Source organism: Pinus tabuliformis, chromosome X (genome assembly GCF_031772625.1).
Source record: "Pinus tabuliformis cultivar Carrire ecotype Pingquan chromosome X, CPIR1, whole genome shotgun sequence".
NCBI lineage: Eukaryota > Viridiplantae > Streptophyta > Pinopsida > Pinales > Pinaceae > Pinus > Pinus tabuliformis.
Window position 1 is genome coordinate 408398310 of NC_142308.1, and position 576716 is coordinate 408975025.

The window sequence follows — 576716 nt, forward strand, 5'->3', positions numbered from 1 at the left end:
TCGCCTTAAGCAACATTTTAACATGATTTTCTGCAAACATATCTACTGGGAAAGGAACCATACAACAGATCAACTCTCAGAGGTCGGCTCTGCACTAACTTTGGGCACATGGAAGATCAACGAGAAAATAAATGGTTTTACAATAGAATATTATCCTCACCTTTTCATCGATGGAATTTAGTAGATGATCTATTACTTTTGGTACCACTAGCTCTCTCAGGTTTTTTATTATTTTTTGCAGATTTTTGATGACACAATTTGGGGACATGTGTATATCATCTTTATATTTGGGACTATTTTGAACATCATTATATGGGTAGGTTATGATGTAATTTTTTACTATCAAGAATGACATGCACTCAATCACTTTTTATCCCCATTTTCAACCATGGAACATCACAAGACCACCGATGAGTGAACTCTCTAAGTGCGTAATGCACAAGTAGAATGTAATTTTGTTATATTAATAAAATTATGGTTTTTTCTTCGGAAATAATAATAATAATAATTATTTCTGTTGTTGAAATATTTAAATAATTTAGTATCATTATAATAATTAATGATAATATACTTAATATTAATTATATATTAACTATAAATAATTTTTTTAAATAGAAATGAGTAGAAATTGTATAAAATCTGCGGCCAATCGCAACAAATACACAGGAGATTCAGTGCATTGCATCTTCTTTCATAAGGTCCTCCAAGGAGGCACTATCTAAGGTACCAAAATGATCGTGATGGAAACATACTACAATAGCAAATTGACATGCATAGATCTTACAAAATTGTTCTAGCAGAAGGATGCCATTAATAAAGGAGAAAGAAAGCCTCATCTGGAGGCTTGTTTAGATCTAATTGCATAATTCCTTTGGGAGGGCTTGAAGCAGGGTTGAAAATATCCTGGTTGGTTGGTGCTTGAGGCGTTTGTTATAGATCCTTGATCTATTGCCGAAGTGCACCAACTTGCCATCCTGATGGGATATTTTGACCTTCAAGGTTTGAATTTCCTTCGTGAGAGATTAGAGAATTTGTCTATTGATGAATTTTCCATTTGATATACATTTTCTCTCTTTGAACGACGTCAATGGAATCATTACAAGTGTTGGTGCTTCCAATAGAATTAAGGTTTCCTTTCCTAGTTAACATCATTAGTGATGTGGAAGGGGGGACTAGGCATTAGAGTAGACCAAGATCAGGGAATACGAATAGGATAGGATAGGGTTTTCAAATGGAGTGCAAGAGATACTAGTGGGCGCATATCTTACATAAATTATACAGACTAGAAGAGCTACGTCAAGGGAGGCTAGCTTGAGTTCAAAGCATTTACAAGAATTCGTAGGGTTGGAGATTGGCCAAATTGAGCAAGCGAGAGGCGGGATGAGATTCTCTAAAGAGAAATCCAACAACCAAAGGTGATGAATTTCTAGGGGAATAGAAGAATTTAACCTAATGAATAGAGGAAACCATTTAGTAACAAAGCTCTAGAAAATAAAACCAACCTGGGAATTTCACCCACTGTCTTCAATGTCTAGAGTACTGAGACTTCCATAGACCAAGAAACTACCATTGTGCTGCACACGTAGATTAATCTCATGAACCCTTAAGTGGAGGTAGCACCAATCCCCCTTGTCGCAGGGATGGGAGAGTCTAACACATAACTTGCAGGCACACATAGAACAAACATTCACAAATAAACAAGTACATATCTCACTGTCTCCATGAGTAGCAACCCAAACAATGCTTTCAAAATGGAATTACACTGAAGATGCTTGCGGGCAATTTGTAAGTTGTTTCCACTATAGTTATCCCTCACACTTCTATGAAGGAAACAGACACAGTCCATAGATTTATTACGGGAGACCTTGGCCTCACACGGAAAATCCATCAAATCACCATTACTATTAATGATGCCCACCTTCATAAAAATCATCGTTGATTGAAGTTCCTGGTCAGGTCTGTTAGCGCTTGAAATTTCACCTCAGGCTGAGAAAGGTAAACCTCAAGGCAACATCAAACCACTTCGCCTCGTAGCTAGCCCTACGGGGCAGGAGAGGGCTCTCTCTGGTCTATCTCGGTAAAGATATTCAATGGATGAGATGACCAATAGGGTAACACTGATTTTAGGCTAGTAAACTGATCAAAAAGGTTGATTTGGGGTTTTTAGGGTTTTTGGTGGCAAATTGAGGGGATGGCAATTTTGGGTGCGGGGATTGGACACAGTTTCTGCAGGGGGTTCTTTGGGGCGAGGTAGGAGACAGTATTGATGCTTTTGATTGAGGTGGATGGTCAGGAATGACAAATGAGGATCTAAGGAGAGCAAACAATAACTTTGAATTCTCCTTAAACAGTAGAAAACATTGAAATTAAACAAACTTAAAAGCAGAGCATGACAGTCATGAATTCTTACTTTAACACTTCGTTTGTTTAATGTGCAGAAGGAAAAGAAAGGAAATGATTCACATAACACACTTACAGGTACATAGAGAAACACACCATCAATACATGTAACCACAAGAATCCCAAAAAGGACTGCAAAACCCTGGTCTTCCTTAGCCAAAAATTGCAGAGATACAGTGAATAATACAATGATAGCTTCTCCCTCAAGAGTCCAACCATGAAAATGAGCAAGAAAGTACATAATATAGATTATCTAACCTCTTTCCCTGCCTCCATGGGTCGAGCTCACTATCCTAGGATTTGTTTCAACCACTTCTAAACTAACCACTACAAACTAGGCAGTCAAAACAACTTGCCTCTATAAGCTAGGAAACCAATTCATTCATTTAATATTTACCCTTTTCATGAATGAATCTTCTAGAAGTGTTACATAAGAGTAAAAGTGTCTTAAATTTACAATAATTACATCAAATAGAATCATAATTCACCCCAAAAAGTCAAACTGAGTCAAACTGCGCTTTTCTGAGCTGTACAGTGCATTTTGGAAAAATCTGCCTGACGGGTCGCGCGCCCCTGCTTGACGGGTTGCGCGCCTTTGGAGCCACTTTTGGGGCACTTCCAGGTGTCCAAATTGGGCAAGAGTAGGCTTGTTCGAAAGGTTTGTGAGTCTACTTTCCAACCCAACTGGAATTTTTGAATTTGGAGTTCATTTGCCCTGTCAAACATCAAATCTCCCAAGACTGCTTTCTGCAATTCAAAAAAGTGGCAGAAAGTCATTTTTTGCTAGTTTTTTGACTTTCTGGAGGCCCAAAACTTCACCAAATCTCAAGTCCATCCATGAGCATGTGTAACTTTGCATGAAAAATCTGGAAATGCTGAGTTTTTGTCAAATGGAGTTGCCATGATGAAGGGTCGCGCGGGGGGTGAGACCCGTTAATGGAAAAAACCTGCAAATTGCCTGAAAATGCCAAAATTCACCCAAAATTCTCAAAATTTCTTGGGATTTGTGCTGTGGCTAGGCTATTTAGTGCCTTGATCCTTGAGTGAAGCCTCAGCCAAGATACGAAGGGGATTGGGTCTCTTTCTCCATTTTAGTGCCTCGGTCAACCGCCTTTTAAGCACCTTTATTTTTGCTTTGCACACGTGCATCCATGCCCAATAATGGTTTTTCATGTTTCTCAGCAACTTTTTATCTTGGTTGGCCTTAGCCAACAACCTCTCCAAGTGTGCATTGACCCGGATGAGCATGGTCTCCCGCTCCATTGGCACTAGATCACCGGGCCTTCTTCGGTTCAAGATTCGGTCACTACGAATCCTCCACAACTCATCAAGAGTTTTCTCATCCTCCAACTGTTTGTTGCGCTGCTCCAGGTATGAGATTTTCCATTGTGCACCTTCTAGTCTCTTTTGCAATACCTCATCTTCAGCTCTAAGGTGTTGAATGATCTCCTTTGCCTCTTGGCTCGGAGAACTGGCCTCAAGATGAACAAGCTCAATATCTGGAACTCCTGATGGCCCCTCATCAATCATGGGCTGCTTGCCCCTCTGTGCTGCCTGTGCTGCTGAAGAGAGCGAGGCCCCTTCCACCTGATGTGGAGATAACACTCGTTGATCTGATGATGAAGGCGAGACCCCTTCCACCTGCTGTGGAGATAGTACTCGCCGAGCTGCTGCAAATAAGGCCCTCGGGCCTTTCTGATAGGTAACCAAAGGTGAGGAGCTGACATGTCTAGTGACAGGGATGTCATGCTGCTGTGATGGTCCTCCCTCCTCGTGAACAACCTCAGGATGTGGCGAGGGTGGTGTTGTGAAAAACTCACGAGAGATGAACTCCTCTCATGAGATGCCCTGCTGAGCCAACTGATGCAATACTACAAGCTGAATCAAACCATAATGGTACAGGCTCCTATGCTGTTGTGCCGGGCTCTTCCTCTCCAACATGGACACCATCCTCTGAATGTTCTGATAGAAGAAAACAGGGATGTTCATCATCCGTACCCGTGTGAAGTGCATCAATAGGCGAATATGGTACGAATATATCTGTGAAAATCTGCCCTCACAGGTAAAATAGTGCATGATGAGCCTCATCATGGGAGCATACTCGCTCCTGAGAAATCTGAAGGGAAACACACCTGTCAAGTGTCTCATGGATGCTGGTCTAACAAAAGGCTCAAAGTGAACACTATCCAACACCTTGCGTTTATTCCACACCTCCCCAACATTAGGTATCCCTGTGGCATGTGAGATCACCTCGGGTGTCAATGTAAAGTTCACCCCTGCAAGGTTGACATGTCCATCATGCAAGTGTAAAACAAATAGGCGAGCCAACTCTCTGTGGTGTTGAATCCGAGAGATCCTCTCACAAAACTCATAGCAAGACATATACTGGAAACATGTGACTACCATAGGACAAGCCTGTAAATCTGCTAAAGAGGTGGGCTCCTATCGCCTATGATGACCACCCTTTCCACCCTTATGAGGCCTCTTCTGTACCTCAATCTCTGAAGCTGATGACTGGTCATCACTTTGCTCATAGGTTTCGGTTTCTGACATTGTTTAAGGAGCAAAGTGGACAAACTGTGCTGTTGTTTCTGCCTGTAAAAAGCTGATTTATATGTTGTTTCAAGGGGACAAGGAACATGAGGGAAATGTTAGGGGAGGGACATTTTTACAAGGAAAATGGGAATACATGTATACAACAGGGAATTTAGGGAAAAACACTGCAAACATCACTGCACATGCATCATCAAATTCATGTGTTTACATGGGCATATAGAGAAGTAGGGTTAGGGTTTGATTTTTTTTTTTAGTGTTTAGGGAGAGGGGTAGGGTTTGTATTTATTTTACAATTTAGCAAGGGGAAATTACATGGAAATACAAGGGAAGTGAAAAGGGGAAAAAGGAAAATAATTACAAGGGAAAAAATATGAACAGCAATAAACCCTAGCACATTTTAATAATCAAACATTGCAGCCGTATGGAGCCTCTTCCTCTTGCACAATTTGATCTTTAAACACATTCATGATGTCTTTTAAACATAACCAGCAACCATTTCCAAGTTTGGGGAACCTACCTCAAGCAATTTGATGATTTGGAGGGTGCTTGAACGAATTTGCAATGAGTTTGGAAGGGAGGTCGCTGACGGGTCGCGCGCGCCTGACGGGTCGCGCCCGTTATGAAATTACACTGCGGGTTGAGCTCTGACGGGTCGCGCGCCTGGCCTGACGGGTCGCGCGCCTATCCTGCTCCCAATTTCAACCATTTTTCACTCAAAATCGCTTGGATGCTCACCCAATCTCTCTTGCAAGTGTCTTGGATGCACAATGAGAGTAAAAGGAGGGAGATTGGGTCTTTATAAGCTTCATTTGAATAAATTTCATGCTCAAACCCACTTTCTAATGTTTCTCTTTGACACTTTATAAAACTGACTTTTTGGTTTCCTTTGTCCTGAAATTGACTCATTTAGTGCTTTGGCTTGATTCTTTTTGCAGGGAGATCATCTGAGGGATCTTGGCAAGGGGACCAGGGTTACATGCTGTCCGCTGAAGTCTTTTGAAATTTCATCACTTTTTACAAAAATTTGAAAAATGACCTTGGCTTTAAAAACAGAGTTTTTAAATCCAAGGTGAAAATTAACTGTACAAGATAAAAAAATTCGAAGAAACATCTTTACAATCATCCCTCTGGCTTGCTGAGCACTTATTGACCTTCAGAAACATGACCTTGTAAACATACTTGACCAAAACCCTAGACCTAGGAATTTGACCTCAAGACAAGACAAGACAAGCTTGAAAGAGCTTAATGACTGAAATGACCTGATCCAGCAATGCCAAGAGGGGTACAAATACACCAGCTCCTCCATCAGGGTTATGGCATGCCTAATGGGATGCAAAAATTGACACTGATGAGACAACTACCTATGCAAATGCAAAGAGTTTTGATCGCTGATGGAGGGCTCAAGACCGACTCTAACAAGGTCAAGGTAGGTGATTTTTTCCAAACTCCAACGATGGAGAGCGTGGGTTTAATGGGGTGGCCTCCCATGCATGGTCCACTCACTCGGCAGTAGCCATGACATCCAAATACAAATGTTTGTTCATATGTTTATCCAACCTTAAATTTTCATTTATATTGCCACCTTGTATGAGTTGCGGTGAGGTTGGTGTATTACTATTGTACATCATTCTTATATCTAAGGTATATTTCTCCATAAATTGGACCCATTTATTTTCGTGTGACCCACATTGAGAAGGCATGCCAAATTTGCTTGATTATCTGCTTCTATATTTTTCCCTCTTAGAATATGATATAAAGACTCTGAGAGAAAGTGTTCCAAAGCACATTGAATTCATTGGAGGAGAAGCTTAAGGTGGTTGTCTTTAAGACATGATCCATTGTTCAAATGTTGTATAGTGAACAAAGAGTCTCCCAAGATTAAAATCTTGGGAATTCCCATATCTTGAGCCAATATTGATTAATTTTCTAGCTATGGTTTGTCTTAATAATTTATATTTTAGCCCTTGTAATGTATAAATAATTTGTAAGACATGTTCTTCATGTCATCTTGATTATTTAGCCATTAAAAGAATTATTGTAAGACATGTTCTTCATGTCAGATTTAAAAGAGAAAATTTCAAAATTTGAATTTTGAATTTTTGTCTCCAAGATGGTCAAGTTGGCCCTCTCTCAAATCAAGTTCACCCTAGTGAAGAGACACACCCATTAACGAAGTTAGAACACTATATAAAGGCATTCGACCTCCTCCACAAAGACACCATTCAACCACACACAAGAAAGACACTTTTTGGGAATCCAAGGGAAGGACAAGAAGAAAGATGAAGATCTCTCTCTCTCTCCACCTCGCACTTGTAATTTTTTTGGGTAGTAGTTTATGGGCAGGTTTGATTTCTGGGAAATTTCTAAACAAGCACAAGATGGAATTCTAGATAGTTGTAGGGCCAAAGTTGCAGGGCTGAAGATGTACAGACGAGTTGCAAGAACGAGTTGCATAACATTTTGAAGGTTTGATTTGAGGGATGTGGACTAGATTTTACCATAAGCTTTGTTGGTTAGTTTGAGCTCATAGTTGATTATCTGCATTACATGTATCTCTTGTTGAACTAAAAAATTTCTCTAAGAAGAGGCTTGTTGGGTTTTTCCCCCAAGTGGGTTTTCCCATGGTAAAGCTTGTGTTCTCTTTGTGCATTATGATCTCTTATGTCTTAATGTTTTATGGTTGAATTTCTAAAGTGTAATTGCTTAATGATTAGTTGGAATTGTAAAATAAGGTATATATCATTAGAAGTAATTATCAATATGTCAGACATTTTTTGCTTGTATCTATTAGATTTGAAATATCAACAAATATTATGCCTAATAATAGACCATACATGTATGCTTGATTGTTGTCCTTCTTGCCTAAACCCTTGGAGTACTTAACAACTAAGTTTCCTTGAGGATTAATTATAAGCCCCCCTCCTACCACCCCTAGATTCTTCTCTGAGGCATTGTCGAAACGGAGAACCTAGAAATTCCTCTTCTTTTTCCAATCTTTCAAGGCACCATCTAAGAGGCACAACTTCCAGGTCAATTCTGAAGAGCGAGGACCAATTGTGGGAGTGGGGAGACATTTCAAGGGGTCCATTGAATAATCCATCCATTGTTGCTCATGGTGGTCTAAGGAGGGATCAAGGGCACTTAAACTGGGTGTCATGAATTCCATACAGAATGAGAGGGCCTTTAATGCAGCAAATCTCGCGGGAAAATTAATATTTTTAAATGTGGTGTTATTTCAAGATAGGGAGATCTTCCAACATAAGTATTTGGGGAGAGAGACCCAAAGCCCTTTGAAGTCAGGTTTCCCAATGAGCAACCCTTAATAGTGTTTATTATAAGATTAAATGAAGACATGAATGTCAAAGGGCCACCATGTGCGAGGAAACAAAGGACTAAGGTTGCACACCAAACTTACATTGTGTATGGACATGAGAAGAAGATATGGGTTATTGACTCTTCTTGTTGCTCACATAAGGGGTAGCAGGAGGGGCCTTAAATACCTTTCTACCTATCATTCTCAAAGGTCAAGATTTTTTTGTGGGATAGGAACCAACAAAAGGTATTCACTTTTGGGAGATCATTAGTTTTCCATAGCATTTTCCACACAAAAGACTTTGGGGGGATTTGTGAAGATAATGGAAGTTATTTATAACCATCATTGATTATATAAGCATAATACTTCCAACTAAAATTATCATCAACATGTTGGCTCTAAAGAGCACACCCCATTAGAATTTCCTTTAATATGTTTGCAAGGGGCAGGAGGTTGTTAGGGAAGTCATCTATATTCCCACCTATCCATTGACTTAAGTCATCCCACCAACATATATGAGCAATAGTAACCTTCCCATGTGTGCGCATAAAGGATTTCAAGGGGCGTAAACCATCCATTTCTTGAAGTGGTGGGTGATTCATTATAAAATCAGTCCAGGGATAAACTTTTGATCCATTTCTTGGAATGTAGCTGAGATGTTCATTTATTAGATTGGATGCAGTGGGCATAAGATTCCGCATTGGGGATTCATTCTACAAAGGTTGAATTCAGTCTATTCTTCTTTCATTAACTTGTTGGGAGTATTTTTCTTTGAGGACCTCAGCCCACAAAGTCTTCGTGTGTGATTTATGTTTCCAAGCTAGCTTGGCTCCAATCGCCTGGTTCATTAGAGAAGGATCCTCGATACCTAGTCCACCATGCAGTTTTGGGGCACACACACTAGCCAATTTGATCAAGTGGAACTTTTTGGTACAATATTTTCCACCTTCCCATAGCAACTTTATGATATAGACACCAAGGTGACGAAGAATATATTCAGGAGCTAAGAGGGCCATATAGCAGAAAGGACCTCCTTTATGAGAACAGTGTACCTCGCAATGTATAGGCATCAAGCTCCCCAAGAGTCAAGTTTGCATTTTATTTTCGAAATAATGTTCATCCAAGCCTGAGAAGAATGGTGTCTAAGGCTGATGAGGATGCCCAAATACTTGAATTATTTCTAGATTTCAGCAAGGTTAAAGCCAAAAAAATGTCCAAATTGCTTTTATTTAACCCCCAAAGCAGATAAAAAGTTGTCCACGACAAGTTTGAATCTTCGGGCTATAACCAAAGAAGCTCCTTCAAGAAAGATAGTGTCATCCATAAATTGACAATGATTAGCACTTTTTGTATTTTGCGTGAATCAGAGACCAAGGAGGTGGCCATTACTTTGTTTGAATTCCAGTTGGCGGCTTAGAGTATCTGCCATGATATTGTATAAAAAGGGGGACAATGGGGAGCCTTGCATAAGACCCCGAGAGGATTTGAAGAAACTAGATATTCTATCATTCACTAGGGGAGCTATCTAGGGGTAATTTATGGATAGATTTATCCATTAGATAAAATCAGACTCAAACCCCATTTTTTTCATTACATTAAAGAGAAAGTTGTGTCTCACTATATCAAAAGCAATAGCCATATCAATCTTAATGAGCATTCCTTGATCCCCCCTTGCCCGACTGGAACCTATAACCTCCTGCACAAAGATAATATTGTCAATGATTCGCTTCCCAAGGAAGAATCATCCTTGGTTTTATGAAATGAATTGAAGGAAGATACATTTTTAGCCTTTCTGCCAAAAACTTGGATATGCTTTTATATAATACATTTCAAAGAGAGATTTGGTGGAATCTGGAGAAAGAGGAGGGGTTGGTTTCCTTTAAGATCAAGGCCATAAAAGATGAGTTAATTCCCCCTCCTATAAAGTTTTGTTTCAAGGATTACACAACCATTCTACAAAGGCCTTGCTTAATAATATTGCATAAGTGCTAATAGAAGTGAGTTGGGAATCCATCCAACCCAAGGGCTTTATCCAGATTGAATGAAAAGAGCACCTTACTTATTACTTCTTCTATTTCAAATTCTCTATTTTTAACTTCCTGCACCATAATTTATTGAATATTGTTTTTCCTTTCCTAATTTTTAGCTTTCTTATGGAAGAATTTGGTGTTCCTTTTGCCCACTTGGAGCTAGATGCTACAGGATTTTAGCCTCTAATAATCATCTTCCTCTTTTAATAGAGAGTGGTATTTTGTAAAGAAATCATTTTCTTGGAGTAAGATTTCCTCTGTAACTGGATCATTTTCCATAGAGGATTGGATTTTCACAATTATCTGCTCCATGTCCTATATATATGCTTGACGATAAGACTTAAATCCATCTAACCATGATTGGATGCTCACTTTAATTCTTCTAATCTTTTTCTCCTAAATCTGGATCAGACTTCCCTCTACCCAGGGGAGTCATGATGAAGCAACTAATTCTTGAAAGTTTGGAGTTATATTCAAAGGAAAAGTATCTAAAAGGAATTGGGCCATAATTGAGGGGAGGGTAAATTCAAACTTGACAGGGCAATGTTCAAAGAAATTCCATGGGAGGATAAAGGAACAAAGGTTAAGATTAAGGCTCAGGAAGTCATATGAGGACAAGAAGCGGTTCAATTTGGAAGCAATATGGCCCATACCAGATCTTTTATTGTTCCAAGTGTAATGAAGACCCACAAGTTTGATATCCATTAATTGGAGGTGGATTATGAAGTCCTCCATGTGCTCTTAGAAGGGGTCTCTAATCAGGGAACCACCTTCTTTCTCTCGGATGTTAAGGGTGGTGTTGAAGTCCCCTTCGAAGATACAATTTTCTCCAAATTCAGTTTCCTTAAGACTCATAAGGGAATTCCAACATTCTTGTTTTCCTCTTATGTGAATAGGCATACATATATTGATGATAGCACATACCTAGTTAATGGAGAAATTCCAGAAGGAGGTGGTCATCCAATACATCGTCTTGAGAGAGTTTAGAATTTGGAGTTGACGAGGATCCCACAAAGTGCATAAGCCACTTGAAGCTCCCCTAGAGCTGACAACAGAGGTCATTATTCTTCCACAACTCATGTTTCCTTGAGAGAATATCCTGCTCCTCCATTTTCACCTCTTGGAGAAGGGTCACTGAAGGCTTCTTTTTTAATGAAAGATTTAACTTCTGCCATTCTCTTTTCAGACTTAAGGTCCGCACAATTCCAGAATACAGTGATCATTGCTTAATTTTGGAATGGGTTTTCCCCTTAGAGGGGGGTTCTCCAGTACTTTCTTACTTCCTTTGTTTCCCATTTCTTCCAATTGACAAAGTAGGGTGGGTTGATGGCATTTTTCATTTTCATTTTCTTCAATTTGAACTTCTATATTAGTATTCCCATTCTGTGTGAATGACGATCAAACTCTTTAGTTTTCACTACTTCAGATTTTTCATTAGCTGAGCTTACAAATGCTAATGTGGCGACAATCTCTCTTGATGAGAGAAAATCATTTTCATCTTTGTAAAGGTCCTTTTGGATGGAGACTTGGTTTGCCTTAGGTCTAGACTCATCAATTGGTTTTGCGGTTGACTCTTGTAAGGGAGGTTGTTTAGGTTGCCGATTTAATCCAGGAAGGAATTGTTGTGGGATTTCCCCTTCCTCTTCTTCAATGACTAGGGCTTCAAATTTGTTCCCATCCCCTCGAAGATTCATTAATTTTCTCGTCCCTTCCCTATTACCAATGGATTTATTTTTTGGGGAGGTGGATCCTTTGCCTTTCTAGCTTTCTTATTCTTGCTGGTTCATGAGGGGGTTACTGTCTACTGGATCAACGTCGCTTCTTTGCTTGTTGTCATTGTTCTCCTATATCTCCCTACTTTTCCTAGCCCTTTGGATTTTTAGGGCAATTTTTAGCAAAGTTCCCATAATCATGGCAAATTTTACATTTAAAGGGGAGTTGGTCATAGTTGACTTCCTAAATATGGGACTACTTCTCAAGGAAAAGATTGATTCTAGCAAGGAGGCCCTTATTCATATCTATATTAACACAAATGTGAGCACAGGAGAGAAGGCCTTCTCAAGGCTCCGCATAGTCAATGTATTTACCCAATGTATTGTCGACACTTATGAAGGTAGCATCATTCCAACAATGGAGAGGGAGAAAGGGGATTTTGACCGAGATTGGTTTTAATGCGGGGACATCACAATTAGGGTTGAATTTGGTCTAGATAGATATCTTGAGCACCCATGAAATATGGCCCACTTCAGAAGATCAGATCCCCATTCGACTTATTTTCAATGAAAAAGGTGGCAACCCTTTCCCATGGAAGAAGGAGGCAATTTTTCCTTGGATCAATGGGTTCCATTTTTTCTCAATCCATAAATGGATAGATCAAGGAGAGGGCCATAATCCCATGAACTGACCCATAAGAACCCTCTCAGCTAACTGGAGCACATGCAATCTAGCCTGAGGAGCAAAAACTTCAACATTCGGGATCTCATCGAGTTTCTTAAGAAATCGGGATGGGGGGCTTTCTTGAACTTGGTCCCATTGGTCACCGAGGCATTTAAAGAAATAATTTTTTGGGTCATAGGAGGCTAAGAGGCCAGATTAGTCATGGTTGATTGCCTCGCTGGAATAATCTGTTGCAACTGCAATAATCAGGGGATCAAAGTCAATATCCTAATATGCCAATCAATAGAAGGGGCGAAACATTTATCTGTTGGGATTACCAATAAGAAATAGGAGCTTGGAGATGCCACGAACACAAAGGAACAAAGATGTTACAAAAAAGATAGGTCGTCAAGGGGAAGAAGCACTCAGGGCCGCTAAGCATAGCAACAGAGCCCATCCTTAGATTGAGTTCGTGTTTTTTATTATTTTAATAAATTAATCACTAGATATCTCTAGAATTAAGGAGATATTTATTACTCACTATTTCACAATCTATGATTTGTAATTGGTTAGTTCACATGCCATCGAGTCAATCTATGATCAACTAGTCTCGATGGCTTATAGGCTAGTCTTGATGGAGGAAGCAAATTAGCGAGAAAGGGTGTGGATATTGAAAGGGTAGCCACCCTATCTATAACCAACTAGTATATATCCCATCAAGACTAGTTAGTCATAGATAGGCTCGATATCATGAGAGCTAAGCTATAACAATCATATATATATATATATATATATATATTACCCCAAGGAAAAATCAGAATTTTCAATAAAGAGGGTGAAAATTACATACTACAAATTCACAAATGTGCATTCAAAAAGGGTTGTTTATTATGATAACCATCGTGCAAAAACATTTAGCCATATGTATTGGCCTATAGAAGCCTATTACAGATCAGCATCTAAAAATGGAAGCATGAGAAGTGCGTTGTTCATATATTACAACCATCCATCAAAAAATATATACAAACAGTGATAGGCCTAAAACCTTTCCAGATCATCATCAAAGTTTTAACAAAATATCATATAATCATAACTATTAACCAAACAAAAATGACCTCCCTTCAACTTAGAGAGAAAATATGTCAATCATGTGTCATATAACGTGCACAAAAAAGATGATGTCCTCAACCTTGTGCATTTTCCATCTGCAAACCTTCTATGAATGGTCTGTGGTAGAACTCATAATGTCCATTACCAATCTGCTCTAATATCTTCCATGTGCTCAGTTCTTGTTGTGCGCCCGCCTTGGATAGTTCATCAACAATGGTATTTCTCTCCATGTAAATATGATAGCAAGAGATATGATCAAAATTCCTTTTTAATAATAGAACCTCCTATGGGATGGGACTTAGTGTGTGCGTGTCACACCTAGATGCTTCATTAAACCAGTTGATAACTATAAGAGAATTACTAAAGATTTGTAGTTGCATACACCCCTTTTCTATAACAAATAAAAGCAAAAACTTAAGACTTAAGAGTTCTGCGTAATTATTTGAGCCACTACCCAAACCACTTTAAAGCTTATAGGAGTGCTTTTCATTTAAGTATAGAATTGCTCCTCCCCCATGCTCACCCCTAGTTTGGGAGGCGCCATCAAAATATGGCCACGAGCTCGACTTATCCACTTGTTCAATTGTTATAATTTGAGACCTGTGACTAAAATCATCATCTGGAATGAGCTCATAAATAGCCACAGACTTACCTACCAATAATATGTATAATATGTTATTAATATAATATACTAATAATATATATAATCATAGGAGTTGTCTATAGTGCGACTTTTTGGAGTTTTCGGTGCCGGAATCCGGTGGAAAAATTGGAGGTGAAACCTTGATTTGTATTATCTAAACTAGTTTTTTGACTATATATATGGATTCAACAACATGAAAAAGCCCTAGGGCACTTCTATTATGTAGGATTTACCCATCAATCTTGTGATTTCAATGAATTTCGACCAGATTTTAGAGAAATTAAACCGGAAAATTCCACCGGAAAAGCTTCCAAAAAGTCACACTAAAGACAACTTCATTATCATAATATATATTGTAATATTATATTGTAATAATATAATAGATTTATACTATGCATAGATACGCTTCCTAATATCAACTTAGAACCACAATGGTGTGTGTGTGTGTGTGTGTGTATATATATATAATCATATTAGGATACTAAGTATATTATTACCTCATGTATATATGTATATATGTATGTGGGTAACTGAAGATGCTAATGTCCACATCTTATTAATTAATGAATATTATATATATTATGATTGTTATATTATTTTTAAATATTAAATAATAGTAGAATATTTTGTTATTATTGCTATAATAATATGATAGCTTATAATTATGGTTATTTATTAGATAGCTTGTATTTATGGTTATTTATTAATTATATTATATATAGTATAATGCATAAATATTAATCAATTAGTGTTTTTATGTTTATTGTGGATTAATGTCTATTTAGATTTTACCAACCATTTAATTACCACGTAAGGTGGTTTTTTTAGATGAACTCCCTCCTGTCTTCGTTGTCTTCCTTATGCTCATATAATTTGATGTTAGATGATTCAAATGTTTTCCACTGCATGTGAACTACTACTTGACTCCTTCTTTTATGTAGCCTTAACTAACTATGTCATTATTTTTTTGCTTCTATCGTCAGATCCCACTGCCTGAACTATGAGCAGACTCCTTGATCACACTGCCTGAACTGACTCACTCATCAAATTCAGCTTGCTCATGGAGTATTTCAGCTTTGGAAGTTTGTACAACGTTGGAGCCATGGAGTATTTCAACTCTAGAAGTTTGTACAACATTGGCACATTGAAGTTATAGTGCGAAGAGGAAGACTAAGTTGTCGAAGCAAGAGAATTAACAAATTCTAATCTAGAAAATTGGCACCCTTTTACTGTGGGTTGTTCACAAACATCACAACCAGTTATGGACAATATTATTTCATAGTGTGAGTATTTATGGGTTCATTAATTTGTTTATGATATTATATCTGAATGAGACTCCTGCATGTTGTTTTGCAGGCTATCAAACAAGCCAAACACAGAGAAATCATGGCGCGTTAAAGCTGAAAAGAAGGGCAAGAAAGAAGTCAAGTACCATGCTCAGAATGTTAAGGTACATGTTGCCATGTCAGTGGGAGGAGTTGTCATTGCAACGACGTGTTGTCAAGACGATGGTGGATAGTCGAAGAAGGGCATGGTCGTCTCATCGGTTGTTGCCCTCGTTGCAACACAATGCATTGAGAAGGTAGTTTCCATGGGAGATGATCAATAGTAACTGGCATCTCTCCTTATATTTGTGTTAATGTCAAGACGTCTGGAGATATCACTTTGACAGCAGGAGTAGCCACATGTACTGCAACTGGTCCATGGTTCAAAATTTTCTTATTCAATTTTCCCCTCAACTTTTTTTTGTTGTGCTAGTATAGACTTTTCTATCTAAAATATTTTGACAAACCTTCTCTTCATTAATTTATATGAACAAATCTACGTGGAGCGGAAGCTCTAAAATCCAGAGTTGTGAAGGAGGTGCACAATAACGTAACAATATTCCATGTGAAAAAAAGCATGTTAATCCAACAGTTGGATTGCATGGAGAGTTGCTTTTGGTTGATTCAAAACTTTATACTTTGGACTTACTAGCAAGAGGATTTGAGCTTCTCAAACAAACGTGAAATGACTAGGTAAGCAAGTCATTGTTCTATCCCAACAAAGATGCAAGTTATGTTTTTAATCAAATAACAAAAAAGGGATAAATGAACTTTGATCATGATTGGGCTCTATGCATATTGAGATCATCTGTAAAGGACATCAAGTGCTACTCTTTGTTTCTCTGCAACATGTTTGGGATGTTATATGGTTTTCCAACTTGAAACTAAAACAAGGAAGTGACCCTGCGGAAAGGATGAAGACACAAATTGCTAATGCTCCTTCGCTCTTTTGCCAACATGTGATGATTTTGAATTATCAAAGAAGTCCCAACTTTACAACCGTTGTTTAAATGTATTTTCTTGAAAGCATATGTTGTGGTTTTTCATGAATGAAGTGGTGTTCGTTGGGAATATTAATAGAATGTCAATAGTATTATCGTCCTTTTAACGTTGCCTTTGCATGCACGTCTCTATTGGGCTCACACTCGACCATTACACATGGTAAACCATTACACACCAAACCCCAATATTTTGTTCAAATGTGCAAATATTTTGTTGACTCAGAGCAATTATTTGTGGCTTATGTTGTTACACACGTAAAGTTGTGTGCTTTTTTTAATCATTCAAAAAAAAATTATACGCGGAACATTTCTATAGGTCTTCTCTGGCATGTGTCGAATTCTAGGTTTATCTAACTTTTCAATTTTCAAAAAGTTATCTACTTTTTCATGACTGAAAATTTTAGTGTCATTTCTTTCTTTTGAATCAATAAAATTAGATTTTAAAAGTTTGGCCTCCAGTGTATAAAAGTACGATTTTTTTTAATTTAGTTATTATTTTATTTAAAAAAAAAATTTAAAAAATTGATCAATTTGTTTTCAGATTTGTGAGGATGTTATATATATATAGTTGTTTTTCTATTAACATATCACTTTTGTATGTATATATAGTATTATTATGATGACACTCATTGTAAAATATAATACATATATAGTATTATTTTGATACTCATTGTTAAATATATTAATATTCAAGAAATATAATAAAACGAAAAGAAGCAATAACAAATTACAATTATCGAAATCAAATTGATATGGAAAAAAAAATCAACCATTTAAAATTTATATGAGAATAATTAGAGAATATATATGTTACAAATACTTAAATATAATATTTTTTTGAAAATTTAAAAATGTTTACTGTCATTTAAAAAAGGAGTTGTCTATAACGCGACTTTTTGAAAGCCTTTCCGGCGGATTTTTCCGGTCGAAATCCGGCAAGAATTATTGGAATCGCAAGTTTGATAGCTAGTTTCTGCACAATGAAAGCGTCCCAGGGGTTTTTCAGGGTGCTGAATCCAAATATGCAGTTAAAAAACCATTTTAACTGCAAGAAATCAAGATTTGACCTCAATTTCTTCGCCGGATTCCGTCACCGGAATCTTCAAAAAGTCGCATTATAGACAACTCCTTTAAAAAACTCAAAGAAAAATCATTAAATATTTTCTTCACAAAGATACTTCTATTTACTCAATTCCAACATCAAGCTCTCGTGTTTAAGATTTTAGATAGATTCCTCCCAGTTAAGATGGTCTATAAATAATGAAGGATAAACTGCATTAAATTTGACAGTATTACATTTTGAGAAAACATGTAAAAGTAAAATCCAATAATATTAGTAAAGGCTCACAACTGGAGTGCATTGTAGAGAATGAGAGGTTGGATATTAAATGTAGGCTTCAAGTGATCTCAACATAAGGGAAATCAAGAAGGGTAAAGATGAAAGTATGCAAGCATACTTCTTAAGAATCACCGAGATCAAGAACGATCTCCTATCTATTGGGGAAACCATTACTGACAGAGAAATGGCACTCACAACTCTCGGAGGATTACCATCTGAATGGTATGTGTTCAGGACTATTCTTCTGAACAATAGTTTAATTCCTAGTTTCGAGGAATTAATGGCTAGATGCATTCAAGAACAAACAAGGGTAGAAGAGCAGGAAATGCCCTTGCCTAAAGGTCCTCCTGCTGCTTTTTCTTCTCATGCTAAGAAAAGAAATAATTCTGGGTCTAAATCAAAAAGAAAGGCTGGATTTAAAGGTGGAAGAAAAGGACGATGTTTCATTTGCAATAAAGCAGGTCACAATGCAAGGGAATGCCCTGATAGAAAGGATTCTCACCGTGACGACGATCAAAATCCCTCTAATGGCAAATCAAACGAATGACAAATTCAACAGCAAAAGTAAGAGGAGAGCTGGGGATCGAGGAAGAGGACAACCATTCAAGAAGGCTAGAAAGTCCAGGATGTATTAAATGCACCTGACCTCAAAAAGAACCTAGTGTCCATCTCGACAATGGAAGACAAAGGCTACAAGGTAACCTTAAGCAATGGCAAGGTATGTATATGGAAATGAATTTACTCTTGGGTTTAGTGTTGATTCATCATATCAGGTCGATGGAAGTCCGCTAGGTGTCATGTCTTGTGACACAACTCTTCAGTCCGAACTTTGGCATCAGAGGTTTGCCCACCTTCATTACAAAGCTCTACTTGGTGTAAAACAAATGGTGACAGGGATGCCCGAATTCCAAGTAGAGAAAGAAGGTGTATGTCCGGGATGTGTCGAAGGAAAGCTCAAAAGGGGACTGTTCCCCTCAAGCCAAATCAAGACCTCCGATGTATTACAGTTGGTTCACTCAGGCATATCTGAGGCTGGCATTAAGAGGGAGACTACTACACCACATACTCTTGAGCAGAATGGTGTGGCAGGAAGGAAGAACCACACGATGATGGAAGTTGTCCGGGCCATGCTACATGATCAAAGACTTCCAAAGTTTCTATGGGCTGAAACTACAATCACCGTCGTATATGTACAAAATTGATGCCCTCATCAAGCATTGGGTTCCTAAACTCCTGAAGAAATGTTCACCATCGGTCAAAGGGAAGTCGTGATTAGTCATGATGTCACCTTTGACAAAGATATGGCTCTCAGCACGGTGGACAATCTACTGACTTTGAGTAGCTCTTAAGAAGCTGACACCAGGGAACCGAAAGAAAAGGATGATGAATCAATGTCTGATGTAGAAGAACCCATGGATCCGATTGATCCTCATTCACATGAGCCTTCCTCTTCTAGGAAGAGGCCTTCATGGCTTAGGGGGATACTTGATGATGCTGAAGGACATGCTGCACCCTGAGGAACCTTCCATCAAAGTAAGAAACTTAACAGGTATCAGGGATACCTGACCATCATGAGCACGATCATACAAAATGAACCTTCATCATTCTCAGATGTCATCAAGCATTAACTATGGAAGGATGCTATGACCATAGAATATGAGTCTATTATGGAGAATGATGTCTGGGAAGTAGTTCCCAGACCCTGGACAAGACAATTGTTACTTCAAAATGGCTTTACAAGATAAAGCATGCAGCAAATAGAAGTATGGAAAAGTATAAGGTTCATTTTGTTGCTCGTGGTTTATCCCAGAAGGGAGGTATAGACTATGATATTTGCACCTGTTGCCAGATATACGACCATGCGCTTGATCTTAGCCCATGTGGCTTCACAAGGATGGAACCTACATCAGATGGATGTTAAGACTGAGTTCTTGCATGGTTCTATCAAAGAAGAGGTCTATGTGGAGCAACCTGAAGGATTTGAGATTTATGATTGAAAATCTCATGTATGCAGGTTGAAGAAGGCTCTCTATAGGCTGAAGCAAGCACCCCAAGCATGGTATGAGAGGATCGATAGCTACTTGATGAAGCTGGGATTCACTAGGAGTGAAGCTGATCCTAACCTTTACTTTAAGGTTGAAGATGAAAAGCCTCTCATACTGGTGTTGTATGTGGATGACCTATTTCTAACAGGTGCAAACCCTCTCATCACAAGTGTTAGAGGGAGATGGCTTTTGAATTTGAAATGAAGGACCAAGGACTTGAAGTGTGGCAGAAGCCAAGGGAAATTTTCTTATCTCAAGGAAAATATGTGGTAAATATATTGGAAAGATTCGGTATGATGGAATACAAGCCTGTGACTACCTCGAGGATCTTAACTTTTAGAAGTTATATGGTAGTGATGTCGGACCAGACTTGGGAAATGCCTCTGAGTTTCAAAAACTCATTCGCATTGATGTTCTTGGTGAACCTCCGTCCGAACATATGTTTTGCAGTTAGCATTGTGAGCTCATATTTGGTTGAGCCTCACTGGATTGATGCTAAGAATCTTCTGAGATGTCTTCAGGACACAATCTCTCATGGATTAAGATACACTGCCGAAGATGTGAGACTACTTGGATATACTGATGTTGATTGGGCAGGCAGTGTGGTGGACTGTAAGAGCACTTCTGGGTACTGTTTCACCTTGGGATCTTCTTCGATATCCTGGATGAGAAGGAAGCAGAAGTCGGTAGCTTTGAGCACCGCCGAAGCAGGATATATTGTTGCTAGCATAACCTCGTGTGAGGCAGTCTGGTTGTGAAAGCTCTTCAGTGAGCTGTTTGGATTTACATTGGATACCACTGTGATTCTCTGTAACAACCAGAGGTGGGATTCGATTATTGAGGAATCCTGTATTCGTCAATTGCTCTAGCAGATAGACATCATCTGGGATATGGTAAGTTGATGAGCAAGGAAGCTCCATCACATTAAGATGATGTACAGGTTGATACACCTTGTCAAAGCCCCGAGGAAAGATCTAATCTGTGATTTTCCAAAACGACTTGGAGTCGGCAAGAAACCTTTGTACAAGGGTCCTGCATGTTGCATACATTGAGCTCTGGGAGCTCTAAGGGCTTGCAGTTCCTACTAGAGCAACATATGACCACATGGTGACTCACCCTCCCCTGGTGGTGTACACTGGAACAAGATGATTCGCTCTCTTGTGGGACAAGATGATTCGCTCTCTTGTGGAACAGGATGATTCGCTCTCCTGTGTAGCAGGATGATTAGTTCTCCTGTGAGGCCTGGATTGATGTGTTCTCCATGGAAGCCTGGATTGATGTGTTCTCCACGGTGATTGTAGCAGGATTGACGTGTTCTCCTGTGAGGCCTGGATTGATGTGTTCTCCACGGCAATTGTAGCAGGATTGATGTGTTCTCCTGTGAGGCCTGGATTGATGTGTTCTCCATGGCAATTGTAGCAGGATTGATGTGTTCTCTTGTGAGGCCTGGATTGATGTGTTCTCCATGGCAATTGTAGCAGGATTGATGTGTTCTCCTGTGAGGACAGGATTGCTTAGTTCTCCTGTCGAGGCATCCTACCCATGTAGTCTGGGACTCATGGGAAGTACCTCTCATCTGATCAATGAGCAGGGAAATGAAGTTAGGGACCATAGTAGTATCGATGGACACATCGTTGTAACTACCGTACTCCGTACGCTAGGATGACCTCCATTGATCTGGGATCAATGACACTGGTCTGGGACCAGTGGTAGGAGTTGTACCATACTATGACGCTGACTTCGGGTCGGTTGAGACTGGTCTGGGATCAGTGGTACATACTCTGAGACTGACTTTGAGTTAGTGGAGGATGATATTGGTCTAGGACCATTGGAGTTGTACTCACTATGACGCTGACTTTGGGTTGGTTGAGACTGGTCTGGGACCAGTGGTACATACTCTTAGACTGACTTTCAGTCAGTATGATACATCCTCGATCATTTCTTCTTCTTCATAATTCAGACAAAAGCATAGCAGAACAGAACAATGCAAGAGCAGAGCAGAACAGAGCAAAACAGTACAGATCAGTGCAGGAAGAACAAGACAAAGCAGAACAGGCAGAATAGAGCAGAGCAGGGCAAGGGTCAGGCTGTACAGGGCAGTGCATTTGATGGATGAATAGTAACGACCAATAGACAGATTGCAGATGAAGTTCTCCATGGTTGAGAGGGAGTGTTAAAATTGGCAACCAGGGCAAAACTTCATGTGGGTCATCTTATTCATGGCTGATAATATTTTTATTAGATTCCTCTCGTCGAGAGGTGTAGGATTGATATAAATATCATCCAATTCCGATAAGTATTCATGGAGATATGAATTTATTTTGATTATGGAATTATTATCAAGCCGACCTACAACTCATGTAGGCTCAGAAGCCCAACAGTCGCATCTATTCACCCACCAACGTTGTGTATAAATATAAGAGGACTTTTCCTCATTTAGACTCACTCATCTCATCACATCTCTCTCTCTCTACTGCGCAGATATGAGTCTCTTCTCTACTGCGCTGAAATGGGTCTCTCTCTCTCTCACACATGTGAAGCCGGAAGCTGTTGAATTTGAAGCTGCAACTGCAGAAGTAAAGATTGACTTGCGTGGCCTAGAATATCTCCTCTTTGGAACTGCACTATAGGTTCATCTGAATCTCCTTTGAAAGCCGCAACTTTTGGTGGTGGAATGAAGTCAATCCGACGAACGGTTTGCAAGATATCGACTGCCCTAGTTTGAAGCCGGAAACTGCTCAAACTGAAGCTGCAACTGCAGAAGTAAATATTGACTTGCGTGGCCTAGAAGATCTCCTCATCTGAACTGCGTTGTAGGTTCATCTAAACCTCCTCTGGAAGCCGAAACTTTTGGTGGTGGAATGAAGTCAATCCGACGGTCGGTTTGTGAGATATCGTCTGCCCTAGTTTGATAATGAAGCCGCTAATGTTGATGCTGTTGATCTAGGGTTTGCTACTGCTGATATGAATCAGATTTATTGTACTATTTCTCTCTGCTGAATTATTGAAGATAAAAGAAGATTTGATCAAAGGGTTTCCCCACACATTGTGGGGTTTGTCCCTGGCTAGCCGCCACATCTTGTGTCTCTTGTCTTGGCTTGTTTTCTGTCGATCGTTTAATGTTCTATCTGCACTTTACTTTATGTACATGTGATTTCTAATCGGTGAAATTTAATAAGAAAAAGAAGTAAACTGTTATAAGCATAGAACATACCATAACTTAACAAAAATTATAAAAATCCTACCAAACAAAACGGACTTATTGCTTGCTCACTAGATTGTTAGTATTTGATCATTTTCCATATTGCCTATACTGCAGTATACATTGACCACCTTTCACTTTTATAAGGATACAATACTATTTCGTGTGTTTATAGAGCTTGCATGCCAGTTAGGATTTATTTCCATATCCCATATATGAATGGACATGAGATTGTTACTTAGCTATCTCTTACTGACACATATGTTAAATATGGTCATGCTTCAACCATGCCTACAAAATCCAATTTGCAGGAAGGTACTCAAATCAAAACAGTGAGGATGGAAGGATGACAACATACCTATGTTGAATCAGACAATTTGGTTGATGTAATTTGATGCCAGCCTAAGCCAACAATACCCACATTATGCAAATAAAAATTGCATGTCAATGGTCCGAGGCCTTAATCACCTGATCCATGGAGAAAACCTTCACAAATAAAGGTTTAAGGCTTCTTTATTAACTTCATGTGGAAATGTTTCATTTGACTATTCAATAGTCTGCCCCTTAATTAACTTTTGAGTGGAACTTTATTCAACCCTCCTTAACCTTGGTTAATTCTTAACATCTGCTCATTTTAACCATACCATGGTTAGACTTTGTTCAATCTAACTTAAACCCTTTTAATTCAACTTTATTCATATTATAACCTCATATAATATAAATATAGCCTAGACCCACTTAACCTTACCTTTCCGCCTTTCCACGGTCCTTGCACATTTTCTGAGGCTCACCTTTTTGCGTTCACCCTCCACCATTGATTTCAATCCATCAGATCAATAGTTGTCGCGTCGTATCACAACTTAAACCCATTCATCCGCTGGAACTCAAATAACTTTAACTCGTGTCCATAACCATATCAGGTCCGATTAGCGAATTAACCTGCGCACACCCTCTCCGCGCGATATCCGTTCGATCAGTCCACCAATGGACGGTCCTGATCAGCGGATCTCAACGAAACCTTAACCCCATTGTGTAAACTCTTATCGAGTCCGTTTTTCAAAGATTCCTTTGTACTTGCTTAGCATGCGATCGTCCGATCATGGATTTAATGGACAGTCCGATCTCCTTCGGATTTCAAATCAATTAAGATATGGTTCATGCCTTCATCGGGTCTGTTTTCTGGGAACCACTTATGGTTTTGATGTCGCGCGAAAACCACTTCTGCCTAAGGAAACCGCTCTCCTCTTCCGCTAACTCTTAGGTTTAATCTTTGTTGTTCATTTCTTTTACTTTATGTTGCGCGACTTAATCTTGATCGCCCATCGCCTTCAGCCTCGTTCGTTGATCTCATAGATCCAACGACTCCTATGCATCGTCACTCCATTTCTTTGTCCTTCTATTTACCTCGTTTTAAGGCCATTTCTCAGTGTTTCTGTGGTTTCAGGTTTCTTCAGGGTTTCAGTATTTAGTTGTCCTGCAACACAACTCCCTCTTGATTTAACTCTGCATGCTCTTAACACAGTCACTCTTGAATCTCGACTGTGATCCTTTGAATGGATTCAAGCGATCCAATATGATCCTTCATATCACTTCTTCTCTGTGTTCTGCTTGAACTCCACCTGCAACCTCTGTTACACAGAATTTACTCTAGTTCACACACAGATTATAACTAAATTACTCCATACACACACATAAACTCAGAATCGAGTTGTTTGTATTAATAAACAGGTATTTACACAGGAACTCTCTCCTTGGCCTAATCTTTTGTATCAGTGGCCTCTGTTTTCCTAACTGCCCGTAAGCTTACAATCAAACCCCTAACTCACAACCTCTAACTAGTTAACCAGCTAACTACCTAATTTGACTAACTATCTAACCCCTTTATATGCCTTTTAGGCTTATATTTATACAAAAGGAGTCTATAACCAATTTATGGTTTAGATCCATAAACTTCTCAAAAAAATCCTAAATCTCTTCTTTATCCTTAAAGATCCTCTTTAATCCACAAATCATGAAACCAGCTCCTAATCTAAGATTTACAACTGATTCCCAACCTTTCAACTATCCTAAATCTCTCATGTTCTCCAACATTTGAGAACATTTACAAATATGCCTCAGAATACTTAATTAATTCATATTCTCATTAAAATCACTCAAAAGCCTAAATAATTACATTAATTTAACACTTAGGAAACCAACTTTCTTAAAACACAAGACCCCTTATGTCTACTAAAATACAATGATTTTTTTAAGCTGGATGCTCCTACATCAGACTCCCAAGGTAGAAAACATTCATGATCTCCTAATCATGTGTCTTCATATGTTGATAGAAAACCTCCAAGGTCCCAAACTTTAGTTTGTAGTTGTCTGAAAACCCTGCACCTTTGTTGTTGTTGTATGTTAATTGTCTTCTGTTTCATCTTCCTCTCCTTGTCAATCAGTTTCAAATTCTAACTGATCATCCTTCCTACTGTCATTTTCCTCAATCTGGATTGTTTCATCATCAACTACCATAGTTCTTCAATCTCCATTTCCATCACATCCTTGGGCTGGTCCATACTCTGCCATCTTTTGCTATCTCTTCCTCTCTTCTTTAGGTTGTTGTTGTTGTCCTCTAACTCTTCAAACTGTTGTTTCTTACCTTCTCTTTGAAGTTGTCGGATTCTTACTACCGCCCTTTCATCCTTACACTCTTTCATGATTATCTCTTTCTGCATTGAGTCATGACTTTCTAGCAATTGAACATCTATGTTCCATGGATTAAATTCTTCCACATAATCTTCCTCTTTCATTTTTATTTGGCTGCTCATCTGTGCCAAATTTTCTCTAGCATCTGCAACTAAACTTGCACTCACAAAACAATTGTTAAAATAAAAATCATAAGGCCTCAGTGCCTCTTTTTCCTTTGGCAACACATCAGTATGTTGCTCTGATTTCTCCTCCTTTATCGGCACATTAGTATGCTGATTTAAATTCTCAAAAGTATTCATGAGACTGTTAGCTAGTCTGTCCTCCACACCATCTGCTTCAATGGATTCTTCCTGCTCTTGTTCACTGTAGTGAACTCCTTCCTCTGCAATCACATTGTCATACTCTGAATTTGCTAGCAAATACTCCAGCAATTCAAGTTCCTTGTGACACTTCATGAGTACTTCATAATTACTTATAACTATTGCATTTATACTTAAATTATCAACTTGAAAATTACAGAGTTTTACAGTCTCAAATGTTGCTTCACATATTAGTTCTTTAGACTGAATTTCAAGTCCTTCTTTCACAATAAATTATTTTGGTCTTGTAATAGCTTCAAACATCAATGTTTTACTAAAGTCTTTCTGCTGTTCCAAGTCCTTTACATGAATCATAAATATTTCGATAGCCTACTCTTCAGCCTCTTCAAGCCCTCCACTTGGTTGCTTAATATCCTTTTCCACTTCTTCTTTCAGAACATAATTTAGATTATGACTATCTTCTTCCTCCCTTATGACAATATCAACAAATTGTCCTTCTTCACATGTTTCACCTGCAAACATACATAAATCATCATATTTAAAATCATGTGAACTTTTGGTCTCACTTGAAGTTTCAGTCTTCAAGTCTTCATCTTCACCTTCACCCAGAACCTCACCCTGTTCTGGTTCACAAATGGACACTTCCATTTCCAACTCAGCTTCTCTGAGTTCTTCCATCAGCCACTTCACTTGCCTCTGTTGTAGCCTTCTCTGTAACTTAGACCACTTCACTCGCTTTTTCTTCAAGACCCAACCTAGTCTTTGGTTTTCCTTAAGTATCATCCTTAATACATTGAGTTGTTCTTTCACCTCAGCAATCTCTTTGTCAATTTCCTCTTGACTCATTCTCTTGCCATTTGTCTTGGCATTCTCTTTCTTCACTTTTATCCTGTTGTGGCCTTCCTTAGAACCTCTACTATGACTATCAATAGTCATCTTCTTCTCCATCTCTATGAGTTCCTCACTCACTCACTATGAGATATACAAGTCTCTGCAACAACAAGTTCTCCCTGTTGCATGATACCTCACTAAGCTTCTCTCCTTTGAGCTCAGTCTTTTGGCATCTCTCTGGTTCTCTCCTCTGGAACTATATGAGCACTCTAGGCTCTAGAATTCAACTCATCTGCACTTTTGAGAACACAACTGTCCTCTGGTATTTCAAACACAATTGAAATACTAGGTTCTGCCACTCTCTCTCATAAACCTTTATTGGCTTCCTTCATCACTACTGTTCGTGTTGTGATCTTCTTTTTGAGATGCTTCATTAATTACTATTACCTGCATATCAATGATAATTAAATCAAAGATCATTTCCAACTCTCAAAAGCTTTTTGTTCAGTTTCCTTCTGAGAACACTCTTGTCCTCTCTGCCTAACCTTCAATCGAATTCTTCAGGTTCACTGCCACCTGTTTTTCCAGTCTTTCATTCACTTTGTTCTTTAGAACATATACAGCTTTCCTTGTCTGTCTACTTATATCAATATTTACTCTGTCTTTAACCTGCAAAACTCAAACCAGAGTTAAATAAAACAATACCTGTATGACTTCATAAGCAGTCTCCATCCACTCTTCACATTGAGTGAATCTCCATTTTCCTCAAGAAAACAAACATCAATGTGCTTTCTTTATACTTCTGCAATCCGTTCTTAAGAGTATCACTTACTCTCATCTTATGTCATACCTTCTACTTATCAAATTCAAGTAACCTGATCTTCCATTTCCTTCATATACATTTTTAAAACATAACACATAATTTCCTTATTCTGTTCTAATATCAATTGTTTCGACCACAATTCTGCTATGATACCAAAATGATGCTAGCCTAAGTCGACAATACCCACATTACGAAAATAAAAATTGCATGTCATTGGTCCCAAGCTTTAATCCCCTGATCCATGGAGAAAACCTTCACAAATAAAGGTTTAAGACTTCTTTATTAACTTCATGCGGAAATGTTTCATTTGACTATTCAATAGTTGGCCCCTTAATTAACCTTTTGAGTGTAACTTTATTCAACCCTCCTTAACCTTGGTTAATTCTTAACATCCGCTCATTTTAACCATACCATGGTTAGACTTTGTTCAACCTGACTTAAATCCTTTTACTTCAACTTTATTCCTATTATAACCTCATATAATAGAAATATAGCCTAGACCCACTTAACCTTACCTTTCTGCCTTTCCACTACCCTTGCACATTTTCCGAGGCTCACCTTTTCGCGTTCACCCTCCACCATTGGTTTCACTCCATCAGATCAACGGTTGTCGTGTCGTATCACAACTTAAACCCATTCATCCGTCAGAACTCAAATAACTTTAACTTGCGTCCATAACCATATTAGGTCTGATTAGAGAATTAACCTGTGCACACCTTCTCCACGCGATATCCGTCTGATCATTCCATCGCTTACAAGCAAACCCCTAACTCACAACCTCTAACTAGCTAACCAACTAACTATCTAACCCCTTTCTATGCCTTTTAGGCTTATATTTATACAAAAGGAGTCTATAACCAATTTCTAGTTTAGATCCATAAACTTCTCAACAAAATCCTAAAATCTCTTCTTTATCCCTAAGGATCCTCTTTAATCCACAAATCATGAAACCAACTCCTAATCTAAGATTTACAACTGATTCCCAACCTTTCAACTATCCTAAATCTCTCATGTTCTCCAACATTCAAGAACATTTACAAATATGCCTCATAATAATTAATTCCTATTCTCATTAAAATCACTCAAAAGCATAAATAATTACATTAATTTAACACTTAGGAAACCAACTTCCTTAAAACTCAAGACCCCCTATGTCTACTAAAATGCAATGATTTTTTTGAGCTGGATGCTCCTGCATCATAATCCTTTAGCATTTAGAGAAGGCATCAACAACTTGCAATTTATTACTTGATAACTTCTTAAGAATTAGCAATGTAGCAAAAATTTGATGATGGGCAATATTATGTGAACTTTGTATTATTTTATTTCCATGGCAGCAGACCCTTATTATGGCTAAGAAGTTTGTTTCTGATGTTGAGTTTCACTTGATGTTGATTTTTTATTTTCAAACAAATGTGTATATCATTGTCATAAATTTAGATTAAAGTTTTATGTCATTCCCTTTCTCATAATGAGCTCAAAGTTTCAAGTTTGGCTCAATTTCATTTTTTTACAAATTTCATATGAAAAAGGTTTTGATAATCTAAAAGTTGGATTGGATTGCATGGAGAAAATGGGATTAGATTGCAAGGAGAGTTGCTTTTGATTGATTCATAACTTTTTAGCCTAGATTTAAGTAAGAGGATTTGAGCTTCTGAAACGAACATAAAACAATTTATAATCAGAGTGGTTGTGTTTACATTAGGGAACGAATTTTCCTCCAGCTCTGACTAATGCCTCCCTTGGCCATGCCCAATTGTTAGTTGTATAGTAGGTGATCTACATTGGAAACTGGCTTTTGTGTACATGAAAAATGACTAGGTAAGCAAGTCATTGTTCTCTAAGAAATTCCTACATTTATTTTATGCATATGTAAATAGTTTCTTGATGCTTTGTAGGTGGTGCTAAGACTGAAGAGTAAGCACATTGGTTGTATTCTTACAAAGAGGAAAAAGTGTAGGCAAACATGTTTTTATGCAATTTTTTTTTTTAATTGCTCTTTAAAAGTATCAAGCTTGGTGATATGGCATCCCATGTGCACGATCTTTACTAAGATTTGAACGCTTGGCTGGGCAGAGAGTCATTGGCAATATCAGGAATAAAACAAAGATGTTACTTGAGGCTTGAGACTGTAGGTGGATTAATACAATTAAAATGCATGAAGAAGATTGTTCATAGAATATGCATATAAGGGGTTGCACAATATCTTTTTTTCGCACAAAGTGAGATATTCAGACTCATGATCCCCTCATCTCGACATTAGCTTATTTCTAAATTTGTCTAAAGCTATATGCCCCCTAATTAATGCAATGTGTTATAGATAAATCGAATGTTATTGTTCATTTTATATTCAAAACCATGTCCATAGTCCAACAAGAGTCAAATGCACCACCACATCTTAAATTTCGTCAGAACTCTGAAACTTGTATTTGAAGGTAATTTTTTGACACCAAGAACTTTTAATGTGTAAACTGGGGTTGTGTTCATCAGGAAGATAGTGGAGATACTATTTTGAACTTGAAACTGTAGGTGGAGTAATACAATTTGAATGCATGAATAAGATTGTTCATAAAAAAAATCATAGAATAGGATTTTCATTCATCAAGAAAATAATAGAGATGTTACTTTGGGCTTGATACTATAGGTGGAGTAATACATTTTGAATGTATGAACAACATTGTTCATAAATATGCATAAAATGGGTTGCACAGTTCCTTTCTTTAGCATAAAGCGAGATATTCAAACTCACGATCTCCTCATCTTGACATCAATTAGTTTCTAAATTTCTTTAAAGCTATATGGCCATCGATTAATGTAATGTGTTATGTGTTATACATAAACTCAAAATTATTATTCATTTTTCTATTCAAAACCATGTAGACAGTCCAACAAGATTAAAATGCACCAACACATCTTAAATTTCATCAAAATTGAAAAACTTGTGTTTGAAGATAATTGTTTAACACCAAGAGTCAAGTCCTACTAACACAACCAGTTGAGGATGGGCCTCATCATCAAGGTGACCAAGGATGAAACCTCATGGGGGGTGGCTGTGCCATGTGCAAGGGAGAGGAGAGATACTAAAAAATTCAGTTAGCTAGGGGTTGGTGTGGCCCAGGCCGGGTGCGATCCTTGGGTGACTTTGACGGCTTAGATGCGTATGGGTCATGACTCCTTAAGCCATAGGTCAAGCCTGGAGGGTCACAGACAACTTGACAAACAACAAACAAAAAATGTTTAACACCAAGAATTTTATAATATATAGATTGCATTTGCATTAATCTTTAAGGTTATGCTTAAATTGAGCCTACTAATAATTTGAGAGTAAAAGTGTCAATGAAAGAGAGGCGGTGAGCACCAAAACAATTACAGTAATAACAATCTAACACAACACACTTCCTTTACTTGAATGTGTAACAAGTACATTATTAAGAATCTCAACTAACGTAATTCTGATAAATGAATAAGTGTTTTACAATGAGTTATGTTGTATGTTTTTATAAGGATCTATAAGACTTTTACCCTACAATTCCTTTTATAATAAGTTATGTCAAATTCTAATGAGAACCATTAAGATTTATCTTTCCTTATCAATTTGATGTCTAAATTCAAATTTAAACCAAGCATTATTGGTTTCCCATGTTGGAATTGCATGTTGCATATTTGTCATTTATTAAAATTAATGCTAACATTAAATTAATTTTGCATGATCATGAACATCTTGTGAGGATCATTATTGGTAGACACATATAATAAGATAACACACTTTATATGAGCAATAAATCCCTAATCTTCTTAAACAAAGGTTTTCCCTCACCTTCCTATTGTCAGGTGATTTTCCCCGGTGGCGTTATCATAGTTTGTAAAATGTTAATTCAGAGTGATTTCTTTTAATTAATACATATTTTTAAAAATTGTTTTAATGTCAAATGTGTATAATAATGATATGGTAGTTGTATAGTTCCAAGAAGCATGGTTTCATGTGATACAAAAAGTGTTTTAAAAATCTTCCTTATACATTGGCCACTTACTCAACACTTAGAAGTGCTAGGCTTTTTTTTTTTAACTTTATATATTTATAAAATGTATATGGATCATATCGTTGATCCTTTCTAAGTGAGAATATAACTCCTACTTGCAAAAGTAATTCCATAAACATGAGGGGAGGAATAAACCCTTGATAATTTGTCCTTATGTTTTTAAAAGTAGAGTAATGTTTTTAAATTAATATAAGAAACTTTTTTGAATTCAAGTTTGGAGATTAATTTAACAATAACATAAGTTAACATTTGCATTTCCAATTTCCCATCTTTCAGGCATCTAAAATTTTTAATTCTTCATTTAAATCTTCATGTGATAAAGGAAAGAAAGATATCTCAATGATAAAAGGTTACGGAGTGGCAACAACATTTAAGATTTCTCTTTTACTCAAATTGGCCTACGTTTAGATCGCATAACATATCACATCATTCTTCATTCGTGATCTTTTTTCATATGTACCGACTTATGACGTTTCCTTTGAAAAAATTGGTGCAATTGCTAGTTCATATGGCTACACTAGTAGTATACACAACCAAAAGTTGAGATTTATCTCCAAAGTAGTTATGTTATTTTTGGCGTTTTAATTAAATTCACCAACCAAAAGATTGTCATATGAAGTGAGATATCGTTTTTTGGGCAGCTCGTATTGATAAGTCATGTTTTTTTAAATCTATATATATGTTTAACTTATATACTAATTCTTTTTTACAATAAAGGATAATAATAATTTAAAATAAAGTTATAATTTAATTATTTTTTATGGTTTTTTTTTTTAATATTAACAATGTGAGATGTATAATGAAGTAAATGTTTTGATGTTTATTATGGATTGATGTCTATGTTTATCAACCATTAATTTATATAGTTGTGCTAGTTATTGATAATTAAATTAAATCTATGGGAACCTATTCCAAAATAGACATGTTTATCTATCTATCGACGTAATTAGTAAACTTAACATGTATATTAATTAGCCAAATACTAAACAACATTCATAGTTTGTTTAGTAAACTTAATATGCATGTTAATTAGCCAAATACTAACAATATTGGTAATTTGTATAACTTATTTATTTTATTGAATTAAACTTAGTTACCCACTTAATCCATTTATTTATTTATCTTAAAAAAAATTGTAATTCCATTCATAGATATGAGCGAAAATTACATTTCTTAGATACACAATCAATGTGTATTCAGATATCCAAAGGGACCAAAAAGAAGAAGCACTTGTGTGAGCTCAAAATATGGACAAAATGTTGGAAATATGTTGTCATTGATGGCAACTACAAAGGATTGATGATGGTGATGGCAAAGGAGGACACAAGTGTTCATGATTAGGCACAAGAAGAAGAATGAAGATCAACATTAGTGGAAAATGGTGCAAAGACTTTGAAGGCATTTCTAGTGTGACAGATCAACTTAGGAGCATATGGATAGCTATTTCATAGTTAAGTTTGTCGCACAATAAAAAACAATGGAGTCTTTGGTGGAGCCACTATCCAAAGAAGGACATGTGGAAGTAGAGCATTGGTCGAAGATGGAGCCCAATGACAACTCATCCCGCAAGACTGATCTCGAAAGTTAAAAGAACGTGCATAATTGAAGTGTCGTGATGAAACAGGTGGGCTACGTGGTAGCATGTGAATGGTCGTTGATGACGTCAGTAAAGGGCCAATCAAATGTGGACAAGTGAGATGCAAATTAGAGGTTTTTAGGTACTCAAGTGGGTCATTTCTGGATGACACATGTCACCACTCTAGAGGCGGTAAGTGTCCCTAATGACGACAACATGACGTCATCTCGTAGGCAGGACCCCAAAAGGTTTTGGGCAGCACACAGAGGAACTGACAAGAAGACTAGGCATCAGACGCATGTAGCAGTGGTCAGAGCCATCTTGCCTCAAAAACATTGTGATTGACCCATGGTTGTAGTGGACAGACCCAACGTCACAGCTCATCCTGTAGGATTTACCTCGGAAGGAAAAGAAGGCAACAGAACGTAAGTGTCAGGATACAAGCATCGGAAAACAAAGGCGATACGGTTGGCAGATCAATGACTAATTGGAGAAGTGGAAGGGCGGACCCTCTAGGACAACTCACCCCGCAAGCTAGACCTCAAAAGGTAATACAAAGGCGCATAAAGGTTTGTGGCAGGGATTTATGGCAAGTGACAGAGTGAGAGATGAAAAAATTCTCGTCAAGTGATGATTCCATCAAGTAACGAAAAGCACACTCTAACACGTGGTTTTGTTGCGGCATGAAGACCAAACATAATAGAGGTGGTTGTGTTATAAAATAAGTGTTTGGGGCTTATTGCAAAACCGAGTCTACAATGTTGATTTTTATCTTGTAGTGGAGCCTTGTCATTTAGCGAAGTGCTAAAAGACAAATTAACAAAATGGTCACAAATTTACAAATATGGTAGTGTATTATAAATAAAAAGTAAACGGCCCGCGACTATATGATTGGCAACATTTTAATGGAAAGCCTTAAGGCTTTGGCATGAATGAGTCGACAACTTGAACTTTGGCAGGTAGAAAAAACATAACAGCAGAGAACTAAAAGCTCTAAAACTGGCATTAATATATCAATGGTAGTGTATTTGGCAGCATGGACAATTAAAGAGGTTGTTTTAGTAGAAATACTAAGTTTGGAGATTCAACAAAAATAGAAAACCTAGATAAATCATGTAACAAATTCCATATCAACAAATTTGGGCAATTTACCTCATAATTTCTTGAAGTAACAAGTGAGGAGTAAAAGAAGACTTGAAGAGTATTTTCAGAAGACTCGGCTAAATAGGATAAAGGAAAAAATAATGGATTCGTGCAAAGATCAAAGAACAAGTTAACTAAAGCTCCAATTCGAAAAATGTCAGTCCAAAATTCTTTAAAATTAGAATTCGAGCAACCTAATGAGAAGTTGTTGGTGCAATGAGATGCATGGTGTTGGTATGCATCAAGGGTGAATCAGTGATTGGATTTGATATTTGAAAGGTGTTTTAGAAATGCAAAGAGTGCATTGGTTATTGGTGAAAGGATTGATGTTTCGGGTATAGTTTGGTGTGTTCAATAATGAGAAATTGTTGAAGGTGATTTTAATAGTAATCAAGGATTATTGAAGGTGTTTGTAAGGTGGTTTTGGTGAGCAGTTGCGGTGAGAAAATTTGTTTGTTTATGAGGTAAGTGGTCTAGTGGTTTTAGTTTGAAAATGGATGAAACAAGAGGGCCAACAAGTGGTAGCTTGCAAATCAAGGGTTGTATCTCATTCCAGTAGGTGTTGGTAAATGTGCAGGGGCAAGAGTCCCTTTTAGTACTGACTGATAAATGAGCAGAAGCAAGAATCCCTCTCAGAAAAGGCTAATAAATGAGCAAGGGCAGTAGTCCCTTTTAGTAAAGACTGATAAATGAGTAGGGATAGAAGTTCCTTTCAGTCACAACTGATAAACCTAAAAGTAGTAGCTTGTGGGGCAATAATGTAATCAAGTTGAAGCTTGTAATAAAAAGAAGATTGGTGTCTTGTGTATATGTTGCTCATGTGCTTGATGATGATCATGATGTTATGATTTACATAGTTGTGTTATCAATTCATGAATGATTGTTAAATTGATTGAAAAGTATAATTTGTGAAGAATTGTATAATTTGGTGACACTACTCATTCACCCCCCCTTTCAGTGGTGTCTCAGTTTCCATTGTTTCTAAATTTTGGTGTCAGAGCTAAAGGTCTCGAGTTCTATACACACCCAGCTCGCGCTGAGAGGATATTGTTGAACTTTGGATAAATAAGCTCTCCCCACATTGTTCACGACATGTGCTTAACTGCCTCTCAAGGATTTGTTAACCCTGGCGATGTGCCCATTTACTAACACCTACAATTTTTGGTTTAATCGTGATTCCCAACAAGTGGTATCATAGCTAGTTTCCTCTAGGACTAGTTTAACAACTGGAAGGAAGATCAAGGATCGTGGAGAACCAGGATTGGATTACCTCATATGGAGTTCTATTGTTGGATGGCTCAAACTATACAACTTGGAAGGTAAGGATGAGAATCTACTTGCAAGCACTTGATTTGGATGTATGGTTATCTGTGGAGAATGGAGCAATAGATGAGAAGTTTGATAAACAAGTCAGGGAGGAAATCATGAGAGGGTTGTCCAAGTCAGATATTGAAAAAGTGTTATGTTTTAAGACTGTCAAAGGGATATGGATGAGTTGTAGTCCATCATGATATAGACATACAAGTTGCATGTGATGTCAAGAGGCTTTCCTTGGAGGATGGAGTGGTCAATGATTTAAAGAGTATTGAATCATAAATCAAAAGATGATTCTTTTGTATCAATAGGCTAAGTTGTTGATCAACACTCATAGGATTAAAAGGAGATATGATTTACAAGTAAGTTGTTATTATGTTGTTATTGTAGAATAATAGGTCATTTGTCTTCAAATTTCTTTACTGCAAGTATTGGTGAAAATGAGAGTTGCTCATCTAGTTGTAGTGAAGAAGGAGCTAATTTAATAGCAATAACAAATCTGTACATTGGTCGAGAAGAATATGGGTCCACCTCTGGTGAAGAGGAAGAAAGGACATCTTATGTGTCAACAGAAGAATCACTAGAGACATCAAGGGAACAAACTCTTGAACAAAATGTGAGTGAAATTGACACTTGTTGTGAATCTAGTTGCTCCTCTATTGACTTGGAAGATCTTGAAGAAAATATATATTTAAAGAGGAAACTCATATCAGCTCTTGAGGAGATCAATAAATTCAAAGCCATCAATATGGAGTTGGAAGAAGAGAACAGAACATTAAATTAGCAGTTGTTAAATCTTCGGAAGCATGCAGAGAATTCTGAAGCATTTGAAGAAATTCAAACCAGGAATTGTTCCTCTCAGGGCAAGACAACTGTAACAGCCCTGGTGAAAATTCCATGTAATAAAAGCTAATAAAGGCAAAATAATAACCATGGTTGATGGGACACTTATTCCAAGCTGAATGTTGGGCAAGACATCCTTGTGTGGGTGTTCATTTGGTTATTAATGGCTAAGGAAATTGGCAAAGACAATGGCTAAGGCTTTGGACTAGTTGGATTCATAAAAAGGCTTATGAGGATCAATTGGTAACCTTTTGTCAGTTCAGTGTTGGAGCTCTCTCATTATTTTTTCTCTCTCTCATACCCTTGGATACTTAGAGTTTTCTTGGAGCACTCTTGGAGGGTCTGGCATACTTGGATTTTTGGAGCAAGAAGGCAAAGAAAGGGTAGGAAAGCGGAAGAGGACATCGGGATCAACAACTACAATGAGATTTTCTTGAAGGTACCGAGTTGCATGTATGTTTTCCTCACTAGTTTTGGCATGCATGACATATGCATGTGGATGTTTGGTCATGATATGTCATTGGCATGGAGGATTTCCTAGATTGACAGTGGATTACCTAGCCTTGCCATTTCCTGGATAGCCATGGAGATTGTGGGTTTATTTCATTATTTTGTTTTGGTTGGTTTTCATGTTTCCTTAGCTTGGGTTGAGTTATTAGTTCCTGAAAGCCCTAGTTAGATAAACACTCTGCAAACCCTATAACAACTTGGGTTGAGTTACTAGTCCTGGAAGCCTTGGTTGGACAAACACTCTGGAAGCCCTTGGTAGGTTGAGTTACTAGCCTTGGAAGCCTTAGTTGGAAAAATTCTCAGGAAGCTCAACGAAAGTTGTGGGTTGAGTTACTAGTCCTGGAAGCCCTATAAGGCTTAGATAGAAACCAATTTGATGATGGTTTTGTGATGTCCGACCGTGAGGTGGAATCACTATTTGATGAGTTGAGGTGGATGGAATCTAGAAGCCTTGGATGGTTTTGGATTGATGTGTTCTATGAGATACCACATTCATGCTTGGAATATGGCACGGGGGTGAATAGATGAAGAAAGATTTGGCTCAGCCATTCTACGGTCGAGTGGAACGTCGAACTCCCATCCCGAATTTGGATTTTACCTCATCAATATGAGGTTATTTATCCTTGTATTTATATGAGTATTGTAATGGTTTATATGTGGATCATGTGGCTGTGATTTCATTGGTATTTATGTTGCTATTACGCAGGTTATATATATGTTTTATGACAGTAGCTATGTATGCCTCTCATCATGTTTTTACTTGTAAATGATTGAACAATGTATCTATGACCTAATGGATGAAATGGTAACCAATTTGTTGAGGCATCAATGTCTCTTAGCGATTCTCAGCTAAGTATGAGAACCCTATGCTCATATTTGTTATTTACACATGTAGATTACATGTTTGTGATATGTTTGACAAAATGCATGTCATGGCTAGTAGGGGTCCCGTTAAGGTCTTATTCAAGTAATTGATTTTGCACTGTCATTTCTCTATTATCTTACTGTTATGAAGATGTCATTTTATTTAGGGAAGTGACCTGGGCTCTGGGCCTAAAAAAAGTGGCTAAAATCCCAGAGACGTTAGCACAACACTATTCAAAAAAGTCCTTGGACATCAGCTTGTAGGCCTGTGAGAGCATCCAGAGGTCCTTGGATGCTCGCATGCTGATAACATGAGAGTGTCCAAAGGTCAAGTGGTCCAAAAGCTCAGTGGGACCCAGGGGATGGTTGGCAGAATGGTTGGATTGGTTCCTAGGGGTCCTAATGCTGATTTTGAATGTCTGTATGGTGTGTTTTTTCTAGTTTCACTTCCTTAACATGACTTAGGAGGTCAAATCATATCATAGTGGCCTCTCGTCGCATGTTTATCCCAACTACCCGGTTGCTTGGGTAAATGTGGGAGGAGGGTGTTACAACAACATTAGAAGATAACAACGACTCACAACATCATTAAAAGGACCCACCAACTTTGAAAAAGAAAGATCCAACAACATTAAAATAGTAGATAAAAGTAGGCAACATCAAGGACATAAAAGGACTTCTAGGGATCAATATAAAAGTATGTAGCCCCTCTTATGTTTTTATTGTAGTAACATATGACACTTTGCTTCCGAGTGTCCATAGAGAAAAAATAAGGTGTGACAATAGAGATGGAATGCTCCATTTCAACAACAGCCACAAATTTCCCAAAAGAAAAGTTTGAATAGACATGCACAAGGAGCCTTTTCCCCTCAAAGGCAATATTATCAGTGGACTAACAACATCAAGAGAGTGAGTATCAGTACAAGAAATTGGATAGACAAAAGCTTTGGTGAGGAGAATGATTCCCTTGCCCTTTTCTTGAATAAAGTTTAATATGTTGGGAATAACAATTGTCGTTACACCAAAACCCGCAAGTGTTAGTCAACAATCGCTTCGTCAAAGATAAGGATCCACGAGAGCTGGTTAGTCCATGTCACGAAATACATGGGGAGAGTTGGTTTATCCAATGTCCAACAATCCCCCCCCCAACACGAGTCGGGTGTATCGAACTCGTGACCTACGCTCGGATACCACTTGTTGGGAATCACGATTGTCGTTACACTAAAACCCGCAGGTGTTAGTCAACAATCGCATCACCAGAGATAAAGATCCATGAGAGGCGATTAGTCCATGTCATGAAAAACATGGGGAACGTTGGTTTATCCAATGTCAAACACAATACCACAAGTGTAAGAAGTATGTGCATAAAGCAGCTGCATGCAAATCTGACAAGAAAACCTCTTTTCAAAACACTGAAAACAAAGGTATGGATCATAATGAGATCCAAAAAGAATAATTGCGCGGGACTAATTTCAACACTCATAAGGAAGGTTGATCGAATGGTGCATGGAGGCAACATAGACCAGTGCATGGATTTCAATAATATTAGCAACATATTGGCATATTAGAGTCTGCAATTTGTATGGTTCATCTCTCTTATATAACTTGCAACAAGTAGAGACTCTAATTTGACAAAAGGAGAAGTGGCTCATCTAGTTCTTCATTGCAGTACATGAAGAAAGAACACACATATAGCAAGAAAGAAGAGTAAGAGGTAAATTGCAAATTGGATTTAATTGGTGCTAACAAAAGGAATGATCAGTGGTTTGTATGCTTAGGCAATGGCAGAAAGTCACGCAGTTAGGTAGACCAACACAAGAAATCCACTCATGGTGTTGACTAAGCTTAACATATCCAGTTGTGGAAGAAAAAGGGAGATAATCTACTTGGGGGGGGGGGTAGATCCCTTGCTTCTCTTCATTAAAAAGAAGAGGTTGGCTTCAAGGGAAGCCAAAGAGGTCAGATTCAATAAGCATAAAGGAACATGTCTATTCTTGCATATGGAGGATAAAGGCAAGTACGCCAATTTGTTGTTGAGTAGTGTGACTAAATGCTATTGTCAAATAAGATTAGTAGTTCGGGTATGTAGATGGTGATGATTTGTTTACTATCAAAGTTTTCTTGTCCCCTTTTTAAGTTTGTTAATTCCTAATGCAAAGAGGGAGCATAGCCATAGGGGGAGTGATACTCAAGTCATTTGAATATCAAATTATTCATTTACAATTGGTACAGTGGTTTACTGCAAGACAAAGGCTAATGGTGTTTGCTACATGTTATCAAAATTCTTGAGTTGCAGATATGATGAATGGAGTGACTATTGTGATGCTTTCAAACTATTGTAATTGGTAATTGGCATCAGGCATAAACTTTGTGGGGAAAGGAGCATGACCAATGGATGAAAACAATCAGTTATAAAGTGCTTAACAATTGGCATCGATTCAGTAATTGATATCATTTATCTCAAAGGTATTATCAATTAGTATAAACTATCATTAGATTCTTGTCAGAGTATGGTGTTCATGTCGTTGATATGAGATTGTCAGTATAAGTATTTGTGAAAGAGTCCTTATTTAAATGCTGCTAATGTATCTTGGTGAGTCTGCTGTCATTAGAAGTTTGTCAAGTCGAGTATGAGTTGATGGTTTAAGCATGCATTGGTGAAAGCCCTTCTATGTTTATCGAGTAAGCACTTCTAAGTGTTGTACTTTGTTGTACATCAATTGACAAATTGATGGTGTCATGCATATGAAAGGTTGTTCTTGTTGCTAGAGGTCACGTGTATGTTTTAGAAAAGCATTTTTATCAATGTAATCCTAGTTGAGACTCAAACTAGTAGGAGTTATTTTTCTCATGGCTTAGTTGCACAAGCATGTGTTGTTTTATCAAGAGATCCCTCTTGGCTACTTAAGGTAGAGATTGGGAGTAATTTTTCCTCACCTTTTAACTCAATCTTCTTCATAGGATAGAGAGGAAGTTGTTTGGATCAGATCAAAAGTACTTGAGGTTTTCAGCATGAGAAAAAGCAGTTGGAAGATCCAAGCAATCATAAAGTCAAAGGGAGATTGTTGACAGTGGGAGTTAAGTTGAAAAGGGGGTCCATTAGCGCCTTTTCCATTGATGTTAAAGGGGGAGATGTCTTGGTGATAAAATAGAAGAAAGAAGAGTCTTGGAGCAGTCATGGTGCAAAATATTAGCAACAACATCACAATGACAATACAACACAAGAGAAGTGCATCCTAGGGAGAATATGCATCCAAAGGAAAAATTTGAGACAATCATAGTTGATATGTCTTCATGAGGATGTTTTGATTGGTCATGGTGTTGCCATCAATGCCAAAGGGGAATATTATTGGAAATATGTTGTCATTCATGGAAACTACAAAGAATTAATGATGGTGATGTGAAAATGGCAAAGGATAACACAGGTGTTTATGATTAGGCACAAAAATAATAATGAATATCAACATTAGTGGAGAATGGTGTAGAGACTTTGAAGGCATTTCTAATACCACTAATCAACTTAGGAGCAGATGGATAGAAATTTGAAAGAAATTTCTAGTGGTATGTGGGACACTGAAAATGGCCTCTTGGATTGAAAGTTAGAGCCTGTCAAAGTTGAGGATCCCAAATTCAAAGTGATAGAAGCTAAAGTGGTTGGAGACCCTTTTTGCGCATAGTTAAGTTTGGCGCATAGCCAAACGCAACAGTGTCTTTGGTAGATTTGTTATCCAAAGCACTAGGCAGATGTGGAGCAGACGATGCAGCAGTGGGGAGCATGTTGATTGCTCCAAGGCAGAGCCCACACAACAACTTAGCCCAATGGAGGTAGCCTGGTGGGTGTCCCCCGAAAAAACCTTAAGGAGCGCTTAAGGAAACTAGCAGGATGACGTTAAACGAGTGGAGGTGGCCCGACAACTACGATGACATGCTTAATAATTGGTGGAATACTTAAAGCGGGAGGTCCCCACTTACAACTAAGCCCAAAAAGGGGTTCAAAGGGTGCACAAAGAATACGGTTCGGGCAATATGGCGAGGCAGTGCAGTGTTAGAGAAAATGGGTAGGACCCATAAATTTTAAAAAAGGAAAGACAATGAAAAATAAAGGATCTAGGACCCTTTCTCTTTCCTCTGAAAGAAGGACACATGACAGTAGAGTATTAATCGAAGGTGGAGCATAGTGACATCTCATCCCACACGACCAATCCTGGAAGTTAAAAGAACGTGAAAAAGTTAAGAGTCACGATGAAACAAGCAAGCTACATGGCAACATGTGAATGGTTGATGATGACATAAACACATGACCAAACAAATGTGGACGCATCTCATGTATATTTGAGGTTCTCAGGTACCCAAGTGGGCTGTTTCTTGGTGACACGTGTCACCACTCTAGAGGCACCAGGTGTCCTGATGACGGCAACATGATGTCATCTTGTACGCAGGACTTCGAAAGGTTTTGGGTAGCGCACGGGCTGATTGGGTGTTGAGCGCATGTGGCAGTTTTCAGGGCCAGATTTCCCCGACAACATTGTGATTGTCTCATGGTTGCAGCGAACAGACCCCATGGGACAACTCATTCTGTAGGATTGACCTCAGAAGGAAAATAAGGTAGCAGAGCGGAAGCGTCGGGATACAAGTGCTAGGACACACAGGCAGTACAATTGGCAGAGAAAAGACCAATGGGAGAAATGGAAAGGCGAACCCACTGGTATAACTGACCCATAAGCTAAATGCTAGAGGTAATACAAAGGTGCACAAAGGTTTATGACCAAGATTTATGGCAAGTGAGAGAGCGAGAGATGAAAATATTCCTACAAGTGATGATTCCATCCGGAAACAAAAAGCGCACTCCAACACGTGGTTTTGTTGCAACATGAAGACCAAGAACAATAGAGGTGATTGCGTTACAAAATACGTAATTGGGGTTTATTGCAAAACCGAGTCGACAATCTTGATTTTTGTCTTGTAGTGGAGCCTTGTCGTTTAGTGGAACACTAAAAGAGAAATTAATGAAAGGGTCGCGAAATTACAAATATGGAAGCGTATTATAAATAAAAAGCAAATGGCATGCGACTATATGATTGGCAACATTTTTAACGGAAAGCCTTTGGGCTTTGGCATGAATGAGTTGAAAACTTGAACTTTGGGAGTTAGGCCAAACATAATAGTAGAGAACTAAAAGTTCTAAATTGGCATGAACATATTAGTGGCAGTGTATTTGGCAACATGGACAATTAAAGAGGTAGTTTTGGCAAAAACACTAAGTTTAGAGATTCGTCAGAAATAGAAAAGCCCATCTAAATCTTGTAATAAATTCCAGATCAACAAATTTGAGCAGTGTAACTCATAATTTCTTGAAGTGACTAGTGAGGAGTAAAAGAAGATTTGAAGAGCAGTTTTAGAAGACACAGTTGAACATGACAAAGGAAAAAACAATGGATTCATGCAAAGATCAAAGAACAAGTCAACTAAAGCTCCAATTCCAAAACTATCACTCCATAATTCTTTAAAAGCAGAATTCGAGCAACCTAATGAGAGGTTGTTGGTGCAACAAGATGCATAGTGTTGGTATGCATCAAGGGTGAATCAATGATCAGATTTGATATTTGAAAGGTGTTTTAGAAATGCAAAGAGTTCATAAGTGATTGGTGAAAGGATTGATGTTGCTAGTATAGTTTGGTGTGTTAAGTAATGAGAATTTGCTGAAGGTGATTTTGATGATGATTTTATTAGTGATCAAGGATTGCTGAAAGTGTTTGTGAGGTGGTTTTGGTGAGTAGTTGTAGTGAGTCAATTTGTTTGTTTATGAGGTAAGTGGTCTATTGGTTCTAGTTTGAAAATGGGTGAATGATGAATCAAGAAGGCCAACAAGTGGTAGCTTGCAGATAAGGGGTTGTAACTCCTTCAAAAGGTGTTGGTAAATCTGCAAGGGCAAGAGTCCCTTTTAGTAGTGACTGATAAACAAGCAGGGGCAAGAGTCCCTTTCAGCAGAGGCTGATAAACGAGTAGGGGCAGTAGTCCCTTTTAGTGAAGACTGATAAACAAGCCATGATATAAGTTCCTTTCTTTCAGTAGCAACTGATAAACCTACAAGTTGTAGCTTTTTGTAATCAAGTTGAAGCTTGTAATAAAAAGAACATTGGTGTCTTGTGCATATGTTGCTCATGTGCGTGATGATGATCATGATGTTATGATTTACATAGTTGTGCTATTGATCCATGAATGATTGCTAAAGTGATTGAAAAGTATAATTTGTGAAGAATTGTATAATTTGGTCACACTACCGAGTCACCCTCTCTCTCAGTAGTGTCATGGTTTCCACTGTTTCTAACAAATAGTTCCTGAGAGTCTAAATACATGTTCATACATAAAAAAATGTTTGTTGAGAGATATTACATAATAAACATAATTTTTGGGCTTCCAAAAACCAAGTTGCCCTAGAAAAACATGAAGAAATAAAGCAACATCCATAGAAAATTGAATGGTGAAAAGGGAAAAGAGGACAAAAAAACTCGGATTATACTGTTGCTAGTCACTAGAAGATGTCCCCACAGGATTGACAATGAAATTCAAAAATTTGACCATCCCTTTGTTCTACAATACTCCATAAGCCTTGTTCTAGATTGAGCCCTTCTTTTGACAACCTGTCCACCATTCTGTTTCCTTCCCTGTACATAAGGTTGCATGTGAATTGAGAAAAAAAAATCAATAATACACATGATTTCCTTCAATATTGGCATAAGAATGATATTTTTGCAGACTTGAGATGTGTTTAAACAATTTATAGTAAGTTTTGAGTCCCCAAATATTTGGATCAAAGTGCAACCGTCCTCTGAGGCAAACAATAGTAAAAATTTGTAGGCTAGGAATTATGCCTGGTTGTTGGTCCCACTGCCGAAGCCAAATTTAACCTAATAGTGATGTGCTTTCAATAGGGAGAGGACGAATCCTCCTTCGCTTTAGTGTCCCATGCATGATGAGGCACCATCGAAAAAAGCCAATGGTCGTGATTTGTCTATGAGTTTTGGCCTCAGAACTTGAGGAGGAGAGGGAATTTTTCCTTAGGGATGTGACTTAAAATGGGTAGCATTTCTGTAGCAGAATGGTTGGGATTGATAACAGCTCCTAAAAGATGGCCTTGTTTCAGGTAACCAAACCCCCCAACAAGTAATTAATGGTAGAGCTTTGATAGGATGACAACTAGGGTTGGAGTATTAAGTCCTCCATGCTTCTTCGAGATCTTGCCTTCCATAAAACAAGATGACCAAGGGCAGTGCGAACATGCTGTCCACACATGCTGAAAAAAGAAGTAAGAAATGAACAAGTGCGAAACAGTTTCATCACAATTTTTGCAAAGTGGGCATTATTCCAAATCAATTCTTAATCCATTTATCATAAGATAATTAATTTTAATATATTTTTAATCATAATAAAATAATTGCCTCTAATCTCAATTTGATATATGATTTTTTTTTTTTTGAATTTGCGTATATGGGAATTTAACCATTAATATACACTGCAACTGATTTAGAAGGTAAAAACTTAACATCTCCTAACATAGTGAATTAATCTCTTCAAGTAACCATTATTCAATAAAAAAATAATAAAAATAACGTATTTGCCCATTTCCTTCCGAGTAATAGACCTGGCAATGTTTTACCGATATACAATGAAGCAATCGTCTTTGTTTTCGCACAGGCATACGTGAAACCTTTATTCGATAATATTTCCACAATTTCGAGCCCTGCCCACTAACAATACTGTAGTTATCAGCTACCATATTAAACCCCAAGCCATGGCTATCTGTAGATATGTTTGTCACTGCGTGACACCGATAGCAAAACTCGGAAGAAATGTGTCGTGGACCCGCTGAAACTGTGGAGGGAGCAGAGTGTCAAGGATTTCTACATTGGATGAAGTCTAGTTTCTATACATAATCATGGCAGGGAGTTTATACCAGTGTCTGATACACTCAAGCGTGTTTAAAAATACAGAGATTAGTTCAGCATTTGGGCATTATCACATGATGGCGGCATTCAATTCGCCCCCTTCATTGGTTGGTACCCAAAAAACCAGACACGTGATAAGAGGTGATAGGAGGAGTACCAACATGAGTTGGGTCATTCCTACAATGTCTTCTAGAGGGCAGTTTCCCTCTTGCTTTGTGGGCTTCGCCAGAAGCAGAGAGAAGCCTGTAAGGTCAGTTGAGGTCCGGACAGGTTCTGATTCAATGCTTGGATTGGTAACGAGAACCGCCATAATTTCCAAGTGGGCGCTAGCAGTCTTGGTGTCAATTTCATGTGCTTCGTTGGTGTGGAGATGCAGAGCAGCTTATGCAGTGGAAACTGTTCCAGCATTGGTACCTCAGCTGTCAGTGAAAGTGAAGGCTCTGTGGGGGCTCCTCTGGCCTAAAATTTTGCAGGTTTTAAGTGTTTTTAGAGATCAAGGATTGCTTATATCTCTTCTCTTGGCTCTTTCAGCATTCTTTTCTATGGCCGAGACTTCCATCATGACACTGTGGCCCTGGAAGGTAATGTGATAATTTTGCTCTTCACCGCTATATTTCTAGTTTTGAAGACAATTTCAACAATCAGCTTGTCATTTTTCTTGTTTTGGTTACTCAGAGAATTAACAGCCTACAAACTTAAAGTCTTTCCTTTAGGTCTTTCGAGGCCCAAGGGGAGACGTATAGGCCGGACAAATATGGAGGAGAGCCTCATAGTCGAATCGCAAGCCACCAGTCAGCAGGGTTAACATACAATAACAAAACTGACCCTTCTAAAAACCATAATACACGCAACAAACAAAAATGGGAGAGAATTGCCGAATTCAAGATCATAGTTAGGTTCCCTTTCCCTTCCAATCCTTTTTGCAACATACCCAAACTGTGGTCCAATATAATGACAACCACCAGCCATCCTCATGGCATGATATACTGTTTCATTTTCCACAACTTACTGTCAAGTGGACATAAATTTGGCAGAATTACGGCATCAATCAATATACATTTCTTGTCGATGGTAGTTATTCTGGACACACTTATATCCATGTGAATCTTTCCCTACAAATTGGAGGTGTCAAAATGATCAGCACACATCCTTCAAACGAATGTGGGCACCCAATGGTTACTTTATGTGGTTTTGGTGTTTAATGCAGTCTTCCGTGCTATCTTGAGCAAGTTCTGAATCCATTATTACAGTTAGAATATCTTGTATCCTCATCTTGTTTCTCTGCCTGTATAAAAATTCGGGTAGGGGAGTCTTCTCTCCTATAGTGACCCAGTGCCTGGTTCCATGTGAAACTTTAGTGAGAGCAAATCTTGTTTTCCTCAGGTTATGAAAGTAATAAAAATATAGGTTTATCCAGTCACACAGTCAAACAGACAAAATTGCTTTAAGGCTCCTTTAGAAGTTTTCTTTAACAGATGTTGTTGTCTGTTTGCACTGTACAGAAATGCAATTCTCTCCATGCCTATTTGTAATCTGGCTTAGGTGATTTCATGTATCCCAATTGCTTATCCATATGTCAAACCAGAAGACTGCCATTGACCACCCTTGTACGGCATCTTAGCAGCTCAAAATTTGCTCTTTTGGTTGCACAGTGTTTGCAGATGTGGTTTTGTAATATCCAAGCAGTTATGCAGCAGAGTTTGGTAGCACTGGTAAAATGTGAAAGGTGGTGATCCTAACATTTTTCAGTGACATTTCTTTGACATAGCCATAAGGCATTTTTTTTTTCTAGATGATAGCAACATTTAGTGTAATGAAGACAGGATATGTTTAGCAGGTGAGGTTGAGAGGACGGAGTTGATTTTATCTTACTGCAGCTAGAAAATGATGTCATTGTAGAGGGAAATCTTGCCTCGGAAGAAATGGATTTTGAACGGTGAGGTTGAATTATGGAAACATGGCTCGGAAATGTTGAACGAATAGATTTTATAGAATTGGTTGAGCATCAATATAGGCAATTTGTGATTAACTTTTCTAAAACGAAATTGTGAGCCAACACTATTAACCCTATTATTGTTCAAATGGAGCAAGATGGTGGATGCTACAGCCTACAACTGAGGTTCCACAAGAAAAAAATACTCAGACACAAATACTTCCTAAAGAAAGGAGTAACTTGTTTACAAGAATGAGGATAAATGAATATTATTTATAGTAAAATGAATGCTCATGGAGAAATGTCACCTTATAAAAACTAAACGGACACTTCAGATGATTCAAAGAATATCAACAAATTATAGTGACTAACACTAAGTGCTAGTGTGAAATGTTAAGTAACATAAAATACAATATGAACAACTCAACGTAAAATACAGCAAGGATGCATACAACTAATTGTATGATATAACCTAAGTTACCAGGAAATGGATATGGATACAGATTTGGATCTGCCAGATTTTTGAAAAACCAAGATCTAGATATGGTGGGGAAATGTTGGAAAATATGGTTGCCATGGTCGGTATTTTCATCTTGAAAAAGAAATAGAAATTTTAATTTTTAAATTTGCCTCCAAATTTATTAGGTCGGCTGGGCCCCTAATCTTGAAGAAAATGTAACTAGGTTTGGTCTTCATAAATGTAATTTTGATCTTTGTACTTGTAAAAGAAAATAATTATTAATTTTGTCATTATAAAAAATGGGTTTGTTGCCCATTTGATAGGTCAAGCACATGTTTAAGTGCTTCTAGGAAAGTCAAAAAGTCAATGTAATTATTGAACACCCATGTGGGCATGTTACACTATGTAAACTATGTTATTATGTCAAAGATATATGTCAAAAGTGATCTTCCAAAGCACAAGGACAAGTCTCTTCTTCAAGTCCGCTCAAAGAATGGATTTTGGTGCACTTGAAGTCAAGTCGGCCTCACTAGCTCAAGTCGGCCTAATAGGAGGGACAGACTCCTATATATAGGGCCATTTGACCTCATCAAAGGGACAAGTAAGCTATCTCTTAAGTAAGCAAAAAAAGAGTCAAGAAAGAGGTGCGAAGAAGAGCAAGAGGTTGCTTCTAAGCCAGCACAGAAGAGAAGGAAGAAATCCTAAGTTTTGGGATTGTTTTAGGGCTCCTCTCTGTCACACGTGCGGAGGAAAAGGAGGACATTTAGCTATTTGGTATTTATGATGTATTAATGAATCTAGAAACTCTCTTCTCTCATAATGAAGAACTTTTTCCGGGTTTCCCCTTGTGGGTTTTGCCCTAGTTGTGTGCTTAATTTTTTGTGTCTATTGTCTCTGTTTCATGGTTACTTAACTATTAATTGATGTTTTTCTTCTGTATAACTGCCTAAATGATATTGAATTTAATGCTATGTGAAATTAATGTTTAAATTGATAATTGAAGTAGTTATCAAGTGAAGAAAAACATAATTCTAGCAGGTGCCCTAGAATATCAACACAGTATCAAAGCTATGGATTGAATTATGAAGCTAAAAGATCACTCTGTTGACATCTGGATCAAAGTTTCATGCATCCTGTGGCTTAACTCGGGTTTTTCCTAGGTTTGCATTACAGTGATACACACTCTTACAATGGTGGCATGCATTTAAAGCTCATCAAGTTTGTACGGTAGCATTTTTTGTTATCCGAATGGCACTCTCCTTAAAGGACTTGTATGACATTTGTGGAAAGCTCTCATTTGTTTAAGAAATCAACTCCTTGTGGTTTCCGCAAATTCCAATGGATAGAGATATGAGCTCTGGGCTTGCTCTATTGATCGTATGAATCTTGTAATTAAATCTCTGTGACCACAGTTGTTGATGTCGCCTAAGACACACACCTAAGTTAGTGTTGGAAAAGTCTAACCCCACAAGGTGTAACGTGGTGGCAAACTAAGATATGAGGCTTTCACCTATTCCCAACTCTCTTCGTTAAAGCTCTCTCCTAGGTAAGCTAAGGGGGGTGGTCCCTATTGAAAAGTTAGATGAGACGTGAGTTTTCTAGGAGAATAAGGTTAGAAGAAGGCTTATAAAAAATAACTTGTTTCCAAAGACATAAGCAAGTAAATAAACATACATGAGCAATGTTCAAAGATTTCACTGATAAATGACATAGACCAGTGCTTGAAATAAATAGTTGCTCAAGATAAATGACAATAATACTTGATCAAGATGGAAACTTAAAAGATGATGACAAGAAATCCTACAAAACAAAGCAATGTTAGATAAAAAATGATATCAATTTCAAGACACAAATTCCACTTTAAAGAGATGCTTAAATAAAGATGCTATCATTCATAATCATAAACATGTATAGTAGCAATTTGAAAGAAAACGACTTGCAAAATATGAAATTAGATGAATCCCAAATATCACTTGCAAAATAAAAAATTGTACTTGGTAAATGAGATACTTCAACAACAAAAATGATTTAATCAATGAGACATGAGATCATTCATCAAGTACATGAAATGAATAAACTTGCAAGTAAATTGGAAAATGCTTTAAAAGTAAATGAGTTAGAATGATGTGCACTTAGCTAAGGCGAGAAGCAATTATCTTGGTAAGTTTTTAAACTAAATGCCTATTCTAGGTGAAGGATTCTCCCTTCAACCTCTTGTCAAAGGGTAAAGATTGGGGTGACTGCAAGGAAGAGGCGCTGAGGAAACACTTGTCTTTGTTAACGATACCCTTTCTTACAAGCCATGTGTGTTTTCGTTCCTACAAGGGGACAAAACGACCTTCATAACTACAGGGTCACACACTTTACCTTACTCCGTACTAATTGGAATAATTTTTAAGGAAAATCTTGGCCTTATGATTTTTATACAACCAAGTTTATGCTTGAAGGTAAAATTAATTAGAAGTGCAAGTTATGCTAATATGCCTAACTGAAATGCATGTAAGTTTTCCCCAAAAGAAATGTTGATTGCAATGCTTCAAAATAAGAACAATAAGATAGTGCTCAACATAAATTGCAATAATGATTTAAATTGGAGAAATAAAATGGAAATTAGCTCACAAGTGTTGCATGTGCTTCACCAATTGATTGAAACTTGAAAGTAGACAAGTTAAATGAAATGAGACAAGTAAATTGCTTAAGGTAAAATTGCTTCAAGTGAAATGTAATGCTCCAATAATCATCAAAACATGTAGCATAAGTTGACACAATAATGAAGCATATATCCAAATAATTATGAAACAATTAAACAAGTTGAGTGCAAATGGAATAAATCAAAGCTTGTCAACAAAAGTAAAGTGCTTGCACATAAATGAAATTGCTCAAGAAGCAAATTGTCAATCTTGAAACTTAGGCATGCAAGAACTTAAATAGCAAACTTAATTAGCAAATGAAATGTGATGTGAGGTTGTGTTAATTCCCAATTAAGCATGCATGTAAGTTAAAAGAAAACTATCAAGAGAATCAATCCACCCAACCAAAGTCCTCCCTCTAAATGAGGAGGAGGGATGCCATTGGGTAAATTCCCAAGTTCCCACAAGAAAATAGGAATTTTATTAAATGTTACAATGAGGAGAAGGCCTTTAGAAGGCTGCCCAAACGGTGAAGGAGAAACCTTTACAAAGTCGGAAATATAGAAGCTAGAGTCTCCTTGTGAAACTTGACAACTACAATGGCCAATGGAAAATTCTCAGAATTTGAAATTTACAAGAAAGAAATCAGCCTCAAAGGACCCATAGCCTAGCTATTTTGCAGCTGCCCTCAAGTGTTCATGGGCTCCTTGAAATTGATCTCCAAACGTGTGAGAAGTCCTGCAAACACTAGTTAGAAGTTTCAAGAATTCTCTCCTCAAGACTTGTCACAAGATGAGTTGCCAAAACCTGCAACTATGGTCTGCAAAACCAAGAGGATTGTTGGTGGAGAGAGGATGCAAAAAAAACAAAATATAGTACATACTAATATACAAGAAACCAAACCAAGTGATGGGAGTGAACCCCCATACTTGTCTAGTTTATAAAATTGCTCTTAATTAGCTTATGTAATCTTGAAAGCTCTAGATCGAAAGAAACATGTAATTAAAATTTATAAATGATTCAAGTAGATAATGGGAAAGGGAAAATCCCCTCTTGCTCCCCTTTAGATGAAAGCCTTGATGTAAAAACTGATAGGTTTTGAGCAACCTTGAATCCGGGAGTGAATTGATCTATGTGAGACTTCTCCCATGCCCAAATGGATTCCTACCCACAATTCAAATAGATTTTTCCTACACACTTGAATTCAAATATTATCTTACAAAGGAATTAGAGCAACGCAATGGGTGAAATAGACCAAATATTCCTCCAAAAATAAATTGGGAATTTAACTCCTGTAATACTACTCTAAATCAAAGATATGTGCAAAATTGATGGCAAATGGAAGCTAGCAACATACAAATATGCAATAAGAAGCACAATAATAATAGTATGGAAATGAATCACCTCAAAGTGTTAAGAGAACACCACCAAAATTGCCCCAAAGTCTTTGTTTTATTAACAAAATGCAAGTGTACAAAATGACAGCTTCCTCAAGCTCAATAACTTATAATATGAATACATAGTGAGAGCCTAATGCTCACTTAAATAGAAATTTGGGAGCAATTCCCAATGAGAGAGCCAAGTGATAAGTGGTGTTGGAGAAGATCCTAAGAAGAAAAGTCGAATTCCAAGTGGAGAGATGAGATGGCATGTGTGGAGCTTCAACCAAATCGAACTCCTTGAGTTGGCCATCAAATTCCTCATCAAGCAAATCGAATATCCAAGTGGAGAGCCAAAGAATGCCTTATGTGTAACAAGAGGGAGTTATCTCCCAACCATCAAGCCAAGAAGTGCCACATCGAATTAATGTTTTCAATGTGCCATACATTGGAGCTCCTTGAGGAAATGTGTGAGCCTTCATTGCGTTGATCCATGGAGGTGCCAAGTGTAGAGGTAGTGAAATTATATTGGAGACAAGTCTCCACTAAAATCTCAATAAAAAATCCAGCCAAATATCCCCTCATGTGCATTTACTTCAACCAATTCGATTTTCTCAGTTAGCAAATCAAATTCTCTTTTTGTAGCAAGAAAATCGATTTTCCCATGTGATAAATGCTTTGATGATGTCAGGTGCCAAATCATCTTCCACTTGTCCTTTGACTTAACTCTTGACTTGAGATAATTTCCAAGTCATTTCCATGTCATTTTCTCACATAGATTTATTTATTTCTCTCTATTTATTTAATTTGGTTAATTTATTCCCACATTTTCCACTAAACTTAGGAAAAGTGGGTTTTGAGGGTCTAGAACTTATTTTTTACCCCTCAAAGTGTGTCATAGTAGAAAGTTGAGGGTGAGAGGTGTAATTTTGAGCACACATACCCCATACAACTTCTCTAGACATCACTTATTACATTTTACATTCAGAATTTATTCAAATTTCTGCCCTGCGGGAAATTTAAAAAATTAAAAAACTAACCCTTAGACCTATTCAAATTCCATGAAATTTTACGAATGATCTAGTATGGTAATATACAATGACTCTAGACACTAGGACTCACCTAAGGCCTCACCATCAAGCCACACTCCGGCTTTGGGGTTATGTTTGGAGAAAAAAACTCAATTAATTATTAAGTTTTCGAAAGAACCTGATAATTAACCAAGTAAAAAAAATATCCCAAAGTAAACTCACTTAATGACAAGGTTCCAAGTTAGCTAGGCTTGTTACATGATTCAACTCATCACACTAACATCACTTTACATCATCCTTGCAGGACTTGTGGAATCTGAGTACAACACGAGAAGAAGATGAGAAGAAAAATTAGAGTTAAAAGACTCTGATGATATAGTGAATTCTGATGCTACATGAAGCCTCTGACACATCCTCGGGCATGGAGTTTTCAAATTTTTTTAGGTACACTTCAATGGTCAACAACAAGGATCACAACATAACTAAGAAACAAATGTGTACAAAAGATCTCGGTGATAGCTCGCATGGCTCGTGGTTTTCTGTATCACTCGCATTTGTTATTTCATAGGTTCCTGAGACTCGTATTTACGACGGCTTGCAATGTCTTGGAGGATCGCATAACGCGATATGTGGCTTTGGCATCATTGGTTTAATCACACTCTCCTGTGTTAGTTTTTGTAGCATTGAATGGTGTTCTAGTCCCAACAGTTGTCAGAGAGGCTAAGAAACACTAGGACTTTATAACCCAACAATCATTTATGGAAATTCCACCTAGAGATGTCTCAATTAAATTAATTAACTAACATTCAATTTTTCCTAAGTCTAACCTAGGAAAAATGGTTAATTAATAGTAATTAATTGAGAAAGGTGTGAATTCTCTGGAAACTCACACAGATCGACTTAGAGATGATCTCAACGTTGATTAAGATTTAATCTTGGCTGTTGGAGTCCCAACTGGAGATTATAAGGTGTCGATGGGTAGATGGAGAATAGATTTTGCAGACACTCAGTGATCTAGACGACTCGAGAGATCGAGTTAGAGATTGAGTAGCAAATCTTAGAGGGGTAAATAATGATTCGGAGAAGGATTTCTAGTTTCAGAGAGGCAACAACAAGTGACTCAAGTATTTCCACAACGAAGCTAGCCCAGGACAACTGCAAGGGTCGCGTAGAATTTTTTGATGGGTTGCAGTTAGGGTCGCACGGGTATTCCCAATACAGCCATGAGTATCGCGTGGGTTTTCCCAGCACAATCGCGCAAATTGTCAGAAGCAGAATCGTCCTATGCAGGGATTGGACGACCAGTTTTTCGAGGCCAGGGGTTTGCTTGTGGAGGGAGAGAATCCTCTCTCCAAATATTTTTGTCAGATTCTTGCTGTTTGGAGAGCCAACGGGGCTTCTAAAGATTGTACTGAGATTTCACTACTGCATAAGGAAATAAACCCTCAACTGCTGCATTGGTTTTTTCTGCAGTATTCTTTTTTTTGGTGAATAAATTGTAATGTGATTAATTTGGTATTAATCAGAAAATTAATAAATTGTTAATCAATTAGGAGAATTAATTTCCATAATTTTCACATGGTATCAGAGGAAATTTGGCAGACAGGAGGCTCAGAGACGGAAAGGAGAAATTTGCAGTTTAGAGGGAGTTGCAGGGCAATTTTTTTAGACGACCGCGTGGGTTAGCTTAGAAGAACTGCAAGAGACGCGTGAGATTTTCTATACAATCGCGAGGATTGCGCAAGTTTAGATTGAAAAATGCGTGAATACAAAAAAGCCGTGAGTGCAGCGCAAGCAGGAGTAGCAACGACTCAGATTTTCGCAGAGCAAATTCTTGTCTGGGGATAGAGGGTTTGCAGTAGTTTGCTAGAGCATATTCAGTGCCTGGTGGAAGAGAAAGTTCGCACACAGAGGGAATTTCTCTCAGAGGGTTTCTAGTTCAGAAATCCAGATTTCCAGTTGTAGTCGGCAGCAGCTGCAAGCTTTTTTTCTCACTCTAGAAGGGAGTGCAAATAATAGATTCAACAACCGAGAAGGTGAAAGAGGGAGTTTTCTATTTCAGTTTCAGAGATGGCCACAATTGGGCTTTTAGAGATTAGGATAGGTTGGAGGAGCCTCCAACTATGTCATTTGGAAGGCCAGGATGCCCTTCTTGCTAGATGAATTTGGCCTGAAGACCTATGCAGATAATGTTGTGGCAGTACCCACTAATGCAGATCAACTGAAGGAGTATAGGAAAAAGATGGCAAAGGCGAAGTGGATGATCTTGAATGGCGTTCGGGACCATATAGTCTTGCATATATCGACCAAGAATGCGATCAAGGAGATGTGGGAGGCTCTCGCTCAGCGATATCATAAGCCTTTCGAGCAGCGGAAGATGTTCCTGCAAGAGAAGCTGAGAAACATCATGATGTAGAAGGGTGAAGGCATGGATCCCTTCCTCACCAGAATTTAGGAAATCCAGGATCAACTTGCAACCGTTGTGGCAACACCTCAACCTACAGAGCTCGTGCATTTGGCCCTACACAGTGTCTCAGAGGAATGGCAAGTCTTTGTCCAGAGGGTTTTGGACGAGACACATTACCAGGGTGGGACAAGATGTGGTTAGACTTGCAGTAGGAGGAGATGAGGCGAGCTCTAGTAAAGAGCTACATCAGCGGAAGCAACAATAAGGATTCAAAGTGTGAGAAGGAAGAGGAGAATGTGGCCCTTGCATCAAAGGGTCCTAGTAAGGGATAGGGGGAGAAGAAGAAGAAGAAGAAGGACCTATCTAAGGTCAAATGCTTTAGGTGTGGTGAGTTTGGCCACTACATTACCCAGTGTCCTCTTAGGAAGAAGGACAAGTAGGACCAGGCGACTCAAATGCTTTAGGTGTGGCGAGTTTGGCCACTACAGTACCCAGTGTCCTCTTAGGAAGAAGGACAAGCAGGACTAGGCGACAACGTCCGCAGAGATAGACAAGTTGTCCTCCAGGCTGGAGGAAGATTTTGCCATGTTTGCAGCTATACCTCCAGGAGTGAGGTGGGGCGATATGGAGCTATAGTCCCAAAGTTGTGCAAAGGTTGGGCAGGGTCCATTGAGGTGTCTTCCTCATGGATCATTACCTTGCTACAGGGGCCCACAATATTCAGTAGCAGGATGGATCAGTGTCAGTGATGCAGTTATATTCCAAAGTGACAGTTGCAGACTCGCTGCAGTTAGGTACTGAGGAGCGCAGTGTAGTGTTGACAACAGAGCATGAGGCTCAGTAGTAGAGTCAGCGACAGCGGAGATTCCCAATGGACAGTGCAGGCGCTAGTATTAGTCAGATTCTCCAAAGACAGATGAAACATAGAGGCACAATTGATTCAATATTTCAGATGCTTCTCAGTTGTAGTAGTTGCAGTGCAGATGCAAAGTTGCAATAATATAGCAGTGTCAGTAGCAACACAAATGCAACATCAGAGTTGTGCAAAAGTTGGTGGGTAGTGGCAGGTAGTCACAGTGGCCAGACATCAACAACGTGGTTGGATGATGATGTAGTAACAGGGTGTTGTAGTAGTGCAGCACTAGAACACCTTCCTCTTTAAGAGGGAGTGTTAGTTTTTGTAGCATCGAGTGGTGTTCTAGTCTCGATAGTTGTTAGAGAGGCTAAGAAAAGACAGGACTCCATAACCCAAAAATCGTTTCTAGAAATTCCACCTAGAGATGTCTCAATTAAATTAATTAACTAACATTTAATTTTTCCCAAGTCTAACTTAGGAAAAATGTTTAATTAATAGTAATTAATTAAGAAATGTGTGAATTCTCTAGAGACTCACACGGATCGACTTAGAGATGATCTCAACCATTGATTAAGATTTAATCTTGGTCGTTGGAGTCCCAACTGGAGATTATAAGGAGTCAATGGGTAGATGGAGAATAGATTTTGCAGACACCTAGTGATCTAGACAACTCGAGAGATCAAGTCAAAGATCGAGTAGCAAATCTCAGATGGGCAAAGACAGTGATTCGGAGGAGGATTTCCAGTTTCAGAGAGCAACAACAAGTGACTGAAGTATTCCACAATGAAGCTAGCCCAGGACAGCCACAAGGGTCGTGTGAAATTTTCTGAGGGGTTGCAGTTAGGGTTGCGCTGGTTTTTCCAGTACAACCACAAGTATTGTGCGGGTTTTCCTAGCACAACCACACATATTGTCAGAAGCAGAATTGGTTTATGCAGGGGTTGGACCACCAATTTTCAGAGGCCAGGGGTTTGCTTATGGAGGGAGAGAATCCTCTCTCCAAATATTTTTGTTAGATTCTTGCTGTTTGGATAGCTAGCGGGGCTTCCAAAGATTGTACTAAGATTTCACTGCTGCATAATAAAATAAATCCTCAGTTGCTGCACCAATTTTCCAACATTGGTTTTTTCTTGTGATGCTTGTCCAAAAATAACTGTGCCATTTTATGCGTGTGTGCTAGTATTTCTTAGTTCCTATTTTTGCCTTCGTTGTATTTATTTATTTTCGGTGAAGAAATTGTAGTGTGATTAACTAAGTATTAATCAGAAAATTAATAAATTGTTAATCAGTTAGGAGAATTAATTTCTAGTTGCTGCATTTCAAGGAATTTTCACTTCCTATAGTCCTATGGAGCACGTATACTATGGGTGAAAATGTTTCAGAAAGCAATTTGAAATTCGCATAAAGATTCTGAGATGTCTCGTTGTACTGTGACTGGCTTGTAATCATATATGACAAAGGTTTGGATGTCACTATGATTGTAATAAGCAGTAGTTCACTGTGGTTCAGGAATATACAGTGGGCGTGTTATACAAGGGGCTTAAATCATGTTCTATGGCTCGATAATTAACACCAGTTGCTCACGTCACACAATACATAGTGACATAACACTGCGTTTCACTCTATATATGATATTCGAATGGCTCACTATGAATAGTGGCATTGTTATACCTCATTGCAATGGCATCTTAATTATGGCTAACACGTAGTGTCTCGACTTACATAAGCTTGCATATACTGGTCCGCATTTGTATACAGTAGGATACTCTGTGGTTCGTTTAATGGTTCACAATGTCTCAATGATCTCGATACATTCACAGTGTGAATCACATTTTGGATCTCTGTACCTTGCATCTTTCTTGTGGTTAGAATCGACATACTTGTAGCTTGTATCTTTTATGAAGCTCGCTACAGTGAAACAATGAGACCGTAATCTATATAGTAACCTTATAGCTATGACATGGGACAATTAAACAACGTACAGTGGCTCACATTCCTTGTGACTTGTATGGGTAGCATATGGATAAACAACATACGGTGACTGGCACCTTCCATAACTCAGATAACTAGATCATATGTGTGGTTATGCCCTTGACGAAAGACAATAACGTGCATTCTGGTCAAGTTGACGGTAACCCTTTATATGACCATAACCATGATGCATATGATGAAAATTGAATGGCTGGAAACAACACTCTACAGGACCCTTGATATAGTTATATGACAAAAGTACATATGACAATTGACTCAATGAGAAGCGGTCATCAATGAGGCTGACTTGAAAGAATTGTTTTTTTGGATTAAGGAAGGGACTAGAATCATGAGTACGAGATCCTAGAAAACTATGACAAAGGACTTTGCAAAACATCTCAAGGCACCTGTGTTGAAAGATATGCATTTGTTGAAGGATGAGTGATTCCGACAAAGAAGGTAAAATTTGTTGAGGTGTGTTTGTTGAATGCATCTCATATATGTCAAGTTTTCTAGCTCAGGATGGTCATTTAAAAAACAAATGGTTTGTTGAAATATTAGAAAGGGTTTGAAAAGTTTCTAGGGTTTTGTAGTTAGCAATATGGTTTTGCAACTCCTTATAACCATGAAGTCTCTAGGGTTTATAAGTCTTGAAGACTCTTGGTACTTAGGGTTTCTAAACCCTAAGTTTAGATTGATTTAACTCTAGAAGTGAAAACCCTTACCCTATTGGTTGTTCCCTCTAAAGAAACCCTAGCTCTTGGAAAATAATATCAAGGGTTTGCAATTTTGAAAGGGTAATCTGGGGTATATGATAAAACCCTAGTAAGGGTGTTGGAAATAATACTGAGAGGGGGGGTGAATCAGTACTATCAAGTTCTTTTAACAAATCTTCCTTATTTATACTTTGAATTATTTTTGCATATCAGTACCATAAAATAATGAGCATGAACAAGAAAAACAGATAGTCACACCAAAGAACACCAGATATAAGGTGGAAACCCAATGTGGGTGAAAACCACCTGCTGCAATATGTCTCTATCTTCTTTCAAATTAGAAACTCCTTTTACAATGGTTTTGTACTGGTGCAGTCCTTTACCAGTACGTAGGCTGCAACCTGCAGAAAGCTACAACTCTCTCTCGTTTTCCAGTCTCTCCTGGAAGGGAGCTACAACCCCCTACTTCCTTTCTTACAAGGACCACTTTTCATAAATTTTCAAACTGGATCCATAAACATCAAATGATCATCAAGTATAAGAAAATCACCCAGTCAACTGTAGTAACCAGATCAACAATAATAGAACTAAACCCAGAACACCTTATCAATAGAAAAGTACAGCCAAACAAAAGGTCTTAAGACAGATATGCAGTTTTTCTTTCTCTGGTCTGCGTGCGTATGCACTTCACCTTCTGCTCCCCTGCGTATACCCGTAGAGACCCTTCTGCCGCACTGCGTGTCCACGCACTGTTTCTTCAACCGCGCTGCGTACTGTTACTGTAGGTACGCACCCAGAGACACTATCGCGCCGCGTACTGTTACTGTAGGTACGCACCCAGAAATACTATCGCGTCGCGTACCATTACTGAAACCACGCACTCAAGGATACTATCGCGCCGCGCACTTTAGCTGTGTGTACGCACCTGAACCTCTGTCTCTCTGCGTACCCACGCAGTTCTCCTTCTTCTGCTCTGCGTACCCACGCAGCTCTCCTGTTTCTGCCCTGCGTACCCACGCAGCTCTCCTGTTTCTGCCCTGCGTACCCACGCAGCTGTACCGTCAAACACCTGCGTACTTCGGATTAGGGCCGAATTGGCAGTCCACCAGTGTGGCACAGTTAGTCGGATGCCCAGATCTGATCATGTGCTCGAGAGATCACCCTTCACAGATTCGCTTTCCACTTCTCTTACATATAGATCAAGCTTTTAATCCAATATTTCAGATCTTAAGATATTCAATTGCAAAAGATGCTTAGCCAAGTGATCTCCTTTGCTTTATATAGGCAAGCTCCTCCTAAAATCATGGATCAATACCACGAGCCAAAACCATAATAACACAAATACCGTCGGCTAAATACCAAGGGTTAAACATAAGAAACCCCTCGTGTGCTTTTCTCTGCCTTGAAGTGAGTGCACTGGGGGTACGCACCTCCTGAACGGCTGACCTGCGAGTCTGGCCGCGGTCCCTTCACGGTGTACCTGCGGGTACGCATCTTCTGAACTGTTCTCCTGCGTACTTCTTAATTTTCAACAAATTGAGAGCCTTGCCACGGGTGTTGCCATCAAGTACAAAATCTGTAACATATAGCCATACCAGAAACATTAATGCCAACAAAGGGTTGGTTTGGATAAAGCCTAGGACGTATGGACTCAAAGATTGTTGCCGCTATTGAAAGAAGTAACCCTAGATAGAATTGGTAGCATGATGCAAGAAGGCAATGACATTTACATATGTTGAGAATCTGAGTGTTTGTAAACCTGAAAAGATATCAGGGTTTGATGCTATAACCCTAGTTGTTTGAATTGCAAAACCCTTGCCAATAGCTGTTAACCCTACATCGATATAAAAGGTTGAGTAAATGTCGGGCTAATTTGCAGGTTGGATTTTAAAAGGACTCAAGACCAAGAGGGAGTTGTCTTGATCTCAAAAGCTAAGTATCTTGTGTTTCTCTTATCGTTTCAATTAGAATTGGCATTGCACTATCTATGATTTGTAAAACTCTAGGTTGGGTTTGGAGAAGAAAATCTAAGTCTAATGAACCTAACCTTAATTCCTTGTTGATAATATGGACTCGTTGATAATGATGTGGTTTTGTTGATGATGTGGACTCATTAATGATATAAACTTCTTAAAGACGTGGATGATGAACTCTTTGATGCTGATATGGACTTCTTGATGATGTGGATGATGATATGGACTCCTTGAGGATGTTGATGTGGACTCCTTAATGATGAATGATGCGTACTCTATGATGTTGACAATGTGTACTCCTTGTTGATGATGATAAGTACTCCTTGCTGACAATGATTGATGACATGGATGATGTGATTAGACTCCTTGATGGTGATCTGAACTCCTTGATGCTTACTCTTTGATGATGATGAAGTGGACTCCTTGATGATGATGTGGATTGAACTCCTTGAATGAATTTCTCAATGATGATATGGATGAGGTCAACTTCTTGATGATAACATGGACTCCGTGATGATATGATGATGATGATTCCTTAACGATGTGGACTACTTGATGATAATGAAGATATGGATTCATTAATAATGTAGACTCTTTGATGATGATGAAGATATGGACTTGGTGATAATGTGGACTCCCTGATGATGATAATGATGTGGACTCGTTGATGACGTAGAATCCTTGATGATGATGATGATATGAACTCCTTGATGTTTGGACTCCGTGAACTTGTTGTTGATGATGATAACTCTTTGATGATGGTATGGACTCCTTGATAATGTGATGCGATTGACTCGATATGAGAAGGCTAAGGTCAAGAGGGACTTGACACACTCTCAAATGATAAGTATTATCTTGATCGTTTCATTATGAGTATCTTGGCTTGCTTGGTTGTTCTTGTTCTTCCATAGTCTCCTCGTGAGGATTGCAGACACATAATGAAGACTACCAAGGTGTGGCAAATCATTGGAAATGATGGAAGAACAATGTGACAAAAAGACTCATGATAGGCTCTGTACTCAGAGGGAGCAAACAAGATTAGCCTGATTGAAGCACGTTTCTATGAAGATGACTAGAAGTTTTGAGGACCGATGTTAATCTAAATATGCTAAAGATAAGTTCGTGATTTTTCTGCTATATAGAGGACTTTTGTGGAAGAGGGAGTTGCTTTTGTAAAGGCATAAGCCTGTATCTTTGGCACAATGGACTGCGTGTCCATTGACATCTCCTCGATGAATGATTTGAAGAAGTTGCAAGATTTTGATATTGACTTGGTTGATTCTCTGATTGGTTCGTTGATCTATCTGACGATGTTTATTTCTGCCGAAGTTTATTGTTATCTACTCGATTTGATTATGGTTTGCTGGATTCTACTATGGTTGTTGATGTCTACTTTTGAGAGAAGCCATTTATTATCTGCTGGATTTGACTATGGATATTGATATTCACTTCAGTGGTTGTCGATGACTGCTTATGTGAGAAGCCATTGCTAAAATCTATTATTGTTTGTTGATAGCTATTGATGTTTGCTTCTGAGATGAAGCCCCCGCTGAAGCTGGATGAACAACTAAATGTTGTTGTTTGCTGAAATATTTGAGATCCACCATGGCTACATTTCTTATGATGGATTGGTTGCTGATGTTTATGTGAAGAAACTGGAATGACTGAGAATCCCCTTGAAAAAGGAGCACTAATTACATAGTATCATATTATGGACCATCTCCTGTAGGCTATGTGTCGTGAGACCTTGTGGCCCAGGAGATGTATTGTTGATCCCTTCTGTAAGTTGTGTGCTGTGAGACCTTGTGGTTTGGGAGATGTATTGTTGATTCCTCTTGTAGGCTATTTGTCGTGAGACTTTGTGGTCCGGGAGATATATTGTTGATTCCTCCTTTAGGCTGTTTGCCGTGAGACCTTGTGGTCCGAGAGATGTATTGTTGATTCCTCCTGTAGGCTGTGTGCCGTGAAACCTTATGGTCTGGGAGATGTATTGTTGGTTCCTCCCTTAGGCTGTGTGTTGTGAGACCTCATGGTTGGGGAGATGATTTGAGATGGATGCTATGTATCTTTCCTTATGATGAGACTGATGATCTCTCCCTTAGGCTGTGGGTTGTGAGACCTATGATTGGTTGGGGAGATTGATCCTGACAGAGAGATATTTGTATTTGTGATCTCTTCCTTAGGCTGTGAGCTGTGAGACCTATGATTGGTTGGGAAGATTGATCTTGAGAGAGAGAATGAAAAGTACCTCCCTGGCTAAGAGGGAGTGTTGGAAAATATGGTAGCCATGGTCGATATTTTCATCTTGAAAAAGAAATGGAAATTTGAATTTTTAAATTTGCCTCCAAATTTATTAGGTCGGCTGGGCCCCTAAGAGGCACCCATTCGACCCCCACTTGAAGGCTATATAAAGGAGATAATTTCTCCTCATTTGGACACATCAATTAGTACATCTCTGATCTAACGAAATTACAGAAGGGCCGAAATTTTAGGAGGACTAAATTCTAGGAGGGCCGAAATTTTAGGGACTTGGATTTTGACATGGCACTTGATCATGATTTTGGTTACTGGTTTGGCTATTATTCTGCTATTTGGTATTTATGATGTATTAATGAATCTGGAAACTCTCTCTCCCATAAGGAAGAACTTTTTTGGGTTTTCCCCTAGATGTGTGCCTAATTTTTTGTCTCTTGTCTCTCGTTTCATGGTTAATTTACTATTAGTTGATGTTTTTCTTCTGTATAACTACCTAAATGATATTGAATTTAATGCCATGTGAAACTAAAGTTTAAATTGATCATTGAAGTAGTTATCAGGTGAATAAAAACTTAATTCTAGCAGGTGCCCTAGAATATCAACAAGAAATGCCACGTATAAGAAATAAAATAAGGTTGTTTTAATTTAAAAAAACATATTCAACTTAAAAAATCAAAACGATTCATGAATCACAACATTATGTTAAATTTCCATTAAACTCTGCAACTACTTAGATGGATAATTGAAAACTGAAACCTAGTTTACTTTCACCAAGATACAAAATCTCTTAACAATTCATAAGCAGCAGAATAAAAACAAAGAGATAAAAGCACGTCACACAAATTGACACACTTATTTTTCTCAGGCAAACTAACAGGGAAAACCTGCTTGCTTGATGCGGTATTTTATTGATTGTCTTGGAGCAATTGAATCTATTACAAAGCAATCTGTCTCTCTCGAGAAAGCATTTTGCTTCTCTCATAAATCTCAGTTGATATGGTTGATCTTGGCCTGCCATGATCACTGCTTGATCTTGGCCCTCTAGCTCATAACCAATCCTCTGTTGCCTCCTTGACTTGCTCTACAAACCTTGCTTCCTTGCTCAATTCTGCTCCTCCTTCCTTGCACACTTGGCAGCCCTATTCTCTTGCGCAAATTCCCTATTTCCTAGTGCACTTCAGGTCCTATTTTCTAGCGCACTTGTGCCCTATTTCTTTGCAAACTTTCTGCCTCCTATTCTTTAGGACGAAACTCCTTAACACTGCGCACAATCACCTCCTAAATTCTTGTGCACTTGTTCCTCCTATTTCTTCAGAAACAATTCTTGCACTCTCCACAATCAAGGCTCCTCTCACAAACTCATGAGTTGTCTTGTCACACAAACCTTTGTGCACAAAACTTATGAATTATTTATGCTTTCGTCCTCTTTATAGGCCCAATTCGCACATGCAAGGAGGCCCAGTTCAAATTTAGAACTCGAGTTCTGATTGATGAGTTAACTAAGAGTGTCACTCTTTCTCTCTCTAATCAACACTGGAGTTCTTAACTCGTCCTTCCTTCAATCAAGACTGAAGACTAACTTGTTCTAACTAAACTTGTAACTGCCACTTTGTTCTATAGTCAAATTGATGAAGACTCCTCTTTAATTGAAGCTCCAACTCTATGCATGCTAACTTGATTATTCCAGTAAACTGGAAATAACTAATCCTAACTGAAGTCTAACTAATGAGGACAATTCGAGATCTTCACTAGCTAAGGCACAAGCCAAAAGACCGTGCTCTCTACGTTTTCAATACATTAGAACTGAAATCATTAGATGGTTTATAAATTTGAAGACTGAAATCATAATGCATCATGCCTTATACAAAAAGGATAACTGTAAGTACAAAATTGAGTGTCTCATCAATGATCACTCTATTGATATGATGATGTAGAGTAAGTCTAATTACATATCTAGAAATGGGTCTACATCCTTATCATCTCAATATTTCAACTCTACATCATAATTGATCTGTCATCTTCCTTGAAATCTGCCATAAAATCTAAAAATTCCCCGCTAGTTATGATGTAATTGAACACCATACACTGTTTGCAAACATGCTACAATCTATGTATCATATTGTTCTAAGAGGAGTCTTCACCTAGAGTTGGATGGGATTGATCTAATTAAATTATTAATGGCACAGCCATCCTTGTACACAAAGAAAACTGAAAATTAAGTATATAATATATACTATTATCTATCTATTGTCTCAAAGTTTTCCTAGAACTTTCCCTTAGCATTTTCAAAATTGAAAATTAAAATTTTAATGTCTTAGACCTTTCATGCTAGCATTATCATGTGCTGTACAGCCTACAGGTTATGGGTAATAAATAACTTACTTAGACAGCTATATAGACTACAATTTAATAATAAGTAATCTAATTAAAAGTCTAAATAGAATAAATAGAATATTTGCTTTTTAGGGTTTTAAACAAGTGGCAAATTTCCTTAAAAAACCTAAAACTCTAATGTTATTTGCTTGGGATCCAGTGTGTGAGGGCTACCTAACACAGGATTCATTTCAGCAGGCTGGAATCTGTTTGTGGGTTTGAAGGATCCATTTACTTGGTGGATCCTACGTGGATCTAGGTGGAGCTGTATTCGTGTCCGGATCTGAAACATGGATCCGTCGATCCAGCCTCAAGACCTCACGGTCTGGTAACATAGGATAGAATGTGAAAGTATTATATAATTCCTTCACAATTAAGAGGAAATTGTCCCCAAATTTTATAGTGAAGAGGGAAATTATCATTCAAAATTCACTGAGATATCCACCTGGTTTGGTTAGATGATCTTTTTTTATTTATTGATTAGGTAGTGGTGGTTTGCTTTCTCCTCGTTGTTACAAATCTGCATAAGATTTCAATGCAAAATAGAGATCTCATTAAATATGCTAAAGGCACAGCCATATTGCTCATCAGATGACAGCCATATTGAGTGTGAATGATAGGCATACTCTGCATTAAGTATAGGATGTACCAGGTATACAGCTATACTATAATTGCGCTGAGAGGCGCTCTCCAGCCCAATATGGTAGAGATGCTGTAGTGTAATGTAATGTAAAATTTTTAACTTGTTCAAAATAAAATAAAAAATAAAAATGAAAATAAAAATAACCCTATAAAAATAAAATAACAATAAAAATAAAAATAACCCATGGTATTCATGTGGAATATAGCCTATTTAAAGGGGGAAATTAAACTAGCCTAGATCCATCTTAACTCTGGATCTACCAAGCACCGAGAGGTATCAAATCTCTTGAGATGCAAACCTCTTTTAGAGTGAAAAGAGATTTGATCCCTCTCGGCGCTTGGTAGATCCGGAGTTAAGATAGATCTAAGCTGGTAGTAGCTACACTAGTACTACGTATCTATAGCAAGCTCCAGTATTCATAATGACACCCATACTATCATAAATGCAGGTTATACTACAATCTAATTGTAGGCCGTACCTCATGATGGTTTGCACTAACTGCAAGCAGTTGCCCTACATTGATTTTATGGGCCAACCTTGGAAAAAATGCACATGGACTATTATAAATATAGATAAGGTGGACCATTTCCTTCCATCAATTGCTCAATGATCTCTCTTCATTAAATGTGAACTTTCCTTTATAATTGCAATAAATAAATTAATTCCCATGTTAGATGTACAGAATATTCTTTAGTAAATGTCAATAGCAAATAGTGCAACATTGTCACAATAATTGCTGCAGTTATAGTCTTGGATATTGCTATTTCCTGATTTTACGGCATTAGCAGGTCAATTAAAGTACTAATTTACTGATTTCCTCGTTGTACTTCTGTTTTGCTACACAGTTGCTGTAACAACTTGTTTTCTTTGGTTGAGCATTGTATTATTCCTCTTTTAAAGGTTGCTACCATCATTTCTGAAGAGGAATTCAGCTCTGTTGCAGATAATGAGTTAACTGAAATGCAAAGCAATACGAACTAAAGTTATGTGTGTATATATTGTGCTTATTCATAACTCATGATTCCCGTGTTTTCTTTGTCATAGATTGCAACTTATATCAGGAATCAGAACTGCATCATGAGCTTTAATTTGGGTGTAGAATAGGTGATTATAAAGCTATAAACTTATACTGTCTCTACCTCTGCACTACATAATACTAAAAGAGTATGGACGGTTACATACAAGTATTGGCATATTTTTTGTTTACAGGAATAGGCAACTTTATATTGATATATAAAATGCTGTGGCCGAGCTGGTCAGTGAATTGTTACAAAATGTCTGGAAGAGTAATAAAAAGATGGCAAAGCTTCCAACTCTGTTAACACTGCTTTTGAAGGCTGGATTTTACATTTACTACCAGCATGCTGTCTTTAAGCTTGGCAACTATAAATTCTAATGAACCGACCACACAAAAAGATCGGCTTACAAAACATGGAAAACCTGAGGTAGATAAGAATGTCCTGGCTTACTGTGAGCTTCTTGTTTGTCTTCATCTTCCTGTTTCTGCCTTTCATGAACAGGCTGTATTGTGACTTCCTTTTCAAATTCCCCAAGATGCTTATGGACAGTGACATATCCCATGGTGTCTTCTATCATTGAATCTATAAAAACTAAAGTTGATACTCTGTTTTCCACTCTATACTCCTGTCCCGTTGAGTGTTTAAATGATTATTCATGCTCTGTATTAAGAGTGAGAATATCACCTGATGTATATTCATCAATATAGCTAGGAGCTTCAAGGTATGCACAGCTCATAGCCTCCCCACCGATCATGCTCACCAACAGGCTTACTTTTTTCCATACTGCTATCAATGAACAGGCAGGCCAAAAGGGTTAAGAAACCATTCCAACAAACCATGTAAGCACCCAGTGACATTCTAAATAAACCCCAGTCACCAACCATCAAGAAGCTGCCCAGCTGACTGTCATTGATTTTGTTTTCCAGAATTTCACAAGACTATTTCAATGAACCCCGCAAAAACCCTTTTCCTAGCGGTGTATCAGCTCCACAAACATTATCAATGGCTTCCTCATAGCATTGGTTTGACCGCGGCCACCCCAACATACCGTACAGTATCACAAAACCAAACAATGATCCATCCATTGTTGCCAAAGGATGAAAAACCCCTATAATAAAACCCTGCAACACTTCACTTACACCATAGTTCTTTATTGAATCAATGGTACACTTCCATTGCAACAGTAAAATCTCAATCTTGCGATGAGAATGAAGGGAAGTACCATTTTAATGACTTGTTCCTCTTTGATCCTCTCTTTATGCAGTTTTCAGTGCAAAACCAGTACTCATCTTCCTAATAGTTATCAAGGAATCGAGTATGTTGAGGGGACATCCCATTTTTAACCAGTGCCCCTTTATCTAACAAAACTGCTTCACTTGCCATGCTGTCTGCTTAGATGTTACTCGAATGAAGAATGTGAAGAAAATCTATGATCTTGAAGCTAGAGACCATTCCTTTGACTCTAGCAATGAAATTGGAAATGGAGGAAGGATTTCCAGAGTCTATCTTTTGTTTGCACTTGACCGATTATGAGAGAGGAATCACCAAAAATAAAATCATTATTGATTTCCAAAGCCTTCAGGAGGATCATTACTCGGAACAAGGCAAGGGCTTTTACTTGATTATTTGTTGTTACTCCCGACCCCTGTGCAAAAGTTAATTCTTGCTTTCCTTCAGGATTATAAATAACCCTCCAGCACCTGTGGCCTCAGAGTATTGGCATATTGAGCCATATGAATGATGGTAGATTTTGTTGCCTTTTTGAAATTTGTACATGTGCTTTTTTGCTCACGTGTTGTTTGGAGCACTTGATGAGTTTTTTGATTCGTTTTGCTTGAGGGGTGAGTCATGTGTTTCTTGGAGCATTCTTGTTGATCATTGATAGGTTTTTGCCTTTTAGAGCCTTTGCATTGATCTAAAGAAAAGATGCATTCGTTCTACAAAATAAAGATTTGTTTGTAAGGAATTAAATAAGATTTATTTCATTTAATAGGGGTCAACCTATGACAATTGGTAGACTTTGTTACATAGATGTTATGTCATCGTTCGTATAATTGATTTAGGTTGCCCTCATCCCCTATTGGCTTGACCTTACACCAAGGGTATGTGGATGAGTATTCATGAATATCAAAGGCTGCAATTTCGCTTATCATTTCAATGCACTTCTTTGTTAATTCAAGTGCTCTGTCCATGAATAGCAACAAAGCTACAAATGCAATTTCCTCCTTTAAGGGACTATCCCTCAGATTTAGCCAAGCAACTAGGGTTCTATTTGAAGTTTCTTTCCTTCGACCTTGGATGGTGGGAGAGCAGGGCTTCCTCGCCTATACTCCCCCCTTAGGATCATACAGTCAGATCCCCTCATGCTTTCAGACGAGTTTGGTAGTGAGTTGTTATCCCTCCCATCTTCGATTATCTGAATCAGGGGACCTTGATTTCATCTCTATCTCCATTTCTCTCACTGGCTCACCGCTGGGATCTCCAAATTTCCAGTTTGGTCTCTCCCACTGTATCTTTGCATCTATACCATTGATGTCCCAGTTGCATATATCTTTTGGTTATAGTTAGAGCTAGAAGTTTGCTGGGCAAGATGGTTATTTATGCTGCACTTTTTTTTTTTCCTTTCTTTCTCTTGTTTTTCAGCATTATACAGGACTTTCTATGGCACTCCCACTTTTTAATTCACACTGCATGTATTTTTAGTCCCATCGACTTAACTTTGTGGTTATTTTTTGGACACTAATAAAATTATCTTATCTTAGCTGCTAAAACAACTTTTACATTTTGACATCATCACTACATTAACGTTGTTCTACCCATTTGAAGTGTGATTTGGTAGCACTATCTTCATCATGGAGGTATTTTAACATTAGTTTCTCCTTAATTTATGTATAGAATGGTCACCTCTCTCTCTCACATTAATGAATGACATCATCATGAGACAGCCTGAGAATTGCATTGCTATGTATACATTTCATGATTCCAGGGCAGCTAATGTAACTTCAGAAATCTCATCTCACAAGGAGGTTTCCTAGATCTTAACCTTGTGAGATATCAGCCTGAAGGCTTTTCAAGTTTTCTGAAATATAATTTACAGCAGCAAACAATGGAGAATATTTTCACTCCTTCTCAACCCTAATCAACAAGGAAATCCAAGAAAAAAGATAGCAGACTAATGCCAAAGAGTTTCAGCCTTCTAGGGCAGTCTTATCAAACATAAACCAGATCTGATTTGTAATTTATGACAGCAGTAATGACAGCATAAAATCTGCCCTATCTTCTTCAAGATCAATGTGGAAACCCTTAACCATTTCATCCTTTACTTATGTCAAATGAGCAAGATATACAAGTGCTGGGAATGCCCAAATTATGAAGACATTGATAGCTGAAAATCAAATCTGCAATAAGACAATTTTGGACAGCTGAAAAAGTTTACACACACACAAAAGAGATGAACTTCAAGTACATTCTCGTAGCTTATCACAAGTTGGTACAACCTTCCAAGCTCTCCAAGGCCCTAGCTACGGAAAACAAAGAAAATTCTAGCTCCATTGAAGATTCTCCACAATCTAGCATCAACACTAGCAAGCGTCCTTTGTAAGACCTCTTTTCTTCAACTGTTCTTCAACAAGTACAACTCTAGGTTTTATCACCAAATCCAAAATCTTTGCCTCCATAACTGTAGTCTGTAGAGATGAGTGCTAGTCTCCTTACATATGTAACACAAGATGATGATGATGCTTGTGAAAGGACTCTCTCTTTCATCTATATATATGAGAAGTAAGGTAAATCAATATACGAGTGTGGGCCTAAAACCTTATAAGTAGTGTGATCCAAACACAAGTAGGATTACACATGTGAAGTGCTACACTTGAAGGGTACACATGTCAAGCTCCAAGGTGATGTTGTACACAAGCAGGGCTTCCATGCAAGGGCGTTCCATGAGATGTGTCAAATGCTTCGTTAACAATCCTCCAAGGACTCCAATGCTTCTCCTAAGCCATGTGCTCCACGAAGTGCACTTTACTTGCATGAACATTGTCACAACCTAGACGTCCTTGAGTCAGCTCGATGCCTCCATGCAAGCATTTGAGCTAGCTAACGTTGTCTACGGCTCAATGTCCTTTGTTGAAATGCCAAATACTCCTCTTCCAATGTAGGACATCCTCAAGCAAGCAACCAATCTACATGTGGCCATCAAAAAGAATGTCCCAAGTTGTTTGAAGGTCTCCAATGCTCCAAGGAAGAATTTTGTGTAAGTATGCAACTAAGGTCAAGCAACTATTGAGTAAGCCACCTCTAATATGTGAGTCCATCATAGACCATCCAAGGACTAATCGTACATCATGTGCCCCAAACTTTAGGAGATATCCCCAAACAAATAAGCTTAAAGCTAACGTGTACGTTATTTGCCTTACCTCCATGTTCATTGTTTCACTTTTCGGTGCTTCTTTCCACCTTTGGGAGCTATTCTTCACATTCTAGTGCTCTCTTCCACAGTGGGGTCCTATTTTTCCACCTTCAAGTGTTATTCTTTCACTAGGAGTTGTTTTCCACCTTTGGGTGCTATTTTTCATCTCAGGGTGCCCTTTTCACCTTTAGTTGTTGTTTTTCCAAGGAAATAATCTCGTGAGGAAACACAAGTGATGCTTCCTTTGACAACAACTAGTTGAGCTAATCCCTTGGGCTCTTAGGTGTTGTTATTTACTTTTCTTCACCATCATCTAAACAGTGGGTGACAATGGCCATGCCAAGGGAGTGAAGCCATGTAGTAATGAGCTAGGTTTGTGTGTGACTTTTGTTGCATGGTTCAAGACAATGTAACTTAATTGGTGTTGACCATGTGTACCACTTGAATTTAACCTCTAAGATGGATGTGTCACTAATTATGGCATAGAAAACAAAAACAAAAATTGAAATCATGAACCTCATCCATCTGACGCTTTTCCATTCTTTTCCTTATCCTCCTAGGTTGCTTTCTCTTTGATCTTTAGTTGGAGAGGAATTGAATAGCATGGGGGTTGAGGATACCTAGGAAGAGTCTGAAATAGAAAAGTGAGGCTAAGTGGTATGGATCAAGCCCATATTCAGAATGCTGAGATGAGTAGCCATCCTTTGAAGAAGTGCTTAATAGAGTCAACTTGAAGGGAATTATCCTCGTTGAGATGAACACCCATGAAAGCATCGACTCCTTTCTACTAGTTCCTTAGGTCTACAACATGTCTTGTTGTATCAATTGTACATGTCTCTAATAGAGCTCATATATCGGATTTTCTTTTTCAAGTTTGCTTGCCAACATTCCCATTTGATGTGGGCATTAATAGCACCACAATGCGCCTCTCCTTCCTTCTTCATGCAATACTTAACCCCTTTCTTTAGGTCTTTAATTTCATAGGCCATACTTACTACACATACAATGTTCCATTCAATGCCAATTGTTGGCTTTAGCTAAAGGATTGACTTTTCTTGGCCATTGTGTGTAGAATTCAAACACAAAATGCATAGCTCTAATGCCATTGGTGCGCATAATACAGTCTAAACCTCACACTATGTGCAATCCAATCGTATCATTATGAAGATACAAATTACAAGTATTTTAAATAAATCACATACACATATTGCGGGAAATGTAGCATACAAACATCATAAAGAATTCTTTGTGTGAACATAATTGGAAAGATTGCCAATGAAGCATTCACCATCCAACTGTAGACATCCATTACTCTACTTCCATCCTCAAGCTAGGGATATGAGATGATAAGTGCTTTGGGGATTTTTTCAAGATAATTTACTCTAAATCTCAATAGTCATGCTTAGTAATTCATTTAGCCTACTCATTTAGCACGAGAGATTCATACCAACTTCAGACATTAGTAGAAGGCAAATTGCAACAATTAGATAGGAAATCTTGCTAGCTTACTTGCTAGCACAAGGATTCTTTGCTAGCCTTCATGATGGTAGAAAGATCCGTAATCCTTGCTAGCAAACTCGCTAAAACATAGATGCCATTACATAACTCTTGCTTTAAACTATTATTTCCATTCTCATAAGGGAAGTAGTATGATTAGTCAATCACGCATAAAAACACTCTACTAATTGAAGTAGTGAAAACTAGTGGACCAAACTAAAACTGGTGGGTTTGTATAGGTTCACAAAAGGATGACCTTGAATTGGAGTGAAAGACTAGTTTTCTTTTGAATTGTCCATTTCAACCTAGTTTTGTGTTGAATTATTGCCATTGAATAATACCAATATCGATTCTCAGGTGAAAACCAAAAAGAGGGGACAAAAGAAAAAAAGGCCCCCCCTCAAAGTCTAAATTGTTGTTTTATAATTAATCGATCTATGGTTTTGGATGATGATGACATGGGGTGGATTGGCTTAAATCCATAATTAGCACCAAGCACTAGTATTGATATCCTTGGAGGATTGAGGTAGATGCCAAGGGAGGAGGTAGAGGGTGCTACCAATGATGAGGATCTCTATATAGTGGATGATTTGGACAGGTAGTTATTTGTTGTAGCACGATGTTTTTAGACTTTAGAAGGCCATTTAGAGTCTTGATGTTTATGTATTTTGATTACTATATGTATTGCACTTGGTGCTATTTTGTCATATCGACCCTACATGTTATATGAATGAGCAAACTTTGCATAATTGGTGTCAAATGGTTTGGATTTACATTGATACATGTGAAATCTATACCTGTCTATGCACGCACACACACACATATATATCTATCATTATGTGTGTGTATCAAGCATATTTTAGTAAATTAGTTCTTTGGTCGGCTCTTCTTAGGTCCTATGTTGACTTTGACTAGTTCTAGCTTTCACTACTTTGCTATTAACCCCTACTGCATGCTAAATCTCATATGCTTAGCATGACATGGGTGAATAACTTCCAACAATGTGATTTCTTTGGTACTCTTCTCAACTTGAGTTCTACATGAGGGTGGTGTGCATAACAACTTTCCCATGGACACCAAAAAAATAGAAGATAAAATAGAGAAGTAACCTTCTCAAACCTAAGGTTGGAGCTTATGGATGGAGGAAAGTTGGTGAGCATTGATGAACATGTAGACAAGGTGTTAGATTATTCTCTAGACCTTTTGTGCTCATGCCATTTCTCTACTCTCAAAAGTTAGATAAATGGGAATCACTTATCACATCAAATACCACTTCCACCCCCTTCCCAGCAACACCATTCTGCTCTAATGACATCCATCACTTTTTATTTTATATTGATTTCACATTTTTGAAGCTTACATCATGTTTACGTTACCGCTCAACTTTAAGAAAAAATGATGTTAGTAGAACTAGATTGGAATTGACCAAATCAATATTAGAGATAAAAACAATACGAGCGAAATAATGATAAATATCATACATACACATCAACAACAAATATAAACCATGCACACCATGATTTTACACTGGAAAATCCTAACCAGGGGAAAACCAACCAATAATAGATCTTCTATTATCATATGGCTTGAACGTCGCCATACCTCAACTTAAAAGTAGCCAAGTTGACCAACATCTTGGCTTGGCCAAGTGAACTCTCCACTCAACTCACACACATTACAATGGAGAATCCCCAAGCCTTTTAAAGGCTTCATCACATGTAATTCATGGGATCTAATACCACGGGCCACCAACACCATGTGCCTGAAACCACCACTGTGGACGTAACAACTTTGACTCTTTTCACCAAATCAGGCTTACCCTAACATTCCCCCCTTTAAACTCGATTGGTGAAATCCACATGCTCTCCTCCCCTATCACCTAGGTCTGCTCCAAAACTTTACCAACAAGGGTACGCATGCCTAACTAGGTCTTATAGTTGTATGCCCATACACATGTAATTTACAAATTTCGTCTCCAAGGTAATTTTTGTTTTTGTTTTTGTTGTTTGGAATTTATGTCACCATGCTCTCATGTTTGCACACCTACTCACACCAGATGCTCTCCCTTCTCACATTTGTGGCTACATCTCACCCTACTGGACCTCTGTTTCTTCTTAGGCAATCTTTATGTATGCTGCTCAAATCCTAATCGGGCTTATCTATGTTCACTTCAGCCTCAACATGGAACATGCTAGCATTTGCAACATCACCTCCTTCTATAGGCCATGATCCCTTGGCTCCGATATCACAATTAGAAATAAAGACAATGTGAGACAAAATAATTATAGCAACAATAAATCATAAAACATAGAGATTTTAATATGGAAAACCCATACTAAGGAAAACCTACTAATAGATCTACTATTGTCTTATGGCCGAAACACAACCATGCCTTGACTTAAAATCTACTGTTATGAACATAATAGTAATGATAAACAATAGTAAATAATGATAAGTTAATTAATGAAAAGATGTGTCTTATCAAAAAGACATGTCCCTTATTATGAAAAGGCACCTCACTTAGGTATATATAACAGGGGCACCTCATTATATTCATCATTCTTATTCATTCTATCAATCAATATATTTTTATTATAAAATAATTTTGTCTAGACTCTACACATACAAACAAGAACTGCTTGTTACATTGGTATCAGAGCCAAGTTTTGGCTACCATTATGTTTTTAGATCCTGAAATTAAGGAAACCAAGACTCTTTTCAATGAATTAAGGGAAATCAATGAATCACAAAAATAGTTGCTATAGGAAATCAAAGTTTTAATTACAAAATGGCTCAAGCATCCTAAAATATTGGATCCAACACTTGAAATCAAAATTGCCATCGAAGAAAGGGAGTATTCAAGGAGTTCAAGGTAAAGATATTGTAGGTGCAGGTTTGAATGCTGCTAGCAAGGGCCATGCAGACCACTTCACCAAAGATTGGGTTGCAACAATGAATACAATGGGAGGTATTTTAGAGAAGAAAAACATTAAACAAAAAGTTGAGGAATTTAGTAATGACTTGGAAGTAGAGACAAGGGAGGACAGTGATGAAAATGATGAGCGTGTATTTTCCTTCACTCCAATTGATGAAAACGGCCACAAATGACCACTAGCAACATCATATAAATCCTGTGGATATCCACCATGTTACAAGGCACGTTTTAATGTTTTGTGTTTCAAGGATTTAGCCCAAATATCAATCATGGAAGATGGCCATGAGAATGGGTGCAAAAGGAAAGAGGTGGATATCTTGGAAGCATTGGCTTCTTCTTCTTTTGATCGTGTAATTAATCTCAAGAAGAGAAAATTAGAAGGATCCACCATTTCAACAAATTCTTCTCCTGATGCTGTGACAATAGGAACCACTGATACCAAAAGAAACATGAAGAAACTTGTCCAAGCTATAAAAAATTATTGTGAAAGTAGTTCTACACTAGACAATGTTGTGGAAGCCATTTAAGCACTCAAGGAAATTCTTGGTAATAAGGAGCACCTAAAAACGAGGGTTGAAGAGGGAGTTGTTTCTTTTATAATTCATCATCTCAAAATAGCTTGTGTTTCTGATACTCTTCCAGAGGGTGTCGAGATTATGGACAAATGTGCTGTGGCTTGTTGATTTTCTAGGAGAAATCTGATCTTCTATTCTGATAATTACTTTCCAATGATTTCTTTAATCAAGTTCACTTATGTCGTATACATCATTAAACAATTATACATAGAAAATATCAATAGTAATGCAATAATGATAGTAGGATCATAAAGAGACAACTAAACACAAGAGTCAAAACTTTTACTTAGGAAAACCCTAACTAAGGAAAAACCCAACAATCTTTTCTTAGGAGAAATTGTTCAATTCAACAATAGTACAATCTGATTTTCCTAGTCAAATTTGGTCAAACAAGACCAACAAACTAACACAGGTCAAACTTAGTCAAATTGCCCAAATTAGTCTTAGTTAACCTGCATTCAAACTACCTAGAAACATGTCGAATTTTGGCCTCTTTAAGTTGCCCAGAAATCTCGGTCTGCTGCCCATAATATTCAGTCAGCCAGTCAAACCTGTGGCCCACATGTGTGAGGTCAATGTTGGTCAAAGTGATGATCTGCTACAAAAATTTGCTTCTTGAGAAATTCGGCTCTTTCCTTGGACTTCTTCTCTCCCCTTCGCATGTGTGAATAAAAGAATAGATGCTTATGAGTTGATCCGAATTGGTATCAAAGTGATGAGGTCGATTGGAAATATATAGTGGTTTAGGGGTGCCCCAAAAGGTGTGTCTCCTTAGTTGGGCCGACTTGAATAGTTGGACCCGACATGACTTTTGGATGCAAAATAAATTCAAATTTAAATTTTCAATTTCCTCCTTTTTATTTTTCTTGAAGGGCTGACTTGAATAATGATTGCAGTTATTGAAATTCAACACACCCTCTTAGATAGGGAAAATTCACCTTGACTTCCTCAGATGTACATTTTGTTGAAAAATTTCTCCATCGCAAGAAAAGATTGGATGAGCTAGCTTTGTTGATGTATCCATCCACTTCATGTGGAAAGCATCCGGCATCAGCATCATGCAAAGGATCTAGCCATCTAAGCAGTCAAATCCCCTTTGCAAATGGATCTAGTCGCCCACTAGCCAAAACCCTTTGGTGATATGGTCAGAACCTTTTAACCGGGGTCAATAAGACTAGTCCTGGGTCAACATCTCAACAAGTCGTCACTTGGAGCAAGGTCAATACCTTTGAACAAAAATGGTGAAACCTGGGTCAATTACCATTCCTAAATGCTAATTGAATGGTAAAACACTTGCCCGATGCTAAAGGCACTCACTCTACCTACTAGCTAAGTACCTCTGGGCAATATGGTCTGAACCTTCTAATCGAGGGAGCACTCTCGGCCTTGATGCTCTCTAGACCATTCTCCCTAGCCACATTACATGGTCCCTAGTCAATACCCTTGACTTGTCAATATCTTGACCTAGGGAGGGTGTCTACCCTTGATGCTACAACATCAACAATCCCTCTAACTGAGGGAAGCATTCTCAACCACTCCAAGCTTGTCCCTGAAGTAAACAAATGTTGGGTCCCTATAATACTAGTGATTACCCCATTACTATTGTAGTTATACCCCTTATTTATATTGTTGTGCCCCTATTACCCCCATTTGTTATTTCTGTGCCCCATAGAATCCCTCTATTGTTATTTTTGTGGCTTTATATTATTATTGTTAGGTCGGCTGGATTATATTGTGACTCCTTAGACTCCTATATATAGAAAGGAGGTTTTGTCATTTGTATCATCCAAGAATTGTTCATTTATGTAATGTAAAGGAGGTTGCCCCCTCGAAGAGGCTGAATTCTAAGGCGTTGATCTATCTTTTCTATCTTTTTTTGAGCTGGTTTCATAACATTTGGTATCAGAGCTTTGGATTCTAGGGTTTCGCTGCTCCAAACAGGTCATCGTGGCATTTTCGCTATAACTTTTTTCTGTGACGTTTCAGAAGTTGCAAAAAAAAACCCATTTGAGAAGAAATCACGCTGAACCTTGGGTCTGAATTTTAGAGCTTTTCGCGCGATATTTGCGGAGATATGATCTGAGGAAGTTGGTCTTTTTGCAGACTCCTGAATTACATTCAAAACAGGTGACCTGGGGAAAATCGTCATAACTTTCTCTCTGGGGATCGGATTGAAATTTCGTAAGAAGGTACAGAAAGAGGACGGACTGTAGTTTCTTGTGTGTGTGTTTCAGATTCAAAGGTTGAAACAGTGACTCGTGGCACGTCGTACAAGTTCGCTCTACTGAACCAGTCTAAAAGCAAGTCACTGTGGGAGATTTCACATAACTCTTCCTTGGAGAATCCAATTTGGCTCAGACTTGTGGCATTGGAAAGAGGACGCAGAAGGCTACTACAGGTAGCAATTTCAGAATTGGATGATCCGAAATTACAGAGATACATCAGATTCAATATCAGGCTTCTATAAAGTGAAAAAAGGTGTGTAGTTTTTTTTTAAATTTTTGTGTAAGCTTGGTTTAACGGAATTCAAAGGGCATAGTAAAGCATTATTATCGGTAACTGATGCCCCGAGGAAAGAAAATGCAAACACCTAGTAAGGAACCTGAAAGCTCTAGCATGACTCATGAAGAAGAGGAAGAAATGCTACATGATATATCAAAATTACAAGAACAAGTGCAACAAATGTCACGCTCACAAAAGCTAACAGAAGCTAAGATAAGTGGCGTGGAATCTAAGGTAAATGGTGTGGAATCTAAGATAAAGGGCATGGAAGCTAAGATGGATGATTTGAAGATAGATTTGAAGACAGACATGGAAGAATTGAAGAAGTTGCTACAAGAAAGGGTCACTAATGGTGAAAAGGTAGTAAAGGAAACTCATGATGAGAACAAAAGAAATGTTAATCATGATTCCATAGACGCTAATGTTGGATCGAAGAATCACCATATTCCAAAAATCGATATGAGGAAGTTTGATGGCAAGGATCCCGCCACATGGATATTACAGATGGAGCAATTCTTCGATCTCAATAATGTGCAAAACACACAAAAGGTACGTATGGCAACTGTATATTTAGAACCAAATCAGTTTGTATGGTATCAATGGCTTTGCTCTCGTAAACAATTTATCACTTGGGCAATTTTTACGGAAGAATTGATAGCACATTATGAAGATACAAAAAGCAACACTTTTTTTAGCCAATTGATAAGTCTCAAACAAAAGGGTTCAATAATGGAGCACATTGAGGAGTTCCAAAAATTGAACATAAGGGTAAAAGATATTCCAGAGGAGCATAGGATTGATGTGTTCATAGGGTCTTTAAAGGATAATATCCAACATGATGTTCGCCTTTGGGAACCTGATTCATTAGAGAAGGCATTCAGGTTAGCAAGAAAAATGGAAAGCAAAATTATGGCAACCAGGAAGCATACCACTCACAACTATAAAGACGGAAGTGTTGTTGCCCCTAGTCTTCCACAACCTATAAGGTTGACACCACAACAATTGGAAGAAAAAAGAGCAAAAGGGCTTTGTTACAGTTGTGATAGCAAATACACTAAAGGTCATAAGTGTGCTGAGAAGAAATTATTCTACATAGATTGTGAAGAGGAAGAAGAAAAGGAGCAAGAAAGGTCAAAAGAAGAAGATATACTCCAGGAACAAAGCCTAGATGAAGAACAAATAAATCCGACCATATCTTGTAATGCATTGGCGGGAATTACCACTCCTCAAACCATCAAGATAGAAGGACAAATCAAGAAGAAAAAGGTAATAGTGTTGATTGATTCAGGAAGCACCCACAATTTTATTCATTGTAGGGTAGCAAAAGAATTGAATTGCTTCCTATATCCAGCACCAGAGTGTCAAGTGATGATTGCAAATGGAGGAACAATAAATTGCTCTGGAAAGTGCCATAATATCAAGCTATCCATGGGAGAATATGTATTGACTAGCCCAATGCTTTCCATTCCAATGGGAGGTGCTGATGTTGTACTAGGAGTCCAATGGCTACAATCCTTGGGTACAATAGCTTTTAATTTTCAAGAACTTTTCATCAAATTTTCTACGGAAGGAAAGGAAGTTGAATTAAGGGGTATTGCAGGGAAACCAGGAAAGATAATCAGCTCTAATGGCATGACAAAGCTTCTAAAAAAGGAGCAAAGAGGTGTAATTGCACAATTATGTTCGCTAGATGTTTCCACATTGGAATCATCTATTTCTCCAGATCTCCAAAAAGTCCTGGACAATCATTCCAAGGTATTTGAGACTCCAAAAGGTCTCCCACCTATGCGTGATCATGATCATGCTATTCATCTGATTCCAGGAAGTGTTCCTCCAAACATCAGGCCGTACAGATATCCCTATGTCCAAAAAAGTGAAATTGAACGTATGGTTGCAGAAATGCTAGAGGCTGGTATAATTCAACCGAGTCAAAGTTCTTTCTCAGCTCCAGTAGTATTGGTGCACAAGAAGGATGGATCATGGCGCATGTGTCCGGATTATAGGGAGCTCAACAAGCTCACTATTAAAGATAAGTTCCCCATTCCTGTTATTGATGAATTACTGGATGAATTGCATGGATCAATTTACTTCACCAAGTTGGATCTTCGTTCGGGATATCATCAAATCAGAATGAAGATTGAAGACATTCCGAAAACGACATTTAGAACTCATGAGGGTCATTATGAATTTTTGGTCATGCCTTTTGGCCTTACCAATGCACCTTCAACATTTCAAGGTTTGATGAATTCAATTTTCAAACCATTCCTTAGAAAATTTGTGTTAGTATTTTTTGATGATATACTAATCTACAACAAGTCTTGGAAGGATCATGTTGAACATGTTGACAGGGTGCTACAACTATTGGAGGAGAAACAATTATATGCAAAAAGATCCAAATGTTTCTTTGGAGTCCAGGAGGTGGAATATTTGGGTCATATTGTATCTCATGAAGGAGTTAAGGTAGACCCTAGCAAAATTAAAGCCATTAAGGAATGGAAAATCCCCACATCCATAAAGCATCTGCGAGGATTTCTTGGGTTGACAGGGTATTATCGCAAGTTTGTTAAGAATTATGGGAGAATAGCAGCACCTCTAACAACATTATTGAAGAAAGATGCATTTTCATGGACTCCGAAAGCAACAAAGGCCTTTGAACATCTTAAAGAGGCAATGTGCCAAGCACCGGTCTTAGCTACACCGGACTTCACAAAAACCTTTATTGTGGAATGTGATGCTTCAGGAAATGGAATTGGTGCTGTTCTAATGCAAGATGAAAGACCCATTGCTTTTGAAAGTCGTCCAATCAAGGGAAAGTTTTTAAGCAAAGCTATTTATGAGAAGGAAATGTTGGCAATACTCCATGCACTTAAGAAATGGCGACCCTACCTAATGGGAAGACACTTCAAGGTAAAAACGGATCATGATAGCCTTAAATACTTTTTAGAACAAAGATTATCCTCTGAAGAGCAACAAAAGTGGGTCACAAAGATGTTGGGTTATGACTTTGAAATCATCTACAAAAAAGGGAAGCAAAATGTGGTGGCAGATGCACTCTCAAGAAAGGATGAGGATGTGGAAGCATTGTTGTGTGCCATTTCTATTATCCAACCAGATTGGATAAACGAAGCAAGGGAGGAATGGAAGAATGACGAAGAAGTGTGGGCACTTATTCGAAAGCTACAACAAGATTCCAGTACTTCTGATACATTTAGCTGGCAAAATGATTCGTTATGGTACAAAGATCGCTTATACCTCTGTAAGAATTCCCAGCTAAAACAAAAGATTCTTATGGAATTGCACACTTCTCCCTTAGGAGGGCACTCAGGATTTTTAAAAACTTACCACAGGGTTAAGAAGGAATTTTTTTGGGATGGCCTTAAATCAGATATTCAAAAGTTTGTGGCGGAATGTTTGGTTTGCCAGCAAAATAAAGTTGAAACAATTAAGACACCAGGTCTATTACAACCTTTATCCATTCCAAGCCAACGTTGGGAGGAGGTTTCAATGGATTTTATCACAGGTTTACCCAAGTCTGAGGGAAAGAGTGTCATCATGGTGGTAGTTGACAGACTTACCAAGTATGCACACTTTTGTGCATTATCACATCCATTTAAAGCCAGTACAGTTTCTACTGCATTTATGGAAACAGTTCAAAAGCTACATGGAAACCCAAAGATTATTGTAAGTGACAGAGATCCCATTTTCACTGGAAATTTTTGGACAGAATTATTTTCTTGTCTTGGTACTCAGTTAGCTCATAGCTCATCTTATCATCCTCAATCTGATGGGCAAACTGAGATAGTAAACAAATGTTTGGAAGGATATCTTCGTTGCTTTGTATCTGATAAACAGACACAATGGGTCAAATGGTTGCCTCTGGCTGAATGGTGGTATAACACTTCCTTCCATACAGCAACAAAAATGACCCCATTTATGGCACTTTATGGGTATCAACCACCATCCATCACATCATATTTAAGAGAAAATTCTAAGGTTCAGGCAGTGGAACATCACATCAAACATCAACAAGTCCTCCAACTCTTAAAGGATAACCTCGTGTTGGCACAAAATAGAATGAAACAACAGGCAGATCAACATCGCAGTGAAAGAAGTTTTGATGTAGGTGATTGGGTATTCCTACGGCTACAACCATATAAGCAAATGTCCCTAAAGCAAGCTAAGAAGGATAATAAATTATCACCAAAGTATTATGGTCCGTACAAGGTGTTGCAAAAGATTGGTACTATGGCATACAAATTGGAGCTTCCTGCAGCTTCTCGATTGCACCCAGTTTTCCATGTTTCATGTTTAAAGAAGGTTATAGGTGACAAGCTCCCAATTCAAACAATATTGCCAGAACTTGACGAGGAAGGAAAAATTATATTGGAACCAGAAGCAGTCACAGAAACAAGAACTCGACAGCTACGAAATCGATCAATTTCAGAGTATCTTATCAAGTGGAAGAACTTATCCGCTGAAGATTCCACATGGGAGGATGAAAATTTTATGCAGAAGTATCCAGAACTACTCAAGCGTTGAGGAAAACACTTTTTTGAAGGAGAGGGGCATGTTGGGTCCCTATAATACTAGTGATTACCCCATTACTATTGTAGTTATACCCCTTATTTATATTGTTGTGCCCCTATTACCCCCATATTGTTATTTCTGTGCCCCATAGAATCCCTCTATTGTTATTTTTGTGGCTTTATATTATTATTGTTAGGTCGGCTGGATTATATTGTGACTCCTTAGACTCCTATATATAGAAAGGAGGTTTTGTCATTTGTATCATCCAAGAATTGTTCATTTATGTAATGTAAAGGAGGTTTCCCCCTCGAAGAGGCTGAATTCTAAGGCGTTGATCTATCTTTTCTATCTTTTCTTGAGTTGGTTTCATAACAGCAAACTTCATCCCGGGACAAAGGCTTTGTGAGAATGTTAGCAACCTTCTCGTTTGTAGAAATGTACTGGAGCCATACTGCTCTCTTTTGTACCATGTCTCTGTACTTGATCTCAATGTGCTATGACGAATGTCTGGGCTCAACCATAAATATATGGGCTTCCTTTACTAGATCCATTCCCATAGCTGCTCTTCAGTCACCCTGACTAGGTGCTCCCTTTGACACTAAAACAATTCTTGCCGTGGCAATCCTGGCTGATCCCTCTGCCACTGCTGCTTCCTAGTCACTAAAGCATATTTGCTCTCTAGCATGGTCCACTCATAGAAGGCATACTATTCTTAGAGTCCTCCCGTCTCTAAGCATCTAGTCTGATAATCTTGCAGCTCATCATCTGAAGGATCTCAATAGTATACTTCTCTTGATTAACGAAGTAATGCATCAAATCTAGATCCTTCATCTTAAACTTAGAGGTCAACTGCCTTTGACATTGAAGCAGGGTTGACTGCTCCCGCTATCACAGAAGCAAACCCTCCTGCCATTGCTGCTCCTTTTGTCACGTGAGTCCTTCTGCTCCAGTTAGAGCTAGATCAACCAAGACTCATCAGATATCCATGCCCATGTCTGTACAAAGCTTTCTTTAGTCTGCAGACATGAGACTCCTCCTCATGTACCTCAAAGCGCTGAGGTAGTTCTATGTACACTTCTTCCTCTATTATGCCATCGAGGAAAGTGGTCTTTACATCCATCTAATGTAACCTCCAACAAAAGCAATAGAAATAATAGTTCTAATAGAAGTGTACTTGACAACTAGAGAAAATGTCTTCTCATAGTCCTCTCCCTCTTTCTGGGAGAACTCTCACAAATCTTGCTTTGTACTTCTCTATGTTACCATTTACCACATGCTTGATCTTGTATATCCACTTGGAAGTCACTATGGCATTCTTTAAACTTGTTGGCCTACCTAATCTGAACTAGGAGCTCTTCCGGCCATCTAGGACGGTTCTAGATGTTAGTACAATTTCTCCCTCTTGAATACAAATCATTCTAGCTAAGTTTATGCTCAATCTTGGGAGAGTCCTCTTGCCACAAACTTTGCTTCGTTCTTCCCGATGCTTCTATTTATTGCCAGAGTCGTGGTAGTCTTCATAATGTATCTGCAATCCTCATTAGGAGGTCATGGAAGGAACGATTATAACCAAGAAAAAGATACAAAGGCAAGAGGTTGGCCAAAAATAAAACAATAATAATCAAGGAAGAAAGATATAGAGTACTTATCTTTTGATCTGAGGATTGTAGGGAATTGTCAACTCCCTCTTGATCCTTGCCTTCTGCAAACTCATCAAGCTAGAAATGCTCATCCTCGTCATCAACTACTAATGCATGTAGCTTTCCTTTCCTTCCTTGCATGAATTGCATGAACTAGGGTTTCTTCATTCAACGGATTCATCGATTTTAGGTCTAGCTCTAGGGTTTTGTTCACAAACCCTAGGGCTCTCTAAATTACAACTTGCAAGTCTTTTATAGGGTTTACAAACCCTAGGTCTATTAGCTCTTCCAAGAAGGGCTCATACTTTAGCACAAGAGTTATGACTTTTCTTGCTTTATATGAAAAATCCTTTCTCCTTAGCTCCCTTTGGCTATTTTGAAACTTTCAATATGATCTAGAAAAACCCTAGCAACATATCTCAACCAATACAATTTTTAACTTCAACAACATATACAAGGTTTCTCTTACACATACTTGTCAAGGACCACATTTCCACAATAGTACAAGATTTATGATAACATTCTTCTTTCAGGTCTTATCTCGCCTCGGATTAGACCTCATACAAGATTCAACATCGTCCTTTGAAGCTGCCCAAATAGGCCTAAATGCGAGCCCTTCATCTAGGCTTAAACTTGGCCTTTGCACTCAACTTACCAGAGTTCAATTCAACCCCATACTTAGTCGCGGTTCCTTCTTAACTGTAAAATTTTTGAATGTCCTTGACTTGTTCAAACATACAAGGTTCACCTTGCAAATTTTCAAATTTTGAGAGAATGGTTTTACACCCATCAATAGATATGAAGATGCCAAATGACAAAGAGAAGTCATATTGAGATCAAAACTTTTGTTGAAGCCTTACAATGGTAAGAAACAATTTGAGAACTAGGAACTAAAGATTTGCTCCCTCTGGTTATAACTTCCTGGGGAAATAGTCTTGCTCTTGACTTTAATTTACAAAATCATCATTAGTAAATTCTGTCCACCATTGCTGGCCTTTTGAGGCATCTCGGCCCCACTTCCCAAGGTTTGAGATATCTCAGGCCTATCTCCCAGGTCTTTGAGGCCTTTCGACCTTGCCTTTTTGTTTGCAACCTCTATCTTCCTGCTCTTGGTCCTGAGGCCTTTCGACCTGTCTCCAGTAGACTTCTAGGGCTTCGACCCTTCTTCAAGAAGCAAACAGTACTTTGACTCTTCGTTAGTTGCAAGTAGGTCACAAATTAAGTAGCGTAACTTCCTTGTTAGCAAATGGGTAGCTTGTCTTTCTTCTAGGGAAAATCCCTCTCCCAATAGAAATCAGACCTTATAATTTGATTGTCTGTAGATTCTCTTTTGTACAACTGTTCATGAATTTTGTTCATAGAGTAGGGATTTAGCCCTCTTCTAGGGCACAAACAGAGTCTCAGTAAAAAAATACTTCTTAATTCGACAGTCCTTCTAGGGTACAAAACAATCTTCCTTGAGTTGATCTTATATAATCAACTCGGTTCCTAAGACAAAATCAAAACCATCTTTAACTTAACCTTTCTTGCTGATATGCCTTGAGCTAGGGTTAAAGAACTAGGACTAGGACTTTGGTCCTTTTTAATTTCAACATGACTCAGATGAGGGCTTTAAATAGAGTTCGGACCAGGGCTTTCAATCTCAACCAAAACTTTATTAGGGTTGGATTGTGAACAACTATGAGAGAACAAACCCTAGAGGAGTAACTTGAAACAAGCTAGGTTCAAACTTGGCTGTTCTTTCACCTAGGCTCTAATACCATGTTGATTTTCTAGGAGAAATCTGATCTTCTATTTTGATAATTACTTTCCAATGATTTCTTTAATCAAGTTCACTTATGTCATACATCATTAAGCTATCATACTTAAAAAATGTCAACAATAATGCAATAATGATAGTAGGACCATAAAGAGACAACCAAACACAAGAGACAAAATTTTTACATAGGAAAACCCTAACGAGGGAAAAACCAACAATCTTTTCTTAGGAAAAATTGTTCAATTTAACAATAGTACAATCTAATTTTCCTAGTAAAATTTGGTCAAGCAAGACCAACAAACAAACACGCGTCAAACCTGGTCAAACTACCCAAATTAGTCTCAGTCAACCTGCAGTGAAACTACCTAGAAATAGGCCGAATTTCGGCCTCCTAAAGTTGCCTGGAAATCTCGGTTTGCTGCTTAGAAAGATGCCTACGATATTCGGTCAACCAGTCAAACCATGCGGCCCACATGTGTGAGGACAATCCTAGTCAAAGTGATGATCTGCTACAGAAATTTGGTCCTTGAGAAATTCGGCTCCTTACTTAGACTCCTCTCTCCTTCGCACGTGCGAATAGAAGAATAGATGCTTATGAGTTTATCTGAATTGTTCTTAAAGTGATGAGGTCAAATGCAGTGAAACAGGACTTTGCGATCACTCGCGAGTCTGACTCGAATTGACTTGCAAATGATCAGAGCCAAATTTGGGTGAGTCAAACTCACGTTGATCGAGTTTGATTTGCGGTCAACGTGAGTTTGACCCATGACTTAAAGATTAATCACGACTTTGGTGACTTTGACGATTTTTAGAGCTCGACTCAACAACCACAATTTTTAGGTTAAACAGGTTGTTGCGTGGTGGTTTATTTCACCGCGTGGTTTATTTCATGGGCTGACTTAGGTTAAAGAAACAAACTCCATGCATTTAGTCTGAGTCTGCTCCATTTCACATAGATACACCGCCTGGAGTCTATGCCATTTCACATAGATATGCCATATGGAGTCTAGAGTGTCCGCCATCGAGTCTAGACACCATAGGTATTTTTTTGACCAAATTCTTCCTATTCAAGCAATCTACAACTCTTTCTAGGCTCTAAATAACTTTCTCATGCCATCCCTATCAACAAGCACAAATCATCCTAACACAGTCCAATTTTGATGATGAAAATGTGTCAATTTTGGTGAAACGAAGCAAGAATTCATATCTAGATAAGTAGTGTGAACTAGGTTTTACATGTACTCTTATGACTTCAAAAACAGTGAAGGATAGACATGGTTCTAATTCCTCCCATTCTTTATACCACCCAGCTATTCTCGTACCTTGTGCTCTTAATCTCTCCCAATGCAAATCAAGACAATACTACAATGCTTTGTGTATTCAACAATGGAGCCTAAATTTGTGCCTTTCAATAGCTCATTAAAGGTAATTCGTACAAAAACTAACATATTTAGTTCTTAGTCTTACATTCATCAACATTCTATTTAATGAACAAGAAACACACTAGATAATTGAGTGCAATGAAAATAAAACTACAAAAACACTATAGGCAATACACCCTTTAATTTTAAGTGGTTGCAACTACATAATAATCTATTTTGGCTCTTGTTGACCACTACGTGTCAACGACCCATAGCAGTACACCCCCTTTTTTTCCGCAAAAGGGATAACGCTTGATCGACGTGTCCGTGCCATTTGACTATCATCATCAGCTTGATCATGTTATTTTGTAAACCCAGTCTGCATGTGTAAATTGTAAATAATCCTAGCAGATCTGTGTCATGTATGTAATTGCCTAGGTAAACCTAATTTTCTAGTGATGATCTACGTTCCGGAAGGTTTTTTGTCTCACCGATCCATGATCGGCAGAGTTTTCCTTCAGCCTAACCCCAAAGCCGGAATGGATTTTGTCATTAGAATCTTAGGGGAATCCTAGTGTGCTAGGTCAAGTCTATGTAAAAGTAATTTGGAAATAATCCTAACTATTTGGTTAGGTTATTACAAATTGCTTGATCTGCTAGATTATATTTGTGTCGCAGAACTGGGTGGTCTATGAGGGTCTATGTCAAATGGGTTTTCCCCCCTTGAGATGTAAAAATGTAAAAAATCATGATGTAAAGTGTCTTGAGGGTTAGAAAATGTTTTATCCCCTCATAAGTCCTAGGTCCTAGGTGATTTTTCCAAAGGCTAAGTTCGAGGGTCCAATATAAAAAAATAAAAATAAAAAATAAAATAAAAAAATAAATAATTTTTTTCAAAGTTTTGAGGAAATAAATGCAAAATTTTAATTTTTAATATATTAAAATGCATTTAAAATTTCGACGGATGAGATTAAAAGAGATTTTGATCCTCATCGACGGTCGAGATCACTTTGACATGGATCACTCGAACTAGCCGTTGGGAAATTTTCCTTTAAATAGGGTGTCAGGGGTCATTTGAGATCATTCGATCTGGGAGTCTTGTGTTAAAGAAAGCTCTCTTGTAGTCGCTTTTCATGTGCAATAAAGAAAGACTTTGGGGTTGAAATCTTGCTAGTGTTACTCTTCTGGAAATGCTGTAAGATGTTTTATTTCTGTGCATGATTTTTAATTTCAACCATTGATGATAGCTTTATGAAGAGTGATTTTAAACACAGGTATCTTGTTTGATCGCTAGGGTTTGAATGGTAGCTAAATTCCTGAATATGATGGCAGGTATCTCCATTAGATCTGGATTTTAGTATCGTTTTCTCCTTTTTTGTTAATGGTTGAAGTAAGCTGTGCAGGAAAATCTTGATTTCGAAGATCAACAGGCGTTTGGGGAAGTTCTCGACTGAACCAGCCAACACCCGAAAAGGGCATTTTCTAAAGAGCCTAGCCAGTTTTGATTTCGGGCTTATCATTTGAAATTTTTCTTGTGAATGCATGAAGGGTTTTCTGAAGCATCTCATGTTAAATTTAAAATTCTGAAAATATATGTGTGGCATACTGACAAATCTGGCTATTTAAGAGCCTGCAGCCTGTGAATATTGTAATTATTTAGCTAGGGTTTTTTAAGGTTTCATTATTATTTTGTTTCTGGGCATTTTGCTTCTATCATTGCAGGTACAGATTTTGAAAATTCTTTAGGGTTTTCCATCAGGCAATCTGATCTTCAAGGTTTCCATTAGGCAATCTGAAGCAGGAAGGGTTTAAAATTTTAATTAAGTTTCTGGACTACCAGTCCGTTACCTCTGGTTTCAGTTTCTCTGCTGCCCAAGGTCGATTTTTATTTTTTGACAGAAAATCTCAATTTTTTTTATGCTGTCCGGATCTGCAAACCCTTCCGCTGCTCTGCCTGCGTCTATTCCTCTGCCTATGCAGTCTGCCATTCATTGATCTACCATCCCTGCGTTTTCTTCCATTTACGCTGCCTTCTCCAAAAATCTCCTCACGCTGTTCCATTCTTTCCCCCACGCAGTCTCCTTCCCCATGCGTGGCTCCTTCATCGATCTCCACGCAATCAACACTCAATGCATCATTCCCTTACCCTCTCTGCGTATTCATTCTAGCTCACCCTCGCTCACTCTTCTACGCTCAGCTCCAACGTCCTCTGCTCCCTTACCTCTCTAAGCTCCTCGCTTTTCTCCACTGCAGCCTGGCTCACTACCTCTCCACGCCATCCATCTCTCCTATGCAGCCTCTGTCCACCATCGAGTTGCACGTACTGCCTCCCTGCAAGCAAAATTGTCAAAAAACCTTCTAGCTTCACACTGCCATTTCAAGCTGCAAGCCAAACCCAATCCCATCGCTCTCCTCGGCCATCCCACACATAGCTCTCGAAATCCTTAGTTGCATCCTTCTTTGCAACATATCGTTTCATCATCTCTCAGACTTCCAGCGATGCCATCAAACTCTTCTGCGCCATACCGCCGTCAGAACCTGCAAACGCAATAAAACTCAAAGCATTTTGTCATATATTTGGTGAGGCTTCTATTTAGATTAAAGTTAGGGTTAGCATAGTCTGTTTCATTTCTTTTGATATATGCGTTTTAGTTTTTCTTTTCATTTTATTTAATTTTCATTTCATTTAAGTTTATAGTTAGTTTAGCTTCCGGTTAATATATTTAGATTTTATAATTTATGTATATGTGCTAGTTAAGTTAGCGTACTTTTTTTCTTTTTTGTATTTAGATCTTAAAGTTCTAGAATTAGATTATTGTTAGTTTTAGATATATTTGATTTTAGTTTTGTTTTATTTTTATTCTAAATTTTGATCTTTATAAAAAAAGATAAAAATCATAAAAGGTTTTGGTTTGGTCTCATTTTAGAATTTCATTTTATGATTTTGATTTTAATCATTTAAAAAATAAAAAATAATAAAAATATTAAAAAATAAAAAAAAAACTTTTGAAAAAAGACTAATTAAAAATTGAAAATTCCTTTGATGTTTTTGTTTTGTTTTGTTTTTTTTTTTCTTTTTTTCTTTGTGGGATTAATATTTGTCAGTTTTATATAGTTAAATGCGCTTAAATTTTATCTGAAGACTAGCTATCTGAAAATGACGAATCATTTTATGAATTGGTTAGCATTTAAATTCTATGGTTATTTAAAGCATTTGATCTTCTGAAGTTTAATTGCTAAAATTTTGTGCATCTGGTGAATATCTCGCATCTATCTTTCGTTATTGCTTGATTAATGCTTATCGTATGCTAAACACTTCAGTAAGTATTTTCAAGCTATTGTTAAAGGGTTTGTTTCCATTTCTATTTTCTAAGCAGCAAACCAATCAATCAGTTTTCACTTCATCTAGCAAAGGCACTGGTCTTAAGTATTTAAAGGGCTAATCAATTTTTTAAATCAATCAAGTGCTTGTTTGCCTCGTTGTGTCTCCCAACCCAGCTGGTTCCCAGTTGGTCCTCTTTTATCCCAAAGGGTCTACCCCCCTTAGCTTAGGGAGACGACTTAAACGGAGAGATCGGGGATCAGGGTGACAACCCCCGGTCTGAGCGTTGTCGCGGTGCCTAGACACTCTGTGCGACAACAACTCTCGCTGTTTATTTTGAGGGTCTAATTATATATATACAAGATCAGTTACAAAATTACAATGATTACAAAAAAGTATAAAACTAACATCATTTCCAATTCCAAATATTTGTTTTGACTCCTCCTATCTGTTCTCTTGTATTCTTTTATGTTAGGATGATTTAACCTATATCTGCATTTTTCTTTTGTCTTTTACAAGAGTCACAAATTAAACAAAAGCCACGACTCCAAATCTTAACAGAAGCCACAAATTAAACACAAGTCCAAAACAACAACAATGCTGAGGGAGAGGGACTTTTCTTGGGCTTATTGCGGCAAGATTCGTAGAGACCCAAGCTCCTCTGTAAATTTTGCAAAGGGAAATGTAGTGGAGGCATTTATAGATTCAAGTACCACCTTGCACAGATACCTGACCATGATATAGGTCTCTGCAAAAATGTTGACCAAGATGTCAAACACCAAGCAATCTTGGCCCTTGAAATGTTGAATGAGCAAAAACCAAGAAAGCAAAGCAAAGTGTAGAAGTAGGAACTCTTGGAGCTGGCCATTCTTCTTCCAATACCCCCTTGTCATCTCCCTCTGTTGAATCCTCAATGTCGAGCCCAAGTTTCCCACACATGCCTCAAAGTCCAAGTCAAACTCAAGGCCAAATGAATCCTCCTACATTCAACATTGGAGGTGGAAACATAAACACTTTTTTTGCTCCCCACACAAACCCTAGTTCCCAACCTACCTTGGATGCCACTGGTTGGGAAAAAATGTCCATAGTCAAGCAAGGAAGGCCATTGCTAACTTTTGGTACTATTTTGACATACCTTTCCACTGTGCTAGAAGTCCTTATTGGCAAGCTATGATTGATGCAGTTGCTATTGCAGGTCCAGGGTTCAAAGCCCCATCATTAGAGAGCTTTAGGACAAATTTGTTGTTAGAGAGTGTTGAAGATGTCATGCTTGTGCTATCTGAGTTTTGTTCATCATGGGTAAAAATAGGGTGCACCATCATGAGCGATGGATGGTCAGATCAGAGGAATAGAACTTTAATAAATTTCTTTGTATCTTGTCCAACAAGCACAATGTTTATCAAATCAGTGGATTCTTGAGACAAGGTTAAGACTGCCCAACTTATTTGTGCAATGATGGAGGAAGTTGTTCAAGAAGTGGGTGAAGAACATGTTGTACAAATTGTCATAGACAATGCAACCAATTGTATGGTTGCTGGTAGACTTTTTGAGATTAGGCGCCGTACTATTTTCTAGACCTCTTGCAGGGCATTGGTAAACTTCCTTGGATACATGAGGTTGTGCAGAAGGCAAAATCCAAAACCACATAACTGTACAATCACACTATGTCCAAAACACCATGAGAAAATACACAGAAGGTAAAGATATCGTTCGACATGCAATGATCAGATTTGAAACAAATTTCATATCTTCGCAATCTGTGGTTGAGCAAAAGATAAATTTGAAGAGGATGATCTTGAAACCTGAGTGGATGACATCTAAACATTCCAAGGCCCTGGCAGGGATTGAAATTATTGCACTTGTGTTTAATGATAGTTTCTAGAAAGATGTCGAAGAGTTTATTGCTGTGACAGAGTCCCTTGTCAGAGTTCTCAGGTACGTCAAGTCTTTTAACTTTTTTTTTTCATTTTGAAAATTTCATTTCAAGCTTCATTTCATTTTCAAATTTTCATATTTTATTGAATTTGAAAGCTTGAACTTCCAGGATGGTTGATGGTGACAAACCCACTATGGATTACATTTATGAGGTGATGGATCTCACAAAGGAGGCCATTAAAAGAAGATATGGGGATGAGGAGGCCAAGTATATGCCTCTTTTGTTAGAAAATCAAAAGGGCAGAAAGATTCTCTTATATTGATAATTACTTGTGATATTCTTGTAGTCTTATTATCTTATTTTTATGTTCTTCATTTGTCTTTGTTTCATCAAACAATCATCAAATAAAAAACATGAAGATCAACTACACTAGATGTAGGCACTCACCTAGGGCTAAAATCCCTCTTTAGGGGAAAACCCAGTCGAACTCTTCCACTCATCAAATTGAGATAAACCAAGACCTTAGACCTGCCCAAAAGACCTTCCTCCTCCACCAAGTCAGCGTTCCAATATGATTCAACAAACTTCAGTAGTTTCTTCTTGTCTAGCAACTACAACACAACAACAATCTAGAAATTTGACCCCTAGCTTCAGAATTTCGGCTTCCAGCTACAGAATTTTGGATCTGTTACCCACTATTTTGTGGGTAATATCCCTAGGAGAATTTTTTCTCCAAGATGGTCCTCAACCGGCAGCCAACAACCCCTTGCCACCACCAACTAACTCATTGTGCCATTTCTTCGCCACCTGAGCCAGTCATCTGGTCCCTCACCCATCTGCCATGATTGTATGTTTGAAGGTGGGCCTCCCGAACCTAAAGGCATACCTTGTCATTTGGAAATTGCGTATTGTAGTTTGCTTATCATGGACACTTCTGGGCATGGATTAATGGAGGGATTTGGCGGAAAGAATTGGCTAGGTTTGTGCTCTTGTCCGCTAGACCCCTTTTAGGTATTGACCTTGGATTCTAGTCTCGTGGGATCTCTTTTACTGACCATTTGGCTCTAGGGATGGTATTTCATGGGAAACCTCGATTTTGGTTGCGTGGTCCTGCTCCCTTATTTGCTTATATTACCCTCTTTCCATTCATTATTTCTCCTACTTGGGTCCACATTCCTCTATTGGGTCCACATAGGGTTAGCATGCCCCTTCCCCTTGCCCACACCTTGGGTCATGGTCTGGAATGAAGCTGAAGGTTGATGCAGCTAAAAAGAAAGATAAAAGCATATATGGCCACATTCAACAAGAAAATGTACCACAAAACGCAAAAGATGGCTGGGACAAATACATTTAGTACGTGGGCAAAAGCCAATACATGAGCTCTACCCCATTATCATGGCCATCACCCTGGTTCCTATGGGTTCTATGAACCTCTTTCATCATATAGGAACCCATGATTGACCCAACCTCTGGTGGACAATGAACTGCCCCATCTTAAAAGGGGGTATTCACTGCTATATTTTATACATCATGCTGTTCCCCTTTGAGCCCTGAGCAGTTAATAAAAGAAAATCATTAAAGGGCAAAAGGCATATAAATAAGGGAAGAAAAATCAAGGCCGGGGCACCTCATGTACCACGATTGCTCCCTCTTATACATTATAAACCCAAGTGTGGGCTTCCCTCTTATTAGCTACCCTTGTACCCCAACATGTGACCCAAGGCTGCCCCTTCTCATCCCCTACTTCATTCACCTATCTGTCACATGCCACCACCTTTTGAAGGATGTACCTTGACTATATTATCCCCTTTAGAAGTAGAAACCACTTAATAGGATTATTGGTTAACCCCATTTGGAGTTTAGGAGACATTGGCACATTCCGAAGCCCATTATGGAAGGGCAAGCCATTATGAAGTCCCCACCTGTGGTCCATGATTTAGTAAGCTCATTTATTCGATTTCTTTAATGACTTGTTGTACTGCAAAGCTAGGGGATGCATTGGATCTTATGCAGGATTGCAGATGGTCTCCACTTTGGGTTTGGTCTCCCTATATAGGGTCTTAATCCTTCAAAAGGTTACATTGGCACTTGTAAGGTGTGCGTTAAGAGCCATGGGCCTCCATAGCAACAGACAACACTCCATTCGATCCCCACAACCATTCAGAGATTGCTCGTGTTTCACTTATTGGACGAGGAAGATGCACCTGATCCATCATGCCCAACTAGCCCTAGACTTACACTATACACTTGGCAGATGATCCAAGACTTGCACGATGCTGTGGCATCACCTACACCATCATCCTAGCCCTTGCAAGCGATCTACAGGCATCTTTGATTTGTTTGGAGACCCATGAGGACACTTGTGTGCCCCCACATGCCTTTTGGAGCACCATAGGTTATTACAAGGGGCCAACCCCTTGTCCGCTGCTTTTGAGGGTCCTATTCTTCATTTGGCACCCATGGACCTCATTAGGCCTCTTAGAGGGCCCTACGACATGCATAGATTATTATTTGACCTTTGGAGAGGCTTACTTTTTCATTTATGAGCTAGTTTGGTGGGCTTCACCAAAAGTTGAATTATTAGAATATTATTTTATTTTTGAGGCTTATGTAGGCCAAGGAGGCTAATTCGAACTCCTAAGTTGTGTATAAATAGAAGTGAGATAAGCTTATTTACTCATCATCACTTTGGATTGGATCTCTCTCTTCTTTAGAGAATTTCGCACTTTTTCTGGAGGATGAATTGGAGCTTTATGGATGAATTTTGATGTGTGGATATTGATCTATCTTCTCTTGGAGCTTCTCTCTTGTCAATTGTGAATGGTTGGATATATTCTGTTACATGTAAGTACATGCTTCTAATGTTTTTCTTGTTTTACTTTGTCATATACATTGGATTGAGATTTTCGCTGTTCCAGGGCTAATTGCTACATGCATTTACTATTTAAAATTGTGGAATTTTGTCTTTATTATAGCATCTCTCAATGTATGGACCATGTAATATGAACAAAATCTCTTAGGGGTAATTCTATCAAAAAATTTGACCTTGTTAAGCCATTTACTTTGCACATTGAAGTATAAAAGCTGCAAGATTGCTTCTCCTTGACCTAGAAGGCTAGCGAAGTGGTCTTGACTCTTGAGGCCTCCTTCATTGGGAATCAAGAAATCCTATTCATATTCGTCATAGACTCCATTCTCCCAAAGAGTAAGGCACTGGTTTACCAAAAGGTACCAAAAATCACATTCTTTCACCTTCTTCCAGGTCTAGCCAAGTTGGGGCACATAGGGCATCAATATTTCGACAAGCTAGCCCTCCAAAACATTTGATCTCCTAGGGTCTCTTGCGCTGGTGTTTCCTTAAGGTATCCTCCAATTTTGAAGCCATTCTGACGATGGAGTTGGGAGAAAAGTCAAGCCCTAACTTCGGGATCAAACTTTGCCTTAGCATCCCCAAGGCTAGTGCCTAGTAGGATCAAATCAACACCTTCTAGTGAAAATTCTTTCTTTGATCCTTTCCCCAACTTGTCCAAGGTAAGAACACCATTGGTTTCTATACTCATTCCTCCTATCTTAGACCAGATCCACTTGGTCCCATGTGGTTCCATTCCTTTGAAAAGACAACTCTTCAAGAACCATACAAGATATCAATTACAATAAGGATTTTAGGGATTGGGAGGTCACTTCATAAGTCATATCCCATAAACCTAACCATTAAATCCTCCTTTCCTTTCCCTAGAAGACATTGCATTTTGCTTAGAAGGCAAGCAAGCCTTATCTTTCTAACTCTTCCAGGAAAGGGATTGTTTGGGTCACTCCACATCATTTCATTGACTTATTCTTCATCGGTGACTACATAATATACTGGGTCTCCTCCCATCGGTAAAAGTCCGTAAATAGAAGGGAGCCTTAGCTGAAGTGACAATGGGCTAAGTCTCCATTTGTTGCCCTTGGCCTAGCATTTTCCCTTTAGGTCCCCTGCTAGTTTGAGCGGTAACAGGCCCTACTGCAACCCTGTAACTTCAACCTCCTCAACATCTTTAGAATTTTGCACGTGTGAGTCAAAGAGAGAGAAAAACAACTTCTTCTTGCTTGACAAATGTCTCCTTCTACTTCCCTAGGGTTTTCTCTTCCTTCTTGGGAATTTCGGTCTCTTTTTTTGCCTCCAGCTATTACAGATCGAACTTGTTGTGGATGTGCTCCAAATGAGTTGAGTTGCTTCCCTTTTATAGTGGATTTTTGCCTCCCTAATTAGGTCGACTTGGTGGAGGCCTTGAATATCAATGTTTTTTTTTTGTTTCTTTTTTAAATTCAATATATGTGTATATCTTTATTTATTGAATTCACGGATTTTTTCCTTATCCAATTAAAGATATTCGCTCTTTTGACTCTCCGATTTCGAGTCTGGTAACATTGGTCGAATGGCAATATATAATGGTTTAGGGGTGCCCCAAAAGGTGTGTCTCCTTGGTTGGGTCGACTTGACTTTTGGAGGCAAAATAAATTCAAATTTAAATTTTCAGTTCCCTCCTTTTTATTTTCCTTTAAGGGATGACTTTAATAACGACCACAACTACCAAAATTCAACATGGATCTCTTGAAATTTGTTGTGAAACACAACGATTCGATTAGAAGAACCATCATAGACGAAGAAGTGATCTCTCATCTACTTTTCTTGATAAGACGATGACATCTTCATGTCGACAATGAGTTGATTCTTGGCATCCAACTCGTCGGTCTTGAAGTTTTCCGAGTGTTGTTGCTGTGTTCGGGCGAGAAGCGATGCACTCTCTCCTCACTCTGGACGACAATGACATGGATTTCATAAAATGGCACCTCATAATGGGTCTCTTGCTATTGTTGGCTATATGTCAAGTACCTATGGAGCATGCCACTACTGAGAATTTAATGTTCCATGGATTGTAAGCAACTAGATATATTGAAGGATTCTTGCTCCTATTGTAGATTGCACCGTGACGTGTGAGGTTGGGTGCAAACAATCCTGGAACAGGGAGTGTGTTCCTACTTGTGACCAGTGTTATGAACAGTTGTGTCACACCTGGTCAGAGTGATTGTTGAAAAGTTTGTGTCTCCTGCTATATGGACATGATTATGACATTGAGGACGAAGTGACCTTAACCTTTGTCATTGCTGTGTGTCCGGTGATTACCACTCATTGTAGAGAACAGGGAAAAGACCATGTTAATGGCCATTATCAAATCCAAAGAGTGGGGGCTTATCAAGCATTGCAATTTTTAGGGTTCAATATTGACCCACAAATATCAATGTTAGAGAATTATAATTAGGCTAAGAATTATATTAATAACAGTTAGATTAATATAATTCATAAATGCAACATATCGTCGAATAAATTGGAGCATTATATTTGGAGTTAGAACTTACTCTTGGAAAAGGTAAACATGAAGTTGAAGTTAGTGGCGACTTAAAGTTTTATAAAGTCAATCAAGTTAATTTCTTTTTTCAAGGAAAGAGATTAACACCTAAGTCCATAAGAGGACTCATCATGGGAAGTAAAATGTTTTTTCCTACGATATTCCTCATTACCCTTGCTTTGAGGACAAAGCAATTTTTAAGGGGATGACAATGTTATGAACATAATAGTGATAATAAATAATAGTAAATAATGTTATTTTAATTAATGAAAAGATGTGTCTCATCAAAAAGACATGTCCTTTAGTAGGAAAAGGGTTCACGCATAAGTATATATAATAGGGGCCCCTCACTGTAATATTCATCATTTTATCAATCAATATATTTTTATTATAAAATAATTTTGTCTACACACATACAAACAATAACTATTTGTTACAGTAGCCAATCTGGCCAACATCCTGCCCTAGCCAAGTGAGTCCTCCGCTCAAATTGGGCACATTACAATGGAGAATCCCCAAGCCTTTTAGAGGCTTCATCTCTTGTAATCAATGGGCTTTAATACCACGGACCATTAAAACCATGTGCCTGAAACCACCATTGTGGACGTAATAACTTTCTCTTTTGCTAAGTCAAGATTACCCTAAAAATCAGCCAATCACATTGGTTTTTGGGGGTTTTTGCATTGAAATGACCGATAACACTGAAAATAACTAGTTCCATACAACCGCGTGTGGGCACACCAAATTCACTTTAAAAACAAAAATCAAATAAAAACTAGAACCTAAAATACTAAACCTAATTTTCAACCCTTGCTTGCTATAAACATGATAATACTTTGCATATTCATATTTAATCGTAATGGTTTGGATTCATATTGATGTGCATATATATATATATTTTACTATCAAAATTTGAATGTTATATATAATTTCTAGGCAGTCAATTTCTGTGTCTAGCTTTATATTGATTCCAAATTGGTTTTGCTTTCTTGGATCGACTAGTTCGATAACTAGTCTAGTATTGATCAGTTATAACACGACTATCAAAATTTGTATATTTTATATATTTTCTAGTCAGTGAATTTTTGTTTCTAGCTTTTTATTGGTTCCAAACTGGTTTTGCTTTCTTGGATCGAATGGTTCGATAACTAATCTAGTATTGATTAGTTATAACACGGAAAAAACACAATATTGCTAAGTGACTTTCATATTTAGTAGTGAGGCCTTGTTCTTGGTCTCTCTACTAGGATTTTTCACATCATGTAGAATCTTAACATTTTAATTGCACCGAGAGGTGCTCTCCAACCCAGTATGGAAGAGATGTCTTGTCTTGTTATGTTATGTAAATATTTTGACTTTGTCAAAGTACATAAAAATAAAAACAAAAATAAAATAAAATAATATATATATATATATATATGTATATATATATATATCGGATGAACTTAGCAACTCGCTTAACACGTAACTACTAGTAAACCTTTGGGGGTCTATGGCCTATCCTCTCCGTAAACGGGGTCACAACTGGGGATTTGAACATTGGATCCGTCTGTTTTCACAGATTTCACATTACTTCGATCACCAATTGAGCTGCCCTCCTGGGACAAAATAAAATAAAATAATAAAATAAAACAAAAAATCAAATTAATAATTTAAATAGAATTGAGGTAAAATAGTCAATTTATCTTTTGTGGTTTCTTAGCTCCAGGTTTTGATAACCCATGGTTTTTCCCATGGTATTCTTATTATTTTGGATCTACCAAGCGCTGAGAGGGATCAAATCTATTGAGGTGCAAACTTCTTTTAGAGTGAAAAGAGATTTGATCCCTCTTGGCAATTGGTACATTCGGAATTAAGATAGATCTAGGCTGGTATATACTTCTTGTTCATTATAGGGCACCTTTTTACAATACTTAGTACCTAGGTAAAGCACATGCTGTATTTATGCAAGGTCCATGTACAAAAGATGGGCTTCAGCATGATGGAAACAATTTCCAATGGAGCATTCACAATGCAACTATAGGTGTTCTTTACTCAAATGCCACTCTTGAGCAAGGAATACAAGACTCTGTGAAAACAGTGTACGCTCTCTCGATCTCAACATTCATGCACATTATTCCATCTAGCTTACTTGCTTAGCAAGAGACATTACAAGTATAGACATTTGTAGAAGGTAAATTGCACTTGTTAATCAGGGAACCTTGTTGGCCTACTCGCTAGCACAAGGCCTCTATATCCACCTTTGCGCTAGTTCTATGGCCCATAATCTTCACTAGCCTACTTGCTAGAACGAGGACGCTGTCAAACTGCTATACAGTAAATCCTGCTTAACACTACCATTGCTATTCCCTCATGAACATAGTATGCTTAGTTAGTCATGCAGTAAAGCCAATGACTAACCCCGACTGTACCTTGAGTCTTATCTGTTTAACATGTCATGGTGAATAACTTTGATAGTGTGGTTTGGTTGGTTCTCTTCTCAACATTGGTTTTACATGAGTGTCATTTGCCCAACTTTCCCAATGACAACCGAAAAGACAAAAGATAAAAGAGAAAAGGAACCTTTTCTGGAGTAAGGCTAGAGCTTGTATGTGTGGAAAAGGTTGGTGAGTGTTATTGAACATGTAGACAACGTGTAAAATTATTCTCTAGGTCTTTGTGCTCACGCTACCTATCTTATCTAATGTTATCAACTTATCAGGGTTAGACCATTGACCAAACCAGTCAACCCAAAAAATTGGAATTGGACCAGAACTGGTAAAAAACTTGCACATTAAATCAGTTGACCACAAAATACATAAAATATTCAAATTTTGATATAAAAAAATATAATGTGCATTCATGAAAATCCAAACCATTAGACACAAATATTCAATGTTTTATCTTGTGTATAGCAAAATAGCACCAAGTGTAATACATATATGAAGTCCTGAATGAAAATACATAAACAAAGAGGCCGTAAATTGCCTCTAGAATCCAAAAATGATCATAGTAATAATTAATAACTTTGTCCTTTACTCTACAACTTAGTCATATGATAGGATCATCGAATCCTCATCCTCTACATTCTTGGCATGAGTAGACTTGGGATTGTGGGTGTTGACTTGATTCCCTAGGGCTTGAAGTTCCAATACCAATGTTTATATTCTTTGGCTATGGAAGTGGGTCCAAGTTCATCCAAGATAGGTATTTATTGCCAACAGTTATTATCAAGTCTCTGTTGAAAATAATACCAAGGAGAGGTGTTACTAGGCATTTATCCCTTTTAGCCTAGTAGACACATTAATGACTTTTGACTTGGTGACATTTATGAGTTATATTAATGTCATGGATGGAAGAGATACTTAAAAGTGGTGTACCATGTACTTTTCTAATATTAAAGTCACTTGCACTTTATAAAGTGACTTTATGTGTAAAGTACTAAGTTCACTTTTCTAATATTAAAGTGAGTTGAGAAATTCACTTTATGAGAAAATTAGAAAAATGTATACAACTTGAAAAAGGTACTAGGAGGCTTTTAAGTAAAGGGGCCAATGTATGAGGGGGGTCACTTGGGAAAAGTGATCTCAACCACACATCTTGAGATTTGGAGATTAAATCTCAACCATTGAATCCTAGGGTTAGGGATTCAATCTTTTCCAAAAGACAAAAGGAGAAAAGGGAGGCTCATTCCTCACTTCACACTTGAGAGGAGAGAAGAAGAGGAGAGGAGAAATGCAAGGAGAGTTTGCAGCTTGAGGAAGAGTGTAACAAATAAAATATATATATAAATAATGTAAAATAATGTAAATGATAATAAGCATAAATAATTATTAGTTAACTAGCAATTAGGCTGAAGAGGCATGTCTAAATTGGACATGACTCTTCATGAAGAGACACTTGCCTGATATATAAGCAAGCCTCTCGTTCTCATTTGTAAATTCATTATCAATTCATTTTTATTCATATATTTAATATAATATTTATATCCTCAATGGATAACTTCATATTCCAAGTCTTTTGGAGTAATTAATCTGTAGAAGGAACTTTTTTCGCTTTTGTAAATTCATTATCAATTCATTCTTATTCATATATTTAATATAATATTTATATCCTCAATGGATAACTTCATATTCCAAGTCTTTTGGAGTAATTAATCTGTAGAAGGAACTTTGTTCGCTTCATGTGGTATCAGAGGAGTTCGGTCCTCTGGGTTGCTTAACTGGTGCACAGAGCTCGTTCTCTAATCCAGGTCTTTGGCTATCGAAATTTGTCAACCTTGTTGCCGTAGAATTGAAGCATTTTGCTCAGAATTTGGGAGTTTCTCCTTTTCTCCGTTTGCTAGGCCTTTGGCCATTAAAATTAAAATTAAAAGAAAATTCGCTAGTTGGAGGGTCTCCAATTCGCTAGTTGACCTTTGGCCATAAAAAAAATTAACCAAAAATAATAATATATAAGTAAATATATTAAAAAAAAGAAAAAGTAAAAAAAAATCACCTGGTAGAAGCACGTGGTTTTAGAAATAACCCATCGTAATTGCCCATGGTATTTTAAAAGTAAAATAAAAAACAAAAGGGATAGAAAATCTCATACCAAGTGATATTTAAAACTTTTTACGTGGAGAAATCCGTGGTTTTAGAAACCAATGGTAAGTTTTACATTTTACGTGGAGAACATTAACCGAGGTTTTAGAAACAACCCATGGTATTTTAAAAGTAAAAGATATTTTGATAACATTGGAGAAAAAAGGTGTGATTTAAATCATTTTAATCGTTCAAATCTAAAGATTGTGACCGTACCAAGAGTCACGTCTCATCCAAATTTTCTGAGAAAAAAATATTATTATAATTATAAAAAAGGATACTATATAAGCCTTATATAGTTACATATAAAAAGAAAAGTGGGTCTCAAAAAAGTATATATAAATTTTACATAATTATAATTTTATAATATATATAAATTAAAATGATATAATATATAAAATTTATAATTATATATAAAAAAATTATTATTATATAATTTTTTTTATTAAAAGAGTGAAAGAAGAAGAAGAAGAAGAGAATATTTGAAATATATATATATATATATATATATATATATTAATATTAGATTTTTATAAGAGAGAAGTGGAAATATATTTTATAAATTAATAGAATATATAAAAGTAAAAAAAAAGAAAAAAAAGAAAAAAATAAAAAAGAAAAAGAAAAAAGAAAAAAAAAGAGCGATATATATAAAATAAAAAGAGTTAAAAAAATTATATATATAAAAAAAGAGAGATGTCGTCCACAAAGAACAACGGTTTCTTTGCACTATGTCCTTTTTGTTCAGAAGGATACCCTAATTGTCAGGAATCATTCAGAAATCAAAATGTGGTTTGCACAAAATGTTACAAAAGTTTTACTTTAGTTGAACTTTTTAGTGATGCAGATAAATAATCAATAGCAAGAAAAATGAGAGAATTAATGGCAAGATATAAGGAAATGAAGAAAACAGAATCCACATTTCAAGTTGAAAGCCCATCATCACTTCTACCAAACGAAGTAATCCAATGTACCAAGAAATTGCAGCAAAAAAATCAAGAGAATGGGAAAATAGTTAAACTTCAGCAAAACAAGAAAGCATTAGAACACGAACATAAAAATCTTGTGGATATGCATTAGAAAGAAATAATGGAAAAAAACGAAGAAATTTCTCGTCTCAAGGACCACGTCGAAAGATTACTGGCACAAGTGAAGAAGACTGAAGTAACAAAGAAAGAACTCAAGAAGCACTTATCAGAACAAGAAGAGGAAACTTTGCGTTTAAAGAACCTTAATAAAAATTTATTAGAACAAATCAAAGATCTAAAAGATGAAAATCTTAAAATTCAAAACACTGAAAATAAGGTTGATAAATCATAAATCAAAGAACTTTTATGACTGAAAAACCATAATCAAAGTCTACTCACTCAAATTAAGAAGCTTAAGGATGATAAGAAAGCATTAAAAGATAAGTTGGAACAATTCACTCAAGAAGAAGCATCGAAATCGTCAGTCGTAACAGTCCCAGTTGAAAATAAGGGAACGAATACCGATCCAGTGAATACGACAACTCAAGAAGACAAGTCAGTTGAAGAAACGACACATTTAGATGTTGCAGTTCAAACAATGGACATCCCAAGTGAATGTTCCATAACCAATTCAACATCTTCACCAGAAGAAAATCTAAAAACTTCATATCGACATCCGAATCACGAGAGTAGACCGATCAACCATGCTACGTATCAGTACCATTCAGACCAGAAACAACAAATTGATGTTTCAGAGAATAATGACGTAAAATCAATCTCGTCTTATGATGCCAAGTCGTTACAAAGTTTCGGTGATAAGAATACTACACAGAAAATTAATCTAGGATGGTTTGATCCCTTCTCAGTGCGACAATTTTGTTTGTCACTTAGAAGATCATATCAGCTTGTATCGACGAAGATGACTATTCCGAGACAGAAAGACGTTCGAAGCTGAAAAAAGAGATCAAGCCTTTTTCATCGACAAGCTTTGAGGACAAAGCTTTTTGAGGAAGGAGGCAATGTAACAAATAAAATATATATATAAATAATGTAAAATAATGTAAATGATAATAAGCATAAATAATTATTAGTTAACTAGCAATTAGGTTGAGGAGGCATGTCTAAATGAGACATGACTCTTCATGAAGAGACACTTGCCTGATATATAAGCAAGCCTCTCGTGCTCATTTGTAATTTCATTATCAATTCATTCTTATTCATATATTTAATATAATATTTATATCCTCAATGGATAAATTCATATTCCATGTCTTTTGGAGTAATTAACCTATAGAAGGAACTTTGTTCGCTTCAAAGAGAGCTCGAATTCCTAGGGTAGGGAGGCAGCTAGACCAGCACAGAAATTGAGGAGAAGGATAGCCATATACCAGCACGAAATTCGAGGCAAAGAGAGGCACGAGTTTCGAAGTAAAACACTGTACGGTTTTTGAGGTAAACAACAACATGAATTCCGAGATTTTTGGGCACGAAATCCGAGGGCACTTAACTGCTGTTTAGCCTGAAATTCTAGGCATGAGTTTCAAGGCAGCTGTTAAGTGGCAGTGCAGAACACGAGGGTCAGATCAGCACAGATTTCGAGGCACTGCAGGCTGTTTCAGGGACAAAATTTGAGGCATCCACAACATAGAATTTGAGGCATCCACAGCACAGATTTCGAGGTTGACTTGTCACAGAATTCATGGATGCTTTGGCATAGATTTCGAGGTTGATTTCTGGGCACAGAAATCAAGGAGCTGAGCTGTGTAAAAATGCAGAAATTTCTTGGTACTTGAAATTGTGAAAATTTGAAAAATATCAGTGGACACAATTTTTCCAGATTTGCATTTAAAGCTTCAGCAAAAGGGAGATGAGTACTGTGATTTTAATTTTTCAAGCAATAAAATCCTCTTTTGAAGACTGGTTTCTCCAAAAGGCTGTGGGCCCTGGGGTTTTTCCAGGGTCACTTTGACAAAAAATAAGTGTCTTTCATTGTTCAATGCTTGCATAAATTTTGATTTAATTACAGCTGGTAGGAAATGTGAAAAATTAGTAGAAGCACTCATTAAATGTTTACAATGAATGCACACTGAAAATCAGTGAAGATAATATTGGCGATATATCGCTGAATATCGAAAATATCGCGATATTTTCGGCGAGCCAAAATATCGCCGAGAAAATATTGCGATATTTTTGGCGAGCCAAAATATCGCCGAGAAAATATCGCGATATTTCCGAGATATCTAATATCTCGGCAAAATATCGCGAAACGATGTAAAATATCGCTGGGCATGTTTTTCGGCGGCTAGAAAAAGGGAAAATCGTTTTTTTTCTTCATTTTTGTTTTTGAGTGTTGGAGAAGGAAGGGGAAGAGTTTCGTGGTGGTTGTCAAGGAGGGTTTGAGGATCAAACAATGATCATCATCACCAACTAAGATTTTTTTGTGGATCAAAGATTGAAGAATAGTGAGACAAACTTCATTTCTTCCATTAACAGGTATGTTCTTAAAAACCCCTATGTTAATGATTTTTTCATAGATTTAGGGTTATGCTTGCTTGCCTCTTTGCCTACCAACATTTTGTTTCTTTGTTTTTTTCCATTTGCTATGATTTTCATGCCCATGAGCCAATGCAAGGGTTTTCTCCATATTTGGACAGCAAGCTTCATTCTTTTTTTTTTCAACTTTTTTATGCACCCTCTTATTGCCATTTTTCGTTCACATTGCAAAATGCAAATAATGTAATAATTTTTTTTAAATGAGGTGGTTATTACTTATTATTTTTTGTGTTGGGGGGTTTAATGCCAATTTTTTGTTTTTTTTGTGCCTTAGGTTTGAATTAGTTCACTACAAATGTCAAATACGCCAAAAGCCTTGGACCCATTTTGGGAGTATGGGGACGCTGTTGGTGGGGCAAATCAGGCATATATATCATGCAAATTGTGTGGGGCCAAGATGTCAGGAGGGGTTACACGATTGAAATACCATTTGGCTAGACTCTTTGCACATGATGCAGATGTAATGCCTTGTATGGTTTCTAGTGTAGAGGTTATACAAAAAGCTCTTGAAGCAATTGCTGAACAAGACAGAAAGAAAGCTTCTAGAGAGAGCCAATGGTCTCAAATAGATAGCTGCTAGTTTTATTTGTTTTGCAACTTTTTCTACATATAAGTTTATAACTCATGATGATGAAATACTTTTAAAGTTTTATATATGTGATGTTATTTTGTTTGAGTCCTTGATTGGACAATTATCAGGGATCAGCAAGATATGTGATGTTATTTTGTTTGAGTCCTTCATTGGACAATTATTAGGGATCAACAGGATTTGGTATCGCCTTTGAAGTTTGATGTATCATTTCTATTTGACATCATATATATCAGTGCTTTCTTCATATTTATGTGTCAATGTATTTAGTTCATGTTGTTATTGCTTTATATGTTTAGAAATATGAAAAAAATGAATATATTATGCATTTTTTATGCTTGCCGATATTGCCGATAAGATGTTTTCTGGACTCTCGCCGATATTTTGCCGATACCTATATTTTCAACACTGCTGAAAATTATACCAGCATGACGAAACATGTGGGTTGGGTTAAATAAACACTTGCGAAATTGTAAACTGGGCTTGGGGTGCAGATCATTAAATTTCTACAGTCTCCACCGTCTACTTTGAGAAGGTATCAATATCGTTCAATACTATTGTTTCTGAATTAGGGTTCCTGTTCAACAAATGGTTACTACTGAACAGAGACTGTATCATTAAACTTTTTTGTTCCAAATATTTTTGCTTCTTGGTGTGTTTATGCTCAAAATTCTCCGATTGTTTTCACACTAAAAGCATGGCATGTTCGGCTCAAAATTTGAATTGCAAAATTTTAGGGATTTAATTTTTAATTGTTTGTGTTATTTTTTTTCTTTTCTTTTCTCGAGTGATTTTAATGGGTGCCCAACCTGCTTGTATGGAACCCACTGGTTTCATATGGAATTGGTTGTTTCCGCTCTGAGGGGCCAGTTCTGCCCACAAAATCCTCAGAACCGGTTTTACTGGTAAATTTAGGCACTTCAAATAATTTAGGCACTTCCAATCTGGCCCTGATAACATTGCTCTCATCCAAAAAGGTATGTAAATGGGAACCAAATGTCATATCATAGCCCCCCTCTAGTTGCAATGGCAGCGATCCATTCATATCCTTCATGAATTTCACATTCTGAAGCTGACATAATTGCTTAGCTACCAACTTAGAAATAGCACAATATTCCCAAGGGACTATTTGTATTCATTAGTGGGTCCTTGTCATTGGGCTTCCTACTAGGATCTTTCGCATGGTCTGGAATCATTACATCTTAATATTTAGATTATGTTACTTCATTACTCCTAGACAAAAAAGAGACTGCGTAGGTTTGAACTCAGATAACTCAAATACCAAGGACTTGGTAAAGGGGGCTAGCACCTACACCCAGACTAGCCATGGTCTTTGTACTTGTAACGTGCTCTGTCAAACTGACTGTGCTTTATATGTAATCTACTCCATTTTTACATGTATACAAACGCTAATTTGTATTTATCTTTTAGGGTGACAAAACTAGTTTGTGTGGTTGGGATATCCTCTACTTCCCTCTTTATTTCCATATTTCTAGATTTTAAAATCTTATTGATTGGAACATGCTGATATCTACCTTGCATTGTATTTTACATTTAGTCAATATGGATAAAGTAGAATTCAGAGAATGAGATTAATGCGTTTGGAAGTTTGGAATGCATGGCTGATTTCACTCCATTAATTTTTATTGTGTGCATTTTGAAAGTATTCTCAACCTTGAATGTTATATGTCTGCCACAGGTTCAGGAATTAGCAGAAAAAGAACCAGAGGATGGAGTTTTCCGATTGCTTCGTCAAGATGTCACTCGATTTCTTACAACGATTCTTATTGGCACAACGTAATTTTCTATCTCTACTTTGAAAGTAAACTGAAGATATCAATCTGTAATGGCATTGTTTCCTTTTGTTGGATTTGATATTGCTTTATTAATATTTATGTGTATTGTATATCTAGTGTGGCAAACATTGGAGCAACTGCACTTGTGACTGAAGCTGCAACAGCACTCTTTGGCGAAGCTGGAATCAGCGCAGCAACAGGAGTTATGACAGTAGGTGCATATTCTTAAGCATGCATTTGTATAGAAACAGTGTATTCGTGTGCTTTATCTCTTTACTCCACTAGTGTTATTGAAATGTTGAAGTCAAGGGCCCTAATTTAATTGGTCCATTATATATTTTGTCAATGATTCCGAGTAGTTTGGAAGTACTGACATATTTGATATCATTACATGTGATGCCTCTCGGCATATTTGACACATTGGTTTTCTTGTCAGTCGTTTGTGCTATCACATCTTTAGGAGTCAGTCATCTGCTATTTCTCAGCTCTAAATTTAAGTGATCAATATTGATAAGTCATTTCTTAGAGTTGAGCAATGTTAGTTTGTATTGATGTGTAAATATATTATTGATCCATATTACTATATGGAATGGATATATGTTTGATGTCTCACCACTAGAAAAAAATTCCATGTCCATCATATTGTGTCTTATTTATTATTATATTTCATGGTGGTGAATGCTAAAGAGTGCCTGGGTTGAAACATAGCCATCCTGTTAGCATTTCCTGCTATGTTGGGTTTGCACCGATGCACAACATTTTGCAATAGCGCTTGCAGCCATGGAGAAATAGAACATAGGAGTGTAGATATTTTGATTTGTTAACTTCCCTGGTATTCCACTAAACAGTTCATCACAACAGCTATTTTAATTTGTTAACTTCCCTGGATATTCCACTAAACAGTTCATCACAACAGCTCTAAATATGCTACTGCAACTATAGTGAGAATATACTCTACCATGCAGTGAGTACTTGCGATTAAGATATAATGTTAGAAGCATACCGCTTGAGTATTGAAAGGAACTGGGGAGTAAGAACCAAACTACAGTATTAAAAAGATCACACCATGAGCACATTGAACAGAAGATGTACCTTGGAGAATCCCGTGAGGTTGAAAACTTCATCAAGAAAACTAGGTCTATGCTTTTTTATTTTTATGATTTAAAATGCAAGATACATCGAAGATTGGTGGCTCATCATGGAACAAGTAAACACTGCAGCTTATGATAGGTTGCTACAAGGTGATTTTTCTCTGCTGTACATTGATATCTCACTCCTGTCAACTGCTCAACTATGGAACAAAAAATCATTTTGATATGAATGGAACTGCTTCTTTCCCTCATGGCTTAGTTTTTAACATGGCCCGATAGCATTAGGGTTAGGGTTTAGGGGTTTTGATGCCGAACTCCCATTTTGGGTTAGGGTTTTGGACTGTCTAGAATCTTCTTGAAGGTCCCACACATGCCTAGCTCCACATGTGTGAGTAGTGGGAGTTGACATGGCTTCCACTTGATAGTGTGGTGGTCAAATAGGGAGGTCAACTTTCAAAGGCCTTAATTTTTTCACACAAACTCTAACCCCAATATGGGGAAACCCTTGATCAATTCTTCTTATATATTCTTCAATAGTTCAGCAGAGAGGTAGAGATAGAGTACAATGATTTGAAGTCAATACTGACTTGCCAAAATAGGAGATTTGACATCAAAGATCTTCACTATGAAGATGACACAATGAAGTTGCAATTCTGGCACCAAGGACTGCAGTTCTGAATACTGGTTAGTTGTTCATGGACTGAGTTTTGATTACTGGTTAGGTCTTCTACTGAAACCTACAACAGCCCACTGACCCAACCAAAGGTCACATAATCTGATGCGGCTTCCTTCCCTTTATAACATCTGGGAACTCGCTCTCCTAGAAGACTACTTCAGAACTCCTTTTAAGCTTGTTTAGACCTCTAAACAACTGCTACAGGACTGCGTCAAGTGCACCATAGGCACGACCCCTATTTGGAAGATTCCTAACCATAACTATCCCAGAACAACCCTCTTTTATTGCGGCCTCTCTTCTCTCTTCCATGCTGATTGCCCTGGGCACTTCTTGCCCTCAAACAGACCCACGCATCCCTGCAATAAGGTGATTAAGGCCTGCTCCCTACCTACATCTCCTTTCTGTGCTGCAACCTGCATGAGACAAAGGATACTCACCTACAAATATGCCCTTAGGTGCGACTGCCCTTCAAATAATCATGAGAAGGCTCCAACCACAACCTCTCTACCTTGTCGAAGTACCTGTCTTCTTACAGCCTAAAACAGATGTATGGATGCCGTAATCCGAGTTTCTCCAATGAGCTCCTTTTTCTCCCTTGCGTTACTATTCATGGATGAGTACTTGGATGTATCAAATGAGGAGAAAGCACCCCTATATAAACCAATCGGCGGGGGTCAAAAGACGTGACTATTGGATTAGGTGAGCCGACATATAGAAGAGGCTGACCTTGACAATTTGTCAATAATACAAATAAATTCATATCTTCATTTTAACATGTTGGAATCAAATGATCAATCCTACACTTCTCGCAGAGTGGAATCCAAGAAAAATATCAGCTGTCATAAATAAGGTGGCCCACATGGAGTTTGGCCTTAGTTGCCAATTTTAACAACATGACCCAGTCAAAGTCCTCCATGGCTTCTTAGGAGAGGATCTGCCCTTGAACCATTCATCCCTGACCAAATCAACATGGCCTAGCCAAAGTCCTTTATGACTTCTCAGGTGAATTATATCAATCTCCTCTGGTCAAATTAACATGACCCAACCAAAGTCCTTCATGGCTTCTCAAGAGAAGATCTGTCCAATCCTGCAATTGCCTTGGGCCATTCGCCCCTAGTCAAATCAACATGACCCAACGAAAGTCCTTCATGGTTTTTTAGGTGAATGTATCCATCTCCCCTAGTCGAATTAACATGACCCAACCAAATTAGCATGGCTTCTACATCATACCAAGCTTGTCTCTAAAGTATACAAACTTTGCTCTGGACAGAGGCTTGGTGAGAATGTCTGCAATTTGCTCATCTGTGGATATATATTGGGCTTCATTGCTCCCTTTTGCACTATATCGCGAATGAACTGACCCCAAGCTGAAGTATCACCCCGAGGTGCTCTTTCTGTCCTCTACACTCCTGGCCCAATTTGAATCACTATACCCTTGCAGCCTCTCTTCACCACCTGAGACATATCTCAAACCATATCCAACTGTACCACGCAGGTACCTCAACACATGCTTTGCTGCATGCCTTGGCTCAACCATAAACTAGCTAGCTTCCTTCACTGGATTCATCACCACAACTGCTTTCTGGTTAGCCTGATTTGGTGCTCCCTGTTGAAATGTGTAACTAGGTTCGGTCTTCATAATGATTAATGTAATCATGATTTTATGTATTTGATGAAAAAGAGAAAAATAAATTTTATTATTATTATTTTGAAGCATGGGTTTCATGCTCAAGGTTATTTTATTTATAGATCAAGCACCCATTGAGTGCTTCTAGGGCTTTGTCATAAATTCTAGGAGTCAATTGAGTCATTGTAATATGTAAGACCCCTTTGGGCATCTTGTATTATGTAAAAGAAATTTATTTGAATCATAAAAGACCCTCCAAGACAAGTCAACCTTGCTGCAACAAGTCGGCCTCATGAAGAGCTATTTGACCACCATGTGAAGCCTATAAATAAGAACAACTCGACCTCACTTTAGCAGCATCAATCAAGTTCGATTTACCAAGAAAAGAAGACCTAGAACCAATGAAGAAGAAGAGAAAACAAGGAAGAAAAATCGAAGTATAAAGCACCGTTTTAGGGTTCCCTGACACGTGCGAAGAAGAATTAGGGCATCAATAAGTTGCAGCAAGATCGAATTGCAGTCACACTAAAGAAGCCGAATTTAGTAGCAAGGAAGATCAAGGAAGGAAGCCAAGTCAACAAGGAAGAAGAACTAATTCAAGCGAAGGAGAGAAGGACAAAATTACCATAATTTACCCAGATGTGTGAAACTAGGGTTTCTGCAGTAGCTGAAAAATTGCAGTCAAGATTGTAGGTTCGAGATTTTTTGTCAAAGGAGAGAGTGGCAACAGCTAGAAGTTAAGTTTGATTGGCGTTGACTTTGTGGAAGAGAAATTCATTATGAAGAGTGTTGACTTTGTCTTGGAGGTGTCTTTGTCAAAGGTCTTAGGTCTTGGAATTCGTCATCTGAACATTCTATAAGAGGAGAATAATTCTTGTGGGTTTTCCTTTCAAGAGGATAGGTTTTGGCCCCGACTTGCAACCTACATTTTGTGTCCTCTTGTTTTGTTGTTCTTCATTGTTTGGTAGCTGTTTGATGATTAAAGAACATTATAATAATCAAGTAAATAAGAGCTAACTACAAGTACATCAAGTTAAGTAAAAGAACATCACAAACAATTATCGAAGTAAGAGAAATCATCTATTCTAGCTACCCTTAGATTTCTCAACATGGTATTGGAGCTAATGTGACAACAACAAAGAAAGGCATCTTGAAGAATATCATCCAATTAAAGGAAGTATACATAAGGGACCAAGCACAAGGAGAAATAAGAAGCATATCGAAGGAGGACTAGTCTACACATCATCTTAAAGGAAGGAACTCTTGAAGGAAGAAGACCTCAAAGACCAATCTCCATTCAAAGAAGGATTCTATCTTGAAGTCTCCACGCTCTACATTTCTACATCCAAAGGAAGAAGCACTTCATCATCAAGGTGAGCTCCCTCTCATTAAAGAAAGGATCAGATCTCAAGCATACTTGAATAAGGAAGTTCATCAAGGAAGCAATAATCATCAGAAAGGCATCTTCAATTGTCAACATCATCAAAGAAGGCATCAAGTTGAAGATATCAATTTCAAAGGAACATCTTCACTTGACAAGTAAGTATCTATATTTTATGTCTCAATCTACTACTCAAATGACTTTATTCTACAAGGAGAACAAGAAATTGGTTGGGAACTTGAACTATCTTGCATGGAAGAAGATAATTGGTCTAATTCTGATGGAGAATGAAGTTATTGAATATGTAAAGGGCTCCATCAACAAACTATCTCAAGATCAATATCAAGCACTGTCAAAGTACATGAAAGGAGAAATAAGGGCTCAAGGGATCCTTATAGAGTCTATCAAGGATTCTCTCATCCCTTATGTTGTAAAGTTGAAGACATCGAAGGAAATCTATGACAAATTGGTGGAGTTATTTTCTGTGAGCACTGCAGGGGAAATCATATTGTTAAGAACTGAGCTATACAAAATGAAAGTGTTAAGGGAAGAAGGGATAACTTCACATTTCATGAAGGCATCTCGAACTAAGGACAAACTACAAGAACTTGGAGAAGTAATGTCTGATCGAGAAATGACCATCATTGTGCTCAATGCATTGCCTGATGAATGGGGCAATTTTGTATCATCTATGGGAAAAAGGAAACCACTCCATTCACTGATCTGTGGTCATTATGCAAGATTGAAGAGTCTAGATTAAAAGCGAAGAATGATGTTGGATCAAATGAACAAACTCAAGCATATGCAACATCAACAAGGAAGAAAAGGAAATTTGGGAAGTTTGAGCCTCGAAAGAAGTTTCAAAAGAGAATTGATATGCCAAAGATCCAATGCTATGAGTGTAATGAAGCCCATGTCACTGAAGAAGTAGAAGTACCAAAAAATAAGAAGTCAAAGAAGGAAGAAGTGATAGAACTCCACTATTAGAAGGTCTCTCACACATTTGATCTACTTTCAAGTTTATAGAAGATAACAATCATGATGGAAAAGCGTCACAAGCATGATAGGATGCATTGTAGCAAAGAATGAGATGGTATCATCATAGAAGCATGGTATAGCTGAAATAGAAGTCTATATGGTTGAAGCAATCATCATGATAGGAAGTAGCTCATGGCATCTTCATTGAAAGCATAGAAAGACAACCGAAGTAAGCAGTTTATATGGTTGGAAAAAGTCATCTAGCAAAATAGGAACATAGAAGACAATGAGATCATCATACATCATCATCATTAGGAAGAAGCATTTGCAGAATAAGGATCACCAAGATCCTCCATTGAAATCTTCATTAGAAGGTTCACCTCTGCTTATAAGAAGGAAGTGTCTCTCTGATAGTCGATATTCCACCTTGTATGGTATCCACTAGTTAGAAGGATGATGGTATGATGACAAAGATGTGCGACATGTTGTAATATCCCTTATCAGAGATATCCCTCAAACACAAGCAAACTCCAACCAGAGAAATAACAGTAATGCAACATACAATAATGCATACATGGAATATAAGCAGATACTCGAGAAATGCAGAGAGAAATGCTAAGCCATTTTATTATACTGAGTAATGGAAAGAGTACAAGAGGTGATCAAAAAGATAACACCTCGACTTGCACAAGGCAAGTGAAGAAATACACTCAGAATGGTAAGGAAATGGCCTCTCTTTGATCTGTGTCCAAACTGCCAGAGAACTGTTGTGCTACTGCTACTGCTGGAATCAAATGAGGATTTGGGGTTGTTCCCCTCCTCAGAAAATGCTGAAACTCTGGAATCAACCTCTGCTCAATAAACCTAGAAAAGCCCAGAAAGCTTTTCTAAAATAGCTGACCCTCGAAAATCACCCCCTTGGGGATCCACACAATCCCTCAAAGCTCTGCGCTGCCCCTGAAAAGAATCCTCCAAAACTCCACCCTAAACTTTGCCAAAATCCTCCAATATGCAAGGGCTGATCCCTTGCTCAATCTCCCAACTCAAATCCTTCACACAAACCCAATCCAGAGCTCCTACCAAAAGAGACTGCGTCCTTCCCTCTCAAGACTGCGCAGTTATCAGAATGGTCAGCTCCCCCTCAACTCCAGAAATCGCTCCTCCTGCAAAATATTGATAAAACTAACTTGCTTGAGCAGGCACTCGAAGTCCCCCGGGGCTAAGGGTGAGATCTCCGAACGGAGACACTCGATGCACTAAACAGTGTTGCAGACAGGCTAAACAGCCAGCATGCTCTAAGTCGAAGTGACTAGCTCAAATGCAACATAACCAAATGATCAAAATAGGCTCCTCTCTCCTTTATAGCGTTGGCCTCTCTCAAAACCCTAAGGCCCACCTCCTCCAACGTAGCCTCACTCTTGCCACGTGTTCCTTCTCCATCTGCGCAGTCCCTCCAAGTGTCTACGTGGGCCCCTTCTCTACGTGGTCCTTGGGCCCCCTTGGCTCCCCTTTTAAGTTACAACGTGGTGCTACTAGGGAGTGACTTTATTCATAAAGTGAGTTATGTCCCCCTTTCCTCACCTTTTTATTTATAAATAACTATAGAAGGCAAAATTGAGCAAAATCGAATATTCCAATTAGCCATGGCTAATTAGGATTCAGGAATATTACAGTCTCCCTCGGCAAAATGTTGCTTGTCCTCAAGCAGCTGAAGTGATGGATGCTGCAAAATTTTCTCACTCTCCCAAGTGGCATCCTCATCCGGTAAATTCTTCCACCTCACCAAGAATTCCAGGACCGTCCTGCTCTGTAGCTGCCTCTCCCTGGTATCAATAATAGCCTCTAGCTGCAACACCAAATGCCCCTCATCATCCGTGGGTGTAGCTCATATGTCACTGTCACCTGCTGCCCCAATGCCTTCTTCAGGCATTATACATGAAAAACGTTATGAATCTTGCTGCCTTGGCGCAGCTCCAATTCATACGCAACTTGTCCAATTCTGCGTATCACCCTGTATGGCCCATAAAAATGGGGCTTTAGCTTATCAGCTCCCTTCTGCTTCAGTGATGACTGTCGGTATGGCTGTAATCGTAGGTAGACCAAGTCCCCTACCTCAAACTGTCTTTCCACTCGACCCCTGTTAGCATACAGCTTCTGCTGGTTCTGCGCTGTAGCCATATTATCCTTGAGAGCTCAGAGGATAGCCTGACTCTCTTGGATCCAAATCTTGGCTCTCGGAGCCTTGCTAGCACCAAACATCATGTCAACAAAAGATAAAGGATGATATCCATACAAAGCATAGAATGGTGACATACCAATGGACATGTGATGTGTAGTGTTGTAGCAGTACTCCCCCAGATGTAGCCACTTCAGCCATGCTCGCTGCTGCCCACTGACATAGTTACGCAAGTAGCCCTCCAGCCACTTGTTAACTATCTCTGTCTGCCCGTCTGTCTGTGGGTGATCACTAGTACTCGGTGTCAACTCCATCCCCACCAACCGGAATAGATCTTGTGAAAACCCGCCCATGAAACGACTGTCCCTATCACTGATGATGGTCTTAGGAAGACCATGTAGCTTGAAGACCTCTCTGAAGAACAACTCGGCCACCTGCGCTGCTGTGTAGTGTGTGGATATGGCGAAAAAGTGTGCATACTTTGTCAGTCGATCAACGACAACAAAGATACAATCCTTGCCCTGCACCATGGGCAACCCTGTGATGAAGTCCATCGAAATACTCTCTCATTTACCCTCCGGAATGGGAAGATGCTGCAATAATCCTGCGGGATGGCTCATCTCCCCCTTGTTCCTCTGGCAAATATCGCACTCCCGGATATGCTGGAGTACGTCCTCCTTGAAGCCCTTCCATGAGAATCTCTCTCTAATGGCCTTGTAGGTTTTAGTAAACCCCTGATGGCCGGCCAATGGTGAATCATGTGATGCTTGAAGTATCTTCTTCTTGAGCTGAGATCCCTTAGTCAAGAAGATCCGGTCCCTGTAGTAGATGATCTCATCGACTACCCTGTACCTGTCATCCGCCACCTGCCCATCCAGAACCTCACATGCAAATTTGTCCTTGGAGTACTCTACTAAGAGTCGAGCCCTCCAGTCTGTGTCCAAGCTCATAAGAGACAACGTGGCTGGGCTACGTGAAAGGGCATTTTCTACCACGTCGTTCTTACCCTTGACATACTCAATGTCAAATTCATACGCTTGGATCTTACTTATCCACTTCTGCTGCCTCTCCTGTAGCTGTTTCTGCTCCAAAAAGAACCTGAGGCTGTTGTGATCAGTCTTCACCCTGAACCTGTTACCCACTAAATACTACCGGAATTTGGCCAATGCATGCATAATGGCCAGCTTCTCCTTGTCGTATCTAGAATACAACCTCTCATGTGGGAAGGAGCTTCCGGCTCTCAAAGGCTATAGGGTGACCTCCCTGCATCAACACTGCGCCGATCCCCTCTCCCCACGCATCACACTCCAAAACAAATGGTTGCGAAAAATCCGGCAATACAAGCACTGTGCAGCTGCTCATAACCTCCTTGAGCTTGTCAAAGGTTCGCTGCGTTGTATCCGGCCAACTGAATGCCCCCTTCCTCGTCAGATCTGTCAGGGGTGCAGCAAGTTGTGAGAACTCTTGATGAACTTCCAGTAGTAAGTACAAATGCCAATGAATCCCTGAAGTTCTGTCACGTTCCTCGGCTCCGGCCAATCTCTGATGGCCCTGATCTTGTCCTTGTGCACTCTCACTCCGTCCACCCCTATGATGTGTCCCAGGTACAACATCTCCGTCAACCCAAACTCACACTTGGAGAGCTTGGCATAGAACTGCTGCTCCTCCAAGATGCGCAACACTGTCTCAATGTGCTGGAGATGCTCCTCCCAAGTCCTGCTGTAAATGAGAATATCGTCAAAGAACACCAACACAAACTTCCTCAAGTGATTGCGAAAGATGTGATTCATGCAGGACTGGAATGTAGCTGGGGCGTTGGTTAGCCCGAAGGACATCACCAAAAACTCAAAGTGCCCATAGTGACACCTGAAGGCGGTCTTGGGAATGTCCTGCTCCCTCACGCGAATATGATGGTACCCAGATCTCAAATCAATCTTTGAGAAGAACTGTGCTCCTCTCAACTCATCCATCCTGGGTATGGGGTACCTGTTCTTCAGGGTCTTCTTGTTCAGGGCCCTATAGTCAATGCACATCCACAATGTGCCATCCTTCTTCTTCACCAACACCACGGAAGAAGCAAAAGGACTCGTGCTCGGCCGAATGTGCCCAAGAGCTAGCAACTCCTGAATGGCCCTCTCAATCTCATCTCGATAGGCCTTGGGATGCCTATAGGGGGTAGTAATCACTCCCTGTATGCCGTGCTCAAGCTCAATGGTGTGCTCAAATCCCCAGTCTGGTGGCTGTCCTGGGGGAATCTCCCCAAACACTGTGGCATACTGGTCAAGGATGGACTGTATCTCTGGGTGCATTGTTTGCCCTGTAGTCCTTGCCTCTGATGCACGCAACTCCATTGCCCACTCTACGTCTCCCTTCCGGAAGACTGCCTCCATCCGATGAGCCGAAACAGTCTGAGGTGGATATGTGTGCTGTCCCCGTATCTTCTCATGCCTCCCTGTCTTCTCATCATCCCACTCCATCTCTAGGGCCTTCCAATCTGTCGTGACCTTCCCTAGAGTGATAAGCCATTGAACACCCAGTATCATGTTGGTGTCCGGAATATCGACCACGAAAAAGTGGTCAGTCAGTGTGTAGGTGCCCATCGTCACTGATAACTCTGGAACATAACGAGCACACACCATGGTCTGATCTCCTTGGACCAAAACTGAAAAGCCATCGAAGCTCTCTGTCTGTATACCTCTCTGCTCAACCATCTGTGCATCGATGAAGTTGTGGGTTGCCCCACTGTCAACCAAAACTGATACTTGCTGGCCACGTACTGTCCCCCGTACGCGCAACATCAAATACTTGGGAACTCCTCGCAATGCTGCAAGGACCCCTCTAGTAGGTGCAAAAGCTGTACCACCTGCTACTGGTGGTGGAGGTGGCAAAGGATCCTGTGCGACATGACTATCTCCTACCTCCCCATCATCCTCCTCGTCCTCTTCCCCGCTTCTCTCGGAGAAGACCTCAATGAAATGTGCTTTGCTAGCAGCACATCTATGTCCCGGTGCCCACGGCTCGTGACAGGTAAAGCACAACCGCTTCTTGTTCAGCTCCCTCCTGGCATCATCATCAATCTGTGCTTGTCCTGGATTCCCCTTTGGAGGTGGAATCCTCACATCCTTTGCCTTAGGCTGGAAAGCCTGTCTCTGGGGGTAAGGTGTCCGGGTCCTGGGTAAGGCATCCTGTAAGTCCTGGGTCCTGCTAATAGCATCCTGGAGTGTGGCTGGTCTAGTGGATCTGACTAGACCCCGAAGTGGCTCTGCTAACCCCTCAACAAACATATAGATCCTCCGTGTCGCGGATAGATCTGGCACCATCACTGAAACCCTCAAGAAGTCTGCAATGTAGGTCTCTGGGTTCCCAGTCTGTTTGAGCCTCGTCAACTCAACAAAGTGCTGTTCCGGATCCCTCCGGTCAAATCTCTCTATCAGTCTCTTGGTGAACTCGGCATATGTCGTCACTGCGGAGTGTCCGAGTGTAACCAACCCATGGAACCACCAGTCCTCGCCCTCACCATCCAAATGTAATGTCGCCACCTTGATGGCCTCTGTCTCCGACATCTGGTTAAGCTGGAAATAGATGTCCAGCTTCTCCACCCAAGATTTTGCCGAATTGTTTGATGAGCCATCAAACGTAGGCAAGTGGAATCTACTAGCTGTGCGGTGGATGTCTCCATCATGATAATGCTGGTATCCTTTGTGATGGTCGCGGGGTCTACTATCCCGCTGGAGCTGAACGAAGTCTCTAAATGAGAGAGCATCCCTGAACTCCTGCCCATAGGCCTGGTACTTTGCAAAATAATCGCCCATATGACCGGGCTTTGCCTCCTGTTGTGCTCCGGCCCCTGTGTCTTCTCCTAGGAAAGTGGGCATGGTAGAGCGTGTAGGGGCATGTGAGGCCATTTGCTGAGTAGTGTCACGCTGAGAGGTACCCTGCTCTGGCAAATGGTGGGATGTACCCGAGCCCTCACCAACTTGGAAAATCCGTGGGTTCTCACACTGTCTAGCCTCCACCGCCGTGAATCTCTGCCCCATCACCTCGATTTGCCTCGATAGATCCTGCATTGATTTGAGGAGCATGTCTGCAAATTTCTTCCCATCATCATCTGCCATCGGATCCTCCTGCTCTGCGTCCACCACAGGCTCCTCCTGTTTTGTGTTCACCACAGGCTCCTCCTGTTCTGTGTCCACCACCCGAACACAGTCTCCCTCTCCGTAGGTGTTCTCCAACCTACGCTCAATATCTCTGTATTTCCTACCTCTGTAACAGATGTAGGGCTTCTCCCTCGGTGTCATAGACTGCTAGCTCCACAGGCTGAGCCAGATCTATGCTCTGATACCACTGTAATATCCCTTATCAGAGATATCCCTCAAACACAAGCAAACTCCAACCAGAGAAATAACAATAATGCAACATACAATAATGTATGCATGGAATATAAGCAGATACTCAAGAAATGCAAAGAGAAATGCTAAGCCATTTTATTATATTGAGTAATGGAAAGAGTACAAGAGGTGATCAGAAGGATAGCACCTCGACTTGCACAAGGCAAGTGAAGAAATACACTCAGAATGGTAAAGAAATGGCCTCTCTTTGATCTGCGTCCAGACTCCAAACTACCGGAGAACTGTTGTGCTGCTGCTATTGCTGGAATCAAATGAGGATTTGGGGCTGTTCCCCTCCTCAGAAAATGCTGAAACTCTGGAATCAGCCTCTGCTCAATAAACCTAGAAAAGCCCAGAAAGCTTTTCTAAAATAGCTGACCCCCGAAAATCACCCCCTTGGGATCCACACAATCCCTCAAAGCTTTGGGTTGCCTCTGAAGAGAATCCTCCAAAACTCCACCCGAAACTCTGCCAAAATCCTCCAATATGCAAGGGCTGATCCCTTGCTCAATCTCCCAGCTCAAATCCTCCACACAAACCCAATCCGGAGGTCCTACCAAAAGAGACTGCGTCCTCCCCTCTCAAGACTGTGTAGTCATCAAAATGCTCAGCTCCCCCTCAACTCCAAAAATTGCTCCTCCTGCAAAATACTGATAAAACTACCTTGCCCGAGCAGGCACTCGAAGTCCCTCGGGGCTAAGGGTGAGATCTCCGAACAAAGACAGTCGATGCACTAAACAGTGCTGCAGACAGGCTAAACAGCCAGCGTGCTCTAAGTCGAAGTGACTAGCTCAAATGCAACATAACTGAATGATCAAAATGAGGAGGCTTCTCTCTCCTTTATAGCATTGGTCTCTCTCAAAACCCTAAGGCCCACCTCCTCTAATGTAGCCTCCCTCTTGCCACATGTTCCTTCTCCATCTGCGCAGTCCCTCCAAGTGTCTATGTGGGTCCCTTCTCTACGTGGTCCTTGGGCCCCCTTGGCTCCCCTTTTAAGTTACAACGTGGTGCTACTAGGGAGTGACTTTATTCATAAAGTGAGTTATGTCCCCCTTTCCTCACCTTTTTATTTATAAATAACTATAGAAGGCAAAATTGAGCAAAATCGAATATTCCAATTAGCCATGACTAATTAGGAGTATTACACATGTCAAGTTGATTGAAGTACTCTCATCTTCAAGCAAGGAAAGGAAGCTGCTAGAAGGAAGTCTAGATGACCTAAAGAAGACAAAGGTATGTATATATATTTGGTAATAGATAGATAAAGCCATGTCATCATATGGTTATAGATAGAATGGTTAGAATGCTCTATCTCATGAACATGAAGAAGGAACTCTTCCATAAGAATGATACATGAAGGCATGTAGACTGTATACATTGAACCCTTCTACAGATTGACAAGATGAAATCATCATAATATAACCTCATGAAGAATATGAGGTGGTTGACAACCATGGCTCCTATGATAAAGGAACTATGTATAGAAGATCTTGAGAGAGAAATATGCAAAGAAGGTGAAAGAAGAGTTCATTAAAGATGTATCTATAGTCACGTGAGAGAAGATAAAAGATCAACCTCTGATAACAAGAAGGATTAGCTCTGATATCTCCATGAAAAAGGTATGAAGACCCTGATATGTAGGTTGGAAAAGGAGAACCTTGGTAATGTATATTTTGGAGATGGATTCATACAATATGTTGAAGGATGTTGATGTTGCATCAAACAAATGCCATAACGAAAGGCCATCATAAAGAAGTAACTTTGATTTAATGTTCATTTTGATTTTTGAGAAATCATTTGGTTGGGTTGAAATAGGGCTACCGAAAGAAGGTTGTAGAAATCACCTAAAACTAGCACTCATGAGATAGGATGGAAGATTGTGAAAGAAACATGACTTGGAAGAGGTAGCTATATGAAGAATAGCCATATGCGGACTAGAAGATCACTCCTTGATGAAGAGAAGGATGACATGACTATTGGTTCAACACGATATTTTGCTGAAGGGAAGTGATGAAGAAGATGGCTGATGCCCTACACGAAGAAGGCTCCCTCCATGATGAAGAAGTTGAAGTTCATGACAAGATGCTGAAAGGAGGAGCCCTACAAGCAACTGATTGTACCATGATCTCCACCAAAGAGAATTGTTGTTGATATCAAGCCCCTTGTTAAAGAGAGAGCTTGGGCAAGTCCCTTGTTAAGAGGGAGCTTGGGTATATTCCTTTGATAGGAATGAGTAGATCCTCATAGACACATCATTATTTTCTTCATGTTATGAAGAAAGAATGGAGGATTGGGTAAGCATTTGAGATTGATTTTGTTGATTTCTGGTAGCATCAGATGTGCTCTAAGCCTCAAAATTTGTAGGGAGGCTAGGACATATGTATTCCAGAATACCCAGAAATTGTTTTGGGAAATTCCACCCGGAGGTTTTATTAAAATAATTAATTATTTTTAATGGATGCCTAAGTCTAAACTTAATAAATTAAAATAATTAAGGGTATTAATTAAACTGGGGGGGTGAAACTTCTAGAAGAAATCGAGGATCAAGCCAAAATGATCTGAACCATTGATTAGAATCTAATCTAGGCTGTTTGTTACTCAACGAGAAGATTATATGAAGAGGCTTGATGGGCATTTGGAACACACATTGAGTGAGAGGTCAAGAGATCGATTATTGAAGAGAGTAGCGCAACAGTTGCCGGAGAAGTGATCGAGGTGATTTCTTGCAATGAGGGGCAGAGATAATTTTCTGGAGCAAGTTTTCCTGATCCGGAGAGTACAAGGCAAAGAGGGCAGAAAGACGTCTAGAGAGGTTGATGCAGGGCCACGCTGTGTCAGTGCAGAGCTTCAGAGGGAGTCCGAAATTCTGTTGAGGAACAGTCGGGATCAAGTGTCGGAGCTGGGGTGTGAGACCGGGAGGACAAAGGGCCAAAGTTTCCAGCCAGCAGAGGATCAAAGGAGGTGCAACGCAGTCCCAACGATAGTGATGCATTGATTGTGTGGGTGTGATGCAGTACTGCGCAGAGGCAACACAGAGGCTCATCTCCAACGCAGACCAGTGTCGGATTTTCCAGTGACAGGGTGAGATCATCTCACTACTTTTTGTCTAGTTAGATCTCTGTATAGGATTGTTAGTTTGGGCATCCGAAGAATTGTACTCAGAAATTACTGCTTAATAATACAAACCCTCAACTGTTGCACTGATTTTCCCACATTGGGTTTTTCCGGGGACATTGGTCCAAAAACAATGCTGTCACTTGTGCGTGTTAATTCTTTCTTGCTCAGATTCCTGTTTCCGCATATTATTTAAAGTTGTGAAGGCTGCAGTTGTATTTTCTTCAATCTTCACAGTAGAACATAGTAAATAACTTGCATGGATTAACAAGTAGGAGAAGTAATATCAGTTTGCTGCAGTAGTGATTTGGGGATTCTCGAATTTTCACAGATTTCAATACCCTTTGAGGATGAGGTAGGACATCCAATAGGTAAGAGTAGTCTAAGAGGAAATTCCATGAGGATGTGTTAATCCAAGATGGGAATGGTCCTAGAAGGACATACCTTGAACATTCAGATGGGGTATGTGCCTTGAGACACAATGATGAAGGTGTCTATAAATCAGTCTCCAAAACATTGTGCACTATTCTTGTGGAGAGGTAGAGCTGTTAGTCAAGGCCTTGCTATATGACAATGCTAGTTGATATGATGAGATGCACTGATATAAGCTGAATAAATAGCTTATGAGATGGCTAACCAATTCGACTCTTCTTATGAGAATTCTTTAGTATGAGAATGTCTAAGTACCTTGTATGGATTATGAATACCTCCCTAGTTAAGAGGCAGTGTTGAAATGTGTAACTAAGTTCGGTCTTCATAATGATTAATATAATCATGATTTTATGTATTTGATGAAAAAGAGAAAAAGAAATATTATTATTATTATTTTGAAGCATGGGTTTCATGGTCAAGGTTATTTTATTTATAGATCAAGCACCCATTGAGTGCTTCTAGGGCTTTGTGTTGAAGTTTCTAAGTTTACTTAGTTTAGAAACCTTTCATGCACTTTTTCTGATTTATTCCTACCTACTTGTTATTTTTCTTTAACAAGTTATTTACGAAGTAAATACTGAAAATAAACACCAGTGCATGCTCAACATATTATAGATCAACAACTAAAAGAAACAAGAACAAACACACCGCATGACACCATTATTGTTGGACCAATGTCCCCGGAAAAACCCAATGTGGGAAAACTGGTGCAGCTATCTGAGGGTTTTCTTATTAAGCAATATCAGAGTACAATCTGGGTGATGAAACTGGCCTACCCAACAGAGAATTATCCTTAGCAGCTATACCTCACAGTTTGAGAGAAATCTCCTGGCTGAAACCCCAAAAAACCCTTTCGGCAGCTCCTCAGCACAAAACTGCTCCTACAACCCCGGTGTCTGCCCAATCTGGACCGTGTCAGCCCCTCTCTATCTCACGCTGGCCATGCGTCAGCCTTTCTAGGTCTACGTCAGCCCTAGGAGGCCTTGCATCAGCTCTGGGAGCCTCTGCGTTAGCAGCGCTTGCCCCTTTGGTGCTCTGCGCAGCACTTGGCTGCCTCTGTGTGAGCCCTTGCTGGCTCTGCGTCACCCTCCTTGGCTGCTATGCTGCTCTCCCGACAAATCCCTGCCTTCTCTGTTTCTCTGTACTCAATGCCCATTAGCTGCTCTCCCGATCACTGATTTTATCTCTCTTAGCAAACCCTGCTCTAGAGAATAGAATGACTGATCACTCTGGTGTACTCTCCGAGTGACCCTCAAGCCTCTTCTTATACTTTTTTCGTTGACATATCAACGATCGAGATTAAGTCCCTAATCAACAACTAAGATTAGGTCTGGCTTGATCCATGTCTTTTGGACCACTCTAACACAGATTCATATTAATACACATTAATATTTTATTTTCCCTAAGTTTAGACTTAGGGACTCTATTAAAAATATTAATTATTTTAATATCTCCTGATCTGTTTAGAATCTGCCCAAACCCTTTCTGGGTATTGGAGATCTCATGTGCCCCAACATCTCCACCAAATTTCGTGGCTGGAGCACATCCGATGCTACCCCAAATCAACACTTTGTCATAAAGTCTAGGAGTCAATTGAGTCATTGTAATATGTAAGACCTCTTTGGGCACCCCTTATTATTTAAAAGAAATTTATTTGAGTCATAAAAGACCTTCCAAGACAAGTCAACCTTGCTGCAACAAGTCGGCCTACATGAAGAGCTATTCGACCACCATGTGAAGCCTATAAATAAGAAGAACTCGACCTCACTTTAGTAGCATCAATCAAGTTCGATTTACAAAGAAAAGAAGACCTAGAACCAACGAAGAAGAAGAGAAAGAAGGAAGAAAAATTGAAGTATAAAGCACTGTTTTAGGTCTAGATCTCCCACACATGCGAAGAAGAATTAGGGCATCAATAAGTTGCAGCAAGACCGAATTGCAGTCACACTAAGGGAGTCAAATTTAGTAGCAAGGAAGATCAAGGAAGGAAGCCAAGTCAACAAGGAAGAAGAACTAATTCAAGCTAAGAAGAGAGAAGGACAAAATTACCATAATTTTCCTATACATGTAAAACTAGGGTTTCTGTAGTAGCCAAAAAATTGCAGTTAAAATTGCAGGTCCGAGATTTTTGGTCAAAGGAGAAAGTTGCAACAGTTAGAAGGCAAGTTTGTTTGGCGTTGACTTTGTCTTGGAGGGGTCTTTGTCAAAGGTCTCAGGATTTGGATTCGTCATCTAAACATTCTATAAGAAGAGAAGAATTCTTGTGGGTTTTCCTCTCAAGAGGAGAGGTTTTGGCCCTAGCTTGCAACATACATTTTGTGTCATCTTGTCTTATTGTTCTTCATTTTTTGGTAGCTGTTTGATGATTAAAGAACACTACAATATTCAAGTAAAGAAGAGCTAACTACACGTACATCAAGTTAAGTAAAAGAACATCACAAGCAGTTATCAAAGTACGAGAAATCATCTATTCTAGTTGCCCCTAGATTTCTCAACACTCCCTCTGACACTAAAGCATATCCTCCTGTGGAAATCTTGGCTGCCCCCTTTGCCACTGCAGCTCCCTCTGTCACTGAAGTGTATCCAATTGTTTGGCATGGTCCCCTCATAGAAGGCATGCTGCTCCCAAAGACCTCTCGTCTGTGAGCATCTTGTTTGACTGTTTGCTCCTCGGAACTGGAAGCTCTTCTGGTCATCTAGCACGATCTTGGATGTCCTAACACTCTGTACAATCCTCCTTCTCAAACATTAATCGCTCCTGCTGAGTCTATGCTCGAGCTCTTAGGCCATACAAGAACTTGACCATCTGGCAACTAGAGCAAAAATCTCCTTATAGTCCACTCCCTCTTTGTGGGAGAACTCTCTTACCACAACTTTGCTTTGTACTTCTTGATGCGACCATCTATTGCGTGAATCATTGGTAGTCTCCACAATTCTTCCTTTTTGCAAAACTCCACTCTGGAGGCCATGGAATTTTTTTTATAACAAAGAAAAATACAAGGACAAGAGGTTGACTAAAAATAAAAAAATAGTAATAATCAAGGCGGAAAAATATGAAGTACTTATCTCTTGATTAAGGAAGAAACTGTCGAGGATTGCCAACTCCCTTTCTGACAAATCTGTAAGAGAAGCTTGAAAACTTTTCATGTGCCTAGAGGCACATCTGTCCACAAACATTACAAGTAGTAGATCCTAAAAGAAGAATTCTTGTGACTTCTTCTGAGGTGGATGCTCATCATCATCAACAACATTGGCTGCTGATGCATGCTGCTTTTCCTTCCTTTTCTTTTCAGGACACTGGGAGGCATAGTGTCCAAAATCATGACAAATGAAGCACTTGAGCTTTGACATATCCTTCTTCTTCTGATCTTGAGCAAGTCTTCTTCTTGTATTCTTGTTTTCAAACTTTCCAAAGTTCCATCTCCCTTTTTCTTTCCTTGTATGAGCTGCAAGGGCTTGAGTTTTTCATCTTATAGATTTTCCAAGTTGTTCTTGGAAAACAATATGGCCTCCTCTTGGACACATTCAATCCATAGTTTATCAAACTCAGGCATTTTTTCTCGTGCACAAATTCCCTGAATAAATGGCTCCTGTGAGGAAGGGATTCTGTTGAGAGTCACTGTAACAAGCTCTGTATCATCAATGGTATCTCTGTGAAAATTCCTACACTTTGAAGGAACCCCTACTGTAGCATATCTGAATCTACTTCACCTACTTGATTTATTACATTCATCAAGTTATTCTTCTGAATACTGAAGCAAATTACTTCTGTAGTCTACACTAATTAAATATTTGATCTCATGAAACAGAAAACAGAGCAAAGAACAAGATACATAGGACACACTTATTTTTGGACACAATAGTGCCTGGAAAAACCCAATGCGGGAAAACCGGTGCAGCAGCTGTGAGGGTTTTATTATTATGCAGAAGAAATATATGAATACAAATTTAGGATGCTCATCTAGCAATCCTTTATAGAGAAAATACAGACGTAAAATCTGAGTGAGTTTTACCTCACTTCACCCGACAAAATTCCGGCTGATCCGGCACAAGACTGGCTAACCCCGACTATTTCTGTGTTGGCTCTGCGTCAGCCTTGCGTCACCTTCTCTGCCCTCTGCGTCAGCCTTGCGTCACCTTCTCTGCCCTCTGCGTCAGCTGTCTCGGCTGTTTCGGCAGTTCTCGACAGTTCTGACAGTTCGTGATAGTTTTTGCTGTTCCGACAGTTTTAGATTTTGCATGACAGGGAACTTTTCTGCATTAGCTCTCCCAGCTATTACGCTGCCTCTGTGTCAACTCTCTCCGCCCCTTTGTTCTGTATTTTCTGGAAAGTCCTCCCGGATTCTCTCTGCCCCTCAGCGACAAGATCTCCCCAATCGATTTTCCTCCTGAGAACTTCTCACCTCATAAAATTGATTTCCTCAATATCTGTGTGTGTGTTTCCAAATGAACCCCAAGCCTCCAATTTATACTTTTCCTGTTGAGTCTTCGACGGCCGAGATTAAGTCTCTAATCAACGACTAAGATTAAAACATGACTTGATCCGCCTTTTAGATCATTTTCACCCATATTTTGATTAATACCCATTAATATTTTAATTTCCCTAAGTTTAGACTTAGGAACTCCCTTAAAAATATTAATTATTTTAATAAAATACACTCCGGGTGGAATTTCACCAAACGGTTTCTGGGTTCTTTAGAACTCATGTGCCTTAGCCTCTCCACCAATTTTCAAGGCTAGAGCACTTCCGATGCTACCGAAAACTAACAATCGCCAATGGCTATAAGCTCATCTCTGATATGGGAGACTCTCGTAAGATACGAGACAACAAAATTTGATCTAGTCATCATGATGCTATGGAGACAATTTCTCAAGGTTAACTTTTTGCTAGCGTGACTGCTCATACAATCCTACCAGAGCATCATATGCTTCCTTGGCAATCTTCAATGCAACAACGTGAGGAATCAAGTGGTCCTTTATGGAATCTATCAGGATTCTCCAGGCCTTGCCTTCATTCTTCTTATACTTGGCTTTTTCATTAGCTCCCTTTGGCTCTAGAATAATTATCTCCACATGATCTTGAACCGCATTCTCTTTCAAGATAAGGAGAGTTCTGGTCTTCCAAAATCTGAAGTTGGTGGCACCATCTAACCTGTCTTTAACTCTAACACTTGGTGCCATTTTGACAAGAGATCTAAAAATCCAATCAGGCTGCTGGATGCTTGTCTCTTAAGCTGACTTCAATGGCTGCTCTTTCAACAAGGCTCTAATACCATGTTGAATTTTCTACAAGATGCACAGTAGAATACAATTTTCTGCCAGATAATTACTTCCTAATCATTTACACATAGTATTCTTATGCTAATGATATCATTGAACGATTACACTTCAGAAAATGTCAACAGTAAATGCATGGGAAATAGTAAAGATCATGGAAAGGCAGCCATGCACAATAGAGATAATATTTTTACCTTGGGAAACCCAACCTTGGGAGAAAACCCAACAAGTTTTCTTTAGGAGAAATTATTCTTCAGCAAGGTTTACAAAATCAACAATTTTGTCTAGAAATATGTGCCCATAATCCAAGTCAAATACCGGTTAAACCTGGTAAAATCTCCAGTAAGTCAACGCTGGTCAAACAGTCAGCCTGCGGTCAAAGTTCGGCCCTGCGGTCAGCTTCGGTGATCAATGTTGTATGGTTTTCTGGTCAAATCTGAGGTCAAACAGCTCAGTCAATTTCCATTCAACTCAGTCAAGCAGAGATATAAGTTGGTCAACTGCTCCTCATAATGTGTGGCCAAGAGAGAGAAAAGAATGATCTTCAAAACCAATTTGTCTTGCTCAGACTTGCTTTCTTTGATGGTGTAGAAATGAGGCATCACAATGCCTATTTATACAATTCGAATGGGGTGAAATACCCCAAGCGACACGTCTCTTCACTCTGGGCTAACTTGACTTCCTGGGCCAACTTGATGGTCCAAAATTTTTTTTTTTCTTAGGCCTACTTGGAGACCTCTTTAGCCATTCAAGAATACCTCCCGATGCTACAAAAAAATCAACAATACATTGGTTGTAAACTTGTAATCAGTGTAAATAAATATGTTTTGTTAAATTTTCAATTCATGGTAGGCAGATTTGCACTCCTATTGCTATCAAATCCTACATAACTTCAAATTAAAAACCTATCAATGCAACTAGAAAGAATGCTAGATCTACAAACACATGAACAACTTAAAATTATTACAGCAAGTGCAAAATTTGAATAGCTCGATCAAATATCTATCTTCTATTAACTGAAAGAAGGAAATACAATACAATGGCTTAAACCCTATCTCACTTACTATCCTATTGGAGAGCCCTACCTCCTTTATAGACTAGGAGAGTTAGGGTTTAAAAAATAGAACTTCCCCTTGCACACTGCCTAATTTAGGATGGCAAACGGAAAAACTAACTGAACTCACTCCATTGAAGAGTGTGCATATGCATGCATGAGAAAGATGCTTGGAAACCAATGGCTAGCTAAATCTTGAAACTATTCTGGCTCATATGCTTTTTGTTGGAACTTAGAGAGTCATCCTAAAACTGAACTAAAAAACACTTTCTGAATATAACAAAAAGCAAAACCTTGTAAACAGGAAAACACCTAAAATTAGAGATAAAAAACTCTAACTCTAGAAAAGCAAATTGGCTAAAAATGGCAGATATAAATAAGGCACAAACATGCGGCCTTTTAACCTTATATCCAAAACTACTGTTGCACCTTAATTATTGTGCCTCCATCCACACAACAAAACTATTGCACAGAAATTGAGAAGGTGGGTATGGATCTGCTGAAGCATGCTATGATGGAGGTTGTTAATTTCCCTAATACCAGATCTGATTTAATATTCCCATCAATATTTTATACCCAGAAATTATTTAATGCAATAAATTAATTTTCTCAATTGTTAAAAAAATACACTAGTATTTTAACGAAAAAAATGTAGCAGAAGCACAAATAGAAAATCAGTGACATAGCGGAAATTTCAAACCATCCAATTTACTCTTCACTTCTATTACTCAGAATAAATAAGGGCTCCCTTATACAGAAAATGGCCCAGAGAGAAATACATAATATATACAGCAAAAATGGAACCTGGAAATCTTGGTCCATTGGAATATTTTGGCCCCTAGAAAACTTGGTCCTTGGAAAAATCGGCTTCTCCAATCTGCAATTTGGCCTCCTCTATCTTAGCCCTGTATAGCCTATGCACTGGAAGAATATCTCAGCGCCACCTAGGGTGTGACCTATAAGGCCCCTTGCGCAAGCCTCCAAGATGAGTTTCTCTCCCCCCTTACAAGTTCGACCCTAAAGATCTCGGCCTGCTCAAATTTGCTCCGAAAATTTTCCTTCTCCTTAGCCTTGAATCTCTCACTCTCCACTTGAGAAAATCACTCTCTCAATGTTCAATGTGTCTTCTCCTCCCCTTAGGGTTTCTTTTCTAATTTTTCATTGAGCTAGATCCCTAACCCTAATCTCCTAAATGATGGATGGCTAGGATTAAATCCCAAGCCTCACTTGAGAGATCAGTGGTAGAGATTATATATAATTCACTAAAGTGAATAATTCACTTTTTTTAGAAAACTTTAGCCCAGTAGCCAACATTAATTAATTAATTAATGTGCTTTTCTTAAGTTAGATTTAAGAAAAACTGTAAAAGTCACTTATTTAATAAATTAAGCAAGTACTTAGAGAGGTTTTGGACAACTTTTGCATGCTTGATACATGGCCTATTTAGAAGCACCTGTTTGAGCTAATCATCAACATTCCTTGCTAGCGAGGAAGGTATTCTGCACTACCCCCATCTTATTTGTGTAGAAGACAAACTTCCCCTTCACAAGGGGCTTGGTGAGAATATCTGGAACTTGCTCATCCATGGAGATGCATTGAAGCCTCAAAACTCCCCTTTGGACTCTCTCTTTGATGAAGTGATATCTGGTCGCTATGTGCTTGTACCTATCATGAAACATTGGATTCTCTTAGAGTTTGATGCAACTTTGATTATCATAGTGAATCACAGTGGTATCCAACTCATGATCAAATAACCCTGTGAGCATCTTGTGAAGTCAAACAGCCTCACAACTTGCCAAATTTGTCGCCATATGCTCGACCTTTGTTGAATTTAGTGCCACAAAAGCCTGCTTCTTGCTAAACCATGAAATCATTGTTGATTCCTGTCCACTACACCACCAACTTGCAATTTCACTCCACCAGTCCTGACATATCTCAACCCATACTCCATTGTACCTCGTAAGTCTCTGAGCACATACTTTGTTGTAACTTGTATCCCAATGCACCCTCCTTGGCTCCACAATAAACTGGCTTAGGGTATTCACAACAAAACATATATCTGGCCTAATGTTTATCAAATACATCAAGGAACCAATCAACAACTTTTACAAAGTGGGATCCACCAACTCTGACTTTGAAGCATTTAGCTTCTTCAGATTGGTGATCATAGGTTGAAACATAGGTCCGCAATCCACCATTTTGAATCTCCTTGAGACATCAACTGCATATTTTCCATGTCTCAGGGAAATCTCACTTGTTTGCTGCCACACCTCTAATGTTGTTTGCTGCCAATGCCCTTCGTCTCGAACTCTATAGCTAGATCTTTCTTGCACATCTCTATGAGCTTCTTTGACCCTATGAGAAATAGATGATCAACATAAAGTACCAAGATGAGTGGATCATCACCAAAAAGTGTGTAATACAGGTTGGGATCCCCTTCACTCTTGGTGAAGCCCATGCTTACCCATCAATCCTCAAGTATCATGCTTGTAGAAATTTTTTATATGTTGTAGCCCTTTCTAGTTTCAAGTTTTTGCATAGATTTAATGCATGTTATCACTCTGTTGACGGGCCAAGAATGTGCCGCCAACGTCTAAGGGGTCTCCCCAGTGTAAAGTCCCAACTAGACTTCACGCCATTTGGAGTAGGAGCCCCATCCGGTATGTGGGCCCGGCTGCCACCATGAATGTTTTCTGCTCTTGGTTATCAAATGAGAAGGTGCCAAAGTGGGGTGGGAATGAAGTGCTCGGGCAATGAAACAAAATCAGACCAAGATTGACAAATTGCAGAAAGAGGTTTAAACAAGTCACCGCAACGATAAGAAGAGATGAACGATGAGGACGATTAGTTAGCTAAAACCCCATCGGACATAATAAACAAGAACATGTCGGAGGTCAATTGCGAAGTAGTTCACAATAGGTCACCGACATGGCAAGGAACAAGTAAACATAGATTCTAAAGCGAAACATACACGCAACCACTATGTATCAGTACATAACATCTCACGTATATGAAAGCACTCATATAGATATGGTGAGGTACCAGACAACTAATACAACCACCATGAGTCAGCATGGGAATTAGTGCAAAGGGAAAAAGAAAACATCTTATTAATATTGTTGCAACTTCAAATACATATCATGCAACTGGTCAATACCCAGTAGTGGAACATGGGCTGTTCATACCATCGCCCGGTGTCAAAACCCTAGCCCTACTGCAAAACCACTCTCCTAGCTACCAAGAGCTGAGTGGCCTTAGCTCTCAAGCATCAATCAACTATCTCTATTGGCCTCAACACAAGTGCTAAAGTCCCTTTAAAATGAGGCCTAAGGGAACATTTATAAAGGTGAGGTGATTGCTCACCTACCGTGACCCTTGGCCTCCCTTGTGACCTTTCGGCTACCTTCATGACTCTTGAGATCACCCTCTTCTTCCTTAGGCCACAATGATTATTACAGGCCCAGATCAGACCTAACATAGTGACTGACATAATGGTGGGTGATATTTACATCATGATGAAAGAGATAGAGAGAAAGATGCTGAGGGTTATTGGAAACCCTAGAATGTTGGGTGCCTAAATCTTGCCACGCTGTGGATGCTTGGTCTTGAGATTGATTCGTTTTCTTGCCACTATGCCGCACTTGCCTTCATCTATCTTCTGGTGATGTGCCTTTGAGTCCATTGAAAAGTTATTAGAACTTGGAAGGGACCATCTGGCTTACTAAAGGAAAACCTAGTTATGTGAGCTCCATGAGAAACCCTAATCCTTTTGCGTAGACCAATATTTGTTTTCGTTCCTTCTACCTGCACGCAAATAACATTACTCAGACATAATTTCGAACAAAGAATGATAATGGAATTACAACCAGCTAATTTGAAAGAATGACATTAATAAATAATTAATCTAGACCCCTGTGTGGTCAATTGCTGTGCCACAGTATTATCAATGTTGTGGCCTCGGGGGTCCTCTTGGGCTTGCTCAGCCGTATTCTCATTTATTCTCATTATTGCTTCACTGTACGTACTATCTTGGTATCACTGCCTAATCGAAGTCACCAGTGTTCACAGAGGTTAGACATTGTCATGTTGGCCAGTTATGCAAATTCTCATTTGATGAGAAAACTCTGTCCGCGCCCTTAACTCACAATGTTGTTCCTTTTGAATCGGTATTGGTTCTTGGCCTAGTATATTCCAATTCTTGCCTGATGCTATTGAAAACTCTTCAGTTGAAACAAAGATGAGCCATTCTTTGAATCTGTTCCTCCAATACTGCCAATTGTGTCATGGTAGAGTTTGAGGAAGTTCCAAGAGTTTGCTACTGACAACAGGCCGCTATCTGTCGGACACGTTTTCCTCCACTACGTCGCAGTCCTTATCTTTGATTAATTCTCCAGATCCGAGGGTTCCTAATTTGGTTCTGAACTTGATCAGTGCTCTTGTAGCCCAACACTTTTAATTCTGCAACAGAACTCAAATGCATCGAGCCTTGCTACTGCTGCTTCACAACTTAATTTAACGATGTCTTTAAGGGGGGCATAGTAACATCTCAAAATAGATTAATAAGGTATCACACTTTCAGAAACCCTAACACAAATGCGCTCAAATCTGCCTCACATCATCATGCAAAATTAAGCTTAGAAATAGTCCAACATCAGTCATAAGAAAACCCTAAGCTCCTTCAAAGTATAGAGAGCTGAAGCATGAATATAAGCCACAAACTTGGATTGAGGGATCTGGAACAAGTTGAAGGCCAAAATCAGGCCTCAAAACCCGTGAGCGTAGGCAAAGAACCTTATGCAATGTGTTTGCATGATCTTCTAGAGTTTTCTCGTAGATAACTCCAAGATTTGTCTTAGTCTTTGGCTCAAACTAGCCCTGTTACAAAGCCAACAAATACGAATTGGAATGGAGTATTCCAACCTATCTCATTTGGAAGTGTGACTTAAATACAGTGGGTGGAATCGTGAAGTCGTGTTAAGATATTCCGACACATAGGAAATAGTTAAGTACAACTTGGTCTAGTATAGAGTTAGGTATAGAGTTAGGTAAAGTGTGTTTCTTTACCTTGTACATTTTGTAACTTACAATCCGACGGTCACGATATGTAGTGATCCGACGGTTCATTCTCTCCTCGGTATTACCGACACTTGATCCGTGGCTTAACACCCGATTGGTCCATGATTTCTATTTAAAGCGCATGGAGGGTCATTTGTAGGGTAATCTGTCTATGAGAGAAGCATATGTAAATTTTCATTCTTTTATTAATAAATTGCCTGAAGTGGCCGCGTTGGCTCAGGCCGTGGACTATTTCCCTCTTTGAGAGTTTTAACCACGTCAAAATATTGGTGTATTGATCTGTGATCTGTTTGTGAGCGGTGTCCTTTGGTGTTCTGTCTGAGGAACTTACCCTGTAAATTCCTACATGGTATCAGAGCTATTTGAGGGCCGCGTCCGTTGGTGATCCAAATCTGAAGCCGGTAGAACTGCATCCGACTGCCGTTTCCTAGATCTACTGTTTCTGACTGCTTTCGGGCCGAGAGGACTGCTCTGTTGTGTTGGGAGCATCTGTTCCAGTGAGGAACCCCTTTTGTTTCACGCGAAAAGGTTTCCAGTAGCCCTAGCTGCGTCATTTTTAAGATCTGGAGGTATATAGTGTTTATTTGCAGTTTACAGTTATTTTCTCTCTGTTTATTTCGGTTTCGGTTTATTTAGCTTTTTTATTACCGGATCTATACCTTTCATTTTTGCGTATGCTCTTTGCCCTGCGACTTTGTGCGATCTGGGCAAATCAGAAACAGAAAGGAAGGATTTTTCTCATGCGTATGCTCTTTTCCGCTGCGCCTTAGTGTGATCTCGGAAAATCAGAAACATTGAGGAAAATATTTAGTTTCCGGCTAAAGCTAACTTTGAGCCGCAAGGTTCATTTTTGAAAATATTTAGTTTTTCGGCTAAAGCTAACTTCGAGCCGCAAGGTTTGTTTTTTTTTTGTATGTCCGTGTTGGGTTTTGTGTTTTTTGTTTTGTAAGGAAAAATAGCCTTCTCAAAGCAAGCACGCAACCCAAAGCATCAACCCCCCCTCTCTCTCTCTCTCAAATTTTTTGTATAGCTCACTTGGTGCAAATCTAATTTATGAGAGTAGAGGTCTTGGGTTCAAGTCTCCATTTTTTGGGGGCGGATTTTTTCATTTCCGCACATTCCCGCACTTCGTCGGCGACTTCATCAATTTTTTTTCAAAAAGCCATAACTTCTTCATCTGGAAGCCGTTTTCAGAACCGTTTTTTTTGAAATGGCCTAATTTTTCGAGATCTTTCCATTGGTACACTTAGTTTCAGCATCTACAGCTTCAGTTTCTGTTAAAAATGGAAAGTCCATGCCAAGTCATTCTTGATAGCACTAACTACTTCCAATGGTGGTCCTATATTGTGGATTTACTTAGAAGTAAAGATCTTTACAGAATAGCCACAGGCCAAGAGACCAAACCGAAAGATGAAGATAAGGCAGCTAAATGGGAAAATAGGCAAGACCAAGCACGTGGGTTGATAGGGATGTCTATTTCTCCAGATCTTAGATTCCATATTGCAGAACTTGATACTCCTGATGAAGCACTGCAACAAATTACTAAAGTCTTTGGAATTAAAAATGAACTTAAAGCCCATCAACTTGAAAATGAATTGCTTACATTGGAGCCCAATAATTTTTCTTGCATTGAAGATTTTTTGTCCAAGTTCAAGACCCTTAGACTTCTCTTGGAAGGTGTTAAGGTTAAGAAAGAAGATAGTAGCCTTATCTACTCCATTCTTACTAAGTTGGGACCAGCCTATTCTGTGTTTGTTTCCACCTTCCATTCTACAAGAGAAGCCTTCATTTCTCAAGGACAAACCTACAAGTCCCCTTCCTTTGATTCCTTTTGTGATTCTTTAATAAGAGAACAAGAAAAACTCTTACACCTTGGTCTTCTTCATCTTGGAAACTCTTCTAAGAAAGCGTTAGCCGCCCAGCAGCAACCAAATCCAAAGAATCCTAAGAAGTTGTATCCTAAAAAGAATGGTCCTAAACCAAACAAGGGTCCTAAGCAATTTCAGCCTCAACATGAAAAATCATTTCAACAAAATGATAAGACAAATAAAAATAAATGGAAGAAAACTGATAGACATTGCAACTTTTGTAATCGAGATGGCCACTTAGAATCCAAATGCTTTAAGAAGATGGAAGCCTTGGAAGTAGCAATGAAGAAGCATAATATCCATTTGGAGCACTCTTCAACTTCAACTTCATCTTTAGGAATGGCACTTTCTGCATGTGGTTGTCAAGCATCTCGCTCTGGCTATGCACTAAATGTATCTTCTTCTTCTCATTCTCATGAGTGGCTCATTGATTCTGGAGCTTCTTATCACATGGCCAAAAACAAAGCCATGTTTCCTTCTTTAAATGATTGTAACACCAAAAATATATATGTTGGTGATGATAGATCTCTTAGTGTTGTAGGGACTGGAACTGTTCATCTAGACAATGGTCAGTTTAATGATGTATTATGTGTTCCAACCTTATCCTGCAACCTTCTATCTGTATATCAGATAACTCATTCAGGTGAAGGTAAAATCGTTGAATTTTCACCTCATGATGTTGTAATTAAGGACCTAAGAGATCCTAGACAGATTTTAGCTACTGGCATTGCTGATGATTCTACAAGGTTGTATAACTTTCACAACTTTGGGTCATCAAATCTTCCCTCAGTATTTGTTGCTCATAATGATGAAGTGAGCAAACTTTGGCATGAGCGATTTGGTCACTTAAACTATCGCTCTCTTCAGAATCTATGTAAAGAAAATATGGTGACAGGTCTTCCAATGGTATCTTGCAGAGATGGTGTTTGTTCCGGATGTGTACTCGGAAAACATCATCGGGACAGTTTTGAAAAACGTGCCTCTTGGCACGCCTCAGCCCCTTTACAGCTCGTGCATAGTGATTTATGTGGTCCACTTCCAGTTGCTTCATTCTTTGGCTACAAGTATTTCTTAACTTTCATTGATGATTTCTCCAGACGCACTTGGGTATACTTCTTAAAACTCAAGAGTGAAGTATTTAACATGTTCTTGGCCTTTAAGGCCTTTGTTGAAAAACAATCTGGACATCAAATTCTTAAGCTAAGATCTGATAATGGCGGAGAATATGTTAAAAACACATTCATCAACTTTTGCACTGAGAATGGAATTCAAATGCAACATACTGTTCCATATACTCCACAACAAAATGGTGTAGCTGAAAGGAAGAATCACACCTTAAAGGAAATGGCTAATTGTATGCTTCAATCTAAAGGACTTAGTCTTAATTATTGGGCAGAAGCAATTAACTGTGCAAATTACATAATAAATCGCACTCCTACTAAGGTTTTAAAGAATATCACTCCAGAAGAAGCATGGAGCTCAAACAAACCAGATGTAAGTCACTTTCGTGTTTTTGGAAGTGAAGCATGGGCCCATATTCCAGATGAGAAACATAAAGCTTTAGAACCAAAGAGTGAAAAATGTATTTTTGTTGGATATTCTGAAGATGTCAAAGGATGTAGACTTATTCCACTTAAGTCCAAAAATGTTATCATTAGAAGAGATGTAAAGTTTGATGAAAATATATCGGCCTGCGAGCCTAGTTCGGCGGATGTGCCACCTCTCCCTATCTCTTCTACTTTTGAAAATATTTCTTCTTCAGATGATGAAAGCGAGGATGAAACTCCTCCCCCACCTTCTCAGGATCCTCCTTCAGCTCCTCAGCTTCCGCTACACTGAAACCTTCTCCCCTGTCGCCAAAATGAACTCTATCCGCCTTGTTCTTTCCCTTGCTGCTTCTTTCAAATGGGAAGTCCATCAGATGGATGTTAAATCCGCCTTCTTGCATGGGGACTTGCATGAAGAAATCTATATGGAACAACCTATTGGCTTTATACAAATAGACTCCAGCCTTGTATGTCGGCTTAAGAAATCCCTTTATGGTCTCAAGCAAGCTCCTCGAGCTTGGTATGCCAAAATGGATAACTTTATTTTAGAATCTGGCTTCTCTAGGTGTCATTCTGACAATACTGTCTACACCAAGAAAGTGGGCAAGTCTCTTATCATTCTTGTTCTTTATGTTGATGATCTTATCCTGACTGGTAGTGATCCCAACCTTATAAACCATGTGAAGTCTAGCCTTAAAAGGAAGTTTGAAATGACAGACTTAGGACACTTACATTATTTTCTCGGTCTTCAAGTCTTGCAATCCAAGGAAGGTATTTCCCTTTCTCAGTCTAAGTATGCCTGTGATATTCTACGCCATTTTCACATGGAAGACTGTAAGCCAACTCCTTCTCCCTTTCAGTCTGGAGTCAAACTTTCAGTCACTTGTACTTCTCCTGAAGTTGATGCTACCTTATACCGTCAACTTGTAGGAAAACTTTTGTATCTATCCCATACTCGTCCTGACCTTTCCTTTGCTGTTGGCCTTGTTGCTCGGTTTATGCAAAACCCACGTGAAAGTCATTGGAAAGCAGCTAAAAGAATACTTCGTTATGTTCGAGGTACAGTTCAGTTTGGGATTCATTACAGTGCCGAAGCAGCGCCTGTATTGGTTGGTTTCACTGATTCCGATTGGGCTGGTGACCCTGATGATCGGAAGTCTACTGCAGGTTATGTGTTCACTCTTGGTTCAGGACCTATTACATGGGCTTGCAAGAAACAAGGTGCCATTTCTCTTTCTTCAGCAGAAGCAGAGTATCGTGGTGCCGTAGAAGCTAGTAAGGAAGCCTTGTGGCTTCGTCAAATCCTGTTAGAGTTTGGCTTTCAGCAGCAGCATCCGACTACACTTTGGTGTGATAATCAAAGTGCCATTCAGCTATGCAAAGATCCAGTCCAACATCAGCGCAGCAAACACATTGAACTGCACATGCACTTCATCAGAAAGCTCATTCATGACCATGTTCTTGAAGTGCAATATTGTTCAACAGATGATCAAGTTGCAGACATCTTTACAAAGGCTCTCACAGAGGCGAAGTTCACTAAACTTCGATTTATGGTTGGAGTTCAGGAAGTTGCACTAAGGGGGGATAGGCTCTAGTGCCTCCTTCCTTCTCCTATTGTGTCATATTTGTAAATCCTTCAATCCTATCCCAAGTTGTTCTTAAGGGGGGATGTTAGGATATTCCGACACATAGGAAATAGTTAAGTACAACTTGGTCTAGTATAGAGTTAGGTAAAGTGTGTTTCTTTACCTTGTACATTTTGTAACTTACAATCCGACGGTCACGATATGTAGTGATCCGACGGTTCATTCTCTCCTCGGTATTACCGACACTTGATCCGTGGCTTAACACCCGATTGGTCCATGATTTCTATTTAAAGTGCATGGAGGGTCATTTGTAGGGTAATCCGTCTATGAGAGAAGCATATGTAAATTTTCATTCTTTTATTAATAAATTGCCTGAAGTGGCCGCGTTGGCTCAGGCCGTGGATTGTTTCCCTCTTTGAGGGTTTTAACCACGTCAAAATACTGGTGTATTGATCTGTGATCTGTTTGTGAGCGGTGTCCTTTGGTGTTCTGTCTGAGGAACTTACCCTGTAAATTCCTACAAGTCGCATAGTCGCATTTAGCTGGTAGTCGTACTTGGATGGCCGGTCACGCCTGCAACCTCGCGACTTGTTGGAGGGGATTCTTGAAAATCAATTGCATAGTCGCAGAAGTCGTAGGACAGGAGAGGTCGCACCAATCTCTGCCTGCTTTGGGGGCGATTTTGCGACCTGGCGACTTGGGAGAGGTTGCAGAGTCACATTCGAAGGGGGTCGCACCCTTTGGCCTCTTGTGGAGTGCGATGTCGCGACTTTTAGGGAGGTGCGACTTCCGCGAGGTCGCATAGTCGTGTTTCATAGTAGGTCGCATTCGCTGTCTTCTCCTAGAGTGCAATTCTGCGACTCATCGATATGTAAACACCCAAACATCGGGTATTCGTCTTTATTTTACCTTATATCATGACTTCTTATGTTTTTTCGTACTCGTTCGTATCTGCATCCATGGCTCTTTGTTCCTTATGGATCAGCATGGGCATGATTCTAGCACATGCCTTCTTTATATGGTTTTTTCACTGCATAGTTTAACCACTAGCACTTTTCAGTATAGACACCTCGATATAATATGGGCAACGCACTCGGCGAAATGTCTCCTTGTAACATGACCCCAATACTGTAATGGCATAGCATCTTCTCCACGCGGTATCGCTAGTTGTGCTTTTGATGATCCAAAATCGTTTTATTCAGGATTGTCGTGGATGCCTTTGAGGCTACCAATTCATGTATACACATAATATTCACGTTCTTTGAAAAGTGCCACTCTAACGCAATGCTAACGTGTTTTGCGTTGACATCTCGTTGGATACACATATATATCAAAACCTCTGCTTTAATATAACGTTGATTTGTGATTTCCAACTCATTTTACAATGATCCAAGGTTGATATTGATTGTCGAAAGGCCTTCAGGCTTTTAGCTTGCCTTCATAGTCATAAAATGATACCGTGCTTTGGGAATAATGACATGAAGCTCAACTAGTTTTGTTACCCGTATTCTTTACTGCCTTACCTTTGGGCCATACTTTCCAATGCTTCTATCAGTTTCCTTAATAACAGGAACATATTCTAGGGGATGATTACCTTTACCTCCCTGCCCTGCATCCTTCACAAAATCACAAGATGATCAAGCTCAAATGCGCTGCGAAGTGGAGCATAGACACTCCTTTTGCGGTTTAGAGCTATGAAGGCTAGATACTCATAGCCACCAACACCGACTGCTAAGAGCAGGATGCCTTCCTATTGCTGCCCACGCGTGACTATATGAACTTCTTTTGAATTTTTCTGCCGCAGATATGAGTTGTTGTAGGTAGTGATCCTTTCTTTCTGCTTTTGTGTCTAAAATGTCGAGCAGGAAACTAACAAAACAGATTGTTGAAGCAACACGTGGTTCCCAATACATCCTGGCCTGTAAGCTTCACCGCTTCCAGAGGAGAAACATTAGTCTCAAGCTGCTCAAAGGCAAAGGATTCAATCGCAGAAACTGTCCTTGCACCTTCATAGGAACTGGACTCTCCTTATCCGAACCAAAGACCAAGATTGTAGAAAAGCTTTGCACGTTGAACCTGCTCATCAAACTCTTCTCCGCATCACAATTGAAGTGACCCATATTCACTTTGCCCTTCAAGCTATTTGCAGCTTTCTTCCACTCTGGAGCAAGTTTTCGCAATGTCCACACCAGGGAGCATAACATTCAACAAGCCATTGATCTTTACTTTTGAGGACAATGTCATCAAAGTCGCTTGAAGTGAGCTCTATTTATGAGCTGGATGAACTTTTCTTATTTGATCCAGTCTTCCCATTTAGCCAGTCTTTAACAACAGTCTTCAACTGTTGAATTGCAAATTTGACTGTTGGTTTTGCATCGTTTGCTCCTTGATAGTCTAATGGAGGCTTTCCAGGAGTAAATACCTTAATGGTTGGAAATCCCTTGATTCTGTATTCCATGGTGCAAAAACTCAACAAGGACACCCCTGTCAGAGTTTAGAACCTGTGGTGCCCATATAATATCTCTTATGCTCGATTTAAATCCCTGCGAACAGAAAGGGATAAATAATTAAAACTATGAAAATAATTTCATCTGGAGGTGATAGTAAAAAATTGCAACTAAATTATACGAGTAAAACAAGAGGTGCTCGAAACCGAAAATCAACACAACATTTAGGCACCTTACCGGACTTATGAATTGCAAGTAATTTATGTGATGCAAAAGCAATGGTGCAGCTATAGATTCAAGGGCATAGAGTAAGATGGCAATTTGAGGAATCTTAATGCACTCGAGGGGAAGAGGACTGAGACGAAGCAGGGTTACTGTCATGATGTATTACCACAAACCCTTATGCATATGTGTGATCATGCTTCGGGGTGAGTGGTGGGGTACCCAAAATTTTGAATATGCCCAAAAATTTGGGTGGTGTTGTTGTGGCTACAACACACTCAAACTAGCAGGGGGCCTAAAAGGGGATCCTTAAAGGGAAAATGCTAGGCCAAGGGCAACAAATGGAGACTTAGTCCACTGACACCTCAGGTAAGGCTCCCTTCTATTTACGGACTTTCATTGATGGGAGGAGACCCGATACGTATGGAGTCACTAATAAAGGATAAGTCAATGAATGGATATGAGTGACCCAAATAATCCCTTTCCCGGAAGAGCTTGAAGGATGGAGCTCACTTGCTTTCTTAGCAAGGTACTATGTATCCTAGGCAAAGGAAGGGAGGATTTGAGGGTTAGGTTTATGGGATATGACTTGTGAAGGAGTTTCCCATTCCCTAAAATCCTCCTTGCAATTGGTATCCCAGATGGTTCTTGAAGAATTGTCTTTTCAAAGGAATGAGACCACACGGGACCAAGTGGACCCAGTCTAGGGTATGAGGAAGAAATATAGCAACCAATGATATTCTTACCCTAGACAAGGTGGGGGAAAGGATCAAAGAAAGAATTTTCACTTGAAGGTGTTGGTTTGACCCTATGAGGTACTAGCCTTGGGGATGCTAAGGTAAAGTTTGATCTTGGAACTAGGGCTTGTTTTTTCTCCCAATTCCACCTTCAGAATGACTTCAAAATTGGAGGATAGCTTGAGGAAACACCAACACAGGAGATCCTAGGAGATCAAATTTTTTGGAGGGTTAGCTTGTCGGGAAATTGATGCCCTAGGTACCTCAACTTGGCTAGACCTGGAAGGAGGTGAAAGAATGTGATTTTTAGTTACCACCCTGTGAAAATTCGACTAACCCTGAATCCTATTGCAACAACTGATGTTAATTCTTCTAATTGTTAATTCGATTAAATAATTTACTTGCTGTGTGCTATGGTAAATATTGAATTAAATACATTGCAACCTTCACAAAATAAATATTGCGGAAGAAAAAAAAATGCTGGAAGAATAGACACACACACACACAAATACACAGTTATTTTTGGACTAAAGTCCCAGAAAAACCCAACTCAGGAAAACCGGTGCAGCAACTGAGGGTTTTAATATTATGCATTAGTAAATCTGAGTACAAGACTATGGATGCTCAAATCTAGCAATCCATACAGAGAAATGACTGACAATAAATCTAGTGAGAAAAATATCATTCCCACTAGCATCCGACACTGACCTTGACTCAAGTTGAGCTACTCTTTGCTGCCTCTGTGGGGTCTCTGCGTCATCCTACGCAGTACAGCGTCCCACAACTCGAAACTGCTTCGCTCTCGCTATCTGATCAATTGCTGTTTGGAAGATGGATCCTCATGGCCTCTAGACTCTCTCTTCAACTTCTGGCACTATATCACTGCTCTTCCCCAACAAAATATGAAATTCCCTCTGAAGCAATGCACTGCCTCTGCGTGGCTCTTCGCTACCTCTTTGTGGCACTTACTACCTCTATGAAGTGCACTCATTGGAACTGGAAAAAATTCCTCCGACCCTACTATCCTTTCCCCTCTCACTGCTTCGAGTTCACTAGCTCTATCTCTGGCAACTCAACTTTGCGACTCAGGAAATTGATCTACTAGTGAAATCAAATTGTTGGTATGTGTTCTCCAAGCCCCATCGAGTTTCTTGTTATAATCTCTTGTTGAGACATCAATGACCATGATTAAAACTTAATTGATGGCTAAGATTAACTAGAACTCGATCCATGTCTTTTTCTAGAAGATTCTCACCATGAATTAATTTATACCCTTTAATTAATCATATTCCCTAAGTTGAGACGTAGGAAACATTAAAATCTGATTATTTATTTTAATTAAGTTGTCTCTAGGTGGAATTTCCAGAAACAGTTTTTGGGTTTTGGTGAATACATGTATTCTAGCTTCTCCACCAAATTTCGTGGCTAGAACACATCCGATGCTACAAAAAATAACACTCCCTCTTAGCGAGGAATGTGTTCTAGCGCTGCAACCCACTGAAGCAACACCCTATCTCTGCATCACCTTGTGTCAAGCTGCTGATGTCTGGCTACTGTTGTCCACCAGCTACTGCGCAACTCTAATATACGCTGCATCTGTGCTGCTCCTGGCCTTGTTGAACTGTTGTCAACACTGCATCTGCACTGCAACTCCCTCTCCATCTGTTGCTGCTGCAACTACAACAACTGCAACAACTGTAACTGAAAAGCCTCCAAAATACTGAATCAACTTTGATCAGCGTGATGCATCTGTCTCTCGAGTCTCTAACTGTTGCTAGTCTTTACGCTATCACTGAAGCCTCTGCGCTGCTGCTGACTCTGCTTTGTGCCAACTGCACTGCTTCCAACTCTGCACTACGCTGCCTAGTATCTGACCGCTACTAGCCACTGCATTTGTCACTCTAGCATCTGACTGCACCATCTGCCACTGATCCATCCTGCTACTGCATGCTATGGGCTCCCGTAGCAAGGTATTGATTCATGAGGTGGACCTCCTCAAGAATCCTACCCATCTTGTAGCTCTCTGGGGCTACAAAACCAAATCACCCCACCTCACTCCTGGAGGTATATCGGTGATCATGGCAAAACTCTTCCTCTAATCTAGAGGACAACTTGTCAATCTCTGCATGAGCTGTCGCCTGGTCCAGCTTCTCCTCCTTGTCCTTCTTCCTGAGAGGACACTGGGTGCTGTAGAGGCCAAGCTCGCCACATCTGAAACATTTGACCTTGGAAAGGTCCTTCCTCGTGCGCTCCTCTTGCTGCCCCTTTGATGCGAGGACCACATTTTCCTCTTCCTTCACTCGCTTCGTCGAACTGCTGCTACTTGTGCCATTGATGGCGCTCTTCACCAAATCTCGCCTCATCTCCTCCTGTTGCAGATACACCCACATTCGATCCCAATCAGGTAACTTGTCTCTGCCTAGAATACTCTAGACGAAAACCTGCGGTTCTACAGAAACACTATTTAGAGCTAATCGCACCAATTCTGTAGGCTGGGGCACTGACCCTACTACAAACAACTAGTCTCGAGCATCCTGAATCCTAGTGAGGAAGGGGTCTATGCGCTCCCCTTTTTGCATCCTTGTACATCTCAGCCTGTCCTCAAGATACACCTTCTGCTGCTCGGAAGATCCTTGGTATAGTGTAGCGAGAGCGTCCCACATCTGCCTAGTAGTATCTTTTCCAACTATGTGAGACACCAAGTGATCTCGAACCCCATCAAGAATCTACCTCTTTGCTTTCGACATCTCCTTGTAGGTCTTCATCTGCTCTGTATCCGTGGGTATAACTACCACGTTATCAATGTAGGCTTTGAGATTATATTCATCTAGAAGACGGGAAATTCTTGCCTTCCAGATCATATAGTTGGAGGCTCCATCCAACTGATCCTGATCTCTCAGCCTTGCTGATGCCATTTCTGCAAAAAGTCGAACTCCTCCTCTTCTCCTTTGCGCAGCCGCTGACTGCTGCTCTGTAGTGGAAAATTGAATTTTTGGACTAGAAGTTCCTTGAGGAATGCATTCCCTTAGTGTGTGCTCTTTCTTCCCTCTGATGCTATTTTGCACTAGCAAATTGCTGCAAAATAACTGCGTCTTGGATGAAGATCTGCTCTGCAAGGAAAATACTTCTTCTCCCTTTGCCTCTGGTAATCCTTGATCTGGAAAATTTATTCTCTGTCAACTCTCTCAGAGAAATAAACTTTTCCTCAAAAATTGACCCCCCTAGCCAAGAACTGTGCTGCCTCTGAGGGTTTCGAACTTCCTCTTCCCTTTTGCTACTGAGCTCTCCGACTAAATTTGTGGCTCTGATACCATGTGACAATTCGGCTAACCCCAAATCCTATTGCAACAACTGATGTTAATTCTTCTAATTGTTAATTCGATTAAACAATTTACTTGTTGTGTGCTACGACAAATATCGAATTAAATACCGTGCAACCTTCACAAAATAAATACTGCGGTAGAAGAAAAAAAATGCGGGAAGAATATATACACACACACAAATACACAATTTTTTTTGGACTAAAGTCCCTGGAAAAGTCCAACTCGGGAAAACCGGTGTAGCAGCTGAGGGTTTGAATATTATGCAGTGGTAAATATGAGTACAAGACCATGGATGCTCAAATCTAGCAATCCATATAGCGAAATAACTGACAATAAATCTAGTGAGAAAAATCTCACTCCCACTGGCGATCTGACACTAACCTTGGCTCAAGTTGAGCTGCTCTTTGCTGCCTCTAGGCAATCACTGCATCAGCCTATGTAGTACTGTGTCCCACAACTTGGAACTGCTTCCCTTTTGCTATTTGATCAACTGTTATCTGGAAGATGGATCCTCCTGGTCTCTGGAGTCTCTCTCCAGCTTCTAGCACCGAATCACTGCTTCTCCTCGGCAAAATACAAAACCCCCTATGAAGCACTGTGCTCCCTCTCCGTGGCTTTGCATTGCCTCTCTATGGCACTCATTGCCTCTCTGTAGTGCACTCACTGAAACTGGAAAAAGTCCTTTGGCCTTACTATCCCTGCCACTCTCTCACTACTTCGAGTTCACTAGATCTCTCTCCAACAACTCAGCGCTACTCCTTAGGAAATGGATCTGCGAGTGAAATGAAACTGTTGGTCTATGTTCTCCAAGCCCCATCGAGTTTTTTCTTATAATCTCTCGTTGAGACATCAACGACCATGATTAAAACTTAATCGATGGCTAAGATTAACTAGAACTCGATCCATGTTTTTTCTAGAGGATTCTCACCATGACTTAATTAATACCCTTTAATTAATCATATTCCCTAAGTTTAGACTTAGGAAACATTAAAAATTGATTAATTATTTTAATTAAGGCGTCTCTAGGTAGAATTTCAGAAACAATTTCTTGGTTTTGGAGATTACATGTATTTTAGCCTCTCCACCAAATTTCATGTGTAGAACACATCTGATGCTACAAAAACTAACACACCCTTGATAGATCAGTGCCTTAATCTTTGGGAGAATGGAGTCTATGATGAATATGAGTAGGATTTCTTGATTCCCAATCAAGCAGGCCTCAATATCACTTTGCTAGCCTTCTAGGTCAAGAAGAAACAACCTTGCAACTTTTATACTTCGATGTACAAAGGAAATGGCTTATCAAGGTCAAATTCTTTGATAGAATTACCCCTAGGAGATTTCGTTCATATTACATGGCCCATACATTGAGAGATGCTATAATAGAGACAAATTCCACAATTTTAAGCAGTGAATGCATGCAACAATTAGCCCTAGAACAACAAAAATCTCAGTCCAACGTATATGACAAAAGTAAACAAGAATAACATTAAAACACATGTACTTACATGTAATAGAGTATATCCAACCATTCACAATTGACAAGAAAGAAGCTCCAAGAAAAGATAAACCAATATCCACACATCAAAATTCATCCATAGAGCTCCAGTTCATCCTCTAGAAAAAGTGCGAAAATCTCAATAGAGAGAAGTGACCCAAACCAAAGTGATGATAAGCAAATGAGCTCATCTCACTTGTATTTATACACAACTTAGGAGTTCGAATTAACCTCCTTGGCCTACATAAGCCCCAAAAATTAAAATAATGTTTTAATAATTCAACTTGTGGTGACAAGCCAACCAAACTAGTTCATAAATGAAAAAGTAAGTCTCTCAAGAGGTCAAATAATAATCTATGCGTGTCGTAGGGCCCTTTAAGAGGCCTAATGAGGTCCATGGGTGTCACAATGAAGAATAAGACCCTCAAAAGCAGTGGACAAGGGGTTGGCCCCTTGTAATAACCTATGGTTCTCCAAATGACATGTGGGGGCACACAAGTATCCTCATGGGTCTCCAAACAAATTGAAGATGCCTGTAGATCGTCTGCAAGGGCTAGGATGATGGTGTAAGTGATGCCACATCATCGTGCAAGTCCTGGATCATTTGCCAAGTGTATTGTGTAAGTCTAGGGCCAGTTGAGCATGATGGATCAGGTGCGTCCTCCTCGTCTAATAAGTGAACCACGAGCAATCCCTGAATGGCTGTGGGGATCCATGGAGTGCAACCTGCAGTTGTGGAAGCGCATGGCTCTGAAGAGTCAACACTAACCCTACATGTGCCAATGTAGCCCTGGAGGATTAAGACCCCGTATAGGGAGACCAAACCCAAGATGGAAACTATCTGCAATCCTGCATAAGATCCAATGCGTCCCCTAGGCTTCCAGTACAACAAGTCATTAGATAAATCGAGTAAATGAGCTTACCTAATCATGGACCACAGGTGGGGACTTCATAATGGCCTGCCCTTCCATAATGGGCTTCGAGATGTGCCAATGTCTCCTAAACTCCAAATGGGGTTAACCAATAATCCTAATAGGTGGTTTCTACTTATAAAGAGGATCATATAGTCAGGGTACATCCGTCAAAAGGTGGTGGCATGTGGGAGATAGGTGAATGAAGTAGGGAATGAGAAGGGGCAGCCCTGGGTCACATGCTGGGGTACAAGGGTAGCTAATAAGAGGGAAGGTAACACTTGGGTTTATAATGTATAGGAGGGAGCAATCATGGTACAAGATGTATAAGATATAATAGTGAATTCCCCCTTTTAAGGTGGGGCGGTTCATTGCCCACCAGGGGTTGGGACAATCATGGGTTCCTATATGATGAAGGAGGCTCATAGAACCTATAGGAACTAGGGTGATGGTTATGATGATGGGGTAGAGATCATGTATTGGCTTTTGACCACGTGCTAAATGTGTTGGTCCCACCCATCTTTTGCATTTTATGGCACATTTTCCTTTTGAATGTGGCAAAATATGCTTTTATCTTTTTTTAGTTGCATCAACCTCCGGGCTTCATTCCAGGCCATAACCCAAGGTGCGGGCAAGGGGAAGGGGCATGCTAACCCTATGTGGACCCAATGGGGGAATGTGGACCTAGGTGGGAGAAGTGATGAATGGAATAATAATGAATGGAAAGAGGGTAATATAAGTGGATAGGGGAGTGAGACCACATAATCAAAACCAGGGTTTCTCGTGAAATACCATCCCTAGAGCCAAATGGTCAGTAAAAGAGATCCCACGGGACTAGAATACAAGGTTAATGCTTAAAAGGGGTCTAGGGGATAAGAGCACAGACCTAGCCCATCCTTTCCGCCGAATCACCCTATTAATCCATGCTCAGAAGTATCCATGATAAGCAAACTACGATACTCAATTTCTAAATGTCAAGGCATACCTTTAGGTTCGGGAGGCCCACCTTTAGACATACAATCATGGCAGATGGGCGAGGGACCACATGGCTGGCTCAGGTGGCAGAGAAATGGCACAATGAGGTCACTGGTGGCTGCAAGGGGCTGCTGGTTGCCGACTGAGGACCATCTTCGAGAAATTTTTTCTCCTAGGGATATTACCCACAAAATGGTGGGTAACACTTGCCTCCAACTGGGACGTGATCTCTCGAAGAAGTGGGCAAAGCTACTGGAACGGGAGGTCATGAGAAATCCAACTATCTCTTGGCTATCGTAGACCTGTCACCTGCACATATAATAGATGGAAAAATATGGGGCAGCATGCTTTCATGACCTCTGATGATCACACATGCTTAATGTTAGGCCATAAATCAACAGAAAAATAAAATATGCAAATTTTAATTTAGATGCATCTAATCTACCATGAGAAATATCATATGATGTTAGTTCTAATGAGAAAATGAGCATGCAATGCATCCTATCCTAACATGCATATAGTAAGGCTAATACTAAGTTTAATCATAAAGTACTAAAATTGGCAACTAGGGCCAAACTCCACGTGGGTCATCTTATTTATGGTAACTGATATTTTTCTTGGATTCCTCTCATCGAGAGGTGTAGGATTGATCTAATGATCATCCGATTTCGATAAGTATTCATGGAGGATATGAATTTATTTATGTTATGGGACAATTCATCAAGGTCGGCTAGCAACCAAATAACCCCCATTTGTGCTCAATGTTTTAGTATAAAAGGAGGTGGCTTGATAGTCATTTAAACACACACTTCACTCTTGATTTCTCTCCACTTGTTTTGGGTTTTAGTGGCAAGAGAAATCTAAAATGATGAAGCCCTAGACGCAGGAGGAAAGGAGATTTTTTGGCCGCAATCAAGAAGGCGTATATATGCTATCCTAAATAGAGGTACGATTCCCTAACCGCAGTCCAGTCTAGGAGTTGAAACCGCTGTCTAAGTTGTGCACTAATCCACAATCAAGGAAGGGCTAACGCTGCCTTAAACACAGTCTTAAAGGAAGGGTTATAGTCAAGCTTTGGAGGAGCCATCGCTGATGTAAAACGTGCCCTAGCCATAGTCTATACATAGCTGAACGCAAACAAGATAGAGACCTAAATGCAAACCTAAATGCAGTCACCTTAACGCTGTTCTAGGCCGCATTTTGTGGAGGGTTTCATGTGCCCTAAACTGCTGTGAGAAGGGATCTGAATGGTTCCTTATATGTAGTCTCATGACTACCCTAGCCATAGGAAAAGAGAAGGTTATAGGTGCCCTTGACACAGTCCATTAGGAGGACTGTTTAGGAGGTCTGTTGTATCAAGGAGGACTGTTATGATGCAGCGTGGAGGGCAGCATCTCATTGGAGGACAACCACAGTCATTAGGAGCAATTCTGGGCCAGTTTTGATGGGATGTTAGGGACTCTGGTTAGTACCCTAACTAGTCCCAGAATTGCAGCATTGCAAGTTCAAGAGTTGACATTTCTATGGGTTAAATGTTGCTGCATTAATGATGATTGGACACTATTTGGGATATGTTTGCTACAAGGATTTCTATTTGCTAGGCCGTAAGTCATAGCACCATAGCAAGGGTTGCTAAGGGCAGTCAAGGGTGTGCAACACTGTGATAATAAATGCTGCAATGAGATGCAACATGATGGGCACAGTAAGGTACAACGTGATGATGTAGCACAAGGAGGTGTAGCATGATGATATGGTGCAACAGTATGATGTGTGCAACATGATGATGTGGTGCAGTGGTATGATGTGTGCAGCATGATGATATGGTGCAAAAGTATGATGTGTGCAGCATGATGATAAGGTGCAGCAATATGATTTGTGCAGCATGGTAATGAGATCCAACATGATGATTGGGTGTAGCACAGTGAGGTGCAACATGGTGATGGAGTCACCTTGGATCAGTGGAAGCAGTATGCCTTCAACTCAACTCAGATCAGCTACCTCATATGCTATCTTCTTAGAGAAGATCTCTGCTCTTATTTAGATAAGTCAAAAGGTTGACTTCTGATGCATATGTATTATCTCTCTCTCTGCTGAACTATTGAAGACACATAAGAAGAATTGATGAAGGGTTTCCCCACATTAGGGTTTGTCCTTGGCTAGTGCCACATCTTGTGTCCTCTTGTCTTGGCTTGTCTTCTGCGATTTATGTTTATGTTCTATCTACATTTTACTACCATGCTAAATGTGATTGCTAATCTGGAATTTATATTGAGCTAATATCGAAAATTGAAGTAAATTTGCTATCAGCATAGAACATACCTAAAATTAACATGGTATCAGAGCTGAGGTGAAGACAAAGCCCAAGCAAGAGTGTAAGAGCAATCACTGAAGACAGTTAGAAAGGATAAGAAGGCTCAATGGGTTCCTCATCCCTCTTCAAATTCATCAAGGGTGAAGTCAAAGCTGAGAATATTATTCGAGTGGTGCAGTGGAAGCTTTTGTTGGCTTACCTGAAGATCACTTCAATGGGAAGTCCGGATCTAAGGGTGGAAGGAAAAAGGTAAGGCAGATGCCTTGCTTGCAATAAGTTCGGCCATTATGCGAATGAGTGTCCGAATGGTAGGGACACATCACTTGATGATGATAACAATAATTCCAGGGACATCTTCAGTGATCGGAGGAATGACAGGTAATGCAGGTCATCAAGGAAATGGCCGACTCTTCAAAGAAAGCAAGGAACCCCAGGTATGAAGAATCAAATGTTGTTTCTGGTAAGTTAAAGGAGTATTATCTTATATTGGCCCTCTCCACTACTTCTCCAGACTCTTTGGGAATCTGGCTTATTGATTGTAGTGCTTCAAGGCACTTCATCAGATAGAAGGAAGCTCTCTCTAAATTTGGTAGAGATGGAAACAATCGTGGAGATTATACTTGGAGTCATTGCCACCTATACCGGAAAGGTGTAGGGAATGCTACCCTTCAATTGAATAAGGGGTAGCACGATTCATTAACAAGAAGTTCTTTATGTACATGATCTCAAGAAGAATCCGGTGTCCATTTCGGCAATGGAAATCAAAGGTTTTAGGGTGGCACTCATCGATGGAAAGGTACGTGTTTGAAAATGGAATTTTCAAAAATGCTCTTACTCATGGGTTTAGGGTTGGCAATTTGTATCAAGTTGCAGGAAGTCCTCTGGGGACCATGTCAGTTGACACATCTCTTCTATAACACCGAAGGTCTGCTTATTATGTGGCCCTACTTGATGTGAGTCAGATGGTGACAGGGATGCCTAAATTCAAGAAGAGCATGAAGGTACATATCTGAGATGTACCGAAAGAAAAACTTACAAGGGGACCATTCCCCTCATGTAGCAAGTCCACTGGTTTGGAACAACCCGAGGGGTTTGAGATTCATGAACGGGAATCTCATGTATACAGGTGGAAGAAAGCCCTTTATGGCTTGAAGCAAAGCAACCTGGGCTTGGTATGAAAGGATAGACAACTTTTTGATGAAGCTGAGATTCACTAGGAATGAAGCCGATCCAAACCATTGCTTGAAGGTTGTATATCCTTTCTGACAAGTGCAAACCCTCTCATTTGCAAAAGTAAGAGGGAGTTGGATTCCAGATTTGGAATGGTAAACTGCAAGCCCATGATTACCTCAATGGAGCTTAACTTGAAGAAGTTATGTGATAGTGATGCCGGACCTGATTTTGGAAATGCCTCTGAGTTTCATAAACTCATACTAGCATTGATGTTCTTGGTGAACTCCTGTCTGAATATATGTTTTGCAGTTAGCATGTTGAGCTCATATATGGTTGAGCCTCACCGGATTGGTGCTAGGAATCATTTGAGATATCTTTGGAGGACAATCTCTCATGGATTGAGATACACTGCCGGAAATGTGAAGCTGCATGATTATTCGAACACTGACAAGGCAGGCAGTGTGGAGGATCGCAAAAGCACTTTTGGGTGCTGGTTCTCTTTGGGTTCTGCTTTGATATCCTGGATGAGCAGGAAGCAGAAGTCGATTGCTTTGAGCACCGCTGAGACCAAATACATAGCTACGAGTATGACCTCGTGTGACGCTGCCTAGTTGAGGAAGCTCTTCAGTGAGTTGTTTGGACACACGCTGGATATCACCGTGATCTTCTGTGACAACCAGAGGGGGGTTCGATTGTTGAGGAATCCCGTATTCTATGATTGCTCCAAGCATATAGACATCATGTACCACTTTGTCTGGGTTATGGTACATCGATGAGCATGAAGGCTCCATCGCATTGGGACTGATGTGTAGGTCGTCGACATTCTGTCAAAGCCCTTGGGAAAGGTCAAATTTGTGACTTTCCGAGAACGATTAGGAGTTGTGGAGAGACTCTCTCCTAAGGGTCCTATATGATATGGACATTAAGCTCTTGGAGCTCCGGGGGGCTTGGGGGTACATCTTGGAGCGATGAGCAACCATAGGGTGAGTGGTTCAAGCCTTCCCCCAGTGGTTTGCTTTGTAGGCAGGATGAGTGGTTCATCCTTCTCCTGCTGAGACATCCTACCCATGTAGTCTGGGACTCATGGAAAGTGCCTCTCATCTGGCCATTGAGTAGGGAAATGAGGATAGGGACCATAGTAGTACTGATGGACGCATCGTGTTACTACCGTACTCCCTATGCTAGGATGATATTGATCTGAGATCAATGAAACTGACTTTGGGTTAGTATTAGTGGTTTAAGACACTCTCTTTTGGAACTGATTTCTGATCAGTAAGAATGGTATGATATATTCTCTTTATGAGACATTCTCGATCAATTCTTCTTCTTCATGGTTCAGCAGAGCAGAATAGTGTAGGGCACCGATGGCAGAGATAGTACAGCCTGGCAGATGGATCAGTGGATGGATTTCTCCGTAGTTGAGAGGGAGTGTTAAAATTGGCAACTAGGGCCAAACTCCATGTGGGTCATCTTATTTATGGCAGCTGATATTTTTCTTGGATTCCTCTCATTGAGAGGTGTAGGATTGATCTAAAGATCATCTGATTTCGATAAGTATTCATGGAGATATGAATTTATTTATGTTATGGGACAATTCGTCAAGGTCCGCCAGCAACCAAATAACCCCCACTTGTGCTTAACGTTTTAGTATAAAAGGAGGTGGCTTGATAGTCATTTAGACACACTTCACTCTTGATTTCTCTCCACTTGTTTTGGGTTTTAATGGTAAGAGAAATCTAAAATGATGAAGCCCTAGACGCAGGAGGAAAGGAGATGTTTTGGCCGCAGTCAAGAAGGGGTATATACGTTGTCCTAAATAGAGGTATGATGCCCTAACCGCAGTCCAATCTAGGAGTTGAAACCATTGTCTAAGTTGTGCACTAATCCACAATCAAGGAAGGGCTAACACTGCCCTAAACACAGTCTTAAAGGAAGGGTTATAGCCCAGCTTTGGAGGAGCCATAGCTGATGTAAAATGTGCTCTAGCCGCAGTCTATACACAGCTAAAGGCAGACAAGATAGAGACCTAAACGCAGACCTAAACATAGTCACCTTAATGCTGTTCTAGGCCGCATTTTGTGGAGGGTTTCATGTGCCCTAAACTGCTGTGACAAGGGATATGAATGGTTCCTTATATGCAGTCTCATGACTACCCTAGCCGCAGGAAAAGAGAAGGTTACTGGTGCCCTTGACGCAGTCCATTAGGAGGACAGTTTAGAAGGATTGTTGTATCAAGGAGGACTATTATGATGCAGCGTGGAGGGAAGCATCTCATTGGAGGACAACTGTAGTCATTAGGAGCAATTTTGGGCCAGTTTTGATGGGCTGTTAGCAACTGTGATTAGTACCCTAACCAGTCCCATAATTGCAGTGTTGCAAGTTCAAGAGTTGACATTTCTATGGGTTAAATGTTGCTGCGTTAATGATGATTGGACACTATTTGGGATACGTTTGCTACAAGGGTTGCTATGTGCTAGGCTGCAGGCCATAGCACCATAGCAAGGGCAGTCAAGGGTGTGCAACACAAGTGTATCAAAGTGCAACATTGTGATAATAAATGCTGCAATGAGATGCAACATGATGGGCACAGTAAGGTACAACGTGATGATGCAGCACAAGGAGGTGCAACATGATGATATGGTGCAACAATATGATGTGTGCAGCATGATGATATGGTGCAACAGTATGATGTGTGCAACATGATGATAAGGTGCAGTAGTATGATGTGTGCAGCATGGTAATGAGGTCCAACATGATGATTGGGTGTAGCATAGTGAGGTGCAGCATGGTGATGGGGTCACCTTGGATCAGTGGAAGTAGTATGCCTTCAACTCAGCTCAGATCAGCTACCTCATATGCTATCTTCTTAGAGAAGATCTCTGCTCTAAGTCAAAAGGTTGAATTCTGATGTATGTGTACTATATCTCTCTCTGCGGAAATATTGAAGAACATATAAGAAGAATTGATCAAGGGTTTCCCCACATTGGGGTTTGTCCCTAGCTAGCGCCACATCTTGTTTCCTTTTGTCTTGGCTTGTCTTTTGCGATTTATGTTTATGGTCTATCTGCATTTCACTATCATGCTAAATGTAATTGCTAATCTGGAATTGATATTGAGCTAATATGGAAAATTGAAGTAAATTTGCTATCATCATAGAACATACCTAAAATTAACATAAAGCCAGTGCAACCAACACAATGTTGCACGAAGCGGGGACGTTTTTTGGAAGCGGGGACGCAGAAGCGTCATTTTCCAAAAATCTAGGAAGCGAAGCATCTGCTATATGTATATATATTTTTATATTTTTTTGCATTTATACTCAAAACAAACATCCCAAATACCAAATTAGTTGTAGAAGACATGAAAACATGCATATTTTTGCATAAATCAAGATAGATATAACATCCATTGTACATTAATGATTAATTATTCGAGCATCAACCATTTAGATGCATCAACCATCTAGAATCTAGATTCTTCTCCTCTTGTCTAGCCTTTGCCTCTACCTCGATTGTCTAGGGATATTAGTCAACATTGCCCAATTTTGATCAAACTACCTAGTTCAAGACTTAAAATATGGTAGAAAAAGCTTAACATGCTTGATCGATGATTTTCACATTGAAAGGTAATTTTTTGCTAAGGGCGTGCCGCGTGACAAAGGAGTTCAACAATTAACACCACCAACACTAGGGTACATATAGGGCTTGGTGCTCTTGATTAAATGCTAATCGCATACCTTCATACTTGATATAATCTAATGAAATGCCACAATCCCATTGATCTTGAATTCCTGAAAACTGTTAAGTCTGCTGAATTTTGAATAGGATATGAAATTCTATTTTCTCCACATGAAGTCCAATGAGGCTGGAACCACTCTCAAACATTCTGAGTCATTTCATGGTAATGTTAAAAATTTAAGTAAAAGGATGAAAATGAAAAATAAAGGAGAATGTCACTTTTACTTTAAGAATTTAACATTACCATGAGGGAGCAATTTGCTATATTTATATTTTTTTTTGTCTTCATTCGTCACCCTAACCCAAGGTGGACCCACCCCCAACAAGCAAACTCACCTAAAATTAAAAAAAAAATTGAAAAAAAAAACGATTTTCTAAATGCTTTTCCGGAAGTGTACGGGAAGCGTACGCTTCCTCTTTCGAAGCGCCACGCTTCCGACGCCCGAAGCACCGTACGAGCGCGCTTCGGCGCTTCCATACCACGCTTCCGAATTTCCAGGAAGCGGCAAAAAATTTGGAAGTGGCGCTTCCGAATTTCGGAAGCGCGCTTTTGGCGAAGCTTCCTAGGCGCTTCCGTACGGGACGCGCTTCGGGGCTTGGAACCGCGGGGGGGGGGGGGCTTCGTGCAACATTGAACCAACATATCATCACATCAATATACGTGTGCCTGTCAGTATGATTATTCATGTAGCAACTCCCAAATTGAATGTGGACATAGTCACATGGCGGATGAAGCGGGTGGGAGGTGGGAAAATATGATCTCCATTCGTGGTAAAGGGAAGTCCTAGGAGAAGGAAAATAGGTCAATCTAGATGTGCTGGGCTTTCCTTCTAGGTACACAATGGTGGAATAAATGATCACTCTCAAGAACTCCTTATCACAATCATTGTCTATAATATCATGCTTTGTAGATGCCACAAGGTTGTGATGAGAGGGGAACAAAAGGTTAGGGAGAGAAGGAGTGCAACAAATGGGTCTCTCAAGGTGATGGTCACATTGGGGAGGGGAGGTCACAGAGTGATCACAACCTTGAGGATGAGTCAAAAGGGGATAAAGTATATTCAATGAAGGGTTGTTCGTTGACAACATATTCAGAAAGGGGAAAAGGGTCATTGCCACTTGAGGTCATATCAAAAGGGACGAGGGAATTACTTGGGGAAGACTCAAGGTGATGAACAAGAGGGAAAGGCAAAGGGGAGGGCGAAGTATTATATTCAACGGGTTTTCTTTCCCCACAATCTAAAGGCTCAAGTGATTTGAATTTTGAATACAGTCATAAGGTGGGTAGGTGGGATCCTCATTGCTTTCCTCATTATAAGCATCAAAGATTGGGCTTTCATTAAAAGGAGAATCAATCACTTCCAACCACTGCTTTCTTTTGCAGTGCTTGAATCTCTTGGTTATTGAGTTTTTCAAATATAGGACCAAGAGAAATCTCCATTTTCTATGATTTTGCATATTAAGATTATAATGGAGTCGCTAGGGTGAATTAAAGTGCCTAGATAGATGCTTGCTTCACCCTACAAGCATTATGAAGAACTAGGGCTTCGTTCTTCCAGTGGAGTCGCAAATAATGATATGTCGATATGTCATATGGGGACCAAAACACATGTCACATGTCCCCGGCAACAACGCTAAAATGTTACTGCTCAAACTAGCAGGGGGCCTAAAAGGGGATCTTTAAAGGGCAAATGCTAGGCCAAGGGCAAGAAATGGAGACTTAGCCCACTGCCACCTCAGCTAAGGCTCCCTTCTATTTACGGGCTTTCACTGATGGGAGGAGACTTGGTATGTATGGAGTCACCAATGAAGGATAAGTCAATGAATGGATATGAGCGACCCAAATAATCCCTTTTGTGGAAGAGCTTGAAGGATGGAGCTTGCTTGCTTTCTAAGCAAGGTACTATGTATCCTAGGGAAAGGAAAGGAGGATTTGAGGGTTAGGTTTGTGGGATATGACTTATGAAGGATTTTCCCAATCCCTAAAATCCTTGTTGCAATTGGTATCCCGGATGGTTCTTAAAGAATTGTCTTTTCAAAGGAACGAGACCACACAGGACCAAGTGGACCCAGTCTAGGGTATGAGGAAGGAATATAGCAACTGATGATATTCTTACCCTAAACAAGGTGGGGGAAAGGATCATAGAAATATTTTTCACTTGAAGGTGTTGGTTTGACCCTATGAGGTACTAGCCTTGGGGATGTCAGGGCAAAGTTTGATCTTGGAGCTAGGACTTGTTTTTTCACCCAACTCCACCGTCGGAATGACTTCAAAATTGGAGAGCTTGAGGAAACACCAACGAAGGAGACCTTAGGATGTTGAATTTTTTGGAGGGCTAGCTTGTTGGAAAATTTGTCAGGCCAGGAGGTAACTCCTCAAATGAATTGTATTTTTGCATTAAGGCTGATCATAGATATATACATGGAGGGAGAGACTCTTGGGCTCCATCTCCCAGTGTCTCTTCATATTCCAACTCTCCTTATTTTCTATTTACACTATTTACACATATTCACCCAATCCCAATGATTAGGTGTCAATATTCCCCCCTTAATCTAATGGGACGTTGGTGAGTCCAAGCCTCGTTATGAATCTTTCGAACTTTTCTCTTCCAAGCGCTTTGATGAAGATGTTTGCAATCTGCTCATTTGTGGAACAATGGCATAGATGGATTGTCTTGGCCTCAACATGATGTCGAATCAGATGGTATTTTGTATTGATGTGCTTCGTTACATCATGGAACCTTGGGTTCTTGGCCAAATTTATTGCAGAAGTGTTGTCGATCAGGGGTGGAGTTGAATGCACTTGTTTCACTTGCAAATCTTCCAGAATTTTCCTGAGCCACACAATTCCTTTTGTTGCTTCAGCTGTTGCCACATATTCTGCCTCTGTTGTGGAATCTGCTAGAATTGATTGTTTGCGTGACCTCCAGGAGACGACTCCTGAGCCAAGACTCGTAGCATAATCTGAAGTAGATACCCTAATTTCTTTATCTCCATCGAAGTCTGAATCAGAGTATCCAATCAAGCTAAAGTCGCCCACCTGTGTATACTTAAGTCCAAAGTCTTGAGTTCCCTTCAAGTACTTTAGAACTCTTTTCGCAGCAGACCAATGTCCCTCACAAGGCTTTTGCATAAACCTGGAGAGGATTCCAACAACGAATGAAATGTCTGGTTTGGTAGTAGTCAGGTAGTTGAGACTTTCTACAAGCTGTTTATACTTTGTTGCATCCTCAATTTCTTTTCCTTCAGTGGATGTGAGCTTTAAGTTCTGTTTCGTTGGAGTAGTCAAAGGATTGCGCTCAACCATGCCAAACTTGTTCAACAAATCTCCAATGTACTTCTTCTGAGAGAGGAATATTAACTTCGGATGTTGAGTTACTTCAATACCAAGATAGTAGTGAACACACTCCAAGTCTGTCTTTTCAAAACCTTTCCTCAATTCCTTTTTTATAGATGCAATATAGCTCTCGTTGTTCCCTGCCATCAAAAGATCATCTCCATACACCACAAGTTATACCACTGTTTTGCCAACTTTCTTGACAAACAAAGTTGGTGATCATTGGAGTAGCCATGGGTCTGTGTCCTCCATCCTGAATCTCTTCAGGATTTCTGTAGCATATCTCCCTTGCCCAAGGAAGATCTCCCCTTTTTGCTGCCAAACTTCCAACCCTAGGAAATAATGCATTCGTCCCAAATCCTTCATATCGAATTCCGTGGCTAGATTCTTCTTGCAGTCCCCGATGAGCCTGGATGATGCTGTTAGAAAGAGATCATTCACATAGAGATTCTCTACAACCAGATAGTAGAGATTTGGATCTGTGTCACTCTTGACAAGTCCCATCTTCTGCAAGTAGCCATTGATTTAACCATACCATGCTCTAGGTGCTTGTTTCAGCCCATACAAGGCTTTCTTCAATCTGCATACATGAGATTTCTTCTCATGCGTCTCAAAGCCCTCTGGTTGTTCAATGTATACCTCTTCTTTTGTCACCCCGTTCAGAAATGCCGTTTTGACATCCATCTGATGAATCTCCCACCCCATCTGCGCTGCAAGAGATATCACGGTTCTAATAGATGTATACCTGGCTACCAGGGCGAAGGTCTCTTTGTAGTCAATTCCTTCCTTCTGAGCATACCCCTTAGCCACAAACCTGGCTTTGTATTTCTCAACACGACAGTCTACAGTGTATTTAATCATGTAGATCCATCTCGAACCTACCACTGATCTGTCTTGAGGCCTTCGCACTACCTCCCAGACATCGTTCACCATTATGGGGTTGTACTCCTCTACCATCGCATCCAGCCAAACCTGATGTTGTGTTGCCTCCTGAAAACTGGCAGGCTCCCCATCTTGAGTTGCTAATCCCTGATATCTATATGGTTGTTTTCGCTCCCTCTTATTGTTCCTTGGCGCACTGATGAAGTCCTCTGCATCTCGTAGAATTTGACGAAGTTCCGTGCTCATTCTTCCTCTGCCAGCAGGTGCTTCTGTTAGCTCTTCCTCATCCCTTGATTCTTCCTGATCCGAGGAAGAATTCTTTACTTCCTTTGGTTGAAGAGGTTTGACCAACGACTGCTCTTTTGACTGCTCCTCGGAAGGCATTTCTCGAGGTTTTCTGAAAGCCCTGTCTTCCATGAACTTCACATCTCGTCAAACTACTACCTTCCTGCTCCCTGGAAGATAGATTCTGTATGCCTTAGCGTTCTTGCTATATCCCATTAGATATCCTTTCTCTGCAGTTTGATCCAGCTTCTTCCTCTTTTCCTTGGGTACGCGGCAATATGCTAAGCTCCCAAATATCCTGAAATGACTGACTTTAGGTGTCTTGCCTATGAAAACGTTCTTTGGAGTAATCTTGTCCAATGCTCGATGAGGAGTTCTGTTCTGAACATAGACTATTGTGTTGCATGCTTCTGCCCACAGGAATTTTGGCATATCTTGATCATGCATCATGGCCCTAGCTACTTCTACAATAGTCTCATTCTTCCTTTCTGCTACTCCATTCTGCTCCGGATTGTAAGGAGCTGTCCACTCTCTTCTGATGCCCTCCTTAGCACAAAAATCAGTGAAGTCCTTATCGACATACTCTCCACCATTATCTGAGCGCAAAACTTTTATTTTCTTCCCAGTCAGATTCTCCACCAGAGCCTTGAACTCTTTGAATCGACAGAAAACCTCGTCCTTGGTTTTCAGAAAATAAATCCAAGTTTTCCTTGAGTGGTCATCAATGAAGGTAAGGAAGTACTCGACACCACTAAGAGCTTTAGTGGACATAGGTCCGCAAATATTTGAGTGTATCAATCCTAGTACACTCTTAGCCCTGTTCTTACTTCTAGGAAACGCTGCTTTAGCATACTTTCCTAGAGCACATCCTCTGCATACATCATCTTATTCCGTACTAAGATCCGAAACTTTGGCATAGGAATACTATTTGGAAAGGCAACGAAATTTGGTTGGTTCTTGATCCTTATCTGGGCACAAGAATACTATTTGGAAATGCAAGAAAACTCTATTGGTTCTTGATCCTTGTTTTGGCATAGGAATACCAATATGGAAGGGCAACGAAGCTGTGTTTTAATTCTTGGTTTTGGCATAAGACGACCATTTAGAGGCAACGAATTTTTTGTTGATTTTGATCCTTCGTTTTGGGCACATGAATATCATTTGGGAGGCAACGAGGTTTTTTTTTTATTCCTGAAGTTGTTCTGGCATAGGTTTGTGAAAGAAGTCTGTCCAAGATCTACGATCTCCTCCTAAGGGAGAAGCTAAAGCGAGATCTTCCCTAAGGTAGACGAATTTGTTGAGGGCATAGAAATAACGAAGTCTGGTACAACCCTTGTCTGGGGGCCTCCTAATTGATTTGAGCATACTAAGGGCTAAAATCATGAAGCGGATGATTAATTTGAGCCACCTGAGGATATGATGTAGTGAAGCAACGACCCTTGAAACAGAAATTCGAGATAAGCTAAGTTCGAAATTCATTTCCTAAACAGACCAAATCTGTGCATAACGTTAGAGGATTGATATTTTTAGTTACTGGTTAGGGTTTACATCAAATTCAGTTTGTCTGAACAAATTATGATATCTTTCGAAACCTCAAGACCAAAAAAGTAATGCATTATGGTTTTTAGGGTTTGATCAGTGGACCTTCCATGTCAACGATAATTTGTCTAAGGTGTTGTGTCAAAAAATGAATTAGATTTCAGCTATAAGAAGAGAAGTGAGAAGTATTATTTTTTCCTGCAAACCTAGCAACCGACAATTCATTGACCTAGCAGATTACAAATCTGTTGAATGAACACAGCTAGATTTCTTAAATTAATTAGCAAAAGCAAAAGTAACCAATCTCAATCACAACGACACACATATTCTACCAAATTAACGACTCTTCATTAACTTCATAACTTACTTGAGCTCTCATTTCGGGTTAATGGCTCAATTAAGAAAATTATAGATTACAATGCTTTTGGATTTGATCCAACAGATCAGGCCCTAGATCAGTCCTTGACCCCCTTAGCTAATTTGGATCTCCAAGCTCCCCTTTTTCACTTCCTCAGACTTGACACATTAGAGTATCGCACTCTTGACTGAGATGCCTTTCTCAATCTTATCTCCTTCTCCTATCCTTAGCCTTGCTTTTATAACTTTATATTGAGCTAAATCTCTAACCCTAATCTCCAAAGTGATTGACAACCGAGATTATATCTCGCCTCACTTGAGATCAAGCGCTGAGATTAAAACATAATCATTAAAGTAACTATTTCACTTTTCCTAAGTTTAGTTTAATTCAATTAGCCTACATAATAATTATGTGCTTTCCTAAGTCAAAACTTAGGCTAAGTTACAAAAGCAACTTGTTCACACTAGAGAAAGTATCTTAAGGGGATATGTGCGTGACTTTTGCATGCCTAAACACTTAGTCTTGTGCAGAAGTACTTGCCCAAGCTACAAACGTCAACAACAAGAAGAGAAAACAATTAGTGCCATTTCAATTGCTTCATCTTTACGATTGATACCGTTTCATATCCAAACTCTAAACCAGTTAGGATCCGTGGGACCTCACCCTGCCACACGAGACCTCAACAAAGAAACCGTCTCAGATCCGTCCCTAGGAGATGGACTAGGTCCTCCAGACCTCAGCAGTGCTCAAACTCCCCCATACAACGAGTTAGTGGATAGTCCGCACCTCCCACTAGCCCTTCATCAGGCCAACAAACTTTGTGGAATTTTTTCAGTGTTCTTCATTCAGTCTCGGATGTTAGGAGAGATCGGTTTGATCCTCAAACCCATTAGCCCCTGGATCTTCTCCGTCAGGACATTCCATACATTGTATCTTTTATGTTCCTGCTTTGTACCTTTTATATTCATGCATTGTATTTTTTTATAGGAGACTGTTGGGTTCTCCTGCATTTTGTGGACATCATTGTATTCAACAGTCCCTTTGACCTACTTTGTGGTCATTAGTTGGACATAAATATAATTATCTTATCTTATCTTATCTACTATTGAATTTTCTTATTTTCTAAGTGAAAAGTTATTCTTTGGTAGCTTCCTAGGTGAACAAGGTCTTGAAGTCGTGACTTTCAGGATTGGGGGGATTGCAACATTTCGATTGGATTCTATCATGTATGAGGGTATGGACCTAACATTTAATGAAGAGCACCAAGTTCTCTATGTATCTCGATGTTGGTGGCATTGATTGTTGAACTCCTCTATCATGACCCTAGTAAAATTGTACCTATCGCTTAAACAAAATCTCGACTTGACATTTTAAACATTTCTATCTTGTTTTAATGCTTGGAGAGTGATATTGATGACGAGGATCCCAATATATGCAATTATTATTATGATATGTCGATATTTGTTATAGCATGATTTTTTTTGGGCTATAGAGGCTATCTAGAGCCCTCTTTATTGATTTATTTTTGGTTCAAATATGGATTGCACTCGGTGCTATTTTGGTTATATGCACCCTTTGCTATATATATGAGAAACTTACAATATTTGTGTATAATGGTTTGGATTCATATGGATGCACATGAATATTTGCATATTTTGTTTTTTGGTCCAGTTTTGTCTCAAGTTCCTAGATTTGGGGTTCAATCACGAGTGTGGTTCTAATAACATTCGTTCATTGCCCATTGCTCATTTTTTGTTTTGAGCCTTGACTCTAGATACCAATGACCTTAGACCAAGTCTTTGACTTGTCACTTTTTACTATTTTTGAGTTTGAGTAATTTCAATTTACTATTCCAGTCTTCAGACTTTAATATCTACTATTTTGCTTAGTACTAATCAGATTCTAGAATAATGAATGATGAATTTAAATCAATGTATACAATATTTTACTATTTCTATTTCGTTGGATGATTTATGATGTATGTGAGAGAGAGAGAGAGACGCCCCCCCCCCCCCCGCCCCCCCCCCCTGAATTTCCCTAAAATTTGGGGGTGCTCTGACATGTCTCCCTCTGCATCTCCCTGATCCTGTGTCCCCGTCCTGGAAGCTTGGTGGAACATTGGTTTAAATTTTATGTGTATTTTTTTTCAAATGCCTCCATGGGCAGGCGAATGCCCAATAAACAAACAATATTCCTGTACTGTTTCCGATTCTTGGAGAAATAGTACCCTGCCATATTATTTTTGGGAATTTGGCTTTCAAGGGTGAAGGAGAGGGAATTTGTCCTTTGATGGTCAATGCAACACATTTGGAGGAGGATGGCCTGCATTCTCCCATAATATTGTAAGGATTTTTCTGAAAATTGGACATTTAAGTTATGGAAAATTGGTTGGTAAATGCATAATTTATTTATTTCTCACTGTAATCAAGTAACCATCTGCCTATGATCTATTACATTCATTAAGCAAGCTTGCTAGATTAAATCAAGTAACCATCTGCCTATGATCTATTACATTCTTTAAGCAAGGTTGCTAGATTAAGGTCAGTGGGAAAGTCTTGCTATCTTAAGGGAGGATGTATGCTGTTTGCACAAACTCTATTCTTAATTCTTGTGGATTTGGAGGCACCAAGAATAGTCATCATGTGCCTGTAGCTATATGGTGCGGCAGGAGTGATATGGCACTGACCTTTAGGGTAGGGTCTTCATTTGTTGGTTTGCACTGACCATATATCCTTCTGTCATGGTGTTGCTGCGCTTACTGTGCAGACAATACATGATTTGATAATAAACAGCCCTAGTTGATTTACTAGTTCTGCATTGATACTAGTTGCTAAAACTATTGGTTTGTTTTTTGTGCATTTGTTTCAGGTGTGAAAGGCTGGTTCTCTAACATTTCTGTTTTTTCAGTAGCCTCTAGTATTAGTAAATTGTTTGTAAGGTTTGAACTCCTGCCAATCTTGTATACAGTGAACCAAAAATGTTTCAAGTCTGGTGCCAAAATAGGAAGTTTGGCATCTAAATCTTCTGTGCATGTTGGTTTCTGGTAAAGCATATCATCCTTCTAGAGATTTTAGAGAGTTTATGGCTGTTGAGACTGAAGTCTTGACCCTGAATAGTTACAGTCATAGGAGTTATCCCTTGGGATACAAAATGTGAAAATTGCTTCTGCTGGCTATATTCCAATCATTAAATTTTGGAAATTAGTAAAATACAGATGTATAATCTGAAGCCAGTAGTTATAAATTTAAAAAAAAAATTTGGTCCAACCTTTAATTTGTTTCTCATGGAAATGAATGTCTGAATCTCTTGTCTCATGGATTTCTCATGATAGGACCAGTGTCATTACTGTAAAATATCAGTATTCTGATGGAATGTTCTTTGCAGGTTGTTATTTTACTGCTTACAGAAATTACTCCAAAAAGCATAGCTGTCCATAATGCAACAGAAGTGGCACGCTTTGTGGTAAGGCTTGATTTTCTTTGAAAATATCAATATTATGGAGAAGACTAATGATTACACGTAATTTTTTCATGATCTTTCGATAATATCATTTGGTGTATTCTTTTTAAGAGTAATAATGTTTATTGGTTGTTGGAGTTAATAGAAATGCATGTATTGCATGTTGCTTTAGCTGGCTTTGTCCTTTGTCTTTGAAAGACTGATTTTTTGGTAGCTAGGACAATGGAATTTTCATTCATAATTTGCTGCAGGTAAGACCAGTAGCCTGGCTGTCTGTGGTACTATATCCAGTTGGTAGAATTGTGACTGCTTTGTCCATGGGCATGCTGAAGATCCTGGGACTGAAGAGTAGAAGGTGCTGATTACTTTATGCCTGGTTCTTCTAATTTTCTCCATTTCTGATTCTCTATGAATCTTTTATCGCTTTCTACACGAAACCACCTCTAGTGACAGATGATTTACTGGAGGAACTATTTCTTGTGATTGTAAATTTCTCTATGTGATGATGAGAAAGGTCAAATCAAATTCTTTATACTGTAATGCGGCCATTAGGTCACTTATTTGCAATTCTTGGGTGAACCTTAAAAGCAGCGATAAGGAATTTTTATACATTATAGAAATATTTTTCCCCTGATTATTGTATTACTTAGTATTTTCCCTATGGGAATTTTATCCTTATTTGGTTCATCCCAGATACAGTTACTGGTGGGATATCCCTGGGATATACATATCTCAACCATATCTTGAGAAGACACATATATTGAAGATTTTTTTCACTAGCGAAAATCCTCCCCATTTTCATATCCAACTCTTCTTGTAACTGCTCTACCCTTAAACTATAATCTTACTAAAAGACTGACCTAACCATGGTATAAGTGGTGTGTTCGGCACTTGAAAATCAATGAACAAACCAATATGACAATAAAAAAACCAATGGATATGTTAATTTTCTGATTAGATATAATGATTAGTGCTCTCTCCTGAACAGAAGAAAAAATCTGGAGAACACTACAATTCATACTTATATTTCGCTATCTGTGATACTTCTCCACAGTGAGCCCTTGGTTACTGAAGAGGAGCTGAAGCTGATGTTGAGAGGGGCAGAGCTGAGCGGGGCGATTGAAGAGGAAGAACAGGTACATAATCTGGCATATTCTCTTTGGCTACATAAATAAAGGAACAATTAAGGCTAAAAAGGATATAGAATTTTTTATCAGTTATATTTTTAGTTGCAGCCAGACATAGTTTTCTCATCACTTGGTCTGAATGTTGATTTCTTTTTTTTAGATGTTGCCCACATAAGTGGGTCAGCAACACTAGACTATATTTTTCAAATTTTGCCTTTGAATTTACATTGTAGACTGTGAATATTAGCTTGCCTAGAATGCCATTTATTTGATTCTGACTCTATACTTCTTTTAACCTTATCCTTTTGAATGTGGATAATAGACCCCACCAGGCATAACAATTTGATTGCTAAATTGTCATATAAATGCCAGAAATTTAGCCTAAGTGTTTATCTCAACCAATTTTCGCCAATATTTCTGGGTATTTGGTTAACCAAGTGTTCTGTTCGAATCCCCTTAGGCGAGGCTTATTAGAAATGAAATGAAATTTTAACATCCACGAGACTAGAAATAGTCTATGGGAACACTAGCTTCCTGCTTTTTGCCTTTGCAATTCAATCTTCTTATTATTCAAATTAACGATGAGCTGACCCATCCTTCCAATAGTCCCCTCACTGAAAAGACAATGCCAAGGAACCGATGTTAACATACTGCTGTAACTGTCTCTGATGTCTTTGAAAGCATCACATTCCAAAATGAAATGTTTTTCCGATTCCATTGCCCCTGATGCGCAAAAGTACACACTCGTTCTTCCCAAGCTTCTTTAGGTCTTTTCCATCGACCTGTTTCGCACCGTAGTTGATGTGAGTTAGTTCTTAATTGAGCAATAATAATCTTTGCTCTCCATGGAATGCTAGCTACAATGCACTCTTTTGGTTGGAGATCACAAGTGGGATTGAATTCTTGAACATGGTATTTCTTCTTTCTACCTAACTCTTTTCCCCGTATACACTTATGAAACGTCTCCACTACAAAAATCTTTAAATCCTTGCAGTAAGTGGGACATGCATTGAGGTAAATATTCCATTTTTGCATCCATTTGTTGTTTTGTCTCTTCCATGATTTCTTTCTTTCACTCATTCCTCCATTGAAGATAACTTTAGGCCATCTACCTTCTCCCATTTGTTCAATTCTTTATAGATACCTTATGAGACGCACCATAGCAATTGCTTCGATGGAAGTTGCTCCTATTTCACTCAGCATTATCTCATAGGAAACTGAACCTTTTATTTTAAACTTGCTCATGATCAAGCGCTTTTGGGGTTTTTCAATTTGCTTCCATTTTGAGAGAGGGATGCTGCTAGCCCACAATTCGCACCCATATAAAATCACTTGACAAACTAGGAGCCCAAAAAGCACTTTAATTGTTTTCCAATCCCATAACTCTGCCTCTATACATTTGTTTTGAAGAGCATACAATGCTTTCCACCCTCCTAAAATTCTCTTCTTTCTGTAGTGCTCCCAATAAGCTTCTTGTTGAAATCAATCCCGAGGTACTTGTATTCATTATTTTGGTCTTGTTGGTATTGACTTGCATCCCCACTGCTCTACAAAAATGCTCAAGGGCATATAGGTGCATCTGCAATCCCTCGGCCGATTTAGCAATCAATACAAGGTCATCAACATATAAAAGAAGGTCATCATCATCAATCAATTCAAGTTCATTAGTCTAAACCGACAGGTTTACTAGGGATGCCATCACGAATGTGGGGAAGCATTCATTGGGTTTCCCTGTGAGATTTTTCATTTAATTATTATTTTTGTTATAGGATCTTGACTTATTAATCAGGGCTTGACTCCTCTTTATATATATATATATATATATATAGATATATATATATATATATATATATATATATATATATATATATATATATATATATATATATATATATATATATTTGTTCCCTACCTTTGGTTGATTTGGATTGTTTGTTTCTTATTAATGTTTACATTTTTCGTTCTTTCTTAATATATATATATATATATATATTGTAATTATTAATTCGTTTTTCGTAATTTTTTTTAATAATTATTATAAATTATAATATTATTATGCTTAAACTAGCCGTTATAGGAATATTATTTGATCGTAATAATCATTATTAAAATATTATTTTTCATAAACTAGCTGTTATAAAATAATAATAATAATAATAATAATAATAATACTTTTACCCTTCCTTTTGATTGCTTTGTTTTAATTTTAGTCTCCTTTAATTATTATTTTTGTTATAGGATCTTTGACTCATTAATCATGTCTTGATTCCTATTTTTTTGTTTTTTTTGACTCTGTTCCCTGTATTTTGTTTACGTTTTTCAATCTTTCTTAATTGTATATATATATATATATATATATATATATATTTTTTTTTTTTTGATATCTTAATTATTATTATAAATTATAATATTATTATTCTTAAACTAGCTGTTATATTAGCTGTTATAAGAATATTATTTGATCTTAATAATCATTATTAAAATATTAATTTTCATAAACTAGCCATTATATGATCTTTTGGCCTCTACATCGCCCTCTATTTAAGCCCGTGCCATGATCTGCATCTTCATCTGGTCCTGATGATGAACCACACTAGCTAGTTTGAAACGTGTCGACAAAATTTTCTCCCATGTGATTTCTACTGAAAAGACTCTTCTTAATGTAATATGGATCACATACGCCTGAATTTAGAAACTCTGCACACATATCGAATGCTATTGAAATTTCCAGTTCTATAATAGTTGATTAGACAAATGCATTGGTGTTTATAAAGACACTTTTGTGTGCATCCAATTTTAACTAAATCTATTACTTGTCAACCTGTGTTGTTCATTCAAACTGTACTTTATAGATGCAGATTTTCTTGTGTGTGTGTGTATTAGGCAAATGCAATTCTTTTTATAGAAAGACACTTTTGTGTGCATCCAATTTTAATGAAACCTATTGCTGATCTGTTGGATGGTGTTGTCATTGATGTCAACCTATGGAGTTGACTGTGTTTGACTTTGACCAAAAACACCAGTCATTGATGTCAAATGGTTAATGAACACTTCTTAGTAATTGTCAGATTACATCAAGATGGCAGCTATACTGTTGGATGGTTAAAAGTCCAAGTTCTAGGGTTTAGGTGACCTGGACTGAGGATGTGCCCTGACTTTGTCAAGGGTTTTTGATAGGTCAAGTCTGTTGATTTTTAATGTACTTTGGACAAGTGGTTTCCCATGGGTTAGTCTCTACCAAGGGAAAAGTGTCCAAAATAATTCTTTTCCTAAGTGTGACTTTATAAAGTGAAAGTGACTTTATAAGTGGTAAAGTCAATGTTAAATTATAAAGTGAAAAGTGACTTTAGACATAAAGTACAATGTGGGTACTTTATTTAATGGGTGAGTTAAAAAATAGAAAGTGAGAATTAAATGCACATTTATTCTCATCCTTGATCTAAATGAATTTGAGCCATTAGATCTTAGGGTTGCTCAAAAGTCATTTAGGGAAACAAAAGGGGGAAAAGAAAAGAGAGACTGCATTCATTCTTCATGAGCAAATTGGAGAAAGGAGGCTGAGAGCTAGAGAAAAGTTTTGAAGGAGAAATTTGTTGCAGCAAGCTGAAGGAGTGATTTCTGGGTATGGAAATCAAGGCATAGAAGACAACAAAAGGTACAGTACGAACAACATTGAATGTTGTGAGCTGCACGCTATTTGAGAGAAGTTTAAAAGAAAAAAATTGAAAAAAAAGATCCGTACAATCCATACAGTCGTATCCATACAATACATATTTTTAGCTTCAAGTGGGCACAAAAATCGAGGCACAGTGGACATGGTTTTCAAGGAGTTTTGGGCTGAAGAGATAAGTTGTATTTTGCTATTTTGTTTTGTTTGCAAATGTATTTTTCCTGAACTTGAAAGATAAATAAATTTGAAGAGCTCTCTAACAGGTTTTCCCTGGAGAAGATTGAAGGGGTTTTGCCTGGGTCTAAGTTGACCAAGAAACTGTGTATTTTTATGTGTTGCTGATTTGGTTATGTCCATATTTATTTTCAGCATGTGTTGATAGTCCCATGTGTTTTAATCTGAAAATTTCATTTCCAGAATTCTATATGTTGAATTTATGTTTATGTGAAAGGGAATTTAACTGAATGGGAGTGATAACGTGAAATTAAAATCCGGTTGGGATTGTAGAAAACTTTTTTAGTCATCAAATTTCAACAAAATCATTGAGTTTGGGTCAGGTATCTATGTCATTAGATCCTCCTCGAAAAGATGTTTTTGTTGATATGTGGTACGCTGATCGAGGTGGATATTGGTGGCCACCTGCCTATTCCACTTGGACCCCCACCATTGTTTCTTTTAGTTTTTCAGTTTCCTTATTTGTAGCACAATTTACTATTTTTGGCAGTTTTTCGGGTCCTGAACTTTCGGAGCCGTTTTGAGGCACTAAACGACATTTCTTGGGAAAACTTGGATAGATCTTTCTAACAAGGTATTGTACATGTCAAATGGAGATCGTATGCCAAAGTTACGACCTTGGGAAGTTGATGTACCAATTTACCCAAACGATGCCCATAGTTTCGCGCTTCATCTCTTAGGGTTAGGTTTTTGGATGTTTAGGGTTTTCTATTGTTTCTCAATAATAAATAAGCCTTTGAGCCTCATTGTAACACAGTTCAGAGGCATGTATCCGCCACATCTCTTCTCAGAGATAAGCTACCATCGCCTGAGCTAGTCTTATTTCCATTATGTTTGTAAGCATATTTCAGTATTTGATATTAATGAAATGAAGTGTTATTTCTACTGCATATTTGTATTTATGGTTATATCTGTAATTTTTTGTGTTCCTGTTTAAATCCAGATCAGTGGTATCAGAGTGGTCTGCTCTTTCTCTGTTTTTCTTTGCATGTCCCCAATGAGGTCGAGATATAAGGATTTTGGGCTTGATCTGGTTGAACCATTGCAAGATCAGCCTCGCAAACCACGACGACTGCCCATGGGGGAAGAAAAGAAAGACAAGGGGGCAGGAGATCCTATCAAAATATTGCTCGAGGAGGCCCTCGAGAAACAAAGGAACGCAATGATGGATAACTTTGCCCAGATCCTTCAACAGTTGCCCACCGACGGCGCATCCAGATCCAGCAGAAACTTTGGGGGCTCCACTCCTTTTAAGGTACAAGTAAACTTTGACATTCACATATTTGAGGGTCAAATAGATGCAAACGCCGTAGATAAATGGTTAAATCTGCTAGAAGGATATTTTTCTATGCATGATTTTTCCAGCCGAAAAAAGATTACTTTTTCTCTTCTCAAAGCTGCACCCCACGTCAAGGATTGGTGGGAAACCTACTGTGAGTAGAAGGATGAAAGTATGACTTCACTGTTTTTAGCCGCACGCACTTGGAATTCATTCCGAGATGCCATCAAGGAGCAGTACTACCCTGTCGGGGACTATGAGGATAAATACATAAAGTGGACAACGCTGCGGCAGGGAAGGGACCAAGATGTGCCAGAATTTACCAATGTTTTTCATACCCTTCGCACGAAGTTGGGTAGTAAGGATTCTGAGAAACATTTGGTACTCAAGTATCGTGATTGCCTACACAGGTACATCCAGGACGAGATGGAGTTCCTGGACATCTCCTTGCTCGACACGGTGTACTGATATGTCGTCAAGATCGAGCAGAAGTTTAAACAGAAGAAGCGAGACTTTGGATCTGTGAATCCGAAGCAAGGGAAAGGTGCCCCCAAACCATAGAACAAAGGACAAAGCCAAGGCGGGCGGCCCAAGACAAACCGCCAAAGACGCAAGCAAAGAACAAGACCGCGAAGCCGAAGGAGGACACGGGAAGGTGGTGTGAGTTCCATAAGAGCTCCACTCACAACACAAGTGAGTGTCGGGCCAAGCAGTTACTGGTGGTCGCGCTGAAAGCTTTGGAATCAGATGCATGTTCCGACTCCGAGTCAGAACTCGACAAGGGGAATGACAAAGGGAAGTAGAGTATTGATGTGGAGCCCAATGCCACCGTTGCCACCACGAAGATCCAGAAGGAGGAACTCGAAAATCTAGAGGAGGAGCGCCTCTTCCACTCCCAGATGTGGGTAAAGTGTTCCCCGCTACAGTTCATTGTCGACAACGAGAGCCAAAAGAACCTCATTTCAGCAGAGGTCATGAAGCGGCTGGGCTTACTGACCACAACGCACCCACAACCGTACACCATCAGGTGGCTTCATGTTAAAATTGGCAACTAGGGCCAAACTCCATGTGGGTCTACTTATTTATGGCAGTTGATATTTTTCTTGGATTCCTCTCGTTGAGAGGTGTATGGTTGATCTAAAGATCATCCGATTCCGACATGTATTCATGGAGATATGAATTTATTTGTGTTATGGGACAATTCATCAAAGGTCGGCCAACAACCAAATTGCCCCCACTTTTCCTCAACGTTTTACTATAAATAGAGGTGGCCTTCAAGTCATTTACACACACACTCTTGTGATCTCTTCCTCTCCACTCGTTTGGGTTTTGGTGGAAGGAGAAGTCACCAAGAGTATACACTGCCCTAGAGGAGATGCCCTAGCTCCTTAACGCTGTCCTAATGAAGCTCTAACGTTGCCCTAATGAAGAATCCTCTACGCTGCCCTAACAGTAATGAAGAAGCCTCCAAATGCAGTCAATAAAGAAGCCCTAATGAAGAAGACTCCTAATGCTGTCATGGAGGCACAAGGAGGAGGAGACTACTTATGTTTTAGGGCCGCAGGTTAGGGCTGATTCCAGCGAAGGAGAAGAGGCTGCGTTTGGGTCTCTTTGTGACTGTTTGGATGCCAAGTAAACCTTGCAGGAAGGCCAAGTTTCTTAGGGTATTTTCTGAGCAAGTTAGGATCCATTTTGGGGCAACAAATACAAGGAAAGAGTTCAGACTTCTCTGCCTAGCCGCAGCAAGCCAAGAAGAGAACAACGAAGAGTTAGGAGGCTATTTCAGGAGGCCGAGGAGCTGTTGAAGAGGGCCACAGCCCATATCTTGGAGGCTGAGAGGCAGGGGGATTGTTTTAGGGTGGTTGGGTGAAGGAATAGCCCTTAGAAGGGCTGCCGCAGTTAAGGGACAACTTGCTGTAGCAAGCCGCAGTGGATAAGAGGAGGCCGAAGGGTGGAATGGGGTTGGAACAACCCAACATTGCAGCCAAGGCTTTCCTCCCCTCTTAGAAAGGCAGCCGCAGTTGAGGAGGGCTATTCTGGCCACATTTTGAAGGTTGTCAGGACTGCTGTTAGAGTGCCCTAACCAGTCCAGCAATGCAGCAAACAGAGAGCCCTAAAACAGTGAACTGATATATGCTTTTTGGAGCAGCATTTGATGTTTGTTGGGTCTATGTTCAGTGACCTTGCTGGAGCTCCATCATTGTTAGAAACCAGATTGATGAGCTGATCATGTATGAAGGTGCAGGCTTCCTTGTGAGCAACAGAGTATAAGCTGCTACAGGAAAACTGTGTGTTAGGCCGCAGGCCATAACACCACAATCAATATTTCGTATGGGTATTTTGAAGGTTTAGATCATGGAGCTGTCATACTACTGACCAGTAGAAGGCTGTATGATGCTGCTGCAATATGATATGGACAGAACTATTGTCATGGATTGGTATCATTGCATTGAGGATTAGTCAGCTAGCCAGGTGCAACATAGTGTAATGAAAGTGCAGCATGAATGGTGCAGTATAGTGTAGCATGGTGCAACACAGTGATGAGTGCAACACAGTGATGGGTGCAACATGGTGATGTAATCACTTGTGTTTAGATCTTCTACCTCATGTGTCATTTTCTTGGAGAAGATCTTTGCTCTTATGTTGACAACTCAAAGTGTTGACTTCTGATGTATATGTTCTATCTCTCTCTCTGCTGAAATATTGAAGAATATAAGAAGAATTGATGAAGGGTTTCCCCACATTGGGGTTTGTCCCTGACTGGTGCCACATTTTGTGTCCTCTTGTCTTGGCATGTCTTCTGCGATTTATGTTTATGTTCTATTTGCATTTTACTATCATGCTAAATGTGATTGCTAATCTGGAATTGATATTGAGCTAATATGAAAAATTGAAGTAAATTGCGCTAAGCATAGAACATACCTAAAATTAACATATTACCAAGGACGGGATCTTCGCGTGAGCCAACGGTGCCGCCTTCCATATAACATCAAGGTCTTCACAGATGAGCTATTATGTGACGTTGCTCCCCTTGATGTTTGTGATGTATTATTAGGCCAGCCATACTTGTGGAAGCGACATGCTGTGTATGAGTCAAGGCCTCACGATGTTATTGTTACTTTGGGAAATAAGTTTTGTAGGATACCGAAGGTAGCACCGCCTACTGCCATCTCTTTGGTTACTGCAAAACAATGCAGTAAGCTCATTTCCAAAACCGGGAAATTTGTTTTCTTGATGATACGCCCTCAGGGAAAGAAGAAGATGGTAGCCACGGCCTCGAGACAGGGCCCCTATGCACGACAACAGTAGATGGACAAGGTCATGGAGGAGTACGAGGACATCTTCACCTCCCCTGTAGGGGGTGCCTTTGCACTGTCAGGTCAAGCACTCCATCGATCTGACGCTAGGTGCACCGTTGCCTAATGGACTAATCTATCGATGCTCCGTTCTGGAGAATGACGAAATCAAGAGGCAGATTCAGGAGATGATGCAGAAAGGTCACATCCGACCGAGTTCATCGCCCTATAGGAGCCCGATCGTGTTGGTACAAAAGAAGGATGGGACTTGGAGACTCTGTATTGACTATCGGGCGCTGAACAAGATCACTGTCTGGAATAGGTACCTATCCCACAGATTGATGACCTTCTGGACCAACTTAAGGGGGCAAAATATTTTAGCAAGATCGACTTAATGTCCGAATATCACCAGGTACCAATCGAACCCTCCGATGTGTGGAGGATTGCTTTCAAAGCCAAGGAGGGCCTTTTCGAATGGTTGGTTATGCCTTTCGGGTTGACGAATGCTCTTGCAACCTTCATGAGGCTGATGGATGACATCTTGCGACCATTCACCAACTCATTTGTAGTGGTATACTTGGATGACATCCTGATCTTCAACCAGAGTTGGGAAGAGCACCTCCACCACATCCGACAGGTTCTCCAAACATTGCGGCAACACGAGCTGTGTGCCAATTTGGAGAAATGCACTTTGGCATGACCCAAATTCCGTATCTAGGATACATTATTGATGAACGGGCAGTGCATGTGGATCCAGCCAAGATCCAAGTCATTTGGGATTGGCCAGCACCAACCACTCTCATATCACTTGGTCCTTGAGTCAAGTCACCAAGGGAGGAGCAAAAGCAAAATTCTTTTGGTTTGAATCTCAACAGAAGCCATTCGCAGAGTTGAAACATCGCCTCTGCTCTGCACCAGTGCTCACATTACCAGACTTGCAACAGCCATTTGAAATCGAAACAGATGCCTCTGACTATGCTATTGGGGCAGTCCTTACTCAACAGGGGCATCCAGTGGCATATCACAGTGAGACTCTTTTAGACACGGTCCGGAAGTATCCCACTTATGACAAAGAGATGTATTCCATTGTGTAGGTCTGTCGACAATGGAAGCATTACATTTTGGGGAAGGAAACGGTCATCCACACAGACCACCGACCCCTACAGTTCATACAGATACAAGGGAAGTTGCAGAATGATCGCCATCAGAAGTGGTCCACATACTTGCAACACTTCCGTTTGAATATCAAGTATAAGAAGGGCAACACCAATAATGTTGCAGACTGCCTTAGCCGACCACTGATCATGGAGTTAACCACTGTGCTCAACTCTTGTGGGCACGAGACTTCTGATTGGCTACTTCTCTACAAAAGCGACCCAGAATTCGACCACACATACTAGACGCTCTTGGAGGGTTAGCAAGTTCCAGATTTTCATCTCCAGGATGCCCTCTTATGCCCACTAGGACAACTTTGTGTTCCTTCAAGCGAGCGTGCCAAGATGATTTGGGAAGCGCACTACAGTCGGGCCGCTGGGCATTTCGGGGTCGAGAAAACAGTGGTAGTATTGCAGAAGTATTTCTATTGGCTGAATCTTCGACATGATGTCGAGAAGTACATCAGATCCTGCACTGCCCACGCCCTTGCCAAACCGACCATCAAGAAGCAAGGCCTCTATACTCCTCTGCCTACCCCAAGTCGACCTTGGGAATCCATCTCCATGGATTACATGTTGGGCCTTCCTTCTACTAAGAATGGGAACGACGACGTTTTTGTGGTTGTCGACAAATTTTTGAAGAGGGCCATTATGGCGGCTTGTAAGAAGAATATCACAGCAGAAACCACTGCTAAACTCTTCTTTGAACGAGTGTGGGTACACTTTGGGATCCCACAGTCTATCATCTCAGATCGGGATATCAGGTTCCTCAGTACAATTTGGTCCATTTTCTCGTCGATGCTTGACACCAAGCTCACTAAGTCCACAACTTTCCATCGCCAAACTGATGGCCAGACAGAGGTCGTCAATAGGATGATTGTACATATTCTGCGCATGTACAACTCAAAGCATCCACGCGCATGGGATGAGAGCCTCCCCTATGTCCAACACAACGATAACTGGGCTCTCCATAGCTTGACTAGCCACAACCCTTTTCAGGTGGGCTTGGGATTCCAACTACTATGTCCCATTGATGTGGTCATACCATTTGCAGCTACTCAGGCAAATTTGGCTCATGTCTAGTCCGAAGCCAATAAGGCAAACAACTTCATTGAGCACATTCAACATATCTGCCAACAGGTCCACGACATTTTGGAGAAATCAAATGCCAAGTACAAGCAACGACATGATCAACATCGGGTGCCACACAAGTTTCAGGTGGGCGACAAAGTCTGGTTGCATTAGTAGAAGGAACGCCTTACCGGAGCCTATCGGAAACTCAAACCACTCCGATATAGTCCTTACACCATTAACAAGGCTGTGGGAGACAATGCATTTGAATTCAGCATTCCCCATTCCTTGGTCTGCACCTAGTGTTCAATGTGGACCGCCTTCGACCATACTTCTCACCTTTGCTGGACACATTAGACATTGCAGAACAACTCACACCTATAGAGTTAAATGCAAATTGCATGGAACAAGCCACAACTGATTGGATCATGGACACGTAGATCAAGAACACCCGATAACAAAGGATCCAACTATATCGAGTTGTCAAAGTAGGTCAACTCCTTCACTAGGGCAAGTGGCTCACCAGGGACCAAGTTTAGTAGAAGTTTCCTCATCTAATGGAGGAACTCAACGCAATGGGGACCATTGCTTCCTAAGGGGGGACGAATGATCTAGGTGGATATTGGTGGCCACACGCCTATTCCACTTGGACCCCCACCATTGTTTCTTTAAGTTTTTCAGTTTCCTTATTTGTTGCACAATTTACTATTTTTGGCAGTTTTGACATAGAAAAGAGTGCAGTTTTGAGATAGGAGATCTTGTTTTCTTGTGATTGCAGCCCTATAGACAGTCTACTCTCAAGGAGAGTGGAGCGGAAAAATTGAAGCTGAGGTTTTATGGGCCTTACAAAGTTATCCATAGAGTGGGCAAGGTGGCATATGAGTTGGAGCTACCAAGTGACAACATAATCCACAATGTATTCCATGTATCATGCCTCAAGAAGGCTATGGGTCAACAGGTCTCCACCTCTGTCAAATTGGCGCCATTAGATGAAGAGAGTCAATTGGAACTGATTCCAGAAACGAACATGGTCGTGCGGGAAAATAAGTTAAGGGGAAAAGTAATTCTGGAATACGTCATCAGATGGAAGAATTTAGCATAGGAGGATGCGACATGGGAAGGAGAGCGGATTTTGCAGCACCCGAACTTGCAATTGCTTGAGGGCAAGCAATTTGGGGAGGGGATTGTAATGTTCCCAACGAATTGAGGACAAAATAGAACTCATTAGTCTATCCTTCCCCGTAGGCTATAGTCCACCTAAAAAGGGGAAAACCCCCAAAAATACCCATTGTTGGGAAAGTTTTGGGGTCACTGGGGCAAAAAACCCAGAATTGGGGTTTTGAGTAAGATTTACTCAACCATTTATGAAGATGAAATCCCTCAAGGAAGCCTATAAATAAAGGAGGATTGGATTCATTTTGGAGCATCAAAGTGGATCATCTCATTTGTTTCTTGAGCATTAGCTCTGAGGGTTTTAAGACCCCTTTTTTCCTTTGTCAATTTTGGTGGTGAAAGATCCCACCCTAGTTGACATCATTCATATTTCTATCTAGGCATAATAACACTTTTGAAAAAAGAGTGACATTTTTGGTTGGATTGACTCTTGGGTATAGGAATTCTATTGGAAGCAACAAGTTCTGTTAAGGGTTTCTAGTTCTTGAACTGGGCAAAAAATGTCAATAGAAAATCAACGAGGGTTCCTTGTTGAAATATAATTATATCTTGGCACAGTCGCAACAAACTCCCTCTTTGAAGGAATCAAACCCTCTATAGGTTACCATATGCGTTGAAACATAATCGAACCCTAGCTCTGAAAGCTAGGTCTTCCTACATTACCTTCAAATGCACAAAAACCCATAATCAAGGAATCAATAGTGTCCGCGTGAAGTTCCATAGCGTAAAATCGGAAGCTGTAGTTTTTGACCGCAGTTTGTCTTATCATGTAATCAGCCCAGTGAGAGCCTCGAAGTTGTCCACACTTGGGAAGGCATAATTATACAACAAAGGGTTATTTTTCTTTGGCAATACAAAATTTACGTAGTACGCGCAATTCGTCAGCGATTGAAAGTCTGAGCAGTGATTTTGAAGCAACACAAAGATCTGAAATTACATACGGATTTGGAGTTGTGCGCGCTGGTCTTAAAAATAGAAGGTTTTCTTTGAAAATGTATTGACTATGGAAAGGAGTGCAAGGGCCCTACAAAGACCCAACAGTGAATAACATTATATTAAGGCAAGCTAGGGTGTTGGAATTCTGAATTAATTTTAGATTATTATTACAATTGTGATTTTCAGTTGACGTTGTATGAATTACGTTGGTTACATTTTGAACTCAAAGTTTTGATGTTTTATATTGCATTGGATATTATATCATTAATTTTTAAATTGGAATTATTAGTTGGGAAAAAAGAAGAATTGCGAATAAAAACCCTAGCTGTGCAAGAAGTCCAAGGGCAAAATTACCTTGGATTATTACAACGAGTGTGTGTGATGTTCAACTAGTGAAAATGACTTCCCTCTATTTATGAGGGAAACCAAGTAATTTTTCTTTAATTTATAGTGAAAAGGCCTTAAAAGTTCATCTAAAGCATTCAACTAGGCTCTTAGGTCACACGCTGACCTAAAGATAGCTTTAGAAATGACATCATAATAAAAGTGGCGTAAATCATCCACATACATGGGAGGATAGGCTCTCCAACTTGACAACATCCTCTAAAAATGGGCATCTTCATCAAGCATGTGACAAAGTGGGTCCAAGGGTGATCCTCACCACAAGGGACAACATTGAAATGCATGGGTACATTCCCAAATAACATCTCCTCCACTAATAGATGATCATGAAGAAGGCTTATGTCACCCTCGTATGACATGCATGGTTGACGTGGTAGCCCTAGGATTAACCTTTGGCATAAAAATAGGGTGTGCAAGCCCTCCCAACCCATCTCAAGTGGTTGTCATCCTCATCTGGGCTTTGGGACAAGGCAACATCTATCAAGCAAGTTCAAGGCTAGCTTAGGGGTGTCCTGGGTCTATTTGGGCTCATCATCAATCATCTAACTCCTTGGCTTCTTGGCTCAGGGTTTCAACATATGGAAGTGTAGCAAGGGGCATACAACCATGTGGGGGCTCCTCAAAGCCCAAAGCTCTTGTTGTGATGGGAAACGTTGTGGCTGTAGTGTCATATGTGCTCTCAAAGCTAGGCTAGATGTCCTCTTTATTTGCTAGAGAGGTGTCAAGCTATCCCGCAAGGGATTCTTTGCTGCATGTGTGATGAACCACCTGAAACATACCCTCAAGATCAAGTGAGATCAAGACCATTAGCAACACATCCTTACATATTGCATACTAGACGATGTCAATAAGTCTAAGGACAAGCCAATAGAGGTTCAAGATAAGGGTCATGTTTTGGCTGCTACTATTTCATCATCTGATAGATGGATGCTACACTCATGTCGTCAAAACATATTTTTTTCTTTCTTGGTACCTTGTACTAGGCCTCCTAAGCTGATGGGATACAAAACTCCAATGGGAGTGTGTGGAGAAGGGAGAGTGGACCATGATTATGGAATTTTTTAGAATGTGTTACATGTTCTAAAACTCTCCATGAATCTCCTCTCTATCTATCTAATTACACACTCAGGTACAGGAAAGAAAGTTGTGTTAACTCCAGATTCAATGGTGATTTCTAAGATGATAGATGGTTCCAGAGTTGTACTTGGTGAGGTGTATTATTACTCTAGATTTTGTTCCTTCTCTCATTTTATTCCTAAATTAGATAATATTTTTATTCTAGCCAATGAACGCGAGGGATGTAGAGAAATCTCATATGATAAGTTTGAGGAAAGCCCCTTGCATCTACTCTAGGAGGAACCTACTACAACTACCTTTCTTCTTCTTGAGGCACATCTTCGAGATGAGTTTACACACTCTTACGATCATATTTCTAATCATATTCCATGTAATGTCCTCAATAAAGGGGAAAACCCCATAATATCCAATTCTGGGTGAGTTTTGGGGCCGCTGGGAATACTCAATCAATTAAGAAGAAGAGACCCCTCTAGGAAATCTATAAATATAAGAGGGTTGAATTCATTTTGGATCATCAAGTGTGGACCAATTCATTTGTTTCTTGAGCATCAGCTCCGAGGGTTTTAAGATCCCTTCTCCCTTGTCAATTTCAATGGTCAAAGATTCCACCCTAGTTGACACCAATCTATTCTCTCTTCATTATGTTTTGACACATGAATACTATCTGGAATGACAACAAATTCTATTGGGTTTTGGATTCTTGGTTTTGCAACGGGGACGTCATCTAGGAGGCAAGACAACGAGGATTTTTTGTTGATTGTTCTGACACAAAATTCCTTCTATTTGAGTAGCATAAGAGGGTTTTAACTAATCTCCAACAGTTGGACGATACTCTCTTTGAGGTTAATCCTGAATAGAATCGAAGTTTGTGAAGATTAGTCGTTACTCCTAGAAGCTCGATCTTGAACAAAAGCGAAGTCCCTGAAGCTTTGAAACCCTTGCAAGGGAAACATATAATTGGCCGAATTTATATTGGAGCCATATAGTCAACTCAGGTGGCAACTTTGTGGACGACAGAACATTCTGTACATTTTCGAGGGTGCTGAAGAAAGAAATAAACCTTCCTGGTTAGACTGAGATCACCAGTCAGGAATAAAAGCAGGGCCGCAATACCTGAAGCGTTCAATGACAAATCCCTAACGAACATCTGTGGCACAACATTTACCTAAAATCTGAGTTTCCAGTCCCTGTACAGGCAGTGCATGTTACAAAGTCGACGGTGTGTAACAGTTCAAAGATCTGTAAAGAAGGTCTGAGCTAATACAAAGAAGTGCAATTGGGTGGCACATAGGAAATCGTGTCCAAATAGTAGCTCGCATAATGTTCTTTTGGCTGTTAGAAAACTGTGCTTGGATAATTCAACGTGTATGGATAAGGTATCTTGTACTGTTGAATTCACTCTACTATATTGGGATTATGTTGTGGAATCTGGATTACTTTTGTCTGTTGGATTTGTTGAATGGTATATTCGCCGTTGGTTTTCTTGGAATTCATTTGAAATATGTATTATGAACTTCTTGTACCCATTTTGTCACAAGTCCAAGGAAGTGGTGTACAAAATTTTTCGAGGATCGGAATCATTAGCGAACTACATGTTGTATCACAGTAAACCTAAATTCTACAAATTGTAATGTAAATGATGCTAGTATGACCGTTTATTTATGTAACAACCAAGGTAAGCCTTTGAATTTGGCGATGAATTTCATCTTAGGAGGTTTTTAACCTCACTTTATGTGTGTTTCTAAACACGGATAATCGACAATTTTTCCTTCAGCTTAAACCCCAAAGCTAGGGTGGAATTTATTGACAAAGTCATAGGTCAGTCCTAGCATTATATCGAGTCTCTGTAAAAGTGGTTTGGGAATAATTTAAGCTATTCGGCTAAATTATTTTTTTACAAATCACTTAGTCTACTATATCATATTGTGTCGCAGAATTGGGTAATTATTTTGAGGGTCTATATGTAAAGGTGTTTTTCTCCTTTGAGGGTTGAATTTGTAATATCTGATGTAAGAAAATATTTTAGTGCATGGTCCCTCATACTTAGACACCATGGCTAAAATATTTGAGGGTGGAATAATATACAATCCCCTCTTGTGTCAATTAATTAATTTTTCTGGCTTAAATAAAATTAAATCCTAAATTAATTTACAGTCAAAGAATAATTTTAGAGAACTTAATTTTCTCCAAGTGGAAAATGACCAAAACATTCGTGGGTCAAAAAGAAGTTAATTTTTGGAGGTCTCCCACCAAGACAAAATTGGATATTTTAAGAAATATTAAGCCCTTGGAGCTTGGTGGTTAAGTCAATGTCAAAATTTTGAGGAAATTAATCCAAAAAATTAATTTTTGGATTAATAAAAAATGGGTTTTGTGAGAAATTCGAAATTTTCCTCAAAATAAATATTTTCGACGTCAGAGATTAAAAGACTATCAAATTATTATCAACAATCAAGATTGTTTTGATGGGGATCAAGCCAAATAGCTGTTATTTTCCACTTGGAGGGATTTCTCTATAAATGGAAGCCATTTTGCTTCTCAAATCACAATGATTCTGGATGATGTAATTTTGTAACGCTGGTATTGAGCCATTTCTCTGCTGGGAACGTTTGATATTATAATAAAAAGATTTTGGGGTTCAGTTCATGGTGTTCTTTGTCCATTGATAAATGGTACATGCTGGTTATGTGCTTACCTATATTGTGTTAAATTTTTTCTATAAGCTTGTTATTTCATTTGTCGGTGATAAGAACATTCTATTGGTCAAAGCTGGTTTTATCTTAGGTGATTTGATTCAACATATGATTAACAAGTCTGCTTGAGAAAATATATAGAGATTTGCAAGTACATCGACCCTTGGGCTCCAAGTTCACAAAATTTGGAGAAGAGCCGACCTTGTTTGGGCTCTGGGAATTTTTATTTGGTTTCTTACTTCGCTAAAGGGTGTGGCCAATATTCTAACTTTCGAAAAACACATTGATCCATTGTCATTATTCAAAAATTATTTTCTCAAAAAAATATTTTATTTACAAGCCTTGTATATTTGTAAATATTTTTTTAAAATAATTTTGTAAATATATTTCTAACCCTTGTTTTGCAGCAGTTAGGGTTTATTTTAAATTTTGTATATATTGGGGTTTTGGGAAAATTTTATTTTCATTTGTGTAGGTAATTTCTCAAGCCAAATTTGAAATTTTGGAAGGGTTTCAAGGGTTTCTAGCCATTGGAAAATTCGTTGGGGTTTTTAGAGGTGGATCTAGGCCTAGGAAGGCAAGATCCACCCTCTAGTTCTCCTCCAAGCTCAACGCTCAAGCAAAAGAAGAAGTCGCTAGCCTTTTGTGGCGATTTCGTGGTGATTTTTGGCGATTTTGAAGAGCTGACGCATAATTTGTCAATTTTGTAGGGGTCCGATTTTTTTTAGGCCTCCTAGGACTAGCGTTGCCTTCTATAACCCTAGCCTCAACATCTTTCTCCTTCCTTGGCTAGCGGCAAGCCTGAATATGACTCTAAGGCCTTACTGTGGGCCTCCCTTGCCATCTCTTCCCTTGCCGTCAAGCCTAAAGGGCTATTTAGCCCTAGCTGCAGGCTTTCCCTTGGGTTTTTCTCCCCTAGGCCTTAGGCCTCCTCCGTTGGCCCTTTCCCGCCTCCTTCTCCCTTGCCCCTACCTCCTTTCCCTTTGTCGTAGGCCTAAAGGCCTTTTTTCTCTCTGCCATGACCCTTAGAGGGCTTGATCCTTGGCCGCAACCCCTTGTGAGGCCCCTCTGTCCTCTCGACCCTCCTTCTAGGCCTTGATGTCAAGCCTAGAGGCCTCCCCCCTCCTTGCCATGGGCCTTGTTGGCTTTTCCTCTTGGCCTCTCACTTCCCTTAGCCTTCTAGTTCTAGCCCTCATTATTGCCCTATTTTGGCCCCTCTTTCCCTTTTCTCATCTCTGGTTTGGGTTATTGTTCGATTGTTGCCTCTAACATATTGTGGTTGTAGCAAGAGTCATGAGATTTTGAGCTAACATTGGTGGTTGCAGGTGGTCACTCCATTGGAAAAGTTTTGGGCTAGTCGTCTAGGCCAAAAGGCCAAGTGGTTTGCCTCTTCAAACTCTCATTCCCTCGCTGTTTTGCTTACGACCATCCAATCATTTGATGATAGTTATAAAGTATCCAAGTGACATAAAAATAATTGACAAGTTTCCTAACATATTGCTAAGTCACTTGCATCAATTGGGCATTCACTGTTGGGCTTGTTTCATGAAAATTTGATGACTGTCATAAGCATAATAAGGTCTGATCTTAACAGTGGCATTGGCATCTAAAAGAATCTAATTCATTGAGAATCTTGTGTTGGCAAAGTAGTCTAGCATTTGGGCTACCTCATTTGCATTTTTGCACTCATATGCACTTCATCTTTGCATCCTAAAGTGCTCTAAATTAAATTAACTTACTGCTGTCATAACACTTGAGCCTAAGTTGCATAAGGTTTCTAGCATTGGTTCATGCCTTATTGATAATCATAGCTCATTGTGGAAAGGTGTTGTTTACATTGAATTGTTGAAGTGATTTGGCAATTGGTGAAGTTATTTCATTGCTAATAAGAACACTAACACATTGTTGTTTCTTGTGAGTTTCATAATCTTCAAAGTTACAATTTTGCACTTAATAAGCTCACTCACAAAGCACCTAATCCTAAGATCTAATATATTTTTTTGAATGGTTAATTGGTCATTAGACTTGGGCATATTTGTATCCCTTGTTCTTTCACATTAGCATTGAAGATCTAATTGTTTTACATCAAACTGACATTGTGATAATTGTTGATATAACTTGGAGAATTGCTAATTGCTTTTGGAAGAACATTAATCACCTAAGTTGCCTATCTCTTGAGCAATTGTTTATTGGCATCCCTTTCACATCTTGTGTTATCCCATATAAGTGCCTTGGTTAAATTGCTCTAAGTAATATTGTGAACAAGCACTTTAATATTTTATTTTCATTAGATTTATTGTTCATGTTTAAATTGGATATCTATTGTGAACGATAATTCTATATTGGTAAGTCATTGTGAAAAGCATTAATTTTATTTCTTGTAATTGAGCAATTATCTCTTGGTTACGTTAATATATCTTTTGAGCATTGTTGAATGTGAGCACTTACCTTGTAGTTAAGATCTGTCTTTCATTTATTGTTAAGTGCTCTTCCTCATAAGATAAATTGTAACTAAGTGTTGGACATTGGATAAACCAACGCTCCCTGTGTGTTTCACGACATGGACTAACTGCCTCTCGTGGATCTTTATCTTTGGTGATGTGATCATTGATTAAAACTTGTGGGTTTTGGTCTAACGACAATCGTGATTCCCAACAAGTGGTATCAGAGCATAGGTCACGAGTTCGATACATACCTGACTCGCATTGGGGGGAATATTGTTGGGCATTGGATAAACCAGCACTCCCCATGTGTTTCGCAACATGGACTAACTGCCTCTCATGAATCCTTATCTCTAGCGACGTGATCGTTCACTGAAACTTGCTGGTTTTGGTCTAACGAAAATTGTGATTCCCAACACTAAGTACTTAAATTCATAAGCAATCTTAACTTAAGAGCACTAAAATCAATTTGCATTTGCATCCTAGGCCTAGACTTGCATTTATCAATTAAGCTCCAAGCATAAGCTTGGTAAATAGAAAGATAGGGACACCCTTCATCTTGTAGCTTGAGAAGGATAGACCCTCTCTAGTGGTTAACACGGTGGCCTTGCAGTCGTCAAAGCCACAGTCTCTGCAATGCTGGAGGCATCGGGTATGTTACATTTCAAGGGGAGGTATCGTTAACCAAGCCTTTGCTTGCTTCACCTTGACTTCTCTCTACAACCTACTTTAGAGGCTAGTCTCAAAACAACTGAGGATTAACAGATACACTTAGTTCGGCATATAACAAAAGTAAATCAAGATTTTTTACTTCTCACATAGATTGTAGGACTTGCATTTCATATAGGATAACAAAGCATTTAAGCAATGATTGATCATGGCATTTGGTATTTAATCGATATAAAACAAGTAGTTGACTCCATAAGGCACTGGTCTCATCACAATAAATCTAATCTAATGTCTTGACTTGCTAAAATCAACCAAGTGGCTAGGCCATTCAATCATGTATGCTAGACTTGTTGGTTGCCAACTGGTCATTAGGAGGCTGTCAAGAAGACTCGGGTTATGGAAAATGCGGCCACTATGTGAAAGCCTCCATCCAAGTCTTTCAATCGCCCAAAAGATAAGGAGAAGAATCCTTTTCAACGTGATTGAACTAGAAAGGACAGGCTAGATGAGGAGACACGAAGTGAACTTAGGCGGAAGAAGCTATGGTTTAATTGTAAGGAGCCATGGGAACCAAGAAATCACTGTTTAGGTAAGGGAAAAATTCATTGCATCGAGGTAGTCTTTGATGATGAGGAAGAAGGAGAGGAGCCCACTTCAAATGTTGAAGAAGAACTGCCATAGAAGGAAGCAAAAGGAGAAGAAAAGCCTAGCAGTCCCAAGGAGGAACCACCACAGGAGGAAGCGAAAGGAGAGGAAAGGCCTAACAAAGAGAAGAAGACACGACCATAGGTCAAGATTACAACCGTTTCAGGCACGCACAAATATTACACCTTCAGGGTCAAGGGAGTTGTCAAACGACAAAAATCAGAATACTAATTGATGGAGGAGCCACACAATTTCATTGATGCAGTACTGGTAGCCAAAAGAGGACTTCCCACTGAAGAGTTCGAGGGCCTAGATGCTATAGTTGCAGATGTGTACAACTTGGATTGCACACGAATGATCCTAGGTTTGAGTGTAACTCTCAATAACTATACTTTTACTAGTGACTTCTATGTAATAGATTTGGCAGACCTCATTATGGTATTGGGGGTTCAATGGTTGTATTTGTTGGGAAAGCACACAATGGGCTGCCAAGCACTAGAAATGGAATTTAAAGCACCAAATGGCAGTAAGGTAGTATTGAGAGACATGGCTAACAACAACCCACAGGTCATTTCAGCCAGGAGGATGGAAGACCTATTCTAGCATGGAGATGTAGCATATGTAGCAGAATGCAAGAGTATGAGCCAAAAGACCCTTAGCAATGACAAACCGCAATACATGACAGATATTCAACAAGTACTGGACAATCATGCTTGGGTGTTAGGTGACATTCCTCCAAGATTACCCCATAAGAGAGGGTTTGAGCACGCTATAGTGTTGGCATTATGATGCATGTGTTGTACTTGATGGCAACCCTCTCATAGAAGAATATCTCACTTATGTATAACTGGATGAATCTTCAGAAGAGATGTCAGATGTGACTGATGGAGGACAGCTCAAAGGAATCAGATGATAGTTCTAAGTGTAACAAGTCAGCTTTGCCATCAAGTCCAAAGGGGGAGATTGTTGACATTATGAGACAGGTATTGTCCTTGATGGAAAACCACACTGATGAGAAATCATAGTGCAGAAGGACAGCAGCAAGGAATTGATGATCAGACTATAAGAAGAAGAGAAAGTTCATACACGCAGGTTCATTAAGCCCAAGTCGCGTATACACGCTAGTTCACTATATACCAAGTCGTGTATACGCAGGTTCGCTATATACCAAGTCGCGTGTACACGCAGGTTGGCTTCAGTAAAAGCGCGTGTATGTGGAAAACTTATCTTTGGTCCACGACGGTTATTCCTTGGAAGTTGTGCCTATGGTTTTGGACCTTGGTGTCTCGACGGACGTGTTGATCCCTAGTTTTGAAGTTGATGGTATTGGATTTCTATGGTTTTGGCTCTTGGTATTGAACAAGGCCTAAGGCTATATAAGGAGAAGGAAATCTTTAGGCAAGTGGATCTGAAAAAGTCTTGAATATCTGATGAAGTATTAGATCTAGTATGCAGGTTATGGGTTGATGATGCATTGCTTGATCTGAGCTAAGGAGAGATCTCACCGGTTGATGGAGAACAAGATCTAAGGAGACATCGGGATCAAATGGTTTGAAATGAACTATCTTTATGATGCTTATTCTAGATCTACATACTGACGCATGTATTGTTATGTAAGTGTTATGAGTATAACTGATGTCTGGTACAGCTGCAAGTTATGAGAAATTATTTTTAGATCTGTACGCGGGTTGTCTTTGGCAAAAGCGCGTATACACGCGGGTTTGATTCATCGAAGTAGCGTATACATTGTAAAGCTTGATATTTGAAGTTGCAGATGGGTCTGATGGTTATTACAGAGTTCTGTGTCTGCTCTGTGTTCGTGTGACGGTGTTGTTAACAGGGTTTCAGTGATTCAGAGTTTGATGATTGTTTTGAGCTTCAATGATAGTTATGGGTCCAGTATGAAAATTGGATGAAAAGTGGCCTTTCAGATTATGTGTTGTGCTTCAGTGTATCCAGTCTGAAAATTGATGAAACGTGGTACCTGGAGGAGAGAAGACTGTAGGCAAGCACCTACGTACTAGTATCTAAGCTAGTACAAAAGCTAAGGGAGATCTTTGGAGCATTGTAGCAGGTAGCAACCTGTGTACTAGTAAATGGATCGGCTAGTACAAGAGCAAAGGGGGTTGTAGCTCCCGTACTGGTATAAGACTGTACCAGTACAAATATTGTAAAAGGATTTTCTTATTAAGAAGAAGATTGAGATGACTTGCAGCAGGTGGTTTTCACCCACATTGGGTTTCCACCTTATATCATGGTGTTCATGTGTGTGGCTTTTGTGTGATGATCTGTTCTGTTATACTGTTTACTCTTAATATGGTGAATAATGACCTGATGCACTTAACTGAAGATAAACTAACTGAATTATAAGTTTTCTGGTTATACGCTGTTTTCTTTAGACACAGTAGCGTGTACACGCAGGTTCACTTAACTGAAGTAGCGTATATGTTTCTGAGCATTGAAAAAGTTTTATTGATCTGATAACACTGATTCACCCCCCCCTCTCAGTATTATTTCCAACAATTGGTATCAGAGCCGGTCCTTTGGTAGAAGCTTGATCACTTGAAGGAGATCCGTGGAACAATGGGAAAGAAGCTTAAGAAGAAAGCTCATAAGAAGAAGAAGACATCTCAGAAGATCTATGACAGTGGAAGAGTCGATTGGGGATCAGGTATAAGAAGTTCTTCAGATTCAGGATCATTATCAGGTATGAATGTGTTATCCTCTGATGTTCCCGCTATATTTCCTTGTGAAAGTGATGGAAGTGATAGTGAAACTACTGAACATGCTTTTATGGGTGAGCAAGAAAAGTATCAAATAGAGGCAGTATTTAGAAGGCTTACAGACAAAGTTAAAGATCAACAAGATCTATTGAACAAAAGGGAATGTGCTTTCAAAGAAGAAGTTACCAAACTAAAAGCCCAACTAGAAGAAGGAAACAAGGTAAGAAAGCTACTCAAGGACAAGGAAGACCAATGTCAAAAATTGCAGCATGAAGTGACATCATTAAGAAAAGAAGTCAACGAAAGAAGCACAACCATCAAGAAACTCAAAGATAGATCCATCTACTATGAAAATCTTGAAGCTACAATCCTCTCACTAAAAGGAGATCTTGAAGAATCAAAGAAGCAGAATACAGATCTACTCCAAGCTATTGCAAAACAAGAAAACGAAGCCACCAGCTTAAAATCTCAACTAGAATGTGCCTTCCGAGTTCGTCAAATGCAGCAGGATCTGAATGAAGAACAAGAAAAGGAGATTCTCAAACTAAGGGAACAAATGGAAGAAGGAAGGAAAGGTGAAGAAGATTTGAAAAAGCAATCTCTTAAAAAGGAAGAACAGCTTCAGGTTGAGGTAAATATCTTGAAAGGTAAACTAGAAGAAAAGGATAAGCTTTTACGATTTCAAGATAGTTCTAAAGTCTTGGATGATATTCTTAGTAGTCAAAGGTCTCCTGCTATCAAGACCGGTCTAGGTTTTCATGAATCTGTTGAAGGTGAATCTAGTTCACAAGGTGAGGCAAGGAACTCTAAAGAGAGATCTAAAGTGATCAATGAAGAAATGAAAGATCAATCTCATCATCAACCAAGAAAAGAGATTCCTCAAAGAAAATCCTTTACTCCTCCTATGAATAATGTTGAATGTTATGTATGTCATAATCTTGGACATGTTGCAGCTAGATGTAGAAGAAGAAGGGTTCAAGACCATTATGCAGAAAGATCATCACATTCAAGATACTTTTATGGATATTGCTTTGCTTGCAATATGTTTGGTCACAAAGCTGCTGATTGCTACAGGAGGAATATGAAACATGTAAGATGTTATGCATGTAACAAGCTTGGACATATAGCAAAGGAATGCAGGAACAAAGGATGGACATCACACCAAAAGGAGAAAACCTCATCACACTTGAAGATATGGAGGAAGAAGGAAGTACAGTCAGCACAATGTACTGAGACACAGCACAGCACAGACATATCAGACTCAGGGGGAGCTGAAAGTGTAAAACTTCAGTGTTCTGAATCTCATACGCAAGTTTCTTAAAGGGAAGTCGCGTACATACGCGAGTTAGACACTGTAAAGTCGCGTATATGTCAGTCTGAGGAAAAGCAGTGGGGACAGGATCAGAAAAAGGATCTGATATGATTCAGTCTATTATTTGCTCTATTGGTTACAGTCTGCTGAGGATGTGTGGAAATGTTTTGTTACTTGTATGATGTCTAGAAGTGTTTTGATCCTAACTTGAGGATGATGATGTTTTGATGCTTATTGCTGATATATGCATGATCAGATCTAACAGATGGCATTGGTTGAGGGGGAGCATATGCCTTTAGTAATTCATTGTTGGCATTATGGTTAATAATCCTTGGTGATGATTCTTATATGGCTAAATGATATATCGTGCTATGATGTGGTTGTGAGTTGTCTATGATAAACTCTCATTACATAGAAGATGTTCAGATCAGATTTATGGTTGATTCTTTGATGATGCATATATGGTGCTTACATGGTGATCCTCATATGGACAAGGAGGAGTACAAAGCTTGAATACACATCTTCCTCACTTGATGATGAGTCACTTATATACTGCTGTTATCATATGCATAAAGATCATATAGTTATGATGCAGGCACTCATGTGGATAAGGATTGTTGCTGTTGATGATATCAAGAAGTTTTGTCAAATGAGCTTGAGCTCAAGATACATAATGCTGATACATGGATGACTACTCAAAGTTGCTGAGTTCTTATCTATATGATGATAGGTTGATACTTACATATGTTGATTGATGCAGATGTTCCCAGGTAATGATACTTGGATCATGTAGATCTTGACGTTGATGTAATGGCTATGGTGGTTTCACATGTAATGTGAATGATTTCATGATGATGTTTAAAAGGAGGAGTTGACATCTATGTTCAGACATACCTTGCTGCAGGACATTTACAGGTTGCTGATATGAAAATGGTTGTACGCGAGTTTCATAAGGCCTATCCGCGTATATACGCTTGTTTATGTGGATGCAGACGCGTATATGGAGTTTTGAAGGAAATCAGCAGGGACAGATGTTGGTTGCAGAAAGTCTGATATGGGTCCGACAGAGATCATCTGGCACAGGTTCAGGGGGAGCAGATAATCTTCCAATGATGCATTGTTGGCATTATCTTAAAGCTTTTGGTTCTAGTTCACATTTGTTGTTGGTTTCAAGTGGAACAAAGGCGAAAGGAGAACAAAAGGATCTCTTGGTTGCTGATCTGAATGGTGATTATCAGATGCTGCTGGTGACTTTCATAAGTCTTGGTCTAGTTCTTTCGTCTCTATGTCATATATCTCTTTTGTGGTATCTCTTTCATGGTGTCAAGGTCATGTAACGGCCTATTTTGGTTTCCCCACTATGCCTGGGATGATTGATGCAATGTGATTGGTTGTCATATGTAAACTTTTGATGTATCCCCACTTGGTTGGGTGGATGAGTCAATTTTTGTATATCCTCACTTAGTTGAGAGATGGATGAATGTATGAGTCTTTGGTGATAGGAAGGTCTTTTATGATGTATAGAGTCATGTTCTTCTTGAAGAACATCTTTTGCAGATCTTGCCTACAGTCAGGAAGAGCATGAACAACACACTTCAGCAGTACAGAGACTCGGCATGTACTCAGGGGGAGCATTGACAGATTGGTACACTTTGGCATAAACAAAGGGGGAGATCATTCAGAGATTTTAACAGATACTCAGGGGGAGTATGGACAGCGAAATGTTCAGCAAAGGAAGAGAACATCTTGGTCCACCCTTTGCCCTTGATGTCAAAGGGGGAGAGTGATTTGGTGTTGTTGCCATCAAGTCCAAAGGGGGAGATTGTTGGCATTATGATGCATGTGTTGTACTTGATGGCAACCCTCTCATAGAAGAATATCTCACTTATGTATAACTGGATGAATCTTCAGAAGAGATGTCAGATGTGACTGATGGAGGACAGCTCAAAGGAATCAGATGATAGTTCTAAGTGTAACAAGTCAGCTTTGCCATCAAGTCCAAAGGGGGAGATTGTTGACATTATGAGACAAGTATTGTCCTTGATGGCAAACCACACTGATGAGAAATCATAGTGCAGAAGGACAGCAGCAAGGAATTGATGATCAGACTATAAGAAGAAGAGAAAGTTCATACACGCAGGTTCATTAAGCCCAAGTCGCGTATACATGCTAGTTCACTATATACCAAGTCGCGTATACGCAGGTTCGCTATATACCAAGTAGCGTGTACACGCAGGTTGGCTTCAGTAAAAGTGCGTGTATGTGGAAAACTTATTTTTGGTCCACGGCGGTTATTCCTTGGAAGTTGTGCCTATGGTTTTGGACCTTGGTGTCTCGACGGACGTGTTGATCCCTAGTTTTGAAGTTGATGGTATTGGATTTCTATGGTTTTGGCTCTTGGTATTGAACAAGGCCTAAGGCTATATAAGGAGAAGGAAATCTTTAGGCAAGTGGATCTGAAAAAGTCTTGAATATCTGATGAAGTATTAGATCTAGTATGCAGGTTATGGGTTGATGATGCATTGCTTGATCTGAGCTAAGGAGAGATCTCACTGGTTGATGGAGAACAAGATCTAAGGAGAGATCGAGATCAAATGGTTTGAAATGAACTATCTTTATGATGCTTATTCTAGATCTACATACTGACGCATGTATTGTTATACAAGTTTTATGAGTATAACTGATGTCTGGTACAGCTGCAAGTTATGAGAAATTATTTTTAGATCTGTACGCGGGTTGTCTTTGGCAAAAGCGCGTATACACGCGGGTTTGATTCATCGAAGTAGCATATACATTGTAAAGCTTGATATTTGAAGTTGCAGATGGGTCTGATGGTTATTACAGAGTTCTGTGTCTGCTCTGTGTTCGTGTGACGGTTTTGTTAACAGGGTTTCAGTGATTCAGAGTTTGATGATTGTTTTGAGCTTCAATGATAGTTATGGGTCCAGTATGAAAATTGGATGAAAAGTGGCCTTTCAGATTATGTGTTGTGCTTCAGTTTATCCAGTCTGAAAATTGATGAAACGTGGTACCTAGAGGAGAGAAGACTGTAGGCAAGCACCTACGTACTAGTATCTAAGCTAGTACAAAAGCTAAGGGAGATCTTTGGAGCATTGTAGCAGGTAGCAACCTGTGTACTAGTAAATGGATCGGCTAGTACAAGAGCAAAGGGGGTTGTAGCTCCCGTACTGGTATAAGACTGCACCAGTACAAATATTGTAAAAGGATTTTCTTATTAAGAAGAAGATTGAGATGACTTGTAGCAGGTGGTTTTCACCCACATTGGGTTTCCACCTTATATCATGGTGTTCATGTGTGTGGCTTTTGTGTGATGATCTGTTCTGTTATACTGTTTACTCTTAATATGGTGAATAATGACCTGATGCACTTAACTGAAGATAAACTAACTGAATTATAAGTTTTCTGGTTATACGCTGTTTTCTTTAGACACAGTAACGTGTACACGCAGGTTCACTTAACTGAAGTAGCGTATATGTTTCTGAGCATTGAAAAAGTTTTATTGATCTGATAATACTGATTCACCCCCCCTCTCAGTATTATTTCCAACATATAGAACTGGAAGAAGGGGCTAAGCCCGTAATCACTAGACCATATCGACATCCAAAGAAATTCAAAGGCGAGATAGAGAAGACCACCCATGAATTATTAGCAATGGGCCATATCAGACCTAGCTAGAGTCCGTTCAACTCATCTGTGGCTTTGGTGAAGAAGAAGGATGGCGCGTGGAGGATGTGTATTGATTACCGAGCTCTCAACAAGAAAACCATCAAAAACATGTTTCCTATTCCCAGGGTCGATGAATTATTGGACGAGCTTCATGGATCAATGTATTTTTGGAAGATTGACTTAGGATGAAGGTATCATCCAATTTGATTTCGAGAGGAAGAAATGCCAAGAAAAACATTCCGTTGCCACTACAAACACACTTGAGTTTTCGGTCATGCCCTTTGGGCTAACCAATGCTCCTGCCACCTTCCAATCTTGCATGAACAACATCTTCAACAAATAACTAAGGAAGTTTTTATTAGTATTTTTGACGACCTTCTCATTTATAGCAAGACATGGGATGATCACTTGGAACATTTGGATAAAATCTTGAGCATCATGCAGGAACAATCACTTTATGCCAAGGCATCAAAGTGTGAGTTTGGATTGATAAAGATTCTTTACTTGGGACACATAATTAGTGCAAAGGGAGTACAGGTTCATTAAGAGAAGATTTAGGCAATATAGAATGGGCCTACACTCAAGAGCCTAATTGAGTTACAAGGATTCTTTGGGATTTGCAACAATTATCGATGGTTTGTCAAAGGTTTCTCTCAGTTAAGTGCACCCTTGACAAATTTAACCAAAAAGGGAGCATTCAGGTGGACAAAAGAATCCGACAAGATGTTTAACAAGCTCAAGGAAGTGATGAGCTCATGTCTAGTTTTGGCCCTCCCCGACTTTAGTCAACCCTTGTATTAGAATGTGATGCATCAAGAGAAGGAATAGGGGTTGTCTTAATGCAAAAGGGCCACCCCATTGCATTTGAAAGTTGGAAGCTCCAGGATACCGAGAAACTTTACTCCATATATGATAAAGAGATGCTCGCTATCATGCACGCCTTGGCAAAATTCAGACAATATTTGGTGGGAAACAGGTTCGTAGTCAGGACATACCACAACAGGTTACGTCATTTCTTGGAACAAAAAAACCTGAACGAACGATGGCAGAAGTGGGTAAGTAAAGTCGAAGCCTATGATTTTGATATTGAGTATGTAAAGGGGAAAAGGAATGTTGTGGCCGATGCACTTTCTAGGAAACTGGTAGCATGTTCCTTCATAGAACTCGCAAAAGATTGGAAGGCTCATCTCTCAGCAGAATACGCTCGGAACCAGTTTGCATGTGCTCTGATTGATAGACTCATCCAAGATGACAGGTACAAAATAATCGATGATATTATTTACTACAAAGACGAGATATACCTGGTTCTTAAATCCACCCTCAAGAAGAAGATTTTGAAGGTTATGCATGACATTCCATCGGCTGGACATCATTGGTTCTTCAAAACCTACCAATAGGTTAGGGAACGATTTTCATGGACAGGTCTTAAGGAAGTTGTGTTGAAATATGTGAAGGAATGCATGACATGCCAATAGAAAAATGTTGAGCACACAAATCTTGTAGGGCTTCTCCAACTTCTACCAATTCCAGAACAAAAATGGGAGAGCATCTCAATGCACTTCATCATAGGGCTACCCAAGACGCAAGGCAAAGATTGTATTCATATCGTGGTGGACAAATTGATGAAATTCACGCACTTTGCAATCTCAGTTGACTACTTGGCCAAACAAGTAGCATAACTCTTTTTCAAAGAAGTCTTTAGGCTCCATAGACTACCTAAAAATATAGTCAACGATTGGGAAAGCAGGTTTATGGGTGCATTTTGGCAAGAACTCTTCAGGATAGTCGAAACAAAATTAATCCCTAGCACCAGTTATCATCTACAAACAGATGGGCAGACAAAAATAGTGAATAAATGGATTAAAGGGTACTTGCGTAATTATGTGACGGGTCAGTAAAAAGCATGGATCAAATGGTTGTACCTTGGGGAGCATTGCTACAATACCACCTACCATTTATCCATTGGGATGATGCCCTTCAGAGCACTATATGGATATGATGCACCCTCCTTTATCGATAGGGTTTTTGGAGACAACAAAGCACCCATTACTGAAGACTAGATACAAGAGAGTCAATAAATCGTTAAGGTACTTAAAGAAAACATGCAAGCTGCTCAAAATTGATAGAAGATGTACGCAGACCAACATCGAACATAACACAACTTTGAGGTAGGAGACCTCGTTTTCATGAGATTGCAACCCTATAGACAATCCATACTCAAGAAAAGAGGTGCAAAAAAGCTGAAGCCCAGGTTTTATGGACCTTATATGTTGAAGTTTCTAAGTTTACTTAGTTTAGAAACCCTTCATGCACTTTTTCTGATTTATTCCTACCTACTTGTTATTTTTCTTTAACAAGTTATTTACAAAGTAAATACTGAAAATAAACACCAGTGCATGCTCAACATATTACAGATCAACAACTAAAAGAAACAAGAACAAACACACCACATGACACCATTATTTTTGGACCAATGCCCCCGGAAAAACCCAATGCGGGAAAATCGGTGCAACTATTTGAGGGTTTTTTTATTAAGCAATATCAGAGTACAATCTGGGTGCCGAAACTGACCTACCCAACAAAGAATTTCCTTAGCAGCTATACCTCATAGTTTGAGAGAAATCTCCTGGCTAAAACCTCGGAAAATCCTTCCGGCAGCTCTTCAACACAAAACTGCTCCTACAACCCCAGCGTCTGCCTAATCTGGACTGTGTCAGCCCCTCTCTGTCTCATGCTGGCCTTGCGTCAGCCTTTCTAGGCCTGTGTCAGCCCCAGGAGGCTTGCGTCAGCCCCAGGAGGCCTTGCATTAGCTCTGGGAGCCTCTGCGTCAGCTGCGCTGGCCCCTTTGGTGCTCTGCGCAACAATTGGTTGCCTATGCGTGGCTGTGCATGGCTGCTGCACTGCTCTCCCGACACAATCTCTGCCTTCTCTGTTTCTCTGTGCTCAATGCCCCTCAGCTGCTCTCCTGATCATTGATTCTATCTCTCTTAGCAAACCCCGCTCTAGAGAATAGAATCACTGATCATTTGGTGTACTCTCCAAGTGACCCTAAAGCCTCCTCTTATACTTTTCCTGTTGACATCTCAACGGCCGAGATTAAGTCCCTAATCAACGGCTAAGATAAGATCTGGCTTGATCCATGTCTTTTGGACCATTCTAACACAGATTCGTATTAGTGCACATTAATATTTTATTTTCCCTAAGTTTAGACTTAGGGACTCCATTAAAAATATTAATTATTTTAATATCTCCTGATCTGTTTAGAATCTGCCCAAACCCTTTTTGGGTATTGGAGATCTCATGTGCCCTAACCTCTCCACCAAATTTCGTTGCTAGAGCACATCCGATGCTAACGCAAATCAACATTATAAAGTTATTCGAAGGCTTGGCGAAGTGGCATATGAGTTGGAACTACCGAGAGACAACAAAATCCATAATGTATTCCATGTATCATGTCTCAAAAAGGCTATGGAGCAGCAGGTCGCCACCTCTATCGAATTGCCACTATTAGACGAAGAAGGACAACGAGAACTGATTTTGAAGACAATCATGGCCATGCGAGAAAAGAAGTTAAGAGGGAGAGTAATTCTAGAAAACCTTATTAAATAGAAGAATTTACCAAAAGAAGATGTGACATGGGAAGGAGAACGAATTTTGTAGCACTTGACTCTGCAATTGCTTGAGGGCAAGCAATTTTGAGCAGGGGGGATTGTAATGTCCTCTACGAATTGAGGATGAATAAAGGATGAAATAGCTTATTGATCCTTGTAGGTTAATGCCCTCAAGGAAGGGGAAAACCTGAAAATATCTAGTTCAATGCGAGTTTTAGAGTAGTCATAGAAATCCAAATTTGGGGTTTGGAGTAAAATTTACTCAATCAATTAAGAAGAGACCCCTCTAGGAAATCTATAAATATTTGAGCATAAGCTCTGAGGGTTTTAGAACCCCTTCTCTCTTGTCAATTTTGGTGGTGAATGATACTACCCTAGTTGACACTGATCTATTCTCTGTTAATTTTGTTTTGACACAGGAATACTATCTGGAAGGGTAGTGAATTCTGTTGGGTTTTGGATTCTTGGTTTTGGAACAAGGACTTCATCTAGGAGGCAAGAGATCGAGGATTTTCTATTGATTGTTCTGGCACAAGATTCCTTCTATCTAAGCAGCATAAGAGGGTGGCAAATGTAGACTAATCTCCAACAGTTGGATGAGACGCTCTCTGAGATTAATCTTGAATAGAATCAAACTTTGTGAAGATTAGATGTTACTCCTGGAAGCTGGATCTTGAACAAAAACGGAGTCTTTGAAGCTCTGAAACCCTTGCAAGATCAACCTGTAACTCGCCAAATTTATATTGGGGTCATATAGTCAACTCAGGTGGCAACTTTGTGGACGATAGAACATTCTGTACATTTCTGAGGGTGCTGAAGCAAGAAATAAATCTTTTGGGGTGGATCGAGATCACCAATGAGGGATAAAGGTAGGGCCGCAATACCCGAAGCGTTCAGTGACAAATCCCTAACTAACATTTGTGGCACAACATTTACCTGAAGCTCAAGGTTCTGGTCCCTATATAGGGCAAAGCGGGTTACAAAGTCGACGGTTTCCAACAATCCGAAGATTTGTAAAGAAGGTTCGAGCTAATACAAAGAAGCGCAATTCAGTGGCACATAGAAATCGTGTCCAGACAGTGGCTCGCATAATATTTTTTTGGCTATTAGAAAACTGTGCTTGGATAATTCAACGCGTCTGAATAGGGTATTCTATACTGTTGAATGCACTCTGCTATATTGGAATTATACTATGGAACCTGGATTACATTGTCTGTTGGATTTGTTGAATGGTATATTCGTTGTTGGTTTTCTTGGACTTCATTTGAAAGATGTATTATATGAACTAATATCAAATGTTATGCAAGAAAAATAAATCTATTAAAACCCTAGCGCCCTAGGGAAAAATTACTCTAGTACAATCCATTCCAGAATTTGATTTTGAAGTTCATGAGCAGCTAATTGCGGATCTAGATCTCAAGCCACAATCTTTACAGACAACCAATGGGTGATTCTGCAAAGATACAGAGATCTTAATCTTAGTTTCTTGGTATTCCATGAGCACTAACTGCTATTGTAAGAAAGTACAAGGCTCAACTAACAAGCAAGGGTTTCTCACATAATAGGATAGGGTAGATCCATGGTGGGTTTGTTGATCGACAACACCATCCTTCTTCATAGCAACTGCATAGTAGACATAATATGCATTATATTTAGAGGGGAGGTTTTCTTTCCACTAGGTTTTTCCTCTTTACCTCACCTTTGTCATATTGTGTTTTTCGTAACATGTTTTGTACATGAGTATCTAACATGGCTGCAAATCGGTGGTCCTCATATAGTTGTTTTGTACTTGAGTACCTAACATGGTTGAAACTTGCCAAGACTCATTTATTGTGCACATCCCAATCATGGTTCAGGGTGTGGGGAGGGTTTGGATTACATACACATTTGCTACCCTTTAAGAGGAATGCTATTCATGGCATATTTTATTTTTAGCAGGTATTGCTATATTGGTTGACGTGTGGCAGTGACTGGGTAGTGACCAGGGAGTGACATGGTGCCTAGAGCACATTTATCCTTATCCTATTCCTACGCAAGTGTGCACTTTCTTTCATATTTTTGGAGATAACCTTATATATCTACCTTATTCGCTCATCCTTTTATTCTTGGAAACATTCTCACTTGAGCTTTAGTCCTATTTTGGGGGTTTATCTATATTTCTAGAATTAGGAGTTGTGAGTACTTTTTTCATTCTCACTTATTTAGGTATCATCCTATCATTAATCTGTTGTTTTTCTACGATTCTGGTGTCTAGGATAGAATCTTAAATCACTAACACAACCAAAACAAGAATCACAATGAAGCTACTTTGCACAACGAAATATAAACAACAATAAATCTACTAGTGCACAAAATATGCACAACTTTTTACACAATTTTGTTCGATAACCCAAATTTGTTATATTAATCAACATGAATAATACAACAGTCTAGGGCTTCCGCACCAGGGATAATGGCCCTCAAGTATCCACTAGTACAAGAATACAAAATTGGGGCATGGTGTGAGTCCATTGACAACCAATCTACCCTCAACAAGATACTCTGATTGTCTAGCTAATGTAGAGCTCCTCACAGGTGCCTTGGTCGTACCTTGTACCTGCTCGGTCCTTTGGCTCCCGATCTGCAGCATTTGCCTCTATCAATGGTCCAAGTCCATCTGGCCATTGAAACTCGGCTATCCAATCTGCTCACTAGTTATGTCTTAGTCCATCAAGGGCACAACACATCGAGACTCCTATTGAGTTGTTCACAACTCCATTTGTGAACAACTCTCAACTGCCGACTACTACTCCTCATCTACTCAGGGACTTCAACCCACTGTAGTCTTCCTGTGCTGCTCCAATGAAGGCTAACATAGGGCAGGAGGGTTGCCACCTATCACCATCAAATGCCCCTTCTCCAGTGATGAACATGGGCTGAATCAAACTGCTCCTCTGGCTGATCAGACCTATGAGCTCCACCAAACTGCATGTCCTAGGCTTACACTTAAGTTAGTCTCCTCTCACGCTGCCCTCCAATAGACCACAAGTAACCAATACTTGCTGTAGCATCTGCTCCTAGCCAGGGCATCCAACACTTAGGAAACCCCTCCTCTTGGATGCTAACAGACTCCACCAATCAGTCCTCTTCTAGGACACTCATCCATCTAGCATCCAACCGTCAACAAGGTGACATCAACAACTCATTGCTGCTGCCACATTGACTTCGATTTTTGTGCATTCTCAAGACTGGTTACGGCACACCACCAACCCTAACCCACTGCTCCAAAACTGTTCTTCCCTTGTCCAAACTTCCACCTACTTTGCTGTCCCTTCCTTGATTTTCAGGACACCTTGGGCACCTCCACAAGGCTTTGAATTATCTCAGACTGCTACAACAACCTAGGGCTGTTTCCATGCACAAGGAAAATCACATTTGAAGCCTCCTTAACCCTTGTACAAGCTGCGTTGTTCCTCTAGAGGTTGCTGCCTAGAGAGGCCTTCTCCACAAGGCCTCACGACCCTCAACTCTCCACCAATCACCTGCTGTTTGCTACAACAACCAGTTGTCCACTTGTAGCAGTGATCCCATCACAAATAAGCACAAAACGATACCCTTGAACATACCTCTGACCAGCGACTTTGTCTTACAGAAGAACTGTTAATTTATGGTATGATCTATGCTTAGAGTAGTTTACTTATTTTTCTTCTTATTAGCCACAGATTAGCAATCACATATACATAAAGTAAAGTGCAGATAGAACATTAAATGATCAACAAAAAACAAGCCAAGACAAGAGGCACAAGATGTGGCAGCGAGCCAGGGACAAACCTCAATGCGGGGAAACCCTTTGATCAAATCTTCTTTTATCTTCAATAGTTCAGCAGAGAGAAATAGTACAAAATCAGAATTCTGTAATTTTATATCAGCAGCAACAAACCCTAGATCAGCAAAGTCAAACTTGGTCAAACGAGTGGAAATTGACCTCCAATATGTTTGGTCAATTTCTGGTCAGCTAACCCTCGAACAGCCTGAAGAAACAACCCTTGAACAGCCCTGAAAATGCAGTCAAACTGCAGTTGACTGAAGTCAACTTGCTGCCCCAAACTAGGGCAGTCAACACCGGTCAAACTAGAGGTCAGATCACCTCGGTTTTCATGCCAAAATCTGTGGCTTGCCTAGGAGAGGCAGCCACACCAAATCCGCACTCCTAGATGGTCAACGCTTGGTCAACACTGGTCAAAGAGATGACCTGCAGCCTCTCTGCCCTTCTTCCTGCATCTGTCTTGCCCTACTGCGTCTTCTTTTCCAGCCACACGTGTGAGAGAGAGAGAGGCTCCTTTGATGCGTAGGAGAGAGAGAAGATGAGTGATGAGATGAGTTGCAAATGACTCAACCTCTCTTCTATTTATATGAAACGCTGGGCATGAGTGCCACACACTTAGTTGCTGGCCGACCTTGACAATTTGTCAAGTAATTAGAAATAAATTCATATCTCCGTAAATACTTGTCGGAATCGGATGATCTTTAGATCAATCTTACACCTCTCGATGAGAGGAATCTAGGAAAAATATCAGCAACCATAAATAAGGTGACCCACATGGAGTTTGGCCCTAGTTGCCAATTTTAACAAGAACGCACCCAAAGAACAAGAGAAAACCACATCAAACTGTCCTCCTAGCCTCCACACATTAAGCCTCCAACCTGCGTTGTCTTCTCTCAAGGAAACCACACCCAAACTTAGAGATAATCCTCTCTATCTTGACTCCCTTGCCTCTTCGTCCTTGCTACTTGACACATTGTCCATTTCAGAGCTTACCTTGATGTTGAATGCTCCTTAGGATGTGAGGAATGAGGCCTCTCCTCACTCCTTTATATAGCTTTCTCTAGGGTGACGGCCAACCTATCAAGAAGGGCTCCTTGTACTAAGGCCGACTTGATCTTATGACATATTCACCCACACAATTATTCAAAAATTCACATCTCCATTTCTACATGTCGGATTTTGATGATTTTCATTTCCTTCGGTTGCTCTCGGAGTGCTCTATCACCTCCATCACTCTTATGCCAAGTTCTCATCACGATTTTGGCCCAACAACTTTGGGTGCACAACCCTAGGCTTGGGTTTCAAGCCCACAAGGCCACTTGTGGAGCGCCTTCCTCCAAACCCGTGATCTTCAAGGTTTGGAGTGCCTCCCAAGCTACATATCTCAACATAATCAACTTTGTTATTAACTCTATCTCCATTTTTGACTATACAACTCCATTTTTGGCTAGGTAACTAGAACTAAAGAGCCACATTTTTGATTTTGTGCATGCGCTAAGGAATCCCAACCTAGTGCACATTGTTCCTCTCTCAAGAAAGTGTTTTAAATATGTACTCAAGGCAAGCAATGTAATACAAGTGAATTCAAATTGGTCTTTCAGTTTCATAGTCTAATGGTGATCTTTAATTCTCTATTCTCTCTTTTTGTCTTGCAATTGCTAGTGCAAATTTTTGTCAGAACTAGATTCTTGTGCTTATGCTTAAAATCCTATAGTATGACAACGACTTCTACTAGACATCATATGGCTGTGGCTATTTACCATATTTTGTACAATGGTGGTTATCTATCTTTTCTCAGCTTGTATTGTAGTTCCTCAGACTGTCGCTTGATATCTAGTCTCTAGGCCTTCACTTGTCAGTGTCAGTTTCTTTTTTCCATGGGCCTAATTGTTAGAAAATCGGAAAGGCGGAAAGATTTTCTTATATTGATAATTTCTTGTGATATTCTTATGTTCTTATTAACTTCTTATTGTTCTTCTTTTATCTTATTCTCATCAAGCAATCATCAAAGTAAAAACGTGAAGATCAAGGACACCAGATGTAGGCACCTAGCTAGGGCTAAAACCCCTTTATAGGGGAAAACCTAGTCAAAACTCTTCCTTTAGTAGATTCAAATTGAGATAAACCAAGACACTAGACCAAAAGACCATCCTCCACCAAGTCAACTCTTCCTTCTGATAGATGATCTCTTCCAAAGTTACTAAGTGCCAACTTCTCAAATGTAGCTTCAACCCAGAATTTCGATCCCCAGCTTAGAACTTTGACCCAACTTTAGGACTGCAGTTTCTATCTAGCAAGTTTAGTAGCTTCAACGGCCAGCCTAGCAACTTCACAACTTCGACCATGATGCAGGGTCACAACTTCGACTTGGATGCTGCTTCACAACTTTGATGCAACTTGACAACTTCGATGCAGCTTCACAACTTTGATGTAGTTTCACAACTTCGATGCAGCTTCAGAATTTTGTTGCACATGAGAGAGAGAGAGAGACCCAAAAACTTCGATTCTAGCTTCCTTGAGCTTCACACTTTTTTTGCTTCCAGCTACTGCAATTCAAACTTATGAGAGATGTGCTTCCAAATGAGTCGAGTTGCTCCAATATATAGTGAGTTTGTGAGGTCGAATTCCCTTGTTGAGGCCGACTTGTCCTTTCTTGAGGCTGACCTATTGGAGGAGGCCTAATTGACCTCTTTTACAATAAAAAATTTCTTTCTTGACAAATAAAGCCCAAGAAGGGTCTTTTACATTATGACATGGACAAGGACACTTGACATAAATCCTTAGAAGTCTTCAATGGAGTCTTTGACCTAAAAACAATTGACCCAAGCATAAAACCCATGCTTTAATAAGTCAATTTCTTTATTAATAAAATTAATTTTTCTTTCTTTTGACAAATACATTACGTCATGACTCAAACATAATTATGAAGACCGACACTAATTACATTCTTCAACACTTCCTCTTAACTAGGGAGGTATTCATATTTACAAATATATAGAGGTACATGGAAGATCTCAAAATGAACTACGAAGAGTTCGAGCTCACTCAGTGCTGCAGACTAGATACCTAACCAGAGTATTATATCCGGGTGGGACTAAGGGGACTCAAGCTTTGGCTAACTCTAGGTACGATCAAGGTTTTAAGCTCTACCACGAAGCCAGGGATCTATGTGCTTCTCCAAGGTCGGAGCTCCATGACCAACGCTACCCTCTCTCTTTGGGATCTAGACATCAACACATAGGCCAACCAGATGTCCCCTCAAGCATCCGCCATTAGATGCTTCATATCTCTTAATAAACTAAGTCAGATATATCCATTTGTCCAACCATGCTTCCAAGGTGTTCAACCTTCTTATGGAGAGATTTTTCCTGTACAAACACAACCCCAATCAGTAATAAAGTTTTAAATATATATATACAAGTAAACAAAAACCTTTGGGGTCCTCAATCATCATCAAGTTATCCATATACATCTTGTCAGAAGCTTTTCTTCTTTTATTACCAAATACAACCTCAGTACTTCGCAAATCCATATGTAGTACTTTTATTCAATCTTCGGTTTCATTCTTTCTACAAGGTATTCAGTTTGCCTTCCCTCTCAATTGGGTCCCTCTCAATTGGGGAGGTGTACCCTTTCTATCCAGGCTCCCTCTCAACTTGGGGAGATCAATATCTTCCTTCTTTAACCTTTCAATACTTCATTCTTTCTCATGGCATCAAGGTTATCTTGATCATCATCATTCTTATAGTTTGCTTCATCTTGCTTATTTTCAATTACAAACATTTTCAGCATCTTGAAGATCATGTACCTACAAAACCTTAATAGCAAGTACAACAAATATATGGAAGCATGAAGTTCACTAAATCATATTACTATAAAGGAAGCATTAAAAAATTCAAACTTTAGACACCAAATACCTAAGCCCAGTTAGGTTCATAATCTATAAGAGACACATCTTTGAGATACTAAACTTCAATTTCTTGCTAGGGTTTTGTCATAAACCCTAGACTGCATCTTCGAGACACAAAGGCCTTAGATATCAACAATTCAATCAAATAACAATTCTACTATACATCTAAGGTTTCAACAATTTTAGAATCTACTAGGGTTTGTTGTAAAGCCTAGATTTTATCATCAAAACTAATTCATATTGGAAAATTATATCCTAGAATATCAATCTCTACTAGGGCTTTACAAACCCTAGAATTCATAAAATATCAACAATTCGGTTAGCATACTAGCATATGCATATCTAGGATTTTATGTACCAACATCCCATGTCAACATTCATACCTACCTGGTAAACCCAGAAACACCAATACATCAAAGTCAGACAAACAATAATTTTTCTCCAAGCTAGGGTTTTGATCAGACGAATATGCACCAAGGGTTTCATTCCTAGGATCTTACTATAAATGTTATAGGGGTTTTGTTCATGAACCCTAATTCACCAAACCCTAAAGATCTAGGGTTTCAATATATAACTTAGACATTAACAACTAACTCTAAAGAACTAGGGTTTCTATCATAACAATACCAAAAACCTAAACATCAAAGTAATGAGATTTCCAGACTTTATCAACAACCCTAAGAGAACTAGGGTTTCATAATCAATATTGAGATACCCTTAGCAAAAAGAGGCTAGGGTTTTATAGTGAATCCTAAAGGTTAGGGTTACATAAGAATAATCACCTAATATCATGAGGATGGATTCAATCTAATGATTTGTCACCCTAACAAGAATCTTTGTGATTCAAAACCCTTTGAGTTATTCCTTAACAAACCTTGTAGGACATCAATTCTTGAAGGGCTTCCTTTGCAATAGAACTTTTACCATGCTTCAAGTCTATCCTTTGAAGTCTCCTCCATAACCCTTGAGCATTCAACAAGCTTTCCTAACCAAGGAAAATATACAGAGAAAGGTTATTAGTATACAATATAAACAAGTCTTGATGTGAGGAGGAAATCAAACATGAAAAGATGATACAAAGAACAAAATACTTATCTTTTGTAAAATGGTGAAGGCTTTCTCTTAACCCAATCCTTTTGAGGGATAACTTATCAACATAATTCAAAAATGTTCTAATGTGGTAGGTTAGACCTACAACCTCTAGAAATCAAAATATAAAGGAAAACAATACAAGACTAAAAAGGATATGTAGGAGAGGACTTAGTAGTATAAGCCCTTGACTTCCGATTCCTCAATTTTGTTCTTCTTTGGTGGAACTTCATCGACAATATTTGTTTGATCTCTTTCTCTCTTCCCATTCCTTTGATTCTCATGACGTTGACTTTTATAATGACCCATCTTATGACAATTGTAACATTTAATTTTGGATAGGTCAACTTTCTTCTTTGGTCCTTTGAACTTCTTGAAGGTTCCCCTCTTCTTATGATGAGCAGAATATGCATTCGAGGTGTTTTCTTCTTCATCCTCTTTCGTGTTGTTTACTAATGATATTCGAGCTTCTTCTTGACTACATGCATTCCACATTTGTTCATATGTTGGAGTATCCTTCCAACTGTTAATTTCTAATGCAAAAGAACTCCAAGATTTTGGTAGTCCTAGAAGAGCAGTAATTACGAGCTCTTTTTCTGGTATGATTTCATCTATTGCTTGGAGTTCATCTTTTATTTTGGAGATTCTTACAAAATATGATGAAACGATATCATCATTCGTCATCTTAACAATTCTTAGTTCTTTCTTGAAGCTTGCTATTTGACCAATTTTTCGGATGGTCTCATACATTTTTGAGTGGAATATATGTTGGAAATGTATGGAATTAGGTTGTCCTTAAGTTCATTCGCTATTAGGTTCATGGCCAAGATTTCTGTTTCTTTGAACTTCTCCTTCTCTGCTTCATCTGTAGGCTTCTTGACTTTTCCTAGAGCAAGATCCAAAACTTTGTGCTTAGCGAGGATAAGGTCTATCCTTTTTTTCATGCTTTGAAGTTGGAGGCTCCTTCTAGCTTGTTCTATCCCTTCATTGAATTTTTCATATTGATATTTTCTACTCCTTCCGACTTTGAAACTCTTTATTCTCTCTTCAATAGATCTTTCGACTGCCGTTTTCTTTAGCTCTGATACCGTGTTAGAAAATCGGAAAGGCAAAACGACTTTTTTATATTGATAATTACTTGTGAAATTCTTATGTTCTTTTACCTTCTTCTCATCAAGCAATCGTCAAAGTAAAAATGTGAAGATCAAGGACATCAGATGTAGGCACTCAGCCAAGGCTAAAACCCCTTTATAGGGGAAAACCCAGTCAGAACACTTCCTAAAATAGATTCAAATTGAGATAAACCAAGACCTTAGTGTGAAAATTTCATCTATCATAGCAACTGGAAATTATTTTCCTAATTGTGAATTCATTTAACAATTTATTTGCAGTTTTCTACGACAAATACCAAATAATTCACACTGTGATTTTCACAAATAAACCGCGGAAAAAAATAGCGCTAGAAACTAAGAAAATAGTAGCACACACAATAAAAATGACACCATTATTTTTGGAAAAATGTCCCCGAAAAACCCAATGTAGGAAAATCGGTGCAATAGTGAGGGTTTTTATTATTATACAACAATGAATTCTGAGGACAATTTATGGATGCCCAACTGGCAATCCAAACAAGAAAAAAATCTGGCCAAAATTATTTAAGGGAATTTCCTTGCTTCCACAAGCAACCTCGACACAACTTCCTTTCAGAAAATTCGTCCTCCTGGACCCTTTGCGTCAACCTCTGCATATTGCCTGCGCAAACCCTTGGATGTCTAAGCCCAGAATTGCATCCGATGAAGTCGTTCTGCCTTCCTTTGTTGGGAAAAATGATTCTCCAGCCCTATGGAGGTCTTTCCCGGCCTCTGGAAGCTGAATCAATTTTTTCTGTAGACAAATTGAACTGCTTTTGTGAAGCAACTGCGCAATCCTCTGCATTGCCTCTTTGGGAATAACTCGACCTCCTTGTTGCTGCCTCTCTGGATCAGGAAAGTTTCCTCCGGATCACTGTCTCTGCTTCCTCACTGAAGCTCGAATTCTCCGACAACTGATTGCTGCTACTCTGGAAAATCAAATTCTCCAAATTGACTCTGATGTATTCTCCATCACCACATCGATCCCTTCATATATCTTCCTGTTGGGACTCCAATGACCAAGATTAAATATTAATCGATGGCTCAAAGCATTTCTGGATCGATCAGTGTGAGTTTCTAGAGAATTCTCACCTTGACTTTATTAATTATGATTAATTAACCAGTTTTCCTAAGTTTAGACTTTAGAAATATTAAAAAGTTGGTTAATAATCTAATTAAGTCATCTCTAGGCAGAATTTCCAGAAATAATTTCGGGGTTTTGGAGATCTCATGTATTCTAGACTCTCTACCAAATTTCGTGGCTATAACACATCTGATGCTACAAAAAATAACACTCCCTCTTAGCAAGGACTGTGTTCTCTATAGTGCTGCACATCCTGCGACAACACTTTCTTTGCATCACGTCTTGTCATGCTATTAATATCTGGCCATACTGCCCACCAACCACTACGCAACTCTGAAGCTGCATCTGTGCTGTTGCGGGCACTGCCATATTTTTGGCAACTCGACATCTGCACTGAGAAGAATCCAAAATACTGAATCATCTGTGTTCAGTATGATGCATCTGTCTCTTGAGTCCTGACTGCTACTAGCATCTGCACTGTCATTGAAGGCTCTGCGCTGTTGCCAACTTTGCACTGAGCCACCTGCTCTGTTGTTAACATTGCATAGCGCTCCTCAACATTTGATTGCTACTAGTCTGCAAGTGTTACTCTGGTATTGACTACATCAACTGTCACTGATCCATCCAGCTACTGAATACTATGGACCCTCCCATAGCCAGGTAATGATCCACGAAGTGGACTCCTCAAGGATCTTGCCCAATCTCTGTAGCTCTCTGGGCTACAACTCTAAGTCACACCACTTCACTCCTAGAGGTATGGCTGCCATCATTGCGAAGTCTTCCTCCAACCTAGAAGACAACCTATCTATCTCAGCATGTGCTGTTGCTTAGTCCTGCTTCTACTGCTTATCCTTCTTTCTGAAAGGACACTGAGTACTGAAGTGGCCAAACTCGCCACACCTGAAGCACTTGACCTTAGATAGATCCTTCCTCTTCTTTTTCTCCCCCTATCCCTGATTGCGACCCTTTGATGGGAGTGTCACATTCTCCTCGTCCTTTGCACCCTTTGGTCCGCTGCTACTGTTGCCGCTGATTGAGCTCTCTAGAAGAGCTCACCTCAACTCCTCTTGCTGCAAGTCAACCCATATTTTGCCCCATCCTAGTAGCGTGTCTCTGTCCAATGTACTTTGGACGAAGCCTTTCCAATCCTCCAAGACACTATTTAGTGCCAATCGTACTAGCTTTGAAGGTTGAGGTGCTGCCCCAACAGTTGCAAGCTGGTCTCGGACCTCCTGAATCCTGGTGAGGAAGGGATATATGCCTTCTCCCTTCTACATCCTGATGCATTTGTGCTCTTCCAGGAACATCTTCCACTGCTCAAAAGTACTCTGATATAGTGTGGAGAGAGCTACCCACATCTCTCTGGCTGTACCTTTATCTGCCACGTGTGAGACTATATGATCTCAGACTCCATCCAAGATCAACCGCTTCGCCTGTGCCATCTCCTTCCTGTATTCCTTGAGCTGATCTGCAGCCCGGGGAACTGCTACCACATTGTCTACGTAGGCTTTCAGGGCATTTTCATGTAGAAGGAAGGACATCCTAGCCTTCTAGATGACGCTGTTGGAAGCTCCATCCAACTTATCCTGATCTCTAAGCCCCGTTGTGGCCATCTCTGATCATGTCAGAAACTCCCTCTTTCCCTCTGCTTGGTTGCTGCTCTACTATACGCACTCCCTTTTGGAGTGAGGAAATTTCCATTCAACCATTGCCAATTTGCCTGGAAAATCAAACTTTTGAGACTTGAAGTTTCCTGAGAGAAATTTTCCCTCTACTGTGTGTGCTTTTGTCTTCCACCCAATGCTGATTCTGCTACTGCGAAACCCTTTGCGTCCAACCAAGGAATTTGCTCAGCGAAAATCTGAGCCGCTGTTGCTCCTTCCGACTGCTAGAATCACAATCTCGGGCAACTCGACTTCTCTGCAACCTTGCAATTGAAAATCGAATTTCTGTCCCAACAATTCGGCCCGCCTGTCTGAGCATTGTACTGCCTCTAAGAATTTTGGCCTGCTGCTCCCTCTAAGAAGCGAAATTCTTTCCTTTGCTTATGAGCTTCCCGACTGATCACTCATGCTTTGATACTATGTGAAAATTTCATCTATCACAGCAATTGGAAATTATTTTCCTAATTGTTAATTTATTTAACAATTTATTTGCAATTTGCTATGACAAATACCAAATAACTCACACTGATTTTCACAAATAATCTGCAGAAGAAAATAACGTTGGAAACTGAGAAAATACTAGCACACAAAATAAAAATGACACCATTATTTTTGGATAAATATCCCCAGGAAAACCCCAATGTGGGAAAACCAGTGCAATAGTGTGGAGTTTTATTATTATGCAGCAATGGATTCCGAGTACAATCTATGGATGCCCAACTGACAATCCAAATAGCAATAAAATCTGGCCAAAATTATTTGAGGAAATTTCCCTTCTTCCACAAGCAACCCTGGCATAATGTCCCTTCAAAAAATTCGTCCTCCTGAACCCTCTACGTCAGCCTCTGCAGAATGCTTGTGCAGACCCTTGGATGTCTAACCCTGAAACTGCCTTTGATGAAGTCGTTATGCCTGCCTCTACTGAGAAAACTAATCTCCTACCCTCTTGAAGTTTTTCCCGACCTGTGGACGCTGAATCGATTTTTCCTCCAACCAAATAGAATTTCACTTCTAAAGCAATTGCACAGTCCTCTGCGCTGCCTCACCGGGAATAAATCGGCCTCCTCGCTGCTGCCTCTCCAAATCTAGAAAACTTACTCTGGATCACTGTCTCTACTTCCTCAGTGAAGCTCGAATTCTCCGGCAACTGTCTGCTGCTACTCTAGAAAATTGAATTCTCCAAGTGACTTTGGTGTATTTTGCATCAACACATTGATCACTTCTTATATCTTCCTGTTGGGACTCCAACAACTAGGATTAAACCTTAATCAATGGCTTAGATCATTTCTAGATCGATCTGTGTGAGCTTTTAGAGAATTCTCACATTGACTTAATTAGTTCTGATTAATTAACTCGTTTTCCTAAGTTTGGACTTGGGAAATATTAAAAAAATGCTCAATAATGTAATTAAGTCATCTCCAGGTGGAATTTCTAGAAACGATACCTGGGTTTTGGAGATCTCATGTATTCTGGCCTCTCCACCAAATTTCATGGCTAGATAGATAGATAGATAGATAGATAGATAATTTATTAATGTCCAACGAATGACCACAAAGTAGGTCAACGGGACTGCCGGTTACATAAGGGGCCGTGCCCAGTAGGAGAACCAATCGGTCTCCTCAGAAAGACAAATGCTGAAAGGAAGATAGAAACTAAAAACGAGGCGGGTTGGGAAGAGCGTATGGAGTTCCGATCCCGGCGCCGCCTGTTGATCTCTAGACTGCGTCGTAGGATCACTGGTGAAGAAGACCCTGGGGACGCGGATGTGGGAGTCTGCTACTCCTAACATCCGAGGCCGAGAGAAAAGAACTGTGGGTAGTTCAGTAAGGTTTGCTGGTTTGAAGCGGTGGGCGCTGGTTGCCTCCCATTGTGTTGTCTCCGTGATCTAATGATCCTGGGCCGCCTATCGGGGAGATGCCTGGAACGATTCTGCTGCTGGGCCCTCGTAAGCAAGGGGCCTCTCCTCTTAACTGAACGAGGGTCTGTCAATCTGTGTGAGCCGGATTGATCGGTACTCGGACTGGTTGATCTCTTAACTCCTCGGGCTGAGGGGAGTATGCTGAAGAAAGAGGTGATTTGACGAGTGGTGTTGGGTCGGACGGGAGGCTGGAGGATATGCTCCTGATGCTTAAGAGTCTCCTGGATGTAAAGTGCGACGCATCTCTGGTCCGTGTAGCTGAAGAAGTTGGATAGGTTCTGTGGTCCTCTGAACAGACAGTGGTAGCGACCTCTGATCTCATAATATCGGACAACCGAAGATGAAGTGCCATTCGGTTTCCACCTCCTGTGTATGGCATAGCCGGCAAGTCCTATCAACTCTCTCTATCTGGTGGTCTGTCTCTACCCGAAGCCTATGTGATCCAACTCTGAACTGCCCGAGGGGGATCCGAAGAGCATGCATCCAATGTCGAAGCGTGTACTGGGGGCAAACTATAAGCCCGTCTCTGATACTCAAGAAGTGCTCTGCATAGAAAGACATCTTTGGGCACAGGCCCCCGGGGGGTTAATCCATGTGACCTGGATAAACTGCCTGTAGATGTCTTCCTTGATGATCTTATTTAGTTCCTGCCTGGGGGGGGGGGGTCCTCTGGGGGCGTTCAGGGAATACCGAAAGGGGGGGAGATGATCTATATGGAGTCCCACTGCCTCGAGGAACTTCGAGACCCCTGTATACCAACACTTGGCTTTTCCTGGTTGGGTGCGGTCGATGGCCTCAGAAGAGCAGTAGGCTAGATAAGGGTACCTGTCGCGTCCTTTCAATGTATCTGCGAAGCTCCGGGCTCGGTGAAGAAAGGAGACCAGTCTGAAGGCTGTCTCAAGGCGGAAGGGCTGTGCACCAAATTCGGCCAGTATGATTTGTTGTGGGATAGTATGCTTACGGATAATACGACGGAGGAGAAGGGTTTGGACTCTCTCAACTGCTACCCAATCTGACTCAAGCAAGGAGGGGCCCCAAATTTCCGATCCGTACAGGACCGTGGGTTAGATCAGGGCGTCCATAAGGTTCAACTTTGACGAGATGTCTTGGAAGTGATGGCGGAAACATTGTCTCTCTAAAATGGCTAGAGAGCCATACCCCTTATTGATCCGAGGTTGCAGAGCGAGCCGCATACTGAACCGGGGGCCCGAAAACTGTACTCCCAAGTACGTGTAGCTATTGGTAATCTCCACTTTCTCTCCCTTGAAGAGAAATCGGAGATCCCGAGACTTCTTCGTCCCGTTGAAGACTATTACCTTTGTCTTACTCAGGTTCACTGTCAATTTCCGGAGATCACAGAATAGGGCTAATGCATCCAGCTGCCTCTGGAGACCTTCTGGTGATGAGGATAAGAGTGCAATGTCATCTGCAAAGAGTAAGATATAGATCAAAACCTGATGAAGATAGCAACTGTCAGACTCCTGTATGTGTTCCCGCAGAAAGGCTTCGAGCTCATCAATATATATCCCAAATAGGGTGGGGGAGAGCGGGCACCCCTATTTAACTCCAATCGTGCTCCGGATGAACTCAGATAGTCCCCACACAGTGCGAAGACGGCCCAGGACAGACTCGTAAAGGCGCATAATAGCAGTCAGCCGGGAGTTTGAGGTATTGATGTCTTTGAGTCGCTGTAGAAGATCCTCTCTCGAGACTGAATCAAAAGCCTTCCGGAAGTCCACAAAGCAACAGTACACCTTCGAGGACCGGTGGCGTGCTTCCTCGATCACAGCACGGAGTGTAAAGATGTGGTCAATGGTCTGATGATCTGGCCTGAAACCAGCTTGGCCTCTGGCCCTGAGATCTCTTTCTTCGAAATCGCCGGAAAGCTTTCTATGAAGGATAGTGGCATAGAGTTTTGAGAATGTATGACCCACCATAATTGTCCTATAGTTGTTGGGGTCCGAGGTATCCCCTGACTTATGGATGGGATATATAATATGGTGGGACCATATGGGGGGGAACCCTTCTCGGACCACATGGTTGAAGAGATCTGTTAGGTATCCGACTAAGGGTCAGAGGCCTTGTTTGAAGAATTCGGCTTGGAATCCTTCCTCGTCCGCTGCTTTGCTGCTATTCATCGCCCAGATGGCTTCCCTGACATCTTTATCGGTGAACAGGTGGCAGGAGAGGGGAGGAGATGTGACTTGGATCTGGGACTGTCGTAAAAGCGGGAGGTGTGTGAGAACATGGAGACTGGGTCGAGATCAGCGGGAGGAGGAGAGCGTCGGGGGAGGATCTTGCCCCAGAATTGCTTGGGGGAATGGGTAAGGAGGGCGGAAAGCTCCCGTCTTTGTTGGGAGATGAACTGTCGTTTTTTGTGGCAGAGGAGGCGACGGTAATTCTTTTGGATGGCAGAGTATGAGGGAAGGGACTGACGGAAGGCTTGGCGGAGATCCTGGTGGAGGAGTTTACACTCTGTATCGTACCATTTGTTCATAGGGGAAGTTCCTGTCTTGCGGGAGGTCGAGGTGGTCCGAATGGAGTGGGGAAAGGATTTAAGCGCCGACTCCCAGATTGCCGAGGAGAGACAGTGGTACTTATCCGAAACAGTCTCGAGACGGGAGAAGTCATCCGTGTCGGGGAGGATTTGTCGGAGTGAGGAGGAGAAAATGTCGGGGTCGCCCTCATCAAAACGGAAGATGGTTCTACCCGGGGATCGGGGTGGGGGGTGGGTTGGTCGGGGGGGATCAAACTGAAGAGAAAGTGAAAGCAGTGCGTGGTCGGCTAGAGGGATGGGTGATACGGAGAGATTCCGGATAAAAGGGAGCAGTGTTCGACCGGTTAAGGCGTAATCCACCACACTAGCCCCTCCTCCATGAGGCCTACACGTGAAGAAGTGGGATTCTGGGAAGCGCGAGAGGCCGTTCAAAATTATCAGCTCATGTGATTCGCCCAACTGCAAAAGATGTCTACCGTAGGCTGTGATGGGGCCCAAAGCGTCCTCCGAGATCCTCTGCAAGCCTACTGAAGCCAGGTCAACACCCCTAGTGCAGAACACATCCTCGGACCGGTCATGGAGTGGGACCTGATGATCCTTGGTACGGGCATTGAAGTCCCCCATAATGATAATTTCTCCATCAGCTGAGTATTTAGTGATGTCTGGGTATATGTTGGTGAAGGGGTCCCTTTCTACACCGTCGTGGATGGCAAACAGAGATGTGGTTGGGGGGAAGTAACAAACTGCAATAAAGATATCCCTCAGGGGTGGGGCTCCAGTTCTGATTCGGATCCACATGTATTTGGCGTACTCATCTGTATTTGCCACTGTGACTCTGTCTCTGAGCTCGTCTTTGACTAGGCACGCTACTCCCCCTGACCCTCTGACCCCCCCTGAGCTCCTTGTTTCCTGTCTACATACTGAATGCCATTGGTACCCCGTTATGTCTGGGAGAGGCCGAACTGGGCTCTCGTGGGTCTCTGTTACTAGGAGGATATCTGCTGACTCAAGGGCGTCGTAGAGTAGCCCATGTGAAGACCAAAAAGACCCATTTCCGTTCCAGCAGTGAATTGAAATCCCTGTTGTTCGACGCCTCCCCAGGCGGACCCGTCATTTGGAACTGCCTGATCGAGGTGTCCATCCTGGGGGGAAGGAGTCTCGAATGACCGCACGGAGGTTCCTTATGACTGCCCATTTTCCCGCTTGTCTTGCTGCAGCCACTTGTTCCCTAGCCTGTTTGAGTTCAGCCACCTGTGCCCGAGTGAGATCCTCATCTAGGAATATCCTGTGTGGAAGGTCAAATAGCTTCCGTTTAGCTCGAAGAGCATATAGACGATCTGTGGTATTATGGAATCGGATAAATAAGGTGGAGTCCTGTCCCAGCCAAGCTCTGTCTAATCTTATATCGGATATGTCGAGGGTGTCTCTCAAGAATCCTGTGGCCACCTCCATCGGATCTGCTGAAGATAAAGGGAGAGGGAGACCTCTCACTTTGAGGTTTAGCTCTCTCGCTCTACGGGATCGTTCTTCCACGAGTTTGGCCTGTACAACTTCCTCTACTGCTGTGATAGGAGAGGATTTGTCTTTCCCCCGAACCACCTGTGCCCATGAGCTGATGTGTGTTTTTGTTTCCTGTCTGAGGGAGACCTGTTGTGATATAATCTCCTCCTGCTTGTTCCTGATCTCCTGGATTTCTGCATGCAAAGTTGTCTCTGTGGGGTCTTCCTGCACTGATTTCCGAAGGGACAAGTTTTCCCCTTCCACAAAGGAAACTCTGTCATTGAGTGTGTTTACCTCGGCCTGGAGCTTGTCATTCTCGGTTTCAAGGGAATCTACTCGACGTAACAATTGTTTGATTTGAGATGTCCAGAAGGCGAAGTCTGACTCCATGGCAATGTCTCTGGGGCTATAGGTCTCTTCCGACTGGTTGAGGCACTGGTGGAGGTAACGGGAAGGTCCTCTGTTGTTGAAGGGGTTACTGAGGTGGGTCTCGTGCTCTGGTTCCGTGTGTGTCTTCGGGGAACCCATAGTTAACCTGTCATTTTAATCGAAAGATGGAAGATGGAAGATGGAAGAGAGGGGCCGACGTTAGGACGTGGGTTTGCAGGAGCAGACGAGGGTTTGCAGGGGCCGCGAGGAAGATGGGCTGATGCAAGGGTTTGCAAGACGCGAGGGTAGACGGGTCGACAATCATCGTCTCGAGTAGACCGACGCGAGCAAACCGACAGGAGCAGAGAGGGGCCGACGCGAGCTAACTGGCCGACGCCGTGAGCAGAGACGGGACGCCGCGAGCAGAGACGGGACGCCGCGAGCAGAGACGGGGGAGAGTGTAACACATCCGATGCTACAAAAACTAACACCTAGACCAAAAGACCTTCCTCCTCCACCAAGTCATCTCTTACTTCTGATAGATGATCTCTTCCAAAGTTACCAAGTGCCAACTTCTCAAATGCAGCTTCAACCCAGAATTTCGACCCCTAGCTTCAGAACTTTGACCCAGCTTTATGGCTGCAGTTTCTATCTAGCAACTTTAGTAGTTTCAGCCTAGTAGCTTCACAACTTCGACCTTGATGCAACTTCACAATGTCGAACTTGATGCAACTTCATAGCTTCGAACTTGATGCAACTTCACAACTTCGATGCAAATTCACAATGTCAACCTTGATGCAACTTCACAACTTCAACCTTGATATAGCTTCACAACTTCGATGCAACTTCATAGCTTCGATGCAGCGTCAGAATTTCGTTGCAGATGAGAGAGGAGAGGGAGACCCAAAAACTTCGATTCCAACTTCCTTCTTGAACTTCACACTTTTTTTGCTTCCAACTACTGCAATTTGAACTTGTGAGAGATGTGCTTCCAAATGAGTCGAGTTGCTCCAATACATAGTGAGTTTGTGAGGTCAAATTCCCTTGTTGAGGCCAACTTGTGCTTTCTTGAGGCTGACTTGGTGGAGGAGGCCTAATTGACCTATTTGACAATAAAATAAATTTCTTTCTTGAAAAAATAAAGCCCAAGAAGGGTCTTTTACATTATGACATAGACAAGGACGCTTGACATAAACCTTAGAAGTCTTCAATGGAAATTTTGACCTAAAAACAATTTTCCCAAGCATAAAACCCATGCTTTAACAAGTCAATTTCTTTAATAATAAAATTTCTTTTTCTTTCTTTTGACAAATACATTACATCATGACTCAAATATAATTGTGAAGACCGACACTAGTTACATTCTTCAACACTAATACCATTTCAGATTCTGCACAAATTGAACAGAAAGGACACTGAGCTCTTTAGAAGGGAACTTTAAAGTTATTATTCATCGAATCATAATGTGGCTTTTACATTAATAGAGATGAAGAGGAGAAGGATGTTACAACATCTTCCTGTTTATTCATTATTGACTCTAAAGTACTTAATCTACTTTTTATATATGTAAAGTAAATGATAATTAGTAATTACCAGTAAATTGCTATAATTGATAAATTACACTAATAACAATATACACCACAGCTTCTACACATTCGGATGATTGCAAATTTGAAAGGAGCTGGTGTCGACTGTTCAGGCCATGATAAGCACATGGGTCTGTAACAAGCACAGATTTATGTTTGAGTGCTGAGCTTTTCCAGCTCAAAATCAAGATTAAAAAATCATCGTTTCACATTCAAATTAATTCTTCTAGTTTTTACCTCGTGCCGTTTTGGCTTGTATCAGCACTGAGACACATTGATAATGGTTAGAGTAATATCTTGTTTTAGAAAACATGTAAATTAAGTGATATATGAAATCATTTATATTAGCTCAGAATTTGTAATATTTAGCACACACATAGGATCACATTTCATTGTGATTGAAGGTGTTGCTGCCATAATTGCTTACTTATGTGTTCATGTCACCTGGAGTATTTTTTTACCTGAATGAGATTGGTCCTAATAATTTTAGAAGTTGGACTTTCTTAATCAGTTGAGAGGACTTTTATATCTCAATTTCAATTTATATCAGAGGACTTTGTCCCCGTCACTAGAAAAAATGTCTCCTAAAAGTATGGTATATATGTCCCGAGTTGTTGAAAGTCACTTTTTATGTCCCTAGTTGCTGAAAATTTGAAAGGCATTCAGGTGATAGTGTCTGTTTCCTAGAAGTCAAAATGTCCATAATAAAAGTGAAATTGTGTGTCTCGTTCCATCATTTTCAGAGCTTTTGCATGCCTTATCTAGGTCTTCTTTTCTTGTTTTAAGTCATGATGGCTGGTTTTAAGATTGTTTAGGTCAGTTCTTCTTTTTGGTGTTTCTTTCTCCAAACCGTTACTGGAACTCACATCTTTTTGTATGCTAATTCTGATGCTTTGAAATGTTTCCCCAGCATTTTGTGGTTCTGTTAATTTTACGTAAATAAATGGCTTCAAGTGAGGTTGTGATTTACTGAACTAACATGCCCACCATTTTATGGTTCTTTTAATTTTAAGTAAATAAAGGGCTTCAAGTGAGGATGTAATTTACTGAAATGTGAAGCAAATGTAAAAAATGAAGTAAATGCAACTGGCAAGAATGAGAGTCTTGAGAGAGATAAAAAATGGCATTCAATACCATTAGAAACATTAGAAACATTTATAAATGGATTTCAATATCACAAGGTCTGAAGTAGTCTTTTGCCAAGGACAACTCTGATTGATTTTGTGGAGACTTAAAGGCTACGCTTATGATGTGATGTTTCTCCTCTCTCTACAGGATATGATTGAAAATGTTTTAGAAATCAAGGACACATATGTGAGAGAGGTAATGACTCCGTTGGTAGATGTAGTTGCCATTGATGCTGGAGCCTCTCTGATGGATTTTCGCAACCTTTGGGTGACACACCAATATTCCAGGTACTGATTTCTCCTTGACAAATAGGATTGTGATCTATTCCTTTTTCAAGTACTGCTAATGGTTTTGGCTGTCATAAACATAAATTTACAAGCAAGGATAGTGTCCAATCTTATTTTTTAGGGTGCCTGTCTTTGAACTGCGTGTTGATAATATTGTTGGGATAGCATATGCAATGGACATGCTGGATTATGTTGAACAGGTCAGTAGTAGCATATATTGCCCATTAACTGTCTTATTAGCAAGTAATAGCAACATTTCTCGAGACACATTCAATTTTAGCTTGCATATAATGTTTATGGTTTGGATTTATCATTTGATAGCTTACTATTTTGTTTCAATTTGTAGGGAGCTCTTAGAGTTTTTAGGAATTTGATATTTAATGCCAAATGATGTTTACTTACTGTTTGAACTTGCCTTCTACATGCAGAAGAGAGGTCTGCATACGAGCTAACAAATAGATTTTCCTGTTGTGTGTAGGCAGAGATGTTGGAAAGGCTAACTGTCGGCCGCATTGCACACAAAGTTTATTTTGTACCGGGTACCTGACCTAGGTTATGCATTGCAGAATTGTTTTCATTATTTCCTGTTGCACCTGAGGGCATGGAAATAAGGAAGAGATCCTTTAGTTTCCACTTTCTATCTTTAATTTAGTTTTTTGATTAACACAAAAATTTTCAAAATATTGCCTTCTAATAGTTTGCTGTTAACATTGTTATGTACATTACATTCAAGTCTTGAATTCAATTGCCCGACGGTTGTTTGTAAGGTGTCTAGCAAGAGTACAGATTTTTAATTTTGACATTAATGATCAACATGTGTTCTTTTTTAGATTCAATGTCAGTTTGGAATTTGCTGAGGGAGTTCCGAATACGGAAGGTTCACATGGCAGTTGTTCTCAATGAATATGGTGGAACAATAGGAGTAAGTTGTTTTTATTTTTTTTTCTTCCTAAGCAGTTGCCATGATATTTGTTTGAATCTTTCCTGTGCCATCTAATCAGTTCATTGGTAGGTACTATAAGACTTAGCTGCTAAAAGATACAATATTCCATAGCATAAGAGAGACCTTGCTGCATTTGCTCAAGAAAGCATTTCTTTTACTGTTTGAGCAGGGAGTTACATTTGACTCCATTTCCTTTAAGTTGCTGCACCTTGGATAAATGTCCAAGGAGATTGTCAAATTATAATGTTATTGATGTTTCTTGAATTGTGAAGGAATTCCCTACTATTGAGTTTGATCCCTATTAGTTGTCTTCTTTTCAATAAGTGCTGGCTCATTTTCATTAACGAATGATACTTGGGATGGGGATTTTTTTTATCAAGATGAATGAATGATATGCCGCTTTGCCATTTTCAGACGGAGTAAAGTTTTGCTTCTTTTCTGTGATATGACATACAAGCAACTACCCTGCACAACTTGGTCAAAATTATTTGCTCATCTATCTATCAACATTGTTTCTAAGTTTCAAAGTGTATCGATGCCTTCCTTGGATCCTATTGTTATGTTTGGTGCACTTTTGTTTGATGTATAGTTCGATGTTACCTCTTATTCTGGTATAGGGGTACTTATGGTAAATGTTGCAATAGCCCTTGTGTTTTTTGTGATTTTCGATCACTATTCATCTGATCCGATGCCAAGAATTTGATTTGGGGATGACAAAAAGGCAAGATGATGTGAAAGATGTGAATGGGACAAATGTTGGTGAATGTTTACCATTAGGTTCTAATGGAATTGCTGGAATAGTTAGTGCGAATTCAATAGAAGAACCACTGATAGCTGAGTTTAATCCACATAAAAAAGGTGACAGCAAACAGAATAGTGAAGATGAAGTATCAGTTGTTTGAATCACACAGTTGAAGAATGATTTGCCACGGAAAAGTGAGAAGAAAGCTTTGAGCCATGGTATTGGGGAGATAAAAGAAAACAAGTAAATTTATTAATGTCCAACTGATGACCACAGAAGTAGGTCAATGGGAGTGAATAAGAGTACAGTCAGTAAGACTACAATGTGGGAGTGCAAGCACATCTCCTAAAAAAATGGTAAAAATAACATATAGATAGAAAGAAACTGTGGTAGCGCTGCTGTGACATGTGTATAAGAAACTGTGGTATAATACAGAATACTCAATAGTTTGTGGCATTATACAAAATAGTAATGGCCTTGCTAAAAAGGAATGAGTGAGTGAGATGGTAAGGTCTGGCTGTTGGAAATATTGAGCGGGGGGAAGAATCAACATTTCTCTTACAATTGTTATCTTATACCAGTTAAGATCACTTAATAGAAACAGAACACAAGATGTACAACAAAAGAACAATTTTATTAACAGGAATAACGAGGACTCCAATCTTCTTTTACAACAATAATTTGTACAATCACACTTATAATTCCTTCAGGTCTCCAACCCTAGACGAAGACTCCAATCTTTGATTTCAAACCAACCTCCGACCTGTACTATAAATCCAAGCTCCAACTTGGTCTACTTGAGGACTCCAATGCTTTCAAACAATTCAGGTTCCGACCTAGTTTTACTCAAGGCTCTAATTTTGTGTGAGGACTTTGTTGAAGAATCTAGGGCAAATGTAGTTAATGTGATTCTTCTTAGCATGATAACTATTTGTGAGGTTTTTTTCCATTTTTCTTCTTATTCCAATCTTCGCTGATTATTATTAGAGTGTGTCTTCATTAGTTCATCAAATAGCTACCAAAAAAAAGAGACAAAAACACAAGATGTTGGCATCCTGCCAAGGCCCAAACCTCTCCCTCTTGGAGAGGAAAACCCGCATAAAATTCTTCTTATAGAGATTCCAATTGACGAATACCAAGACCCTTGACAAAATTGACTCAAGACTACCTCCAAGATACTTATCACTATCCGCTGCACTGTTCGGCCTTCAATCCACAGTGTATAGACTTATGTCACTGTACTCCTTCAGTTTTTGGTCTGCTTATGTCTTGTCATAGTCTTTGGCTCCTCTTCCTCGGCTACTACAGTTCTTAGCTCGGGAATAAGTTACTTTAATCATGCCATTTTCTTGAGACAATCCTTCATGTTCTTTGCTATTTTGATGATGATAGGATGGGCTACCACTGAGAGTAGATATGTGTGGATACAGTCCTCCGAAAGCTACATCCAGACTTCACCGAGAGCTATGGGCTACCACCGAGAGGAGATATGTGTGTATACAGTCTTCTGAAAGCTACATCCAGACTTCATCGAGAGCTACGGGCTACCACCGAGAGCTATATTAAACTTCACCGGGAGCTGTCACTGTGTATATGTAAGAGGCAGACTTCATCGAGATATGTATCACCTTTGATCACTGTGTATTGCATTCCTTCTTCTTCACTGACTGTTCTAAGATGATCTGAAGACTTCTACCTTTTTAATGCCACTTCATGTGTTATATATATATATGGGTCATCGTCATACATTAGGCCGACATGTGAACCATAAGCTGGGCCGACATATCAAGGAGATCACTGTCTTTATGAAGCTGACTTGCAGGTGATAGTGACACTTGTTTGGAGCGTAGATCTTTTGACAAGATGACTTTGACAATACTTATGTTAAAACACCAAATCCTAAAGACATCAAGAAAATGTCTTTGACCTATGGTAAACACATCTTGCTCATGAAACCCATGATGCAAGAAATAATAATTGTTTTTTTTCTTTAATTAATATTTACAAGTCATAATGAAAACTGAACCTAGTTACATTTTCTTCAACGCTCCCTCTTAACTAGGGAGGTATTCATAATGGTACTTGGTCATTCTCAATCTGAAGAAATTTTCATAAGAAGAATTGAATTGGTAATTCCATCTGTGTAGCATCAAATCAATCAACATTGTCATAGTGCAAGGCCTTGACTAACAACTCCATCTCTCTATGAGACCATGAGCTACAATGCTTGCGAGACCAATGATTTATAGACACCTTCATCATTGTCTCTCAAGGTATAGACGCCTTCATCATTGTCCCTCAAGGTACATACCCACCTGGGTGCTCATTGAGTATGACCTTCTAGGACTATTCTTATATTGGGTTCCCAACCCTCAAAGAATATCGGTCCTATTGTCGCATAGATTGTCTGGGTAGCGCGGCAACGCTTAGACCGGGGGCTGTCACCCTGATCCCCGATCTCTCCATTTAAGCCGTCTCCCGAGGCTAAGGGGAGTAGACCCTATAGGATAAAGGAAGACCAACTGTGGACCAATTGGGTTGGGAGACACAGCAAGGCAATTTAGCACCTGATTGATTTTAGAAATTAATGTTCCAGTGCCTTATGGAGTTAATGATTAAATGATTATTTATTAAATGTTGCAGAAATATGAACCTTGTAAAACAATCATTTATCATCAAATAACCCAAGCAAAGATTAATTTTACCAAATGCGAGATAATCAATAAATGCGCAATGCCTTAACAATATTCCAGCAATTAAAATTCAAAAGATTAAATGCTTTAAATAACCATGCAATTTTAAATGCTAATCAGTTACCACTTTCATATAGCTAATCTTCAAATAAACATTTAAGCATGTTTAACTATATAAAAATGATAAATATTAATCCCGCATCAAAATTTTAGCCTTAGCGGAAAAGATACACCCAAATTGTAAATATGACAAATCCTTGAGCCAAGACTAAATTTGACAAAACATTTCAATTTTGTTGTTGTTGTTGTCGTTATTTATATGAACTAGAAAAATAAAACAAGACTAAAATAAAACCTAAGGATAAAACACTTTATGCTTTTTTGGGATTTTTTTTTGTTACAAATTTTCTTTTCTAAGCTAAAAATAAAAATAAAACAAAATTTAAATCCTAAATTAAAATCTGATCTAAAACCATAAAGGAACCTTTTATGCCCTTTTTATATTTTATTTATTTTTTAAAGTCAAAATAAAACAAAACAAAATTTAAATTAATCTAAAATCTAAAACCCAATAACTGAGTTAAATGAAACTAAAGCTACGTAACCAAAAGCTTAATTCAAAAAACTATAAAACAAAAGGAAATTTTGTACTCTAACCCTAACGTAAAAAAAGGAGAAAATCGTATTTATTTTGTTTGAGACTGTAGGGTTCGCGTGAAGGATGAGAGGATGCAGGGATTTCACGCAGGTGGAATTGGCAGCGTTGGAGCTGTGTTGTGTATGAGGTAAATGCGTGGGAATGGAGCCGCACAGGTAAAGGGAGCAGGGGACATGTAGCGGTGGATGCAGGTTTTTGGAAGTCAAAGGATTATGTAGTGTGGAATGGCAGAAATGCTTGGTGCGGATAAGGTGAAGGAGTGACAGCATAGAGCAACCAACACAAGGAGCCACGGGTCTTGTGTTTTTTGTTTGTTTGTTTGTTTGCAGATGCATGGGACGGCGGAGATTTGGAGAGGATACGCAGGAAAGGAAGCTGAGCAGCGTGGAAGGTGGGTAGACTACGCAGATTTGAGGAGCATGCACTGTTGATGCACGCAGAGGACACAAAATGAGTGTGGCAAGGCGATGAAGAAGCTGGAGCAGGAGGGATGCACGTGGGAGAGTGATCTCGAAGGTTGCGGGTGGGAGAAACGCACGCAGGTAGAAAACCTTGAAATGGACCACGTACAACCAACCTTGAAATGTACCACTCGTGGAGAGAAATTGGTAGCGGGGAGCAAGGCTTTTGCAACAGATGTGATGAATGAGGATCTGCTTGGAGGTTGGATGCAGAGAGCTGAGCAGTGCGGGAGTTGGAATGAAAAATGGCAATGCTGAAACTTGGCAACAATCCAGGAGGTCCACACAGCCTCCCTAAAAAAATTCCGAATTTTTTTCCTAGAAATAAAACCCCAGCAAGCAGATAGTTTTGGCCTTCTTCAGAAAAATTGAAAAACTTGTTGAGGATTATCCCTGCAAAATGATGCTGAGGCTAGATCTTACCCTCTAGGGCCTAGATCTGGCTTCAGAACGAGATTGTATCTTCAGATCTGAAACCTGTAACTGCAAAAGTAAAACACCCAGAAATAATATATGTAAGAATTAAAACTAAAACCCTACAAACCAGTTAAACAATTGCAATATTTACAGATTTACGACTCTAAGCAGCCAGATTTTTCAATAATCCACAAAAATATTTTGAGAACTTTAGATTTACTATGAGATACTTCAAAAAACTTCTCATGCATTCAAAAGATAAATTTAAATGATAAACCCAGGATCGAAATTGGCTGGGCTCTTCAAGAAAATGCTTTTCGGGAGTTGGCTGGTTGCCTGGTTCAGCCGAGAACTTCCCCAAATGCTCGTCGATCTTTACAATCTAGATTTCCTACACAGCTCACTTCAACTATCAATAAAGAGGGAAAAAATAGTAGTAAAATCCAAATCCAATGGAGATACCTGCCATTATCTTCAGAAATTCTATTACCATTCAAACCATAGTGAGTAAACAAGATACCTGTGTTCAACATCACTCTTCATCAAGCTATTACCAATGGCTGAAAATAAATTTATGTAGAAAATGAAACAGCGTAGAGCACTTCAGAAGAGTAACACTAGCAAGATTTCAACCCCAAAGTCTTTCTTTATTGCACAAGAAAAAGATTACAAGAGAGCTTTCTTCAGCACAAGATTCACAGATCGAATGATCTCAAATGACCCCTAACACTCTATTTAAAGGAAAAATTCCCAACGGCTAGTTCGAGTGATCCATGTCAAACTAATCTTGACCGTCGATGAGGATCAAAATCCCTTTCAATCTCATTTGTCGAAATTTTTAAATGCATTTTAATATATTAAAAATTTAAATTTTGCATTTATTTTCTCAAAACTTTGACTTATTTTATTATTTTATTTTATTTTTTAATTTTAATTTTATTTTTATTGGATCCTCGAACTTAGCCTTTGGAAAAATTACCGAGGACCTAGGACCTATGAGGGGATAAAACATTCTCTAACCCTCAAGACACTTTACATCATGACTTTTACAATTTTACATCTCAAGAGGGAAAACTCATTTGACATAGACCCCCATAGACCACCCAGTTCTGCGACACAAATATAATCTAGCAGATCAAGCAATTTGTAATAACCTAACCAAATAGTTAGAATTATTTCCAAATTACTTTTACATAGACTTGAAGCACACTAGGATTCCCCTAAGTTTCTAATGACAAAATTCATTCCGGCTTTGGGGTTAGGCTGAAGGAAAACTCTGCCAATCATGGATCGGTGAGACAAAAGCCTTCCAGAACATAGATTATCACTAGAAAATTAGGTTTGCCTAGGCAGTTTACATACATGACTCAGATTTGCTAAGATTATTTACAATTTACACATGCAGATTGGGTTTACAACATAACATGATCGGGTCGACGATGACTGTCGAATGGCACAGACATATCGATCAAGTGCTATCCCTTTTGCGAAGAAAAGGGGGTGTACTGCTATGGGTAGTTGACACGTAGTGGTCAACAGGTCCTCTTGCCTACTCTCATCTTGGATGCCCTACACATCCTCAAAGAGTATCAGATGCCAGATGATTACCCAATTCCCCCACTCTTTCTTCCCAAGTGAAGACAAGAATGTTGTGTTTATCATTTGTCTACATTTCCATTTATGGCCTTCATCTAGACTTACGACTGTTAGTCCTGGTCTAGTGCATGACACATGAAATGAAAAACACGATTGTCACTCCTTTGTAATCAGGGGTAATCTAATTCAAACTCCCTCTTGATTAGGGACCTGTTAGAGCTCCCTCTTAGCTAGGGACTCTTTATACATCAACAACTTCTTTTTCGTGGGTTCTTCAGCTGCTTAATCAACTTCTCTCCTTGATGTCATGCAATTTAGTTGAGTTTCTTCCTTGTAGGGCAACAACCATCGATTACTTTCTTTCTTATTCCATCATTTCATTCCTTTCTTCATGGAAAGTGACCTTCTTGGCATACATCTAGAACTTTCTTCATATGGCTACTTCTTTTCTCTCCATGCTTCTTTCAGGTGTTTTCGTCCATCTCATGAATGCTGGTTGTACTTGTACTTACAAGTTTTGTTCTAGTAGCCCTACATGAACTCATCCAGATATTATTCAAGAAATCAAAACATCACATTAAATTAAATCATACCTTACGAGATGGCTCTTCATCATGACATCTTCTTGTAGGTATCAACATCCTGCACACTTATTGACATATCTCCCAAAGATATCCATTATCAAGGGTCTTCATCTTTTTCAGACTTTCATCAGAGTCTTTATATCTTTCTGGGAGATTTCTTAGTCAAATCTTCTTGGTCTTTTGGATGTTGATTGCCTTCATCATGGTTGCATATCTCATGATCTCTTCCTTCCTTACACATTCCATTTCTCGGAGCTTTTAATCAGAGTTTCTTAGTCAACTACCTCATACTTCATATGAGGACATATTATGTTGATTTCATCTAGTGTGACTTATGCCTTCCTGCATTCTTTCAGAGGAGAATATCCTTTTTCTCTTGATCATGCTTCTCAAGATAGAAGTAATGATCCATTGTTACCTGCAACCATATGACATGACATTATAATATTAAATACAAGCCATACATACCTCATTTTACCTTTAGATCATCTAGGCTCCTTCCAACAGCTTCCTTGATTGAAGAGATCTTCAATCCCTTGATTTGCTTCATGTCATCACACCATTATCCCATGAATTCCATAAGTTGGAGTTCCTGAGGAAACACTTGCTTCCTCTCTAGATTAGTGAACCCTCTGATGAGGATTCCATTGGAGAACCTTGAGGATCTTGTATATCCTCATCTGGCAGATGTTTCTTGATGTATGATGAGGCTTGTCTTGGATGACATCTTTCTTTCCTTTAATGTTCAATGAGATTCCCAAGATCTATATCCTTCATGTTTGATTGCCATGGATTTTTATCCTTTTTGTCCTTCATGATTTCCAAGGTGATGTCACGAGCTCTTGCTTCTAATGCTTTCATGATGCCATGATGCATCTTATTAGCATTGTCATATCTTATAACACAAGATATAAGAGCTTATGATAGGATCCTTTTGTGAGGGATACTATCTTACTCACAAGAGAGATTTGATACTCCTCCTTTCCTTGGCCCTTTTCTTTAGCTTTTTCCATCTTTCAGTGATACGAGCTTCCAAAATCTTTCTATAGCATTGAATCTTAACTATACTGATTTTTGTCTTTGCTTGAGGAACAACCTTGCCTTTCCTTTTTGCGAAAGGTTGAATTCTTTTATCCTTTAATACTATAGACTGCAACTTGTCTTTCTCTATAGGGATCACAAATTGTCGGGTGAGGTAACCTTCTTTGTTTATTGATATTTGTTGCCTTACTCATCAATGATGACTACCTTCTTATCATCTTTCCTACATCTTCATGAAGTTATTCCTTCATTCTTTGATACCTTTATGATTGTGTAGGTCTAAGTGACCTTCTTTATTTTAATTTCCGACAGTATATCTAGCATTTCATATATCTCTCTTTATGTATCCTCTTCTGTTATTTAAGTATGAGAGGACTTTTGAGTGATATCATATGAATCCTATGAATCTCTTGATGGATTCAAACAATGCTTGATCTTCATAGACCCTTTCATAAATATCAATGATTTCTCTTTTCTATGAGGATTATGACAATCCTTCTTATTTTATGCAAGGACTTTCGATTATCTAACCAATTTATAAATCCCCTTGCAATCATGAAATCATTTAACCAAATCTGATTATAAACTTGAAAGATACTTATTTGGTGTGTGAAGGGGAGATCTTCACTTTGATGCTTCTTTTGCTTGAGCTTCCCATCATTAGTATCCTTTTATCACGACTTCCTTGGAGGCCTTCTAGCACCATGACATCAAGTGGTCTTGACATCACCGAGATTGTTTCATGACCTTGCCAATTCATTTTTAAGGTACTTTCAACTTCAACATATTGTTGACATGTTAGTGATACTATGTTCTGATCTGAGCACCATGCTATTGAGATCATAATCATAGACATAATTTGAGACTGTGACAAGTATATTGATATGGTACTGCACAGTGATGTCTATGTGCGTTGTGTAGAGAGGCAATGTATTGAAAGCCCAAACATGTCAATGAATAACATAACTAAAGTGGGTGGCACTATAAAGATGGACTGTCTCATCACCGAAACTGCTTTGATGTAATGACTATACTAAGACAGTGATGTAATCATGGATTGAGAGAGGAATTCCTTGGATTACTTCTGCAATATATATATATATATATACACATGAGACTATCTTATATGGCATGGAGAAAGTTCAGTGATCAAGAAGTGAGGATGACTGATATACTCCATTGAACTGAGCATGTGTTGAGTGCATGACTGTAATTACTGAAGTTGATACTCCATGACTGTTGTATACTTGCTCCATTAATCCTTTCAACCTGCTTTGATGTCCTTGAAGACAGATCCTTGTATGTCTCTTTTGCTAGCCTTCATTTGACTTCAGCACCTTAGCTCTGATCTCATGTTGAAAAATCTAGGGAAAATGTAGTTAATGTGATTCTTCTTAGTATGATAACTATTTGTGAGGTGTTTTTCCATTTTTCTTCTTATTCCATTCTTCACTGATTATTATTAGAGTGTGTATTCATAGTTCATCAAATAGCTACCAAAACAAAGAGACAAGAACACAAGATGTTGGCATCCTGCCAGGGCCAAAACCTCTCCCTCTTGGACAGGAAAACCCGCATAAAATTTTCTTATAGAGATTCCAATTGACAAATACCAAGACCCTTGACAAAATTGACTCAAGATTACCTCCAAGGTACTTATCACTATCGCCTGCATTGTTCGGCCTTCAATCCACAGTTTATAGACTTTGTCACTGTATTCCTTCAGTTTTCGGTCTCCTTATACCTTCGTTGTCTTGTCATAGTCTTTCGCTACTCTTCCTCGGCTACTACAGTTCTTAGCTCGAGAATAAGTTACTTTAATCATGCCACTGTCTTGAGACAATCCTTCATGTTCCTTGCTATTCTGATGATGATAGGACGGGCTACCACCGAGAGGAGATATGTGTGGATGTAGTCTTCCAAAAGCTACATCCAGACTTCTCCGAGAGCTACGAGCTGCCACTGATAGGAGATAAGTGTGTATACAGTCTTCTGAAAGCTAAATCCAGACATCACTGAGAGCTGTCCCTGTGTATATGTAAGAGGTAGACTTCACCGAGATATGTATCACCCTTGATCACTGTGTATTGTGTTACTTATTCTTCGCTGACCGCTCTAAGATGATCCAAAGATTTCTACCTTTTTAATGCCACTTCATGCGTTGTATATATATGGGTCAGCTTGATACATTAGGCCAACATGTGAACCATAAGCTGGGCCGACATATCAAGAAGATCTCTGTCTTTGTGAAGCCGACTTGCAGGGGATAATGACACTTGTTTGGAGCATAGATCTGTTGACAAGATGACTTTGACAATACTTATGTTAAGACTCCAAATCCTAAGGACATCAAGAAAATGTCTTTGACCTATGGTAAACATATCTTGCTCATGAAATCCATGATGCAAGAAATAATAATTGTTTCTTTTCTTTACATAATATTTACAAGTCATAATGAAAACTGAACCTAGTTGCATTTTCTTCAACAGACTCTAATCCGCTTGGGCTCTGTTACCCACCATTTTGTGTGTAATATCCCTAGAACAAATTTTTTCTCCAAGATGGTCCTTAGCCGACAACTAGTAGCCCCTTGCAGCCATCAGCTAGCTCATTGTGCCATTTCTCCACCACCTGAGCTAGCGATGTGATACCTCGCCCATCTGCCATGAGTGTATGTTGAAGGTGGGCCTCCCGAATCTAGAGGTATACCTTGTCATTTTGAATTTGGGTATTGTAGTTTGCTTATCATGGACACTTATGGGTATGGATTAATGAGGAAATTCAGTGGAAAGAATGGGCTAGGTCTGTGCTTCTGTCCCCTAGACCCCTTTTAGGAATTAACCTTGGATTCTAGTCCCGTGGGATCTCTTTTACTGACCATTTGGTTCCAGGGATGGTATTTCACGGGAAACCCCGATTTTGGTTGTGTGGTCCCACTCCTTTATCTACTCATATTACCCTCTTTCCATTCATTATTACCCCATCCATCATTTCTCCCACCTGGGTCCACATTCCTCCATCGGGTCCACATAGGGTCAGCTCGCCCCTTCCCCTTGCCCACACCTTGGGTCATGGCCTAGAATGAAGCCCGAAGGTTGATGCAGCTGAAAAGAAAGCTAAAAGCATATATGGCCACATTCAATAGGAAAAGTACCACAAAATGCAAAAGATGTCTAGGACAAAAACATTTAGCACGTGGGAAAAAGCCAATACATGAGCTCTACCCCATCATCATGGCTATCACCCTGGTTCCTATAGGTTCTATGAGCCTTCTTCATCATATAGGAACCCATGATATTCCCAACCTGTGGTGGGCAATGAACCGCCCCATCTTAAAAGGCGGTATTCACTGCTATATCTTATACATCATGCTCCAACCCCTTGAGCCTCGAGCAGTTAATGAAATAAAATCATAAAAACACAAAAGGCATATAAATAAGGGTGGAAAAATCAAGGTCGGGCCACCTCGTACCACGATTGCTCCCTCCTACACATTATAGATCCAAGTGTGGGCTTCCCTCTTATTGGCTACCCTTGTACCCCAGCATGTGAGCTAGGGCTCCCCCTTCTCATCCCCTACTTCATCCACCTATCTGTCACATGCCACCACCTTTTGACAGATGTACCTTGACTATATTATCCCCTTTAGAGGTAGAAACCACCTAATAGGGTACTTGGTTAACCCCATTAAGAGTTTAGGTGACATTGGCACATCTCAAAGCCCATTATGGAAGGGCAAGCCATTATGAAGTGCCCACCTGTGGTCCATGATTAGGTAAGCACATTAACTCGATTTCTCTAATGACTTATTGTACTGGAAGGCTAAGGGACGCATTGGATCTTATTTTATTTATGGGGCTTATGTAGGCCAAGGAGGCTAATTCGAACTCCTAAGATGTGCATAAATGCAAGTGAGGTGAGATTATTTCTCATCATCACTTTGGATTGGATCTCTCTCTTCTTTAGAGAATTTCACACTTTTTTCTTGGTCTATCTTCTCTTTGAGCTTCTTTATTGTCATTTGTGAATGGTTGGGTATACTCTACTGCATGCAAGTAAGAAATTTTGATGTTATTCTTGTTACTTTTGTCATAAATGTTGGATTACGATTTTCGTTGTTTTAGGGCTAATTGCTACATGCAAATTATTGCTTAATATTGTGGGATTGTCTTTATTATAATGTTCTCTCCATGTATGGGCCATGTAGTGTGAGCGAAATCTCCTCGGGGTAAAATTGACCTTGATAAGCCATTTCTCTTGTGCATTTGAAGTATAAAAGCTACAAGATTGCTTTCACTTGACTTAGAAGGTTTGTGAAGTAATTTTGAAGCCTCCTTGACTGGGAACCAAGAAATATTACACATAATCAACATAGACTCCATTTTCCCTAAGATTAAGGCACTGATCTACCAAGGGTGTTCACCAGAACTCTTATTTTTTCACCTTCTCCCAAGTCTAGCCACATTGGGGTGTCTAGGGCATGAATTTCTCGACAAGCTAGCCACTGAAAAATTTCGATCTCCTAGGGTCTCTTGCACTGGCCTTTCCTCTAGCCCTCCTCCATATTTGAAGACATTTCGATGGTGGAATTAAGAGAAAAGCCAAGCCCTATCTCCGGGACCAAAACTCGCCTTGCCATCCCCAAGGCTAGCACTTCCTAGGGTCAAACCAACATCTTTGAGTAATTATATTTTCTTTGATCCTCTCTGCACCTTGTCTAGGGTAAGAATATCATTGGTTACTGCATTCCTTCCAAATACCCTGTATTAGGTCCACTTGGCCCTGTGTGGTCCCACTCCTTTGAAAGTCTATTCTTTAAGAAGCATTCGGGATACCAATTCTAACAAGGATTTTAGGGATTGGGAAACTCCTTCACGCATCTTATCCCATAAACCTAACCCTCAAATCCTCTTTTCCTTTTCCTAGATTACCTAGTATCTTGCTTATAAAGCAAGCAATCTTCATCCTTCAAATTCTAGGAAAGGGTTATTCAGGTCACACATATCCATTGACTTATCCTTCATTAGTGACTCCACATACACCAGGTCTCCTCTCATCAGTGAATGTCCGTAAATAGAAGGGAGCCTTAGCTGAGGTGGTAGTGGGCCAAGACTCCATTTGTTGCCCTTGGTCTAGCATTTTCCCTTTAGGGATTCCGCTTAGGTCCCTTGCTAGTTTGAGCGGTAACATTTTTGGCGCCGTTGCTGGGGACACGAGATGTGTGTTCTGTTCCCCATATGACATATCGACATATCATTATTGGCAACTCCATTAGAAGAACGAATCCCTAGTTCTTCATTGAGCTTAAAATTTATTGCTTGTATGGTGACACTAACATCTATCAAGGCACTTTGATTCACCCTGGTGACTTCATTATAATCTTAATATGGAAAATCATAGAAAATGGAGATTTCTCTTGGTCTTATATTTGAAAAACTCAATAACCAAGAGATTCAGGAACTGCAAAAGAAAGCGGTGGAATATGCAGAATCTTTTCAAAATATGTTGGAGAGCACGAATATCGAATTCATGCTTAAGTTTTATAGGTCGCAAGAAGTACAACTCGACATAGTAAGGTGTGCTTATGAAGAGGATCCTAGTCGTCTCCTTGACCTTGCTCACAAAACTTGTACTGTGAATATTCTAGATAACCTCATCAATAACAATGTGAAAGGGAATACCTCCTCTAAGGATGACGAAGAGTTGGATCCTGCAAGCCTCCAAATCACGCAAGAAATAATGGATAAATATAGTAGGTCATGCAGGGAGGTAGTAAGGGAATATAATTCTAATGAAATTTTCTCTTGCTTATATGATGAAGAAGTGAAGCTTCATAAGATGAAATGTGAATATAAAGAGAAACCTACTAATGCTCTACTCCTAGAAGCATACTACCAGAATCATGTAACAAATACCTTAGCCATTGTTGTTCAAGAGGAGAGAAGAAGAGAGGTCCCACTTGTCAACCAACCAAGATGAAGTGTCCTTGAGGATCTTGGTGATGAGCAGGAAGATGATTCCTCGTTGGGGTTGCAGGACGGACATGATGATTATGAGAGCACATGTGTTGAGGAGAATAATGTTATGGAAAGTAAGGCCGAGTCTAACCTTTCCTTTCTCAAGAATATCAGTCCTGATGACTCTCCTTTTGAAAACCTTGAGGAAGGTGATCCCGTGAGCTTCTTGGAAAATGACATTGAAGATTATTTCCGCATTGAAAAAGAGAAATGGTCGGTTGTTGGGCCCCAATTTGATTGTGCTCCCATTTCTGATACTGAAAAGGAAGATGAGATTGAGATTAGTTCTTCCTTTAGCCTGGGCATTACTTGCGATGACATACCCATCGATACCTTTGTGAAGGAGAATTATTATTTTCCCTTGCATGAAGAAGGACAGTTGGAAGTGATTGATTCTCCTTTTAATGAAAGCCCAATCTTTGATGCTTATAATGAGGAAAGCAATGAGGCTCCCACCTACCCAACTTATGACTATGTATTCAAATCACTTGATCCTTTAGATTGTGGGGAAGGAAAACCCGTTGAATATGATACTCCGCCCTCCCCTTTGCCTTTCCCTCTTGTTCATCACCTTGAGTCTTCCTTGAGTAATTCCCTTGTCCCTTTTTATATGACCTCGAGGGACAATTCCTCTTTTCCCCTTTCTGAATATGGTGTCAAGGAGGAACTCTTCATTGAATATACTTTATCCCCTTTGACTCATCCACAAGGTTGTGATCACTCCGCAACCTCCCCTTCTTGATGTGACCATCACCTTGAGAGACCCATTTGTTGCACTACTCTCCCTCTCATCACAACCTTGTGGCATCTATAAAGCATGATATTATAGAAAATGATTGTGATAAGGAGTTCTTGAGGGTGATCATTTATTCCACCATTGTGTACCTTGATGGAAAGCCCGGGACCTCTTGATTGACCTATTTTCTTTCTCCTAGGATTTCCCTTCACCTTAGATGGAGATCATATTTCCCCCCTCCCACCCGCGTCATCTTCCATGTGACTATGTCCACATTCGATTTGGAAGTTGCTCCATGAGTAATCATACAAGTAGGCATATTTATATTGACTTGATGATATGTTGGTTGCATTGGCTTTATGATTACACTTAATAAAAGCTTTGTCATATGCATGTTAGGGTAGGATGCATTGCATGCTCATTTTTGCATTAGAAGTAACGTCATGTGATTTTTCTAATGGTAGGTAGATGCATATTTGCATATTTAATTCTTTTGTTGGTTTTATGGCCTAACATATTAGCATGTGCGATCATGAGATGCCGCGAAAGCATGTTGCCCCGTGTTTTTCCATCTATTGTATGTGTAGGTGACAGGTCTACGGTAACCAAGAGATTATTGGAGTTCTCGTGAACTCCCGTTTGAGTTTATTCGCCCACGTCTTCGAGAGATCACATCCCAGTTGGAGCCAGATGTTACCCACCATTTTGTGGGTAATATCCCTAGGATAAATTTTTTCTCGAAGATGGTCCTTAGTCAGCAGCGAACAACCCCTTGCAGCCATCAACTAGCTCATTGTCTCATTTCCTTGCCACCTGAGGCAGCCATGTGATCCCTCGCCCATCTGCCATGATTGTATGTTTGAAGGTGGGCCCCCTGAATCTAAAGGTATGCCTTGTCATTTTGAAATTGAGTGTTGTAGTTTGCTTATCATGGACACTTCTGGGTATGGATAATGGGGGAATTTGACGAAAAGAATGGGCTAGGTCTGTGCTTCTATTTCCTCGACCCCTTTTAGGAATTAACGTTGGATTCCAGTTCCATGGGATCTCTTTTACAGACCATTTGGTACTAGGGATGGTATTTCATGGGAAACCCCGATTTTGGTTGCGTGGTCCCGCTCCCTTATCCGCTCATATTACCCTCGTTCCATTCATTATTATCCCATCCATCATTTCTCCCATCTGGGTCCACATTCCTCCATCGAGGCCACATAGGGTCAGCTCGCACTTCCCCTTGCCGACACCTTGGGTCATGGTCTGGAATGAAGCCCGAAGGTTGATGCAGTTGAAAAGAAAGTTAAAAGCATATATGGCCACATTTAACAGGAAAAGTACCACAAAATGCAAAAGATGGCCGGGACAAAAACATTTAGCACATGGGCAAAAGCCAATACATGAGCTCTACCCCACCATCATGGCCATCACCCTGGTTCCTATAGGTTCTATGAGCCTTCTTCATCATATAGGAACCCATGATTATCCCAACCCCTGGTGGGCAATGAACCGCCCCACCTTAAAAGGGGGAATTCACTGCTATATCTTATACATCATGCTCTAACCCCTTGAGCCTCGAGCAGTTAATCAAAGAAAATCATAAAAACGCAAAGGCATATAAAGAAGGGTGGAAAAATCAAGGCCGGGGCACCTCCTGTACCACAATTGCTCCCTCCTACACATTATAAATCCAAGTTTGGGCTTCCCTCTTATTGGCTACCCTTGTACCCCAGCATGTGACTTAGGGCTGCCTCTTCTCATCCCCTACTTCATCCACCTATCTGTCACATGCCACCACCTTTTGATGAATGTACCTTGACTATATTATCCCCTTTAGAGGTAGAAACCACCTAATAGGATACTTGGTTAACCCCATTAGGAGTTTAGGAGACATTGGCACATCCCGAAGCCCATTATGGAAGGGCAGGCCATTATGAAGTCCCCACCTGTGGTCCATGATTAGGTAAGCTCATTAACTCGATTTCTCTAATGACTTGTTGTACTGGAAGGCTAGGGGACGCATTGGATCTTATACAGGATTGCAGATGGTTTCCATTTGGGTTTGGTCTCCCTATACGGGGTCCTAATCCTCCAGAGGGCTACATTGGCACATATAGGGTGAGCGTTGAGAGCCATGGGCCTCCACAACAACAGATTGCACTTCATGGATCCCCACAACCATTCAGAGATTGCTTGTGGTTCACTTATTGGACGAGGAGGATGCATCTGATCCATCATGCCCAGCTGGACTAGGTCTACACCATACACTTGGTAGATGATCCAGGACTTATACAATGATGTGGCATCACCTACATTATCATCCTAGCCCTTGTGGGCAACCTATAGGCGTCTTCGATTTGTTTGGAGACCCATGAGGACACTTGTGTGCCCCCAGATGTCATTTGGAGCACCACAGGTTATTACAAGGGGCCAACCCCTTGTCCACTGCTTTTGAGGGTGCTATTCTTCGTTGTGGAACCGATGGACCTCATTAGGCTTCTTAGAGGGCCCTACGACATGCATAGATTATTATTTGATCTCTTGAGAGACTTACCTTTTTTTTTATGAGCTAGTTTGGTGGGCTTGTCACCAAAAGGTTGTATTATTAGCGCATTATTTTATTTTTGGCGCTTATGTAGGCCAAGGAGGCTAATTCGAATACCTAAGATGTGTATAAATACAAGTGAGGTGAGATTGTTTCTCATCATCACTTTGGATTGGATCTCTCTCTTCTTTAGAGAATTTCACGCTTTTTTTGGAGGATGAATTGGAGCATTTATGGATGAATTTTGATGTATGGTTATTGGTCTATCTTTGTTAAAATTGGCAACTAGGGCCAAACTCCATGTGCGTCATCTTATTTATGGCAGCTAATATTTTTCTTGGATCCCTTTCATCGAGAGGTGTAGGATTGATCTAAAGATCCTCTGATTCCGATAAGTATTCATGGAGATATGAATTTATTAGTGTTATGGGACAATCTGTCAATGTCGGCCAACAACCAAATAAACCCCACTTGTGCTCAATGTTTTAGTATAAATAAAGGAGGACTTCAAGTCCTTTAACACTCATCTCTTGTGATCTCACTCTCCACTTGTTTTGGGTTTTTGGTGGAAGAGGAGGTTTAGAGGAGATGCATTCTACGTAGCCGAAAGAAGGGTCATCTAGGAGAGCCCTAGCCACAGACTTGTAGGAGATCTGGTCGCAGATTTAAGAGGCCCTAATTCGCAGCTAAAGGGAGCCCTAATCCACAGCTAAAGGGAGCTCTAATTCGTAGCTAAAGGGAGCCCTAATCCATAGTAAAGGGAAGGCCCTAATCCGCAGCTAGAGGAAGCCCTACGCTGCCCTACCTAAGGGTGGTATGAAGATGCCCTAGCCATAGCAAGAAAGGATACAATTTGCTGGGTTGATTTGCGGATTGTTTGAGGGCTATCAAGACAAGTTTGAGATGCTGTTCAAGGGCCGAGTTGTTGGGTAGTGAAGGCTGAAGAACTAGAGGGACAAAACGCTGAAGAATAAGGTGTGCATGGGCATGCGTAGGGATTGTCTCATGACAGTGCTAGGCCGCAGGCCTTAACCCATAGAAAGAGCTGCGTAGAGGGCTGTTAAGGTGGACTAGCCACTCAGAAGGCAACGTGGACAAAGAGGAGGCTTCACTAGGAATGCTGCAAACCTTTGAGGGTTGGTTTGTGGACTGTCATAAGGGTTTAGGGTTGCAGCACGTGCCCTAACCAGGGCTGTCACAAATGCAGAAGCAAACATCAGTTCAACATTGTTTTGCAGGGGTGTTGAATCCTAGTTTAGGATCAATACTACAGTTGGTTGCTGTCCTGAAAGGTCACCTAGCTGCTGTTATTGTAGGTGACAGCAGGGCCATTTTTGGGTATGATATGCTAGACATATTATGGGACAGAAGTAGTATGTACAACAATATGTATAGGTACAATTGTTGCAGTGGAAGCAGTGTGGACATCTACATGTATAGGTACAACTGTTGCATAGTGGAGGCAGTATGTACAACATGTATAGGTACAACTGTAATGGTTGCAACATAGTGGAGGCAGTATGTACAACAACATTTATGGGTACTGTGAGTGGTGTAGCATAGTGCACCATGATGGGTACAACCATGATTGGTTGCATTTCCGTGACAAGAGCAGCTCAGTGAATGGGTGCAGCATGATGATGAGATGCAGCACGATGGAGAATCAGTTGAAGCAACTTGTCTTCAACTGATTTCATGTATCATCTTTTTAGAGATGATCTATGCTCTTATCTAGATAAGTCAAAGTGTTGATTTCTGTTGTAAATGTACTATCTCTCTCTTTCTCTGTTGAACTATTGAAGAACATATAAGAAGAATTGATCAAGGGTTTCCCCACTTTGGGGTTTGTCCTTGGCTAGCGCCACATCTTGTGTCCTCTTGTCTTGGCTTGTCTTCTGCAATTTATGTTTATGTTATCTGTGGTTTACTTTAATGCTGATGTGATTGCTAATCTGGAAAAGATATTGAGCTAACTATGAAAATTAAAATAAATTGCTCTAAGCATAGAACATACCTAAACTTAACATGGTATCAGAGCTGAGGTGAAGACAATGCCCAAGCAAGAGTGAAAGAGCAATCAATGAAGACAGTTAAGAAATGACAAAAGGATCAATGGGTTCCTCATCCCTCTTCAAATTCACCGAGGGTGAAATTGAAGCAGAGAATATTATCAGAAATTCAGAATGGTGCAGCGGAATATGGCCTACCTAAAGATCACTTCATTGGTAAGACCAGATCCCAGGGTGAAAGGAAAGGCAAATAACTAGTTCGGCCATTATGTGAAGGAGTGCCATTATGTGAAGGAGTGTCCGAATGGCATGGACACATCACTTGATGATGATAACAATCATTCCAGGGACATCTTCAATGGTTAGAGGAATGACAGGTCATTAAGGAAACGACCGACTGTTCAGAGAAAGCAAGGAACCCCAGGGATGAAGAATCAAATGTTGTTTATGATAAGATAAAGAAGTGCTATCTTGTATTGGCCCTCTCCATCAACCTTTAGATTCTTTGTGAATCTGGCTGATCGATTTTAGTGCTTCAAGGCACTTCATCAGATAGAAGGGTGCTCTCTCTAATTTGGTAGAGATGGAAACAATTGTGGGATTATACTTGGAGCCGATGCCACCTATCTCGGAAAGGGTGTAGGGAATTTTACCCCTCAATTGAATGAGGCTAACTCGATTCATTTACAAAATCTCTTTTATGTACCTGATCACAAGAAGAACCTAGTGTCCATTTCAGCAATGGAAGTCAAAGGTTACAGGGTGGCATTCATCGATGGAAAGGTACGTGTTTGAAAATGAAATTTTCAAAGATGCTTTTACTCATGGGTTCAGGGTTGGCAATTTGTGTCAAGTTGCAGGATGGTCCATTAGGGATCATGACATATCTCATCTATAACACCTGAGATCTACTTTATGAGGCCCTAACCGATGTGAGTCAGATGGTGACTCGGATACCTGAATTCAAGAAGAGCATGAAGGTACATGTTTGAGATGTACCAAAGGAAAATCTTATAAGGGGACCATTTCCCTCATGTAGCAGGTTCACAGGTTTGGAACAACTCGAGGGGTTTGAGATTCATGATTGGGAATCTCATGTATACAGGTGGAAGAAAGCCATCTATGGCTTGAAGTAAAACACCCTGGGCCTAATATGAGAGGATTGATCGCTGTCTGATGAAGCTGAGATTCACTAAAAGTGAAACCAATCCAAACCATTGTTTGAAGGTTGTGGATGATAGACCTCTCACACCTTCTGAGAAATGACCTATTTCTGACTGGTGCAGACCCTCTCACTTGTAGAAGTAAGAGGGAGTTGGATTCCAAATATGGAATGGTAAACTGCAAGCGCGTGACTACCTCGAGGATCTTAACTTTAAGAAGTTATATGGTGGTGATGCCGGACCAGATTTGGGAAATGCATCTCAGTTTCATAAACTCATCTGCATTGATGTTCTTGGTGAACTTCCGTCTGTATATATGCTTTGCAGTTAGCATGGTGAGCTCATATTTGGTTGAGCCTCACTAGATTGGTGTCAAGAATCTTCTAAGATATCTTCAAGGTACAATCTCTCACGGATTGAGATACACTACCGGAAATATGAAGCTGCATGATTATTTGAACGCTGACTAGGTAGGCAGTGTGGAGGATCGCTAGAGCACTTCTCAATGTTGGTTCTCTCTGGATTCTGCTTCGATATCATGGATGAGTAGGAAGCAGAAGTCGGTTGCTATAAGCACTACCGAGACCGAATACATAGCTACGAGTATGATCTCGTGTGAAGCTGCCTTGTTGTGGAAGCTCATAAGTGCGCTGTTTGTACACATGATGAATACCACTGTGATTCTTTGTGACAACCAGGGGGATTCGATTATTGAGGAATCCTGTATTCGATGATTGCTCCAGCAGATAGACATCAGATACTACCTTATCTGGGATATGGTAAGTCGATGAGCGAGGAGGCTCCATCGCATTGAGACTGATGTAGAGGTCACAGACACTTTGTCAAAGCCTTGGGGAAAGGTCAAATCTGTGATTTTCCCAAACGACTTGGAGTCGTTGAGAGACCTTCGTATAAGGGTTTTGCATGTTGCATGCACTGAGCTCTGGGAGCTCTGGGGGGCTTGGGGTACTCACCGGAGCGACATACGTTCACAGGGAAACTCACCCTCCCCTGGTGGTGCGCTATGTACAGGGTGACAGGTTCAACCTTTCCCTGTGATACCTCGTGGCGACTATGGAACAGGATGATTAGTTCTCCTGTGGGTCGGGATGATTAGTTCTCCCGTGGCAACTATGGAACAGGATGATTAGTTCTCCTGTGGGTCGGGATGATTAGTTCTCCCGTGGTGACTGTGAGCCAGGATAATTAGTTCTCTTGTGGGCCGGGATGATTAGTTCTCCGTGGTGACTGTGAGCCAGGATGATTAGTTCTCCTGTGGGCCAAGATGATTAGTTCTCTTGTGGTGACCAATGGACAGGATGATTCGTTCTCGTGTGGACAGGATGATTAGTTCTCCTGTCGAGGCATCCTACCCATGTAGTCTAGGACTCATGGGAAGTACCTCTCATCTGATCAATGAGCAGGGAAATGGGGTTAGGGACCATAGTAGTACTATCGATGGATGCATCGTTGTATCTACCGTACTCCCTATGCTAGGATGACCTCCATTGATCTGGGATCAACGAAACTGATCTGGGATCAGTATGAGTGGTTTGAGACACTCTCGTGATATTGATCTGGGATCAATAAAACTAACTTCGGGTCAGTAAGATGAAACTGACTTCGGGTCAGTAGAGAATGGTATGAGACATTCTCGATCAATTCTTCTTCTTCATGGTTCAGCAAAGCAAAGCATAACTGAGCAGAGCAGAGCTGTGTAGGGCACTGATGGCAGATATAGTATAGTCGGACATATGGATTAGCAGATGGAGTTCTCTCTAGTTGAGAGGGAGTGTTAAAATTGGTAACTAGGGCCAAACTCCATGTGGGTCATCTTATTTATGGTAGCTGATATTTTTCTTGGATCCCTCTCATCGAGAGGTGTAGGATTGATCTAAAGATCATCTGATTCCGATAAGTATTCATGGAGATATGAATTTATTAGTGTTATGGGACAATTCGTCAAGGACGGTCAACAACCAAATAAACCCCACTTGTGGTCAACGTTTTAGTATAAATAAAGGAGGACTTCAAGTCATTTAACACTCATCTCTTATGATCTCACTCTCCACTTGTTTTGGGTTTTTGGTGGAAGAGGAGGTCTAGAGGAGATGCATTCTACACAGCCCAAAGAAGGGTCATCTAGGAGAGCCGTAGCCGTAGACTTATAGGAGATTTGGCCACATATTTAAGAGGCCCTAATCTGCACCTAGAAGAGCCCTAATCCACAACTAGAAGGAGCCCTAATCCACAACAAAGGGAAGGCCCTAATCCGCGGCTAGAGGAAGCCCTACGCTGCCCTACCTAAGGGTGGTATGAAGATGCCCTAGCTACAACAAGAGAGGATCAAGAAGAGGACAATTTGTTGGGTTGATGTGTGGACTATCCTAGGACTGTTTGAGGGCTATCAAGACAAGTCCGAGTTGCTGTTCAAGGGCCGAGTTGCTGGGTAGTGAAGGCTGAAGAGCTAGAGAGACAAAACGTTGAAGAAGAAGGCGTGTTTGGGCATGTGTAGGGACTGTCTCATAACATTGCTAGGCCGCAGGCCTTAGCACACAGAAAGAGCTGTGTAGAGGGCTGTTAAGGTGGACTAGCCCCTCAGAAGGCAACGTGGACAAAGAGGAGGCTTCACTAGGAATGCTGCAAACCTTTGAGGGTTGGTTTGTGGACTGTCATAAGGGTTTAGGGTTGCAGCACGTGCCCTAACCAGGGCTGTCACAAACGCAGAAGCAAACATCAGTTCAACAGTGTTTTGCAGGGGTGTTGGATCCTAGTTTAGGATCAATACTACAGTTGGTTGCTGTCCTGAAAGGTCACCTAGCTGCTGTTGCTGTAGGTGACAGCAGGGCCATGTTTGGGTATGATATGCTGGACATATTATGGGACAAAAGCAGTATGTACAACAACATGTATAGGTACAACTGTTGCAGTGGAAGCAGTATGTACAACAACATGTATAGGTACAACTGTTGCATAGTGGAGGCAGTATGTACAACAACATGTATAGGTACAACTGTAATGATTGCAGCATAGTGGAGGCAGTATGTACAGCAGCATGTATGGGTACAACTGTGAGTGGTGCAGCATAGTGCACCATGATGGGTACAACCATGACTGGTTGCATTTCCGTGACAAGAGCAGCTCAGTGAATGGGTGTAGCATGATGACGAGATGCAACATGATGGAGAATCAGTTGAAGCAGCTTGTCTTGAACTGATCTCATGTATCATCTACTTAGAGATGATCTATGCTCTTATCTAGATAAGTCAAAGTGTTGACTTCTGTTATAAATGTGTGCTATCTCTCTCTCTTTGCTAAACTATTGAAGAACATATAAGAAGAATGGATCAAGGGTTTCCCCACTTTGGGGTTTGTCCCTGGCTAGCGCCACATCTTGTGTAACGACCCATTTATAAATATAAAGAACGCAAGAATAATAGCAAGTATACGGTACATGCATATGATAGCTACATATGCATGTGTCGCATACACCGCAATCATATTTTATACTAAATTGATTATAAGTGCTAAATACCATGACACTTCTTCGAACAGAGGTTCTACTCATTCATCAATATTGCTTAATGTATGGGTAGATCTTAAAAGAGGACTATATAAATTATATATTCCAGATTATTGATAAAAAAATTATATTAATAAATTAATAAAATAAATTTTTAAAATATGTATAAGAAATTAATTAAAAGGAGCTCTAAGTATAAAATTATAATGTTATATTAAAAATATATATAACAAAACATTGTGATATATATTAAAACATAATGTTTATAATGTTTAGATGTGATATATATTAAAAACATAATGTGATATAATATTTACATTAAAAGAATATTTTAATAAAAATAGAATATGGATTCAAAACATAAATCATATACATCCTCGACCTTAAAAGAGATAAGGGAGGAATACGTAAGGGAGGAGCGTGTCATCAACAGGTTGAGCGGTGGGCTGCAGATGGAAGAGCGGCCACCGCCAAACAAGAGAATAAAACCACGGGACATGGATTTGGGGAGGGGGACAAAAACCAGAGGGAAGAATTGTGAAGGAGAAGGAAATCATCCACAGGAAGAGCTTGAGTGTTCTGAGGTTCTGGGCACGGGGGAACAGTCGGCTTCTGTTAAGAAGCTTACTGGATTGAGCAGCCAGGCCCTGCTCAGTTTGGCTGGGTGGATTCGGTCTTTTGGAAACTGTAGTAGCGCAGCTGGAGGCATCTTCAACTGTAAGGGCACATCATATTCAACCGCAGCGGCATAGGTAGGTACCTCAGCAGTGCTGTTAATTTATTTTGTAAGATCTCAGGAAATTTGTTTACAGGTTCATGATACAAATCAGGAAATTGTTTTCGGTCTTTACATCTTGTGTCCTCTTGTCTTGGCTTGTCTTCTGTGATTTATGTTTATGTTCTATCTGCAGTTTACTTTAACGCTGATGTGATTGCTAATCTGGAAAAGATATTGAGCTAACTATGAAAATTGAAATAAATTTCTCTAAGCATAGAACATACCTAAACTTAACAATCTTCTCTTGGAGCTTCTCTATTGTCATTTGTGAATGGTTGGATATACTCTACTGCTTGCAAGTATGAAATTTTGAAGCTATTCTTGCTACTTTTGTCATATATGCTGGATTGGGATTTTCATTGTTTTAGGGCTAATTGCTGCATGCAAATTATTGCTTAATATTGTTGGATTGTCTCAATTATAATGTTCTCTCCATGTATGGGCTATGTAGTGTGAGCGAAATCTCCTAGGGGTAAAATTGACCTTGATAAGCGATTCCTCTTACGCATTTGAATATAAAAGCTACAAGATTCCTTTCAGTTGACCTAGAATGTTTGTGAAGTAATTTTGAAGCCTCCTTGACTGGGAACCAAGAAATTTGACACATAATCAACATAGACTCCATTCTCCCAAGGATTAAGGCACTGATCTACCAAGGATGGTTACCAAAACTCTTATTCTTTCACCTTCTCCCAAGTCTAGCCACATTGGGGTGCCTAGGGCATCAATTTCTCGACAAGCTAACCAATAAAAAATTTCGATCTCCTAGGGTCTCCTGTGCTGGCCTTTCCTCTAGCCCTACACCAAATTTGAAGACATTTCGACGGTGGAATTGGGAGAAAGGCCAGGCCCTAGCTCCGGGACCAAAACTGGCCCTGCCATCCGCAAGGCTAGCACTTCCCAGGGTCAAATCAACACTTTTGAGTAATTATATTTTCTTTGATCCTCTCTCGACCTTGTTTAGGGTAAGAATATGATTGGTTGTTGCATTCCTTACTCATACCCCAGACTAGGTCCACTTGGCCCCGTGTGGTCCCACTCCTTTGAAAGATCATTCTTCAAGAACTAGCCTGGATACCAATTGTAACAAGGATTTTAGGGATTGGCAAACTCGTTCACGCGTCTTATCCCATAAACCTAACCCTCAAATCCTCTTTTCCTTTTCCTAGATTACCTAGTACCTTGCCTACAAAGCAAGCAATCTTCATCTTTCAAATTCCTGGAAAGGGTTATTCGGGTCACTCATATCCATTGACTTATTCCTCATTAGTGACTCCACACACACTGGGTCTCCTCCCATCGGTGAAAGTCCGTAAATAGAAGGGAGCCTTAGCTGCGGTGACATTGGGCCAAGACTACATTTGTTGCCAGATCTAATCTTAGTCGTTGATTAGGGACTTAATCTTGGTTGTTGAGATGTCAACAGGAAAAGTATAAGAGGAGGCTTGAGGATCACTTGGAGGGAACACCAGATGATCAGTCATTCTATTCTTTAGAGCGGGGTTTGTTAAGAGAGATACAATTAGTGATCGGGAGAGCATCTGAAGGGCATTGAGTACAGAGAAACAGAGAAGGTAGAGATTGTGCCGGGAGAGCAGTGCAACAGCCAAGGAGGGTGACACAGAGCTAGCAAGGGCTCACGCAGGGCCACGCAGAGGCAGCCAAGTGTTGTGCAGAGCACCAGAGAGACCAGCACAGCTGACGCAGGGCCTCCTGGGGCTGATGCAGACCTAGAAAGGCTGACACAGGGCCAGCATGAGACAAAGAGGGTTTGACGCAGTCCAGTTTGGGTAGACGCTGGGGTTGCAGAGCAGTTTTGTGCCGAGGAGCTGTCGGAAGGGTTTTCCGAGGTTTCAGCCAGGAGATTTCTCTCAAACTGGGAGGTATAGCTGCTAAGGAAATTCTTTGTTGGGTAGGTTAGTTTTGGCACCCAGATTGTACTCTGATATTGCTTAATAAGAAAACCCTCAGATAGCTGCACCGATTTTCCCACATGGGGTTTTCCAAGGGACATTGGTCCAAAAATAATGGTGCTATCTGGTGTGTTTGTTCTTGTTTCTTTTAGTTGCTGATTTGTAATATGTTGAGCATGCACTGGTGTTTATTTTCAGTATTTACTTTGTAAATAACTTGTTAAAAAAAAATAACAAGAAAAATAACAAGTAGGTAGGAATAAATCAGAAAAAGTGCATGAAGGGTTTCTAAACTAAGTAAACTTAGAAACTTCAACATGGTATTAGAGCGTGATTGCAGATCACAGGAAGACTAAGAGACATCAGCCGAGCGGAGCAATAACAGTAGAAAACAACGGTCCCGAGGTGACAGAAGCTGTTTCTAGCAACGTAGAAGCCAGGGAAGTGTGACGTAGAGCCAGCCAGAGCCACGCGGAAGAAGCCGGGAACTGCGTAGAGCCTCGGAGAGGCCAGCGTTGCTAACGCAGAGGGCCAGAGGGCTGACGCAGGGCTTCGCAGGGTTGACGCAGACCCATCCAAGGTGACGCAGAGCCAACATGAGGCAGAGAAGGGCTGATGCAGTTCACAGAGAGGCAGTTGCTGGGGACTAGAAGGCTACAGGAATATTGCAGAGTAGAGCTGGACAGTACCTGACAGAGCAAGGCCAGAGGAGTTGTTACCAAGGGTTTCTAGCCGAGGAACCTGGATCTGCAGTGCAGTTGCACAAGACAATCAGAGTAGGGGGCATCTCGACAAGCGGTAGAAGGATTTCCAGGAGGGAAATCAGGACTCAGAGGGAGTCCAGAGGAGAACTTCTAGACGGGAAGTAGAGACTTAGAGGAGTCGAAAAGAGAACTTCCAGGAGGGAAGTTGAGGAACGTCATTGCACTACACAGGGTAAAAGACCAGGATAGACTGGACGGAGCATCGAACTTCGCAGTCTGGAAGGCCAGAATCTTATCAGTGCTTGATAGGAATCGTGTCAAGAACTTTGCCTTGAAGGTTATAGCTATCCCAGTCGACCCCAATGATAATGACAAGTACGAGGAGGCGATGGCAAGGGCCAGGTGCATTATCCTTGACGAGGTCAAGGATCATGTGGTACAACATATAGTTGTGAAGGAAACGACAGTTGAGATGTGGGAGGCTCTCAAGAACCTGTACAAGCATACTTCTGTGCAGAGAAGAATGCTGCTCGAGAACCAGATGAGGTCCTATCAGATGAAGAAGGGTCAAAGGATTGATTCCTTCCTCCGAGGACTGAATGAGATCCGAGATTAGTTGACTGCTATAGGAGCGACATCGGATCAGGAGCTTATGGTGAGGACAACCCTGAATGCTGTCTCAAAAGAGTGGGAAGTGTTTGTCCAGAGCATCCTGGGCAGAGGGATTCTCCTATCTTGGGACGAGATGTGGCAGCTCTTTGCGAGGAAGAGATTTGATGACAGTCAAAGACAAGTAATAGCAGCAAAGGGATCAAGGTCGAGCAGGAGGAGAAGGATATGGCCCTAGCGTCTAAGGGAAAGCAGGAGAAGTAGAAGAAGAAAGACCTCTCCAAAATCAAGTGCTTCCACTGTGGGGAGATGGGTCACTATGCGACTTAGTGCCCAAGGAAGAAGAATAAGGGAGAGTCTTCCGAGACAGTCTTCCGAGACTAAGGCAGCGCCAGCACGGGCAGAGAAGGAAGTTTGATAGATGATGATTGTGCCATGAGTGTGTTAGTGTCAGTCTTTCCAGCCTTCCTCCAGTGATCAAATATTCTTTTACAAAGTGGTCTCAGAGTGTCAAGGTCAAATTTTGTCATTTCAAAGAGTCTTCAAGCAAAATTTGGTCATTAGGCATTAGGTCTAGGGTTTGCTTTCACTCCTAAAGTTGTCCAAATGTCGGTCCATGTCATCATTCTGCTGAGTGTACCATCATTCAAAGGGTTGTCATTATCATGTCAGGTTCCATTGGGTCATTTTACACCTTGGTCATGCTTCAGTTGTGCCTTGGTAAGGTCCATTTCCCTCTCCTAGGGTTTTGGAGGTAAATTCTCTTGGAGGGTCAAAAATTTGTATCTTGATGTTCATACACCTTCTCCTATCCTTAAAGTACCTTATCAAATGCTTCCCATCACTGAGATCCCCCAAATTCCTCATTTCCGTGCAAACCTTAGTTTCTTGCTACAACTTGGCAATTTTCTAGGTTGGGCCTGTGTTTTGCCCTTTTGGACCCCTTCCCCTCACTCGATCTCCGTGATTCCACTTTCCCCTGCTTCCTAACATCCCTCCCTATTTCCAAAAATTTCCCCAAGAATTTAGAAGCCCCTCGTCCCCTTCATTTCGCTTCATTTCGACAAAATCTCTTGTTCCACACATCGGGGTAAGTTTTACTCAAATGATGTTTCTGAGCAATCAAAGATGAATTTGGGAAAACTGAGAGAGGTTTTTGTCCACAACATGCCAAGGAAGAAAAACCTCCTTCACTTTTTACACAGGTGTCATGGTTTTAGAGAAATGTCAAAAATACCGTTGCCTCAGGAGAATCGAATGCACATCTGAAGTGACCTTGGGAAAATCAAGTTTTTTCCTAGCTTGGTTGGCCAAATGACTTGCTTGATGAGTCAAATGATAACTAGACACAAAGAGCTTTCCAATGAGCTATCATGAGCTCAATTTGGAGGTGAGGAAGGCATTCAAAAGTTGACTGCAACAGCACTCTGCCTTGAGGCAACCTCATTTGGCACATTTTGACCTGTCTTGGGAGATTTGATTTTTGACAGGGCAAATGAACTCCAAATTGAAAAATTCCAGTTGTGTTGGAAAGTAGACTCAAAGACCTTTCCAACGAGCTATCCTGCGCCCAATTTGGACACCGGGAAGGCCTCCAAAAAGCATCTGAAAGTCGCGCTATGCGTAGGGCTCAGGCGCGCTACGTGTCAGGGTTTTGGCTCAACGCGTAGCGCGCCGCGCTACCCTTAAGTTGGGGAGGTCCAATTCACAAAAGGTCTGCATTTTTGGATTTGTCATGATGAAATACACCTGCTCAGCCACTGCCAAAACATTTCATCAAGTTTTGGGCCCCCAAAAGGTCAAAAAACATGCAAAAAATGACCTCACTGCCCCTTTTTGGACACACAGGAAGCAATCTTGGGAGATTTGATTTTTGGAGGGGCAAATGGCCACCAAATTGAGAAATTCCACTTGGGTTGGAGAGTAGACATCCAGACCTTTCCAACAAGCCCACTTATGCCTCATTTGGATGCCGAGAAGCGCCTCAAAAGTGGCCTGAAAGGCGCGCTATGCGTTGAGAAATGGCGCGCTACGCGTTGGGAAAATTTGCCAGTTTTGCACCTTCAGCTCAGGAAAACGCAGCATTGACTAGTTTTGACTTTTTGGTGGGATTTTTCATCCTCTTTGATGTAATTGATGTAATTTCATGTTGACATGACATTTATTTACCTATTCTAGAAGATTCACTCATAAAATAGCAAACATTTAATGAATGAATTGGTTTCCTAGCTTATAGAGGCAAGTTGTTTTGACTGACTAGATTATAGTGCTTTGTTTAGAATTGGTTGAAACAACTCCTAGGATGATGAGCTCGACCCCTAGAGGCTAGGGAATGGGTTGGCATGGTCTATATTATGTATTTTCTCAATCATTTTCAGAGGTTGGAGAGGTTGGACTCTTGAGGGATAAGCTTAGACTGTATTACTCTTTGTATCTCTGCAATTTTGGCAAAGGAAAGACCACGGTTTTGCAGCACTATTTGGGATTCCTGTGGTTATTTGTGTTGATGTTGTGTTTCTCTCATGTACTTGTAAGTTTGTTATGTGTATCATTTTCCTACTCTTCTCTTCTGCAAATTAAGTAAATGAAGTGTTAAGGTAGAATTCATGGTTTCTATGCTCTGCCTTTAAGTTTGCTTAATATTTATGTTTTCATCTGTTTAAGGAGAACTCCTGATGGTTTCTTGCTCTCCTTAGCTCCTCACCAGTCATACCTATCCATTCACTTCCTTCAAAGGCATCAAGACAATCTCCTACCTTGCCCCAAAAAGACCTCTGCAAAAACCGTGTCTTATCCCCGCACCCAAAATTGCCGTGCTCAGTTTTCCAAGAAAACCTTAAAAATTCGAAATCAAACTTTCCCTATCAGTTTACTAGCCTAAAATCAGTGTTCTTTATTGGTCATCTCAGCCCTTTGAAGACCTTTTGCCGAGATAGACCCGGAGAGAGCCCTCTCCTGTCCTCGTAGGGCTAGCTACGAGTTTAAGTGGTTTGATGTTGCCTTGGATTTTGCCTTCCTCAGCCTGAGGCCAAATTCGAGCGCTAACATATTGGCGACCATACTGGGGAGAACAAATGGTTTGCTGGTTGATGTCATTTGTTTTATAAGCTACAGACGGAGCCTGAAGTTATGCCAGGTAGCCTTCGAAACGCTTTTGCTTTGCATTAGCGGAAGTAGATAAACACTGCTTCAGTCAATCTCCGGTCTAGCTTGTAAACATGACATTTAACTTGTTAATTACCCCAGTACATGTATCAAGTTCAGATCTGATGGTTGATGGTGGACAACGATCCGACACTTGAAAGGCTGAAATCATTCACCTGACGACTCTAAATCCTTTTTGAGATCAGATCCAAAGACTTCACTGGAGGATGATCCTGACCAGCAGAAACATGAAAGGACAATATGAACAGATCAGGTATTCAAGTTGGAATTTCATCCAAGACATTTTGTTCTTTGTCATAAATTATTTCTTCTCTTTTCCCAAGAATGTCAAGAAGGCTTTGCAAAGTATACTGTATTTGAGAAGAGATCCTCGGCCTGAAATTGATTCTTTCCCTTTGAAGATCGTGAATACCAAAGATTTGCATGCCTTTGAGCTTGATCAAGATCCTTTTTCCGAATTTTGTGATGACCATCTTCAAATTGATGAGTCTCAAGAGACCAAGACCGATTCTATACCTGCTGTACATACCCCTACACCTTGTAAAATTTCAGATTGGTATAAACCTCTTGTTTTACCTTCTGTTCTCCATGCTTTTCCCAAAAACTATGATCTATACTTGCCGAGGTTTGATGGTGAAAGTAAGAATGTCAACGCTGAGCAACATGTGCAGAATTTTGAGAATTTTCTAGATCTTTTTGAAGTTGATGAAGAAGATGTTAGTATAAGGCTTTTTGCTCTTTCTTTGCAAGCCAAAGTGAAGAGTTGGTTCAAAGCCCTGCCTGATGCAAGCATTTCAGATTTCCAGCAGTTTGTCAAAGTTTTTCTCGACAGGTGGATGATCGGGCAGAACCTTTTCTTGATTGTAGAAGAGTATAACCAGCTGAAAAGATTTCCAGGGGAGACAGTACAACAGTTTTCAGCCAGATTTAACCAAGTTTATTATTCGATGCCAGTTGATATAAGGCCTACTCCTAGATCGGCTCTCTTGCACTATCCGGGTGCCTTTGATCTGGAGATGGACTTTCAGCTGAGGGAAAGGGATATTGCAACGCTTCATGAGATGCAAAACATTGCAGTAAATGTAGAGGCGCATCTGCTAATCCGACGGGCAAGGTTGAAGGAAGAAGAGATGAAAAACATAGATCCGGAGGAATCAACATCTCTAGAGATAAAGCTTGACATTTTGGTAAGTGCAGTAGAAAAGATGATGGACAAGATCACCGCAAGAAATGCTTATGATGTTCAAGCCCATGGCTCGCTGATTGAAGAAGAACAAGTTGCTGATCCAAAACATTTTGTTTCTTATCCTAGTTGTCATAGATGTGATAATAATTGTCTTATTAATCATCTTGGAGAAGAAAGAACTGTTGATATGACCTGCATGCTTGATGATGTCTTTTATACTGATGATTCGCCTCAGTTTGATCAGTATGATGATGATTATGTTCTCCAACCAGAAGCTAATCTTGCAGACAAATCAGCAGCTAGTTTGTGGGAGGAAGAGGTTCACTTACAGCAGCTCGAATACAGTGATCAACCGATGCATATCAGCTATGACAATGATGAGGAAAGTGCAGCAAAGTTTGAAGTAAGTGAAGGATCTTTGCCTTTTTGTTTTGATTCGTTTCAGTTCATCAGAGATAACAACCATGCAATCAGAAATCAAATGTCAACAAGTCTTGATTTGAATCATCTTGAGAGCAATGAAAATTTTGTTCAAGACTTCTCATATTCAGATTTGCAACCCCCGAAAGGCATTGATTGTCAAGTTGCAGCTGAAGACTTGGAAGTGGACACACATGAATTAATGATTCAAGGTAACTCCTACCATTCTGTTTTGAATCATTTCAGTTTTTGAAGGGTAGATTGCATAGTAAATCTTCAAATGAACAACCTATCACAAATCAGCAATCTCTCAGTGTTAATGTTGAGGATGAGATAGATAACAAAATTCTTGAGCAGCCTGTAGCATCAGATTTGCAGCCACCAAAAGAAATTGAAGGGCAGATTACAGATGAAGCTGTGGAAGATGAAATACATGATTTGATGATGCACGAAGATTCTATACCCTTTTGTTTCGAAGCATTTCAGTTTATAAGGCAGAATCTTTGTAAAATCTCTCAAGGAAAAGATGAACAGTTAGAAGGATGTCATACATTTTCAATGGATACATATCAACAGTCTTTTCAAGTTTTTCATGATCCAATAGCTGATGTTTTGGATGAGGTTTGCAGTCAAAGTCTTTCTCCATTAACTACATGTGAGTTTGAAACATGTGCTGATATGAACTTGATCCGGCAGCCGGTTTCTTTGTCATTTTTAGCAGAGGTCTCATCACAAGGCTCAGATCAAAGTTTGCATTCATGGTATGAGGAGAAGAGAAGTAATCCATTAGATGAGCTAGGTTCCAGTGTGCTTGAATTTCAAGATCCTTATGCAATGTTTTTGGAGGTGGAGAGAGAATTCATATCATTCTACGGATCTGTTTCCAAGTTGTCATGGGAGTTTCCTTTCAATAGTTCTCTCTAGTTATTCATAAGTGAGCACTTGCGGAGAATTCCAACAGCAAACGGGATACTTACTTGGTTGCATTGGTTGTTTCATTTCACTTGATCAGGTGATGAATGAAAGTGTTAGAGTAGGTTTTGATGAATAAGCTCCAACCTGAGCATCATTTCCAGTTTGTCGGTTGTGTTTAAGTATTGAGTCAGTTTTTAGTTGAGTGAGAGTCAATTTGTGTTGTCAAGTCATCGTTTTTCAGTCATGCATTTCAGCTTGAGTTTTTGACTCCATTGCCCAATGGATGAAGGCACTGTCTAGCTCTTCCAGAGATCTGTCGTTCTTGGCACCTCCAAGGAGCTACCACCCCCATTGGAGCCAATGTTAGTGTCAGTCTTTCCAGCCTTCCTCCAGTGATCAAATATGCTCTTACAAAGTGGTCTCAGAGTGTCAAGGTCAAATTTTGTCATTTCAAAGAGTCTTCAAGCAAAATTTGGTCACTAGGCATTAGGTCTAGGGTTTGCTTTCACTCCTAAAGTTGTCCAAATGTCGGTCCATGTCATCATTCTGCTGAGTGTACCATCATTCAAAGGGTTGTCATTATCATGTCAGGTTCCATTGGGTCATTTTACACCTTGTTCATGCTTCAGTTGTGCCTTGGTAAGGTCCATTTCCCTCTCCTAGGGTTTTGGAGGTAAATTCTCTTGGAGGGTCAAAAATTTGTATCCTGATGTTCATACACCTTCTCCTATCCTTAAAGTACCTTATCAAATGCTTCCCATCACTGAGATCCCCCAAATTCCTCATTTTCTCGCAAACCCTAGTTTCTTGCTACAACTTGGTAATTTTCTAGGTTGGGCCTGTGTTTTGCCCTTTTGGACCCCTTCCCCTCATTCGATCTCCGTGATTCCACTTTCCCCTGCTTCCTAACATCCCTCCCTACTTCCAAAAATTTCCTCAAGAATTTAGAAGCCCCTCATCCCCTTCATTTCGCTTCATTTCGACAAAATCTCTTGTTCCACACATCGGGGTAAGTTTTACTCAAATGATGTTTCTGAGCAATCAAAGATGAATTTGGGAAAACTGAGAGAGGTTTTTGTCCACAACATGCCAAGGAAGAAAAACCTCCTTCACTTTTTACAAAGGTGTCATGGTTTTAGAGAAATGTGAAAAATACCGTTGCCTCAGGAGAATCGAATGCACCTCTGAAGTGACCTTGGGAAAATCAAGTTTTCTCCTAGCTTGGTTGGCCAAATGACTTGCTTGATGAGTCAAATGATAACTAGACACAAAGAGCTTTTCAATGAGCTATCATGAGCTCAATTTGGAGGTGAGGAAGGCATTCAAAAGTTGACTGCAACAACACTCTGCTTTGAGGCAGCCTCATTTGGCACATTTTGACCAGTCTTGGGAGATTTGATTTTTGACAGGGCAAATGAACTCCAAATTGAAAAAATTCTAGTTGTGTTGGAAAGTAAACTCAAAGACCTTTCCAACGAGCTATCCTGCGCCCAATTTGGACATCGGGAAGGCCTCCAAAAAGCATCTGAAAGTCGCGCTACGCGTAGGGCTCAGGCGCGCTACGCGTCAGGGTTTTGGCTCAACGCGTAGCGCGCCGCACGCTACCCTTAAGTTGGGGAGGTCCAATTCACAAAAGGTCTGCATTTTTGGATTTTTTATGATGAAATACACCTGCTCAGCCACTGCCAAGACATTTTATCAAGTTTTGGGCCCCCAAAAGGTCAAAAAACATGCAAAAAATGACCTCACTGCCCCTTTTTGGACACACAGGAAGCAGTCTTGGGAGATTTGATTTTTGGAGGGGCAAATGGCCACCAAATTGAGAAATTCCACTTGGGCTGGAGAGTAGACATCCAGACCTTTCCAACAAGCCCACTTATGCCTCATTTAGATGCTGGGAAGCGCCTCAAAAGTGGCCTGAAAGGCGCGCTACGCGTTGGGAAAATTTGCCAGTTTTGCACTTTCAGCTCAGGAAAACGCAGTATTGACTAGTTTTGACTTTTTGGTGGGATTTTTCATCCTCTTGGATGTAATTGATGTAATTTCATGTTGACATGACATTTATTTACGTATTCTAGAAGATTCATTCATAAAATAGCAAACATTTAATGAATGAATTGGTTTCCTAGCTTATAGAGGCAAGTTGTTTTGACTGCCTAGATTATAGTGCTTTGTTTAGAATTGGTTGAAACAGCTCCTAAGATGATGAGCTCGACCCCTAGAGGCTAGGGAATGGGTTGGCATGGTCTATATTATGTATTTTCTCAATTATTTTCAGAGGTTGGAGAGGTTGGACTCTTGAGGGATAAGCTTAGACTGTATTACTCTTTGTATCTCTGCAATTTTGGCAAAGGAAAGACCAGGGTTTTGCAGCACTATTTGGGATTCCTGTGGTTATTTGTGTTGATGGTGTGTTTCTCTCATGTACTTGTAAATTTGTTATGTGTATCATTTTCTTACTCTTCTCTTCTGCAAATTAAGTAAATGAAGTGTTAAGGTATAATTCATGGTATCTATGCTCTGCCTTTAAGTTTGCTTAATATTTATGTTTTCATCTGTTTAAGGAGAACTCCTGATGGTTTCTTGCTCTCCTTAGCTCCTCACCAGTCATACCTATCCATTCACTTCCTTCAAAGGCATCAAGATAATCTCCTACCTTGCCCCAAAAAGACCTCTGCAAAAACTGTGTCTCATCCTCGCACCCAAAATTGCCGTGCTCAATTTTCCAACAAAACCCTAAAAATTTGAAATCAAACTTTCCCTATCAGTTTACTAGCCTAAAATCAGTGTTCTTTATTGGTCATCTCAGACCTTTGAAGACCTTTTGCCGAGATAGACCCGGAGAGAGCCCTCTCCTGTCCTCGTAGGGCTAGCTACGAGGCTAAGTGGTTTGATGTTGCCTTGGATTTTGCCTTCCTCAGCCTGAGGCCAAATTCGAGCGCTAACAGAGTGCACACGCACCACTTAAGCGGAAGTGGGGAGACATTGAGCTATAGTAAGGAGGACTATAGGCGATGAGGGGCAGGATCCTTGAGGTATCCAACCTCTTGGATTAGACCTTGCTACGGGAGCCCCAACGAGGAGTAGCAGGATTGGTTGAGTGGGTAGAGACGGATGCAGATGGAGCGACAGAGAGAGCTACAATGCAAGAGTCCCAAGATAGTGCAGAGCTAGCAGGCTGTAGTAGTGTGAGAGGCACTAGAGTGTTGCACCAGTGCAGGAAGGGACAGAGAGGTGTGCGAGATGCAGGGAGTTGCTGCAGCAACTCAGAGGTCAGAGATAGGGAGTACTTGTCAGCGGCAGAGGGAGCTTCAGCATCAGAGGGTGTTTCTAGCCCAACAGGGAGGTCAGTTGGGAGATTAGTTACTTACTTCTCAGTAACTGAGTTGCAGTGCAGCAGTGGGCAGCACGATGCAACATGATGAGAGGAGGTGCACTGTGGATGCAATGCTGGGAGAAAGGACTAGCAGCAGTACGGATTAAGAGGGAGCTGTTGTATAGATGCAACAGTGGCAGTGGCAGAATCATGGGCAACAATACAGGAGACAACAGTGCAGAGGATGTTGGGCAGGAAGGCCTAGCATCAACACAAGTATCGATGCTGGATGATTAGAGTAATACTCAGTGAGGAGTATTGCTAGAGCATACTCCTCGCTAAGAGGGAGTGTTGATTTGGGGTAGCATTGGATGTGCTCCAGGCACAAAATTTGGTAGAGAGGTTGGAGCACATGAGATCTCCAATACCCAGAAAGGCTTTGGGCAAATTCTAATCAGATCAAGATATATTAAAATAATTAATATTTTTAATGAGTCTCTAAGTCTAAAATTAGGGAAAATAAAATATTAATTGTATTAATATGAATCTGTGTTAGAATGGTCCAAAAGACATGGATCAAGCCAGATCTAATCTTAGCCGTTGATTAGGGACTTAATCTCGGCCGTTGAGATGTCAATAGGAAAAGTATAGGAGGAGGTTTGAGGGTCACTTGGAGGAAACTCCAGATGATTAGTCATTCTATTCTCTAGAGCGGGGTTTGCTAAGAGAGATAGAATTAGTGATCGGGAGAGCAGCCGAGGGGCATTGAGTACAGAGAAACAGCGAAAGCAGAGATTGTGCCGGGAGAGCAGTGCAGCAACTAAGGAGGGTGACGCAGAGCCAACAAGGGCTCACGCAGGGCCACGCAGAGGCAGCCAAGTGTTGCGCAGAGCATCAATGGGGCCAGCGCATCTGACACAGAGGCTCCCAGAGCTGATGTAGGGCCTCTTGGGCCTAACGCAGGCCTAGAAAGGCTGACGCAGGGCCAGCGTGAGACAGAGAGGGGCTGACGCTGGGGTTGCAGAGCAGTTTGTGCTGAGGAGCTGCTGGAAGGGTTTTCTGAGGTTTCAGCCAGGAGATTTCTCTCAAACTGTGAGGTATAGCTGCTAAGGAAATTCTCTGTTGGGTAGGCTAGTTTCGGCACCCAGATTGTACTCTGATATTGCTTAATAAGAAAATTTTCAACTAGTTACACTGGTTTTCCCACATTGGGTTTTTCCGGAGACATTGGTCCAAAAGCAATGGTGTCATGTGGTGTGTTTGTTCTTGTTTCTTTTGGTTGCTAATCTGTAATATGTTGAGCATGCACTGGTGTTTATTTTCAGTATTTACTTTGTAAATAACTTGTTAAAGAAAAATAACAAGTAGGTAGGAACAAATTAGAAAAAGTGCATGAAGGGTTTCTAAACTAGACTTTAGTTATTTAGTTCATTTCATTGTATATGACATTATGACTCATGATATGAGATACATTATTATATTTTTTGTTGATATTTTAAGGCTGAGTTGGGACTCAGGAGTCAGGACTTACTATATAGGACATGATTCACTGTTATGTGTGATGTAGCACTAGAAATGATATTACACATCTTATATATTAGTTCTTTTATCATATTTATGTGTCAATATATTTATTTTATGTTGTAGATGCTTTAGATATTAAAAAAATTGAAAAAAAATGAATATTTTTGTATGTTACGATTTTTCCCAATTTTTACTGATTTTTTTCCGATTTTTCCAGATTTTTTCTCCTTGCCGATAATATCCCGATAACAATTACTGCAACATTGGTTTATACTGCTGCAAGTGTCGGGCACTACGGTATGATGGTTGTTCAAACCGAGATGCCTTAGGTCATCCCTGTTGTCGCGCAGATTGACACGACAATGCTCAGACCGGGGCTGTCACCTTGATCCCCGATCCCTCCGTTTAAGCCTGTCTCCCGTGGCTAAGGGGGGTAGTCCCTGTGGGATGATGAGACCAACTGTCGACCAGTTGGTTGGGAGACACGAGACACGATATGAAAAACACTAGATAGATTTGATTAACTTAGCAGACTAGTGCCTTAAGAGATTGTGGTTAAAACGATTACTTGTTAGATGATATAGAAACATGAACTGTGAACAACAATCATTTGTCATCAGCTAAATCACAATGCTCTTAAAATGACCAAAACGATATCCAGCGATTGAAAATTTTGAAAGATGAATGCTTTAAACCACCACGAGAATCATTAAACCAGATATCATATTTCGTATCTCGACTTGAAAATTTAGATCTCAGCATGAAAGATATAACGCGATGATTCCCGAAAACAACTGGATCAGACAAAGAAAATTTCCACAATATTTTTTATGCTTTTCAAAAATTTTAAAGATTTTTTTTTTTTTAACTAAGAAAATCTAAAAAAAAGATGAAACATTTTTAAAATAAAACTAAAACTTAACAAATAAAAGAAATTTAAACTATTTAACTACAAAATCAATTCCTAAATTAGAAACTAATCTAAAGTCTATTCAAAATAAACTAAGTCAAATTCTAAAATCTAAACAAAACGTCTTTTTTTTTTTTTTTTTAAATATGATTTTTTAATTAATAAAATCCTAAAAAAATTAAAACTATTTAATCTAAATCTAAAGCTCAATTAACTATGCTAACCTAAATCTAAAAGCTAATAAACAAAATCTAAAACTTTTTAATAATTTTTTTTTTTTTTTAAAATAAAAAAAAAAACTAAACCCATATATACATTTAACCAAATGAAACTTAAACTAAAAAAGGAAAACGTAACTAAAAAAAAAAAAAAAAATCGACTGTTATCTACGCTTACGCTAAACCATGCATTTACAATGGAAAAACGTTACCTACGCATATACACCCAGCCGGTATGCATAAAAAAAAACATTACCTGGTCTCGAAAATGCATTCTAAAACGTAAGTCTGAAAATTCGATGAAGCTCCTGGCCGTATTGAAAAAAAAACGTCGTATACCATCCTAACAATTCGTAACTTACTGTTCTTTTACCCATGCACTCAGATTTTTTGATTTTTTCTTGTCTTTTGCTGACAGGCCGGCGCTATTCCAATCCAACAGGCTGAATCGATGATATGCAGATGCTGAACGCGTAAACAAGTAGGATTTTGTCGCGAGGGCAGGTGACAACGGTGCCTTTGGATCGATTTGATTTGCAGTCATGTGCAATGATGGGTTCAACACAAAACCTGGAACAGAAGACGCGTGTTTGGATCGGAGATCAAATCTGAGCAATTTTGGATCGATTGCAGATGGATCCACGGTGATAAACCTCTGTATACATTTCAAGACTACGAGCCCCCAAAAAAATCGATTTATTTAATTTACTAAAGCATTGCTGGTCCAATGGTGAAGACGACAGATGGATTTCTGGCTGGAAAGAATCGGTTTGAAGCTGGTTTTTTGCTGTTACTCTCACGCAAAATGCCAACACACGCTTTACTGAAAACTCCTTCACGCTGGACGCAACAGAAAAACTCGCTTTTCTTATTCACAGATGCACTTCGACGGTGAACGGACTGGCAAGGATGTTAGCTCGATTTATGGCTTCAGGCATTTGCTGCAGCAACCATTTTTTTTACATGAATCTTTCAAGCAACCTGAAGCGTGAGAAAACTATATTTGCTGGCAAAAATAGGGTGAGGGGCTTAGAAATTTTTGACAATCCTGCAATCCGAGATGAACAAGATTACCCAAGGAATGATATATGCCTAAAACCAAAACTGAAAACCCTAATTAAACCTATGAAGAAACCCTAATGAAAACTGCAAAAAATAAATTTGAAACCCTAGAACAGAAAAAATGAAACCCTAACACAGCGGATTAATTTACAAATATGGCCCCTTAACAGCCAGATTCAGCAGTAGGCACAGAAATATTTTAAAGAAATAAAGATTTTCAGATTTTTCACTGTGAAGAACTTCAGAAAGTCTCTCATGCAAATTAGAAAAATAAACCGAATGATGGACCCAGGATCAAATCCAACTGGGCTCAGCAAAAAATGCTTGCGGGAGTTGGTTGGTTCAGCCGAGAACTTCCCCGAACGCCCACAAAATTCCTTCAGAAAATGTTTTATGCACAGCTCAAAACAACCGTCAACAAAGAGGGCAAAAATGCTGCTAGATCTCAGGAAGTAATGGAGATACCTGCCATTACTTCAGAAACCCTAACAGCACTCAAACCCCAGCAAGTGAACAAGATACCTGTGCTCACAATACTCTACAAAAAGCTATTATTAATGGTTGAAAATAACATATGCAGAAAATGAAATGATCTCACAGCATTCCAAGAGAGTAACACCAGCAAGATATGGACCCCAAAGTCTTCTTTTATTAACCAGAAACAGAATTACAAGAGAGCTTCTTCAGTATCAGACTCACAGATCCAATTCTGAAATGACCACCTAAGACCCTATATAAAGGAAATGATCCCAACGGCTAGTTCGAATGATCCATGTAGAAATGATCTCGACCGTTGATGAGGATCAAGACATCTCTTGATCTCATCCGTCGATTTATTCACTTAAAATATTATTATTTTTTTAATTTTTTATTATTTATTATTTTATTTCATTTTTTTTTTAATTTTTTAATTTTTTATTATTTTTTATTTATTTCATTTTTTAAATTTTTTTTTTTTTTTAATTTTTTATTATTTATTATTTTATTTCATTTTTTTAAATGGATCATCGAACTAAGCCTTCGGAAACATCACCTAGGACTTAGGACTTAGGACTCACGAGGGGATTTAAAACATTTTCAACCCTCAAGACACATTTCATGATGACTTTTTTACAATTTACATCTCAAGGAGACAAACCCACTTAATACAGACCCTCACAAAACACCCAGTTCTGCGACACAACTATAATCTAGCAGATCAACACACTAGGATTCTCCTAAAGTTCTAATGACAAAATCCATCCCCACTTTGGGGTCAGGTTTGAAGGAAAACTCTGCCGATCCATGGATCGGTGAGACGAAAAACCTTCCGGGACGTAGATTACCACTAGAAAGTTAGGTCCACCTAGGCAATACACATACACGACTCATGTCTGCTAAGATTATTTACAATTCATACATGCAGACTGGGTTTACAATCAAAATGATCATGCTGCTGATGACTGCAGGATGGCACGGAAATGCTGATCAGGTGCTGCGCCTTTTTGCAAAGAAAAGGGGGATGTACTGCATGGGTAGTTGACCAGTAGAGGTCAACATCTGGCTCTACTTGGGGACACGTTGCTGCTTGCAGGAATGTGAGAATCCAGAATCTGCATCCATACAACACAAAAATAAGTAGCGTCCATCCAAAATCATCATATACATTAAGCACAATAAAGATAAAAGCTCTTCATTTATTAACTATCTAAAGCAGAAACGAAAATGCGGAAAAACAAGGAGTAGGGTTAGAAATACGATACAAAGGATGCCCTACGGCATCAGATGTTTTCAATATAGTGCATACTGAGCATTTGCCTGCTTTCAGGAAAATCTGTCGGCTGCTTGTCGGATGTGCCATGTCCAATTTTGCATATGGCAGGACTCTTTCTTATCTGAAAATCAAGCTGCTCGCGGCCGTCTGATGCGTCAAATCTTCTTCTTATTTTCTTTCTCTTGCGCTTTTTCTTTCTGGTAGGTTGAATTACTGATGACCTGGAACTTTCTGTTTCAAAACTATCAGATGAATGATGCGTGATGTCTTTCTTTATCCTGCATCTGATCTTTATCATTCTTAAGTCTATCCGGATCACCTTCAATTAACCATCTTTCAATCGAATCAATAACCTCCTCATAATAAGATGGAGCTTGTTGCAGCACATGAGAAGGCTCCTGATCTATTGATGTCACCTGGTTTCTTTCATCTTCCAATTGCTGAAACCTTTGAACCTGTATTTTAATGGAATCCATCTGACTAGAGTGTTCAACCTTTATAGCATTGATTTGTCTGACATGGTGTTCTTCCATGTCTTTTATCATTTTATTGTTCTTTTCCTTTATGTCCATCAAGTAATGCTGCATGAAATTTATTTCTTCTTTATGATTCGCTTGCATGTCAGCCAACTGATTATTATGATTGAACGTCATGATAGTCATTTCCTCTTCCATAGTTAGTAACTTGTTTTGCATAGAGTCAATTTCCCTATCATGATCAACTTTCATGGTCACCATATTTTCCTCTAAGACTGACATCTTGCTATGCATGTTTCCAATTTCTGTTTCATATTTAGTTTTCATGGCCTCAATTTCTTTAGCATGCTGATTTTGCGTGACCTCAATCTCCCTATCACGTTTTTCCAGGTGGGTGCATAAAGTTTTCACATCATTGACATAATTAGTTTGATTGATTTCCATATTTCTCACCAGCATCATTAGATCTCGTAAAATTTGTTTTTGCTCTTCCCTTTCATTGTCATTTGTCCCTGATTTTTCACTATCATGAACTTGATCTGCAATATTTCTGGTGGATGACACATTCTGACATGATGAATCGTCTTGGGGTCTTTCAGCTGGACCTCTTATCAAATTACTTTCATTCTGTTGCACAATTTTAGAGGCAGAAGGCAAGCTGTTTGGATAACCATATCTATTTTTAAAAGCATCGACAATGTCTTCTAAAGAAGTGAAAGATTCCTTTGGAAAATTGTTAAACCAATTCAAAGCATCATCTTCTAAAGAAAGGACAAATAGACGCATTTTGATATCTTCATGATTAAACTGAGGGGATCTACAATATATGATCATGATGCGAGTAAACAAGACTAGATGCCTTCTAACAGCGATTGGATCACCACCCGAGAAAATAGGTAACTTAGGAATGGCATCTTCCGGAAAATCATGGAGACGTTCAGTAAAACGACATGGCTTAAATGAATAATCCATGATGAATGATAAGGGATTAAAAGGATGATAGAACTAGATATCTGCTCAAGAAAATCAAGAGATGAAAACAGTGGAGTCGCCACTTGAACAATGAATCTGATTCTAGGATCCAAAAAGCAATCAACAAGCAAATATGAGGAAGGCTTCTTGTCTGGAAAAATGAGAAAATGGAGTCGCCACCCAAACAAGAAACACACCGAAGAGATGAAAAATAAGGCAATAAAAGATACAAATGATAACCCCAAAGGTTGAATCTGCCAGCTCAAATGAGAGATGAGAAAGATGAGAAGATAAAAAATTGTTGAAACGTCGAGAAAAAAGTGTCCCCGGCAACGGCGCCAAAAAATGTTGGCGTTGCCGGGCCAGATGAAAAGATAACAATGAGAAGGAAGATTGTCGTTGAAACGCCGAGAATAAAATGTCCCCGGCAACGGCGCCAAAAAATGTTGGCGTTGCCGGCTCAAACGAATGATAGACAGATGAACGATGAATGATGAAAAGATGTTGAAAAACCAAGGACAGAAAAACTCTATCCCCGGCAACGGCGCCAAAAAATGTTGTCGTTGCCGGGCCAGATGAAAAGAGAAGGATGATTGTCGTTGAAACGCCGAGAAAACAATATTCCCCGGCAACAGCGCCAAAAAATGTTGTCGCGCAGATTGACACGACAACGCTCAGACCGGGGGCTGTCACCTTGATCCCCGATCCCTCCGTTTAACCCTGTCTCCCGCGGCTAAGGGGGGTAGTCCCTGTGGGATGATGAGACCAACTGTCGACCAGTTGGTTGGGAGACACGAGACACGATATGAAAAACACCAGATAGATTTGATTAACTTAGCAGACCAGTGCCTTAAGAGATTGTGGTTAAAACATGAACTGTGAACAGCAATCATTTGTCATCAGCTAAATCACAATGCTCTTAAAATGACCAAAACGATATCCAGCAATTGAAAATTTTGAAAGATGAATGCTTTAAACCACCACGAGAATCATTAAACCAGATATCATATTTCGTATCTCGACTTGAAAATTTAGATCTCAGCATGAAAGATATAACACGATGATTCCCGAAAACAACTGGATCTGACAAAGAAAATTTCCACAATATTTTTTATGCTTTTCAAAAATTTTAAAGATTTTTTTTTTTTTTTTTTTAACTAAGAAAATCTAAAAAAAAGATGAAACAATTTTAAAATAAAACTAAAACTTAACAAATAAAAGAAATTTAAACTATTTAAATTTTAACTACAAAATCAATTCCTAAATTAGAAACTAATCTAAAGTCTATTCAAAATAAACTAAGTCAAAAATTCTAAAATCTAAACAAAACTTCTTCTTCTTCTTTTTTTTTTTTAAATATGATTTTTTAATTAATAAAATCCTAAAAAAATTAAAACTATTTAATCTAAATCTAAAGCTCAATTAACTATGCTAACCTAAATCTAAAAGCTAATAAACAAAATCTAAAACTTTTTAATAAATTTTTCTTTTTTTTTTTAAAATAAAAAAAAAACTAAACCCTAATGCATATATACATTTAACCAAATGAAACTTAAACTAAACGTAACTAAAAAAAAAATAAAAATCGACTTTGTTATCTACGCTTACGCTAAACCATGCATTTACAATGGAAAATCGTTACCTACGCATATACACCCAGCCGGTATGCATAAAAAAACATTACCTGGTCTCGAAAATGCATTCTAAAACGTAAGTCTGAAAATTCGATGAAGCTCCTGGCCGTATTGGAAAAAAGAACCTCGTATACCATCCTAACAGTTCGTGACTTACTGTTCTTTTACCCATGCACTCAGATTTTTTGATTTTTTCTTGTCTTTTGCTGACAGGCCGGCGCTATTCCAATCCAACAGGCTGAATCGATGATATGCAGATGCTGAACGCGTAAACAAACAGGATTTTGTCGCGAGGGCAGGTGACAGCGGTGCCTTTGGATCGATTTGATTTGCAGTCATGTGCAACGATGGGTTCAACACAAAACCTGGAACAGAAGATGCGTGTTTGGATCGGAGATCAAATCTGAGCAATTTTGGATCGATTGCAGATGGATCCACGGTGATAAACCTCTGTATACATTTCAAGACCACGAGCCCCAAAAAAAATCGATTTATTTAATTTACTAAAGCATTGCTGGTCCAATGGTGAAGACGACAGATGGATTTCTGGCTGGAAAGAATCGGTTTGAAGCTGGTTTTTTGCTGTTACTCCCACGCCAAAATGCCCACACACGCTTTACTGAAAACTCCTTCACGCTGGACGCAACAGAAAAACTCGCTTTTCTTATTCACAGATGCACTTCGACGGTGAACGGACTGGCAAGGATGTTAGCTCGATTTATGGCTTCAGGCATTTGCTGCAGCAACCATTTTTTTTACATGAATCTTTCAAGCAACCTGAAGCGTGAGAAAACTATATTTGCTGGCAAAAATAGGGTGAGGGGCTTAGAAATTTTTGACAATCCTACAATCCGAGATGGACAAGATTACCCAAGGAATGATATATGCCTAAAACCAAAACTGAAAACCCTAATTAAACCTATGAAGAAACCCTGATGAAAACTGCAAAAAATAAATTTGAAACCCTAGAATAGAAAAAATGAAACCCTAACACAGCTGATTAATTTACAAATATGGCCCCTTAACAGCCAGATTCAGCAGTAGGCACAGAAATATTGTAAAGAAATAAAGATTTTCAGATTTTTCACTGTGAAGAACTTCAGAAAGTCTCTCATGCAAATTAGAAAAATAAACCGAATGATGGACCCAGGATCAAATCCAACTAGGCTCAGCAAAAAATGCTTGCGGGAGTTGGTTGGTTCAGCCGAGAACTTCCCCGAACGCCCACAAAATTCCTTCAGAAAATGTTTTATGCACAGCTCAAAACAACCGTCAACAAAGAGGGCAAAAATGCTGCTAGATCTCAGGAAGTAATGGAGATACCTGCCATTACTTCAGAAACCCTAACAACACTCAAACCCCAGCAAGTGAACAAGATACCTGTGCTCACAATACTCTACAAAAAGCTATTATTAATGGCTGAAAATAACATATGCAGAAAATGAAATGATCTCACAGCATTCCAAGAGAGTAACACCAGCAAGATATGGACCCCAAAGTCTTCTTTTATTAACCAGAAATAGATTTACAAGAGAGCTTCTTCAGTATCAGACTCACAGATCCAATTCTGAAATGACCACCTAAGACCCTATATAAAGGAAATGATCCCAACGGCTAGTTCGAATGATCCATGTAGAAATGATCTCGACCGTTGATGAGGATCAAGACATCTCTTGATCTCATCCGTCGATTTATTCACTTAAAATATTATTATTTTTTAAATTTTTAAATTTTTTATTATTTATTATTTTATTTCATTTTTTTTTTAAATTTTTAAATTTTTTATTATTTTTTATTTATTTCAGTTTTTAAATTTTTAATTTTTTTTAAATTTTTTATTATTTATTATTTTATTTCATTTTTTTAAATGGATCATCGAACTAAGCCTTCGGAAACATCACCTAGGACTTAGGACTTAGGACTCACGAGGGGATTTAAAACATTTTCAACCCTCAAGACACATTTCATGATGACTTTTTTACAATTTACATCTCAAGGGGACAAACCCACTTAATACAGACCCTCACAAAACACCCAGTTCTGCGACACAACTATAATCTAGCAGATCAACACACTAGGATTTTCCTAAAGTTCTAATGACAAAATCCATCCCCGCTTTGGGGTCAGGTTTGAAGGAAAACTCTGCCGATCCATGGATCGGCGAGACGAAAAACCTTCCGGGACGTAGATTACCACTAGAAAGTTAGGTCCACCTAGGCAATACACATACACGACTCATGTCTGCTAAGATTATTTACAATTCATACATGCAGACTGGGTTTACAATCAAAATGATCAAGCTGCTGATGACTGCAGGATGGCACGGAAACGCTGATCAGGTGCTGCCCCTTTTTGCAAAGAAAAGGGGGATGTACTGCATGGGTAGTTGACCAGTAGAGGTCAACAATCCCTATGACCTGTTTGCAATGCTTTCAAACTCTGCCAAAGGAGGGCTACTAGCATATGTCTTATGATTGATTAGATCAAATTGTTGGTGCCATGTGAGGTCACTGTTGTCCCATCATCTACTGCTGTCATGTAAGATCACTGTTCGAGGATGCTGTCACAAAAATATTGTCATGTCAGGTCACATCAATATCATCAATATTGTCACCGTTGAAGTCATCAAGACTGCAGCATACTGTGTAATAGATCACTTCAAGTTCCTATGCTTCTCACTGTATAAAGATGAAACCTTTTGACTACTTCTACTAGTGTACTATCACTGGCTTACATAAAATGACCTTTAAGTTAGTCTCACTGTTGTAGCAACACAAATCAGGTCTAGGTCACACAAACTGTACTAACTTATGATATCTTGTTTAGATGCTCAGGATCAATCAAGTTACAGTCATACCTTGAACTCAATTATGACTCATGAGTCTTTATTTACTGTACCAAAACAACCTACTTATTATTTGGACAATATTATTATTGTTAATGAGCTCTCAGTCTCCTATGAACTACTCAACAAATGTGTAATAAATGATGTCTGCAAGTACAACAATCACAACATACCTCTGAACCAAATCACAACAAAATTCAAAATCAATGATTGGCTTAATGCATTTGGTCCTTGAAGTTGTTCACTAATACACAATGAGATTACTGCCACTGTCTTACATTGCTGTGAGAATCACTGTAAGGGGACCATTGTTTTGTTTGCAAGTAGTGAGCAAGAGTAAGATCTAAAACACACAATTGTCCAGCAGATGTATGGCTATTCCAAGCTTCAAGAGTTTACATAATTTGAAGGTCTCAACAGCTGACTCCAAACACTTTCAACCCCCTAAATTTGTGTTAGATTGAAGCCCTAAAAAAAGGCGGAAATCGAGATGAATAAGCACAAACCAACACTCAAAATCACTGCCCTTCAGTCTCTGAGATGACAAACTATTGTGCAGTTTTGATTCCCTGGAATGCAACTTGTCTAGGAGATCCACATCCCTTAACAAAGGCAAAGAGCTAAAAGTAAAGAACTGCCTACTTCGCTGGTCCTTCAATTGATTTGCTAGGGTATGATCACATGAGTGAAAACCAGAATTTGAGCCTCTAGAACTCCAACAAACTTCGCTCCTTTTCTAAAGTGAGGCCGAGGCACAGAAGTACAAGCTTAAGGATTGAACAAACTTTGGTTTACTCAAATAAACTTTGGTCTTATTGTGATATTAGCTTCAGAGTTAAAGGGGCTGAAGACTACAAGTAAGAGACGTGTTTGTCTTTAAAACTTTGCAACAGGCCCAAACAATTCAAACACAAGAAATTTCATTGATCTGTGATTTTGTACAGGAATCTGCACTTTGTACAGAGATGACCTATGGTCAAGGAGGATCGAGCTATTTAGAAGACTTCTCTCATATGAATCCTTACACCCAAAGACAAAAAGAAAACATAAACCCTTTCTCAGAAATTCATTGTCTTACACAGGTCGAAATATTTCAGAGTAAACTCATAATAGATAGTTTGTTGGTGCAATATGAAAGGACTAATTAATGTTCTTATATAGTTTCTTTTGACATGAGAGAGGGCTTCCAAAGATGATTATTGGAGGATCTTAAGGAGGAAATATAATTAAATTTAAATTTAGCTATGGATTATTGACATAATGAGGGAAGCCTTTAAGGGTTTTTTTTAAATTAAATTTCACTTGACTTAATAAACTCAAAACCCACATGTACCCTTGATCTTGGAAAATGTTAAATTATAAGTGATCTTTTTCCATAAGAATAATTATTTTAATCTAAGGTGGGAGATCCTATAATGTAAGCTTTTGACTTGACCAATGGTGAATGAACCATATGGGGGCTTTGACTTCAATTGCGAATATCGCTCAAACCAGGAGGCCTCTCGTGGCGTGCTACATACCACCGGAAACATCTTGACGAGGAGAATCCAATGACGAGGATCTCCAAGACAGACTCATTGATTTACTATTTAATAAACCTCTGACAAGTTCAGGGTATATCCATTGACCAGGGAACCAAAGCCTAGATCTTAGGGTTTTCAACCATCTAACAATGAAGCTTCCAACTTTGATGTAATCCACACAAATTTAAGAAGAGTTTATTAACTGTTTGAAATCAATGACTGATGTTTCAGTCAAAGTCAAACCCCAGGGTTGACATCATTGACAACACCAACCAACAATCTGTGCATATATTTAACATAAATTTAAATTAATTTTAAGTTAGCTTTTCTTTGAAAGGGACACCATAAATCATAGGCTTCCTGAGCTTCATTACACCTTATTTGCCTTGGCTGTATGCTGTTTATACCATGCCACTAGCACTAGACATATCACTCATTGATCCTAGTAAACAACGAGCTTTTAGGAGGGTAATATCATTCACATCTTCTTCTAATTGTTCCAAACCTACCGCATCATCTCTAACATTCAACGCCTTTGTGAGGAGCGCCATTGCTGCATATGTGAACAAGTGCTCCCATGGGATCATATAACAAGTGCTTCCATGACATCAAGTTTTTCTACAATTTTTGAAGCTCTTCATAATAGGGTGCATGCAAACAAATTTAATCATGGCGCATTACATAATCTTACCTGTACTAATAGATGGAGGACAGATTGCAGGCTGGGAAATTGCAAGGCTCTTGATAAGCCAAATTTCTTGTCTTACAATCTCATGGTAATTCTTAGATCCCGTGCTGCCATATTCCTCATGCTCATGTGGGCCTAGGTTCTAGCCTGAATATATAATCTTGTGAAATAATTTCATGGGACCTATCTTATCCTGCTCTATGTTCAATGACTACATTTGTCACAGGACAAGCTGCTTAATGTTGTCACCCGCCCTTCTCTACAAGGACGTTGCTTTGACATGAATGACAAATTCCTCAACATTGATAATGGAGGTAGAGATGTTAGGGGCTCTTGAGTCTAATGACTGATGGCAAGGGAGCCAAACTGGGTATAAGTTCAATGTCGAAGTCCACTTGGGCCAGCAATCCACTTGGGCCAGCAATGGATCTGACCATATATGATCCTTGGGGGGGTGTATGAGCGAGGGATACTCCTAGCATCCATGGCCGAAAGAAAGAAACTCTGAATAGGTCTCTTGCTGCTCTTATGGGACTGGGAGGTAGTTGGACGTGTCAGGGGTGCCTTACTCTGGAACTATCTAGAGATGGTCCCTCTAGTGCTCTGAGAACCTGCAAACAGATGTATGGTTCGACATTGTCGAACTAGTCTCAATGGAACCTATCGATCTCCTCGAGGGGAAGGATGAGAAGAGACCCGAGATCTCACCGTTCTATTGTATGGTGTTAGTGTTTGTAGCTTAGATAGGAATTTGCATGAGGGTATCTACTTATGGAAATTGTCATTAAAAATATCCTATGTTTTCTTCAAAAGTTCACTTTATTAATTAATTTATAAAGTGAATATTCTTTTATTAAAGTGATTTTTAATTAATAAGGTGACTAAAGCGAGTCACGTAATAATTTAATTAAAAGGGAGCCATTGATGTCATGGTTAGATTTCAACCGTTGAAGATTAGATTTTTGGCTCATGTCAAAGTTATAAAACAAAGAAAGGGCAAAAGACACAGACACACTTAACAATCATTTCACAAGTTACGTGAGTGGAGGAGAGAATCAACGATTTGATTTTCAGTCATTGGTGAGAATTTCAACAATATTTCAGCAAGGAGAAGGCAACCAATCTTCAACAGGACAGGCAATTGATTAGCAGCAAGGATAGTAGCAGCCAAACAACAAAGCGGCTTGTACCGCGATTTGTACAAATTCCATACTATTGTATGGATATGAGGGCAAGCTACCTTGATTTTTGCGCAAACTGTAATTTTCAGGTTTGTTGTTCACTTGATTATCTCTTAGAGCCATTTTTCCCTATGAGGGAGCTCATGTAAGATATTAAGATAATGCTGAATGATGAATTGATCTAGAAGGGTAGAAATATTTGTGTATTGTGTGTGATGTTTGTGAAAATTCCTAAATCTAACACATCAGAAACCCCTACTGCAATTACTGTTTTACAATCTCCTACTTGTTCTTTACATTAACAAGTTATTTAATTGCATAAACATCGAAGTAAACACTATTGCAGCCTTCACAAATATACAAATCACGCACTGAAATAAACTGAGACAATAACACAAGGGACACCATTATTTTTGGACAATTGTCCTCGAAAAACCCAATTAGGAAAAACCGGTGCAGCATATAGAGGGTTTGTATTATTAAGCAGATTTCATGAATACAACTAGGGTGCCAGAAATGGCTCACCCAACAGGGAATATCCTTGACAGTAGTACCTCTATTCGGAGACTGATATTCTGGAAAATCAACAAACAAATGATCAAACCCTACAATGACTCCGCCTGTTCCCTATGTTGGACAGCGAAAGCTACTCCAAGCACTGCTCTGGAACTACGTCACTCCTTCAGGAGTTGCGTCACGCTCTCCCGGCTCAGAATCCACTGATCTGCTCCCAGTTAGCCCCACAGAATCTCCCCAGTGCTGCCTCTGAGGCCCAGCTTCAGCCTCTGCGGCTTGTGCGTCTCACTGTGTCAGCCCGCCCCGTCCTCTGCGTCAGCCCTTATAGGGCCTGTGTTGTCTCTCCCGGCACTGCGCTGCCTCTCTGCTATGTATTCTTCAGCCTCGATGAAAATCCCTTGCTGAATTGCACCTCGCTGCAACTCTAATCACTAACTCGTTTTCCTCAGCAAACCCTACCCCAGAAAATCGAATTCTCTGATCTCTCTTGGTGTATCTCCAACTGACCCTCAAGCCTCCTCTTATACTTTTCCTGTTGACGAATCAACGATCGAGATTAAGTCCCTAATCAATGGCTAAGATTAGAACTAGCTTGATCCTCGTCACTTAGAACTTTCTCACCCATATTTTATTAATACACATTAATATTTTTATTTTCCTAAGTTTAGACTTAGGAACCCATTAAAAATATTAATTATTTTAATAACTCCTCATCTGGGTGGAATTTCTCCAAACGATTTCTGGGTCTTGGAGATCTCATGTGCCTTAGCCTCTCCACCAAATTTCATGGCTAGAGCACATCCGATGCTACCCAAAATCAACACTCCCTCTTAGCGAGGAATGTGCTCTAGCAATGCTTCACCATAGAAGCATCACACTGATCCTCCGCATCGGTCCTCTGTGTTGATGCTTGGCCTGTTGCCCCACATCCACTACACTGTTGCTTCCTGTACTGCTGCCCATGACACTGCCACTGCCACTGCTACATTTGTATTGCAACTCCCTCTCAAAATGCTGCCTCATGCTACCCATAGCACTGCCACTGCTAATTGCTGCACTGCAACTCAGTTACCGAGAAGTAAGTAACTGACTTCACCCAAACACTGACATCGTAGTCATTCTGGAAGCCGCGTGATGCTGAAGCTACCTCTGCTGCTATCTTGTGCTCTCTCAGCTGCCACTGCGCTGCTGCAATTTCTTCTGTGCCTCTCGCACTGCTGCAACCTAAGCTGCGTTGCTACAAACTTTTGCACTGTAGCACTGCCTTGCCGCTCCATCACACCTTGCTCCACCTGACACCTGTCATCATGCTATTGTCCTTAAGGGCTCCCGTCGTTGTATGTGATCCAAGAGTTTGGGCACCTCAAAGGTCCTTCCCCCTTATGTAGTCCTCTCGAGTACAGTTCCATGTCTCCCCACCTCTTCTCTAGAGGCGCATGAGCACTCATGGCACAATCATCATCAGTCTTGACATCCTTCTCCGCCTTTGCTCGGGCAGCCTTTGAGTCAGAAGCTTCTCCCTTGCCCTTCTTCCTGCGGCACTGAGAGGCATAATGCCCCAGCTCCCCACAGTTGAAGCACTTGACCTTGGTGATGTCTTTCTTCTTCCTCTTTTGTAGCCCCTGCTGTCCCGCTGATGAGAGAGCGACATCCTCCTCCTCCTCCTTCTTGATTCAAACTCCCTTACCACTACTCGCCGCCTTGGTCAATCTCCTGAGCTCTTCCTGTTGAAGAGCTGCCCACATCTCCTCCCAACTAGGGAGAGTTTCTCTGCCTAAAATGCTTTGGACAAGTGTCTCCCACTCCGCAGATACTGCATTCAGGGCAGTTCTGACTAAGAACTCTAGATGTGGAGTAGACCCCACAGAAGTACGCTGGCCGCGAATCCCCTGCAATCTGAGAAGGAAGGGATCTATCTCCTCTCTTTTCTGCATCTGATATGGCCTCAACTGATTCTACAATAACATCTTCCGCTGCACGGAAGATCCCTGGTATAAGATCGTCAGGGTGTCCCACGTGTCCTTTGCTGTTGTCTTCTCAGCAATGTGTGGTATGACATGATCCTTGACCCCGTCTAGGATCATGCATTTCGCCTTCACCTGGGCCTCCTCATACTTCTCAGCTGCATTAGCGTCAACTGGGACAGCTACTACTTTCAAGGCATAGTCCTTGATGCGATGTTTATCCAGGATTGCCAAGATCCTGGCCTTCCAGATGACAAAATTGGAAGCCCCGTCCAATCTATCCTGATCCCTCAATCTGTTCACGGCCATCTCTGCTCCTCTTCTCTAAACTCCCTCTGAGTCTTGATTTCCCTCTCGGGAATCTTCCGGCCAATTGTCGAAGCACTCCTCTCCAATCCTCCTTTGTCGCTGCAACCCAGATCTAGATTTCTTGGCTAGAAACCTGTCGAGGTAGTTGTTCCCTCTACCTTGGTTCAGTCTCCTAAGGCACAGTTCTACACCGACAGAAACAATGTCCCACCAGCTCCACAAATCAAAATCAGCATAGCTCCCTTAGCCCCAAAAACTCGAAGAATCTGAGCCCTTCAGGGTCTGCGCAATCTCTGCGTGGGCTGAATCTGCTCCTCCCAGCCAATTGCGTCAATCCTTCCTGGCTCAGAAAGATGATGTGGCTCTGTGTGACACTGATTTTTCCTCTGCCTCTGCGCTGGCCTTGATGGTTGATGTAGTTACTGTGTGGGCTCCTCCAAGCTACTGCGTCTCCCTCTCTCCTGGCTCAGAACGCTGACGTAGGCACTGCGTGAGCCTCTGCGTCACCTCTTCTACATTGCGTCACTCCTTCTGCCTCTTTGGCTCTGGAACAACGCCGTCTCTCGGGACAACTACTTATCTGCTGCAAATTCTCAGATTTCTCGGCTGGTGTCTTAAGTCGCCTATGATCTGCAATCACTCGGATACCATGTGAAAATTCCTGAATCTAACATCAAATACCCCTTTTCCAATTACTAGTTTACAATCTCATACTTGTTCTTTACATTAACAAGTTATTTAATTGCATAAACATCAAAGTAAACACTATTGCAGTGTTCATAAATATACAGATCATGCACTGAAATAAATTGAGACAATAACACAAGGGACACCGTTATTTTTGGAATTGTCCCTGGAAAAACCCAATTTGGGAAAACCGGTGCAGCATATAGAGGGTTTGTGTTATTAAGTAAATTTCGTGAATACAACTACGGTGCCAGAAATAGCTCGCCCAACAAAGAATATCCTCGGCAGTAGTACCTCTATCCAGAGACGGATATTCTGACAAATCAACAAACGGATGATCAAACCCCATAGAGAAGAGAATTTTGGGTTTTTCCCATAGGATAGGGTTTTTGCCCTGGCTGAGAGGCTACATACTGTGTTCTTGTTGATTTGATCTTCATGCATTTATGTTTTGGTAGTTTCTTGATGATAAGAAGATAAAAGAAGACATAAAAGAAAATAATAAAAACACATGTACATCACAAGTAATGATGAAGATAAGAAAATCTTTTTTCCTTTCTGATTTTCTAACATCTACTAGGGTAGAAATCCTAGTGTTACAATAGGAGCCCGAATCTTCATCAACATACCCAAGAGGAAGATTGTTGATGTTTTGGGTAGCTATGGGAGGTATTTTCCAACTACACAAGTTAAAAGAAAAAAAAAATTAAATTTTAAATTAGAAAAAAGAAAATTAAATGAAAGAAAATTAAATTTAATTTGCAAAGAGACATGCCTCTTGGGCACCCTAAAATCACTATAAAAGGACTCTTGAACTTCTCATTTTCACACTCACTCTTCACAAACATTTTTCTCTCTTTGTCACACGTGAGAAGCAATTTGAGGAAGATGCCGATGCTTCTAAGTAGTCAAATTTATGAGATAGTCAAAGTTTGACTAGTTGAATTTTCTGTGTGTAATTGCTTAATGATTTCCTGGGTTGTGCTAAAGTAATATCATAAATAATTGGAAGTAATTACCAGTTGCAGAAAATTGTGCTTGTCTAATTAGCACTAGAAAATCAACATGGTATTAGAGCTTTGGTTGAGAAAGGCCTCAACGGAGTGTTAAATTTTTGGGGTTGTTACAATCTTTATGTACAACATATTTACTTTTACTCCTACCTAAATTTATGCAAAGAATTGCATAAATTATGGTGGGCAGTAATTCCTGGTAAATATGTTTAATTACCGAAATATAAAGAATGTATTGCATATTTACTTTTTACTTTTACCTAAATTTATGCAAAGAATCATATAAATTATGGAGGAACAATTTAACAAAATCAAACACTATGTGGGTGGATTATAGCCTAATTCCAATGGAGTAAAATACAAATTTTAATATGAGGAGAGATTTAACCTCATAGCACCAATGAGTAAATGGTTGGAGAATATGTGTGGGGTGAATAACGACATAGATCCACTAGTGTTCATAAGAAATTAACCTAGGAGATTTAAAGGGCATCTCAGAGGATTCTCCTAGGATCGAGTATAAACTTAGCAAGAATTATTTGTGTTTGAGAGTAAGAAATTGTACAAACATCTAGAACTGTGCCAAATGACCGAAAGAGTTTCTAGTTTAGAAGGGAACAGTGAGTCTCTAATACCTTTCTACAGAAAAGCAGGTTGCTAACATTCTCACAAAGCCTCTGTCCTAGATGAAGTTTGTATACTTTAGGGACAAGCTTGGAGTCATTTAGAATCCCTCCCTTGCTAAGAGGGAGTGTCGATGTTGTAGCATTAGGGTAGACATTCTCCCTAAGTCAAGGGTATTGAGTGGGTGCCATGTAATGTTGCTAGGGAGAATCGCCAAGATAGCATCAAGGCCTAGAGTGCTCCCCTGATCAGAAGGTTCTGACCATATTGCTAAGGGTTACTTGGCTAGTGGGTAGAGTGAGTGCCTCAAAGCATCGAACGAGTATTTTTACCATTCATGTACCATGTGACGACATGGGGGAATGGTAAATGGGCCTAGAGTTTCACCACTGGTCAAGGAAAATTGACTTGTTTCCAAGTGACGACTTGGTTAGTTGGTGAGCTGGGACTAGTTTTGATTTTACCTCGGTTAGGGGATACCTGATCATATCGCTAAAGGGTATTTGTCCAGTGGGTGACTGGATCCTTTGCATGATGCTGATGCAAGATGCTTTCCACGTGGTTCTGGAAATGGAACATGAAGTTGATGGATACATTAACATAGCAAACTCATTCAATCTTTTCTTGGGATGGAGAAAATTTTCAGCTAAGTGGACATCTTGAGGAAATCAATGTGAATACCTCCCTAGCTAAGGAGTGTTGATCTTTTGGGTAGCTGTGGGAGGTATTCCCCAGCTACACAAGTTAAAAGAAAGAAAAATTAAATTTTAAATTAGAAGAAAGAAAATTAAATTAAATTTGAAAAGAGATGTGCCTCTTGGGCACTCTGAAATCACTATAAAAAGACACTTGAACTTCTCATTTTCACACACTCATCTCACACATTTCTCTCTCTCTTACACGTGAGAAGCAATCTGAGGACGAGGCCGAAGTTTCTAAGTAGTCAAATTTCTGAGGCAGCCAATGTTTGACCAGTTGATTTTCTTGTGTGTGCTTAATGATTTCTTGGGGTGTGTTAAAGTAATATCATAAATCATTGGAAGTAATTACCAGATGCAGAAAATTGTGCTTGTCTAATTAGCACTTCAAAATCAACAAAGATATTCTTTAGGGCTTACATACATGGCACAAAGCCTAGCATCGTAGAACAGCAATCTCTCTAAGAAGATTGAAGATGTCTCTCTCTCCCCTTCTCCTTGTATTAGAGCAGATTTGAGCATTGATGGGGTATTGTCAATTCATTCTAACTGTTGTAGCAAGCTTTTCTTGGTTGTTGGCCATTGACTTGTAGCGTCCATTGAAGTTCATCAACTTTTATTTGAAATAAGGATTAAACCAAATTTTATTTAGTGTACCAAGTAGGAACTGCTGTCAACTTATCTACAAAATGACCTACATAAAATATTGGAAGGAGTCTATTTCAAGTTGCAGATTCATTTTAAGGGAACATGACCTTCCATAGATAGAATTAATATGATTAGATACATTATATAGATATGCAATTTAGGTCTCTCATATGGTTCAACTTTTGATTGAATCAATATTCTCGCGACATGAGTTTTTGTTTTTTTTCAGGAGATTTGCCCCCAAACCCCCTAGCAGTGGGGGTACTGCCTGTCCTGTAACTGCCCCAGACAGGGTGGGCTGCTGCTCCCACTGTGACCCTGTTGCTGCCCCCAGCGAATACGATTCACATACAAGTCTAGTCATGCAATGAATGTAACACATACCGGACATATGAGGCTCCCTTGTTTGTGGGACAAGGAATACCATCACCATTAAATTTCTTCGGTTTAAAGTAATTCAGTCAATCCCAGATTTGAAAGTACGTACATTAGTTATTGAATGCACATCAAGATCAGGTTTTGGCATACAAGTTCTTGTCCTAAAATACAAATCGTGTCACCAAGGCTGAAAATTGGCAAACGGAAGATTGAGCTATTGACACTACTTAAACTTCTGCAATAAATGCTTCTAAAGAAACTGAACAGTTTCTCCATGCAGAGTATTGGGCAGTATAAAACACTCTCTCAAACAACCATCAAGCAGCTCTGAAATGCAAATGCTGATGTTAATTTTAAGCGCTTCAATTTAAATACATGGTAAGGGGTGAGAGAGGTTATAAATGACATGTTCCCTACCCATTTAGTGCCGGTATAGATCAAACTGCCTCTTGCTTGCCTGACAAGGGAAATTCTTGTGGAACCAAATCAGTTCCTCTCTTGGTGATGCAACCTATATTGATGTGATATATATTAGAATCTAATTTAATATTAACTGGCATGGACCTATTGCTTCATGATTGATCCTTTTGGTGGTCCTTGGTTAAAAGAGTTCAATAGATTGTAAAAGTAGTGTGGAAATGCCCTTGTGTTTTCTTTGTTTTTGCGTTTGAAGTTTATGCACTGAATTTTAATCCCTAAATATTGGTCTGACTCTTCTTATATGGTTGCAGTATGAATTCTTTGTTAATGGAAATTTCCCTACGGTTGTTTAAAATCTGGATTGAAATTGGGGTGCTTGCTTTTTTCTTTTATGGAATTAGGTCATGCATGTTCTCTATAATTTATCTTTTGATAAAAGTTTTGCAGTTAGATAAATGTTGCAGTTTGAATTATATATAATATACTGTAAATCTAGTTTCTTGTTGCACTGAGTTAGAGGTATATTTAGTTTGCCTTTACGCTCTTCACCAATAGAGAGGAACTTTCCTTGATATATGTTAATAATTATCATCACTATTCCAGTTTTTCCCTTGGAACGATATCTGAGTTACACTACATGGTTATTGTTACGCTGAACTAGAGCTATGTTGATGCTATGAACACACCCATTCACTAATAGATTTATTCTTCCTCGATACTGATTTGATTGAGTATTGTTGGTATTTTAACTATAATCAACTAGATTTGAGGTATTTTAAATTATATTTACATTCTGTCTGCGTTTTGTTTCTGTTGTGTGGATCTTTTTGAAGTCAATGTTAAGGTGCTCATCTTATACTAACAATCAACTGTTTTCAGATTGTGACATTGGAAGATGTTGTTGAAGAAATTGTTGGTGAAATCTTTGATGAAAGCGATTCAAAGGTTTGAGATTATGATTGTTATTATTTCATTGTGAATGATTCTGATCAAAGATTTGAGTATTTGATTCAATTCAGGCCCATCTCATCATGTGTATTGTTTTGTATTCCTAAATCATCTTTTTGTTATTCGTTATGTTCTAATTATGAATAACATATAATTCTAAATCAGATAAAAATTTAGCTATGTTTTCTGAATATCTTCAACATATACTTCTCAAGCTTTTTTTTCCAAGGAAAAAAAAATTGTATTACTTTTTATAGCAAAAAAGTTACAATTACGCAGATGCTGATGGTTATTTTCCAAGGAAGAAAACTTTGTATTACATTTTATAGCAAAAATGGTACAATTCCGCAGATGCCAATGGCATTAACATGGTGTAAAGCAATCAAATGGCTGTATATATTGTTAAAAAGGGTAACTAAGTTCTGTCTTCATAATCATCATTGTATTTGTATCATTATGTAATATGTATTTTATGTAAAAAAGGAGAAAAAGAAGAAAAATAATAATAATTATTATTATTTCATTAGTGAAGCATGTTCTTCATGCTTCTAGGATTTATTGAGTGAAAGTCCTATTTGGACCTCTTGTAAAGAAAAAGGAAAAATATTTTTTAAAATGTAATTTTTGGGTCAGCTCACTCCAAGAAGCCAAGTCGGCCCTCCAAGACAAGGTTACTTGGGCGCGGGAGCGAAAACGTGGAGTGGGAGCGGGAGTGACATTTTCAGAAGCTCCTGGTTTGGGAGCGATTCGAGGAGTGATTTTTTATATAATATATATTTTTTCAATGTTCCACCAAGACTCCGGGACGGGGAGATGCGGGTGCGGAGAGACGCACAAGGGGGACGTGTGGGAGTACCCTAAAATTTTGGGTAATTTAGGGGGGACAAGGGGACGTCGAGGTATATGATTTTTTTTTCTTTATATATATATATTTCAAATTCATATTCAATAATGAAAGCATAAATACAATGATACATACATAATTGAATTAAATAATGAAATACATTGCTCCATACTCATCATCCTTACTAATACATACATGATTCATCCATAGACCACGAGATTCAATAACGAAATACTCTGATCCATTTTCATCATTCATTATTTACCATTCTAGAATCTAGATTGAATTAAAAATTAAATTCATCATTCATCATTCTAGATTCTAAATTGATTTAAAATTAAAATTAAAATTCATCATTCTAGAATCTAAGTAGTACTAAGAAAAATAGACTAGATACTGAAATCTGAAGACTAGAATAGTTAATTGATATAACTAAAACTCAAAAACAGTGGAGTGATGAGTCTAAAAGTCACTCTAATGTTCACAGAGTGCTTGGTGCTCTTGATTAAATACTAATTCCATACCCTTGTACATGACAATGCAATGGAAACATTGCAATCCATTGAATTCTGAATTCCTGAAAAACTATTAAGTCTGTTGGATTTTGAGTGAGATCTAAACTTCTACTTTCTCCATATGAAATCCAATTTGGTCGGAACCGCTTTCAAACATCTTGAGTCATTTGATGGTAATGTTAAAAATTTAAGTAAAAGGATGAAAATGAAAGATAAAGGAGAATGTCACTTTTACTTTAAGAATTTAACATTACCATGAATTCCATGGCATTAATATGCCAATATGGTCAAATACTAGGTTTCCCTTGTCATAAATCATTGTTTACAAGCAAATTTAATGGGGGATGCATTAGTATGGCAATATGGTCAAATACTATGTTTCCCTTGTCAGAAATCATTGTTTACAAGCAAATTTTGGTGAGTCGCGTCCCCCACAATGGGGAAACGTCCCCCCTGCGTGTCCCCACGTCTCCCAAAAGGGGGATGTGGGGAAACGTTTCCCCATACGTCCCCCCATCCTGGGTGCGTGTTGAGAAATCTAGGGCATGAATAATTAAAAGATTTCTCTGCTTGATAATTGCTTGTGATATGCTTTTACTTCTTAGCTTATAGTCTTTTCTTCGTTATGTTATTATTGTGTTCTTTTCATCAAGATAATTACCAATATGAACAATAAAAGACAAGTGACACAGTATGTAGGCTTGTCAGCGAGAGCCAAAACCTCTCATCTCTTGAGAGAAAAACCTGATCAAAATTCTTCTTTAGATCTTCAATTGATGAGTACCAAGACCATGACAAAGGCCCTTGACTCTAGTATCCTCTCAAGAACCTTGTCACTAACCTTGATGCTTTGCCTCTTCCCTTTCTCGGCTTTCTTCTTGATCTCGAACTGCTATCTTCGACTTCTTCTAGAGAAAATTGGTCTCTATACTTCTCACTGCTTCTTCTTGACTTCTAGAGAAACTTGGTCTCTATGATCTCACTAGATTCCTCTAGAGAATCTCGGTCTCTAGATCTCTATCTCGGTTACCCAGAACAAGTATCCCAAAAGAATCCTTCCTTCGCTGCCCTAGAAGAAACCTTCTTCGTTGCCCCAAAAGAAACCTTCTTCGCTGCCCCAGAAGAATCTCGGTCTCTAGATCTCTATCTTAGTTACCTAGAACAAGTATCCCAGGAGAATCCTTCCTTCACTGCCCCAAAAGAAACCTTCTTCGCTGCCCCAGAAGAAACTCTTCTTCGTTGATCCCAAAAGAAACCTTCTTCGCTATGCCCAGAAGAATCCTCCTTCACTTGCCCAGAAGAAACTCCCTTCGCTTGCCCAGAAGAAACTCCCTTCGCTTGGCTAGAAGAAACTCTCCTTATCACTTCTTCACATTTCTCTTTGTAGCCCTTCTTCTTTGCACTTCTTCATTGAATGTATGCTGAGCTGCTTGCCTCTAAGTGAGGTCAAGTGTGGCTATATACACACTTCTTCTCATGTCCTTTAGGCCAACATGATCTCAAGAGTTAGGCCGACTTCTTCTAGCATGTTCTTCCATCGTTGTAGGCCGACTTGAAGAGGATAAGTGACAAGGTCTTGGAGGATACTTTACATAGACAAGTTTGACTCTATACAAAGTGTAACATGACTTCATTACATGACAATGACTCTATCATTTTATGACTAGATGAAAAATAATTCCTAAAGACTCTCAATGGGAGTCTTGACTCAAAAATAAAATCTCTTGCTCATGAAACCCATGAAGCAAGCAATACAATAAATTTTATTTTTCTTTTTTACATTTCATTACATAAAATCATAATTACATGTCATTATGAAGACCGAACCTATTTACACTTTTCAACAATGCGTGGGGTGCGAGGGGTGCAAGGGGTGCGCGCACCCGACCTTGGGGGATGCGTCCCTGTGGAATACTGTATTTTTTATATTTTGATGCATATATGTTAACGAAAGCATGTAGAATGACGAATTAGATATAAAAAAGCATAAAAAACATAGATTGAACCATATAACAACAATCATCTAGATTCTAGAAGTTATAATCTTCATCAACCACGTCCACAAGTTAGTAACATACAACATATTGAGTCTCATGAGTCATGAATCTTAAAGTTTCAAGCTTTCAAAATTCAATATATAACATTTATCATAATTGATCACCAAAGTTGTACTTGTAAGCTAAGTGTAACCATTACAACAAATAATATCTAACATGAAATGAAACAACTTTCAACTTTCAGTGTTCACGAAGCATCATATTCATAAGTCATTACCAATGAGTTATAATTGCCAACATCAAACTTCAAACTTAAATTGTCATATATTGTTTACAAAAAATATCATAATAAATATGAAAGAGTCAACAGTTATTAAAACTAACTAGAAACTAGAAAAGACATGTAAATCTATTATCTACAACTTCCTCTTGTCACGAGAAATGTCTAATTTCTAAGCAGGTCGTGGTGGTCTTCTAGGAGTCTCCTCCCGCACAGTCGCACGACCAGAACTAGAAGGCACATGCCCTCCACGTGAGGATGTAGATGGAGGTGGCGGCAACAAAGGGACAATACTTGGAACTTGAGCATTGACACTGCTACTGGATGGTGGGGGTGGCATGGTTGTTGTTGCTTCATCATCATCTCTCATAAGTTCTGCTTCCAATTCTTCAAGATGTATAGTGCCATCCTCCAAATTATCGTCCTCTGGGTGGTTGTCCCAAATTTTATATGTTGGATCCTCATAAGCTTGATCACAATAGTGACTCAACAACCTCAAGTTTTAGTGCACATAAACCAAGATTTCTGCCCGGATTTCATTGAGTCTGTTTCTTCTCACATTATGAATGAAGCTGTAGGTGATCCAACACCTGTATGTAGAAGGAGTATTTACAACTTGTGAGAGAACCTTATTTGGCCAATTCTGGCAAAAGTCCCATGTCGCTATATGCTTCCCACCATGTGAGAGCATCAAAGCTATCTCTATCTTCCATTGCATACAAAGAACCAAACAAACCTGTGCAAGTGAAGTATCTGCCTAATTCAAGACGCAGATTAGCACAGTCCTCCTTGTCAGGTACCAACTTGTCTAATGCTTCCATTTATCCTTTAGATACCTCTGTATCTATATGGGGTTTGATCCTAACCCCACCCACAGGTGCAGGTTGGCTCAACCAAGATGGAGAGTAGTATTTTGGCATAAGGATATATGCCAAGGCATGTAGTGGAACATTACGTTTATTCCACCGTGTACACACACATTTGTGAATCAATGTATAGAAGTTGGGATCATCTTCCTGAACAATATCTTTTATCTGCCCCAACATGGTATCCATTTGCTCATACACCTACCCAATCACTGGTTTATCTGTATCTACAAAACGAATCATGCTATAAATGGGCTTGGTGAATTGTAATACTTGCCTCACACTTGCCCAAAATAGACCATCAAGAGCTGTCTCCTCCACTTGTTCAAAACCTTTCTTATCAGCTGCATTTGTAGCCCTGTCCTTTAATACATGCCAGTGTGGACTTGATACCATGCTAGCCAATGGCTCTCTTACCTTCAAAAGGCGCCTGAAGTTGAGGTAATAGCTAGCAAATCTAGTCTTCGCAATCTTCAACAACTCCAATCTCGAGTGATTGCAGAAAGCCCATGGGTATTGCTATGATTTGTAATAAATTTTATCATTTGTTTGCCTCTCTTGTACAAATTAACAATCCATTTGTATTGTTGGTTTTTTTTCTTAATAATATCATGCATCAAAAGGTTCACTGTGTGAACCAAACCAAGGTTACTTGGGAGCAGGAGCGATATTTTCAGAAGCTCACGGTTTGGGAGCAAATCGGGGAGCTAATATTTATATAATATATATATATATATATATTTTGATGGATATATGTCAACAAAAGCATGTAGAATGATGAATTAGATATAAAAAGAATAAAAACATAGATTGAAGCATATAACATCAATCATCTAGAAGTTATAATCTTCATCAACCACGTACCCAAGTTAGTAACATACAACATATTGAGTCTCATGATTCATCAATATTAAATTTTCAAGCTTTCAAAATTCAATATATAACATTTATCATCATTGATCACCAAAGTTGTACGTGTAAGCTAAGTGTAACCATTACATCAAAGAATGTCTAACATGAAATGAAATGTTATAAAATGAAATGAAATGAAACAACTTTCAACTTTCATGAAACATTATATTCATAATTCATTACCAATGAGTTATAATTGCCAACATCAAACTTCAAAATTAAATTGTCATATATTGTTTACAAAAAATATCATAATAAATATGAAAGAGTCAATAGTTATAAAAACTACTAGAAACTAGAAAAGACAAGTAAATCTATTATCTATTGCTAATGCTTGGGCCATTTGCCTCCACGAGAAATGTCTAATTTTTTAGTCTTGTTGGAAAATCAAGATTGTCATCATTAATATCACCATCTAAGCATTAACATAAGATAGAAAAAACATAGCATGTCAACTCAAGATTTTGTTTGAGTTATGGGTACATTTTTAGTAGGGTCATGATAGAGGAGTTCGACAACTAATGTCACTGACATCAAGGTACATAGAGGGATTGGTGCTCTTGATTAAATACGAGTTCCATACCCTAATACATGGCAAAATCCAATGGAAACATTGCAATCCCCCCAATCCTGAAAAAGTGATAAGCCTGCTGGATTTTGAATGAGATCTAAAATTCTACTTTCTCCATATGAAATCCAATGAGGTCGCAACCACTCTCAAACATCTTGAGTCATTTCATGGTTATGTTAAAAGTTTAAGTAAAATGATGAAAATGAAGGTCAAGGAGAATGCCACTTTTACTTATGAAGATTAAGGAGAATGTCACTTTTACTTATGAAGATTAAGGAGAATGTCACGTTTACTTTAAGAATTTCACATTACCATGAATCGCATATCAATACTAGGGCCATAGGCTTGATCATTAGGCTGCCCCACTCAAAATTATCTGTTTCTTTGAAAAAAAATTGCATTTGGAATGTTACTGCAATTTGTTTTTTAAAAAAAAGGATAGGGAGTGAAAATTTGAGCGTGCTCCTGGGTTGCTCCCAAAGGGAGTGTGATTCATAAGCGGGTGAGAGGGGCGGGGGGGGGGGGGGGGAGCTGCTGCCTCGCAACTTGTTTCTGAGTTGGGGAGGGGGGGGGAGCTGCTGCCCCGCAACCTGTTTCTGAGTGTTATCTCGTGATTTTTTTTGGGTTTTGGAGATCTCGTGTTCTTTAGTCTCCTAGACATCATAGAGACTAGAACACATGTTTGCTGCTCTACCAAATCCATCAAAATCTAACATTTACAACAACAGGCGGAGATCGATCTAACTTTTCGACCAATTAATGTATTTTTTACTACACGACAAGGAGATTTTGGGCCACAGTAGTGACAGTTGTACACAAAAATCGGCGATACACGAGTATGTAAACCACCACATAGGTATTTGGCCGAATCATTGCTCAATCGTGAGGAGTTGGTTGTTACCATTATTAACTCGATGCACAAAGAAACAATAATATTGACATTGACTCTAGTTTGAAGTGTGAATTGGAGGGGGGGGGCTTGTGTTGCTGTTCGCAGCGATTGACTATTCACATTAAATGTGAATGCGCACGAGAGGGGGTCCGTGCTGCTAATCGCAGCGATTCATGTGAACGAAGGAACCACGGGAGGGAGGCTAGGCTACAAAGAGGGGAATCAATCTCTTTGGGGTCCATGGGTGTAGGAGCGAATAGGAGGGAGCTGGAACTGTAGCTTGAGATTGCATGGTACACTAGGCAGGCCACTGTAGCTGAGGTCGAATAAGGGAAGTCATTATGTTGCACATAGGGGATGAATCATAACGCTAGATCAAGACTGCAAAAGCATACAAGGAGCCTGAGTCACTGCTTTTGAGGCTGTGTCATTGCACAGAAGTAGGCCCGAGCTACTGTAGTGGCTCTCATAAAGCACAAGGTGGCTGTAAATGTGGAGAGCATAGGTGACAAAGTTGTTATGGGTATATCATTTCCCAGATCGATGAACAACAACCATAGTTAGAGGCTTGTCTCATATCCGTGAGCATAAGAGAAGATATACGCATCTCGAGTCCATCATCTTGAAGAGCTAAGGGTGCTAGCGAGCAACAGTAGTCCACGATCGTTACTATATCAAAAAATTAATGCTCCCATTGGTTGATAAAGGTTGAGTACAGTCTGAGGAGGCCGTGTTGATCCTAGATCAAGCTGACAATTTCACTCCATTTACCAGATCGACAAGAAATTATCCAGGCATGTAACTCTGTTTGACTGTCAGTTCTGATACACAATGCTCTTATCTACCTATGTTATTCCTATTTTCTCTTGAAATTGAAATCTTTGCATGCAAAGAAAAAAGGAAGAGGAATCCACGAGACACTATAAACCATAAGAGATCATCAATCCGCCAATGAACCATATCGATTTCAGTTCACAGTAGGTGTTGTTATCATAGAGCAAGTTTGTAATTCTTGTTGTTGACCCAAGCCGAGTTTGTTTTTTAATTGATTGGTTTGTGTGCTGCGAGTGTATATATTGCTGTCTGAAAGGATGATGCAAAAGTTCTAACTCTAGAACAAAGTATATTGCTATGATTTATATGTTTTGCTGAACTTGGGGTTGTGTAGCTGCTGTTCAGTGACAAAGTAATTTGCTGGAAGTTGTATATTGCAGAGAGCTTTCATTTATACCATGCTGGTACACTGTTGTAAACCTCTATGTATTGCCTTGTCACACGCCATGTAAAGTTGGGTGTGACTTTTGTGAAGTCTGAGTGTTTGTTGGTATGTTGCTGCTGCCTATGATGCTAGTTGAGTGGACAGTTAGGTGCATGTTGAAAGTATATATGTTGTTGGTGTTAGTTGGTTGAGCTGGGGTTTGAATGAAACCACAACTCACTATTTTGGAGGTTTCAGTTAGAAATCTCATGTAGCTTCATCGACATTAGTTGTGAGCAGATCTGTGGATCAGAGTGGGGATCACCGAGATATCCAATTTGGGCATCATTTTCAGGTGTAGTTTCTGAGGCGAGGTTCAATATTGCAACAACTCTTTGGAGGCCATCTTAGATATTTTCCAGCTCAGCTATTGTAGTTGTATTGGCATGTGTTTTGTTCCTGTTAATATAATAAAGCTGAGTTTGCTGTTATTCTTCCTATGTATTTTGAGTTGCAGACTTTCTGGATTTTTCATGTTGTAAAAGCTAGTTGTTTGCCAATAATTTCATTGTGTAGGTTCTAGAATATCGTTGGATTTTAATAAATAAATTTATGGTTGAAATTTTGAAGTAAATTTCCGGAAGTTTTGGTCAAATTATTATTCGGGACATAACACACTTGCAATAGAAGCATACATCGAAACCATAGGGTGTGACATGATACCTATGCATTGACTATTGTGATCTCTTTGGCAAGTACTATCAACCATAGTTTTAAAAACCGTTCCGGTCCAACCGGTTACCGGCCTAACCGGCCGGTTGGGAGGCTCACCGGTCAGAACCGGTGAAAAAACCCGGTTTACAGCACCCTTTGCCCGGAAAATTGCCCTAACCGGTAAAAACCGGCTGGTTTAGGGCGGAACCGGCCGGTTTATTGCTAACCGGCCGGTTCCGTCCTAAACCGGCCGGTTTATGGACAGGCTGCCGATCAAGCAAAAAGCGCAGCGGTTTTTTGGAACTGAGGGTGGTTTAGGGGTTTTGGGGGTGAGGGAAAGGGATTTTCCCTCCAAAAACACCCTCACACTTGCTATAAGACACCCCTCTCACTCTCATTTGTCTCACACAACTGATTTGGAGTGTTTGTGAGTTTGTTTGTGAGCTTGGAGAGTGTGGAGTTTTTGCTGAAGTAGTCATCTTGGAGTTGGAGTTGGAGCTATTTTGGAGATAGTGTGTAGCTGTCAGTGGAGTTGCCATCATCAAGAGGAGGCTAAGGGAGCTACTTTGCATTTCCAGGTAAGGATTTGCACTTGATAATTCCTCATTTGGGTCTGCTGTCCATGAATTATTTTTTTTGTGCTATAAACTTCTCACTTCAATGATCTATCATCTATGCTAAGCCTATGAACTCTCTAGCTCTATGCTATCAATTTTTGTAGCTTGCATGTGCATTTTTTTTCCTACATTTATCATTGGTTTTCCATGTTCCTTAGCTGCAATTTTTTTTTTAAATGGCAGATTTCTTTGCAAATTGTTATTATTTCAAGCAAACATGGCTCCAAAAGGAAAGGACAGTGCATGGGTTCATTGTGATGTAATTGAGGGAAAAATGATATGCAAATTATGCCATAAATCTATTGGAGGTGGGGGTATTCTTAGGTTGAAACAACACTTGGCTGGGGTAAGAGGCCAAGTAAAGCCATGTGATGCACCAAAAGAACTGTTAGGTCCTATTAGGGCAGAATACATTGCCAAGCTTGAAAAATTTTATGAGGATAAGGCTAGGGAGAAGGCCATCCAAGATGAAATTGCAAGGAAGAGGGAATTAATGGAAGCCATGAATCTTATGAAAGAGAGTGGGTATGATGATTATGACATTCAAGACTCCACTTCTATCCCTTCCACCAATGACCCCTTTCACTATGTTCATCCTTCTGTTGGAGTTGGCCAACCATCAAAAGGAGCAAAGAGACCAAACATCCAAAGTTATTTCTCATCTTCTGCCAACATTGCCTCTTCTAAATCTAATCCCACTTCCTCCCAGCCAAGTTCTCAACCCACTTTGGATCAGCATTGGAAAAAACAATGCAAAGAAACTTCTCACCAATACATTGCTAGATGGTGGTATGATTCAGATATCCCATTTAATGCTGCTCGCTCACCTTATTACCAAGCTATGTGGGACTCTGTTATAGCTGCAGGAAAGGGCTTCAAAGGCCCTAGTATGCATGACTTGAGGGGAGCTCTTTTGCAAAAAGAGATATCTTCCATTGATGAGTATTTGGCTGAGTTTAGAGAGTCATGGGTCAAAACAGGTTGTTCCATTATGTCAGATGGATGGACCGATGGAAAGAACCGCACTATCATTAATTTCCTTGTTTCTTGCCCTCAAGGAACCATGTTTTTGAAATCAGTTGATGCATCTGATAGGGTAAAGGATGCAAGCCTTCTATTTGAGCTTTTGGATAACATTATTCAGGAAGTTGGGGAGCAGCATGTTGTGCAGGTCATCACTGATAATGCCTCAAACTATGTTCTTGCTGGAAAGATGCTTGAGGCCAAATATAACACCATATTTTGGACTCCATGTGCTGCACATTGCATAGACCTCATGCTTGAGGATATAGGCAAGGTGGAGTGGGTAAAAAACACTGTAGAGCATGCCAAGTGCATTACAAAATACATTTACAACCACTCATGGGTATTGAGCCTAATGAGGAAACACACTGGAGGCAAAGAGCTTGTTAGGCCTGCAATTACGAGATTTGCAACTCACTTCCTCACGTTGCAATGTCTCAATGGTCAACATAGAAACTTGCAGAAAATGTTTTCCTCTGATGAATGGTCTGAATCTCGGTGGGCTCGTAGACCAGATGGAAAAGACACCAAAAAGAAAGTGTTAGACACTTATTTTTGGAAAAGGTCTGTAGAGCTTGTGAAAATTACCGAGCCCCTTGTTAAGGTGCTAAGGTTGGTGGATGGGGAAAGATTGGCCATGGGCTACATTTATGAAGCTATGGATCAGGCAAAGGAGCAGATACGGGCAGCTTACAATGACAGGTTAGCTAAATATGGCCGTATATGGGAGATCATTGATAACAGATGGAACAATCAACTCCATCGTCCTATACATGCAGCCGGGTATTTTTTGAACCCAAGGTATCACTATAAAAATCGGCTAGGAGATCAGCATGATGGGGAGGTCAGAGCTGGATTGATTGATTGCTTGGAGCGCATGGTCCCTAACCATGTAGACCAGTTGGATATACATAGACAGCTTACTATTTTCAATCAAGCAAGTGGTACTTTTGGCAAAAACTTGGCAAAGATGGCAAGAGATGTGGACCAACCAGGTAACCAATTCCAATTTCCATTTTGTTTTTCATTTCAAGTTAAAATTGTTTACGTTCTTTACAATTCAAATTATAAACTAAGTTACTAATTATTGTCTTTTTCTTTGCAGCACATTGGTGGGAGTCATTTGGTGGCCAATGTCCTCAATTGCAAAGGTTTGCAATTAGAGTCCTCAGTCAAACTTGCAGTGCTTCAGGTTGTGAGCGCAATTGGTCTGTTTTTGAGCGCATACACACGAAGAAGAGAAACCGTTTGGAACAAAAACGGTTAAATGATCTTGTTTTTGTGCAATACAACCTTCGACTGAGGAGGAACCAAATGATGAGCAAATCACCTGATCTAGATCCCATTGTGTTGGACGATATTGATCCAACATCAGAATGGGTGGAGGAGACTGAAGATCCTGTGTTTGAGGCTGATTTTGATATCGACATGGCTTAAGCGGAGGATGAGGCAGATTATGTGGCGGCATCAGAACCAGGATCAGTAGCGGCATCAAGGAAAGGCAAGGAACCAATGGAAGGCACTAGTCGTGCAGGTCGAAAAACTCGTGCTTCCATTAGGTCCACTTCTATTGTCATTGGTGGCATTGATACTGATGTTGCAGATGAGGCAGAGGCATCCTCAGACTCTGAACCAGATGATGTCTATGTAGCTCCTGATGATGATCCTGTGTCTAGTAGTGGTGATGGACTTGATGATTGATCATGTGTACACTGTAGACTTGTAGTAGGCCAATGGCCTCATAGCTTGCAGCATTGTTTTTGGACTTTATAGGCCATTTAGAGCCTCATTTCTTATGTATTTTTCTATTTTGTCGATGATATGTATTGCACTCGGTGCCATTTTGATATATTCACCTTTGCATGGTATATAAATGAGCAAACTTTGCATATTTTGTCTCTATTGGCTTGGAATCATGGTTTTACATCTTAAAAATAGTTTTGTTTCATTAAAAATTAATTATTTAATGTATTTTTTAAAAACCGGTTCGTTTAGACCAAACCAGTCCCGGTTAGACCGGTTCCGGTCGGTAAACCGGTTCATTAGGTGGACCGGTCCGGTCACCGGTTCCGGTTTTAAAAACACTGCTATCAACATGATCGAAAAGCACTAAAATGCATATTAGTTGCATTAACATGGAAGGACCTATGAGCTAAGATCATCATTAGGAAATATACTCATCTCTTATAGAGAAATAATAAAACTGACAAGCACTACATGACAATTTTCCTGTATATTATCAGATAGGTTAAAACTTCAAATTTTGATAGAATACAACTTGAAGCAATGGAAACCTATGGGATTCTTATTTTTATGTGTTTGACGAGAGTAAGGGTTTAACGTGAATTAGGGCCATTCAACACTATGCTGAGATCATTTTAATCTCTTAATATTGTTATCAACATTTCTATAGGACCATGACCATGGAGAGTATTGAGATGGAAAAATAACTTATCAAATTTATAAAAGAAGGAAATATGGAAAATTCAACCTAAAAGTTCTCCTTCTATGATCTTGGCTCTATTAATTTTTAAAGAAACTTCAAAGAGAGCAATTAAATGCAATTAAGCATGAACTTTAGGTTGCATAACATAATTATAGCCATGAATGTTGAAGTTTGTAGCTCGAGCGGGTAATTCTGCAATGCCTTGTTTCTAGGTGTGCGTAAGTCACCTACATCTCCTTAGAACACTTACTTTGGGTTGAGCAAGTTGATAATGTAACTTAGTCTAAGTTTAACTTAGAAAAAACACATATTAATATGTTGGCTTATTGAGCTAATATAACTTATGAAAATTAAAGTAATTTACTTTCTTGAATAAGTTTTAATCTTAGCCATCAATTTCAAGTGAGGCGAGATCTAATCTCGACCATCATTCACTTTGAGATTAGAATTAGGGTTAGGGTTAGGATTTTGGCTCAATGCAAAGTTATAAAAGCAAGGCTAGGGAGAGAGAGAAGACACACAACAACAACAGAAGATTGAGAGTAGTCTCTCAGTGAACGTGTTTTAGGTCTAAGGAAGTGCAGAGAGGTTGGAGGTCTAGATTTATGGGGAGATTGAGAATCGATCTAGGGCATATTTGCTAGATCATATCCAAGGTAATTTTTTGTATCTGTATTTTCTCAATTGGGCCATTATCCCAGGATGGGAGCCCAAGTAGGTTCTGAATTTTATTATTGATGAACTGATTTGTTGGGAAGAAACCTGTTTGTGATTGATGTGATTCAGATCGCTGTTTGCTTCTACTCAATATTTTTGTTAGGAACCTAGCTGTGTGTTATTCAGTAATTTATTGCTTGGAATTAAGTACCAGTTGTTGGGTTATAGAAAATATAACAATGATTAGATATCCCCTTCTCAAGATTGATCAACTTGATGGCATTAAATACTTCCCAAAAGTCAAGTTAGGGTATGGATATCTCCAAGTTCAAATGGAGCTGATGAATGCATGACATTTTGGGGTTCATAGAACTCTCCAGCATATTCAATGTGTAATGACCCATCAAATTACAAGGAACATAGGAATATTAGCAAGCATACGAGGCATGCATATGATAGCTACATATGCATGAACCACATGTATTGCACTAGTATACATACTAGCTAATATGGAAAATTTCTAAGTTTAGGTTGATGAATAGATTATCAAAATAAATTATTAACTCACTAGAATATAATAAATATATCAAGTAGGGTCTTGATATGTGTACCACTCTTATATACCTATATCCTTTAATCTCTCTCACACACACACACACATAATAAAGACGCTGAAATATAAATTAAATTGATTTAAATGATAATTAAATTTAATTAAAATAAATAAAATAATTCATTTACATGTTAAAATAAAGAAATTGTTTAAAAATAAAACAAATTAATTAAAATAGAAATGTAATAAAATAAAATATTACTAATTCCTAAATCTGTAAAGGAACCATTCAACGCTTCATTTAAAGGGAGAATATAACTGCCTCTAGCCAAAAAAATAAGGAAGGGTCTAGAAGGTATGAGGGTGGCAGCAAAAGGAAGCATGAGTCAGTGGAAGGGAGGAGGAAGCCGACAACAAGGTCTTTGGAAGGCAGTGGATTTAAACATATAAGGGAACGAAGGAGGGCTGAAGAAGGACACCATTTTTTTACTGTGGGAAATTCTTTTGAGTTTGAGAGAGACAGAGCAGGGAGTTCTAACAGAGTCACAGACATTGAGCTTGATTGTTCTTGGGGTTTTGGGCACGGGGGCCAGAAAACTTGTCTTCTGGATTTGGGGATCATATAGGTAGACCCCAGATAGGCTGGGAGGAAAAAGGGTGGTTTGGTAATTGCAACAACAGGAACAACAACACTCCAAAACACCTTCTACTAATTCCAGGTTTTCCTCTGCAATTAAATTTTAAATTTCAACCCTTGTTTGGTTAAAATTGAACAATTAGTGCTTTACATTGTTTGGTTAAAATTTGCCCAGCTAGGGTTCTACACAATGATACTTCTACTAGTCGTCTATGAAGAAGAATGTTAAGAATTATGTCTACAGTTGTTCTTTGTGTAGTTCGTCTAGGTGCTCAAATAGAAACTTCACTTGTATATGCCTTCGAGAGTATGTTCTCAACCTTGGGCATCCATCTTTATGAATTTCCTCTATGGCCTAGTTATGAGTCAATGTCATCGTCATGATATCTTTGTACTAGTGTGTTGATTTCCCAAGATGTTTCTCTAAGATGTGAATCTTCATCTCTTACACCAAGACCATAGGTGTTCTTAAAGTTGTGGGGTTCTTTCCTAAGTATATGTACAAACCTTGGGTTGTTGCTTACTATCAGATTGGATTTGGACTCTTGGATTCCTTAGCCTCTGTTGGAAATTGTTGTGGATGATGCTTGACAATTAATTTATTTCCACTTATTTTCATTGTGAGACCAATAGTCATGATGAAATTCAGATAACACACATTGTCTTTACGTCATCAATCCAATAAGCAATGGAACTGACACCTTTGCATTATTCAACACAACTGTAACGCAGTGTTACATGTTTCCATAGATCTTTCAACCTTTGTGGATCGCTCATTGCATATGAGCTTTTATTCAGCTTCTTTTCTCCCTTCACCTCACACAATTAGAAGGAACAACTTAAAGGTATTGCCTTTTTTGATCATCTAAAACAAATACATTCCAATGTCGAGGACATTCTCGTCAAGTGTTAGGAAAAATATAAAGTTCTACATGATAACCATAGGGTGTTGTTATTGCTCAAACTAGTAGGGGTCCTAGGAGGGGATCCTATAGAGCAACTACTAGCTTAAGGGCAACAATGGAGCGATAGCCCACTGACACCTCAGCTAAAGCGCCCTGCTCTTTACAGACTTTCACCGATGGGAGGAGACCCAATATAAAGGGGAATCACTAGATGAATGGAACAATGAGAGGACAAGGAGTGATTCCTAAGGCTTATTCACAAGATAGATTCAATTATATGGCTTTCTTTCTTGGGAAGCAAGGCGATATGCTCTCTAGGAAGGGCTAAGAGGATTCTCGAGGCTAGGGTTTGGGAATAAATCTTGCAAAGATAATTCCTAGGCCTAGAAATCCTAATGGAGAATTGGTCTTTGTGTGATCTTTGTGGAATTGGCGTCAATAAGTTGTGGGACCACACGGGACCAAGCAGACCCAAAATTAGGTCAAGGGTAGGGAGTTGATCACCAAATGAGGGACTTGACTTAATTTGGGAGGAGAAGAGGATCAAAGGACAAATTTTCTTCGAGGTTTAAATTTAATGATTCTAATGAGGACACTAGCTAAGGGAAACCTAGGGCAATAAATGGTCCTTGAGCTAGGGCTTGCTATATCTCGAGATCCCACCGCCGGATTTGCTTCAAATTTGGAGGGCCTCTAGAGAAAACCTCAGTGTAGTTGTGGACCAAAAATCGAAGTGTTTGGATGGCTAGATTGTGAGATAATTGATGCCCTAGGTGACCTATGTAGGCTAGGCCTAGAAAAAGAGGTAGGTGAAAAGAATAAGCATTGAAAGTGATCGCCTATGGAGGATTAGTGCCTTGTCCTTTAAGAGAGATTGAGTCAAGGGGAATTTGTGGTTTGGAAAGAGTTCACCCAATCAAGCCTTAAAACAATTTTGCATGGCATTAGGGCATGAGAGCAGCTCCTTCAAGGAATTTATACTTCGATTTGAAAAAATTGATGACTTATTGAGATGTATTTATCATAATTTATCTCTAGGAACATTCACCCATTCATACATGGCCCATGACATGATGCAATGCTATTAAATATCACAATTTCCTCTTATTCATATAGAAAAGAAGAAATTTTAGACTTGTAAAGTGAAAATCCCAGCAATATTCATATGGAAAAGTAAATATCAAGAATAAGCATGAAAAAGCACTTACATGTACAAAAGAGCATATCCAATCATCAAATTATGCCAATAATGAAGCTCCAAGACAAGAGAGAGATATCCAAACATCAAAATTCATCCATAACATCCAAAATCATCCTCCAAAAGGGATAGCGAAAATCTCACAAGAGAAAAATAACCTAATCCAAGTGATGATGATCCAAATGATTCATCTCACTTCTATTTACACACTTCCTAATGAATTTGATTTAGCTAATTAGGCCTAATTTAGGCCCTAGAATAAAATAATGTGCATATTATTAATAACCACAACTTTTGGTGACAAGCCCACCAAATAGCTCATAATACATGAGTGAGCCTCTCAAGAGGGTCGAATGATCAACTGGGTGAGTTGTTGGGCTTTTGAGGGGGCCTAATAAAGTCCAAAAGGTGCCATAATGTAGGAATGGACTCCCATCATAGTGGACAATGCTGATTTCTGGTAGCATCGGATGTGCCATAAGTCTCAAATTTTGCAGGGAGGCTTGAGCACATGGATTCCAAAGAACCCAGAAAGCGTTTTGGGAAATTCCACCCAGAAATAGTTTTATTAAAATAATTAATTATTTTTAATAGGACCCTAAGTCTAAACTTAGGAAAATAAAATAATGGGTATTAATCTAACTGTGGGTGTAACTTCTAGAAGAAGACAAGGATCAAGCAGAAATGATCTTAGCCATTGATTAGCTTCTAATCTGGGCCGTTGAATGTCAACAAAGAGATTATTTAGGGAGGTTTGAGGGTCATTTGGAAAGACACACAAAGTGAGTTCAGAAGTTCGATTTTCTGAAGCAGAGCAGCTGTCGGGAGAATTTCGATAGTGAGCTTTTGCAGTGAGGGACAATGATAGTAACTGAAGGGAAATCTTTCCCAGTCAGAGGATACTCAGTAGAGAAGGTAGAGGGAGAACCAACAATGGCAGCGCTGAGCTAGAGGCACTGACGTAGAGCCACGTAGAGGCAGCGCATAAGCCAAGAGGGAGTCTGAAATTTGCAGAGGGAATTCAAGTTTCAAAAGCTGGGAGCCGGGTTGTGAGGCCGGGAGGCAGAAATCGAATCACTTGGGCAACAAATCGACCAGCCAGAGGATTGACGTTGTACCTAGTGAGCTTGACACTGGGCTAACGTAGACACTGCGTAGAGGCAACTAGAAAAGTCGGGGGCACTCTTTCTGGGGCTGGATCAGCGAGGATTCCCAGTTTTAGTGTGAGATAATCTCACAAATCTCTCTGTTAGGATTATTTTCTGTAACTGGATTGCCGGGAAGGCTTCCTGAGATGTATTCAGATTTTACTACTGCATAATAATAAAAACCCTCAGATCTATTGCATCGGTTTTCCCGCATTTGGTTTTTCCGGGGACATTTGTCCAAAAATAACTGTGTCACTTGTGTTGTATCTTTTCTTGTTTAGTTTCTTGTTTCAGCATATAATTTAATTGGTGTAGGCTACATTGTATGTATTTCAGTGTTTGCCGTAGGAAACTGCAAATAACTTGTTTATTTAAAGCTAACAAGTAGGAGAAATATCATCAGTGCTGTAGTAGGAGTTCCCCGATTTGATGAATTTTCACATGGTATGAGAGCTAGTGCAGGTGAAGCAAGAAGAACAGTGCCAGAGAACCCAAACCTAAGCAGAAAAGGGAGGTTGAAAAAGCTGCAGGAGGCAGCAGTTCAAATCCCCAGAGGGGTTTGTGCAGTCCTAGCTGAAGGGCTGATTTTCGAGGCAGTCTTTCTTTGAGTGAGTCGACAAAGAGAAGGACTTCCAGATCGAAATCTTGTCGTGGCAGAGGGAGCAGCGCTGAAGCCTCAGTGTGAGGAGGAGCTGGTGGGACACAGTTTTTTTTGCAGGCCATTTTGCTGGGCAGAATGACGTCAGCCGATAAGAGAAGCACTGAGAGGGAATTTTTCCATAGAAGACTTCCCACCAAGAAGTCCGTTTTCTTATTGGCTGAGCAGCAGCAGTAAGAAGCAGAGAGGAGCAATTTGATAGTTTTTCGTGGCAAAGATGGCAACCAGTGGCTTGAGAGATCAGGACAGGTTGGATGGGGCATCTAACTATGTAATCTGGAAGGCAATGTTATCATTCCTTCTAGATGAGCATGCTCTCAAGACATATGTCGACAGCGTGATGGCTGTGCCTATAGATGTAGATCCGTTGAAGAAGTACAAGGCATAAATGGTGAAGGCAAAGAGAATGATCCTCGACGGAGTGAAGGATCATGTTGTCTGTCACATCGCTAGCTGAGGGACTGCTAAGGAGATGTGGGATGCATTGTCTACGCTATATCAAGGATCTTCCGAGCTGCGGAAGATGTACTTAGAGTAGAAATTGAGATCTGCGCAGATGTAGAAGGAGGAGCGCATAGATCCGTTCCTCACGAAGCTTCAGGAGACTCAAGATGAGTTATCAGTTGTGGGGTCTACACCTCAAGATTTCGAGTTGGTTAGACTGGCTGTCATTTCTATCTTGGATGAGTGGCAAGTTTTTGTCCAGAGGTGGTTCAGAGTATCCTGGGTAGGGTGACTTTGCCGAATTGTGATGAGATGTGGGCAACTCTTAAGCAAGAGGAGCTGAGGAGAGATCTAGTCAACTATACGCTTGACAAAAGTAGCAGCAGTGGGTCGAAACCCAAGGAGGAGGAGGATAATGCAACCCTTGCATGGAAGGGGCAGCGGTGACGTAAGAAGGACATCTTGAAGCTGAAGTGCTTCAGGTGTGGTGAGATGGGTCACTACGCAATACCGTGTCCTCTCAAGAAGATGGACAAATATGAGAAGCACGATCCAAAGGCTGCACCCTCGAAGATCGAGGAGGAGGAGTTCACCATGACAACTGACATACCTCTAGGAGGGAAGTGGGTTGATTTGGAGCTGTAGTTCGAAAGAGCTACAGATGGGCAGGATCCTTGAGGAGCCCACCTCTTGGATCAATTCCTTGCTACGGGGACCCAGATTAGAAGTAGTAGGATGGATTAGTGTCAGATGGTGCCAAGGAGTGTCGGGGAGACAGTTGCAGTGGCTGGGAGCGCCAGAGACTGAACAACGCAGAGCAGGTTTGGCAGTAGTGCAGATGGCATAGAGCAGAGGTCAGCAACAACGTAATAGATTCAGAGGGTCAGCGCAGAGACTAGCAATAGTCAGGCTCCAACATTCACATGGTATCATACTAAACACAGTTCAGTGATTTGGGATGTTTTTTTGTTGTTGATGCAGTAGCAGCAGCAGTTTGCAGTGCAGGGGCAGTTGGCAGTGGCAGTGCTAGCAGTAACATGGATGCATAAATTCATAGGGAGTTGTAGTACGGATGCAGAGTTGACAGTGGCAGGGTCAACAACAGACAGATGCAACATTTGCGCAGTAGTTGGCACTGGGCAGACAACATGTCAGACATCAGCAGCGCAGAGGGAGATGCTACATAACATAGTGATGCTTCAGCAAGTTGCATTGCTAGAGCACATTCCTCGCTAAGAGGGAGTGTTGATTTTTGGTAGCATCAGATGTGCTCTAAGTCTCAAATTTTGCAGGGAGGCTCAAGGACATGTATTCCAAAGAACCCAAAAAGCGTGTTGGGAAATTCCACCCAGAAATAGTTTTATTAAAATAAATAATTATTTTTAATGGGACCCTAAGTCTAAACTTAGGAAACTAAAATAATTAATGGGTATTAATCTAACTGTGGGTGTAACTTCTTGAAGAAGATGAGGATCAAGTAGAAATGATCTTAGCCACTGATTAGATTCTAATCTGGGCCGTTGAATGTCAACGAAGAGATTATTTAAGGAAGCTTGAGGGTCATTTGGTAAGACACACAGAGTGAGCTTAGAAGTTCAATTTTCTGAAGCAGAGAAGCTGTCGGGAGAATTTTGATAGTGAGCATTTGCAGTGAAGGGATGGGATAGTATCCGAAGGGAAATCTTTCCCGGTCGGAGGATACTCAACAGAGAAGGCAGAGGGAGATCCAACACTCGCAACACTGAGCTAGAGGGCTGACGCAGAGCCACGTAGGGGCAACGCAGAAGCCAAGAGGGAGTCCGAAATTTGCAGAGGGAATTCGAGTTTTAGAAGCCGGGAGCCAGGGTGTGAGACTGGGAGGCAGAAATTGAATCACTTGGGTAGCAAATCGACCAATAAGATGATTGATGTTGTCCCCAATGAGCTTAATGCTAGGCTGATGCAGACATTGCGTAGAGGCAACGAAAAAAGCCGGGGGCGGATTCCCAGTGATAGTGTGAGGTAATCTCACAAATCTCTCTGTCAGGATTATTCTCTGTAACTGGATTGTCGGGAAGGCTTCTAGAGATGTATTTAGATTTTACTACTGCATAATAATAAAAACCCTCAGATCTGCTGCACCAGTTTCCCGCATAGGGTTTTTCGGGGACATTTGTCCAAAAACAGCTATGTCACTTGTGTTGTATCTTTTCCTATTCAGTTTCTTGTTTCGACATATAATTTAATTGGTGTGGGCTGCAATGTATGTATTTTGATGTTTGCCATAGGAAACTGCAAATAACTTGTTTATGTAAAGCTTACAAGTAGGAGAAATATCATCAGTGTTGCAGTAGGAGTTCCTCGGTTTGAGGAATTTTCATAAACAAGGGGGTGGCCCCTTGTTCTCCAAGCAAAAACTTGTGGTGCTCCCAAGTGGGTGCGCGGGCACAAGTGTTGGAAAATTTAACTAGGTTATGTCTTCATTTAATGTATTTGAGTCATCTTGTAATGTACTTGCCAAAAGAATAAATAATAATAATAATAATTATTATTATTATTGTGACTTATTAAAGCATGGGTTTCATGCTTGGGTCACCATGTCTTAGGTCAAAGTCCCCATTGAGGACTTTTAGGATTTATTCCAAGTCAATAGAGTCATTGTACTTTTAAAGAGATCCTTCTTGGGCCTTTGAGTCATGTAACAAGGTTAGGTATTGAGTCAAATATATTTTATGTATCCTCCACAGCAAGTTGGCCTAGAAGAGATCAAGTCGGCCTAGAAGAGATCAGGTCTGCCTAAGGACACTATTTCGACCTCACATGGAACCTATAAATACAAGCAAGTCGAATTCATTTGGAGCACTTGATCTCAAGCAAGTTTGATAGCTCTAAGGAAGCTGGGAAGTGCGAGTTGGGTGGAGTCTAAGGAGAAGAAGAAAATCGAAATTTTGGTGCCTCTCTCTCTCTGTTTCGTGCCCTAGATTGGGAGATCAAAGTCTTCCAAGTTTTGCTGATGCCAGAAGCTGCGTGATGTGGGAAGTTGCTGCTTAGTCGAAGTTGCTGGAAAGGAGGTCGAAAATCTAGGAGGCTGACTTGGTGTGGAGGGAAGGTCTGGTCTTTGTCTAGGGTGAAAAGTCTCAAAGAATACTAGTGAAAGGAAGAATTTACTTGATTGGGTTTTCCCCTCGAGGGGGGGTTTTCCCTGGCATAGTGCCTACATGTAGTGTCCAAATGGATAAAAAATGTCTGTAGACCATTTGTAAGGGCGGGAATGATGACATAAGCCTTGCCTTTGCAGCGAGGAAGAATCATTTGGACCCTGGAACATCTACCAAGTGTATGGTACATCTGTGGAGCCGACGGGGCATGGTGAACCAGGTGCATCATCTGCATCCAAAAAGGTGGAATAGGAGAAATCAACGAACATTGCTGGGGATCCATGAAGTCATCTCGGCTATGGTGGAGGCCCATGGCTCTCAATGCTCACCCTACAAGTGCCAATGTGGCCCTCTGGAGGGTTAGGATGTCGTATAGGGAGACCAAGCCCCAAATGTGAATCCACCTGCGATCCTGCATAAGATCCAATGTGTCCCCTTGCCCTCCAATACAACAAATCATTTGAATAATCAAGTAAAATAGCTTACAAGTCATGGAACTAGTGGGGCACTTCATGGTGGCTTGCCCTTCCATAGTGGGCTTTGGTATGTATAAGTGTCTCCAAGCTCAATAGGGGGTTAGCCAAAGACCCTATTAGGTGGTTTCAACCTCTAAAGGGGGTAACAGGGGAAACATCCATGCCACATATCAACGTGCAAGGGTAGCTATAACAAGGGAAACCCACACTTGCATATATAAGTGTAGGAGGGAGCAGATTGTGGTACATGAGTTACCTTGACCTTTGTTTTTCCACCCTTCTTCATATGCCTTTTGCCTTTATTGATATTTTCTTCATAACTGCTCGGGGCTCCAAGGGATGGAGAGCATGATGTGTGAGATGTAGTAGTGAATACCCACTTTAAGTGGGTCGGTTCATTGCCTCCCAGGGGTTGGGACAATCATGGGTTCCTTAATGATAGAGGGGGCTCATTTAGGGCCCATAGGAGCTAGGCTGATGGCCATGGGTAAGGGGTAGAGCTCACGTTTGGCTTTTACCCACGTACTAAATTTGTATTTCTCGTTCATCTTTTGCATTTTGTGGTACATTTCCTGTTGAGAGTGGCCAATTGATGCTTTTATTTTTATTTTTTAGCTACATCAACCTCTGAGGCATTGTTCTAGGCCCGACCCAAGGTGTGGAGAAGGGGAGGGGGAGGCTAACCCTATTGGACCCAGTGAACACATGTGGACTCGGATGGGAAAAGTGATGAATGGGGCTATAAGATGAGTGGAAGGGGAGTGATGTAGTTTGTATGGGAAGCGAGACCATGCAACCAAAATTGGGATTTCCCATGTAAGGCCAACCCAAAAGCCAAATGGTCAGTAAAGGAGACCCCATGGAATAGGAGACAAGGGTAACCACGAAATCGGGCAATGGAGACAGGAATATATGCCTAACCCACTCTTTCCGTTGAATCCCCCCACCAATCTGTCCAAAAGTGCCGATGACAAGTAAGGAAAATTACTCAACTATACCAATGAAAGGCCATACCTTTGGGGTTGGGAGGCCCACCTTCAAACATATATTCATGGCAAGTGGTCGAGGGACCACATGGCTAGCTCAGGTGGCAGAGATAATGGCACATTGAGCTATCTGGTGGCTGCAAGGGGCTGCTGGTGAAGAAATTTCAACCCCCACTCTGGTTATCAGTTTTCCTTATCACTCCATGCATTTAGTTTTAAATCCAAGCATGATAAAAATTCTAAAATTTGGAAATGACTATTTTTTGAAAACACAAATTTAGAGATTTCACAGTTGCTGAAATTGCAGAAATAAAACACAGCAAAATTATGACAGCCATACACAGAAAATAACACAATGATTTTTGGTCAATGTGACCCTGGAAAAACCCCCTACAACTCTTGGGGAAAACCAGTTTGAGAGCTCTTCTTTTTGAAAATGCTTTTACAGAGAAACTGAAATACACAGTAAAAATTCCCGCAACCACAAATTACAACTTATCTCGATTTCCGTGGTTGAACTCCACCTCGAAAATTGTGCCAATCAGCAAACAACCAAAACATAAATTTTCCAACAATAAAACAACATTAAATGTTGTACGACCTGCATCGAAAAATGTGCCTAGAACTTGCTGGACAGACCGTACGGATTCCAATAGTACGATTGCCTCGAAAATCGTGCCCAAATCTACCTCGAAATTTGTGCCCTTGCTGCTGTCCCTCTTCCTCGATTTCTGTGCCTTTCTCCTACTATACGGTTTTGCCTTGGGATGCGTGCCAATAAATGCTGCTGCCCAGATTTGTTGAAATGTCTTTTTGCTGCTCTCCTTCACTTCCTCACTGCTCAGAAATTTTATCCTTGCTCTCTCTTCTCTTTCTCTCAAATGCTCATGAAAGAATAAATTGATCTTTCTCTCTTCTCTTCTCCTTTTACTCTCTAAATGACCTTTTGGGTTACCCTAAGATCTAATCACTGAAATTCATTTAGATCTAGGGATGAGAATAAATGTGCATTTAATTGTCACTTTCTATTTTTTAATTCACCCACTTAGATAAAGACCCACTTAGCCTTTTATTTCCATAGTCACTTTTTCACTTTCTAATTCTTCATTGACTTTAATAAAGTCACCTTTAAATTAGAATGTAGCTTTACCACTTATAAAGTCACTTTAAAATTAGAATGTAACTTTACCACTTATAAAGTCACTTTAAAATTAAATTGACTTTACCACTTATAAAGTCACTTTAGGAGAAAAGTACAAATAAATTTGGACACTTTTCCCTAGGCCAAAGATCAAAGCCTTAGGGAACCACCTCTCCTCTGGTACCCAAATTTTAACACTCCCTTTTATTGAGGAAAGTGTTCCTCACCACTCCCATCTTGTCTTTGAAGTAGACATGCTTGCCCCGTGGTAAGGCTTTGGTGAAAATGTCCACTACCTGCTCATTTGTGGAAATGTACTCAAGGTTGACAACTCCCTTTTGGACATAGTCTCTAATGAAGTGATACTTGATCTCAATATGCTTTGACCTGTCATGAAAAACTGGATTCTCTGTGAGTTTTATGCAACTCTGGTTATCACAGTAAATTACTGAAGGTGTCAATGCGTGACCAAATAGACCAAACAACATCTTGCCAAGCCATATGGCCCTACAACTAGCCAAACTAGCAGCCATATACTCTGCCTCAGCTGAGCTCAATGCAACTAACTGTTGTTTCTGGCTGATCCACGACACAAATGCCGACCCCAACCCAAAACAGCACCCGAATGTACTCTTCCTAATTGAAGCACAACCTGCCCAATTTGAATCCGTGTACCCTGCCAGTCTCACTCCATCACCCTGTCTATAATCCAGACCAAAATCCACAGTCCCCTGCAAGTAACAAAGAATGTGTTTCGCAGCCACCCAGTGCACTCTCCTGGGCTCACACATGAACTGGCTCATAGTATTAACTGCAAAACATATATCTGGTTGAGTGTTGACCAAATACATCAATTTACCAATCGGTTGTCTGTATAGAGTAGGATCCACCAACTCAGAATCAGAAGCGTGAAGCTTCTTCTAGTTAGTGATCATAGGTGTAGACATGGGTTTGCAGTCCTCCATGTGAAATCTGTTAAGAATATCCACAATGTACTTCCCTTGTCCCAGGAAGAAATGCCCCTCCTCCTGCCACACCTCCAATCCTAGAAAATAATGCATCAAGTCGATATCCTTCATCTCAAACTGTGAAGAAAGATCTCTTTTGCAACCCTCAATGAGTCTCTCTGCACCAGCAATGATCAAGTCATCAACATACAACACCAGAATGAGAGGCTCCTCACCCACCCCAATGAAGTATAGGTTCGGATCAACCTCACGCTTTGTGAAACCTAACTGCTGCAAGTATGTATCAATCCTAGAGTACCAAACTCTAAGAGCTTGCTTCAGGCCATAGAGTGCCTTTTTCAATTTGCATACATGGGACTCCTTCCCATGCACCTCAAAGCCCTGCGGCTGCTCAATGTAAACCTCCTCCTAAATGAAGCCATTGAGAAATGCGGTCTTCACATCCATCTGGTGGATCTTCCAAGTTTCCAACCCATCTCTGCTGCAATCGATATAATGGAGCGAATAGATGTATACCGAGCTACGGGAGCTAAGGTCTCTTCATTGTCAACTCCCTCTACCTGTGAGAACCCTCTCGCCACAAATTGAGCCTTGAACTTCTCGATGCTGCCATCTGCAGCATGCTTTATCTTGTAGAGCCATCTAGAAGTAACAACTGATTTACCTTCAGGCCTCGACACTACATCCCAAACATCGTTCTTCATAATAGAAGGATACTCCTCCATCATGGCCTCTCTCCAGACCTGTTGGCTGGCTGCCTCCTCATAACTAGAAAGCTCGGAGTCAACAATGCTTGTTACCAATGCCATGTAACTACAGAACCGCTTAGGTGGTCTCTAACCTGTCTCTTTGGCCCAACAACTGATGTGGCCCAACAACTGATGTGGCTTCGCGCAAGGTATCTTGAAGCCACTTGGGCTTCCTCTTCCTTGAGCATACTTCTCCCACCGGAGTGAAAGAATCCTCATCATCATCAGAAGCTGATCTCTTGAAGGCCTGCCAACTACCCTCATGCCTGAATCTGTGCCTGTAGATGTTGAAGTACCGTGCGAATTATCCATTAGTGGACTAGCGTGTGAACTGCTCTATGGACTGCCCTGCATGCTTCTCGAAGAACAACCCACCTGACTCTGAGAGCCACTGCTCATTGATGGACCTGACACTATAATCGATGTACCTCTTGATTCGTGACTAGATCCCTGTGACTGACTCAGTTGCTCCTGAGGGTCTAGTGACTCTGGATACTTTAACTCCCGTGACCTCCTGAAAGCTCTCTCCTCCTCGAACTTCACATCCCGCTTGACACGCGTAGGTATATAAATCCGATAAGCTTTCGAGGTCTCACTATAACCCACAAATATGCCCTTGTTTGCAGTGGGCTCTAGCTTGGTCCTGTTCTCCTTGGGGACATAGGAATATGTAAGGCACCCAAAGATACAAAAGAGGCTTCTACCCAGAAAAAGCCTCCTCCGGAGTCACATTCCCCAAGGCACGATGTGGATTCCTGTTCTGCAAGTACACAGTAGTGTTGTAGGCCTCTGCCCACAAAATAAAAGTTAACCCCTGATCATGAAGCATGGTTTTGGCAGCCCCTACAATGGATTTGTTCTTCCTCTCCGCAACCCCATTCTGCTGGGGATTTATAAGGAATTGTGAACTCCCTCCTAATGCCTGCCTCAACACAAAAATCAACAAACTCACCAAGGGTATACCCCCTCCATTGTCCGACCTGAGGACCTTGATCTTCCTACTTGTCTGGGTCTCCACGAACTTTGAACTCTTGAAACTGCTTGAAGACCTCACTCTTGGTCTTAAAGAAATAAATCCAGGTCTTCCTGGAGTGGTCATCAATGAATAAAACATAATACTCATAGCCACTTAAGGATACATGAGACATCCGACCACTCACATCGATATGAATCAAGTCAAGGATCTTGGCCGCTCTACTGTCACTGTTGGGAAAAGTGGATCTGGCAAACTTCCCCATAGCACATCCTCTGCATACATCAAGGTGATCATAACTGAAATCTGGCACAGCAGTGGTAATCTCCCGCAATGTACTCAAGGTCCCATGATACATGTGCCCCATCCTGCGGTGGCAAATCTCACACAACTCTGAACTGCTAGATCTACTGTCGGTCCTGTTAGCGCTTGAATTTGGCCTCAGGCTGAAAAAGACAAAATCCAAGGCAACATCAAACCACTTAGCCTCGTAGCTAGCCCTACGGGGACAGGAGAGGGCTCTCTCCGGGCCTATCTCGGCAAAAGGTTTTCAAAGGGCTGAGATGACCAATAAAGAACACTGATTTTAGGCTAGTAAACTGATAGGGAAAGTTTGATTTTAAATTTTTAGAGTTTTGTTGGAAAACTGAGCACAACAATTTTGGGTGCGGGGATGAGACACAGTTTTTGCAGAGGTCTTTTTGGGGCAAGGTAGGAGATTGTCTTGATGCCTTTGAAATAAGTGAATGGATAGAAATGACCGGTGAGGAGCTAAGGAGAGCAAGAAACCATCGAGAGTTCTCCTTAAACAGATGAAAACATAGATATTAAGCAAACTTAAAGGCAGAGCATAGAAACCATGAATTCTACCTTAACACTTCATTTACTTAATTTGCAGAAGAGAGGAGTAGGAAAATGATACACATAACAAACTTATAAGTACATGAGAGAAGCACACCATCAACACAAATCACCACAGGAATCCCAAATAGTGCTGCAAAACCCTGGTCTTTCCTTTGCCAAAATTGCAGAGATACAAAGAGTAATACAGTCTAAGCTTATCCCTCAAGAGTCCAACCTCTCGAACCATGAAAATGACTAAGAAAATACATAATATAGGCAAGCTAACACATTCCCTTGCCTCTAGGGGTCGAGCTCATCATCCTAGGAGCTGTTTCAACCAATTCTAAACTGAGCACTACAATCTAGGCAATCAAAACATATTGCCTCTATAAGCTAGGAAACCAATTCATTCATTAATTTTTTGCCATTTTATGAATGAATCTTCTAGAATAGGTAAAAAAGTGTCATGTCAACATGAAATTACATCAATTACATCAAGGAGGATGAAAAATCCCACCAAAAAGTCAAAACTGGTCAAATGCTGCGTTTTCCTGAGCTGAAGGTGAAAAATTGAGAAAATGTCCTGATGCATAGCGCGCCATTTCTCAACGCGTAGCGCGCCTTTTAGCCCACTTTTGGGGCACTTCCTGGCATCCAAATGAGGCACAAGTGGGCTTGTTGGAAAGGTCTGGATGTCTACCCTCCAGCCCAAGTGGAATTTCTCAATTTGGTGGCCATTTGCCCCTCCAAAAATGCAATCTCGCAAAACTGCTTCCTGTGTGTCCAAAAAGTGGCAGAAGGTCATTTTTTGCTTTTTTTTGACCTTTTGGAGGCTCAAATCTCCATGAAATGTCTTGGCAGTGGCTGAGCAAGTGTAATTTGTCATGACAAATCCAAAAATGTTGAGTTTTTGTGAAATGGACCTCCCCAACTTAAGGGTAGTGCGCGGCGCGCTATGCGTTGAGCTGGAGATGAAAACTTTGCAAAAAATCCTGATGCGTAGCGCGCCTGAGCCCTACGCGTAGCGCGCCTTTCCACCTGATTTTGGGGCACTTCCCAACATCCAAATTGAGCTCATGATAGCTTGTTGGAAAGGTCTGGATGTCTATTTTCCAACCCAAGTGGAATTTTTCAATTTGGAGTTCATTTGCCCCGTCAAAAATCAAATCTCCCAAGACTGGTCAAAATGTGCCAAATGAGGCTGCCTCAAGGCAGAGTGCTGTTGCAGTCAACTTTTGAATGCCTTCCTCAACTCCAAATTGAGCTCATGATAGCTCATTGGAAAGATCTTTGTGTCTAGTTATCATTTGACTCATCAAGAAAGTCATTTGGCCAACCAAGCTAGGAGAAAATTTGATTTTCCCAAGGTCACTTCAGAGGTGCATTCGATTCTCCTGAGGCAACGATATTTTTGACATTTCTCTAAAACCATGACACTTGTGTAAAAAGTGAAGGTGGTGTTTCTTCCTTGGCATGTTGTGGACAAAAACCTCTCTCAGTTTTCCCAAATTCATCTTTGATTGCTCAGAAACATCATTTGAGTAAAACCTACCCCGATGTGTGGAACAAGAGATTTTGTCGAAATGAAGCGAAATGAAGGGGATAGGGGGCTTCTAAATTCTTGAGGAAATTTTGGGGAGTAGGGAGGGATGTTAGGAAGTAGGAGAAAGTGGAATCTCAGAGATTGAGTGAGGGGAAGGGGTCCAAAAGGGCAAAACACAGGCCCAACCTAGAAAATTGCCAAGTTGTAGCAAGAAACTAGGGTTTGTGCGAAAATGAGGAATTTGGCGGATCTAAGGGATGGGAAGTGTTTAATAAGGTACATGTAGGATAGGGGAAGGTGTATGAACATTTGGATACAAGTTTTGCTAATGATTTGACCATCCAAGAGAAATTACCTCCAAAACCCTAGGAGAGGGAAATGACCTTGCCTAGGTGCAACTGAAGTATGAACAAGGTGTAAAATGACTCATTAGACACTGACATGATAATGACAACCCTATGAATGATGATAGACTCAGCTGAATGATGACATGGACCGACATTTGGACAACATTAGAAGGAGTGAAAGCAAACCCTAGATCTAATGCCTAGTGACCAAATTTTGCTTGAAGACTCATTGAAATGACAAAATTTGACCTTGACACTCTGAGACCACTTTGTAAGAGCATATTTGATCACTGGAGGAAGGCTGGAAAGACTGACACTAACAGGTCCTGTCTCGGGCGCTGCTACTCAATACCATCAGGGGCTGGAATGAGAACTTGTACACCTTCGCATGGCGCACACCAATCACTCTAGTTGAAGAAGTTGGAGTTCCCCTAGGATATATAAGCACCTGCCCTCTCCTGAACAACATAGCATACCCTTGGTCCTCAAGTGCTAAGACGAATATCAGGTTCTTCTTCATTCCAGGCACATATAGAACATCTGACACCTTCAAGGGAGGTTTGGGTCCCCTATCAAATGTCAATGTCCCCACACTGACTGCTCTAATCATGCTGTCATCACCAAGTACTACTTCCATATCAGTATCATCCTCTGAAAGCTCTGGGAAGTACTCTCTGACTCCTGTCATGTGGTGGGAAGCGCTACTGTCAACATACCAAATGCTAGAAGATGCTCTGCTAGTAGCGGGGAATGCACACTCCCTCTGAACCTGTATGGCAGGTGATCTTGCACTAGTGGCTTCACAAGCTATGAACCCAAACTCTCGATCAAAGCTCTTTGAGAAACTCTCTATCTTTGCAGAAGCTGCCATGGGTTTGTCTCTCCCTTTCTTGTTCTTCTTCTCTGGTCACACAATAGCATAGTGTCCCAACTTTTGACAATTCCAACATTTGACTTTGGAAGAGTCCTTCTCCTTGTTCTGATGCTTGCCTTTACCTTTGCCTTTGCCTCCACTGTTGGAAGCTTGCTTCTTTGCTTTGCCCTTCTTGCCTCTTGATAACAATGCCACATTGTCATCCTCCTCCACTTGTTTGGCTGCCCCAAGATGGTTCTTTCTGATCTCATTCTGAATGCAATCATCCCACAACCTCTCTCAATCGGAAAGGTTTTCTTGTGCAACAATGCCATCCACAAAATTCTCCCAAGTCTTGGGAAGACCATTCAAAACAATCCTCACCAACTCAGTGGGTGCAATGATCTCACCTACGGCTGCCAACTCATCTCTCACTGAAGTGATTTTTGTGAGGTATGCTGTAGCACTGTTAGTCTTAGCCATTTTAATGGCCTTCAGTTTCTCCTTCAAGACCATTTTTCTGTTTTTATTTGAGCTCTGGTAAAGACTAGTCAAGGTTGTCCACATCTCATGTACATAAGTCTTTCCTCTCACATGAGGAATGACATGATCTTTGATTCCTTCCAGAATCAATCTCTCCGCCTTTTCAGCCAACTAAGCTCTGATACCATGAAGAAATTTCAACCCCCACTCCGGTTATCAATTTTCCTTATCACTCCATGCTTTTAGTTTTAAATCCAAGCATGATAAAAATTCTAAAATCTGGAAATGACAATATTTTCTGAAAACACAAATTTAGAGATTTCACAACTGCTGAAATTGCAGAAATAAAACATAGCAAAATTATGACAGCCATAGATAGAAAATAACACAGTGATTTTTTGTCAATTTGACCTTGGAAAAACCCTACAACTCTTGGGGAAAACCAGTTTGAGAGCTCTTCTTGATTTCCGAAAATGCTTTTACAGAGATTGAAATACACAATAAAAATTCTAGCAACCACAAATTACAACTTATCTCGATTTTCGTGCTTGAACTCCACCTCGAAAATCATGTCAATTAGCAAACAACCAAAACATAAATTTTCCAGCAATAAAACAACATTAAATGCTGTACGGCCTGCCTCAAAAAATGTGCCCAGAACTCGCTATACAGACTGTATGGACCATACAGATTTCAGCAGTATGGCTACCTCGAAAATCATGCCCAAATCTGCCTCGAAATTTGTGCCCTTGCTGTTGTCCCTCTTCCTGGATTTTTGTCTTTCTCTTACTGTACGATTTTGCTTTGGGATGCGTGCCAATAAATGTTGCTGCCCAGATTTGATGAAATGTCTTCTTGCTTCTCTCCTTCACTGCTAAGAAATTTTCTCCTTGCTCTCTCTTTTCTTTCTCTCAAATGCTCATGAAAGAATAATTGATCTTTCTCTCTTCTCTTCCTCTTTTACTCTCCAAATGACGTTTTGGGTTACCTTAAGATCTAATGGTTGAGATTCATTTAGATCTAGGGATGAGAATAAATGTGCATTTAACTGTCATTTTCTATTTTTTAACTCACCCACTTAGATAAAGACCCACTTAGCCTTTTATTTCCATAGTCACTTTTCCAGTTTCTAATTCTTCATTGATTTTAATAAAGTCACATTTAAATTAGAATGTAACTTTACCACTTATAAAGTGACTTTAAAATTAGAATGTAACTTTACCACTTATAAAGTCATCTTTAAATTAAATTGACTTTACCACTTATAAAGTCACTTTTAAATTAGAATGTAACTTTACCACTTATAAAGTCACTTTTAAATTAAATTGACTTTACCACTTATAAAGTCACTTTAGGAGAAAAGTACAAATAATTTTGGACACTTTTCCCTAGACCATAGATCAAAGCCTTAGGGAACCACTTGTTCTCTGGTACCCAAATTTTAACAGCACACTGCTGGTTGAGGACCATCTAGGAGAAAATGTTTTCCTATATACACTACCCACAGGTGGTGGTTAACAGGTACAACATCAATTTTAGACAGGGGACACAGTATGACTCTAGGTTGCACGAAATGCCAAAACGTCTGTAAGTTTCCGAAACGGGTACGGCTAGAAACATGACCCCCCAAAAATGGAAACATTGGGCGAAATGTGATATATATACATATTGTTTTTTACAAATAAGTTAATAATGCATCTTGCAAGAAAAAAAAGAATGAGACACATAATTGACATTTTAGAAGGAAAACTCGGTCCATGTTAACTCGCGTAGATGATTACATGATTCAAAATCCAAAATTATCCTTTATAAATGAGGTTGTACATCCAAGATTCGAAAATCAGCCTTTATACACAAGGCTTTACATCCAAAATCAATATATGCTGGAAATGAAATATAACATGAGCTAATAACAAGTGAAATTACATATGTTATAATCTTAATCTTCATCTTCATTAACAAAAATAGAACGAGTTGTTTTTTATCAGAACTAGAGTGTGGATTGGTTAGAGATAAATTAATTTGTGGAGTGATTAGAGATAAAATTGAGTGTTATATTAAATTTATTTTGGCCATAGAAGGGCCCCACAACCTTCTTGGGTGCTTGTGTGAGTCCATAAAAGCAAAAAAGTCACGGAAATAAGGCAAAATTGGGTGGAAACGGGGCAGATTTGGGCTGAAACGCCCCCAAAACGTTTCGGTGTCATTTCGAAGTTAGGAAACGCCATGAAGGCATTTCAGCTACGTTTTGGTCACGTTTTGGCGTCGTTTTGGGGAGTTTTGGGTACAGGTAAGCCACCTTGGGGGGCATTTCTTGCTGTTGGATAGAGTTTCAGAAGCTTTCAACAGCTGAAACTGAATCCTATCACTTGGCCATGTAGTATGTCATAAGCCATTGGGTTAAGTGCCTTTTGGCTTGACTATCTCATCTTAGCATTGATTATGTAGTAAATGCTAACAGTCTTTAACAACATGAACCTTGATATTTAGATGAGGAAATATGGATTCTACAATGGGAGGACATCATTCCAAAGTTCCAACCTCCATTCTTAAATGACACGCGGCTTGACACCAGGACAAGCATTACCAAATGGAAGCAAATCACTGCATTATGTGGTTGGCAGAAAGGGAAGCTTGCTTCTGCATGCTAAGTGGATATCTCAGTCGACTTTCAACATTGTCCTACTAACAGTAGGAATTGGGGACAATTTCCTTTTAAGAAGGGAGGAATTGATGAGCACTTGCATGTCATCTTAGCGATGTTCATCATGTCTACATCAGTGTTGCCCTATATCTTAGTGCTGTACTTGTACTGTTGTGTTTTATGTTAGACAGTTCTCAGAATGCTTAGTTTCAAGGTTTTTTACTATCAACTCTATAATTGACTTGTAGATATCACTGGAATCTTGTAAGATGTCCCAAGAATCCCTTTCAATATTTCAGATATGGGGGGACCATGGAAATGTGTCTCCCCATTGGGAGTTCTTGTACTTCATAGGTGGTAAGTTGGTAACTAGTTTCCTTTAAAAGTGTAAACTACATAAATTTTCTATATAATATTTCGTTGTTGTTTCAAGACGCATTCCATCCTTACTGACTGGTGACCATGCTCAGATCTTTCATTTGTCATCCTATCTTTTTGATGTCTTGAAACTTTTTATCTTATATGTTGACAGTGCAATGAAAGCAACGGTGAAATATGGATATTTGATGTTTTGCATGTGTTTTAATGGTCATTGGTAAGTGGATTTTCATTTTTGAACCAAAAAGGAATGATGCTGTCTTTAATCATTTGTTCAGGAAGAAATACGTAAGAAAACTGGTATTGTAGTACAACGAGCTGATGGTGTATATGATGTTGACGCAAACACATCAATCGAGGACCTTGCAGAGGCACTGGAGGTGAAATTAGCAGAGGTTTGTTTTTAAATCTGCCATACAATTATACTTGTTAATTAACAGAAATAGATCAGTTTTGTAATACTGAAATACTTTGCATAGAGTTATGAAAGGGATCATTTTTGTGTATATGGACATACTAAAGTCTTGGCTTGCATGCCTGAGCTTCTCATGGCATTTTTTTCTTATGGCCATTTTACTGCATTAGCTGCTACCTGTGGAATTGTTTTTCTTAGTAGTATGGTGTTGCGTTGTGCATGTCAATGTTATACTTATTGGTGGATGGAGGGTTTATGAGTTGGATCTTCTCAAGGAGAGTGGAGTTATTAACTAAGTCACATGGCAGATGGACACAAAGACACAGATTTGAGTGTCTGACATGGGACATGTAGAGCCCTTAAAATGCAACATGAGGACACATTTTATATACATATGATTTTTAAAAATATTAAATCTAGATTCTATAAAGAAGAAATATAGATAAAAAAATGCAAATTTGTTGAACACTTTGAAAATAGAAATACATCAATTGTACATCAGGACACATTCATTAACACATTGAGACACATCTATGTACTTTTAAAAAAAATTTGTGAACAATTTTGGAATTGTTTTGGGATCTGGCACAGGAGATGTGTCCCATGCATGTCCAACATGCTTGCTTCATATGTCCCGCTTATCCACATGTCCACACATGTTGATTTTTAAGAAGTCTTCTGTACTGATAATTATCTTTGATGATTATGATGTTTTGCATTCTTCTTCATTAGTTCCATCATTCAATAATTACATAGAAGACATCAACCATACAGTAAAGAGGCAGCCACACAAAGAACATAAAGTTTTACCCTGGGAAAACCCACCATGGGGAAAAACCCAGCCAACCTTTTCCTTAGAGAATCAATGTAACAAGAGATATATCAAGGTCAACTAACCAGCAAGATGACCAACCACCAAAGACCAAGTTAGCCCTCCATAATTCTGTCCAAAGGGATCTCTGCAACAAGGTCAAGAAGACGTCTTCCAAGTCTGCTTCAGATCTTGCACTATGCTACTGAGATCAGCCTTTAACCACAGAGATATAGCCTCTGACTTGCACACTACACAGAGTATTAGCCTCAGATGTGCCTCAGAAAAAGTGCACTGTTCCACAGAGTATATTAGCCTCAGAGCTGCCTGTTCCAGAGAGATACATTAGCCTCATATTTTGGCACTGAACCACAGGAGCTATAGGTCTCAGACTCTGGCAGGACCACAGGAAATATGGGCCTCAGACTTGCGCACAGAAACACAGAGAAGTAGCCTCAGATCATCGAGCTGTTCCACAGAAGGTATGCCTTAGAAATGTGAGTTATCTTGCCTCATATCAGATCCAAAATTATGTCTGTTGGAAAGCAAAGAGGCTCTATTTATAGTTGTTCATCCATGCAAAGGGGCACGTTTCTTGGGCAGGCTGACTTGATCCTTGGAGGGCTGACTTGGTCTTTGTGGAGGAAAAAAATTACAAATATAAATTTTCATTTTTACCACTCTTAATGAGTCTTAAATTTTTTTTCGTGTGAACACAAAATAAATCTTTTTCTTGCAAGCATGAAGAACATGCTTCATATAATTTTCTTTTGTAACTATTACAATGTACAAGTGATACATTATGAAGACTGACCATAGCTACAAAAATTTAACACTCCCTCTTAGCTAGGGAGGTATTCATAATGACTGTCCAGATAATCTATGTATACATGATCTCTCTAAGAAAAGGTTATAACCAATCCAAGTACCATAATCAGGTCAACAACTGTGACACAATGTAAAACAAGTTACCATAATTAGAACAGCAATTGTGACACAAGGTACATTGATATCATCATCATCAATATCATAATCACCAGCACCAATCATACATAGTCATGGTGCATCATCAAACAATTATAGACATAGTCTAGGTGAAACACCAGAGGCCTCATCAATGATAAACAAGCTCACTCTAGAGAGAGATCTAAGCATGATGTTGGGAGGCTACAGCCTCTAGGATCATTCTCCCTAATCCAGGTCAAAGTGACACAGGGACAACATCCCTAATCAGGTCACTATACAATGACATAGGGAGAATGATTGTCCTCTGCTGGACCATTTTCCTATACATGTCAAAGTGGCACATGGACTACAACCTTAATCAGGTCACTGTACAATGACATAGGAAAATGTCAGTCCACCAGAACATTCTTCCTAATTCAGGTACTTGATATAGGGATGACATTCCTAATTTTGATCAAAGTACATGACATGGGAAGAATGTCAGTCCATGATGCTATCTAATTTGTCAAATCATTCTCCCTAATTCCGGTCAATGTACTTGACATAGGGATAACATCCCTAATTCTGGTTGGAATACATGACACTGGGAGAAACCATATCCTTGATGCAATCATTACTCCCTCTCAATCAGAGAGGCATTCTCCACAAGCCCAAGCTTGTCTCAGAAGTACACAAACTTCCCTCTAGCAGGAGGCTTCGTCAGCATATCGACTATCTGCGCATCAATGGAAATATATTCGAGCTTCAATGCTCCCTTTCGCATCATGTCTGTCATCATGGTCGTCACCTGTACTTGATCAAAACTGCAAGTAACCTCTGAAGCTATAATGCTTCCCAGCTTGCCAATTCAGCTGCAATATACATTGCCTCTGCCATACCGCTTCATGCTTATCCAAGAAATTATAATGGAGCCCCAAACAGAGGCAATATCTTAATGAACGTTTTCCAACTTCATATGATCCATCATCACAAATGCTTTCAGGTCACCTTAACTGGGTGCTCCCTCTCACATTGACAGTCCATATGTTGGAAATGTAACAAGTGTTGGTCTTCATAACGTAATTCAAATGTACCATTTATGTTTTTGTTATATTAATTTATTGTTGGAAATATTGAGAGGAGGGGGGGTGAATCAATATTTCTTAGCAATTAGTAACTTATTATTCTTTTCAGAGCATTAGTTAATCTTCAATAGTATTCAAAAACCATAAATAAACAATAGATAGTGAACGCAAGATTTTTAGGTGAAAACCCCCTCTGGGTCAAAAACCACCGAATGCTTTTCTAATAAGTTCTTTAAATTTTCAGCTCCAACTGAAAGGAAAACTAGAACTCCCTAGAACTCTAGAAAAGCATTCTTCTCTAGCACCCATTGTAAGGATGCCCCAGTGCCTTGGGTTTTATCAGCAGTTAGTTGAAAGGATACTCTAACACCCTAAACCCTAGGGTGAGGTGGTTGAAGTCACCTTGATTAGGGACTTAATCTCGGCCGTTGATTTGTCAATGAGAAAAGTATAAGAGGAGGCTTGAGGGTCACTTAAAGAACACACCAAGAGATCAAGATTTCGACTTTTTGGGGCTGGGTTTGTTGAAAAAGTTGAGAGAGTGATCAGAGTTGCAGCTGAGGGGCAGTGAATACAGAAACAGTGAGGCGGAGATAGCACCAGGAGGATCAACGCAGTAGCCGGAGAGAGGGACGCAGAAGCAGCCAAGGGTTCACGCAGAGCCAGCTAGGGCTCATGCAGAGGCAGCCAAGAGTTGTGTAGTGCCTCAAAGGGCCAGTGTGGGTGACGCAGAGGGCTGAAGCAAGCCAAGCAAGAGTGATGTTGGGCTAATGTTGGGCCAGAGAGAGGCTGACGCAGTCCCTAGAGACTAATGCTGGGGTTTCGTGGGGAAGATTGGAGCTGTGAAGCTGCTGGAGTGTTTATCTGGGGTTTCAACCGGTATATCTGCTTCCGAGTAGAGAGGTACTACTGCCGAGATTTTTCTTTGTTGGGTGAGCCGGATTTGGCACCTAGATTGTATTTTGAAACTGCTTAATAAATCAAACCCTCAGATAGCTGCACCAGTTTTCCCGCATTGAGTTTTTCCGAGGACATTAGTCCAAAAACAATGGTGTCACTTGTGTGCTTGTTTCTATTTTCTTCAGTTGATGATTTGTAATGTGTTGAGCATGTAATTGTATTTATTTTCAACATTTACATGGTAAATAACTTGTTAATTAACAGAACAAGTAGGTAGGAATAAATCAGTAAAGTGCATGAAGGGTTTTTAACGTGTTAGACTTAGAAATTCCAACATGGTATCAGGGCGTAGTTGCAGATCATAGGAGAACTAAGGAAATCAAGAACTCTGGGGTAGGGTTTGCTGAGGAAATTGAGTGAGTGATCAAAGTTGCAGCTAAGGGGAAGTGAATACAAAGCAGAGAGGCACAATTAGTACCGGGAGGATCAGCGCAGAAGCCGGGAGAGGTTGATGCAGAGCTAGCTAGAGCCCATGCAGAGCCAGCTAGAGGCCACGCAGAGGCAACCAGGAGCTCTGCAGAGCCAGAGAGGGCCAGCGTGTGAGACACAGAGGCTCCAGAGGCTGACACAGAGCCCCGAGAGGTTGACGCTGGGCTAAAGAGGCTGACGCAGGTCTTAGAGGCAGCGTTGGGAGATTTTCGTGGGACAGATTGGAGCTAGAGAGCTGGATAGGGTGACGCAGAGCAACAAAAGTTGTATTGTTGTTGTGGGATCGTTCATCCGGTGATTTAGCAAGAATTTCCGTCTCCGACTGAGAGGTACTACTGTCGAGGGCATTCTTTGTTGGGTGAGCCATTTCTGGCACCCTAGTTGTATTCTGAAGCTGCATAATAATAAAACCCTCTGAATAGCTGCATCGACTTTCCCGCATTGGGTTTTTCCGGGGACATTAATCCAAAAACAATGGTGTCACTTGTGTGCTTGTTTTTCCTTTAGTTGATAATTTGTATGTGTTGATACTGTACTTGTATTTACTTTCTGTATTTACATGATAAATAACTTGTTAAGTAATTGTACAAGTAGGAAGAAATAAATCAGATAATACAGGAAGAATTTCTAATGGGTTAAACTTAGAAATTCCAACATGGTATCAGAGCGAGGTTGCAGATCATAGGATATTTGAAGGCATCAGCTGAGTAGAGCAGTAGCAACAGAAAACAATTCTCCTGAGTGACAGAAGTTGTTTCTTGCAGAAAGCAGGAAGGAAGGGGTGACGCATAGTGACTGCATCATCAGTTCGAGCCAGGAGGAGGATCAACGCAGAGGCAGAGAGGAGCAGACTTGACCTACAGAGTGCCCGGTCATCTTTCTCAGCCAGAAAGGATTGATGCTATGGCTAGGTGGTGCAGATTTTGTCGGTGTCGGGATTACGCAGAGCCTAGAGGCTCAGACTTTCAGATTGCTGAGTCATAGGAGGCTGTGGGTAAGTTGCGGAGTGAAGTTGGTGGGGTATTGTGGTTAGAACAATACCTAACAGGGCAAGACCAAGGAGGAGGGAGTTATTGCCCAGGATTTCTAGCCAAGAAATTTGGATCAGTGGTGCTGTTTCACAGATGATCGGAGTAGGGCATCTCGACATTGGCAGAGGGGTTTCCAAGAGGGAAACTGAGGCTTAGAGAGACTCAAACCAAGAACTTCTAGATGGGAAGTTGAGAGACTCGAAAGAGTCGAAAGAGGAGCATTGAAACAACAGTGAATGGGCTAAGAGATCAGGATAGACTAGACGGAGCTTCGAACTTCATGGTTTGGAAGGCCAAGATCTTGTCCATTTTAGATTGGTATCGCATCAAACACTTTTCCTTGAAAACGATAGCGATCCCAGTTGACTCGGTTGAAAATGAGAAGTACAAGGAGACAATGGCCAGGGCTAAGTGCATCATTCTTGACGGGCTCAAGGATCATGTGGTACCACATATTGCTGAGAAGGGTACGACAAATGAGATGTGGGATGCCCTGAAGAAGTTATATCAACATACTTCTGCGCAGAGGAATATGCTTCTAGAAAATCAACTGCGGTCATACCAGATGCAGAGGGGAGAGTAGATAGATATCTTCCTCGGGTGATTGACAGAGATCCGGGACCAACTGACTTCCATAGGGGCCACGCCAGATGAGGAGATGTTGGTGAGGACCGCATTGAACGCAGTCTCAGAGGATTGGGAGGTATTTGTCTAAAGCTTATTGGGCAAGGCAAGCCTTCCGAATTGGGAGGAACTGTGGGCGGCTCTTCGTCAAGAAGAGATCAGATGGCTAACCAAGGCAGGAAGCAGCGACAAGGGGGTCAGAATCAAGAAGGAGGAAGAGGAGGATGTTGCTCTAGCATCTGCGGGAAAGCAGGAGAAACGGAAGAAGGACCTCTCCAAGGTCAAGTGCTTCCACTATGGGGAACTGGGTCACTATGCGAACCAGTGTCCAAGGAAGAAGAGCAAGGGAGAGGCTTCTGAGACCAAGGCAGCGCCAGCGAGGGCGGAGAAAGAAGTGGAGACAGATGACGACTGTGCCATGAGTGCTCATGTGCCACTTGAGAGGAAGTGGGGAGACATTGAGCTGTAGTTAGACGGACTATAGGCGATGAGGGGCAAGATCCTCGAGGTACCCAACCTCTTGGATTATACCTGGCTACGAGAGTCCCAAATAGGAGTTGCAGGACTGGTGGATGTCAGTAGAGACAGATGCGGATGGAGAAACAGAGAGTGCTATAGTGCAGGAGTCCCAGGACAGCGTGAGGCAGCAGTGCGAGATGCATGGAGTTGTTGCAGTAGCGCAGAGGTCAGAGAGGGAGCACTTGTCAGCGACAAAGGGAGCTTCAACGTCGGGAGTGTCTCTAGCCTGACAGAGATGTCAAAGTTGGGAGGATCAGTTACTTACTTCTCAGTAACTGAGTTGCAGTGCAGCAGTTAGCAGTGGCAGTGCTATGGGCAGCACGATGCAGCATGATGAGAGGGGATGCAGTGCAGATGTAGCAGTGGTAGTGGTAGGGCCATGGGCAGCAGCACGAATGAAGAGGGAGTTGGTGTACGGATGCAACAGTGGCAGTGGCAGGGCCATGGTTAGCAATACATGATGCAGAAGTGCAGAGGATGTTGGGCAGGGAGGCCTAGCATCAACACAGGGACCGTTGCTAGATGATCAGGGTGATACTTAGTGAGGAGCATTACTATTACTAAAGCATAGTGCTTGCTAAGAGGGAATGTTGATTTGGGGTTAGCATCGGATGTGCTCTAGCCTTGAAAATTGGTGGAGAGGCTAAAGCACATGAGATCTCTAAGACCCATAAATAGCTTGGGCAGAATCTAACCAGTTTGGGAAATATTAAAATAATTAAGGTTTTTAATGGAGTTCCTAAGTCTAAACTTGAGAAAAATAAAATAGTAATGTGAATTAATATAAAACTAGGTTAGAATGGTCCAAAAGTCATGGATCAAGCCAAATCTAATCTTAGTCGTTGATTAGAGATTTAATCTTGGCCGTTGATGGACCAACGAGAAAAGTATAAGAGGCTTGAGGGTCAGTTGGAGAACACACCAAGAGAGATCAAGAACTCGATTTTCTGGGGCAGGGTTTGCTGAGAAAATTGAGTGAGTGATTAGAGTTGTAGTTGAGGGGCAGTGAATACATAACAAAGAAGCAGAGTTAGTACCAGAAAGATCAGCGCAGAAGCGGGGAGAGGTTGACACAGAGCCAAATAGAGGCCATGCAGAGCCAACCAGAGGCCACGCAAAGGCAACCAGGAGCTGCGCAGAGCCAGAGAGGGCTAGCGTGTGAGACGCAGAGGCTCCAGAGGCTGACGCAGAGCCCCGAGAAGCTGACACTAGGCCAGATAGGCTAACGCTGGGCCAGAGAGGCTGACGTAGGCCCTAGAGGCAGCGCTGGGAGATTTTCATGGGACAGATTGGAGCTGGAGAGCTGGATAGGGTGACATAGAGCAACAAAAGCTGTATTATTGCTGTGGGATCGTTCATCTGGTGATTTAACCAGAATATTTGTCTCCCACTAAGAGGTACTACTGTTGAGGGCATTCTCTATTGGGTGAGCCATTTCTGGTACCCTGGTTTTATTCTGAAATTGCATAATAATAAAACTCTCCGAATAGCTGCACCAGTTTTCCCACATTGGGTTTTTTCGGGGACATTAGTCCAAAAACTATGGTGTCACTTGTGTGCTTGTTTTTCCTTCAGTTGATGATCTGTATGTGTTGATACTGTACTTGTATTTATTTTCAGTATTTACATGATAAATAACCTGTTAAGTAATTGAACAAGTAGGAACAAATAAATCAGAGAGTACGGGAAGAATTTCTAATGGGTTAAACTTAGAAATTCCAACATAAATCTCGGTCGTTGATTCATCAACAGGAAAAGTATAAGAGGAGGCTTGAGGGTCAGTTGGAGATACACCAAGTGATCAATCATCAAAGAATTCAATTTTCTGGGTCGAGGTTTGCTAAGAAAATCGAGTTAGTGATTATAGTTGCAGTGAAGGGTAGTTCAACAAGGCATTTTCATCCGAGGCAGATGAATACATAACAGAGAGGTAGCGCAGTATCGGGAGAGACAACGCAGACCCTAAAAGCGCTGACACAGATGATGCAGAAGGCTGACAAAGAAGCTATAGAGGCTGACGATGGGCCTCAGAGGCTGTGCTGGGGAGCTTCTGTGGGGCAGACTGGGAGCAGATCAACAGATTCTGAGGCAAGAGAGGGTGAGGCACCTCCACGAGGAGTGACGCAGTTCCAGAGCAGTGCTTGGAGCAGCGTTCGCTGTCTAGCATAGGGAATAGTCGGAGTCACTGTGGGGTTTGATCATCCAATTGTTGATTTGTTGGAATATCTGTCTCCGGATAAAGGTACTATTGCCAAGGATATTCTTTGTTGGGTGAGCCATTTTTGGCACCCTAGTTGTGTTCACAAAATCTGCTTTATATTACAAACCCTCTATATGCTGCACCTGTTTTCTCAGATTGGGTTTTTCTGGGGATGATTGTCCAAAAATAACGGTGTCCCTTGTGTTTCTATTTATTTCAGTGCATGATTTGTATAGTTGTGAAGGCTGCAATAGTTCCAGAGCACTACTTGGAGTAGCTTTCGTTGTCCAACATAGGGAACAACCGGAGGCACTGTGGGGTTTGATCATCTGATTGCTTATTTGTCGGAATATCTGTGTCTGGATAGAGGTATTACTACGAAGGATATTCTCTGTTGGGTGAGCCATTTCTGGCACCCTAGTTGTATTCACAAAATTTGCTTAATAATACAAACCCTCTATATGCTGCACTGGTTTTCACGAATTAGGTTTTCCTAGGGATGATTGTCCAAAAATAACGGTGTCCCTTGTGTTTCTATTTATTCCAGTGCATGATCTGTATATCTGTGAAGGCTGCAATAGTGTTTACTTCGATGTTTATGCAATTAAATAACTTGTTAATGTAAAGAACAAGTAGGATATTGTAAACCAGTAATTGCAGTAAGGGTTTCTGATGTGTTAGATTCATTATTTTTCACATGGTATCAGAGCGATTGCAGATCATAGGCGACTGAAGACACCAATCAAGAAGTCTGAGAATTTGCAGCAGAGAAGCAGCTGTCCCGAGAGACAACGTTGTTCCAGAGCTGCAGAGGCAAGAGGAAGAGTGACACAGAGGCTCACGCAGTGCTTGCGTCAGCTTTCCGAGCTAGGAGAGGAAGACGCAGTAGCTGGTAGGAGCCCATGCAGTAGTTGTGTCAGCCATTAGGGCCAGCGCAGAGACAGATGAGGACATATCAGGGTCACGTAGAGCCACATCATTCTTCTGAGCTAGGAAGGATTAACACAGTTGGCTGGGAGGAGCTGATTCATCCCACGTAGAGATTGCGTAGAGCCTGAAGGGCTTAGATTCTTCAAGTTGCCAGGGCTAAGGGAGTTGTGCAGATTTTGATTTGTGGAGCTGGTGGGACGCTGTTTCTGTCAGTGCAGAATAATGTCTAAGGAGACTGAACCAAGGTAGAGGGAAGCACTACCTTGACAGATTTCTAGCCAAGAAATCTAGATCTAGTTTTCAGCGGCAAAGGAGGATTGGAGAGAGGAGTGATTCGACAGTTGGTCGGAAGATTTCCGAGAGGGAAATCAGGACTCAGAGGGAGTCTAGAGAAGAGGAGCAGAGATGGTAGTGAATGGATCTAGGGATCAAGACAGATTGGATGGGGCTTCCAATTTTGTCATTTGGAAGGCCAAGATCCTGGAAATCATGGATAAACATCTTATCAAGGACTATGCCTTGAAAACAGTAGTTGTCCCAGTTGACCCTGATACAAATGAAAGTACGAGGATGCCCAAATGAAGGCGAAATGCATGATCCTAGACGGGGTCAAGGATCATGTAATACCACATATTGCTAAGAAGAGAATAACAAGGGAGATGTGGGAGAGCCTGACCACCTTATACTTGGGCTCTTCCGTGCAACAAAAGATGTTATTGGAGAATTAGTTGAGGTCATACGAGATGCAGAAAGGGGAGGAGATAGATCCCTTCCTTCTCAAGTTGCAAGGGATTCGCAACCAACTTACTTTCGTGGGTCTACACCGGATCCAGAGTTCATGGCCAGGACTACCCTAAATGCAGTCTCCGAGGAGTGGGAGACATTTGTCCAAAGCATTTTGGGCAGAGCGATTGTCCCCAGTTGGGAGGAGATGTGGGCATCTCTTCGACAGGAAGAGCTCAAGAGATTAACCAAGGCAGGGAGTAGCGGTAAGGGAGTTCGAAAGAAGGAGGAGGAGGATGCAACTCTCGCATCAGTGGAACAACAAGGGGTACAAAAGAGGAAGAAGAAAGACATCTCCAAGGTCAAGTGCTTCAACTGTGGGGAGCTAGGACATTATGCCTCTTAGTGCCCCAAGAAGAAAGGCAAGGGAGAAGCTTCCGACTCAAAGGCTGCTCCAACAAAGGTGGAGAAGGAGGTCGAGACTGATGACGGTTGTGCCATGAGTGCTCATGTGCCTCTAAAGAAGAGCTAGGGAGACATGGAGCTGTAGTCGAGAGGACTACAGAAAAGGGCAAGATCCTTGAGGTGCCCAAACTCTTGGATCACATACGACTATGGGAGCCCTTAATGACAGTAGCAAAATGACGAGTGTTGGTTGGTGCGAGGTCTGATGGAGCAACAATGGCAGAGCTAGAGTGCCAAAGTCTGAAGTAGCGTAGTGGATGTTGTAGCAGTGCAAGAGGCAGAGAGCATATTGCAGCAGCGCAGTAGCAACAGAGGGTCAGCACAGATTAGCAACAAAGGTAGCCTCAACATCTCAAGGCATACATGCTGACCAGCATGTCAGTTTTTGGGTAAATTCAGTTACTTCTCGGTGACTGAGTTGTAGTGCAGTATTTAGCAGTGGTAGTGCTAAGGGCTACATTTTGAGAGGGAGTTGCAGTATCGATGTAGCAGTGGCAGTGGTAGTGTCATGGGAAGCAGTACAGGAAGCAACAGTGTAGTGGATGTGAGGCAGCAGGCCAAGCATCAGCACAAAGGACCGATGCAGAGGATCAATGTGATGCTTCTATGGTGAAGCATTGCTAGAGCACATTCCTCGCTAAGAGGGAGTGTTGATTTTGGGTAGCATTGGATGTGCTCTAGCCTTGAAAATTGGTGGAGAGGCTAAGGCACATGAGATCTCCAAGACCCAGAAATCGTTTGGATAAATTCCACCCGAATAAGGAGTTATTAAAATAATTAATATTTTATTGTGTTCTTAAGTCTAAACTTAGGAAAATAAAAATATTAATGTGTATTAATAAAATATGGGTGAGAAAGTTCTAAGTGACGAGGATCAAGCTAGTTCTAATCTTAGCCGTTGATTAGGGACTTAATCTCGGTCGTTGATTTATCAACAGGAAAAGTATAAGAGGAGGCTTGCGTGTCAGTTGGAGATACACCAAGTGATCAAAGAATTCGATTTCTGGGGCGAGGTTTGCTGAGGAAATTGAGTTAGTGATCAGAGTTGCAGTGAGGGGTAGTTCAACAAGTGATTTTCATTCGAGGCTAAAGAATACATAGCAGAGTGGCGGCGTAGTGCCGGGAGAGACAGTGCAAGCCCTAGAAGGGATGACGCAGAGGCTGAAGAGCTGATGTAGAGGACGCAGAGGGCTCTCGCAGGTGACGCAGAAACCGTAGAGGCTGATGCTGGGGAGATTTTGTGGGGCAGACTGGGAGCATATCAACAAATTCTGAGCCAAGAGAGGGTGATGCAGCTCCTGGAGGAGTGACACAGTTCCAGAGCAGTGCTTGGAGCAGCTTTCGCAGTCCAGCATAGGGAATAGTTTGTCACTGTGGGGTTTGATAATCTGATTGTTGATTTGCCAGAATACCTGTCTCCGGATAGAGGTACTACTGCGAAGGATATTCTCTATTGGGTGAGCCATTTATGACACCCTAGTTGTATTCACGAAATCTGCTTAATAATACAAATCCTCTATACGCTGCACCAGTTTTCCTGAATTGGGTTTTTCTGGGGACAGTTGTCCAAAAGTAATGGTGTCCCTTGTGTTTCTATTTATTTTAGTGCATGATCTGTATATATGTGAACGCTGCAATAGTGTTTACTTCGATGTTTATGCAATTAAATAACTTGTTAATGTAAAGAACAAGGAGATTGTAAACCAATAATTGCTGTAGGGGATTCTGATGTGTTCGATTCAGGAATTTTCATACTATAAACTCCCCTTTCTACATCCTCGTGCATCTCAACTTCTCCTCAAGATACATCTTCCGCTGCTTGGAAGACACTTCGTACAGCATAGCGAGTGCCTTCCACATTTGTCGGGCAGTATCTTTGCCAGCTATGTGAGATACCACATGATCTCGAACCCCATCGAGAATCAATCTCTTAGCTTTTTCCATCTCCTTCTTGTACTTCTTAAGCGGATCTGCATCTACGGGTACAACTACCACAGTATTGATGTAAGTCTTGAGATCATGTTCATCAAGAAGGCGGGAAATTCTACCCTTCCAGATCACATAGTTGGAGGCTTCATCCAACCGATCTTGATCCCTCAACGTAGTTGATGCCATTTCTCTTGAAAATGTCGAACTCCTCCTCTTCTCGTTTGCGCAGCCGCTACCTAGCTATTCGCACTCCCTTATGGAGTGAGAAATCCCGCACACAGCTACTGCTGCTTTGCTAGGAAAATTCGAACTTCTTGGCTAGAAGTCCCCTGAGGAAAGAATTCCGTCATGTGTGCTTTACCTTCCTCCTAACGCTATTTGCACTAGCAAACTGCTGCAAAAGCTGCATCCCCGCTGAAGATCTTCTCTACAAGGAAACTGCTGCTACTCCCTCTGCCTCTAGTACTCTTCGATATGGAAAATTTTATTCTTTGTCAACTCACTCAGAGAAGTAGAATTTCCACAAAAAACTGACCCTCTTGGCCAAGGAAATACACTGCCCCTAGGGTTTCGAATTGTTGCCTATGTAGAAATTCGAACCTCCTTCTCCCTTTTTGCTCTGAGCTCTCCGGCTTACGAACTGTGCTCTAATACCATGTGAAAATTTGGTCTACCCAAATTCCTACTGCGACGACTGATTAAATTTCTCCTACTTGTTCATTTCTGAATCAAGTTATTTACATTGTTACACAGTAAACATCGAAACAAAATCTACTGCAGCCTTCACAACATAAAATATTGTGGAAACAAAATACTGCACAGGAGAATTAAACACGCACAATTACATCGTTGTTTTTGGACAAACATCCCCGAAAAAAGCCAATGTGGGAAAACTGATGCAGCAGCTGAGGGTTTTAATTATTAAGCAGTAGTTTTCTGAGTACAAATCATTGGAAGCCCAAAATGGCTATCTAGTATAGAGAATAAACTAGCAAAGAGGTAGTGAGAAAATATTTCACGCTGTCATTGGAGATCTGACACTGATCTGAGCTCTGGATGAGCTGCCCTATGTTATCTCTGCGTAGTCTCTACGTGGGCTCACGCAGTCACTGCGTCACCCTCTCCTTTTGTTCTTCTACCCACTAGAAACTTGACTCCCTGGCCTCCCAGACTCACACCCTGGCTTCTGGCACTGGATCTCGATTGCTCCCCAACAAAATTTCAAACTCCCTTTGAAGCACTGCTTTGCCTCTACGTGGCATTGTACTGCATCTCTGGACCTCTTCACTGCCTTGCATTGACTGGGACTGGAAAAATCCCCTCCGGTCTACTATCCTTGCTCCTCACTGCAAGAAGATCACTTGATCTCTCTCCGGAAACTCAACGCTGCTACTCTTGAGAAATTCGATCTCTAGATCTCACTATCTCAATGTGTTCTCCAAGTGCCCATCAAGCTCCTTATAATCTCTCGTTGGAGCACCAACGACCAAGATTAAAACATAATCAAGGGCTAAGATTAACTGGGAGTTTATCCTCGTCTTTATCTAGAAGATTCACACCAGATTTAATTAATACCCTTTAAATAATCACATTTCCTAAGTTTAGACTTAGGAATACATTAAAAATGATTAGTTATCTTAATTAAACCATCTCTAGGTGGAATTTTCCCAAACAATTTATGGGTCTTGGAGAATGCATGTGTATTAGCCTCTCTGCAAAATCTCGAGGCTAGAGCACATCTGATGCTACAGAAATCAACATTATTGGGGTCTTCAACATCAATTTGGAATATCTCTCAAACGTGAAGAATTACATGGCGTGCCACACACCACCGGAAACATCTTGATGAGGAGAATCCATCTAGGGTGATATGGATGCGAGAAACAGTGAGTTGGGATTACATATTGTTCAACGAAAGCGTGGCATGTCTTGGTGCTGCTTGGGTTGACATCAATGACAACCACCTATCAACATTTATTATATTCATCATTATTATTTTATTTTAGTCAGAGCATGTTCTTCATGCTTATAGGGTCAATTGAGTCAAAAGAGAATTTATTGGGAGTCGAAAGAAATGTAATTGACTCAAGTCCCATTTGGACTTCTTGTAAGAAAAGGAAATTTGTTTTTGTCTTGAGTTAAAGACTCAAAATGTCAACCACAAGACCTAGTTGGCCCTCCTTGGACAAGTCGGCCCTACAAGCAACGATTCGAACCTCTTGGACATGCATATATAGAGTCAACTCGACCACTTTGGAGACCAAAAAATCCACACCACAACACATTGATTTATGTGCAAGAAAAGGAAGAAAATATTGAAATTCGGGCAGTTATGGGACGAATTTCCCCGTAGAAACCCTAAGAACCCACGAGGAAAACCTATTTTGCCTGAAAGGAAAATTCGATTGGATAAAAGAAAATATTATTATTTATGTATTCCTTGATGTGACGAAATTGCTTGGGCAAGCAATTAATAAGGCTTGTGGAAAAATATATTCAAATATTAAAAAGAGGAAGTTTGAATTTTAAAGTATTTCCCTCCAAGTCTCTATAGTCGACTTCCTCTATGAAAGCATCCATTTGGTCTATAAATAAAGGATCGATCCATATCCAACGCGTGCAAATGTTTTTGGTGGTTCATATTACCTACTAGTGGAAGTTTGTATTAAATAAAAGGATCGCATACTCTCGCTCTGTATCTTTGCAGCTCGCATTGGGCATTCGGTGGATCGTATTATTTCTGTGGTTCATATCTATAATCTATGGTTCACATACCTTGTGGCATCGCAAGACATATTGTGACATCAATTGGAGTTTTGTGCATTGAATTACCTCATAGTAACTCGTTGTCGCCATTGCAAGACTTATTGTGGCATCGCTTGGACTTCTGTGTATCGAATTAGCTCACAGTAACTCGTTCTTGGCATCAGTGGCAACGCTTGTACTTTTGTGCATTGAATTACCTCATAGGAACTCGTTCTTGGCATCTTAAGATTGATTGTGACATTGCTTGGACTTTTGTGTATCAAATTAGCTCATAGTAACTCGTTCTTGGCATCAGTGACATCGTTTGGACTTCTCTTAATTGAATTAGCTCACAGTAACTCATTCTTGTCATCGGTGACATCGCTTGGACTTCTGTGCACTGAATTACCTCACAGTGACTCGTTCTTGACTTACAGTGACATCAATTGGACTTTTGTGCATTGAATTATGTCACGGTGACATTGCTTGACTTTTGTGGTTCATGTATCATATTTGAAGCTCGCATTCCATAAAGTAACTCACATTATATTTCTCTGTGAAATCAACAGGACTATGACCTATAATATATGACTAGACGACTTTGGAGACCAAAAAATCCACAACACATGCATCGATTTTTGTGCAAGAAAAGGAAGAAAATGTTGAAATTGGGGCAGTTATAGAACGAATTTCCCCGTAGAAACCCTAAGACCCCACGAGGAAAACCCATCTTGCCCCAAAGGAAAATTCGATTGGATAAAAGAAATATTATTATTTATGTATTTCTTGATGTGACGAAATTGCTTGGGCAAGCAATTAATAAGGCTTGTGGCAAAATATATTTAAATATTAAAAAGAGGAAATTTGAATTTTAAAGTATTTCCCCCCTAGTCTCTATAGTCGACTTACTCTATGAAAGCATCGATTTGGTCTATAAATATTCATATCCAAAGCGTGCAATCCTTTTTGGTGGTTCTTATTACCTATTGGTGGAAGTTTGTATTAAATAAAAGGCTTGCATACTCTCGCTCTATATCTTTGTAGTTTGCGTTGGGCATTCAGTAGGCTGTATTATTTTTGTTGTTTAGATGTATCATCTATGGTTCACATACCCTGTGTCATTGCAAGACATATTGTGACATCACTTGGTCTTTTGTGCATTGAATTACCTCATAGTAACTCGTTCTTGGGATCGCAAGACTTTTTGTGACATCATTTGGACTTCTGTGTATTGAATTAGCTCACATTAACTTGTTCTTGGCACTAGTGACATTGCTTGTACTTTTGTGCATTGAATTACCTCATAGTAACTAGTTCTTGGCATCGCAAGACTTATTGTGACATCTCTTGGACTTTTGTGTATTGAATTAGCTCATAGTAACTCGTTCTTAGCGGCAATGACATTGTTTGAACTTTGAACTTCTATGAATTGAATTAGCTCAAAGTGACTCGTTCTTGGCATTAGTGACATTGCTTGGACTTCTATGCATCGAATAAGCTCACAGTGACTCGTTATTGACTTACAGTGACATCGCTTGGACTTTTGTGCATTGAATTATGTCACGGTGACATTGCTTGACTCCTATGGTTTGTATATCATCTTTGAAGCTCACATTCTATAAGGTATCTCGCATTATATTTCTCTGTGAAATCAATAGGACTATGACCTATAATATATGACTGTTCAATGTGTGATAGTAATCCATGTTTAATGGTGAGATAGTAACCTTGGTTAAGTAATGTATGACAGTGACAAGGTGTCTCTTGTGTTTATATTGTGAAAATTCGAAAACCCGGATCCTATTGCAGCAACTGGAAATAATTCCCCTAATTGTTAAATTAATTCTTATCAATTTACTGTTTGCTACAACAAACACTAAATCAATCACACTACAACCTGCACAAATAAAACTGCGGTTAAAATAAATGCTGGAAGAAATGCTAGCACACACACATAAATTGACACAGTTATTTTTGGACCAATGTCTCCGAAAAAACCCAACTTGGGAAAACCGATGCAGAAATTGAGGGTTTTATTATTATGCAATAGTGAAATAATTTGAGTACAACTGGATGCCGAAACTGGCAATCCTATAGAGAATAACTGGCAAGAAAAAATCTAGTGCAATCCTACAGAGAAAAAATGGCAAGAAAAAATCTAGTGAGGAATTTCCTCACTCCACAAGGAAATCCGGGCCCTGACCTCAGCTCAAATTGAGCCGTCCAAATTGGGTCTGCACAATCGCTACGTCACCCTACCACAGTCAATTTTGCACTCAGCTCGAAACGACTTCTCCTCAAGCCGACCTCAGCTCAAATTGAGCCATGCAAATTGGGTTTGCGCAGTCACTGCGTCACCCTACCACAGTTACTTCTGCACTCAGCTCAGAACAACTTCTCCTCAAGCCGTCTGGTCTGCTGATGTCTGGGAAAATGTCTCTCCTGGCCTCTGGAACCTTTGCCCAACTTCCGGCACTGAAACTTTGCTTCTCCCAAGCAATTTCGAAATTGCCTCTAGAGGCTACTACACTGCTTTGCGTCAACGTCACTGTGGCTCACTTGCCTCTCTACAAATGCACTCACCAGAACTGGAATCCTTCCTCTGGCTTCACTGCCCCTGCCCCTCTTTCATTGCTTCGATCTCTGAGTCTCTCCGGCAATTGACTACTGCTACTCAGGAAATTGATCTGCCAAGAAATTGAACTAGTCAAGTAATTTCTCCAAGCCCCATTGACTTCTTATAATCCTCTATTGAGACGTCAGCCACCAAGATTAGATCTTAATCGATGGCTAGGATTAACTTGAAGTCGATCCATGTGAGTTTCTAGAACATTCACACCTTAACTTAATTAATTATGATTAATTAGTCACATCCCTAAGTTTAGACTTAGGAAATATTTTAAAACTTACTAATAATCTAATTAAGTCATTTGTAGGCGGAATTTCCAGAAACGATTTTTGTGTTTTGGAGATCTCATGCATTCTAGCCTCTCCACAAAATTTCAAGGCTAGAACACATCCAATGCTACAAAAACAAACATTCCCTCTTAGCGAGGAATGTGTTCTAGAGTTGCTACCTCTTGTAGCAACACGCTATCTCTGCATCATCTCCTGTCACACTATTGATGTCTGGTTGCTGCTGCCCACCAACCACTGCACAACTCTGATATATGCTGCATCTGTGTTGCTGTTGACCCTGCTAAACTGCTGCCAACATTGCAACTCCCTCTCATCTATTGTTGCTACAATTGCAACATCTGCAACTGAGAAGCATCTTAAACATTGAATCAACTGTGATCAGTATGATGCATCAGTCTCCCGTGTCTCTAACTGCTGCTAGTATTTGCACTGTCACTAAGGCATCTGCGCTGCCGTTGACTCTGCACTATGCCATTCTGCACTGCGACCAATTGTGCACTGCACTCCCGATCATCTGACTACAAATAGACTCTGCATCTGTCACTCTAGCATCTGACTGCATCTACTGCCACTAATCCATCCTGCTACTGAATACTGCAGGCCCTCGTAGCAAGGTACTGATTCAAGAGGTGGACCTCCTCAAGAATCTTTCCCATCTATAGCACTCTGGGGCTACAACACCAAGTCACCCCATTTCACTCTTGGGGGTATGTCAACAAACATGGCGAAGTCTTCCTCCAGCCTGGAGGAAAGCCTATTGATCTCTGCTGATGCTGCCTGTTGGTCCTACTTCTCCTCCTTGTCCTTCTTTCTGAGAGGACACTGGGTACTGTAGTGACCAAGCTAACCACATCTGAAGCATTTGACCTTCGACAGGTCCTTCTTCTTCTTTCGCTGCACCCCTTGTCCCTAACTAGGACCCTTCAATGCGAGAGCCACATTCTCCTCCTCCTCACCTGCTTCGATTCGCTGCTGCCACTGATGAAGCTCTTTACCAGGTCTCGTCACAACTCCTCTTGCAGCAAATCGACCCACATCCTGTCCCACCTTGGCAAGGTGTCTCTACCCAAAATACTTTGGACAAATACCTGCCACTCCTCTGAGACACTATTTAGTGTCAATCACACTAGCTCTATGGGTTGAGGCGTTGCCCCAATAGTTGGCAACTGGTCCCGATCTCCTGAATCTTGGTGAGTAAGGAGTTTATGCGTTCCCCTTTCTGCATCTTTGTGCATTTCAACTTCTCCTCTAAGTACATCTTTTGCTACTCGATAGTACCTTGGTACGTGGTGAGAGTCTCCCACATCTCTCTGGCAGTCCCTTTGCCAGCTATGTGAGAAACTATGTGATCCCGAACATCATCAAGGATCAACCTCTTCCCCTGCGCCATCTCTTTTTTGTACTCCTTCAGCTGATCTACATCCGTGGGGATAGCTACTGCTGCATCTATGAATGGTTTCAGGCCATATTCATCCAGAAGGAAGGGCATCCTTGCCTTCCATATGACATAGTCGGAACCACCATCCAACCTGTCATAATCTCGTAGTCCGGTAGTGGCCATCTCAAATAATGTCGAAAATCTTCTCTTCCCTTCTGCTCAATTGCTGCTAGGCTATTCACACTCCTTTCTGGAGCGAGTAACTCTGCTCACAACGACTGCTAATCTGCAAGGGAAATCGAACTTCTTGAGACTAGAAGTTCCCTGAGGAAAATTTTCCCTTAGTGTGTGTTCTTCTTCCACCCTATGCTAGTTCTGCTCTAGCAAACTGTCGCAAAATTACTGCGTCCAACTAGAGATCTGCTCTGCGAAAAATATTGGTTGCTCCTGCCTCTGGAATCCCTCGATCTAGAGAGATCGAATTTTCTGTTCCTCTCTTAGAAAAATCGATTATCCTCGAGATATTCGACCACTTGGCCAAGGTGACTGTGCTGCCTCTATGGTTTCAAACTGCTGCCCTCTCTAAACAATGAAACTCCCTCTTCCTTCGCTACTGATCTCTCTAGTTGATCATTTGTGCTCTGATACCATGTGAAAATTTGAAAACCCGAATCCTATTGCAGCAACTAAAAATAATTCTCCTAATTGTTAAATTAATTTTTAACAATTTATTTACTGTTTGCTACAACAAATACTGAATCAATCACACTGCAACCTACATAAATAAAACTGCGGAAGAAATAAACGTTGGAAGAAATGCTAGCACACACACATAAATTTACATAGTTATTTTTGGACCAATGTCCCCGGAAAAACCCAACTTGGGAAAACTGGTGCAGTAGTTGAGGGTTTTATTATTATGCAACAGTGAAATAATTTGAGTACAATTGGATGCCGAAATTGACAATCCTACAGAGAAAAAATGGCAAGAAAAAATCTAGTGAGGAATTTCGTCACTCCACAGGCAACTCCGGGCTCTGACATCAACTCAAATTGAGCCGTCCAAACTGGGTTTGCACAGTCACTGCGTCACCCTACCACAGTCACTTCTGCACTCAGCTTGGAACAACTTCTCCTCAAGCCATCTAGTTTGCTGTTGTCTGGGAAAATGTCTCTCCTGGCCTCTGGAACCTCTGCCCAGCCTCTAGCACTGAAACTTTGCTTCTGCCAAGCAATTTTGAAATTGACTCTAGAGGCTACTGCGCTACTCTACGTCAGCGTCACTCTGGCTCACTTGGCTCTTTGCAAATTCACTCATCGGAATTGGAATCATTCCTCCCGCTTCAGTGTCCTTGCCCCTCTCTCACTGCTTCGATCTCTGACTCTCTCTCTGGCAACTAACCGCTGCTACTCAGGAAATCGATCTGCCAAGAAATCGCACTGCTCAAGTAATTTCTCCAAGCCCCATCGACTTCTTCTTATAATCCTCTGTTGAGACTTCAACGACCAAGATTAGATCTTAATCGATGGATAGGATTAACTTGAAGACAATCCGTGTGAGTTTCTAGAACATTCACACCTTAACTTAATTAATTCTGATTAATTAGTCATATTCCCTTTAGACTTAGGAAATATTTAAAAATTGACTTAATAATCTAATTAAGTCATTTGTTGGTGGAATTTTCAGAAACGGTTTTTGGGTTTTGGAGATCTCATGCATTATAACCTCTCCACAAAATTGCAAGGCTAGAACACATCTAATGCTGCAAAGACTAACATATATGACTATGCATATTTAGAGTGTGTTTTTGTTAATTTATGGTATGTTCTATGCTTAGAGTAGTTCACTTCAAATCTTCTTATTAGCCACTGATTTAGCAATCACATAAACACAAAGTAAAGTGCAGATAGAACATTAATAGATCGACAGAAAACAAGCCAAGACAAGGGACACCATATGTGGCGGCTAGCCAAGGACAAACCCCAATGCGGGGAAACCCTTTGATCAATTCTTCTTTAATCTTCAATAGTTCAGCAGAGAGAGAAATAGTACAATAGTTCAAATCTGTAATTTTTATGACAACAGTAAAAGATGCCCTAACCAACACTTGAAAAGTAGAGCAGATGATTCACAAATAGTCTAGAATCAACCTTAGTCAACCCAACCTTCAATAGAGATGAACGAGAACCCGAAACAGTTCAAAGAAAAAGGTCAAATCTAGTCAACGTCTAGGCAGCCCTATGGTCAGCCCTAACCAGATTTGCGCTGGTCACTTTGTGGTCAAATCAGCCCTCCAAACAGCAAATCTAATTTGCGGCTTGCTTGAGGGAGACTCCCCTTAGAAGGTTGCAGTCAAAGGAGGCTTCTTGCTAGTCAACGCTGTCCCTGTTTGCTCGTTGCACCCTAAGTTAACGAAAAATAGACCTCCGTCCCTTCCTTGCTGCATCCTTCTCCTTGCTGCGTCCTCCTCCTTGTGGCTGCGTCCTTCTTCTCCCACTAGCTGCTCCTTTGTTAACCCAAACAAGAAAGGAGAGAGAGAGAAGGAATGATGAGATGAGATGCTAAAATGACTCAACCTATCTTCTATTTATATGAAACGCTGGGCATGTGTTCCACACACTTAGCTACTGGCCGACCTTGACAATTTGTCAAGTAATTAGAAATAAATTCATATCTCCATAAATACTTGTCGGAATCGGATGATCTTTAGATCAATCCTATACCTCTCGACGAGAGGAATCTAGGAAAAATATCAACTGCCATAAATAAGGTGACCCGCATGGAGTTTGGCCCTAGTTGCGAATTTTAACTCTCCCTCTCAACTAGGGAGAACTCCATCTGCTAATCTGTCTGACCGTCAGTACTATCTCTGCCATCAAATGCACTGCCCTGCATTGCTTGGCTTTGCTCTGCTAAACTATGAAGAAGAAGAAATGATCGAGGATGTATCATACCATCCTCCACTGACCCGAAGTCTGTCTCAGAGTGTGTCATACGACTCTCACTGATCCCAGATCAATATCATTGATCCCAGATCAATGTAGGTCATCATAGCATAGCGAGTACGATAGATGCAACGATGCGTCCATCAATAGTACTACTAATGGTGCCTAGCCCCATTTCCCTACTCATTGATCAGATGAGAGGTACTTCCCATGAGTCCCAGACTGCATGTGTAGGATGCCTCGACAAGAAAACTAATCATCCTGTCCCAAAGTCACCACAGGGTATCACAGGGGAAGGTTGAACCTTTCACCTTGTACATAGCGCACCAGTAGGGGAGGGTGAGTTGCCCTATGGTTGTATGTCGCTCCAAGAAGTACTCCGTGCCCCCCTGGAGCTCCCAGACCTCAATGTATGCATCATACAAGACCCTCATAAGAGGGTCTCTCAACGACACCAAGTCTTTCTCGGAAAGTCAAGAATTTGACCTTTCCTAGGGGCTTCATCAAAATGTTAGCGATTGCTCATCTGTACCGATATGTTGGAGCCTTATTGCTCCCCGCTGCACCATATCCCGGATATAGTGGTACCTGATATCGATATGCTTGGAGCAATCATGAAACACATGATTCTCTGATAAGCGAATCCTGCTAGGATCACGGTAGTGTCCAATGTAAATCCAAATAGCTCACTGAAGAGTTTCCACAACCAGACTGCCTCACAAGAGGCCATACTCGCAGCAATGTACTCTACCTCAGCGGTGCTCAAAGCCACCGACTTTTGCTTCTTGCTCATCCAAGATATCGAGGCACATCCCAAAGAGAAGCGGCACCCGGAAGTGCTCTTTCGGTCCACCACACTGCCTGCCCAATTAGCATCGGTATATCCATGTAGTCTTACATCTCCGGCTGTGTATCTCAACCAATGAGTGATTGTGCCACGAAGGCATCTCAACAGATTCTTGGCCCCAATCCAATGTGTGTGGTGAGGCTCAACCATATGTTGACTCAACGTGTTGACTGCAAAACATATATTCGGATGGGAGTTCACCAAGAACATCAATACTTTGATGAGTTGATGTTGAAGTTTCTATGTTTACTTAGTTAGAAACCCTCCATGCACTTTATTTGATTTATTCCTACCTACTTGTTATTTTCCTTAAGAAGTTATTTACAATGTAAATACTAAAAATAAACACTAGTGCATGCTCAAGATATTACAGATCAACAACTAAAAGAAACAGAAACAAACGCACGATATGACACCATTATTTTTGGACTAATGTCCCCAGAAAAACCCAATGTGGGAAAACTGGTGCAGCTATCTGAGGGTTTTCTTATTAACCAATATCAGAGTACAATTTGGGTGCCGAAACTGGCCTACCCAACAGAGAATTTCCTTGGTAGTAATACCTCTCAGTTTCTAACAAATCTTCTGGCTGAAACCCTGGATAATCCTTCCAGCAACTACTCAGCACAAATTTGCCCCAAAAACCCCAGCGTCAGCCACTCTCTGCCTCACGCTGGCTCTGCATCACCCCGGATGGGTCTACGTGAGCCCTGGGAGGCCTTGCGTCAGCCCTCTAGCCCTCTGCGTCAGCAACGCTAGCCTCTCTAAGGCTCTGCGCAACTCCCAGCTACCTCTATGTGGCCCTATGTGATCCCTGGCTGGCTCTGCGCCACTCTCCTTGGCTATTGCGCTGCTCTCCCAACACTATCTCTGCCTCTCTGTCTCTCTATACTCAAATGCCCCTTAGTTGCATCTCCTGATCGCTAATTCTATCTCTCTTAGCAAACTCCTCTCTAGAGAATAGAATCACTGATCACTTTGGTGTTTTGTCCAAGTGACCCTAAAGCCTCCTCTTATACTTTTCCTGTTGACATATCAACGGCCGAGATTAAGTCCCACGACTAAGATTAGATCTGGCTTGATCCATGTCTTTTGGACCATTCTTGTTGAAGATTCTAAGTTTACTTAGTTTAAAAACCCTTCATGCACTTTTTCTGATTTATTCCTACCTACTTGTTATTTTTCTTTAACAAGTTATTTACAAAGTAAATACTAAAAACAAACACTAGTGCATGCTCAACATATTATAGATCAACAACTAAAAGAAACAAGAACAAACACACCACATGACACCTTTATTTTTGGACCAATGTCCCTGGAAAAACCGAATGTGGGAAAACCGGTGCAGCTATCTGAGCGTTTTCTTATTAAGCAATATCAGAGTACAATCTAGGTGCCGAAACTAGCCTACCCAACAGAGAATTTCCTTAGTAGCTATACCTCACAGTTTGAGAGAAATCTCTTGGCTAAAACCCCGGAAAATCCTTCCGGCAGTTCCTCAGCACAAAACTGCTCCTGCAACCCCAGCGTCTGCCCAATCTGGACTGCGTCAGCCCCTCTCTGTCCCACATTGGCCTTGCGTCAGCCTTTCTTGGCCTGCGTCAGCCCCAGGAGGCCCTGCGTCAGCTCTGGGAGCCTCTGCGTTAGCTGCGCTGGCCCCTCTGGTGCTCTGCGCAGCACTTGGCTGCCTCTACGTGGCCCTGCGTGAGCCCTTGCTGGCTCTGCGTCACCCTCCTTAGCTGTTGCGCTGCTCTCCCGGCACAATCTCTGCCTTCTCTGTTTCTCTGTACTCAATGCCCCTCAGTTGCTCTCCCGATCACTGATTCTATCTCTCTTAGCAAACTCCGCTCTAGAGAATAGAATGATTGATCATCTGGTGTACTCTCCAAGTGACCTTGAAGCCTCCTCTTATACTTTTCTCGTTGACATATCAACGACCGAGATTAAAAACCTAATCAACGGCTAAGATTAGATCTAGCTTGATCCGAGTCTTTTGGACCACTCTAACACAAATTCATATTAATACACATTAATATTTTATTTTCCCTAAGTTTAGACTTAGGGACTCCATTAAAAATATTAATTATTTTAATATCTCCTGATTTGTTTAGAATCTGCCCAAACCCTTTCTAGGTATTTGAGATCTCGTGTGCCCCAACCTCTCTACCAAATTTCGTGGCTAGAGCACATCCGATGCTACTCCAAATCAACACTCCCTCTTAGCGAGGACTGTTCTCTAGCAATACCCCTCACTGAGTATTACTCTGATCATCCGGCATCGGTACCTGTGCTGATGTTACGCCTTCCTGCCAACCATCCTCTGCACTGCTACCTCCTATACTGCTGCCCATGTTTCTGCCACTACCACTACTGCATTTGTACGAAAGCTCCCTCTGCATCCGTGCTGCTGCTAGTCCTTTCTCCTAGCACCGCATCTGCACTGCACCTCCTCTCATCACGCTGCATCGTGCTGCCCACTGCTACACTGCAACTCAGTTACTGAGAAGTAAGTAACTAATCTCCTAGCTAACCTCCCTGTTGGGCTAGAGACACCCACTGATGCTGAAACTCCCTCTGCTGCTGACAAGTGCTCCCTCTTTCACCTCTGCGCTGCTGCAACAACTACTTGCATCTCGCACCGTTGCACACCTCTTTGTGCCTTCCTGCACTGGTGCAACACTCCCGTGCCTCTTTCACTGCTGCAGCTTGCTAGCTCTGCGCTATCTCGGGACTCTTGCACTATAGCTCTCTTTGTCGCTCCATCCGCATCCGTCTCTACCCACTCAGCCAGTCCTGCTACTCCTTGTCGGGGCTCCCGTAGCAAGGTCTAATCCAAGCGGCTAGGTACGTCGAGGATCTTGCCCCTCATCGCCTGTAGTCCATTTGACTATAGCTCGATGTCTCCCCACTTCCGCTCAAGTGGTGCGTGTGCACTCATGGCACAGTCATCGTCTGTCAAAACTTCGTACTCTACCCGTGTTAGGGTTGCCTTAGTCTCGAAAGACTCTCCCTTACTCTTCTTCCTTGGGCACTAGGTCGCATAGTGACCCATCTCCCCACAGTGGAAGCATTTGATCTTTGGAGAGATCTTTCTTCTTCCACTTCTCCTGCTTTCCCTCAGATGCTAGGGCCACATCCTCCTCCTACTGAATTTTGATCCCTTTGCTGCTGCTACCTATCTTTGACTGCCATCTGATCTCTTCCTGGCAAAGAGCTACCCACATCTCGTCCCAAGGTAGGAGATTCCCTCTGCCCAGGATACTCTGGAGAAACACTTCCCAATCTTCTGAGACAGCATTCAGGGTTGTCCTCACCATAAGCTCTTGATCTGATGTCGCTCCTATAGCAATCAACTGGTCTCGGATCTCATTTAGTCCTCTGAGGAAGGTGTCAATCGATTGACCCTTCTTCATCTGATACGACCTCATCTAGTCTCGATTAACATTCTACTTTGTGCAAAAGTATGCTGGTATAGGTTCTTGAGAGCCTCCCACATCTCAACTATCGTTTCCTTCTCATCTATATGTGGTACCACATGATCCTTGACCCCGTCACTTCTCGGCTTCCTTTGAGTATCTCGGACTCTTCCTTTTTCGCATTGCTCTTTTTGGCTTCCTAGAGAATCTCAATCTCTTAGGTCAACCCTATCTTAGAAACCCTAGAACAATTTCACTCCTCGATTAATCTCTTCAAGAGAGAGAGACCTATAGCACTTCTACTTGGCTTCTTCTAGTGAGATCCTTTACCTAAACAAGATCACCTCTATGTAACTGCAAGTTCTTTGACCTTTGCTAGATGCCTTCAGATCTACTGCCTTTGCACGTGGGAGAGTATACTAGCCCAAATCAGACTTCCCAGAAGTGCTCCTTCCTTTGGTTCTTCGCTTCTTTTCTCTAGTCCTTCTTCGCACTTATGATTGTAGGCTTCTCTTCACCAAATTGCTTGCCTCCAAATGAGGCCGAGCACTGCTATATATACATGTTTCCTCATGCCCTTTAGGCCGACATGATTACTTGAAGGAGGGTCGACATCATCTTCTAGGTTTCTTCATTCGTTGTAGGTTGACTTGAAGAGGGCTAGTGACAAGGTCTTGGAGGATGTCTTTACATAGACAAGTGTGACTCTTTACAATGTGTAACATGTCTTCATTACATGACAATGACTCTTTATACTTTATGACAAGATGAAAAAATTCCTAAAGGCTCTCAATGGGAGCCTTAACTAAAAATAAATCTCTTGCTCATGAAACCCATGATGCAAGCATTACAATAATTTATTTTTCTTCTTTACATCTCTCTCATAAAATCACAATTTACATGTCATTAAGAAGATCAAACCTAGTTAAATTTTTCAACACTCCTTTTCTATCATAATGGTGCTTGGTCATTCTCAATCTGAAGAATTTCTCATAAGAAGAATTCGATTGGTAACCCATTTGTTTAGCATCATATCAACCAACATTGTTACACAACAAGGTCTTGACTAACAACGTTATCTCTCCACAAGATCTGAGCTCAACGTTGGCGAGACCAATGTTTTATAGACACTCTCATCATTGTCTCTCTTGGAACATACCCCACCCGAGTTCTTAGAGTGTGTTCCATGAGGACTATTCTTATCTTGGACTCCCCAATCCTCAAAGAATATCGGTCCTCGACGACTACTCTTATCTTGGATGCCCTATCTCATCCACAAAGAGTATCGAATTCCAAATGATTACCCAATCCTCTCATTCTGTCTTCCCAGGTGAAGACCAGAAATGATGTGTCTATCTCTCCCTCTCAATTCGGGAGGATATATCTATTCCAATAAAGGAATGTACTCATTCCTACAGAAGGAATGTACCTAAGATCCCTCTTGGCATAGGAATTTCCAAGTTTCTTCCAAGTAAGAAACTTCTTTCCAGGCTCCCTCTTAAATAGGGACCTGTAGTAGCTCCTCAGGTGGAGATGATGGGACAAATAGCTGCTTGAAGAAATCCTTCCTTCGATGTCATGAATTTCCTTTGTCTCGGAGTCTTCATCTTTTGGGACTTCTTCATAGGGCACAAACCGTCCATCACTTTTATCCATGAGTCAGTCATGTCATCATTCCTGCTATTAGAAAGTGATTTATCAGCCTACATATGGCATTGCTTCATGTTATGCTACCTTTCATCATGTTTTCTTCTTTGGAAGATTCTTGCATCCTTCTCCATGGTTCTCTTGGAAGACTTTCATAGTTCTTCCCTTTGGTAGCCTTGCATAAGCCCATCCAGATACTAGCTCATAAATAATGAACACTTAAATCATAATTACCTTTGTGATGGTCTTTCATCATGACATCTTCCTGTAGGCATCAGCATCCTGCATACATGTTGACACATCTCCTAAAGATATGTATTGTCAAGGGTCTCCATCTTTTTCTAGACTTCCATCAGAGTCTTCATATCTTTGTTGGAGATATCATAGTCAAATCTACTTGATCTTTCGGATGGTGATTGCCTTTACCATTATCTTATGTTTCACGATCCCTTCCTACCTTTCTTCACATATTTTATTCCCAGGAGCTTAAGAGTTCCTCAGTGGTAGTCAACCACCTCATACTCCATATGAGGACATATTATGTTGATTTCATCTAATAAATATGTGACTCATGCATTCTTGCACCCCTTTGAGGGAGGAGATTCTTTCTTTGATCATGCCTCTTAAGATAGAGCAGTGATCCATGTTGTTCGCAACCATATGACATGACTTCCATAATATCAAATGTGAGCATACATACCTCATCTTTCCTTTTGGTCACCCAGAGTTTCTGCAACAGCTTCCTTTGAATGAGAGAACTTCTTCCCCTTGATATGCTTCACTGTTGTGTCATCATATCATCATCTCTTGAATTCCACAAATTTGGAATTCAACACTTTCTTTCCCTCATGATCGGTGAACCTTACAATGAAAATTCTGTTAGAGAATCTGGAGGATCTTGCATATCATATCCTACAGATGTTTTCTTATTGACCAATGTATTATGAGCCTTTGTCCTAGATGGCTTCTTCCTGTTTCCATAAGTATCACTTGTGTTTTCAATGAGGTTTTCAAGAGCTATATCCTACATAGTTGTATGCCATAGATTTTTGTTCTAAACATCCTTCATGTTTCGTATGTCATGGGCTCTTCTAATGCTTCTATCATGATGCCATTCTCTAATATGATGCATCCTATCTTATTTACCATGCTTCTATCTATAATTTACAATAGAAAAGTACCTTTCAGTGAAGGAGATTATCTCAGTCATTGCAACCTTTTCTTGAACCTCGATCCTTATGTGTCTCTTTGATTAGATGCCCCTCCTTGACTTAAGCACCTTAGATCTGATACCATGTTGAGAAATCTAGGGCATCAGTAGTTAGGAGATTTCTCTTTCTTGATAATTGCTTGTGATAGACTTTAGTTCTTTGATTATGACCTTCTCTTGTTAAGGTTATTATAGTGTTCTTTTCATCAAGACAATTACCAAATCATATACAAGAGACAAGAGATACAGTATGTAGGCTTGTAAGCCAGGGCCAAAACCTCTCACTCCTTCAGAGGAAAACCCAAACGAAATTATTCTTATAGATCTTCAATTGGCGAACACCAAGACTCTGACAAAGACCCTTGACACTAGAGTCCTCCCAAGACCAAGTCACTAGCCTCCTTGATGCACTTCCTCTTTACTTCTCAACTTCCTTTGAGTATCTCGAACTCTTCCTTTTTCACACTACTCTTTTTAGCTTCCTAGAGAATCTCGGTCTCTTAGGTCAACCCTATTTCAGAAACCCTAGAACAATTTCGCTCCTTGATTAGTCTCTTCAAGAGAGAGAGACCTATAGCACTTCTACTCGGCTTCTTCTAGTGAGATCCTTTACCCAAACAAGATCACCTCAATGTAATTGCAAGTTCTTCGACCTTTGCTAGATGCCTTCAGATCTATTGCCTTCGCACGTGGGAGAGTATACTAGCCCAAATCAGACTTCCCAGAAGTGTTCCTTCCTTCGCTATCCTTCTTTGGTTCTTCGCTTCTTTTCTCTAGTCCTTCTTCGCACTTATGATTGTAGGCTTCTCTTCACCGAATTGCTTGCCTCCAAATGAGGCCGAGCACTGCTATATATACATGTTTCCTCATGCCCTTTAGGCCAACATGATTACTTGAAGGAGGGCCGACATCATTTTCTAGGTTTCTTCATTCGTTGTAGGCCGACTTGAAGAGGGCTAGTGACAAGGTCTTGGAGGATGTCTTTACATAGATAAGTGTGATTGTTTACAATGTGTAACATGTCTTTGTTAGATGGCAATGACTCTTTATACTTTATGACTAGATGACAAAGAGTCTTTCATAAAATCACAATTTACATGTCATTATAAAGACCAAACCTAGTTACGTTTTTCAACAGTTCGCACTAGAGATCGAACTTCCTTGATTGCAGATCAAATTGGTGAGTGAATGAGGCCGGATTGCTTCTATTTATACCTTTCTGTGTGGGTCAAATACCCCTCTTTGGGCCAACTTTTCTTTTCTAGAACCGACTTGGACTAGGAGGCTTCTAGGGCTTTCTATAAATTCTTTTTACAAGATACATTTTTCCTAAAAGGGTCTTTTAAACTTGATGTTGACTCTCTTGAATCATGACAATAAATCCTATGACCTAACAAACCCTAGAAGCATGGAGAACATGCTTTTACCTAGAAGACCATCAATAGAGAGCATGAAACATAAGATACATATTGAAATGAGTACAATAACAATTATGAAGAGCAAAACTAGTTACATTTCCAACACTCCCTTGTAATTAGGGAGGTATTCATAATTGTACCACTAGTACAACATCATTCTCAAACTGAAGAGTTCTCATAATAAGAGTCGGATTGGTAAGCCATCTTTAAGCATCATCATCATATCATCATAACCAACATTGTCAACATAGCAAGGCCTTGACTAACAAGCTCTATCTTTCCATAAGATCAGAGCACAATGTTGGGAGGCTTTACAAGTATACCACAATACCTCTCAAGGCACATACCCCATTTGGATGTTCACAACGTATGTCCTTTTAGGACTATTCTTGTCTTGGATTCCCAATCCTTAAAGAATATCGGTCCTCTTCGACCACTTTTGTCTTGGTTATCCTGTCAAATCCTTAAAGAGTGTTGGTCCATGAGACCACTTCCCTATCTTGGATTCCCAATCCTCAAGGAGTACCATTGTCAGATGCTTATCCAATCCTCCATCATCCTCTCTCCAAGGCATTCACTTAGGCTTACAGTCGTTAGTCCTGGTCAAGTGCTTGACACATGAAGAAGACAATGCACATATGATGTCCAGCATCACTCCCTCTCACCTAGAGAGGATATCCCTATTCCCTCTTGACCAGGGAATAGATCCTCGCTCCTATTCAAGGAGACTCCTTTACTCCCTCACAAATCTAGAGGAGATTCCAGACTTACCTTCTATTTGGGAAGTCAATACCACAAGCCTTCTAGCTTGTCTTCAAAGAGAACCAACTACCTGTTCTTTATAGTTGCATGGCTCCCTCTTTCCTTCGCATATTATTATATGTATCTTGCGTCCTTCGAGGTATCATGGAGCCATCTTCTTTCTTCAATCTTGCTCATCACTTTCATCTTGTCATCAGTAATAAAGGTATTATATTGAACCTTTCAAATCTTCAAGTTGATCATAGCTTCCTTATGAAAGTGATCTCCTAGTTGTTGTACGAACTTGACTTTCAGGTTATCTTCTACTACCTCTTAATCCCAAGATGGGAACATCTTGTCTTCATAATTTCCATGACCATATCTTCAATTCAATACATTGAACTTGCGACAATTGTCATCATGGATTCTTGCAACATCCTTCCAGGACCTAGGTAGCAAAAGAATCCGTTAACCAGATAACCAATAACAAAAATATTTGACTTATGTCATCAGGATGTCCTTCTCATCACAACATTAACATCTTCATGGTCCATCTCCACATGAACCTTTTGTTGTCGCACAAAATGTCTAGGCACCACGACAACGACTCAAATCGGGGGCTATCACCCTAATCCCCAATCTCTCCATTTAAGTTGTCTCCCTACAACAGGTTAAGGGGGGTAGACCCTATGGAAAAATGGAATGAAGAAGAACTAGTTGAGAACCAACCAGTTCGGGAGTCACAGTGAAGCAATCAAGTACTTGATTAAAATTTAGCAAGACTTATAGGATTTGATTAGATTTTAAGCAATTGATGCCACTGCCTTATGGAGTCAACTATCTTGCTAGGAAATTTAGGGCCAAGTAATTGATTTGCAACTGCAGCTTGGATGAATGACTATCTTATATGAAGTGCAGTTCCTAAAGCTAATATGAGATGCAAGAATCTTGGTTAATTTTAGTTAAATTCCTTTCTAAGTTTTAACCCTTCGATCCATTCTATATTGAGTCTGATTTCTTAGTAATTGGCAGAAAGAAGATAAGGTGAAGCACACTAAGGTGTGATTAACGATACCTCTCCTGAAAATCTAACATACCCGGTGCCTCCGGCACTGCAGAGAGCTGTGGCTTTGACGACTACAAGGTCACCATTTTAAGTACTATTAAAAGTAGGCTTCTCAAGCAAAAATGGATGGATACCTATCTCTCTATCGACCAAGCTTATGCTTGGAAGTAAATTTTATTTATGCAAAACTAACTTAATATGCAAATGCACGAGATGATTAGAAGATGAGATGAAGTTAGATTCAAGGATGAAAAGTGCTTATGCTACGATCTGATTCAGAGTTATATATCAAAGCCCTTAATTGTCAAAATGAATGTTCACTTCACTAGACAAAGATTGAAAGATAAACTTCTTAGCAATATCATAATTAGACCACAAGCTTACTTCAAATCTTCTAGATTCTTTCAAATGCAATTATAGCTCAAAGAGAACAAAAGCGTCTTCACAAATTAATATCAGATGCTTGAAAAATACTCAGTTTATGAAACAAAAGAATTTTATCACAATTCCATGATAGAGTACTTAATTTTTAGAAATTAGTTTTTAAGATAGGGGTAAGAAAAACTTAATGGCAGCAACAATATGACAATGAAAACAGTAAGCTATCAATGATATCTTTATGCCAAAAATTTACAGAAAAAGTTTCCAAACTTGCCTACATGAATTATCAAAAAATTTCAGCGTGTTATGATGTGATTTCCAAAATTATATCAGATCTGATATACTTATTACAGCCAGCAAGTAAAACATGAAATAAGCCTAATGATGAATGTCCAACTCAATAAATCAATTCCTTAATGTATTAGACAACTTAGGAACTGATTTTAGGCTAACCCACATGAAATTTTGCCACTGTTATATTTTAGACTTCAGAAACAGAATTATTCACAGATAACAGTCACCCAAAATGTAGATCTAGGCCAAATTTTTGATACACATCAAAGATAAATGACTTATTAATGTATTTAGAAATTTTTTTAAGTTAATTTTAGACCACTTAGATGTGTTTTTTTACCACTATTAAAAAGGTATATGACTGCTGTAGCAAACAATGAGGAAAAAGATGGTTCAGAGATCAAACCCTCAAGCCCTAGGCTTTGAAGGTCACTTGTCCAAGTTGCCAAAAAAAATTCAATACCTGAAAAAGAAATTTTTACCAAATTTTCTGCAAAGACCCACCAATGATTAGCTTCAGAAAATTAAATATTCAAATCAGAAATGGAGCAAGGGGAATCTAGGGTCAATGAGAGCTAGCACAAAGTCAATAGAACTAGCGTTGGGCTAGGAGAAGGCAGATCTGGGCTTAGGAGCCCCAAAACATGAAACCCTCGTTCTAAAAAAAATTATTTTGCTTCAGATCTTCAGATTTATTGCAAAATCTTTAATGGTTGGCCTTGCAACAATATTTGGGACAAGATATTGCCCTCCAAGCCCTAGATCTGTCTCAAAAACCCCATATTTGCTTAACAAAATCTCAGATCTGAAGATTTACTTGGCTGATTTCCCAGATCTATACCTGCAAACAATCTTTGAACCCAGATCTTGCCCTCCAGGGTCTAGAATTAGCTTAGATCTGAAGATTTTCTTGGCTGATTTCTCAAATCTATTCCTCCAAACAATCTTTGAGCCTAGATCTTGCCCTCCAGGGTCTAGATCTAGCTCAAATCTAAAGATTTTCTTGGCTAATTTCTCAGATCTATTCCTGCAAACAATCTTTGAGCCTAGATTTTTCCCTCCATGGTCTAGATCTAGCTCAGATCTGAAGATTTTCTTGGCTGATTTCTCATATCTGTTCCTGCACAAGTGAAAAGAAAAAACCCAATACCCAATATGTACAAAAATAGAGAAAATCCCAAAAATCCAAGTGTTAAAATTCAAAATTATGTTACAAAATTTCAGATCTACACAAGTAAATAACAGATTTGTACAAATAATTTACAGATCTATACAAGTAAATAACATATCTATACAAATAATTTACCGATCTATCAGATCTGAGGAGTATGAGTCCAACTCCGCTCCCAGATTTGATAATCTAAGGCTCTTAATAGCTAGATCTATCAAAATTTCCACAAAATATTTAAAATATTTTGAAATTTTAGAAAGGTACTAGCTCAAAAACATCCTGCAGAAAAAAGATTATCGTTAGATAAACCCTGAGGCTTATATGAAATAGGCTCTTCAGAAAATATGTGTTGAGAGTTGGTTGGTCCAACCGAAGACTATCCCCAAACGCTCAATGAGAACCTGAGAGATCTTCTGCAAACACTAGATCAACCATCAAATCAAGTAGAGAAATAGAACAACAATAAAATTCTGAAGAAATAGAGATACCTGCTACTTCAATCAAAATTAAAAATGTTACCCTAGATCCAACAAATTGAATAAGATACCTGTATTTAGATTATTTTAAGAGAGTTAGTGATTGATAGTGTTCGCATAATATTAAACAGAAATTAGAACAATGTTACCATAAATTCATGAAGAGGAACACTACAGCACGTTGAAACCCCAAAGACTTTTGCATTAATTCAAAAAAGTATACAAGAGAGCTTGAGAGCTTAGTACACGATCCAGAGATCGGATGAATTGACTGACAAATGACTTCCTATTTAAAGATAAATCCTCCAACGGCTAGTTCGAGTGATCCTCGTCAAAGCAATCTCAACCGTTGATGAAGATCAAAATTTATTTTAATCTCATTCGTCGAAATTTTAAATTCTTAAGGAAATTCAAAATTTTCAATTAAATGCATTTTAATTAATTCAAAAAAAATTTGAATTAATTTCCTCAAAATTTTGATTTTGACTTAACCCTGGGGACCAAAGGCTTAAAACTTAGCAAAATAATTAATTTATCTCAGCCCCTGGACCTCTTAAAATTTAATTTTTAAGGACCGACGAATTTTGCCTTCGGAGAATTTAAATTTACCTAGGACATAGAATTAATTAAATTTCTGACTTAAGATTTTAATTGATTTTTTTGGCCAGAAAACTTAATTAATTAACCTATGAGGGGATAAATTATTTTTTCCAACCCTCAAAACACTTTACATCATGTTTATCATATCTTTTACATCACAAGGGGGAAAACCCATTTGAAACGCAAAGGGAAACCCAACGAAAAAAAATCGAATTTTTCCAGAGAAGAAAAAAACACAGCAAAAAACGGTAGCCCTGCTTCAGATTTCCCTGAAAATTTTGATTAAAATGATACATTCCTGCTTAAGATTTGCAGTGAAACCCTCACAAAATTTCCAGATCTAAAAATAAAAATTTAGATTTAAACCCCTGGACTGCACAAAAAAATCTAAATGATATCCCTGGAAAATCACGTTGATAAACCCTAGAAATCGAGATCTTACCCTCCAGGGCCTAGATCTGGACTCTACATAAATTTCTTCCTCAGATTTGTAGCTGTAAGACAACAAGAAACACCCAAATGATATATACAATGATAAAACTCAAACCCAGAACAACCTAAGTCAGAAAACCAGAAATATTTTATAGATCTATGCACAGGAATGGCAGATCTATCAGATCTGAGGAGTGTGAGTCCGACTCCGCTCTCAGATCTGACAATCTAAGGCTCTCAACAACCAGATTCATCAATTTTTCCACAAAATATTTAAAATATTTTGAAATTTTATAGAGATACTAGCCTAAAAACACCGTGCAGAAAAAAGATTATCGTTAAATAAATCCTGAGGCTTATATGAAGTAGGCTCTGCAGAAAATATGTTTTGAGAGTTGGCTGATCCAACTGAAGACTATCCCCAAACACTCAATCAGAACCTGAGAGATCTTCTGCAAACACTAGATCAACCATCAAATCAAGTAGAGAAATAGAACAACAATAAAATTCTAAAGATATAGAGATTCTTGCTACTTCAATAAAAATTAAAAATGTTACCCTGGATCCAACAAACTGAATAAGATACCTGTATTCAGATTATTCTAAGAGAGCTATTGATTGATAGTTTTCACATAATATTAAGCAAAAATTAAAACAATGTTACCATAAATTCATAAAGAGGAACACTACATCACATTGAAACCCCAAAGACTTTTGCATTAATTCAAAAAAGCATACAAGAGCGCTTGAGAGCTTAGTACACGATCCAGAAATCGGATGAATTGACTAACAAATGACTTCCTATCTAAAGATAAATCCTCCAACAGCTAGTTTGAGTGATCCTCGTTAAAGCAATCTCGACCGTTGATGATGATCAAAATTTATTTTAATCTCATCTGTTGAAATTTTAGATTCTTGAAGAAATTCGAATTTTTCAATTAAATGCATTTTAATTAATTCAAAAATTAAAATTTTGAATTAATTTCCTCAAAATTTTGACTTTGACTTAACCCTAAGGACCAAAGGCTTAAAATTTAGCAAAATAATTAATTTACCTCAGTCCTTGGACCTCTTAAAATTTAATTTTTAAGGACCGACGAATTTTGCCTTCGAAGAATTTAAATTTACCTAAGACCTAGAATTAATGAAATTTCTGGCTTAGGATTTTAAATAATTTTTTTGGCCAGAAAATTTAATTAATTAACCTATGAGGGGATAAATTATTTTTTTCAACCCTCAAGACACTTTACATCATGTTTTTCATATATTTTACATCACAAGGGAGAAATCCCATTTGAAATAGACCCTCACAAACTACCCATTTCTGCGACACAAATATAATCCAGCAGACCAAGCAATTTGTAATAAAATACCTAACCAAATAGTCAGGATTATTCCCAAATCACTTTTACATAGACTCAATCTAGAACACTATGACTCCCCTAAGATCCCAGTGACAAAATCCATTCCAACTTTGGGGTAAGGCTGAAGGAAAACTCTGTCGACCATTCAAGAACGGATTGGTGAGACAAAAAACTTCCCGGAATGTAGATCATCGCCAAAAAAGTAGGTTTACCTAGACAATTACATACGCAACATGGATCTGCTGAGATTATTTACATTATACACATGCAAAATGGGTTTACATTATAACATGACCCTCAGGCTGATGATGATAGCTGGACGGCACGAACACATTGATCAGGGGCTATCCCTTTTGTGAAAAAAGGGGGTGTATTGGTATGGGTCGTTGACACGTAGTGGTCAACACCATCCTTCATGCATTAGAGTGCCCAAGGATTGAACTTGATTACCAAGTTACAATTTTTCTTTCAGAAACTATACTGGATGTTAATCATTATTCTACATAATCTAGAGAAAGTCTTGATTCTTTATTCAACCTTGAGTAAGTCAAATTCTTCCTTTAGATACCACACAATCATATTAAGCATATTCCAGGATTTTGTACATATGCATCTTATCCAAGAGTTACTTTCAATATTCATTCTTATGCTCTTATTCCATCGTCTAGCTATATGTGCTATAATGACCCTGCTACTTGACCAATTGCATTCCTTCATCCCTTAAGAGTATTGTTTCCATACTATATGGAATGTATACTAACCTTTGTCAAAATACTTTTTCCAAGAACCTTCTAAAGATGATGGTTCTTTCAAGATCATAATGGTCCACCTTAGCAAAATTACTACCTCCAACATTATGTTAGAATGCTTGGATGAAGATTATAATGCAAAATGGTCCAACATCTCAATCTTGAAAGACTAGATGACTCCTACAAAGCAACTCAATCAAGTAGACTCTAAATATGCTACTATCACATGCTTCTATATATGATATTATGTATTAACAAAATTGAGATTCTCCTAGAGCAATGCATACTATTCTAAAGGAAATACTATCTTCCTAAAGAACCTGACAGGGAGGATGCCTTCTTCATAGTAGAGATTTTTGACATCTTCTTTCTTCGGCTTTTTCTCAGGTTCTCCCATCTCCTTAGCTATGTGAGCCTCACTTCTTTCCTTTCTTTTGTTGTTCTGTTTGTTTGGACAATCCCTCTTAAAGTGTCCAAATTCATTGCATCCAAAGCATTGCACCTTGGACATGTCTGCTTCTTCTTGGACTTTCCAAACTTTCCCTTCTTCAGCTTCTTGGTTCTCACAATGAAGGCTTGAGACTGCGCATTAGATCCAATGTCATCCTTGTCCTTGATCCTAGTCTCTTCCAGGATGCACTAAGCCAACAACTCATCAAAAAGAGTTAAATCTTTCTTATAGTAGATGCTTGTTGCAAAACTGCTCCATTATGGTGGCAAATCATTTAGTACACATATGGTCATTTCAGAATCCAAAATTGTCTCCTCAAGCCTCTGCAATTGATCTCCCATTTGAAAGATCTTCATTAGAAAAGAGGCCATGTCCTCATCCTTTGAATTCTTCATTTTATATAACTTGTTCTCAAAGGCATCTTTTGTCTTGATGTACTTATAGAGTACAAATTTATTAGCTTGTCATACATTGCCTTGGGAGTTTTCAAATTAGCAACAAAGGGAACTAGATGATCCTTAATGGATTCAACAATGATCCTTTGTGCCCTTCCCCTTTCTTGTATTTTGCTAGTTCTTGAGTCCTGTCTTTGTTAGGTTCAATAACTTCACCAAGGACATATTCCATTACTTCATATTCTATAAATGCCAGGTCTATTGTTTTCTTCCATGCTAGGTAATTTGTTGAGCCAATGAGCTTATTGCTTTCTTTTCAGAAAGAGTCCATGAGACCTTTAGATTCATAGATAGAGCAACAATATGATACTTGTCAATCAGGATTCTTCCCTTCTTTGATGATGTCTCCAACTATCTTGAGGCTTTCAAGATCTTCAAAGAGACTTTAATGATGTTCTAGAAAGACGCCCTTCCAAGTAGGTTAGATATCAGCTATACCTTCAATCCTTAGTTTCAACCCTGCAACTTTGATCTGCACCTTTGATCTTGTAACTGCTACAAAAAACCCTAGATTTGGTACAAGATAATCCTTTAAAAGTTTTCCTTCTTTGAGTGAGACAGACCCCTGAAAGATCAATGATGTCAAAACAAAATATAAGCTCTTCTAGCAAATCGATACTGCAACTCAATCCCTTGTAATTCATACCTGCAATTTCAGCCTCCCTTGTAGCTACAGAAACCCCAAACAAACCCTCCTTTGTGTCCACAAGATGATTTTCAACTACCTTCTCTTGCTCACCTTAGCTCTGATACCATGTTCGAAAATGCAAAATGTTATTAATTCAGATTTTCCTTATTGCTTAATACTTGCTTGTGAACTTTAATTATTTTCTTGTGTTTTGTTATTAGATCTTTTCATCAAAGAAATATCAAGATCATAAACAATAAAAACAATGGACACAAATATTAGGCTCCAAGCTACAAAACCCCTCCAAGGGGAAAACCCATAAAAAATTCTTTTCTTATAGAATCTGCCTCAAATGAGACCAACAAGACCCAAAACCCTAGATCACAGCCTCTTTCCAGCACCAAGTCAGCCTTTCAAGATGACTTTCCAACTAGGTCAAAGTCACATCAAGTGAACCAGAGACAAACTCTTCCACAACTTCGTCAAATTTAGAATTTTGGTCCCCAAGTATAGAATTTCGAACTTGCAGTTAAATTGCTTCAAAAATCTTGGCCCCTGCAACTTTGATCCCTGCAACAACTCTGCAGCTTCACACATGTGGGAGAAAACTAGGGAAATACTTCAATTTTCTTCTCTTCCAACGCTACTCTCTACTTCCTTTCCTTTCTTGTCCTTCTTCCTTAGCTTCGCTCTAGAGATCTAACTTCCTTGATTGCAGATCGAATTGGTGAGTGAATGAGGTAAAATTGCTTCTATTTATACCTTTCTATGTGGGTCGAATACCCCTCTATTGGTCGACTTGTCTCTGCTAGGGTCGACTTGTCTCTGCTAGGGCCGACTTGGACTAGGAAGCTTCTAGGGCTTTCTAGACTCAAAATAAATTATTTTTACAAGATACATCTTGCCCGAAAGGGTCTTATAAACATGATGTTGATTCTCTTGACTCGTGACAATAAATCCTATGACCTAACAAACCCTAAAAGCACGAAGAACATGCTTTTCCTTAGAAGACCAACAATAAAGAGCATGAAACCCATGCTTTTAAAATAATAACTTTTTATTTTCTTCTTTTGTTTGTTACATAAGATACATATTGAAATGAGTACAATAACAATTTTGAAGACCGAAACTAGTTACATTTCCAACATGGGGGGCTATATTTTAAAAATTATATGACAATTTTTGGTTTGAAAGTTGAACTCTAAACCTACCTTCGAATTGTTTATTACTGCTTACAACTCTTTGGTAATAAATATTATTCTTTGTTTCATTTTCTTGGTTGATGATATCTGTTACAATTTGTTGAAGATAAATCTTATATTTTGAAAACTTGAAGGTTGCTGAGAAATCTAGAGGGCTATAGTTAGTATGATTTCTCTTAAACTTGATAACTGCTTGTGATGCCTTTTCACTTTTTCTTACTTATTAGCTTCTTCTCTTATTATTATGTTATTCTTATCATCAAACAACTACCAAAAACAAGAACATCAATAGTATAAAGGAAAACAGGATATAGGTTGCCAGCTAAGAACAAAACCTCTCCACTTGAGAGGAAAACGCACAAATCTCTTCTCTTCTTATAAATTCTTCAATTGACGAATTCCAAGATCAAGACCAATACCCTTCCAAGAGCAAGTCCAACCTTCCTGATGATGTGCTTCCTTTGTTCAAGTCAAACCCAGTCAAATCTCTTCCAGCAACACAACTTCGACCCCTAGCTACATAATTTTGGCCTCTACTGCAGGTCTGAAATTTTTGGCCCCTGCAACAACTGCCACCTCCACACATGTGAGCAAATTTAGGGCTTACAAGGCTTCCCTTGACCTTCACTTGAGTTTCTCCTTCTAGGGCTTGAGAATGACCTAATGTACCTTCCTTTGACCTTCTTTCTGCAATTTCTCCAAGTTCGATCTTGCAGTAGCAAACCCTTAGCCTCCTTTCCTTCGTGCGTGTGAAAAGAGAGAGAAGTAACCCAAACACTTGTCTTTGTCCTTCTTCCTTCTTCGTTGTCGTTCTTCTCCTTCGCTTGAATGATTAGATGATTAATTATGTCCATAGGAAGTCGAGTTCCCTCCTATATATCAATGTTCCACCTAGGTATCGAGGACAAGGGGGCGCAGGAGCGGCCTATGCAAAAGCTCCCCACCATTTTTTAGGAAACGTGGGGGAGCGTCAGGGTCTTAAAAACTTATAAATATAAAATATAATTTATTAATTGAGTCCACTATGACAATTTGGTTTGAATTGAAAGAGTCAAAACATAATGATAAAAAAAGAAATGAAAAAAAATCCTTTGCTCCTAAAGTTAAAACTGTTTCTATAATCTATTCACTCAACTAATAGTCTAGACTCTAATACCTTCTGCGTTTAGGAAAGAAAAGGATATAATTTAAAATTTTAAACCTATGCTCAATTGTTCTGTAGTCTGCACATAAATGATAAATCTCTCAGCTCTGTCAACGTGCCCTGAATTAGTTACAAACTTTGCTTCAGATCTCTGAAGATGCCACTATTTTGCTCTAAAAGGGAGACCGAGAATCATGACAAGGTCTATTGATAGCAAGTGAATTCAGATGTATAGAAGACCTCGACCATTACAAACTTCCTCTTGCACAGTTTTGTATTGAAGATCAGATCCTAAAGATGTAAGTGATATGCCCAAAATAATAAAATATCCAGACCTTCAACCTCCTTTAAGGCTTTAAAATTAAAACTAGTAACATAATGACTGGCTGGTAAGTTACATCCCATTGAAATCTTGGTTTATAGAGCTGTGTTTTTAATACGAATGCATTTCATCTATGAAATTGAATAGCTTCCGACAAAAGGCCGTCATATGAAAAGTTTTAACTTAAATATATGCCCTTGGTACTAGTTTAGATAGGTTCTAAATAACAATATCGCGTAAGGATCTACAGGAGTCTGGAGATTATACAAACAAGCCAGCAAGTATACACAGGTCCCCATCTTTTGTATTGTTAAAACTTTAAGTTACTATAGCAAAGTTCTAGAGCGAGAGAATTTATTTTTCATGGATTCCACAATAGTACTTGCAAAGGGTCATTACAATATATACACATTGAGAAGCTGCATTCAACTCACACTCTTCAGCACAGTCAAGTTTGGTTGACACTGCTCTGAGACAGACGCTGTGATGATTGCCCAAACTTCATTCACATGCCCAATGATTCGGAAAGGGCTGTTGTACTGTGCAATGATAAAACCTGCAGAATATATTTAAAATCGAGACAAGGCCGTTATATGAACATTGAAAACCAGTGTGGCCGTAGACAAGGCCGTCATATGAAAACCTGCAGAATATATTTAAAATTTTAAATTTATAAGTGAAACATGGAAACCTGGTTTCTTTCGAGAAAGTTGCATTCATACTGAAATTAAAATATTTTGACACAAGGTTAGTTGGCGTGACTTCTATGTTTTGGATCTCATCGCAAGAGTAAAATCAAAATGTCAAAGCAGAGGTGCTCCACGGAACCATGGTGACTCCACGGAAGAACTGATGGCTGGAAGAAAATATCAAAACATGGAACCTCCATCTGTAGTTTAGTTACGATAGCATTGTCGCTTAAAAAAAACAGCCGTCAAGACACACCAAACAATGCGCACTATTGATCTGTTGGAGACTTATAAGTTATATCACATTTGAACCCCATCACATGGGCAAATTTGGAAGGGCAGTGTTTGCCATGCATTCAGAAGAATTTGGGCTTGGAAACACCGAAACAGTGAACACGTCTTCAATGAACAACAGTTCATATACACAAACATATCCAAACGCATTCTTTAGATGCACTCTAAACGCAGTTACGCAGTGGCAAATGCTCATGAAATGAACTGTTACTAACCTGTTAGGCTGTAGCAGTCCGCTCCTCGCACGCAGCGCTGCTCGCACGATGCTTGAAGGGAGGTGCTGCTCGCACGATGCTCGATGGGAGCTGCTGCTTGTAGGACGCTCGACGAGAGGGAGGGAGGAGTTCTGGAATGATGAATCTGAACAGTGAAATCGAACGTTGTGAGTGGAGCGCTCAGCAAACTTGCAAAGGCTGTGAGTGTGTTGTTCATGGTTCAGGCTGCTATTTTTATAACATGAAACAACGATTTTCCAAAACCCTAAGTGTTAATTAACTGTTAATTAAAGATTAGGTTCACTGTTTAGTTAATTAAAATGGTTTTTAATGCATTAAAGGTGTGCCACGTCCCCCCTCACGCCCCCCCTCGATCCCCCCTCGTCCCCCTTTTCGGAAATGCCCCCTCAGGAAAGGGAAACATCCCCTTGGCACGTCCCCCTGAGTTTCCTCATTTTTGGGAGCGTGGGGAAACGTCCCCTACTTGTCCCCAAGTCCCCGAAGCGCGGGGGAGCGAGGAAACTAGACCCCTGGGGGGGGCGAATCCCCGTGGAACACTGCTATATATAGGATTCCAAGGTGGATGAAATGCCTTAGTTTAGGTGGACTTGGGCTTGGAGGATAACTTGACACTTTAAAATACAAAAATAATTATTTTTACAGGTTACAATGTGCCCGATGGGGTCTTCTTCATATGAGAATGACTCTTTTGATTTCTTGACCCTAGGACAAACCCTAGAAGCATTCAATGGGTGCTTGACATGTAAAATAAAATACCTTGAGCACGAAACCATGCTACAAAAATAACAATAATAATTTTTCTTTCATTTTACAATATACAAGAATCAAAAGTACATTTCATATTTATGAAGACCGAACCTAGTTACGCATTTTTCAACAAAGGTTGATGTTGTGATTGACGATTGATCATTCGATGACAATGGCATAAGTGCTAGATTATTGATGTTATATGCATATTAAATGGTTGACGCTTTAATGATCATTATTAATACAGTGATTAAATCTATGTTTTTGTGTTTTCTGCAGCTAATTGAGCAATCTGCATATTTTTTTTGAATATATATGCCTCAGAATACATTAAAATATGTATTATATGAAAATGCTCCACTCCTAGAAACTTTTTGAAAATTACGCTTCTAGCTTCTGCTTCCAACTGCATAGATTTCAGGCATTGCCCTTTGCTTATTTCATTTCCAATTGATGCTTTTTTTTTCACTTCATTATTTCTCTGATCTACCTTACTTATCACATTGTTTGGTGGGTATATGGTCAGTAGTAGTTTATGTTTTCCACAGAATGCAGCTCGTTATTCATGTTTATTTATGATAATTCAATAACTTAGTATGCAACTTCATTTTATTTGAAACTTGCATAGTTGTAGATCTAGTATAAATATGACTTATATTGCTGTAGATCTAGCATCGGTGATTCTAGGCAATCTTTACTTGCTGTCCTACTGTTGTTACACGGGAAAATATTATCATATTTAATGGTTATAAGAAAGAAAATCATTTTCATTTGTGTGAGTTAGCACTTATCTAAATGTGTTTGTTTGCAGAGTCCATATCATTATGAGACAGTTTCTGGTTTCGTGTGTGAGGCTTTTGGATATATTCCTCGAACAGGAGAGAGTATTAGCATAGTTCTTCAAAAAGAAAATGATGAGGATAGTACGGATTTTGGAGAAGGTGCCATGGACCATCGTGAAGATCAACGAGAAAAGTTTCAGAAGTACAAGCTTGAGGTTAGTTTTGTTTCAGAAAAAGTGGAATTTGGATATATGTGACAGAAGTATCATAAGGGCCTTCACTTGATTGTTGTTTGATTTTGAAGTTAATCTGGCTTTTAATCAATTCAAGCAGTATGTAAATGAATTTGATAACCATCAATACAGATATATTTCCAAATTCAATTGCTGTCGTATTCAATAACAAAGAAAGATTTCATGATCCACTTCAAACTAGTGAATTTTGATAACAATCGGTCTCGATATATTTGGTTGTTTAAGCCAAGATAGGTTTTGGGGTCAAACCAGCAACATACAGTTTATTCTGGCACAGAAAAATGTAGTGTGAACCCCAACGAACAGTCACACTAGATCAGATTTATTGTCTCACTAAAGATACCCCTGGTTTGGCCTCAAAAAGACTCTTCCAACTCAAGCCAAGTGGTTGTCCCAGTCAGTATTCAAGCGGAGTTTCCCCCATCAACATTAGAAATTGGTGACAATTTCCTTTAAGTTGGGAGGAAATGACGAGGCTTGATGATTGATCAACATTCATTTGATCCACATATATATTGTCAAACTCAAATAACTTGTATATTTTATTAGTTGATCCTAACTACTACTATTTTATCATCTTCTGAATTACCCAACTACTTTTGTATAATTTAATGGTAGATATCAGCTCCCACCAATTTTGTACTGATGTTGATATGCCTAATGAAACTAGTGTGTACAAACATGTTCTATTGCAACAAACTCCTTTGTAATTACATTTTTCCATTTTGTGATATTTGCAGTGCTGTCTAATTGTGCATATATTACAACTGTTAACAGGACCAAATACAATGTCAATGTGACCATATAATATTTACATAAATTATTATCGCATGCTTATCATTTACTCCCTCCTTAAGAGTACGTTATCCTCAATTTCTGGACAATCATCTTCTATCAAGTGTTTTTTACCATAGGAGCTGATACCATAGCTTGAAGGGCCTCCCTGCTTAGGTGGTGTTGTGCTATTCTCCAACCATATCATGGCTTTGAGTTTGCATTGAAGGATTTTATTTTTGTGGTCTTGTGGGTGTATCCATAGGAGAATTTTTTTTTTCTCCTAGATGGTCCTCTATTCATATCCAACAGCCCCTTGCAACCACCGGATAGCTTGATGTGCCACTATCTTTGCCACCTGAGCCAGCCTTATGCTCCCTCGCCCATCTGTCATGATTGTATATTTGAAGGTGGGCCTTCTAACCCCGAAATACATGTCACCCCCCTTGGAGGTTGAAACCACTTGATAGGGTACTTGGTTAACCTTCTTCTTGCACTTGGAGACACTTGTACATTCTAAAGCCCACTATGGAAGGGCATGCCTATGTGAAGTGTCCACTTGGTTCCATGCAAAGTTGTGGGGGAGCGCTCCCCCCCCATTTTGAACCCGCTCCCAATCCGCACTCCGAGCAGGAGCGCACTCCCGATAAAAAAATTTCCGCCCCCTACCAAAATCGGGAGCGAGTTCAGGAGCGTCACTCCCGGAGCGAAAATTAAAGCTCGAGAGCGATCAGGGAGCGATCGCTCCCGAGCTTTTAATTTTCGCTCCAGGAGCGACGCGCACGACGCCGGGAGCGATTCGCGCGAAAAAATTTCCGCGGACACCAAAAAAAATTTCATTTAAAAAAAAAATTGTTTTAAAAGGGCTTGGGGGGCAAAAAATATTTCATTGTGACTTGAATGAGTTGAGGAGAGCAAAGGAGATTGAGCAAAGGAGCGAGGAGAAGCGAGGAGCGAGCGCCGAGGAGCAAGGAGCAAGCCTGCAAGGAGGTTAGTAACTTAGTAATTTAGTATTTTAAACCTTAGTTAGGTAGTAATTTAGTAATTTAGTTAGTTTAGTTAGTTTAATTTAGTTTAGTTTAGTTTATTTAGTAAAAAAATCATGAATCTAAATAAATTAAATTAATTTTCTCATTCCTATTCCCATTCCCATTCCCATTAAATTTTGCAGATTCAAAAGCCTACAAATATCAAACATCATGGACCTGGCTATATTTCTTGGCATTTTCCTCTTCTTGGTCCCTTTTCTGGTTATTATGGTGCTGGAGAGTAGGAAACGGAGGGGCCAAAATGAAGAGGGGGATGAAGAAGCTGGAGAAAGTGGATTTGATGAAAACCCCAATGAGGAGGAGCTGGAGGAGGGTGAACATGACTCTCAAAAAACTAAACAAGACCAAACCCCATTGTGGAAATATGTTAACAGGCCTGAAGCAGGGAAAGGGGGTGGAACCACTAAATTTCATTGCCCCCATTGCAACAATAATTACACAGGTTCATACACCTGTGCCAGAAAACACCTCTGCAGGAAAAGGCCATGGGATGGAGATAAACAAATAGGAATCAAAACTTGTGCAGCTGTGTCAGCAACAGATAGAGCCAAATACATAAGGGAAGAGGAGAAAGCCCAATACAAATCTAAAAAATCAAGGGGTTTCTTTGAATCAAGATCACAATCGCAAGCACAAAGAACTCCTTCAACATCCTCCCAAGGCAGTGGATATGGAGGCACAGGGTCACCAGCTTTAAGGCGTTGAACCATATCATATTTCCTTGATGAGGGGTGTAGGAATGATGTGGATTCAAAGGTTTACAGGTTTCTCTATGCATGTGGGATACCATTCAATGTTCTTCGCTCACCTTATTGGCACGAAATGGTTTCTGCCAAATGGTGCCCCTAAAGGATACAAGAGCCCTGGGTATGACAAGGCAAGAACCATTGGACTTGATCATGAAAAAGCAAAAATATCACATTCTTTGAATAGAATGACAAGTTCTTGGACTAAGCATGGGGTGTCCATTGTATCTAATGGATGGACAAATGTAAAAGGCAAGCCATTGATAAGTGTTCTTGTTGTGTCTGTTAGTGGTGCCATCTTTCTAAATGCATATGATTACTCAGACAAGTTCAAGACCGCCATCAACATTGCAGAAGCATTACTTGAAACAATTGACCGTATTGGGCCATACAATGTCATCCAAGTCATCACTGATAATGCTCCTAATTGTAAGGCAGCGGGAGCAATTATTGAGGATAAATACCCCAACATATTTTGGTCTAGGTGTTTGGTTCACACATTGAACCTTCTGATGCATGATGTTGTCAAGAACAAAAATGCACAATACAAATGGATTGGTGATTTGTACAAGAAAGGCAAACAAATGATAAAATTTATTACAAATCATAGCAATACCCATGGCCTTTTCCGCAGTCACTCAAGATTGGAGTTGTTGAAGATTACGAAGACCAGATTTGGTAGCTATTACCTCACCTTCAGGCGCCTTTTGAAGGTAAGAGAGTCATTGGCTAGCATGGTATCAAGTCCACATTGGCAGGTATTAAAGGAAAGGGCTACAAATGCAGCTGACAGGCGAGGTTTTGAACTGGTGGAGGAGGCTGCTCTTGATGGTATATTTTGGTCAATTGTGAGGCAAGTATTGGATTTCACCAAGCCCATTTATCACATGATTCCGTTTGCAGATATAGATAAACCAGTGATTGGTGAGGTGTATGAGCAGATGGATACCATGTTGGGGCAAATAAAAGATATTGTTCATAACAGAGATCCTGACTTGTACAAACTGATTCACGATTGTGTGTGTGTGTACAGTGGAATAAACTTAATCTTCCACTACATTGCTTGGCGTATATGCTTACGCCAAAATACTACTCTACATCTTGGTTGGGCCAACCTGCACCAGGGGGTGGGATTAGGACCAAACCCCATTTAGATGCAGAGGTAACTAGAGGATATTTGGAAGCATTATAAAAGTTGATACCTGACAGGGAGGAATGTGAAACTGTGCGCCTTGAAATAGGCAGATACTTCAGTGGCATTGGTTTGTTTGGTAACTTCCATGCAATGGAAGATAGAGACAGATTTGATTCTCTCACATGGTGGGAAACATATGGCGACCAGGGACTTTTGCCAAAATTGGCAAAAAAAGTTCTATCACAAGTTGTAAATACTTCTTCTGCAGAGAGGTGTTGGAGAACCTACAGCTTCATACATAATGTGAAAAGAAACAGACTCAATGAAAACCGAGCAGAAAGCTTGGTTTATGTGCACTACAACTTGAGGTTGTTGAGTCATTACTGTGATTGGGCTTATGAGGATCCCACATATAAAATTTGGGACAACCACCCAGAGGATGACAATTTGGAGGATGGCACTATACATCTTGAAGCACTGGAAGAGGAGCTTATAAGGGATGAAGATGAAGCAGTTGCAGCAGCCATGCCACCTCCACCATCCAGTAGCAGTGCTGGAGTTCTGAGTCTTGTTCCTTTGCTGTCACCACCTTCATCTACACCCTCACGTGGAGGGCATGTGCCTTCTAGTTCTGGTCGTCGGTCTGTGCGGGAGACTCCTAGAAGACCACCACGACCTGCTCATACAGGAGACTCTCGTGGCAAGGGCCACATGTAGATTTACAGTTTACTTGTCTTTTCTAGTTTCTATTAGTTTTCATAATTGTTGAGTCTTGAGTCCTTGACTCTTGACTCTTGACTCTTTCAGATCATAATGATATTTTTTGTAAACAATATATGACTGTGACGATGAAAGTTTGAAGTTTGAAGTTGGCAATTATAACTCATTGGTAATGATTGTGAATTATGAATATGATGCTTCGTGAAAGACTAAAGTTGTTTCATTTCATTTCATTATTCATAATTCATTTTATAACATTTCATTTCATGTTAACAGTTAGAACTTAGAAATATCTAACATATTATTTCTTGTAATGGTTAAACTTAGCTTACAAGTACAACTTTGGTGATCAATGATGATAAATGTTATATATTGAATTTTCAGTTTTGAAAGCTTGAAGTTGAAACTTTAAGATTGAATTTGATGAATCATGATTCACGAGACTCAATATGTTTCAGTTGTAATATGTATGTTACTAACTTGTGGACATGGTTGAAGAAGATTATAACTTCTAGATGATTGATGCGATATGGTTCAATGATCAATCTATGTTTTTTTTATGTTTTTTATATCTAATTATCATTCTACATGTTTTTGTTGACATATATGTATCAAAAATTAAAAAATATAAAAAATATATATATATATATATATATATTTAAAAATCGCTCCGGGATTCGCTCCCAAACCAGGAGCTTCTGAAAATGTCGCTCCCGCTCCCGTTTTCGCTCCCACTTCCCGCTTTCGCTCCTACTCCCAAGTAACATTGGTTCCATGATTTGTAAGCTTATTTACTCAAATGCACTAATGATTTGTTGTACTGGAAGGTGAGGGGGCACATTGGATCTTATACAGGGTTGTAGGTGGGTCTTCATCTTGGGTTTGGTCTCCCTATATAGGGTCCAAGCACTCCAGAGGGTCGTATTGGCATTTGTAGGGTAAGCGTTGAGAGCCAGGGGCCTCCACCATAGCAGAGAGCAGATTTCCACATCATGGGTTCCTTCGGTTCCACTTGTTGGAAAATGTAACTAGGTTCGATCTTCATAATTGTACTTGTCAAAATGTAATATATATGTCAAAAGAAAAACAAAAAGAATTTTATTATTGACTTATTAAAGCATGAGTTTCATGCTTGGATCATTTGTATTAGGTCAAGCCTCCATTGTAGGCTTTAGGGTGTTGTCAAAGTCAATTTGTTTATTGGTTAAAAGGCTCCTCCGTCATCAAGTTAGTCTCCTCAACAACTCCTTCAAGTCGGCCTCAAAGGAATAGTCATAAAATAATTCATGTCGGCCTACAACAAAGATGCATATCTTCATAGTTCATGTCGTCTCATTTAGTATGGGCATACCACTATATATACAAGCATGTGATTTTGGCATAACACTGTCTCAAGTTCCGATTTTAGAGTGCCTACTTTCGGTGATTACATAGAAGTTCAGACATAATTTCAGAGACATAATTCAAGTGATAAGTTTGGATATCACAGTATGATGACTTCAGTTCGGTGCTACTTCAGAAGGAGGGGCTCGTTACATAGATAAACTCGCATTACTATGGCTTCAATTCGGTGCTATTACAGTGATGCTCTCACAGTATCTCAGTCCTATTATAATGATGTTATTACAGTAGATAAAGAAGTTCGGATTGTTTGTAGAGGTGCTCTCTTCAAAGACAAGTGTGAAGAAGACTGACAGCTATAGGAAGCCATGGAACTGATGCATGACCAGATTGACTTGATGGTGGAGGCTTTCTTGGTTCAGATTGTAAGGGTCTTGGTTGACTTCTCTTTTGAATCTACTGAAGGAAGAATTTGTGACTGGGTTTTCCCCTCGAGGGGGGTTTTGCCCTAGTAGTGTGCCTACATCTTTTGTTCTCTTCTATTTGTTGCTTGGCATTAATCTTGATGATAAGAAAAAATAATTAAAAAAATCTAATACTAATAATGAACACATCACAAGCTAATGTCATAATAAGGAAAATCATTTAACTGCCAACTCCTTGGATTTTCCAACACCACTCATTAGTTGCTCGCGTTCCATTTATTTGACAATGATGATGCACCTAGACCACTTTGCTCGATCAACTACACTCTTGCACAACGCACTTGGCAAGATGATCCAGGGCCTAGATAAGGATGTGTCTCACCATGAGAGACAATTGCAGGGCTTGCATAATCCTTCTAGCCCTTACAGATGGTATACAGGCTTGATCAATCCATTTGGGGACCCGTGAGGATGTTTTGTGCACCCCATAGCCAATGGGGGCACCACAGATCATTTGCTTGGATATCAAGGGGCCACCCCCTTTATCACTATGTTTGGAGCTCATTCATCCATCTTGGCATACATTGGACTCCACTAGGCCTCTTCAATGGCCCTTTGACCTATTGTATCTATCATTTTTCCCTCTAGAAAGGCTTACTTTTGTATTATGGAGCTATCTTGGCGGGCTTGTCACCAAGGAATGTTATTTTTGCACATTATTTTATTAGTTGGGGCATTATTAGGCCTTATTAGGCAAATCAAACCCCTTAGGGATGATATATATTGATGTGATGATCATTTCATTTTATTATCACTTGGATTTGGATTGGTATCTCTTCTTGAGAATTTCGCATTAGTTATTGAGGACGAATTGGAGATTCTTGGATGCATTTTGTTGCTTGGATTGATGCTATTCTATTTTGGAGCTTCTCTCTTGCAAATATTATGGATGGATATACTTTTTGCGCTATGTAAGTTTCTCTTTTATGCAAAATTTCATTTTATGTTTAATGTATGAAATACTACATCATGATGTTGCTTGTGCTCTAATCTTATGTGGAAATCTTGAATCACTAAGTAAGCTTGATCTATTGCATGTGTTATCCATTGGGCATGAAAAGCGAATGTTCCTAGGGGTTATCATTGAAGATTCAACCTTGAAACTCCATTATTTTGACAAATCGAAGTATAAATCCTTCTTGTAGTTGGGTAGCTACTTCACTAGGGCATGCAAAGCTGCAATTAGGCTCCTTGATAGAGAAAAAACCCTAAAATCAATCTCATCCTTGACTCCATTCTCCCAATAGGCTAGGCATTGGTCTAGTCCTAGGTGATCACCAAAACAAAGATTTTTCTCACCTCCTTTTCTCTCTTCTAAGCCCTAACCCTAGTAGGTTTCCTAGGGCATCACACAAAATCCATTGTAGCCATCCAAAATTGATGAAACTTGGTCTAGAACTGCGTTGGTGTGTCCATGAGAGGTCCTCCAATTTTGAAGCCATTCAAATGGTTGAATCTTGAGTTTTGCCAAGCCCTAGTTCAAAGACCATTTCTCCCTAGGTTTCCTTTGGTTAGTGGCTTCATTAAGAATCATTCTATTGAACATTAAAGTCAAATCTCTTCTCTTTGATCCTTTTCTTCTCCCTCACTTGGTCAAGACCCTTTTTTTGAAGCTTCACTCTGAACCCTTGACCTAGTTTGGGTCCACTAGGGTTTCTTTGTGGCCCCACAACCTTGTCACTCCAATTTCACAAGGATTGCTTAGAAACCCTATTTCTTCTAGGATTATTTGGTCTAGGGCATTTCTTATCAAGAAATATTCCTCAACCCTAGGTCCAGGTCTCCTTCTAGCCCTTCTTGGAGAACCATTCATCTTGCTTTCAAAGAAAGCAATCCCTATTATTAGAGTCTCTTCTTTGAATAGGCTCTTGGAATCACTACCTACACACCATTGATATTTTTCTCCTAGTGATTTTCCTATTACCGGAACTCCTCCCATCAGTGAAAGTCTGTAAAGAGCAGAGAACTTTAGTTGAGGTGACAATGGCCTATTGCTTCATTGTTAACACTTAACCTAGTAGTTTCTCTATAGGAACCCCTCTTAGGACCCCTGCTAGTTTGAGTGGTAACAGGGTGTTGAAATATGTAACTAGGTACGGTCTTCATAATGACATATGTAATCATGATTTTATGTATTTAATGAAAAGAGAAAAATAAATTTATTATTGTTATTCTTGAGGCATGGGTTTCATGCTCAATGGAGATTTATTTTTAGGTCAAGCACCCATTCAATGCTTCTAGGGCTTGTCATTGAGTTTGCAAGTCAATTGAATTATTTTCATGTATGAAAGACCATTTTGGGCATGTTACATATTGTAAATAAAATTTATTTGAGTCAAAAGACCCTCCAAGGCCCCTTGTCATGGTGCAAAGATCAAGTCGGCCTACATGAAGGGACAAGTTGGCCTAAAGATAGCAATTCGTACCCCTCAAAAGCTTATAAAAAAGAAGGAACTTGACCTTATTTGGAGACACACAAGCAAGTTCGGTCTCCTAAGATAGAAGTTGGAAAAGGGACAAAAAAGAAGAAGAAGAGCAAGATTGAAGTTTTGGGCCTTTCTCTCTCTCGTGTTAGGGTTTCTACAGTTACTAGGCAAGATGAAATTCTGAAGCTGCATCAAAGTTGTAAAGCTGCAAGGTTGAAGTTGTGAAGCTACTTCTAGGTCGAAGTTGTGAATCTGCAAGGTCGAAGTTGTGAAGTTGCATCTAGGTCGAAGTTGTGAAGCTGCAAGGTCGAAGTTGTAACGCCGCATCTAGGTCAAAGCTATGAAGCTGCAAGGTCGAATTTGTGAAGCTGCATCAAGGTCGATGTTGTGAATCTACTAGGTCGAAGATGCAAAAATTGTTGTTGAAGGTCCAAGTTGTTGAAGAAGGTATTGGAAAGTCGAAGTTTGTTGCCAGAAGTTGTGCAAATCAAGAAGGAAGGTTGACTTGGTCTTGGACGAGTCTTGGTCAAGGGTCATAGGTCTTGGAATTCGTCAATTGAAGATTCTATAAGAAGTGAAGAATTCTTGTAGGTTTTCCTCTCAAGTGGAGAGGTTTTGGCTTTGGTTGATCATCTATATCTTGTGTCCTTTTGTCTCATTGTACTTTATGGTTTGGTAGTTGTTTGATGAAAAAAACATAGTAATAATTAAGGTGAAAAAGAATCTAATCAAGATAAGAAAAAATGCATCACAAGCAGTTATCAAAGTAAGAGAAATCACATAATCTAGTTGCCCCTAGATTTCTCAACATGGTTTCAGAGCTAAGGTGACAAGACAAGGAAAGGCGGCTAAAAGGACACTCAATGGCCAAAGCACTAGAAGGACTATCAAAAGGAGTATCAAGAAAGATGAAAAAAATTAATTGACATCTTACCATCAAGAAGACATTCACAAGGACCGAGTACACGCAAAGAAGACCTCAAAACCCCAGCTTTTCAAAATAAGGGTTTCTCACTTTGGGAAGCTGACCATCATCATCAAAGAAGATCTCAAGGACCCTACCTAGAAGGACTACACTTTGAAGCATCTTGAAATCTCTACATTCAAGGGAAGCAAGAAGAGGCATTGTCATCATCATCAAGGAATCAAGGTGATCTCCCTCTCTTTGAAGGATCACTTTTGAAGGAGGACATCTTCATCAAGAAGACATCTTTTATTATCAACATCATCATCAAATTCAAGAAGGCATCAAGTTGAAGATATTGTCATCAAGGAGCATCTTTACTTGACAAGTAAGTACCTTTATATTAAGACTGAATCTATTATCAAAATGACTTCATTTTGCAAGGAAAGCAACAAATTGGTTGGGTCATCAAACTTTCTTGCATGGAAGAAGAGGACAAATTTGATCCTCATAGAAAATGAAGTCGTTGAACATGTTAAGGGATCAATTACTAAGCCTCTAAAGGAAGAAGCTCAAGCTCTAGCAAAGTATATGAAAGGGGAAGTAAGGGCTCAAAGGATTCTCATTGAATCCATCAAGGATCCCCTCATACCTTATGTATTAAAGTTGGAGACATCAAAAGAAATATACGATAAACTAGTAGAATCATTTTCCGTAAGTACTATCATTAAGACAATAACTCTACAAGATGAAGATATCAAAGGAAGATGGAATAGCCTCATACTTTATGAGGGTATTAGAAATAAGAGACCAACTACAAGAGTTGGGAGAAATAATGTCTGATAAAGAAATGACCACCATAGTGCTCAATGCACTACCCGAGGAATGGGACAACTTTACATCAAGCATCTATGGAAAGAAGGAAGCTACCCCATTTAATGAACTTTGGTCATTGTATAAAATTGAAGAAACTAGCCTGAAAGCAAAAAGCAATGTGGGACCAGCTGAACAAGTTCAAGCATTTGTTGCCACGGCTAAGAGAAAAGGAAAGTTTGGGAAACCTAGTTCTCATAAAAATAAGAAGAATATGTCAAAAGTCCAATGTTATGGTTGTCAAGAATAAGGGCACTACAAGAGAGATTGTCCGAAGTTCAAGAAGGATGTTGCGATAGGGTCCCCTAGGGTCAATTTTGGGGCAAAAGCCCAAGTTTTGTTGTATAAAGATGTAAAGTCTCCGCAAGTTGTGGTCGCGGAGCGCGTAGATAATTAAAGAGTCATAAAGGGTTTTACCCTTCTTTTATGTAAGTTGAGTCGGCTTTTGAAGATCTACCCATGGTCCGCGGACCATGGGATTGTATAAATAGGTGTGTCTTAGGATGTCTAAGGCAAGTAATGAAGTTTGGTCTATGGGAGAAGTCTAAAGAGTTAGTGGAGAAGAGTAGGAAGAAAGGCTCTGCAGCTGTGTGCGCAGAGGCCTAGAGTAGAGTCCGCAGCTGAGTGCGCAGGGAAGTCTTGAGTCTGTAAGCAGAATTGAGTATTAATAAAGAAGATTGTTGCAAAAATACTTGTGTTTATCTCTTTACTTCTGTTTATATGAATGTGCCTTATGTTATAATGGGTTTATGAAATAATGATGTATTGATGCGCGACTTTACATGATTTATATTGTTATATGAACGCAATTGTTGTTAACTATTTTCGTGAAGATTATCTTATTGTATGTTGAAGTTATTGAACACTTAAGCTGATCTGGATAATTGTCAGGATAAGTGTAATCTTTGATGCGTGTAAGTAGCTGATTAGTCTGTTCAAGGTCAGCGAAAGATCGTCGTAACCCTTTGCGGAGGTTTAGAGGTTGATTAAAGGGAGTTAGATCGATATACCATAAAGGCTTATCGATCTTCGCAAAGGAAGCTTTAAGGCATAAAACGACATCACGCTCATCTTTGGGTGTGGAAACTTAGTTCCAGCATCCCCCCATACTGCTTCGGGTGAGACTCCAGTCTGTGCCTCGCGAATTGATGTCGAAAGGGCCAGTAGTGTAGGGATTTGTTTGGCGCAACTAACTTTGAACCTGGGTCAGGACCCACTAAGCCAACAAATGGTTCCGTTGCCAGGACAGGGATCTGCATAAAGAGATGTGTGATGTCGCATCACTGGAATCCGACCAAGAAAGAAATTTAGGAGTGGTTGGATAGAAAGATCCACGAATTTGTAGCGCAAGAAAACAGAAATCCGCGCCTGACGAAAGAATAGTGGTTGGACAGATATTTATCCACAGAAATACACGAGATCTTCTTTTGCACTTTCCCGATCGAACTATACGAGTGGATCGCTAAATTGGCAGACAACCAAGGAAGGTGGAGGGTTGACGATCCAATAGTGTGGACCTCAGAGCTAGTACAGAGGTTGGAAGCTTCTGAAGAAAAGCCCGCGCGCGCTGTTGATCACTAGCTTGATCGAGTCATAAGAGGATTCGTGACAGAATTCGCAGTCGATACCTCAGTCAGTTACAGCGAAGCGGAGCGACGATTTTTGAAGGGACCATGAGGTAAGTATTTAAGATCTTTGAATACTTGGATTAAAATGCTCTTGTGTGAAAAGCGGGTTATGCCACTGCCTTGATGTTTGGATCTACGCGAAGTGGACGATTCTTTAGAAATTTGGAGAGAACAGGTCCCCAATACAGCCCGTTGATAGAACCTCCTTTGAGCAACAACGAGGGAACAATACAGGCTTCACCATGAAGCATTGTATAGTTGATAAGGCAGGGTTTTCTGCGAATACCTCATCCGCCCACACCACCTCCACCTTCACCTCCACAGCATACACCTTCGCCCACACTGCCACCACCTCCACCACCATTCAACATGTTGAATATGATGAAGTTTCCCATTTTCAAGGGCTTGGGAAATGAAGACCCAGACCAGTTTTGGTTCGTTGCGAAGGCTATGTGGACAGCACAAAATATTACAGATGATCATATGAAGAAAGCGCAGTTGGTTATTGCTCTACAAGATCGCGTGTTGACATGGTACATTAAGTACTGCACTGATAATCCATTGGCATCATTAGCGGACACTCAGACTGCTTTGAATAAGGAATTTGGTAGGCCTAAGTCCAAAACGCAATCAGTAGTGGGATTCAAGGAAATCGCGATGAGAATCGGTGAGACACCCTGGGAGTTGGATCAGAGACTAAAGTGTGGAATCCGCAAAGCCAATATGAATCTCACATACAGTCAGCACTGCGATTGGTTTATAGTCGCGCTCCTGCCTCACTTAAGGATTGCTTTGTCACAACAAAAGATAGGGACTCAGGCGGAAGCACTGGAGATTGCAATGAGATTACATGAGACACCTATCCAGGACGCGACGTTGGGAGTTCAACAAATTCATGCGGAGTTGCAGAACCTCTACTTGGAGTTTCAGAGCTTGAAGAAGGAAAAAGCGGCTCAGCCAGAAGTGTGTGAAGAAGTTTGGTGCCTCAAGTGTAAAAGCTAGGGGCATGATAAGGATCACTGCCTTGTTTTCGCAAATTATATGGCAGGAGGAGGGCCAATGCCCCTAAGGCAGGAAGCTCAAGATGGACCAAGTATAGGGCCCGCGCTATGGTGCACTATCTGTCAAGTAGTAGGGAAACATTTAACAGACAATTGCCACTTACTGCAAAAATTTGTGCAAACTCTGCAACAACTATTCTGCAATTTCTGTAAATTAGTGCGACACGATGAACGTAACTGCGGTAGCTATGAACTGATGATGGAAAGAATGCCCACGTATCGAATGCAAACAGAAACTCGGCCTCTGGATCAAGGCGTCGTGGGAGCGCACAGAGGATATCAGGGATGCAGACGAGGGTGAGGAGGAGGAGGACCTGGTAGAGGTCGAGGGCAAGTTATTTTCTATAATTGCGGAGTGCCAGGACACTACGCGCGAGAGTGTACAAGCCAGACACGCCCGTCATGCCGGTATTGTACTCAATTTGACCACGCGATAGAAGAATGCCCTATATTGATAGCTAAAATGCAGGAGAAGAAGGTGCAGCCTACCCAGAACCTGCAGATGATGAGGGCAAAGCCTCGCGAAGAGGATCCCAATGTCAATATCGTGCTACGAAGTGGTATGATGACTGGTGACAATAAGGGAAAATAGCCTGAAGAAGGTGGATGGGTTCACAAGGCTCCAGAAAAAGAAGTTGGGTTTGATCTGGAGCGCGCAAAGGAAACGTTCATGGAAGCAAAGAAAAGCTTCGTTGAAGCCTCTACCTCAGGAAGTCAAGATAGGCTATCCGAAGAAGTTGACCCCTCCATGCTTACTACTTTCTTGGAGACTTGCATGAAACTGCTACGTGATAGCAGGGCTGTGAAAGGATTACAAGAATTGATAAATAAATGTGCTGGTAGGGATAATGTTTCTGATGGGCATCGCATGGTCAAAAAGATCGGTAGACATAAGACGAGAACAGGACGCGAGATGAGGCTCACCGCGCAAATAGGAGAATACGAGATGGATCAAGTTATTTTGGATCTAGGGTCAGATGCAAATGTTTTGCCTAAACAGACTTGGGAAAAAATGGGGAGGTCTGCGCTGCAGTGGTCTTCAATTCAATTAAGAATGGAAAATCAACAGAAGATTATCCCTATGGGGAGATTGCATGGGGTAACTGTAGATATAGAAGGTGCAAGCGCATTGGCTGACTTTGAAGTAATAGAGATTGTTGATGACAGCAATCCATATCCTGCGCTCCTTGGAATTGATTGGGCTATCAACATGAATGGGGTCATCAATTTGAAGAAGCGGACAATGTCGTTTGAAAGAAAAACGCTCCACGTGGTAGTACCATTGGACCCCGCAGAAGGACTGCGCTATACTGAACCGGTCCGCGACTATGAGGAAAGCGATGATGATTTGGACCAAATCTATAAGATAACAGCGCGAGACCAAGATTGGGTTAATCTGACAGCCGATGGACGAATTGCATGGGACCGTGAAAGCTCCTATACATCAAATTCGAACGAAGAATTGGAGCACTGGCAGAATAGGTTACATAAAGTATCTACACTGTGATGTAATATGATGACTAAATCGCTGCGCGGTGTATCATCCAAGGTAAGAAGTTTGCCTTATTATGATGGTCTAACTGATGTAGATAAATGTATGGATGCATTTGAAAAGGAAGTGCCCGAGAAACATCACTTCCAAGCGTTGGATTTGGTGGTGCGCACTATGCTTGCCCGGTGGTGGGGTACGCATAAAGATAGCTTTGAAGAATGGCGTGACTATAGGAAGATGATGAGGATGTGATTTGGTCGCCCTAAGGTACGGTTGACTAAGAAGTATGACGGGAGAAATGATCTGCGCGATCATTTGACAAAGTGGACTAAGGTTTATGGAACAAAGCCGCAGCCAAAGTGGGTGCATATTTTCTGTCACACTTTGGACATAATCCCTATGAACTGGTATTTGGAAACAGAGCTTCGGCACACACCGCGGAATAGGATATCTTAAGAGAGGGGTTCGTGAGGACACTCATCTTTGAAGACGGATTCGAAAGTATTGATGAAGCGTTGCAGGAGGTTAAGGCAGCAATCTTCAGAATTCCGTAGGATCCCTTGGAATTGATTCAATTGGATTGGAGCACCCAGTTGCGCCATGCGCTGGAATGCTATAATATGACTACTAAAGGAGAGGATGAGGATCCAAGGAATATTAACATCCCTGAAGCATAAGGCCATCGCGAAGTAGAGGGACCACAAATAGAGAACCCCAACATCACCGCGCCACTGAAAACTAAGCAGGTAAACATTGGTACAGAAGCGGAACCGAAGTTTGCGAAGATTGGGGATTATTAGGATGATGCTACAGTCGATAAAGTCGTTGAGTTGCTCCACGAATATCAGGATTTATTTCCCACAAAATTTTTAGACTTAAAAGGCATCATAGGCGATTTGGGAGTGATGAAAATAACTTTGAAACTGGACGCGAAGCCTGTTAAGCAGAGGCCATATCACCTTAATCCCAAATACAAGGAAAAGGTCCGCTTGGAGTTGGACAAGATGCTTGCAGCGGGTATTATTGAACCAGTGGAGGAATCTGATTGGGTGAGTCCAATGGTCATCCAAGAAAAGAAGCAAAAGGATGAAATAAGGATTTGTGTAGATCTCAGGAAGCTCAACGATGCTTGCATTCATGATCCTTTTCCAACTCTATTCACAAATGAAGTACTGGATAATGTTGGCGGGCAGGAGGCCTATTCATTCACTAATGGGTTCTCTGGATACCATCAGATAAAGATCGCGCCAGAAGACAGGAGTAAGACCACCTTCACGACAGAATGGGGATGTTTCTAGTATACAGTGATGCCTTTCGGACTTAAGAATGCGCCGATGATCTTCTCACGCATGGTCATCGCGGCATTCAAGGAGTTCATTCACAAGTTCTTGGAGGTCTATTTCGATGACTAGACAGTGTTTGGGCTAGTTAAGCACCATGTAGACAGTCTGTGCTTAATGTTGGATACATGCTGAAGGTATCAAATTGCGCTAAACCTAAAGAAATGCTTGTTCTACATCCCTTTTGGGATCTTGCTGGGTCATGTGGTATGCAGGCAAGGACTTATGGTGGACCCTGCTAAGATCGTGGTAATAATCAATTTGGAAGCCCCAAGAAGTGTTAAACAATTGCATGCTACGCTGGGCCATACTGGATATTATCGGAAGTTCATCAAAAGTTATGCTTAGATTATCGCACCTATGTAAAAGCTGCTGAAGAAGGATGCTACATTTGGTTGGGACGAAGAATGTCAGCGCAGCCTGGATGTACTGAAGGAGAAAATGGTCACCACGTTGATCCTAGTCTTCCTGGAATGGAAGACGGAGTTCGATGTGCATGTAGCTGCCTCATGTATTGCGCTAGGAGAAGTGCTGACACAGGCTGGCGAGGGAGAACTAGATCACCCTATAGCGTTTGCGAGCAAGAAGTTGTCTAAGGCTGCAAAGCATTTTTCGACGATAGAGTGTGAAGGCTTGGCTATGGTGTACGTGCTCCAGAAGTTCAGACATTACTTGCTAGGCGAACATTTTAAGATATACACAGACCATTCTACATTGAAATATTTAGTCAATAAGCCTGTGTTGGGGGGAGAATATGTAGATGGTTGTTGTTGTTTCAGGAATATGATTTCGAGGTGATTGTGAAGCCAGGAAGGTTAAATGCAGGGCCAGACCATTTGTCGCACATTGAAATAGGAGACGAGCCTACCAATTTGGAGAAAGTGGATAATCACTTTGCGAACATTATCCACTTTCTGACCACAGGGACGGCTCCAGAGGGATACACCAATCAATAGAAGAAAGAATTGGTGGTGCGTGCAGCAGACTTTTTTGTAATTGCAGGGCATTTATATAAAATGGGATCGAACGAAATACTTCGACGCTATGTGCCTGACTTTGAAAGAAACAGTGTCCTTGTTGAAGCTCATGGAAGAGCTGCGGGAGGGCATTATGCAGGATAAGCAATAGCGCAGAAGATTTTGTGCATCGGGTTGTGGTGGCTGACACTGCATAAGGATTCTAAAGCACATTGTAGGGCATGTGACGCATGTCAAAGGACGGGCAGGCCATAGCAAAGGGATGCGTTGCCTTTGAATCCACAGGTGTCATTGCGGCCATTTGAGAAGTGAGCAATTGATTTTGTAGGACCGATTCAGCCTCCAGGCAAGAAAACAGGTGCGCGGTATATCATCACCGCGACTGAATATTTGACCAAATGGGTGGAGGCACACCCTATGAAGGACTGTACAGGGGCAACAACAGCGAAATTCTTGCAGCTGCAAGGAGGCACGGGACTATAAACTAAACTGCCCGGTTGATAGAGCTACGAGACAGGGGGTCTGCGCGAAAATGAATGTTGTCACAGTACCATAAGAAGCGCGAAGGGAGCTACGCTATAGGGGGAGAGACCGCGCAACGCAGCCAAAAAGTAACCGTTACAGTCACTGTTCATGATTTGATTGCCAAAAGACAGTTAAGAGGAGCGGGGGGCGGCATTTAAGGCATTTAAGGTTGAATTTAAGAGTGAAATCTTTGGAAATTTGCTGCCAATTCAGCATTTATGGACAGATTTTGGGGGGAACAGTCAAATTTGAATTCGAATTCGCCTATAAATTACGCGTGGCCGTCCAGCGAAAAACACTTTGCATCCTTAGAATTTCAGTGTTCAACTGTCGATTATTTATGAATCCTCAAGTTTATGCTGATTTGGTCACTAGTTCTGTATTTGACAAGTTACCCGAGGAAACCCAGTGGTTTATTCTCAGCACGATGTCTAGACCAGGAGAGACTACTAGTACTAGAGGGGTTGTCGCCTCTGAAGGAGCTGCTCCAGAGGTGATGAGCATGGAGACTCCAGCTGCAGTGCCTATGGCGCCGAGGTCACCTAGGTCGAAGCCGATGCCGATGAGGGAAGTCCCCAAACCTAAGAAGGACAAGCAGAAGAAGCCCATGCTGGTGCGCAAGTCATCGAGGAAGCATGCAGCCACCCAGGCTCAGAAGAAAGACAAACCGAGCGTGAAAGAGAAGGGGAAAGTGGTGGACTTGGAGGTTGAAGAGGGCACTAGAGGACATAGACACCGAGGGGGTGGATCCAATATCCAAGTTGCCAGATTACATCCCTCCGCACAAGGGGAAAGTGAAGGTCCCTAAGGACCTAGATGCAGGAAAATTCCTCCTTAATACACCCCTGCTACCGAAGAACATCACTTTTAAAGGTCCACGCTTGGCGCAGATTCCCCATCTCAAGCTGGAAGACTGGGATCTGGCGGACCACGAGAGGTTCCCCCACTTGGCAACATAGAATTACATGAAGAGGGTGTTCTACAAAGAATCAGGTGTCACCGCGCTGGAGCTGGTGGGGTGGATTTGCGAAGTGAATCAGTCGAAGTTGTTGAACCTGTTATGGGTGCCCCACTACCACCGCTCCAACATCAATCTGATTGTGATCAAGCAGTTGCTAACGCTAGTGCATGACGGTTGTTTATGGTTGAGCGTGCCAATTCCCATCACTGATATGCTGATCCATCGGATCACGCTATTGCCGCACTCAGGGTTGAATCTGGCCAAGGAGTTTGGCGGAAAGACGAGCGAGCGCGACCTCATAGCGAAAATGAAGGATAAATTCAAGCTCGAGAAGAAGCCGCACGGGTACTCTATAACCTCAATCACCGACCCCGCAATGAAGATTGTCACTCAGATCCTTGTGGGCAAAGTTATGGGAAAATGCGGCGTGGACGAGGTTCCGGCGCTTATGGTATTTTTGGCTACCTAGTGCGCGGAGGGCATACAGTTCAACTGAGCGCACTACCTTTGTAGCGAGTTCCTCGCGAACTGTCGAGAGGTGCAGGACGAGAGCAAAACATTCCACTATTCATGGTTGTTGCGCTCCATTGTGCTCGTCGCTTGGGATCTGTCGAAGGACAATCAATTTCCTCCTGTGGATAAGGATTTGCCGGAGGTTGCACAGTTTGGCTCCCCATGGGCAACAAAGGACGTTGTGCGCGTCACAAAGACCAAAGTCTTATGGGTGCTGATGGAGGCAAGCATTTGCATGGCCATCAACCAGAAGCCATGGTTGTCTCCAACCGTGTTTGAGCAGCTGTCAAGGTATGCGGAGTTTAAAGCCGACTTCCACCATGTATGCACCCAGGCATGGAAGGATCCGCAACAAAAATGGTTTGACCTACCTTACCTCGCCACAGATGACGCTATTAAGGAAGTTGTCAAGCGTTGGCCGACAGAGTGGCACTCTCCATCCACTCTCGCTGCAGGTACTAGCAAGTCCGTGAAGAAGAAAAAGAAGGAAGCGGCCAAGCAGAAGGTCCAGCAGTTGGCTGAGAAGCGGAAAGAAGAGGCCGAGGAGAAGGCCTAGGTGGAAGTGGAGCATTCCGCGAAGCAGCAAGCCGAACAGGAAGAGCGCGGCTCCTGGTGCAGCGAAAAGTCTCATTTGCCCCAAACAAAGGAGGAGGAGCAGAACACTCCCTTCCGAGTCAAAAGATACATAGAACAAGGAAAGGAAGGGCCGCGGAAGAAATTGAAAGCTACTAAGCCGTCTCTGGACCCAATTACTCTGACAGAAGGTGACGTTGATGAGATAGGCGACAAGGTACGTTATACTACAGCAAAACTGCTGCAGCAGCAGCAGCAAGCACTGAGCACCATTCAAAAGGTTTTGCGCAAGCTGCAGATTAAGACGAATAGGATCCAGGTAGGAGCAGGGTAGATCAGTGTTGCATCAACAAGTTTGGCACCGGGGATCACTCAGGCAACAGAGATGGTCCGATCGTTGGATCTCCGGGCAGTTGTGCTGCCAGAGGGCTCTTTGAGCGCAGAGGCAGCCGCTGACAAGGCCATAGTGAGTTCTTTGAAGAACATCGGCCTCAACCTGGCCGCGCTCCCCAATGAGTACCTGCACACGCTACAGGCAGAGGTGCTAGCAGAGTTCAGAGCTCGGGAACAGCGCACGCTCAGCCTCATCAGTGAGTACAGAGTGAACAACGAACAGAGGTTCGCTGAGAAGTCAGATGTGCTGGAGGCACAAAATAAAACTCAGGCGCAACATGCCCAACTTGCAGTTGCGGTGGCAAAAGCCTGCCGAACAGTCCTTGAACTGCATATACCGAAGGAAGCGCCATTGGAGGCGAAAATCAAAAAGTTGGCTGCAGGTGTGCACGACGCCAAGACGAAAGTGACCAGAGTTCAGTTCGAGCTGAACTTGAAGATAACAGAATTGGAGTTGAAGTCACAGCATTTAACTCCGCCAAAGGTCAGGGAACAACGCGAAGCCGTTGTGAAGGATGGAGTTGCGACAGTGGATACCGTGGTGGTAGACTGCACCGCGCTTTTTGATCAGGCAATGGAGGTAGTCATGGCTCTGCAGGAAGATCCCACCCTACAGCTCTTGAATACAGAAGTGCACAAGCTCCAAACACAGTATGATGAAGGGCAACGGCGTACATTGTTGCTACCGCACAACGCCTTGCTAAGCTGCAGGAGGCGAAGCAGTTGCTTACACAGATGGCAACAACACAAAAGAAAGAGGTTGTCCTCAAGGCTAGATTGGGGCCTTGGTTGGATGAGACCTACATCGTCTCCACCAACATTCAGGGGAAATTAGCGAGCTTGCATAGTACGCAATAGAAAATCCAGCAGGACAGTGCAAGACCAGCCACATGTTGAAGTTTCTATGTTTACTTAGTTTAGAAACCCTTCATGCACTTTTTCTGATTTATTCCTACCTACTTGTTATTTTTCTTTAACAAGTTATTTACAAAGTAAATACTGAAAATAAACACCAGTGCATGCTCAACATATTATAGATCAACAACTAAAAGAAACAAGAACAAACACACCACATGACACCATTATTTTGGACTAATGTCCCCAGAAAAACTGAATGTGGGAAAACCGGTGCAGCTATCTGAGGGTTTTCTTATTAAGCAATATCAGAGTACAATCTGGGTGTTGAAATTAGCCTACCCAACAGAGAATTTTCTTAGCAGCTATACCTCACAGTTTGAGAGAAATCTCCTAGCTAAAACCCCAGAAAATCCTTCCGGCAGCTCCTTAGCACAAAACTACTCTGCAACCCCAGCGTCTGCCCAATCTGGATTGCATTAGCCCCTCTCTGTCTCACGCTGGCCCTGCGCCAGCCTTTCTTGGCCTGCGTTAGCCCCAGGAGGCCCTGTGCCAGCTTTCTGGGCCTCTGTGTCAGACACGTTGGCCTCTCTAGTGCTCTGCGCAACACTTGGCTGCCTCTGCGTGGCCCTACGTGAGCCCTTGCTGGCTCTGCATCACTCTCCCGGCACAATCTCTGCCTTCTCTGTTGCTCTGTACTCAATGCCCCTTAGCTACTCTTCCAATCACTGATTCTATCTCTCTTAGCAAACCCCACTCTAGAGAATAGAATGACTTATCACTCTTGTGTGTTCTCCAAGTGACCCTCAAGCCTCCTCTTATACTTTTCCTGTTGACATCTCAACAGCCAAGATTAAGTCCCTAATCAACGACTAAGATTAGATCTAGCTCGATCCATGTCTTTTGGACCACTCTAACACAAATTCATATTAATACACATTAATATTTTATTTTCCCTAAGTTTAGACTTAGGGACTCCATTAAAAATATTAATTATTTTAATATCTCCTTATCTGTTTAGAATTTTCCCAAACTGTTTCTGGGTATTGGAGATTTCATGTGCCCCAACCTCCACCAAATTTCGTAGCTAGAGCACATCCGATGCTACCCCAAATCAACACCACAGAGCAGTTGGTGGAACAAATCAAACAGGCAGCCACGCAGAGCGCGACTGAGGTAGTAGTGGCACAAGTGGAGCTGGGGGATCTTCGTAGTAAGATCTCCGCGCCAGCAGAGTGACTCGAGGGCGAGTCATGATCTTTGTGTTGGGGGCCTGTTGGGATGGGGTCCCCTAGGGTCAATTTTGGGGCAAAAGCCCAAGTTTTGTTGTATAAAGATGTAAAGTCTCTGCAAGTTGTGGTCACGGAGCACATAGATAATTAAAGAGTCATAAAGGGTTTTACCCTTCTTTTATGTAAGTTGAGTCGGCTTTTGAAGATCTACCCATGGTCCGCAGACCATGGGATTGTATAAATAGGTGTGTCTTAGGATGTCTAAGGCAAGTAATGAAGGTTGGTCTATGGGAGAAATCTAAAGAGTTAGCGGAGAGGAGTAGGAAGAAAGGCTCTGCAGCTGTGTGTGCAGAGGCCTAGAGTCTGTAATCAGAACTGAGTATTAATAAAGAAGATTGTTGCAGAAATACTTGTGTTTATCTCTTTACTTTTGTTTATATGAATGTGCCTTATGTTATAATGGGTTTATGAAAAAATGATGTATTGATGTGCGACATTACACGATTTATATTGTTATATGAACGCAATTGCTGTTAACTATTTTCGCGAAGATTATCTTATTGTATGTTGAAGTTATCGAACACTTAGACCGGTCTGGATAATTGTTGAGATAAGTGTAATCTTTGATGCACGTAAGTAGCTGATTAGTCTGTTCAAGGTCTGCGAAAGACCGTCGTAACCCTTCGCAGACGTTTAGAGGCTGATTAAAGGGAGTTATATCGATAAGCCATAAAGGCTTATCAATCTGCGCGAAGGAAGCTTTAGGGCATAAAATGACATCACGCTCATGTCTAGGTGCGGAAACTTGGTTCCAGCATCTCCCCCATACTGCTTCGAGTGAGACTTCAGTTTGCACTCCGCGGATTGATACCGAAAGGGCCAGTAATGTAGGGATTTGTTTGGCGCAACTAACTTTGAACTTGGGTCAGGACCCACTAAGACAACAAAGGACAACAAGAGGAAAGAAAGAAATGAAGCTCATATCACCAAAAAAGTGGAAAAACCTGATGAGAAGAAATCCAAAGGGATAGATCTTCAGTCTTCACTATTAGGGTTTCTCTAATGCATAGTAATGAGTAGTAGGTGAAAAGATCTCCACCATGGTGTTAATCTAGGTTGTCATTGATGTCAATGGTCGGGATGGCAAATATTCTTGAAGATGCCAGAGGATGATTACAACTCTTGTTTAAGATGTCAAGACACATGTTATAAAACCAGCTCACAAAAAGATAGAAAATATAGATGAACGCCTTAGAAATAAGCCTCTGCAAAGGGGCAACCTCCTTTACATTACACAAATGAACAATTCTAAAATGATACAAATGAAAAGACCTCCTTTCTATATATAGGAGTCTAAGGGGTCATAATATAATCAGAGCCGACATAACAATAATAATGTAAGGGCACAATAATAACAATAGTGGGCTTCTATGGGGCACAATAGTAACAATATGGGGACTACATGGGTACAACAATATAGTAAGGGGGTTGTACTAATAACAATAAGGGGTTACACTAGTAGTATAGGGGCCTAACATGCCCCTCTCCTTCAAAATGTGTTGTCCTCAATGCTTGAGTAGTTCTTGATGCTTCTGATAAAATTCTTGTCCTCCCATGTGGAATCTTCAGCAGGTAAGTTCTTCCACTTGATGAGACACTCTGAAATTGATAGATTTCGTAGCTGTCGGGTTCTTGTTTCTATGATTGCTCCAGGTTCCAATATGATTTTTCCTTCCTCTTCAAGTTCTGGCAATATTGTTTGAATTGAGATCTTCTGCAACTTTTGAATGAGTGGCCATACTTCTTCGTCCTTCTTGCATTCATCCCTGGCTTCGTTTATCCAATTTGGTTGGATAATAGAAATAGCACAAAACAATGCTTCCACATCCTCAGCCTTTCTTGAGAGTGCATCTGTAACAAAATTTTGCTTCCCTTTTCTATAGATGATGTCAAATTCATAACCCAATATATTTGTGACCCATTTTTTCTGTTCTTCTATAGATAATATTTGTTCTAAAAAGTATTTAAAACTATCATGATCCATTTTTACCTTGAAGTGTCTTCCCATTCGGTAAGGTCGCCATTTCTTAAGTGCATGTAGTATTTCCAACATTTCCTTCTCATAAATAGCTTGCTTGAGATGTAGCAATAAAAATACCCAATCACCTACATCAAAACATTTTTTACTACAATGTTGATCTACCAGTTGTTTCATTCGATTTTGCACCAAAGTGGCGTTATCCTTTAAAAGTTGGAGAACTTGTTGTTGATGCTTGATGTGATCTTTCACTGCTTGAATCTTTTTCTTCTTGATATGTCTTATCTTGAGAGTTTGAGGAGTGGTAATTTCTTCCAATGCTTTACAAGATACGGTGGGATTCATTTCTTGATGCTCGATGTGATCTTTCACTTCTTGAACATTTTTCTTCTTGACACGTCCTTCTATCTTGAGAGTTTGAGGAGTGGTAATTCTTGCCAATGCTTTACAAGATATGGTCGGATTCATTTCTTCTTTCTCTGGGGTTGGTTCCTGGTGTATATACTCTTCTTTTGATGTTTCTTGATCATTTTCTTCCTCCTCTTCATAATATATGTAAAATAATTTCTTCTCAGCACACTTATGACCTTTAGTGCATTTGCTATCACAATTGTAACAAAGCCCTTTTTCTCTTTTTTCTTCCAATTGTTGTGGTGTAACCCTTGTAGGTTGTGGAACGCTAGAAGAAACAACACTTCCATCTTTATAGTTGTGAGGGGTAGACTTACTTGTTGCCATAATTTTATTTTCCAATATGTAAGAAAGCCCTTTTACTCTTTCCAATTGTTGTGGTGTTGCTCTAAAGAAGGTGTTGCTCTTTGTAACCTCATAATGTGCTATCATTTCCTCCGTGAAAATTGACCACGTAACAAGTTGTTTACGAGAACAAAGCCCTTTATACCATAAAATTTGATCCGGTTCTAAATATGAAGATGCAATACATACCTTTTGTAACAGTGGTACACCATGTAGATCAAAATATTGCTCCATCTGAAGTATCCAATTTACCGGATCCTTGCCATCAAACTTCCTCATCTTGCTTTTTCTTGATTTTAGGAGCTCGATCTTGAAACGACTGTAACTCTGTACTTTTGGATCTTTAAGTTCTGAATTTGCTTCCTGCAGTAGCCCTATGCGTCCTCTTTCCAATGCCACTAGTCTGATCCAAATTGGATTCTCCAAGGAAGAGTTATGCCAAATCTCCCACAGTGACCTGATTATAAACTAGTTCAGTAGAGCAAACTTATACGACGTGCCACGTGTCACTGTTTCGACCTTTGGCTCTAAAAAATATATACAAGAAACTGCAATCCGTCCTTTTTCTGTACCTTCTTACGAAATTTCAATCCGATGCTCAGAGAGAAAGTTATGACGATTTTCCCCAGGTCACCTGTTTGGAATGTAATTCACAAGTCTGCAAAAAGACCAACTTCCTCAGAGCATATCTCCGCAAATATAGAGTGAAAAGCTCTGAAATTCAAACCTGAGGTTCAGTGCAATTTCATCTCAAATGGGTTTTTTTTTTCGCTTCTGAAACGTTGCAGAAAAAAAGTTATAGCGAAAATGCCACGATGACCTATTTGGAGCAACGAAACCCTAGAATCCAAAGCTCTGATTCCAAATTTTATGAAACCAGCTCACAAAAAGATAGAAAAGATAGATGAATGCCTTAGAAATAAGCCTCTTCGAGGGGGCAACCTCCTTTACATTACACAAATGAACATTTCTTCGATGATACAAATGAAAAGACCTACTTTCTATATATAGGAGTCTAAGGGGTCATAATATAATCAGAGCCGACATAACAATAATAATGTAAGGGCACAATAATAACAATATTGGCCTTCTATGGGGCACAATAGTAACAATATGGGGACTACATGGGTACAACAATATAGTAAGGGGGTTGTACTAATAACACAAATGAAGTGTCAATCATGTATCATGATGATAATAATGGAAGACTACCATATCACTGATCTTGATGATAACACTACATGATGACATCTCCTACCTCCGATAATTTGATGATGACATGACAAATCTCCAATGGTGTGAAGCTTGATGTCCTTATGATGAAGACTACATAATGATGTTTCTTTTGATTGATGAAATATCTCTGCACTAGTGACCCTATGTTGAAGAAGGCAAAGACATGATGATGGTAGTCCTATGTTGAAGAAGGCAAAGACATGATGATGGTAATCCTATGTTGAAGAAGGCTAGGACATGATTAATCAATGAAGAAATCAAACCATGAAGAAGCCCTACACTCAAAGGCATTCTACTTTGCCTCCATTTCTGCACTCATAAATAATCAGTCACATTAAAAAATAATTTTTGCTACCTTAGAGGCAAAATTCCTTAATGACACCTACACCATCTTGAAGAGCATAATTTTGCCTTTCCAACGAGCTATTACTCAGCCCGAAACTCCAAGCGGTTTGAAAGTTATTGATTTTACAAGTTAATGATGTAATTCTGGTCAGTAAGCCGACCTGAGCTTCTCTCCCATGTCGGCCTGCCCTTAAGAGACATGTCTATTCGGTTTGGTGAGTGAATTGGTGTATAAATATGACGTTAAACACTTCATTCTTATCAATTTTTCAGTGATCATTTCATAGAAAAGATACAGAACAGCAAGGAGGCCAAGAGGACTTAGTAGTCTACTGTTTGGGCAAATTTAAGGAGGTCGAGGAGGAATATTGTTGTGATAAGCTAGTTGTGTAAAGGAACAGTGGACAGAAAATTACTTCAAACCTGTTCTCATTTACCTTACAGCTCGGATTTGTTGTTTAGGACTGTGGACAGCTCAGATCATGGTCTCCAGACTCCTGTAGAAGCTCAGAAGGCTGAACAGTGTCCTATTGTAGCTCTTACACCACAGAATTTCAGTCTTTTGGAGCTCCGATTTTTGGCACCAAGTTACAGACTTGTCATCCGTATAGCAGACTTGGAGAGGATCTTGAAGGGCCTTGAAGTAAAGTTTTGGAGCAGCATAAAAGGCATTCAAAAGCAGATTTGAAGCATTTTGCAACAAACTTTGGAGAGCAGTTGGTGGACAGTCACATTGCTTTGAACAATCATCACTCACCTTGAATTTGTTGATTCAGATTTGTTGGATTGGTAAGCTTATAACACATTCTTTGGACCTGTTTGGAGGATAGAGGCATAGCAGCTAATGGGCATCATTTATAGACCTCTGAAGTAAAGACCTCAGTCTATAAGCTAATATAGACCAAGCATCTTTGTCTATTGAGGGCAGCCTTGAAAAGCACTATTGGAGTCAATCCTGGAAAACATCTTGAAGTACTATTGAAGGGTGTCTTGTGAAGACATCTTTGGAGCCTATCTCTTGGCTCCTCTTGAGCAGCCTTCTTGAAGTCTCCTTGTAGCACCATTAAATACATTTTGGAGCAATACTATAGAGTCTAGACACCTTTGAGCAGCTCGAAGATCCTTGCAGCAGAAGTAACTTGAAGAAAGTTGTTGAAGTTATCTTGGAGCTGTTTGGAAGACCTGGTGCAGAACTTGAGCAATTTATTGAAGACATCTTTGAGACATTATTGAAGACATCTGAAGACACTTGTAGAAGTTGATCTTGAGACACCCTTGGAGACCATGATGCATTGAATCCATCATGAGGTGACTTTGGAGATCTTTGCTTGGGTAATATGAAGAACAGTGGTGACACCTTCTGAGAAGACAAGGTTGTTATTAATGAAGTGATTTGGAGGAAGCATTGTTGAAGATAGACAGGGCTCGTTGAAGAAGACTTGGGGAGTCGTGAAGTACAACCAAACATACCTTGACAAAGTGAAGCTATAGGGTTGGAGCCCTTGGGGTTGGTGCCTCAAAATTGACAAGGTTGGTGCCTTGGAAAGTCCAAGTTGGTGCTTGGAAAATATAAGATTGGTGTCTTTGGAGTTGGTGCTCCTAAACTCAAGGTTGGTGCCTTGGATAAGATAGGGTTGGAGCCCTAGAGGATCAGAGTCCTCAAGAAACCAGGTCGGAGCCTGTACCAGATATAGGGTTGGAGCCCTTGAGGTTGGTGCCTCAGAATTGACAAGGTTGGAGCCTTGGAAGTCCAAGTTGGTGCTTGGCAACAGGTTGGAGCCTGGGAGTTTGAAGATCAGTGTCTTCATCTAGGGTTGGAGCCCTATATACATTGTACTTGATTCATTGTAAAGATTATATTAATAAAAGCATTTATTCCTATTGTTCATTTTGTGTTCTAAATATAAGTGATCTAATTGGTAAAAGTAACAATTGAAAAGAAATATTGATTCACCCCCCCAGTATTTCCAACAATTGGTATCGGAGCCAAGTTCCTTCACTCAAAGCCTAACAACTTGAAGGTTGATCATTAGAACACAAATGGCGAAGCCAAGGAAGAAAGTCTCCAATCCTCCTAAAGATGTATCTCCCTCATCCATCGAAATTGAAGTCAATCAATTTGTGAAGGCTCCATTGTTCAATGGAAACTTTGATATATGGGAAGCAAGAATGAGAAATTTCTTAAAAACTCAAGGCATTGAAGTTTGGAAATTGGTGATTGCTGATAGCATGATGGATGGAGAATCCAAGGAACATAATACAAGAGCAATGAAAGCAATCTTGAATGGGCTACCTGATTCTATGAAGGCCAATTTTGAAAAATGTTTGTCAGCAAAAGGCATATGGGATAAACTTCATGATCTTCACTCAAAAGGAGCATTGACAATGATCTCTAGTCAAGAAAATGATGGAAAACAAGAAGGAAATCCAGAGCCCATTAAGGAAGCTGAAGATAAGAGTGATGACATCAAGGCTAAAGAAGACCTAGAAGATGAAGAGAATGAAAAATATTTTGAAGAAGATCTCCTCACTAAACTTATGGCTGCCATGGAAGAGATTAACAATTTGAAAATGGAAAATGAGGAACTTAAGAAGAAAAGCGCAAGTTGGTGACTAGGAAAAGACAAGGAAGGAAGTTGACCTTGTCAAACTTCAAGTACAAGAAAGAGATGATGAGCTCACCAAGGTTAAGGAAGAATTTCATCAGAACAAGAGAAAGTATCGTGAAGAAGTCATATCCATGACAAATCAATTGGATAAGGCAAAGAAACGAGAAGATACCTTATCAAGCCACCTTGAACAAAGGCACAAGAGCTTGAACAAACTTGAAGCAGAGATTGATCAATTCAAGGAAGAGGTATCCTCCCTCAAATCTTAACTAGAAGAAGCAAGGAAACAAGTACAAGGAGTTGAGAAGGTTATGGAAGCTTTGACATTCATAGAAGGACAAGTTGATGAAGCAGAAAAGGAGAGAAACACCATGATATGCCAACTACAAGAAAAGAATGATGACATCACTAAGTTAAAATCAGAAATCACTTCACTTAAGGCCCAATCATGTGAAGAAACCAAGATGAAGGAAGAAATGGAGATCATTCTATCAAAAAAGGATGAAGAGATTTTCCTACTAAAATCAAATGTCATCTCTCTAAAAATCGAAACACATGAAGTAACAAGGATGATGGAAGAAATGAAGAAACAACTGGTTATGAAAGATGAACACTGTGAAAGTTGAAAGAGGAAATTGTCTTTCTTAAAAAGGAAGTTGACTTGCTAAATAAGAACTTGAAAAGTTCTCAAACCCTAGATGACATTCTAAGTCATCAAAGGTCTCCCCTTGATAAATCAGGTCTTGGCTATGCAGGTGAATGCTCAAGCAAGAATGATGCAAACCCTAATGCTTCAAACAACAAGGATGTGAGAAAGCCAGAAAGAAATGTTGATGCTCCCAGTTCCAGCAAAAGCAAGGAGAAGAGTCAAGACAACTATGGAAGAAATCCTACTCCAAGGAGATATGCAGATGGTGTCAAAGATGCAAGAGGCAATGGATATCATCAAAGGATCCCAAGGCAAAAAGACTTCAGAAGTACATCAAGGAAATCTTCATCTCCCAGGTACCAAAGTATATTTCTTGGTTATTGTTATTCTTGTACAAACTTTGGGCACATGGCAAAAGATTGTAGGGCACATCACAAAGATAAATATAATGGTCCCTGTCAATCTCTGAGAAACAATTTTGCAAGAAGTCATGAATTCGTATTCATAAACAACATAGAGTGCTTCGAGTGTCATAACATTGGACATATGGCACGTGATTGTAACTTGACTTGGGCACCTACTCAAGCTAGAACTATGCTAGAAAAGAAAGTTACACTAGTATGGAGAAAGAAGCAAATTCAATCTGAAAATCTCTTGAACTCTCCAGCCAACAACACATGTTGTTGACCTGATCCTTGATAATCTAAGTATTTGATGAGGAGACTCTGTCAGAAAGAAGACCATGCATATAGTTAGGGGGAGCTTATGATGATTAAGCATTCTTGTAGAAGCTAGTCATGGATGGATCCTATGAGAACCTTGATGAGTCACACTTGAACAATCATCCATTGATAGATCATCTCTCGGGAGTAGCTCCATTGAAGAACATGATCTCTTATCTATCTGATGGATTGTTGTTAAGATGTCTTCCACTTGATCAACTAAGCAGGTAATCTTTCCTGAGCCAGAGGAGGTTGTGCAGGCAGGAGAAGTTGGTTCACCACATGAAGAAATGCAAACATATCATGGACCACATTGCCAGAAAGAAGAGCACCATGACAGAGTAACATACCTATGAAGAAACTAGTCATGAAGAAAAGGAGCAGCTTGACAGGGGGAGTACTTGGGCACCCCGTTTGCCATTGATGTCAAAGGGGGAGAGAATGTTGAAAGGGCAAGAATATTGCCATCAATGACAAAGGGGGAGATTGTTAATCTAGGTTGTCATTGATGTCAGTGGTCGAGATGGCAAATATTCTTGAAAATGCCAGAGGATGATTACAACTCTTGTTTAAGATGTCAAGACACAAATGAAGCATCAATCATGTATCTTGATGATCATAATGGAAGACTAACATATCACTGATCTTGATGATAACACTACATGATGACATGTCCTACCTCTGATAATTTGATGATGACATGACAAATCTCCAATGATGTGAAGCTTGATGTCCTTATGATGAAGACTACATAATGATGTTGCATTTGATTGATGAAATATCTCTACACTAGTGACCCTATGTTGAAGAAGGCAAGGACATGATGATGGTAATCCTATGTTGAAGAAGGCTAGGACATGATTAATCAACGAAGAAATCAAACCATGAAGAAGCCCTACACTCAAAGGCATTCTACTTTGCCTCCATTTTTGCACTATAAACTAGTTGTGAAGAAAAGGAGCAGCTTGACAAGGGGAGTACTTGGGCACCCCATTTGCCATTGATGTCAAAGGGGGAGAGAATGTTGAAAGGGCAAGAATATTGCCATCAATGACAAAGGGGGAGATTGTTAATCTAGGTTGTCATTGATGTCAGTGGTTGGGATGGCAAATATTCTTGAAGATGCCAGAGGATGATTACAACTCTTGTTTAAGATGTCAAGACACAAATGAAGTGTCAATCATGTATCTTGATGATCATAATGGAAGACTACCATATCACTGATCTTGATGATAACACTACATGATGACATGTCCTACCTCCGATAATTTGATGATGACATGACAAATCTCCAATGATGTGAAGCTTGATGTCCTTATGATGAAGACTACATAATGATGTTGCATTTGATTGATGAAATATCTTTGCACTAGTGACCCTATGTTGAAGAAGGCAAGGACATGATGATGGTAATCCTATGTTGAAAGAAGGCTAAGACATGATTAATCAACGAAGAAAGCAAATCATGAAGATGCCCTTGGTCTATATTAGCTTATAGACTGAGGCATAGCAACTAATGGACATCATTTAAAGACCTTTGAAGTAAAGACCTCAGTCTATAAGCTAATATAGACCAAGCATCTTTGTCTATTGAGGGCAGCCTTGAAAGCACTATTGGTGTCAATCCTGGAAAACATCTTGAAGTACTATTTAAGGGTGGATTGTGAAGACATCTTTGGAGCCTATCTCTTGGCTCCTCTTGAGCAGCATTCTTGAAGTCTCATTGTAGCACCATTAAATACATTTTGGAGCAATATTGTAGACACGTTTGAGCAGCGTGAAGATCCTTGAAGCAGAAGTAACTTGAAGAAAGTTGTTGAAGTTATCTTGGAGTTGTTTGGAAGACTTGGTGCAGAACTTGAGCAATTTATTGAAGACACCTTTGAGGCATTATTGAAGACATTTGAAGACACTTGTAGAAGTTGATCTTGAGACACCCTTGGAGACCATGATGCATTGAATCCATCATGAGGTGACTTTGGAGATCTTTGCTTGGGTAATATGAAGAACAATGGTGACACCTTCTAAGAAGACAAGGTTGTTATTAATGAAGTGATTTGGACGAAGCATTGTTTAAGATAGATAGGGCTCATTGAAGAAGACTTGGGGAGCCGTGATGTACAACCAAACATACCTTGACAAAGTGAAGCTATAGGGTTGGAGCCCTTGGGGTTGGTGCCTCAGAATTCACAAGGTTGGTGCCTTGGAAAGTCCAAGTTGGTGCTTGGAAAATATAAGATTGGTGTCTTTGGAGTTGGTGCTCCTAATCTCAAGGTTGGTGCCTTGGATAAGATAAGAGTTGGAGCCCTAGAGGATCGAAGCCCTCAAGAAACCAGGTCGGAGCCTGTACCAGATATAGGGTTCGAGCCCTTGAGGTTGGTGCCTTAGAATTGACAAGGTTGGAGCCTTGGAAGTCCAAGTTGGTGCTTGGTAACAAGTTGGAGCCTGGGAGTTTGAAGATCGGTGTCTTCATCTACAGTTGGAGTCCTATATACATTGTACTTGATTCATTGTAAAGATTATATTAATAAAAGCATTTATTCCTATTGTTCATTTTGTGTTCTAAATATAAGTGATCTAACTGGTAAAAGTAACAATTGAAAAGAAATACTGATTCACCCCCCCCTCAGTATTTCCAACACATGGCGGTCAAGATGAGAAGCATTCTGACGAGATGCATCTTAGTAGAAGATGACATCATACTAGAAGCGTACCATTGAAGCAAGATCTCATGATATCATTAGAAAAGCTTGAAAGAATAGTTGAAGTAGAAGTCTACATGGATGTAGCAGTTATCATATAAGGGAAGTAGCTCTTGGTAACCTCATTGAAAGCATGTGTAGTGCATATGGTTGAAAGAAAGTCATCTAGCATTATAGAAGGAATTCATCATACATCATCATCATGAGAAAGGATCCTCTTCCGGATGAGGATAATATAGATCCTCTGTTGGAATCTTTATTAGAAGGTTCACCTCTCTTCGAGGAAGCAAGTGTCTCGTTGAGAATTCCACCTTGTATGGGATTCATTGTTTAGAAGGATGATGGTATGGTAACAAAGGAATGCAACATGTCGAGATGGTTGAAGTACTCTCAATCAAGAAAAGGAAGCTGCTTGATGACCAAAAGAATGAAAGAGGTATGTATGCATGTGTTTAATTGAGTCATGTCGTCATATGGTTGCATGGGTAAACGCTCTATCTCATGAGCATGATCAATGAAATGGGATCTCCTCCTTTAGAAAGATGCGAAGGCATGGTTCACATATTGACTAGATGAAATCAACATAATATGTCCTCATATGGAATATGAGGTGGTTGACAAAGATGAAGGAACTATGGATGGAAGTTCCTGGGGAGCAATATGTGAAGAAAGAAAGAAGAGATTGTGAAAGATGCAACTATGGTCACATAGAAAAGGAAATCAACATCCGATGACTAGAAGAATTGGCCATGACATCTCCATAGAGAAGGCATGAAGACCCTGATAAGGTCTGTAAAGAAAGGAGACCCTTGACATTGAAAGTCTTGGAGATGTGCTTATGAATGTGCAGGATGTTGATATTGCAAGCAAGATGTCATGATGAAAGGCCATCACAAAAGGTAACTTTGATTTGATGTTCATTTTTTATTTTTGAACAACATCTGGATGGATTGATATAGGGCTACCGAAAGAGAGTTGTAAATGACACCTACAACTAGCACTCATGTGGTTGGATGAAAGATCCTAAAGGAAACATGACTTGGAAGAGGTAGTTGTATGAAGAAAAGCCAGATGTGGATTAGAAGATCACTTTCTGATGAAGAAAAGGATGACATGACTGATATAGTTCATGAAGGAAAGTGATGGATGGTCGATGCCCTACGAAGAAGTCCCAAAAGATGAAGGCTCCATGATGTTAAAGATGAACTTCATGACATCAAAAGGAGCCCCACAAGCAACTAATAGTCCCATGATCTCCACCTAGAGCAGAAAGCTGCTAGAAGCAAGTCCCTGGTTAAGAGGGAGCTTGGACAAGTCCTCGGATAAGAGGGAGCTTGGGTACATTCCTTCATAAGAATGGGTATATCCTCATTAGTTGAGAGGGAGGGATAGACACATCATTCTTGTCTTCACTTTGGGAAGAAAGAATGGAGGATTGGGTAAGCATCTGGCATCCGATACTCTTTGAGGATGAGGTAGGGCATCCAAGATAAGAGTAGTCGAAGAGGATCGATATTCTTTGAGGACTAGGAATCCAAGATAAGAATAGTCCTGGAAAGACATACTCTGTGAACACCCAGGTGGAGTATGTATGTTGAAAGACAATGATGATGGTGTCTCTAAGTCATTGGTCTCACCAACATTGTGCTCTGATATTGTGGAGAGATAGAGTTGTTAGTCAAGGCCTTGCTATGTGACAATGTTGGTTGGTATGATGCTAAACAAATGGGCTACCAATCTGACTCTTCTTATGAGAATTCTTCAAATTGAGAATGTCCAAGTACCTTCTATGGATTATGAATACCTCCCTAGTTAAGAGAGAGTGTTGAAATATGTAACTAGGTTCGGTCTTCATAATGACATGTGTAATCATGATTTTATGTATTTAATGAAAATAGAAAAATAAATTTATTATTGTTATTCTTGAGGCATGGGTTTCATGCTCAAGGGAAATTTATTTTTAGGTCAAGCACCCATTGAGTGCTTCTAGGGCTTGTCATTGAGTCTACAAGTCAATTGAGTCATTGTCATGTATGAAAGACCTTTTTGGGCATGTTACATATTGTAAAGAAAATTTATTTGAGTCAAAAGACCCTCCAAGACCTCGTCATGGTGCAAAGATCAAGTCGACCTACATGAAGGGACAAGTCGGCCTAAAGATAGAAATTCGTACCCCTTAAAAACCTATAAATAAGAAGGAAATCGACCTCATTTGGAGACACACTCACGCAAGTTTAGTCTCCTATGATAGAAGCTGGAAAGGAGACGAAAAAGAAGAAGAGAAAGATCGAAGTTTTGGGCCTCTCTCTCTCTCTCTCTTGTGTTAGGGTTTCTACAATTACTAGGCAACACGAAATTTTGATGCTGCATCTAAGTTGTGAAGCTGCAAGGTCGAAGATGTGAAGTTGCTTCTAGGTCGAAGCTGTGAATTTACAAGGTCGAAGTTGTGAATTTACAAGGTCGAAGCTGTGAATCTGCAAGGTCGAAGTTGTAAAGTTGCTTCTACGTCGAAGCTGTGAAGTTGCTTCTAGGTCGAAGCTATGAATTTGCAAGGTCGAAGCTATGAATTTGCAAGGTCGAAGTTGTGAATTTGCTTCTAGGTCGAAGTTGTGAAGTTTCAAGGTCAAAGTTGTGATGTTGCATCTATGTCGAAGATGTGAAGCTGCAAGGTCGAAGTTGTGAATCTACTAGGTTGAAGTTGCAGAAATTGTTGCTAGGGGTCGAAGTTGCTGAAGAAAGTACTGGAAGGTCAAAATTTGTTGCTGGAAGCTGTGAAAATCAAGAAGGAAGGTTGACTTGGTCTTGGAGGAGTCTTGGTCAAGGGTCATAGGTCTTGGAATTCGTCAATTGAAGATTCTATAAGAAGAGAAGAATTCTTGTGGGTTTTCCTCTCAAGTGGAGAGGTTTTGGCCCTGGCTGATTGCTTATATCTTGTGCCCTTTTGTCTCACTATTCTTTATGGTTTGGTAGTTGTTTGATGAAAAGAACACAATTATAATTAAGGTGAAAATTAATCTAATGGACAAAGACAATCAGCGAATCACACTAGTATGTGTGCATGATCTGATATTTGGAAGCAACAATGATGAACTTAGTCATAAATTTGCCCAAAACATGTCAAAAGAATTTGAAATGTCAATGATTATTGAGTATTCTTACTTTCTTCTATTTCAAGTAACTCAAACCAAAGTGGGTATGTTCATATCACAAACAAAATATGTCAGAGATATGCTTAAGCTATTTGGGATGGAAAAATGGGCTATTGTGAGCACACCTATGATTACAGGTTACAAGCTAAGTAAGAATGATGAATCTCCTATGGTGGATGCTACTCTTTACAGATCAATGATTGTAACTCTTTTATATATGATTGCTTCGCAATTGAACTGTTGAAAATTTAACTAGTTTCAGTGTTCACAATTGTTGTTGTACTCATTTCAAGTTTTCAATATGTATCCTATGCAACAAACAAAAGAAGAAAAAATTATTATTATAAAATCATGTTCTTCGTGCTTCTAGGGTTTTTAGGTCTTAGGATTTATTGTCATGAGTCAAAGGAGTCAACATCATGTTTATAAGACCCTTCTGGGCAAAATGTAATTGGAAAAAGAATATAATTTGAATCTAGAAATTCTTGGAAACTCCAAAAGTACAAGTTGCCCCTGGCAGCTTCAAGTCAGACTAAAGGAGGGAATTCAACCTCTTGGAAAGGCTATATAAAGGAGTAGTTCAGCCTCATTTGGCGTCCAGTCACTCAAGAAGTCCAATCTCAAGGAAAAGTTTGATCTATAGTTGGAAGACAAGAAGAGAAAAGGACTAGAAGAGGAAAGAAGGACAAAACTTGTTTTTTGGGCTATTTCTCTCCCACACATGCAAAGGTCTAGGGTTTTTGCAACTACAAAAGACACCAAAATTGCAGATCTGAGTCGTAGTACAATGAAGTACAATCTCCTATTGCAGGAAGGAAGAATTACCCTAAAGTTACGTCATTGACCTTGGTTGGAGCCTTTTTGCTTAAGGAAGGTCTCAAGAGGAGGTTGGGTTAGGGTTTCTGAAGCAGCCTTAAGGGCCGAAGTTGTAGGTTGAAGAAGTAGTATTGAAGTTGGGAGGTGGAGGTAGCAGTATTGAAGTTGGTTAGTGTTGGATCAAAGAAAGACTTGTTGGAAGGGTTGACTTGGTACTTGGAGAAGGACTTGGTCTAGGATTGGGTCTTTGTTGTTTCATTATTATGAAAATTCTATCACTGCAACAATTGATTTATTTCACCTACTTATTTTCCCAATAAGTTATTTATGAAAATCCTTCTGTAAACATCAAAATAAATTATGTTGTAGATATCTCACCATAATACAGAGACAAACACATGCACAAGAATTAACACATCGACACAGATATTTTGGACAATGGTCCCCAGAAAAACCCAATGTGGGAAAACTAGTGCAGCAAGGGAGGATTTTATTATTCAACAATTCTTCAGTACAAATGGGTGCCAAACTAGCTTACCCAATAGAGAGAAAATTCTTCAACACTTCTCCCAGTCTCAGCGTCAGCCTGGCTGACCTCTGCATAGCTCCCAGAACCTCTGCGTCAGCCCCTGCCTCTCTGCGTCAGCACTAGGCCTCTCTGTGTCACCCACGCGGGCCTTCCAGTGATTGTGCAATCTACTGCCTCTACATCTTCCTGAGAGGCTCTGCGTCTGCCTCTCCAACCTCTGCGCTAATCTTCTGGTGTTGTTCCCGACTCTGTTTCGTACTTGCTGTTCTCCAGACCACTAGTTCGAATTTCTCAACTAACCCCACTCCAGAAATCAAACTGACTGGTCTCCCTCAATGTGTCCTTCAACTGACTCTCAAGCCTCTTCTTATACTTTTCTCGTTGGTCCATCAACGACCCAGATTAAATCTGTAATCAATGGATAAGATTAGATTTGGCTTGATCCATGACTTTTGGAACCTTCTAACTCAGTTTTATATTAATACCCATTAATATTTTATTTTTCCTAAGTCTCCATTAAAAATATTAATTATTTTAATATCTCCCAAACCGGGTACAATCTATCCAAACCATTTTGGGTCTTGGAGATCTCATGTGCTTTAGCCTCTCCACCAATTATCATGGCTAGAGCACATCTGATGCTACCCCAAATCAACACTCCCTCTTAGCGAGGATTGTGCTCTAGTAATACTCCTCACTGAGTATCACTCTGATTATATGGCATCGATACCTGTGTTGATGCTAGGCCTGCCTGCCCAACATCCTCTGCACTGCTGCATCTTGTACTGTTGCATCCATACAGCAACTCCCTCTACATCTGTGCTTCTGTTTGTCCTTCTTCCCAACACTACATCCTCTTCTCATCGTGTTTCATCTTGTTATTGCTGACAGCTACTGCACGGCAGCGTCACGCCCATTTCTGCTACTAAAATGGATTCTTTATCATCCCCATCTTTTCCCTGAAGTAATCAAACTTTGTTCTTCCAAGGGCCTTGGTGAGGATGTCTGCCACCTGTTCTCCTGTAGGAGTGTAGCTCAACTGTACAGCTCCTCGTTGGACACAAGCTCTGACAAAGTGACACTAGATTCAATATGCTTTAACCGATCATGAAACATTGGATTCTCAGAGAGTTAGATGCAACTCTGATTATCGCACATGATCCTAGTCGCCTCCATCTTTCTTCTGAATAAGTTCACAAGTAATTTTCTAAGCCATATGGCCTCACACGAAGTTGTGCTTGCAGCCATATATTTTGCCTCAGCTGAGCTCAAGAGGTCATTCCTGATCCAATGTTGAAACAGTACCCAAAGGTACTTTTCCGATCCACTGAACTTCCTGCCCAATCTGCATAAGTAAACCCACTCAATCTGATATCCTTACTCCTAGTGTACAAGAGTCCACAATCGACTGTTCTCTGTAAATACCTAAGAACATGTTTGGCTGCTGCCTAGTGCCCCCTCTTCGGCTCCACCATGAACTGACTGAGGGTGTTGACAGCGTAGCAAATGTCTAGCCTGGTATTGACCAGATACATCAAGGACCCTATGAGCTGCCTGTATAAGGTGGGATCAACATCTTTGTCTTCTGATGCATCAATCTTCTTCCAGTTGGTTATCATTGGAGTAGCCATGGGTCTATAGTCCTCCATCCTGAATCTCTTCAGGATTTTTGTAGCATATCTCCCTTGCCCAAGGAATATCTCCCCCTTTTTCTACCAAATTTCCAATCCCAGGAAATAATGCATTCGTCCCAAATCCTTCATGTCGAATTTTGTGGCTAGATTCTTCTTGTAGTCCCCTATGAGCCTGGATGATCCTATGAGGAAGAGATCATCCACATATAATACTAAGATTAGAGGCTCATTCTCTACAACCAGATAGTAGAGATTTGGATCTATGTCACTCTTGACAAATCCCATTTTCTACAAGTAGCCATCGATTCGACCATACCATGCTCTAGGTGCCTGTTTCAGCCCATACAAGGCTTTCTTCAATCTGCATACATGAGACTTCTTCTCATGTGTCTCAAAGCCCTCTAGTTGTTCAATGTATACCTCTTCTTCTATCACTCCGTACAGAAATTCCGTTTTGACATCCATCTGATGAATCTCCCACCCCATCCGTGCTGCAAGAGATATCACGATTCTAATAGATGTATTCCTGGCTACCAGGGCGAAGGTCTCTTCGTAGTCAATTCCTTCCTTCTGAGCATACCCCTTAGCCACAAACCTAGCTTTGTATTTCTCAACACTGCCATCTGCAATGTATTTGATCTTGTAGATCCATCTAAACCTACCACTGATCTATCTTGAGGCCTTGGCACTACCTCCCAGACATCGTTTACCACTATGGAGTTGTACTCCTCTACCATCGCATCTAGCCAAACCTGATGTTGAGTTGCCTCCTGAAAAATGGCAGGCTCCCCATCCTGAGCTATTAATGCTTGATATCTATCTGGTTGTTTTCGCTCCCTCTTATTGTTCCTTGGTGCACGGATGAAGTCCTCTACATCTCGCAGATCTGACGAAGTTCCCTACTCGTTCTTCCTCTGCCAGCAGGTGCTTCTGTTAGCTCCTCCTCATCCTGTGATTCTTCCTAACCCGAGGAAGAATTCTTTTCTTCCGTTGGTTGAAGAGGTCTAACCAACGGTTCCTATTTTGACTGCTCTTCGGAAGGAATTTCTCGACATTTTCTGAAAGCTCTGTCCTCCATGAACTTCACATCTCGTCGTACTACTAACATCTTGCTCCCTGGAAGATAGATTTTGTATGCCTTAGCATTCTCGCTATATCCCACTAGATATCCTTTCTATGTAGTTTGATCCAGCTTCTTCCTCGGGTATGCGGCAATATGCTAAGCTCCCAAATATCCTGAAATGATTGACTTCATGCATCTTCCTGTGAAGACTTTCTCTAGAGTAATCTTGCCTAATGCCTGATGAGGAGTTCTATTCTTAACGTAGATTATTGTGTTGCATGCTTCTGCCCCCAGGAATTTTGGCATATCTTGATCATACATCATGGCCCTAGCTGTTTCTGCAATAGTCCTGTTCTTTCTTTTTGCTACTCCATTCTGCTCCGGATTGTAAGGAGTTGTCCACTCTCTTCTGATGCCCTTCTTAGTGAAAAAATCAGTGAAGTCCTTATCGACATACTCTCCACCATTATCTGAGGGCAAAACTTTTATTTTTTTCCCAATCAGATTGTCCACCAGAGCCTTGAACTCTTTGAATCGACAGAAAACCTCGTCCTTGGTTTTCAGAAAATAAATCCAAGTTTTCCTTGAGTGGTCATCAATGAAGGTGAGGAAGTACTCGGCACCACTAAGAGCTTTAGTGGACATGGGTCGGCAGATATCTGAGTGTATCAATCCTAGTACACTCTTGGCCTTGTTTTTACTTCTAGGAAATGTTGTTTTGGCATACTTTCCTAGAGCAAATCCTCTGCATACATCATCTCGTTCTATACTAAGATCTGGAACTCCTGTTACAATGCTTTTGAGAATTCTCAGAGCCCCATGGTGCAAATGTCCCATTCTTTTGTGCCATAGTTTGTTCAAATCCTTGTCTCCATGACTGCCTATTAGTGCCATTGGTAATTCTAGTTGTAGTCTGTACAACCTATTACTTTTGATCCCGATCTGCACTTTCTTTTTCCAGCTCGGGTGTTTGATGTCTACTTTCTCCTTGATGAAGAAAACTTCATAGCCTTTGCCTTGAAGTTGTGACTCGGAAAGTAAATTCATCCCCAATCCTGGTACATGCAACACACTGGTAGCACAGAACCGCTCTCCTATTTCTGTTTGAAAAACTATGGTAGCCCTCCCTACTGGAGTACACTTTGCCTTGTTCCCCATGGTGATCTGAAAGTTCATCTTCTCCTCCCGATAATCTGAGAAGCATTCCTGGATTCCCTTCATATGCCAAGAGGCTCCGTTGTCTATATACCACACCTCTGATGATGCAGAGCTAGTCACACAAACCACTTCTTCTTCCAGCCTAGAAGCCAACATAGAGAAATCGAAATCACTTTCTCTTGTGCAATTTTCTAAAAATCTGTGAGAGTCTCCTGACGTAGATGCCTCTGCAACAACTGATTTATTTTACCTACTTATTTTCCCAATAAGTTATTTATGAAAATCCTTCAATAACATCAAAATAAATTCTGCTGCAGATATCACACCATAATACAGAAACAAACACATGCACAAGAATTAACACATCGACACAAATATTTTGGACAACAGTCCTCGGAAAAACCCAATGTGGAAAAACTGGTGCAGCAAGGGAGGATTTTATTATTCAACAATTCTTCAGTACAACTGGGTGCCAAACTGGGTTACCCAACAAAAAGAAAATTCTTCAGCACTTATCCCAGTCTCAGCGTCAGCCTGGCTGACCTCTGCGTAGCTCCTAGACCCTCTACGTCAGCCCCTGCCTCTCTGCGTTAGCATTGGGCCTCTCTGTGTCACCCATACAGGCCCTCTAGTGATTGCGTAGTATGCTGCCTCTGCGTCTGCCTTTCCAACCTCTACGCTGATCTTCTGGTGTTGTTCCCGACTCTCTGTTCCGTACTTGTTGCATCCTGCCGCTCTCCAGACCACTAGTTTGAATTTCTCAACTAACCCCGCTCCAGAAATCAAACTAACTAGTCTCCTTCAATGTGGCCTCCAACTATCCCTCAAGCCTCTTCTTATACTTTTCTCGTTGGTCCATCAACGGCCGAGATTAAATCTCTAATCAACGGCTAAGAATAGAAGCGGCTTGATCCATGTTTTTTGAAACCTTCTAAACTAGTTTTATATTAATACCCAATAATATTTTATTTTTCCTAAGTTTAGACTTAGAAACTCCATTAAAAATATTAATTATTTTAATATCTCCCAAACCGGGTACAATATGTCCAAACCATTTCTGGGTCTTGGAGATCTGATGGGCTTTAGCCTCTCCACCAATTTTCATGGCTAGAGCACATATGATGTTACCCAAATCAACAATTATAAGCAAATTTTATAAGAAGAGAAGAGTTTATTGGGTTTTCCCCTTGGATGGATTTTTCCCTCACTGAGAGCGTAATTTTTGTGTCCTCTATTGTTACTATTTTGTTCTTGATATTTGTTTGATGAAAATATCTAACTAACGAACAAAAGAAGATTAATTAAGTTCACAAGTAAATATTAAGGTTAAGGAAAATTGGATATAATAAGTTGCCACATTGCATTTTTACAACATGGTATCAGGGCTAAGGTGAACAAGAAGGTAGCTGGAAGGATCATCTTGTGGACACAAAGAAGGGTTTGCTTGTCAAGGGAAGTCAATTGTGGAAGAAAAGAAGTAGAAGACCTATTGATCTGGAAGGAGGGTTTCTACATTGAAGAAGATCAAGGCTACCTCAAGGGAAGGCTTGAGAAGAAAGGCCGTTTGAAAGGCATCTTTGAAGGAAGCATCAAAAGGATCTTGGCATCATTCGTCACTCTTGAAAGTTGTTGTTGAAGGAAACATCTTTCAAGGACATTTTTGAAGTTTCTTCAAAGGTCTTGAGGGCATCAAGAAAGGTTGAAGACATCATCAAGGAAGAGGAGAATCTTGGTTATCAAGTAAGTATCATATTATTACTCTATGTTTGAATCTACTGGTCATATGGGTTCTAAGAGTTTATTGGGTTTTCCCCTTGGATGGATTTTTCCCTTGCTAAGAGCGTAATTTTTGTGTCCTCTATTGTTACTATTTCGTTCTTGATATTTGTTTGATGAAAAGATCTAACTAAATAACAAAAGAAGATTAATTAAGTTCACAAGTAAATATTAAGGTTAAGGAAAATTGGATATAATAAGTTGCCACATTGCATTTTTCCAAAATGGTATCAGGGCTAAGGTGAACAAGAAGGTCGCTGGAAGGATCATCTTGTCAACACAAAGAAGGGTTTGCTTGTCAAGGGAAATCATTTGTGGAAGAAAAGAAGTAGAAGATCTATTGATCTGGAAGGAGGGTTTCTACATTGAAGAAGATCAAGACTACATCAAGGGAAGGCTTGAGAAGAAAGGTCGTTTGAAAGGCATCTTTGAAGGAAGCATCAAAAGGATCTTGGCATCATTCATCACTCTTGAAAGTTGTTGAAGGAAACATCTTTCAAGGACATTGTTGAAGTTTCTTCAAAGGTCTTGAGGGCATCAAGAGAGGTTGAAGACATCATCAAGGAAGAGGAGAATCTTTGTTATCAAGTAAGTATCATATTATTACTCTATGTTTGAATCTACTAGTCATATGGGTTCTAAGAGTTTATTGGGTTTTCCCTTGGATGGATTTTTCCCTCGTTGAGAGCATAATTTTTGTGTCCTCTATTGTTACTATGTTGTTCTTGATATTTGTTTGATGAAAAGATCTAACTAAAGAACAAAAGAAGATTAATTAAGTTCACAAGTAAATATTAAGGTTAAGGAAAATTGGATATAATAAGTTGCCACATTGAATTTTTCCAACATGGTATCAGGGCTATGGTGAACAAGAAGGTAGCTGGAAGGATCATCTTGTGGACACAAAGAAGGTTTTGCTTGTCAAGGGAAATCATTTGTGGAAGAAAAGAAGTAGAAGAGCTATTGATCTAGAAGGAGGGTTTCTACATTGAAGAAGATCAAGACTACATCAAGGGAAGGCTTGAGAAGAAAGGCCTTTTGAAAGGCATCTTTGGAGGAAGCATCAAAAGGATCTTGGCATCATTCATCACTCTTGAAAGTTGTTGTTGAAGGAAACATCTTTCAAGGACATTGTTGAAGTTTCTTCAAAGGTCTCGAGGGCATCAAGAAAGGTTGAAGACATCATCAAGGAAGAGGAGAATCTTGGTTATCAAGTAATTATCATATTATTACTCTATGTTTGAATCTACTAGTCATATGGGTTCTTTCTGCAAGGAGATCAATAAGCTTGTTGGAGCATCAAACTATCTTGCATTGAAGAAAATGATTGACCTAGCATTTATAGAGCATGAGGTAATTGGTTAAATCTCTGAACCTAGCAAAGACAAGACTCAAGAACTAGTAAAGTACAAGAAAGGGAAAGTAAGGGAACAAAGGATCATAGTTGAATCAATCAAGGATCCTCTTGTTCCATTTGTTGCAAATTTGAAAACTTCCAAAGCTATGTATGACAAGCTAGTGAATTTGTACTCTGTAAGTACGTCAGGACAAAAGATGTCTTTACGGAATAAACTATACAAGAGGAAGAAATCAAAGGATGAGGACATGGCATCCTTTTTGATGAAGATATCTCAATTAAGAGATCCCTTGTAGGGGCTTGGAGAGACAATTTATTATTCAGAAATGATTATTTGTGTATTAAATGCATTGCCACTTGAATGGAGCAGCTTTACAACAAGTATCTACTCTAAGAAAGATTCAACTCCCTTTGATGAGTTGTGGGCACAATGCATTTCGGAAGAATCAAGGATGAAGGTAAAAGATGACATTGGATTAGATGAGCAGTCTCATGCCTTTCTAGCTCAAGTTAAGAAGCTGAAGAAAGGAAAGTTCGGGAAGTCCAAGAAGAAAGATATGTCCAAGGTTCAATGCTTTAAGTGCAATGAATATGGACACTATAAAAGGGATTGTCCAAGCCAATAGAACAACAAGAGAAAGGAAAGAAGTGAGGCTCACATAGGTAAGGACGTAGGAAAACCTAGTGAAGGCTAAAGGGTCTTTGGGGTGTCAAAATTTCTCCTAGTTGAGGAGGAAAATTATCTCAGGTGTTTTCTTGAAGATTTCTCTATGTACTGCAAAATCATTCCTTGTAAAGAGATTGTTGTTGAAGAATAATAAATAAACCCTCATCTACTGCATCAGTTTTCCCACATTGGGTTTTTCCGAGGACAATTGTCCAAAAATAACTGTGTTGATGTGATTGATTCTTGTGCTTGTATATCACTGTTATTTTTCTCTATGCTATTATGTGATAATTGCAGTGGAATTTATTTTAATGTTTACTGAAGGGTTTTGTAAACAACTTATTGGAGAAATAAGCAGCAAAAATAAATTAGTTACTGCAGTAGAATTTTGTGTTAGAAATTTTCACATGTGGCAGAGACCTGGTGAGATTTTCCTTTCTCAAGGGAAATATGCTGTCAAGCTACTAGAAAGATTTGGAATGGTAGAATGAAATTCCATGGCCACGCCGATGGAGATGAACTTCAAAAGTTATGCGGTGAAGTTGCGGGACCTGATCTAGCAAATCCCTTTGAGTATCGACAATTGATTGGGCACTGATGTTCTTAGTGTACATTCGATCGAACATATGTTTTGTTGTTAACACTCTAAGTCAGTTTATGACTGAGCCCCTATATGCACACTGGGTTGTTGCTAAGCATGTGTTGTGATACCTACATGGTACTATCAACCTTGCTTTGAGATATACTGTTGGAGATGTGAGACTACATCGATATACTGATGCTGACTAGGCCGGAAAGACTGTTGACAGGAAGAGCGCATCAAGGTGTTGTTTTAGCCTAGGGTCTTTCATGATATCTTGGATGAGCAGGACACAGAAGTCCGTTACTCTTAGCACGACTGGGGTTGAGTATATTGTTGCTAGCATGCCTAGTTGTGAGGCTGTGTGGTTGAGGAAGCTCTTTGGAGAGTTGTTTGAGCAGGTATTGGATACGACAGTGATATATTGCGACAACAAGAGTGGGATCCATTTGGCAGAGAATCTCATATTCCACGATAGGTCCAAGCATATTGAGATTAGATATCACTATATCCGGGATATGGTGGAGAGAGGAGTTGTAAGACTCCACCACATCTCCACTGATGGGAAGATAGCAAACATCCTTACCAAGCCTTTGCCAAAAGGGAATTTCTTGGTCTTCAAAGAGCAGCTTGGACTAATGGATGTGACCCTCCTGAGAAAGGTTCATGGCTGATCAAGAACATTGAGCTATACTCTCCACCCTATTTGAGCTCCTAGGATGGGAATGGAGTCGAAAAAGTCCCGAGGTTGAGGGAACTTTGGACAATAGGTGTGTGTTATCCCTACCCTTTGTGGTAGGTTGTGTATCTCCCCTATTGTCACTATAGGGTGTGTGTGATCCTTGTCATTTATGGAAAGTTGGGAATCTCCCCCTATCAAGTGTGGGACTTGATATAGTGTACACCAATATGTGTGCATCCTACTCACATGTTGGGCTTGTTGGGATTGCCACCCATCTGGGCAATGGGTGAGGAGACTTGGGTGTGCGTGATGCTTCACACTAGTAAGTTGGGTATCTCCCATAAGGTAGAGGATGTAAGTGTTCAACCACTTGACTCTTGAGGGTTAAGGTGGGAAGATCAATGGACAATAGGATGGTTGTGATCCTTACCTCTCATTGTAAGTGGTATCTCGCCTATTGTCACTGGACAAATAGGATGGTTGTGATCCTTACCTCTCATGGTAAGTGGTATCTTGCTTATTGTCGTTGGATATAGGTTGGCATATTTATTTCCCCTATGATGGTTATTCTTCCTTAGATCGAGAGTGTTCAGCAAATGAGCAATGATGAGCAGAGATGAGATATGATATGATACAATGACGATGATGTCAAAACATCTAAGATGAAACTTATGATGCAGCCGCAAATTCCTCCCTAGCTGAGAGGGAGTGTTGAAATTTGGCAACTTAGGGAGAAATTCCCTCCTTTAGGAAGCCCTTCTCACCTTAAAGGGGACCCTACTAACCCTTCGAAGAATATTCAATTTTCCCATGGAAATAATATTATTTTAAATGTGGAATGATGACATCACAAAAAGTACAAGTTCACCCGGAAGAGGAAATTCGACCCCCAAGACCACATATAAAGACATCACTTGGAGGCATCATCACACATTCATCTCTTCATTCCTTTGGTTCGATTTGGTCTAAAAATTGTAGGTTTGAGTTCACACGTGCAAAGGAGAGAAAGGCACTTTTGTTGACCAATGTTGACTTTATGTTTGGGATTGTTTTTACCAGCATTGACTTGGAAGAATTTGACTTTGTTTGACTTGTTTTTGGCCCTGTTTTGGGAGGCCGAGTTGACTGGCACTTTGACCGAAGTTTTTTAGGCATGTTGACTATGTTTTCACAGATTTGAGTAGGGTTTGATAGCATACTTTCTCTCTCCTTTGACCGAGGATTTTGGTGCTACTTTTAACAAAGGGAAGAAGGCCTCACTCTTTGACTAGTTGATCAAACTGTTTGGAGTAGAATTTGACCATTGACTGTTGAGTGGTTAGGGTAGCGTTGACTGTTATTGACTTTGACAAAAAATTGCAGAATTCAAGTTTGACCAAATCTGACTTTCTTACTCATATTTGACTAAACCTTGGTTGGTTGATTTGGTTGGTCAAGGCTTTGACCTTTGACTTGTTGAAAAATTTAACTAGGTTCGGTCTTCATAATGACATGTGGAATTGTGATTTTATGTAATTGATGAAAAGAAGAAAAATAAAATTATTATTGTAATGCTTGTCTCATGGGTTTCATGAGCAAGGAATTTTATTTTAGTGATGCCTCCCATTGTGAGCCTTTAGGATTTGTCATCTAGTCATAAAAGTCAATTTGAGTCCATGTCATGTATGAAGGACCCTTCTTGGGCATGTTGCATTTTGTATGAATCACTAGATAAGTATAAATAGCCCTCCAAGACAAGCACAAGCATCTCCCTTCTGGTCGACTTCAAAAGGAATAATAATATCTCTCCAAAGAACACGTCAGCTCATCTTCATCTCAAGTCAGCTTATTATGAGGCTACAACAACTATAAATAGGGCAGCACGTCCACATTTCAGAGCAAAAATTTCGGTCAAGGTATGAAGCTAATAAGAAGTGCGAAGGTCATCATCAAGGAGTCTTATAACCAGCGAGAAGGAAGGAAGGAGCAGCGAAGTCTTTTAGCTTTGTTTTGGACTGTTTTTGGGTCAAATAACCTCCACACGTGTGAAGTAAAGGGACTGTTTCCAGTGCAAAAAAAGCCGAAGTTATTGCAGACCTCTAAGACAACCGAATTTAGGAAGAAGTCAAGCCAAAGGGTAGCTGAGTTGAAGGAAGAAAGTATCCCTCTAGAGCGAGGAAGATTAAGGGTCAAAGTTGGTCAAACACTTGTGATAGGGTTTCTGAAATAGAGAGAAGGAGTGCAATGCTGAACCAAGCACTGAAAATCTGAAATATAGTCGAAGTACAAAGAAGACAAGCAGTTGGATCAAGTGTTGAGTTGGGCACAAAAGAGAAGCAGTGAAAGGGAACTTGTGTCTTGGTCATGGAGTGGCAAATAGGTCAAGGGTCTTGGTATTCGTCAATTGGAATCTCTATAAGAAGAAGAATTTGTTCAGGTTTTCTTCTTAAGTAGGAGAGGTTTTGTCCCTGGCTTATAGCTTATATTTTGTGTCTCTTATCTCTTTATGGTTCATGCATTGGTAGTTGTTTGATGAAAAATAATACTATACTAACATAAGTAAAAGAAGATCCTAATCTAAGAAGTAAAAGGCATTCACAAGCACTTACTAATAGAAGAGAAATCACTTAACCTTAATGCCCTAGATTTCTCAACATGGTTTCAGAGCTAAGTGACTAAGTCAAGGAAGGGCATCTTATCAAGGGACAATCAAGGATCAAATCTCAAGGAATGCATCAAAGCAAAGATCATCTTAAAGTCAAGATCCACAAAGAAAGCATCAAAACCCTAGATTCCTACCATTGAAGACATGATCAAGAAGTCATCATTGATCTTCATCAACAAGACTTCACCATCAATGGGGATCTCCCCTTTGTGGGATCAAGGATCATTATTGAAGAAAACTATCTTCATCATGGAGAAGTTTTCTATTCTTTATATCATCATCAACATCAAGGAAGCAGCAAGGAGAAGGAGCATCCTATCAGGTAAGTATATTTATGTCCACATCAGAATCTGTCAAAATATCTTTTTGTAAGGAAAGCAACAAATTGGTTGGGGCTTCAAATTATCTCGCATGGAAGAAAATGACAGATATGAATCTCATTGAAAATGAGGTTATGGAGCATGTCAAAGGATTATTGAAGAAAACTATCTTCATCATGGAGAAGTTTTTTATCCTTTATATCATCATCAACATCAAGGAAGCAGCATGGAGAAGGTGCATCCTATCAAGTATATTTATGTCCACTTTTGAATCCGTCAAAATGTCTTTTTGTAAGTAAAGCAACAAATTGGTTGGGGCTTCAAACTATCTTGCATGGAAGAAAAGGATATATTTGAACCTCATTGAAAATGAGGTTATGGAACATGTCAAAGGATCTATAACTAAACCATGAAAGGAAGATGCTCAAGCTCTTGCAAAGTATATGAAAGGGGAAGTTAGGGCTCAAAGAATTCTCAAAGAATCTATGAAGGATCCCCTCATCCCATATGTATCCAAACTCAAAACTTCAAAAGAAATCTATGACAAACTGGTAGAGTTGTATTCCGTAAGCACTGTTGGAGAATTCATAGGCAAGAACTCTACAAGCTGAAGATGTCAAGGGAAGATGGAATAGCCTCATACTTTATGAGGATATCTAAAATCTGGGATCAACTACAAGATCTAGGAGAAGTCATGTCTGATAGAGAAATGACTACAATTGTATTAAATGCACTACTAGAAGAGTGGGGTAACTTTACTTAAAGTATTTATGGGAAGAAAGAAGCTACTCCATTCTATGATAAATAGTCACTATGCAAAATTGAAGAATCTAGACTAAAGGCCAAATCTGATGTGGGAGCAGGTGAGAAAAATCAAGCATATGCTGATATGACAAAAAGAAAGGAAAATTTTGGAAAGTTTGGCCCTCAGAAAAAGAAGAAGAACATGGCTAAAATACAATGTTATGGGTGTCAAGAATATGGGCACTATAGGAGAGATTGTCCTAAGCTCAAGAAGGACAATAACAAAAGAGGAAGAGAAGAAGCCCACATCACCGAGGAAGTGGAGGAAGTGGAGGAAGCTTAAAAGAAGAAGTCCAAGAAGGAGGAAGTAATAGATCTCCACTATTGAGATAGTCTTCCTCACCTAGTTCTTTTCTAGTTTCTATGTTTTCCTGTTGTAAAGTAGGAGCATGATAAGATGCATCATGGCATCATAGAAGCATTGAAAGCAAGAGCTCGAGACATCATCATAAAGAAGCATGAAAGATGGTTAGAATCTATGGAATTCAAGGATATAGCTCTTGGGAATCTCATTGGGAACATAAGTGGCAAGGTCATCTAGTACAAGGTTCATCATGCTGATGGGGATAGTTTAGATCCTCAAGATTCTCTGATGGAATCTTCATTGAAAGGTTCACCAATCATGAGGGGAAACAAGTGTTTCATCAAGAATTCCAAACTTGTGGAATTCATGGGATGATGATATGATGACATAAAAGAGGCAAAGCAATGGATTGAAGCTTTTTCAATCAAGGGAGTTACTACAGGAAGTCTGGATGACCCAAAGGAAATATGAGGTATGTATGCTTACATTCGATATTGTAGAATTATGTCATATGGTTGCAAGCAACATGGATCAATGCTCTATCTTGAGTAGCATAATCAAAAGGAAGGATCTCCTCCCACAAAGGAATGCATGAGTCACACTTTCACTAGATGAAATCAACATAATATGTCCTCATGAAATATGAAGTGGTTGATATTAATTAGAGGAACTTTGATTGGAAGATCTTGAGAAAGAAATGTGTGAAGAAAGAAAAGAAGAGATTGTGGAATATGCAACCATGGTAAAGGCAATCAACATCCGAAAGACCAAGAAGGTTTGACTAGGATATCTCCATGGAGTATTTGAAGACTCTAATGGAGTCTGAAAAAGAAAGAGACCCTTGACAAAATATATCTTTGGGAGATGTGTCGATATGTATGCAAGAGGCTGATGCAAACTAGAAGATGTCATGATGAAAGACCATCACAAAGGTAATGTTGATTTTAATATTCATTCCTTTATTTTTGAACAAATATCTGGATGGGTTTATAGGGCTGCCGAGGGAAGATCTATGGATGTCTTCCACCACCGATGCACATGTAGTAGGATTAAAGATCCTTAAGGAAACATGGCATGAAGGAAGGCCAGATATGGATTGATGGATCACTTTTTGATGATGACATGGCCGACTCATGAATGAAAGTGATGGATGGTCGATGCCCTATGAAGAAGTCCCAAACATGAAGACTCTTGGATAGCGAAAATAAGTTCATGATATCATAAGCAGTTCTTCAAGTAATTGGTTGTCCCATCATCTCCACCTAAGGATTTGTTGTAGGTCCCTAATTATGAGGGAGCCTGGAAACAAGTTTCTTACTTGGAAGAAACTTGGAAGCAAAATTCCTAAGCTAAGAAGGAGCTTAGGTACATTCCTTTTGTAGGAATCAGTACATTCCTTTGTTGGAATAGATATGTCCTCCCTAATTAAAAGGGAGAGATAGACACATCATTCTTATCTTCACCTAGGAAGACGGAATGGAGGATTTGGTAAACATCTGGCATTCGATGCTCTCTAAGGATGAGTTAGGGCATCCAAGATAAGAGTAGTCGTAGAGGACAGATATTCTTTGAGGATTAGGAATCCAAGATAAGAATAGTCTTGGTGGAACACACCCTAAGAACCCAAGTGGGGTATGTTCTGAGAGAGACAATGATGAGGGTGTCTATACATCATTGGTCTGGCCAGCATTCCATGAGATTTGAGCATTGTTAGTCAAGGCCTTGCTATGTGACAATGTTGGTTGATATGATGCTATACAGATGTGTTACCAATCCAACTCTTCTTATGAGAATTCTTCAAATTTAGAATAACCAAGTACCATTATGAATACCTCCTTAGTTAAGAGGGAATGTTGAAAAATGTAACTAGGTCCGGTCTTCATAATGACATGTGGAATTGTAATTTTATGTAATTGTTGAAAAGAAGAAAAATAAAATTATTATTATACTGCTTGCCTCATGAGTTTCATGAGCAAGGAATTTTATTTTAGTGATGGCTCCCATTGTGAGCCTTTAGGATTTGTCATCTATTCATAAAAGTCAATTTGAGTCCATGTCATGTATGAAGGACCCTTCTTGGGCATGTTACATTTTGTATGAATCACTAGATAAGTATAAATAGCCCTCCAAGACAAACACAAGCATTTCCCTTCAAGTCGGTTTCAAAAGGAATAATAATATCTCTCCAAAGAACACGTCGGCTGATCTTCAACTCAAGTCGGCTTATTATGAGGCTACAACCACTATAAATAGGGTAGCGCGCCCACATTTTAGAGCAGAAGTTTCAGTTAAAGTCTGAAGCTAATAAGAAGTGTGAAGGTCATCATCAAGGAGTCCTATAACCAGCGATAAGGAAGGAAGGAGCAGGGAAGTCTTTTAGCTTTATTTTGGACTGTTTTTGGGTCAAATAACCTCCACATGTGCGAAGTAAAGGGACTATTTCCAGTGCAGAAAAAGTTGAAGTTATTGCAAACCTCTAAGACAATCGAATTCAAGAAGAAGTCAAGCCAAAGGGTAGTCGAGTTGAAGAAAGTCTCCCTCTAGAGCGAGGAAGATAAGGGTCAAAGTTGGTCAAACACTTGTGCTAGGGTTTCTAAAATAGAGATAATGAGTGCAATGTTGAACCAAGGATTGCAAATCTGAAATATAGCTGAAGTACAAAGAAGACAAGCAGTTGGATCAAGTGTTGACTTGGGCACGAAAGAGAAGCAGTGAAAGGGAACTTGTGTCTTGGTCTTGGAGTGGCAAATAGGTCAAGGGTCTTGGTCTTGGTATTCGTCAATTGGAATCTCTATAAGAAGAAGAATTTGTTCGGATTTTCCTCTCAAGTAGGGGAGGTTTTGGCCTTGGCTTATAGCCTATATTCCGTGTCTCTTGTCTCTTTATGGTTCATGCATTGGTAGTTGTTCGATGAAGAATAATACTATACTAACATAAGTAAAAGAAGATCCTAATCTAAGAAGTAAAAAGCATTCACAAGTAGTTACTAATAAAAGAGGAATCACTTAACCTTGATACCGTAGATTTCTCAACATGACTCGTTGATGTACTTGGACTATGTATCTCTTTGCTAAACATTTGATGACAATCTAATAGAAGAAAAATTTGGAAAGGGTTTTCCCCCTTGTGGGGTTTTACCCTAGTCTTTGACCAAATCTCTATCTCTATTGTTCTTGGTTTTCTATTGTGCATATGGTTTTATGTTCTATCTACAATTACTTACTGTTATTGAAAGATTGAAGATTATTGGATAAAGTAATTGTTATTGGAAGAAGAATTGTTACGAGTGATTGTTACAAAATAGAACATTGAAAAATTAACATACCATGAGTGCTTGAAGATGTTGTAATCATGCTAACCATCTATATTACAGATTTGCTTCTTGTGCTTTGTTCTCTAGGTTCAAAATTTGGTTCTTAATAAGGTAATGGAAATTCCAACTTAGATAAGGGAGAATTTATCTATTGTCTACATAGCCCTACCATTTGTTATTCTTCCATTCTTGGGAAGGGGTTCCAAGGTACTAGATAAAAAATCATGTTCACCATATGGTGGAGGTGGATTCACAATCATCTGCCATTATCTAGGGGATAATGATAACCATGTGGCATTAACATATGGAGAATGGCTCTCCACTGGGATGGTTGCACTGGCCATATACCTTTCCAAGAGGCACATGAATTTTACATTAGTTAGAAAATCAATGACTTAAGCTTGATATTCACTTAGTTGATCAAGTATCCATTATGTATTTATCCATATCTTTGTTATGAGTGATTGTGATGAGCAAATATGGAAGATAGATCTTCAACATGGGTAGCGTGTTCTATCCTAAATTTTGAAATGGTTGATCATTAGTAGTTTTGGTTGGATGATGTATATGAAAACCTTGCTTGTATGTCGTATCAAATTTAAGTTGTGCGTGAGCTCCACCAAAAGAAACTGACTTACATGTAGTCTACAGAGTTCTTTACTTGATATCTAAAACATAAGTATGTCGAAGCAATTTCACCCAAATTGGGAAATGTTTGTTTCAAGGGGACGCTGTTATGAGTGATTGTGATGAGCAAATATAGAAGATAGATCTTCAAAATGGGTAGTGTATTTTATCCTAAATTTTGAAATGGTTGATCATTAGTAGTTTTGGTTGGATGATGTATATGACAACCTTGCTTGTATGTCGTATCAAATTTAAGTTGTGCGTGAGCTCCACCAAAAGCAATTGACTTACATGTAGTCTACAGAGTTCTTCACTTGATATCTAAAACATATGTCAAAGCAGTTTCACCCAGATTGGGAAATGTTTGTTTCAAGGGGACGTTGTGCAACCAACACTATATCCTCTTATTGTTGATTTTTCTACAAGAGCCCATTAGAATACTATTTTCTGCCAACTAATTACTACCTAATGATTTTCACATAGTATTATTATGCCACTAATATCGACAAGCAATTACAATTCAGAAAATATCAAAAATAAATGCAACGGAAACAATAAATATCATGGAAAGACAACCATGCACAATAGAGCCAATATTTTTACCTAGGAAACCCAACCTTGGGAGAAAACCCAACAACTTTTCTTAGGATAAATCATTCTTCAGCAAGGAATAGAAATCAACAATTTGTTTATAAATTGTGCCAAGTACAAATCCAAATACCAATCAAAACCTGGTCAAAGTAAATATCAAAAGTAAATGCAATAGAAACAATAAAGTCATAGAAAGACAACCATGCACAATAGAGACAATATTTTTCCTAGGAAACCCAACCTTGGGAGAACACCCAACAACTTTTCTTAAAATAAATTATTCTTCAGCAAGATTTACAAATCAACAATTTGTCTAGAAATTTGTGCCAAGTACAAATCCAAATACCAATCAAAACCTGGTCAAAGTAGCAACAAGTCAACATTGGCCAAACCATCTAAAATGCTTATAAGTCAATGTTGGTCAAACTTCAACCTTGTGGCTCCTATGGTCAACTGTGGTGAACTTCAGTGAAATTCCTACACATGTGCACTTCTCTTGCAGCTCAGTCAACTCTAGTCAAACTTGGCCCAAAACAGTTCAGTCAACTTGGCTTAAACAAAGAGAGAAACAACTCGGTCAAACAGTCAACTCATCCTCATTTTCTCCACACGTGGCTATAAGAGACCTCTAAAAGATGAAGAAACTCGCTTGGTGGAGAAAATGAGATGTCACATCATCTATATCTACTAGTTGAATGGGGGTAAATTAACCCAAGGGACACACTCTTTCATGAGTTGGGCCGACTTTGTGCCCCAAAAACAAATTCTATTTTAATTTTCTTAGGCCATCTTGGAGACCTCTTTGGCATGCAGGAATACCTCTTGATGCTACACAAAAATCAACATTCCCTCTTCGTGAGGGAGTTATTCTCGTTAGCTGCAATAGATTTCCCCTTAGCTGAAATTTTTCCTCCACAAGAAAAGTTCATGACCTTGCTATGTTGGTTCATGTCTATAGGTCACTCCATCCTGGAGTAGGCAGTGTGAGTATCCTGGGCCATTTACCCCTGGCCAAATCAACGTGGCCCGGCCAAAGTCCTTTATGGCTCCGTAGGTAAATGTATCAATCTCCACTGGTCAAATCAGCATGACCTAACTAAGGTCCTTTATGGCTTCTCAGAAGAGGATATACCCCTGGTCCATTCACCCTTGGTCAAATCAGCATGGCCTAACCAAAGTCCTGTATGGCTTCTGAGGTGAATTTCATTTATCTCCTCCAGTCAAATCAGCACAACCCAAGTCCTTCTGGCTTATTAGGAGAAGATCTATCCAATCCTGCAGTTGCCCTTGGGCCATTCACTCCCTGGTCAAATGACCCAGCTAAGTCCTTATGGCTTCTCAGATTATGGTTTGCACGATCCTACAATTCAACACTCCCTCTCAATGAGGGAGACATTTTGCATCACGCTAAGCTTGTCTCTGAGGTATACAAACTTCGCTCTAGACATAGGCTTAGTGAGAATGTCCGCAATCTGCTCGTCTATGTGTATGTATTGAAGCCTCACTGCTCCTTTTTGCACCATGTCTCGAATGAAGTGGTATTTGATCTCAATATGCTTCAATCTTTCATGGAAAACTAGATTCTCCGAAAGCTTAACACAACTTTGATTGTCACAAAATATCACGGTTGTCTCAAGCTATTGATCAAATAGCCCTGCAACTAGCTTCTAAAGCCACATTTCTTCCTAACTTGCGGCACTAGTTGTGATATACTCTGCCTGTGTTGTACTAATTGCGACAGAACTCTGCTTCCTACTAAACCAAGATATCATAGCTGATCCAAAGTTGAAGCAACACCTCAGAGTGCTCTTTCTATCCTCTGCACTCCTGGCCCAGTCTAAATCTATATATCCCTGCAACCTCTCTTCACCACTTGAGACATATCTCAAATAATATCCAACCATATCACACAGGTAGCTCAACACATGCTTTGCCGCAACCCAATGTATTTGTCTTGGCTCAACCATATATTGGCTCAAGGTGTTCACTGCAAAGCAAATATTGGGCCTAGTGTTAAGATGTAGCTATGGTCGGCATTTTTCATTGAAAACATGGAGAAGAAATGAATTTTTGTCACCCACAAGTCAGCTCAAATAAGCCCTATAAGTCGGCTCCAAGAGTACTTCATGTTGGCCCCATTAGGGCTAATCAGCCCTCACATGACGCCTATTTATATGAGCTCATCAACTCTCATTTCGTCCACCAATCAATCACAACATTTTGGTCTGCGATCAAAAACAAGTTCGTTCTTATATTACAGAATATATCCACACGTGCGAAGAGGATAATAAGGGATCTTTTGACTGCGATTTGTATCTCCTTCAAAGGTTCGCTGACTACAGTGACTTGGGATCATCTATACTTTTTCTATGTGATTCTTTTGTGGCCGAAAATTGCATAGAAGCTCACTCTCCTTTATGTGACATATTTTTGAAGTTGGCCGAGGTTTTTGAGACTAAGTTTTGGATAGTTCATTGGTGTTTATAGTGGGAACCAATGTTTTAAAACTCCGACTCGACCGAGGGTCAACTCCGACTCCGACTCCAACTCGGTATTGACTCGGCCGGCTTGATTTCAATGACTCTGTCGTTGTAAAAAATACATTAAATATTTATTTTTTATAAAAACACATAATTTTAAAAATGTTCATTCATGTTTCCATACACACAGCGTTAGAATATAGATACAAGACAACATATTATCAAAGTAGGCTCATGAATATATCCATTATATCAAAATGGCACCCAGTGCATTATCCAATACATACACGATGATGATATAGAGATCAAAACAAAAACACATAACCAAGGAGGCTATAAATGGCCTCTACAACAAAAGTCTGTGACCAATACTATTGGATACTGCTAGAGTTGCCAACATCATCTGGCTCAATGTTACTTGGGAGCGGGAGCAAAAGTGGGGAGCGAGAGCAAAAACGGGAGCGGGAGCGACATTTTCAGAAGCTCCTGGTTTGGGAGTGAATCTCAAAGGAGTTCGACAACCAATGTCACTAACATCAAGGTACATAGAGGGATTGGTGCTCTTGATTAAATACGAGTTCCATACCCTAATACATGACAAAATTCAATGGAAACATTGCAATCCTCCAATCCTGAAATCCTGAAAAACTGATAAGTCTGCTGGACTTTGAATGAAATCTAAAATTCTACTTTCTCCATATGAAATCCAATGAGGCCGGAACCACTCTCAAACATCTTGAGTCATTTCATGGTAATGTTAAAAATTTAAGTAAAAGGATGAAAAAGAAAATTAAGGAGAATGTCACTTTTACTTTAAGAATTTAACATTACCATGAAATTTGAATAGCATATCAATACTAGGAGAGGGGAGTGGACCCCAAATAGCACTTAACCAATTTAGAAAACACCTTGGATTCCCCAATAATCAGCGAAATGTTAAAAAAAAAAAAAATAGAAAAATCGTTGTTTTTTTGGGTGACTGGCCGGAATTAATGACTCAGCTGAGTAGATGCGAAAACGGTCGGGTTGACCGAGTCATTCATGACCTCCCGAACTGGTTTTTCTGTCGGGTCATAAAATTCTTCAATGACTCAGATCAACTCAACCGTTTCGGATTCGATTCAGCCGAATTTTAAAACAGTGGTGGGAACTTTGTCCTCCTATCACAGTGACTACATGCCTATATTTCAGCGTCCTTGTGCAGACCTTACTTGTTGGATAGAAGTGGAATTACTCTCCTTCTATGATTAGACTTTGATTGGGTATTTTATTGTTGACTATTTTGGATTTGGTGGAACATTTTGATGTACTATTTATGGACAAAATTTCTCTCATAAGAAAATAATTTATGGGTTTTCCCCTTGTGTGTTTTTCCCTGGCTATGAGCCTAATCTTGGTGTCTCTTGTTTCTTGCTTATTGTCTATTGTTCATTGTTTGCTGAGATCTCTATTTATTGCTCTGAAGAATTAATGGTTGAAGTTTTTCATGTATAGCTACTTGTTGATTAAAGGATAAAAGAGGAATTGTTTGTATCAATAAAAGTAGTTATCAACTATGAAAAACTATTCTAGTCATTGCATCACTAGAATTTCAACATTAACCAAGTACATCAAGGATCCAATCTGTTAGAGTCGGTCTAGTAGCCCTCCATCAGCGATCAAAGCTCTTTGCATTTGCATAAGTAGGTGTCTCATCAGTGTCATCTCATTGCATTCCATTAGGCATGCCATAACCCTGATGGAGGAGCTGGTGTCTTTATTCCCCTCTTGGCACTGCTGGATCAAGTTGTTTCTGTCAATAAACTCTTTCAAGGTTTCTTGTCTTGTCTTGAGGTCAAAAGTCCTAGGTCTAGGGTTTAGGTCCAACTTGTCTTTGAGGTCATGTCTTTAAAAGTCAATAAATGCCCAGCAGCTAAGTTACCAGGATTCGGATCCGGATTCGGATACGGATCCGCCAGTTTTTTGAAAAACCAGGATCCGGAAACGTCAAGGAAACGACAAGTACATGCAAATATAAAATATTTTAAAATTTAAAGTTTAAAAAAAAAAAAAAAAAAAAAAAAACATACGCTAATTTTTAAATATATAATTTTTACATACAGGAAACAATTATTATATAAATAATTTCAAACATAATATATCATTTATAAATATTAATTAAACATTAATTAAATTTAAAAAAAAAATTATATGTGAATTTTTAAATATATAACTCCAATATAATACTTTAAAAATAATTATTAATTTAATCATAATAGAATTAATACATTATTTATATATATTTAAACATTAATTATTAGTTATAATATTTATATTAAGCAAATTATTAAACTTAATTTTAAAACTTGAAAAAAAAACTTCAAAATTGATTAAATAAAAATTATTTTTAAACTTTATAATATCTAAATAACTTCTTACTTTTTAAACTTTAAAAATATCTAAATAAAAATTTAGATTTTAAACTTTAGAAATATGTAAATAAAAATTTAGATTTTAAATTTCAAAATAAGCTTTAAAATATCTGAATAAATGTGAGTGGATAATAAACTTCACGTAACCTCGTGCTGAAAAAAAAAGAACTTCACGTAACCTGCATTAAACTTTAAGGTTTATAATGTTTTGTATTAAACCTTATAATATGGTCAAATAACATAAAATAATAAATTGCAGACTCCCTAGTTTATTTTCGCGAACGTGGATTCATTAATCCGTTTCTGATCATTCCTTAATTGGCTTGCGCGGATGATTAAATTTTCTGTTTTGGAATTTTGTTTTGACATTTGCTGCAGATTTGTGCATTGACCTTGACGGTTTTTTACCCGAGAGACGCTGGACCGAATGGAAGTTTATTCGCAGACGCCAATTCATTAATCCATTTCTTATCATTCCTTAATTGGCTTGTGTCTGGATGATTAAATTTTTTGTTTTCGAATTTTGTTTTGACATTTGCTGCAAATTTGTGCGTTGACGTTGACGTTTTTTTACCCGAGAAGAGCTGGACGGAACGGATCTTTGCGGATCCGGATCCGAATCCGTCTCTGATCCGGGGATCCGCTGATCCATCCATTAGCCCTAACGGATCCGGTAACATAGCCCAGCAGGCCAGAGGGAGGACTATCAAAGTTTTTCTTCAAAAGATTTCATCTTGTACAGCTAAATTTTACCTTGGATTTAAAAACCTTGTTTTTAAAGACAAGGTCATTTTTTCTCATTTTTGTAAAAAGTTGTAAAAATTCAAAATTCTTCGAAAGTCAGCATGCAGCCCTAGTCCCCTTTGCCAAGATTCCTCAGAAGCTATCCCTGCAAAAATTGTCAAGAAAAAACATCAGTTCAACCAATTCCAGGACAAAAAGAAACCATACAGTCAGCAGCATTTAAATTTTGAAAAAGTGTCAAGTTAAAAACATTAGAAAGAGGGTTTGAGGGGAAATTAATTTAAATCAAGCCTATAAAGCCCCTCTCTCCCTCCATTTGATCATCATTTGCCTCTAAGCGATAGTGAAGAACGATTTGGAGAGAAATTGAGTGAAATTGTAGACAGAGACCGCGCGCGACCTGTCAAGACCTGCGCGCGACGTGTTGGGCCGGTGCGACGTGTCAGGGGGGTCTTACCAGTTGGGAAAATACACTGGCGCGACGTGTTGGGTGCGCGCGACCTGTCAAGACCTGCGCGACTTGTTGGGAATTCATCCACAAAAAATCGCCTATAAACTCCCAAACGACCCCAAAATTCTTCAAGATTGCAGGTAGGCCTCTGATCATCAAAGTATTTTGCTTGATAAAGAAAAATGAGCATGGGAAATGTGTTTTAATGCCATCGAGTTGAAATGAGAAGTTCATGTATATTTGCTTTAAAAATGTCAAAATGCAAGTAGAGATAGGGTTTTGTTTTGCTGCTCTCAAGGTCATCCCTTTCACTCCCATTTTTTCCCCCACATCCCAACCATCTCCCTTATCATTTTTACCTAATCTCCCTACCAAAAAATATCCAAGGCCCAACACCCTACCCATATCCCTAAAATCCAATAATATAACCTTAAACCCTACTTCCCATAAAATCTTTGCAAATGATAATGATATGATGTTGTATATGTCATGATTCCTTCCCTTAATTCCCTTTTTCATGTATTTTCCCTAATTCCCCTTAGAAGTCTCCCTTCCCTAACATCTCCCTTGTGTTATTTGTCCCCTTGAAGCAGCATTTCAAACAGGGAAAACCAGCAGGTCATTTGAGCAGAAGCAGCAGTACATTTCAGCCACTTTGCTCTTGAAACCATGTCAGAAACCGAAACCGACTATGAGCAAAGTGATGACCGTGAGTCAACACCAGAAGTTGAGGTACAAAGGAGGCCTCACAGGGGTGGTAAGAGTGGTCACCATGTGAGAGAGGAGCCCACCTCTTTGACTTATTTGCAGGCTTGTCCACTTGCAGTCACATGTTTCCGCTACCTCTCATGTTATGAATTTTGCGAGAGGATTTCTCAAATTCAGCACCATAGGGAATTGGTCTGCTTGTTTGTTTTGCATCTGCATGATGGGCATGTAAATCTTGCAGGGGTGGATTTTATATTGTCATCTGAAATTATTGCTCAAGCAACAGGGATACCCAATGTGGGAGAAGAGTGGAACAAGCGCAAACTGTTGGACAGATTTTAGTATGAGCCCTACATTAAACCTGCCTACATGAGGTACATGACTGGTATGTTTCCCTTCAGATTTTTGAGGGATGAGTATGCTCCCTTGATGAGGCTCATCATGCGTTATTTCACCTGTGAGGGCAGATTTTCATATTTGTATTCGTACCATATTCGCTTGTTGATGCATTTCACACGGGTACGGATGATGAACATACCATTTTTCATGTGCCGGAATATTGAGAAGATGGTGCCCTTGGTGCAGAGAAAGAGCCCAACACAGCAACACAGGAGTATCTATCATTATGGTTTGATCCAGCTTGTGGTCATACATCAGTTGGCTCAGCAGGGTATCACATGGGAGGATTTTATCTCTCGAGATTTTTTCACAGCATTAGCATCATCACCCCCTAAGGTTGTTCATGAGGAGGGAGGGCCTTCACAGCAGCATGATATTCTTGAGACCAGACATGTCAGCTCCCCTCCATTGGTCACATATCAGAGAGGCCACAGGGCCTTATTTGCATCAGCTAGGCGAGTATTATCTCCACACCAGGTGGAAGGGGTCTCGCCTTCTTCATCAACACCACGAGTGTTATCTCCACACCAGGTGGAAGGGGCCTCGTCTCCGACAGCAGCACAGGTACCAAAGAGAGGCAAGCAGCCCAAGATTGATGAGGGGCCATCAGGTGTTCCAGGCATAGAGGTTGTTGACCTTGATATCAGTTCTCCTAGCCTAGAGTCCAAGGAGATCATTCAGCACCTAACGGCTGAAAATGACTCATTGCAGCAAAGATTGGAAATGGAAAATTGGACAATCACCTACTTAGAGCAGCGCAACAAGCAACTTGAAGAGGAGCACACTCTTGATGAGTTGCGGAGGATCCATGAAGACCGCAACTTGGCGCGCAAGAGACCCGGTGATTTGGTACCCGTTGAGCGAGAGGCTATGCTTCTCCGGGTCAATGCTCATTTGGAGAGGCTGCTGGCCAAGGCCAACAAAGATAAGGACCTGCTCCGGAACATGAAAAACCACTATTGGGCCCGAATGCACTTATGCAAGGCGAAAATGAAGGTGATCCAAGGGCGGTTGGCTAAAGCACTAAAACGAAGGAAAAGGCCTGATCCCCTCCAAATCTTGGCTGAGGCTTCCTTGAAGGAGCATGATACTAAATGACTTAACTTCAGCACAAATTTCAAAAAAAATTGAGCATTTTTGGTCACTTGTGAATTTTTGGGCAAAAAACAGGTTTTCTCCACCAACACGTCGCGCGCCGCGCGCGACCTTTTCGATGGGCAACTCCATTTCGGGAAAACTCAGCATTTTTGGATTTGTCATGCAAAGATACACCTGCTCAGCAATTACCAAGAGATTTCATCAAGTTTTGAGCCTCCAGAAGGTCAAAAAACAAGCAAAAAATGACTTTCTGCCACCTTTTTGACACACAGGAAGCAGTTTTGGGAGATTGCAATTTTGGAGGGGCAAATGGCCACCAAATTCAGAAATTCCACTTGGGTTGGAAAGTAGACATCCAGACCTTTCCAACAAGCCCACTTTTGCCTCATTTGGACACCTGAAAGTGCCTCAAAAGCAGCTCCAAAGGCGCGCGACCTGTTCAGGATCAGGGCGCGATGTGTTGGGCAGTTTTCACAGAAATTTACCTACAGCTCAGCAAAATGCAGTTTTGACTGGATTTGACTTTTTGGAGTGAATTTTGATCCTCCTTGTTGTAAATGATGTAACTTCATGATATTTTGACACTTATTTATCTCTTCTAGAAGATTCATTCATGTGATAGGCAAAAATTTAATGAATGAATTGGTTTCCTAGTTTATAGAGGCAAGTTGTTTTGACTGCCTAGTTTTTAGTGCTCAGTTTGGAATTGGTTGAAACAGCTCCTAGGATAGTGAGCTCGACCCCTAGAGGCAAGGAAAGATGTTAGATTGCCTATATTATGTACTTTCTTGGTCATTTTCATGGTTGGACTCTTGAGGGAGAAAGCTTCTATTGTATTACTCATTGTATCTCTGCAATTTTGGCAAAGGAAGAAAGACCAGGGTTTTGCAGTCCTTTTTTGGATTCCTGTGGTTACATGTATTGATGGTGTGTTTCTCTTTGTACTTGTAAGTTTGTTATGTGAATCATCTCCTTACTTTTCATTTTGAAAATTAGGCAAATGAAGTGTTAAAGTAGAATTCATGATTGCCATGCTCTGCTTTTAAGTTTGCTTAATATTTATGTTTTCATCTGTCTAAAGAGAACTCTTGAAAGTTTCTTGCTCTCTTTAGCCCCTCACCGGTCATTCCTATCCATTCACTTAATTCAAAGGCATCAATACAGTCTCCTACCTTGCCCCAAAGAACCCCCTGCAAAAACTTTGTCCAATCCCCGCACCCAAAATTGCCTTTCCCCGATTTTCCACCAAAATCCTAAAACTTCCCAATTCAAACCTTTTTATCAGTTTACTAGCCTAAAATCAGTGTTTCCTTATTGGTTATCTCGCCCGTTGAAGATCTTTACCGAGATATACCGGAGAGAGCCCTCTCCTGCCCCGTAGGGCTAGCTACGAGGCTAAGTGGTTTGATGTTACCTTGGAGTTTGCCTTTCTCAGCCTGAGGTGAAATTTCAAGCGCTAACACAATCAACTGCTTGTACATCGTGGGATCCACTAAATCTGAATCTGAAGTAGAATCACTTAGCTTCTTCAAATTGATCACCATAGGTGTAGCCATGAACTTGTAGTCTATCATACCGAATTTTCTCAAAATATGGACAATATACTTCCCATGTTCGAGGAAGATCTCATCAGGTCTTTGCCACACCTCTAATCCCACGAAATAGTGCATCATGCCAAGATCCTTCATCTCAAACTCTAAGGCCAACTTCCTCTTGCACCCGACAATGAGTCTCTCTGCCCCTGTGATGAATAGATCATCGACATACAACACCAAGATTAAAGGATCACCATCAACAATCATGTAGTAAAGGTCAGGATCTGGAACACTCTTAGTGAAGCCTAAACTCATCAAATATCCGCCAATCCTATAATATCATGCACTAGATGCCTGCTTGAGTCCATACAAAGCCTTCTTCAATCTGCAAACATGGGACTCCTTCCCATGTACCTTGAAGCCCTGAGGTTGCTCTATGTACACTTCCTCCTCAATTACACCATTAAGGAATGTAGTCTTTACATCCATCTGATGTATCTTCCAACCCATAACAGAAGCAAGAGAAATAATAGTTCTAATAGAAGTGTACCTAGCAACTGGAGCAAACATCTCCTCATAGTCCACTCCCTCTTTCTAGAAGAACCCTCTTGCCACAAACGTCACTTTGTACTTTTTTATGCTGCCATCTGCTACATGCGTGATCTTATAGATCCACTTGGAATTTACCACTGACTTTCCTTCTGGTCTCAGAACTATCTCCCACACATCATTTTTCATGATGGACTAATACTCCATCATGGCATCCTTCCAAACTTGTTGGCTTGCTGCCTCCTCATAATTAGAAGGCTCAGAATCAATGATGTGGCTCATCAATGCCATATAACCCAAGTACCTTTGTGGTCGCCTTCTCTCCTTGAAAGTACCACAAGGAGCTACATACCCCTCTACATCTTGCAAAGTGTCACGAAGCCACACTTGGCTCTTTCTGGTTATTGTAACATCTCTCGATGGGTCCACTAGTTTTGTTGGTTCTATTGACTCCTCCTGATCATCTAAAGCATGAACATCCGTCGAAGCCTCTTGCTCCTCACTGTTAATCTCCATGTGGTACTCTCTAGACCTCATGAAGGCTACCTCATCAAAAGTAACATCCCGACTAACCTCAACCCGATGTTGTCTTGCCATGTAGATCCTGTAGGCCTTCAAAGTCTTGTTGTATCACTCAAAAGTACCCTTCTTCCCATCGCCCAGATGGTTCTAGCTTGTTCCTCTTCTCCTTGGGCACATGAACATACATTGGACAACCAAAGTTCCTCAAATGACTTACCTTTAGCTTCACTCCAGTAAATGCCTCGTCAAGAGTCTTGTCCTCCAATATCCTTGAGGACTCTAGTTATGAACATAAATAGTTGTGTTGGCAGCCTCTGCCCATAAGAACATGGGTAGATCCTAATCATGAATCGCCTTCAACGCTTCCACGATAGTCTTGTTATTCCTTTCCACAACTCCATTTTGCTGAAGATTGTAAAGAACTATCCGTTCTCTCTTGATTGTTGATTTGGGGTAGCATCGGATGTGCTCTAGCCATGAAAATTGGTGGAGAAGCACATGAGATCTCCAATACCCAGAAATGGTTTGGGCAGATTCTAAACAGTTTGGGAGATCTTAAAATTATTAATATTTTTAATGGAGTCCCTAAGTCTAAACTTAGGGAAAATAAAATATTAATGTGAATTAATATAAAACTGTTTTAGAAGGGTCCAAAAGTCATGGATCAAGCCAGAGTTAATCTTAGCCATTGATTAGGGACTTAATCTCGGCCGTTGAATTGTCAACGAGAAAAGTATAAGAGGAGGTTTGAGGGTCACTTGGAAAACACACCGAGTTGATCAAGAATTCGATTTTCTCGGGCAGGGCTTGCTAAGGAAATCAAAGGAGTGATCAGAGTTGCAGCTGAGGGGCAGTGAATACGGACGCAGAGAGGTTACCGAGAGCATCAACGTAGAATCCAGGAGAGAGGGACGCAGAGCCAGCTAGAGGCCACGCAGAGCCAGTCATGGCCCACGCAGAGGCAGCGAGGAGTTGCGCAGTGCCGAAGAGAGCTAGCATGGGTGACGCAGAGGCTCTAGAGGCTGACGCAGTGCCTCCAGAGGTTGACGCAGGGCGAGTTGGGGTGACGCGGTCCCTAGAGGCAGACGCTAGAGATTTCGTTGGGATTGTTCATATGGGGTTTTAGCCAGAATATCTGTCTCCGACTAAGAGATACTATTGTTAAGATCATTCTCTGTTGGGTGAGCTGGTTTGGCACCTAGATTGTATTCTGAAACTGCTTAATAATAAAACCCTCAGATACCTGCACTGGTTTTCTTGCATTGGGTTTTTTTCCTGGGACATTGATCCAAAAACAACGGTGTCACTTGTGTGCTTGTTTTTTCCTTCTGTTGATGATTTGTAATGTGTTGAGCATGTACTTGTATTTATTTTCAATATTTACATGGTAAATAACTTGTTAATTAAACAAAACAAGTAGGCGGAAATAAATCAAAAAGTACATGACGGATTTCTAACAATTAGACATAGAAATTCCAACATCGTATCAGAGCGAGGTTGCAGATCACAGGAGAACTGAGGGCATCAGCCGAGCAGAGTAGCAGCAACAGCAGAAACAACTGTCCCGAGTGATAGAAGTTGTTCTTAGCAGAGAAGCAGTAAGGAAGGGGTAACATAGTGCCTGCGTCATCAAGTTTGAGCTAGGAGGAGGATTAGCGCAGTGGCAGAAGGGAGCAGACCTGACCTACACAGTGCCCGGCCATCTTTCTCAGTCATGAAGGATTGACGCTCGTGGCTAGGAGGTGCGGATTTTGCTAGTGTCGGGATTGTGTAGAGCCTAGAAGCTCTAACCTTCAGTTTGTTGAGGCATAGGAGCCTGTGGGTAAGTTGCGAAGTGAAGCTGGTGGGGCACTGTGGCTAGAACAGTACCTAACAGGGCAAGACCAAGGAGGAGGGAGTTGTTGTCGAGGACTTCTAGCCAAGAAATCCGAATCAGTGGTGCAAATGCACTAACGATCGGAGTGAGGGCATCTCGACATTGGCAGAGGGGTTTCCAAGAGGGAAATCAATGCTCAGAGGGAGTCACACCAAGAACTTTTAGAAGGGAAGTAGAGGAGCAGTGAAATGGCAGTGAACAGGGTAAGAGACCAGGACACACTGGACGGAGCCTCAATCTTCGTAGTCTAGAAGGCCAGAATCTTGTCCATTCTAGATAGGAATCGTCTCAAGCACTTCGCCTTGAAGACAATAGTGATCCCAGTTAACCCGGTTTAGAACGACAAGTACGAGGAGGCAATGGCGAGGGCCAAGAGCATCATCCTTGACAGGGTCAAGGACCATGTAGTACCACATATTGCCAAAAAGGAAACGGCAAATGCGATGTGGGAGGCCCTGCCGAAATTGTATCAGCATACTTGCATGCAGAGGAAGATGCTACTAGAAAATCAACTTCAGTCATACCAGATGCAGAAAGGAGAACAGATTGACACCTTCCTCGGTCGATTGAAGGAGATCCGGGATCAACTGACTTCCATAAGGGCCACGTCGAATCAAGAATTGATGGCGAGGACAGCCCTGAACACAGTCTCAGAAGACTAGGAGGTGTTTATCTAGAGCATACTGGGCAGGTCGACACTCCCAGATTGGGAGGAACTGTGAGCGGCTCTTCGCCAAGAAGAGATCAGAAGGCTGACCAAGGTGGGAAGCAGCAACAAGGGGGTCATAATGAAGAAGGAGGAAGAGGAGGATGTTGCCCTAGAATCTGAGGGAAAGAAGGAGAAACAGAAGAAGAAGGACCTCTCCAAGGTCAAATGCTTCCACTGTGGGGAACTGGGTCACTATGCGAGCCAGTGTCCAAGGAAGAAGAGAAAGGGAGAGGCTTTCGAGACCAAGGCTGTGCCAGCAAGGGCGAAGAAGGAAGTGGAGACAAATGATAGCTGTGCCATGAGTGCTCACACGCCACTTGAGAGGAAGTGGGGAGACATCGAGTTGTAGTCAGACGGACTACAGGCGATGAGGGGCAAGATCCTCGAAGTACCCAGCCTCTTGGATTATACCTTGCTACGGGAGCCCCGAAGAGGAGTAGTAATACTAGCGGATGTCAGTAGAGATGGATGCAGATGGAGTGATAAAGGGAGCTATAGTGTAGGATTCCCAGGACAGCGTGAGGCAGCAGTGCGAGATGCATGGAGTTGTTGCAGTAGCGCAGAGGTCAGAGAAGGGGCACTTGTCAGCGACAGAGGGAGTTTCAACATCATGGGTGTCTCTAGCCTGACAGAGATGTCAGAGTTGGGAGATCAGTTACTTACTTCTCAGTAACTGAGTTGCAGTGCAGCAGTTAGCAGTGGCAGTGCTATGGGCAGCACGATGCAGCATGATGAGAGGGGCTGTCGTACGGATGCAACAGTGGCAGTGGCAGGGCCATGGGTAGCAGTACAGAGGATGTTGGGTAGCAGGCCTAGCATCAGCACCAAGACCGATGCTGGATGATCAGGGTGATGCTCAGTGAAGAGTATTACTAAAGCACAGTCCTCGCTAAGAGGGAGTGTTGATTTGGGGTAGCATCGGATGTGCTCTAGACACAAAAATTGGTGGAGAGGCTAAAGCACATGAGATCTCCAATACCCAGAAATGGTTTGGGCAAGTTCTAAACAGTTTGGGAGATATTAAAATAATTAATATTTTTAATGGAGTCCCTAAGTCTAAACTTAGGGAAAATAAAATATTAATGTGAACTAATATAAAATTGTGTTAGATGGGTCCAAAAGTCATGGATCAAGCCAGAGTTAATCTTAGTCGTTGATTAGGGACTTAATCTCGGTCGTTGAATTGTCAATGAGAAAAGTATAAGAGGAGGCTTGAGGGTCACTTGGAGAACACACCGAGTTGATCAAGAATTCGATTTTCTAGGGCAGAGCTTGTTGAGGAAATCGAAGGAGTGATCAGAGTTGCAACTGAGGGGCAGTGAATACAGAAGCAGAGAAGCAAAGAGGGTACCGGAGCATTAGCGCAGAAGCCGGGAGAGAGGGCCGCAGAGCCAGTCAGGGCCCACGCAGAGGCAGCCAGGAGCTGCGCAGTGCCAGAGAGAGCCAGCGTGGGTGACGCAGAGGCTCTAGAGGCTGACGTAGTGCCTCCAGAGGCTGACGCAGGGCGAGTTGGGGTGACACTGGGCCAGAGAGGCTGACACAGTCCCTAGAGGCAGACGTTGGAGATTTTGTGGGGCAGATTGGAGCTGAGAGCTATGGGATTGTTCATCTGGGGTTTTAGCCAGAATATCTGTCTTCGATTGAGAGGTACTACTGCCGAGATCATTCTCTGTTGGGTGAGCTGGTTTGGCACCCAGATTGTATTCTAAAACTGCTTAATAATAAAACCCTCAAATAGCTTCACCGATTTTCCCGCATTGGGTTTTTTTCCAGGGACATTGGCCCAAAAACAACGGTGTCACTTGTGTGCTCGTTTTTTCCTTCAGTTGATGATTTGTAATGTGTTGAGTATGTACTTGTATTTATTTTCAGTATTTACATGGTAAAGAACTTGTTAATTAAACAGAACAAGTAGGCAAAAATAAATCACAAAGTACATGAAGGATTTCTAACAGTTAGACTTAGAAATTCCAACATTGATCCTTGCGTCCTTGCAGAAATGACTGAAGTCCCTGGAATTATACTCCCCTCGATTATTTGACCTCAAAACTTTTATCTTCCTTCCCATCAAGTTCTCCACCTGAGCTTGGAACTCCTGGAACTTGTTGAAAACCTCATCCTTGGTCTTCATGAAATAGATCCAATTTTTCCAGGAGAAATCATCAATGAATGTCACATAATATAAGTAGCCATTCAAGGAGGATGCATTTGTAGGTTCACATATATCTGAATGTACAAGATCCAAGATCCCCTTGGATCTACTATCTGTTGACACCTAATCCTTGTGATTGGGTGAATTTATGTAAATAGATAAATAGGAAATATGAACAGTCATCGGGAGACGAACTGAACAGTCTTTCCCTCATGTATATAATGAAGACCTACCTGATGGAATAGAACAGTGGAATCATTTTTGCCTTATGGAGTTACTGCCTAGCCTGACATGGTATCAGAGCCAGCTCCTTTTTTAGCTCTTATGTCTCTTGTAACTCCCTAGTCTGCTCTCCATATAGCTGAGTTGCTCCTCCATATAATTAGCTGCTCCTGACATGGTAGCTGCCCCACTGTCCAGCGTTGTCCATACTGTCCATATTGCCCCACTGTCCAGTGCTGTCCATACTATCCATATTGTCTATGTGCGTTAAAAAATTTTTGAAGGGCCTGTGATTTTGTTTCTCCATCACCTTGCAGTCTTCTTCCAGCTGCTCGTTCAGTCCATCTATTTCACAATCCTTCCTGTTCATTTCTTGAATGGCAATCCGTCTCATGCTCTCCACGACGTCCACGTTTACCAGCTTACGTTTCTTCCCTACCGCCCATCCCCACGGATAAACCATCGAGTCGAAGTCGGGAGGAGGCAGAAGTGCTTCTGCCGGTGTCCTATCCTTCCTTTTCGGGCCCAGGGATTTCAACCCGGGCCTCCACAGCTCGACCCCTTCCTGGCAACTTCCAAAACCCCGTTCCATAGAAGCTCGGCAACTCAACAGAAATTCCTGCTAATGTTGCCGTTCCCGTGTAATTGGAGAGGGATACGAAAGAAAGAATGTGGTGCTGGAATGTGGCCAGCTCCTCCTGCTCCTGCTCCTGCGTTTTAAAGAGAAAATGAGACATGTGGGTTCATGCACCGCGGATGGCAAGCAAGGCCACCTTCAAACAACTTCCTGTGACCGTACGCGAGCGTCCTGAGGATTTGCATACGAGAAGCTACCGTGCCTTCCGCTTCTTCATTGCCATATGACCGCGTGCTTGTCCCTGACCTGGACATGGCAGACTTCTTGCTAGCAAAGGTCATTTTGCAAAGCATGAGAAGTTTAAAAAACAAAAACGTCAATAGACTAGTTTTATTTGCAAGTCCACTAGTAAAGTCTTATTTGAAAACCAACATTTTTTTTGGTATAACCGCATGGATATGGACAAAGGGATGACTTCATGTATTTCTAAGAGGGTTTGTAACTTGTGATATTGAGAGTCCAAATACGTCTGGACTACGTTCTTCGGCCTTTTAGTGGACGCAGTGCTTTACGCTATTGAGGATATTTTTTTTGGACTTAATATACTGCCATATTCTATACTTTAAAGTTGTGCAGATGAATGTGAATTGACATTTGAGTTTGTTGTCCAGTCACATCAGAATTATATTTTTTCCCCATTAAGAGTAAAAGTTTTGCAGCAGAAGTTTTTTTTTACTACAGTATGCATTCAATCATATCCATGGTGGGAATAGTTCTCATTGGCAAGGAGAACTATCCTGAATGGTCCCGGATGATAAAACACGCCCTCATTTTCAATGAGTTGTGGAAAGGAGTGTGTGTCGGAGACGGAGACAATGAACCAGTACAGCCTACCTCAGACAAAGAGCTCGTCATTTGGGAAAACAAGAACAGCAAAGCTTATGCATTAATTGCAGCATCTGTAAATGAAGAGGTGAGTCGCCATATTTCTTCATATTCAACTGTCTTTGAAGCCTTACAAAAGTCGAAAGAACTCTATGACTCACATTCTGCACTTGAAGTTGTTCAACTCATGATTAAACTCTTCACTCTTGAACTGCAAAACAATGATCCTCTTGCTCTTACATCTGAAGTAAAGTCTATAATGCATGATATCAAATCTACTAAGGTTGAATTGGATATTCCTCTTATCGCTTTTCTCAAGGCACTTTATCCTACTAACTCCAATTATCTTGAGTCATTACAAGCAAATGGAAACCTCAAAGATATAACCTTTGACTCTCTTGTGAAAAAGTTTGTTGAAAGAGAGAAAGATTTTGGAAAGAAGACAGCCCCTGAATCTTCTGAAGAGTTTGTGTGCCTTGCTCATAAAGAAAAGCATCTTGCTCAAGATTCTACAAGAGAAAGAGGTGGTCGAAGAGGAAGAGGAAGATATTTCAGAGGCAGGGGGGGCAGACATTCTCAATGAGAAAAGGCAGATTTGCACTGCATTCGCTGCAAAAGAAATGGATCACATGATGCCTTTACATGCAAGCTACCATGGGACAAAATTGAGCAGAAAAGAAACCAACAGAAAGGTAAAACTGGTGATACAGACAAAGGTAAAGCACCTAAATCCGCTCACTATGTTGTGGCACAATGTAACATTGGAGTAAATGAAGATTTATTTAATGCTTCACTTGCTTCTTGGAAAAATGATTGGTTGCTTGATTCAGGAGCAACCTGCCAGATGACTCATAGAAAAGATTTTTTTGAAGATTTCACTGACAATGTTGATGGAGCAGTATACTTTGCAGATCAATCAAAAATCAAGCTGTCAGGGCTTGGCACAATCAAGCTTAAACTACCTGGTCTTCCAGACTTTCTTCTGCATCATGTTCTATATCTCCCACAACTCAAGAGAAACTTGTTGACCTTGGTCCACATCCGCCAGCAAGGTCACTCCATTCATATGTTTGATGGCAAGCTTGAGGTAAGAAAAGCATCTGACCACTCACTTGTCATGAGGGGAATAGAAGAAGAAAGGCTTCTCAAACTGCAAGGAACCTCTGCTCATGCACAACATTTTTCATACAATTCTCATCATGAAGAAGGTACACTTCCATCAAGTTTATTATGGCATGCTAGATTTGGACATTTGAACTATGACAGTATCTGCTTGTTGAAGAAAAATGGTGTTGCTGGTTTGCCTACAATTCCTAGGAAACTTAAGCAATGTGTGCTTGCATTCTAGGAAAGCATAGCAAACAGTCTTTTCATGATTCACATTCAAGAGCACATAGAAAACTTGAACTCATTCATTCAGATTTATGTGGTCCAATGCTTATTCCTTCTGCAAATGGAAATAAATATATCATGACATTTATTGATGACTACACCAGAATGTGTTGGGTTTATTTATTGAAGAACAAATCTGATGCTTTTCAAACATTCAATAATTTTCATAAATGAATTGAAAATGATGCACAATCTCATATTGGATCTATTCGCACTGATAATGGAAAAGAATACACATCAAATGAATTTGAAAACTATCTTCGCCAACATGGGATCAAACATCAAACAACTGTGCCTTATAATCCCCAACAGAATGGTGTAGCTGAAAGAATGAATAGGACAATTTTAAATATGTTACCATCCATGCTCTTCTTCAAAAATGTAAAGATAATGTTTTGGGCTGATGCTATTCTATGTGTTGCATATATAAAGAATAGATGTCCATCTAATGCTATAAGAAACAAGACTCCATATGAAATGTGGTATGGACATGTTCCTTCGGTAAAGCATCTCAGGGTCTTTGGTTCCACCTGTTATGCCTTGATACCAAAGGTACATAGAAACAAACTTGGTGCTAGAAGTCGTAAGTGTATCTTTCTGGGATATTCAAACACCTCCAAAGTATACCGTCTCTATGATGAAGTAAATAAAAAGTTTGTTCTATCTAGAGATGTAATTTTTCTTGAATCATCCAAAACTGACAATGTTGTTGAGCGGCAACTTGATCGCTTGGATAGATTCGCAAAAGCAAAATCATTTCAAGAATTTGATAATCAAATTCCACATTTTGAAGGGGGGATTCCTATATTAGATCAACATGTGGAATCTTCTTCTGAAGAACACTCTCCCCGTCATGAAACTCCAACAATGGATGATGCTTTAAGTGATGTAATTGATAGAATTGGGAGACTCAATCTTGATTCAGTTCCAACTCAATCAACGGAGCAGCCTGGACCATCTGAGAAAGGTCCCCCAAAGTGGCTAACAAAGACACTTGAAAGTGTTCATCCTGATGAAGTTGGAAAGACAGGAACCAGAAATTCAAACCGGCAAAATGGAGGTGATGTAAATGACTTTAATTCACCTGTTGATATGGATGTTTCTTATGATTGTGAATTGAACTTGTCTACAGATTTTGAACCAACTTCCTTCAAAGAAGCTACTTCTCATGATGAATGGAAAGAAGCGATGCAAAAGGAGTATGATGCCCTCATAAAGAACGGCACTTGGAAGCTGGTTGATCCTCCATTAGGAACCAAACCAATTGGCTGCAAGTGGGTCTACAAGAACAAGTATAAAGTTGATGGCTCACTTGACAAGCACAAACCTAGGCTTGTGGCAAAAGGTTTTGCACAGAAGGAAGGGGTCGATTATGAGGAGACTTTTTCCCCCACAGCGAAATGGGCTACCATCCGGACACTCTTTGCACTAGCAACTCAGAATGGTTGGAAGGTCCATCAAATGGATGTAAAAATTGTTTTCTTGAATGGAGATCTAAAAGAGAATGTTTTTATGTCCCAGCCTGAAGGATTTGTTGTGAAAGGACATGAATATAAAGTATGCAAACTTGTGAAGTCCTTGTATGGCCTCAAACAAGCACTGCGAGCCTGTATGAAAAACTAACTGAGCATCTTCTGAAACTCAATTTCAAACATTTTGATCTTGATGATGCAACTTTATTTGTCAAGAAAGTTGGCAAAACAGTTGTATATCTTGTGGTATATGTAGATGATCTTTTGATGACAGGGAACAATGAAAGCTACATTGCATCCATAAAGAAGGAATTGGGGAAAAGTTTTGAAATGACTGATTTGAGCTATGTTCATTACTATCTTGGCATTGAAGTAACCCAACATCCAAAGTCCATATTTCTTTCTCAAAAGAAATGCGTTGGAGATCTGTTGAACAGGTTTGGCATGAGAGAGTGCAATCCTCTTACTACTCCAATGGAACAAAACTTAAAGCTCACATCTATTGAAGGAAAAGAATTTGAGGATGCAACAAAGTATAGATAGCTTGTAGGAAGTCTCAACTACCTAACTACTACCAAACCAGACATTTCGTTTGTTGTTGGAATCCTCTCCAGGTTTATGCAAAAGCCTTGTGAGGGACATTGGTCTGCTGCAAAAAGAGTTTTAAGGTACTCGAAGGGAACTCAAGACTTTGGAATCAAGTATACACAGGTGGACGACTTCAGTTTGATTGGATACTCTGATTCAAACTTCGATGGAGACAAAGAAACTCGGGTATCAACTTCAGGATATGCTATGAGTCTTGGATCAGGAGCTGTCTCCTGGAGATCACGCAAACAATCAGTTCCAGCAAATTCCACAACAGAAGTAGAATACGTGGCAGCGGCTGAAGCAAAAAAAGAAATTGTGTGGCTCAAGAAAATTCTTGAAGATTTGCAGGTAAAACAAGTACAATCAACTCCACTCATGATTGACAATACCTCTGCAATAAAGTTGGCCAAGAACCCAAAGTTCCATGATCGAACGAAGCACATCAATACTAAATATCATCTGATTCGACATCATGTTGAGGCCAAAACAATCCATCTCCGTCATTGTTCCACAAATGAGCAAATTGCAGACATCTTCACCAAAGCGCTTGGAAGAGAAAAGCTTGAACAATTCAGAGTGATGCTTGGACTCACCAACATCCCTTCAGATTAAGGGGGGGAAATGTTGACACCTAATCCTTGTGATTGGGTGAATTTATGTAAATAGATAAATAGGAAATATGAGCAGTCATCGGGGGACGAACTGAACAGTCTCTCCCTCATGTATATAATGAAGACCTACCTGATGGAATAGAACAGTCGAATCATTTTTGCCTTATGGAGTTACTACCTAGCCTGACACTATCATAGCTTGAAAACAATCCCTTGGCGTTCTTGCCAAGTGCACAATCCCTGCAAACACCATCATGTTCTACTTGGAGCTCTGGAAGACCTGCAACTGTCTTCCTTAATGTAGGTAAAACCCTGTAATGGAGATGAGAATGTTACTTTGGGGTAGCATCGGATGTGCTCTAACCACGAAAATTGGTGGAGAGCTAAGTTGCAGGAAACGCAGGTACAGGGTCCGTTTCCGTACGGAAACGAAACGGAAACGCGTTTCCGCGTACCGTACGGCCTGGAAACGCGTTTTTGGACGTACGGGCACGTTTCCCGAAATGGAAACGTGCCCGTATGGCCGGAAACGCGTTTCCAGGCCGTACGGGCCCCGTTTCCCCAAAAAAATACTTGTTTTTTAAATTTTTTTTTTTTCTAATTAGTTTTTAAATTTTTTTAGGGTTTCTAAGCTGTTCTAGAAACCATTTTAATCTTAATGTTAAAATGTTTAAGTAAATGTATCATTAATGCTTTATGATTGCACATATATATATTAATAATTTTTAAATGTTTTTAATATACATATATATATATATATATTATTATATATATTCACGTTTCCCCGTTTCCAAAATTTGGGGAGGTTGCGTTTCGTTTCGCTTCCGCGTTTCGTTTCGCTTCCCCGTTTCCCCGTTTCGTGCAACTTAGGTGGAGAGGCTATAGCACATGAGATCTCCAAGCACTAGAAATGGTTTGGGCATAATCTAACCAGTTTGGGAGATATTAAAATAATTAATATTTCTAATGGAGTTCCTAAGTTTAGACTTAGGAAAATTAAAATATTAATGTGAATTAATATAAAACTGAGTTAGAATGGTCCAAAAGTCATGGATCAAGCCAAATCTAATCTTAGCCATTGATTAGAGATTTAATCTCGGTTGTTGATGGACCAACGAGAAAAGTATAAGTGTAGGCTTGAGGGTCAGTTGGAGAACACACCAAGAGAGATCAAGAACTTGATTTTCTAGGGCAGGGTTTGCTGAGGAAATTGAGTGAAGTGATCTGAGTTGTAGTTGAGGGGCAGTGAATACATAGCAGAGAGAGAAAGTACCGGGAGGATCAACGTAGAAGCCAGGAGAGGTTGACGCAGAGCCAACTAGAGGCCACGCAGAGGCAGCCAAGAGCTGCACAGAGCCAGAGAAGGGGCCAGCGTGTGAGACGCAGAGGCTCCTGAGGCTGACGCAGAGCCCCGAGAGGCTGACGCAGGGCCAGAGAGGCTGACGCAGGCCCTAACCGCAGCGCTAGGAGATTTTTGTGAGACAGATTGGAGCTGGAGAGCTAGATAGGGTGACGCAGTCCCTATCAGAATGACACAGAGCAGCGGAAGCTACATTGTTGTTGTGGATCGTTCATCCGGTGATTTAGCCGGAACATCTGTCTCCGACTGAGAGGTACTACTGCTGAGGGCATTCTCTATTGGGTGAGCCATTTTTGGCACCTAGGTTGTATTCTGAAAACTGCATAATAATAAAACCCTCTGAATAGCTGCACCGGTTTTCCCGCATTGGGTTTTTCCCGTGAACATTAGTCCAAAAACAACGGTGTCACTTGTGTGCTTGTTTCTTTTAGTTGATGATCTGTATGTGTTGATATTGTACTTGTATTTATTTTCAGTATTTACATGGTAAATAACTTGTTAAGTAACTGAACAAGTAGGAAGAAATAAATCAGATAGTACAGGAAGAATCTCCAATGGATAGAATTAGAAATTCCAACAGAGAAAATCTTTGATGCCATAAACTCACACTGTCATGTACCAATGCCTGGGTTGATCATCCTACAATCTTTATAGACCTCCCTCTCGAACACCAATTACTTCTGCTAAGTCAATGCTTGAGCCCTTAGGTCATATAAGAACTTGACCATCCATAAATGCAACTCGATAACCTCTATCTTCTATTGTTGAGATAAAGAACAGATTCTTCTTCAATCCTAGTACATACAAAACATCTCTCATGTGTATTGAATCTCCAGACTCCAGCTGAAACGAAGCTGATCCAACTCCTTTCACTGCATAGTTGGCATTGCCTCCAAGTTCCACCTGTAATGCTGAATCCCTTTCTGTCAAATCTGTGAGAGCATCTTGAAAACAAGTCATGTGCCTAGAAGCACCACTGTCCACCAACTAGATATCACTGCTATTGGTAATAGTGCCAGAAAGAGCATAAACAAATACTTTCTCCTCAGCGCCCCTCTAGTTCTAGAATAACTTCCTTCTAAAGATTGGTAACACTCTTCAAACTGTCTTCCATTCTCAGACTTGGCAACATTTGGCAAGAGATTAAATAATCTAGTCAAGCTGCGAAACACTTGTCTCTTAGGCCGACTTCAATGGCTGCCCTTTCAAAAAAGTTCTGAAACCATGTTGATTTTTCAACAAGAGCAAAGTAGAATAATTTTTGTCGCCAGATAATTGCTACCAAATGATTTTCACACATTATTCTTATGCCACTGATCATCGAGCAATTACACTACAGAGACTATCAACAGTAAATGCAGCAGAAACAATAAAGATCAAAGAAAGACAACCATGCATTATAGAGAATATTTTTATCCTTGGAAACCCAACCTTGGGAGAAAACCCAACTTTTCTTGGGAGAAATTATTATTCTGCAAGGTTTACAAATTAACAATTTGTCTAGAAATCTGTGCCAATTACAAATCCAAATACCAGTCAAAACCTGGTCAAAGTAGCAGCAAGTCAATGCTGGTCAAACAGTCAACCTGCGATCAAACTTGGGCCCTGCATCACCTGCGGTCAACTGTAGTCAAATTCCTGTGCTTGTGTGACCTTCCTGCAGCTCAAACAACTCTGGTCAAACTTGGCCCAAAACAATTTAGTCAACTCAGGTCAAACTCTGTCAAACAGAAAGAGAAACAGCTCAGTCAAACAATCAACTTGTCCTCATTTTCTCCACACGTACAGCTGTCGAAGAGACCTCAGAAAGATGAAGAAGAAACTCGCTTGGTGGAGAAAATGAGATGTCTCGACTTTCATCATCTATATATACTAGTTGAATGGGGATAAATTAACTCAAGGGACACACCCTTTCTTGCGCTGGGCCGACATGGTGTCCCAAAATTAAATTTTATTGTAATTTTCTTAGGCCAACTTGGATACCTCTTTGGCATGTGGGAATACCCCCGGATGCTACTGAAAAATCAGCAGTTATGGGGATGCAATCGATGCTCCTAATTCCTAAAACCCCATAATGAGTCTTCGAGATTTTATCATATACCATATAATAAAGTACTGTGTATGCTAGAAGTGGATTAATTTTCTTGATATTCTCTTCCGTTTTACCCATCTGTTCGCCACCATGGTATTGTTATAATGCATGTGCTGCTAACCATTAACCTTTTTAACTTTGTGGGTGTAAATAGTTCAAGGATTCATTAATTGTAATCGAATTGTTCATAGGTTTTCTGTTTAGTGAAGTAGACCTTGAGAAAAAGAAATTGCAATCATGGACATGAGCTTAAATATTTCTGGTTTGCTCTTCCTTAGCTTTACTGAGAGATAAGAAACTCTATGTAATGTATTTTCGTAAAAAAAAAAAATCTGCTTTGCATGTAGACTCTAAAGTGATTTCGTGTAACCCTGTTTTGATACTTTAGTTGCTCAAGGCGATGTTTACATAAGATTGCTAATTGCATTTTATTATTTTATTTTCTTTACTATTTTCCATTTACTGAAGACATTTTCTTTATTACAGATTTTAGCAGGAAATGCAAAAAAGGTTGATTCAGTTCGTTTTGAAGAGATTGATGGGGAAGAGAACAAAGACCATACAGTTAATCGTGCCTTTCCTCGCATTGTCAAGAGAACTTGGGAAGGTGCCTATGAGACAGTTGATTATAAAGAGCAGTCAAATAGTGTCACACCTATTATTCTGTCCAAGAACAGGGAAATGTGTCAGACACCACAAGCACACCCTTCAAATCGTTATGCCATTGCAGAAAATGTTGATACTGATGATGTAGAAGCTGAGACAAGTGTAGTGGAAATCTCTGAATTAACTGTCATTAGTCCCGAAGATTCTCATGTCAATATAGTCGAGGATGCTGATGTCCATATGGAGCAAACAGAGGACATAGATGTCACCTCAATTTCCTCCATAAGCACCTTGAATCAAAACTGCAAGCAAGATGAAAAGAAAGGGGAGAAAAAGAAGAAGAAGAGAAGAAAACAGCCAGTTGAAGGATCTCTTGGTAAAGATGACCAGGGCACTGTAGACTTGGGACACAGTGAGGCTGAATGATTAGCGATAACGCGTGGGACAGACAAGTTCAGTTATTAGTTGAATCTGATTATGATCTTAAATGCCTCGTGGCTTGTATACCAAGTTTATATGTTGAGTGGGCCCTGCAGTAAGTGAAAATGCAGTGAAATGCTTTTTATAAAGGTACAGATTAAATTTGTTTAGTTGGTTTAATATCTTTCCAAAATAATCATAGTTCTTTATGATGAAAACCATGTCTCTCCCAATTAGGCAGAATGCTAATGCTATTTTTGCCATTCTCAGTATTGACAAATTGGGAGAATGCTAATGCTATTTTTGCCATTCTCACAATTTCCATTCAGCGACTTTAGGTCAGCTTTAATTTGTCAGATCCTCGTGTTGAAACATGCTTGTAAATTACGGACCGTGCAAGAGGAGCAATGGTGTAAAAAATATAAAATTGAGAAACAAATTTTCGAGGATGTGGTTGGGCACCAACGGTCATTCTACCTTATTTTTGGGAACATGGTCAAAGAACAAACTATGTCTCTGTACCTACATTATTTGTGTGTCACTTGACAAAATATGCCTCGACTTTCCCTCAAAGAGATGATGATATACATAATTATAAGATGTTCATTTTTGCCTATAACGAGACACCATCTATTGTCCATACAACTTGTGCTTGTATTAATCAATTTTTTGGTTACAACATGACAAACTATCAACATTTGGTTGTAGTTCATAGTTTTTACCAGATTTAAACATGGAAAGAGATGAAGGTTCCTAACATTTCTATCATATAAGAATGCAGCATCCCTTTTGCGTTTACAAGGTCACTTTTCTATATTGGTGCATAGAGACTCCTACTTTAACTATAAAGAAATATCTTATAGACCTATATAAAAATATAAACATAGAAATCAATAACATTCTGTGATGAAGTTATATGACTGTAAATCTTCTTTCAAGCCATTAGCTAATAGTTTAATAATTATTTCGACTGGGATTTAGTTATTCTTTATACCACTTTATGAGAATGATAGGTGGTAATAAATGAAAGATGTTCAAGTTCTGCATTTTGGACCTTTTCTTCTTTGCCATCGTCAACATTCAGTCAAGCAATCTTTACTTAAATGCAATTTTGGATTGTTGAAATTTTTGTTTCTATATTAGAAATGGATTTAGCACCCTTGAACATCATTATTGCAACCAGATTGTGCAATGTTAACATCTGATATATGTGATTGCACCAAGAGGTGCATTCTACAACCCATTAGGAAGGAATGTGTAAGTATGTCACGTAACCAATAAACAAATTAATCTCCGCCCAAAACAAAAATGAAAATAACCATATAGATAAAATAAAATAAAAAACTTCAATACAATTCTCCAAAATATTTTAATATTTCTTTGAATGAAATATTTGTAAAATGACTCTTTAAAAGCAAAAACCATATCATATGGATATATTAATTTAAAGACAAAATTTCCATGTCAAAACTGTAATATTTGAAAATATTAATTTGATGTAGTTTTATTATAAATTTTGTTATCATGCCATGTAAAAAACATCATTAAACCTAATATTAATATTATTAGATTTAATAACATTGGATTAATAATTTAAGGAAAGGTTTGCATCCTAAGGGATTTGATCCCTCTTAGCGCATGATAGATCCGGAGTTAGATGGATCTATGTTGGTTTCATCAATCCAAAGTGTTTCATGCCGGATTTCAAGCCAAAAACATTGGTTTCTCATTATTCTAAGCAGTTGAGAAAAAGTCAATTCATCATGCATTTAGATTGCTTGGTACCGAACTTAAAACCCCTATAAAAAGGTGGTTCTCTAGGAAGTAGGTTACAAATGGCCACTTTCACTAGTTTTGATCAGTGCAATCATCCCATAATTAAATCAAAAGGGAGTGGCATCAATATTTCACCATGGTTCACGTGTGACAATATACATGACAACATTGTATTAGAGATAAATATTAAAGAAAATCCAAGATATTGAGAAAACATACAAATGATTACACAACTTATTATTGATTACTAAATTGAGGTTGAGACATCTTGAGTGGGTGCTATGAACATGTTTTATACTTAAGAGGTCTCAAATTCAAATTCAAAAGTGGGAAGGGTATGTACACTTCCTCAGTAGACTTGGTAGTTAAATCACTACATGGAGGTGGTTCTCTATGCCACAAACAAGAAGATTTCATGTCAGTTTGGTCTCTAGCTATGCCATGCCCTTAAATTAGATTAGTACAATTATTACTATTATATAGCCCAAAAGGTTAGCTCAACTGATTGCCATAAATATTGTTGGGCATTGTGTGATTTCTATGTTAGCATGTGCATAGTTGGAATTCTCTTGGGTTATGTATACTCGACTATGTTGATGGGTTTACTAGAAATGCTATCCATAACATAGGGAAGTGCCCCTTGGGTTTCCATAGAAAATTATTTCTTCCAAAAATGATAATAATAATAATAATATATGTGTGAAGAGTGGAAAATATCCCTAGGTTTACCATGTCGTAAATACTAACCAACATAGGAGGAATCTGAACTTTGAAGCTAAAGAAACACTAACATAACCCAATGGGACCAATATGACACCAAGGAGACACTGACATAACCCAGTGGAACCACTAACATATTGTACTGAGCTTATCTTGGGACACAAAGAAGTAAAGATAGACAATGATACACCCTTTGATCTCATAAGTCGATTATTAAAGGTGTTGAAAATAATTACTTGATCTTTGACTAAGTTTATATTACATCCGAACACCCCCTTAACATTCGCTTTGGAAATGTGTGGTCAAAATGACAAAATAAACATTGCAATAACAATGAACAACCTCCATTAATGTATTTATTTGGGGCTTGGAATACAATCATAAATAATGATGATAATGACCTCACTTTTAATGATGTGCAAAGATGATCTCAAAATAAAGTCCTTAAAAATAGTGCTTCAAAAAAAAAACAAAACTCTTCATAGGAACATCTTCAAGGTTGATGAAACAAACAAGTTTTCCAAAATCAAGCTTATGCATGTGGCTAGGGTTGGGGAGTCTAATACCTCAACTTTGTCAAATATTGTAGAACATCTTCTAGAAATAACATTGCTAATGGTAAAGACATTGATGTCAATGATGTAGGAGTGTCGAAGATCAACAAGAGTGCTCTAAGCAAGGAACATAATGAAGTTAAGAGTAATCCAATGAAGATGTTATTAATGCAAGAGTGTCGAAGATCAACTAGAGTACTCTAAGCATGTAGACAAAGAGAGTTGACTAATTTCTTTTTGAACAAGAGGGTTTGATGCTCAACTAGTGTTCCCAAATTCATATTGGGCAAGATGATATTATTATCAACAATGTGTCTTTCACCTTGGAAGCTTCTATCATATGTACAGGTTGAATATGGTTCATTGTTTGTCCTCTATTTGCTCCAAGGATGGTATTTGTGAAGGTCATGTCCTTAACAAGCAATACATAGAGAAATTAGGAAGGAAAAATTACGATATCTTATGACTCAATTGTAGATTGTTCACAATGACTTGTGTGGTCTGATGGACGAGCCCTTCCTTTCAAGTGCAAAATACAAGTTTACCTTTATATATAGTTTTCTAAGCATATTTGGACTTTGTCCTTGCAACCAAAAAATCTTGTTGTATATAAATTTGTGTTTAGGACCTGCTAAAAATCAATGTGATCAATATTTTAAACTCTTCATATTAATAATAGTGGAGAGTGTGTTAATAATATCTTTCAGGACTTTTCACACCAAGTCTAGTATTTCCTACAAGTGCACTCAATCATATATACTTCAATAGAATGGTGTTGTCGAAAGAAAGATTATTTCACTTATTGAGATAGCCAAGTGCATGCTCCATGCTAAGGGGATGGCACAAGATTTTTAAAGAGGTGATCCAGATTGGATCATCATACAATTTTTCATCGATCTTGATACATTTTGGGTGGAAACTTTTAAGGATTTGGCATGTAGAACCTATTTAGTGGTAAGTCCTAATTTGGAAAATTGGGATCTAGAACCTTGTGAAGCCATTTTGAAGTATCAAATGGTATTTTTAAGGTTTCAACATTCAAAACTTGTGCCCACACACTCAATGTTGATCACCTTAATCAAAGCTTGTATGTGAAACGTATGCCTCATGCAAGTTGACCTACCTTCTTAACCACCCTGGTATGAGTGCATGCCACTTCAATGCCCATTCTGCACACATGTGGGTCTAGCCATGTGTGGAATTTCAAGAAGATTCTAGAAGGCCCAAAACCTTATCACTAATTAAGGGTTCAGGAACTCAAAACCTCTCACTCTAGATGGATATTGGATTATGTTAAATATTGTGCTGCTAGGAGAAGGGGTTCCATTCTTTATCATTATACTTGTTCCATTGCTAAGTCAAAACATCTAGGAATGGTATTTTGAGAGCATAACAGTGGAAGATGGGGATTGTAGTAGCCATCTAGGCCACAGTGTCAAAAGGTAACTCCATAGTGAGTTTTCATTCATTTGTGCACTTTTATAACTAAAGTTATGAGAAAAGCGAATAGGCATCACCTTCTAGTTGGGTTTTCCCTTGTACTGGGTTTTCCAAAATAAATCTTGTGTTCATTCATGTTGATGGTGTGTTCATGTCCTTGTTCTTTCTATTTCATAGTTCATTTATTTTATAAATTCAAGCAAAGTTAGTGATTAACTAATATAGGATCTAAGGAAATTTAGTTTGCATAGTCTAAAATTTTTAGAATATGATAAGATATGTTGTGACAAATTGTTCCAATGGACTATTTATGGCAATTTATAGATAATATTAGTATCAAAGCAATTTTCTTTTGAAGTATTTGTGGGAAATTGTAGGATCTAGGAATTAGGTAAAAAAAAGACACAAAACCCTAGCCATGGTGGACGACTATATTCACAACAACCTTTGAGATAGAACGAAAGAGAGATTTGCAAGGTTGAGAGAGCAAGTTGTTGACCTCACTGACAATCTGGCCCTCCTTATTGCAACTTTAGCAAGCAAGCTCAAGCCATTTGGGGAGGTTGGAGGTTCTAACTCGGAGATTGGATCAAAGAGAAACCAAGAGAAAATGAAGACCAAGAAAAGGAGTCTAGTAAAGAGCTTGAGAGAGAACATCCTAGTTCCAGTGCCATTGCCCCTTCATAGTCCTTATTTAACTTGGAAGCGAAAGTGGATATCAAGCCTTATTAATGTTGGAAAATCAAGAGACTTAGGTATTTAGATGGTTTCCTTAGCTTGATAATTACTTGTGATATATGTTGGCCTTTTATTACTTTATTAGTTCTTTGTTCATCAAGAAAATACCAAAACAACAATGAAGATCACAAGAGACAAAGTACACAAGATATAGACTCCAAGCCAGGGAAAAAACTCTCCAAGGGGAAAACCTAGAAAATGCTTCTCTTCTTCTTTAGAATATGCTTACAAAAGAGACTTCCAAGACCCAAAGACCAAAGCCAACAATCCCTCCAAGCCCAAGCCAGCCCCCAGCAATATCTTCCTTGAGGCAACGTCTAGAACTTCGATACTGCTTCTTTGATGTTGCAACTTCGGCCCCTGCAACAAAATTTTGGCCTCCTGCAACTGATTCATAATTCTGGCTTCTTACAATTGGCAACTTCAAAAACCCTACCAAGACAAGGAAAGAGATTCTTTGACAAAATTTGACTTTTACTCCTCTTCTTCGTGCTCCCAACTAATCTTCTTCACCTTTGTTATTGCAGATCGAACTTGTTTGAGATGAGTGACCAAATGAGTCAATATTCACTCCTTTATATAGCCTTTCTTAAGGGTCGAATTCCCTCACTTTAGGCCGACTTGATTCTCTCCTTAGGCCGACTTGATTTTTCTCCTTAAGCCGACTTGGTCTTGGGCTTACCCATGCTTTTCTATTTAATATGTTTCACATTTAACTTCGTTTTAACTATGTTCGACCCATCCGAGATCTAGCATCATAGCAACTTGATGCTAACCCTCTTGTCCAAATGCCCAGACTACCGAAATTTTCATACTAGCTCGAATCTGAACTACTAAAACGTGTTTTCTGCGTTAAAGCCCAAAACTACTTTTTGGGTTTTTATTCAACTGCTTTAGGGATTCAATCAAGCTTCCCTTGAGAACCTGGTTTTGTCAAACCACACCCAGTTGCGAGAATACATATATGCCTTAAGTCAAGTGCAGCAGCTCGAGTGTTGACCATTAGTGGAACGCACTCACCAAGGTGCAATTTTAGTTGTAGATAAACCTTATACCCAGCCAATCCATGGTTGTAATCCTCTATGACCTTAGCCACATCCCAGACCATAATTCTTGTACAAGTATGTGTGTGTGTGTGTCACACTTTGCTCCTTTTGACACCATACGAGTAAAGTAAGGAGAAGTCAATCTAGCGCCTTATGGCTCCCTGTGAATTCATAACATGACACATACAACACTTTTAACAACAAGACCCTTAAGTTCGTAAACACAAATATTGTAAATAGATGTTGCAGTTAAACCATGACATTTCAGACACACCATAGCATATTAACTAAACTTTCAATCAGTTATTAGAAATCATGCAAACGAGGAAGAACATATTTACAATTGCAGGGATCTACAAGTCCCTCATATCCTGAGCACAATCATGCAATATGTCTCATTGCAACAAACACATGTATACACATTCCTTCATTAATAGTGTAGAGAAAATTAGATGAAACATATTCAACAACCATGCATATTCATGTGAATAACTCTATACCTCATGCAACTAACAGGAAGCATAGGAATCCATGAACCCCACATAACCATGAGAACATAGCAGCAAGCATTCATCATGGTCATATAGAAATATCAATAGTTCTTTTAGAGTTGGAGAAATTCCACTCATACAACATATGAACTAGACTACTCAAGAGGCAACCTACAACATAGTTATAAAAGCTAGCTTCCGAACTTATAACAACAAAAGGCGACTAAAAGTGTATAAGATAACAAGAGAATTTTTGGTTGCTTTCAGACCACCAAGCATGGATACATCAGACCTATTGCATTGACTTAAAAAGGCTACATCCACATAGCTCAAACAACTCATACTCAATTGTTGATGGTGCTAGAAATCTGTCAACCAAGGGGGTCTCCCCAATGAAAATTCCCAATCAGACTTCACATCGTTAAGTGTGGGATCCCTTCCGGAAATAAGGCTTGGCTGCCATATGTTCTTAGATATTTTCCTTGGCTACGTGTTGACGGTGTTGGACCCGCCAACATGTTAGGGGATCTCCCTGGTAAGAAGTCCCAATTAGACCTTAGACCGTTTGGTGTAGGAGTCCCAGCAGTGAGTTGTACGGTATCGCCTTGACTGCGGTTTTGCACAAAGGCAAGTAAGATGTTCTTGTTGGTAGAAAGGGTGTGACAGCTGCGGCAAGTCAAGGAAGGTGCATGAACAGTTCTAACGCACGAAAAGTGGGGTGAGTGCGCCCCTTGGAAACCTGTAATAGTACGCGACTTGGAAGGGAACACACGAGCAAAGATGCATCACAAACTGGACAGTGAGTTAGCAAGCAATCCAAAGTGATGGCTAAACTAATCAACACATTTCAATAAGATTCGTACATACTTATACAGAATAGTCCATACATGCATGCGTAAGCAAACAAATACATATATCATTTAGAGTAACAAGATCGTTGGAATACAATACGACATATGCATGAAACGTGTTGGCTTTGTTATATTAAGAAGTGTAAGTTCCGGTCACACAATACATCCATGTCCAACCATTAGTTCTGATAATGGAACGTTACAGTCACAACTGCCTGCTCCTCCAAAGAGATATACTAGCTCTCCACAGTGGAGAAGTCAAGGCTCATTGCAATACTATCCAAGCTTTCTCTAAGATACTCCTATTGGAAGCTTGGCTGACCAAAAGCCTCTACAATGAGTTATGAGGGACTATTTATAGCAAAGGGTGGGGTGGCCCTTGACATTCCCTTTTGTGACAGTTCATCTATCCTCGTGACTCTTCAACTACTTTATGATTGTTACATTCAACTATCAACACTTGAACTTCCACTTGACAAGACGTTACATACAATCTTCACATGTACCCATGTGAGACAAAATGGCTTGAGCAAGCCATGCAAGACGTCACTAACACTCAGATCGTTGTGGTGAAACCGAATCTTTGACATCCTTGTGATGGTCGATGGTGGCGAACTGATGCCAAGCTTGGTCGTCCATGATGGTGTCCGTGCACTCAATGGTGACATCCTGCTGAAAGCAAACTCTTGCCTTTGTTGCATCTAGGTACATTGATATGGCCCCTCTGTCCAACTCATTTGATAGCATGTGCATCATTGCCTTGAGTGTGGCTGGACCAGCAACATATTGATGCATAGTTTTTGTGCTTATCTCCAAGTGTGTGAGGGTGACCATGTGCATCAACTTGTCGAAGTACACGTTCAGCTCCAGTCGGACATGCTTCTTTTCTTCGCCTCGATGAGTGTGCCAAATGGGTGGGATCACATGCGTGCGCACAATGACATGCATGCTGTTGAATTCCCTTGCATGCGATCAACAACACTGCTCACCTTGTCTGCTTCGTGCTAGCTGCTGGGATGGATCTATAACTTGTGTGGGTGCAGTTTCATCCGTCTGTGCATGTTGCGCCCCTTGCTATACATGTTCACGTTGCAACTCATTCTCTCGTATGTGTAGCTCCTGTTCATCCTTGAGTTTCTGCTTCAGCACATGCAACTCCTTCTCTGTTTCTCTCTCTTCCTTCACGTGATTTTCGTGTCGCACCGTCACCTCATAGCCTCAGTCTCCAAAGTTTCTTTCATCACAAGTGAATTTTCTTGAGCTTGAAATTTTGTTTCACCTTTGTGTTGTCAACAACCTTCCTGTTGCATTCGTTGCGTGCAGGTGTGCTTCCTGATGTGACGTTGTTTCCATTTCATCTTGATACCCTTATCCATGACTATTTATAGCAAAGGGTGGGGTGACCCTTGAGATTCCCCTTTGTGACAGTTCATCTATCCTCATGACTCTTCAACTACTTTATGACTGTTACATTCAACTATCGACACTTGAACTTCCACTTGACAAGATGTTACATACAATCTGCACATGTACCCATGTGAGACAAAATGGCTTGAGCAAGCCATGCAAGACATCACTAACACTCGGATCGTTGTGGTGAGACCAAATCTTTGACATCCTTGTGATGGTCGATGGTGGCGAACTGATGCCAAGCTTGGTCGTCCATGATGGTGTCTGTGCACTCAATGGTGACATCCTGTTGAAAGCAAACTCTTGCCTCTATTGCATCTAGGTACATTGATATGGCCCCTCTGTCCAACTCGTTTGATAGCATGTGCATCATTGCCTTGAGTGTGGCTAGACCAGCAACGTATTGATGCATAGTGTTTGTGCTTATCTCCAAGTGTGTGAGGGTGACCATGTGCATCAACTTGTTGAAGTACATGTTTAGCTCCAGTCGGACTTGCTTCTTGTCTTCGCCTCGGTGAGTGTGCCAAATGGGTGGGATCGCATGCATGCACACAATGACATGCATGCTGCTGAATTCCCTTGCATGCGATCAACAACACTGCTCACCTTGTCTGCTTCGTGCTAGCTGCTGGGATGGATCTATAACTTGTGTGGGCGCAGTTTCATCCGTCTATGCATGTTGCGCCCCTTGCTATACATGTTCACGTTGCAACTCATTCTCTCGTATGTGCAGCTCCTGTTCTTCCTTGAGTTTCTGCTTTAGCACATACAACTCCATCTCTGTTTCTCTCTCTTCCTTCACGCGATCTTCGTGTCGCACCGTCACCTCATAGCCTCAGTGTACAAAGTTTCTTTCATCACAAGTGAATTTTCTTGATCTTGCAACTTTGTTTCACCTTTGTGTTGTCAACAACCTTCCTGTTGCATTCGTTGCATGCAGGTGTGCTTCCTTCTGTTGTTGTTAATGGTGCTTCTTGATGCAACGTTGTTTCCATTTCATCTTGATACCCTTATCCATGACCAGCTCGATGTCTTCATAGATAGGCAAGTTCATAGACACTTGATCGATTGCATCCCCAAGTGTGCTATGAACGGTGTCTTCGACTCTGCTCTCCTGGAAAGCCATTGTACTTGCGTTGCTGAGAGGCAGACGAACACATGTGATACCTGGAGACGCAGCAACACTCATGACAACAAATTTGTTAGTCGAAAACCAATACAAACTAGAGGATTGACATGCAACATACCGGTGTGACTGCCTGTGAAGATTGCACAATTTCCACCAAGAAGCTAGGAGACTGACTACCAAAACTGCGCAAGGCATAGTTAGGGTTGTCAGGAGGCTGACTGACTGCTGGAACTGCACAATGCACAGTCCAACCTGGCCTACTGAGGACTAAAACTGCGCAATGTGCAATTTCAGTCAACAATGACATACAACCAGCAAATTGCATTGCGCAGTTTATGGGGCTAGCAGGACACTGCCTCCAAGAATTGTGCAATGCAAGCCTGAAGGTCGGTGTTGGGCCAGACTTGCAAACTTTATGGAGGGAAGACAGAGCCTTCACTTCCGGAAATGCGTAGTGCTAGCTGGGCAAAGCACAGTTCGGGCCAAGGTAGCCCAGGTCGGCCAATGGGAAACTGAGAACATGAGAAGTCTGAATGCATGATGAGATAAGTGAAAATAGAGTGAACGATCATACATGCAAACAGCAAGTGCAGGATTCAGAAAACGGGAAAGCATGAATGTGTGTGAAGCAAGTCGCCGCAACGGCAACTGTTCATGCAAAAACAGTGTCATGCATGTGATAACAGTGAGATGCAAACAAAAACTGAAACGGTGCTTCTACAAGCTAACATACATCAAAATGACAGCAAACGCTCACTGAAATCAAGAAGACAGCACTCACACAAAGTGAAACACAAAAAGCGATAGAAACGCAACGCAAGACACGAAAAGCAGGCTTACCCTGAAACAGCTGAGTTGAATGTGCCGAAGACTCCTAGATGCAATGTAGGATGTCAGAGCTACAAGGATGATGTGAGGAATGAGCTCTGCAGGGTCCGGTTGATGAGTTTTGATAAAATCGAGGTTGTGACGTGCATGCCACAAATCTAGGAAAGCGACACTTGGCGGGAGGTTTCTGAAATGATCCTTGCTTGTAACCTCTAACTGTTAAACATATATCCTTGAATCAAGGGATGCCTTTGCATGTTGCCTTGGAAGAAGCAGTCATGCATGCAAATCAGTTTTTCTCAGTCCTGGAGGGAACCAGTCAACCTGAAGGCACATGCATCGGTCTGCGAGCCTAGGATGAAAATCTGCGCAATTTCTAGGCTAAGCAGAGATGGTTGTCCTAGAGAGATTGCCAATTTCTGGGAGGAACATGTGACTATCGCCCACGATTGCGCAATTTCTGGGAGGAACATGTGACTGTCTCCCACGGCTGTCCTAGGTCAGACCTCGCTATTTTCTCAAGGAATCTTGTCTGACTGTATTATGCAATTTCTGAGTTGAACAGCTGTCCTGGGTCAGACCTCGCAATTTTCTCAAGGAAGCTTGTCTGACTATATCTCGCAATTTCTTAGCTGAGCAGCTGTCATGGGTCAGACCTCGCAATTTTCTCAAGGAAGCATGTCTGACTGTATTGCACAATTTCTGAGCCCAGTAGGTTGCCTGGCTGGATTTGCACAATTTCTGCTAGCTGTTGGGTTGGCTGTCCCAAAGGGATTGCATCATTTCTGGGAGCAGCAGGTGACTGCTACCCAGAATTGAGCGATTTCTAGGCTGAGCAGCTCTCTTGGGATGAATTACGCAATTTTTTAGAGGAAGATTGTCATGAAGAATTGTGCAATTCTAGAGCCCAGCTAGGTTTGCACAATTTCTGGAGGGAAGGTTGGTTCCCCTCTAGAATTGTGCAATTCTGAGAGGGAGCTACTCAACCAGTAACTGACACTAAGTCCAGAAAGCATCCTGTGAAGGGGGTGGAACAAACTTGCATGCACAAGTTGACAGGACTCTATGAAACAGCTGAAGATGATGTGAAAGACATGATGATGAGGATGGTCGGTAGGGAGGCTCCAAAAAGGAGCTAAGGAAAAATTTTGGAGGGTGGTTGTAGCCACTACAACACTTGGCAACACACTGGTAGAATAACTCTTTGAATGGACCTTGTTCGTGAAAAGCAAGTCTAACACCTCTGGAAGTATTGTTCAATTCTCTGTTCATCTTGGTTTCCACACTTGCTTGATTGTAAGATGTAGCATCTTCCAAGCTCTTGGTCAGTCGACACACATTCCAAGCCAAGTCAACACAATTGTTTCGATTGGGGATGAGGGGTATATTAGTGCACAAGCAGTATAGTCATCAAAGTTTTAGTTTCATCTCTGGTGTTGCTCCGCTACCAGCAAGCTTGGACAGTACCCCGGCGGAGTCATGCAGGAACACAAGCATCGCTCTGCCACCAGCGATCCTGGTTAGTACCCCAGCGAAGTTACTTACATCACCTCTCTGCACAGGAATCCTTTCTCTTCTTTCGCCTTATTCATTTTTCATTTTTTTCAAAATTTTTCACTTTTGTAACTATGCATAGCACTTATTCATTTGAGAAGGGGAAGATGGATCCTGACTTATTGAGAGCAGAAGAGGTTGTTCCTTCAGAGAATTAGTTTATATATACCTCTAACGTGCTTGTTAAGGTTTTCCCCCTCACCTTACTCTACTTGACTGAGCTTACAAGGATTAACCCAAAAAAAACCGACTAGGGTAGGTGATACTAGTTAGCGTGAAAGCGTTGTGTTTTCACCAAGGCTCACTTCGAACAATATCTATTTTCCATTGATGTATCATGGACTAAAAGATAACAAGTTCTTCATACAGAGGCATGACGACAGATAACCAAGTAGTGATAGTTGCACAAGGCCACTTGTACTTTACCCAATTTGTTTCAAGAGCCGTGTACGGTCCATGTGAAACTAACCTACGGACAATAACAAGCAAACAAACCAAAAATCAAGGCAAGAAGTAGAAGCAAATGCAAAAGCAAAGCGAGTAAGCAAACAAACAAGAAAGAAAACAAACATACAAAGAAAGAAGCAAACATGCATGCAAGCAAACAACTCAAAAAGCAAACACTACTCCTACTCCTAAGCTAACAGTGCATGGGTCATCTCATGTGAAGTGATACTTCCAATGCAGCCACCGATGCATTGGTTGACCCATGTCGGTGAAGGCATGGTTCGTGAACAACACAGCTATGCAAACCAGCAAATGTGAAAGATACAACAACAAAGACAGACACACTCTGAGCTTACAAGCGTTCACAGAACAAAAATGAGTGAAAGCGTATGACATGCACTGTGTGGACTTGCCATGATGTTGTGCTACACTATGTGAAAATGTTGAGTATATGCATTCCCTTGACTGTGACATGCAAGCAAACGTGAGAAAGGTAGACAACTTACGTTGTGTGAGTGTGCTTGTTATGTAAGATTCCTCCAATGCATGAGTGATGGGATCGTGTAGTTCAAATGGAGGAAGTGTAATCTGAGTGTTAGATTGATCTTCAATGCATACAGATGAGTGATGAGGAGCCTTTCATGTTTGAACAATTTGTTGATCAGAAGTGAAACCAACCTCAGGACAGCGAGGGCCTGACATAACCATTAGCTCGGGCTTAAGTGTCTCGACAGTCTGTCGAGTTTCGACTTCGTTGACAGATGGATCATCGTAGAATAGTGGCTTAGACAGATTAACCAGTGAGTCAACATCATGATCGGATGATGAGGTAAAAAGATCATGACAGCCAAGATCAAGAAACTCAGGATGTTGGTCGACATCCTCATGATTTGACGAATCACACAGAGGGGTAGATGAGAAGAAAGAATGTTCATCCTCTGTGTTTCTGGAAAATATAGATGAAAAATCAAGTGGATGTTCAATGAATGATTGGTCCTCTCCGTTGTCGGATGATGGACTTACATCCGGTGTGTCCTGTGAATCATCAACAATGGGTGCATCCGTGGACTGAGATACACATGAAAAATCCAGGATGGCAGGATCACGAAGGAGGTCAGGAAAAAAAGGAGTAGGTACGGACAGACAGGGATGGTCCTCTGTTGCCGGTGGATGTTCAAGCTCCCAGTCATGCTGTTCATGAATGACAGCGCATATTGGTTGTGTAACACCAACTCCATCGATGGCTTGATCCTTGTTGAGAACAAGTGTAGAGTCAGGAATGGAAGAACACAAGACAGTGTCATCTAGAGGATTATCCGAGTACAAAGACAGAGGTTGAGGTACAAAATACATGTGATAACCCAATGGATTCACAACCAATCTTGCGTGAAAATCAGAAGGAGCGATGTCGAGAGGATGTGACGGTTGAACAGATGTGTGTTCATGCTCTCCCACATCACTTTGCGATGGTGGCACTATTTGATGAGGGGACGGTGGATAGTCACTTCTGACAGCGACCATGTCCATCTGTGATTGCGCAGCTCCATCACCGAAGTATGTTGAGTGGGGCTTAAGATTGAACTTCTTCTTGGGACTGACAGATTGGATAAGACAATATTTGTATCTATCAATGAGATACTAAAATTTCATCTGACTCTTTGGAGCTTGAAACTGCAAAATACGGAAGCGCTGCCAAAAATCATCAGGCGATTCTTGCGGAGCCTTCCGTTGCTCTAACAATTTTTTGTCAAGAGGTTCTGGATCAAAATGATGGAAAGTAGATTCAATGAGATCACATAACTGCTCAAGTGAGTGCACACTGTTGGGTGGCAGACTCCAGCACCACTGTAGTGGAGATTCGCGAAGTGTGTATGCAAGCAGCACGCTGGCCTCTTCTGCATAGAACTCGTCTGCAAGGAATGCATAGAAGTCTTCTAAGAACTTATGCCAGGCTACTTCGCCTTCACCATCATACGTGAATTTGACCAAGGGATCGGAAAACTCCCTCGTGATGTCAAGAGGTTCGGCATATGAAAAAAAACATCGTTGAGGGGTGAGTGTGACAATATCCATGATAGATGTGAAAAGGATCAAAACTAGATGAGAGGACATAGCTGGTCATCTGGCCCTCCTTCTAGCACTAGAAATGTTGACGTGTTGGACCCGCCAACATGTCAGGGGATCTCCCTGGTAAGAAGTCCCAATTAGACCTCAGACTGTTTGGTGTAGGAGTCGTAGCAGTGGGTCATACGATATTGCCTTGATTGCGGTTTCGCATAGAGGCAATTAATATGTCCCTGTTGGTAGCAAGGGTGTGACAACTGCGACAAGTCAAGGAAGGTGCATGAATGGTTCTAACACATGGAAAGTGGGGTGAGTGCACCCCTTGGAAACCTGTAATAGTACGCGGCTTGGAAGGGAACACATGAGCGAAGATGCATCACAAACTGGAAAGCAAGTTAGCGAGCAATCCAAAGTGATGGTTAAACCAATCATCACATTTCAGTAAGATTCATACATACTTATACAGAATAGTCCATACATGCATGCGTAAGCAAACAAATACATATATCATTTAGAGTAAACAAGATAGATGGAATATAATATGACATGTGCATGAAACATGATGGCTTTGTTATATTAAGTGTAAGTTCCGGTCATACAATACATACATGTCCAACCACTAGTTCCAATAGAGGAACGTTACAATCACAACCGCCTGCTCCTCCAAAGAGATATACTAGCTTTGCACAGTGGAGAAGCCAAGGCTCGTTATAACTCTCTAAGATACTCCTATTGGAAGCTTGGCTGACCAAAAGCCTCTACAATGTGTTATGAGGGACTATTTATAGCAAAGGGTGGGGTGAGCCTTGACATTCCCCTTTATGACCGTTCATCTATCCTCATGACTTTTCAACTACTCTATGACTATTACATTCAACTATCGACACTTGAACTTCCACTTGGTAAGATGTTGCATATGTACCCATGTGAGACAAAATGGCTTGAACAAGCCATGCAAGACATCACTAACACTCAGACCATTGTGGTGAGACCACCTCTTTGACATCCTTGTGATGGTCGATGGTGGTAAACTAATGCCAAGCTTGGTCATCTGTGATGGTGTCCATGCGCTCAATGGTGACATCCTGCTGAAAGCAAACTCTTGCCCTTGTTGCATCCGAGTACACTGATATGGCCCCTCTGTCCAAATCGTTTGATAGCATGCACATCATCGTTGTGAGTGTGGCTAGACCAGCAACATACTGATGCATAGTGTTTGTGTTGATCTCCAAGTGTGTGTTGGTGACCATGCACATCAACTTGTCAAAGTACATGTTCAGCTCCAATCAGACTTGCTTCTTGTCTTCGCCTCCTTGAGTTTGACAAATGGGTGGGATTACATGTGTGCGCACAATGACATGCATGTTGTTGAATTCCCTTGCATGTGATCAACAACACTGCTCACCTTGTCTGCTCCCTGCCAGCTGCTAGGATGGATCTATAACTTGTGTGCGTGCAGTTTCATCCGTCTGTGCATGTTGTGCCCCCTGCTATACTTGTTCTTGCTACAACTCATTCTCTCGTCTGTGCAGCTCCTATTCTTCCTTGAGTTGTCGCTTCAGCACATGCAACTCCTTCTCTATTACTCTCTCTACCTTCACGCGAGTGTCATGTTGTCACCTCATAGCCTCAGTCTCCAAAGTTTCCTTCATCACAAGTGGATATGCTTGAGCTTGCAACTTTGTTCCACCTCTATGTTGTCAACAACCTTCCTCTTGCATTCGTTGCGTGCAGGGTGCTTCCTTTTGCTGTTGCTGATGGTGCTTCTCTCTGTGACATTGTTGCCATTTCATCTTGATATCCTTGTCCATGAACAGCTCGATGTTTTCATAGATAGGAAAGTTCATAGACACTTGATCGACTGCATCCCCAAGTGTGCTCTGAATGGTGTCTTCGACTCTGATCTCTTGGAAAGCCATTGTACTTGTGTTGCTGAGAGGTAGAAGAACACCTGTGATACCTGGAGACATAGCAACACTCATGACAAGCAATTTGTCAGTCGAAAACCGAGACAAACTAAAGGACTGACATGCAACATACTAGTGTGACTGTCTGTGAAGATTGCACAATTTCCAACGGGACACTGGGAGACTGACTGCCAAAATAGCGCAAAGCACAGTTAGGGCTGTCATGAGGCTGACTAACTACTAGAACTGCATAATGCATAGTCCAACCTAGCCTGCAGAGGACTGAAACTACGCAATGTGCAATTTCTGTCAGCAGTGACATACAACCAACAAACTACATTGCGCAGTTTCTGGGGCCAGCAAGAGATTGCCTCCAAGAATTGTGCAATCCAAGCCTAGAGGTCAGTGTTGGGCCTGACTTGGCAATTTCTGGAGGGAAGGCAGAGCCTTCGCTTCTGGAAATGCGCAATTCTAGCCGGGCAAGTTACGGTCTGGGCCAAAGCAGCCCTGGTCGACCGATGGGCCACTGAAAACATGAGAATTCTGAATGCATGATGAGATGAGTGAAAACAAGAGTGAATGATCATACATGCAAACAACAAGTGCAGGATTCAAAAAACGGGAAAGAATGCATGTGTGTGAAGCGAGTCGCTGCAATGGCGACTGTTCATGAAAAAAAGTGTCATGCATGCGACAACAGTGAGATGTGAACGAAAACTGAAACAGTGCTTCTACAAGCTAACATATATCAATGATAACAAGCGCTCACTGAAATCAAGCAAACAACACTCACATGAAGTGAAACACAAAAAGCGACAAAAACGTAGCGCGAGACATGAAAAGCGGGCTTACCTCGAAATAGCTGAGTTGAATGTGCCGACGACTCCTAGATGCAATGTGGGATGTTAGAGCTGCAAGGTCGATGTGAGGAATGAGCTCTGCAGTGTCCGGTTGATGAGTTTTGATAAAATTGAGGTTGTGACGCGCATGCCACAAATCTAGGAAAAGCGACACTTGGTGGGAGGTTTTTGAAATGATCCTTGCATGTAACCTCTAGCTGCTAAACATAGATCCCTAAATCAAGGGATGCCTTTGCATGCTGCTTTGGGAGAAGTTGTCCATGCATGCAAATCAATTTTTCTCAGTCCCAGAGGGAAATGGTCAACCTGAAGTCACGTGCATCGATTTGTGAGCCTGGGATGAAAATCTGTGAAGTTTCTAGGCTGAGTAGAGATGGTTGTCCTAGAGGGATTGCACAATTTTTGGGAGGAACAGGTGACTGTCTCCCACGATTGCACAATTTCTAGGCTGAGCAGCTGTCGCAATTTTCTCAAGGAAGCATGTCTCACTGTATTGTGCAATTTCTGAGCTGAACAGCTATCTTGAGTCAGACCTTGTAATTTTCTCGAGGAAGCTTGTCTGATTATATCTCGCAATTTCTGAGCTGAGCAGCTGTCCTAGGTCAGACCTCGAAATTTTCTCAAGGAAGTTTTTCTAACTGTATTGCACAATTTCTGCTAGCTGCTGGGTTGGTTGTCCCAGAGGGATTGCACAATTTTTGGGAGCAGCAGGTGACTGCTGCCTAGAATTTCACAATTTCTAGGCTGAGCAGCTGTCTTGGGATGAATTGCACAATTTTTGAGAGGAAGATTGTCAAGAAGAATTGCACAATTCTGGATCCCAGATGGGTTTACGCAATTTATAGAGGGAAGGTTGGTTCCCCTCCAGAATTATGCAATTCCCAGAGGGAGCTGCTTAACCAACAACTAACACTAAGTCCGGAAATCAGCCTGTGAAGGGGGTGGAACAAACTTGCATGCACAGGCTGACAAGACTCTATGAAATAGCTGAAGCTGATTTTCTTGACAGTGCAAGACATGCTGCTGAGGATGGTCGGTAGGGAGGCTCCAAAACGAAGCAAGGCAAAATTTTGGAGGGTGGTTGTAGCCGCTAGAACACTACGATGGTCAGCACAAGAGAGTAATGTACATGTACTTTCGGATGAACAAGTGAGTATGCCTTGTGGAATGTTCAATCACAGAATGTATCAAGGTTCTTCTACCGGAGGGTAAACAAGAGTGAGCCTTTAGAAGAAGAGTAATAGTACTAATCTAATAAAGACACACGAGCATATACATATGAATGAATCATTGATCAACTAGCGAAGTAGTTCACATAGAAGCAACGATTGTTAAAACACAAACAACATGTCATTAAAAAGATAAGTACCAAAGCCACCGAAATAGTTTGATTTCCCTAGTACAGATGAAAAAAAAATACATCGCAAACATTCAAAGAATAGTCTTACAATATTTACGACATATGCATGAAAGTGTGTTGGCTCAATGAGCTTCGAAATTAAGAAAAAGTTCCAAGATACATTAGTATAGTGAACACCACTAGCTCCAATAGTGGAGCATTAGAGCAACCACTTGCTCCTCCAAAAGAACTATCTTCCTCTCTAATTCCTGGTAGGAGGATCCAAGGTGAAAAGTACTTTGCATGAGCTATGAGGGTGTATATATAACAAATGGGGTGACCATTCACCTCCCTTGTGACTCTTGGACTACCCTCATGACTGTTTGACTTCTCTATGACCTTTTGACTCCTTCATGACTTTTCACATTTTATGGATGAATCTTGGACTTCCACTTTACATTAGATTTCTCATGCATTGAAATCACATAATCCACAAATGATGTGGAAAATTATGACATGACACCTTAACAAGACATGAAATGACATTGATGCATGCATTGCGTGATGATACGACAATGTTAATTCATTCTTGTTGCTGCTATATTTGTGTCTTCTTGAAAGATAGTACATGTTCTTCTACTTCCTCCTCTATAAGTCTTGAAGATAGGTAATCTCCAATATGATCTTGATCTCTAGTTGTTATCAAAATCTGGTGTCCCTTTGCCTTTTCTTCATTGATCAGCTTGCCTTTGCATCTACAATGGTGTCTTATTGTCATCATCATCCTTTCATAACATGATATTATACCTACACTGATATCCACTCATGACAAGACAACATTAGTCTGATAAAACCCTAGTGTAATCATGCTTCATGACAACCATTGATTGAGTTGGAACTGGGTGTTTGGAATGAGAGATTGGCTCAAGGATTGCGCAGTTGCGCAACTCAAGAGGATAACGGCTAAAGCTAAGCCTTGAGACTGTGTAGTGCGTAGTTCAGGCTCAGGAAAACCAGGGCAAGGAAACTATGTAGCTGAGGGGCTCAAGGATGCATGCTTGAGGCTTGAGGCTTAAGGTTTGCCACTACATAGTTCTAGAGGTACATAGGCTTAGGGCTTGTGTAGTTGCGCAGTTTAAGGAGTCAAGCTGGAGGCTTGATGCTGGAGACTGCACAGTGCGTAGAAGAAGGTGACTAGAAGCAGGGTTGTACAATTTTGGAGCTCAAGGGTCAGGGTTGAGCACTGAGACTGCATAGTGTGTAGTTCTTGAAGGCAGGATCTATGCATTGAATAGTTCCAAGAGGAAAGATCTGACCTTGAGTATTGATACTGCACAGTGCACATTTCAGGAAGGCTGAGTGAGATCAAGTTGCTCGGGAAGGAACTTTTCTAGATTTGGCTAAGTGTTGGATCAGTAAGGCCAAAGTGAACAATGACAAAAAATGAGCATGATGACACACCTAGAAAAATTGATGACACAACATTGATGACTCATAACACATGAACAACATAATTCCCCTAATATGACGACAATGTGACATCTTTCCCCAATAGTGACACTAAGGTACACTTTGCGACGACATTGACGACACTTGTGCTACAGTGCTTGAAACTTTGGGAATGAGTATAATACATGTATATATGATCATCAAGACTCATTAACATCAAAGTTACCCTTTTAAACAAACCATAACTTTTCTTATGTGATGCACGACACTTCCCATGCCCAAAAAGCGACACTTGTGACAACAAGAGGAAAGTACAAACGACACTTGTGAAATGCAAACGAAATTGAAAACGACACATGATATAATGAAGATAACATGAAAAGAACACTTAATAAAGTGAAAAAAATCAAAATTGAAAGTCGTAAACATGCAAGCGACACTTGTGAAAGCGAAGGTGCGCAAAAGCGACAGTTTGAAAAAACTCACCGAAAATAGAAGAAAAATCACAACCAAAAGTGAGAGACTATCAATGAAAGTGTGCACTAACTGTCGACATAGGTTTAACATTGCATAGGAATTGTCTTGATGGATTTTTGCTATGTCTGTTCAAGCTTGCGTAAATGGTGTGCTCATGAACTTGTTGTGGACTGAGCATGTGTGCGTAGGTGAATTTGACACTTACAAACTGAGAAGAAGACTAGAATACTTGACAAAGCATCGATTGACCATAAAGTGATTATGGAATGAACGATCAAAAGATCCACCGTAGGCTCAAAAATTCCAGTGTAGACCAAATTTTGGAGGGTGTTTGTCGCAACGACAACACTTGGCAACACACTGGTAGAACTCTAGTTTCTCTGCCCTGGTCTAGTTTTATGCACATGGTCTAGTTTCGTAAGAATTATTGATTCCTTGTGTTGATTAATCTGGATTCCCTACTTAACCCGGTTATAGACATAGTCCCCTTGATCTCCTTCTTAGTTGAATACATCACAAGACCATCCATATAGCAATGTTTTAATTTAGGAGAAGGGTAATGTAATTCACAAGCTTAAGACATTCATAGTATGAGTTTTCATCTTTGTTGTTGCTCCATTGCTAGCAGGCATGGACAGTACCTCAGCGGAGTCACTACAGGAACACAAGCATTGCTCCACTGCCAGTGAGCTTGGACAATACCCCGGTGAAGTTACTTGATTCACCTCCCTATGCAGGAAGCCTTTCTCTTCTTTCATCCTTTATTTATTTTATTTTATAGGACTGTGCTTCAACACTTAGTTATTTCATGGGGTAGAAGAGGGATCCTGACTTATTGAGATAAGAAGAGGTTTTTCCTTTGGAGAATCATATATAAAACCTCTAATATGAGTTTACTCGTTAAAATTTTCCCTGTGTCCTTTTCTACTTGATTGGATTAGAATGAAAAACTCTGAAACATAAATAATCGGCCATAGAAACGAGGTTCCTAGAATAGATATGGGTGTCATGGTTTCACACAAAACTCTCTTTACGTTAGGATCATATTTTCCATTAAAACATCATTGACCAAAAGATATAAACCCAAGATAGAGAAGAGGATAAAAAATTAGCCAAGCATTATTCGTTGTCACAAGGCCATTTTCTATTTTGCCACATTGTCTTTAAATCCGAAGGGAACATCCTTCATGCAAAGTCTTATTAAACAAAATACAAAAGAAGAGAAAAGGCACAACAAGAAAACAGGATCAAAAGGAGAAAAAAAATGGAGACTAAACCAAAAACAAGGTGTGAGACAAAAGTAAGAAAAGACAAGAAAACTAGAGAGAGAGTGTGTAGGGTGAGTGTGTAAGGGGAGACTAGTATGCAGCTAGACCTACTCCTAACCTAACTAGCTAGAAGGTCAGGGTCAAGTATAACGAAATTTTCAATGTAGCCATTGTGACTGCTCCCAACCTACGTACACAAAGATACGAGCAATTAAAACATATATAAAACAATTTGCAATAGAAAAGATAAGAGCTTAAATAACTTGCACGACAAATTGAAGGTCTTTCCTATCAGCATAAAGATGTGTCATAGCCACTAATTCTAACCAAATTTCAATCTTACCTTTTCGAAGAAAACCATAATGAAACAAACCTCAGAAACTTCTTGTGAATGCATCTTCACCTCTACTTCCCTCCTTAGCAAGCATGAGAAAAGGTTGAAGCTTTTTATTTGCGAAGGAGCTTGCCAGGTAATATTTCTCCAACCATTCAGCGATTGGATCATGAAATTAGAAACAATCCTCTTGAGAACCCTAAGACCCTTGAAAAGATGAATTTTTAATTAAAGGTATGGGATCAGGATGAGAATCTTGTGAGGGTAAGTAAATTTGATCATGTTCAGATGGCTTTCCAAGATAGTGAGGACCTGACATAACCATCAGTGAGGGTTGAAGTGCCTCAACTGCTTGACAAGCATCTGAATAGGGAGATGATGAACCATAAAGATCAAAGGATGTAGAACAACTGTCATCAGATATGTTGGTGAGAAAATGATAGGCCAAATGACAGTGATCAAGACCAGAATTATGATCGGATGGACTAATTAAATGATAATATTCTTGATTATAAGACAATAAGGATAGTTCAATTTGAACAGTTTTTCAAATGCTTTGAATAATAGAATCATCTTCCTCGTGATCAATTTAACACAATTTCCTCATAGCTGGTGATAACTTTTACTAATATCATAATCATCGAAAGAATTGAAATGGAATGTCAGTACAGAAAATACATGAAACCAGTTAGTATGTAGTGGATGAAAAAGAGGAACTTGATTCACCAAATAACTCAAGCATTCAGTAACACTCAAGATTTTCTGGTGTGAAAATGATTGGCAGTACAACATTCACAAGCAAAACTAGGAGTTGACTATTATTGAAATTATCTAATAGGAATGATTCCTTCAACCAAATATAATATTTGAAATGATCAACTTCATAGTTGTGTGCTTCTATGAGAGATACACACTCCAAACTCGAGTTAAGTATAAGAGCCTTGCATGGAGATGAATCAATTGCAATAGGATCTTGAATCTGATCAAAAACCGAATCTCGAAAGTTAAAAAGACTAATTCTGAAATACCAAACTTCTTTCAATCAGGAATTCACAACCATTGAAACCATGCATAGAAAATAATTTTGCGATAAAAACAAATCTAACTTAGTTCAGGGATCTTACTAGATTCGTGAGATCCTAACATAACCATCAACAGAAGTTGAAGTGCCTCAACTTCCAGAAAAGTCTTGGAACTTTCAAGGATTGTAAAATCACATTTTGAATATTGAATCAAATCATGCATGGTGTGGATAGCTACTACCAGTAATTTCAACAGGACGACTACTAACCAGATTGCAGCCATCTCTATCACTAATTTGACCAGATTCAAAAACCAGATTAATCAAGTCTAAAGATTCTCTTAAATGCACGTCTAGACAAAATAATTATCCTCATGCAAAACTAGAAATGACAAGGGGTAGAATGGATGTTCAATGATTTGATTGTTTCTTTTTTCATCATGGATAACCTCACTACCTTGTGTCAATTGAGAATTTAACTCATCATATGAAGAACTTAAAGAGAAAGGAGTATCTTCATCACAGTTTGATGCATTACAAACAGTAGAGCAGAAGGGATAGTGAGATGAAGAGGAAGTTTCCATAAGAACATATTCTTAGACCGAATTGAATTCTAGATGAGACACTAAAAAATCAGTTGGTGCACTTTGGAGTCCATCATCACATACATCAATGGAGTCGTCATCATCAAAATGGCGGTTTCTCAAGACTTCGTATTGATTAATCAAACAGGTTTCATTTTATTCGCTACTGATATTAGTAGATTCAAAATCAGCCAATAATGTAAAAGCATCATCTTGGCATGGGGGACTTTGAAAAAGAGAAGAAATATCGAAATAATCCTCACTTTTATTCTCCTCTACCTATGTAATATGACCATCTTGTACTTGATCACAATTTGAACCAACAAATTGAAAATCAAGAGTATGAAGAACTAGTTTGAGGAGCAGATTGATCAAGCAAATCATGGTACAAAGAGTCGTGGCATGTAGATGATAGAGAGTGACAAATTTCCCTTGAAGAAGTAATACTTTCAGTGGAACCATATTCAAGATTGAGGTTAAGAATGCTAGTATCATATTGAGGAATGGAAGGATTAGTCTTCACCCTAGGCTCCATGAAAATTTCCAAGTTTTCCTCCACTAGATCTTAATAATGAGAGTTCATTGAAGGTTGAAGAGACGAATCAACAATCTGATTTACAGATTTCCCAACTTCAACATTAATTAATAGAGGAACCCCAATCGGTACATGAAAAGGAGGAGGACAAGGAACAAAATAAATATTAGGTCCCTCCTCTGAAATTAGAGGTGTCTCATGATTTACAAGAGTTGGGGAAGAAGAAACATTAGGGGGTTCAGATTCACCATGAAAAGAGATATGAACCAAATGCTCAAACTTTTGTTTAAAGAAATCCCAATCTGTGTCTTCTTTAGGAAATTCATAACAAAGGTGAAGGAATTGATTAGAAAAATCCTCAATTGATTCATTATATTTCATTCTTAGTTGATTAATTATTTTAAGGACATCTTGGTAATCATACCTATCAAATTCTAAATGAATTTCCTTGATGAGGTGTTCAAAATAATAAATGGAAGAAAGCGGCAGGGTGTTACACCATTGGTTAACTCGACCTTCAAGTGTGAGGAAGAAAAGCACACAAGCTACATATTCACACTCGATCTAAAATATTCACGAAACTTAAAAAAGAGAGATGTATGCTCGGCTATGTATGTATCCCCCTCACCATCAAACTTGAATTGAGACAAGTCATCAATAAGTTCATCGGGGATAAAATTTTACCATTTGTTGGAAAAACAGCCCGGAGGTATGACTTGGGGATGAGACATTTGAGATAATAGATTCAAGACAGAATCAATAGGAATAACTTGTCATCTATCTCTCATTATAGTGCCATTTGTTTCAACCAATGGGGTCTCCCCAATGAAAAATCCCAATAATACTTCTCACCATTTGGTGTGGGAGCCCTTTTGGAAATAAGGCTCGGTTTCCATATGTTCTTAGAGATTTTCCTTGGTTACAATGGTCAGCGCAAGAGAGTAATGTACATGTACTTTTGGATGAACAAGTGAGTATGCCTTGTGGAATGGTCATTTGATTTTGTATCAAGGTTCTTCTATCGAAGGGGAAACAAGAGTGAGCCTTTAGAAGAAGAGTAATAGTACTAATATAGAAAAGACACATGAGTATATACATATGAATAAATCATTAATCAACTAGCGAAGTATTTCACATAGAAGCAACGATTGTTAAAACACAAACAACACACCTTCAACAAGATAAGTACCAAAGCTACCGAAATAGTTAATTTTCCTTAGTACATATTAAAACAACCTACATTGAAAAAATTCAAAGAATAGTCTTACAATATTTACGACATACGCATGAAAGTGTGTTGGCTTAACGAGCTTCAAAATTAAGCAAAATTTCCAAGATACATCAGTACAATGAACACCAATAGCTCCAATAGTGGAGCATTAGAGAAACCACTTGCTCCTCCAAAAGATTTATCTTCCTCTCTAATTCCTGGTAGGATGAGCCAAGGTGAAAAGTCCTTTGTGTGAGCTATGAAGGTGTATATATAACAAATGGGGTGACCATTCACCTCCCTTATGACTCTTGTACTACCCTCATGACTATTTGACTTCTTTATGACCTTTTGACTCCTTCATGGCTTTTCACATTCTATGGATGACTCTTGGACTTCCACTTTACATTACATTTCTCATGCATTGAAATTACATAATCCACAAATGATGTGGAAAATGATGACATGACACCTTGGAAAGACATGACATGACATTGATGACATGGACTGTGTGATGATATGGCAATGTCAAATCGTTCTAGTTGTTTCTATCTTTGTGTCTTCTTGAAATATGGTATATGATTTTCCTGTTCCTCCTCCATGAGGCTTGAAGATAGGGAGTCTCCAATATGATCTTGATCTCCAGTTGTTGTCACAATCTGGTGTCCCTTTGTCTTTTCTTCATTGTTATCCCTCATCATTATCCTTCATACCCCTCATCATCATCATATCATAACATGATATAATACCTACATTGATATCCACTCATGACAAGACGACACTAGCCCAATAAACCCCTAGTTTAATCATGCTTCATGAAAACCACTGACTAAGTTGAAACCAGGTGTTGGGGTGAGAGACTGGCTCAAGGATTACACGGTTACATAGCTCAGGAGGACAAGGGCCAGGACTGATCCTTGAGACTGTGTAGTGCACTGTTGAGGTTGGTCATGGCAAGCAAATTGGATAGTTGAGGGACTGAAGGAGGCAGACTTGAGGCTTGAGGCTTGAGGTTTCCCATTATGCAGTTTTGGAGGGATAGAGGTTGAAGGCTTGCGTAGTTGTGAAGTTCAAGGAGTCAGGTTGGAGGCTTGATGCTTGATACTATGTAGTGCACAGAATAAGGTGATTGGAAGCAGGGCTACGCAGTTCTAGAGCTCAAGGGTCAAGGTTGAGTATTGAGATTGCGCAATGCGCAGTTTTGGAAGGAAAGATATGTACATTGTGCAATTCCAAGAGTAAAGGTCTAAGCTTGAGAGTTGAGACTGCACATTGCACAGTTCAAGAAGGTTCAGTGAGATCATGCTGCTTAGGAAGGCACTTTTTAAGATTTGGCTAAGTGTGAGATCAGTAAGGCCAAAGTGAAAAATGAAAAAACTTGAGCATGATCACAAACATAGAAAAATTGAAGACACAACATTGATCACTCAGAACATATGAACAACATAATTCCCCGAATGCAACGACAATGTGACAGTTTTCCCCAAGAGCGACACTAATGGTACACTTTGCGACAACATTGATGACACTTGTGTGACAGTGCTTGAAACTTTATGAATGAGTATAATACATGAGTATATGATAATCATGACTCATTAACATCAAAGTTAAACTTTGCAACAAACCATAACTCTACTTATGTGATGCGCAACACTTTCCATGCCCAAAAGATGACACTTGTGACAACAAGAGGAATGTGTAAATGACACTTGTGAAATATGAACAAAATTGAAATCAACACATGCCAAAATGAAGATAACATGAAAATGACACTTTTAAAGTGAAAACAAGTGAAAGAGACACTTGCAAAAGTGAAGGTACGCAAAAGCGACAATTTGAAAAACTCATTAAAAATAGAAGAACAATCGCAACCAAAAGTGAGAGATTGTCAATGAAAGTGTACACTGACTATCGACATAGGTTGAACATTGCACAAGCACTGTCTTGATGGAATTTTGTTATGCATGTTTAGGCTTGCATAAAGGGGTGTGCCCATGCCTTGTTTCGGACTGAGCATGTGTGAGCAAGTGAATTTGACACTTACAAACTGAGAAGAAGACTAGAATACTTGACAAAACACCGATCAACCATAAAGTGATTATGGAATGAACAATCGCAAGATCCATAGTAGGCTCCAAAATTCAAGTGTACACCAAATTTTGGAGGTTGTTTTTCGTAGCGACAACATCAACATAAATACACCATATAGTCAACCATGGCTATATGATAAATCAGAAATTCTTAATTGAATATCACAAAAATACTCTTTAGTCATCCACGATACAAATATATACAATATTAACTCATATCTGATAAATTTAAATGGTTGGAAACTAGAGGAGGGACTTCCATTCTCCACCCAATCATAGAGTAGCTACACTGAAATATTTCTTGTTGGTAGCCACCTCCAAGCCGGATTTAGAGTCTTAGGAGTTAAGTACTCAGTGGTATTCACACATTATTTCAATCAAACATGTAGCCAAGAGGGGTTCATTTTTCAATGATTTTTTCAATTGTTCCCAAGCAATAAGCACTACAATGGCCCACTCTATCTCTCAGAAAGTAAATCATAGGAACTAAAACGAGAATTCAAGGATGGTTCTCTTAGTGTAGGAACCTGATCTCACCTAAAATGGTGTCTTCTCAACCCCAAGGAAAACACCAAGTGATTCAAACTTTCCATGTTCTCTCTTGACCGAATTAGCAGCAATAGGAAAACAAAATATCACCCAAATAGAGAGGCTATGTTCCAATCTCACCGCAAGGGTTTTCTACAATTCACTCATGAATGCTCTCACTCCAGCACATAAGCTCCACTCCTCTTTTCATATGATGGCTTCGCTCTCTCTCTCATGTTGTCATGGTGTGTAAAATTATTTTCTCTCCCCTATTTCCTTTTGCCTCATCCCTTCTTCATTTCCCTCCCTCGCATGTTGACTTCCTCAGCATGTTCTATGAGGTTAAGAATAATATAGGCATTTCCTTTGTTGCAAGTTGCCCATACACACTTTGATGCTTGCACCAACAAGCCATTTAATTTTCCATGGAGATGGGTTGGTAATTAAATGAGTTGGTTTGGTTTTGGGTTTAGACTCTACACAAGCAACTCCTCCTCATTATTTGAATCCATGTCCACTCCTCCAGCTTGGCCATATCTTACATTTTCCACATTATTTCATGAATTACAATTCATAAGGACATTTACAAGTGGGTAGAAAAAGGGTTATTACATTTACATTTACATTCATGTTTTCTTACACAACAACAAAAATGGTTAAGATACCCCATCTGATCAATGATTTACAATTTGCCTCATCTGGTCCATAGTGCTTCCATTGCACCTTGTCATGCTCGGTCACTTGATTCTGGAGCGCAATCTTCCTCCCATGTCTAGCAATGCCGTCCACTATCCTCAATATTTTCTCAAGAACATACTTGTCTCATTTATTCCCCAATGTATGTTTGATCCCACTAAGTATGCACATCACCCTTTTAAAACCAATTTACTCTACAAGTTTCAGTATCCCCTTCTCTGCTTCCTCGGTCCCTTGGGTAATCTATTTCACCCTTCCATGCAGTTAGTCACCTTTCAAGTTCAGGAATCCCCTTCCCTGCCTCCTCAATCCCTCGGGTGATCCATCCCTTGGAAAGGCTTCCTCGCGTAGGAAAATTCTTCACAGCCAAGGCATCATCCTTGCTTTACTAACACAACATTTAAGTCATGTCATCTCTCATGGTGATCAATACATATCATAGTTTCCAACATTGTTGCAATGGATTTCTTCTTGAGGTATTCATCACCATTATGTCGTTGTTGTACTCTCTCATATTATCATGTTGATTTTGTCGATATTCAACCTCATATATTGAAGCTAAACAGTTCATAGTTCACCCTACATCATAGGCACATGAGTCATATAAGATTCATCAATTTAAAACATACTTTCGTCAGCAAATTTATTTATGAGGTTGAACATGAAATTTTAAATAAACTTAGATCACAACTTATCATATTAAACTTAACTCATGTCATACCAAATCATAAGTTTAAGACAAATTAGATCATGATCTTAAAAATAAATCTTTAAATTGATAATTGATACTTTTCTCTATGCAGTCTTCATCTAACTTCACTGGGTGTTTTTTCAGCTGAAGAAAGCACTAAATGGCATATATGTTCCATAGCTCCATGCACTCTTTAGCCAAATTCGTCTTTAATTCCAACTCAATGAGTAGTTTCACCACCAAGGGAAGAACTAAGTGGTGGATATACCACTCCACATAGTCCTTTCATAAAAGTATATCCTTGAGTCCAACTCACTGAGTAATTTCACCACCAAGGGAAGCACTGGGTGGAAGATAGATTGCTCCATGCAGTTTTTCCGTACAAGTCCAATTAGCATCCCCCTTTCCCTCTCACTCACTTCCCAGTTAGTGTGGGCACTACCATCTAGGTAGTATTCTATCAATAGGAATATCATTTACCACCACAACTCCCATACCGTCATAACTCCCATGTCATCACACCTCCAACGAAGGAAGTGTTATTGTTCAAAAAATATATAAGTGGCTAGCTATCACTTTGATGATGGTAATAGCCTAATTATATGCATTGAGTGGTTTCTCAACCAAAGCTAGCACTCAATAGCATATGTGCCTCATGGTTTTACTGAGGAATCCATTTAGTTTTTAGTACACTTTTTTATACAACATCAACATTTTCTTGTCATAAATATAATATAAACATCGCACATAAATATCATAAGCACATGAGCATAGTAACAGTTAACAACAAGTGTTCACACTTACTCGATGGAACCCTTACATGACAGTAGATCTCATTGGATAACCTCATCATGTTATCTCAAACATGTCATTCATATAATCATCAGATTTTTAATAGCATTAACCAATCATACTTCCACTAGGATGATTTTCAACAATGACTTGTCAAATGAAATAACATCATATACATTCATTTCATCATTAACAAACTCATGAAACATAGTGCATACATATGCCAAACTGTATTAAAGTTAAGAAAATTCTTGGATCCATGTAGAGAATGCATCAATTTGAGACAACAATTTTCAAATTTAGTTAAAGGAATTCTCACCTGATTCATTTACTTTACCCTTTTACCTTGCTATCATTACCAGCGCTTTCAGCTAAATCATGTTTATGCGTACAGCTGGTTTATTACAATATTGTTGTTGTAATACTCAATAGTTCATTTATTTCTATCATGTCCTCATCCATGTTAAGCATATGTTGTCAATTTTTATCCTCTATCAAATTCATGTATGCTCACAATAAATATCAGGATCATAATCATAACATATTAATAATGATAATTATTAGGAATGGGTAATTCCTACCCACCTTCCCAATTGTGTCCCATACAACATGGAATCCATTAAGTAACCTCATTGTGTTACTCAAAACATGGTAAATACGAATTCCACTTTAATACCATTTACACAGTCATAATATTATTTAAAGCTTAATTACTTATCTTGCTACTATGGATATTTTCAGCTAATGACCTGTCAAATTAGACAACATCATTATGCCTTTATCTTACTTTCTCATCATTATTAAATTTTAGGAGAACTTCCTTTTCATGCCATTTTCATGGTCGTTGAATCGTTATCTATTTGTTCAAGTGGATTCAACCAAATTCACCTAGTTATTCTTTCATCTTCCTCTATCATCTCAATTTCATCTATCTTACGCATAGGGTTTAACCAAGGTCTTGCACTTCTAGTTGGGTTTTACTTTATCTCTTCTCTAGAGATCATTTTCTTCCCTTTTCACACCCAATAGACTAACAAAGACCAAACTACAAAATGCAAAAAGCAAGAAGAAACAAATAATAATAAAAATATCACAATATCAACACAAGATAACAACACATGGAAGCATGGCCATGCTCAAAGTCAATTGTCAAAACAAAAAAGAAAATATGAAGCCAACAATAATAATCAAACATGTAAAGCATTCCCAGCTTATTCATTAGTTCCTAACAAACTCATTCCATTGAGTTATGGTATTCAGTGTGTCCACCACCAATATATGTACAACATGCTACATAGAGTCCTTTCCAAGGCTTATAGCAACCTCAAAATTTCAACATCCCTCTAATTAGTTCAAGGAATTTTTAGTATTTTAGAGAGATTGAAGGAATGCCCACTCATCTCCCCTTGTATTACATATTATTGGCTAATGTGCCTGGAATTCACATGAGCCACCCTTCCTCTTACTTCATTGTCTGTCAAGACTATGAGTCTTTTCAGGTGTTCCTCTCCATAGTACAAACATGAAATTGGGTTTCTTTCCTCTTCAACCTTACAAGGTATCTTTCTAGCTTTGTCAGCATCACGTTCATATATATCTCAAAAGGTTGATGCATGTTGCAACAACCCTTGTATGCATGAAAGGTCTTTTAGCAACATTGTATTCAACTTTTCTTGCTTCTTTTGTTTTCTGATGAGCCTTTTATTTTCTGCCCTACAACTCTTCAGCTCAAATTTCAATCTCCTAAAGGTTTATGCTCTATCAAGGGAACTTTAATTTTCTTTCTGTTGATAAACTTTGTCTATTTTGTGTTGTACCATATTGTTTTCCATGTTTTTACTTCTTGTTTCAAATGGATCTTCTTATGTATTGTGACACACACATAGTTGTTATTTATATTGACATAAACAAATTGGCTTGTTACCTTGCCATGTTAACACCATACATACTGATCTTAACCATGTTGACCTATTGTTGTTCACATCTTAGGACTCATGTTAGCCACATATTCTAAGATTCAAAATTGCATAGTAGTATGTCTATATTCATAGCATCACTATGTTTTAACTCAACCTTTTGCCAAGACTAGTAGCCAAACAACTACAAGCTTTAAAAGTTATTTTGAAAACAACTAACATACCAAAATTTTCGATTCTATTAGTTCACAATTCTCATATCAACTCATAGTTACTAGTCAAATTTTATAGTCATTACACATTCCATGAAATTTAAAAGATAATATCAACATGTTTATACCCACACCAGTCAGCAGATTTAAAATCAATATTTTACAAAAATTAGCACCCATGATGTTTGTAATTTTAAAATAATATGTTGGCGTTTATAACAGAGAGTATAAGAAGAATGAAAAGTTACTCATCAAAGTGAATTTTAATTATTTGCATGCAATTCATAACCAAAATGCTACAAATATCACACAACAAACAATCATTATTAATTACTACACTCTGTAATAGACTACACGAAAAATACTTTTAGACCCATCCAGCCCAAGTGTTGAACTTGGTTGTTCTATTGCCACACTGTAACAGAACTTCCAATTATTTATGAGACCATTTAGGTCAAATTTTGAACCATGCTCTAATATTACCCTATAACATAGCTCTAACACATTATCATATTGCATCAGAGTCCCAACCTTGTCTCTAGAGGTACAGTATTGAACCTTCTACTCTAATACCACTCTATAATGATCCCTCCCAACCCCTAGCTCCTTCTAGGCCAAATGGGAGGTGTTATTTTCTCTAAACCAATTCCCATGATCTAATTATGGAAATGGGGTTACAAAATTTATCCACTCCCAAAGTCAATGAAAGTAACTTTGGGTAATACCATCGCAATTAACTTATTGAGAGCTTTCCGACAATATAAATTTTATCGCCGATCGAATACATGAATAAAAAGATATGTCAATTTGAATCTTCATCACTTAAACCCTACTACATAGGTAAGGACCTTCCATGTGGCTCCCACATGGCCTCCATGTGACACCCACCTGGCAACTCCACCTCACCCAGGTGGTTCCACGTTGTCTCAAGGCACCAATATATCCATAGCTACATCCACATAACAACTACCATGTCACTAAACCCCTTGGCCCACAATGTGAAATATGCAACCTTCACATTATATCCATCTCTTCTTGGCAATTTCACTTAACCAAAGCTCCAAACCCCCATACCTCTAGGCTAAACTCCTAATCGCATGCACATTCGAGCCTGACCCACATCCAAGCCCTTTAAATCTACTCCCTTGTGCTCACTCTGGATGTCTCGGACTCTTGGACTTGTCCTGACTATTTCTCATCCAACCTTAGTGCGCTCAATTATAAAGGTCTTAGGCACTTGTACCTCCAGTCTGGCTTGGCCCCACCATCAACCTTTGCTTCTTTTCTATTGTGTTTGGCCCCGAACATGACAATGAACTAACCCCGAAGGGCCCCATGCAAAACATGGTTTATTTAATATGTTTAGCATTTAACTTTGCATTAAATATGTTTAGCCCATGCAGGATCTGACGCCACAGCAACATGACACTTGTCCTCTTGCCCAAATGCCCAAACTCCTAGACTTGTCTGAACCAGTTTGAGTCCAAACTCCAAAGGCATTTTCCACCTTAAAGCCCATAACGAGCTTCTAGGATTTTCTTTGACTACTTCAGGGATTCAACCAAGCTTCCCTTGACAGCTTGGTTTTGTTGAACCACACCCAATCGTAGGAATATATATATATATATATATATATATATATATATATATATCCCTAATTTGAGCACAATAGCTTGAGTTCCAACTATTTATGGAACACACTCACCTAGGTGAAATTTAAACTATAAACATACCTTATACCCAACCAATCCATGGTTGTAATCCCCTGTGCCCTTAGTCGCAACCATACTATAATTCCTCACACACACACACACACATATATAACACTTTGCTTCTTCTGTCACCATACAAGTGAAGAGAGGAAAATTCAGTTTAGCACATTATAATTCCTTATGAATTCATAACAGGCCACATACAACACTTTTAATAGAAAAAATCTTAAGTTCTTAAACACAGAGCTTGAAAATAGATGTAGCAGTTAAACCATAGAATTTCACACACACCATAGCATATCAACTGAACATTCAATTAGTTATCGGAAATCATGCAAACAACCAAGAGCATATTTACAATTATGGGGGTCTATAAGTCCCTCATTCTTGAGTAAAATCATGTAACACGTCTCATTGCAACACATAGAGGAATACACATTCATTCATTAACATTGTAGAGTAGATTAGATGAAACATATTGAACAACCATGCATATTCATGTGAATAACTCTATACCTCATGCAACTAACAACAAAAATAGGGATCCATGAACCCCACCTAACCATGATAACATAGTAGTAGACATTCATCATGGTCATACAAAAATATCAATAGTTCTTTCATAGTTGGAGCAAGTACACTCATACAACATACGAACTAGGCTACTCAAGCAGCAACCCACAATACAATTATCATTAGGGAAACTTTAAGGTAAAAATGGGCCTCAAAACAAAAAATCTACTAAAAAAATTAAATTTAAAAGAACCGATAGGATTCAAGATGATGATGCCATCCCCAAGGGAAAATATATTAGAGGGAAAAGAAGAAAACTATGTTTTTTAATTGTATTTTTTTAACACACTTTTTTCATGTATTTTCATTTTTTTCAATGTGGACTTACTCAAAAATATGCAGAGTGGGTACTTTTTGGATGTGGAATTTAATTATGCGTCAAATAAGTGTCTACTCTTGACATATGAGTGAATCTACAAGGAGATAAGCCAACAATTCAATAAAAAAACAAATAAACAAAAAGTAGTTTCCTTTTTTTACTTCTTAAGTCTTATTTTATTATGTTAACTATTATTTTCTTTAGGAGACCCATTTTTTACCTCAAAATTCCCCTAATGTATATCTAGTTTCCCAAATTATAACAACATAAGATGACTAGAAGTGTATACGATAATACGAGAATTTTTTGTTGCTTTCATACCACCAAGAGTGAATACATCATACCTCCTGCATTGAGTTAACAAGGTTACATTCATATATATCAAACAACTCATACTCACCATAAATACACTAGATAATTAATCAACCATGGCTATATGATAAATCAAACATTCTTACTTAAATATCAAAAAAATACTCATTAGTCATCCATCATACAAATATATACAAGAATAACACTTATCTGATTAATTTGAAATGGTTGGCAACTAGAGGAGGGACTTCCATTCTCCACCCAACCGTAGGCCAGTTGCACTGCAATATTTCTTACATCTAACCACCTCCAAGCCAAAATCATATTCTTAGGAGTTAAGTGCTCAAGGGTATTCACACCATATTTCAATCAAACATAGCCAAGAGGAGTCCACTTTTCAAGTAGGTTTTCAACTGCTCCCAAGCAGTAAGCACGACAATTGCTCACTTTATTTCTCAGGAAGAAAAAAATCACAAGAACTCAACCAAGAATTTAGGGATGGTTCTCTCAGTCCAAGGACTTGATATCACTCTAAATTTTGTCTTCTCAACCCTAAGGAAAGAATTGAGTGATTCAATTTTCCCATGTGCTCCCTTGATTGAATTAGCACCAATAGGAAGACAAGATATCACCTGAATAGAGGGAGTGGTGTTCCACTCTCACTGCAAGGTTTTCCTGCAATTCACTCCTTTTAAACGCTCTTTCTCCAGTGCATAGGCTCCACTCCTCTTTTATTGTGATGCCTCCACTCTCTCTCTCACGTCATCGTAGTGTGTAAAACTAAAAAATCATATCTCTTGTTTCCTGCTACCCCATCCCTTCTTCACATCCTTTCCTCACGCGTCAACTTCCTCAACATGCCCCACAAGTTTAGGGACAATATGGGCATTTCCTTTGCTACAAACTTCCCATACACACTTCAATGCCTACACCAGCAGACCATTTATTTTTCCAGGGCCCATGGGAAGGTAATTAAATGAAGTGGTTTGGTTTTGGGTTTAGACTCTACAAAAGCAAATCCTCCTCCTTAGTCTTTGAATCTGTGTCCACTCATCCAAATCATCCATATCTTAAATTTTCCATTATATTTCATGAATTACAATTCATAAGGACATTTACAAGAGGGTATAAAAAGAGATGTTACAGAAATTAATATAATAAAGTTGAATCATTGATTGTAATAGTTAGATGTCTATTTTGTTGAAATTCTACGAAATACAATTTTCTACCTAATAACTACTCCCTAATGATTTTCAAACAATTTTTTTATGCCATTGTTATCATTGAATAATTATTCTCAGAAAATTGCAACAGTAAGTGCAATGAAAATAGTAAAGATCGTAGAAATATAGACATGCACAATAGACATAGAAAAATTTCACCTAGGAAACCTAACCTTGGGAGAAAACCCAACAATTCTTTTTGAGGAGAAATTGTCTTTTCAAGAAGCTTTACAAATCAGAAATTATATTTAGAAATATGTTCCAATAATCCAAGTCAAATAAAAGTCAAACCTAGTCAAACAACTACTACTCAAACCAGTCAAAAATCAGAAGTCAACTCTAGTCAATGTCCTCGTTAAAAAACCTTGTAATCAAACTTTGTCCTGGTCAAATTTGGCCTTGTGATTAATGGTCAACAGTCCTGCAATCAAATTCACATGGGCGGACTGTGATCAACCTATGCCCAACTCGCATGTGTGGTTAAACAACTCAATCAAAGTTTGGTCAAATAGCTCAGTCAATCCTTAGTCAAACTCTATCAAAGAAACTCAGTCAATCCTCCACACATGCAACTGTCAAAGGATGGTCAAACCCAATCCACTTTCACATGTGTGACCAAAATAAGAGAGAGATAGAAATGATAAATATGATCTCTAACAACATATTTCTCCTTGGACGAATTTCTCCTCCACTACAAAAGATTCAATGAACTTTCTATGTTGATAATTTTCCTCTCATGTGTTTGCCTATTTATATAGAGCTCTAATGTTAAGTAGATACCCATAAAGGTGGCTTATCATCCTAAGAAACCCCTTCACCAATGGCTTCTACATCAAAACTCAACATTAGACTAGAATTTTTTACCCCTCTATTGGGTGAAAAACCTCAATATAAACAATTCAAACCTGCTCTATAAAAAATAGATCACTCCATCCTGGAGCACATTGTGAGTATCGTGGTCCATTCACCCCTAGCCAAATTAGCATGGCCTCATGGATGAATTTATTAGTCCCCCTTAGTCAAATCAGCATGACCCCATGGGAGAATGTCTACCCCTAGGCCATTCACCCCTAGCAAAATCAACATGGCCCCATAGGTGAATATATCATTCCCCCGCTAGTCAAATCGGCACGACCTTGTGGGAGAATGTCCTCCCAATGTTACAAAAACATCAACACTCCTTCTCAGCAACGGAGACATTTTTCATCACACCAAGCATGTATCTGAAGCATACAAATGTCCCCCCTAGATATAGGCTTCTTGAGAATGCCTTCAATTTTCTTGTCTGTGGATATGTACTAGAACTTCATTACTCCCTTTTGCACCATGTCTCATCTTAAGTGATATTCTATATCAATGTGCTTGACTTGTTGTCTCTAGCGCCTCATCACATAGTACTGCAAGAAACTCCTGAAGTGTTGATGCCTCTAAAATCGTTGCATCAACATTGAGGAAAACCACCCGGTCCAGACCTTAAAGCAGCTCCTTTTCCATTTGGTGTGGTGGCTCCGACTGGATGTAATGGGACCAGATTCCCAGTGATATATGGGTGGATGGGTGATTGGTTGGTAATATATAATGGGAATGATAAGTTATCTATTCTAAAATTCAAAAATCAAAGATAACGAATTATCCGGGAATTCTTTCTCTTAGTGCGATTCTTGATTGTTCTTATTGACAAGTAAACATGAAGATGACATACTCATAAATAAAAATATGCATTCATATGATAATTACTTTGTTCAATTAATTGAACAAAGTAATAATTAAAACATTATCGCACTAACCATAATATATCACTGACATATATATATGAAAGATGACAATTCAGAAACATTCAATAGTGAAAGGTTAAAGAATTGTTGTAGAAACATATACACATCAATAATAGAAAAGTTGATAAATGTTTAATTCACACAGAAACATAAAGCAAAAACATAGATAGTAGTACTGTATGCATTTGGATCTCCTCCAATGTGAATCACATTCAAATTCTGTCTTCTAATTTGAGAATACTTTCATAAGAAGAAAAAGTGCATATCTCATAGAAAGCCTTCTTTGTCAAAATTCAGAATTCAGGTCCAGTCTTTTATAAAAATAAATATATCAGAAGCACAGTAGTGCAACTCTCGACTTAAGTCTTAATACAAAAAATGAGGACCCTTTCTAAAAACATGAAAGGGTCTATAAATACTACAAAAATAACAAACTATGAAAGAAATATGCTATGCGCTGGTATAACCAAAACATAAAAATGTGGAGTTCATCTTGAAATAGCAGTGCTGCAGTCGGTTGAAAGGATTCATTGAATCAACTTATCTTCTTGTGATCGGAGTTGACAAATGGCAAGCATTGGTTGGACCTCTGGTGGCTGACTCATATGAGAGTGTAACTGAGCTGCAAATGTGGCATCGGCAAGTTCGGGGATCATGTGATTGATCGCATCTGTGAGACACTTCATCGCCATTCACTGACTATGTGGTTTTACAAGGAAAAATGTTATGAAACCAGCTCAAGAAAAGATAGAAAAGATAGATCAACGCCTTAGAATTCAGCCTCTTCGATGGGGCAACCTCCTTTACATTACATAAATGAACAATTCTTGGATGATTCAAATGACAAAACCTCCTTTCTATATATAGGAGTCTAAGGAGTCACAATATAATCCAGCCGACCTAACAATAATAATATAAAGCCACAAAAATAACAATAGAGGGATTCTATGCGGCACAATAATAACAATATGGGAGCAATAGGGGCACAACAATATTAATAAGGGGTATAACTATAATAGTAATGGGGTAATCACTAGTATTATAGGGACCCAACAAGCCCCTCTCCTTCAAAAAAGTGTTTTCCTCAACGCTTGAGTAGTTCTGGATACTTCTGCATAAAATTCTCATCCTCCCATGTGGAATCTTCAGTGGATAAGTTCTTCCACTTGATAAGATACTCTGAAATTGATCGATTTCATAGCTATCGAGTTCTTGTTTCTGTGACTGCTTCCGGTTCCAATATAATTTTTCCTTCCTCGTCAAGTTCTGGCAATATTGTTTGAACTGGGAGCTTGTCGCCTATAACCTTCTTTAAACATGAAACATGGAAAACTGGGTGCAATCGAGAAGCTGCAGGAAGCTCCAATTTGTATGCCATAGTACCAATCTTTTGCAACACCTTGTACGGACCATAATACTTTGGTGATAATTTATTATCCTTCTTAGCTTGCTTGAGGGACATTTGCTTATATGGTTGTAGCCGTAGGAATACCCAATCACCTACATCAAAACTTCTTTCACTGCGATGTTGATCTGCCTGTTGTTTCATTCTATTCTGTGCCAACACGAGGTTATCCTTTAAGAGTTGGAGGACTTGTTGTTGATGTTCGATGTGATGTTCCACTACCTGAACCTTAGAATTTTCTCTTAAATATGATGTGATGGATGGTGGTTGATACCCATAAAGTGCCATAAATGGGGTCATTTTTGTTGTTGTATGGAAGGAAGTGTTATACCACCATTCAGCCAGAGGCAACCATTTGACCCATTGTGTTTGTTTATCAGATACAAAGCAACGAAGATATCCTTCCAAACATTTGTTTACTATCTCAGTTTGCCCATCAGATTGAGGATGATAAGATGAGCTATGAGCTAACTGAGTACCAAGACAAGAAAATAATTCTGTCCAAAAATTTCCAGTGAAAATGGGATCTCTGTCACTTACAATAATCTTTGGGTTTCCATGTAGCTTTTGAATTGTTTCCATAAATGCAATAGAAACTGTACTGGCTTTAAATGGATGTGATAATGCACAAAAGTGTGCATACTTGGTAAGTCTGTCAACTACCACCATGATGACACTCTTTCCCTCAAACTTGGGTAAACCTTGAAACCTCCTCCCAACGTTGGCTTGGAATGGATAAAGGTTGTAATAGACCCGATGTCTTAATTGTTTCAACTTTATTTTGTTGGCAAACCAAACATTCTGCCACAAACTTTTGAATATCTGATTTAAGGCCATCCCAAAAAAATTCCTTCTTAACCCTGTGGTAAGTTTTTAAAAATCCTGAGTGCCCTCCTAAGGGAGAAGTGTGCAATTCCATAAGAATCTTTTGTTTTAGCTGGGAATTCTTACAGAGGTATAAGCGATCTTTGTACCATAACGAATCATTTTGCCAGCTAAATGTATCAGACGTACTGGAATCTTGTTGTAACTTTCGAATAAGTGCCCACACTTCTTCGTCATTCTTCCATTCCTCCCTTGCTTCGTTTATCCAATCTGGTTGGATAATAGAAATGGCGCACAACAATGCTTCCACATCCTCATCCTTTCTTGAGAGTGCATCTGCCACCACATTTTGCTTCCCTTTTTTGTAGATGATTTCAAAGTCATAACCCAACATCTTTGTGACCCACTTTTGTTGCTCTTCAGAGGATAATCTTTGTTCTAAAAAGTATTTAAGGCTATCATGATTCGTTTTTACCTTGAAGTGTCTTCCCATTAGGTAGGGTCGCCATTTCTTAAGTGCATGGAGTATTGCCAACATTTCCTTCTCATAAATAGCTTTTCTTAAAAACTTTCCCTTGATTGGACGACTTTCAAAAGCAATGGGTCTTTCATCTTGCATTAGAACAGCACCAATTCCATTTCCTGAAGCATCACATTCCACAATAAAGGTTTTTGTGAAGTCCGGTGTAGCTAAGACCGGTGCTTGGCACATTGCCTCTTTAAGATGTTCAAAGGCCTTTGTTGCTTCCGAAGTCCATGAAAATGCATCTTTCTTCAATAATGTTGTTAGAGGTGCTACTATTCTCCCATAATTCTTAACAAACTTGCGATAATACCCTGTCAACCCGAGAAATCCTCGCAGATGCTTTATGGATGTGGGGATTTTCCATTCCTTAATGGCTTTAATTTTGCTAGGGTCTACCTTAACTCCTTCATGAGATACAATATGACCCAGATATTCCACCTCCTGGACTCCAAAGAAACATTTGGATCTTTTTGCATATAATTGTTTCTCCTCCAATAGTTGTAGCACCCTGTCAACATGTTCAACATGATCCTTCCAAGACTTGCTGTAGATTAGTATATCATCAAAAAATACTAACACAAATTTTCTAAGGAATGGTTTGAAAATTGAATTCATCAAACCTTGAAATGTTGAAGGTGCATTGGTAAGGCCAAAAGGCATGACCAAAAATTCATAATGACCCTCATGAGTTCTAAATGTTGTTTTCGGAATGTCTTCAGTCTTCATTCTGATTTGATGATATCCTGAACGAAGATCCAACTTGGTGAAGTAAATTGATCCATGCAATTCATCCAGTAATTCATCAATGACAGGAATGGGGAACTTATCTTTAATAGTGAGCTTGTTGAGCTCCCTATAATCCGGACACATGCGCCATGATCCATCCTTCTTGTGCACCAATACTACTAGAGCAGAGAAAGAACTTTGACTCGGTTGAATTATACCAGCCTCTAGCATTTCTGCAACCATACGTTCAATTTCACTCTTTTGGACATAGGGATATCTGTACGGCCTGATGTTTGGAGGAACACTTCCTGGAATCAGATGAATAGCATGATCATGATCACACATAGGTGGGAGACCTTTGGGAGTCTCAAATACCTTGGAATGATTGTCCAGGACTTTTTGGAGATCTGGAGAAATAGATGATTCCGATGTGGAAACATCTAGCGAACATAATTGTGCAATTACACCTCTTTGCTCCTTTTTTAGAAGCTTTGTCATACCATTAGAGCTGATTATCTTTCCTGGTTTCCCTGCAATACCCCTTAATTCAACTTCCTTTCCTTCCGTAGAAAATTTGATGAAAAGTTCTTGAAAATTAAAAGCTATTGTACCCAAGGATTGTAGCCATTGGACTCCTAGTACAACATCAGCACCTCCCATTGGAATGGAAAGCATTGGGCTAGTCAATACATATTCTCCCATGGATAGCTTGATATTATGGCACTTTCCAGAGAATTTATTGTTCCTCCATTTGCAATCATCACTTTACACTCTGGTGCTGGATATAGGAAGCAATTCAATTCTTTTGCTACCTTACAATGAATAAAATTGTGGGTGCTTCCTGAATCAATCAACACTATTACCTTTTTCTTCTTGATTTGTCCTTCTATCTTGATGGTTTGAGGAGTGGTAATTCCCGCCAATGCATTACAAGATATGGTCGGATTTATTTGTTCTTCATCTAGGCTTTGTTCCTGGAGTATATCCTCTTCTTTTGACCTTTCTTGCTCCTTTTCTTCTTCCTCTTCACAATCTATGTAGAATAATTTCTTCTCAGCACACTTATGACCTTTAGTGTATTTGCTATCACAACTGTAACAAAGCCCTTTTGCTCTTTTTTCTTCCAATTGTTGTGGTGTCAACCTTATAGGTTGTGGAAGACTAGGGGCAACAACACTTCCGTCTTTATAGTTGTGAGTGGTATGCTTCCTGGTTGCCATAATTTTGCTTTCCATTTTTCTTGCTAACCTGAATGCCTTCTCTAATGAATCAGGTTCCCAAAGGCGAACATCATGTTGGATATTATCCTTTAAAGACCCTATGAACACATCAATCCTATGCTCCTCTGGAATATATTTTACCCTTATGTTCAATTTTTGGAACTCCTCAATGTGCTCCATTATTGAACCCTTTTGTTTGAGACTTATCAATTGGCTAAAAAAAGTGTTGCTTTTTGTATCCTCATAATGTGCTATCAATTCTTCCGTAAAAATTGCCCAAGTGATAAATTGTTTACGAGAGCAAAGCCATTGATACCATACAAACTGATTTGGTTCCAAATATAAAGTTGCCATACGTACCTTTTGTGTGTTTTGCACATTATTGAGATCGAAGAATTGCTCCATCTGTAATATCCATGTGGCGGGATCCTTGCCATCAAACTTCCTCATATCGATTTTTGGAATATGGTGAGTCTTCGATCCAACATTAGAGTCTATGGAATCATGATTAACATTTCTTTTTTCTCATCATGAGTTTCCTTTAGTACCCTTTCACCCTTAGTGACCATTTCTTGTAGCAACTTATTCATATTTATCTTCAATTCGTCCATGTCTATCTCCAGATCTATCTTCAAATCGTCCATCTTAGCTTCTACGCCTTTCTTTAAACCATCCATCTTAGCTTCTACATCTTTCTTTAAACCATCCATCTTAGATTCTATTCCTTTTTGTGCAAGTGACAATTTTTGCACTTGGTCTCGTAATTTTGATATATCATGTTGCATTTCTTCCTCTTCTTCATGGGTCATGCTAGAGCTTTCAGGTTGCCTACTAGGTGTTTGCATTTTCTTTCCTCGGGGCATCAATTACCAATAATAATTCTTTACTATGCCCTTTGAATTCCTTCAAACTAATTTTTCAAACCAATCTTATGCAAAAATTTTAAAAAACTACACACCTTTTTTTCACTTTGTAGGAGCTCGATATTGCCTCTGATGTATCTTTGTACTTTCTGATCATCTAGTTCTGAATTTGTGACCTGCAGTAGCCATTTGTGTCCTCTTTCCAATGCCACAAGTCTGACCCAAATTGGATTCTCCAAGGAAGAGTTATGCGAAATCTCCCACAGTGACTTGATTATAGACTAGTTCAGTAGAGCGAACTTGTATGACGTGCCACGAGTCACTGTTTTGACCTTTGGATCTGAAAAATGCATACAAGAAACTACAGTCCGTCCTCTTTCTGTACCTTCTTATGAAATTTCAATCTGATCCCCAGAGAGAAAGTTATGACGATTTTCCCCAGGTCACCTGTTTGGAATGTAATTCAGGAGTCTGCAAAAAGACCAACTTCCTCAGATCATATCTCCGCAAATATAGCGTGAAAAGCTCTAAAAATTCAAACCCAAGGTTCAACGCGATTTCTTCTCAAATGATTTTTTTTGGAACTTCTGAAACATCACAGAAAAAAGTTATAGTGAAAATGCCACGAAGACCTGTTTGGAGCAGCGAAACCCTAGAATCCAAAGCTCTGATACCAAATGTTATGAAACCAGCTCAAGAAAAGATAGAAAAGATAGATCAACGCCTTAGAGTTCAACCTCTTCGAGGGGTCAACCTCCTTTACATTACATAAATGAACAATTCTTGGATGATTCAAATGACAAAACCTCATTTCTATATATAGGAGTCTAAGGAGTCACAATATAATCCAGCCGACCTAACAATAATAATATAAAGCCACAAAAATAACAATAGAGGGATTCTATGGGGGCACAGTAATAACAATATGGGGATAATAGGGGCACAACAATATTAATAAAGGGTATAACTATAATAGTAATGGGGTAATCACTAGTATTATAGGGACCCAACAAAAAACCAAAATGTTTCCCATGTTAAGCTGTGAATGCCTCCGATCAGTTTTTCTCTATGCATTAGCTCATGTTTCCACTGTTGTTCTAATTCTTTCACCTGTGGGAGTTTGCCTTGAGAGAATTCTGTTATTAGATTACATAAATACAGACTGTTGTTGATTAATTCAACCAAATTATTTGTCACTGATCTGCATCTGGATGTAGCTCTCTCAGCTTTCATTAACTGAGACTCCCATTCGGAAAATAGAATTTATTTATGTGACTCCTATATCTTTGGCAAATTGGCAGTTTTTCCTTCGTTTGAATCTTGCCAAGATAACAACTTAGTTAGGCTTTCATCTACCTTTTCTAGCTCAAGCCTTGCATCTATTTATTTATCAATCATAGCTACTGAGATATCACATAAAGGAACAACCAACAAGATATTATAACACAGAAGGTCCAACTGCCGAGATAGAGCCTTGGTCATCTCCAGGGCTTCAATTCTAAATTCTTCTACCTTGGGATATCCTTTGAATTGTTCTATTTGATCCTTCATTTGAGCTATTTGCCCTTATTTTGATTTATTCACTTGCTCGTTCAATAGTTGTAGTTTGCTCAATGCTTGGGATAACTCTTGTTGCTTAAGGATGGCCTGTTCATCAACTCTCTGCTTTTCATTAATTAACTGTTCACTAAGTTGTCTTTGTTCCGCCAACTGTTGTTCAAGCTACTCTATTTTTTGTTGCCACTCTACCAATTATGCCTCTAGCTGAGTGATCGCTTGATATTTTTCCTTCAATAAATGATTAACCTCTAAAACCTTATCTATTGTTGCCACTGTATATGCTCCAGCATACTGAGAAAGTTTGGTTAAATCTTCGGAGGGATTTACTTCCTCCCTCCATACCATATTCATCATTTCCATATGAGGAGTCAAAAGAGATCAATTTTCATCCTTTTCCTCTGTCTTTTAACTACAACCTTATGCTTAGGGCTGTAGAAGACATCTAGTGGTGGTATCTCTTCTACATGAAAAACAATTTCATCAGTGGGGTTTTCAGGGATGATCTCAATTTCTTTATGGAACTTGGGTGGGCCACTTGTTCCTGCAATCAGAACTATGTCGACTACTGTTTTCTGTGTTGTAGACACCTCTGGTGTAGTGAACCCTTGGGTATTCTCTGGATTACTGATGATAGAATCAAATTGTTCCCATTCCTTGATCAACTTAGGGTCAACATTAATGTGTGTATCAAGGGGTTCACTAACTGTTACCTGCTTCTGCTCCTGTTCTAGTGTCTTCTTCTTCTCAGGAACCTTCTCCATTTCGGGAGCATTCTTAGTGATTTTCTATTCACTGTGGCCTTGTGGTTGAACCGTTGAGGTTGTAGCTAATAAATCTAAAGGCAGGGTTTCCAATCTCTAGGCCCTGAGCCTATTGAATTTTTCTAATCCTCCTGTTCCCAATTTAGTCTTAGCCAATCCTTTGACCTGGAAAAATAGTTCTGCTGAAGAAAACAAGTCGTCAAAGCTATCCTCTTCATGATCAAATCTGGCAATTTTAGCCTGTGAGGTAACATTATAGGCAACCTTTTTAGGGTCATACTGCCTTTTTGGAATAGTTGCAAGATTTAACAACTTGATTTTCTCGGCCTCTTTCTCTGCATGTTTATAATCATGCAGGGTAAAGGTGCCACACCGAAGGGGAAATGTAGGCCACATGTGTTTCTTGGAATCCCTAAGGGTCTTTGACATTCCTGCAACTATTATCTGATATGCTAATTCCCGGGCCAATAGTTTATCGGGGATGTACAGAGGAAGAACATGAGGATCAATGAGACTGTCGAAAAGCCTTATATAGGTGAATTTCTCTTCTCCAAACCAACTACCCACTACTGTTAGGTCAATTGCTGCTTCCTCGGATATCCTAGGGGCAGGCTTATTGAATAAGGAGTAATGTATAGGAAGAATAAAACCATTACAAATTCTATACAAATGGTTCTTATAATGGGCCTTCCATAGCTCTTTGTGATAGATGTGAATGGGATTGGGATCCTGGGGAGTCCATTTCCATCCGAGAATGGGGTATTCGGAATTAAAATAGATGGTGTCCATAATATAGGCACTGAAGTAAAAAGGAGGTATCACCCGGGAAACCACAGACCTCTTTCTTCTATATTCAAGTATCTCGGTGGCCATTTTGTCGGACAGAATGTTTGCCCAGTCCATAATATAGCCATGAACTGCAACTTCCATTAAAGGAACCATATCTATAGAGAACTTAGCAGAATTATGGACTCCGAAGAGTCTGCACATTACTGCGTCAGAATAACAATAAGGAGAGGTTAATGAATCTACAAAGTACATACCCGATGTCTCGTGCTTGTGTTTGCTTGGGAAGTGTCTCCATTGCCTTATGGGGTTTGATTCAATGTCGTTTTCCTTCGCAAAAGCTTCTAAGAATGCTTTAATATAATACTTCTCTGGCTTGGGTAAATGAGACATTTGTCTGAGATCCTCCACTCTAAACGACCCGAACACTTTTCCTTCGGTTATACTAAACGTCCTATTTGTAGTTGCAATGCTTTCAACAATCCATCTGACCATGTCATTATATGGAAGAACCTTGGCATGCGCTACTATCCTTTGTAAGAATGAGCAGGCCAATTCTTTCAATGTATTTTCTAATTTTCTTGTAGAATCTGCAGTAGCTTCTTCCTCGAGTTCTTCATGTTCTTCCGCTTCTAGTAAATTATAGACGCTCTCCCAGCTTGCTTTTCTTAAACCAAGGCAAGTCGTATCTAATATCAATCCTTACTTATTCAACTCTGGTTGGCTTGGTTCTTTAACAACGACAGGGGCCTTAGCTTTCTTCACCTTCTTTCCCATCTTTTCCAGATTCATAAGCTTAGAGTAGCTCTGCACAGACAATGGAAAACATAACGGAGAAGTATTTGTGCTAAAAGCTAAAACGGAATGAAACAGTTAAGGCAATTCGCATATGATAAACCCAATGTATTTAAGAATCACCACAGGTGAAATCCTCGAAGGATTCACCCTTAACTGTGAAATTAATAACCATCATATCGGCCAATCGTAGTAAATAAATGTCATAATTACCCGTTGCATCAGCCATATGCTTAATGATCCTTTCAAGCATGTCTTTAGATTTCCCTGATCAACGATTAGCGATAAATCGCAAATTGTAATCGGGAGATTCAATGGGTTGAGTTTAGCGCTTCAGACTAATAGCTCTGATCGCAACAAAGGAAAATATAATAAGGTGGGATATGTTCAGCAAATAATTTGATTCATTGCTTTTAAAATTTATATTTGCAAACAATACCTTTTAACGAGGTTTCTTTGAAATGAGTGCCTTTCTTTATAATATTGCAATCGGGGGATTTTAAGTCCTTCTCGCTATGTGTTATGTGATACCTCCGACTGTCGATTGCGATTACGTTATTGGATTGGAGGTTTTAATGAGGACCTTTTTGAGTGCATCCGTTTGTCATTGTGATATGCGATCTTCAATCGCTTTATCGCATCGGAGAGTTTCTTATGGTGCCTTTTCAAAAGGATATTTCACATTTTATCAAAAAAAATTAGATAAGAGTTCTATTGTATCGAGCCTTTTGATAAGGGCTTTCATGTGTTATATGGTTAATGCCATGCAAGCGATTTTATTGAATCACTAATTTACTAAGTTTATTAAAAAGGGACCCATTTCTAATTAAAGTTTTTGGGTAAAAAAATTAAGAAATGGGGGGTTGTTGTACAACACAACAATTGGCGATTCACTAGAAGAAACAGTTATCTCTGAGAAAGTAATGCAATATTCTAACTTTCTTTATTTGAAAACCTTTGAGTAAAGAGAAAATCTAAGGACAACTAGATAATCATGAACTCTGAATATAATGAAAAATGTTTCTGCAATCTCTTTCTGATCTTGAAAATAAAAACTTTCTAAGTTTATTTAAGCCTTGATTGGTTGATAAATATAAAACAAGAAGATTTCTCCAACTCAGTTTATATAATGACTCCGTTGTCATAGGTAGAGTCGTTGCTGCCAGCAAATGTTTATAGTCTCGACAGGGTTACCTTTTAACCATTCAATCATTCATTGTCCCATCCATTTCAAAGTATAATTTCTAAGAGTAAATCCAAAAAGATATGTTTCCACATATTTTCTTTATTCCATTTTCCATCTTCTTTATTTTTATTTTAAAAGATAAAAATCCATTGTCCTGGTTTGGTGGCCAGCTATTGACAATGCCATTCACTGGTTGTAATTGAACTAAACAAGCTGGCTCGTGATGAGACCCCTTGTCTTATAATTATAAGCCATTACCTTGTTTTGATATGCAATATTGGTAATGTCAGTTTAATTAGTTCCCTATAATCATGGTAAGCAGGCTCGTAATGAGACCCCTTATCTTTTATATCAAACATATTTTAGAATTACACTCTGAAAAATTACAATCTTTGTGGATGGGGTGAATGATTTACTCCTTAAGAGAATATGGATGACAATGTAAGAGTTGAAGATGCTAAATTTGGATAGGCCTTTTCTTTTTATAGATAACCTCATTCGAGCTTTACAACTTGGAATGATTTACAGTATTTTTAAGATTTGAAAAGATCTTACAAAAATAAAAGAGGTTTTCAGAGTTTAATTTTATCTAATTCCCTAGTACTTCCTTCTTTTCCTTTAAGGCTTCCATTTATCAAAAGTAAATATTAACACTATTTCCTTTAAGCAACTTTCAAAACAGTAAAGGCCAATAGAAGGCTATTTCCAACCTTATTTTCTAGCAAACAAACAAAACTGCAAATCCACACAAATTCACACAAATTCACACAAATTGAATATTTACAAATAAGAAGGGATTACCTTCTTAAGTAAAGAATTTCTTCAAGATAAGCCCATTGACAGGAAGAGAATCTCTCTTTCCTGATAGATCTTGCAATATAAATGTTGATGGGCCTATCTTCTCGATGATTTGAAACGGTCCTAGCCACATTTTCTGAAATTTAGTGTGTTTACCTTTATCTTCGTGGGCTTTGTCCCATTTCAAAACAAGATCACCAATCTGTAAAAATTTTGGGCCGGTGGAAGTTGTATCAAAAGAGGACTTAATAACCTATTGATGCTTTGCATGTGTAATTTTGGCTTTTTCCCTTTCTTCTTCCAATTTAAGGATTTGATTATGTCTCAATTGAATAGAAGATGAGGGATTTTCTTCAATAAACTGCACTAAGGCTAGTGATGGGAGTGCTAAGTTGGCTGGTATGACAGCTTCCTTTCCATACACTAAATTGAATGGAGAAGTGCCTATTGAGGCCTTCTGCGTTATGTGATCTTCCCATAGTGCAAATACTAAAGACTTGTGCCAATTCTTTTGATTCTGATCAACAGTTCTCTTAATGATTTTGATAAGATTTTTATTGGTTGATTCTACTAAACCATTTCCCTGAAAGCAGTAGTTTGCAAAGTATTTCAATTTAAACCCTCTTTTAATAGCAAATTCAAGTATGGTATTTCCAGAGAAATAAGATGCATTATCAAAAATGAGGGCATTAGGTATGCCAAACCTGGTAATGATGAACTGATCTATGAAGTTGATAATTGCCTCAGAATTGGCTACCTTCAAAGGAATTGTTTCTACCCACTATGTAAAGTAATCCGTGGTTGTAAGGATATATCTGTGTTGTTTGGATGAATGTGGTATAATTTCTCCTATGATATCCAGTCTGTTAGCGCTTGGAATTCACCTAGGCTGAGATAGACAAACTCTCAAGGCTACATCAAACCATTTCACCTCGTAGCTAGCCCTACGAGGTATGAGAAGGCTCTCTCGGGTCAGATTCGGTAGATCTTTCAATATGATAAGCTGACCAATTAGGAATAAAGATTTTAGGCTAGTAAATTGATAAGGGAGGTTGATTTAAAGATTTTTGGGGTTTTTGGTGGCAATTGGAGGGAGTGCAATTCAGGGTGCGGGGATTGGGCTCAGTTTTTGCAGGGGAATCTTTGGGGCAAGGTAGGAGTGAGTGCTGATGCCTTAATCTGAGATGGATGATCAGGAATGATAGAGGAGGAGTTAAAGAGGGCAAATAACAACTTTGAATCCTCTTTAGACAGTGGAAAACATAGATATTGAACAAAATTAAAAGCTGAGCATGGCATGCATGAATTCAAACTTTATCACTTCATCTGTTCAATTAGCAGCAAAGAAAGAGATGGAACACATAAACACACTTACAATAACATGTAGAGAACACACCATCAACACAACAATCCACAAGAATCCACAATGATGTCTGCAAAACCCTGGCCTTCCTTTTCCTTAAATTGCAGTAATAGATGTACAATATACAATAATGCTTCTCCCACAAGAGACCAACCATGAAAATGAGCAAGAGAAGGCATAATATAGACCATCTAACTCCTTTCCCCACCTCTAGGGGTCGAGCTCAGCTTCCTAGGAGCAGTTTGAACTGATTCTAAACTAAGCACTAGATAATAGGTAGTCAAACAACTTGCCTCTATTACTTAGCTAACTCATCCATGCATTAATTATTCACTTTTTACATCAAGGAAGCTTCTAGAAGGGTAAAGAGAGATAAAATCTATCAATGTGCCATGAAAATTATACATTCATCCATCATCTACAAGTAAAAATCATCAACCAAGGTGAAAACAGTGTTTTCTGGCCTGAAAAGTCAAAACTGCCAAATTCAGCTCGAGTGGTCGCGCCCCCTGCTCGAGTGGTCGCGCCCCTTTGCAGCAACTTTTGAGTGGGTTCCACTGGTCCAAATTAGGTACAAGATGGCTCATTGGAAAGCTTGGTCTGTCTACTTTCCATCCCAAGTGGAATTTCTGGATTTGGAGTTGATTTGACCCCTCAAAAGTCAATTCTCCCAAGGTCACTTTCTGCAACTCAAAAAGTGGGCAGAAAGTCATTATTTTGATGTATTTTGAGCTTTTGGAGGCTCAAATCTCAAAATCAGGCTTCTCCCAAGTATAGGTAATTTTAGTCTTTTCATACCCTTTCCAAAAATGTCAAATTTTTTGCAATTCCGAGCAATCCTCACGAGTGGTCGGCGGGGGGTGAGACCACTCCACAGGCAAAAACCTGTAAATTTCCAAAAAAATTCCAAAATGCCCCAAAACTCTCAAAATTTTTTGATTTTGCTGCTGGATGAAGGCTAATGAGTACCATGGTGAGTGAGGGATGCCTCAGCCAAGATACGGAGTGGGTTTGTCCTTTTCTTCTTCTTCTGGGCCTCTGACAGCTTCCTTTGGAGAATTTTCATTTTAGCCTTGCAAAAATGCAATCTTGCCCAATAGTGTGTTTTCATGTTGCGTAGCAGCTCTTTGTCATGATTTGCCTTCTCCAACAATCTCTCCAAGTGTGCATTCACACGGATAAGCATGGACTCCCGGTCAGCAGGCAATGGGTCACCGGGCCTCCTACGATTCAAAGTTCGATCATTGTGGATCCTCCATAGCTCATCAAGTTCTTTTTATTCTTCTAATTGTTTGGTGCGTTGTTCTAGATAAGTGATGGTCCATTGAGCCATTTGGAGCTTTTGCTGCAACACGAGGTTCTCCTCCTCTCTCTGCCTGATAATCTCATAAAAATCTGAAGAAGGAGAGCGGGCATCACGACCAATGAAATCATCATGTGTATCACCAGCTCTCTCATCCTCAATCATGGGCTACTTGCCCTCCCGTACTGCCTCTGCTGATGAAGAATGCGAGGCCCCTTCCACCTGGTCTGGAGATAACACTCGCTAAACTGAAGAAGATGACGAGACCCCTTCCACCTGCTGTGGAGAAAATACTCGTCGAGCTGCTGCAAATAAGGTCCTAGGACCTCTCTGATAGGTGACCTGAGGTGAAGAAGCCACATGTCTCGGAACAATAATCTCGGGCTGGTGTGATGGACCTCCCACCTCATGAATGACCTCTGGCTCTGGCTCTGGCTCTGGCTGTGTGAAGAACTCACGGGAGATAAAATCTGCCCAAGAAATACCCTGCTGACTCAGCTGATGGGAAACAACCAGCTGGATGAGACCATGATGACACAAGCTCCTGAGCTGCTGAGCTGGGGACTGCCTCTGAAACATAGAGACCATCCTCTGAATGTCATGAAAGAGATAAGCCGGGATGTTCATCATCCTCACCCTGGTGAAGTGCATCAGCATGCGGATGTGACAAGCAAGTACTCGTGAGAATCTCCCCTCGCATGTGAAATAGTGCATGATAAGCCGCATGATAGGAGCATACTCCTCTCGGAGGAATCTGAAAGGAAAGTTCCCTGACAAGTTGTGTATGTATGTTGGCCTGACATATGTCTCAAAGTAAACAAAATCCAGCCACTTGCACTTTGGCCACACCTCACCCACATTGGGTATCCCGGTAGCCTGTGAGATGGCCTCTGGAGAAAGCACAAAATTCACCCCTGCAAGGGTGACCTACCCGTCATGAAGGTGTAGGACAAATAGCCGGGCCAGCTCTCTATGATGCTGAATCTGTGACAGCCTCTCGAAAAACTGATAGCAAGCCATGTGCTGAAAACAAGCCACTGCCAATGGGCAAGCCTGCAACTCTGCCAATGATGTGGGCTCTTCCCTCTTGTGATGACCACCCTTACCTCCTTTGCGAGGCCTCCGCTGTGTCTCAATCTCAGTGGATGAAGATCGGTCATCACCTTGCTCATTAGTCTCAGTGGTTGACATGGTGTTATTGAGCAAGGTGGAATAAATAAGTCAAGATGACTGCTGCCCCGCCTGTAAAATGCTGTGAAGTATGCTGTTTTCAAGGGGAAAAATCATGAGGGAAATGTTAGGGGAGGGAATTTACATAAGGAAAGGGAAAATATATATATAAACAACAGGGAATTTTGAAGGAAACAATCACACAATGTTAAACATGTCATTCTATCTCTCATCATTTGCAAATTAATACTTTATTAGGGAAAATTTGTATTTTGAGCACCAAGGGAAAGGACAATAAAAATCTCCATCATGGAGGAAATAATGGCATGGGCACAGGGGAATAGGGTAGCATCAATGATGTACAAGTAACAGGCTGCTCCTTTGCTTATTTTGTCTTTTAATGCCTTTCATAAGCATACTCTGTTTTTTCACATGTAAAAATGGCCATTTGATGCTAATGGAAAACAGGGGTTTTGGGTATTTGATTACAAGGGGAAGAGAAGGGTTGCTGTGATTATTTTGCAATGGAAGGGAGAGGGATTGTATCAAGGGAATTATGGGAATGAGGGGATATAGGGAATTAGGGTTAGGGAGTAATGAAACCTATTAACAAAGTCTGCCAACCAATTTTCACAACAGCGGTCTTTCAATAGTGCTGGCAGCTTCATAATTGCATTTGTCATGAGTGAATTAAGGTTTCATTGCATGTTTTGACAATAGGGAAGGAGATTCAATTGCATAGGGACTTTGAAGAAGGGATAGGCAATTGAATTGGGTTTTTCATGAGGGGAATAGGTAGGAAAACAGAGTCTAGGGAAAGGGAGATGATACCATGTTAATGCACAAACCCTAGCACAGCAAAACTGCTCCTTTTTGATAGCTAGCAGCTGGTACATTTGATAAACTTTGTCATGATTTTCACACAGCTTCTAACCTTTGATATTTACAGCAAGATGACATTTTTCTTTTGTTTTTTATAAGGATATGCCAGTTATATTTTTTACTCTGTTTTTGTGTGATTATAAGCATGCCTTGTCATCATTTTCTTTTCTTTTTACTATATTTGTTTTCATTCTTTTGCTGTGCAATTTACATATATAATTTGTTGTGTGTAATAGTGTAGGGTTTGAGCATGATGCATGGTAGAAAACTAGGGTTTGAAATAGGGTTTAGGAGGGGTCAGGGTTTCATGGAATTTGGGGTAGGGTTTTAGCGCTTCTTTGCAAATGAGATTAATGAAAATGACACTCTAACACATGTGAATTTATAATGGGAAAATAATGGAAGGGAATAAAGGAAAAATTACCTTGAAAAACAAACAATACAACCTAACATAAGCTTGCAAAGACATCAAGTCACTTAACCTATTTTTCATTAATTTCTTGCATGATATTTATGACCATAACCCTCCTTTGGATCCATGACACAATTCAAAACTTGATAAAGGAGGCATACCTTGTAGAATCCACGAGCGAATTTGAGAGAAAATTGAAGTTTGGGTGAGTTTTTGTGAAGGCGGAACGAGTGGTCGCGCCCCTCCTTGGAGTGGTCGCGCACCCTTGGAGTGGTCGCGCGCGACCAAAAATACACTGCGAAAATTGGATGGAGTGGTCGCGCACCACCCAGGTGGTCGCGCACCCCTGTGGAGTGGTTGCGCACCCTCCAAAGCCTGGAATTTGCTGGAAATCGCCCAAATTCGCCCTCTTTGCCTCTTGCTTGTAATTTTTCGCTCTCAAATGCACAATGAAACTTTGCAAGGAGGGAATTTACCTTTATAGGGTCGTTTTAAAAAATTTTGACTTTAGAAACCCACTTTATAATGTTTTCATTTTGCATTCTCTTTTAACACTGTTTTGGAGTTCATTTTGTCCTGAAATTAGCTCTTTGAGGCATTTGACTTCGTTCTTTTTGCAGGTTGACCATCTGATGGGCTGTGGCGAAGGAACCAGGGTTGTTGCCGGCACTTTTGAAAACTTTTGAAAATTTCTTTATTTTTACAAATTTCTCATGGCCTTGAACTTAAAAACAGGGTTTTTAAATCCAAGGCATTAAATGACCTGTAGTTGATGAAAATAACAATGAAACATATGTACATACCTCCTTCTGGCTTGCTGGGCACTCACTGAATTTGAACTCATGACCTGGCAGTGATTTTGACTCAAAACCCTAGACCTAAGACCTGGGACCTCAAGACAAAAATAAAAACAAACATGACTCAATTTCATTGTGGTATGACCTGATCCAGCAAAGCCAAGAAGGGAACAAAGACCAGCCCTCCATTCAGTTTTATGGCATGCCTAGCGGGATGCAAAACTAACACTAATGAGACACCTACCTATGCATATGCAAAGAGCTATTGATCACTGATGGAGGGCTCAAGACCGACACTAACATTTGCTCCAATGGGGATGGCAGCTCCTTGGAGGTGCCAAGAACCTCAGACCTCTTGGGAGAGCAGACCAGTGCCTTATCCATTGGGAAATGGAGTCAACTAGTACAAATATAACCATACTCGAACAGACTTTATTTGACTTGGATTATAAACTGAAAACTTTCAAAGGACTATGACTCAAACAAACTGATTTTTACAGAAAATAAACAAACTGAAAACCTCACACCAACCAATCTTCATCCTCGGAATTATAGCCTTCACTGCGGGCCCCAAACCAAGGCTGAGAGATCAGTTCACACTTGTTGTAGTAAAGTAAAATGATATATACAATGAAGATGACTTAGAGCAGCATTGCTCAAGCATGATATCTCTTGAGAAGCCGGCCATTCACCGACCCACCGGGACATTCATCACCATTCAACTCTTTGAGAATGAAAGCATTAGGACCACGATATGCAGCAATCTTATAAGGACCTTTCCATAAATTATCAAATTTACTGTGCTTACCTTTGTCCTCGTTTCGAGCATCCCATCTCAAAACAACATCCTCTAGCTGAAAATTTTCCAACTTTGCCTTCTTATCATAGATTTTCCTGATACGTTCTTGCAGCTTTAAAGAGTTTTGGAGAACTTCTTCCCTTGTTTGTTGTAAGTGGACCATTTGATTGATTCTCCGTTGCATTGGATCCATATCTTCTCCCGTTTCTTGAAGTAATTTCGCGACCGGTACACTAAGTGATGTTGGAAAGACTGCATCAACTCCGTATACAATCTCAAATGGCGACATTCCAATGGACTTCTTTTGGCTCACCCGATCAGCCCATAATGCATTGACCAACTTCTTGTGCCAACTTTTCTTGTTAATTTCCAGCATCTTCTTGATAATGTTCACTAGTGACTTATTTGATGATTCGGCCAGCCCATTACCTTGCGGATGATAAGCGGTGGAGTGACCCAAGCTGATGTTGTACTTATAGCAGAAATCAACCATCTTATTGGACTTAAAGGCAGCTGCATTATCTGTGATTATTTTGAATGGACAGCCGAAACGTGACAAGATATTAGTTTCAAGAAAAGAGATAATTACCGAATCTGTGGCCTGCCGAGTAGGAATTGCCTCTATCCACTTTGTGAAGTAATCAGTGGCAGTCAAGATCCATCTATGCTGCCCGGACGAAGCTGGGTGGATTTCACCAATGAAATCAAGGCCCCACTGCTGAAATGGCGCACTAATCTCCACCGGTTTGAGAGGCAATGGCTGCAACTTTTGTTTTCCTTGAAATATTTGGCACTCATGGCAGCTCTTTACCGCTTTGTACACATCAGAAAAAAGAGAAGGCCAATAAAAACCAGCTCGCAAAATCTTGTTGGCTGTAGTTTTCCAAAATAAATGACCTCCACAGTCACCTTTATGGAAGTCTTCTACCGTCGCTTTTGCTTCCTCTTCAACCAAACAATTTAGCAAGATGCCCCCGGGATCTTTCCAATACAATGCTGATTTCATAATGCAAAATTTAGCAGCCTTTAATTTCAAAGTCCTTGCTTTGTTTTTCGACATTCCAGGAGGCGCGGACGCATTCTGAAGTACATACACTATATCAGCATACCAAGGAGAATTAATAAAACTCCGTCTCATGTCAGAGATTGATACTTCTTCAAAACAGGGTTTTGAAGAAGAAATCATTAATGTGTTGTTTTAAATTATGTAATTTATTCTCCAGCTCTAGATTATGTAATTTATTCTCTAGCTCTTCAAAAGGCAGCAGCGACTTCAAGCTCCTATCCCTGCACAAGTACAATTCAAAACATCATCAGCAATCAGAGGCAAAAAGCTATTTGGAGAACTCTCACTGGAAATCCCGAAAAAACTTCATTGTCACAGCTATTGAATTAAATGATTGTGTTAGCGCTGGGAATGCCCTGCTATTTATTGACCAACGGAATGTGATCCGAGGTGATTTTGTGCCTGTTAGTGGTGACACTGTGAATAATATGTCTTTGAGGCTTGGTGACACTGTGAATTAAGAAAGTGGTTCTACGGTTTTCTTCAAGAAGATCAGATGCTAATGGATGATGAGAAAATTGAAAATGAAGAATTACCAACAAATGCTTCTGGTCCAGCCGAGGTTGCTCGATCCATCTATGATATTGAGGAATCGACAGCACATATTTTTGATATATTCTTGAACAAGAAGAGATTCAATTCTGATTCTCGACTCCCTTTCATAAGCTTTTTGCTAATTCTGGTAGTGCATCATCCATCTAAAAGGTGTCGAATCGGGAGTGGGGAGATAATCATAAATTTTGATGAAATTTGGCCTTCATATCCATGGTCAGTTGATACTAAAAAGACTGCAAGGCTTCCTGGAAAAGGTGCATTCCAGAATCTGCACATCTGTGGAAAGAAAGTCCCTCGTGGGTAATGGATTTTCTGCCGTGGAAGTAAAAATGACACTCGAGGATTTAGTTGTGGCCTCTGGCTGCTTTTTTTTTCATTCTTTGTTAGTGAGGATTGAAGACGGTGAAAACACGACTACAACTAACTCACCCATGAGCTGCAGGGCTCGTTTTGTAGATTGTTGGCATTGAATGCTCCTGAGTGGAAAGAAGCCATGGTTAGCAGTACATGCGCTATTATATTCGGGGCAGTGCAACCTGTTTATGCATTTGTCTTGGGAAGCATGATCTCTGTCTTTTTTTGTCAATGATCACAAAGAAATGAAATCAAAGATAAGGTCATATGCTTTGGTGTTTCATTCATTTTAAATCCCCTACAGCACTACAACTTTGCAGTTATGGCAGAATCACTTACTAAAAGGATACGCAAGCAAATGCTTGCCAAGGTCTTGACATTTGAGGCTGGATGGTTTGACCAAGAAGATAATTCCAGTGGGGCAATTTGTGCCAAGCTTGCCAATGAATCCAATGTGGTTAAATCTTTGGTGTCTGATCGTATATCTCTTGACATCCAAACCCTCTCAGCGGTAATCCTGGCAATGACATTGGGATTAATAGTAACATGGCGACTCGCAATCCTGGTGATAGCTGTGCAGCCCCTTACAATTCTTTGTTTTTTACACCTGAAAAGTTCTGTTGACAAGCATGTCCAGCAAATCTGGAAAGGCCCAAAATCGGGGCAGCCAAATGGCAGCTGAAGCAGTGGCAAACCACAGAACAATCACAGCATTGTGTTCCAAAAACATGGTCTTAGCACTATTCGCAGTTACCTAATGGGGGATTCTTATGGAGGGTCTGAGACAGTCATGGTAAGCTGGTTTTGGAATAGCAAGCGCTCAAAGCCTGACATTCTTGACTTGGGATTCGGATTTTTGGTACGGTGAAAAGCTTGTGGAAAAGGGACTGATCAGTTCAGGTAGTGTATTTAAGACCTTTGTCATTCTTGTAAGCACTGGGAGAGTGATAGCCGAGGCAGGAAGTATGACTTCAGACTTAGCTAAAGGTTCATCTACCTTAAAAGTTGTGTTCAGAATACTTGACAGGGTCACCAAAATGAATCCAGATGATCCAGAGCAAATAAAGCCACTGAAAATCCAAGGGGTCTGCCCTCCAGACAGTTGTGCTCCTCTCTCCCCACAATATGTGTCATACCCATCTTTCAAATACGATATGAAGGTGTGAGCATTGGCAGCCTTGGCAATCTCTATAATCTCAGATTATGTTGCATTAGGTTTTCCATATAAGACATTTATAAACTCCCTTATACATCTCAATCTTAATGTCTTTACATCCAGTCCATCGATTGTGATCATCCCTTGAAATGGATCGTAGAATCATTCAATCAGTGCTATCACTTTCGACTTCGCTGATCCACTCTGCCCAACCAAAGCTAAACTACTCCCTCTGCTAATCTTCAAACTGAATCCGTTCAATACTATCATATTTGACCGAGTTGGATAGAAAAAGGCAGAAGCAACGCATTGCAATAGCAAGGGCAATCATAAAGAATCCTGCAATTTTGCTGCTGGGTAGAAGAAAACGATGGTAAAAGAACAAGCAATGCATCTACCTACGAAATTGAGGACGCAGACATGCTTTCTTCTCAGTTGAAAAGTGTTTCTTCGGAAAAGAAAACTGTCCAACTAATTGCAACCATGTAACCCTCTCCGAGGCACAGTTGTCATCATGAGCTGGAATGGGCAGAATTTTAGTGTAAAGGCTATTTTTATTAAAATCAGTTTCATTTAAAATGACAATTGTAACACGGCAGTCAAAGACCGCAAAGCAAAAATAAGCAAAGACATCTGTCACCAGAAGAATAGGATTCGTATTCCTATCTATGACTTCAGTTAGTGATTTAAAGGTAGTTGCGCTCTAGCGGTAATTCCATGTGTCAGTCATCGGAGGATTTTAGGGAAACGCTGTTCTATGTTTAGCATAGATGGAACGCTATTTTCTAATTTTTTGTAATTGTAGTTGAACAGCGCAGAGGTTTTTTGGGGTCGATTTGTTTTCTCCATTAGCAGCATGTATTTATTATATAAAAAAAAAAATTGTAAAGGGAGAGAGAGGGGAGAGTTTTCTGAGTGCTGAGAGCTGGAGGAGAAACTAAGCTTCATTGTACAGTCTATGACAGAGATTTTTAATGAAATTTCACAGCTCTTCTGAGATTCTTGTGGTATGTTAATTTAGCATAAGTGTTTCTTGTGTTTCATATGTAATCTGTTGTGTTCCATTTCATTCCATGACCATTTCCAGCTGAACAAATGAAGTGTTTAGGTAGGAATTCATAGTATTATATGCTCCTCCTATAAGTTTGTTCACTTTCAATGTTTTCTTCTGTTTAAGGAGGATTCAAAGTATTATTTGCCCTCCTTAGCTCCTCACCAGTCTTGCCATCCCATTTAAAAATCTAGATTTGATGCTAAATTCCTTGCCTACCTTGCCTCAGTCGTCAACCTGTGTTGTTCATTATATTTCTCTGTTTGAAGCTGTGATTTTGCCCATGCAGCCCAGAAAAACCCCGTCATTAAAAACCCCAAAAACTTTAAATCAATCCTCCTCATCAGTTTACTAGCCTAATATCTTTGATCCTAATTGGTCAGCTCACCCCATTGAGAAAAAAACCTTGAGTCTGACCGGAGAGAGCCTTCTCCTTCCTCGTAGGGCTAGCTACGAGGTGTAATGGTTTGATGTTGCCTTGAAGGTTTACCTTCCTCAGCCTAGGGTGAAATCTCAAGCGCTAACATAGTGGCGACCATACTGGGGAGAACATTCAACTTGTTGATTGTTTTGTCCCGGTACATGCAATCAAATTTCAGATCTGATGCTGATGGTGGACAGCAGTCAGATACATATGCAGGCTGAATCATTCACCTGGCGACTCCAACTCGATCCAGACATTCCAGTGCCTGTTGATATGTTCATGCAATGGTAGGGTATGTGGCAAACCCTGCACTGTGTGAAGCTCTAAACGAATTTAGAGAATGCTTAGTGGATATTGAAATTAATGAAGAAGTTCTATGTTTTTTCCTTCAATGTTTGAAATCTCTGAATTATCATCTTAGCGTCTGTGAGTTACTTGTTGAAAGAATCGAGAAAGAGATTCAAGATTTAGATGAGCAGATCCAGTCTTATGATTTCCAAGACCCTAAAAAGTTCTTGGAAATCCTCCTTCCTTCACAACAAGCAATAACAGACTTCCCTATAGAGGTATACATTGACAGTGTGCAGCTGGAAGCATGTGTTGCAGAGTTGGGGCAGCCAACAGAGTCCGGTGTCCGTGATCCTATTGCAGCATACATGGACACATTTTTCAGGTTGATTGACAGATCAGGCTGTCTTTTCCGTGACCAGGGTCACCACGTGCATGAAGGGCTGCCAACATTTGCATCTGTGTCCTGGTGGCAACATTCTCAAGCGGCTTCATTATCAGGTTTACTTGAATGGTTAATATGGCATTTTAGCATTACCTGATCTATTATTTGTACAGCAGATTAGAGTAGGTTTTGTAAATAAATAAACAGCCATAAGGGCAGCATCTTGTTTTAGTTGGCTTGAAGATTGTTAAGTTGTTTTTTCAGTCATTCCAGTCTTGAGATCAAATCAGTTTGAGTTCAGTTTCAGTTGTGTCGATGATGACTCCATTGCCCAATGGGTGGAGGCACTGTCTGCTCTCCCAAAGTTCTGCGGTTCTTGGCACCTCCAGGAAGCTGCAGCTGCCATCCCAAATGGAGCCGATGTTAGACTCCGTCTCATGTCAGAGATTGATTCTTCTTCAAAACAGGGTTTTGAAGAAGAAATCATTAATGTGTTGTTTTAAATTATGTAATTTATTCTCCAGCTCTAGATTATGTAATTTATTCTCTAGCTCTTCAAAAGGCAGCAGTGACTTCAAGCTCCTATCCCTGCACAAGTACAATTCAAAACATCATCAGCAATCAGAGGCAAAAAGCTATTTGGAGAACTCTCACTGGAAATCCCGAAAAAACTTCATTGTCACAGCTATTGAATTAAATGATTGTGTTAGCGCTGGGAATGCCCTGTTGTTTATTGACCAACGGAATGTGATCCGAGGTGATTTTGTGCCTGTTAGTGGTGACACTGTGAATAATATGTCTTTGAGGCTTGGAGACAATCATTAAGAAAGTGGTTCTACGGTTTTCTTCAAGAAGATCAGATGCTAATGGATGATGAGAAATTTGAAAATGAAGAATTACCAACAAATGCTTCTGGTCCAGCCGAGGTTGCTCGATCCATCTATGATATTGAGGAAGCGACAGCACATATTTTTGATATATTCTTGAACAAGAAGAGATTCAATTCTGATTCTCGACTCCCTTTCATAAGCTTTTTGCAAATTCTGGTAGTGCATCATCCATCTAAAAGGTGTCGAATCGGGAGTGGGGAGATAATTGTAAATTTTGATGAACTTTGGCCTTCATATCCATGGTCAGTTGATACTAAAAAGATTGCAAGGCTTCCTGGAAAAGGTGCATTCCAGAATCTGCACATTTGTGGAAAGAAAGTCCCTCGTGGGTAATGGATTTTCTGCCGTGGAAGTAAAAATGACACTCGAGGATTTAGTTGTGGCCTCTGGCTGCTTTTTTTTTTCATTCTTTGTCAGTGAGGATTGAAGACGGTGAAAACACTACTACAACTAACTCACCCATGAGCTGCAGGGCTCGTTTTGTAGATTGTTGGCATTGAATGCTCCTGAGTGGAAAGAAGCCATGGTTGGCAGTACATGCGCTATTATATTCGGGGCAGTGCAACCTGTTTATGCATTTGTCTTGGGAAGCATGATCTCTGTCTTTTTTTTTCAATGATCACAAAGAAATGAAATCAAAGATAAGGTCATATGCTTTGGTGTTTCATTCATTTTAAATCCCCTACAGCACTACAACTTTGCAGTTATGGCAGAATCACTTACTAAAAGGATACGCAAGCAAATGCTTGCCAAGGTCTTGACATTTGAGGCTGGATGGTTTGACCAAGAAGATAATTCCAGTGGGGCAATTTGTGCCAAGCTTGCCAACGAATCTAATGTGGTTAAATCTTTGGTGTCTGATCGTATATCTCTTGACATCTAAACCCTCTCAGCGGTAATCCTGGCAATGACATTGGGATTAATAGTAACATGGCGACTCGCAATCCTGGTGATAGTTGTGCAGCCCCTTACAATTCTTTGTTTTTTACACCTGAAAAGTTCTGTTGACAAGCATGTCCAGCAAATCTGGAAAGGCCCAAAATCGGGGCAGCCAAATGGCAGCTGAAGCAGTGGCAAACCACAGAACAATCACAGCATTGTGTTCCAAAAACATGGTCTTAGGACTATTCGCAGTTACCCAATGGGGGATTCTTATGGAGGGTCTGAGACAGTCATGGTAAGTTGGTTTTGGAATAGCAAGCGCTCAAAGCCTGACATTCTTGACTTGGGCTTTGGATTTTTGGTACGGTGAAAAGCTTGTGGAAAAGGGACTGATCAGTTCAGGTAGTGTATTTAAGACCTTTGTCATTCTTGTAAGCACTGGGAGAGTGATAGCCGAGGCAGGAAGTATGACTTCAGACTTAGCTAAAGGTTCATCTGCCTTAAAAGCTGTGTTCAGAATACTTGACAGGGTCACCAAAATGAATCCAGATGATCCAGAGCAAATAAAGCCACTGAAAATCCAAGGGGTCTGCCCTCCAGACAGTTGCGCTCCTCTCTCCCCACAATATGTGTCATACCCATCTTTCAAATACGATATGAAGGTGTGAGCATTGGCAGCCTTGGCAGTCTCTATAATCTCAGATTATGTTGCATTAGGTTTTCCATATAAGACGTTTATAAACTCCCTTATACATCTCAATCTTAATGTCTTTACATTCAGTCCATCGATTGTGATCATCCCTTGAAATGGATCGTAGAATCATTCAATCAGTGCTATCACTGTCGACTTCGCTGATCCACTCTGCCCAACCAAAGCTAAACTACTCCCTCTGCTAATCTTCAAACTGAATCCGTTCAATACTATCATATTTGACCGAGTTGGATAGAAAAAGGCAGAAGCAATGCATTGCAATAGCAAGGGCAATCATAAAGAATCCTGCAATTTTGCTGCTGGGTAGAAGAAAACGATGGTAAAAGAACAAGCAATGCATCTACCTACGAAATTGAGGACGCAGACATGCTTTCTTCTCAGTTAAAAAGTGTTTCTTCGGAAAAGAAAACTGTCCAACTAATTGCAACCATGTAACCCTCTCCGAGGCACAGTTGTCATCATGAGCTGGAATGGGCAGAATTTTAGTGTAAAGGCTATTTTTATTAAAATCAGTTTCATTTAAAATGACAACTGTAACACGGCAGTCAAAGACCGCAAAGCAAAAATAAGCAAAGACATCTGTCACCAGAAGAATAGGATTCGTATTCCTATCTATGACTTCAGTTAGTGATTTAAAGGTAGCTGCGCTCTAGCGGTAATTCCATGTGTCAGTCATCGGAGGATTTTAGGGAAACGTTGTTCTATGTTTAGCATAGATGGAACGCTATTTTCTAATTTTTTGTAATTGTAGTTGAACAGCGCAGAGGTTTTTTGGGGTCGATTTGTTTTCTCCATTAGCAGCATGTATTTATTATATAAAAAAAAAAAATTGTAAAGGGAGAGAGAGGGGAGAGTTTTCTGAGTGCTGAGAGCTGGAGGAGAAACTGAGCTTCATTGTACAGTCTATGACAGATATTTTTAATGAAATTTCACAGCTCTTCTAAGATTCCTGTGGTATGTTAATTTAGCATAAGTGTTTCTTGTGTTTCATATGTAATTTGTTGTGTTCCATTTCATTCCATGACCATTTCCAGCTGAACAAATGAAATGTTTAGGTAGGAATTCATAGTATTATATGCTCCTCCTATAAGTTTGTTCACTTTCAATGTTTTCTTCTGTTTAAGGAGGATTCAAAGTATTATTTGCCCTCCTTAGCTCCTCACCAGTCTTGCCATCCCATTTAAAAATCTAGATTTGATGCTAAATTCCTTGCCTACCTTGCCTCAGTCGTCAACCTGTGTTGTTCATTATATTTCCTGTTTGAAGCTGTGATTTTGCCCATGCAGCCCAGAAAAACCCCGTCATTAAAAACCCCAAAAACTTTAAATCAATCCTCCTCATCAATTTACTAGCCTAATATCTTTGATTCTAATTGGTCAGCTCACCCCATTGAGAAAAAAACCTTGAGTCTGACCGGAGAGAGCCTTCTCCTTCCTCGTAGGGCTAGCTACGAGGTGTAATGGTTTGATGTTGCCTTGAAGGTTTACCTTCCTCAGCCTAGGGTGAAATCTCAAGCGCTAACACAGTCCCCATTGTTCAAAAGGTTGTTCGATGTTGACTGGTTGCAAAGGAAAGGTTGGCTTCCTTTGTCTTCCACTAGCAGTTTGACACATTCTACATTTCCTTACATATTCATGAGAATCTTTAAACAACGTGAGCCAATACTAACTAGCATGTATAATTTTGTGAGTTATTGTATCACCTCCAAAATGTCCTCCTGCTGGACCATCATGTAATTCCTGCAAGACCTTTTGTGCCTTAGTTTTTTCAAGGCATCTTAACAAAACCGAATCATAATTCCTTCTAAACAACACATCATCAATAATATAGAAGTTTTTAGCTTTCATTCTTATTGCACGTTTATTTTTATAAGAAATATTAGAAGGAGCATATCCATTTTTCAAATAAAATATCAAATCTGCATATTGAGATTCAGGATTGATGGTACTTATCTCATTGATCTCTTCAATATTGTTAGAACCTTCATGTTCCTGAATATTAGAAGCTCCTGCTAACAACCTACAAAAACCTTGACCTTTGACAATCTTTGCTAGTTTAATGTCCAAATCATATTCTTGTAATGTCGTGACCTAGTTTGCCCTCTTCTCTCTCAATTCCCTTTGGACTAGCAATTGTCTCACCACTGAAAAAGGGACTATTACTTTTGTATGAGTCTTTAAGAGGAAGGACCTAAAGTGTTTAATGGATTTGAACATAGCGAAGGCTTTCTTTTCTACTTTGGAGTAATTAAGCTTAGCACCTTGAAGATTTGAACTAAAAAATGATATGGGTGCTTCCATGTTTTGATCATTGATTTGTGTCAACACAACTGCATAGGAAGTATCGGATGCCAAAGTGTATAAAATGAAATGATTGGAAAAATTGGGAGTGTTTAATGCAGGAGCATTTATGATTGCCTGTTTGATTGAATCAAAAGCTTCCTTTTCTTTATGCCCCCATTTGAACACTGAGTTTTTCTTGATCATGGTCTGTAATGGTAAAACAATCTGTGAAAAATCTGGAACAAACCTTTTTACAAAATTTATTTGACCTAAAAATGATTGCATCGATTTTTTATTATGTGGAAGTGGAATATTAGAAATCTCTTTGATCCTTTCTGGATTGATATAAATACTGTCTTTTGAAACAATAAACCCCAAGAGTTTACCTTGGTCAAGAGCAAAAAATGATTTCTTGGGATTCAATGAAATTCCATACCTTTTACAGCATTCAAAGATTTGTTTCAAATCATGTAAATGATTTGCTCTTTTCTTGGAGAAGACAGTAATGTCATATAAATATACAACAACCGACTTATTAATTAAACCTTTGAATGCTATATCCATTGCTCTCTGGAATGTAGCCCCAGCATTAATCAATCTAAAAGGCATTTTTTGGTAGGCATATGTTCCCCACTTAGTCCTGAAAGTAGTCTTGAGTCTGTCATCTGGATGCACCAATATTTGGTTATATCCAGAAAAACCGTCTAAGAAAGACATTAATTCAGAACCAGCTACTGAATGAAGAGTTTGTTCCATTGTTGGTAGTGGAAAGTTATCATTTTCACAAGCTTTATTAAGATTTCTGAAATCAATGCAAATTCTAATGTCACCATTCTTCTTCCTAGCAGGCACTAAGTTAGAAATCCACTTTGAATGTCTAACAAGAAAAATTATCTTAGCCTTCAAGAGTTTGTTTAACTCTGTTTTAATCTAACTTTCTAGGTTTGGATGAATTTTCCTCAATTTTTCTTGTACTAGTTTCTCTTCGAATATCATCGGAATTGTATGTTGTATGATAGAAGTATCATATGTTTTTAAGTCATCATAATTCCAAGCGAAAACATTTTTGTATCTACTCAAAAGTCTTATAAAAGCAAGTCTTTCTTCTGAAGTAAGTCCTAATCCCAGATTGATATTTTTTGGTTTGGCTTCAATGCCAAGATTTATTAATTCAAATCTCAAAGTAGAACTTTGAAGTTTTGAATTAGTAACTTGTTTAAACCTATCCTTGATATCATATAGATCCTCAAGCTTGACTACTGATTTAGGTATATAATTTTCCTCAAGTCTTTACTTCATTTGAAGATCATGCTCACTCTCATCAATAATTTGGTCATCATAGGATTTATTAGAAGTTAAGAAATTTAAAATGCCGTCGTCATGATTGAATACCCTCCAGTTAGTGACATTGTCTGGAACCGATGGTCTGAAAATTAATTCTACTGAAAATCTATCAGGGTCTATCATGGTTGTAATCCTCAGATGGTAGGAGCTTAGAAGCAACATTGGCTAGTAAATCAACTGCTGCACTCTAAGATCTAGGCATGGGAGAAATATTAAATGCTAGAAAATGAGATATAAGGTCTTGAACCAAGGACTGATAATGTTTAAGATGACTAGAAAGGCAATGTATAGTATTTCTTACTTGTTTAATAACAATTTTAGAGTCACCAAATACTTTAAGATATTGCACTTTCAGGCCTATTGCTTTATAAAGTCCTTGAATCAACACCTCATATTCAGCAGTATTATTTGTACACTCAAATTCTAGTCTACAGGATAACATAGTTTTTTCTCCTTCAAGACTAACTAAAATACATCCTGCTCCTGCACCGTCATTAGATTTTGACCCATCAAAATATAAAGACCAAAATATAGGTTTATCTACAGTTTTATTTACAATTTCCTAAGCAATATTAACACACCTTGATGTGTCTGTATGGGAAAAATTTTCTATTTGAGATGTGAAACTATAAATTGAGAATGGTGATGGTTGAGCATTGAAATTACCAATGAATGAGTCAGATGAGTAGTTACCAAGGATGTTATTGTTGAATGCTATGGGTTGGTTTTCTTTCTCAAATTCTGTTACAGTATGAGCCATGTGCTTTTCCCGATCAATCTTGATCTGATTTGGCTTCCCTTTGTAGGCAAGCCACATATGAGACCAATTGGTAGAAATGTAACCATGGAGTTTCTCAGACCAATCCCTGCTTAGGATTAAACCATAAAACTCAGGGATGTCAGCGATCAATATATCAATTCTCTGAACTACTCTTGGATCAGCTAATAACCTAATGGTAACTGAATTGATTTCCCCCAATACTTGGACCTTAATTCTATCCAACTGAACAATATGCACTACAGATTTTTGAGACTCAATATTCAATTTTGAACAGACTGAAGCTAGCATTATATTCAATGAAGCCCCTGAATCTATCAAGCAATTATGCAAGTTTCTATTGTAGATTTCATAGGTCAAGAGAAAAGGAGGGGTATGAGAATTAGATCTATCTCAAATCAACACAGCATTAGTAGCTTCTACTCTATCGGATGGTGGCTTACCTGTTCCATTAGTTTCCTTGGACAGTATAGCATTTGGAAGAGGAGAAGAAGATACTGCATTTAATTCTTTGAGTAGCAATTTCTGTTGATGTTTGAGCTTGCTAAGCTCAAATATAGAGATATTTGCTCTATTTTTATTCATGTCTTCAATGATGTTGTAATCCATAGAGTCAGCAACTACTAATGTCTTAGATGATGAAGGTGGATTGGAAGATGATGGCTGATTTTGAGTAGGTACTGATGTAGACTTCTTTGTGGAAACCTTATCTTTGGTAGTAGGACCCATATTATTCTTCTTTTGAGTTGGTTGAACAGGTTCAGCAGTTCCTTTACTCCTGGTACTTACTGGGAAAGCTTCCTGTTCATTTTTAGTATCTGAATTGAGCAAGATGAAGTCCCACATACCATGACATTCTACAACCTCTTCTTCCTCAGTTTCCTCAGATGATAAGATTGTATCTTCCTCTTCATCATTCTCTGGATCTGATTCTGCATTAGATATAACATTAGGTGGTTTTGATTCAGGTTTTTTGAAGTTTCTAAATGGCTTCTTAGTGGAGGTCTCGGCTACTTGTTTTTTAATTTCTACCATCTCATTTGACATAGTCTTTAAAACCTTTTGTAGACCTTCCATATCATATGGATATTTAGCCATTTTCTTCTTTGAATCATCTTTAAAAGTAACTTTTTTGGACTTTCGCTCTTCAAGGGCAGTTTTCTTCTCTAAGGCAATGATACGTTTTTCGACAGCGATTGCTTCTTTCATATTCTCTGCTAAAGTGGGCTTTGCAGCTCTGTCAACAAAGATTTCTATGCTTGAAGGTAAGTCGATATGTACCATTCACTTCGAACCTCTTCACTAGGTTTAGATGTAGTAGGAATCTTATTTAAGAGCTTATTAAACCATGAGTTAAAATCTTTGACTGGTTCTCTTTGCTCAGTTTTGAGATTTGAGAGATCGTTGATTAATGTCGTTGTTGACCTATCATCTCCAAATTTAGTCAAGAACTTCTATTGAAAATGTTCCAACTACTAATGGACGTTGATGGTAATGAAAAATACCAAGGCTAAACTGCTCCTTGGAAAGTATATGGGAAAAGCCTAACAACCGCATCTTCTTCTGTTACTCCTTTTAAGTTTACTGAAAACATAAAGTTGTTTATATGTTCTTCTGCTAGTATGCCTGTTTCTGGGTTAAACTTTGGCAGCCATTTTTTGGGATGAGCTGGCAACTGACTCAAGGGTGCAGGCATTGTGATTGCCCTTGGATTTTTCCATGGTCTTTGAGCCATTGTTGAGCTACTAACAGAGGAAAGCGCAGATTAAGTTCCTAGTGGTTGAAAAGAAGATTTTGAAGTTCCAGTACCCTATTGAACAACAATATGGAGTGGAGGAGTGCATTGTTAACTTTGCAATGGAGAAGATGAAATGGATGATGATGATGAAAGAGTCTCACTATCAGACCCTTCAAGTGTCTTCCTTGCTCTTTTCCTTTTAAGCAGAGGGAATTCTTTAGGTTCAATACCAAGCTTTTCACTCTGTAGTCTGGTAAGAGGATGGGAAGGAATGTATTGCGAAGTCACACTGCCTTGAGATAACTCAGATTTCTATGGTGATATTGAAAATCCTTGAAGTTTATGAATCAAAGACTAAATTTCAGGAGGTTCAAGAGTGGATTTATCTGAGATGTTTTTGGGTTCAGCAGTGGTTGTTGTTTTCTCCTCTTATCACTTAGAAATTGGAGATTGAGAATGCGAGGGAGAAGTCGGAGGTGAGGTGGAGGGAGATTTACTCTCAAAATGGGCTATAGAATTGGATTTTCTCGCCATTCACAGCTCAGGCCCTCCTTCTAGCACCAAAAATGTTGATGCCTCTAAAATCGCTACATCAACATCGAGGAAAACCGGACCTTAAAGTAGCTCCTTTTCCATTTGGTGTGGTGGCTCCAACTGGATGTAATGGGACCAGTTTCCCAGTGATAGCCCAGAACTACAAGAATCCCTAAAATGGGATTTCAACTCAGCACTTGTTTGGAAGAGTTGCTCTTTGGAGAGCACAGTACGATGAAAGTTGTGAGCTGTGTTCGGGGGGGAGTTATTGTCTATTGTTGGCCTCTATGGTAGAATCCATTCGATGGGTGATTGGTTGGTAATATATAACGGGAATGATAAGTTCTTTATTCTAAAATGTGAAAAAAGATAATTAATCTATCCCAGGAATTCTTTCTCTTAGTGTGATTCTTGATTGTTCTTGTTGACAAGTAAACGTGAAGATGACATACTCATAAATAAAAATATGCATTCATATGATAATTACTTTGTTCAATTAATTGAACAAAGTAATAATTAAAACATTATCGCACTAACCATAATATATCGCTGACATATATATATGAAAGATGACAATTCAGAAACATTCAATAGTGAAAGGTTAAAGAATTGTTGTAGAAACATATACACATCAATAAGAGCAAAGTTTATAAATGTTTAATTCACACAGAAACATAAAGCGAAAACATAGATAGTAGTACCGTATGCATTTGTATCTCCTCCGATGTGAATCACATTTAAATTATGTCTTCTAATTTGAGAATACTTTCATAGGAAGCAAAAGTGCATATCTCATAGAAAGCTTTCTTTGTCAAAATTCGAAATTCAGGTCCAGTCTTTTATAAAAATAAATACATTGGAAGCACAGTAGTGCAAATCCTGACTTAAGTCTTAATACAAAAAATGAGGACCCTTTCTAAAAACATGAAAGGGTATATAAATACTACAAAAATAACAAACTATGAAAGAAATATGATATGCGTTGGTATAACCAAAACATAAAAAAGTGGAGTTCATCTTGAAATAGTAGTGCTACAATTGATTGAAATGATTCATTGAATCGGCTTATCTTCTTGTGATCGGAGTTGAAAAATGGTAATCATTGGTTGGACCTCTGGTGGCTGACTCATACGAGAGTGTAACTGAGCTACAAATGTGGCATCGGCAAGTTCAGGGATCATGTGATTGATCGCATCTATGATACACTTCATCGCCATTCACTGACTATGTGGTTTTACAAGGAAAACCAAAACGTTTCCCATGTTAAGCTGTGAATGCCTCCGATCATCTTTTCTCTATGCATTAGCTCATGTTTCCACTGTTGTTCTAATGCTTTCACCTGTGGGAGTTTTCCTTGAGAGCATTCTGTTATTAGATTACATAAATACAGACTGTTGTTGATTAATTCAATCAAATTATTTGTCGTTGATCTGCATCTCGATGTAGCTCTCTCAACTTTCATGAACTAAGACTCCCATTCAGAAAATAGAATTTCTTTATGTGACTCATGTATCTTTGGCAGATTGGCAGCTTTTCATTCATTTGAATCTTGCCAAGATAAAAACTTAGTTAGGCTTTCATCTGCCTTTTCTAGCTCAAGCCTTGCATCTACTGATTTATCGATCATAGCTGCTGAGATATCACATAAAGGAACAACCAACGAGATATTATAACACAGAAGGTCCAACTGCCAAGATAGAGCCTTGGTCATCTCCAAGGCTTCAGTTCTAAATTCTTCTACCTTGGGATATCCTTTGAATTGCTCTATTTGATCCTTCATTTGAGTGATTTTCTCTTCTTTTGATTTATTCACTTGCTCGTTCAATAGCTATATTTTTCTCAATTCTTGGGATAACTCTTGCTGCTTAAGGAGGGCCTATTCATCAATTCTCTGCTTTTCATTAATTAACTGCTCATTCAGCTGCTCATTAAGTTGTCCATGTTCTGCCAACTATTGTTCAAGCTGCTCTATTTTTTGTTGCCGCTCTACCGATTGTGCCTCTAGCTGAGTGATCGCCTGATCTTTTTCCCTCAATAAATAATTAACCTCTGAAACCTTATCTATTGTTGCCGCTGTATATGCTCTAGCATACTGAGAAAGTTTGGTTAAATCTTTGGAGGGATTTACTTCCTCCCTCCATACCACATTCATCATTTCCATCTGAGGAGTCAAAAGAGGAGAGTGATCAATTTTCCTCCTTTTCCTCTGTCTTTTAACTACAGCCCTATGCTTAGGGCTATAGAAGACATCTAGTGGTGGTATCTCTTCTACATGAAAAACAATTTCATCAGTGGGGTTTTCAGAGATGATCTCAATTTCTTTATGTAACTTGGGTGGGTCGCTTGTTCTTGCAATCGGAACTGTGTCAACTATTGTTTTCTGTGTTGTAGACACCTCTGGTGTAGTGAACCCTTGGGTATTCTCTGGATTACTGATGATAGAATCGAATTGTTCCCATTCCTTGATCAACTTAGGGTCAACCTTAATGTGTGTATCAAGGGGTTCACTAACTGTTACCTACTTCTGCTCCTATTCTGGTGTCTTCTTCTTCTCAGGAACCTTCTCCATTTCAGGAGCATTCTTAGTGATTTTTTGTTCACTATGGCCTTGTGGTTGAACCGTTGAGGTTGTAGCTAATAAATCTAAAGGCAGGGTTTCCAATATCTGGGCCCTGAGTCTATTGAATTTTTCTAATCCTCATGTTCCCAGTTTAGTCTTAGCCAATCCTTTGACCTAGAAAAATAGTTCTGCTGAAGAAAACAAGTCGTGAAAGCTATCATCTTCATGATGAAATCTGGCGATTTTAGCCTATGAGGTAACATTATAGGAAATGTTTTTAGGGTCATACTACCTTTTTGGAATAGTTGCAAGATTTAAAAACTTGATTTTCTCGGCCTCTTTCTCTACATGTTTATAATCATGCAGGGTAAAGGCACCACACCGAAGGGGAAATGTAGTCCACATGTTTTTCTTGGAATCCCTAAGGGTCTTTGACATTCCTACAACTGTTATCTTTTATGCTAAGGCCCGTGCCAATAGTTTATCGGGTATGTACAAAGGAAGAACATGAGGATCAGTGAGACTACCGAAAAGCCTTATATAGGTGAATTTCTCTTCTCCAAACCAACTACCCACTGCTGTTAGGTCAATTGTTGCTTCCTTGGATATCCTAGGGGCAGGCTTATTGAATAAGGAGTAATGTACAAGAAGAATAAAACCATTACAAATTATATACAAATGGTTCTTATAATGCGCCTTCCATAGCTCTTTGTGATAGATGTGAATGGGATTGGGATCCTAGGGAGTCCATTTCCATCCAATAAGATAGATGGTGTCCATAATATAGGCACTGAAGTAAAAAGGAGGTATCACCCGTGAAACCACAAACCTCTTTCTTCTATATTCAAGTATCTCAGTAGCGATTTTGTCGGACAGAATGTTTGCCCAGTCCATAATATAACCATGGACTGTAGCTTCCATTAAAGGAACCATATCTATAGATAACTTAGCAGAATTATGGAATCCAAATAGTCTACACATTAATGCACCAGCATAACAATAAGGAGAGGCTAATGAATCTACAAAGTATATACCCGATGTCTCGTGCTTATGTTTTCTCGGGAAGTGTCTCCATTGCTTGATGAGGCCTGATTCAATGTCGTTTTCCTTCGCAAAAGCTTCTAAGAATGCTTTATTATAATACTTCTCTAGCTTGGGTAAATGATACATTTGTCTGAGATCCTCCGCTCTAAACAACCCGAACACTTTTCCTTCGGCTGTACTAAATGTCCTATCTATAGTTGCAATGCTTTCAACAATCCATCTGACCATGTCATTATATGGAAAAACCTTGGCACGCACTGCTATCCTGTGTAGGAATGAGCAGGCCAATTCTTTCAATGTATTTTTTGATTTGCTTGTAGAATCTGCAGTAGCTTCTTCCTCGAGTTCTTCAGGTTCTTCCGCTTCTAGTAAATTATAGACGCTCTCCTAGCTTGCTTTTCCTAAACCAAGGCAAGTTGTATCTGATATCAATCCTTTCTTATTCGGCTCTGGTTGGCTTGGTTCTTTAACAACGATAGGGGCCTTGGCTTTCTTCACCTTCTTTCCCATCTTTTCTGGATTCATAAGCTTAGAGTAGCTCTGCACAGACAATGGAAAATGTAACAGAGAAATATTTGTGCTGAAAGCTAAAATGGAATGAAAACAGTTAAGGCAATTCGCATATGATAAACCCAATGTATTTAAGAATCACCACGGGTGAAATCCTCGAAGGATTCACCCTTAACTGTGAAATTAATAACCATCATATTGGCCAATCATAGTAAATAAATGTTATCATTACCCGTCGCATCGACCATATGCTTAATGATCCTTTCAAGCATGTCTTTAGATTTCCCCGATCAGCAATCAGTGATAAATCGCAAATCGCAATCGGAAGATTCAATGGGTCGGGTTTAGCGCTTCAGACTAATAGCTCCAATCGCGATAAAGGAAAGTATAATAAGGCAAGATATGTTCAGCGAATAATTTGATTCATTGCTTTTAAAATCTATATTTGCAAACAATACCTTTTAACGAGGTTTCTTTGAAATGAGCTCCTTTCTTTATAATATCACAATCGGGGGATTTTAAGTCCTTCTCGTTATGTGTTATGTGATACCTCTGGCTACCGATTGAAATTATGTTATCAGATCAGAGGTTTTAATGAATACCTTTTTGAGTGCATCTGTTTTTCATTGCGATATGCGATCTTCAATCACTTTATTGCATCGGAGAGTTTCTTATGATGCCTTTTCAAAAGGATATTTCACATTTTATCAAAAGTTTTTTAGATAGGAGTTCTATTGTATCAGGCCTTTTGATAAGGGCTTTCATGTGTTATATGGTTAATGCCATGCAAGCGATTTTATTGAATCATTAATTTACTAAGATTATTAAAAAGGGGCCCATTTCTAATTAAAGTTTTTGGGTAAAAAATTAAGAAATGGGGGGGGGTTGTTGTTCAGCACAACTTGAAGCCACACTACTTCTTGACTTGCAACATTGCCTATGATATACTCTACTTATGTTGTACTCAGTGCTAGCACTCCGTATTTTTCCTAGGAAGAGGAGGAAAATTGTAGAGGTAACCACAAACCACTTGCAGGATTAGAAACTAGCCTTTCCAATCCTAGAGAGGACTCTTCTCTCTCGATATATTTAATTCAATCACAGTCTAGGGATTTACGATTGGTATAAATATCAAGGAATTGGCTTTAAAATTGTGGTTTCAAAAATGAAGGAAGAGTCCATTGGGCATGGATTCATAAGGGTTTTTAGTAATCAATCACGGATAGACAAAGGAAAGCTTCAATCAGGGTGAGGTAGGAAAACCCCTGGATCTTATAGATCTATTGGGGGTAGATGAGATGAATCAGATTTAGGATCAATTCAAATATAGAGCATACAGAGATGAATTCTACACTTAAAACTCAAAAAGAAAACATTAAGATTTAATAACAAGCCAGAGCAGAGTACTACAAGTAAATTATACTCATCATCTTCTTGTAAAAAAATTAGGAAGAAGAATCCATGTGAAACTTGGAAGAAAAGCAAATTTACAAAGAGGAAAACATCACCATATGTTTGACACAAGAATCTTGAAACAAAACTACCTCTGTATTACTGAATTGATTACTTATGTTTGAGCTCCACAACTTACAATCAAAGAAAAAGTCTTCTTTTATTCACAATCAACCCCTTATTCATTAAAAATCATAAACTATATACAAAATATGATTCTTGAGTCTAAGGAGGTTGAAACCAACCTATTCCCCATTTGGATTAAACTAATCTCATGAAAATAGGCAAGACAAAACCATATTTTGTAAAATAGGGCAACATCTTTGACTTTTATCTAAAACTTAACTATAGTCATAATACATCGAATTTTTTTGTGATACAACATGGATGAGGCTCTTTACAACAATATAACATCATTAATTACATGATTACTGCCTTGATTTTCCATGCTAAGATGAAAAATATGGTCAAAGCTTTCACTATTTTTTACCGTAGCATCTTTTGCGTAGCGCATGTCCTACTAATTTTTCAACTTTCAAAAATGGATGCAATGTGATGTAAAACCTTTGTAGATGTCCTTTGGCCTAGTATAAGAACACACATGCCCTGTAGATATCAAAACTTTCACAAAAATGTGACCTTGTAGAGATACTAATTATGTTGCTTATGTTATGCGCAGCACCTGTGGGTAGCACTGTCAATTTGCTTTTTCACTGGCTTTATCCTCCCCAGCTACCTCCATCAGCAAGTCTAGCTTGATTTTCTTCTTCATTTTCCTTTCTTCTTTGACTTCAGCAAATTTTCTCTTCATAAACCTAAGCCTTCTCTTTAAGACTAGGTTTTGCACATATAGGTTCTTGGCTTGCCTATGCATAGGAAAGGTCCATTTCAGTTTGTATTTAGCCTTATCAAGGGTGGGAATAATAGCCTCGATATGTCCAAACAAAGCCAACTTTTCCTTAGAGTCTCTCTCTTCAATTTTATCTACTTGATATTGTATCCTTTCAATATGCTCCAGTAACTCCCCAAATTTTGTATGCTCATCAAAAACCACAGGTTGCACAGTCTCCTTCTCTTGTTCTTGTACCCTAGAAATAGACCTAGTCTTAGATCTCCTTGAAAACAAAATGGGCTCTTTCATCTCCTCAATTTCAATAATTACTTTACCCCTTCCTTTGATATCAAATATTATTGTTTCTTGGGGCACTATAGGTCTGATTTGTTTGTTCTCCTTCTGCAAATAAGTTATGGTCACCTGTGTTTTATCCAGTTGATCCTTTAATTATTTGATTTTTTGGTCTCTTTCATCACTCTGCTTAAGCCTGGAAATTTCATCTTTGGCCTCCTTCAACTTCTTCTTCATCCTCATGAAAGTAAACTTCCCTTCATCAACCTTTTATCCTTGCATTGTCTTTCCTTCTTGAGTTTGCAACTTTGTGGATGATGATCTTGTGACCCTAGATATAGGTATTTCTGCTTTATTGACCTCTTCCTTACTTACCTTTCTTTTTCCCTTCATTTTATCAACAACTGGTGTAGCTTCAGCCACAAGTAAGCTTTCATTAATTTGAACTGTGTTTTCTAGGATAGTCTTCTTCAAATGTCTATTCTCCTGTTGTAGTTTTGTTTTGACCATTTGAGCTTCCTTTAACTACTTCTGACTCTTTTATTGGCTTATCAATCTCATTAGTAGAACCTGTATGTTTTTTAATTCCCTGAGACTCAACAAACTCTTCACCTAATTTATCCAATGGCAACCTTTTAGCAACTGCCTTTGTGAGTGGTCTTCTTGGAACTAGAATCTCTACTACTTCTTGTGAAAATTGTAATTTTCTGCCCTTTTTCTTTGGTGATAACTCAACTGAAGCTAGCATATTTTCCTTGTTGAGACTCTTCAAAGGTGAAGAGGTAGTCTTAGTAGTGGATGGAGTACCTTTGTGACCTGATGGACTTCTAGCAGATGGCAATGTGAACTTGGATGAGATTAGGAAATCTAGCCATAATTGTTTCTTTTTCTACAGCTCCTCTACTATCAACAATTTTATCAATGAGAAATGAAACAAACTTGAATCAACCATACCCTTTTTATTTCTTACTCCCTCATCCATCCTACCCAAACTTCTAAAAAGGAAAAAGGGAAAATTTAGGGTCTTTTTACCAGTGAAATGCATGAGAAGCCTGAAGTGGTATTGATAAACCCTGGTGTATCTTCCCTCACAGGTGAAATAGTTTTGAATGACTTTGAGAAGTTTTTTGAAGGTCTCCAATAAATAGTCACTAGGTACTATAGCACCAAACTCCTTACTCTTGTACTCTGGCTTCATGAAAACTTTATAATTTTCCAACTCTAAAGGCATCCCTTTTAACCATTTATCCCCCTCCAAATGTATTTTGTGGTTGATTCTATAGTGGAATTTGTCACAACAAATTTCAGTTTACCAACCTTTATCACCATCAAAATTCATGGCAAACTCTTTAATCACCTCCACATGGTACCCTTGTATCTTTTCATAGAACTTAAGACAACATGTTTTTTCAATGGCTACCCTGATGGTAGGGTCTGAGTTGATGAGTGAGAGGTCTTGTAGCTCAATTATTACAATTTCTCCTCCTTTTAACTTCCCCATCATTAAAAAAATTTCTGGTAGTAAACCTTTTAAGCTAGGGTTTTAATACTTTATCAAAATGTTAGGCCCCTATACTACTAGTGTAACCCTTTATTGTTATTAGTACAACCCCCTTATTATATTGTTGTACCCATGTAGTCACCATATTGTTATTATTGTGCCCCATAGAACCCCACTAATGTTATTATTGTTCCCTTACATTATTATTGTTATGTCGGCTCTGATTATATTATGACCCCTTAGACTCCTATATATAGAAAGGAGGTCTTGTCATTTGTATCATCAAAGAATCATTCATTTATGTAATGTAAAGGAGGTTGTCCCCTCGAAGAGGCTGAATTCTAAGGTGTTGATCTATCTTTTCTATCTTTTTGTGAGCTGGTTTCATAACATTTGGTGTCAGAGCTTTGGATTCTAGGGTTTCACTGCTTCAAAATAGGTCATCGTGGAATTTTTACTATAACTTTTTTTATGTGACGTTTCAGAAGCAAAAAAAAAAACCCATTTGAGACGAAATCGTAATAAACCTCGGGTTCGAATTTCAGATATTTTTGTGCTATATTTGTTGAGATATGTTCTGAGGAAGTTGGTCTTTTTGCAGACTCCTGAATTACATTCCAAACAGGTGACCTAGGGAAAATCGTCATAACTTTCTCTCAGAGCATCAGATTGAAATTTTGTAAGAATTTATAGAAAGAGGACAGACTGTAGTTTCTTGTATATATTTTTTTAGAGCCAAAGGTCGAAATAGTGACACATGGCACTTCATACAAGTTTTCTCTTCTGGAAAGGTATATAATCAGGTCATCTTGGGAGATTGTGCATAACTCTTCCTTGGAGAATCCATTGGATCAAACTGGTGGCATTGGAAAGAGGACGCAGAGGGCTACTACAAGTCACAATTTCAGAACTGGAAGAGCTGAAATTACAGAGTTTTAGTCATTTCAAGATCGAGCTCCTAAAATCAAGAAAAGGCGATATGAGGAAGTTTGATGGCAAGGATCCAGTAAATTGGATACTTTAGATGGAGCAATATTTTGATCTACATGGTGTACCAATATTACAAAAGATATGTATTGCATCTTCATATTTAGAACCGGATCAATTTTTATGGTATAAAGGGCTTTGTTCTCGTAAACAACTGGTTACGTGGTCAATTTTCACGGAGGAAATGATAGCACATTATGAGGATACAAAGAGAAACACATTATTTATCCAATTGATAAATCTCAAACAAAAGTATTCAATGGCAAAGCACATTGAGGACTTTCAAAAATTGAATATAAGGGTAAATGATATTCGAGAGAAGCAAAGGATTGATTTCTTCATAGGTACTTTAAAGGATAACATTCAACATGAGGTTCATCTTTGGGAACCTGATTCATTGGAGAAGGCATTCAGGTGGGCAAGAAAAATTGAAAGTGAAATTATGGAAACAAGGAATCCCACCACTCATGACTATAATTATGAAATTGTTTCTTCTCCTAGCCTTCCACAACCTACAAGGATTACACCACAACAATTGGAAGAAAAAGGAGAAAAGGGGCTTTGTTACAATTGTGATAGCAAATCCACTAAAAGTCATAAGTGTGCTGAGAAGAAATTATTTTACATAGAGTATGAAGATGAGGAAGAAAAGGATAAAGAAACATCAAAATAAGAGGATATATTCCAGGAACAAACCCCAGAGAAAGAAGAAATGAATCCGACCATATCTTGTAAAGCATTGACAAGAATTACCACTCCTCAAACTCTCAATATAGAAGGACATATCAAGAAGAAAAAGGTTCAATAAGTGAAAGATCATATCGAGAAAGAAGAAATGAATCCAACCATATATTGTAATGCATTGGTTGGAATTACCACTCCTCAAACTATTAATATAGAAGGACATATCCAGAAGAAAAATGTTCAAGAAGTGAAAGATCACATCAAGAATCAAGAAATGAATCCGACCATATCTTGTAAAGCATTGGAAGAAATTACCACTCCTCAAACTCTTAAGATAGAAGGACATATCAACAATAAAAAGGTTCAAACAGTGAAAGATCACATCGAGCATCAACAACAAGTTCTCCAACTTTTAAAGGATGACGCCACTTTGGTGCAAAATCAAATGAAACAACAGGTAGATCAACATCGTAGTGAAAAAAGTTTTCATGTAGGTGATTGGGTATTTTTACAGCTACATCTCAAGCAAGCTATTTATGAGAAGGAAATGTTGGCAATACTACATGCACTTAAGAAATGGCGACCTTACCCAATGGGAAGACACTTCAAGGTAAAAATGGATCATGATAGTCTTAAATACTTTTTAGGACAAATATTATCTTTAGAAGAACAGAAAAAATGGATGACAAATATGTTGGGTTATGACTTTGACATCATCTACAAAAAAGGGAAGAAAATTGTTGGTGCAGGTGCACTCTCAAGAAAGAATGAGGATGTGGAAGCATTGTTTTGTGCTATTTCTATTATCCAACCAGATTGGATACACGAAACAATGTATGAATGGAAAAAGGATGAAGAAGTGTGGCCACTCATTCAAAATTTGCAAAAGATCCCAAATCAAACAATATTTCCAAAACCTGAAGAGGAAGGAAAAATCATATTGGAACCTGGAGCAGTCATAGAAACAAGAACTCAGAAGCTACGAAATCGATCAATTTCAGAGTATCTCATTAAGTGGAAGAACTTATCTACTGAAGATTCCACATGGGAGGACAAGAATTTTATACAGAAGCATCAAGAACTACTCAAGCGTTGAGGACAACACTTTTTGAAAGAGAGGGGCATGTTAGCCCCCTATACTACTAGTGTAACCCCTTATTGTTATTAGTACAACCCCCTTATTATATTGTTGTACCCATGTAGTCCCCATATTGTTACTATTGTGCCCCATAGAAGCCCACTATTGTTATTATTGTGCCCTTACATTATTATTGTTATGTCGGCTCTGATTATATTATGACCCCTTAGACTCCTATATATAGAAAGGAGGTCTTGTCATTTGTATCATCGAAGAATCATTCATTTGTGTAATGTAAAGGAGGTTTCCCCCTCGAAGAGGCTGAATTCTAAGGCGTTGACCTATCTTTTCTATCTTTTTGTGAGCTGGTTTCATAACACAAAAATTTAGACCTCAATACTTGAGCTAAAGATATTTCTTTGAGCCTTAGAGTGACTAAATCATGAACAAAATTTCACAATTGTTGATTGTAGATGAAAGGACAAAAACTCGGTTTTAGTCTGTGCATAGCACCTCAAGTGTAGCAATACAGGGAAGACAATTTCAAGTTTCCAAACACAACATAAGACCATAACAACCTTTTCTGACCATGTGTATTTTCAAATTGACTGAAATGGAGGCTCAAACACCTTGAATTTAAAGACTTTTGGATAGGTAAGAAAATGGAAAAGAAGTTTGTTTTTAAGAACAACACCTCATGAGCACAACACTAAGGGAATGAAGAACAAAGGAGAAGAGGAGTAACTAACTCGACTTTGACAAGACACAATAACTTTTTATGATTCTATGCAGTATCTTTAAGGTAGAAAAACCAAGCTTCTGAGGTTGTTTGATCAAGCAAAGAGGCCAATAGATGCAATATTGTGTATGAACGCAACACCAGTGTGCACAACACCTTTCTCACAGGAATCGTTGGGCTTGAAAACTCAGTTTAAGATAGCCAATTGATGTGAGCTCTTCAATTTTTATAGATGAAATCTTCTAGATTGATGTACACACCTAGAATGACAATTTGTTGAAGGAAATTTCATTCTTTAAGTTGAAGTGCAGCGTCCTCAGCAGTTTGTGTTTAGCACCTGCAAACCTTTCTCACAAGCTCCTGCAGATGGAAATGGCCATAGATTCTGAAGGTAAAGGATAAAATGTATGCAAATTGTGATGAGTTTACAAAGAAACCCTCTCCTTGCTAAGCAATGATGGTACTTTTGGGATCATTACATGCTTTAGCGCAACAAAGAGGATCTTTCCAAATTTAGAACTGATCGTTATAGATTTTCTGATGTCATATAACAAGATAATGTCCTTTACAACTGATCGACATGACTATAACTAATCCTAATGAATGACACCCAAACTGACCTATGATGACCAATTTCCCTATGACATGACCCCCTTGATTTTTCATAATGACTCATTATATCCATGATTTAAAATTAATAAACCACATCCTCATAGGGATCTTAAAAGTTGCAAGACTCTTTGTGATACACATATTTACAATGTTTTTTACCATCTTTGACATTTTTATGTACAAGGACAATTTAGACTATAATACCTAGTGAATTTATAGGCTAAAATTTACAAGAAGATTCCCAAAAAATATAATTGGACAGACAGACTTTGATTACCTATTTATAGGACCCTAACTGTGGCTCCAATAGGGATGACATCCTCCCTGTGAGGTATCAAGAACAACGTAGACTAGTAGCCTTATCCATTGGGCGCTTACTTGATTCTTAATCTGCTAAAATGGCTTGACTAGCTAAAACTCTATTACATATAGCATCAACTTATTATAAACTCGGGGTCTTCATTCTAGGCTTCAATTTCTGATGGCAGCCACCCACACCTGCAAACTGATGTTGAGACACAAAAACACTATATGTTTTGAGAATTACATCTACACATTGCAGGAGAAAGATATTAAACTATAATCTGAAACACACTTGTTGAAAGAAATGCCTACCAAGCAAGCTTATTTCACACCATTTCCTACTTAATGGATGAAATCAATTGCTCAATTAAATAACACTAAAATTCCAATATAACCAGTCAAGTAGTTGCTCAGCTGATATGGCTACCTGACTGTGCTTCACAAAGGTGAAAATTGGAATCTGTAATGGCAAATGCATCTAATGATATCTCTGTTTTTACAGTGAAAACATGGTTATGGATTTAAGCCGAAAAATCCTTTCATATACTCAACCACGGGATCAAAGAAAACATATTTCGTTTCTTGATCATCAATAATTTCTAGAATTCATTTGCCATGATGACACTACTCATATGTGTTGTTTGAATCAAACCCCGGATTCAACTGTAAAAGCTTCTCAAGAAAATTATTTTGATCTTGAAAATTGTAACACTGAACTCAAACATTTAAGACATGAATATCTTTCTCAAGTTCGTTACCAAACTCTTCTAAAAAATTGGTCTTAGCTTCAGAGCAACATTTGCATGCCCTCTGTTAGCGCTTGAGATTTCACCCTAGGCTGAGAAAGGTAAACCTTCAAGGCAACATCAAACCATTTCACCTCGTAGCTAGCCCTACGGGGTATGAGAAGGCTCTCTCTCCGGTCTATCTCGGCAAATTTTCAATGGGGCGAGATGACCAATCAAAGGTAACACTGATATTAGGCTAGTAAACTGATTAAAAGGTTGATTTGGGGGTTTTTGGGGTTTTTTGGTGGCAAATTGAGGATCTGCAATTTTAGGGTGCGGGGATTTGACACAGTTTCTGCAGGTGGGTCTTTGGGGAAAGGTAGGAGTTTGTGCTGATGCCTTTAGCTGAGATGGATGATCAAGGAAGAAAAAGAGAAGCTAAGAGGGCAAACAATGACTTTGAATCCTCTCTAGACAGTGGAAAACATAAACATTAAACAAATTTGAAAGTTGAGCATGGCAAGCATGAATTCAAACTTTATCACTTCATTTGTTTAATAAGCTGCAGTAAAGAAAGAGATGGAACACATAAACACACTTACAATTAGAATAATAGAACACACCATCAACACAAAAGTCCACAAGAATCCCAATGATGTCTGCAAAACCCTGGTCTTCCTTTTCCTCAAATTGCAGAGATACAAGTAAAATATACAATAGGAGCTTCTCCCTCAAGAGTCCAACCATGAAAATGAGCAAGAGAAGGCATAATATAGATGACCTAACTCCTTTCCCCACCTCTAGGGGTCGAGCTCAGCTTCCTAGGAGCTGTTTCAACTAATTCTAAACTGAGCACTAGATAATAGGCAGTCAAAACAACTTGCCTCTAAAACTTAGGAAACCTATCCATGCATTAAATATTTACCATTTACATCAAAGAATCTTCTAGAAGTGATGAAGGAGAGTAAAAGTATCTAAGTGCCATGAAAATTACACAAAAATCCATCATTTACATGCCTCAAAAGTCAACCAAGATGAAAACAGTGTTTTGCTGGCCGAACTGGTCAAAACAGGAAAATTTCCCTGACAGGTCGCGCACATCACTCTGACAGGTCGCGCACATTCACAGCTCTGTTTGAGGGCCTTCCCGGTGTCCAAATCAGGTGCAAGATAGCTCCTTGGAAAGGTCTGAGAGCATACTTTCCAACCCCACCAGAATTTTTGAATTTGGAGTTGATTTGACCCCTCAAAAGTCATTTCTCCCAAGACAGCTTTCTGCAACTCAAAATAGGGGCAGAAAGTCAAAATTTGCATGTATTTTGAGCTTTTGGAAGCCCAAATCTCCATAAAATCTGAAACCCATCCATAGGCAAGTGTATTTTTGCATGACAATTCCAAAAATGCAAAGTTTTCCCCGTTCTGAGTTGCCCCCATGTATGGTCGCGCGCGGGGTGAGACCAGTCAAATGGCCAAAACCTGTAAAATTCCCAAAAATGCCAAAAATGCTTCAAAACTCTCAAAATTTCTTGGGTTTGCTGCTAGGAGGATGCTAATGAGTATCATGGTGAGTGAGAGAGGCCTCAGCCAAGATACGGAGTGGGTTGGTCTTCTTCTTCCTCTTACGGGCCTCGGACAACCTCCTTTGGAACATCTTCATTTTCGCCTTGCAAACATGCATCCTCGCCCAATAGTGATTCTTCATGTTCCGTAGCAACCTCTTGTCCTCGTTTGCCTTCTCTAACAGCCTCTCGATCAATTTAGCAAGCAAGAGGTCGATTTGAGAAAATTTGAAGTGGTTCTGTGAGTGACAGGTTGACTGGTCGCGCACAGGTTTGGACAGGTCGCGCACAGCCGACTGGTCGCGCCCGTTGAGTTTTTGCACTGCGGAGGGACGCCTGATAGGTCGCGCACTGCCCAACAGGTCGCGCACGCCCTCTGACAGGTCGTGCACCTGAAAATGGTTCAAATTTGCTGCCCTTTGCCTCCTTTCGCCTTCTTCACCCTCTCACTCTTCTTTGTGAGCTCTTAGATGCACAATGAGGGTGTTTTAGAGGGAATTTGACTCTTTATAAGCCCAATTTGAAAAATTTACTTACCAAACCCACTTTCTAATGTTTTGTTTTGGCACTTTCTTTTAACACTATTTTGAGTTTACTTTTGTCCTGAATTTGACTTTTTGAGTGCTTTAACTCCGTTCTTTTTGCAGGTAGATCATTTGATGGACTCTGGCGAGGAGACCAGGGTTATTGCCGGCATTGTGAAGAATTTTTTGAAATTTCCTTATTTTTTACAAAATTGACATGACCTTGGCTTTAAAAACATGGTTTTTAAATCCAAGGTATAAATGAGTTGTACCTGATGAAAATATCAATGAAACATATTTACATACCTCCTTCCGGCTTCCTGGGGACCCATGGACCTCTGACTCATGATCTTGCAATGACATTTGACTGAAACCCTAGACCTAAGACTTTGGACTTCAAGACAAAACAAAACAAGCGTGACACAAGTTCATTAACTGATATGACCTGATCCAGCAAAGCCAAGAAGGGAACAAGGACCAGCTCCTCCATCAGTTTTATGGCATGCCTAACAGAATGCAAAACTGACATTGATGAGACACCTACCTATGCATAATGCAAAGAGCTTTTGATCACCGATGGAGGGCATCATGACCGACACTAACATTGGCTCCAATGGGGATGGTAGCTCCTTGGAGGTGCCAAGAACCTTAGACCTCTGGGAGAGCAGACCAGTGCCTTTCAATCTATTGGGCTATGGAGTCAAAAACTCAAGCTGAAATGCATGACTGAAAACCGACTCAAACTAATTTAACAACAAGACTGAAAATGGACTAACAAAGGACTCATGACTCAACTAAAAACTGACTCAATACTTAAATACAATCGACCAACTGAAAATGATGCTCAAAGTGGAGCTTATTCATCACAACCTACTCTAACAGTTTCATTCATCACCTGATCAAGTGAAATGAAACAACCAATGCAACCAAGTAAGTATCTCATCTGCTGTTCGAAATCTCCGCAAGTGCTCACTTATGACCAACAAGAGAGAACTACTGAAAGGCAACTCCCATGACAACTTAGAAACAGATCCTTTGAATGATATGAATCCTCTATCTGCCTCCAAAAACACTGCATAAGGATCATGAAATTCAAGCACACTGGAACTTAGCTTATCCAATGGATTACTTCTCGTTTCCTCATACCATGAATGCAAACTTTGATCTGAGTCTTGTGACGAGACCTCTGCTAAAAATGACAAAGAAACTGGCTGCCGGATCAAATTCATATCAGCACATGTTTCAAGCTCACATGTGGTCAATGGAGAAAGACTTTGACTGCACACTTCATCCAAAACATCAGCTATTGGATCATGAAAAACTTGAAAAGACTGTTGTAATCCCATTTCTATTGGTTCCATTGTGATTACATGATTGCCTACATGCTGCTCATCTTGTTCTTGAGAGATTTTACGAGAATTCTGCCTTATAAACTGAAATGCTTCGAAACAAAAGGGTATAGAATCTTCCTGCATCATCAAATCATGTATTTCATCTGCCACACCTTCGTCTATAATCTGCCCTTCAATTTCATTTGGTGGCTGCAAATCTGATGCTACAGGCTGCTCAAGAATGTTGTCATCTGTCTCATCCTCAACATTTACACTGAAAGATTGTTGATTTGTTATAGGCTGTCCATTTAAAGATTTACTATACAACCTACCCTTCAAAAACTGAAATGATTCGAAACAAAAAGGTAGGGAACCTTCTTGTATCATTTGATCAAATATGTCAACTTCCATGCCTTCATCTGCAATTTGACAACCAATGGCATTTGGGGGCTGCAAATCTGAATATGAGAAGTCTGGAACAAGGTTTTTATTGCCTTCAAGACGGTCTAGATCAAGACTTGTTGATAGCTGATTTCTAATTTCATGGAAGTTGTCTTTAATGAATTGACATGAATCAAAACAAAAAGGTAAAGATCCTTCACTTACTTCGAAATTTTCTGCACTTTCCTCATCGATGTCATAGTTGCTATGTGATGGCTGAACATTGTATTCAAGCTGCTGAAAATGAACTTCTTCCTCCCACAAACTAGCTGCTGATTTGTCTGTAAGATTAGCTTCTGTTTGGAGAACATAATCATCATCATACTGATCATAATGAGGCAAATCATCATCAAACATACACATCATATCAACAGCTCTCTCTTCTTCACAATGATCTATAAAACAATCACTACGACAACTAGGGTAAGAAACAAAATGTTTTGGATCAGCAACTTGTTCTTCTTCAATCAGCGCGCCATGAACATCATAATCATTCCTTGAGTTGATCTTGTCCATCATCTTTTCCACTGCACTTACCAAAATGTCAAGCTTTACCTCTAGAGATGTTGATTCGGCCAGATCTATGTTTTTCATCTCTTCTTCCTTCATCCTTGCCCTTCGGATCAGCAAATGAGCCTCTACATCTACTGCATTGTTCTGCATCTCGTGAAGTGTTGCAATATTCTTTTCTCTCAGCTGAAACTCCATCTCCGGATCAAAGGCACCCGGATAGTGCAAGAGAGCAGATCTAGGAGAAGGTCTTATATCAACTGGCATCGAATAATAAACTTGATTAAATCTGGCCGAAAACTGTTGTACTGTCTCACCTGGCAGTCTTTTCAGCTGGTTATACTCTTCTACAATCAAGAGAAGGTTCTGTCCGATCATCCACCTGTCGAGAAAAACTTTGACAAACTGCTGGAAATCTGAGATGCTTGCATCAGGCAAGGCTTTGAACCAACTCTTCACTTTGGCTTGCAAAGAAAGAGCAAAAAGCCTTATACTAACATCTTCTTCATCAACTTCAAAAAGATCTAGAAAATTCTCAAAATTCTGCACATGTTGTTCAGCGTTGACATTCTTACATTCACCATCAAACCTCGGCAAGTATAGATCATAATTTTTGGGGAAAGCATGAAGAAAAGAAGGTAAGACAAGAGGTTTATACCGATCTGGAATTTTACAAGGTGTAGGGATATGTACAGCAGGTATAGAATCAGACTTGGTCGCTTGAGGTTCATCATAAAATTCGGAAAAAGGATCTTGATCAAGCTCAAAAGCATGCAAATCTTTGGTATTCACAATCTTCAAAGGGAAAGAATCAACGGCAGGCCGAGGATCTTTTCTCAAGCATAATATACTTTGCAAAGCCTTCTTGACATTCTTGGGAAAAGAGAAGAAATAATTTATGACAAAGAACAAAATGTCTTGGATGAAATTCCAACTTGAATACCTGATCTTGCCATATTCTCCTTTCATGTTTTTGTTGGTCGGGATCATCTTCCAGTGGAGTCTTTGGATCTGATCTCAAAACTGATTTAGAGTCGCCAAGTGAATGATTTCAGCCTTTTAAGTGTCTGATCATTGTCCACCATCAACAATCAGATCTAAACTTGATACATGTACTGGGGTAAAGTGTCAATGAAGCGCTACGTTCACAAGCTCACGGAGATTGACTGAAGCAACGTTTATCTACTTACGCTGATGTAAAACAAGAGCGTTTTCGAAGGCTACCTGGCGTAACTTCAGGCTCCGTCTAAGACTTATGAAACAAACTCATCAACCCACAAACAAGTTTGTTCTCCCCAGTATGGTCACCACTATGTTAGCGCTTGAGATTTCACCCTAGGCTGAGAAAGGTAAACCTTCAAGGCAACATCAAACCATTTCACCTCGTAGCTAGCCCTACGGGGTATGAGAAGGCTCTCTCTCCAGTCTATCTCGGCAAATTTTCAATGGGGTGAGATGACCAATCAAAGGTAACACTGATATTAGGCTAGTAAACTGATTAAAAGGTTGATTTGGGGGTTTTTGGGGTTTTTTGGTGGCAAATTGAGGATCTGCAATTTTAGGGTGCGGGGATTTGACACAGTTTCTGCAGGTGGGTCTTTGGGGAAAGGTAGGAGTTTGTGCTGATGCCTTTAGCTGAGATGGATGATCAAGGAAGAAAAAGAGAAGCTAAGAGGGCAAACAATGACTTTGAATCCTCTCTAGACAGTGGAAAACATAAACATTAAACAAATTTGAAAGCTGAGCATGGCAAGCATGAATTCAAACTTTATCACTTCATTTGTTTAATAAGCTGCAGTAAAGAAAGAGATGGAACACATAAACACACTTACAATTAGAATAAGAGAACACACCATCAACACAAAAGTCCACAAGAATCCCAATGATGTCTGCAAAACCCTGGTCTTCCTTTTCCTCAAATTGCAGAGATACAAGTAAAATATACAATAGGAGCTTCTCCCTCAAGAGTCCAACCATGAAAATGAGCAAGAGAAGGCATAATATAGATGATCTAAATCCTTTCCCCACCTCTAGGGGTCGAGCTCAGCTTCCTAGGAGTTGTTTCAACTAATTCTAAATTGAGCACTAGATAATAGGCAGTCAAAACAACTTGCCTCTAAAACTTAGGAAACCTATCCATGCATTAAATATTTACCATTTACATCAAAGAATCTTCTAGAAGTGATGAAGGAGAGTAAAAGTATCTAAGTGCCATGAAAATTACACAAAAATCCATCATTTACATGCCTCAAAAGTCAACCAAGATGAAAACATTGTTTTGCTGGCCGAACTGGTCAAAACAGGCAAATTTCCCTGACAGGTCGCGCACATCACTCTGACAGGTCGTGCACATTCACAGCTCTGTTTGAGGGCCTTCCCGGTGTCCAAATCAGGTGCAAGATAGCTCGTTGGAAAGGTCTGCGAGTCTACTTTCCAACTCCACTGAAATTTTTGAATTTGGAGTTGATTTGACCCCTCAAAAGTCATTTCTCCCAAGACAGATTTCTGCAACTCAAAATAGGGGCAGAAAGTCAAAATTTGCATGTATTTTGAGCTTTTGGAAGCCCAAATCTCCATAAAATCTGAAACCCATCCATATGCAAGTGTATTTTTGCATGAAAATTCCAAAAATGCAAAGTTTTCCCCGTTCTGAGTTGCCCCCATGTATGGTCGCGCGCGGGGTGAGACCAGTCAAATGGCCAAAACCTGTAAAATTCCCAAAAATGCCAAAAATGCTTCAAAACTCTCAAAATTTCTTGGGTTTGCTGCTAGGAGGATGCTAATGAGTATCATGGTGAGTGAGAGAGGCCTCAGCCAAGATACAGAGCGGGTTGGTCTTCTTCTTCCTCTTACGGGCCTCGGACAACCTCCTTTGGAACATCTTCATTTTCGCCTTGCAAACATGCATCCTCGCCCAATAGTGATTCTTCATGTTCCGTAGAAACCTCTTGTCCTCGTTTGCCTTCTCTAACAGCCTCTCGATCAATTTAGCAAGCAAGAGGGCGATTTGAGAAAATTTGAAGTGGTTCTGTGAGTGACAGGCTGACTGGTCGCGCACAGGCTTGGACAGGTCGTGCACAGCCTGACTGGTCGCGCCCGTTGAGTTTTTGCACTGCGGAGGGGCGCCTGATAGGTCGCGCACACCCTCTGACAGGTCGCGCACCTGAAAATGGTTCAATTTTGCTGCCCTTTGCCTCCTTTCGCCTTCTTCGCCCTCTCACTCTTCTTTGCGAGCTCTTAGATGCACAATGAGGGTGTTTTAGAGGGAATTTGACTCTTTATAAGCCCAATTTGAAAAATTTACTTACCAAACCCACTTTCTAATGTTTTGTTTTGGCACTTTCTTTTAACACTGTTTTGAGTTTACTTTTGTCCTGAATTTGACTTTTTGAGTGCTTTAACTCCGTTCTTTTTGCAGGTAGACCATCTGATGGACTCTGGCGAGGAGACCAGGGTTATTGCCGGCATTGTGAAGAATTTTTTGAAATTTCCTTATTTTTTACAAAATTGACATGACCTTGGCTTTAAAAACATGGTTTTTAAATCCAAGGTATAAATGAGCTGTACCTGATGAAAATATCAATGAAACATATTTACATACCTCCTTCCGGCTTGCTGGGGACCCATGGACCTCTGACTCATGATCTTGCAATGACATTTGACTGAAACCCTAGACCTAAGACTTTGGACTTCAAGACAAAACAAAACAAGCGTGACACAAGTTCATTAACTGATATGACCTGATCCAGCAAAGCCAAGAAGGGAACAAGGACCAGCTCCTCCATCAGTTTTATGGCATGCCTAACGGAATGCAAAACTGACATTGATGAGACACCTACCTATGCATAATGCAAAGAGCTTTTGATCACCGATGGAGGGCATCATGACTGATACTAACACCCTCGAATAAATAAGAAATAAATTAGGGAAATATTCATCCATTTGATCTTCATCACAAACATCCCAATATTCTTTGAAACCTTCCATAGAAATAGGGTTTGCTAAATACCTTGCCATATAGATAGATTAGGAAATTCAAGCTCTAAATTCTTCAGAAAATGGAGTCAATATGAGTCACAATGAAGTTGCCAAGTGAATGGTTCATCCTTCATATGTGTCTAACTGTTTTCCACCATCAACAATCAAATTTGAAACTTGATATTCTTTCCTGGGGAAGATGAAACCTTTCAGTCCCTAGTATGGTCGCCAGAATGTTAGCACTTTGTACTTTTCCTTGGCTGAGGAGGAAAATTGTAGAGGTAACCACAAACCACTTGCAGGATTATAAACTATCCTTTCTAATCCCAGAGAGGGCTCTCTCTCGATAAATTTCAGCCAAACACAGTCTAGGATTTTAGGCTAGGTATGAAGATCAATGAATTGGTTTTAAAATTGTGGTTGAAAAATGAAGGAAGATACCATTGGGCATGGAGTCATAAGGGTTTTCAGTAATCAACCATAGATAGACAAAGGAAACCTTCAATCAGGGCGAGCTAGGAAAACTCCTGGATCTTATAGAGCTATTGGGGGTGGTAGAGATGAATCAGATTTTGGATCAATTCAAATATAGATCATACAAAGATGAATTCTACACTTAAATATCATAAAGAAAACATTAATGTTGCTTAACAAGTCAGAGCAGGGTACTGCAAGTAAATTCTCATCATCATCTTCTTGTAAACAATTTAGGAAGAAGCATCCATGTGAAACTTGAAAGAAAAACATATTTACAAAGAGGAAAACATCACCATTTGTTTGACACAAGAATCATGAAACCAAACTGCCTATGTATTACTGAATTGGTTACATATGTTTGATCTCCACAACTTACAATCGAAGAAAAAGGATTCTTCTACTTCACAATCAACCCCTTCTTCTTTCAAAATCATAAACTATATACAAAATATGATTCCAAATTCTAAGGAGGTTGAAACCAACCTATTCCCCATTTGGATGAAACTAATCTCATGAAAATAGGCAAGAAAAAAACATATTCTCTAAAATAGGATAGCATCTTTGAATTTTATCTAAAACTTAATTATAGTCCTAATATGTCGAATTATTTTTGTGATACAACATGGATGAGGCTCTTTACAACAATATAACATCATTAATTACATGCTTACTGCCTTGATTTTCCATGCTAAGATGAAAAATATGGTCAAAACTTTGACTTTTTTTTAGTGCAGCACCCTGAGCACAACGCATATCCTACTAATTTTCCAACTCTCAAAAATGGATGTAATGTTATGTAAAATCTTTATATATGTCCTTTTTCATATTATATGAATACACATGCCCTGTATATATCAAAAATTTCCCAAAAATGTGACCTTGTAAAGATATTAATTATGGTGCTTATGCAATGCTTAGCACTGTCAATTTTGTTTTTCATTGGCTTTATCCTCCCCAACTGCCTCCATCAGCAAGTCTAGATTTCTTTTCGTCTTCTTTTTCCTTGCTTATTTGACGTCTAAAAATTTTCTCTTCATAAACGTAAGCCTTATCTTTAAGACTAGGTTTTTCACATATAGGTTATTGGTTTGCCTATGCACAGGCAAGGTCCATTTCAGTTTGTATTTAGCCTTATCAAGGGTGGGCATAACAACCTCGATATGTCCAAACAAAGCCAACTTGTCCTTACAGTCTCTCTCTTCAATTGTATATACGTGATATTGTATCCTTTCAATCTACTCTAGTAACTCCCTAAATTTTGCATGCTTGTCAAAAACCACAGGTTGCACAGTCTCCTTCTCTTGTTCTTGTACCCTAGCAATAGACCTAGTCTTAGGTTGCCTTGAAAATGAAATGGGATCTTTCATCTCCTCAATGTCAATCATTAATTTTCCCACTTCCTTTTATATCAAATATTATTGTTTCTTGTGACACTATTGGTATGATTCATTTGTTCTCCTTCTGCAAATAAGTTATGGTCACCTGTGTTTTATCTGGTTGATCCTTTAATTCTCTGATTTTCTCATCTCTTTCATCACTCGGCTTAAGCCTATAAATTTTACCTCTATCCTTCTTAAACTTCTTCTTCATCCTCATGAAAGTAAACTTCCCTTCATCAACCTTTTCTTCTTGCATTGTCTTTCCTTCTTGAGTTTGCAACTTTGTGGATGATGATCTTGTGACCCTAGCTATAGGTATTTTTTCTTTATTGATCTCTTCCTTACTTACCTTTCTTTTACCCTTCATTTTATCAATATTTGGTGTATCTTCAGCCATAGGTAAACTTTCATTAATTTGAATTTTGTTTTCTAGGATAGTCTTCATCAAATGTCTATTCTTGTGTTGTAGTTGTGCAATAACCAAGTGAGCTTCCTTTAACTGCTTCTCTAACTATTTTGTTGGCTTATCCTTCTCATTAGTAGAACCTGACTGTTTTTGAATTCCATGATGCTCAACAAACTCTTCACTTGATTTCTCTAATGGAAACCTTTTAGTAGCTACCTTTGTGAGTGGTCTTCTTGGCACTAGAATCTCTACTACTTCTGGTGAAAATTGTAATTTTATGCCCTTTTTTTTGTGATGACTCAACTGAGGCTGGTATATTTTCCTTGATGGAACCCTTCAGAGGTGAAGAGGTAGTATTAGTAGTGGATGGAGTACCTTTGAGACCTAATGGAAATCTAGCAAATGGCAATGTGAACTTGGATGAGATTAGGAAATCTAGCCATAATTGTTTCTTTTTCTACAGGTCATCTACTATCAACAATTTTATCAATGAGAACTGAAACAAACCTAAATCAACCATACCCTTTTTATTTCTTACTCCCTCACCCATCCTGCCCAAACTTTTGAGAAAGAAAAATGGAAAATTTAGGGTCTTTTTACCTGTGAAATGCATGAGAAGCTTGAAGTGGTATTGATAAACCCTAGTGTATCTTCCCTCACAGGTGAAATAATTTTGAATGACTTTGAGAAGTTTGTTGAAGTTCTCTAATAAATAGTCACTAGGTATTGTAGCACCAAACTCCTTACTCTTGTACTTTGGATTCATGAAAAATTTATAATTTTCCAACTCTAAAGGCATCCCTTTGAACCATTTCTCCCTCTCCAAAGGTATTTTTGTGGTTGATGCTATAGTAGACTTTGTCACAACAAATTTCAGTTTACCAACCTTTGCATTATCACCATTAAAATTCAAGGCAAGTTGTTTAGTCACCTCCACATGGTACCCCTGTATATTTTCACATAACCTAAAACAACATGTATGTTCAATGGCTACCTTGATGGAAAGGTCTAAATTGATGAGAGAGAGGTCTTGTGGTTCAAATCTTACAATTTCTCCTCCTTTTGAATTCCCCATCATTAAACAAGTTTCTGATAGTAAACCTTTTGAGCTAGGGTTTTAATACTTTATCAAAATTTTAGACCTCAATACTTGAGCTAAAGATATTTCTTTGAGCCTTAGAATGACTAAAACAGGAACAAAATTTCACAATTGATGACTGTAGATGAAAGGACAAAAACTTTGTTTTAGTCTGTGCGCAACACTTAGCCTGTGTGTAGCACCTCAAGTGTATCGATACAGAGAAGACAATTTCAAGTTGCTAAACACAACACAAGACCATAACAACCTTTTCTAACCACATGTATTTTCAAATTGAATGAAATGGAGGTTCATACGCTTTGAATTTAAAGACTTTTGGACAGGTAAGAAAATGGAAAAGAAGCTTGCTTTTTAGCACAGTGCTGAGGGAATGAAGAACAAAGGAGCAGAGGAGTGACTAATTTGAATTTGATAAGACACCATAAATTTTTATAATTCTACACAGTATCTCTGAGGTAGAAAAACCAAGCTTCTGAGGTTGTTTGATCAAGAAAAGAGGCCAAGAGATGCAATATTGTGTAGGAGTGTAACACCTTTCTCACAGGATTCGTTGGCCTTGAAAACTCAGTTTAAGATATCCAATTGATGTGAGCTATTCAATTTTTATACATGAAATCTTCCAGATCTATGTACACACCTGGAAATGACGACTTGTTGAAGGAACTTTCGTTCTTTGAGTCGGAGCGCAACATCCTCAACAGTCTGTGTGCAGCTCCTGCAAACCTTTCTCATGAGCTCCTGGAGATGGAAATGGCCACAGATTCTAAAGGTAAAGTATAAAATGTATGCAAATTGTTATGAGTTTACAAAGAAACTCACTCCTTTCTAAGAAATGATAGTACTTTTTGGATCATTACATGCTTGAGCACAGCAAAGAGGATCTTTCCAAATTTAGCACTGACCATTATAGATTTTTTGATGTCATATAACAAGATAATGTCCTTTACAATTGATCAACATGACTATAACTAATTGTTATCGGGAATAGTGTCTATGCAGAGCTACTAATCCCACTAAGGCTGGTAGCTACCTTAGAAACAAACACACTAAAAGCTACTTTCGTTTTCCTTTATGAGAAATAGATAAGAGAAGAATAAGGAGACCTGTGTTGCGCTTGGTTCCTTGCTCGATTCCTCTCTCTTCTGGTACGTCTTTGCCACTCGCTTCCTCGTCTACCCAGCTTCAAAGAGTACCTGTAGAATCAAAACAGCATAACACTATCCAAGAACATAGATCTATTATCATAAAAAATATAGGATCAGATGTACATTGACCACACAAATGCATAAATCATCAATCATACAAGAATATGGAGGAAAACTTGAATAGCTTTATTGATAATCAAGAAAGAGCAAAGAGGATTACAACCGATTGTTCTGACCCAGAATCATCCTCTCAGCAAGTAAGCCCTTCTTCACCTCATGAAAAGCTTAGATCACCCAAAACTATGATATTGCACCAAGAAACCAACAGCACTTCCTTACAAGATACAAAATTCCAGCCTTTGGATATCTGGGATGAGGGATCCATATATAGATGTCTGCAACGGAGGTGAGTCATATTTTAGATTTGATTAGTATCTTCTCTCTGATAGTTCTTGATTTCACTTGGAGATTGATGATCTCTTACTCATCCCTGGTCGAATTCAGAGAGGCAAGTGTCATAGGAGAGGTTTCTGGAAGATTCCATGCTCCTCCACCTTGCGGATTGACCCTGCCATTTGTCCCTTCTCGCCCATCGCACCCCATAGAAGGGATTTTTGACATGCATCACACCTACTGTGTGTATTCAGGTGGGATGCAACGCACTTTGCCTACGGAGCAGGTGAAATGGTCCAGTTTTGACCAGTTCTGAGTACTTTTTCATGGAGAACTTATGGGAGATGCTGTAATCAGTTGACCTTGTTCTTTTAGGGGTTGGAACAACACCTTTAGGGACTTAGGAGCCCTTGGTTTATGGACATTTATGCTTGGGGTTGTAGTGCCCAAAAATTTCTATAACAGTTGCCCCCTAAAGCATGAGGTCGTTAATCTTTTGATGTCGAGTGAATGCTTTATCATGAGGATCCGAAGTTTTTTCAAGCTGGAAGGAGACCTGTAATAAGATATAATACAATACATTATCTTCATTTTATTTTCATGATCTAGCTGAGGCAGGCATTCGCATGCTCAGATTTATAAATTCATTTTCATGTACATAGGACATACAATCGTCTGAGTGTAGACTGATGATTCTGGTAGAGCCATCATCCCTTAGATTGGATGATTATCTATGCAGCCATGATGTACATTTGATGTCTTTATTTTCCTGAATATATATCGTAGCCCGGATGGATGAAACTAGATCCAGGGTCTTCAATCTCGTTCGATCTTCACTCAAAGTACAAGTCGATCCATGTGAGAGATGTTCTGGAGTCGAACATGGAAAGACATCGCCTGATTACCAGCCAATGATGTAAGTTGTTAATAGGCGCGAGAGGTATCACCGATAATGATAATGATCCTCAAGGTACTGTAGTACAATTCACGTGGTGTGAATAAGGGACTTGGCGTCGAACACCATGCAAAATCTTTCGGTCGAAGGCCATTGATGTAAACCTGTCGCCGGAAGTGAGAAACTTGCCATTGAGGCATGCAAGCTTCAAAGTACTGAAAGGCTTGTTCCTAGATCGACTTCTTGGATAATGAGCTGATGTCGACAAGAAGCGATCTGTCATAGGAGGGCCTTAGTGAATCCCACATCAATGACACAAAATGGAGCAAATGATTTTAATGGAGGTGAAAACGATCTGGTGATATACGGTTCAAGGTGGCGGTCATGAAAGAATGGAGCGAAAATGTATTATAGTGGGTGAGACATAGGTGAATTCTCTGAGCGACTTCTCTTGAACATATCGGCGACACTGACATGATGGATTGGTAGCATTAACCACAAATGTGGATGGTGTGATGGAAACATGGTGATGTGACCAGCGAATGGAACAACCCAACCCGACTCGGATGCGGAGTGAAAGTGTCATGTTCAAGAGCGATTTGCTACCAACAAAGTTTCTTCAAGTTTTCTTCCCAATTTTTCCCCAGTCATTGCTGACCAGTACCTCTTTATTTTTGTCAAGATTGAGGAGGATAACATATGCTTGTTCTATAATTTGCCCTTCGGGAAAACCCATCGCTATGTTTTAACGAGCCTAGCGATAGTGAAACTCGTTCTTATCTTGTTATGGACAAGTTTGTCGCTATTAGGTTTTAACGAGTTTAATGACAAAGATAACTCGGTCCTTTTCAATTTTAGAGAGTCTGAAAAGGGACGTAAAGGAAACTCCAAAAATCCTTTTTCGTCATCTAATCCCTTAAGTCTGAAAAAGTATAAAATAATACAAAAGGGATGAATTTTCGGTGATTTTAACGAGCCGAACAAAACAAGCGCTCAATCTTTTTGTGTAATAATCCCTCAGGTCCAAAAATATTAAAATCTAAAGGAGGGATAGCATATCTGGTCTCTTTAACGAGCTGGAGAGGCCAATGGCTCGACAATCTTTTCATATTTTACGAGTCAATTGAAAGAGCTTAAAGGAGACTCGTTTTTGAGGAACGAGTGATAGATTCGGGTAGCAGCTGATTCCAGGTAAGGTTTGGAATTTTCCAATCACGGCAGTGTCACAAGAATGGCTAACAAGATCACTCTTCGCAGCTATTCCTCAAAAGGCGTAAACAATCAAGTGGAGGTGAATGATCGGCCAATACAGAGTGGAGGTGATGATGAGAACACGACCAAGGCTCCAAAGGCTGAAGTACTACATTCACGATAGTTATTTACCAGAAATTGGTTCATTTTTTAATGATCTTAAACGTTGGGGGAAACACTTGCTCATTGCTTATGTTTATTTTTTAACGAGCTTGAATTCCGCGTTAAAACTGCTCGAATAATCCAGTCACATAATAAGGATGTCTCATATATAAAAACGGCATTATTTCAAAGCTTTCCCCACATCCTTTCTTTATGCAAGTTAGGAAACGACCAATCCTACGAGTTTAAAGGGTTAGAGGGCCTATAAATTTAAAAAATAAATGGTCGCTCTTCGCTTGCATGCCAAAAGGTTTGCATGCCCCCAGGTATAGTGAAATAGAGTTTCAAGGTTACCCCTCAGTTTGCAGACAAAACATTTTTTTTATTGGGAAATGCCTACCTTTTCAGGTTACCCCTCAATTTGCAAACAAAACATTTGTTTTATCGGGAAAGGCCTACCTTTTTCAGGTTACCAAAGATTGTTCTATTTGTGCCACAAACAAAACACTTCTTCGGCGATGTCTACCAAAATAGACAAAGGTGAGTGGCGCAGACGCCTCCACTCACATAAATTTGACGAGGGAATCTTATTCTAGCCTAATCCCCTTTTCCTAAATGGACGGGTGTGTCAAACTAGTCAGATATCCTTCGTAGAAACCCACCCTATACCTGAAGTTTTCATGTCGAAACAGGCCAGGGTGCATGCCCACTGGGTTTCAGTCATGCCCTCCGAATCACTTGCGCTCATCAGGAGGACGGACTGGGGATTGATGAGACATTCCTTGCGTGAAAAGACCATTCAGGGTTGGTATATGACTATTTTCTATGTGTGAACCGGGGAATGAAAGCTGGTCTACGAGCTTGACCACTCTTCCTTCGTGCGGAAAACACATTACTCTAAAGAGTGAGGAGACAATGGCTCCCATGCAATAAATATAGTCTCGTCCAAGGAGTAGATTATAATCCAGGGGTCCTTGGACTACCATTACGTTCATGTAAACGGTTTTCCTTCTCAACGTTATCGACACATCGGGAAGGATCCCTAACGGTCGACTGGTTCCTTTGTCAAATCCTATTAGATTTCTCATCTAAGGCAAAAGCGATGGTGAACCAAGCGCTTTCCAAGCAGTTGAGGAAAGGATACTCACAGAAGCCCCCTCATCTATGATGGTACCAGCCATAACCATTCTATATACTTGAGCGATGATTTGGAATGGTACACTAGCCGGTAAACGGGGTCTGCCTAGTAGATTCCAGTCAAAGGAAACAACCAGGTTGCTTGGAGGTGGGACCGAATAGACGGCCGGGTATGACTCTAACGAACTTCCTTCCTGCGGTAAAGGAATGGGTAGACTGCCCCCATGTTCATCGGAGTCTGTGTTTACGAAGAGAATTTGAACGGTGTCGTTCTTGTTCTCTTCGGTGACTGTATCATCTGAAGATTGATCCTCTAAAGGCACGACCGGGTCAACTTCCGCCTCGACCTTTTGACTTTCGTCTGGTACGGATTCATATGGATTATCTTCAATGATAAACGCGTCGGCCGACCACAAGGGCGTGTCAGCCGGATTTTCAACTAGTGATGGACTCGGCAAGAGTTTCTTGTATCCAGGAGGAAGTCGTAACGGTGAAACCGGACGGTCGTTAAAAACTCTTTTAGCTTCGTCTAAGAAGGGACAACGGTGGACGGCATGATCGCCTTCACACAATTTACAAGGAAATTTATATTTTTCTTTTTGTCCAGGGGCTTCACTTTCACTAGTTGACGGTGTATGCTCAACATGATCGTGAGAGGTTGATGACACCGGATTGTGCAAACGAGGAGACCAGTCCCTTAAGATCAAAGGGATGCAAGGACAATCTCGATGATAGTGGTCTCCTTTGCAAATGACACATGGCGATTTAGGCCTAGTCGGTGCAGTGTGTGGATTTTCGCTAGACGATGCTTGGTTGACCCTTTTCGCCTTTGGCTCCTTCTTCTTCTTCTCTTTCTTCTTCTTCTCTTTCTTCTTCTCAGTTACTTGATTTTGGGCTTTACCAGCTTCATCAAGCGAAGAGGAAGGAGGAGAGGAAGAATTGGATGTAGAGGGTTGGGGGGTGTTATGAAACCAGCTCAAGAAAAGATAGAAAAGATAGATCAACGCCTTAGAATTCAGCCTCTTCGAGGGGGCAACCTCCTTTACATTACATAAATGAACAATTCTTGGATGATTCAAATGACAAAACCTCCTTTCTATATATAGGAGTCTAAGGAGTCACAATATAATCCAGCCGACCTAACAATAATAATATAAAGCCACAAAAATAACAATAGAGGGATTCTATGGGGCACAGAAATAACAATATGGGGGGTAATAGGGGCACAACAATATAAATAAGGGGTATAACTACAATAGTAATGGGGTAATCACTAGTATTATAGGGACCCAACATGCCCCTCTCCTTCAAAAAAGTGTTGTCCTCAACGCTTGAGTAGTTCTGGATACTTCTGCATAAAATTCTCATCCTCCCATGTGGAATCTTCAGCGGATAAGTTCTTCCACTTGATAAGATACTCTGAAATTGATCGATTTCGTAGCTGTCGAGTTCTTGTTTCTGTGACTGCTTCCGGTTCCAATATAATTTTTCCTTCCTCGTCAAGTTCTGGCAATATTGTTTGAACTGGGAGCTTGTCGCCTATAACCTTCTTTAAACATGAAACATGGAAAACTGGGTGCAATCGAGAAGCTGCAGGAAGCTCCAATTTGTATGCCATAGTACCAATCTTTTGCAACACCTTGTACGGACCATAATACTTTGGTGATAATTTATTATCCTTCTTAGCTTGCTTTAGGGACATTTGCTTATATGGTTGTAGCCGTAGGAATACCCAATCACCTACATCAAAACTTCTTTCACTGCGATGTTGATCTGCCTGTTGTTTCATTCTATTTTGTGCCAACACGAGGTTATCCTTTAAGAGTTGGAGGACTTGTTGTTGATGTTCGATGTGATGTTCCACTGCCTGAACCTTAGAATTTTCTCTTAAATATGATGTGATGGATGGTGGTTGATACCCATAAAGTGCCATAAATGGGGTCATTTTTGTTGCTGTATGGAAGGAAGTGTTATACCACCATTCAGCCAGAGGCAACCATTTGACCCATTGTGTCTGTTTATCAGATACAAAGCAACGAAGATATCCTTCCAAACATTTGTTTACTATCTCAGTTTTCCCATCAGATTGAGGATGATAAGATGAGCTATGAGCTAACTGAGTACCAAGACAAGAAAATAATTCTGTCCAAAAATTTCCAGTGAAAATGGGATCTCTGTCACTTACAATAATCTTTGGGTTTCCATGTAGCTTTTGAATTGTTTCCATAAATGCAGTAGAAACTGTACTGGCTTTAAATGGATGTGATAATGCACAAAAGTGTGCATACTTGGTAAGTCTGTCAACTACCACCATGATGACACTCTTTCCCTCAGACTTGGGTAAACCTGTGATAAAATCCATTGAAACCTCCTCCCAACGTTGGCTTGGAATGGATAAAGGTTGTAATAGACCCGGTGTCTTAATTGTTTCAACTTTATTTTGTTGGCAAACCAAACATTCCGCCACAAACTTTTGAATATCTGATTTAAGGCCATCCCAAAAAAATTCCTTCTTAACCCTGTGGTAAGTTTTTAAAAATCCTGAGTGCCCTCCTAAGGGAGAAGTGTGCAATTCCATAAGAATCTTTTGTTTTAGCTGGGAATTCTTACAGAGGTATAAGCGATCTTTGTACCATAACGAATCATTTTTCCAGCTAAATGTATCAGACGTACTGGAATCTTGTTGTAGCTTTCGAATAAGTGCCCACACTTCTTCGTCATTCTTCCATTCCTCCCTTGCTTCGTTTATCCAATCTGGTTGGATAATAGAAATGGCGCACAACAATGCTTCCACATCCTCATCCTTTCTTGAGAGTGCATCTGCCACCACATTTTGCTTCCCTTTTTTGTAGATGATTTCAAAGTCATAACCCAACATCTTTGTGACCCACTTTTGTTGCTCTTCAGAGGATAATCTTTGTTCTAAAAAGTATTTAAGGCTATCATGATCCGTTTTTACCTTGAAGTGTCTTCCCATTAGGTAGGGTCGCCATTTCTTAAGTGCATGGAGTATTGCCAACATTTCCTTCTCATAAATAGCTTTGCTTAAAAACTTTCCCTTGATTGGACGACTTTCAAAAGCAATGGGTCTTTCATCTTGCATTAGAACAGCACCAATTCCATTTCCTGAAGCATCACATTCCACAATAAAGGTTTTTGTGAAGTCCGGTGTAGCTAAGACCGGTGCTTGGCACATTGCCTCTTTAAGATGTTCAAAGGCCTTTGTTGCTTCCGGAGTCCATGAAAATGCATCTTTCTTCAATAATGTTGTTAGAGGTGCTGCTATTCTCCCATAATTCTTAACAAACTTGCGATAATACCCTGTCAACCCAAGAAATCCTCGCAGATGCTTTATGGATGTGGGATTTTCCATTCCTTAATGGCTTTAATTTTGCTAGGGTCTACCTTAACTCCTTCATGAGATACAATATGACCCAAATATTCCACCTCCTGGACTCCAAAGAAACATTTGGATCTTTTTGCATATAATTGTTTCTCCTCCAATAGTTGTAGCACCCTGTCAACATGTTCAACATGATCCTTCCAAGACTTGCTGTAGATTAGTATATCATCAAAAAATACTAACACAAATTTTCTAAGGAATGGTTTGAAAATTGAATTCATCAAACCTTGAAATGTTGAAGGTGCATTGGTAAGGCCAAAAGGCATGACCAAAAATTCATAATGACCCTCATGAGTTCTAAATGTCGTTTTCGGAATGTCTTCAATCTTCATTCTGATTTGATGATATCCCGAACGAAGATCCAACTTGGTGAAGTAAATTGATCCATGCAATTCATCCAGTAATTCATCAATGACAGGAATGGGGAACTTATCTTTAATAGTGAGCTTGTTGAGCTCCCTATAATCCGGACACATGCGCCATGATCCATCCTTCTTGTGCACCAATACTACTGGAGCAGAGAAAGAACTTTGACTCGGTTGAATTATACCAGCCTCTAGCATTTCTGCAACCATACGTTCAATTTCACTTTTTTGGACATAGGGATATCTGTACGGCCTGATGTTTGGAGGAACACTTCCTGGAATCAGATGAATAGCATGATCATGATCACGCATAGGTGGGAGACCTTTGGGAGTCTCAAATACCTTGGAATGATTGTCCAGGACTTTTTGGAGATCTGGAGAAATAGATGATTCCAATGTGGAAACATCTAGCGAACATAATTGTGCAATTACACCTCTTTGCTCCTTTTTTAGAAGCTTTGTCATACCATTAGAGCTGATTATCTTTCCTGGTTTCCCTGCAATACCCCTTAATTCAACTTCCTTTCCTTCCATAGAAAATTTGATGAAAAGTTCTTGAAAATTAAAAGCTATTGTACCCAAGGATTGTAGCCATTGGACTCCTAGTACAACATCAGCACCTCCCATTGGAATGGAAAGCATTGGGCTAGTCAATACATATTCTCCCATGGATAGCTTGATATTATGGCACTTTCCAGAGCAATTTATTGTTCCTCCATTTGCAATCATCACTTGACACTCTGGTGCTGGATATAGGAAGCAATTCAATTCTTTTGCTACCCTACAATGAATAAAATTGTGGGTGCTTCCTGAATCAATCAACACTATTACCTTTTTCTTCTTGATTTGTCCTTCTATCTTGATGGTTTGAGGAGTGGTAATTCCCGCCAATGCATTACAAGATATGGTCGGATTTATTTGTTCTTCATCTAGGCTTTGTTCCTGGAGTATATCTTCTTCTTTTGACCTTTCTTGCTCCTTTTCTTCTTCCTCTTCACAATCTATGTAGAATAATTTCTTCTCAGCACACTTATGACCTTTAGTGTATTTGCTATCACAACTGTAACAAAGCCCTTTTGCTCTTTTTTCTTCCAATTGTTGTGGTGTCAACCTTATAGGTTGTGGAAGACTAGGGGCAACAACACTTCCGTCTTTATAGTTGTGAGTGGTATGCTTCCTGGTTGCCATAATTTTGCTTTCCATTTTTCTTGCTAACCTGAATGCCTTCTCTAATGAATCAGGTTCCCAAAGGCGAACATCATGTTGGATATTATCCTTTAAAGACCCTATGAACACATCAATCCTATGCTCCTCTGGAATATCTTTTACCCTTATGTTCAATTTTTGGAACTCCTCAATGTGCTCCATTATTGAACCCTTTTGTTTGAGACTTATCAATTGGCTAAAAAAAGTGTTGCTTTTTGTATCCTCATAATGTGCTATCAATTCTTCCGTAAAAATTGCCCAAGTGATAAATTGTTTACGAGAGCAAAGCCATTGATACCATACAAACTGATTTGGTTCCAAATATACAGTTGCCATACGTACCTTTTGTGTGTTTTGCACATTATTGAGATCGAAGAATTGCTCCATCTGTAATATCCATGTGGCGGGATCCTTGCCATCAAACTTCCTCATATCGATTTTTGGAATATGGTGAGTCTTCGATCCAACATTAGCGTCTATGGAATCATGATTAACATTTCTTTTGTTCTCATCATGAGTTTCCTTTAGTACCCTTTCACCCTTAGGGAGTATTTCTTGTAGCAACTTATTCATATTTATCTTCAATTCGTCCATGTCTGTCTTCAAATCTATCTTCAAATCATCCATCTTAGCTTCCACGTCAATCATCTTAGCTTCTACGCCTTTCTTTAAACAGTCCATCTTAGCTTCTACACCTTTCTTTAAACCATCCATCTTAGCTTCTACATCTTTCTTTAAACCATCCATCTTAGATTTTGTTCCTTTTTGTGCAAGGGACATTTGTTGCACTTGGTCTTGTAATTTTGATATATCATGTTGCATTTCTTCCTCTTCTTCATGAGTCATGCTAGAGCTTTCAGGTTCCTTACTAGGTGTTTGCATTTTCTTTCCTCGGGGCATCAGTTACCGATAATAATGCTCTATGCCCTTTGAATTCCTTCAAAATAATTTTTCAAACCAAGCTTAAGCAAAAATTTAAGAAAATCTACACACCGTTTTTCACTTTGTAGGAGCTCGATATTGCCTCTGATGTATCTCTGTAATTTCCAATCATCTACTTCTGAATTTGTGATATATAGTAGCCCATTGTGTCCTCTTTCCAATGCCACAAGTCTGACCCAAATTGGATTCTCCAAGGAAGAGTTATGTGAAATCTCCCACAGTGACTTGCTTATAGACTAGTTCAGTAGAGCGAACTTGTACGACGTGCCATGAGTCACTGTTTTGACCTTTGGATCTAAAACATGCATACAAGAAACTACATTCTGTCCTCTTTCTGTACCTTCTTACGAAATTTCAATCCGATCCCCAGAGAGAAAGTTATGACGATTTTCCCCAGGTCACCTATTTTGAATGTAATTCAGGAGTCTGCAAAAATGCCAACTTCCTCATATCATATCTCTGCAAATATCGTGCTAAAAGCTCTGAAATTTGCACCGAAGGTTCAGCGTGATTTCTTCTCAAATGGGTTTTTTTTTAGACTTCTGAAACATCACAGAAAAAAAAAAAAAAAAAAAAAAAAAGTAAAGTTATAGCGAAAATGCCACGATGACCTGTTTGGAGCAGCGAAACCCTAGAATCCAAAGCTCTGATACCAAATGTTATGAAACCAGCTCAAGAAAAGATAGATCAATGCCTTAGAATTCAGCCTCTTCGAGGGGGCAACCTCCTTTACATTACATAAATGAACAATTCTTGGATGATTCAAATGACAAAACCTCCTTTCTATATATAGGAGTCTAAGGAGTCACAATATATTCCAGCCGACCTAACAATAATAATATAAAGCCACAAAAATAACAATAGAGGGATTCCATGGGGCACAGAAATAACAACGTGGGAGGTAATAGGGGCACAACAATATAAATAAGGGGTATAACTACAATAGTAATGGGGTAATCACTAGTATTATAGGGACCCAACAGGGGGTAACTCTAATATCGTTTAGTTGCTGACTTGATTGTTCAGGAATTACGGTGTTCTGAATGACAGAAGTTGAGAAGAGCCATATGGGCAAGCCGATTGTCAATCCTGGAAGAGACAATGTGGCCATATGGGGTGCACCAACATCTCCCCAAGAGGAGAAGGGACTAGGATTTCCTCTAAGGGGAACTCCTTGGTTGGTGGACTCCATTTTTCTCAACTTAAGATCAACGTAGGAAAGGTGATGATTATTCCGTTTAAAATAAATTTTTAGACGCTTTGACACAACTTGTTTTTTCAATTTTTAAGAGTCAAGAAAAAACAAAATATGACTCTAGTCGCCTTTGATTTTTAATGAGCCTGAAGTGACAAGTGCTCAGATGGACCTTTTCGGTTAAGGAGTCTGAAAAGGAACGAAAGGGACTGCTTTGGAAATCTAGACAGAGGGATTACCAAACCAATCGCAAAACTGCAAAATACTTTTTACGGTACGGTAGTCAATCTTCCCGAATGTCGTGTTCAGTGCATTGCAATCGATAGGGTGGCAGACACGGCTTCCTATCGATAAAGGATAAAGCCTATTGTGGTCTCCCAAAATATACTCGACGATACGTGAGAGCACAAGTTCGTACTGACACTTATCGTCTCAAAGTGGAGGAATCACCCAACCAACAGTGAAAACAACAGTTACCAGGCTTTACGACGCCGGAATACGTCTCTAGCCTATACTTCTAGATGTTGTGTGTTAGGTTCCAAAGCGTTTTTAGATTCATTAAATTTATTTTATGGTTGATATTGCTTAAGAAATTTGCCTTTCAGGTTCACCGCTTGATGTAGATGTACAATTCCTAAAATGCAGTCTAAGATGATAAACAGTCGTTTAATCTTCTTTCTGCAATGAAAATCCTAGCTACTAAGGAAAGAGAGATAACGTTCTTTCAACAAAGAGCAGAGAGCACACACTATATGCACTGTCCTAAATCAAACCAACAAACAGTCTAAATGCAAATGCACATGCATGTATTTTTTTCCAACCTTCTTAATGTGTGAATGATAAAAAGAAAGCTAAGCGCAAATCTGAATTATTTTCCAAAGCGACAATTACTAACAAGTTTCTTTTCAAAACAAAATGAGGATAATGACAACACTTTGCGATTTGGAATTGAAAACTTGTTTTCGACACTAGAAAAACTACTAATTCAGATCAAATACAAGAGTAACAGTGTAATTGACTATCAAGAACAATCAGATTCTCTTCTATGACTGAAAACGACACTTGTGACACTTTCAAATCAAGAAACGACAGTACAATTACGCTACTTCTTTGTAAAGGAGAACTGAAAATGACTCAAAAATACATAAAAACATTTACAGTTCTTTGCACAATGGAGGCAGAATAACAGCAAGGAAAGGGGTTTCAAACAGAGGTGTACTGACTATAGGCAGCAAAACTCCTGAATAGAGCTGAAAAGAGTGAACACAGAAACCAAAATTTAGGAACAAAGCCTTGTCTGATCAGTGCACCTGTAACACGGTGAAATTGAAATGCAACGCACCTACTACACTCGGGAAGTGTGCTGCATTTGAAGTTCACAGAACAGACAGTGCGTTGGACCAGGGACGAGACTTTGATTGGGTTCCGGGTCACAGTTTGCAGTTCAGTTCAGGGATTTAGGCCGAGCAAGTAGTAATCAGTAAATCAATCACAGGGGTAGATCTAAGGAGGTTACTAGAGCCACCACGAGGGCAATTAGAAATCTTGTAAATCAATCGTTTAACTCATAAACAAAACCCGGAGATTGACTGAAGCAGCATTGATCTACTTTGCACTTGCATAGAAAATGCAGTTCGAAGGCTAGCTGGCTTGACTTCAGGCTCCGTCTGTAAGTTTATAAAATAAACAAATGTAGATGAACAAACAATCTACTTGCTCCCCAGTGGAGTCGCCATTTTGTTATCGGGAATAGTGTCTATGCAGAGCTGCTAATCCCACTAAGGCTGGTAGCTACCTTAGAAACAAACACACTAAAAGCTACTTTCGTTTTCCTTTATGAGAAATAGATAAGAGAAGAATAAGGAGACTAACCTCTGTCTTGTGCTTGGTTCCTTGCTCAATTCCTCTCTCTTCTGGTAGGTCTTTGCCACTCGCTTCCTTGTCTACCCAGCTTCAAAGAGTACCTGTAGAATCAAAGCAGCATAACACTATCCAAGAACATAGATCTATTATCATAAACAATATAGGATCAGACGTACATTGACCACACAAATGCATAAATCATCAATCATACAAGAATATGGAGGAAAACTTGAATAGCTTTATTGATAATCAAGAAAGAGCAAAGAGGATTACAACCGATTGTTCTGACCCAGCATCATCTTCTCAACAAGTAAGCCCTTCTTCACCTCATGAAAAGCTTAGATCACCCAACACTATGATATTGCACCAAGAAACCAACAGCACTTCCTTACAAGATACAAAATTCCAGCCTTTGGATCTCTGGGATGAGGGATCCATATATAGATGTCTGCAAGGGAGGTGAGTCAGCTTTTGAGATTTTATTAGTGTCTTCTCTCTAATAGTTCTTGATTCCACTTGGAGATTGATGATCTCTTACTCATCCCTGGTCGAATTCAGAGAGGCAAGTGCCACAGGAGAGGTTTCTGGAAGATTCCATGCTCCTCCACCTTGCGGATTGACCCTGCCATTTGTTCCTTCTCGCCCATTGCACCCCATAGAAGGGCTTTTTGACATGCATCGCACCTACTGTGTGCATTCAGGTGGGATGCAACGCACTTTGCCTATGGAGCAGGTGAAATGGTCTAGTTTTGACCAGTTCTGAGTAGTTTTTCATGGAGAACTTCTGGGAGATGTTGTAATCAGTTGACCTTGTTCTTTTAGGGGTTGGAAAAACACCTTTAGGGACTTAGGAGCCCTTGGTTTATGGATATTTATGCTTGGGGTTGCAGTGCCCAAAAATGTCTATAACACTAATCCTAATGAATGACACCCAAACTGCCCTATGATGATCAATTTCCATAAGACATGACCCCCTTGATTTTTCATAATGACTCATTATATCCATGATTTCAAATTAGTAAACTACATCCTCATAGGGATCTTGAAAGCTGCAAGATTCTTTGTGATACACATATTTACAATTTTGTTTACCAACTTTGACAATTTTATGTACAAGGACAATTTATACTATAATACCTAGTGAATTTATAGGCTAAACTTTACAAGAAGATTCCAAAACAAATAATTTGACCGACAGACTTTGATTACCTATTTATAGGACCTTAACACTCAATGTGACAAAATTTTGATTCATGTTGTACCAGAATATCAAGGTTGATCCTAAGCTGAAGCAGCACCCTGATGTGCTCTTTCTGTCCACTGCATTCCTAGCCCAATCAAAATAAGCATATCCCTGCAACCTCACTTCACCACATAAGACATATCTTAGACCATATCCAAATGTACCATGCAATTATCTCAACATATGCTTCACCACAACCCAATGTGCATGCCTCAGCTCAACTATATATTGGCTCAAGGTGTTCACTACAAAGAAAATATCTAGCCTGGTGTTAACTAGGTACATTAAGGATCTAATTAACTACCTATACATCATGGGATCCACCAAATCAAAATCTGAAGTGAAATGACTTAGCTTCTTCAGATTTATCACCGTAGGTGTAGCCATGGACTTGTAGTCCATCATACTAAGTCTCAAAATTTGAACTTTGTACTTCCCTTGATCTAGGAAGATCTCACTTGGACTCTACCAAACCTCCAATCCCAAGAAATAATGCATCAAGACAAGTTCATCTCTAACTTCGAAACCAACTCCATCTTGCACCCGACAATGAGCCTCTTTGCCCCAATAAGGAACAGATCATCAACATAAAATAGCAAGGTCAAATCATCACCATCAACGACCTTGTAGTAAAGGTTAGGATCTACATCACTCTTGGTGAGGCCCAAACTCATCAAGTATCCATCAACCCTGAAATACAATGCCCTGGGTGCTTGCTTGGGTTTATACAAAACCATCTTCAATCTGCACACATGGGACTCCTTCCCATGTACTTGAAATCCCTAAAGTTTCTCTATGTGTACTTCCTCCTTATTCACATCATTGAGTAATGTGGTATTTACTTCCATCTGATGTAATCCCCAACCTATAATTGAAGCAAGAGAAACAATTGTCCCAATAGAAGTGTACTTAGCGACTAGAGAAAACATCTCCTCACCACAAAACTCACTTTGTACTTCTCTATGTTTCCACTTGTTGCATTCTTTATCTTATATATCCACTTGGGAGTCACTATTGACATCCCCTCTAATATTAGAACTATCTCTCACACATCATTCTTCATGATAGACTAATACTCCTCCATCACAACATTCCATCCAAACATGTTAGCATGTTGCCTCCTCATAACTAAAGGCTAAAAATCAATGATGTGGTTCATCAATTCCATACAACTTGAGAAATTTTGTGGTCATCTACTTTCCTTGAAGGTACCATGAGGATCTACATACCTCTCTACATCCTGTAAAGTGTCAAAAATCCATGTTGGTCTCAACCTGGTCACTGCAACATCTCTAGGCTGGTCCACTGGCTCTGCTAGCTCAACTGACTCCCTCTCGTTAGTCTGAAGGATGAAAAACCAAACTAGATTGATCCATATACTTCGGAGCCTCCTTCTCCTCACTATCAATCTCCATATGAGACTCTCTGGACCTCCAGAAGGTGGCCTCCTCATTAAAATTAAAATCTTGACTATCCTTAATCATACATTGTCCTAAAATATAGATCTTGTAGGCCTTCGAAACCTCATTGTATCCCACAAAAGTACCCTTCTTCCTAGAAGGCTCTAATTTCTTCCTCTTCTCCTTGGGCACATGGATGTATACTAGACAACCAAATATCCTCAAATGACTGACCTTTGGCTTCACTCCTATGAATGCCTCCCTAGGATTCTTGTCCTCCAATATCCGATGAGGAATCTTGTTCTAAACATAAACTACAGTGTTGGATGTCGCTTCCCATAAGAACATGGGTAAATCCTGATCATGAATCATCACCTTAACAACCTCCACAATGGACCTATTATTCCTTTTCACAACATCATTCTATAGAGGGATGTAAAGAACTATCCACTCCCTCTTAATCCCTGCCTCCTTGCATAAATCACTGAAGTCACAGGAAGTATACTCTCCACTATTATCTGAACTCAAAACCTTGATATTCTTCCCTATCATGTTCTCTACTGAATCTTTGAACTCCTACAACCTACTGAAGACATCATCCTTGGTCTTCATGAAGTAGATCCATGTATTCTAGGAGAAATCATCAATGAATGCCACATAGCACAAGAAGCCACCCAAATATGATAATGTTAATGGTCTGCATACATCTGAATGCACTAGATCCAATATCCCTTTGGATCTACTATCACTACTCAAAAAATATCTCTTGTAATTCTTTCCAAGTGCACAGCCCGTGAAAACACCATCATGATCTACTCGGAGCTCTAAAATACATGTCACCATCCTCCTCAATGCTGGAAAATCCCTATAATGCAAGTGAGAAAATATTTGATGCCATAACTCACATAAATTGATATTGTCATGTATTGATTCCTCGGCTGGCCATCCTAACAATTTTTGCAGACCTCCCTCTAGAACACCAATCACTCCTATTTAGTCTATGCTCGAGTTTTTAGGCCATAGAATAACCTGACCATCAACAAATGCAACTTTGTAACCTCTATCCTCCAACGTTGAAATAGAGGGCATGTTCTTCTACAATCCTGGTGCAAACAATACATCTCTCATGTGTAGAGAATCTTCGGACTCCAATTGAAACGAAGTTGTCCTAAATCCTTTCATTGCATATTTTTCATTATCTCCAAGTCAACCTGCAATGATGGAACCCTTTCTATTAAAGATAATCTCATGAACCTGTCATATGCTTGGAAGCAACATTTTCCACCAACCAAATATCATTATTATTAGTAATAGTTTTTGTAAGAGTGGAGACAAAGAATTGTTCCTTTCAAAGTTCTTCTACAATCTCATCAAGTTTAGATTCCTTTAACTTCTTATGTCATATATGCTCATCAACATTATCAACATCAATTGTCGATGCATGATTCTTTCCCTTCTTTTTATTTTGAGGACATTAAGAGGCAAAGTGACCAAATGTATGACACATGAAGCACCTGGTATTAAAAGATCCTTCTTATTCTTATCTTGAACTAGAGTTGATCTTCCACCTATATTCTTCTTACCAAAGTTGCTTCTTCATTTTCCTAGCCTTGCATGAGCTACAAGGGCTTGGGTTTCTTCATCCTATGGTATCTACAAGTTTTTCTTGGACAACAACCTAGACTCTTCTTGGTTACAGTTAGCCCATAGCTAATCAAACTTGGGAAACTTAGCTCGTGCACAAATACCCTATACAAATGGATCCCATGAAGAAGGAAATCCATTAACAGTTAATGTAAGAAGATCTGCATCATAAATGGTATCTCCAATGGCTTTAAGTTTATCTCTCAATTGGGAGACTCTCAGGAGATAAGTGGAAACTGAATTTGATATGCATCATGATACAATGAAGTTATTGCCTCAAGGCTAATTTCCTGCTAGTATTCTTACTCTCGAACAAGCCCACCAAGATACCATACATCTCCTTAGTAGTCTTCAACTCAGCAACATGTGGAAACAAATGGTCCTTTATGGAATCTATTAGGATCCTATTATTCTTTTCTTCATTCTTCTTATGTCTAGATTTCTCCTTAACTCCCTCTAGTACCTAAACATTTTCCTTCACATGATTTTCAATATCATTTTCTTCCAAGACAAGGAGTATCCTGGTCTTCAAAGATTTGAAATTTGTAGCACCATCTAATATGTCCTCTACTCTAAGACTGGGCACCATCTTGATAAGAGAATTGAAACCTATACAATTTGCTTGAATACTGAAACCTAGGGTTGTTCAATGGTTGATCTTTCAACAAAGCTCTGATCCCATGTTGAAATTCTATGGAAAATGTTGTAGAATACAATTTTATGCCTAATTATTTCAAAACATTTTTTTATGTCACTACTATCATTGAATAATTATATTCATAAAATATCAGTAGTAAATGCAACAGAAATAGTAAATATCGTAGAAAGATGACCATACACAATAGACACAAATTTCTCTCACTTGGAAAACCCAACCTTGGGAGAAAACTGAGCAATCTTTTCTTAAGGAGAAACTGTCTTTTCAGCAAGGTTTACAAATTAGAAATTTTGTCTAGAAATATGTGTCAATAATTCAAGTCAAATACCATTAAAACCTAGTCAAATTGCTACTAGTTAAACTAGTCAAAAATCAAAAGTCAACTCTAGTCACATCCTAGTCAAATACTCCTATAGTAAAACTTCAACCTGGTCAAATTACACCCAATGGTCAATGATCAACAGTCCTATGGTAAAATCCACACATACGTCTTGTGGTCATCCTACAGTCAACTCACACGTCTCGTCAAAATTTACAATTAAATAGCTCAATCAATCCTCCACAAGTGCAGCTATCAAAGGCTAGTCAAACTTGGTATTGTCACTCACTGCATCCTGGGTTTCAATTGGTCAAGGTTGCCCGAGAGCAATGAAGTTAAAGCCATTTTTCAGGCCACAAAATCCATCAGAGCTTAACCAAGCCCTCCCTATTTCCAAGTGCTCAGAAAAATCTTTACAATGGTATATGGAAGTCCAAAAATGGGCTCCTGGAGCAGAAGATAAAGCATTTTGAAGATTATCTTGGAAAATCCCAGCTGATAGAGAAAAATGACTAAGTGTATAAGACAAATTGCAATAGGAGGTATGAGGCTAATTGCATTCGCAAATCGGGCTTGCTGGCGGGTAAGGAGCACTGGCAGAAGTAGAAATAGTGATCTTTTGATCATTGATATCACATATCGACAGTCAGTAGATCAGGGCTCAGTATTCATCGGTGATCGACAGGGTTTTAAGTCCCAAAACTGCGCAGGGGGGCGATATTGTGATGTAGTGTTAAAGTTCTGTGGAAGGGCTGAAAAAAGTTAACAAAGGAAATGCTCAACAAAACCAAGGTGGGCAACCCCTTTCTCTCTCCTCCACATGGCATCAGCAATTAGTGATTGGTGGATCAACATGGTTTCAACTTAAAAACACCTGCAAACCGTCGATCTTGCGATAAAGCGGTGCATCATCAGGGGGCCAAGAAAACCGAATACAAAGGAAAACATGAAAAAGCAGGGATTGGCGGGCCTCTTTCTCTCTCCTCTAGGGGGCCACGTGGTGGCCTCTGATTCGTCCACCAAGATGACATGGCAACTAACATCAAAGTTGATGTGGAAAGTACAGATGATGATGTGGCGGTGGACGCATGTCACTCATTTTTTGGTGTTTTCAAGGGTCCAATGGGGCTATTTCTAGGTGCCATATTGCACCACTCATAGGGTGACACGTGGTAGTGATGACATCAATAATGACATCACCCATCGCAATCGAAAATCACGCATTGTAAAGATTTCTCTTCTGCTGAATCTCCTTCCCGGCTGCGATTGCGATAAAAAAAAGGCCCCCCCTGGATGCAAAGTTCCATAGGCTATATTCCATGAATATCTCAAATCTGAAATGACAGCCCACACTAAGGAAAAAGATAAATGGGTCTCCCTCTCCATGGTTGCGATTGTGATAACAAAGGAATAAGGCCCTCGCGTAGCTGTTGAGAACCTTAGCGCTCATAGGATTAAGACCTTGGTTCCAACCCCCGGTCATATGCAAAAAGTTACAAAAGGGGCTGAAAGCATAGGGGCTAAGGGGGGAATTAAAAGTGCCCACCTGTTTCGTCCGTTTTTAGTGTTTAAAGGCTCGTGGCTGAGAGATTTCCTTGTCAAACTTCAGCGAGGCACAGATAGTGCAGGACATAGGGAAAAAGGGCGTGATGGGTTGGCAGTTAAGGCAGACAGTGACCAGGAACTAGCCAAGAGAGGATTAACCATGACTTAGTAGGAACACACCAGGATCAAAGGCCAGCAAAGGATAGTGGCATGAATATATTTACAGAAAACAGCATTTCAGTTTCGATGGATTAATTATGTTTTGTTGTTTTGATCACTATATTGTTCTTCTATTTTTGTTTCAAGAAAGGAATCTCCCTGCTGTAATAGTTAGAGGATTCACGCTGAGACACCCATCCATACAGATAGTTGTAACTTCAGCCTGAAAGATATTTTATGTAACTGATTTTCTTTCCCTCCCTCTCATTATAAAAGGGAGGAAGAAACATTGAAGAAAGGTTCTGAATTCTAGGAAAATTTTGTATGTGCTTCTGAAGTTGTATGGATTCCACATCTATATATTTCTTAATATGAATGAAACAGTTTTGATTCTCATGTTCGATTATTACATTATGTTGTTTCTCTGTTAAACTTCCATTATGTTTGCACTTCCTCTCTGATTTCAAGCAATTGTTGCTGCCAGAAATATCTCTTATATTCTAACAGATTCATTGGTTTTAACTAGTTAATACATATGCCTATATGAAAGTCTGAGATTATATCTTTAAATGCGCGCTTCCTGAAATCATAGAATTCACTCTTATTACATTTAGCTCATATAAGTATATAACTCTTGATGTTTCAAGCTCTATGTGATGAGTTATTATTCTCTTTCTCTTCTTTCATTATTCTCCAAAATATGATTAAATTGTAAGTCCTTGATTACTCGGCTTCCACTTGTTTTTTACTTATTCTTGTGAGTTGTATATGTGAAAGGATACCATGAATACATGGCTTATATCCTTGGATGAGGGAACCAACCCATGTTTTTATGTGTATATTTGTAATTACTATGTGTAGAAGATACATATGATGCCTTCGGTTTCTTGAGGATCATATGAGATACATAGAATTTAGATGTGCCCAGGCACTAGTCTATAAGAAATCCAAGGTTGTCTCTGGGAGGAAAACATATTTTGGCATCATTGTCTGTGAGCTTATTAAAGGATTTTTCCCCTGGGATACGACAAATTGAACACCCTTCATGTAGGTGAGCGAAGTCTATTCTGAGTGCATTCATGTCACCTTGGCGACTCCACACCCCCCTCATTATCATTCATAACCCTGGATTTTAAAATTCTTCATACTCACTCAGATACATCCCAAAATAAATCCCCATTTGTATCTGATCTAGAAAAATTAATTTCCAAGAAAGTCGGGAAAGAGAAAACTTCCCCCGCTTGTACTACCATCTCATCATCCTTTGCCACCTCAGCCTCCAATTCTCAACCCATTGTTTCTCACTACTCATGACTTACTCCTAAGGCCCTAACAGACCCTGCTTCTCCTCCAACCACTATGGTATTGACCCCAATTCCTCAAGAAAATTTTAATCCCCCTCCACCAATCGAGATGGCTCTCCTGGGATTTTTTCTAAATAAGTATGCACCTCTTAATTTACCTCAGCCTCTGAGTGCAATGCCCCATAACCACCTAAAGAAGTTGCCTAGGTTCAATGGGGAAGATGATAACATGACAAAGAGTCACATTGAAGCCTTCAATTATTTTTCTCACATCCTAGATGTGGATCAGTTGGATGTGGTCATGAGACTTTTTGTTCAAATTCTCGAGGCAGAGCCAGAAAATGGTTCAAATATCTACCCAATGCCTCCATCACTACCTGGGAAGAGCTAGAAAACGCTTTCACCCAATAATGGGGAGAAAAGAGGGATCATGAGTACCTCCTCACTAAGTTTAATTCCCTAAGAAAAAAGTCAAAGGAGGATACTTCAGAATTTATCAAAAGATTCAATAAGCAGTACAATAACCTGCCTGCTAACATAAAACCTCCTCCAACTGTGGCTCATGTGGTTTTCCTGGGAACTTTTGAGTCTGACGTTGGTTTTTCCATGAGAGAAATAAATTCTCTCATTCTAGACAAACTTCAGAGCAATGCTCTTGAAGTGGAAGCAAATATGGTCTCGACAGGCAAGTCAAGGGTAAAGCAAGAAACTACTGAACCCAAAAGATGGAAAGAGGAGGCATCCTCCTCTGGCCAAGATAAAGAATCATCAGACCCAAAGTGGGATGAGCTAGAGAAAATCATTAGGAGTTTAACACAAAAGGTTGGAAATCTTGAAATTGAGAACAAGAACCTTTCCAAACATAACGCTCAAGTCAACAATCGGGGCTATAACCCTCAATATAGAAGGCCTCCACTGCAGCTACTTCCAAGGGAAATAAAGGAACAACTTGATCATATCCCTCATCCTTTATACTTGGAAGATGGTCCCGATGAACAATCATCGGATACACAAGAGATGCAGGGAAATATGTATTATGCTTTTACCAAAGAAGAATATGAGAATATGGCTCACCAAGAGGCCAGCCATGATAGAGAAGGAACAACAGAAGAGGAAGATATGGATTATTATTGCAAACAGTTTGCAGAGTTCATGCAAGCACAACCACAACGTAAGTATGATCTAATATCTTCAAAGAAGAGGACTAGAGAACCAGAACAACAAAGGGAAGTTGCTCCCCAAGTTGTTCCCCCAATACTGAATAAAGGGAAGGGTAAGTTGAATCCTAACCCTTCCAAGATAAAAGTCTCCTCTAATGAGGAAAGAACTAGTTCAGAGGGACACATAGAAAAAGAGACACCTATTCTTCCAAAAATTTACAGTGGGAAGGAAGAAGGAACATAGCCAGGAGGTACAAAAAAGGTCCAACTTGCATTCAATCTCAAAAAGGAGCATGAGAAGGTAAAAATTATTATTCCCCTGACTGAGCTTCTAAAGAATCCCATTTATAAAGCTCGGGTCTCTCAATTTTTGCATCCCTCTATCTCAACACCAACCCATGATAGTTTAAACCTCGAGGAAGAAAGTCCAATGGCCGTTTTTGGGCCGCATGTGGAAGAGTTGGATCCTTCTACCGTGCCTTTTTATGTGACTTTGGTGATCCATGACCTTTTTCTGCATAATTTCATGCTGGATTCAAGAGCTTCCCACAACCCCATTCCATTATCAGTAGTTGAACAGTTGGGTTTGGATATCACTAGACCATACAAAGACTTGTACTCCTTTGATTCCAAGAGAGTCAAGTGCTTAGGCATGATAAAGGATCTGGTGGTAAACTTGGCTCAAATCCCGGTGAAAAGTGTGGTAATGGATATAGTGGTAGCTGATATATCTCCTCATTTTCGAATGCTCTTATCCATATCTTTGGGTTCCAAGGTGGGTGGCTCTATCAAGCTCGATCTGACTTATGCCACCATTCCCACTTTTGGAGGTGAACAAAGAAGGTTGTACAGAGAATCTCGGTTTGTGAAAACTGTGACCCCAGCTAAAGGCTCAGAAAAATCCCCAGTACATGGAAAGACAGTGACATCTCCTGCCTATTCTTAGAATAAGATGAGAACCTCTTAGAAGAAGCATCAATGCACCTAACAAGGCAGTTGAAATACCAACATTTAAATGAAAATGAAGTATGGAAATTGTACTTCGATGGAGCAAAATCAAAAGAGGGAAATGGAGCTAGAATATTGTTGGTATCCTCGGAATGCAGCATGATACCCCTCTCATTCAAGCTTTAATTTGAGGTGACCAATGATGTAGCTGAGTATGAGGCATTTCTCCTAGGGTTACAAATAGCAAAAAATATGAATATCGAATGCCTAGCTGTCTATGGAGATTTTAAACTAGTCGTAAGGAAGATCAGAAATCAATGCCAGGCCAAACACCCCAGGCTGAGGATGTACCGAAATGAAGTGTGGGACTTAATCAACAATTTCTTCCTGGCCTTTAACATCTAGTTTCTACCCAGGGAAGAAAACAGGATGGTTGACTCTCTTGCAGTAGCTGCAAGCACTTTCAGGCCCCCACATAATCCACTCCTCAGATATGAGATAGAAGTCAGGCACAGGCCTTTAATACCTAATAATGTCAAACATTGGCAGGTATTCGAAGATGACGAGCAGGTCAAAAGATTCATAGAATTCATTGGGGAGTTTTCCCACTCCACCATCGATCAAGAATAAGAAGAAGTAGAACAAGAAGCCACTTCGAGGAAAGACACAGTGGTTGGGAAAAAAAATTGCAACTAAAAGGGAACACCATCCCTCATGGACTTGTTCCACTTGAAAGACTTTTCAATAAAGAAGACATAGCGTCCAAAAAAATGGCCCCAAAGAAGGATGAGCAAGTAGAGGATTACAACATCGGATCAAAGGAGGAACCCCAGATGATCAGGTTGTCCAAAGAAACCCCCTTGCAATACAAACAGAGGTATTTAGATCTATTCAAAACTTACAAAGATGTATTTTCTTGGTCTTATAATGATTTGAAATCATTTGATACAAATATTATTCAGCATAAAATTCCTTTGAAGGGTGGGATAAAGCCATGCAAATAGAAACTCGAACAAATAAACCCACTCTTACTCCCCTCCATTGAAAAGTAGTTAAGGAAGCTGCTACAGGCCAAGATCATAGTCCCTCTAAGATACTCTGAGTGGGTAGCTAATCTAGTCCATGTTCGTAAAAGGAGCGAAGAGATAAGGCTATATGTGGACTTCTGGAATTTAAACAGGGCATCTCTAAAATATAACTACCCTCTGCCGATGATGGATAATATAATGCAGAAGTTAGTAGGTGCAGCCAGAATTTCCATGATGGACGGATTCTCAGGATATAACCAAGTGGTGGTCCACCCCGAAGATCAAAGAAAGACTTCTTTCACCACCTCGTGGGGAACTTTCATGTACGCATGCATGTCGTTCAGGTTGATAAATGCAGGGGCCACTTTTCAGAGAGTAATGGACATAGCTTTCATGGGTGAGCAAGAGAAATTTGTGGTAGTCTACTTAGACGACATCACATTATTTTCTAACATTGATGAAGAGCATATCCTCCATCTAAAACTCACTTTTGATAAGTGAAAAAGGTATGGCCTCTCTCTGAATCCAAAGAAATCTCAGTTCGGCCTGAGTGAGGGGAAGCTGCTTGGACACATAGTAGCACAGGAAGGAGTAAATATTGACCCTGAATAAGTCAAATCCATCAGCCTTATTCCCCTTCCCAAAAACAAGAAAGAAGTCTAGGACTTTTTTGGGAGGATAAATTTCTTAAGGCGATCCATACCCAACTATGATGAGATAGTTAAAGGTATCACATATATTCTCAAGAAGGAGAACAAACTTAAGTGGAGCTCTATCCCCTGTGATTCTTTCACAAGGATCAAAGAAGCTTTGGCTAAGGACCCAGTGCTAGTCATCCCCGATTATTCAGTGCCCTTCTACATCTTTTCTTTCGCCTCTCCACATACCATTGTTGTTGTGCTGTTACAGAAAAATAAACAAGGTTACGAGCAGCCCATTGGCTTTTTTAGCCAAGTCCTAAGGGATGTTGAGCTAAAGTATGATATATTGGAGAAACATGCTTATGCACTGGTCAAGGCATTGAAGTCATTCCATATGTATGTACTGCAATCCGAAATCATAACGTTTGTCCTAACAAATGCAGTCAAATACATTCCAGTGCAAGAAGATAGCGAAAGAAAGAGGAACATATGCATAGCTAAAATACAGGAAAATGAGCTGGAAATCAAGCCTACCAAGCTCATCAAAGGCCAGGGGTTGGCCAAGATTTTGTCTGAATCCAACCGCCAAGCTCTAGGGATAAGCATGATCACAAAGGAGGGCAATCCAGAGGATGAACAGAGCATAATTAAAAGGGTTGAACAGAAGATCTATGCCAAGTATGAGGGATCACCTAGATATAAGAACATTGTTCATTACCTCTTGTTTCTAAGATGCCCGTTGGGACTAGATAGATCAAAATACCAGAGTCCAAGATTACAGGCACATAAATACATTATCTCCAACGGACTACTCTACTGGAAGGACCCGGTGGGGTTATTACTATTGTGTTTGGTTGAGGGATAAACACATAAAGTGATTGAGAATTTCCATGGGGAAGTTTGTGGAGAACACTGCAATTGAAACGAAACAAAACACAAAATCCTCAAGGTATGATTTTACTGGCCCACATTGTTTGGAGATGTTTATTCTAAGGTCAAGTCATGCCAAAAGTCCCAGTTGTTTGCTGAAAGACAGAAGTTTGATCCTCTCCCCATGATTCATATGCATGTAGAGGATCCCTTTAGATAGTGGGAATTGGACTTCATCGTATAAATCAACCCACCTTCTAGCAGCCAACACAAATGGATTTTAACAGCCACCGACTATTTCACCAAGTGGGTAGAGGTTATCCCAGCTAGGAATGATACTGATTCAGTGCTGATAAAATTCATGGAGAGGAACATATTGTCCCACTTTGGGTGTCCTTTTAAAATCATCATTGATAATGCACAGGTCTTCAAATCTGCCAAGTTCACCAACTTCTGCCACAAATGAAACATCATTGTTGGACACTCCACTACATACAACCCTCAAGGAAATGGCTTGGATGAGTCTTCTAATAAAATTGTGGTGAGAGTTCTAAAGAAGACCATCCCTGAAAATCAAAGGAACTGGGACTCTCAACTAAAGTTTTCTCTGTGGGCTAACCGTGTAACACCCAAAATATCCACTGGGAAATCTCCTTTTGAGCTAGTATATGGAAAGGTTGTTGTCTTCCCTATCCAATTAGCAATGCCAGTAGCTAAGTTGTTGCAAGAAGCCGAGGAAGAGCCTAGCACCTTGACTAGAAGAATAAATCAGTTGGTGGAGCTTCATGAGAACAGAGAGTGGGTGGGGACCAAATTGTTAAACTACCAACAAAGGATGAAATCTATGTTTGACAAGAAGGCTAAGGACAGACCTCTTCAACAAGGAGATTTAGTTCTCAGGTGGGATGTCAAATGATAAGACAAAGGCAAACATGGGAAGTTTGATATGTTATGGTTTGTCCCCTTAAGGATTGCAGAAGAAAGAGGAAATAACACTTACATGCTCGAAAACTTGGATGGTGGATTGTTGGAACTGCCTGTAAATGGTTAGTTCATAAAATTTTATTTTAAAATTAGAGATATTTGTCTCTTGCTCATGGTAAATATCCAGTGTATGTTAAAATTGTTATTTGAATTTTTCAGTTTATTCTCAAAAAGTTCCTTTTTCACAGAATTATATTTTGTTTAAGAATAACTCCATGCCCAATGGAAGGAAAGACTACTGGTCTACAGGTCCTCAGCACCTTTCCAGCAAGGCACTATCCCCAGTTGGAGCCAATGTTGTCACTCACTGCATTGTGGGTTTCAATTGGTCAAGGTTGCTCGAGAGAAGTGAAGTTAAAGCCATTTTTCAGGCCACAGAAGCCATCAGAGCTTAACCAGACCCTCCCCATTGCCAAGTGCTCAGAAAAATATTTCCAATGGTATATGGAAGTCCAAAAATGGACTCCTAGAGTAGAAGATAAAGCATTTTGAAGATTACCTTGGAAAATCCTAGCTGATAGAGAAAAATGACTAAGTGTAGAAGACAAATCACAATCGAAGGTCTAAGGTTGATCGCAATCACAAATCGGGCTTGCTGGTGGGTAAGGAGCACTAGTGGAAGTAGAAATAGCGATCCGTAGATCATTGATATCGCATATCAGCAGTCGGCGGATCAGGGCTCAATATTCATCGGTGACCGGCGAGGCTTTAAGTCCCAACACTGCGTAGGGGGGCCAATATTGCGATATAGTGTTAAAGTTCTGGGGAAGGGATGAAAAAGTTAACAAAGGAAATTCTCGACAAAACCAAGGTGGGAAACCCCCTTTCTCTCTCCTCCATGTGGCATTGGTGATCACCGATCTGAGGATTAATGGGGTTTCAACTTAAAAAGACCTACAAACCGCCGATATTGCGGTAAAGCGGTGCATCGTCGGGGGCCGAGAAAATCGAATAAAAAGGAAAGCATGAAAAAATAGGGCTCGACGAGCCTCTTTCTCTCTCCTCCAAGGGTCCACGTGGAAGCCTCTGATTGGTCCACAAAGCTAACATGGTAGTTGACATCAGCGATGATGTGGCAAGTACAGATGATGATGTTGCGGTGGACACGTGTCACTCTTTTTTTGGCATTTTCAGGGGTCCAATGGGGTTATTTCTGGGTGCCATGTGGCACCACTCACAGGTTGACGTGTGGAAGTGATGATGTCAGCGATGACAACACCCATCGCGATCGGCTATCGGACAATGTAAAGCTTTCTCTTCCACTAAATCTCCTTCCCAACTGCAATTGCGATAAGAAAAAGGTCCCCTCGGATGTGATGTTCCATAAGCTATATTCCAGAAATATCTCGTGTCGTCCCACGCTAAGGAAAAGGTAAAGGGGTCTCCCTATTTGTGGTTTTGATTGTGATAACAAAGCAATAAGGCCCCAGCACAGCTGTTGAGAGCCTTAGCGCTCAGAGGATTAAGCCCTTGGTTCCTGCCCCTAGTAATATGTGAAAATTTACAAAAGGGGTTGAAAGTATAGGGGCTAAGGGGAAAATTAAAATCCCCTGCATGTTTCGTCTGTTTTTAGTGTTTAAAGGCCCACGGATGAGAGATTTGGTTGTCACACTTAAACGAGGCACCGATAGTGCAGGACAGAGGGAAAAAGGGCATGATGGGTTGGAAGTTAAGGCAGACAGTGACCAGGAACTAGCCAAGAGAGGATTAACCATGACTTAGCAAGAAAATTCCAGGACCAAAGGCCAACAAAGAAGAGTGGCATGAAGATATTTCTAGAAACCATCATTTCAATTTCAATGGATTAATTATATTTTTTTGTTTTGATCACTGTATTGTTATTCTATTTTTCTTTCAAGAAAGGGATCTCCCTGATGTAATAGTTAGAGGATTCACGCTGAGACACCCATCCATATAGACAGTTGTAACTTCAGCCTGAAAGATATTTTCTGTAACTAATTTCCTTTGCCTCCCTCTCATTATAAAAGGGAGGAAGAAACATTGAAGAAAGCTTCTAAATTATAGGAAAAAATTGTATGTGCTTCTGAAGTTGTATGGATTCCAGATCTACGTATTTCTTAATATGAATGAAATAGTGGTGATTCCCATGTTTGAGTATTACAGTATGTTTTTTTTCTTTTAAACTTCCATCATTTTCGCACTTCCTCTATTATTTCAAGCAATTGTAGATGCCATAAATATATCTTATATTCTTACAGATTCATTGGTGTTAGCTAGTTAATACATATGCATGTATGCAAGTCTGAGATTACATCTTTAAATATGTGCTTCCTGAAATCATAGCATTCACTCTTCTTACATCCACTTGTCTATCTTTAGCTCAAATAAGTATAGAAATCTTGATGTTTCAAGCTCTATGTGATGATTTATTATTCTCTTTCTCTTCTTTCATTATTCTGTAAAATCTTATTAAACTGTAAGTCCTTGATTACTCAACCTCCACTTGTTTTTGCCTTATTCTTGTGAGTTGTGTAGTTGAAAGGATACTAGAAATACATGGCTTATATACTTGGATGAAGGAACCAACCCATGTTATGTGTATATTTGTATATTTGTAATTACTATGTGTAGAAGATGCATATGATGCCTTCAGTTTCTTGAGGATCATATGAGATACATAGAATTTAGATGTGCCCATGCACGGGTCTTGTAAACAATCCAAGGTTGTCTCTGGAAGAGACATCACTCGGTATGATTTCACACATGCGGTCAAAACAAGAGAGAGATATAAATGATAAATATGATCTCCAATAAAACATTTATCCTTGGACAAATTTATCCTCCACTAGAAAAGATTCAATGAGCTTGTTATGATGATAATTTGTCTCTCGTGTGCTTGTCTATTTATATAGAGATCTAATGTTGAGTAGAGACCCATGAAGGTGGCTTCTCATTACAAGAAACACCTTCCCAAATGGAGCCTACATCATACACTACAACATTTGGGTGGAAATTCTGACAGCGGAATCTGACGGAACAAATAAAATCGGAAAAATTGTTGGAAGTAAAATGTGTTTTTTTTAAATCCCGACGGTCGTCGAATATCCGACAAGAGTTTTTTAACTGTCGAATATCCGACAGAAGTTCTTTTCATGTCAACTATTCGACGTTTTGTATTTTAAAAAAAATATATTATAATCCCTATGGTCGTCGAATATCCGACAGGTGTTCTTTTACCGCCGAATATCTGATGTTTTATCCAATATGAAAATGTGTTATCCAATATCCAAAAAATGGCAATTAATCGTTTCATAATGTTCAATTCCACCATTAATGGCCTTTAATCTGAGATGCCGAAAATTGCTCCACAATAGACATTTTTGAATATTGACGTTTCAAGTCTACACCAAGACCCATCATCAAAAATAACTACTATGGAGCAATTTCTAGCATCTCAGATTCAAGATCATCCCCACAGAAATCTGCAAATCCTAATTAATGGCCTTTTTCCATTGATAATGTCTTATATGGGACTACTTTACATTGATTTTAACTAATTATAGTAAATATAACATTAATATTATAACTATATGTATATATATATATATAAGGTGGTTCATAGACACTAGGTGGTGGTTACATCCACGGGAAAATCCAAGCAAATCAACCTGAAGGGATCTACCATCTAGTCAAACAAGCAGGGCCTAACCCCAAGGCGTCGAGAAGATTTGACCCCATGACATCCCAACTGGCAAGGTACTTAGCAACAGGAACTCGGTCAACTGAACTAACCCTTGGGGCTCAAATATATATAATATTATTAATATGTAATTAATATATATTAATATTTATATGAATAATATATTAATATTTATATTATATTATATTATTAAAATATAAATTATATTACTAAAATATAAATTATATTTATGAAGTTATATATATATATATATATATATAGAGGCTCGAACATCATAAACTTTGACATAGTTTCTATATTAGTTGCAATTGTTTTGAAAGGTCATAGGCTTATTTTGAGGTTAATTTTTGAACAAAACATCACTGAAAATTTGGTGACAAAAAATGTCACATAAAATTCCTCAAGGATACCAAGGATATGTTGGATCAGCATTGGCATCTTCTAAGGATCAAAGATATTATTGTCTTTGTAGAAATTTTAAGGGTTTGTGGCCAAGGAGAATTCTAATAAAATTAGCTAAAAAGAATTGTAGACACTGTGGACACCCAGAAGGTAGACATGAATATCATTCATTAATAAGTTATTCATTATATGTTTTTGTATTGTAGATTGTTTTTGTAAATGTTTCTATGTATATTGCATTTTAGACAATATGTATTTGTATTTCCTTTCTATTGTAAATGTATTTTATATTCTTTTGGGAGGTATTTGACCTATGTTGTCATCTTGATGTGGAGAAATATTATTTGATTATTTTCATTAGGGTTGATTAATGGGTTAGGTTGAGTTAGGGGTTAATTACTTTATGGGCTTAGGGATAAGGGGTTATTGTTTAAGGGTTTAGGGGTTAGGGGTTAAGAGCTTAGGAATTAGGGGTTTAAGGGCTTAGGGGAATAGAGTTAAGGTGTTAGCGGGTTAATTAGGACCTAGAGGATTGAGAGGTTAATCATGGATTTTTATGGAGCATTTTAATAAGTTTTTAAATTATATTATGAACATAATTTAAAAGATGGACATGGTGAATACATTTTTATAGGAAAGAAGAAAATGACTATATAATATATTGTAATAAAAAACTATAAGATAAAATAATAAAACATAAATAACATTAAAAAATTAAATAAATAAAAATTTGATTAAAAATAAAATTATTATAAAGAAATATGATTGGATAAAGATAAAAGGAGCCCATTTTATTAATTTAGGTAAGATGATAATTAATAAAAAACCATTTTT

General features: G+C 39.7%; 2 protein-coding genes and 1 pseudogene across 3 annotated transcripts; 2 read left to right on the forward strand and 1 right to left on the reverse strand.

Moving 5' to 3' along the window:
* The first annotated feature begins 45948 nt into the window (after window positions 1–45948).
* LOC149140254 (DUF21 domain-containing protein At1g55930, chloroplastic-like) lies at window positions 45949–447943 on the forward strand. 2 transcript variants are annotated; one of them, XR_016264118.1, is made up of 15 exons: window positions 45949–46822; window positions 110055–110152; window positions 110269–110362; window positions 169542–169619; window positions 169868–169971; window positions 170671–170752; window positions 224644–224783; window positions 224905–224983; window positions 225262–225322; window positions 225614–225705; window positions 285834–285899; window positions 320777–320893; window positions 366344–366529; window positions 446965–447654; window positions 447775–447943. XR_016264118.1 is itself a non-coding variant. In XM_089446847.1 (14 exons), the coding sequence occupies exons 1-14, from the start codon at window positions 46232–46234 to the stop codon at window positions 447508–447510; spliced, it is 2334 nt and encodes a 777-aa protein (XP_089302973.1). In that variant the 5' UTR covers window positions 45949–46231; the 3' UTR covers window positions 447511–447943. The 2 variants fall into 2 exon arrangements, 1 of the variants encoding a protein (XP_089302973.1); XM_089446847.1 differs by having other exon boundaries at window positions 446965–447943.
* Window positions 143934–144880, reverse strand: LOC149140255 (protein disulfide isomerase-like 2-3 pseudogene; annotated as a pseudogene).
* On the forward strand, window positions 295802–306026 carry LOC149140256 (uncharacterized). The gene is made up of 3 exons (XM_089448421.1): window positions 295802–297326; window positions 297437–297523; window positions 305959–306026. The coding sequence occupies exons 1-3, from the start codon at window positions 295802–295804 to the stop codon at window positions 306024–306026; spliced, it is 1680 nt and encodes a 559-aa protein (XP_089304547.1).
* Window positions 447944–576716: the final 128773 nt, after the last annotated feature.

Coding starts and splice junctions, on each gene's coding strand:
- LOC149140256 (XM_089448421.1), top strand. CDS start 295,802: ATGGAAGCCATGAATCTTATGAAAGAGAGTGGGTATGATGATTATGAC. Junction 297,327..297,436: donor AAGAGATGTGGACCAACCAG/GTAACCAATTCC, acceptor TTTTCTTTGCAG/CACATTGGTGGGAGTCATTT. Junction 297,524..305,958: donor TCAAACTTGCAGTGCTTCAG/GTTGTGAGCGCA, acceptor TTGTTGATGCAG/TAGCAGCAGCAGTTTGCAGT.
- LOC149140254 (XM_089446847.1), top strand. CDS start 46,232: ATGGCAGGGAGTTTATACCAGTGTCTGATACACTCAAGCGTGTTTAAA. Junction 225,323..225,613: donor CAAAGTTTATTTTGTACCGG/GTACCTGACCTA, acceptor GTTCTTTTTTAG/ATTCAATGTCAGTTTGGAAT. Junction 285,900..320,776: donor TTGATGAAAGCGATTCAAAG/GTTTGAGATTAT, acceptor TCATTTGTTCAG/GAAGAAATACGTAAGAAAAC.